The 576,716-nt window shown below is 44.6% G+C and overlaps 2 protein-coding genes and 1 long non-coding RNA gene across 6 annotated transcripts; 1 reads left to right on the top strand and 2 right to left on the bottom strand.

The window, feature by feature from the left end:
* Positions 1-94,087: 94,087 nt before the first annotated feature.
* Positions 94,088-322,681, bottom strand: LOC122554549 (uncharacterized). Its single transcript, XR_015758492.1, has 3 exons — positions 322,264-322,681; positions 316,818-316,928; positions 94,088-97,250 (listed from the first exon to the last, which is right to left on the bottom strand). It is a non-coding gene; the product is annotated as an uncharacterized LOC122554549 (long non-coding RNA).
* A 231-nt stretch (positions 322,682-322,912) lies between these two features.
* adra1d (adrenoceptor alpha 1D) lies at positions 322,913-479,686 on the top strand. 2 transcript variants are annotated; one of them, XR_015758488.1, is made up of 4 exons: positions 322,913-324,132; positions 386,732-387,352; positions 448,046-448,280; positions 479,580-479,686. XR_015758488.1 is itself a non-coding variant. In XM_043699683.2 (3 exons), exons 1-2 carry the CDS (start codon positions 323,187-323,189, stop codon positions 387,349-387,351), a joined length of 1,566 nt encoding a protein of 521 aa, XP_043555618.1. In that variant the 5' UTR covers positions 322,913-323,186; the 3' UTR covers position 387,352; positions 448,046-448,298. The 2 variants fall into 2 exon arrangements, 1 of the variants encoding a protein (XP_043555618.1); XM_043699683.2 differs by lacking the exon at positions 479,580-479,686 and having other exon boundaries at positions 448,046-448,298.
* A 47,722-nt stretch (positions 479,687-527,408) lies between these two features.
* Positions 527,409-570,925, bottom strand: smox (spermine oxidase). Of its 3 annotated transcripts, none has more exons than XM_087991506.1 (7): positions 570,798-570,925; positions 558,884-559,118; positions 544,723-544,949; positions 542,188-542,361; positions 537,929-538,637; positions 532,807-532,967; positions 527,409-530,004 (listed from the first exon to the last, which is right to left on the bottom strand). In XM_087991506.1, the coding sequence occupies exons 2-7, from the start codon at positions 559,089-559,091 to the stop codon at positions 529,852-529,854; spliced, it is 1,632 nt and encodes a 543-aa protein (XP_087847632.1). In that variant the 5' UTR covers positions 559,092-559,118; positions 570,798-570,925; the 3' UTR covers positions 527,409-529,851. The 3 variants fall into 3 exon arrangements, with proteins under 3 accessions (XP_087847632.1, XP_087847637.1, XP_087847641.1); XM_087991511.1 differs by lacking the exon at positions 570,798-570,925 and adding an exon at positions 569,107-569,183; XM_087991515.1 differs by lacking the exon at positions 570,798-570,925 and adding an exon at positions 569,111-569,130.
* Positions 570,926-576,716: the final 5,791 nt, after the last annotated feature.

The raw sequence follows: 576,716 nt of genomic DNA, 5'->3' as shown, positions 1-576,716 counted from the left end.
GAAAGTGAGGTCTGCAGATGCTGGAGATCAAAGTTGAAACTTTATTGCTGGAACAGCACAGCAGGTCAGGCAGCATCCAGGGAACAGGAGATTCGACGTTTCGGGCACAGGCCCTTCTTCAGGAATGAGCAGAGAGTGTTCAGCAGGAGAAGATAAAAGGTAGGGAGGAGGGACTTGGAGGAGGGGCGTTGGAAATGTGATAGGTGGAAAGAGGTCAAGGTGAGGGTGATAGGTCGGAGTAGGATGGAGGCGGAGAGGTCAAGAAGAAGACTGCAGGTCAGGAAGGCGGTGCCGGGCAGGAGGGATCCGGCTGAGACAAGGTGGGGGGAGGGGGGATGAAGAAACTGGTGAAGTCCAAGTTCATCCCCTGCGGTTGGAGGGTTCCCAGTCGGAAGATAAGATGCTCCTCCTCCGACCGTCGGGTTGTTGTGGTTTGGCGGTGGATGAGTCCAATGACCTGCATATCCTCGGTGGAGTGGGAGGGGGAGTTGAAATGCTGTGCTACAGGTTGGTTGGGTTGGTTCGTCCGGGTGGCCCAGAGGTGCTCTCTGAATCGCTCCGCAAGTAGGCGGCCTGTTTCCCCAATATAGAGGAGGCCACACCGGCTGCAGCGGATGCAGTAGATGATGTGGGTGGAGGTGCAGGTGAATCAGTGGCGGATATGGAAGTTTCCTTTGGGGCCTTGGAGAGAAGTGAGGGGGGAGGTGTGGGCGCAAGTGTTGCACCTCCTGCGGTTGCAAGGGAAGGTGCCGGGAGTGGAGGTTGGGTCGGTGGGGGGTGTGGATCTGACAAGGGAGTCGCGGAGGGAGTGGTCTCTACGGAAAGCTGATGGGGGAGGGGAGGGAAATATATCCTTGGTGCTGGGGTCTGTTTGGAGGTGGCGGAAGTGACGGCGGATGATGCGCTGTACATGGAGATTGGTGGGGTGGTAGGTGAGGACCAGTGGGGTTCTGTCCTGGTGGCGGTTGGAGGGGCGGGGCTCAAGGGCGGAGGAGCGGGAAGTGGAGGAGATGCGGTGGAGGGCACCGTCGACCACGTCGGGGGGGAAATTGCGGTCCTTGAAGAAGGAGGCCATCTGTGTTGTACGTATTTTGAACTGGTCCTCCTGGGAGCAGATGCGGCGGAGACGAAGGAATTGGGAGAATGGGATGGCGTTTTTACAGGGGGCAGGATGGGAGGAGGTGTAGTCCAGGTAGCTGTGGGAGTCGGTTGGTTTGTAGTAGATGTCCGTGTTGATTCGGTCGCCTGAGATAGAAACAGAAAGGTCTAGGAAGGGGAGGGAGGAGTCCGAGACTGTCCAGGTGAATTTGAGGTCGGGGTGGAAGGTGTTAGTGTAGTGGATGAACTGTTCAACCTCCTCGTGGGAGCACGAGGTAGCGCCGATACAGTCATCAATGTAGCGAAGGAAAAGATGGGGGGTGGGGCCAGTGTAGTTGCGGAAGATGGATTGTTCCACATACCCTACGAAGAGGCAGGCATAGCTGGGGCCCATGCGGGTGCCCATGGCTACTAGTAGTCTTATAGTAAAGCTTATAGTAAAACATTTCCCATGCTGGGATAACCTTCTGTGTGAAAAAATTATGTTAATATGCATAAATATCCCTGAATGAAATATTACCACAAATCTTTATTTATTTTAAGCTCAAGAAAATATAGTTCTGTGTGACATGAGAAAAGCTTTTACAGTGAAGTTATTCTTTACAAATTTCCACAAATAACTCAGAAAAGTTAAAAATAACAGAGTTCGATTCACTGATTGAAATAGCAGATTCCTTTTCATTTTCACCCTGCTCGTAATTTTTTTAGCTCAATGGGTGCTGTTCAAAACCAGAAAGAAATTAATTTTCTACATGGTGACTCGGAGTTGGAGGGATCTGGTAACAAATAGATTGTGTCGAGTTGTCTTGCAAAGGCCAGACCCTGAGACAGGAGAGCAAATCCCAGTCAGGGAGCTGAGGAATTTGAACTCATTTAAGTAAATAAAGAGTTGATGTTCATATTAGAGACTTGGAAACTATCAGATGTTTTCTAAGGTTTTTGCGAACATTTGTAGCTCGGGTTGTAGATGCAGTTGTTGGTTTGCAGTCATGAAAAGACTAGAACGCAAACAATGAGGAAGAACACCTATACAAGGTCTTCAGAAACAACAGATATGCCAACAGCTCCATCTGCCAATGCCTATCAGACAGACAACACCAAGAGGACACTGTACGTCCTGAATCACTGGTCACTCTACAATATACCAAGAACACATCACAAATGATAACCAGAGTCCTGTGACCACTAGGAATCATGGTAGCATACTGACCCACAGCCATAGTATGCCAACTACACACAAGCACAAAAGACCCCATACCCACAACATGTAGGATCAATGTAAAACACAAAATCCCATGTAATGACTGTCATAACTATTATATTGGACAAGCCGGAAGAAAATTAGCAATTCCAATAACGAACACCAACTAGTAACAAGACGGCACAACCAACTCTCCCTCATCTCAGCACATGCAGACAAGGATGGCCATCAATTTGTCTGAGACAACGTAACCATCCTGGGACAAGCTAACAGGGACATGCACGGGAATTCCGAGAACACCTGTTGTTCAACCTGGAATGTTATCAATAAACATGTAGAAATAGGTGCCATACACAAACCACTGCAGAGCAAAACCAGAAATGACAACAACCACCCTAACAGACCAGATCATATAAATATCAAGTGGAGTAGAACAACAATGCTTCATGCAAGTTACACTAATGATGTTACCCAGCATGGTGACCAAATGTCTGCATGACAGCCGAGCAGCTCAGTGAGCTGACCTACAATCGCACTGTCAGATGTCATAAAAATCTACCTGATTCCATAACGTCCTCCAGTGCCGAAAATGTACTCTGATAGCTGGTGTCTGACTCCAGAGCCATAGTAATGCAGTTGACTTTAGATTTAGAAACATGGAAAATAGGAACAGGAGGAGGCCATTCGGCCCATTCAATATGAGCATGACTGATCATCTAAATCAGTAGCCTATTCCTGCTTCCTCCCCATTCCATTTGACTCTTTTAGTCCTAAGAATGTTATCTGACTCCTTAAGGAAAACATTCAATATTTTGACTTTGAATTGGCTGAACAAGACACCAGTTGTATTCGCAGAGATGAGATTCCCTACAGTATGGAAACAGGCCTTTCAGCCCAACAAGTCCGCACCGACCCTCTGAAGAGTAACCCACCCAAACCCATTCCCCCATCCTATATTTACACATAACGGACAATTTAGCATGGCCAATTCACCTGACCTGCACATCTTTTGGATTGTGGGAGGAAACTGGAGCACCCGGAGGAACATGCAAACTTCACACAGACAGTCACCTGAGGCTGGAATTGAACCCAGATCCCTGATGCTGCAGTGTTAACCACTGAGCTACCATACCGCTCACCGTTACCTTTGTCAGGGCAATAGGTGCCAGTGAGTCCCACAGCCTGTGAGCGATTAACAGAAGAATTTTTTTTAACTAAAGCATGAGTCTGATAGTTAGGGAACTAACCATGGATGCTGCAGTTTGTTGAGAGTGGTGTTAATCGTTTGTTTTGATTTGCACTAATCTCTCCCTGAAATTAAATGTTGAACTCTGGGAGTAAGTGACAATTAACATTGACCTGCCTCCAATTTAAAACATGTTTATCAAAAGAATGTAATTGAATGAGCAGGTCAAAATGGCATTCAGAATTTTAATGAGAGTCATTCATCAAGTGAGATCAGAATTCATTTTGATTTTATATTAGTTTATATCTCTCAGGCTATATCCATATTAGGTTCTTCAGCATGTACTGCTGCAAATTATCCACGTTATTTACAATGTCTTATAATTAATTAGGTAGCATGTGATTACTGTGGACATTTGTTGCTGCAAAAGATCAGAACTCCTCAGATCTCAGATACAGACTTGAAGTGGACAAAATGCATCCGTTTTAACACAATCATGGTTATGTGAATCATTTAAATTTTTTCATGCAAATACTATGGAAAAACATGATATAGGTGAAAAAAATGTAAAATATTTGCAGGGCTATCAGGAAACAGTAGGAGAGTTGATGAATTGGGCAGCACGGTGAAAGAGCAGTCCTTCTGTGCTGTATGATACCACGATAGCAAAAGCAGCACTGTTGTTAAGCTTATGCCAGACAGGACTCAAGGTTACTAATCTCAGCTTCCTCTGGGTTAGGGAGGAAAAATCCACTCTCGTTCATTGATTGAGTTTTTTTTGAAGAAGTAACAAAGAGAATGGATGAGTGCAGAAGGGTGGACATGATCTATATGGATCTTAAGTAAGGCATTCGACAAGGTTCCTTATGGGAGACTGGTTTATAAGGTTAGATAACATGGAATATAGGGGGAACTAGACATTCGGATACAGAACTGGCTGGAAGGTGGTGGTGGAGGGTTGTTTTTCAGACTGGAGGCCTGTGACCTGTGGCATGCCACAACTATTGATGTTGGGTCCACTACTTTTTGTCATTTACATAAATGATTTGGATGTGAACAAGAAACGTTGACTCTTCTGCTCCTCGGATGCTACCTGACCTGCTGCGCTTTTCCAGGGACACACTTTTGACTCTGATCTCCAGCATCTGCAGTCCTCAATTTCTCCTAGATAAGGGAGAACCACTGGATGTGGCATATTTGGATTTTCAGCAGGCTTTTGATAAGGTCCCTTTAAAGAGGCCAGTTACAAAATTAAAGCACATGGAGATGGGATAATATATTGACATAGATTGAGAATTGGTTGACTGACAGGGAACAGAGTGAGGATCACAGAATCCAAGAACTCTTACAGCACAGAAGGAGGCCATTTGACCCATCATGGCTACACCTGCTTATCAAATAAGCATGATTACCCAGTGCCAATGTCCTGTCTTTTCTCCATATCCCTGCACATCATTTCTATCCAAATAATCACTCAATGCCCTCTTGAATGTTTCAATTAAACCTGCCTCATAATGTATTCAATACCTGAATCCCTCACTGAGTGAAAAAGCTTTTTTTCAAACACCAATATTTGATTTGCATATCAATTTAAATCCATATTTGCTCCCTCATGTCCCTCGTACAAATGGGAACAGCTTCTCTCTACTAAATTTATCCAACCTATTCATAATTTTGTAAATTTCGATCAAACCTTCTCTCACCTTTTCTCTCTTCAAGGAGAACAGTCCCAGCTTCTTCAGTCTAACCTGATATCTGATACTTCTTATTCCTAAAACCATTCTTGTAAATTGTTTCTGCACCTCACATCTCTCTTATTATTTGGCACAAAAGTTTACACAACACTTCAGCCAAGATCTAACATGTGTTTTGTACAAGTTCAGCATCACCTCCTTGCTCTTGTACTCCATGTCAAAAGGTGTGGCGCTGGAAAAGTATAGCAGGTCAGGTAGCATCCGAGGAGCAGGAGATTCGTCGTTTTGGGCATAAGCCCTCAATCAGGAATGAAGGGCTCATTACTGATGAAGGGCTTATGCCCAGAACATTGATTAGATTAGAGTACTTACAGTGTGGAAACAGGCCCTTCGGCCCAACAAGTCCACACCGACCCGTTGAAGCGCAACCCACCCAGACCCATTCCCCTACACCTAACACTACAGGCAATTTAGCATGGCCAATTCACCTACCCTGCACATCTTTGGACTGTGGGAGGAAACCAGAGCACCCGGGGGAAACCCACGCAGACACGGGAGAATGTGCAAACTCCACACAATCAGTCGCCTGAGGCAGGAATTGAATCCAGGTCTCTGATGTTGTGAGGCAGCAGTGCTAACCACTGTGCCACCGTGCCACTCACTGTCCTCACACTTAGAATTCCTCAAAGTTTCAAATCATCTGGAAACTTTGATTCTCCTGCTCCTCGGATGCTGCCTGACCTGCTGTGCTTTTCCAGCACCACACTTTTCGACTCTGATCTCCAGTATCTTCAGTCCTCACTTTCTCCTTGTACACTGTGTCCCTATTAGTAAAGTGAAGAACACTGAGTCTTTATTCAGTGCTCTCTCTACATGTCCTGCCACTTTCAATGAGTTGTGCACATTATCCCCAGATCCTTCTGTTCCTGCACTCTCTTTAGATTTGTAATCCTTATTACTTGTTGACCTTCAATATTCTTCTGACCAAAATGCATCATCTCACATTTCTCTGCATTGAACCTCAACTGCTCCCTTCTGCCCACTCCACCAAATTGTCTATGCCCTTTTAGAGTTCCTCACTGTCCTCACAGTTAGAATTCCTCAAAGTTTCAAATCATCTGGAAACTTCGAAATTGTCCTCTGCAGATCAGGATCCAAATCATTATTACAGATATGAGAAAGCAAAGATCCCTATACCAGCCCTGGGGAGCTCTACTACAAATGTTCCTTCAGCCTAAAAATTACATTACTCTCTGATTCCTTTCAGTCAGTTAATTTTGTATCCACTGACCCTTTTACACTACAACCTATAATGTTTCTCACAAGTCTGTTTTCCTCACAAATCTGTTGTGTGGCACTGTATCCATACCTTCTGGGAGTCTATGCACACTTCATCAGTATTACCTGCATTAACCCTTTCTATTACCTCATCAAAAAAACTCCAGCAAGTCGGTTAAATATGATTTTCCCTTTAGAAATTCATGCTACGTTTTGCTAAACAACACACCTTTTTTCATGTGACTACTAATTCTATGCCAAATAATTGTTTATAGAAGCTTCCCCACAACAAAATCACACTTATCGACCTAGAATTACAAACTTTCTTGACCAAGGTGATGTTTGCAATCCTCCAGTCTCCTGGCACCTCACCCAAGACTAGGGAAGATTGAAGGATTGTGGCTAATTCTGCATTAACTTGCTTTAAAATCCTTGGACTATATTTTATCTGGTCCAGTGACTTGTCAGCTTTAAGTACAAACAGTGTGTGCAAGACTTCTTCCTTATTAATATTGATCCCTTCGAGTGATAGCGTTTCCTCCTCTGTTACCATGGCCTGTACAGCATGCTCACCTTTTGCAAACATGGATACAAAGTATTTACTTAACACCTCTGCCACAGTCCCTGCCTCCATTTTTAAATCCCCTTTTTGGTCTTCAATCAGCCCGACTCTTACTTCAACCACTTTTATTATTTATATGCCTGTAGAAGACATAGCAATTCCATTAAATGAGCCAAAATCTGTGGGTGCTGGAGATCTGAAACTAAAATGGCTGCCGAAACTCAGCAAGTCTGACAGCATCTGTAGAGAGAGAGCAGAGTTAATGTTTCAAGTCCGGTGATCCTTCATCGGAACCAATTTGAAATGTTACCTCTGCTTTCTCCCATAGCTGCTAACAGTGCTACTGAGTTTCAACAGCAATTCCTGTTTTTGATTCAGTATTTTCACAAACTTCCCTTTTTGTTTCTCTGTGTTGTTTATTCACCTCGCCCCTAAACCTTGGGTATTCCTGTTGGATCACAACTATCTTTTCTGACTTACACCTGTCATAAGCATATTCTCTTTCTAATGTTAATTTCTACCTCCGTTGTCATCTGCAGAGCTGTGGATTTGCTTGGCCTATCTTTTCAATTTGAGGAAATAACCTTTGACTGCATCCAAACTATCTCGCCATTTGACAGTATTCCTGCCAATCTCATGTCCCAGTCAATCCTGTGCGGAAGCGAGGACTGCAGATGCTTGAGGTTAAAGTTGAGACTGTGGTGCTGGAAAAGCACAGCAGGTCAGGCAGCATCCGAGGAGCAGGCGGATCGATGTTTTGGATAAAGTTCTTAATCAGAAATGAGGCTCAGAGCCGTGGGGTTGGAGAGAAAAATGGGAGGGGAGTGGGGATGGGGGGGAGGTAGTTGAGAGTGTGATAGGTGGATAGAGAAGGGGGTAATGGTGATAGATCAGAGGGGAGGGTGGACTGGATAGGTGGGAAGGGAGATTGGCAGGTAGGACAGGTCATGAGGACAGTGCTGAGCTGGAAGGTTGGAACTGGGGTAAGGTGGGGGGAGGGGAAATGAGGAAACTGGTGAAATCCACATTGATGCTGTGGGGTTTGAAGGACCCGAGGCATAAGATGAGATATTCCTCAAGGCGTCAGGTGGTTAGGGAATGGCGATGGAGGAGGCCTAGGACCTGCGTGTCCTTGGCGGAGTGGGAGACCCTGTCTCCACAATCTAGAGGAGACTGCATCAGGAGCAATGGACAGAGTAAGTGACATGTGTGGAAGTGCAGGTTAAACTTTGGTGGATGTAGGAATCTCCTTTGGAGCCTTGGACGGAGGTGAGGGGGGAGGTGTGGGCGCAGGTTTTGCAATTCCTGTGGTGGCAGGGGAAGGTGCTGGGAGGGGAGGGTGGGGTGGTGGGGGGTGTGGACTGGATAAGGGAGTCGCGGTGGGAATGGTCTTTGCGGAAAGCAGATAAGAGTGGGGAGGAGGTATATCTCTGGTGATGGGGCCTGTTTGTAGGTGGCGGAAATAGCTGAGGACGATACGGTGTATGCGGAGGTTGGCGGGGTAGAAGATGAGGACCAGGGGTTTCTGTCCTTGTTGTCCTTGTCCCGTTCTCTCTGTGACTCCTTCGTCAGGTCCACACACCCCCACCAACCCACCCTCTCCTCTCCCCCCACCCACCCCAGTACCTTACCCTGCCACCGCAATAATTGCAAAACCTGCGCCCACACCTTCCCCTTTACCTCTGTCCGAGGCCCCAGAGGAGCCATCCACATTTTTCAGAGTTTCACCTGCACTTCCACACATGTCATTTACTATCTGTTGTTCCCTATGTAGTCTCCTCTACACTAGGAAGACAGGACGCCTACTTGCAGAGTGATTCAGAGAACATCTCCGGGACACCCGCAGATCGATGGCTGAATGGCAAAGTTTTATTTTGTTTCTTTTACTCATGGGATGTGGGCAACACTGGCTAATGCAGAATTTATTGGTGATCCATTATTGGCTTTCTTGCCCATTTCAGGGTCAACCACATTGGTGTGGGTCTCGAGTCATATGTCAATCAGACCATTGGTGGGTGGCACGGTGGCACAGTGGTTAGCACTGCTGCCTCACAGCGCCAGAAACCCGGGTTCAATTCCCGCCTCAGGCGACTGACTGTGTGGAGTTTGCACTTTCTCCCCGTGTCTGCGTGGGTTTCCTCCATGTGCTCCGGTTTCCTCCCACAGTCCAAAGATGTGCAGGTCAGGCAAATTGGCCATACTAAATTGCCTGTAGTGTTAGGTAAGGGGTAAATGTAAATGTAGGGGTAGGGGTATGGGTAGGTTGCGCTTCGGCGGGTCGGTGTGGACTTGTTGGGCCGAAGGGCCTGTTTCCACACTGTAATGTAATCTAATCTAATCAGACCAGGAAAGAATGGCAGATTTCCTTCCCTAAAGGACATTTGTGAACCAGAGGGTATTTTATGATACCCACCTCCCACCACCAAACCATCATCTCCCAGACCATCCATAACCTCATCACCTCAGGGGATCTCCCATCCACTGCCTCCAACCTCATAGTCCCACAACCCCGCACCGCCCGTTTCTACCTCCTGCCCAAAATCCACAAACCTGACTGCCCCGGCCGACCCATTGTCTCAGCCAATGTGGCCTCCTCTATATTGGGGAGACAGACCGCCTACTTGCGGAACGTTTCAGAGAACACCTCTGGGACACCGGACCAACCAACCCAACCACCCCGTGGCTCAACACTTCAACTCCCCCTCCCACTTCACCAAGGACATGCAGGTCCTTGGACTCCTCCATTGCCAGACCATAGCAACATGACTGCTGGAGGAAGAGCGCCTCATCTTCCGACTAGGAACCCTCCAACCACAAGGGATGAACTCAGATTTCTCCAGTTTCCTCATTTCGCCTCCCCCCACCTTGTCTCAGTCCCAACCCTCGAACTCAGCATCACCTTCCTAACCTGCAATCTTCTTTCTGACCTCTTCGCCCCCACCCCCACTCCGGCCTATCACCTTCACCTTAACCTCCTTCCACCTATAGCATTTCCAACGCCCCTTCCCCAAGTCCCTCCTCCCTCCCTTTTATCTTAGCCTGCTTGGCACACTTTCCTCATTCCTGAAGAAGGGCTCGTGCCCGAAACGTCGATTCTCCTGCTCCTTGGATGCTGCCTGACCTGCTGCGCTTTTCCAGCAACACATTTTCAGCTCTGATCTCCAGCATCTGCAGTCCTCACTTTCTCCTAGGTATTTTATGATAATCAACAATGCCATCAGATCAGATTTTTATTCCAAATTTTTTATTGTATTTGAATATCACCACCTGCCATGATGAGATTTGAACCCATGACCCCAGAGACTTGGGGACTCTGCATTATTAGTCTCATGACATCATCACTACACTACAGCCAACCCTTCCTTCTGAAGATCTTCAGCCAATCAAAAGGACATTGGGTGATTATTTGGAGAACAATGATGGGCAAGAGTCTGGGAAGAAAATAGGAGGTGGGCACCAGTTAATTATCCTTATTCAATGACCTGGTTCAGGCATGACAGGCCGAATGACCTACTGCAATAGAATACATCGGTGATTCTTTTGTCTCATGGTCTTACAGCAATAAAGGCATCTTTCATATCAAATTAGAATGATTATCGGGCCTTGATTTAATGTCCTACCTGAAAGGTGGATATGGATAGTTGCTGACAAAGAGACCTTGGAGTGCAAGTTCATAGCTCCTGCAAGGTGGAGTCACAGGTAGACACAGTGGTGAAGAAGGCATTTGGTATACTTGCCTTTACTGATTATAGGAGTTGGGCGGTCATGTTGCAGATGTACTAGACATTGGTTAGGCCAATATTGAGATTCTGTGTGTAATTTTGGTCTCCCTGCCATAGGAATGAATGTTGTTTAACTTGAAAGGGTTCAGAAAAGATTTACAAGGATGTTGCTGGAGTTGGATGGTGTGAGCTAGAGGAAGAGGCTGAATAGACTGGGACTGTTTTCCCTGGAGCATCAGAGGATGAAGGGTGACCTTATAAAGGTTTATAAAATCATGAGGGGCATGGATAGGATAAATAGACAAGGTCTTTTCCCCATGGTAGGGAAGTCCAAAACTAGAGGCCATAGGTTTATAGTGAAAGGGGAAAGATTTAAAAGGGAACTAAGGGGCAACTTTTTCACACAGAGTGGTGTGTGTATGAAATGAGCTGCCAAAGGAAGTGGTAGAATTACACTTGAGAGGCATTTGGATGTGTACATGAATAAGAAAGTTTTAGAGGGATATTTGAGAGAAGTATACTCAAATCTGGAATAGACAGATTTTTAATTAGCAAAGGAATCAAGGGCCAAGTGACTGATTTAGGATATCTAGTCAGCATGGATAAGTTGGACCTAAGGATCTTCTGTGCTGTCCATCTCTATGACTCCCTGACTCTCTGAAAGATCCTCCAACTTTGATATTACTTAACATTCTCATGTCCAAGAACATAAATGGGACAGCCTTTCGCATCTGTGGTGAGCTCATGATTGTTGCTCATTTCAGCACCAAGCTGTATGTAGGCTGCCTCCTCATTTGGAAGTATATTCTGGAATATTTTGAAAGGGGAGATTGTGGACCATGAGCAGAAGAAACAAGAAACTGAAAAGGGCAGGGAATCAAAGTCACAGGAAAATATCTACCTCTTTAACTGGAGATCACAGGGTTAAAATAATTGAAACAATGAAAGTAATACGACTTTGTTGACACTGAAATCTGGAAGTCCTGAATGAGTGGTGGAAGAAGATTCAAAAAGCAATTGGACATGCATTTGAAGAGGATTAATTCCAAAAGGTTGAGGAAAAAAGCTGAGACGTAACACTATATTGATCAAACATTGCTGGTAAGGGCAAAATATGCTTACTAAATCTCTGTAAATCTACGAATCTAAGAGATAAAAAGAAAGAATTGCATAGTGCATTTCATGACCCCTGGATGTCCTAAAGCTCTTTCCAGTGAAAATACTTTTCAAAGTAACATTGAAAGCGCAGCAACCAATCTGCGCACAATTCAAGAAACATCAATGTGATAATGGTCAGGTCATCAGTTTCTTTGATGAATAGATAATGTGGAGGATAGCAGGGATGACCCATCTCTTCTTCTTGGGAACTTGAGAACTTTTACATCCACGTGACAGGACATGTAGGAGCTTTCTGGAACATTTCCTTTAGAAATAAGTGTAAGCCTGGATTGTTAGACTCAGGCCCTGGTGTGGAACCTTGAATCCACCACCTGATATGTGAAATTATTTGAAGGCATCATGAAAATGGGAGATGCCAGGAACGCTGTTGGCAGGTGAAAATATGTAAGGGTTTTCTTGGGAAGTGGGGTGGCAGCAACTGAAGAGAAACTGCTGCAACTTGCCAAGTTAAAGCAGATCCAAGTTATTTTATTCTACCTACTCTCATCATTACCTGTCAAGCTTCAAAGGAATTAAGGATTAATAACCTAGACACAGCTGTGAGCATTCTGGGAGCAGAAATAAAGCAGCATATAGGGGCAGTTGGGGTTGAGAAATTACCTGATGAAGTTGCTGGAATTCACAATCCTGCTTCTGACTCTGTGAAAAGCCTTATTTCATTTCAATAGTGTTAGCACAGCCAAACAGGAAAACCACAGTAGATTTAAAACATAGCCAGGATACTGCCCAGATGAGTAACTTAATTTACTTTAGTGTATTTGCATTTTTTTAAAATCATTGCATAAGATTCTGGGTTTGACAGCCATGAATTTTTAATATAGGCAGCCGAATATGCATGAAGAACGTAAAGAGTTTTTTCTAGTCTTATTAAGAAGCAACTGTTTAGATATGTTGGATAGAGAGGACTTAGGATATAACTTGTGACAGTTGAGAGCAGTTCACTGATAACAGGGGATGAACATATCAATGGTATGGAGAGCATTGATCTCAGGAGCATGTGTTGGTAGTATCCTGCTCTCTCGCCGAGGTTTTAGGGAAGTCTTCACTGGAAAACAGGAATGGATGGAGCACAATCCTTGTGACCTTTATCTCTTTCTTGTCTTAACCCAGGCTGTTAATAACCGTTTATGCTTTTCTAGAGAACAAAGGAAGATGGTGTTATGCCAACTAATTAGTGAGTTCTCTATGATACTGAAATACGTTACTTACTGAAGGTCCTGATTCCTAATTAAATGGAGGCAGCAAAGCAATTGCTTAGCAATTATTGAACACCCATGCCTGCCCGCAGTTCGACAGTGCAATATTTTGTTTGACTAGGTTACTTCAAAATGCAGTTAAGGGTCACCTTGCTGTGAATCTGGAGTAACATGTCAGCCAGACTGCAGGCAACGATAGCAGATTTTAATCTTGAATTATAAACTCTGGCTCAGTTAGTGGCACAAAGTTCCAAATTCAAATCCCAAACAAAATCTTCAGTATAAAACATTTATGTTGTACATAGAGAGTGCTACAATGTTAGATAGAGTGATAGAGATGTACAGCACATAAACAGACCCTTTGGCCCAACTTGTCCATTGCCAACCAGACATGCAAAATAAATCTAGTCCCATTTGCCAGCATTTGGCCCATAACTCTCTAAACCCTTCCTATTCATATACCCATCCAGATGCCTCTTAAATGCTGTAATTGTACCAGCCTCCACCACTTCCTCTGGCAGCTCATTTCACACATGCACCACTCTCTGTGTGAGAAAGTTGTCCCTTAGGTCACTTTTAAAACTTTCCCCTCTCACCCTAAAGCTCTGCCTCTGGTTTTGGACACTCCATCCTAGGGAAAGGTTCTTGTCTATTTACCCTACCTATGTCCTTAATGATTTTATAAACCTCTCTAAGGTCACCCCTCAGCCTTTGGTGCTCCAGAGAATATAGCCCCCGCCTGTTCAGCCTCTCCCTATAGCTCAAACCCTCCAACCCTGGCAACATCCTTGTAAATCATTTCTGAATCCTTTCAAGTTTCACCACATCCTTCCTTTTCCAGGAAGACCAGAGTTGCACGCACTATTCCAAAAGCAGCCAGACCAATGTCCCGCATAGCTATGACATTATCTCCCAACACCAATACTCAATACTCTGACCAATAAAGGAAAGCATACCAAACGCCTTCTTCACTATCCTATCTACCTATTACTCCACTTTCAAGGAGCTATGAACCTGCACTTCAAGGTCTCTTTGTTCAGGAACACTCCCCAGGACCTTACCATCAAGTGTGTAAGTCCTGCCCTGATTTGCCTTTCCAAAATGCAGCACCTCACATTTATCTGAATTAAACGTCACCTGCCACTCCTTAGCCCATTAGCTCATCTGATCATGATCCTGTTGTGCTCTGAGTTAAATTTTTTCACTGTTCACTACACCTCCAATTTTGGCGTCATCTACAAACTTACTAACCATACCTCCTATGTTCACATCCAAATCATTTATATAAATAATGAAAAGTAGAGGACCCAGCACTGATCCTTGTAACACTCCACTGGTCACTGGTCACTGGTCTTCAATCTGAAAAGCACCTCCACCGCCATCCTCTGTCTTCTACCTTCGAGCCAGTCCTATATCCAAATCGCTAGTTGTCTCTGTATTCCATGAGATCTAACCTTGCTAACCAGTCTACCATGAGGACCCTTGTCAAATGCCTTACTGAAGTTCATAAAGATCACATCCATCACTCTACCCTCATCAATCTTCTTTGTTACTTCTGCAAAGAACTCAATCAAGTTAGTGAAACATGATTTCCTATACAAAAGGCCATGTTGGCTACCTCTAAACAGTCCTTGCCTTTCAAAATACATGTAAATCCTGTCCCTCAGGATTAACTCCAGCAGCTTGTCCACCACTGCTGTCAGGTGGTCTATCATTCCCTGGCTCTTCCTTGCCACCTTTGTTTTTTTCAGAATCCCTACAATGTAGAAGCAGGCCCTTTGGCCCAACAAGTCCACACTGACCCTCTGAAGAGTAACCCACCCAGATGCGTTTCCCTACCCTACTACTCTACATTTACTCCTGACTAATGCACCTAACCTACACATTCCTGAACACTGTGGATAATTTAGCATGGCCAAGTCACCGAACCTGCACATCTTTGGATGGTGGGAGGAAATGGGAACACCTGGAGGAAACCTGCTCAGACACAGGGAGAATTTACAAACTCCACACAGACAGTCAGCCCATACCGCCCCATCTCTTCCCCATCTCTATGGTTCCACACATAGATGGTCTTGCTAATCTTTAAAGAGCCCGGTTCTCTCCCGTTTGTCCTTAAAGAATTTATAGAATCCTTTCGGATTCTCCCTAACCCTATTTGCCAAAACTATCTGTGGGGCTGTGGGGTGGCACAGTGGCTCAGTGGTTAGCACTGCTGCCTCACAGTGCCAGGGACCTGGGTTCGATCCCAGCCTTGAGTGACTGCCTGTGTGGAGTTTACACATTCTCCCCGTGTCTGCGTGGGTTTCCTCTGGGTGCTCCAATTTCCTCCCACAGTCCAAAGATGTGCAGGTTAGGTGAATTAGCCACGCTAAATTGCTTATACTGTTTAGGGATGTGTAAGTTAAGTGTATTAGTCAGGGGTAAATATAGAGTAGGAGAAATGGGTCTGGGTGGGTTACATTTTGGAGAGCCCTGTGGACTTGTTGGACTAAAGGGCCTGTTTCAACACTGTAGGGATTCTATCAATCTATCTCATGTCCCCTTTCTGTCCTCCTGATTTCCCTCTGAGGTATAATCCTGATGCCTTTATACTCTTCTTAAATAGTGGCACCACATTAGCCAACCTCCAGTCTTCTGGCCCCTCACCTGTGACTATTGATGATACAAATATCTCAGCAAGGGACCCAGCAATCACTTCCTTGGCTTCCTATAGAATTCTAGGGTACACCTGATCAGGTCCTGGGGATTTATCCACCTTTATGCATTTTAAGACGTCCAGCACCTCCTCCTCTGTAATATAGACATTTTTCAAGATTTTGCTATTTATGTCTCCATGTTCTCTATCTTCCATATCCTTCTCTTTAGTAAAAAGTAATGCAAAATACTAGTTTAATATTTCCCCATCTCCTGAAGTTCCCCACAAAGATGGCTTTGCTGATCTTTGAGGGTTCCTATTCTCTCCCTCCTTACCCTTTTGTCCTTAATGTATCTGTAGAATCCCTCTGGATTCTCCATAACCCTATTTGCCAAAGCTATCTCATGTCCCCTTTTTGCCCTCCTCACTCCTCTCTTAAGTATATTCCTACTGCCTTTATACTCCTCGAGGGATTCACTCAACCTCTGCTGTCTATACCTGACATTTGCTCCTTCTTATTCTTAACCAAAACCTCAATTTCTGTCGTCATCCAGCATTCCCTACGCATACCAGCCTTGCCCCTCCCCCTAACAGGAATATATTATCTCTGGACTCTCGTTCTCATTTTTGAAGGCTTCCCATTCCTGATTGAAGGGCTTTTGCCCAAAATGTTGATTTTCTTGCTCCTTGGATGCTGCCTGACCTGCTGTGCTTTTCCACAACCACTCTAATCTTGACTCTGATCTCCAGCATCTGCAGTACTCACTTCTGCCTGGTTATCTGTGGTGTCCTTACCAATATTTATCCTTTAATCAAAGAAGCACAGATCAACTGATCGCCATCAGGTTGCTGTTTGTTGGACATTCCTGCACATGTATTGGCTACACAATTCCTACAGCAGCAATCATACTTTGCAAAATACTCAATTAACTGCAGAAATTGCTTGAAAATCTCAGCAGATGTGGCAGCATCTGTGGGGAGAAATTAAAGTTAACATTTCGGGTCTAGTGACCCTTGCTTAGAACTCTGAGATTTCTGGTGGTCATGAAAAGTGTTATAAAAATGGATCTTTCTTTTATAGAATCAAGTGGATTCTTTTTTCTGACAATCCAGTGGCTTCATGGTCATGGGGTCATTCTTTCTTTTTTATTTCAGATTGATTTCATTCATTAAATTATAAATTAGTAGATCCTCACTGACTCAGGCCAGGTGTCTGGATTCATGGCCCAGAAAAGTTACTGAGACATTATCTTACGCTTCTGCTCTTCAGACAGGAAGTAGATTGACCAAACCCAGTTTTGCATTCACTTAGAAAGAAATCGAACCCACTCAGCTGAAAAAAATCAAGTAGGAAGGTGAAAAATAACAACAATCCAACACCTTTTAGCCAATAAGTGAATCTGTCTCATTCTTTAATAGTCTGAGTTATTTAAAAGGAATTGAAAAGTTTCAAAACATTTGCCATGTTACACAAAACTTAATTTGATTAGAATTCAGTTAAATAAAGACGAGAGCAGATACCTTCAGTTGACAGTCAATAGTGACACAAATATGATGAACTGAATAGTACGTGTATGTTCTGTACTAAAACTATCCTGTGATACAAAAAAAAGTGAGTGGCTTCTAGTATTTGTGATATCAATAAAAAAGGGAGGGTTGTGACAGATAGCAAGGGCTCAAAACCATAGAAAACCTTGAGGAGTATAGAATGAGCAAGGGAATCTTAAAAAGGAGATTAGAAAAGCTAAAAGGGGACATGGAAGGAGACGGGCAGGTAAATAAAGGAACATCCTCAGTTAAAGGTAAATTATGGGTAAAAGGATAACAAGAGAAAAACCAGGGCCCATTATGGACTAGAGCAGCATGTGGAGTCAGAGGATGTGGATAAGGTTCCAAATGAATAATTTGATTCAGTGTTCACTAGCGGGAGGGCCGATGCTGGTAAAGAGGTCTGGAAGAGTTTCTGTGACACAATAAAAAGATGCAGTTCTATGGTCTGGCAGGCTTGAACATTGATACATATCCAGGGCCAGATGAAATGCATCCCAGGTTATTGAGTGAGGCTGGGAAGGAAATCGCAGGACAGTTGAAAAAATATCCAATTCTTCCCTGGCCACAGGACAGATGCCAGAGGACTGGAGGAGAGCCAAAAATGGACCATTATTCAAGAAGGGAGGAAAGCATAAACCAGGAAATTTCAGGACAGTCGGTGTAGCCTCAGTGGTGGGGAACCTATTGGAAACTATTCTGAGGGACAGAATTAATCTGCATTTGGAGAGTCAGAGATTAGGAGCAGAAGAACTAAGAGCAGGAGTAGACAATTCAGCTCCTTGGCTCCATCCTATTCATTCATCCATTCAGGTCAATGGAGGAATCCTCACCCTTACCTTTGTGGCGGCACGGTGGCACGGTGGCACAGTGGTTAGCACTGCTGCCTCACAGCGCCAGAGACCCGGGTTCAATTCCCGCCTCAGGCGACTGACTGTGTGGAGTTTGCACGTTCTCCCCGTGTCTGCGTGGGTTTCTTCCGGGTGCTCTGGTTTCCTCCCACAGTCCAAAGATGTGCAGGTTAGGTGAATTGGCCATGCTAAATTGTCTGTAGTGTTAGGTAAGGGGTAAATGTAGGGGTATGGGTGGGTTGCGCTTCGGCGGGTCGGTGTGGACTTGTTGGGCCGAAGGGCCTGTTTCCACACTGTAAAGTAATCTCTAATCTCTAAAATCTCTACCTGGGTTGTTACTTCTCATCTAAGGCTGGCATCAATGCAGAAATTCAACATCATATCCAATCAATGAATGCCACTTCAAGCACTTGAGGATGAGAGTCCTCAATGACTATGATGCCAGTGTTGATTTTAAGAACCTTGTTTATAAAGCAGTCACCCTTCCAACTCTTCTCGCAGACTCTGAGACATGGACTTTGTAAAGACACCATCTCAAAAGCCTTGAGACGCATCATGAATGCTGTCTGAGATGGCTTGTCGGCGCGAGCTCGAGGACTGGGATACTGATATCAGCATCCTTGAAGCAGCCAACAGCACCAGCATCAAGACCATGATCATCCAAAACCAACTCCACTGGGCCAACCATTTCCTCAGGATACCTGAGTTCTGACCATTTTCCAACCAGTTTCATTCAGCTCAAGAAAGGCACTCTAATGAGAGGAGGAGAATGGACGTTGTTCAAAGATTCCCTGAAGGCTTCCCTCACGAAATGCAACATAGATGTCAACTCATGGAAGACCATCATTCAGAAGAAACCAACTTTGAAGGAGCCTCTGTTAAGAAGGGACAATTCTTTGAGAACATCCATTGGCAAGAGGAAGTGTGGAAAAAGTCATGGAGAATGGAATGCCAATGATCAATCTTACCTACTGGAAACACCTGCCAATTGTATGTGGCGGGGTGAAATGTCGGGCCTGGTGGTAGGGGAGGGAGATGAGGTCAAGTATCCCGTGCAGGGACGATGTCAAGTTCCATGAAGGGGGAGAGGAGGGGGAGCATCAGGTCCTATGGCAGGGTTTGGGTGGGGGCTGAGGACATGGTCTGTGGAGTCACAGGGTGTCAGGTCTTTGTTGTGCTACAAGAAAGGGTGTATAATGGTTTTGCAAGGCTCGGGATGGGATTCCCAAACATTTTCCTACTGTGATCATATTTTGATGCTTACAAAGTCCAGACCTGCGAGAGTGAGGGGTTGGCGGTTGGGGAACAGGTCAGAGGCCTGTGGTAATGGGGTCGATTACAATGGTGATGGGATTGGTATAGAGGAGGGGCTGAGAGACCTGACAAAGCAAGGATGAGGGGAGCTGTTTCATCCAAACAGTGTTAAAGAAAATAACACCTACCTTTCCATGGGGTTCTTCAGGACAAGATTCAGGCTGCAAAGATCAGTCAGTTAAAGTGCATCCAATATTTTTTTTAAAACCTGTGAAATCTAAGGGGGTGACTCCATTTCTGCATTGGAGATTGGGGCCCATAGTTTGTGAAGCACTGGGCTCTGGGTTTCAATCTTGGGTGAGAGTGCAGCACTGAGGGGAGACCTACACTGTCAGAGACATTGAGCTGTACCCAGTTTCAGAGTCAATTCTTATCCTTTAGTCTGCTGTCTAGAAATTAGCTGCCATGAATGACAACAATGACAGCACTTTAAATTGTCTGCAATACTTTGGTGAATCCAGTGGCCATGAGAGTAGCTAAATAAATTCAAATATTTTATTCTTTAAGGTTAAGGAAACCAAAGGCAGTGAAGGAATCCCATAGATGAGCCAAACTAGTTGGCCAATTCCAGCCAGTTCCCCAGAGGGCTGTGGACATGGAAGTTGACACATCAGGAAAGTCAGAAATCAGGTTATAGTCCACCAGGTTTATTTAAAGTCAGAATCTTTCGGGGTGCTGCTCCTTCATCCACTTCACTCGCACTCTGAAAGCTTGTGATTTCAAATAAACCTGCTGGACTATAACCTGTTGTTGTGTGACTTCTGATTCTATGTACCCCAGTCCAACACCGGCACCTCCACATTAGATCAAATTCCAGACTTGGCCATTGACAGCTGATGCAGTTGCATCCTCTATCATTGAAACAGTTAGATTCAATAGACTCTGGCTGAAAGGAAAGAGGAAAAATTGCTCACTGGAAAACTAAAAAGAATAGATTTGAGTTCACACTTTGATCCTTGTACTGATTTCAGAATGTTTCAGACTGACAATCCAGTGCAACTGCATTGGAGAACTGGACAAATTGGAAGCAATTACCTTCAGTTTGTTACAACTGTTCTGGTTCTCCAGTTATTCAGGACAATGTTAAACATCCCACAGCACTCCTGAAAAGAAACATTCAATGTCCTCAACAATATTCCTTTCTCAACCATTACCCACTATCAAACAATTGACCACATGATGACAGAAGGTGGAGTTACATGGGATCCACAATGAGCTGGTAAGATAGATCCAGAACTGGCTTGGTCATAGAAGACAGAGTTGAGGTGGAAGGGTCCTTTTCAGACTGGAGATCTGTGACCAGTGGTGTTCCACAGGGATCACTGCTCACACCCCTGTTGTTTCTAATGTATATAAATGATTTGGAGGAGAATATAGCTGGCCTGACCACTAAGCTTGCAGATGACACAGAGAATAAATTAGAATTAGAATCCCTACAGTGTGGAAACAGGCCCTTCGGCCCAGCAGGTCCACACCAACCCTCCAAAGAGTAGCCCACCCAGACAGATTCCCCTATTCCTCTCCATTTCCCCCGACTAATGCACTTAACCTACATATCCCTGAACACTACGAGCAATGTAGCGTGGCTAATTCACCTAACGTGCACATCTTTGGATTGTGGGAAGAAACCAGAGCACCCAGAGAAAACCCAAGTAGACACGAGAAGAATGTGCAAACTTCACACAGACAGTCGCACGAGGCTGGAATCGAACCTGGGTGCATTGCACTGTGAGGCAACAGTGCGGACCAGTGAACTAACCATGTGGAGGAACTATGGATAGTGAGGAGGATTGCCAAAAGTTATATATAGGCAGGAGACTTCGGCAGAGAAATGGGTGAACTTTAATCCAGTCATATGCGAGCTGATGCACTTTGGATGGTCGAATGCAGAAAGGAAGTATACAGTAAATGGCAGAACTCTTAGATGCATTAACTTACAGAGGGACCTAGGTCCACAGTTCTCTGAAAGTGGCAACACAAGTAGCTAAGATGGTTAAGAAGGCATATGGTATGCTCACCTTCATCAGTCGGGACATAGAGTATAAACATTGGCAAGTCATGTTGCTGCTGTATAGGACTATAGTTAGGCTACATTTGGAATATTGCATACAGTTCTGGTCACTACACCACGGAAGGCTGTGGAGGCTTTGGAAAGGGTACAGAAACAGTTTACCTGGAAGTTGCCTGATTTAGAGGGTATTAGCTCTGAAAAGAGATTGGACAAACTTTGTTTGTTTTCACTTGAATGTCAGGGGCTGAGGGATGACCTGACAGAAATGTACTTGATAATGAGAGGCATAGCCGTGTGGAGGCAAATGATTTTTAGTTTAGAAAGGTATCACCTGTCGGTGCTGTCTAGGTGGGTCAAAGGAATTCTTCCTGCGCTGTATCGTTCTTTGTTCTTTACTCTCTGATTGTTCTGCAGCATTCCCAACAGTAGTGATGGTTGGATTATGTGTTTAACTGTCCTTCAAAGAAGAATTCCACAGGGAAAATGTTGAAGGTATTTATATACACATGTTGTCTCTTGTTGCAAACATCTATTGCCATTACTAGGAAGGATCTCGTGGAATGAAATTCATTCATTCAAATATTGATGGAGGCCATCGTGCTGGTGGAGTGGTATACAGCCAGAAGAGGCCCTTTGGCCCATCGAGAGTGCTGACGTATCTACACTAATTCCACTTTCCAAGACCTTGAATGTTCTGCCACTTCAAGTGCTGATCCAAGTACTTTTTCTTAAAAGGTTGTGAGGTTTCTTGCCTCACCCACCCACCCAGCCAGTGCATTCCAGATTCCCATCATCCTCCAGGTAAAAATATTTCTCTTTAAATCCCCCCCAAACCTCCAGCCTGAAGTTCTGAAGAACACTTGAAGGACTCAAAACATGAACTCTGCATTCTCTCTACAGATGCTGCCACTGGGAAATTGCTCCAGCAATTTCTAGACCTACTAAGGCAACGTTATTAACATGCTCATGAGTTTGATGTAGTTTTATCCAAAACCTACCTTATCCATTAATATTATTATGCCATAATTAAAAGTGTTGTTTAACAACTAAAATATTTTGTAAAACAAATGAAAACTTTAAGCCATCATAAACTTACAGAAGATATGGTTTTAACAATTATAAATAAAAAATAAATTGCATTTCAACAATCAAACATCTCCTACAAAGCATTTTAAGAGGACATTGTAAACACTTGTTCCCAGATCAATGAAAATATTTGATGGGCACAATAACTAGTTAATAGCCCATCTGCGTTATGCTTGTTGGCATTTTAAATCTCTTCAGTGAAATCTGTTCCAATATTCAACACAAAGTCGGCAGGAATCAGAGACGATCAGAGAGTGGGGTGCTGGAAAAGCACAGCAGGTCAGGCAGCATCCAAGGAGCAGGAGAATCAACGTTTCCTGCATAAGCCCTTCATCGGGATCAGAGAGTTACTCACTTTGTCAATTTCTGTGCTGCACTCAGTGCCGCTCCTCTCATATTACAACTGTATTCCAATTCAAGCTTGCAAAAAGCCAGGCTGTAGCCACTGCTTATCCTGGACTGCTTCCTGTGGTCACTCTATATGGATTAAAACAGACAAAGCCTTCTCCTCTTCAAGTTTCCTATTCTTGAGTGTGCAGCCTGAGAGCTGGATAAGAAATTCTCATGGGCTGGTTGTCTGTGAAGGATGTAATTCTTAGTGATAAATTACACATATTTGGAAGGTGCTGTTAATGAGAAAAATTACTATACTGCATCTTGTAGGTGCTAAATATGGCAGAGACACTTTTCTTGTGGTAAATGAAATCAACGATTGAGGCGGTAGATAGGGGTTCCAGGGAAGTGGGCTCCTTTATCCTGATGGTGTCAAACATCTTGAGTGCTGTTGGAGTTGTACCCATCCAGGCAAGTGGGGAGTATTCCATCACACTCCTGACTTGTACCTTGTCGATGGTGGACAGGATTTGGGAACAGGGAGAAGAAAACTCTTGTTGATGTTCTTAAGAAGCTTTTGTAGCCAGAGTATATATATGTGTCAAAGTAGATCATAGGTGTCATTGGGATATTCAGCATTAGAAATCATATTGACTTTCAAGTGGGGGGAGAGAGAGATGATATTTTGTTGAAGATGAACATTGCCATCCATTACCCCAAGCCTTAATGTTGTCCAGACGTTGATACTTCAATACTCAAAGAATTGCAAATGGAACTGAACACTGCCTTCAGTAGCAAAGATTGTCGCATCTGAAATTATAATGATTATAACTTCATTTAAAGAGTAGCTGAAGATGAATGGTGCTGAGGAACTCCTGCTAATGTCCTGCATGGCGATGCATTACCATCAAGCTGGGGGACCAGCCCTGGATTTATGAAGAGTGCAGGGGACATGCCAGCAACAGACATATCAAACACTGAGGCATCACTCTGGTGAGGTTACGTCTGCATGCAAAAACAACCAAAGCAGCAACTGATGGACAGGGTGAATCAATCCCACAACCAATGGGTCAGATCTAAGCTCTGCAGTCTTGTCACATCAAATTATGAATGATGGCGGACAACTTAAAAACTCACTGGAAGGGGGAGAATCTCTAAACATACCCATTCATCACTGACAATGTGGGAGACCACCACATCAATACAAACAATTCAAATAATGCATTTGCAACCAAAGATGCCATGTGAATGATTAATCTCAGCCTGCTCCTGAAGTCCTCAATGGGATAAATGCCAATGTTCAGCCAATTCCTTTGACCTCACTTCATATGAAGAAATGGCTCATGCTGCAAAGACTATAGACACTGACAACAGTATTGAAGAGCTGTGCTGCAAAACTACATGTCCCTAATCAAGATGTTCCCATATAGCAAGAACACTGGCATTTGTCTAACAATATGGAAAATTAGGAGAAAGTGTGGACTGCAGATTCTGGAGATCAGAGTCGGGAGTATGGTGCTGGAAAAGCACAGCAGGTCAGGCAGCATCCGAGGAGCAAGAGAATTGACGTTTCAGGCATAAGTCTTTCATGAGGAATGCTGATGAAGGACTTATGCCCGAAACGTTGATTCTTCTGCTCCTCAGATGCTGCCTGACCTGCTGTGCTTTTCCAGCGCCGCACTCTCAGATGTGGAAAATTACCCTGGCATACCATGGCCCAAAAACCAGGCCAAATCCAACCCAGAAAATTAACATTCTTGTCATGTCAATGAGTCATAACCCTGTGATGCTTAACAAATGAACTTTAATTTTTAAAAGAGCACATACTGTTATACTGTGATGTGAATTCCAAGTGGAGCCATGGTGTTTTATATGAGGAAAGGTATCAAGGGAACTTCAATCAACAACCTCTCAAAGGGAGAGATACAATCTAAAGCAAATTGGATGTGATCTCTTGTCACTATAGAGATAATGAGGGACTGCCTATTCCTCTCAGCAGAAAGACTTCTCCTGTGGATTATATCCCAATCTGCAGAAATATTTGGGAGAATGTATTTTAAAAAAGGTTTAAAACCAACTCTTTCCTGTTAGTGGTCTGTGCATGTTAGTGGACTGATGTGCTCATGTGGATTTACGTGTTTTGAAGGCTACAGTTTAAGGACTGACATTAGGCACCCTGCACTGCAGGTAAAGAAAGATGCTTTCACACAACTTGAATGCTGGAAGCCAGGCAAACTGGTGATGTCACTACCAAAAAGGAATCAAACAAAAGCCTATCAGAAAACTTTCAGAGCCAAGAATCTAGCAATCAACTGCTTCATGACAAACATCAGCATTATATCCATCTTAATAGTTGCCACATTCCACCTTCTATTCTTCACATAACCCAGAAGCTGATCTGTATATTTTAAACTTTTATCTTTTCACTTTATTTAATATTTGTAATTTGTGTGTATGTGTGTCGTGTTTGATTATCTTTCTCAAATTTATAGCTAATAAACTTTCCCTTTCTTTAACTCAAGAAAGCTTAGATACTTTAGCTCGCTTTTAAACAAAACTACTTTGGATTGGGAAATGGATCCGTACAAATGTGAAGTGATGCATTTTGGAAGGTCAAGTACAGATGGAAATTATACAGTGAATGGCAGAACCCTTAGGATATGCAAAGGGATCTGGGTGTGCAGGTTGACAGATCACTGAAGGTGGCAGCGCAGGTAGATAAGGTAGTATAAAGGCTTATGGCATGCTTGCCTTCATTGGCAGGGGCTTTGAGTGTAAAGGTAAACAAGCTATACTGCAGCTTTATAGAACTTTAGTTAGTCCACACTTGGAATATTGTGTACAGTTCTGGTCACCACACTACCAAAATAATGTGGATGTTTTGGAGAGAGTACAGAAAAGGTTGACCAGGATGTTGCCTGGACTGGGGGATTTTAGTGCGGAAGAAAGTTTGGATAGACTGGGTTTGTTTTCACTGGAATACAGAAGGTTGAGTAATTGACCCCTCCACCCTGGGAAAAAATCTCATAGTTTCCACTCTACCCATGCCATTCACAATCTTAGAAACTTCTATTCAACCTGATAGAAGATTCTAAGATTGTGAATGGCATGGATAGAGTGGAAAGAATGAAGCTTTTTTCCCAGGGTAGAGAAGTCAATTACTAGGGGACACGGGTTCAAGGTGCGGGGTGAGGGAGGGGGGTGCAGTTTGAAAGAGATATATGAGGCAATTTTTTGCACAAAGGGTGGCGAGTGCCTGGAACACACTGCCAGAGGTGCTGATGGAAGCAGACACAATAGCAGTATTCAAGAAGCACCTGGATGAAGACATGAAAAGGAAGGGAGTAGAGTGATATGGATCCTGTAATTAAAGACAGTTTTAGTACTGAAGGGCAAAACGTGTCAGCGCAAGCTTGGAGGGCCAAAGGGCCTATTGCTTGCTGTCTTGTTCTTTGTTCTTAAACCATCAGCCAATTGCCCTATGAGCAATTTGAGCTATTACTTGAGTTAATCTCATTGCAGAGCTGAAAATGTGTTGCTGGAAAAGCACAGCAGGTCAGGCAGCATCCAAGGAGTAGGAGAATCGATGTTTCGGGCATGAGCCCTTCTTCAGGAATGAGGAAAGTGTGTCCAGCAGGCTAAGATAAAAGGTAGGGAGGAGGGACTTGGGGGAGGGGCATTGGAAATGCAATAGGTGGAAGGAGGTTAAGGTGAGGGTGATAGGCCAGAGTGGGGTGGGGCCGGAGAGGTCAGGAAGAAGATTGCAGGTTAGGAAGGTGGTGCTGAGTTCGAGAGTTGGGACTGAGACAAGGTGGGGGGAGGGGAAATGAGGAAACTGAAGAAATCTGAGTTCATCCCTTGTGGTTGGAGGGTTCCTAGGTGGAAAATGAGGCGCTCTTCCTCCAGCCGTCGTGTTGCTATGGTCTAGCGATGGAGGAGTCCAAGGACCTGCATGTCCTTGGTGGAGTGGGAGGGGGAGTTGAAGTGTTGAGCCATGGGGTGGTTGGGTTGGTTGGTCCGGGTGTCCCAGAGGTGTTCTCTGCCCGAAACGTCAATTCTCCTGCTCCTTGAATGCTGCCTGACCTGCTGTGCTTTTCCAGCAACACATTTTCAGCTCTGATCTCCAGCATCTGCAGTTCTCACTTTCTCCTAGAAGAGTTTAATCTCATTGCATCCAATGAAGAGAAGGTTGAATTCAGAAAGTGAACCAACTCATCCCTCCTCACTTAGATCAAATCAGTCAAGGGTATTCCCTCCAGAACTGAAACAAATTGGGGACCTTTGCCTGGGAGTTGATTGGTCTGGCCTATTAGTTCACTCTCAGTCATCAGCCAAATGGTGGAAGTGGTTATCATGGTGCTATCAAGCTTACACAGTAATAAGTGACCGCTTAGTTCTTGACTGTTATTACAGTTTTGATCCAAACATGGACAAAAGAGATAAATTCCAGAGGTGAGGTGACAGTAACCATCTTGACATCAAGGTCACATTGTCTCGTCAAGGAGCCCAAGCAAAACTGGAGTCAATGGGAATCGGGGAAAAATTATCCAATGGTTGGAATCATACCTGGCACAAAGGAAGATGGTTATAGTGTAGGAAGCAAATTCACTCAGTCCCAGCACATCATGATGAGAATTCCTTAGGGTAATGTCCAAGGCTCAACAATCTTCAGCTGCTCCATCAATGACTTTCCCTCTATCTTAATTCTTATTATATAATCCCTATAGGGTAGAAACAGGCCCTTAGGCCCAAATCCACACCAACGCTCCGAAGAACGTCCCACCCAAACCCATTCCCCTACATTTACCCCGGATTAATGCACCTAACTTACACATCCCTGAACACGATGGGTAATTTAGCATGGCCAATTCACCTAACCTGCATGTTTTTGGATTGTAGAAAGAAACTGGAGCACCCGAAAGAAACCCACACAGACAGGGGGAATATGCAAGCGCCACACAGGCAGTTGCCTGAGGGCGGAATCAAACCCAGGTCCCTGGCGCTGTGAGGTAGCAGTGCTAACTGCTGAGCTACTGTGCCACACCAAAGGTCAGAAGTCACTGGATCACAGAAATATTATGGTGCAGAAGGAGGCCATTCAGCTTCACCATGTCAGCCCAGTGGCTCTCAGAGCTTTTTAAGATGGTGTTTTTGTCCACTTCACCTTAAACATTGTTTCTATTTAAATAATTTTCCAATATCCTCCACCATACTTCCAGGAAGTATCTTCCAAACCTTAAATATGTCCTTTTGAGAATATTGCTCCCATCTCGCATAGTTTCCTTTGCAAGGCACTTTAAAACCATGCCCTTTCACTCTCAATTCATTTATCTGTGGGAACTGTCTCTTCCCATCCACGCTATCCAGACCTCTCATGACACTGAAAACGATCAACTCTCCCTGTAGCCTTCTCTCCAGAGAAATGATGACTGATGACTGCACAATATTCAACACTGTTCATGAGTCTTCAGATACTGAAGCAATCCATGTCTGTATGCAGCAAGACCTAGACAATGTCCATGGACAAAGTGAGGACTACAGATGTTGGAGATCAGAGTCCAGAATGTGGTGCTGGAAAAGCACGATAGGTCAGGCAGCATCTGAGGAACAGGAGAATCAACGTTTTGGGCATAAGCTCTTCATCAGCCCTTTCCTGATGAAAGGCTTATGCCCAAAACGTCGATTCTCCTGCTCCTCGGATGCTGCCTGACCTGTCGTGCTTTTCAAGCACCACATTATCGACCCTAGACAACATCCAATATTGGGCTGATAAGTGACAAGTAATATTCGCCCTGCATAAGCAGTCAATGACTGTCTCCGATTCGAGAAAATCCCTTTGACATTCAGTGATATCCTCATCACTGAATCTTTCACTATCAATATCCTGAATGTTCCCAGAAACTGAACTGGACCACTTGGAATCGCTTTGGCTATAAAAGATCAGAGGCTGGGATCTTTACAACAAATGACTCACCTCCCAACTTAGCAAAACTTAGCACCTACAAGTGATGCCGAAGTGTGATGGGATTCTCTCCATTTCCCTGGATGGGTATGATTCCACCAAGACTGAAAATGATTCACGTCATCCAAAACAACTATTTTATTTGATTGACATCACATCTACCAGCTTCAGTGCTCACCTCCTCACTCCACAGTCACAGCAGTGGATCTCATCTACAAGATGCACTGCAGCAACTTACCAAGGAACCTTCCTCAACTTCTTCCAAACCCAGCGCTTCAACCACTTGAAAAAACAAGGGTTTCAGGTAAAGGGGAGCACCACTCCCTACAGGTTCCACTCCAATTTAGATTCTGTCCTGAGATGGAAATACACCACCATCCCTGTCACGGGCCTCAATTCTGGAACTCCCTTCCGAAGAGCACCATGAGTGTAGCTCTACTAGATAGACTGCAGTGTCTCATGAGGGCAATTCATCACCACCTCCCCAGCTGTGATTAGAGCTGCGCAATAACTGTAGGTACAGCCAGTGACACCCTCACCCCATGCAGCAATAAAAAAAAAGACCTTCAACAGCCACAATTCCATCTTCCTCACTTCTTAAATAAGGGAATAAAATTTCTAATCTTCTAATCCATGAGAGCAATTTCTGAATTTGGGAAGCTTTGTAAAATTATGACAAAAACATCTAAAATGTCTTAACATAAATTGGTTTGGAAATAATCAGGCCCTGCAATTTTGTTTATAAATATTATACGTAATACTTAACTAATGAATTCCCATTCCCTTTTGCTAGAATAGTTATTGATTCACCTGGAGAGAGACCTTCTACCTTTACAGTCATGTCCATTGTTATTGATTAGGGAACACCATAGAGCATTACCTACATGGTTGACACAGCAATCCACATGATGGTGGACTGGTTCCAATTTCTAATCATCTGTAAAGATTAGGCCTTTAATACTTTGTGTGTGTGTGCGTGTGTTTTAATCATCATCTGGGGATCTATTTAGTGTCTTTTACACTGTGCTCATTATATATTTTGCATTGGTTAATAAAGGCTAACTGAAAATATTTCACTCAGTGAGGCTGATATCCAAGGCACCAATGCCAAATGAATCAGCTCCTCTGATTTTAGACGTAAAATGTTGAAGGTGGGATTTTCTGTGACATTTCAGCCTTGCCAAATGTGGAAGTGCTTGAAGTTGGAAAGGTTTTATTTTTATATAATCCTTATCCAGTGTCTCTGGATGATCTGAAACACCTGGAACTTCATGCCTGTTATGAATATGAAGAACCTTATGGTGCTTTCAATCAACACGAGTGTGCTAAAAATGTGAGACTCTGAGACTGTAGACTCTCAGTGTTTTGCCAAATACCTGCTTTTCTGAAATGCCTCTGTGCCTGTGGTCTTTAGCGCTCAAGCCTAAAACTCCAGAGTTCCCTTTATAACCCTTTCCCTCTCTCTACCTTTTCGTCATCCTTTTAAGAACTTATAAAGCTTTCCCCCATGACCAAGTTTTTGACCATCTTGAAGCTGGATGTGGAAGCTCTTACTCCTCTCTCTGTTACAGGTAAAAGCTGTGGTTCTCTTCCTGCTGATCGAATTGCATGTGAGACCATCTATTTTACTGAGTTTGCCTTTTCCAAGGGTGTATATATAGCTGTTACTATATTGGAACAGTTACTTAATAGTAGTCAATATATATGTTATTTTGTTAAGCATGAGTAGCACAGTGGTTCAGTGTTTAGCACTGCTGCCTCACAGCGCCAGGCCCCGGAGTTCAATTCCACATCTGTCTGAGTGGAGTTTGCATGTTCTCCCGTGTCTGTGTGGGCTTCCTCTGGATGCTCTAGTTTCCTCCCACAGTCCAAAGATGTGCAGGTTAGGTGGACTTGCCATGCTAAATTGTCCATAGTGCCCAGGGATGTGTCGGTTAGGTGGATTAGTCATGGGAAATGCAGGGTTACAGGAGTGGAATGGGTCTTGGTGGGATGCTCTTCAGAGAGGCACTGGATTCTCAATTGGCCTAATAGCCAGCTTCCATACTGTAGGGATGATAGGATTTTGATAAAGTTACAGTTAAGCCAATTCTTTTAATTTTTAATTTATCTGTATTTTAACTATCGTGTAACATTAAAGTTTTGCTCAATGTTGAGCAGTTTGACCATACAAATTGCATCTGGTAGGCAACATACCTATAAAGGAAGAAAAGGTTAAGGGTTTAGGCTACCTTCTGAATATATTTTGAGGGGGGTTTAGTCTGGTCCATAACAATAAGTACCCCGGAGTCCCTTTGACCCAGAGGGATCTATGCTGGGGGTTCAACATTTTTAAAACACATCAATGATTAGATGAGAGGAGCAGCGACATTGTAGCTAAATTTGCAGGTGACACTGAATTAGGTACAGAATTATGTCATGAAGAAGGAGAAGGAAGTTGCAGGTGGACATAGATTGGTTGAGTGAGTGGACAAAAATCTAGCAGATGGAGCATAATGTGTGGGAAAATGTACACAATTTCACTTTGGCAAGAATAGAAAGACAGAGCAATACTTTCTTGAAAAATGGCTGCAGGATCCTGAGGTACAGAGAGATTTAGATGTTCTGATGCATGAGTCACGAAAGGTGAGTAAGCAGGTGCAGCTTATAATCACAAAGGCTAATAGGATACAGCAATTTATTTCAAGAGGAGTTGAGCATTATGCTTTAACTATACAGAGCATTGGTGAAACCAAAACCCAAATACTGTTAACGAAGCTGTATTGTAAGTTGTGTGGTCTATATATTATTACTATTAGTTTTTGTCGACTTGAATTTTAAAATAATGGCATATGAGCTTTGATCTGTGTGTATAAGAGGGTTTAATGATTAAGTTAAGAGGATATAATGATCATTGAAGGTGGTAGTGCAGGTGAAAAGAGCATAGAGTATCATCAGTTCTAATAATAGAGGCATCGAAAGAATGGTAAACTTGGATAAGACACTTAGTAGACCTCAGTTGGAGAATTGTGTTCCAGGTCTCATGTTATGAAAACAGTGTGAACCTGTTGGAGCAGTCACAGATGCAGTTTACACGAATGATTCCATGAATGACAAACTTCAGTTGTGAGGATAAACTGAAGAAGTTTGGATGGTTTTTGTTGGAGAGAAGAAGGCTAGGAGAAGATCAAAAAGAGGTTTTCAAAAGCATGAATAAGCTGAATAGAATGAAAAGAGAGAGAAACTGCCTCTCTCACAAACGAACAAAAACATGTTTTAAAGTGATTGCAAACCAAGCAAATATGATGTGAGGAAAAACACAGCAAGTAATTAGGGAATGGAATGCACTGCCTGGAAGTGTGGAAACTGTAGACAAGTTCAACTGAGACATTCAAGAGGGTATTGGATGACTATCTAGATAGAAATAATATGCAAGGATATAGGAAAAAAAGCAGGAGGTTGGCACTGGAAATGATGTTCATTTGAAAGGTTGGTGTAGACATAATGGGCCAAAAGATTTCTTTCTGCACCAGCGCAATCCCGCATTTCTGAGATTTTTGGAGCCATTATTATTTTTAAAACTAATGAGAAAGGGAATTGCAGGCATGAGAATGGGAACTTGTTTGCATTGAACCAGTTTTACAAGCAAATAGAGATTCTCAGAATCTTGGCACCTCAGAATTCTGCAGTCTTTCTCCATTTAACTAATACTCTGCTTTCACATTCTTCCTGTGAAAGTGAACAAATTTGCATTTTTTCCACACTATACTCCATCATTGAGACTTCTTCCTACTCATTGATGAGTATTAGCTTGCTTTTAGTTAGAAGAATGACGTTTGGTTATTTTTCACTGAGGAAAGCTTTTGCTTTACAGAAGTCCTGGTTCAACTTAAATGTTTGAAACAGTTTCTCCGAGAGAAAGTTAGTTTAGAAACATTAGGAAATAGGTTACCTCAGTTTAAGTATTTTCATTGTAAGATAAGAGATTATTTGAAGCTAAAGTTCAGTTGTGTGACTAATCAAGAAAAAGGCAATAAAATTCTCAAGACTGGGAATTGAAAAAAACAGTTAAGTCAACATTGTAAATGAGACATGTAAAAGGCAATTAATTCTTGCTGATGTTTGATTATTATAAAACGATTGAGTTGGGGTGCATGCAATAATATTTTTACTACATGTTTCAAAATCTTTAAAGTGGTGGCAGGGTAGCTCAGTGGTTAGTACTGCTGCCTCACAGCACCAGGGACCCAGGTTTAATTCCAGCTTCGGGCGATGTCTGCGTGGAGTTTGCACATTCTTCCTGTGTCTGCGTGGGTTTCCTCCCACAATCTAAAGATGTGCAGATTAGGTGAACTGGCCATGCTAAATTATCCATAGCGTTCAGGGGTGTGTAGGTTAGGTGCATTAGTAGATGTAAATGTAGAGCTAGGGAAATGGTTCTGGGTGGGTTACTCTTCGGTGTGGACTTGGGTTGAAGGGCCTATTTCCACACTGTAGGAAATCTAATTCTAGTGTGTAGAGAGCTAGGTTTGTTCTAGTTCATCATCTTTACTTTTGTGTTATAAACTTCTGCTTATTGTTAAAACCAAATCTGCAGCATTGTGTGTTTGAATTTCAGAGCAAGACCACCTCATTAAAGGAAAACAAAACAAACTATAATCTATCAAACCAGATTTCAGCCTTGGAACTGACATTTGCAGTGATGATAATAGCTGGGATTACAACAAAGCCACATTTCTGACAGATATTGATTGATTCTGATAGAAATCAACTTGAATTTAATCTTCAGAATATAATTGAAGACCAGCTATTCAGGTTATACCGGTTAGGCACAGATACTGGTGTTTGGAAGCAAGAATTTTCTATTGAGAACAGGATTTCAGGTGGGAGACTTCAGTTTATGGAGTTGCGTTTTTACTCTAATATCTAGCTCTATAGAACACAGCACAAAGTCCAGAAGGGTTGCTTGGCAATCATGAGCTAATGGGCTTCTAATCTTCACTAATTAAATCAGCACGCCACATCTCTTATCTCTGTAAAAGATTTACTTAGCTGTTTCTCCAGAGACACTTTTCAGTAAAAATGTTGGGTGGCGCACATTTAATTATTCTCTTCAATTCCAGAAAAAACACAACTTAAAAGTCTTTTCAATCCAGAGACTATAAAAAAGTTCAGTTTTTTTCCAGATATAACTATGCATTTCCTACAATTAGTACCACCTCCAGTTCAGGGGCTTCATGAAGTTACTGCATTTACGCATTAATAGACAATTAAACCTTCCATAGTGAAATGTCACATTAAATAGTGTTTATCCAATATATCACATGGACCTCTTCATGCCCCTTCTTGTGAGGAATTTCTGCTGGACACTGGCAAGAGAGCAAAGCATGTTACCAATAATTGATGCCTAGGAACTTCTTCTGCACGTATTGCTGCCCATGGGGAGAATTAGTAGATTGTCACCATGCTTGGCCATGTGAATGGTCCTTCCAAGACCAACAGCCCATGGAGACATACATTCCCCTTGCACCTTTGATATAAGAAGCTACGGTTACCATGTAATCATAGACAGGAGAATGTAGCAGAGCTTGCTGTTGTATAATGAAGGAATTGTGGCAGCTCTGTGAGTACTTTGGCACAAATGTCTTTGTGGCTTGGAAGCACTGGAGTGAGTAATTGAAGAATGTCTTTTTTTTTATGTCTTCTGTAGTCTGGTTTCACATATCAACCCATGTTTTTCCCCAAAGGATGCTATTACTGGATTGCTTCAGTGGCTACTATAATACCATATTTTGTTCTAGCTCAATAGAATATTACACACTGTTCATACATTTGGGAATAACACAGGATAGAAGGTGAAAGCAAAACAGAAAATTCTGAAGAAAATCAGCAGGTCTGACTGCATCTGTGGAAGGAGAGTGTATGGACTGAAGTTCTGTGACCAATGGTGTTTCTCAAAGATCAGTGCTGGGATCCCTGTTGTTTGTAACATATATAAATGATTTGGAGAAGAATATAGGTGATTTGGTTAGTAAGTTTGCAGCCAACACTAAATATGGCAAGCTGTGAGTAGTCAGGAGTATTGCCAGAGGATACGGTAGGATATAGATAGGCTGGAGACTTGAACAGAGCAATGTCAGGTGGAATTTAATCTAGACAAATGCAAAGTCTAAAGCAGGAGTAAGTATACAGTAAATAGCAGAAGGCTTAGAAGCATAAGTATACAAAGGAATCGAGGCAAACAGGTCTGCAGTTGCTGTCTGCAGCAACTTAAATGGACAAGAAATTTGAAAGGGTTCAGTAAAGATTTACAAGCATGTTGCCACGGTTGGAGGGTTTGAGCAATAGGGAGAGGCTGAATAGGCTGGGGCTGCTTTCTCTGCAGGGTCGGAGGCTGAGGGGTGACCTTATAGAGATTTATAAAATCATGAGGGGCATGGATAGGGTAAATAGACAAAGTCTTTTCCCTGGAGTTAGGGAGTCCAGAACTAGAGGGCATAGATTTAGGGTGAAAGAGGAAAGATATAAAAGGGACCTAAGGGGCAACTTTTCCACACAGAGGGTGCTGCGTGTATGGAATGAGCTGCCAGAGAAAGTGATGGAGGCTGGTACAATTACAGCATCTAAAAGGCATCTGGATGGGTATATGAATATGAGGGGTTTAGAGGGATATGGGCTGGGTGCTGGCAAATGGGACTAAATTAGGTTAGGATAACTGGTTGGCATGGACAAGTTGGACCGAAGGGTCTGTTTCCGTGCTGTATATCTCTATGACTCTATGACTCTACAAGGTGGTCAAGAAGAGACATAGCATTCTTGCCTTCATCAGTCAGAGCATAGAGTATGAAAATTGGCAAGTCATGTTGCAGTTGTACAACCACATTTGGAATATTGCTCTACATCTGGTCACCACACTACCAGATGGATATTGAAGCTTTTGAGACGATACAGAAAGGGTTTATGAAGATGTTGCCTGCTTTGGAGGGCATTAGCTGTGACAAGAGATTGGATAAAGGTGGTTTCTTTTCACTTGAATGTCAGAGGCTGGGGGACGACCAGATAGAGGTTCACAAAATTATGAGAGGCATGGATAGAATGGATACTTGGAGTATTTTCCCCAGGATGGAAATGCCAATTACGAGGGGAATATAGGTGTAAGGTAAAAGGAGAAAGTTTAAAGGAGATGTGAGGGGCAGGTTTTTTACTACAGAGGTGGTTCAGTGCCTAGAATGTGCTGCCAGAGGTGGTCATAGAACTCCTGAAGTCCTGACAGACCTCAACCCCAACGTGGCTGACCCACCTCTCATCCCTTGATAAGTAAAGATAGAAGTAAGGAGAAGATACAGCAAAGAAATTGTCCCAACTCTTACCATTTGCCAAGATTGGTGGTACAGGAAGAGAATGCTGCCAACAATTGGGGAGGCAATGGCCTAGATGGATTATTGCTGAATTATTAATCCAGAAAATTTACTAATGTTAAGTTAAATATTTAAGTACTTTCTATCCATTCTTTTGTACTTCAAAATCAAGTCAGATTGTGCCGACAGAAAATTTCTAATTGGATATATGAAAATAAATCATTTACTCTTTCATTCATTCACATCTCGCATCCTCTTTTGAGATGCCAGGGTGAAATCTATCTGGTCCCCTAGGTGCTAGTTAATAAAAGGTTGCTCTATTGAAATGTCTAGCAGAGCTGCAAATGTGTTGCTGGAAAAGCGCAGCAGGTCAGGCAGCATCCAAGGAACAGGAGAATTGACATTTCGGGTATAAGCCCTTCTTCAGGAATGGAAGAGAGCTTCTTCAAGGAAGGCATCCTTGCAAGAGGATTCACAGTAGGTTAAAATCTTCGAGAAGAAAGTGAGGACTGCAGATGCTGGAGATCAGAGCTGAAAATGTGTTGCTGGAAAAGCGCAGCAGGTCAGGTAGCATCCAAGGAACAAGAGAATCGACGTTTTGGGATTCCTGAAGAAGGGCTTATGCCCAAAACGTCGATTTCCTGCTCCATGGATGCTGCCTGACCTGCTGCACTTTTCCAGCAACACATTTTCAGCTCTGATCTCCAGCATCTGCAATCTTCACTTTCTCCTCTTAAATGTCTAGCAGTTCACTAAGTTGACTACTGGGATTCAGGGGTTGTCTTATCAGGAGTGTTTGGCCTAATGGTTCCTTCAAATTCATTTTCTTGCCTGTGACCCCACCACCCTCCCCATAAGCCTTGTCTCTCTTGGTAATCAGATTTCTGTCCCTAACTCAGTCTTAAATATTTTCAATGATCCAGCTTACACCCACTTTCTGTGGAAGAGAATTATAAAGGTGGATGACCCTCTAAGAAAAAAAGCGTCCTCCTCATCTCCATATTAAGTGGGGCATATTCATTTTTAAGTGGTGCCCCCAAGTTTTAGATCCCTCCATGAGCTAAAAATGCCCTCTCAGCATCGAACTTGGCAATACCCTCATAATCTGAGATGTTTCAGTGACATCACCTCCTATTCTTCTAAACCCCAATAAGTACATTCCCAACCGGCTAAACTTTCCTTATGAGACAACTCCTTCATGCCAGGAATCAACCAAGTGACCTTCTCTGAACTGTTTCCAATTTAAGTGATATATCTTCCAGGTCCATCCCTAAGAACAAAATTGTGCACAATATTCTCACAAAGTCTTCATCAATTGTAGCAAGATTTCCTTCCTTACTTTTTTACTCCATCCCCCATGCAATGGAGTGTCAGCTGAGAGTTTGTCATCAGGTCTCTAGCATGGGACTTGAAATCATAATCATATGACTGAGCAAGTGAGAATGCTGCTCACAATATTTGAGTCTGGCTGTTGTGGAATCTATAAGATCCAAACATAATCAAAATCCAACATTCACCTTTACATTGACATTGATGTTTGCAGGCATTGCCTCGAGTTTAAATTCTTAAATTTCTCATGGATGGAACACGCACAGGTTCAAGAACTCCTTTTAATTTCTCAGTTGTTTACTTATACACCAGAGATTTATTTAAAATATTTATAGTGCAAAACACAGCACTCTTCATCTCATTCCTTTTATCCTTATTGTTTACCCATATTTGATGTTCTCTCTCGCCATGCACTTTACAGTGCATTTTGATTTATCTTTTTGAAGAGCAAATCCTCAATGTTAATCCAAGTTTTACTTTCCCAGGTTTATAATTTCTCTCTTTTTGTCCTGCTCGGATGGTTTAATTTAGTTTTGCATCAACTTGATTCAAGGACAAAGGATGTTAAACTGATAATTTTCTCCATTGTGTATAACCTCATGAAAAATGCTGTGCAGCTTTAGAATTCCAATTCGATAATTGGGACTCAGAGTCATGTGACATTGCAAAGAAAACAGAAACTCTCTCTCTCTCTTCTCCTTCTTCTGCCTTTACCTCTAGACTTCCCTTGCTATGTCCATTCATTTAAACTCTCCCACCTGTCAACTCTTGTTGCCAGGAATCAGCCTGATGAACCTCTCTTGAACAGACATCAATGTCAGTTTATCCTTTTCTAAATATGGGAACCAAAACTGCAAAGTATTCCATGTACAGCCTCGCTCACACCCTTTATAGTTTTAATAAGTCTTCACCATTTTTAAACTTCAACTCCCTAACAATAAAGGCCATCATTCCATTTACTTTCTTAATTACTGGCTGCACCTGCATACTATCGTTTTGACTTTCATGCATAAGAACACCCAAATTCATCTACATTTCTCTTTTCTCGAGTCTCAGTGCAATAAAGTAACATCTTCCTTTTGGTTCTTCCTGATAAAGTGCATGGCTTCTCACATTTCTACTTAAACTCCATCTGCCGAATTTCTGTCCATGTAATCTATTGATAATCCTTGATAATCCTTGATAATCCTTGTGTCTCGTTGCAATATTGCCTCCCGAATGTATCATCAACCAATTTGAATACATTACACTTGGCACTTCCCTCCCCCTCAGTTAAGATACAAGGCAAATAATTGAGGCACCAGGATTGATCTTTGCAGCACTCCATTAATAACATATTTCCAACCTTAAAAAGACTCATTCGTCCCAACTCTGTCTTCTGTGTATTAACCAATTCTGAATCAATGATAATGCATTACCCTCAATACCATGAGAAATAATATTTTATGTGGCACATTGCTGAATGCCTTCTACAAATCCAAATTCACTACATATACCATTTTCTCTTTATCAACTCCACTGGTCATATTCTCAGAGAACTTCAGTACAGTTGTCAAACATGTTTGGTTTTCACAAAACTATATTGACTCTGATTGTGTCAACCTATTCTGTATGTCCTCCCATTTCTTCCTTAATAGTGGACACTACCATTTTCCCAACAACACAAAATCAACTAACTGGACGATAGTTTCCTGGCTTCTGTCTCCTTCCATCTTAAACAGAGTCATCGCACTAGTAAAGCCATAGAGCCATAGAAATGTATAGCATCTTCAGTCCAACCCATCCATGCTGGCCAGATATCCCAACTCAATCTAGTCCCATCTGCCAGCACCTGGCCCATATCCCTCCAAACCTTCCTATTCATATACCCACCCAAATGTCTCTTAAATGTTGCAATTGTACCAGCCTCCACCACTTCCTCTGGCAGCTTATTCCACACACGTACCACCTTCTGCATGAAAATGTTACCCCTTAGGTCCCTTTTACATCTTCGTCCTCTCACCCTAAACCTATGCCCTCTAGTTCTGGACTCCCCCACCCCTGGGAAAAGACTTTGTCTATTTACCCTATCCATACCCCTCATGATTTTATAAACCTCTATAAGGTCACCCCTCAGCCTCTGAAGCTCCAGGGAAAACAGCCCTAGCCTATTCAACCTCTCCCGACAGCTCAAATCCTCCAACCCTGGCAGCACCCTTGTAAATCTTTTCTGAACCCTTTCAAGTTTCACAACATCTTTCCGATAGGAAGGAGACCAGAACTGCACACAACATTCCAACAGTGGCCTAACCAGTGTACTGTACAGCCGCAACATGACCTCCCATTTCCTGTACTCAATATGCTGACCAATAAAGGAAAGCATGCCAAGCGCCTTCTTCACTATCCTATCTACCTGCGACTCCACTTTCAAGGAGCTATGAACCTGCACTCCAAGGTCTCTTTGTTCAGCAACACTCCATAGGACCTTACCATTAAGTGTATAAGTCCTGCTAAGATTTGCTTTCTCAAAATGGAGCACTTCGCATTTATCTAAATTAAACACCATCTGCCACTTCTCAGCCCATTGATCCATCTGATCAAGAAGCTTTTGTAATCTGAGGTAACCCTCTTCGCTGTCCGAGAGGTAGGGGACCCAGCACCGAACCTTGTGGCACTCCACTGGTCACAGGCCTCCAGTCTGAAAAACAACCCTCTATCACCACCGTCTGTCTTCTACCTTTGAGCCAGTTCTGTAACCAAATAGCTAGATGAGTTAGGGAACTGGAACTGGAGTTGGATGAACTGAGGATTATTCGAGAGGCTGAGAGGGTGATTGATAGAAGCTACAGGGACATAGTTACGCCGGAGAACAGAGGTAGCTGGGTAACAGTTAGAGGTGGGAAGGGGAAGAAGCAGGCAGTGCAGGGTTCCCCTGTGGTCGTTCCCCTAAAAAATAAGTATACAGCTTTGGAAACTGTTGGGGGGGGACAGCGTTGCAGGTGTAAGCTGCATGGAAGGGGTCTGTGGCTCTGAGACTCAGAAGGGAAAGGGGGAGAGGAGGAGAGCGCTAGTTATAGGGGACTCTCTAGTTAGAGGGACGGACAGGCGGTTCTGTGGACATGGGCGAGACTCACGGATGGTTTGTTGCCTCCCGGGTGCTAGGGTCCGAGACGTCTCAGACCGTGTCTTCAGAATCCTTAAGGGGGAGGGTGTGCAGCCAGAAGTCGTGGTACACATTGGCACCAACGACATAGGTAGGAAGAGGGAAGGGGAGGTCATTCAAGAGCTCAAGGAGTTAGGCTGGAAGCTAAAAGCTAGGACAGACAGAGTCGTCATCTCTGGGTTGTTGCCGGTGCCACGTGACAGTGAGGCAAAGAATAGGGAGAGAGTGCAGTTGAACACGTGGCTGCAAGGCTGGTGTAGGAGGGAGGGCTTCAGATATTTGGACAATTGGACTGCATTCTGGGGAAGGTGGGACCTGTACAAACAGGACAGGTTGCACCTGAACCAGAAGGGCACCAATATCCTGGGGGGTAGGTTTGCTAGCACTCTTCGGGGGGGTTTATACTAATTTGGCAGGGGGATGGGATCCGGACTTGTAGTCCAGCTAGTAAGCTAGCTGTGTGTCAGGATGCCCAAGACTGTAGGGACGCTGTGGAGAAGGTAGCACTGACAGGGACTACTTGCGGACACAGAGATGGGCTCAAGTGCGTATACTTCAACGCAAGGAGTATCAGAAATAAGGTGGGTGAACTTAAGGCGTGGATCGGTACCTGGGACTACGATGTTGTGGCCATCACGGAAATGTGGATAGATGAGGGACAGGAATGGCTGTTGGAGGTTCCTGGTTACAGGTGTTTCAGTAAGATTAGGGAGGGTGGGAAAAAAGGAGGGGGGGTGGCATTGCTAATTAGAAATGGTATAACGGCTGCAGAAAGGAAGTTTGAGGGGGATCTGCCTCTGGAGGTAGTATGGGCTGAAGTCAGAAATAGGAAAGGTGCAGTCACCTTGTTGGGTGTTTACTATAGGCCCCCCAATAGCAGCAGAGATGTGGAGAAACAGATTGGGAAACAGATTTTGGAAAGGTGCAGAAGCCACAGGGTCGTAGTCATGGGCGACTTCAACTTCCCAAATATTGATTGGAAACTCTTTAGATCAAGTAGATTGGATGGGGCGGTGTTTGTGCAGTGTGTCCAGGAAGCTTTTCTAACGCAGTATGTGGATTGTCCAACCAGAGGGGAGGCCATATTGGATTTGGTACTCGGTAATGAACCGGGACAAGTGGTGGGCTTGTTAGTGGGTGAACATTTTGGTGATGGTGACCACAATTCTGTGACTTTCACCTTGGTTATGGAGAGAGATAGGTGCGCACAACAAGGTAGATTTTATAATTGGGGGAAGGGAAATTACGATGCTGTAAGGCAGGATTTGAGGAGCATACGTTGGGAGCATAGGCTGTCAGGGAAGGATGTGGTGGAAAGGTGGAACTTTTTCAAAGAGCAGATACGACGTGTCCATGATATGTATGTACCTATCAGGCAGGAAAGAAATGGTCGTGTGAGGGAGCCTTGGTTGACGAGAGAGGTTGAATGTCTGGTAAAGAGGAAGAAGGAGGCTTACATAAGGTTGAGGAAACAGGATTCAGACAGAGCAGTGGAGGGATACAGGATAGCCAGAAGGGACCTGAAGAAAGGGATTAGGAGAGCTAAGAGAGGGCATGAAAAATCGTTGGCGGATAGGATCAAGGATAACCCCAAGGCATTTTATGCGTATGTGAGAAACCTGAGAATGACGAGAACGAGGGTAGGTCCGATCAAGGACAGTAGTGGGAGACTGTGTATTGAGTCGGAAGAGATAGGAGAGGTCTTGAACAAGTACTTCTCTTCAGTATTTACGAACGAGAGGGACCGTATTGTAGAAGAGGAGAGTGTGAAATGGACTGGTAAGCTAGAAGAGATACCTGTTAGGAAGGAAGATGTGTTGGACATTTTGAACAACTTGAGGATAGACAAGTCCCCCGGGCCTGACGGGATATATCCTAGGATTATGTGGGAAGCAAGAGAGGAAATTGCAGTACCGTTGGCAATGATCTTCTCGTCTTCACTGGCAACGGGGGTCGTACCAGGGGACTGGAGAGTAGCGAATGTTGTGCCCCTGTTCAAAAAAGGGAATAGGGATAACCCCGGGAATTACAGGCCTGTTAGTCTTACTTCTGTGGTAGGCAAAGTAATGGAAAGGGTACTGAGGGATAGGATTTATGAGTATCTGGAAAGACACTGCTTGATTAGGGACAGCCAGCACGGATTTGTGAAGGGTAGGTCTTGCCTTACAAGTCTTATTGAATTCTTCGAGGAGGTGACCAAGCATGTGGATGAGGGTAGAGCAGTGGATGTAGTGTACATGGATTTTAGTAAGGCATTTGATAAGGTTCCCCATGGTAGGCTTATGCGGAAAGTCAGGAGGCATGGGATAGAGGGAAATTTGGCCAATTGGATAGAAAACTGGCTAACCGGTCGAAGGCAGAGAGTGGTGGTAGATGGTAAATATTCAGCCTGGAGCCCAGTTACAAGTGGAGTTCCGCAGGGATCAGTTCTGGGTTCTCTGCTGTTTGTAATGTTTATTAATGACTTAGATGAGGGAGTCGAAGGGTGGGTCAGTAAATTTGCAGATGATACGAAGATAGGTGGAGTTGTGGACAGTGAGGAGGGCTGTTGTCGGCTGCAGAGGGACTTAGATATGATGCAGAGCTGGGCTGAGGAGTGGCAGATGGAGTTCAACCCTGCCAAGTGTGAGGTTGTCCATTTTGGAAGAACAAATAAGAATGCGGAATACAGGGTTAATGGTAGGGTTCTTAGTCAGGTGGAGGAACAGAGGGATCTTGGGGTCTATGTACATAGATCTTTGAAGGTTGCCACTCAGGTGGATAGAGTTTGTAAGAAGGCCTATGGAGTATTATCGTTCATTAGCAGAGGGATTGAATTCAAGAGTCGTGAAGTGATGTTGCAGCTGTACAGGACTTTGGTTAGGCCACAGTTGGAGTACTGTGTGCAGTTCTGGTCGCCTCACTTTAGGAAAGATGTGGAAGCTTTGGAGAGGGTGCAGAGAAGATTTACCAGGATGTTGCCGGGAATGGAGAGGAAGTCATATGAGGATAGGTTGAGAGTTCTCGGCCTTTTCTCGTTGGAACGGCGAAGGATGAGGGGTGACTTGATAGAGGTTTATAAGATGATCAGAGGAATAGATAGAGTAGACAGTCAGAAACTTTTTCCCCGGGTACAACAGAGTGTTACAAGGGGACATAAATTTAAGGTGAAGGGTGGAAGGTATAGGGGAGATGTCAGGGGTGGGTTCTTTACCCAGAGAGTGGTGGGGGCATGGAATGCGCTGCCCGTGGGAGTGGTAGAGTCGGAATCATTGGCGACCTTTAAGCGGCATTTGGATAGGTACATGGATGGGTACTTAATCTAGGTTAGAAGTTCGGCACAACATCGTGGGCCAAAGGGCCTGTTCTGTGCTGTATTGTTCTATGTTCTATGTTCTATCTCCCTGTATTCCATGAGATCAAACCTTGCTAACCAGTCTCCCATTGGGAACCTTGTCGAACACCTTACTGAAATCCATATAGATCACATCTACTGCTCTGCCATCATCTTCTCCAAAAAACACAATCAAGTTTGTGAGACATGATTTCCCACACACAAAACCATGTTGACTATGCGTAATCAGACCTTGCCTTTCCAAATACATGTACATCGTATCCCTCAGGATTCCCTCCAACAACTTGCCCACCACCGACATCAGGCTCACTGGTCTATAGTTCCCTGGCTTGTCCTTACCACAGTGGCACCACGTTAGCCAACCTTGAGCCTTCCCACACCTCTCCTCTTATTATCAATGATACAAATATCTCAGCAAATGGCTCAGCAATCACTTCTCTAGCTTCCCCCAGAGTTCTCAGGTACACCTGATCAGGTCCTGGAGATTTTTCCACTTTTATGTATTCCAAGATATCCAGCACCTCCTCCTCTGTAATCTGGACATCTTGCAAGATGTCACCATCTCGTTCCCTATATTCTATATCTTCCATGTCCTTTTCTACAGTAAACACTGATGCAAAATACTCACTTAGTATCTCCTCAATCTCCTGTGGCTCCACACAAAGGCCGCCTTACTGATCTTTGAGGGGCTCTATTCTCTCCCTAGTTACCCTTTTGTCCTTAATGTATTTGTAAACACTGTTTGGGTTCTCCTTACTCTATTTGCCAATACGATCTCATGTCCCCTTTTTGCCCTCCTAATTGCACCCTTAAGTATGCTCCTACTGCCTTTATGCTCTGTTTGTTTTCCAATTTTCTGGAACCCTCACAGAATCTAGTGAGCTTTGGAAAGTTTAGATCAATGCTTCCACAGTCTCTTCAGCCACTACTCTTAAACCCACCAGGCCCTGGCAACTGGTAGCCTTCAATGCCATTAGTTGCCTCATACTTTGTCACTGGTAATAGAGACTGCTTAAGTAACCTTTCCTTCCATATGCACCCTGATTATCAGTTCTCTTTTAGATGTTTATACTGTTTTCCACAATGACGACTTGTGCAAAATGTCAATTTTGTTATCTGCCATTCCCCAGTTCCCCATTATCAATTCCGCAGTCACTTCCTCAAAGGGTTCCACACTCACTCTAACTCCCTTTTTTTAATAGACCTGTAAAAATTCTTGTTATTTGAGGTTACACTTCTTGTCAATCACTTTACAAACTTATAAAGTCAAACCTAAATACTTTGTGCCTTAATGCATGGAGCATTCACAATCAGGTGATAATTTGCAACTTGCCATTTATCAGCCTTAGCTTTGATATTGTTCAAATTTTACTGCATGTGAACATGGACTGCTTCAGTATCCGAGGAGTCACGAATAGTGCTGAGCATTGTCCAATCATCAGTAAACATCCCCACTCTGACCTTTTGATGGAGGGAAGGTCATTGATGAAGCAGCTGAAGATGGTTGGGCCTAGGACACTACCCTGAGGAACTCCTGCAGAGATGGCCTGGAGCTGAGATGATCGATCTCCCACCACCACAACCATCTTCTTATGTATTAGACATGGCTCCAACCAGCAGGGAATTTGTCACCTGGTTCCCGTTGTTTCCAGCTTTGTTAGGGCTCCTTGGTGCTGCAGTCGATCGAATGCTGCCTTGATGTCCTTGAATTTAAGGGCTGATACGATTTGACAAATCCCTAGGGCTGGTTAATCCACATCCCAGAATACCAAAAGAAGTGACCCTGGAAATAATAGAAGTATTGATGGTCATCTTGATTTGATTGGGTTTGACTTGATTTATTCTTGGCACATGTCGATAAAAATGTGGAGCTGGAAAAAGCACGACAGGTCAAGCAGCATCTGAAGAGCAGGAGAGTCGATGATGGGTAGGTTCTAATGAAGCTGAAAATGTGTTGCTGGAAAAGCGCAGCAGGTCAGGTAGCATCCAAGGAGCAGGAGAATCGACGTTTCGGGCATGAGCCCTTCTTCAGAAGAAGGGCTCATGCCCGAAACGTCGATTCTCCTGCTCCTTGGATGCTGCCTGACCTGCTGTGCTTTTCCAGCAACACATTTTCAGCTCTGATCTCCAGCATCTGCAGTCCTCACTTTCTCCTAGGTTCTAATGAAGGCTACTGCATGAAATATTGACTCTCCTGCTCCTCTGATGCTTCTTGACCAGCTACGCTTTATCCAGTTCCAGATTTTATCAGCTCTGGCTTTCCAGCATCTGCAGTCCTCACCATCTCCATTATTGCCACATGTATCAAGATACAATGAAAAATATTGTTTTACGTGTTAACCAGATAATTCGTACGTTACATAAGTACATCAGGGTAATAGAACAGAACATAGAATATAATGTTACAGCTGCAGAGAAGCAGAAAAAATCAATTCTAATTTGTGGGAGGTTTGTTCAAAAGTCTGATAACAGCTAGGAAGAAGTTGTTCTTAAATCCATTGGTACGTGTTTGTATCTTCTGCCCGATGGAAGAGAATGGAAGAGTGTATAACCAGAGGTCTTTGATTATGTTGCCTGCTTTCACGAGGCGGTGGGAAGTGTAGATGGAGCCAGTTGAAGGAAGAGTCTGATACTGGAAAAGCACAGCTGGTCAGGCAGCATCCGAGGAGCAGGAGGTTTGACTTTTTGAGCATAAGCATAAGCTCTTCATCCAGTACCACACTCTTCAACTCTGACCTCCAGCATCTGCAGTGTTCACTTTCTACTAATGTAAGGAAGGCTGGTTTTCGTGATGGACTGGGCAGCGTTCACAACTCTCTGTGATTTCTTGCGGTCTTGGGCACAGCTGTTGCCGGACCAAAGCTGTGATGCTTCTGGATAGGATGCCTTCTATGGTGCATCTATAAAAATTGTTAAGAGTCACCATGGAAATGTCCAATTTCCTTAGCCTTCTGAGGAAGTAGAGGTGTTGGTGTGCTTTCTTGGCTGCAGCATCAATGTGGATGGACTGGAACAGATCATTGGTAATATTTACTCCAAGGAACTCGAAGCTCTTGATTACCTCCAACTCAGCTCAAATCATACAAACAGTGGCATGTCCTCCACTCTGCCTCCTGAAACCAATGACCAGCTCCTTCATTTTACTGACATTGAGAGAGATTGTTTACATCATGACACTAAGCTCTCTATCTATTTCCTATACTCTATCTCATCGTTGTTTGAGATCCAACCCACTACACTGGTATCATCAGCAAATTTGTAAATGGAGTTAGAGCTGAATTTGGTCACGCAGTGGTGCGTGTATAAGGAGTATAGTAAGGGGCTGAGTACGCAGCCTTGAGGGGCATTGGTGTTGAGGATTATTGTGGAGGAGATATCCTTACTGATTGGGGTCTGCCAGTAAGGAAGTCGAAAATCCAGTTGCAGAGAGGGGAGCAGAGTCTGAGGTCTCGGAGTTTGGAGATGAGTTGATTTGAATCATGGTGTTGAAGGTGGAGCTAAAATCAATAAATAGGAGGTGATGTAGGTGTCCTTGTTATCTAGAATGTTCCAGGGATGAGTGTAGGGCCAGGGAGGTGGTGTCTGCCATGGACCTATTATGACAGTGGGTGAATTGTAATGGGAGGCTAGAGTTGACGTGTTACATTACTGACCTCTCAAAGCACTTCATGATGATGGGTGAAAAAGCTACAGGGCAATAGTCATTAAGCCACATTGACTGATATTTCTTTGGCACTGAGATGATGATGGTCTCCTTGAAGCAGATTGGAGTTAGGAGGGTTAAAGATAGCTGCAAATACTCCTAGCAGCTGGTCTGTGCAAGATCTGAGTTCACATCTGGAGATTTCATCTCAGCCAGTCGCTTTCGGTGCATTCACTCTCGAGAAGGCCAATCCGACATCTGCAGTAGTGACTGGGGGTACAGGTGCTCCTGAAGCTTTCAGGGCAGATGGCACCGCTTCACTGGCCTTCTGTTCAAAACAAGCTTTGAGTTCAGCATCAAGGGATGCATTGTCAATGATTCCACTCGACTTTACTCCATAGCCTATTTTCTTGCGTTAACCTTATCACAATTGATGTGTGTTTGGGTGGTTATTCTGAGACTCCAGTTTAATCTAGTATCATCACTTGGTTTCCCCGATGGCTTTGCAAAGATCATAACTGGATTTTGTATGTAGGTCAGGGTCACCCAACTTGAGCCCAACTCTTCCAAAATTCTCTCGACTCCGGTGTGCTTCCTACAGGTTGGAGCGTGGCAAATCTAAATCACTGTTTTAAAAGGAAGGGAGCAATAAAACAGTGAATTACAGACCAGTTAACCATAACAGCAGTAGTGGGAAACATGCCAGAGCCCATTATCAAAGATGTGATGACAGGACATTTGGAAATCATTAAGGGGATTTGATAAAGCTAGCATGTGTTTATTAAAGGAAAAAAAAGTTTAACAAATCAACTGGAGTTTTCTTTGAGGATGTGACGAGTAGAATAGAAAAGGGAGAATCTGTGTATATGGTGTATTTTCAGAAGGTTTTTCATGAGATCTCTTATAGGAGGTTTGTGAGTAAAGTTAAAGCACATGGGATGGTTGACAGACAGGAAATAGAAAGTGACAATAAATGGGTCTCATTTCCTCACCAGGACATAGCACTTAATTTGATCTGTTTCTCCTGTCTTAGAATGTACTAGTGTATACAGGAAGTCCCCAGGTTACAAACAAGTCCCGTTTTTTCCACTGCTCATTGGCCGAATTTGTGTGTAAGTTGGTACAGATACGGGCTAATTAGTCAGCCCGTTTGTTAGAATGAAACATTGTATATAACTCGGATTTTTAAAAAATAATTTTTAGAAATGAGAAGCTGGAGGTTGGTTCGTAAGTAGGTGACGTTCCTAAGTCGGGTGTTTGTAACCTGGGGACCTCCTGTATTTTATACTGAAGGCTTTAGGTCAATACAACCTCTTATTGAAATGCTGTGGAACCCTGTCTCATTATGTCATGAATAAAAGGTCAACTAAAGGCCATGCCATTGCAAACTTCAGTTTCAATATTCAACACTGTCATCATGCACTTGGCACAGATTTCTGAGAGGGAAAGTATAAATCACCCATTTATTCAGCAGGATTACTGTTAATTCAAAGAAAAGCCTAGAGTGCAATGGAGTCAACGTAAAATTGAGTGAGAATCAGAGTCCAGCCATGCATGTGGTCAAAATAAGGAGTGGTTTTTAGAGTGTGCTCTGGCCTACTTTGCAATGTGTTTCTTTTTTAACAGAGAAAATAGAAACATTGATTTTAATTCTGCAGTGGGATAAATAACTGAAATAGGAATAGATGAATAATGGGGAAATGGCAACAACAACTGAAAAGTGTTATGAATCACAAAAGTAATGAAGTGTCAAGATAAGAGTCTTGCTGGACTAGAACAAAAGCTAAATTAAATAAGATCAAAGGGTGGAAACGTTAGCAAGTCAGTTGTCAGAACAGTAGTTAAGCATCTTCAAGTATGAAATTCATTGAATAAAGAAATAAATATATGTATTCCAATAGAATGAAAAGCGGGTGTATCCAAGAGGAGAATCAGATGGATAAATGGATGGTTTAAATTAAAATTGGAATTCAAATGAATCATCGCTCCTAAAGAAACATGCTTTTATATTGCATTTTGTCATATCTCAAAAGCACTTCATATTCTTTTGTTATGTGTCATCCAGCAAAACGAGCAGTTAACTGTTTGAGATGGCTTTGGTTACGATCTAAGTACTCTGCAGTGCCTCAACTGTAATGTCCACTGGAACCACTGACACAAACTGAGCTAGAAATATGTTATGACAGCTTACGTGTTATAACTCCCCAAACCAGAAGGTTTGAAAACCTTGGGCCAACTCCTTTGCAGTTGTCACTCCTCCAGAGATAGCTCACACCTCACCTCACTGGCAGGAGCTCCTGGATAAAGCCCAGGGCTGGAGTGGACAGAATGATGGAGTTAGTAATGAATTGGAACAAGGGAAGTAACCCTGGTCAGAAGTAGCTCCCAGGAGTGCTGCAGAACTAGGATGTAAGCTGCTCCTCCTGGATCAACACATTTTTCACTTTATAGTTGACGAGCATTTGTTAAATTGTACCCAAGGCAGGAAGGTTTGGTGTAGGCTCAGCAAAGGGCAGTTCATATTCTGACTGGGGCATTGGGATCATTCGTAATATCTACACGAGGCTAATGTGTCTTTTACACGTTCCACGGAGCTGCCTGATAAATCACCTGACTGAATATAATATGGGATGTATTCAGAAACGCAGGAACTGTTCAGAAATATTGCTTGCAATAACTCCTGCTGGGGGCCTGCTGTCATGGTGTACCACACTTTTCTGTTCTGCATCATCAACAAACATTCATCATAGCTTGCCTGCACTCCACCCTGGGGTTTCAGAGGTTTTCCGCAGCCCTCTTTGCACTCCAGATGAGAGTTCACAGATGCTCAGTTAGGGTTCCACCAGGGCCACTTAGCTCCTGACCTCACCACAGCTTTGGTTCAAAAATGGGCAAAAGAGCTGAATGCCAGAGGTGAGATGAGAGTGACAGCCCTTGAAATCAAGGCTGCTTTTGACTGAGTGTGGCAACAAGGATCCCTAGCAAAACCGGAATCAACAGGTATCGGGGCAAACTGTCTAATGTTTGCAGTCATTCCTGGCACATAGGAAGACGATTGTGGGTATAGAATCAGAGTCATAGAGCACAGAAACACACCCTACATCCAACTAGTCCATGCCAACCAGATTTCCTAAATTAATCTAGTCCCATTTGCCAGTATTTAGTCCATTTCCCTCTAAACCCTTCATGTTCATGCACCCATCGGGTGCCTTTAAAATGCTGTAATCGTACCAGCCTCCACCACTTCCTCAGGCAGCTCCATCCATACACTCATCACCCTCTGTGTGAAAATGTTACCCCTCAGGTACTTTTTGAATCTTTCCCTTCTTACCTTAAATCTATGCCCTCTAGTTATGGACTCCCCTACCCTGGGGAAAAAGATCTTGGGTCTTTATCCCTCATGATTTTATAAACCTCCATATAGTCACCCCTCAGCCTCCAACATTTCAGGGAAAAATGTCCCAGCCTAGTCAGCCTCTCACTATAATTTAAGCCCGCTAATCCTGGCAATATCCTTGTAAATCTTTCCTGATCCTTTCAAGTTTAACAACATTTTTCCTACAACAGGAAGACAAGAAGTGAACACAGTATTCTAAAAGTGGTCTCACTAATGTCCTATGCAGCCACAATTTGACATCCCAACTCCTATACTCAATGCTCTGCATTCAACCCCTGTTCCCCTGTGATTGCACCCCCAAATCACTTTGTTTGGCTTCATCAGAAGTCATATGACACGGGTTATAGTCCAACACACTTATTTGAAATCACAAGCTTTTGGAGCACTGCCCCTTCATCAGGTGAAGTGGAGGGAAGAGCATAGGCACAGAATGTATAGGCGGAGAGATAATTGCATGATAATTCCAGGTAATTAAGAGTGTCACAAGATTGGGGCAACACGGTGGCTCAGTGGTTAGCACTGCTGCCTCACAGCGCTGGGCACCCGGACTCGATTCCACCCTCAGTCTGTGTGGGGTTTGCACATTCTCCCCGTGTCTGCATGGGTTTCCCCCGGGTGCTCCAGTTTCCTCCCACAATCTAAAGACGTGTAGGTTAGGTGAATTGGCCATGCTCAATTTCCCATAGTGTTCAGGGATGTGTAGGTTAGGTGCATTAGTCAGGGGTAAATGTAGAGTAGTAGGGGAATGGGCTTGGGTGCGATACTTTCAGAGGGTCAGTGTGGACTTGTTGGGCCAAAGGACCTGTTTCCACATTGTAGGGCTTCTAAAAAAAACATACAAATGGTGTGAGTGGAGTGTCAACAACTGAATAACGAGTCTCTGCAGGTTGTCAAAAGTGTTAAACAGTGAGAGGAAAGTGTCAACAGTTGATTAACAAGTGACGTATGATCTGTTTAATTAAGGTAGAGAGATAATCACTAAAAATCCCATAGGTTAATCGGATCACAGATCATCCCATCACTTGTTATTCAGCTGTTACACTTTGCTCACACTGTTTGACACTTTTGATCACCTGCAGAGACTTGTTATTCAGCCTATCAATACTCCACTCACACCATTTGTACGATCGTTTGACACTCTTGATTACCTGGAATTATCTTGCAATTATCTCTTCGCCTATAAATTCTGTGCCTGTGCTCTTCCCTTTACTTCACCTGATGAAGAGGCAGCTCTCCAAAAGCTTGTGATGTCAAATAAGCGTGTTGGACTATAACCGGAGGTCGTGTGATTTCTGACTTTGTCCACTCTAGTCCAACATTGGCATCTCCACATCTTTGTTCATAACAGGCCACTACTATTAACTGTATAAGTCCTGCCCTAGTTTGCCTTACCAAAATGCAACACCTCACATTCATCTAAATTTAGCTCCATCTGTCGCTCCATCTGCCACTCCTCTGCCCAATGACCCATCTGATCAAGATTCCATTGTCCTCTGAGATAACCTTCTTCACTGTCCAATAATCTTCACTGTTTTTTGGAGGTAAGTCATCTGAGTTCCAGGACATTTCTGCAGGAGTTTCTCAGGGCAGTGTCGTAGGCCCAACCAGCTTCAGCTGCTTCATCAATGACCTCTTCCCCCCCCCCCCCCCCCCCCATCATAAGGTCAGAAGTGAGGATGTTTGTTGATGGTTGCACAATGTTCGGCACCATTTGTGACTCCTCAGCTATTGTTCAAATGCAATAAGATCTGGACAATATCCAAACTTGGGCTGACAAGTGGCAAGTAACATTTATGCCACACAAGTAACAGACTACAAACTTCTTCAACAAGAAAGAATCGAACCATCATCCCTTGACATTCAATGCCATGACTATCATTGAATCCCCCAATATCATCATCCCAGGGCTTACCATTAACCAGAAACTCACTGGACCTGCTACATAATTGCAGTGGCTACAGGAGCAGGTCAGAGTCTCAGAACACTGCAGTGAGTAACAGACCACCTGACTCCCCAAAATCTGTCCATCATCTACAAGTCAGAGTTAGGAGTGTGATGGAAGACTCCCCATTTGTCCAGATAAACACAGTTATAACAACACTCAAGAAACTTTACACCATCCAGTGCAAAGCAACCCATTTGATTGACACCACATCCAAAAGCATTCGGTCTCATAACCACCGATGCTCAGTAACAGCAGAGCGTATTATCTGCAAGATGCACTGTAGAAATCTATCAGGAATCCTTCGACAGTACCTTCCAAATACTACAGTCCAGAAGTACAAGGACATCAGTTATATGGGAGCACCACAACCTGCAATAGCAACCCTGTTCTCACCCACCCCAACCCACACAACATCCTGACATGGAAATATATCTCCTTTCCATACCCTGGAGCTCTTTCCTTGATGACTTTCTGGATCCAGCTATAGGACATAGACTGCAGCGGTTCAAAAATGCAGCTCACCACCATTTTCTTGAGAGCAACATAAATGCTGGTCCAGACAACAATGCCCACCTGATGTGAACAAATAAAAAAATGATAAATTTCTGTAGCTTTTCATCTCTGCTCAAATGGCCATATTATTGTCATTTTCTTTTCAGGATGTCACTTTTTAACCTAAAATTACACCCATTTTCCTTCCCAAAAAATAAATGAATTGAGGCCATATTTGAACTGCACCTAATCAAGATGATGTTTTCCAACAAAGGGGAGAAAGTGAGGACTGAAGATGCTGGAGATCAGAGTCAAGAGTGTGGTGCTGGAACAGCACAGCAGGTCAGGCAGCATCCGAGGAGCAGGAGAATTGACATTTTGGGCTAAGCCCTGAATTATCAGGAATCCTGATGAAGGGCTTATGCCTGAAATGTTGATTCTCCTGCTCCTTGGATACTGCCTGACCTGCTGGGCTTTTCCAGTTTTCCTACAAATCAAGAGGTTCTCCACCTTCTATTGAACAACAGTCGGATAGTGTCATCAACATTACAATAGGGTCTGAATCCATTGATTCAACTGTGATAGTTCGTATCAACTGATTTAGTAATTACCTCGAAACAGAGTGCTTGTGAGAACTGTCTCACCTTAAAATAACTGTTCAAGGAAATATAATCCATGAAGCATTGTGGGAGGTTTCCAGAAGGCAGATAGCAAAAACAAAAACACAACGGATACCTACTGACAATTTCAAATTTCCTGAGCTTTGACTTTGAGGCAGATGGAACAAAAGGCAAACAGTTCCATTTCTAACAACAGCTTGTTGTATTGATCACCAACTGAGCCCCCCAAGATATCCATTATAGGTCAATGAGCAGATCCAAGGGACCATTTAATGGCCCTAGATATTTGCATTCTTTGCCATTACATTGCACTGCTGGGAACGTTGTGTTCTGAAAAAGACTCATTAAAATCTCAGCAACTCAGTCATAGTTAATAGAAATGTATAATATTTGTCTCCAGATAATGTTTCTGCTCGTGCCCAAAGGCTTTGTGATGATTTCTGCTTCACCACAAAGGAATTTGAAACAGCTGCTTGCCGTGGTACAGATTATATTCCCTGCAATGATAGCCTCAGCAACATTGTTATTTTAATTATGATTAGTTTGATTCATCACTTCGCATGTTTTTGAGATTTCTGATTTTCAATCTACATCTCACATTTTCAAAATTGTTGAAAAAAGGCAGATTTCATCGAAGCCTCTTGCGCTCATTCAGGACAGTTCACAATAAGATCTCCAATTAAGGGGAAAACCAAGTTTATAATTTACACCGGGCCATATGTCCCAAAAAACTGGAGGATCACATTAAACAGCAAGGTATTGAGCATTCTCAACTGTACTTGCAAAATTTAAAACATTAAATGTGGCATAAGTGGACACTTGCCAGATAATCATAAATGGATGAAGAATTGCACTGACAGCCAATTTAGGATAGTCAATCAGACTCATTGCTTATCCAGGAAGTCGGATATTTTAATGCATGGGGCCTTGTTCTTTGCAGACAGAAAAAACATAAACACAGACAGATCGCAATGGGTGACAGATATTCAGCAATTAATTTCTCAAAACCTTAGGCAATCAGAGCCAACCTGCCTGATTTACAATTTAAGTAAAAATTTGTAGTCAATTGTCAATCATCATTAACTCTATGGAAATTTCTTTACCAATCAAAGTCTACTTCTCAATGATTCTCCTCTCATGCAATATAATTATTTTTCTCCTTAAATTTACAAATTGTCTGCAAGACTAGTGCAAGACAAAAAGCTTCAACAAATTGTGTCTTTTTCGAACAGTTCTCAAGTTCTGTTTGAGAAACTGACTATTTACACAACATTTTGTGACAAACAATATGTCTGCTGGCTATGGACGAGTCCATTTTTCAAAGGCAGATTCATTCTAATGTTCGTGGAGTATGGGCATCACTGACAAGAGTAGCATTTCCTGCAAATCCCAAATTGCTTTTGATAAGCAGCTGGAGGTGAGCTGCCTTCTTGAACTGTTGATGTCCACGTTATGTAGGTACATCACAGCTGTAATACAGAATGATGGAATCACAGAGCCACAAAAGTATTATGGTGCAGGAGGAAGCCATGTTGCCCACTTGTCTGCACCAGTTCTTCAAGAGTGCTTCATCATTCAACGACTTTCAGTACCTTTTTCCCACAACGCATTTTATTTAAATAATTATCCAACACCCCCTTGATTATCTCAAATGAACCTCCCACCACCACCCTTTCAGGCAATGCATTCCATACTCTAATTACTCACCGAGTCAAAAAGATAGGGTTATATTTGTTTCTTGTGCAAATCGGTTTAAATCTGCACCCTCTCATTCTTGATCCTTATGTGAGTAGAAGTAGTTTCTTCCTGTCTGCCTATCCAGCCCTTTCATGATTTTGGAAACTTTTATCAGATACCCCCTCCACTGTCTTCTCTCCAGGGAAAACAGTCCCAACCTCTCCAATCTGATTTCAGAGAGTGGTGAGCCTGTGGAATTCACTGCCGCAGATCATGGCTGAGGCCAAATATTTTCAAGAAGCAGTTAGATATAGATCTTAGGACTAAAGGGATCAAAGGGCATGGGGAGAAAGCGGGAACAAGGTACTGAGTTGGCTGATTAGCCATTTTCTATGACCTCATGTTGAGACAAGAAAGATGTAAAGTGCCGATTGGGAAAGTAACGTTCTATCTCTTGAGCTTCTTAAGACTTCACAGAAACACTGCGGCAGAAATGTGAGTGTGAGAGCGAAGTGGTGAATTAAAATAATAAGGAAACAAAAGCACAGGGTGGGGGCTTGCAGACCAAGGGAAGGTGTTCTGCACAGAGCATCATGGGAAGGCAGTGTTGTAGTGGTAATGTCACTGGATTAGTAATTAGGAATGCCAAGCTAATGTTCTGTCAACACTGCAACAGGTGGTTGATTTTGATTAGAAGGATAATTTGAAATTTAACATAAACTAATTTAGTGATGACTATGGTTACACATCTGGTTCCCTTAGACCTGTTAATGAGTGAAATCTGCCATCCTTACTTGATTTATCCCTGATATAAACCGCAGCCCCTGTCCAAACCACAGCCAGTGTGACTGTCTCTTAACTCCAAATTGGCAATGCTGGCCCATTCAGCCATGCCCACATCCTATTAACAGTAAAACAAAATTGCCTAATCAGCCTTTAGTATCCTACAATGTAAACAATGAATACTAGCGACTGGATTAGAAGCAATATGAGTTAATTCATGGCCTTGCCTGGAAGGCCTTGGCTGGTGAGGAGAGAGAAGATTAAGGGGGAGGAGTTACACACCCTGAGTGCATGGGAAGGGGATAAGGTGTTGGTGGTGAGGGTCTCACAGAGGGAGTGATCCTTTCAGACTACTGGCAAGAGAAGGGATGGGAAGACTATTTGGAAAAGCCATCATGCTGAAGGTTCTGGAAATGGCAGAAGATGATCCGTTGAATTTTGAAATTTGCAGAATGAAAAGGGAGGACAAAAAAATCCCTGTGGCATTCTAGGTTGGAGGAGATGGTCTGAGAACTGAAATATGGGACATTGATCAGACATGGTCGAGGAGTGAGAAGATTGCTCAGTTGAGAAAAAACGCAAACCTATCAAAAATCACTGTTCTTCTCAACAGAACAGGGTGGCATGGTGGTTAGTACTGCTGCCTCACAATGCCAAAGATCCAGGATGTGAGGCTACTGAGAGTTCATAAAGGCAGAGGTGCCAAAATGTCTGAACTGGCTAAGGACATGAAAGGTCCTTAGTTGGTAGGATTAGGGAAAACCCTAAGGTTTTCTATAAGTATGTCAGGAATAAAAGAATGACTAGGGTAGGAATAGGTCCAGTCAAGGATAGTAGTGGGAAGTTGCGTGTGGAGGCTGAAGAGATTGGGGAGACACTGAATGAATACTTTTCGTCAGTATTCAATCAGGAACAGGACATTGTTGTCAATGTGAGTACTGAGTCACAATTAAGTAGAATGGATGGCTTTGAGGTATGTAGAGAAGAGGTGTTGGAAATTCTGGAAAGGGTGAAAATAGATAAGTCCCCTGGGCCTGATGGCATTTATCCTAGGATTCTCTGGGAAGCAAGGGAGGAGATTGCAGAGCCATTGGCCTTGATTTTTATGGCCTCGTTGTCTACAGGATTAGTGCCAGAAGATTGGAGGCTAGCAAATGTGGTTCCCTTGTTCAAGAAGGGGAGTAGGGATAACCCTAGTAACTATAGGCTGGTGAGTCTCACTTCTGTTGTGGGCAAAATCTTAGAGAGAATTGTAAGGGATAGGATTTATGAACATCTGGATAAGAATAATGTGATCAAGGATAGTCAGCATGGTTTTGTGAAGGGCAGGTCGTGCCTCACAAACCTTATTGAATTCTTTGAGAAGATGACTAAGGAGGTGGACGAGGGGAAAGCGGTAGATGTGGTGTATATGGATTTTAGTAAGGCGTTTGATAAGGTTCCCCATGGTAGACTACTGCAAAAAATACGGAGGTATGGCATTGAGGGGGAGTTGGAGGTTTGGATTAGGAGTTGGCTGGCTGGAAGAAGACAGAGGGTAGTAGTTGATGGCAAAGGTTCATCTTGGAGTGCCGTCACTAGCGGTGTTCCGCAAGGATCTGTTTTGGGACCATTGCTGTTTGTCATTTTTATAAATGACCTGGAGGAGGGGTTAGAAGGTTGGGTGAGCAAGTTTGCGGATGATACGAAAGTCGGAGGAGTTGTAGACAGTGAGGAAGGATGTGGCAGGTTACAGCGGGATATAGATAAGCTGCAGAACTGGGCAGAAAGGTGGCAAATGGAGTTCAATGTAGCTAAGTGTGAGGTGATTCACTTTGGTAAGAGTGATAAAAAGATGGGGTACTGGGCTAATGGACGGATACTTGGTAGTGTGGATGAGCAGAGGGATTTTGGTGTCCATGTACACAGATCTTTGAAAGTTGCCACCCAGGTAAATAGTGCGGTGAAGAAGGCATAAGGTGTACTGGCTTTTATTGGTAGAGGAATTGAGTTCCGGAGTACTGAGGTCATGTTGCAGTTGTATAAGACTCTGGTGCGGCCGCATCTGGAGTATTGTGTGCAGTTTTGGTCGCCATACTATAGGAAGGATGTGGAGGCACTGGAACGGGTGCAGAGGAGGTTTACCAGGATGTTGCCTGGTATGGTAGAAAGATCGTATGAGGAAAGGCTGAGGCACTTGGGGTTGTTTTCATTGGAGAAAAGAAGGTTTAGGGGTGACTTGATAGAGGTGTACAAGATGATTAGGGGTTTAGATAGGGTCGACAGTGAGAATCTTTTTCCACGTATGGAGTCAGCTATTACGAGGGGGCATAGCTTTAAATTAAGGGGGGGGGGTAGGTTTAGGACAGATGTTAGGGGTAGGTTCTTTACTCAGCGAGTCGTGAGTTCATGGAATGCCCTGCCAGTAGCAGTGGTGGACTCTCCCTCATTATGGGCATTTAAGCGGGCATTGGATAGGCATATGGAGGATAGTGGGCTAATGTAGGTTAGGTGGGCTTGGATCGGCGCAACATCGAGGGCCGAAGGGCCTGTACTGCGCTGTATTCTTCTATGTTCTATGTTCTATGTACTTTGATAATGGCTAACAGATGCTGTCCAAGTCAACAATCAGAAAAGGCTTTTAAGTTTGTTTCTTTTAAATGCTTATACAATGAAAGGGAAGTGACTAGTTCCCCCAGTTTAGGTTTTTTTTCTTTCTAGTATTGGGTTAGTTTTAGCTGGGGACCCAAAGAAACAGCTCCATGCTGATTCTCTCTCTCTTTCTCTCTCTCTCTCTGACATCTCTCTCCTGTAAGAACCTGTGTTTGAGTTTACCTTTTTGCCAAGGGGTATGTTTGTGGGATGTTGCAGGAAATCAGACAATGTTAAGTTGTGTTTTTGTGTTGGTTGGATTTTCAAATAGTTATATTATTCTAAATTTGGTTTTCTTTTGTTCATGTGTAAATAAGTTCTGTTTTGTTTAAAACCAAATGGTTTGACTAGCCGCATAGCTCCTAGAATATTCACCTTATGTCTGTTTAAAACAGCTGGAAAAGTTAGGGTCTGGGCTACCTTCTTAAAATGTTTTGAGAAGATCTCACCTGGTCCATAACAAGGTTCAATTCCCACCTTGGATCATTGTATTGCTTCCAATCCAGTATTTGCACATTCTCCTCGTGTCTGCATGGGTTTCCTCTCGGTGCTCTGGTTTTCTCCCACAGTCCAAAGATATGCAGGTTACTTGGATTGGCCATATTTAACTGCCCTGTGGATGTGCACGCCAGGTGAGTTAGCCATGGTAAATGTGGGGTTACATGGGTAGGGTGGGATGCTCTTCAGAGAATCAGTGAAGACTCACTGGGCAAAATGGCCTCTATCTGCACCTTTAATTAAAACAGATGTGATGGAAATGGAGAACTTTGAAAAATAAAAAGGAGGCCTTACGGAAAGCAGGGTGTGAGGGAGTGTAGTTAAGGTGGCTGTGGGAGTCTATGGACATATAATAAATATTAGTAGGCAGTCTGTCACCAGGAATGGAGGCAGAGCTGGATGATATGAAGGTGAAGTAAGGATGACAATTGGAAACAAAGTTGAAGAAGATTTCCAACTCCAGGCAAGAACAGGAACAGCACCAATAGAGTCTTCAGAGTGAAAGAAATAGATTTGTGGAGGGCATCTGGAACAAAGAATATTCTACAAAATGACAGGCATAGCTCAACTCATATGGGGTACTGGCAGCAATACCTTTTAATTGGACAAAGTGAGAGACGTTCAATGAGAAAACAAGTTTAGCCAGACAGAGGGAGGATGGTGGTGTGGGGGGATTGGTAGATCCTCTGTTCAAGGAGGAAGCAGAGAGCTCTCTAACCATCCCTGGTGGAGTTCGCATCCATGAGGAAGAGGAGACGGTTAGGCCAGGAAACTGGAAATTGTTGGACAGCATCAATACAGCCATGGATGTCGGTGGAAAGAAACTGGATGAGGAGAGAAGTCAGGATAGGCAGAAATAGGCTTGGTGAGTCAGGGACAGGCTGAAATAAAGGGTCAACCAGGACAGTTCTGCTTTTGGAGTTTGGAAAAGAGGTGGATATGGTTGTTTGAGATCAGTGATTTAAAAGTGGGAAGATTTGGAGTACATGAATGCAGTGATGGAGCTGGAAACAATGGTTTGATGTGCTGTGCTGGAGCTGTGCCCAAAGAGGTGGATATGGTTGTTTGAGATCAGTGATTTAAAAGTGGGAAGATTTGGAGTACATGAATGCAGTGATGGAGCTGGAAACAATGGTTTGATGTGCAGTGCTGGAGCTGTGCCATGTACATCTTGGATGTTGCATTCTCCACAATATAACAATAACAGAACTCAAAAATATTTAATTGGTTGTAAAGCATTTTGGGATTCTGTGAAAGGCATTATATAAACACAGGTTCTGTTGTGTAATGAGTTTATTCCAAGTGTAAGTCAAATATATTCAATCACGCTATTTAATTGCACTGATTTATGAGAGGTTATACATGTAGGTTTGAGCCAACAGAATCTTGATTTAACTTTGCCACAGCATAACTGGTGCACTACTCAGGCCTTTCTGGGCATGCTTTGTCAATAGTGGCACTCCAGTGTTACACCTCACTGGGATAACACATTAGAAATCAAGGCGCAGCATTTCCAACATCATCATTGAAGTTAAATATGTTGTAAAAGTAAATAATCCCCCCAATTAACCTGTCATTTAAACCCAGATTGACAGAACTCACAGATCCCAAGTAAACGTTATGTACCATCAAATATAACGTTAAAAATCACAACACCAGGTTACAATCCAACAGGTTTATTTGGAACCATTAGCTTTCAGAGCGCAGCTCCTTCCTCAGGTCACAACCACCTGATGAAGGAGGAGCGCTCCGAAAGTTAGTAGTTGCAAATAAACCTGTTGGACTATAATCCGATGTTGTGTGATTTTTAACTTTGTACACCACAGTCCAACATCGGCATCTCCAAACTATCAACGTATAACCGTAGTTGTTAAAACTCTAACCCCTTATGAAATTCCTTCAACATGCACATATAGACAAACATTACCACAGATCAGCAGATGCTGGAGATCAGAAATAAAATCAGAAATTGCTGGAGAATGTCAGCAGCATCTGTGGAGAGAGAACATTTCAGCTCCTGTAACGCTTTTTCACAACTAGTTGGATCAGAGTACTTTGGGGAAACAAAACGCAGCTTGGGTAACCACATTGAAGAACATTTACATTTTGTCCACAAAAATGATGCTGACCCTCCTGTTGCCTATAATTCCAACACAGCACTGTGTTTTTGAGCCAACATGTCTGTCTCAGGCTTGCTGAAGTGCTCCAGCAAAGCTCAGCATAAGTTGGAGCAACGACACCATATTTTCTGCTTGGGGACCTTGCTACCTTCAGAACTCAATACTGAGTTCAATAAGTTTAGAGCCTGAGCATCTTCTCCCAAGTCCTTATCCCAACCCCCCCCCCCACACCAAGTTTTGTCAACAGATGGGCTGTACCACAAATAATTCATTATCAGCCACTAATAGTCCTCTTTTGCAGATATTAATTCTCCCAGGCTAACTTTTACCCACTCTTTCTGGGTTCCACCTCCACCTATCATTTACTCCTTAGCCCCTCCCCCCACTCCACGTTCAGCATATACACCTACCATTTCAGATCTACAATCAGTTCCGAAGAAGGGTCACTGGATCCAAAATGTTACCTCTGCTTTCTCTCTACAGATGCTGCCAGACCTGTTGAGATTTTCTGATTTGTTTCACATAAAGACAAACAAATAAACAATGATGTTATGAGTTGTCCCCGTCCATGGGGCTCATTGAATTGATCCTCTTGGCTGGTCAAGACCTTTCACTCCTTGATCATCAGGTACACTCATTTGCTTGCAAGAGGCTCAGGGCAACTGGTTCACAATTTGTAAAGTCACTGATTTACCAGTTAAAAGACACAGCCTACAACAACTGATGGGGGAAAATAAATTGGCTTTCTTCAGGCTGTCGGTGTTTTTACTAGAGAGGTGAAGACGGCACCTTCCTTTCTGGAGGTCTGAGGGTCTGCTATCTCATTCATACCCAGTAGCTGTGCAGCTACCTGAGGACCATTCACATAGTTGTTAGCAGGCAAAAGTCCTTTGTCATTGACAACTGATCACCAATCCACAGACCAATCAGCCACATGTTGCAAGCTGAATCTCATTTTGTACAGACTGTCTGGTCGCAGCTCATCTAAAACTGAACTGACCCCACTGCTTGAAAAAACAAATGTCAACAGCACTTATAGGAAGTGCTAGTAACTATTTGTTTAAAAAATGCTGCAATTCTTCCACAATCCTTGATTTTTAAACCAATCATTTTCCTATTCCAGTCCACAATCAAACACAAAGCAAAATAAAATGATATGATCTTTATACCAGGCTGTTCTCATTCTAAATATTTATGAGACAGTGAATGATGTCTGCAAATCAATAGAAAGGAAATGCGTTCTCCCATAAAGTTTTCCAAATATCATGCAGAGATTTTGATTAAACATCTGAGCTTGAAAAGGGATTGAAGGATCAATGGAACCATGACATTAATCAGTTTTAATTGTACCGTAAATCTTTTATTCATTTTCTCATCAGCCATGGTGCAACGTGAAGACCGTTGGCTTCATGAAGATCACTCGCACAATGTCAGAAATAAAACATGCTTTGGAAAATTAATACCGTATAATTCAGAAAATTAATCTGACCTCTCTGAGCTGGAGAACACAAGCACTTGTTATATCCATGAGGCAGAATCTATAGATAACTATCAATTTTCCAGTGGTCAAAGTGATTAAACTTTATTTAAAAAGCAGTAAATGCCAAATTGTACATGTTTATGATGTCTTATAAAGCATGAATGCAACAACAAATATGCAGCCAGTAACCTATAAAAATTGCTCATTTTAACAATTCATTTGCATTGCTTGGAACTTAGAAGTCTGAATTGGACATTACCAAATAAAGGTGCAGATTCCAGCAGAGTTACCACTGGCATGAAAGGCAGACTACTATTCCCATCATTATTATTCCCATTAATATTATAACTCTATTAGATCTGAGGGATCAGTGGAGACATACGGTCAACAAGAGCTACGATGCAGAAAAAGAATCTTCAGTCGATGGCATATGTGCCAGTCAAAAACAACGACCTAACTATTGTAATCTACTTTCCAGCACTTTCCATAGTCTTGTCATCTGTGCATCACAAGTGTACATCAAAATATTTTTTAAATGTCAGAAGGTTTCTGTCCTCTACCACTCTTACAGGCAGACCATTCCAAATTCTCTGGTTAGAAACAGATTTTCCTCACATTGCCTCTGTTTGAAGTGATATATGAACCTGAATATAAGCTAGTAGCAGGAACAAGCCTACTCCATTATTTTCTAAGATCCTGGCTGATCTATTTCTGTTGTTGGGGAACAGTGGACTTCTGGGATTGATGGTACTACTATGCTCAGTGCAGATAGTGAACCGCCTGCAGGCACAGCGCAGACTCTCGAATTGTAGGTATATGTCTGCAATTGGCAGCAATGTATCTTGCCATTCAAGTTCACTACATGTGATCAAGGTGACAACTGCTTGAAACAGATCCCCAAGTTACCACATAGGCTGACTTGAGTTGGCAGTGTTGAACATTTTCTCTTTGATACAATGGAACGTTCAGTTCTGGCAATGACTGTCAGTTTTATCAAAGTGAAATGTGACTCTCTAGCAATTGCATCGTGATCTGCGATGGCTTCTTCAATAGTGTTTCCACATCTATAGACTATCAGATCATGCACAATGTTTTTCCACTTCAGGAGGATGGGTCAGTATCTCGTGCTGTCTGCTTTAACACTCTTCTGGAGCAGTGGTAATGCCAAACAGCACACACAGCCATCTGTAACAGCCAAATGCAATCCAGAATGGAAGCTGAAAACTCTCCTCCAGCTTCTTCTGTCAGCAACCATTCTTTGCAGCAAGGAGAGCAAATCACATTGTCTTCAAAGGTTGGGGCAAAATTACTTCACTGGTTTGGCATGGGTAGTCCTTTCAAAGCTTTATTGATATCATTTGGGACTATGTAGACTTAGTGTTCCAGTTTGTTTTTGCACTGTAACTATGTGCTCGTTCAGTGTGTAGGACCCTATCTCTTTCGTAATTATTCCTTTCCAACTCAATTTTATCTTTCAGATCTGGATGTGAGAAACGATGGAACGCTCCTCTGCAAATGCGTTGTTGGCCTCAAACATTCATCTGCTTAAAAACAATGCGCACCAGGAAGATATCCACAATCTGTAAAAATGTCTTTATAATCTACAAGATCTATTTGGCAGTCATTGTCTTAGCTGCCTGCAAAATGCTGCAAATCTCTTCTGGCATATTGAAGGTGACTATTCTAAGCTTTAGACTTGCTTTAGCTAAGATGAGTAGATTTTGATTAACATCTACCATTGGAACTGTAGATCACCATTCTTCCTATTGCATTGGGTTCTCAGCTTAATTTGTATTCTTGGCATGAGTATCATTCCATCATTTCGCTTCAACATTATTTTTGAGGGCTTAATTTTTAAGTCACCCTTAATCCACGAAGCACTATTGTCTCTCTGACATATTGTGTTTATTTGATGTTCTCCCTCATCACTTTAACAATCACATTTATCACTTTTGAAGCTGACAATGCCACCCTGTTTTATAGCAAAGAGTCATGCGTCAGAATAATTGGCTGACATCCAAGCAGCTGCCCTCTCAATGATCCACAATCCTAGTTTAGCCAGCAGAAGAATTGAACACTGCAAAATTTAGAGATAAAATGATACTACTATTAGCTTTACCTGTGGTATCATAGGTCATAAGGTCATAGACACATAGACTCAGAGATGTATAGCACAGAAACAGACCCTTCGGTCCAACTCATCCATACCGACCAGATATCCTAACCTAATCTAGTCCCATTTGCCAGTACTTAGTCCAAATCCCTCCAAACCCTTCCTATTCATATACCCATCCAAATGCCTTTTAAATGCTGCAATTGTACCAGCCTCCACCACTTCCTCTGGCAGCTCAATCTATACATGCACCACCATCTGCGTGAAAAAGTTGTCACTTAGGTCCCTTTTAAATCTTTCTCCCCTCACCCTAAACGTACGTCCTCTAGTTCTGGACTCCCCCACCCCAGGAAAAAGACCTTGTCTATTTACCCTTTCCATGCCCCTCATGATTTTATAAACCTCCATAAGGTCACCCCTCAGCCTCCGACACTCTGAAAACAGCCCCAAACCTTTCAGCCTCTCCCTGCAGCTCAAATCCTCCAACCCTGGCAACATCCTTGTAAATCTTTTCTGAGCCTTTCAAGTTTCACGACATCCTTCCAATATAAGGGAGACCAGATTGCACACAATATTCCAAAAGTGGCCTAACCAATGTCCTGTACAACCACACCATAATCTCCCAACTCCTATACTCAATGCTTTGTACAATAAAGGAAAGCATACCAAATGCCTTCATTATTCTATCTACCTGCGAATCCACTTTCAAGAAACTATGAACCTGCATTCCAAGATCTTTTTGTTCAACAACACTCCCCAGGAACTTACCATTAAGTGTATAAGTCCTGCTCTGATCTACCTCTCCAAAATGCAGCACCTCACATTTATCTAAATTAAACTCCATCTGCCACACCTCAGTCCATTGGCCCATCTTATCAAGATCCTGTTATAATCTGAGGTAAACTTCTTCGCAGTCCAGTACACTTCCAATTTTAGTGTCATCTGCAAACTTACTAACTACACCTCCTATATTCATACCCAAAACATTTACAAAAATGACGAAAAGTAGCGGACCCAGCACCGATCCTTCCGGTACACCATTGGTCACAGTCTGAAAAGCAACCCTCCACCACCACCCTCTGTCATCTAACTTTGAGCCAGTTCTATATCCAAGTAGCAAGTTCTCCCTGTATTCCGTGAGATTGAGCCCTTCTAACCAGTCTCTAATTGGCAACCTTGTCTGACGCCTTACTGAAGTCCACATAGATCACGTCCACCGCTCTGCCCTTATCAATCCTCTTTGTTACTTCTTAAAAAAAATTCAATCAAGTTTGAGAGATATGGTTTCCAACATCATCAGCATTGTTTCTTTGATCTAAATTGAAACATCAGTCATGACAATATAGAAACAAACATTGACTATTTCGCCCTTCAAGCTAATTCTACTGATGGCTGATCTATGAACTAACTTCATAATCACTTTTCATGGAGGCAGTGGCAGTGTGATAATAACACTGGACTTGCTAATCCAGAACCCCAGGCTAAAGTTCAGGGGGACATAGGTTCATATCCCACCTGGGGGACACAGGTTCATATGGCAAAATTTGAGTTCTATAATATCAGAAGTAACAAACAAAGAAGCTAGCCTAATGGCAACCACATAGAGTCACAGAGGTTGATAGTGCAGAAGAAGGTTCTTTGGCCCAACATATCTGCATCCGTCAAAAACAACTACCTAACTATTCTAATCCCATTCTCTAGCAGTTGGCCCATAGCCTTGTATGCCTTATCATTGCAAGTGCACATCTAAATACTTCTTCAATGTTATTAGGGTTTCTACATCTACGTCTCCTGAAGAAGGGCTTATGCCCGAAACGTCGATTCTCCTGTTCCCTGGATGCTGCCTGACCTGCTGCGCTTTTCCAGCAACACATTTTCAGCTTTCTACGTCTACCACCCTTCCAGGCAGTGAGTTCCATTACCTGCCACCCTCTGGTTGAAAAACGTTTTCTTCACATCACCTCAAAACCTTCCGCCCCTCCCTTAAATCTAGTCATTGTTCTCTCCATCAAATGAAGAAGTTTATTTTCGTCGAACCTATCCATGCCTCACATTCTTTCATACACATAAGTCTGACAATTGTAAAAACTGATCCATTTCTCTAACATCTTTTACGGAGGAAAATCTGTCTTGCCTACCTCATCTGCCTGACATGTGACTCCAAACCACCAGTAATGTAGTTGACACTTGGCTACTCTCTGAAATTGTCTGGCAAGCCATTAACATGGATTAATTAGGGATGGGAAATGAATTCTGGTCTAGCTAGCAATGCACACATCCCGTGAAGGTTTTTTTAAAAGCAATACTTTAAAGTTAATAGCTTAATTACTTTATACTGTTGCATCAGGAAAATAACCTCAAATTTAAAATGTCCAATTGATTTGGATGGAAGTTCCATACGTCTAGAATGCTTTCTGTGTAGAATTATTTCCTACCTTCACTCCTGAAAAGTCTAGCTCTATTCGTTTTGAAAATGTCTCCTCGTCCTGAGATTGGATTTTCCCTTCAGCATTCAGATACGTGAGACAAGGCACTTCCCAATATTACAATCCCAACTTCTGCAAGTTATGCCATTCTCACAGACTGATCATCTGGAAGAGACTGGATAAATGACCAATCTATCCATCAGAGAAGTCAAGCATCTGTTTTGCCAGATGATAATCTGTTTACCCTACTTGAAAAAGTTTCAATATGTTCGTCTCTGTGTACTTAGTTGACATAAGTTGTGAAATAGAATTCATTATGAATGCTTATCCAACCTTCAAAATGCTTCAGTGGATTCAGCCCTTTAGGGATTGTTAATCGGTTGTCAAGGGGTCTAGTGTTCTGGTTTCATTGACAATTTTATGAGCTTATAATGAGTTTGTCATTTTTAAAGTAATTTTAAAATACTTTTTGTTGAGTTGGACAGGTTAATGGGGTGCCGAGATGATTTTTTTTACAATGGAGTAGGAGAAGTTATAAATAACAATGAATATTTGACTATTTTATGAGTCTTTATGAGGAGAAATTTTTTTCAGGGGAACTTTGAATAGTTACTTGTTTATTTTGATAGCTTCAGGAGCATTTCAAAGGTATAATTATATCCTTCACGGATTCTGTACCTAGTGGGTACTGGAAATGTGTTTCAAAAGCTCAACAAATGTCATGACTTGGAAAAATTATCGATGCAAATGTCACACCACTGCACAAATGAACATTAGATGATTGATACAGTTGAATGTGGAGAAAAGATTCTAATGTATCTGAACACGTTCATTTGCTTTTCAATTTACTAATTAATTGTCTTTTAAGAACAGATTCCTGTGACCAGCCACTGCACTAAAAACATATTTAACATATTAAAATAAAGTGGCTTCTTAGCTTTCAAATGGACATGCAAGACTCTCAGAAGACTTGACAGGGTAAATGGATATTTCCCCTTGTGAGAGAGCCCAGAACCGGAGGGAATAATCTCAGAGTAAGGGGTCACCCATTTAAGACAAAGATGAGGAGGTATTTCTTCTCTCCGACGGGAGGAAATCTGTGGAATTCTTTAACGTGGAGGGCAGTCGAGGTTGGGTCATTAATTATAATCAAGAGATCAAAAGAAAGGGAATCAAGGCATTGAAATGAAATGAATTGAATTGAATTGAATTGAATTGATTGTCACGTGTACCGAGGCACAGTGAAAAGCTTTGTCTTCAAGCGATACAGGCAGATCACGTAGTTAAGTAGCATTGATAGTAAATAATAGGTCTATTAAATTTAAAGAATGTAGAACAATTGTAGGAAATAGGAAACTTAGATTTGCGTGCAGGAGTTCGCAAGGAGTCGACCATATCTAGCGCCATCTTGAAGAACATATGGGGAAAAGGCGGGAGAGTGGGGTTGAGGAATATCAGATCAGCCATGATTTCATTGAATGATGGAACAGACTCGACGGGCTGAATGACTTGCTTCTGATTTTCTGTCTTATGGTCTTATGGCCCTGGTTCTGATGAGGGCAAGACAAACAGCTTCAACTTTTCGTCTCCTGTTAACAATGCTATTGAATATTTATTTCACTAACTCTTAAAACACCATCCAATTATGATCATTAAAGTCAACAACATCTTTTAAACAAACTTGTCAAAATGTTTCTAACTCCACAGCAAGTTCCCACCAAGGTTCATGGACTGAGCTCTGGTCACAGAGCATTCAGGACGCCCCCTTAACTTCAGGAAAATACCAACTTTAGGGAAAATTATATCCAGAGAAGTCATTTCAACAACAATCCTGAAGTGGGTCCTTTTAAAAGTATCTACCTAGATAATGAGATTAGTAGTAATTTATCCAACATTAAAGAGGATGCAGGATCAGGGGATCCTTAATACTATGTGCTTAGATCAATGAAGGTACCAGGTAAGGTTAAAAAAAAAGGTTCTTAAAAGGACATACTAGTTATAATTTATAAAAGGATACGTAGAGTGCAAAAGCTGAACCTGAATAAAATGCTGTTTCAACATCAGCTGGAGTACTGTGGGTTAAATACTTATCGAAGAATTTGAAGGTATTAGACAGGTACAGGAAAAATTCAAAACTATAATTTTGGGGATGAGGAACTTTAGAGACCAGTGAACCAAGGGCTGTTCTTCTTCGAGAAAGTTGAGAGATGTTTTAAGTGTTCGGCCTAAGAGGGGGAGAGCTTGCAACAGAAATGAAGGGTTGGATTAGTCCTTTGAATCCACCCATTGGCCTACCTAACCTTAACGCCTCCCCCTCCAAAACACACACACACACACACACACAAATCAGGAGACTCTGAACCTGGACAGCCCATGAGTAGTCTCTTCCATTCCCCTGCCTGACGCTGCTGGATCTAAAAGTTTCCATCCATCCAATTGGCTGGTAGCTTTCTAAAGGGAGGACTTGGCTTCCAGAACTGGGTTGGAAGTCCTACCTTAAAACAATGTTTCATTGTACAATGCATCAAGGTTCAGGTTAGTCTCCTCCCGACATTTCAACTTGGGAATGTGAGGATCATAGACACTCCCCCCCAGTGTTAGTTTCTGGAGGAAAATCTGCCTGTTATCCAAAGTCGCGACATGTACAAACGTCTCAATATCAGCAACCATCAGACTGAATCAGTGACAGATTTTGGATCCTGCTGGTTTTTGAGTTGGGCGTGTTGGGGCAAGCAGTTCATCCCAGAATAGGTTGGCTGGGCAGATCTTGCTGAGCTGGGGCAGGGAGGGTCTAGTATCATTCAGACCATGGGAAAAGACCAGGCAGCATGCCATGCATCACTGAACTGAGCAAGCCCCTTAGATATTTTACATAGGCCAGTAAAACTGGGTTGTTTTCTCTGGAGTGGCAGAAGCTGAGGGGAGAATTAATAGAAGTCTATAAAATTATGAATTGTTTGATAAAGTTAACAGTCAGAATCTTTTTCGCAGAGTTGAAATGTCTAATACTAGGGGGTATGTATTTAAGTTGACAAGGGAGTCATAGAGATGTACAGCATGGAAACAGACCCTTCAATCCAACCCGTCCATGTCAACCAGATATCCCAACCCAATCTAGTCCCGCCTGCCAGCACCCAGCCCATATCCCTCCAAACCCTTCCTATTCATATACCCATCCAAATGCCTCTTAAATGTTGCAATTGTGCCAGCCTCCACCACATCCTCTGGCAGCTCATTCCATACACGCACCACCCTCTGTGTGAAAAAGTTGCCCCTTAGGTCTCTTTTATATCTTTCCCCTCTCAACCTAAACCTATGCCCTCTAGTTCTGGACTCCCCGACCACAGGAAATAAACTTTGTCTATTTACCCTATTCATGCCCTCATAATTTTGTAAACCTCTATAAGGTCATCCCTCAGCCTCTGACACTCCAGGGAAAACAGCCCCAGCCTGTTCAGCCTCTCCCTATAGCTCAAATCCTCCTGGCAATATCCTTGAAAGAGTTCAGAAAAGATTTATAAGTTTCACAACATCTTTTTAATAGGAAGGAGACCAGAATTGCATGCAATATTTCAACAGTGGCCTAACCAATGTCCTGCACAGCCGCAACATGACCTCCCAACTCCTGTACTCAATACTCTGACCAATAAAAGAAAGCATACCAAATGCCTTCTTCACTATCCTATCTACCTGCGACTCCACTTTCAAGGAGCTATGAACCTGCACTCCATGGTCTCTTTGTTCAGCTACACTCCCGAGGACCTTACCATTAAGGTATAAGTCCTGCTGAGATTTGCTTTCCCAAAATGCAGCACCTCACATTTATCTGAATTAAACTCCATATGCCACTTCTCAGCCCAATGGCCCATCTGGTCAAGATCCTGTTGTAAACTGAGATAACCCTCTTCGCTGTCCACTACACCTCCAATTTTGGTGTCATCTGCAAACTTACTAACTGTACCTCTTATGCTCGTATCCAGATCATTTATGTAAATGACAAAAAGTAGAGGACCCAGCACCGATCCTTGTGGCACTCCACTGGTTACAGGCCTCCAGTCTGAAAAACAACCCTCCACCACCACCCTCTTTTTTTTTACCCAGAGAGTGGCAGGTATCTGGAACACACTGCAAGGGATGGTGGTGAAGGCAGATAAAATAGAGGTATTTAAGGGAATTTTAGATAAGCATATGAATATGCAAAGAATGGAAGGATATGGACCAAGGGCAGGCAAAGGAGTTCCATTTAAATTGGTGTCATGTTCAGCACAACATCGTGGGCCGAAGGGCCTGTTCCTGCGCTGTACTGTTCTTTGTTCTATTTAATAATAAGTCAAAAAAAAGCATCATCTTCAAGCATCGCCAACTTTCAGCTCTCTGGATTTAAAACATTGTGCCTGGATTTGTTATTAACATTGCTCAATGCTTTGTTATTATATTGTGCAATTCCTACCGAATTAATTTGAAAGTATCATTTAGAAAATGTAAGCAGCTGTCAAAGGAGTAAGATCAATGTGCCGAATCTATCGCAATGATTGATACGTTTCAATAATGAATGTTATTCTGCCACATAGCCTGTATCCTGCTGAGTGGGTACAGCTGATTTATGTGTATGAACAAAAAGGCCACACAGTCTGCATCCTTAAACATTGTCCTCGGTACATAAGATAATAACAGCATCATGCAGGCTGACATCAACCCACCTGATTAGAAACTCAATGGTTCCCAATGGTGCTTCAATTTATATTGATTACCTTTCTATTCAGTTGGAGGTCAGACCTTGACCTCAATGGTGGCTGTCAGGAGGTTCACAGCAATTTGTTTGCCAACAGTTCTCTCTAGCTCACTGGCCGCACAATGAACTTTCTGTAATTAGTTGTCTCATTATTAGAACTGCGCCAGAGGAACCACATTGGTTCATCAAATTTCACTGATGGGAGCAGGAAGCTGGAACTGGTGGTGTCATTAAAATTCGAAAGCAAATCTTCTTGCTTGATAGACAGTACAGAATCATAAGGAACAGTGCATCAGGTGAGATAAACAGGATGATTGATTCTTTTCCTTGTCTAACTCTTCCAATAGCCACAACAAAGTATGGATCTGAAAGGAAGCTGATATTGCCAATTATATAAAGAGCTAGAGAATATGATACAACTCAGTATCAGAAAAAATCAATCCAAGATGGCTCCAGTATGGTTAAGTTGTGTTTGGGATCATCGGATCCCGTACACTCCAGGGCAGTGGCATAATTTCTCTGTGTACTTTACGTCTTTTTCTCTTTTCCTCTTTTCTTTTTCATCATTGAGGCCGGAGTAGCATTGATGGGGTGGTTGGTACAGCCTCGGTGGCATGGATCAGGACTCCTGGCACTGGTGGTGATGCCCAGCACCTGAACTTTTGATGGCAATAGACTCAGAGCCTGGCCTCCATTCAGTGACAGGACTGGAGCATGGACTCCTTACAACGGTAGGCCTGGAGCCTGGACTCACTGCAGTGGTAGGCCTGGAATCTGGACTTCCTACAGCAGAAGGCCTGGAGCCTGGACCCCCTACAGTGGGAGGTCTGGAGCCTGGATGAGCTACAGCAATAGGCCTGCAGTGGTTTGCCTGGAATTTGGTCCCCCTACAGTGTTGGACCTGGAGTCTGGACCCCCTAGAGAGGTAGGTCTGGAATCTGGACCTCCTTACAACGGTAGGCCTGGAGCCTGGACTCACTGCAGCGGTAGGCCTGGAATCTGGACCTCCTACAGCAGAATGCCTGGAGCCGGGACTCCCTGCAACGGGATGTCTGGAGCCTGGACTCCTGACCATGGTAGGCCTGAATCCTGGACCCCCTGCAGCAATAGACTTGGAGCCTGGGCTCCCTACAGCAGTAGGCCTGGAGTCCAGGCTCTCTTCAGCAGTAAGCCTGGAGCCCGGACTCCCTACTGTGGTAGGCCTGGAGCCTGAACTCCCTGCAGTGGTAGGCTTGGAGCCTGGACTTCCTGCAACAGTGGGCCTGGACCCTGGACCCCCTGCAGCAGAAGCCCTGGAGTCTGGACTCCTAATAGTGGTAGGCCTGGAGTCTGGACCCCTAGAGTGGAAAGCCTGGAGCCTGGTCTCCCTACAGCAGTAGGCCTGGAGCCTGGACTCCCTACACCAGTAGGCCTGGAGCCTGGATGTCCAGCAGCAGTAAGCCTGGAGCCTGGACCCCCTGCAGCAGCAAACGTGGAGCCTGAACACCCTGCAGCTGTAGGCTTGAAGCCTGGACTCCTTGCAGCAGTAGGACCAGAGCTTGGACTCTTGACAGTGTCAGTGAGACAGCAGAGCCATGGTCTCCTGGGACATTGGCTTGTTGTTGCTTTTCCCAAGAACTTGGGATCATATCACCTCCCTGTAAAAATATTGAAGACTTGGTGACTCCTTTTAGACAGCTGCAGTTCTTTGCAACTGCTGCATTTTTACAGTTAGAACAACATCCTAGCATTGAAAAGTGTTCCCAACAAAAAGCTCAAGAAATACACATGCCCAGTTGATGATATTATAAATTGATGAACTAATACACGCAGCCAATGACATTAGAAATTAATAATTTTGGTAACACAACATTATAACAGAAAGATGGCATTTGGCCCATTGCACAGATTGTGTCTGATTTTGGTTGAGTTGTACAATTGTTCCCACTGTCTGATTTTTCCACATAGCTCTGTATATTTTTCATCTTCAAAGTATTTATCCAATTCTCCTTTGCTGGTTACCAGTGAAACTGCTGCCACCAGCCCTTCAGGCAGCGCATTCCACGTGAAATAAATTTTAATAATCCTGATGTGGACTTTTATAAGACAGGAATTCAGGCATGAAGGTTGATGTGTCAGGTTGGCAGTGCGTACAACTTTCCATTCAGAAACATACAGAATGTTGTGGACTTCTAAATCAGGGATACAAGCTTGCAGATCAGAATTCCTGACATACACTCCCTTTGCCTCATGGTTTGGCTTATTTAATAATAAGACAGCAAGCCTGGACATCTCTGATTGATAGTGAATGAAATTACACACACTACATTTCAAAAAAGAGCATGGGCATGAATATTCATCATGCTGGGCCAAGGTTTGCCAGGAAGGGGAGATGTCTAGTCATTGAATGAATGAATAAGACACGTAAGCAGCTATGAGTCCTTAAAAGATAGTCAGGCCTGATTTGACAGGCCTTTCATTAAAAAAAGGTGGCACAGGACACTCATCAGCTGTCCAGTCAGCAAATGAGATACCCATGGCCTAGTTTACATACCTCTCTATGAGAAGGAACTGCAACTAACATGGAAAGGAATGTGAACATTTATACACTGACCTCGGTTTTTGGTAAGATTTTAGAGTCCACTTTTAAAGATGAGATTGCAGAATACTTGGAAGTGCCTGGTAAAATAGGGCATTTGTAATATTATGTGTAGTTTTGGGCCCCATATCTAAGGAAAGATGTGAAAGTGTTGGAGAAGATCCAGAGGAGGTTTATAAGAATAATCCCAGGGATGAAGGGCTTGTCCTATGAAGAATGGTTGAGGACTCCAGGTGTGTACTCAATGGAATTCAGAAGGATAAGGGGAGATGTCATTGAAACTTACTGAGACATTGAATACAATGGACATGAAGGAGATGTTTCCATTATAGGAGAGACCAGAACTTGAGGGCACAGCCTCAGAGTGAACGGACAAACCTTTAGAACTGAGATAACTGGGTATTTCTTTAGGTAGGGAATGTGTGGAACTCATTGCCTCAGAGGGTTGTGGAAGTTGAGTGACAAAGTGTATTTAAGGCACCAATAGAGAGGTTCTTGATTTTTAAAGAGATCAAGGATTATGGGGAGAAGGCAGGAACCTATCAACCTCTCAATGGCAGAGCAGACTCGGTGGGCTGAACGGCCTAATTTTGCTCCTATATCTTAAGGTCTTCTGATTTGATACAAGTCTGAATAGTAAAAGACAGTAAAATGATTGAAGCAACCAATTAGGAACTAAAGAGGGGATCTATGCATGAAGGAAGGTAAATAAGTGCTTTGAATTTTACTAAAGATGTTGCCAAAATCATCACACAATCATGAAAGCACCACAGGACAAATGGAGGCCATTCAGCCTGTCATGTTTGCACTGCTTCTTCAAATGGGTATCATTACTTAGCGCTGATTTCCAGCTTTATCCCCTTACTCCTGCAGGTTATTTCTATCCAAACAACCATCCAATATCCTCCGCAGGGAAAGAAATGGTAATTGAGTTACTAAATTGTCCCAAAATTGATAAAGGGGAGGGTTTAGAATGTTTAGCTGTACTCAGCGTTGATAAATCACATGAGTCAGGTGAAATACATCCAAAGTGGTTCAGGGGTATGAGGGTGGAAATTGCAGAGGTAAACCATAATCTTTCAAACCTCAGACACAGGGTTGCTGGTAGAGAACTGGAGAACTGCCAATGTTAAACCATTTTGTAATATGAAAAGGTATAGAGGTAAGCCCAGTGTCTACAGGCCAATCGGTTTAACATCTCAATAATACGAAAACTTTTAGAAATAATAATCTTTGACAAAATTATCTGTCCCCTGAGCAAGTGTGGATCAATTAAGTCGCGTCAACGTGGATTTATTAAAGGCAAATCTTCTTTCAGTACTTTCACTGAATTTTTTGATGAGGTAACAGAGGGTGCATGATGGTGATGCAGTTGATGTGGTGTATGTGAACCTAGCAAGGCATTTTATAGAATGCTGATATTATAGGGTTGCCAGTAAAAACCTGTAACAATGAAATAAACTGTACAGTGGAAATCTGGTTATGAAATGGTGGGAGACAGAGAACTCGTTAACAGTTGTTTTACAGATGGGAGGAAGATATATTGTTGACTTATCAATATCATTGCCTTTTTTTTGTCTATTTTCTCCAGTGTGCTTTCCATCTTTCAAATCTTTTCTCATTGACTTAATCTCTCAAAACATCTGTAATGTGTTTTACATCCTTCAAACAACTCAACATCTCCCTAACTTTGTGGCAAATGAAAACTTAAAACTATTACATATAATCCTAAATAATTGATAAAGACTATGATCGTTATGGCACCCAACCAGTCACAGCCTTCCATGCTGAAAACTACCCTTTTTTTTCTTGCTGTTCCAGCAGTTAAGTAGTATTCAATCTGTGCCAGTATATTCCATGAGTTCCTTTGTTAGCTCATCTCTTGTGTGAGACACTATCAAAGCTTTCTAAAAATCTAAACAGACCATGAGCTCCCCTTACATATTGTGATACTTACATCCTTAAAAGGCCCGAAATGGTTTGTTGTAAATCTGTTCTAACTCTGCTCAAGCCTACCATATCTTCTAAGTACCCTGTTCGAATATCCTTTACTATGGGATTTGAGCATTTCCCTGTGATTGATATTCAGCTGACAGATCTGTGATTGTCATTTTCTTTCTCCATCATTTCCTAAATAGTGGTGTACATTTGCCACCTTCCAATCTGCAAAGACCATCCAGAGTCCACAGAAGTATGAAAGAAAGAGTCGTAGAGATGTACAGCACGGAAACAGACCCTTTGGTCCAACACGTCCATGCTGACCAGATATCCCAACCCAATCTAGTCCCACCTGCCAGCACCTGGCCCATATCCCTCCAAACCCTTCCTATTCATATACCCATCCAGATGCCTCTTAAATGTTGCAATTGTACCAGCCTCCACCACTTCCTCTGGCAACTCATTCCATACACGTACCACTGTCTGCGTAAAAAAGTTGCCCCTTAGATCCCTTTTATATCTTTCCCTCTCACCCTAAACCTATGCCCTCTAGTTCTGGACTCTCCGGGAAAAAGACTTTGTCTATTTATCCTATCCATGCCCCTCATAATTTTGTAAGTTTCTGTAAGGTCACCCCTCAACCTCCGACACTCCAGAGAAAAGAGCCTGTCCCCATCGCTTAAATCCTCCAACCCTGGTAACATCCTTGTAAATCTTTTCTGAACCCTTTCAAGTTTCACAACATCTTTCCAGTAGGAAGGAGACCAGAGTTGCACACAATATTCCAACAGTGGCCTAACCAATGTCGTTTACAGCCGCAACATGACCTCCCAACTCCTGTACTCAATACTCTGACCAATAAAAGAGAGCATACCAAACGCCTTCTTCACTATCCTATCTACCTGCCACTCCACTTTCAAGGAGCTATGAGCCTGCACTCCAAGGTCTCTTTGTTCAGCAACACTCCCTAGGACCTTACCATTAAGTATATAAGTCCTGCTCTGATTTGCTTTACCAAAATGCAGCACCTCACATTTATCTGAATTACACTCCATCTGCCACTTCTCAGTCCATTGGCACATCTGGTCCAGATCCTGTTGTAATCTGAGGTAACCCTCTTCGCTGTTCACTACATCTCCAATTTTGGTGTCATCTGCAAACTTACTAACTCTTAAGCTCGCATCCAAATCATTTATATAAATGACAAAAAGTAGAGGACCCAGCACCGATCCTTATGGCACTCCACTGGTCACAGGCCTCCAGTCTTAAGCTCGCATCCAAATCATTTATATAAATGACAAAAAGTAGAGGGCAGCACCGATCCTTATGGCACTCCACTGGTCACAGGCCTCCACCACCACCCTCTGTCTTCTACCTTTGAGCCAGTTCTGTATCCAAATGGCTAGTTCTCCCTGTATTCCATGAGATCTAACCTTGCTAACCAGTCTCCCATGGGAAACCTTGTTGACCACCTTACTGAAGTCCATATAGATCACATCTACTGCTCTGCCCTCATCAATCCTCTTTGTTACTTCTTCAAAAAACTCAATCAAGTTTGTGAGACATGATTTCCCACGCACAAAGCCATGTTGACTATCCCTAATCAGTCCTTGCCTTTCCAAATACATGTACATCCTGTCCCTCAGGATTCCCCCCAACAACTTGCCCACCACCGATGTCAGGCTCACTGGTCTATAGTCCCCTGGCTTGTCCTAACTACCCTTCTTAAAGAGTGGCACCGCTATAGCCAACCTCCAGTCTTCTGCATCTACAATCTCAACAGCCAACTATTTCACCACTTTGGGATGTTACGTTCAGCTGATTTATCTATTTTAAGTACCATTGTTTTCTCTAATTTTTTTATATACACAGAATCTTTTATGCTAGTATTTTACTTTATGCTCGTATTCTAGTTTTCCTTCCATTGTTTGTGCTGATGTTAGACTGAGGTGGACAAAGTTAAAAATCATACAACACCAGGTTATCATCCAACAGGCTTATTTTAAATCACAAGCTTTCAGAGGTTCCTGGTGGGCTTCACCTGATGAAGGAGCTGCACCCTGAAAGCTTGTAACTTCCAATAAACCCGTTGGAATATAACCTGGTGTTGTGTGACATCTTCTAAAGTTAGTAAAACATCCCAGGTTTATTTACATGATCATTAGGTCAAAAAATTGATAGCTCAATAAATAAAGTAATATTAGGGCAGACCGAATAAAACTTAGTCTAAAAGGTAGGTTTTAAGAAGAATTTTACAAAAGAATGAGATAAAAGATACCAGAAGTTTTTTTTTGTGCTGGTATCACTTTACTGTAAAGAGACAAAGGGGGGGAATTCCAGGTTAAAGGAAAGCAGAAACAGCTTCAACATCGATGGCACAAAATAAAATCACTCCGATCCTGACAGACGTATTGTACACTAGCAAGTTTGTATATTTGTATTATTAAACTTTTGTATTTTTGTTACTATTCATTGTTAAACTACGCTTTGTCAAAGCTTTATTGAATCAGAAACATTACCTGCAACTTCTTTAAATATGCTTATTTGTGCCTGAATAAAACAGGCCTGTTACAATCCTGATCCAATACCTATTGGGAGGTAGTTATATCCTTTGTAAACTTAGATAACCTTCTTCGCTGTCAACTATACCACCAATTTTGGTGTCATCTGCAAACTTACTAATCATGCCTCCTGAATTCTCATCCAAATCGTTTCTATAAATGACAAACAATAGTAGACCCAGCACTGATCAACGTGGCACACTGCTGGTCACAGGCCTCCAGTGTCCCTGAATCCCATGTGATCTAACTTTACTAATCAGTTGACCATGTGAAACATTGTCACAGGCTTTATGGAATTCCATGTAGGTAACATCTACTGCTCTGATCTCATCAATCCTGATGTCGTCATTGGCTGGGCCAGCATTTACCCCTGGCCCTAGTTGCCCTTTAGAAGGTGCTGGTGAGCTGTCTTCTTGAACTACAGCAGTCAACTTGCTGTGAGTTGACCCACTGTGTCATTTGGAAGGAAATCCAGTGACAGTGAAGGAACAGCGACACACAGAACATAGAACATTATTGCACAGTACAGACCCTTTGGCCCTGAATGTTGCACTGATCTGTGAAACCAACCTGAAGCCCATCTAACCTACATTGTTCCATTCTCGTCCATATGCCTATCCAATGACCATTCAAATGCCCATAAAGTTGGTGAATCTACTACTGTTGCAGGCAGTACATTCCATGCCCCTACTACTCTGAGTAAAAAAACTACCTCTGACATCTGTCCGATATTTATCACCCTTCAATTTAAAGCTATGTCCCCTCGTGCTAGCCATCACCATCCGAGGAAAAAGGCTCTCACTGTATTATAGTGAAAGGTTTACTGTCAATTCGGTTGCTCCGTATGTGAACATTTGTGAGCTGTATACAATCACGATGTTTGCTTTTCTCTAACTATGAACATTGAATGCCAAGCTATATCCAAAGATTCGGTTGAGCAGCCATGACATCTCTCTGCACATGGTGGACTTTGCTGAGAATGTAGCTCTGAGCTGTGGAGACAATGCTTTGCAGTGTCTTCGGAGAAAGCTGTAATTCCAACAAATCTGGTTGGGTTTTAGTGCAGAGGTTATGCTTTCCTCAGAACTGGACAAATTCAAAACATTAATCATCTGTGCCACACAGAAATATTGTCCTTTTCCATTCTGCGCTCAGGAAAGCACTGTTCCCAAGGCAACAGCAAAAACCTTTAATTGACCAAATTTTAAAGGATTCTTTCCTTCTTCACAGTTACTCCACAATCCCTTACCAACAGGAGGAAGGAAAGCAAGGAAGGATGATAGTCAGACTTTAATAGACAAAGAAACAACAACGACAAGAAGTTAATAAATTGCATAGTTTATCACATCCCCTGTCACAAGATGCTGCGCATTGTATTATGAATTGGAATAGTATGTAGACGTGTGCACCTTCAATTGCTGTAGATTTGCAAGTGCCACTAATATTTTGTCATGTTTTAACTACTTAATTGATTTTTTTTTAGATAACGCACATAATAAATCTTTTTCCATTATGTGTTCTTCACATTATAGAATGGTAATCACTTTTAACCTTGACAACTGGTTCGGCTCATGTTCTATATTCTGTCTGGTTTTAACATTTTTTCTTAAAGTAATTAAAAAGGCAATTAAAGCTCCTATGAAGAACCTTGGGGCATTTTACTACATTGGAGGTGCTATATACTCAGAGAGTAGTAAGGGTGTGGAATGCTTTGCCTGCAATGGTAGTAGATTCGCCAACTTTAAGTACATTTAAGTCGTCATTGGACAAGCAGATGGACGTACATGGAATTGTGTAGGTGGGATGGGCTTCAGATTGGTATAAATCTTTGAGAGAAAGTGAGGGCTGCAGATGCTGGAGATCAGAGCTGAAAATGTGTTGCTGGAAAAGCGCAGCAGGTCAGGCAGCATCCAAGGAACAGGAGAATCGACGTTTCGGGCATAAGCCCTTCTTCAGGAAGAAGGGCTTATGCCCGAAACGTCGATTCTCCTGTTCCTTGGATGCTGCCTGACCTGCTGCGCTTTTCCAGCAACACATTTTCAGCTTCAGATTGGTATGACAGGGTGGCGCAACATCGAGGGCCGAAGGACCTGCACTGCGCTGTAATGTTCTATGTTCTATAATGCAAGTTGTTATCTTGCCTTCATCTGATTTAGTGTGTGGTCCAGTTTTAACAAACCCTCCTTAATTTTACACTTTTGAATTAAAGGCGAGCGTTCCATTTATTGTCCCTATTATCTGCTGAACTTGGATGCCAGTTTTTTGTGATTTATCCATAAGGATCCCTTACATCCCTCTGGGCTATAGCTTTCTGCAGTCTTTCTCCATTTAAATAATACCCATCTCTTCTATTCTTCCTGGCAATTAGCAATACATTTACTAATGTTCATTGATATAATGTTGCATCCTGTAATGAAGATGAAATTAACATTGAACACATCAGTTTACAATTATATTTAAGTACAGAAATAAACTCTTTTACAATGAAGCCCAGAAAGATCTGGCTAATTTTACAAGTTCCCTTATAATTGTCCATTGAAATTTACAAAACTCTTGAAATGTTGGTATTAAGCATTGACTTTAACATGTTTAAATATATATTAATGAGCAGTGATTGCTTTGAAATGGTTACGTAATTGCTCACTCTGAGACTCCAGTCATTGCCATTTTGAAAACAGTAGCCAAGGTACTCCTGGTTCAGGCTATAGGACCTTCCCTTTGTTAAATTATAGGTTGATTGAAGTGCATTGGGTCTTTATTGGCATTTTAGAACATAACTAAGCATATTGTACATTCTAACAACAATACAACACTGACTGAGCTGCTCAAATCCTAAAGGATTTTACAACTGGTGTGACGGAGCCAAACAGAAGAAAATAAGTGGACCTCTTCCTCATGAGTCTGCCTACAGCAAATGCATCTGTCAATGACACCACCACACTTTCCTTATGGAGATGAAGTCCCATCTTCACGCTGAGGATATCCTCCATCATGTGGAGGGATATGGGCCGGGTGCTGGCCAGTGGGACTAGATTGGGTTGGAATAGCTGGTCAGCGCAGACAAGTTGGACCGAAGGGTCTGTTTCCATGCTGTACACCTCTGTGACTCCATGACTCTATGTCATGTGGCATTATCACTGGGCGAAATGAGACAGATTTCAAACAAATCTAGCTGAGTGATCTGAGAATCTGCAGGAGCGTCTGCCAGGAACAGCCTCAGGCATTACTTAAAAAGTGATGAAGCTATGACACTGAACAATGTAGGTAAAACACAGCATTGCAGTGCTGTACAGTGTTATAAATTTGTCTGAGATGTGTCATGAGGCTGCTGAGTGTCTCTGTGAATGGAAAATACATGAGGTCACTACCCAAGGTGCATTCCCTCGGATTGTTGGGGAATGCTGGCTAAAATGGAGATCTGGAGAAGATACTGGCTAGCTGCAACCACCAGATAATTGCTTTGACTTTCAAGTTAGGAATTGCTGTCATCTAATTTCTCACTGGTACGTTGGAAAATAGCAACCTGCATCTCAATGCAGTTGAGATAAGGTAATAATGGGATGTTAATGCATGCAAATAGGTCCCACACCACTGACTCGTGAGATTGTCATTGAGGTATTAAAAATTTAAGCATAAAAACAATCTTTTTTTTTCAATGTAGAGAATCTAATTTTTCATTCTCACTGAATTTTCCTAGCTTTAGAGTCAAAGAGTCACAGAGTCCTACAGCACAGAGACAGACCCTTTGGCCCAAGTTGGTCCATACTGACCAAAATGTTCATCCACGCTAACCCCATTTCTCTACATTTGGCCCATATCCTGCTAATCCTGTCCCATCCATGTATTTGTCCAAATGCTTTTTCAATGTTGTTAATGTATCCGTCTCAACCACTTCCGCTGGCAGCCCATTCCATATGCGTACCACCCTCTGTGTAAAAAAGTTGGCCCTCAGGTTCAGTTTTATATTTTCCCCTCTAACCTTAAACTGATGCCCTCTCGTCCTTGATTCCTCAAACATGGGGAAAAGACTGAGTGCATTCACCCTATCCATGCTTCTTGTGATCTTACATATTTCTATAAGATCCCCCCTCAGTCTCCTACACTCAAAAGAAATAAGTCCTAGCCTGCCCAACGTCTCCCGAAAACTCAGACCGTTGAGACCTGGCAACATGCTTGTAAATTTCTTCTGCACTCTTTGCAGTTTAATAACATCCTTCCTATAGGAAGGGGACCAAAACTGAACACAATACTCCAAGTGCAGCCTCACCAACATCCTGCACAATTACAACATAACTTCCCAACTTCTATCCTCAGTGCCCTGACTGATGAAGGCCAGTGTGCCAAAAGCTGCCTTCATTGCCCTTCTATGTGTGACTCCACTTTCAGAGAACCATGCACCTGAACTCCAAGATTCCTCTGTTTCACTATACTCCTTAAGGCCCTACCATTCATCATGAAACTTCTACCTTGATTTGACTTTCCAAATGCGAGACTTCACACTTATCTATATTAAACTCCATTTGCCATTTTTCAGCCCACTTCCCAGCTGATCAAGATCCTGCTGCAATTTCTGATAACCTTCCTCACGGTCTGCAATACCTCCTATTTTGGTGACATCTGCAAACTTACTAATCATGCCTTGTACATTTTCTTCCAAATCATTGATATAAATAACAAACAGCAATGGGCCTAGCACCGACCTCTGAGGCACTCCACTAGTTACAGGCCTCTAGTCCGACAAGCATCCTTGCACTATTACCCTCTGCTTCCTTCCTACAATCAAGCCAATTGTGTATCCAAAGCTTTCTGTCCATTGCCCACATTGTTCAGAAGCTGGGAAATTCTACTCCATTGTTCAATTCTGGCAAGTCCCACTCCCACTTTTATTAGACTTTGCACATGCATTGCATACGTGACCATTAAATTGCGCAGGTTTGCTAATAGAACTCATGCACCTTGTCATTGGCATCCCACTTGATAGGCACAACATCCACCACCTTAACTTGCACCCCTCCCAACACTGACACCCAGTGGCAGCAGTGTGTACCATCTCCATATGCAGCAACTCACCAAGTCTCCATCAACTTCACTCTCCAGACATTTAATATCTAAAAGGACAAGGACAGTCAATTCATGGAATACCAAGCTCCCCGCCAAACCAAAATCACTCAGATTTGAAGCATTGTCATACTTTCACTGTCACTGGGTAAAATCCCTTGAAATCCCTTCCACATAGTTCTGCAAGTGACCCAACATGGATTACAGTGGTACAAGAAGATAATAGTGGAGAGTCTGGTGCTACATAAGCACAGCAGGTCAGGCAGCATCCGAAGAGCAAGAGAATTGACATTTCAGGCAAAAGCCCTTCATCAGGAATGAGACTGGGAGTGTCGGGGGTGGACAAATAAATGGGAGGGGGGAGGGGATGGGGGGAAGATAGCTGAGAGTGCGATAGGTGGATGGAGGTGGGGGTGAAAGTGATAGGTCAGAGAGGAGGGTGGAGTCGATACGTGGGAAGGAAGATAGACAGGTAGGAAAGGTCATGAGGACAGTGCCAAGTTGAAAGGTTGGAACTGGGGTAAGGTGGGGGGAGTGGAAATGGTGCAACTGCTGAAACCCACATTGATGCCAGGGGATTGGACGGTTCTGAGGTGGAAGATGAGGCTTTCTTCCTCCAGGCATCGGGGTGGTGAGGGAGTTGCGATGGAGGAGGCCCAGACCTGCATGTCCTTGGCAGAATGGGAGGGGGAGTTGAATTGTTCAGCCACGGGGAGGTGGGGTTGATTGGTGTGGGTGTCCTGGAGATGTTCTCTGAACAGCTCTGTGAGAAGGCATCCGGTATCCCCAATGTAAAAGAGACCACATCGTGAGCAATGGATGCAGTAAATAACGTGTGAAAGTGCAGGTAAAACTTTGATGGATGCGGAAGGCTTCTTTAGAGCCTTGGATGGTGGTGAGGGGGGAGGTGTGGGCGCAGGTTTTGCAATTCCTACGATGGTAGGGGAAGGTGCCTGGAGGGAAGGGTGGGTTGGTGGGGGGCGTGGACCTGATGAGGGAGTCGCAGAGGGAATGGTCTTTACTGAAAGCGGATAGGGGTGGGGAAGGAAAAAAATAGGTTACCACCATCATCCCAAAAGTAATTAGGAATGATTACCATAAACAAGTCAAAAACAATTACATATGAAATATTTGAAAAGTTATGTCTGTGAAGTGCCTTTCATACTTTAATACAATATTATTTCAGAGTCTATTTGCCTCTGTGCTAACATTGAAATGTCAAAGTTTTATGATTTCAGAGCTTTAGCAACAAATCTTGGATGAGACTTTCAGTGCAGGAGGGAATGCTGGGTTATCTGAGGTCTTTTTTTATTGACTGGAACGGATTGGGATATCCTGCAAAAATGAAAGATATAAACTAAAGACTAGTTTAGTAAAATGATAGGAAATAAAGTAAACTGATTTTAAAACTAATCAGATAAGCGGAAATGGAAATATAAATGAACAAGGCAAAGAATAAGTCAATGATAAATACAACAGCTATTGAACAAAGATCTATCTAGATCAGAATTCATTCAGCAATGTTTTATATTGTTGGCAATCCCGTATGCAGCGTAGGATCAGTGCACTCTGTGGAGATAATCCTATAAATGCCTTCGTGCTGCATGTCAGGAGAATTAAATGTCAGTTCTGGTTTGTGGATGGTCTTGAGTTCATGTTGTAAATTCCAGTAGCAGATTGGAGCTTTAGAGAAAAAGCATGCAGTGAGGAAGAAGTTGAACTCACAATTCTAAAACAAACATAACCTTTCAAGCACTTTTCCATCTCAAATTACAGAAAACTACACTCCCTGCAGTGCTAATCATGATTACAATTCAGCTAGTGGAGGATTTACATGTCTTTCTTCTTTTAAAAGATGCAAGATTTAGCTCTGAAAACCATATTGATTAGCTTCATCTATTTATATTCCCTTTGAATCACTCAAGGTTATGCTGCAGGCTATGAATTGTTAAAAATGACAGTTGCAATCGCAGAGTGAGTCAGAAGACCCTCAGAATGCTGTGTAATTAGAATGTATCAGCACTGTGACACTAGTAATGGGCACCTTACCTCAAAACTGCTCTGACATATGTAACACATGGGGGAGATAATATTGCTGTGATCTGGAATAACTTTATTTGATACAATGAATCTAACTGTGAGCAGCACAGATAGAAGCATTAAATTATTAACAGATAATGAATGGACAAAACAGTGATAAATGGATTTTAATACATGCAAGTGTGAGGTTATCCACTTTGGACCTAAATAGAATAGGCCTAGATAAGTCTAAATGATGAGAAACTAGAGACAGTGAAGATCCAGGTACATAGATCACTGAAATCATCACAGAAAATAATCAAAAATGCTAATAGAAAGCTGGCTTTGTATCTGGAAAGCTGGAATACAAAAGGATAGAAGCCATACTAAAGAAGTCCCTGTCAGAGCAACCGGAACAGTTCCTGACACCATACCAGAGAAAAGATAATGTTGCTGATGGTGTAAACCTGCAGCAGATTTACTGAAACGATGCCTGGATACAAAAGGTTAAACTCTAAGCTAGGGTAACACAAATCAGTGTGGCATTTCCTGGAACTCCAAAGATTAAAGGTTTATTTGGTTGAAGTTTTCAGATCTCAAAAGAAACTGGTAGGATTTTTTAAATGTAATCTTGGATGTCATCGTTGAGAAAGTGATGATGAGCTGCCTTCTTGTGGGCAATGAAGACTTGTGGGCAATGGACACTCAGTGTGCTATTAGGCAGGGTGATCCAAGAGTTTGACTCAGAGGCATTAAAAGAATAGCAATGTAGTTCCACTTCAGGATGATGTGAGTCTTTGAGGGGAAGCAGTCCCAAGTGTTTACTACCTTTTTACTTCCAGGTGGTAGAGGTCATAGGCTTGGGAGATGTTGATTGAACAGCCTTGCTGAATTTCTTCAGTGCATCTTATACACAAAATGGCTGCTACCTAGCATTGGCTGTGGAGGGAGTAAATTTTGAAGGTGTTAACTCAAGTGCAAATTAAGCAACTGCTTGGACCTGTAAAGCTTCTTGAGTGTTGTTGGAGCTTCACTCAGGCTGGCAAGTGAAGAGTATCCCATCAGACTCCTGACTTGTGTCTTGTAGATGCTGGACAGGCATTGGAGAGACAGGAGGTGAGTTATTCAATGCAGCATTCCAAGCCTCTGACCCACTCGTATAGTCATAGTATGTGATCCTGTTGAGATTATTTGTTTCAGCGATGGTAATGCCATTATCAAGGAGTGATAGTTGCATTCGCTCTTTTTGGAGATAATCATTGTCTGGTAGTTGAAGTGAAAAAAATGTTAGTTGCCATTTGTCAGTCTAAGCCTGGTTCTTGTCCAGGTCTTGCTGCATTTGAACAACAGCTGCAGTACCTGAGGAGTTACGAATGGTGCTGAACATTGTGCAGTCATTAATGGACATCCTTACTTCTGACCTTATGATGGAGGCAAGGTCTTCAATGAAACAGCTGAAGATTGTTGCATCTACCACAATCCCTTTAGGAACTTGTGCTGAGATGCAAATGTCTAGGACAATTGATAGAGTGATATTATTTCTAAGGCTGAAGATGCTAGGAATAGTGGACATGATCTATATATTAGATGAGGCATTTCAGGAACAAAGTGAGGAAACACTTCACCAAGCTTCATAGAAGTTTGGAATTCTCTTCAGCAATTAAGAGTGGATCAAATGTTAAATTTATATTTAAGATTAAGAAATCTTTGTTCACCAGAGGCATTCGAGATATGAGATAAAACTGGGTCTCCAGCGATAGGTCACAGGCATAATGCATTAGGCCATGAACTCACTGAATGGCTCATAGAACTAAATGTTTAGATCAGAGTGGTGCTGGAAAAGCACAGCAGGTCAGGCAGCATCCGAGGAGCAGGAAAATCAATATTTCGGGCAAAAGCCCTTCATCAGGAATAGAGGCAGGGTGCCTCCAGGATAGAGAGATAAATGGGGGGGGGGGGGGGGGGGGTCAGGTTGGGGAGAAGGTAGCAAAGAGTACAATAGGTGAATGGGGGTAGGGATGGAGGTGATAGGTATCTTCCTCCCCTGACGTCCCCAAGAGTACCCTTTTACTGACACTCTCATTCGTTTAGGTGAACTGGTCCTCACCCTGAACAATCTTTTACCCCATAGAACTAAATGGCCAGGCCCTGTTCCTACACATTCCATCAATGTTTTATGCTCTTCACCTCAATGACAGCTTGTCGTATTAAGTTCCACATTCTCAGTGTTGTCTGGGAAAGAAGATTTTCCAAATTCCTTATTAGATATGTTAGTGGCTGTCTTATGTTAAGGCTAGTTGCATCAAGTGTATCTTTCTCATGCTACAAAATCAGTGTCTGTTGCTCTACTAAAATCTGTAGTTTTAACTATCAAAGTAGTGACAGAGTTCTCATGCACCTTGTAAATGCACATTTTATGAGCTCTTGGAAGATTGGAAAGTCTAAGTAAACTTCAAACCTGTATTATCAACATTAATATTTTCTTCTCCATAGCTGGGAGCAAGTTTAAGGCAATAACATAGTCTCTGGTTATGATGGACAGAAAAGGAATTAATTTGGGAGCAACTTGCAAACACTGAAATCCATGTTGGCATTTTCCCACAAAAAAAACTACAGAGCAGGTTTATCAGGTGCCAGTGATGGAAGACTTCAAGTTAGGCAGGAAGACCAAAGAAGTTACAGAGTCATAGAGACGGAAACAGACACTTCGGTCCAATTTGTCCGTGCTGACCAGATGTGCTCAATTGATCTAGTCCCATTTGCCAGCACTTGGCCCATATCCCTCTGAACTCTTCCTATTCATATACCCATTCAGATGCTTTTTAAATATTATAGTTGTACCAGCCTCCACCACTTCCTCTTGCAGCTATTCCATATATGCACCACCCTCTGCGTGAAAAAGTTGGCCCTTAGGTCCCATTTAAATCTTTTCCCTCTCACCTTAAACCCCTAGTCTTGGACTCCCTTGTGCTGGGGAAAACACCTTGGCTATTCACCCTATCCATGCCCCTCATGATTTTATAAACTTCTATAAGGTCACCTCTCAGCCTCCAAAACTGCAGGGAAAATAACTCCAGCCTATTCAGCTTCCCCCTATAGCTCAAACCTTCCAACCCTGGCAACATGCTCGTAAATCTTTTCTGAACCTTTTCATGTTTCACAACATCTTTCCTACAGCAGGGAGACCAGAAATGAACGCAGTATTCCAAAAATGGCCTAACCAATGTCTTGTACAGTTACAACATGACCTCCCAACTCCTATACTCAATGACCTCAGATCAGGGCTAATATATTTTCAATGATGAATTGAACAAAAACATGAAGTGGAAGCATTGGCCTGACTGCAGAGAAGAAAATGATGAAGTAAATCTGATTGATCATTTTAACAAAGAACCATTACAGATCTCTGGTGTTCCCATGGGTCAGATTTAGGACTCCTGTTTTTTTCTGATTTATACAAATGATTTAGAGATACTTGTTGAGGCAAAAGATCACTAAATTTGCAAATAATACTACGCTAAGGAGAATCATGAATTGCGAGGATGATGCCAATTGACTTCAGAGGGACATGGACATGTTAGCCAAATGGACAGAGACCTGGCAGATGCATTTCAATGTAGAGAAATGTGAGGTAAAGTGTTTTGGTAGAAGAAACACAGAGAGACATTGCAGGCTCAGTTGTACAACTCTGAAGTGAATACTGAAGGAGAGGGGCCTTGGGGTTCAAGTGCATAATTCTCTGAAGGTTGCCAGGAAAGTTGAAACAGTTGTTAAGAGGCTTATAGGATCCAGATGAAGGGCTTATGCCCAAAACGTCGACTCTCCTGCTCCTCGGATGCTGCCTGACCTGCTGTGCTTTTCCAGCAACACACTTTTCAACTCGGATCTCCAGCATCGCTTTCTCTTTATAGGATGTTTGGGTTTACAAATAGAGACATAGAGCATAAAAGTAAGGAAGTGATGCTGCACATCATTGGTCAGACCAATTTGGATTACAGAGGAACCTCGATTATCTGGCATTCGATTCGCTGAATTTTGGATTATCCAGCAAGGTCGTAAGATCCCGATGCTTGGCTAAACCGTGTTATCCGGCATTTGATTATCCAAACAGTCGATTATCCGAACAAGATACTCCCTGCCTGCATCGTTTGGATAATCGTGGTTCCTCTGCACTGTGTTTAAGTTCTGGTTACTTTATTTAAGAAAGGATGTTGATGCCCTGGAGAGAGTGCTCAGGAGCTTACTGGAATTATATCAGGAAAGAGGGTTTTAGATATAAAGAAAATGGGCTTATTCTTTTTGGAACAGAGAAGATTAAGAGATTACCTTAATGAGGTGCTCAAAATTATGAACAATTTTGACAGGGTAAATAAGGATACTGTGTTTCCACTAATTGTATGTTGGAGGTAGGGGCCACAATTTCAAGATTGTTAGCAGACGGATAGGATTAAGATGAGGAGAAAATTCCTTCCTCAGAGATCTGTTTGGATTAGGAATGTACTGTCTGGGAAAGTGATAAAGGTGGATTCTATATGAGGCTTCAAGAGACAGCTGGATACATATTTGAAAATGATGGATTTAGAGGACTATAGAGAGAAGGTTGGAGAATGTACCAGCTGGGTAGCTTTTTTAGGAGTCAGTACAGACACGAGGAATTGTTTCCTTCAGACCGGTAACATTCTATGATTCTGTGATTCTATACAATGGGCCACAAATGTTACATCATATATGTAATTTCAGTTAAAAGTCTCCAGACTGGGAGCTTATGCTCGAAACGTCAACTCTCCTGCTCCCCGGATGCTGCCTAACTGGCTGTGCTGTTCCAGCACCACACTCTTCGACTCCAGATTGGTAAATTAAACCCAAATAACCATCCAGAAGATCTTGAAAATAGTAACATATAATTGGTCAATGGGCTGCCTATGGTCTCAAAGATGTTAAGGTTTTAGACATCAGATATCACTCCTTTCTCAGTTCATACTGATTAGCATTTACTAGTTTTTAACTTCCTATTCTACATTCCTCACGTTTACTCCAGGTCAATTCTGTTTCTTTGCATACTGTTACCATTGGTAAAACTACCTAATGCCACAACAGAAACGGTTATCATTATCTTTCATTGCTATTTCTCATGCTTGAGAAATCAATTAAACAGAGAAGGTCCAAGTAAAGGTTTAAAGATAATTTCTTGTAATCTTTGTAATGGTGTTCTCTCCAGCACAGAAGTTGCTTATTTGGTTGCTTCCAAATTATTACTATTTCCATGTCCATAATTTATTTGTAAAAGCAACTATCAGACAGGATGAATGAAAGTGTTGAATCCGACCAAGGAATATGTTAGTGCCGCATGGAGTGCATTACCTTCTGTCATAAAAGCTGCTCAATTCTCTACTGATGTGATTACAGCTGTTGTCAAATCCCTTCTCTCTCCAAAAACATCCTGAACCATCTGGAGTCACACATGTGCTAAGCATCACACTGCAAGTAATGCCAGGACTATCTCACAAGATCCTAGCCTAGTAATCTGGGCTCCTAACTTGCACAATTTTGTTACTGAGGTAATGGAGGCTTTCAGGAGATTGTTAGAACTGAGCTTTCAAGATGGAAAGATGCACAAAAAACCCACAAATTTCTCGCCACTTTGTGAGGAAAGTCTGAGGTGGTATCTGAGGCCAGATTCCTGGTCAGCTCCTCTCTGAGTACCCAGCAAGGGGCATGGATTGGACCCTCCCTGCTAACCCATCTGTTTGGGAACATATTTTGAAACAATCTTAAGCAAGCCAGGAATTTCACCCAAAACCTTTACCCTTGCTAAAGGCCAGTGAGTCCCATTGCTGGTCAAAAGCGGAATGTGAAACAAATAAAGGTTTTGTGACCTTTCCCTTATCATTTGTGGAAGAATTAGTTACTGTTGCTACAAATGTCAGAAGGTTATACAAGACAGAAAAATTAAATTCTTGCTTATTTTCCTTTGGCCCAATCTTTGCATGCTTGATATGCTTTTCTTTCTCTGTTGGACTACTGCCCCACTGCACTGTAATATACACAGCCCTTTGTAAACAGTCTTAACCCTGAGATTGATTTGAGGTCAGAGAAAGGTGAAGCAGTTGGGCCAAAGTTCCAACCATTTTGGAGTCATAGAGTCATAGAGATGTACAGCATGGAAACACACCCTTGGGTCCAACTTGTCCATGCCGACCAGATATCCCAACCCAATCTAGTCCCACCTGCCAGCAGCCGGCCCATATCTCTCCAAACCCTTCCTAACCATATATCCATCCAAATGCCTTTTAAATGTTGCAATTGTCCCAGCCTCTACCACTTCCTCTGGCAGCTCATTCCATACACGTACCACCCTCTGCGTGAAAATGATGCCCCTTAGGTCCCATTCATATCTTTCCCCTCTCACCCTAAACCCTATGCCAGCGGGTTCTGGACTCCCCAACCCCAGGGAAAAGACTTTGTCTATTTATCCTATCCATGCCCCTCATGATTTTGTAAACCTCTATAAGGTCACTCCTCAGCCTCTGAATCTCCAGGGAAAACAGCCCCAGCCTGTTCAGCCTCTCCCTATAGCTCAAATCCTTCAACCCTGGCAACATCCTTGTGAATCTTTTCTGAACCCTTTCAAGTTTCACAACATTTTTCCAATAGGAAGGAGACCAGAATTGCACACAATATTCCAACAGTGGTCTAACCAATGTCCTGTACAGCCGCAACATGACCTCCCAACTCCTGTACTCAATACTCTGACCAATAAAAGAAAGCATACCAAACACCTTCTTCACGATCCTATCTACCTGCGACTCCACTTTCAAGGAGCTGTGAACCTGCACTCCAAGGTCTCTTTGTTCAGCAACACTCCCTAGGACCTTACCATTAAGTGTATAAGTCCTGCTGAGATTTGCTTTCCCAAAATGCAGCACCTTGCATTTATCTGAATTAAACTCCATCTGCCACTTCTCAGCCCACTGGCCCATCTGATCAAGACCCTGTTGTAATCTGAGGTAACCTTCTTTGCTGTCCACTACACCTCCAATTTTGGTGTCATCTGCAAACTTACTAACTATACCTCTTATGCTCTCATCCAAATCATTTATGTAAATGACGAAAAGTAGAGGACCCAGCACCGATCCTTGTGGCACTCCACTGGTCACAGGCCTTCAGTCTGAAAAACAACATTCCATCAAAAACAGCAGAAACTGTCCCCAAATTTCTGGTTCTTATAAAACAAAGTTAAAATGTAGGTCTCATCCTGATACATGTAACATATTTACAAGTACGAACACATTCTTGTAGTAAATAATTCAAAACATAACTCTTAATTTTTAATCAGCTACAACGGCATGCCTTTTATTATAATCCTTCGATTTCTTCCCTCTCTAGTCAGAAATACAAACTGACTTTGCTGCACAAGTCATTATCAAAGGAACTGACACCGAAAAGCAGTGTCTACAATGTACAATTATTACATTTGAGTAATCACCTCTGTTGAAAATGGCTTTGAAATCACCCGAAGACAGATATATTCCTGCTGCCTATGATACAACGGCCTGCTTCTAAAGATGTAGTGATGTTTCCACAGTTCTTATGAAATGAGTCACAGTTTTTAACACTTAGTTGGAGCTAATCTATATATCAAAGTATTTCCTAAATGACTTAAAATATTGAGTTGAAACTTTCCTCCTAACTTTAATAAACCTTAGTTGTACTATGAACTTTCCAGATATTTCAACGATCTGGGATTTTCCTCTTCCTCACATAAGTACAATGTGAGAGTAAGGTTTGTTTCAGTTGTAACAGAAAAACTTCAATAAGATGATTTACTAATTTTACAATTTTATGAATAAAAATGATCAAGGAATTCGCTTCAAGTGGATAAGTGAATTCATGTGTCAAAAATCAATTATAAGATATAATATCAAAGCTAATAGAATCCAGTTTGATGTTTTATATAATTATTTAAGAATTTCTGGGAATAGAGTGTCCGTCAGTGTTTGAAGTTCAGTTTTACCTTAAAGCCTAGTGAGTCAGATAATTTATTTCCAATGGGGAAAGAATATCTTTGGCGAAGTATTATCGAGAGGTTTCTAATACTTTAGAAATTTCAATGAGAAGGTTTTATTTTTATATTGTTTGGATACCTCTTGCTTTGCCCATGTGGGTGTTAACTCTCTGTATATGTTCCTACCGGTTTTTAGTGATACGCTATCCTTTATTATTCCTTTATAAAGCTTTGAGTTTGTATTTTGTCAATTTGTTTATGGTGTTTTATAATGCCTATTAGAAGATTTCTTTCATCTCTGCTGATGCTTTCAATCTTAAACAAATCCTTTGTAAATGTTTTATCGGTATAAGAAAATTGCATTTAGTTTGACTCACATATCTATCTGTTTTCAATATGAATTTTTTTTTATCCTCATGTCTCATGGAATAATGAATGCTGTCTTTTGCCAAATGAAAGCTTCAGATTATCCCTCCTGTAGTTAACATCTTCTGTTACCCTTCCTGTAGTTAACATCTTAGTTTTGTGCTCAGATCCTTGTCCAGGCCATCTTTTACATGTTTAAACTATTGTTTGTCCCTTTTTGCTGCATACTAGTGTATTAATTTTAAGAGCAGACTATTTGCATTGTCTCCCTATTCCCTTGATTTATCTGAATGGACCTCTCTGACTGTTCCTAGTTTGAATGACCTCCTTAATGATTAACTCCTGTCCAACATTGATCTTTTGTATATCAATACATTTTCTACCTAATTAGTTATACTTACCATCCTCAAACTTTTATTTCTAACTAGGTATCTTGACTGTCCTCTGTAGCAGATGATACTGATTGATTGTCAAGTGTACACGACAATCAGTGAAAAGCTTTGTTTGTGAGCAGGCAGGTCATAGTAAGCAAGGACATACCGATCATAGGGTGAAAAGAACTTGGACAGAGTGAGGCATACAGGTTACACTGCACAGGACTTGAGCAAGGCAAGAGTAACATTAACAAGATCAACATTATTTGAAGTTAGAGAGTCCATTCATCAGTTTAATAATGGTCAGGAAGAAGCTGTTCTTGAACTTGTTGGTCCATGTGATCAGGCTCCTCTATCTTCTGCCTGATGGAAGAGGTTATAGGAAAGCATTATCAGGCTGGGAGGGTTCTTTAATGATATTAGGACAAAATGAGGACTGCAGATGCTGGAGATCAGAGGCAAGAGTGTGATGCTGGAAAAGCACAGTAGGTCAGGCAACATCTGGGGAGCAGGAGAATCGATGTTTTGGACCATCGGTTCCTGATGAAGGGCTCTGGCCCGAAATGTCAATTCTTCTGCTCCTCGGAAGCTGTCTGACCGGCTGCGTTTTTCCAGCACCACACTCTCGTCTGTAGTGATGTTGACAGCCTTTCCACGAGAAATGTAAATGGAGTCCAAGGACGGGATGTTGGCTTCTGTGACGATCTGCACTGTGCACACAACCGTCTGCAGTTTCTTACAGTCCTGGGCAGAACAGTTGCTGCACCAGGCCGTTATGCATCCTGACAGTATGCTTTCAATGGTGCATCTGTAAAAGTTGGTTCTTATGGGCATGCTGTATCTCCTGAGCCACCTGAGGAACACAAGGTGTTGTGCCTTCTTGACCATCGCACCTACATGAGAAGTCCAGGAGAGATGCTGGTTATAGTCACTCCTTGGAGCTTGACACTCTCCACCCTCTCAATCTCAGCTCCGTTGATGTAGATGGGGTGTCTTCTCCTCATTTTTTCTGAATTCAATGATCAGTTTTTTAGCTTTGCCGATATTGAGAGAGAGAGGCTGTTATCATTGCATCACAACACCAAGCCCTCTATCTCCTTTCTGTATTCCTACACATTGTTGTTTGATGTCCATCCCACTATGTTGGTGTCATCAGAAAACTTGTAGATGGTGTCCATTTGGAATTTGGCTGAACAGTTGTAGGTGTACAGGGAATACAGGCTGAGAGCGTATCCTGGATGGGCTCCAGTGTGGAGTGTTGTTGTGGAGGAGGTGCAGTTACCTATATTTACTGATTGCGGTCTGTGGGTCAGAAAGCTGAGGATCCAGTTGCAGAGTCAAGACCAAGGTCACAAAATTTTGAGATGACTCTGGCGGGCATAATGGTGTTGAAGATGGAACTATAGTCAATGAGCAAGAGTCTGATGTAGGTGTCCTTGTTGTCCAGATGTTTCAGGGATGAGGGCATGGCTAGGAATAAGGCATCCTCTTTGAATCTGTTACATCGGGAGGCAAATTGTAGGGGATCGCGGCAAGTTGAGAGACTGGCGTTGATGTGGGCCATGACCAGTCTCTCGAAGCACTTCATGATTATGGAGGTCAGAACCACTGGTGGGGGGCCAACTAAGGCACGTTGTGTGTGCTTTCATAGGTACGGGGATGATGGTGGTCTTCTTGAAGCAGGCATGGACTTTGGCTTGTAGCAGAGAGAGGTTGAAGATGTCTACCGCCAAGGACTCCACCCAAGTCTACTGCTTTCCCAGGGTTGACTCTCAGGGAGATCAATCTGACATCTGCAGTGAAGACAGAGGGAACAGGTGACACCATACCACTGGCATTCTGCTCGAACCGACCAGAGAAAGCATTGAGTGCATCAGGGAGGTAAGTGTTCCTGTTTGCTATCTTACTCTGCTTCATTATGTTGTTCAGGCCTTGCCACATGCGATGGTGTTTGTGTGGTCAGTTTGGGCCCTCTAACTTGGCCCAGTACTGCCTCTTAGCATCTCTGATAGATTTGAGGAGGTCATATCTGGACTTTCTGTATACATCTGGGTGTTCTGACTTAAATGGTGATGGTGTAAATTTAATCCAGGCCATTCTTCACATCTACCTCGGGTGGTTATGTAGACTACTGTCAGAATGGCAGAGGTGAACTTATGCAGAAGATAGTAGGGATGGCATTTTACTTTAAATTATTCTAGGTCTGGGGAGCAGTGGCTCACCAGGGTTGCCATGTTTAAGCACCCAGAGGTGTTGATTCGGAAGCAATCCCCTCAGCCTTTTGCCTTACCCAAGGACACCATGTGTAGTGTATTCCTCAGCTTACAAGGCACAGTCAAGAGTGAACCATGTGTCTGTGAATCAGAGCACGTAGCACTCTCTCAGTTCCTGTGGAAGGTAAGTCTAGATCTCAGTTCATCTATTTTGTTTTCGATAGCTTGAACATTTGCTAAAAGTATGCTGGGGAGGGGGAGTCTTGAAACTGCATTGTTTCAGCCTCACCTGCAGGCTATAAAGTTGATCTTGGACAATAAAGAAGTGAATAAAGACTGCCCAAGGACCTGCCACGTGGCGAGACCCAAGGGTGTTCAATATATTTACAAGTGACTTGCAAGTAAGGAGATTGATGAGGCTAAAACGGTGGATGCTGCCTACGTGGATGTTAGCAAGGCTTTCGACAAGGTCCCTCATGGTAGGCTCATCCACAAGATTAAGATGTATGGGATCCACAGTGACTTGGCCGCGTGGATTCAGAAGTGACTTGCACTACCTACAGAGGGTAGTGGTGGAGGTCTGTGACTAGTGGTGTTCCACAGGGATCCATACTGGGACCTGTGCTGTTTGTGATATATATAAATTACTTTGATGGAAATGTAGATGAGTGGGTTAGTAAGTTTGCAGACGATACAAAGATTGGCGGAGTTGTGGATAGTGTCAAAGATTGTCAAAGGATACAGCAGGATATAGATCAGTTACAGATATGGGCAGACAAATGGGCAAACGGAGTTTAATCTGGTTAAGTGTGAGGTGCTGCACTTTGGGAGATCAAATATTAATAAAAGTGTACAGTTAATAGCAGGACTGTAAACAGCATTGATGTACAGAGGGACCTTGGCGTTCAAGTCCACAGCTCTGTGAAAGTGGCCACACAGTTAGATAGGGTAGTAAATATGGCATGCATGCCTTTATTGGTTAGAAATTGGTTGCAAGGATTAGGATATCATGTTGCAACTTTTTAAGATTTTGGTTATGGACACTTAGAGTATTGCGTTCAATTCTGATCACTACGTTACAAGAAAACGGTGAAGGCTTTGAAGAGAGTGCAGAAGAGGTTTAGCAGGATGCTGCTGGATTAAAGGAATATGAACTATAAGGAGAGGCTAGAAAAACTTGGGTTGTTTTCTCTGGAGCAGTGGAGGCTGAGGGGAGATTTGTTAGAATTTTATAAAATGATGAGATGAATAGATAGGGTTGACGGTCAGAATCCTTTTCCCAGAGTTGAAATGTCTAAAACTAGGGATAATGCATTTAAGATGAGGGGGGTAAGTTCAAAGGAGACATGAGGGGCAGTTTTTTTTCACACAGAGAGTGGTAGGAGTGTGGAACACACTGCCAGGGTGGCTGATATAATATGAGTATTTAAGCAACTTCTAGATAAGCACATGAAAATGCCAGGACAGGAGGGATAAGGATCTAGGGCAGGCAAGAGGGATTAGCTTAATTTGATGTCATGTTCAAACTCCATCTTTCTGCAATCTGGACCAAACCCTAAATGAAGAGTTTACAAAGTAGATCGACCACTGTAACATGTGAAAGGTCAGGGAGTAAAGTATGATCCCAAGCTAACATACTTCAGAGTGACTCTCAGTCAGAGTTCATCCTGGGAGTGCTTGATGGAAACACTTTACTAACCAAACTTGTTGGATCTATATGCGGCACTATAGCACTTGCCTCATCATACTCGACAGCAGAGTACCGTGCATCCGTCTAGCGAAGGTCACCACACACACGCACACATCTTGTTAATATTCACTTGAATGCAACAACAAGCGTCACAATTGGAACCCTCTGCTTGACACCTCGAACCTGACTTCCTGTCTTCACAAACATCACTTCCCCACACATCCACCAATGAGCTCATTGAAACTGCCCCTCATTTACCCACTTCATGATGACCTGTTCAATCCACCGACTGCCTGGCTTGCACCTGAGCCCCCCCATTTGGAGCAACTTCTTGAGCAAGAACTATCTAAGACTGGGGAACACAGGAAGTCATTAACAAGCTACATGTGACAAATATCACTGGACTAATAATCCGGACCCCCAAATGAATGCTCTCGTGGCTTGAATTCCAATCACGCCATCTTCAATGGTAAACTTTGAATTCCACAAAAAGTCTAGACTTAAAAGCTGTATTCTGGATCAGTGGTGCTGGAAGAGCACAGCAATTCAGGCAGCATCCGAGGACAGGCAAAATCGACGTTTCGGGCAAAAGCCCTTCATCAGGAATAAAGGCAGAGAGCCTGAAGCGTGGAGAGATAAGCTAGAGGAGGGTGGGGGTGGGGAGAGAGTAGCATAGAGTACAATAGGTGAGTGGGGGAGGAGATGAAGGTGATAGGTCAGGGAGGAGAGGGTGGAGTGGATAGGTGGAAAAGGAGCTGGGCAGGTCGGACAAGTCCGGACAGGTCAGGGGATCGAGTTGCTGGAGGTTAGAAGCTAGGATGAGGTGGGGGAAGGGGAAATGAGGAAACTGTTGAAATCCACATTGATGCCCTGGGGTTGAAGTGTTCCGAGGCGGAAGATGAGGCGTTCTTCCTCCAGGCGTCTGGTGGTGAGGGAGCGGCGGTGGAGGAGGCCCAACACCTCCATATCCTCGGCAGAGTGGGAGGGGGAGTTGAAATGTTGAGCCACTGGGCGATTTGGTTGATTGGTGCGGGTGTCTCGGAGATGTTCCCTAAAGCGCTCTGCTAGGAGGCGCCCAGTCTCCCCAATGTAGAGGAGACCGCATCGGGAGCAACGGATACAATAGATGATATTAGTGGATGTGCAGGTAAAACTTTGATGGATGTGGAAAGCTCCTTTGGGGCCTTGGATAGAGGTGAGGGAGGAGGTGTGGGCGCAGGTTTTACAGTTCCTGCGGTGGCAGGGGAAAGTGCCAGGATGGGAGGGTGGGTCATAGGGGGGCGTGGACCTGACCAGGTAGTCACGGAGGGAACGGTCTTTGCGGAAGGCGGAGAGGGGTGGGGAGGGAAATATATCCCTGGTGCTAGGGTCTGTTTAGAGGTGGCAGAAATGTCGGCGGATGATTTGGTTTATGCGAAGGTTGGTAGGGTGGAAGGTGAGCACCAGGGGCGTTCTGTCCTTGTTGCGGTTGGAGGGGTTGGGTCTGAGGGTGGAGGTGCGGGATGTGGATGAGATGCGTTGGAGGGCATCTTTAACCACGTGGGAAGGGAAATTGCGGTCTCTAAAGAAGGAGGCCATCTGGTGTGTTCTATGGTGGAACCGCTCCTCCTGGGAGCAGATACGGCGGAGGCGGAGGAATTGGGAATACGGGATGGCATTTTTGCAAGAGGTAGGGTGGGAAGAGGTGTAATCCAGGTAGCTGTGGGAGTCGGTGGGTTTGTAGAAGATGTCGGTCATCACTGATGGAGATGGAGAGGTCCAGGAAGGGGAGGGAGGTGTCAGAGATGGTCCAGGTAAATTTAAGGTCAGGGTGGAATGTGTTGGTGAAGTTGATGAATTGCTCAACCTCCTCGCGGGAGCACGAGGTGGCGCCAATGCAGTCATCAATGTAGCGGAGGAAGAGGTGGGGAGTGGTGCCGGTGTAATTACGGAAGATCAACTGCTCTACGTAGCCAACAAAGAGACAGGCATAGCTGGGGCCCATACGTGTGCCCATGGCTACCCCTTTGGTCTGGAGGAAGTGGGAGGATTCAAAGGAGAAATTGTTAAGGGTGAGGACCAGTTCGGCCAAACGAATGAGAGTGTCGGTGGAGGGGTACTGTTGGGAACGTCTGGAGAGGAAAAAACGGAGGGCTTGGAGGCCCTGGTCATGGCGGATGGAGGTGTAGAGGGATTGGATATCCATGGTGAAGATGAGGCGTTGGGGGCCGGGGAAACGGAAGTCTTGGAGGAGGTGGAGGGCGTGGGTGGTGTCTCGAACGTATGTGGGGAGTTCCTGGACTAGGGGGGATACGACAGTGTCGAGGTAGGTAGAGATGAGTTCAGTGGGGCAGGAGCATGCTGAGACAATGGGTCGGCCAGGGTGGTCAGGCTTGTGGATCTTGGGAAGGAGGTAGAACTGGGCAGTGCGGGGTTCCCGGACTATGAGGTTGGAAGCTGTGGGTGGGAGATCTCCTGAGGTGATGAGGTTCTGTATGGTCTGGGAGATGATGGTTTGGTGATGGGGGGTAGGGTCATGGTCAAGGGGGCGTAGGAAGAGGTGTCCTCGAGTTGGCGTTTGGCTTCAGCGATGTAGAGGTCAGTGCGCCAGACTACCACTGCGTCCCCTTTGTCCGCTGGCTTGATGGTGAGGTCAGGATTGGAGCAGAGGGATTGGAGGGCTGCGCGTTGTGAGGGTGAGAGGTTGGAGTGGGGGAGGGGGGTCGACAGGTTGAGGCGGTTAATGTCCCGGCGGCAGTTGGAAATGAAGAGGTCGAGGGCAGGTAATAGGCCAGCGCGGGGTGTCCAGGTGGATGCAGTGTGTTGGAGGTGGGCGAAGGGGTCCTCAGAAGGTGGGCGGGAGTCCTGATTATGAAAGTAAGCTCGGAGGCGGAGGCGACGGAAGAATTGTTCGATGTCACGGCGTGTATTAAATTCATTGATGCGTGGACGGAGGGGGACGAAGGTGAGTCCTTTGCTGAGGACTGATCGTTCGTCCTCAGTGAGGGGGAGGTCTGGGGGGATGGTGAAAACTCGGCAGGGCTGGGAGCTGGTGTGGGTATAGAGCTGGGAGTGGGGTCGGAGCCAGTACCTGGAGTGGGTGTGATGGTGGGGGGAATGGGGGTAGAGTCATGAGCAGGGGTAGTGTTCCCCTCGGGGTTCTGGGGGGTGGGGATAGTGACAGTGGGGTCTGTGGGGGGCGTGTCAGCAGAATGCAGGTGAGTGGTGTTGGTGGGGACGGAAGTGGGGGCAGACACGGCAGTAGGGGTGGCGGAAGTCACTGAGCGTGTGGCATCGGCGATGATGTGAGGGGCGGAAGTGGCTGTGGGAGTGGCCATGATGGGGGCAGAAGTGACATCATCAATCAGCGTGGGGGTGGTAGCTGCATCAGCCACATGGCTAATGGTGTTTCCGAGGCTGTACCGAGCGGCAACCATGTAACTGTATTGATTGTCACAAAACTGATCTAATTCATTAATATTCTTGACAAAAGGACATCCATTATCCTCATTTAGTTTTGCCTATGTGTGAATCCAGATCCCCAGTAATGTAGTTGACTTTTAACTACCCTCTAAAATGGCCTGGGAAGCCACTGAGATCAAGGGGTAATTAGGGATGGGCAGCGAGTGCTGTCATAGCTAGTGACATCCATGACCAATGTACAAATAATGAGAAAATCCCATCACTCTACTGTCAGACTTTGAACAATCACAGCGAGAGTGCTCTTAGTTAAATAGATTCAGGAGAAGCCAAGATCTCTACATAGCCAACCTCTGCCACTAGAGTCTTAACACAAAAAAAACCCTTTTGCACTGGTGGAGAGTCTAAACAATGCTGTGCATTACAGAGGGTTGTGCCTTCTATGGACTAGTTGACAGACTAATCACCTTAAACCCCCAAAAAATGAGGAGGCAAGCACTTGGCTCTGGGCATTAGCATTCGCTATTTAAGTAAATAATAACTGCAGCAATGGATTGTAGAGCCAGCACAAATATTGACTTTGCGTCTTGCAATGTTTCAAATTTTGGGCTAAATTCACAATCCTTATGAACTGGTGTCAAAGTAGGAAATTTGTGGCCTCTGGAATTTTGCAAAGTTGGAAAGGAGCTCTGTTTATGAAACTAAGATGAATTCATCAGTTATACCACAGGACTGATCCAAATGATAAAGGAAAATCATGCTTAGTGATAGGTCAACTTAAAAACCAGTGGAAGTTATGTGTAGAGTAATTTACACTTGTGACAGTTAAAATAAAACTCGATGCCAGTAAAATCCTTGATTTTAAAATATTTCCAAAACATACACAAGTTCATTCTTATGAGTTGATGAGGACGAATTGCCTGCTATGTCTCCGTCTGGGAAAATAAGATGGGTGAAGTGGCCAAGTACAGTCTGTGGAGGTTCTTTTTGAGTGAATTAATCTTCCAAGCTGTACTGAGTGCTACTGAGGGACATTTCTATGTGGCATATATTAATAGCAACAGCATGCATTTATGTGGTACCTTTAACGTAATAAAATGTCCCAAAGGGTCTCACAGGAGCAACATCAAGCAAAATTTGTCACCGAGCTGTAAATTAAGATTTTAAGACAGATGGGTGAAATCTCAATCAAAGTGTTGGATTTTAAGGACCGTCCTGAAGGAGAAAAGGGAATCAAAAGGATTTAGGGATCAGTTCTAGAGCTTTGGGCCCAGCCACGTGAAGGTCCTGTCAGCCATGGTGTAACAATTAAAATCAAGGATACCCTAAAGGTGTGAATTGGAGGAGTGCAGAGATCTCTAAATGATGTAGGATTGGAAGAGGCTTCAGAGATAGTGAAAGGCAAGGCCACTGAGCACGGTGGATTGATGGATCCAGACCACATCAGGCTATGCAACGTTAACTTAATAATCCTCCCCTCTCACTGCCAAGGATGTATGGAATCATGGAATTATAGGATCATGGAATCATACAGTACAGCAGAGGCTTTACAGTCCATTAGAACTGCACTGATCTACCTACTCTGGAACCACTTTCCAGCACTTAGCCCATAGCTCTGTATGTTACGTAACTTCAAGTGCAGATCTAAATACTTTTTAAAGATGGTGAAGTTCCCACCTCAACAGCCCTCCCAGGCAGTGCATTCCACACCTCTACCACCTTGGGTGAAAATATCTTTCCTCAAATCCCCTCCAGACCTTCAGTCTTCTGCCTTAGAATTATACTCTCTTATTATTGGCCCTTCAATTAAGGGGAACAGCTGCTTCCTTTCCAACCTGTCCAAGCCCCTCAGAAATCGTATTCCCCTCAGTCAGGTTCCCCCCTCAGCATTCCCTACTCCAAACAAAAGAATCTGAACTTATCCAGATCTCTCTTCATGCACTTAGATGCCGGTAGGCATTAGAAAGTGATAGAAATGAGCCGTAAAAAGTGAACAACTTCCAGAGGTATCTCCAGAAGGAAAATGTGCCAGTTTCAAATGCTTTATTAAATTACATTTGTGATGCTGAATTGCACGCATCCAACATTTTATTGTACTTTTTGAATGGATGGATTCAAGTTCGCTGAATTAAATCAACATTGCTGGATCTGTGAGCATGAAATGCTGACTGCTGAAGAAGCTTCCAAACAGTAGGTGACAACACTTCATTTAATCTTTCATTGATTTCTGCAGCCCCTGTTACATAACAACAGCTGACTCCACAGATGTCTACTCAGTCTCACCATTGTTCACATGAGGCTTTTTAATCTCAAATCATTCTCTCCAAACACAGCGGACACAGAATCTTCAAATACCACTAACGCCGAGCTAGATGGATTCTTGATTACTGAGAGGACGAAAGATTATCAGGGATGTGCAGAACTCTGACCAGCCGCCATCTTATCGAGTGGCAGAACAAGCTCGAAGGGATGAGTGGCCAACTCTTCGGGTGTACAATGAAGGATATTGATATCCAATGCTGATCAATATATCGGATGGATAACCAAAATGGTTTCTAATGAAGTTAAAGCTTAACCAGACACCGCTGAAGATTCTGGAATTTCAAGCGTAAGTGCCCCGAATGTCAAAAGTCAGTACCATACTGGTGTAAAGGGGTGCTGCATCAGGGAGAGGGTTTTTCCTATGGTGAGGTTAATCACCCCAGGGGAAGGTGACAAAAGACCCACCTCCCCCTCGATCAGGAGAGTTATCTAGCTCCATGTGAGGCTTCTCTACCTCTCATGGATAAGATTCCTACCTCATATTGGCAGCACCTGGATAGCATCACCAGGAGTGATTGCCACTGCTTCAAATATTGTTAGATCCCAGAGTCAAAGCACAGAGGCAGAGTGCAAGAAATTCCAGCTGGGGAGGGGGGTATAAGGTCCGGCTCAGAAGGGGTTAAGGGGGGAATTGGGAATCCTCCTCCGAAGGGAAGGGAATAGGGATGTACAACCATGAAGGAGGTGGCCCCAGAAGGGTGTGTAGGGGCGATGCTGAGGGACATCTGATTTCAATAAGATTCCAGTAATGAAGGTGCCTCTTTCCTCCCCCCCTATCTCTGAGCAAGTGAACTCTCCCCCATACCTGGCCTACTTTCTGTAAGCCTCAATATTGAACTGTATGCAGAAAGCAGCCCGACTTGTTCACTTAACAGCCTCAACTGAGTGATCCCACCAGCTCAGAACTTGTCCAACCTCTTTCAAAATAGTAGACTGGAGATAGACAGATGGATGGGAGGGTAGGCACTGCCACCTGGGAAATATTAAGGGATCCTGCCCCAAGGTCTCTAAAATACTGACAAGATCATTAAGATCATTGCCTATTGTTCCTGCACAATCCATTATTTTCTCCACACACAAGCCAAAGGTAATTTTAAACCTCCGGTCCTTTGAATAACAATTTGCTAGTGTCTCGACTCTTTTAGAACATGGCATCACACTGGCAAAGTCTGAGAGCCATCCCTTCAATCAGCTGAAGGTCAAAACAAGACCATGAATATTTGAGAGGGATCTTGGAGCAGCCAGGTATGAATGGTAGAGAGAGGGGACGGCACTGTGTTAAAGACCCCACCTTTCCACCATCTCAGCCTTTGCTGAGGCCACCAAGGCCAGATGAAGGGGGAAAACCGTCCTCCAGATCTGTCAACACCAAAAAAAGTGGTAGGTTAAGTTAGTGCTGCTGGTGAGACCCTCCCTAGGATAAGACCTGCAATGTGTGAATTCTCCTGAGTTGAGCGGAGTTGTAAGTTTCGAAGATATCTGGGTATCTCAGGAGAACAAAGCATAATCCATTCTGGTGTTCGCCAGATGCATTGAGATCATCCACCTTCCATTTCTGGGAGATTGCTGACTAACTAATCTGCATCAGGCCCAAAATTTAACAAATTTCAGCTGTCTCACAAATTAGATTGAGAGGTAACCTTACTGAGGTTTATAAAGTCATGACGGGTACAGTTAAAGACAAAAAGAAACTGCAGATGATGGAATCCAAAGTAGACAAGCAGGAGGCTGGAAGAACTCAGCAAGCCAGACAGCATCAGGAGGTGGAGAAGTCAACGTTTCAGGTGTAACCTTTCTTCAGGACTGGGAGTAGGTGTAGAGGAAGCTTCAGATAAAAGGGGAGGTGGGGCAGAATGATGAAGTGGGGATGGGTGAAGACAGGTAGAGGTTACAACATGGTTGGTCAATGGGAGGATTAAATCTGGTTGGTGCAGGAAGGAGTGAAAGGGAAGGGGGAGAGCTGGGAAGGGAGCTGGGGGATGGGAAGGGAGGTTATTTGAAATTGGAGAACTCAATGTTGAGCCCTCTGGATTGTAGGCTGCCCAGGCAGAAGATGAGGTGTTGTTCCTCCAACTCGCGGTGTTGTTCGTTGTGGCAATGGAGGAGGCCAAGGATGATCATGTCAGAAAACAAGTGGGAAGGGGAATTAAAATGAGTGGTGAATGAGAAATCAGGTCAGCCCCTGCAGTCCCGGCTGAGATGCTCAGTGAACCATTCCCTAAGTTCACTTTCGGTCTCCCCGATGTAGAGAAGACAACATCGGGAGCACCGGATACAGTAAACTAGGCTGGAGGAGAGGCAGGTAAACCTCTGTCTCACCTGGAAGGACTGCTTGGGGCTCTGGGTGGAGCAGAGGTGACTGGCGTGCCAGCAGGTTTTGCATCTTTTCCTGTTGCAGCGGAAAGTACCTGAGGGTTTGGTGGGAGGGGTCGGTGTAAAACGTTTGCCCCTCAAATTCTTTTTAAATCTTACTCCTCACCCTAAAAATGTGCCTTCTAGTTTTGAACATCCCCACCCGAGGGAAAAGGCTGCCAACTACACCTGCCTCTTTGTCGGGCATGTCAGACAGTCCCTCTTCAGTACCTCCACACGCACTGTGCCCCAACTCTTGTGCCATTGCATCGATGGCTACATTGGTGCAGTTCATCAACTTCCACCCTGCCCTCAAATTCACTTGGTCCACCTCGGACACCTCCCTCCCTTTCGTGACCTCTCCACTTCTATCTCCGGCGACAGTCTTCAGACGGATGTTTACTATAAACCTGCAGATTCCCATCGCTACCTGGACTACACCTCCTCCCACCCAGTATCCTGCAAGGACTTCATCCCGTTCTCCCAATTCTTCCACCTCCACCGCATCTGCTTGGCCGAGGAGACATTCCGCTCCCAAGCATCCCAGATGTCCACCTATTTTGAACTATGTGCTTCTCTCCCCTCTGTCATCCAGACATCCCTCCACTGCACCACCTCCATTCACCATTCCATTGCTCTAAACCACCCCTCCAAACACAATAAAACAGAGTCCCCCTTGTCCTCACCTACCACCCCACCAGTCTCCACATCCAATCCATCATCCTTAAATACTTCTGCCAAATCCAACTAGACCCCTCCACCAAGAACATCTTCCCGTTCCCACCCTTCTCTGCTTTCCGCAAGGATCTTTCTCTTCACCAATTCTTGGTTCGCGCCATTCTCCCCTCCGACCCCCTGCCACCAAACCCCCAGGTTCCATCCCCTGAAACCAGAAAAGATGCAAATCCTGCCAGTACACCACCCCCTCACTTCCATCCAACGCCCCCAACACAGTCCTTCCAAGTGAGACAGAGGTTTACCTGCCTCTCCTCCAAACTAGCTTACTGTATCCGGTTCGGATATTGAATGAACTGCCAGAGGAAATGGTGGATGCAGGCACAGTTACAACATTTAAAGACATTTGGGTAAGTACATGAATAGGAAAGGTTTGGAGGAATATGGGCCAAGCGCTGAAATTATGGTCAGCATGGACTGGTTGGACCAAAGGGCCTGTATGCTGTAAGACTCTATGACTCTGTGACAAACCAGTCAGGGTTTCTATGAGGAAGTGTACAGAAAGGAGAAGGTTGCTTAGAGACAGGATCTGTCTTCATTCTGACGTAGCACAACAACATGCATTTGAAAAGCACCTTAAATACAGGAAAAACACTGTTTACAGGAGAGTAGCAGACAAAATTTAACATCAAGCCAAAGAAGGACCCAGTTGAGTGAAACCCTGATCACATGGGGTAGGTTTCAATGATGAGTTTTAAGGAGGTGGTTTAGGGGACAGAATTCCATAGCTAAAGCTCCTGACTGCTGACAGCCTCCAACAGATAAACAAAATGCTGCTGATGCTTTAAATAGAATGAGAGAATTTTACAGGATAAAAGGCAGCCATTTGACCCATCATGTCTGAAGCGGCTCCTGACAGAATTACCCAGCTGGTACCATTCTCCAGCCCAATCTCCATCGCTCCCTAATTTCCTTCTCCAGCCCAATCTCCATCGCTCTCGAACTTCATTCTCCAGACCTATCTCCATCACTCTCTAACTTCATTCTCCAGCATGATCTCCATCACCCTCTAACTTCATTCCCCAGCCCTATCTCCAACGCCCTCTAACTTCTTTCTCCAGCCTTATCGCCATCTCCCTCTAACTTTATTCTCCAGCCTAATCTCCATCACCCCCTAACTTCATTCCCCAGCCCGATATCCATTGCCCTCCAACTTCATTCCCCAGCCTGATATCCATCGCTCTCTAAATTCACTCCCCTGTCCTATCTCCATCGCCCTATAACTTCACTCTCCAGCCCAATCTCCATCGCTCTATAAATCCATTCCCCAGCCTGATCTCCATCACCCTCTAACTTCATTCTCCAACCCTATCACCATCGGCCTCTAACTTCATTACCCAGCCTGATCTCCATCGCTCTCGAACTTCATTCACCAGCTCTATCTCCATCGCCTTTTAACATCATTTGCGAACCTATCTCCATCACCATCTAACTTCACTCTCCAGCCCAATCTCCATCGCTCTCTAACTTCATTCTCCAGCACTATCTTCATCGTCCTGGAACTTCACTCTCCAAGCCCAATTTCCATCGCCCTCTAACTTTACTCTCCAGCCCAATATCCATCGCTCGCTAACGTCACTCGCCAGCCCAATCTCCATTACTCTCTAACTTCATTCTCCAGCCCTATCTCCATCGCTCTCTAACTTCATGCCTCAGCCTAATCTCCATCGCCCTCTAACTTCACTCTCCAGCCCAATCTCCATCGCTCTCTAACTTCATTCTCCAGCACTATCTTCATCGCCCTGGAACTTCACTCTCCAAGCCCAATTTCCATCGCCCTCTAACTTCATTCGCCAGCCCAATCTCCATCGCCCTCATACTTCATTCTGCAGCACGATCTCCATCACCCTCTAACTTCATTCTGCAGCCGTATCTCCAAAGCTCTATAATTTCATTCCCCAGCACTATCTCCATCGCTCTCCAACTTCATTCTCCAGCACGATCTCCATCGGTCTCTAACTTCACTCACCAGACCAATCTACATCGCTCTCCAACTTCATTCTCCAGTCCTATCTCCATCACCCTATAACTTCATTCCTCAGCCCAATCTCCATCGCCTTCAAACTTCATTCCCCAGCCCAATCTCCATCACCCTCTAACTTCATTCTCCGGCCCGATCTACGTCGCCCTCTGACTTCACTCTCCAGCCCAATCTCCATGGGTCTATAAATTCATTCTCCATCCCTATCTCCATCGCTCTCCAACTTCATTCTCCAGCCCTATCTCCATCACTCTCCAACTTCATTCTCCAGCCCAATCTCCATCTCCCTCTAATTTCCTTCCACAGCCCAATCTCCATCACCCTCTAACTTCATTCTCTAGCCCAATGACCATCAGCCTCTAACTTCATTCTCCAGCCCAAAACCCATCGCCCTCTAACTTCATTCCATAGCTCGATCTCCATCACCCTCTAAATTGATTCTCCAGCCCTATCTCCATCACCCTTTTGCTTCATTCAGCAGCACGATCTCCATCACCCTCTAACTGCACTCTCCAGCCCGATCTCCATCGTTCTCTAACTTCATTACCCAACCCTATCTCCATCGCCCTCTAACTTCATTCTCCAGCCCTATCTCCATCGCTTTCCAACTTCATTCTCCAGCCCTATCTCCATCGGTCTCTAACTTCATTCTCTAGCCCTATCTCCATCACCCTCTAACTTCATTCTCCAGCACTATCTCCATTACCCTGTAACTTCATTCCCCAGCCCTATCTCCATCGCCCTCTAACTTCATTCTCCAGCCCTATCTCCATCACCCTTTTGCTTCATTCAGCAGCACGATCTCCATCACCCTCTAACTGCACTCTCCAGCCCGATCTCCATCGTTCTCTAACTTCATTACCCAACCCTATCTCCATCGCCCTCTAACTTCATTCTCCAGCCCTATCTCCATCGCTCTCTAACTTCATTCTCCAGCCCTATCTCCATCGGTCTCTAACTTCATTCTCTAGCCCTATCTCCATCGCCCTCTAACTTCATTTTCCAGCCCAATCTCCATCGGTATCTAACTTCATTCCCCAGCCCAATCTCCATCGCCCTCTAACTTCATTCTCCAACCCTATCACCATCGGCCTCTAACTTCATTCTCCAGCCCTATCACCATCGGCCTCTAACTTCATTCTCCATCCCTATCTCCATCGCCCTCCAACTTCATTCTCCAACCCTATCTCCATCGCTCTCCAACTTCATTCTCCAGCCCAATCTCCATCTCCCTCTAATTTCATTCCACAGCCCAATCTCCATCACCCTCTAACTTCATTCTCCAGCCCAATGACCATCAGCCTCTAACTTCATTCTCCAGCCCAAAACCCATCGCCCTCTAACTTCATTCCATAGCCCGATCTCCATCACCCTCTAAATTGATTCTCCAGCCCTATCTCCATCGCCCTCTAACTTCATTCTGCAGCACGATCTCCATCACCCTCTAACTTCATTCTCCAGCACTATCTCCATTACCTTGTAACTTCATTCCCCAGCCCTATCTCCATCGCCCTCTAACTTCATTTTCCAGCCCAATCTCCATCAGTACCTAACTTCATTCTCCAGCCCTATCTCCATCGCCCTCTAAAAACATTCCCCAGCCCGATCTCCGTCACCCTCGAACTTGATTCTCCAGCACTATCTCCATTACCCTGTAACTTCATTCCCCAGCCCTATCTCCATCGCCCTCTAACTTCATTCTGCAGCACGATCTCCATCACCCTCTAACTTCATTCTCCAGCACTATCTCCATTACCCTGTAACTTCATTCCCCAGCCCTATCTCCATCGCCCTCTAACTTCATTTTCCAGCCCAATCTCCATCGGTATCTAACTACATTCTCCAGCCCTATCTCCATCGCCCTCTAAAAACATACCCCAGCCCGATCTCCGTCACCCTCGAACTTGATTCTCCAGCCCAATCTCCATCGGTCTCTAACTTCACTCACCAGCCCAATCTCTATCTCTCTCCAACTTCATTCTCCAGCTCTATCACCATCACTCTCTAACTTCATTCCTCAGCCCAATCTCCATCGCCCTCAAACTTCATTCTCCAGCCCAATATTCATCACCCTCTAACTTCATTCTCCAGCCCAATCTCCATCGCTCTCTAACTTCATTCCCCAGCCCAATCTCCATCGCCCTCTAACTTCATTCTCCAACCCTATCACCATCAGCCTCTAACTTCATTCGCCAACCCAATCTCCATCACTCTCTAACTTCATTCTCCAGCCCTATCTCCATCGCTCTCTAACTTCATTCTGCAGCCGTATCTCCAAAGCTCTATAATTTCATTCCCCAGCACTATCTCCATCGCTCTCCAACTTCATTCTCCAGCACGATCTCCATCGGTCTCTAACTTCACTCACCAGACCAATCTACATCGCTCTCCAACTTCATTCTCCAGCCCTATCTCCATCACCCTATAACTTCATTCCTCAGCCCAATCTCCATCGCTCTCCAACTTCATTCTCCAGCCCAATATCCATCACTCTCCAACTTCATTCTCCAGCCCAATCTCCATCTCCCTCTAATTTCATTCCACAGCCCAATCTCCATCACCCTCTAACTTCATTCTCCAGCCCAATGACCATCAGCCTCTAACTTCATTCTCCAGCCCAAAACCCATCGCCCTCTAACTTCATTCCATAGCTCGATCTCCATCACCCTCTAAATTGATTCTCCAGCCCTATCTCCATCACCCTTTTGCTTCATTCAGCAGCACGATCTCCATTACCCTCTAACTGCACTCTCCAGCCCGATCTCCATCGTTCTCTAACTTCATTACCCAACCCTATCTCCATCGCTTTCCAACTTCATTCTCCAGCCCTATCTCCATTGGCCTCTAACTTCATTCGCCAGCCCAATCTCCATCACTCTCTAACTTCATTCTCCAGCCCTATCTCCATCGCTCTCTAACTGCATTCTGCAGCCGTATCTCCAAAGCTCTATAATTTCATTCCCCAGCGCTATCTCCATCGCTCTCCAACTTCATTCCCCAGCACTATCTCCATCGCTCTCCAACTTCATTCTGCAGCACGATCTCCATCAACCTCTAACTTCATTCTCCAGCACTATCTCCATTACCTTGTAACTTCATTCCCCAGCCCTATCTCCATCGCCCTCTAACTTCATTTTCCAGCCCAATCTCCATCGGTATCTAACTTCATTCTCCAGCCCTATCTCCATCGCCCTCTAAAAACACTATCTCCATTATCTTGTAACTTCATTCCCCAGCCCTATCTCCATCGCCCTCTAACTTCATTTTCCAGCCCAATCTCCATCGGTATCTAACTTCATTCTCCAGCCCGATCTCCATCGCCCTCTAAAAACATTCCCCAGCCCGATCTCCGTCACCCTCGAACTTGATTCTCCAGCCCAATCTCCATCGGTCTCTAACTTCACTCACCAGCCCAATCTCTATCTCTCTCCAACTTCATTCTCCAGCTCTATCACCATCACTCTCTAACTTCATTCCTCAGCCCAATCTCCATCGCCCTCAAACTTCATTCCCCAGCCCAATATTCATCACCCTCTAACTTCATTCTCCAGCCCAAACTCCATCGCCCTCTAACTTCTTTCCACAGCCCGATCTTCATCACCCTCTAAATTGATTCTCCAGCCCTATCTCCATCGCCCTCATACTTCATTCTGCAGCACGATCTCCATCACCCTCTAACTTCATTCCCCAGCCCAATCTCCATCGCCCTGTAACTTCACTCTCCAGCCCAATCTCCATCGCTCTCTAACTTCATTCTCCAGCACTATCTTCATCGCCCTGGAACTTCACTCTCCAAGCCCAATTTCCATCCCCCTCTAACTTTACTCTCCAGCCCAATATCCATCGCTCTCTAACGTCACTCGCCAGCCCAATCTCCATTGCTCTCTAACTTCATTCTCCAGCCCTATCTCCATCGCTCTCTAACTTCATTCCCCAGCCCAATCTCCATCGCTCTCTAACTTCATTCCCCAGCCCAATCTCCATCGCCCTCTAACTTCATTCCCCAGCCCAATCTCCATCCCTCTCTAACTTCATTCACCAGCCCAATCTCCATCGCTCTCTAACTTCATTCCCCAGCCCAATCTCCATCGCCCTCTAACTTCATTCTCCAACACTATCACCATCGGCCTCTAACTTCACTCGCCAGCCCAATCTCCATCACTCTCTAACTTCATTCTCCAGCCCTATCTCCATCGCTCTCTAACTTCATTCTGCAGCCGTATCTCCAAAGCTCTATAATTTCATTCCCCAGCACTATCTCCATCGCTCTCCAACTTCATTCTCCAGCACGATCTCCATCGGTCTCTAACTTCACTCACCAGACCAATCTACACCGCTCTCCAACTTCATTCTCCAGCCCTATCTCCATCACCCTATAACTTCATTCCTCAGCCCAATCTCCATCGCCTTCAAACTTCATTCCCCAGCCCAATCTCCATCACCCTCTAACTTCATTCTCCGGCCCGATCTACGTCGCCCTCTGACTTCATTCGCCAGTCCAATCTCCATCGCCCTCTAACTTCACTCTCCAGCCCAATCTCCATGGGTCTATAAATTCATTCTCCATCCCTATCTCCATCGCTCTCCAACTTCATTCTCCAGCCCTATCTCCATCACTCTCCAACTTCATTCTCCAGCCCAATCTCCATCTCCCTCTAATTTCATTCCACAGCCCAATCTCCATCACCCTCTAACTTCATTCTCTAGCCCAATGACCATCAGCCTCTAACTTCATTCTCCAGCCCAAAACCCATCGCCCTCTAACTTCATTCCATAGCTCGATCTCCATCACCCTCTAAATTGATTCTCCAGCCCTATCTCCATCACCCTTTTGCTTCATTCAGCAGCACGATCTCCATCACCCTCTAACTGCACTCTCCAGCCCGATCTCCATCGTTCTCTAACTTCATTACCCAACCCTATCTCCATCGCTTTCCAACTTCATTCTCCAGCCCTATCTCCATCGCCCTCTAACTTCATTCTCCAGCCCTATCTCCATCGCCCTCTAACTTCATTCTCCAGCCCTATCTCCATCGGTCTCTAACTTCATTCTCTAGCCCTATCTCCATCGCCCTCTAACTTCATTTTCCAGCCCAATCTCCATCGGTATCTAACTTCATTCCCCAGCCCAATCTCCATCGCCCTCTAACTTCATTCTCCAACCCTATCACCATCGGCCTCTAACTTCATTCTCCAGCCCTATCTCCATGGGTCTATAAATTCATTCTCCATCCCTATCTCCATCGCCCTCCAACTTCATTCTCCAACCCTATCTCCATCGCTCTCCAACTTCATTCTCCAGCCCAATCTCCATCTCCCTCTAATTTCATTCCACAGCCCAATCTCCATCACCCTCTAACTTCATTCTCCAGCCCAATGACCATCAGCCTCTAACTTCATTCTCCAGCCCAAAACCCATCGCCCTCTAACTTCATTCCATAGCCCGATCTCCATCACCCTCTAAATTGATTCTCCAGCCCTATCTCCATCGCCCTCTAACTTCATTCTCCAGCACTATCTCCATTACCTTGTAACTTCATTCCCCAGCCCTATCTCCATCGCCCTCTAACTTCATTTTCCAGCCCAATCTCCATCGGTACCTAACTTCATTCTCCAGCCCTATCTCCATCGCCCTCTAAAAACATTCCCCAGCCTGATCTCCGTCACCCTCGAACTTGATTCTCCAGCACTATCTCCATTACCCTGTAACTTCATTCCCCAGCCCTATCTCCATCGCCCTCTAACTTCATTCTGCAGCACGATCTCCATCACCCTCTAACTTCATTCTCCAGCACTATCTCCATTACCCTGTAACTTCATTCCCCAGCCCTATCTCCATCGCCCTCTAACTTCATTTTCCAGCCCAATCTCCATCGGTATCTAACTACATTCTCCAGCCCTATCTCCATCGCCCTCTAAAAACATTCCCCAGCCCGATCTCCGTCACCCTCGAACTTGATTCTCCAGCCCAATCTCCATCGGTCTCTAACTTCACTCACCAGCCCAATCTCTATCTCTCTCCAACTTCATTCTCCAGCTCTATCACCATCACTCTCTAACTTCATTCCTCAGCCCAATCTCCATCGCCCTCAAACTTCATTCTCCAGCCCAATATTCATCACCCTCTAACTTCATTCTCCAGCCCAATCTCCATCGCTCTCTAACTTCATTCCCCAGCCCAATCTCCATCGCCCTCTAACTTCATTCTCCAACCCTATCACCATCAGCCTCTAACTTCATTCGCCAACCCAATCTCCATCACTCTCTAACTTCATTCTCCAGCCCTATCTCCATCGCTCTCTAACTTCATTCTGCAGCCGTATCTCCAAAGCTCTATAATTTCATTCCCCAGCACTATCTCCATCGCTCTCCAACTTCATTCTCCAGCACGATCTCCATCGGTCTCTAACTTCACTCACCAGACCAATCTACACCGCTCTCCAACTTCATTCTCCAGTCCTATCTCCATCACCCTATAACTTCATTCCTCAGCCCAATCTCCATCGCCCTCAAACTTCATTCCCCAGCCCATTCTCCATCACCCTCTAACTTCATTCTCCGGCCCAATCTACGTCGCCCTCTGACTCCATTCGCCAGCCCAATCTCCATCGCCCTCTAACTTCACTCTCCAGCCCAATCTCCATGGGTCTATAAATTCATTCTCCATCCCTATCTCCATCGCCCTCCAACTTCATTCTCCAGCCCAATCTCCATCTCCCTCTAATTTCCTTCCACAGCCCAATCTCCATCACACTCTAACTTCATTCTCTAGCCCAATGACCATCAGCCTCTAACTTCATTCTCCAGCCCAAAACCCATCGCCCTCTAACTTCATTCCATAGCCCGATCTCCATCACCCTCTAAATTGATTCTCCAGCCCTATCTCCATCACCCTTTTGCTTCATTCAGAGCACGATCTCCATCGCCCTCTAACTGCACTCTCCAGCCCGATCTCCATCGTTCTCTAACTTCATTACCCAACCCTATCTCCATCGCTTTCCAACTTCATTCTCCAGCCCTATCTCCATCGCCCTCTAACTTCATTCTCCAGCCCTATCTCCATCGGTCTCTAACTTCATTCTCTAGCCCTATCTCCATCACCCTCTAACTTCATTCTCCAGCACTATCTCCATTACCCTGTAACTTCATTCCCCAGCCCTATCTCCATCGCCCTCTAACTTCATTTTCCAGCCCAATCTCCATCGGTATCTAACTTCATTCTCCAGCCCAATCTCCATCGCCCTCTAAAAACATTCCCCAGCCCGATCTCCGTCACCCTCGAACTTGATTCTCCAGCCCAATCTCCATCGGTCTCTAACTTCATTCTGCAGCCATACCTCCAAAGCTCTATAATTTCATTCCCCAGCACTATCTCCATCGCTCTCCAACTTCATTCTCCAGCACGATCTCCATCGGTCTCTAACTTCACTCACCAGCCCAATCTACATCGCTCTCCAACTTCATTCTCCAGCCCTATCTCCATCACCCTATAACTTCATTCCTCAGCCCAATCTCCATCGCCCTCAAACTTCATTCCCCAGCCCAATCTCCATCACCCTCTAACTTCATTCTCCAGCCCGATCTACGTCGCCCTCTGACTTCATTCGCCAGCCCAATCTCCATCGCCCTCTAACTTCATTCTCCAGCCCAATCTCCATCTCCCTCTAATTTCATTCCACAGCCCAATCTCCATCACCCTCTAACTTCATTCTCTAGCCCAATGACCATCAGCCTCTAACTTCATTCTCCAGCCCAAAACCCATCGCCCTCTAACTTCATTCCATAGCCCGATCTCTATCACCCTCTAAATTGATTCTCCAGCCCTATCTCCATCACGCTTTTGCTTCATTCAGCAGCACGATCTCCGTCGCCCTCTAACTGTACTCTCCAGCCCGATCTCCATCGTTCTCTAACTTCATTACCCAACCCTATCTCCATCGCTCTCCAACTTCATTCTCCAGCCCTATCTCCATCAGTCTCTAACTTCATTCTCCAGCCCTATCTCCATCGCCCTCTAACTTCATTCTGCAGCACGATCTCCATCACCCTCTAACTTCATTCTCCAGCACTATCTCCATTACCCTGTAACTTCATTCCCCAGCCCTATCTCCATCGCCCTCTAACTTCATTTTCCAGCCCAATCTCCATCGGTATCTAACTTCATTCTCCAGCCCAAACTCCATCGCCCTCTAACTTCATTCCACAGCCCGAACTTCATCACCCTCTAAATTGAATCTCCAGCCCTATCTCCATCGCCCTCATACTTCATTCTGCAGCACGATCTCCATCACCCTCTGACTGCACTCTCTAGCCCTATCTCCATCGGTCTCTAACGTCATTCGCCATCCCTATCTCCATCGCTCTCCAACTTCATTCTCCAGCCCTATCTCCATCACCCTCTAACTTCATTCCCCAGCCCGATATCCATCGCCCTCCAACTTCATTCCCCAGCCCGATATCCATCGCCCTCTAAATTCACTCCCCTGCCGTATCTCCATCGCCTCTAACTTCACTCTCCAGCCCCATCTCCATCGCTCTATAAATCCATTCTCCAGCCCTATCTCCATCACCCTCTAACTTCATTCCCCAGCCCGATCTCCATCACCCTCTAACTTCATTCTCCAACCCTATCACCATCGGCCTCTAACTTCATTACCCAGCCTGATCTCCATCGCTCTCGAACTTCATTCACCAGCTCTATCTCCATCGCCCTCTAACATCATTCGCGAACCTATCTCCATTGCCCTCTAACTTCATTCCCCAGCCTGATCTCCATCACCATCTAACTTCACTCTCCAGCCCAATCTCCATCGCTCTCTAACTTCATTCTCCAGCCCTATCTCCATCGCCCTCTAACTTCATTCCCCAGCCCAATCTCCATCGCTCTCTAACTTCATTCCCCAGCCCAATCTCCATCGCCCTCTAACTTCATTCTGCAACCCTATCACCATCGCTCTCTAACTTCATTCTCCATCCCTATCTCCATCGCTCTCTCCACCTTCATTCCCCAGCCCTATCTCCATCGCCTTCCAACTTCATTCTCCAGTCCTATTTCCATCACTCTCTAACTTCATTCTCCAGCCCTATCTCCATCACCCTCTAACTTAATTCTGCAGCACGATCTCCATCACCCTCTAACTTCATTCTCCAGCCCAAACTCCATCGGTCTCTAACTTCATTCTCCAGCCCTATCTCCATCACCCTGTAACTTCATTCCCCAGCCCTATTTCCATCGCCCTCTAACTTCATTTTCCAGCCCTATCTCCATCAGTATCTAACTTCATTCTCCAGCACTACCTCCATCGCCCTCTTAAAACATTCCCCAGCCCGATCTCCATCACCCTCGAACTTGATTCTCCAGCCCAATCTCCATCGGTCTCTAACTTCAATCACCAGCCCTACCTACATCTCTCTCCAACTTCATTCTCCAGCCCTAACTCCATCACTCTCTAACTTCATTCCTCAGCCCAATCTCCATCGCCCTCAAACTTCATTCCCCAGCCCAATCTCCATCACCCTCTAAATTAATTCTCCAGCCCAAACTCCATCGCCCTCTAAGTTCATTCCCCATCCCGATCTCCATAACCCTCTAACTTGATTCTCCAGCCAAATCTCCATCGCCCTCGAACTTCATTCGCCAGCCCAAACTCCATCGCCCTCTAACTTCATTCCCCATCCCGATCTCCATCACCCTCTAACTTGATTTACAAGCCCTATCTCCATCGCTCTCTAACTTCATTCTCCAGCCAAATCTCCATCACATTCTAACTTCATTCTCCAGCCCAATCTCCATCTCTCTCCAACTTCATTCTCCAGCCCTATCTCCATCAGTCTCTTACTTCATTCTCTAGAACTACCTCCATCGCTCTCTAACTTCATTCCTCAGCCCAATCTCCATCGCTCTCCAACTTCATTTTCCAGCCCTATCTCCATCACCCTCTAACTTCACTCTACAACCCGATCCCCATCGTTCTCTAACTTCATTCACCAGCCCTATCTCCATCCCTCTATAACTTCATTCTCCAGCACTATCTCCATCACATTCTAACTTCATTCTACAGGCCAATCTCCATCGCTCTCCAACTTCATTCTCCAGCCCTATCTCCATCGCTATCTAACATCATTCCCCAGCCCTATCTCCTTCACTCTCCAAATTCATTCTCCAGCACTATCTCCATCGTTCTCCAACTTCATTCTCCAGACCTATCTCCATCGCTCTGTAACTTCACTCGTCAGCCCAATCTCCATCGCTCTCCAAATTCATTCTCCAGCCCAATCTCCATCGCTCTCTAACTTCATTCTCCAGCCCAATCTCCATGGCCTTCCAACTTCGCTCTCCAGCCCAATCTCCATCGCTCTCTAACTTCATTCTCTAGCCCAATCTCGATCACCTTATAACTTCATTCTCCAGCACTATCTCCATCGCTCTCCAACTTCATTCTCCAGACCTATTTCCATCGCTCTCTAACTTCACTCGTCAGCCCAATCTCCATCGCTCTCCAACTTCAATCTCCAGCCCAATCTCCATCACCTGAAAACTTCATTCTCCAGCCCTATCTCCATCGCCCTCTAAAATCAGTCTCCAGCCCTATCTCCATCGCTCTCTAACTTCATTCCCAAGCCCAATTTCCATCACTCTCTAAATTCATTCTTCAGCCAAATCTCCATCGCCCTCGAACTTCATTCTCCAGCCCTATCTCCATTGCTCTCGACACCTTCATTCTCCAGCCCTATCTCCAATACCCTCGAACTTCATTCTCCAGCCTTATCTCCATCGCCCTCTAACATCATTCTGCAGCACGATTTCCATCACCCTCTAACTTCACTCTCTAGCCCGATCTCCTTCGGTCTCTAACTTCATTCCCCAGCCCTATCTCCATCGCTCTCTAACTTCATTCTCCAGCCCTATCTCCATCGCCCTCTAACTTCATTCTCCAGCCCTCTCTCCATCACCCTGTAACTTCATTCCCCAGCCCTATCTCCATCGCCCTCTAACTTCATTTTCTAGCCCAATCTCCATCGGTATCTAACTTCACTCTCCTGCCCAACCTCCATCGCTCTCCAAATTCATTCTCCAGCCCTATCTCCATTGCCCTCTAAATTCATTCCCCAGCCCGATCTCCATCACCAGCGAACTTGATTCTCCAGCCCAATCTCCATTGCCCTCTAACTTCATTCGCCAGCCCAATCTCCATCACCCTCTAACTTCACTCTCTAGCCCGATCTCCATCGGTCTCTAAATGCATTCTCCAGCCCTATCTCGATCGCTCTTCAACTTCATTCTCCAGCCCAATCTCCATCACCCTCTAACTTCATTCTCCAGCCCTATCTCCATCGCCTTCTATCTTCATTCGCCAGCCCAATCTCCATCGCCCTCGAACTAGATTTTCCAGTCCTATCTCCATTGCCCACGAACTTCATTCTCCAGCCCAATCTCTATCAGCCTCAAACTTCATTCTCCAACCCAAACTCCATCGCCCTCTAACTTCATTCCACAGACCGATCTCCATCGGCCTCTAACTTCATTCTCCAGCCCTATCTCCGTCGCCCTCGAACTTCATTCTCCAGTCCTATCTCCAATTGCACTCTAACTTCATTCTCCAGCCCTATCTCCATCGCTCTCTAATTTCATTCTCCAGGCATATCTCCATCGCCCTCTAACTTCATTCTCTAGCCCTATCTCCATCGCCCTCTAACTTCATTCTCCAGCCATATCTCCATCGCCCTCTAACTTCATTCTCCAGCCCTATCTCCATCGCTCTCTAACTTCATTCTCCAGCCAAATCTCCATCGCTCTCTCCACCTTCATTCTTCAGCTCTATCTCCATCGCCCTCTAACTTCATTCTCCAACCCAAACTCCATCGCTCTCTAACTTCATTCCCCAGCCCAATTTCCATCGCTCTCTAACTTCATTCTTCAGCCCTATCTCCATCGCCCTCTAACTTCATTCTCCAGCCCAATCTCCATCACCCTCAAACTTGATTCTCCAGCCCAATCCCCATCGGTCTCTAACTTCACTCGTCAGCCCAATCTCCATCGGTCTCCAAATTCATTCTCCAGCACAATCTCCATCGCTCTCTAACTTCATTCTCCAGCCCTATCTCCATCACCCTCTAAATTAATTCTCCAGCCCAAACTCCATCGCCCTCTAAGTTCATTCCCCATCCCGATCTCCATAACCCTCTAACTTGATTCTCCAGCCAAATCTCCATCGCCCTCGAACTTCATTCGCCAGCCCAAACTCCATCGCCCTCTAACTTCATTCCCCATCCCGATCTCCACCACCCTCTAACTTGATTTACAAGCCCTATCTCCATCCCTCTCTAACTTCATTCTCCAGCCAAATCTCCATCACATTCTAACTTCATTCTCCAGCCCAATCTCCATCTCTCTCCAACTTCATTCTCCAGCCCTATCTCCATCAGTCTCTTACTTCATTCTCTAGAACTATCTCCATCGCTCTCTAACTTCATTCCTCAGCCCAATCTCCATCGCTCTCCAACTTCATTTTCCAGCCCTATCTCCATCACCCTCTAACTTCACTCTACAACCCGATCCCCATCGTTCTCTAACTTCATTCACCAGCCCTATCTCCATCCCTCTATAACTTCATTCTCCAGCACTATCTCCATCACATTCTAACTTCATTCTACAGGCCAATCTCCATCGCTCTCCAACTTCATTCTCCAGCCCTATCTCCATCGCTATCTAACATCATTCCCCAGCCCTATCTCCTTCACTCTCCAAATTCATTCTCCAGCACTATCTCCATCGTTCTCCAACTTCATTCTCCAGACCTATCTCCATCGCTCTGTAACTTCACTCGTCAGCCCAATCTCCATCGCTCTCCAAATTCATTCTCCAGCCCAATCTCCATCGCTCTCTAACTTCATTCTCCAGCCCAATCTCCATGGCCTTCCAACTTCGCTCTCCAGCCCAATCTCCATCGCTCTCTAACTTCATTCTCTAGCCCAATCTCGATCACCTTATAACTTCATTCTCCAGCACTATCTCCATCGCTCTCCAACTTCATTCTCCAGACCTATTTCCATCGCTCTCTAACTTCACTCGTCAGCCCAATCTCCATCGCTCTCCAACTTCAATCTCCAGCCCAATCTCCATCACCTGAAAACTTCATTCTCCAGCCCTATCTCCATCGCCCTCTAAAATCAGTCTCCAGCCCTATCTCCATCGCTCTCTAACTTCATTCCCAAGCCCAATTTCCATCACTCTCTAAATTCATTCTTCAGCCAAATCTCCATCGCCCTCGAACTTCATTCTCCAGCCCTATCTCCATTGCTCTCGACACCTTCATTCTCCAGCCCTATCTCCAATACCCTCGAACTTCATTCTCCAGCCTTATCTCCATCGCCCTCTAACATCATTCTGCAGCACGATTTCCATCACCCTCTAACTTCACTCTCTAGCCCGATCTCCTTCGGTCTCTAACTTCATTCCCCAGCCCTATCTCCATCGCTCTCTAACTTCATTCTCCAGCCCTATCTCCATCGCCCTCTAACTTCATTCTCCAGCCCTCTCTCCATCACCCTGTAACTTCATTCCCCAGCCCTATCTCCATCGCCCTCTAACTTCATTTTCTAGCCCAATCTCCATCGGTATCTAACTTCACTCTCCTGCCCAACCTCCATCGCTCTCCAAATTCATTCTCCAGCCCTATCTCCATTGCCCTCTAAATTCATTCCCCAGCCCGATCTCCATCACCAGCGAACTTGATTCTCCAGCCCAATCTCCATTGCCCTCTAACTTCATTCGCCAGCCCAATCTCCATCACCCTCTAACTTCACTCTCTAGCCCGATCTCCATCGGTCTCTAAATGCATTCTCCAGCCCTATCTCGATCGCTCTTCAACTTCATTCTCCAGCCCAATCTCCATCACCCTCTAACTTCATTCTCCAGCCCTATCTCCATCGCCTTCTATCTTCATTCGCCAGCCCAATCTCCATCGCCCTCGAACTAGATTTTCCAGTCCTATCTCCATTGCCCACGAACTTCATTCTCCAGCCCAATCTCTATCAGCCTCAAACTTCATTCTCCAACCCAAACTCCATCGCCCTCTAACTTCATTCCACAGACCGATCTCCATCGGCCTCTAACTTCATTCTCCAGCCCTATCTCCGTCGCCCTCGAACTTCATTCTCCAGTCCTATCTCCAATTGCACTCTAACTTCATTCTCCAGCCCTATCTCCATCGCTCTCTAATTTCATTCTCCAGGCATATCTCCATCGCCCTCTAACTTCATTCTCTAGCCCTATCTCCATCGCCCTCTAACTTCATTCTCCAGCCATATCTCCATCGCCCTCTAACTTCATTCTCCAGCCCTATCTCCATCGCTCTCTAACTTCATTCTCCAGCCAAATCTCCATCGCTCTCTCCACCTTCATTCTTCAGCTCTATCTCCATCGCCCTCTAACTTCATTCTCCAACCCAAACTCCATCGCTCTCTAACTTCATTCCCCAGCCCAATTTCCATCGCTCTCTAACTTCATTCTTCAGCCCTATCTCCATCGCCCTCTAACTTCATTCTCCAGCCCAATCTCCATCACCCTCAAACTTGATTCTCCAGCCCAATCCCCATCGGTCTCTAACTTCACTCGTCAGCCCAATCTCCATCGGTCTCCAAATTCATTCTCCAGCACAATCTCCATCGCTCTCTAACTTCATTCTCCAGCCCTATCTCCATCACCCTCTAAATTAATTCTCCAGCCCAAACTCCATCGCCCTCTAAGTTCATTCCCCATCCCGATCTCCATAACCCTCTAACTTGATTCTCCAGCCAAATCTCCATCGCCCTCGAACTTCATTCGCCAGCCCAAACTCCATCGCCCTCTAACTTCATTCCCCATCCCGATCTCCACCACCCTCTAACTTGATTTACAAGCCCTATCTCCATCGCTCTCTAACTTCATTCTCCAGCCAAATCTCCATCACATTCTAACTTCATTCTCCAGCCCAATCTCCATCTCTCTCCAACTTCATTCTCCAGCCCTATCTCCATCAGTCTCTTACTTCATTCTCTAGAACTATCTCCATCGCTCTCTAACTTCATTCCTCAGCCCAATCTCCATCGCTCTCCAACTTCATTTTCCAGCCCTATCTCCATCACCCTCTAACTTCACTCTACAACCCGATCCCCATCGTTCTCTAACTTCATTCACCAGCCCTATCTCCATCCCTCTATAACTTCATTCTCCAGCACTATCTCCATCACATTCTAACTTCATTCTACAGGCCAATCTCCATCGCTCTCCAACTTCATTCTCCAGCCCTATCTCCATCGCTATCTAACATCATTCCCCAGCCCTATCTCCTTCACTCTCCAACTTCATTCTCCAGCCCAATCTCCATCGCTCTCCAAATTCATTCTCCAGCCCAATCTCCATCGCTCTCTAACTTCATTCCCCAGCCCAATCTCCATGGCCTTCCAACTTCGCTCTCCAGCCCAATCTCCATCACTCTCTAACTTCATTCCCCAGCCCTATCTCCATCGCTCTCTAACTTCATTCTCCAGCCCTATCTCCATCGCCCTCTAACTTCATTCTCCAGCCCTCTCTCCATCACCCTGTAACTTCATTCCCCAGCCCTAACTCCATCGCCCTCTAACTTCATTTTCCAGCCCAATCTCCATCGATATCTAACTTCACTCTCCTGCCCAACCTCCATCGCTCTCCAAATTCATTCTCCAGCCCTATCTCCATTGCCCGCTAAATTTATTCCCCAGCCCGATCTCCATCACCAGCGAACTTGATTCTCCAGCCCAATCTCCATCGGTCTCTAACTTCACTCACCAGCCCAATCTATATCTCTCTCCAACTTCATTCTCCAGCCCAATTTCCATCGCCCTCTAACTTCATTCGCCAGCCCAATCTCCATCGCTCTCTAACTTCACTCTCCAGCCCGATCTCCATCGGTCTCTAAATGCATTCTCCAGCCCTATCTCGATCGCTCTTCAACTTCATTCTCCAGCCCAATCTCCATCACCCTCTAACTTCATTCTCCAGCCCTATCTCCATCGCCTTCTATCTTCATTCGCCAGCCCAATCTCCATCGCCCTCGAACTAGATTTTCCAGCCCTATCTCCATTGCCCACGAACTTCATTCTCCAGCCCAATCTCTATCAGCCTCAAACTTCATTCTCCAACCCCAACTCCATCGCCCTCTAACTTCATTCCACAGACCGATCTCCATCGGCCTCTAACTTCATTCTCCAGCCCGATCTCCGTCGCCCTCGAACTTCATTCTCCAGTCCTATCTCCAATTGCACTCTAATTTCATTCTCCAGCCCTATCTCCATCGCTCTCTAATTTCATTCTCCAGGCATATCTCCATCGCCCTCTAACTTCATTCTCTAGCCCTATCTCCATCGCCCTCTAACTTCATTCTCCAGCCATATCTCCATCGCCCTCTAACTTCATTCTCCAGCCCTATCTCCATCGCTCTCTAACTTCATTCTCCAGCCAAATCTCCATCGCTCTCTCCACCTTCATTCTTCAGCCCTATCTCCATCGCCCTCTAACTTCATTCTCCAGCCCAATTTCCATCGCTCTCTAACTTCATTCTTCAGCCCTATCTCCATCGCCCTCTAACTTCATTCTCCAGCCCAATCTCCATCACCCTCGAAATTGATTCTCCAGCCCAATCCCCATCGGTCTCTAACTTCACTCGTCAGCCCAATCTCCATCGGTCTCCAAATTCATTCTCCAGCACAATCTCCATCGCTCTCTAACTTCATTCTCCAGCCCTATCTCCATCACCCTCTAAATTAATTCTCCAGCCCAAACTCCATCGCCCTCTAAGTTCATTCCCCATCCCGATCTCCATAACCCTCTAACTTGATTCTCCAGCCAAATCTCCATCGCCCTCGAACTTCATTCGCCAGCCCAAACTCCATCGCCCTCTAACTTCATTCCCCATCCCGATCTCCACCACCCTCTAACTTGATTTACAAGCCCTATCTCCATCCCTCTCTAACTTCATTCTCCAGCCAAATCTCCATCACATTCTAACTTCATTCTCCAGCCCAATCTCCATCTCTCTCCAACTTCATTCTCCAGCCCTATCTCCATCAGTCTCTTACTTCATTCTCTAGAACTATCTCCATCGCTCTCTAACTTCATTCCTCAGCCCAATCTCCATCGCTCTCCAACTTCATTTTCCAGCCCTATCTCCATCACCCTCTAACTTCACTCTACAACCCGATCCCCATCGTTCTCTAACTTCATTCACCAGCCCTATCTCCATCCCTCTATAACTTCATTCTCCAGCACTACCTCCATCACATTCTAACTTCATTCTACAGGCCAATCTCCATCGCTCTCCAACTTCATTCTCCAGCCCTATCTCCATCGCTATCTAACATCATTCCCCAGCCCTATCTCCTTCAGTCTCCAACTTCATTCTCCAGCACTATCTCCATCGTTCTCCAACTTCATTCTCCAGACCTATCTCCATCGCTCTCTAACTTCACTCGTCAGCCCAATCTCCATCGCTCTCCAAATTCATTCCCCAGCCCAATCTCCATGGCCTTCCAACTTCGCTCTCCAGCCCAATCTCCATCGCTCTCTAACTTCATTCTCTAGCCCAATCTCGATCACCTTATAACTTCATTCTCCAGCTCTATCTCCATCGCCCTCTAACTTCATTCTCCAGCCCTATCTCCATCGCTCTCTAACTTGATTCCCCAGCCCAATTTCCATCGCTCTCCAACTTCATTCTCCAGCCCTATCTCCAACACCATCTAAATTCATTCCCCAGCCTGATCTCCATCACCCTCTAAATTGATTCTCCAGCCCTATCTCCTTCGCCCTCTAACTTCATTCCACGGCCCTATCTCCATCGCTCTTGAACTTCATTCCACGGCCCTAACTCCATCGCTCACTAACTTCATTCCCCAGCCCTATCTCCATCGTTCTCCAACTTCATTCCCCAGCCCTATCTCCATCGCTCTCTAACTTCATTCCCCAGCCCTATCTCCTTCACTCACCAACTTCATTCTCCAGCACTATCTCCATCGCTCTCCAACTTCATTCTCCAGACCTATTTCCATCGCTCTCTAACTTCACTCGTCAGCCCAATCTCCATCGCTCTCCAACTTCAATCTCCAGCCCAATCTCCATCACCTGAAAACTTCATTCTCCAGCCCTATCTCCATCGCCCTCTAACTTCATTCTCCAGCCATATCTCCATCGCCCTCTAACTTCATTCTCCAGCCATATCTCCATCGCTCTCTAACTTCATTCTCCAGCCAAATCTCCATCGCTCTCTCCACCTTCATTCTTCAGCCCTATCTCCATCGCCCTCTAACTTCATTCTCCAACCCTATCTCCATCGCTCTCTAACTTCATTCCCCAGCCCAATTTCCATCGCTCTCTAACTTCATTCTTCAGCCCTATCTCCATCGCCCTCTAACTTCATTCTCCAGCCCAATCTCCATCACCCTCGAACTTGATTCTCCAGCCCAATCCCCATCGGTCTCTAACTTCACTCGTCAGCCCAATCTCCATCGGTCTCCAAATTCATTCTCCAGCACAATCTCCATCGCTCTCTAACTTCATTCTCCAGCCCTATCTCCATAACCCTCTAAATTAATTCTCCAGCCCAAACTCCATCGCCCTCTAAGTTCATTCCCCATCCCGATCTCCATAACCCTCTAACTTGATTCTCCAGCCAAATCTCCATCGCCCTCGAACTTCATTCGCCAGCCCAAACTCCATCGCCCTCTAACTTCATTCCCCATCCCGATCTCCACCACCCTCTAACTTGATTTACAAGCCCTATCTCCATCCCTCTCTAACTTCATTCTCCAGCCAAATCTCCATCACATTCTAACTTCATTCTCCAGCCCAATCTCCATCTCTCTCCAACTTCATTCTCCAGCCCTATCTCCATCAGTCTCTTACTTCATTCTCTAGAACTATCTCCATCGCTCTCTAACTTCATTCCTCAGCCCAATCTCCATCACTCTCCAACTTCATTTTCCAGCCCTATCTCCATCACCCTCTAACTTCACTCTACAACCCGATCCCCATCGTTCTCTAACTTCATTCACCAGCCCTATCTCCATCCCTCTATAACTTCATTCTCCAGCACTATCTCCATCACATTCTAACTTCATTCTACAGGCCAATCTCCATCGCTCTCCAACTTCATTCTCCAGCCCTATCTCCATCGCTATTTAACATCATTCCCCAGCCCTATCTCCTTCACTCTCCAACTTCATTCTCCAGCACTATCTCCATCGTTCTCCAACTTCATTCTCCAGAACTATCTCCATCGCTCTCTAACTTCACTCGTCAGCCCAATCTCCATCGCTCTCCAAATTCATTCTCCAGCCCAATCTGCATCGCTCTCTAACTTCATTCCCCAGCCCAATCTCCATGGCCTTCCAACTTCGCTCTCCAGCCCAATCTCCATCGCTCTCTAACTTCATTCTCTAGCCCAATCTCGATCACCTTATAACTTCATTCTCCAGCTCTATCTCCATCGCCCTCTAACTTCATTCTCCAGCCCAATCTCCATCGCTCTCTAACTTCATTCCCCAGCCCTAACTCCATCACTCTCTAACTTGATTCCCCAGCCCAATTTCCATCGCTCTCCAACTTCATTCTCCAGCCCTATCTCCAACACCCTCTAAATTCATTCCCCAGCCTGATCTCCATCATCCTCTAAATTGATTCTCCAGCCCTATCTCCTTCGCCCTCTAACTTCATTCCACGGCCCTATCTCCATCGCTCTTGAACTTCATTCCACGGCCCTAACTCCATCGCTCACTAACTTCATTCCCCAGCCCTATCTCCATCGCTCTCTAACTTCATTCCCCAGCCCTATCTCCTTCACTCACCAACTTCATTCTCCAGCACTATCTCCATCGCTCTCCAACTTCATTCCCCAGCCCTATCTCCATCGCTCTCTAACTTCATTCCCCAGCCCTATCTCCTTCACTCACCAACTTCATTCTCCAGCACTATCTCCATCGCTCTCCAACTTCATTCTGCAGACCTATTTCCATCGCCCTCTAAAATCAGTCTCCAGCCCTATCTCCATCGCTCTCTAACTTCATTCCCAAGCCCAATTTCCATCGCTCTCTAAATTCATTCTTCAGCCCTAACTCCATCGCTCTCTAACTTCATTCCCCAGCCCGATCTCCATCGCTCTCTAACTTCATTCCCCATCCCGATCTCCACCACCCTCTAACTTGATTTACAAGCCCTATCTCCATCCCTCTCTAACTTCATTCTCCAGCCAAATCTCCATCACATTCTAACTTCATTCTCCAGCCCAATCTCCATCTCTCTCCAACTTCATTCTCCAGCCCTATCTCCATCAGTCTCTTACTTCATTCTCTAGAACTATCTCCATCGCTCTCTAACTTCATTCCTCAGCCCAATCTCCATCGCTCTCCAACTTCATTTTCCAGCCCTATCTCCATCACCCTCTAACTTCACTCTACAACCCGATCCCCATCGTTCTCTAACTTCATTCACCAGCCCTATCTCCATCCCTCTATAACTTCATTCTCCAGCACTACCTCCATCACATTCTAACTTCATTCTACAGGCCAATCTCCATCGCTCTCCAACTTCATTCTCCAGCCCTATCTCCATCGCTATCTAACATCATTCCCCAGCCCTATCTCCTTCAGTCTCCAACTTCATTCTCCAGCACTATCTCCATCGTTCTCCAACTTCATTCTCCAGACCTATCTCCATCGCTCTCTAACTTCATTCTCTAGCCCAATCTCGATCACCTTATAACTTCATTCTCCAGCTCTATCTCCATCACCCTCTAACTTCATTCTCCAGCCCTATCTCCATCGCTCTCTAACTTCATTCCCCAGCCCAATTTCCATCGCTCTCTAACTTCATTCTCCAGCCCTAACTCCATCACTCTCTAACTTGATTCCCCAGCCCAATTTCCATCGCTCTCCAACTTCATTCTCCAGCCCTATCTCCAACACCCTCTAAATTCATTCCCCAGCCTGATCTCCATCACCCTCTAAATTGATTCTCCAGCCCTATCTCCTTCGCCCTCTAACTTCATTCCACGGCCCTATCTCCATCGCTCTTGAACTTCATTCCACGGCCCTAACTCCATCGCTCACTAACTTCATTCCCCAGCCCTATCTCCATCGCTCTCTAACTTCATTCCCCAGCCCTATCTCCTTCACTCACCAACTTCATTCTCCAGCACTATCTCCATCGTTCTCCAACTTCATTCCCCAGCCCTATCTCCATCGCTCTCTAACTTCATTCCCCAGCCCTATCTCCTTCACTCACCAACTTCATTCTCCAGCACTATCTCCATCGCTCTCCAACTTCATTCTCCAGACCTATTTCCATCGCTCTCTAACTTCACTCGCCAGCCATATCTCCATCGCCCTCTAACTTCATTCTCCAGCCATATCTCCATCGCTCTCTAACTTCATTCTCCAGCCAAATCTCCATCGCTCTCTCCACCTTCATTCTTCAGCCCTATCTCCATCGCCCTCTAACTTCATTCTCCAACCCTATCTCCATCGCTCTCTAACTTCATTCCCCAGCCCAATTTCCATCGCTCTCTAACTTCATTCTTCAGCCCTATCTCCATCGCCCTCTAACTTCATTCTCCAGCCCAATCTCCATCACCCTCGAACTTGATTCTCCAGCCCAATCCCCATCGGTCTCTAACTTCACTCGTCAGCCCAATCTCCATCGGTCTCCAAATTCATTCTCCAGCACAATCTCCATCGCTCTCTAACTTCATTCTCCAGCCCTATCTCCATCACCCTCTAAATTAATTCCCCATCCCGATGTCCATAACCCTCTAAGTTCATTCCCCATCCCGATCTCCATAACCCTCTAACTTGATTCTCCAGCCAAATCTCCATCGCCCTCGAACTTCATTCGCCAGCCCAAACTCCATCGCCCTCTAACTTCATTCCCCATCCCGATCTCCACCACCCTCTAACTTGATTTACAAGCCCTATCTCCATCCCTCTCTAACTTCATTCTCCAGCCAAATCTCCATCACATTCTAACTTCATTCTCCAGCCCAATCTCCATCTCTCTCCAACTTCATTCTCCAGCCCTATCTCCATCAGTCTCTTACTTCATTCTCTAGAACTATCTCCATCGCTCTCTAACTTCATTCCTCAGCCCAATCTCCATCACTCTCCAACTTCATTTTCCAGCCCTATCTCCATCACCCTCTAACTTCACTCTACAACCCGATCCCCATCGTTCTCTAACTTCATTCACCAGCCCTATCTCCATCCCTCTATAACTTCATTCTCCAGCACTATCTCCATCACATTCTAACTTCATTCTACAGGCCAATCTCCATCGCTCTCCAACTTCATTCTCCAGCCCTATCTCCATCGCTATCTAACATCATTCCCCAGCCCTATCTCCTTCACTCTCCAACTTCATTCTCCAGCACTATCTCCATCGTTCTCCAACTTCATTCTCCAGACCTATCTCCATCGCTCTCTAACTTCACTCGTCAGCCCAATCTCCATCGCTCTCCAAATTCATTCTCCAGCCCAATCTGCATCGCTCTCTAACTTCATTCCCCAGCCCAATCTCCATGGCCTTCCAACTTCGCTCTCCAGCCCAATCTCCATCGCTCTCTAACTTCATTCTCTAGCCCAATCTCGATCACCTTATAACTTCATTCTCCAGCTCTATCTCCATCGCCCTCTAACTTCATTCTCCAGCCCAATCTCCATCGCTCTCTAACTTCATTCCCCAGCCCTAACTCCATCACTCTCTAACTTGATTCCCCAGCCCAATTTCCATCGCTCTCCAACTTCATTCTCCAGCCCTATCTCCAACACCCTCTAAATTCATTCCCCAGCCTGATCTCCATCATCCTCTAAATTGATTCTCCAGCCCTATCTCCTTCGCCCTCTAACTTCATTCCACGGCCCTATCTCCATCGCTCTTGAACTTCATTCCACGGCCCTAACTCCATCGCTCACTAACTTCATTCCCCAGCCCTATCTCCATCGCTCTCTAACTTCATTCCCCAGCCCTATCTCCTTCACTCACCAACTTCATTCTCCAGCACTATCTCCATCGCTCTCCAACTTCATTCCCCAGCCCTATCTCCATCGCTCTCTAACTTCATTCCCCAGCCCGATCTCCTTCACTCACCAACTTCATTCTCTAGCACTATCTCCATCGCTCTCCAACTTCATTCTGCAGACCTATTTCCATCGCCCTCTAAAATCAGTCTCCAGCCCTATCTCCATCGCTCTCTAACTTCATTCCCAAGCCCAATTTCCATCGCTCTCTAAATTCATTCTTCAGCCCTAACTCCATCGCTCTCTAACTTCATTCCCCAGCCCGATCTCCATCGCTCTCTAACTTCATTCCCCAGCCCAATTTCCATCGCTCTCTAACTTCATTCTCCAACCCTATCTCCATCGCTCTCTAACTTCATTCCCCAGCCCAATTTCCATCGCTCTCTAACTTCATTCTTCAGCCCTATCTCCATCGCCCTCTAACTTCATTCTCCAGCCCAATCTCCATCACCCTCGAACTTGATTCTCCAGCCCAATCCCCATCGGGCTCTAACTTCACTCGTCAGCCCAATCTCCATCGGTCTCCAAATTCATTCTCCAGCCCTATCTCCATCACCCTCTAACTTCATTGTCCAGCATTATCTCCATTGCTCTCCAACCTCTTTCCACAGTCCTATCTCCATCGCCCGCTAACTTCATTCTCCAGCCCGATCTCCATCGCTCTCTAACATCATTCCCCAGCCCTATCTCCATCGCTCTCTAACTTCATTCTCCAGCCCTATCTCCATCGCCCTCGAACTTCATTCTCCAGACCTATCTCCATCGCCCTCTAACTTCATTCTCCAGCCGTAACTCCATCGCTCATAAACTTCATTCTCCAGCCCTATCTCCATCGCCCTCCAACTTCATTCTCCAGCCCTATCTCCATTGCCCTCTAACTTCATTCTCCAGCCAAATCTCCATCGCCCTCGAACTTCATTCTCCAGCCCTATCTCCATTGCTCTCGACACCTTCATTCTCCAGCCCTATCTCCATCACCCTCGAACTTCATTCTCCAGCCCAATCTCTATCAGCCTCAAACTTCATTCTCCAACCCAAACTCCATCGCCCTCTAACTTCATTCCACAGACCGATCTCCATCGGCCTCTAACTTCATTCTCCAGCCCTATCTCCATCGCCCTCGAACTTCATTCTCCAGTCCTATCTCCAATTGCACTCTAACTTCATTCTCCAGCCCTATCTCCATCGTTCTCTAATTTCATTCTCCAGGCATATCTCCATCGCCCTCTAACTTCATTCTCTAGCCCTATCTCCATCGCCCTCTAACTTCATTCTCCAGCCATATCTCCATCGCCCTCTAACTTCATTCTCCAGCCCTATCTCCATCGCTCTCGAACTTCATTCTCCAGCCAAATCTCCATCGCTCTCTCCACCTTCATTCTTCAGCCCTATCTCCATCGCCCTCTAACTTCATTCTCCAGCCCTATCTCCATCGCTCTCTAACTTCATTCTCCAGCCAAATCTCCATCGCTCTCTCCAACTTCATTCTTCAGCCCTATCTCCATCGCCCTCTAACTTCATTCTCCAGCCCTATCTCCATCGCTCTCTAACTTCATTCTCCAGCCAAATCTCCATCGCTCTCTCCACCTTCATCCTCCAGCCATATCTCCATCGCCCTCTAACTTCATTCTCCAGCCCTATCTCCATCGCTCTCTAACTTCATTCTCCAGCCCAATCTCCATCCCACTCTAACTTCATTCTCCAGCCCTATCTCCATCGCACTCCAACTTCATTCTCTAGCCCGATCGCCATCGCTCTCTAACTTCATTCTCCAGACCTATCTCCATCGCTCTCTAACTTCATTGTCCAGCCCTATCTCCTTCGCCCTCTAACTTCATTTTCCAGCACAATCTCCATCGGTATCTAACTTCATTCGCCAGCCCAACCTCCATCGCTCTCCAACTTCATTCTCCAGCCCGATCTCCATCACCCTCAAAAACATTTTCCAGCCCGATCTCCATCACCCTCGAATTTGATTCTCCAGCACAATCTCCATCGCCCTCTAACTTCATTTTCCAGCACAATCTCCATCGGTCTCTAACTTCATTCACCAGCCCAATCTATATCTCTCTCCAACTTCATTCTCCACCCCTATCTCCATTGTGCTCCAATTTCAATCTCCAGCCAAAGCTCCATTGACCTATAACTTCACTCTCCAGCCCTATCTCCATCACTCTCTAACTTCATTCTCCAGCCAAATCTCCATCATATTCTAACTTCATTCTCCAGCCATACCTCCATCGCCCTCTAACTTCATTCCCCAGTCCTATCTCCATCGTCCTGTAACGTCATTCCCCAGCCCGATCTCCATCACCCTCTAACTTGATTCTCCAGACCTCTCTCCATCGCCCTCTGACTTCATTCTCCAGGACAATCTCCATCGCCCTGTAACTTCACTCTCCAGCCCAAAATCCATCGCTCTCTAACTTGATTCCCCAGCCCAATTTCCATCGCTCTCCAACTTCATTCTCCAGCCCTATCTCCATCACCCTATAACTTCATTCCTCAGCCCAATCTCCATCGCCCTCAAACTTCATTCCCCAGCCCAATCTCCATCACCCTCTAACTTCATTCTCCAGCCCGATCTACGTCGCCCTCTGACTTCATTCGCCAGCCCAATCTCCATCACCCTCTAAATTGATTCTCCAGCCCTATCTCCTTCGCCCTCTAACTTCATTCCACGGCCCTATCTCCATCGCTCTTGAACTTCATTCCACGGCCCTAACTCCATCGCTCACTAACTTCATTCCCCAGCCCTATCTCCATCGCTCTCTAACTTCATTCCCCAGCCCTATCTCCTTCACTCACCAACTTCATTCTCCAGCACTATCTCCATCGCTCTCCAACTTCATTCCCCAGCCCTATCTCCATCGCTCTCTAACTTCATTCCCCAGCCCTATCTCCTTCACTCACCAACTTCATTCTCCAGCACTATCTCCATCGCTCTCCAACTTCATTCTCCAGACCTATTTCCATCGCTCTCTAACTTCACTCGTCAGCCCAATCTCCATCGCTCTCCAACTTCAATCTCCAGCCCAATCTCCATCACCTGAAAACTTCATTCTCCAGCCCTATCTCCATCGCCCTCTAAAATCAGTCTCCAGCCCTATCTCCATCGCTCTCTAACTTCATTCCCAAGCCCAATTTCCATCGCTCACTAAATTCATTCTTCAGCCCTAACTCCATCGCTCTCTAACTTCATTCCCCAGCCCGATCTCCATCGCTCTCTAACTTCATTCCCCAGCCCAATTTCCATCGCTCTCTAACTTCATTCTCCAACCCTATCTCCATCGCTCTCTAACTTCATTCCCCAGCCCAATTTCCATCGCTCTCTAACTTCATTCTTCAGCCCTATCTCCATCGCCCTCTAACTTCATTCTCCAGCCCAATCTCCATCGCTCTCTAACATCATTCCCCAGCCCTATCTCCATCGCTCTCTAACTTCATTCTCCAGCCCTATCTCCATCGCCCTGGAACTTCATTCTCCAGACCTATCTCCATCGCCCTCTAACTTCATTCTCCAGCCGTAACTCCATCGCTCATAAACTTCATTCTCCAGCCCCATCTCCATCGCCCTCCAACTTCATTCTCCAGCCCTATCTCCATCGCCCTCTAACTTCATTCTCCAGCCAAATCTCCATCGCCCTCGAACTTCATTCTCCAGCCCTATCTCCATTGCTCTCGACACCTTCATTCTCCAGCCCTATCTCCATCACCCTCGAACTTCATTCTCCAGCCCAATCTCTATCAGCCTCAAACTTCATTCTCCAACCCAAACTCCATCGCCCTCTAACTTCATTCCACAGACCGATCTCCATCGGCCTCTAACTTCATTCTCCAGCCCTATCTCCATCGCCCTCGAACTTCATTCTCCAGTCCTATCTCCAATTGCACTCTAACTTCATTCTCCAGCCCTATCTCCATCGCTCTCTAATTTCATTCTCCAGGCATATCTTCATCGCCCTCTAACTTCATTCTCTAGCCCTATCTCCATCGCCCTCTAACTTCATTCTCCAGCCATATCTCCATCGCTCTCTAACTTCATTCTCCAGCCAAATCTCCATCGCTCTCTCCACCTTCATTCTTCAGCCCTATCTCCATCGCCCTCTAACTTCATTCTCCAGCCCTATCTCCATCGCTCTCTAACTTCATTCTCCAGCCAAATCTCCATCGCTCTCTCCAACTTCATTCTTCAGCCCTATCTCCATCGCCCTCTAACTTCATTCTCCAGCCAAATCTCCATCGCTCTCTCCACCTTCATCCTCCAGCCATATCTCCATCGCCCTCTAACTTCATTCTCCAGCCCTATCTCCATCGCTCTCTAACTTCATTCTCCAGCCCAATTTCCATCCCACTCTAACTTCATTCTCCAGCCCTATCTCCATCGCACTCCAACTTCATTCTCTAGCCCGATCGCCATCGCTCTCTAACTTCATTCTCCAGACCTATCTCCATCGCTCTCTAACTTCATTGTCCAGCCCTATCTCCTTCGCCCTCTAACTTCATTTTCCAGCCCAACCTCCATCGCTCTCCAACTTCATTCTCCAGCCCGATCTCCATCGCCCTCAAAAACATTTTCCAGCCCGATCTCCATCACCCTCGAATTTGATTCTCCAGCACAATCTCCATCGCCCTCTAACTTCATTTTCCAGCACAATCTCCATCGGTCTCTAACTTCACTCACCAGCCCAATCTATATCTCTCTCCAACTTCATTCTCCACCCCTATCTCCATTGTGCTCCAATTTCAATCTCCAGCCAAAGCTCCATTGACTTATAACTTCACTCTCCAGCCCTATCTCCATCGCTCTCTAACTTCATTCTCCAGCCAAATCTCCATCATATTCTAACTTCATTCTCCAGCCGTACCTCCATCGCCCTCTAACTTCATTCCCCAGTCCTATCTCCATCGTCCTGTAACGTCATTCCCCAGCCCGATCTCCATCACCCTCTAACTTGATTCTCCAGCCCTCTCTCCATCGCCCTCTGACTTCATTCTCCAGGACAATCTTCATCGCCCTGTAACTTCACTCTCCAGCCCAAAATCCATCGCTGTCTGACTTCATTCCCCAGCCCGATCTCCATCGCACTCTAACTTCATTATCCAGCCCAATCTCCATCAGCTTAAAATTTCATTCTCCAGCCCTATCTCTATCGCTCTCTAACTTCATTCCCCAGCCCAATTTCCATCGCTCTCTAACTTCATTCTTCAGCCCTATCTCCAACGCCCTCTAACTTCACTCTCCAGCCCGATCTCCATCGGTCTCCAACTTCACGCTCCAGCCCAATCTCCATCTCCCTCGAACCTCATTCTCCAGACCTATCTCCATCGCTCTCTAACTTCATTCTTCAGCCCTATCTCCATCGCCCTGCAACTTCATTTCCCAGCCCGATCTCCATCACACTCTAACTTCATTCTCCAGACCTAACACCTTCGCTCTCTAACTTCATTCTACAGCCCTATCTCCATCGCTCTCTAACTTCATTCTACAGCCCTATCTCCATCGCTCTCGAACTTCATTCTCCAGCCAAATCTCCATCGCTCTCTCCACCTTCATTCTCCAGCCCTATCTCCATTGCCCTCTAACTTCATTTCTCCAGCCATATCTCCATCGCCCTCTAACTTCATTCTCCAGCCAAATCTCCATCGCCCTCGAACTTCATTCTCCAGCCCTATCTCCATCGCCCACTAACATCATTCTCCAGCCCTATCTCCATTGCTCTCGACACTTTCATTCTCCGGCCCAATCTCCATCGCCCTCTAACTTCATTCTCCAGCCCTATCTCCATCGCTCTCTAACTTCATTCTCCAGCCTTATCTCCATCGCCCTCTAACTTCATTCTGCAGCACGATTTCCATCACCCTCTAACTTCACTCTCTAGCCCGATCTCCTTCCGTCTCTAACTTCATTCCCCAGCCCTATCTCCATCGCTCTCTGACTTCATTCCCCAGCCCTATCTCCATCGCTCTCCAAATTCATTCTCCAGCCCTATCTCCATTGCACTCTAAATTCATTCCCCAGCCCGATCTCCATCACCCGCGAACTTGATTCTCCAGCCCAATCTCCATCGGTCTCTAACTTCACTCACCAGCCCAATCTATATCTCTCTCCAACTTCATTCTCCAGCCCTATCACCATCGCTCTCTAACTTCATTCTCCAGTCCTATCTCCATCGCCCTCTAACTTCATTCTCCAGCCCTATCTCCATCGCTCTCTAACTTCATTCTCCAGCCCTATCTCCATCGCCCTCTAACTTCATTCTCCAGCCCTATCTCCATCGCTCTCTAACTTCATTCTCCAGCCAAATCTCCATCGCTCTCTCCACCTTCATTCTTCAGCCCTATCTCCATCGCCCTCTAACTTCATTCTCCAGCCCTATCTCCATCGCTCTCTCTACCATCATTCTCCAGCCCTATCTCCATTGCCCTCTAACTTCGTTCTCCAGTCATATCTCCATCGACCTCTAACTTCATTCTCCAGCCCTATCTCCATCGCTCTCTAACTTCATTCTCCAGCCCTATCTCCATCTCCCTCTAACTTCATTCTCCAGCCCTATCTCCATCGCCCTCTAACTTCATTCTCCAGCCCTATCTCCATCGCTCTCTCTACCATCATTCTCCAGCCCTATCTCCATTGCCCTCTAACTTCGTTCTCCAGCCATATCTCCAACGCCCTCTAACTTCATTCTCCAGCCCTGTCTCCATCGCTCTCCAGCTTCATTCTCTAGCCCAATCGCCATCGCTCTCTAACTTCATTCTCCAGACCTATCTCCATCGCTCTCTAACTTCATTCTCCAGCCCTATCTCCATCGCCCTCTAACTTCATTCCCCAGCCCTATCTCCGTCGCCCTCTAACGTCATTTTCCAACACAATCTCCATCGGTATCTAACTTCATTCTCCAGCCCAACCTCCATCGCCCTCTAAAAACATTCCCCAGCCCGATCTCCATCACCCTCGAACTTGATTCTCCAGCCCATTCTCCATCGCCCTTAAACTTCATTTTCCAGCACAATCTCCATCGGTCTCTAACTTCACTCACCAGCCCAATCTATATCTCTCTCCAACTTCATTCTACAGCCCTATCTCCATCACACTCTAACTTCTTTCTCCAGCCGTATCTCCATCGTGCTCCAATTTCAATCTCTAGCCAAAGCTCCATTGCCCTATAACTTCACTCTCCAGCCCTATCTCCATCGCTCTCTAACTTCATTCTCCAGCCCTATCTCCATCGCTCTCTAACTTCATTCTCCAGCCAAATCTCCATCATATTCTAACTTCATTCTCCAGCCGTACCTCCATCGCCCTCTAACTTCATTCCCCAGCACGATCTCCATCGCCCTGTAACGTCATTCCCCAGACCGATCTCCATCACCCTCTAACTTGATTCTCCAGCCCTATCTCCATCGCCCTCTAACTTCATTCTCCAGCCAAATCTCCATCATACTCTAAGTTCATTCTCCAGCCGTACCTCCATCGCCCTCTAACTTCATTCCCCAGCCCAATCTCCATCACCCTCTAACTTGATTCTCCAGCCCTATCTCCATCGCTCTCTAACTTCATTCCCCAGCCCAATTTCCATCGCTCTCTAAATTCATTCTTCAGCCCTATCTCCAACGCCCTCTAACTTCACTCTCCAGCACGATCTCCATCGGTCTCCAACTTCACTCTCCAGCCCAATCTCCATCGCCCTCGAACCTCATTCTCCAGCCCTATCTCCATCGCCCTCTAAGTTCATTCTCCAGCCCTATCTCCGTCGCTCTCTAACTTCATTCCCCAGCCCAATTTCCATCGCTCTCTAACTTCATTCCCCAGCCCAATTTCCATCGCTCTCTAACTTCATTCTTCAGCCCTATCTCCATCGCCCTCTAACTTCATTCCCCAGCCCGATCTCCATCGCTCTCTAACTTCATTCTACAGCCCTATCTCCATTGCTCGCTAACTTCATTCTCCAGCCCTATCTCCATCGCCCTCTAACTTCATTCTCCAGCCCTATCTCCATCACCCTCTAACGTCATTCTCCAGCCCTATCTCCATCGCTCTCTAACTTCATTCTACAGCCCTATCTCCATTGCTCTCTAACTTCATTCTCCAGCCCTATCTCCAATCGCACTCTAACTTCATTCTCCAGCCCTATCTCCATCGCTCTCGACACCTTCATTCTCCAGCCCTATCTCCATTGCCCTCTAACTTCATTCTCCAGACCTATCTCCATCGCCCTCTAACTTCATTCTCCAGCCCTATCTCCATCGCTCTCGAACTTCATTCTCCAGCCAAATCTCCATCGCTCTCTCCACCTTCATTCTCCAGCCCTATCTCCATTGCCCTCTAACTTCATTCTCCAGCCATATCTCCATCGCCCTCTAACTTCATTCTCCAGCCCTATCTCCATCGCTCTCTAACTTCATTCTCCAGTCCTATCTCCATCGCCCTCTAACTTCATTCTCCAGCCCTATCTCCATCGCTCTCTAACTTCATTCTACAGCCCTATCTCCATCGCCCTCTAACTTCATTCTCCAGCCCTATCTCCATCGCTCTCGACACCTTCATTCTCCAGCCCTGTCTCCATTGCCCTCTAACTTCATTCTCCAGACCTATCTCCATCGCCCTCTAACTTCATTCTCCAGCCCTATCTCCATCGCTCTCGAACTTCATTCTCCAGCCAAATCTCCATCGCTCGCTCCACCTTCATTCTCCAGCCCTATCTCCATTGCCCTCTAACTTCATTCTCCAGCCATATCTCCAACGCCCTCTAACTTCATTCTCCAGCCCTATCACCATCGCTCTCTAACTTCATTCTCCAGCCCTATCTCCATCGCCCTCTAACTTCATTCTCCAGCCCTATCTCCATCGCTCTCTAACTTCATTCTCCAGCCAAATCTCCATCGCTCTCTCCACCTTCATTCTTCAGCCCTATCTCCATCGCCCTCTAACTTCATTCTCCAGCCCTATCTCCATCGCTCTCTCTACCATCATTCTCCAGCCCTATCTCCATTGCCCTCTAACTTCATTCTCCAGCCCTACCTCCATCGCTCTCTAACTTCATTCTCCAGCCCTATCTCCATCTCCCTCTAACTTCATTCTCCAGCCCTATCTCCATCGCCCTCTAACTTCATTCTCCAGCCCAATCTCCATCCCACTCTAACTTCATTCTCCAGCCCTGTCTCCATCGCTCTCCAGCTTCATTCTCTAGCCCAATCGCCATCGCTCTCTAACTTCATTCTCCAGACCTATCTCCATCGCTCTCTAACTTCATTCCCCAGCCCTATCTCCATCGCCCTCTAACTTCATTCCCCAGCCCTATCTCCGTCGCCCTCTAATGTCATTTTCCAACACAATCTCCATCGGTATCTAACTTCATTCTCCAGCCCAACCTCCATCGCTATCCAACTTCATTCTCCAGCCCGATCTCCATCGCCCTCTAAAAACATTCCCCAGCCCGATCTCCATCACCCTCGAACTTGATTCTCCAGCCCATTCTCCATCGCCCTTAAACTTCATTTTCCAGCACAATCTCCATCGGTCTCCAACTTCACTCACCAGCCCAATCTATATCTCTCTCCAACTTCATTCTACAGCCCTATCTCCATCACCCTCTAACTTCTTTCTCCAGCCGTATCTCCATCGTGCTCCAATTTCAATCTCTAGCCAAAGCTCCATTGCCCTATAACTTCACTCTCCAGCCCTATCTCCATCGCTCTCTAACTTCATTCTCCAGCCAAATCTCCATCATATTCTAACTTCATTCTCCAGCCGTAACTCCATCGCCCTCTAACTTCATTCCCCAGCACGATCTCCATCGCCCTGTAACGTCATTCCCCAGCCCGATCTCCATCACCCTCTAACTTGATTCTCCAGCCCTATCTCCATCGCCCTCTGACTTCATTCTCCAGGACAATCTCCATCGCCCTGTAACTTCACTCTCCAGCCCAAACTCCATCGCTCTCTGACTTCATTCCCCAGCCCGATCTCCATCGCTCTCTAACTTCATTATCCAGCCCTATCTCCATCGCTCTCTAACTTCATTCTCCAGCCAAATCTCCATCATATTCTAACTTCATTCTCCAGCCGTACCTCCATCGCCCACTAACTTCATTCCCCAGCCCATCTCCATCGCCCTGTAACGTCATTCCCCAGCCCGATCTCCATCACCCGCTAACTTGATTCTCCAGCCCTATCTCCATCGCTCTCTAACTTCATTCCCCAGCCCAATTTCCATCGGTCTCTAAATTCATTCTCCAGCCCGATCTCCATCGCCCTGTAACGTCATTCCCCAGCCCTATCTCCATCACCCTCCTACTTGATTCTCCAGCCCTATCTCCATCGCCCTCTAACTTCATTCTCCAGCCAAATCTCCATCATATTATAACTTCATTCTCCAGCCGTACCTCCATCGCCCTCTAACTTCATTCCCCAGCCCGATCTCCATCGCCCTGTAACGTCATTCCCCAGCCCGATCTCCATCACCCTCCTACTTGATTCTCCAGCCCTATCTCCATCGCCCTCTAACTTCATTCTCCAGCCAAATCTCCATCATATTCTAACTTCATTCTCCAGCCCGATCTCCATCGCTCTCTCCACCTTCATTCTCCAGCCCTATCTCCATTGCCCTGTAACGTCATTCTCCAGCCATATCTCCATCGCCCTCTAACTTGATTCTCCAGCCCTATCTCCATCGCTCTCTAACTTCATTCCCCAGCCCAATTTCCATCGCTCTCTAAATTCATTCTTCAGCCCTATCTCCAACGCCCTCTAACTTCACTCTCCAGCACGATCTCCATCGGTCTCCAACTTCACTCTCCAGCCCAATCTCCATCGCCCTCGAACCTCATTCTCCAGCCCTATCTCCATCGCCCTCTAAGTTCATTCTCCAGCCCTATCTCCGTCGCTCTCTAACTTCATTCCCCAGCACAATTTCCATCGCTCTCTAACTTCATTCTTCAGCCCTATCTCCATCGCCCTTAAACTTCATTCCCCAGCCCGATCTCCATCGCCCTCTAACTTCATTCCCCAGCACGATCTCCATCGCCCTGTAACGTCATTCCCCAGCCCGATCTCCATCACCCTCCTACTTGATTCTCCAGCCCTATCTCCATCGCCCTCTAACTTCATTCTCCAGCCAAATCTCCATCATATTCTAACTTCATTCCCCAGCCCGATCTCCATCGCCCTGTAACGTCATTCCCCAGCCCGATCTCCATCACCCTCTAACTTGATTCTCCAGCCCTATCTCCATCGCTCTCTAACTTCATTCCCCAGCCCAATTTCCATCGCTCTCTAAATTCATTCTTCAGCCCTATCTCCAACGCCCTCTAACTTCACTCTCCAGCACGATCTCCATCGGTCTCCAACTTCACTCTCCAGCCCAATCTCCATCGCCCTCGAACCTCATTCTCCAGCCCTATCTCCATCGCCCTCTAAGTTCATTCTCCAGCCCTATCTCCGTCGCTCTCTAACTTCATTCCCCAGCACAATTTCCATCGCTCTCTAACTTCATTCTTCAGCCCTATCTCCATCGCCCTTAAACTTCATTCCCCAGCCCGATCTCCATCGCCCTCTAACTTCATTCCCCAGCACGATCTCCATCGCCCTGTAACGTCATTCCCCAGCCCGATCTCCATCACCCTCCTACTTGATTCTCCAGCCCTATCTCCATCGCCCTCTAACTTCATTCTCCAGCCAAATCTCCATCATATTCTAACTTCATTCTCCAGCCGTACCTCCATCGCCCTCTAACTTCATTCCCCAGCCCGATCTCCATCGCCCTGCAACGTCATTCCCCAGCCCGATCTCCATCACCCTCTAACTTGATTCTCCAGCCCTATCTCCATCGCTCTCTAACTTCATTCCCCAGCCCAATTTCCATCGCTCTCTAAATTCATTCTTCAGCCCTATCTCCATCGCCCTCGAACCTCATTCTCCAGCCCTATCTCCATCGCCCTCTAGGTTCATTCTCCAGCCCTATCTCCGTCGCTCTCTAACTTCATTCCCCAGCCCAATTTCCATCGCTCTCTAACTTCATTCTTCAGCCAAATCTCCATCATATTCTAACTTCATTCTCCAGCCGTACCTCCATCGCCCGCTAACTTCATTCTCCAGCCCATCTCCATTGCCCTGTAACGTCATTCCCCAGCCCGATCTCCATCACCCTCTAACTTGACTCTCCAGCCCTATCTCCAATTTCCATCGCTCTCTAAATTCATTCTTTAGCCCTATCTCCAACGCCCTCTAAATTCATTCTTCAGCCCTATTTCCATCGCCCTCTAACTTCATTCCCCAGCACGATCTCCATCGCCCTGTAACGTCATTCCCCAGCCCGATCTCCATCACCCTCCTACTTGATTCTCCAGCCCTATCTCCATCGCCCTCTAACTTCATTCTCCAGCCAAATCTCCATCATATTCTAACTTCATTCTCCAGCCGTACCTCCATCGCCCTCTAACTTCATTCCCCAGCCCGATCTCCATCGCCCTGTAACGTCATTCCCCAGCCCGATCTCCATCACCCTCTAACTTGATTCTCCAGCCCTATCTCCATCGCTCTCTAACTTCATTCCCCAGCCCAATTTCCATCGCTCTCTAAATTCATTCTTCAGCCCTATCTCCAACGCCCTCTAACTTCACTCTCCAGCACGATCTCCATCGGTCTCCAACTTCACTCTCCAGCCCAATCTCCATCGCCCTCGAACCTCATTCTCCAGCCCTATCTCCATCGCCCTCTAAGTTCATTCTCCAGCCCTATCTCCGTCGCTCTCTAACTTCATTCCCCAGCACAATTTCCATCGCTCTCTAACTTCATTCTTCAGCCCTATCTCCATCGCCCTTAAACTTCATTCCCCAGCCCGATCTCCATCGCACTCTAACTTCATTCCCCAGCACGATCTCCATCGCCCTGTAACGTCATTCCCCAGCCCGATCTCCATCACCCTCCTACTTGATTCTCCAGCCCTATCTCCATCGCCCTCTAACTTCATTCTCCAGCCAAATCTCCATCATATTCTAACTTCATTCTCCAGCCGTACCTCCATCGCCCTCTAACTTCATTCCCCAGCCCGATCTCCATCGCCCTGCAACGTCATTCCCCAGCCCGATCTCCATCACCCTCTAACTTGATTCTCCAGCCCTATCTCCATCGCTCTCTAACTTCATTCCCCAGCCCAATTTCCATCGCTCTCTAAATTCATTCTTCAGCCCTATCTCCATCGCCCTCGAACCTCATTCTCCAGCCCTATCTCCATCGCCCTCTAGTTTCATTCTCCAGCCCTATCTCCGTCGCTCTCTAACTTCATTCCCCAGCCCAATTTCCATCGCTCTCTAACTTCATTCTTCAGCCAAATCTCCATCATATTCTAACTTCATTCTCCAGCCGTACCTCCATCGCCCGCTAACTTCATTCTCCAGCCCATCTCCATCGCCCTGTAACGTCATTCCCCAGCCCGATCTCCATCACCCTCTAACTTGATTCTCCAGCCCTATCTCCAATTTCCATCGCTCTCTAAATTCATTCTTTAGCCCTATCTCCAACGCCCTCTAACTTCACTCTCCAGCACGATCTCCATCGGTCTCCAACTTCACTCTCCAGCCCAATCTCCATCGCCCTCGAACCTCATTCTCCAGCCCTATCTCCATCACCCTCTAAGTTCATTCTCCAGCCCTATCTCCGTCGCTCTCTAACTTCATTCCCCAGCCCAATTTCCATCGCTCTCTAACTTCATTCTACAGCCCTATCTCCATTGCTCGCTAACTTCATTCTCCAGCCCTATCTCCATCGCCCTCTAACTTCATTCCCCAGCCCAATTTCCATCGCTCTCTAACTTCATTCTCCAGCCCTATCTCCATCGCTCTCTAACTTCATTCTCCAGCCCTATCTCCATCGCCCTCTAACTTCCTTCTCCAGCCCTATCTCCATCGCTCTCTAACTTCATTCTCCAGCCAAATCTCCATCGCTCTCTCCACCTTCATTCTTCAGCCCTATCTCCATCGCCCTCTAACTTCATTCTCCAGCCCTATCTCCATCGCTCTCTCTACCATCATTCTCCAGCCCTATCTCCATTGCCCTCTAACTTCGTTCTCCAGCCATATCTCCATCGACCTCTAACTTCATTCTCCAGCCCTATCTCCATCGCTCTCTAACTTCATTCTCCAGCCCTATCTCCATCTCCCTCTAACTTCATTCTCCAGCCCTATCTCCATCGCCCTCTAACTTCATTCTCCAGCCCTATCTCCATCGCTCTCTCTACCATCATTCTCCAGCCCTATCTCCATTGCCCTCTAACTTCGTTCTCCAGCCATATCTCCAACGCCCTCTAACTTCATTCTCCAGCCCTGTCTCCATCGCTCTCCAGCTTCATTCTCTAGCCCAATCGCCATCGCTCTCTAACTTCATTCTCCAGACCTATCTCCATCGCTCTCTAACTTCATTCTCCAGCCCTATCTCCATCGCCCTCTAACTTCATTCCCCAGCCCTATCTCCGTCGCCCTCTAACGTCATTTTCCAACACAATCTCCATCGGTATCTAACTTCATTCTCCAGCCCAACCTCCATCGCCCTCTAAAAACATTCCCCAGCCCGATCTCCATCACCCTCGAACTTGATTCTCCAGCCCATTCTCCATCGCCCTTAAACTTCATTTTCCAGCACAATCTCCATCGGTCTCTAACTTCACTCACCAGCCCAATCTATATCTCTCTCCAACTTCATTCTACAGCCCTATCTCCATCACACTCTAACTTCTTTCTCCAGCCGTATCTCCATCGTGCTCCAATTTCAATCTCTAGCCAAAGCTCCATTGCCCTATAACTTCACTCTCCAGCCCTATCTCCATCGCTCTCTAACTTCATTCTCCAGCCCTATCTCCATCGCTCTCTAACTTCATTCTCCAGCCAAATCTCCATCATATTCTAACTTCATTCTCCAGCCGTACCTCCATCGCCCTCTAACTTCATTCCCCAGCACGATCTCCATCGCCCTGTAATGTCATTCCCCAGACCGATCTCCATCACCCTCTAACTTGATTCTCCAGCCCTATCTCCATCGCCCTCTAACTTCATTCTCCAGCCAAATCTCCATCATACTCTAAGTTCATTCTCCAGCCGTACCTCCATCGCCCTCTAACTTCATTCCCCAGCCCGATCTCCATCACCCTCTAACTTGATTCTCCAGCCCTATCTCCATCGCTCTCTAACTTCATTCCCCAGCCCAATTTCCATCGCTCTCTAAATTCATTCTTCAGCCCTATCTCCAACGCCCTCTAACTTCACTCTCCAGCACGATCTCCATCGGTCTCCAACTTCACTCTCCAGCCCAATCTCCATCGCCCTCGAACCTCATTCTCCAGCCCTATCTCCATCGCCCTCTAAGTTCATTCTCCAGCCCTATCTCCGTCGCTCTCTAACTTCATTCCCCAGCCCAATTTCCATCGCTCTCTAACTTCATTCCCCAGCCCAATTTCCATCGCTCTCTAACTTCATTCTTCAGCCCTATCTCCATCGCCCTCTAACTTCATTCCCCAGCCCGATCTCCATCGCTCTCTAACTTCATTCTACAGCCCTATCTCCATTGCTCGCTAACTTCATTCTCCAGCCCTATCTCCATCGCCCTCTAACTTCATTCTCCAGCCCTATCTCCATCACCCTCTAACTTCATTCTCCAGCCCTATCTCCATCGCTCTCTAACTTCATTCTACAGCCCTATCTCCATTGCTCTCTAACTTCATTCTCCAGCCCTATCTCCAATCGCACTCTAACTTCATTCTCCAGCCCTATCTCCATCGCTCTCGACACCTTCATTCTCCAGCCCTATCTCCATTGCCCTCTAACTTCATTCTCCAGACCTATCTCCATCGCCCTCTAACTTCATTCTCCAGCCCTATCTCCATCGCTCTCGAACTTCATTCTCCAGCCAAATCTCCATCGCTCTCTCCACCTTCATTCTCCAGCCCTATCTCCATTGCCCTCTAACTTCATTCTCCAGCCATATCTCCATCGCCCTCTAACTTCATTCTCCAGCCCTATCTCCATCGCTCTCTAACTTCATTCTCCAGTCCTATCTCCATCGCCCTCTAACTTCATTCTCCAGCCCTATCTCCATCGCTCTCTAACTTCATTCTACAGCCCTATCTCCATCGCCCTCTAACTTCATTCTCCAGCCCTATCTCCATCGCTCTCGACACCTTCATTCTCCAGCCCTATCTCCATTGCCCTCTAACTTCATTCTCCAGACCTATCTCCATCGCCCTCTAACTTCATTCTCCAGCCCTATCTCCATCGCTCTCGAACTTCATTCTCCAGCCAAATCTCCATCGCTCGCTCCACCTTCATTCTCCAGCCCTATCTCCATTGCCCTCTAACTTCATTCTCCAGCCATATCTCCAACGCCCTCTAACTTCATTCTCCAGCCCTATCACCATCGCTCTCTAACTTCATTCTCCAGCCCTATCTCCATCGCCCTCTAACTTCATTCTCCAGCCCTATCTCCATCGCTCTCTAACTTCATTCTCCAGCCAAATCTCCATCGCTCTCTCCACCTTCATTCTTCAGCCCTATCTCCATCGCCCTCTAACTTCATTCTCCAGCCCTATCTCCATCGCTCTCTCTACCATCATTCTCCAGCCCTATCTCCATTGCCCTCTAACTTCATTCTCCAGCCCTATCTCCATCGCTCTCTAACTTCATTCTCCAGCCCTATCTCCATCTCCCTCTAACTTCATTCTCCAGCCCTATCTCCATCGCCCTCTAACTTCATTCTCCAGCCCAATCTCCATCCCACTCTAACTTCATTCTCCAGCCCTGTCTCCATCGCTCTCCAGCTTCATTCTCTAGCCCAATCGCCATCGCTCTCTAACTTCATTCTCCAGACCTATCTCCATCGCTCTCTAACTTCATTCCCCAGCCCTATCTCCATCGCCCTCTAACTTCATTCCCCAGCCCTATCTCCGTCGCCCTCTAATGTCATTTTCCAACACAATCTCCATCGGTATCTAACTTCATTCTCCAGCCCAACCTCCATCGCTATCCAACTTCATTCTCCAGCCCGATCTCCATCGCCCTCTAAAAACATTCCCCAGCCCGATCTCCATCACCCTCGAACTTGATTCTCCAGCCCATTCTCCATCGCCCTTAAACTTCATTTTCCAGCACAATCTCCATCGGTCTCCAACTTCACTCACCAGCCCAATCTATATCTCTCTCCAACTTCATTCTACAGCCCTATCTCCATCACCCTCTAACTTCTTTCTCCAGCCGTATCTCCATCGTGCTCCAATTTCAATCTCTAGCCAAAGCTCCATTGCCCTATAACTTCACTCTCCAGCCCTATCTCCATCGCTCTCTAACTTCATTCTCCAGCCAAATCTCCATCATATTCTAACTTCATTCTCCAGCCGTAACTCCATCACCCTCTAACTTCATTCCCCAGCACGATCTCCATCGCCCTGTAACGTCATTCCCCAGCCCGATCTCCATCACCCTCTAACTTGATTCTCCAGCCCTATCTCCATCGCCCTCTGACTTCATTCTCCAGGACAATCTCCATCGCCCTGTAACTTCACTCTCCAGCCCAAACTCCATCGCTCTCTGACTTCATTCCCCAGCCCGATCTCCATCGCTCTCTAACTTCATTATCCAGCCCTATCTCCATCGCTCTCTAACTTCATTCTCCAGCCAAATCTCCATCATATTCTAACTTCATTCTCCAGCCGTACCTCCATCGCCCACTAACTTCATTCCCCAGCCCATCTCCATCGCCCTGTAACGTCATTCCCCAGCCCGATCTCCATCACCCGCTAACTTGATTCTCCAGCCCTATCTCCATCGCTCTCTAACTTCATTCCCCAGCCCAATTTCCATCGGTCTCTAAATTCATTCTACAGCCCGATCTCCATCGCCCTGTAACGTCATTCCCCAGCCCTATCTCCATCACCCTCCTACTTGATTCTCCAGCCCTATCTCCATCGCCCTCTAACTTCATTCTCCAGCCAAATCTCCATCATATTATAACTTCATTCTCCAGCCGTACCTCCATCGCCCTCTAACTTCATTCCCCAGCCCGATCTCCATCGCCCTGTAACGTCATTCCCCAGCCCGATCTCCATCACCCTCCTACTTGATTCTCCAGCCCTATCTCCATCGCCCTCTAACTTCATTCTCCAGCCAAATCTCCATCATATTCTAACTTCATTCTCCAGCCCGATCTCCATCGCTCTCTCCACCTTCATTCTCCAGCCCTATCTCCATTGCCCTGTAACGTCATTCTCCAGCCATATCTCCATCGCCCTCTAACTTGATTCTCCAGCCCTATCTCCATCGCTCTCTAACTTCATTCCCCAGCCCAATTTCCATCGCTCTCTAAATTCATTCTTCAGCCCTATCTCCAACGCCCTCTAACTTCACTCTCCAGCACGATCTCCATCGGTCTCCAACTTCACTCTCCAGCCCAATCTCCATCGCCCTCGAACCTCATTCTCCAGCCCTATCTCCATCGCCCTCTAAGTTCATTCTCCAGCCCTATCTCCGTCGCTCTCTAACTTCATTCCCCAGCACAATTTCCATCGCTCTCTAACTTCATTCTTCAGCCCTATCTCCATCGCCCTTAAACTTCATTCCCCAGCCCGATCTCCATCGCCCTCTAACTTCATTCCCCAGCACGATCTCCATCGCCCTGTAACGTCATTCCCCAGCCCGATCTCCATCACCCTCCTACTTGATTCTCCAGCCCTATCTCCATCGCCCTCTAACTTCATTCTCCAGCCAAATCTCCATCATATTCTAACTTCATTCCCCAGCCCGATCTCCATCGCCCTGTAACGTCATTCCCCAGCCCGATCTCCATCACCCTCTAACTTGATTCTCCAGCCCTATCTCCATCGCTCTCTAACTTCATTCCCCAGCCCAATTTCCATCGCTCTCTAAATTCATTCTTCAGCCCTATCTCCAACGCCCTCTAACTTCACTCTCCAGCACGATCTCCATCGGTCTCCAACTTCACTCTCCAGCCCAATCTCCATCGCCCTCGAACCTCATTCTCCAGCCCTATCTCCATCGCCCTCTAAGTTCATTCTCCAGCCCTATCTCCGTCGCTCTCTAACTTCATTCCCCAGCACAATTTCCATCGCTCTCTAACTTCATTCTTCAGCCCTATCTCCATCGCCCTTAAACTTCATTCCCCAGCCCGATCTCCATCGCACTCTAACTTCATTCCCCAGCACGATCTCCATCGCCCTGTAACGTCATTCCCCAGCCCGATCTCCATCACCCTCCTACTTGATTCTCCAGCCCTATCTCCATCGCCCTCTAACTTCATTCTCCAGCCAAATCTCCATCATATTCTAACTTCATTCTCCAGCCGTACCTCCATCGCCCTCTAACTTCATTCCCCAGCCCGATCTCCATCGCCCTGCAACGTCATTCCCCAGCCCGATCTCCATCACCCTCTAACTTGATTCTCCAGCCCTATCTCCATCGCTCTCTAACTTCATTCCCCAGCCCAATTTCCATCGCTCTCTAAATTCATTCTTCAGCCCTATCTCCATCGCCCTCGAACCTCATTCTCCAGCCCTATCTCCATCGCTCTCTAGGTTCATTCTCCAGCCCTATCTCCGTCGCTCTCTAACTTCATTCCCCAGCCCAATTTCCATCGCTCTCTAACTTCATTCTTCAGCCAAATCTCCATCATATTCTAACTTCATTCTCCAGCCGTACCTCCATCGCCCGCTAACTTCATTCTCCAGCCCATCTCCATTGCCCTGTAACGTCATTCCCCAGCCCGATCTCCATCACCCTCTAACTTGACTCTCAAGCCCTATCTCCAATTTCCATCGCTCTCTAAATTCATTCTTTAGCCCTATCTCCAACGCCCTCTAAATTCATTCTTCAGCCCTATTTCCATCGCCCTCTAACTTCATTCCCCAGCACGATCTCCATCGCCCTGTAACGTCATTCCCCAGCCCGATCTCCATCACCCTCCTACTTGATTCTCCAGCCCTATCTCCATCGCCCTCTAACTTCATTCTCCAGCCAAATCTCCATCATATTCTAACTTCATTCTCCAGCCGTACCTCCATCGCCCTCTAACTTCATTCCCCAGCCCGATCTCCATCGCCCTGTAACGTCATTCCCCAGCCCGATCTCCATCACCCTCTAACTTGATTCTCCAGCCCTATCTCCATCGCTCTCTAACTTCATTCCCCAGCCCAATTTCCATCGCTCTCTAAATTCATTCTTCAGCCCTATCTCCAACGCCCTCTAACTTCACTCTCCAGCACGATCTCCATCGGTCTCCAACTTCACTCTCCAGCCCAATCTCCATCGCCCTCGAACCTCATTCTCCAGCCCTATCTCCATCGCCCTCTAAGTTCATTCTCCAGCCCTATCTCCGTCGCTCTCTAACTTCATTCCCCAGCACAATTTCCATCGCTCTCTAACTTCATTCTTCAGCCCTATCTCCATCGCCCTTAAACTTCATTCCCCAGCCCGATCTCCATCGACTCTAACTTCATTCCCCAGCACGATCTCCATCGCCCTGTAACGTCATTCCCCAGCCCGATCTCCATCACCCTCCTACTTGATTCTCCAGCCCTATCTCCATCGCCCTCTAACTTCATTCTCCAGCCAAATCTCCATCATATTCTAACTTCATTCTCCAGCCGTACCTCCATCGCCCTCTAACTTCATTCCCCAGCCCGATCTCCATCGCCCTGCAACGTCATTCCCCAGCCCGATCTCCATCACCCTCTAACTTGATTCTCCAGCCCTATCTCCATCGCTCTCTAACTTCATTCCCCAGCCCAATTTCCATCGCTCTCTAAATTCATTCTTCAGCCCTATCTCCATCGCCCTCGAACCTCATTCTCCAGCCCTATCTCCATCGCCCTCTAGGTTCATTCTCCAGCCCTATCTCCGTCGCTCTCTAACTTCATTCCCCAGCCCAATTTCCATCGCTCTCTAACTTCATTCTTCAGCCAAATCTCCATCATATTCTAACTTCATTCTCCAGCCGTACCTCCATCGCCCGCTAACTTCATTCTCCAGCCCATCTCCATCGCCCTGTAACGTCATTCCCCAGCCCGATCTCCATCACCCTCTAACTTGATTCTCCAGCCCGATCTCCAATTTCCATCGCTCTCTAAATTCATTCTTTAGCCCTATCTCCAACGCCCTCTAACTTCACTCTCCAGCACGATCTCCATCGGTCTCCAACTTCACTCTCCAGCCCAATCTCCATCGCCCTCGAACCTCATTCTCCAGCCCTATCTCCATCGCCCTCTAAGTTCATTCTCCAGCCCTATCTCCGTCGTTCTCTAACTTCATTCCCCAGCCCAATTTCCATCGCTCTCTAACTTCATTCTACAGCCCTATCTCCATTGCTCGCTAACTTCATTCTCCAGCCCTATCTCCATCGCCCTCTAACTTCATTCCCCAGCCCAATTTCCATCGCTCTCTAACTTCATTCTACAGTCCTATCTCCATTGCTCTCTAACTTCATTCTCCAGCCCTATCTCCATCGCCCTCTAACTTCATTCTCCAGGCCTATCTCCAATCGCACTCTAACTTCATTCTCCAGCCCGATCTCCATCGCTCTCTCCACCTTCATTCTCCAGCCCTATCTCCATTGCCCTCTAACTTCATTCTCCAGCCATATCTCCATCGCCCTCTAACTTCATTCTCCAGCCCTATCTCCATCGCTCTCTAACTTCATTCTCCAGCCCTATCTCCATCGCCCTCTAACTTCATTCTCCAGCCCTATCTCCATCGCTCTCTAACTTCATTCTCCAGCCCTATCTCCATCGCCCTCTAACTTCATTCTCCAGCCCTATCTCCATCGCTCTCGACACCTTCATTCTCCAGCCCTATCTCCATTGCCCTCTAACTTCATTCTCCAGACCTATCTCCATCGCCCTCTAACTTCATTCTCCAGCCCTATCTCCATCGCTCTCGAACTTCATTCTCCAGCCAAATCTCCATCGCTCGCTCCACCTTCATTCTCCAGCCCTATCTCCATTGCCCTCTAACTTCATTCTCCAGCCATATCTCCAACGCCCTCTAACTTCATTCTCCAGCCCTATCTCCATCGCACTCTAACTTCATTCTCCAGTCCTATCTCCATCGCCCTCTAACTTCATTCTCCAGCCCTATCTCCATCGCTCTCTAACTTCATTCTCCAGCCCTATCTCCAACGCCCTCTAACTTCATTCTCGAGCCCTATCTCCATCGCTCTCTAACTTCATTCTCAGCCAAATCTCCATCGCTCTCTCCACCTTCATTCTTCAGCCCTATCTCCATCGCCCTCTAACTTCATTCTCCAGCCCTATCTCCATCGCTCTCTCTACCATCATTCTCCAGCCCTATCTCCGTCGCTCTCTAACTTCATTCCCCAGCCCAATTTCCATTGCACTCTAACTTCATTCTCCAGCCCTATCTCCATCGCCCTCTAACTTCATTCCCCAGCCCGATCTCCATCGCTCTCTAACTTCATTCTACAGCCCTATCTCCATTGCTCGCTAACTTCATTCTCCAGCCCTATCTCCATCGCCCTCTAACTTCATTCTCCAGCCCTATCTCCATCACCCTCTAACTTCATTCTCCAGCCCTATCTCCATCGCTCTCTAACTTCATTCTACAGCCATATCTCCATCGCCCTCTAACTTCATTCTCCAGCCCTATCTCCATCGCCCTCTAACTTCATTCTCCAGCCCTATCTCCATCGCTCTCTAACTTCATTCTCCAGCCCTATCTCCATCGCCCTCTAACTTCATTCTCCAGCCCTATCTCCATCGCTCTCGACACCTTCATTCTCCAGCCCTATCTCCATTGCCCTCTAACTTCATTCTCCAGACCTATCTCCATCGCCCTCTAACTTCATTCTCCAGCCCTATCTCCATCGCTCTCGAACTTCATTCTCCAGCCAAATCTCCATCGCTCGCTCCACCTTCATTCTCCAGCCCTATCTCCATTGCCCTCTAACTTCATTCTCCAGCCATATCTCCAACGCCCTCTAACTTCATTCTCCAGCCCTATCTCCATCGCTCTCTAACTTCATTCTCCAGTCCTATCTCCATCGCCCTCTAACTTCATTCTCCAGCCCTATCTCCATCGCCCTCTAACTTCATTCTCCAGCCCTATCTCCATCGCCCTCTAACTTCATTCTCCAGCCCTATCTCCATCGCTCTCTAACTTCATTCTCAGCCAAATCTCCATCGCTCTCTCCACCTTCATTCTTCAGCCCTATCTCCATCGCCCTCTAACTTCATTCTCCAGCCCTATCTCCATCGCTCTCTCTACCATCATTCTCCAGCCCTATCTCCATTGCCTTCTAACTTCATTCTCCAGCCATATCTCCATCGCCCTCTAACTTCATTCTCCAGCCCTATCTCCATCGCTCTCTAACTTCATTCTCCAGCCCTATCTCCATCTCCCTCTAACTTCATTCTCCAGCCCTATCTCCATCGCCCTCTAACTGCATTCTCCACCCAATCTCCATCCCACTCTAACTTCATTCTCCAGCCCTGTCTCCATCGCTCTCCAGCTTCATTCTCTAGCCCAATCGCCATCGCTCTCTAACTTCATTCTCCAGACCTATCTCCATCGCTCTCTAACTTCATTCTCCAGCCCTATCTCCATCGCCCTCTAACTTCATTCCCCAGCCCTATCTCCGTTGCCCTCTAACGTCATTTTCCAACACAATCTCCATCGGTATCTAACTTCATTCTCCAGCCCAACCTCCATCGCTATCCAACTTCATTCTCCAGCCCGATCTCCATCGCCCTCTAAAAACATTCCCCAGCCCGATCTCCATCACCCTCGAACTTGATTCTCCAGCCCATTCTCCACCGCCCTTAAACTTCATTTTCCAGCACAATCTCCATCGGTCTCTAACTTCACTCACCAGCCCAATCTATATCTCTCTCCAACTTCATTCTACAGCCCTATCTCCTTCACCCTCTAACTTCTTTCTCCAGCCGTATCTCCATCGTGCTCCAATTTCAATCTCTCGCCAAAGCTCCATTGCCCTATAACTTCACTCTCCAGCCCTATCTCCATCGCTCTCTAACTTCATTCTCCAGCCAAATCTCCATCATATTCTAACTTCATTCTCCAGCCGTACCTCCATCGCCCTCTAACTTCATTCCCCAGCCCGATCTCCATCGCCCTGTAACGTCATTCCCCAGCCCGATCTCCATCACCCTCTAACTTGATTCTCCAGCCCTATCTCCATCGCTCTCTAACTTCATGCCCCAGCCCAATTTCCATCGCTCTCTAAATTCATTCTTCAGCCCTATCTCCAACGCCCTCTAACTTCACTCTCCAGCACGATCTCCATCGGTCTCCAACTTCACTCTCCAGCCCAATCTCCATCGCCCTCGAACCTCATTCTCCAGCCCTATCTCCATCGCCCTCTAAGTTCATTCTCCAGCCCTATCTCCGTCGCACTCTAACTTCATTCCCCAGCCCGATCTCCATCGCTCTCTAACTTCATTCTACAGCCCTATCTCCATTGCTCGCTAACTTCATTCTCCAGCCCTATCTCCATCGCTCTCTAACTTCATTCTACAGCCCTATCTCCATCGCTCTCTAACTTCATTCTCCAGCCCTATCTCCATCGCCCTCTAACTTCATTCCCCAGCCCGATCTCCATCGCTCTCTAACTTCATTCTACAGCCCTATCTCCATTGCTCGCTAACTTCATTCTCCAGCCCTATCTCCATCGCCCTCTAACTTCATTCTCCAGCCCTATCTCCATCACCCTCTAACTTCATTCTCCAGCCCTATCTCCATCGCTCTCTAACTTCATTCTACAGCCATATCTCCATTGCTCGCTAACTTCATTCTCCAGCCCTATCTCCATCGCCCTCTAACTTCATTCTCCAGCCCTATCTCCATCACCCTCTAACTTCATTCTCCAGCCCTATCTCCATCGCTCTCGAACTTCATTCTACAGCCCTATCTCCATTGCTCTCTAACTTCATTCTCCAGCCCTATCTCCATCGCCCTCTAACTTCATTCTCCAGCCCTATCTCCAATCGCACTCTAACTTCATTCTCCAGCCCTATCTCCATCGCTCTCGACACCTTCATTCTCCAGCCCTATCTCCATCGCCCTCTAACTTCATTCTCCAGCCCTATCTCCATCGCTCTCTCTACCATCATTCTCCAGCCCTATCTCCATTGCCCTCTAACTTCATTCTCCAGCCATATCTCCATCGCCCTCTAACTTCATTCTCCAGCCCTATCTCCATCGCTCTCTAACTTCATTCTCCAGCCCTATCTCCATCTCCCTCTAACTTCATTCTCCAGCCCTATCTCCATCGCCCTCTAACTGCATTCTCCACCCAATCTCCATCCCACTCTAACTTCATTCTCCAGCCCTGTCTCCATCGCTCTCCAGCTTCATTCTCTAGCCCAATCACCATCGCTCTCTAACTTCATTCTCCAGACCTATCTCCATCGCTCTCTAACTTCATTCTCCAGCCCTATCTCCATCGCCCTCTAACTTCATTCCCCAGCCCTATCTCCGTTGCCCTCTAACGTCATTTTCCAACACAATCTCCATCGGTATCTAACTTCATTCTCCAGCCCAACCTCCATCGCTATCCAACTTCATTCTCCAGCCCGATCTCCATCGCCCTCTAAAAACATTCCCCAGCCCGATCTCCATCACCCTCGAACTTGATTCTCCAGCCCATTCTCCATCGCCCTTAAACTTCATTTTCCAGCACAATCTCCATCGGTCTCTAACTTCACTCACCAGCCCAATCTATATCTCTCTCCAACTTCATTCTACAGCCCTATCTCCTTCACCCTCTAACTTCATTCTCCAGCCGTATCTCCATCGTGCTCCAATTTCAATCTCTCGCCAAAGCTCCATTGCCCTATAACTTCACTCTCCAGCCCTATCTCCATCGCTCTCTAACTTCATTCTCCAGCCAAATCTCCATCGCCCTCTAACTTCATTCCCCAGCACGATCTCCATCGCCCTGTAACGTCATGCCCCAGCCCGATCTCCATCACCCTCCTACTTGATTCTCCAGCCCTATCTCCATCGCCCTCTAACTTCATTCTCCAGCCAAATCTCCATCATATTCTAACTTCATTCTCCAGCCGTACCTCCATCGCCCTCTAACTTCATTCCCCAGCCCGATCTCCATCGCCCTGTAACGTCATTCCCCAGCCCGATCTCCATCACCCTCTAACTTGATTCTCCAGCCCTATCTCCATCGCTCTCTAACTTCATTCCCCAGCCCAATTTCCATCGCTCTCTAAATTCATTCTTCAGCCCTATCTCCAACGCCCTCTAACTTCACTCTCCAGCACGATCTCCATCGGTCTCCAACTTCACTCTCCAGCCCAATCTCCATCGCCCTCGAACCTCATTCTCCAGCCCTATCTCCATCGCCCTCTAAGTTCATTCTCCAGCCCTATCTCCGTCGCTCTCTAACTTCATTCCCCAGCCCAATTTCCATCGCTCTCTAACTTCATTCCCCAGCCCGATCTCCATCGCTCTCTAACTTCATTCTACAGCCCTATCTCCATTGCTCGCTAACTTCATTCTCCAGCCCTATCTCCATCGCCCTCTAACTTCATTCTCCAGCCCTATCTCCATCACCCTCTAACTTCATTCTCCAGCCCTATCTCCATCGCTCTCTAACTTCATTCTCCAGCCCTATCTCCATCGCTCTCTAACTTCATTCTCCAGCCCTATCTCCATCGCCCTCTAACTTCATTCTCCAGCCCTATCTCCATCGCTCTCGACACCTTCATTCTCCAGCCCTATCTCCATTGCCCTCTAACTTCATTCTCCAGACCTATCTCCATCGCCCTCTAACTTCATTCTCCAGCCCTATCTCCATCGCTCTCGAACTTCATTCTCCAGCCAAATCTCCATCGCTCGCTCCACCTTCATTCTCCAGCCCTATCTCCATTGCCCTCTAACTTCATTCTCCAGCCATATCTCCAACGCCCTCTAACTTCATTCTCCAGCCCTATCTCCATCGCTCTCTAACTTCATTCTCCAGTCCTATCTCCATCGCCCTCTAACTTCATTCTCCAGCCCTATCTCCATCGCTCTCTAACTTCATTCTCCAGCCCTATCTCCATCGCCCTCTAACTTCATTCTCCAGCCCTATCTCCATCGCTCTCTAACTTCATTCTCAGCCAAATCTCCATCGCTCTCTCCACCTTCATTCTTCAGCCCTATCTCCATCGCCCTCTAACTTCATTCTCCAGCCCTATCTCCATCGCTCTCTCTACCATCATTCTCCAGCCCTATCTCCATTGCCCTCTAACTTCATTCTCCAGCCATATCTCCATCGCCCTCTAACTTCATTCTCCAGCCCTATCTCTATCGCTCTCTAACTTCATTCTCCAGCCCTATCTCCATCTCCCTCTAACTTCATTCTCCAGCCCTATCTCCATCGCCCTCTAACTGCATTCTCCACCCAATCTCCATCCCACTCTAACTTCATTCTCCAGCCCTGTCTCCATCGCTCTCCAGCTTCATTCTCTAGCCCAATCGCCATCGCTCTCTAACTTCATTCTCCAGACCTATCTCCATCGCTCTCTAACTTCATTCTCCAGCCCTATCTCCATCGCCCTCTAACTTCATTCCCCAGCCCTATCTCCGTTGCCCTCTAACGTCATTTTCCAACACAATCTCCATCGGTATCTAACTTCATTCTCCAGCCCAACCTCCATCGCTATCCAACTTCATTCTCCAGCCCGATCTCCATCGCCCTCTAAAAACATTCCCCAGCCCGATCTCCATCACCCTCGAACTTGATTCTCCAGCCCATTCTCCATCGCCCTTAAACTTCATTTTCCAGCACAATCTCCATCGGTCTCTAACTTCACTCACCAGCCCAATCTATATCTCTCTCCAACTTCATTCTACAGCCCTATCTCCTTCACCCTCTAACTTCTTTCTCCAGCCGTATCTCCATCGTGCTCCAATTTCAATCTCTCGCCAAAGCTCCATTGCCCTATAACTACACTCTCCAGCCCTATCTCCATCGCTCTCTAACTTCATTCTCCAGCCAAATCTCCATCGCCCTCTAACTTCATTCCCCAGCACGATCTCCATCGCCCTGTAACGTCATGCCCCAGCCCGATCTCCATCACCCTCCTACTTGATTCTCCAGCCCTATCTCCATCGCCCTCTAACTTCATTCTCCAGCCAAATCTCCATCATATTCTAACTTCATTCTCCAGCCGTACCTCCATCGCCCTCTAACTTCATTCCCCAGCCCGATCTCCATCGCCCTGTAACGTCATTCCCCAGCCCGATCTCCATCACCCTCTAACTTGATTCTCCAGCCCTATCTCCATCGCTCTCTAACTTCATTCCCCAGCCCAATTTCCATCGCTCTCTAAATTCATTCTTCAGCCCTATCTCCAACGCCCTCTAACTTCACTCTCCAGCACGATCTCCATCGGTCTCCAACTTCACTCTCCAGCCCAATCTCCATCGCCCTCGAACCTCATTCTCCAGCCCTATCTCCATCGCCCTCTAAGTTCATTCTCCAGCCCTATCTCCGTCGCTCTCTAACTTCATTCCCCAGCCCAATTTCCATCGCTCTCTAACTTCATTCTCCAGCCCTATCTCCATCGCCCTCTAACTTCATTCCCCAGCCCGATCTCCATCGCTCTCTAACTTCATTCTACAGCCCTATCTCCATTGCTCGCTAACTTCATTCTCCAGCCCTATCTCCATCGCCCTCTAACTTCATTCTCCAGCCCTATCTCCATCACCCTCTAACTTCATTCTCCAGCCCTATCTCCATCGCTCTCTAACTTCATTCTCCAGCCCTATCTCCATTGCTCTCTAACTTCATTCTCCAGCCCTATCTCCATCGCCCTCTAACTTCATTCTCCAGCCCTATCTCCATCGCTCTCGACACCTTCATTCTCCAGCCCTATCTCCATTGCCCTCTAACTTCATTCTCCAGACCTATCTCCATCGCCCTCTAACTTCATTCTCCAGCCCTATCTCCATCGCTCTCGAACTTCATTCTCCAGCCAAATCTCCATCGCTCGCTCCACCTTCATTCTCCAGCCCTATCTCCATTGCCCTCTAACTTCATTCTCCAGCCATATCTCCAACGCCCTCTAACTTCATTCTCCAGCCCTATCTCCATCGCTCTCTAACTTCATTCTCCAGTCCTATCTCCATCGCCCTCTAACTTCATTCTCCAGCCCTATCTCCATCGCTCTCTAACTTCATTCTCAGCCAAATCTCCATCGCTCTCTCCACCTTCATTCTTCAGCCCTATCTCCATCGCCCTCTAACTTCATTCTCCAGCCCTATCTCCATCGCTCTCTCTACCATCATTCTCCAGCCCTATCTCCATTGCCCTCTAACTTCATTCTCCAGCCATATCTCCATCGCCCTCTAACTTCATTCTCCAGCCCTATCTCTATCGCTCTCTAACTTCATTCTCCAGCCCTATCTCCATCTCCCTCTAACTTCATTCTCCAGCCCTATCTCCATCGCCCTCTAACTGCATTCTCCACCCAATCTCCATCCCACTCTAACTTCATTCTCCAGCCCTGTCTCCATCGCTCTCCAGCTTCATTCTCTAGCCCAATCGCCATCGCTCTCTAACTTCATTCTCCAGACCTATCTCCATCGCTCTCTAACTTCATTCTCCAGCCCTATCTCCATCGCCCTCTAACTTCATTCCCCAGCCCGATCTCCATCGCTCTCTAACTTTATTCTACAGCCCTATCTCCATTGCTCGCTAACTTCATTCTCCAGCCCTATCTCCATCACCCTCTAACTTCATTCTCCAGCCCTATCTCCATCGCTCTCTAACTTCATTCTACAGCCATATCTCCATCGCCCTCTAACTTCATTCTCCAGCCCTATCTCCAATCGCACTCTAACTTCATTCTCCAGCCCTATCTCCATCGCTCTCGACACCTTCATTCTCCAGCCCTATCTCCATTGCCCTCTAACTTCATTCTCCAGACCTATCTCCATCGCCCTCTAACTTCATTCTCCAGCCCTATCTCCATCGCTCTCAAACTTCATTCTCCAGCCAAATCTCCATCGCTCTCTCCACCTTCATTCTTCAACCCTATCTCCATTCCCCTCTAACTTCATTCTCCAGCCATATCTCCATCGCCCTCTAACTTCATTCTCCAGCCCTATCTCCATCGCTCTCTAACTTCATTCTCCAGCCCTATCTCCATCGCCCTCTAACTTCAATCTCCATCCCACTCTAACTTCATTCTCCAGCCCTGTCTCCATCGCTCTCCAGCTTCATTCTCTAGCCCAATCGCCATCGCTCTCTAACTTCATTCTCCAGACCTATCTCCATCGCTCTCTAACTTCATTCCCCAGCCCTATCTCCGTCGCCCTCTAACTTCATTCTCCAGCCCTATCTCCAATCGCACTCTAACTTCATTCTCCAGCCCTATCTCCATCGCTCTCGACACCTTCATTCTCCAGCCCTATCTCCATTGCCCTCTAACTTCATTCTCCAGACCTATCTCCATCGCCCTCTAACTTCATTCTCCAGCCCTATCTCCATCGCTCTCAAACTTCATTCTCCAGCCAAATCTCCATCGCTCTCTCCACCTTCATTCTTCAACCCTATCTCCATTCCCCTCTAACTTCATTCTCCAGCCATATCTCCATCGCCCTCTAACTTCATTCTCCAGCCCTATCTCCATCGCTCTCTAACTTCATTCTCCAGCCCTATCTCCATCGCCCTCTAACTTCAATCTCCATCCCACTCTAACTTCATTCTCCAGCCCTGTCTCCATCGCTCTCCAGCTTCATTCTCTAGCCCAATCGCCATCGCTCTCTAACTTCATTCTCCAGCCCTATCTCCATCGCCCTCTAACTTCATTCCCCAGCCCTATCTCCGTCGCCCTCTAACGTCATTTTCCAACACAATCTCCATCGGTATCTAACTTCATTCTCCAGCCCAACCTCCATCGCTATCCAACTTCATTCTCCAGTCCTATCTCCATCGCCCTCTAACTTCATTCTCCAGCCCTATCTCCATCGCTCTCTAACTTCATTCTCCAGCCCTATCTCCATCGCCCTCTAACTTCATTCTCCAGCCCTATCTCCATCGCTCTCTAACTTCATTCTCCAGCCCTATCTCCAATCGCACTCTAACTTCATTCTCCAGCCCTATCTCCATCGCTCTCGACACCTTCATTCTCCAGCCCTATCTCCATTGCCCTCTAACTTCATTCTCCAGACCTATCTCCATCGCCCTCTAACTTCATTCTCCAGCCCTATCTCCATCGCTCTCAAACTTCATTCTCCAGCCATATCTCCATCGCCCTCTAACTTCATTCTCCAGCCCTATCTCCATCGCTCTCTAACTTCATTCTACAGCCCTATCTCCATTGCTCTCTAACTTCATTCTCCAGCCCTATCTCCATCGCCCTCTAACTTCATTCTCCAGCCCTATCTCCAATCGCACTCTAACTTCATTCTCCAGCCCTATCTCCATCGCTCTCGACACCTTCATTCTCCAGCCCTATCTCCATTGCCCTCTACTTCATTCTCCAGACCTATCTCCATCGCCCTCGAACTTCATTCTCCAGCCCTATCTCCATCGCTCTCGAACTTCATTCTCCAGCCAAATCTCCATCGCTCTCTCCACCTTCATTCTCCAGCCCTATCTCCATTGCCCTCTAACTTCATTCTCCAGCCATATCTCCTTCGCCCTCTAACTTCATTCTCCAGCCCTATCACCATCGCTCTCTAACTTCATTCTCCAGTCCTATCTCCATCGCCCTCTAACTTCATTCTCCAGCCCTATCTCCATCGCTCTCTAACTTCATTCTCCAGCCCTATCTCCATCGCCCTCTAACTTCATTCTCCAGCCCTATCTCCATCGCTCTCTAACTTCATTCTCCAGCCCTATCTCCATCGCTCTCTCCACCTTCATTCTTCAGCCCTATCTCCATCGCCCTCTAACTTCATTCTCCAGCCCTATCTCCATCGCTCTCTCTACCATCATTCTCCAGCCCTATCTCCATTGCCCACTAACTTCATTCTCCAGCCATATCTCCATCGCCCTCTAACTTCATTCTCCAGCCCTATCTCCATCTCCCTCTAACTTCATTCTCCAGCCCTATCTCCATCGCCCTCTAACTTCATTCTCCAGCCCAATCTCCATCCCACTCTAACTTCATTCTCCAGCCCTGTCTCCATCGCTCTCCAGCTTCATTCTCTCGCCCAATCGCCATCGCTCTCTAACTTCATTCTCCAGACCTATCTCCATCGCTCTCTAACTTCATTCTCCAGCCCTATCTCCATCGCCCTCTAACTTCATTCCCCAGCCCTATCTCCGTCGCCCTCTAACGTCATTTTCCAACACAATCTCCATCGGTATCTAACTTCATTCTCCAGCCCAACCTCCATCGCTATCCAACTTCATTCTCCAGCCCGATCTCCATCGCCCTCTAAAAACATTCCCCAGCCGGATCTCCATCACCCTCGAACTTGATTCTCCAGCCCATTCTCCATCGCCCTTAAACTTCATTTTCCAGCACAATCTCCATCGGTCTCTAACTTCACTCACCAGCCCAATCTATATCTCTCTCCAACTTCATTCTACAGCCCTATCTCCATCACCCTCTAACTTCTTTCTCCAGCCGTATCTCCATCGTGCTCCAATTTCAATCTCTAGCCAAAGCTCCATTGCCCTATAACTTCACTCTCCAGCCCTATCTCCATCGCTCTCTAACTTCATTCTCCAGCCAAATCTCCATCATATTCTAACTTCATTCTCCAGCCGTAACTCCATCGCCCTCTAACTTCATGCCCCAGCCCGATCTCCATCACCGTCCTACTTGATTCTCCAGCCCTATCTCCATCGCCCTCTAACTTCATTCTCCAGCCAAATCTCCATCATATTCTAACTTCATTCTCCAGCCGTACCTCCATCGCCCTCTAACTTCATTCCCCAGCCCGATCTCCATCGCCCTGTAACGTCATTCCCCAGCCCGATCTCCATCACCCTCTAACTTGATTCTCCAGCCCTATCTCCATCGCTCTCTAACTTCATTCCCCAGCCCAATTTCCATCGCTCTCTAAATTCATTCTTCAGCCCTATCTCCAACGCCCTCTAACTTCACTCTCCAGCACGATCTCCATCGGTCTCCAACTTCACTCTCCAGCCTAATCTCCATCGCCCTCGAACCTCATTCTCCAGCCCTATCTCCATCGCCCTCTAAGTTCATTCTCCAGCCCTATCTCCGTCGCTCTCTAACTTCATTCCCCAGCCCAATTTCCATCGCTCTCTAACTTCATTCTACAGCCCTATCTCCATTGCTCGCTAACTTCATTCTCCAGCCCTATCTCCATCACCCTCTAACTTCATTCTCCAGCCCTATCTCCATCGCTCTCGAACTTCATTCTACAGCCCTATCTCCATTGCTCTCTAACTTCATTCTCCAGCCCTATCTCCATCGCCCTCTAACTTTATTCTCCAGCCCTATCTCCAATCGCACTCTAACTTCATTCTCCAGCCCTATCTCCATCGCTCTCGACACCTTCATTCTCCAGCCCTATCTCCATTGCCCTCTAACTTCATTCTCCAGACCTATCTCCATCGCCCTCTAACTTCATTCTCCAGCCCTATCTCCATCGCTCTCAAACTTCATTCTCCAGCCAAATCTCCATCGCTCTCTCCACATTCATTCTCCAGCCCTATCTCCATTGCCCTCTAACTTCATTCTCCAGCCCTATCTCCATCGCTCTCTAACTTCATTCTCCAGCCCTATCTCCATCGCCCTCTAACTTCATTCTCCAGCCCTATCTCCATCGCCCTCTAACTTCATTTTCCAGCCCTATCTCCATCCCACTATAACTTCACTCTCCAGCCCAATCTCCATCGCCCTCGAACCTCATTCTCCAGCCCTATCTCCATCGCCCTCTAAGTTCATTCTCCAGCCCTATCTCCGTCGCTCTCTAACTTCATTCCCCAGCCCAATTTCCATCGCTCTCTAACTTCATTCTCCAGCCCTATCTCCATCGCTCTCGACACCTTCATTCTCCAGCCCTATCTCCATTGCCCTCTAACTTCATTCTCCAGACCTATCTCCATCGCCCTCTAACTTCATTCTCCAGCCCTATCTCCATCGCTCTCAAACTTCATTCTCCAGCCAAATCTCCATCGCTCTCTCCACCTTCATTCTCCAGCCCTATCTCCATTGCCCTCTAACTTCGTTCTCCAGCCATACCTCCATCGCCCTCTAACTTCATTCTCCAGCCCTATCTCCATCGCTCTCTAACTTCATTCTCCAGCCCTATCTCCATCGCCCTCTAACTTCATTTTCCAGCCCAATCTCCATCCCACTATAACTTCATTCTCCAGCCCTATCTCCATCGCTCTCCAACTTCATTCTCCAGCCCTATCTCCATCGCTCTCTAACTTCATTCTCCAGCCAAATCTTCATCGCTCTCTCCACCTTCATTCTCCAGCCCTATCTCCATTGCCCTCTAACTTCATTCCCCAGCCCGATCTCCATCACCCTCCTACTTGATTCTCCAGCCCTATCTCCATCGCCCTCTAACTTCATTCTCCAGCCAAATCTCCATCATATTCTAACTTCATTCTCCAGCCGTACCTCCATCGCCCTCTAACTTCATTCCCCAGCCCGATCTCCATCGCCCTGTAACGTCATTCCCCAGCCCGATCTCCATCACCCTCTAACTTGATTCTCCAGCCCTATATCCATCGCTCTCTAACTTCATTCCCCAGCCCAATTTCCATCGCTCTCTAAATTCATTCTTCAGCCCTATCTCCAACGCCCTCTAACTTCACTCTCCAGCACGATCTCCATCGGTCTCCAACTTCACTCTCCAGCCCAATCTCCATCGCCCTCGAACCTCATTCTCCAGTCCTATCTCCATCGCCCTCTAACTTCATTCTCCAGCCCTATCTCCATCGCTCTCTAACTTCATTCTCCAGCCCTATCTCCATCGCCCTCTAACTTCATTCTCCAGCCCTATCTCCATCGCTCTCTAACTTCATTCTCCAGCCCTATCTCCAATCGCACTCTAACTTCATTCTCCAGCCCTATCTCCATCGCTCTCGACACCTTCATTCTCCAGCCCTATCTCCATTGCCCTCTAACTTCATTCTCCAGACCTATCTCCATCGCCCTCTAACTTCATTCTCCAGCCCTATCTCCATCGCTCTCAAACTTCATTCTCCAGCCATATCTCCATCGCCCTCTAACTTCATTCTCCAGCCCTATCTCCATCGCTCTCTAACTTCATTCTACAGCCCTATCTCCATTGCTCTCTAACTTCATTCTCCAGCCCTATCTCCATCGCCCTCTAACTTCATTCTCCAGCCCTATCTCCAATCGCACTCTAACTTCATTCTCCAGCCCTATCTCCATCGCTCTCGACACCTTCATTCTCCAGCCCTATCTCCATTGCCCTCTACTTCATTCTCCAGACCTATCTCCATCGCCCTCGAACTTCATTCTCCAGCCCTATCTCCATCGCTCTCGAACTTCATTCTCCAGCCAAATCTCCATCGCTCTCTCCACCTTCATTCTCCAGCCCTATCTCCATTGCCCTCTAACTTCATTCTCCAGCCATATCTCCTTCGCCCTCTAACTTCATTCTCCAGCCCTATCACCATCGCTCTCTAACTTCATTCTCCAGTCCTATCTCCATCGCCCTCTAACTTCATTCTCCAGCCCTATCTCCATCGCTCTCTAACTTCATTCTCCAGCCCTATCTCCATCGCCCTCTAACTTCATTCTCCAGCCCTATCTCCATCGCTCTCTAACTTCATTCTCCAGCCCTATCTCCATCGCTCTCTCCACCTTCATTCTTCAGCCCTATCTCCATCGCCCTCTAACTTCATTCTCCAGCCCTATCTCCATCGCTCTCTCTACCATCATTCTCCAGCCCTATCTCCATTGCCCACTAACTTCATTCTCCAGCCATATCTCCATCGCCCTCTAACTTCATTCTCCAGCCCTATCTCCATCTCCCTCTAACTTCATTCTCCAGCCCTATCTCCATCGCCCTCTAACTTCATTCTCCAGCCCAATCTCCATCCCACTCTAACTTCATTCTCCAGCCCTGTCTCCATCGCTCTCCAGCTTCATTCTCTCGCCCAATCGCCATCGCTCTCTAACTTCATTCTCCAGACCTATCTCCATCGCTCTCTAACTTCATTCTCCAGCCCTATCTCCATCGCCCTCTAACTTCATTCCCCAGCCCTATCTCCGTCGCCCTCTAACGTCATTTTCCAACACAATCTCCATCGGTATCTAACTTCATTCTCCAGCCCAACCTCCATCGCTATCCAACTTCATTCTCCAGCCCGATCTCCATCGCCCTCTAAAAACATTCCCCAGCCGGATCTCCATCACCCTCGAACTTGATTCTCCAGCCCATTCTCCATCGCCCTTAAACTTCATTTTCCAGCACAATCTCCATCGGTCTCTAACTTCACTCACCAGCCCAATCTATATCTCTCTCCAACTTCATTCTACAGCCCTATCTCCATCACCCTCTAACTTCTTTCTCCAGCCGTATCTCCATCGTGCTCCAATTTCAATCTCTAGCCAAAGCTCCATTGCCCTATAACTTCACTCTCCAGCCCTATCTCCATCGCTCTCTAACTTCATTCTCCAGCCAAATCTCCATCATATTCTAACTTCATTCTCCAGCCGTAACTCCATCGCCCTCTAACTTCATGCCCCAGCCCGATCTCCATCACCGTCCTACTTGATTCTCCAGCCCTATCTCCATCGCCCTCTAACTTCATTCTCCAGCCAAATCTCCATCATATTCTAACTTCATTCTCCAGCCGTACCTCCATCGCCCTCTAACTTCATTCCCCAGCCCGATCTCCATCGCCCTGTAACGTCATTCCCCAGCCCGATCTCCATCACCCTCTAACTTGATTCTCTAGCCCTATCTCCATCGCTCTCTAACTTCATTCCCCAGCCCAATTTCCATCGCTCTCTAAATTCATTCTTCAGCCCTATCTCCAACGCCCTCTAACTTCACTCTCCAGCACGATCTCCATCGGTCTCCAACTTCACTCTCCAGCCTAATCTCCATCGCCCTCGAACCTCATTCTCCAGCCCTATCTCCATCGCCCTCTAAGTTCATTCTCCAGCCCTATCTCCGTCGCTCTCTAACTTCATTCCCCAGCCCAATTTCCATCGCTCTCTAACTTCATTCTACAGCCCTATCTCCATTGCTCGCTAACTTCATTCTCCAGCCCTATCTCCATCGCCCTCTAACTTCATTCTCCAGCCCTATCTCCATCACCCTCTAACTTCATTCTCCAGCCCTATCTCCATCGCTCTCGAACTTCATTCTACAGCCCTATCTCCATTGCTCTCTAACTTCATTCTCCAGCCCTATCTCCATCGCCCTCTAACTTTATTCTCCAGCCCTATCTCCAATCGCACTCTAACTTCATTCTCCAGCCCTATCTCCATCGCTCTCGACACCTTCATTCTCCAGCCCTATCTCCATTGCCCTCTAACTTCATTCTCCAGACCTATCTCCATCGCCCTCTAACTTCATTCTCCAGCCCTATCTCCATCGCTCTCAAACTTCATTCTCCAGCCAAATCTCCATCGCTCTCTCCACATTCATTCTCCAGCCCTATCTCCATTGCCCTCTAACTTCATTCTCCAGCCCTATCTCCATCGCTCTCTAACTTCATTCTCCAGCCCTATCTCCATCGCCCTCTAACTTCATTCTCCAGCCCTATCTCCATCGCCCTCTAACTTCATTTTCCAGCCCTATCTCCATCCCACTATAACTTCACTCTCCAGCCCAATCTCCATCGCCCTCGAACCTCATTCTCCAGCCCTATCTCCATCGCCCTCTAAGTTCATTCTCCAGCCCTATCTCCGTCGCTCTCTAACTTCATTCCCCAGCCCAATTTCCATCGCTCTCTAACTTCATTCTCCAGCCCTATCTCCATCGCTCTCGACACCTTCATTCTCCAGCCCTATCTCCATTGCCCTCTAACTTCATTCTCCAGACCTATCTCCATCGCCCTCTAACTTCATTCTCCAGCCCTATCTCCATCGCTCTCAAACTTCATTCTCCAGCCAAATCTCCATCGCTCTCTCCACCTTCATTCTCCAGCCCTATCTCCATTGCCCTCTAACTTCGTTCTCCAGCCATATCTCCATCGCCCTCTAACTTCATTCTCCAGCCCTATCTCCATCGCTCTCTAACTTCATTCTCCAGCCCTATCTCCATCGCCCTCTAACTTCATTTTCCAGCCCAATCTCCATCCCACTATAACTTCATTCTCCAGCCCTATCTCCATCGCTCTCCAACTTCATTCTCCAGCCCTATCTCCATCGCTCTCTAACTTCATTCTCCAGCCAAATCTTCATCGCTCTCTCCACCTTCATTCTCCAGCCCTATCTCCATTGCCCTCTAACTTCATTCCCCAGCCCGATCTCCATCACCCTCCTACTTGATTCTCCAGCCCTATCTCCATCGCCCTCTAACTTCATTCTCCAGCCAAATCTCCATCATATTCTAACTTCATTCTCCAGCCGTACCTCCATCGCCCTCTAACTTCATTCCCCAGCCCGATCTCCATCGCCCTGTAACGTCATTCCCCAGCCCGATCTCCATCACCCTCTAACTTGATTCTCCAGCCCTATATCCATCGCTCTCTAACTTCATTCCCCAGCCCAATTTCCATCGCTCTCTAAATTCATTCTTCAGCCCTATCTCCAACGCCCTCTAACTTCACTCTCCAGCACGATCTCCATCGGTCTCCAACTTCACTCTCCAGCCCAATCTCCATCGCCCTCGAACCTCATTCTCCAGCCCTATCTCCATCGCCCTCTAAGTTCATTCTCCAGCCCTATCTCCGTCGCTCTCTAACTTCATTCCCCAGCCCAATTTCCATCGCTCTCTAACTTCATTCTACAGCCCTATCTCCATTGCTCGCTAACTTCATTCTCCAGCCCTATCTCCATCGCCCTCTAACTTCATTCTCCAGCCCTATCTCCATCACCCTCTAACTTCATTCTCCAGCCCTATCTCCATCGCTCTCGAACTTCATTCTACAGCCCTATCTCCATTGCTCTCTAACTTCATTCTCCAGCCCTATCTCCATCGCCCTCTAAGTTCATTCTCCAGCCCTATCTCCGTCGCTCTCTAACTTCATTCTCCAGCCCTATCTCCATCGCCCTCTAACTTCATTCTCCAGCCCTATCTCCATCGCTCTCTAACTTCATTCTCCAGCCCTATCTCCATCGCCCTCTAACTTCATTCTCCAACCCTATCTCCATCGCTCGCTCCACCTTCATTCTCCAGCCCTATCTCCATTGCCCTCTAACTTCATTCTCCAGCCATATCTCCAACGCCCTCTAACTTCATTCTCCAGCCCTATCTCCATCGCTCTCTAACTTCATTCTCCAGTCCTATCTCCATCGCCCTCTAACTTCATTCTCCAGCCCTATCTCCATCGCTCTCTAACTTCATTCTCCAGCCCTATCTCCATCGCCCTCTAACTTCATTCTCCAGCCCTATCTCCATCGCTCTCTAACTTCATTCTCAGCCAAATCTCCATCGCTCTCTCCACCTTCATTCTTCAGCCCTATCTCCATCGCCCTCTAACTTCATTCTCCAGCCCTATCTCCATCGCTCTCTCTACCATCATTCTCCAGCCCTATCTCCATTGCCCTCTAACTTCATTCGCCAGCCATATCTCCATCGCCCTCTAACTTCATTCTCCAGCCCTATCTCCATCGCTCTCTAACTTCATTCTCCAGCCCTATCTCCATCTCCCTCTAACTTCATTCTCCAGCCCTATCTCCATCGCCCTCTAACTGCATTCTCCACCCAATCTCCATCCCACTCTAACTTCATTCTCCAGCCCTGTCTCCATCGCTCTCCAGCTTCATTCTCTAGCCCAATCGCCATCGCTCTCTAACTTCATTCTCCAGACCTATCTCCATCGCTCTCTAACTTCATTCTCCAGCCCTATCTCCATCGCCCTCTAACTTCATTCCCCAGCCCTATCTCCGTTGCCCTCTAACGTCATTTTCCAACACAATCTCCATCGGTATCTAACTTCATTCTCCAGCCCAACCTCCATCGCTATCCAACTTCATTCTCCAGTCCTATCTCCATCGCCCTCTAACTTCATTCTCCAGCCCTATCTCCATCGCTCTCTAACTTCATTCTCCAGCCCTATCTCCATCGCCCTCTAACTTCATTCTCCAGCCCTATCTCCATCGCTCTCTAACTTCATTCTACAGCCCTATCTCCATTGCTCTCTAACTTCATTCTCCAGCCCTATCTCCATCGCCCTCTAACTTCATTCACCAGCCCTATCTCCAATCGCACTCTAACTTCATTCTCCAGCCCTATCTCCATCGCTCTCGACACCTTCATTCTCCAGCCCTATCTCCATTGCCCTCTACTTCATTCTCCAGACCTATCTCCATCGCCCTCGAACTTCATTCTCCAGCCCTATCTCCATCGCTCTCGAACTTCATTCTCCAGCCAAATCTCCATCGCTCTCTCCACCTTCATTCTCCAGCCCTATCTCCATTGCCCTCTAACTTCATTCTCCAGCCAAATCTCCATCGCCCTCTAACTTCATTCTCCAGCCCTATCACCATCGCTCTCTAACTTCATTCTCCAGTCCTATCTCCATCGCCCTCTAACTTCATTCTCCAGCCCTATCTCCATCGCTCTCTAACTTCATTCTCCAGCCCTATCTCCATCGCCCTCTAACTTCATTCTCCAGCCCTATCTCCATCGCTCTCTAACTTCTTTCTCCAGCCCTATCTCCATCGCTCTCTCCACCTTCATTCTTCAGCCCTATCTCCATCGCCCTCTAACTTCATTCTCCAGCCCTATCTCCATCGCTCTCTCTACCATCATTCTCCAGCCCTATCTCCATTGCCCTCTAACTTCATTCTCCAGCCATATCTCCATCGCCCTCTAACTTCATTCTCCAGCCCTATCTCCATCGCTCTCTAACTTCATTCTCCAGCCCTATCTCCATCGCCCTCTAACTTCATTCTCCAGCCCTATCTCCATCGCTCTCTAACTTCATTCTACAGCCCTATCTCCATTGCTCTCTAACTTCATTCTCCAGCCCTATCTCCATCGCCCTCTAACTTCATTCACCAGCCCTATCTCCAATCGCACTCTAACTTCATTCTCCAGCCCTATCTCCATCGCTCTCGACACCTTCATTCTCCAGCCCTATCTCCATTGCCCTCTACTTCATTCTCCAGACCTATCTCCATCGCCCTCGAACTTCATTCTCCAGCCCTATCTCCATCGCTCTCGAACTTCATTCTCCAGCCAAATCTCCATCGCTCTCTCCACCTTCATTCTCCAGCCCTATCTCCATTGCCCTCTAACTTCATTCTCCAGCCAAATCTCCATCGCCCTCTAACTTCATTCTCCAGCCCTATCACCATCGCTCTCTAACTTCATTCTCCAGTCCTATCTCCATCGCCCTCTAACTTCATTCTCCAGCCCTATCTCCATCGCTCTCTAACTTCATTCTCCAGCCCTATCTCCATCGCCCTCTAACTTCATTCTCCAGCCCTATCTCCATCGCTCTCTAACTTCTTTCTCCAGCCCTATCTCCATCGCTCTCTCCACCTTCATTCTTCAGCCCTATCTCCATCGCCCTCTAACTTCATTCTCCAGCCCTATCTCCATCGCTCTCTCTACCATCATTCTCCAGCCCTATCTCCATTGCCCTCTAACTTCATTCTCCAGCCATATCTCCATCGCCCTCTAACTTCATTCTCCAGCCCTATCTCCATCGCTCTCTAACTTCATTCTCCAGCCCTATCTCCATCTCCCTCTAACTTCATTCTCCAGCCCTATCTCCATCGCCCTCTAACTTCATTCTCCAGCCCAATCTCCATCCCACTCTAACTTCATTCTCCAGCCCTGTCTCCATCGCTCTCCAGCTTCATTCTCTCGCCCAATCGCCATCGCTCTCTAACTTCATTCTCCAGCCCTATCTCCATCGCCCTCTAACTTCATTCCCCAGCCCTATCTCCGTCGCCCTCTAACGTCATTTTCCAACACAATCTCCATCGGTATCTAACTTCATTCTCCAGACCAACCTCCATCGCTATCCAACTTCATTCCCCAGCCCGATCTCCATCACCCTCGAACTTGATTCTCCAGCCCATTCTCCATCGCCCTTAAACTTCATTTTCCAGCACAATCTCCATCGGTCTCTAACTTCACTCACCAGCCCAATCTATATCTCTCTCCAACTTCATTCTACAGCCCTATCTCCATCCCCCTCTAACTTCTTTCTCCAGCCGTATCTCCATCGTGCTCCAATTTCAATCTCTAGCCAAAGCTCCATTGCCCTATAACTTCACTCTCCAGCCCTATCTCCATCGCCCTCTAACTTCATTCTCCAGCCCTATCTCCATCGCTCTCTAACTTCATTCTCCAGCCCTATCTCCATCGCCCTCTAACTTCATTCTCCAGCCCTATCTCCATCGCTCTCTAACTTCTTTCTCCAGCCCTATCTCCATCGCTCTCTCCACCTTCATTCTTCAGCCCTATCTCCATCGCCCTCTAACTTCATTCTCCAGCCCTATCTCCATCGCTCTCTCTACCATCATTCTCCAGCCCTATCTCCATTGCCCTCTAACTTCATTCTCCAGCCATATCTCCATCGCCCTCTAACTTCATTCTCCAGCCCTATCTCCATCGCTCTCTAACTTCATTCTCCAGCCCTATCTCCATCTCCCTCTAACTTCATTCTCCAGCCCTATCTCCATCGCCCTCTAACTTCATTCTCCAGCCCAATCTCCATCCCACTCTAACTTCATTCTCCAGCCCTGTCTCCATCGCTCTCCAGCTTCATTCTCTCGCCCAATCGCCATCGCTCTCTAACTTCATTCTCCAGCCCTATCTCCATCGCCCTCTAACTTCATTCCCCAGCCCTATCTCCGTCGCCCTCTAACGTCATTTTCCAACACAATCTCCATCGGTATCTAACTTCATTCTCCAGCCCAACCTCCATCGCTATCCAACTTCATTCCCCAGCCCGATCTCCATCACCCTCGAACTTGATTCTCCAGCCCATTCTCCATCGCCCTTAAACTTCATTTTCCAGCACAATCTCCATCGGTCTCTAACTTCACTCACCAGCCCAATCTATATCTCTCTCCAACTTCATTCTACAGCCCTATCTCCATCCCCCTCTAACTTCTTTCTCCAGCCGTATCTCCATCGTGCTCCAATTTCAATCTCTAGCCAAAGCTCCATTGCCCTATAACTTCACTCTCCAGCCCTATCTCCATCGCTCTCTAACTTCATTCTCCAGCCAAATCTCCATCATATTCTAACTTCATTCTCCAGCCGTAACTCCATCGCCCTCTAACTTCATTCCCTAGCACGATCTCCATCGCCCTGTAACGTCATGCCCCAGCCCGATCTCCATCACCCTCCTACTTGATTCTCCAGCCCTATCTCCATCGCCCTCTAACTTCATTCTCCAGCCAAATCTCCATCATATTCTAACTTCATTCTCCAGCCGTACCTCCATCGCCCTCTAACTTCATTCCCCAGCCCGATCTCCATCGCCCTGTAACGTCATTCCCCAGCCCGATCTCCATCACCCTCTAACTTGATTCTCCAGCCCTATCTCCATCGCTCTCTAACTTCATTCCCCAGCCCAATTTCCATCGCTCTCTAAATTCATTCTTCAGCCCTATCTCCAACGCCCTCTAACTTCACTCTCCAGCACGATCTCCATCGGTCTCCAACTTCACTCTCCAGCCCAATCTCCATCGCCCTTGAACCTCATTCTCCAGCCCTATCTCCATCGCCCTCTAAGTTCATTCTCCAGCCCTATCTCCGTCGCTCTCTAACTTCATTCCCCAGCCCAATTTCCATCGCTCTCTAACTTCATTCTACAGCCCTATCTCCATTGCTCGCTAACTTCATTCTCCAGCCCTATCTCCATCGCCCTCTAACTTCATTCTCCAGCCCTATCTCCATCACCCTCTAACTTCATTCTCCAGCCCTATCTCCATCGCTCTCGAACTTCATTCTACAGCCCTATCTCCATTGCTCTCTAACTTCATTCTCCAGCCCTATCTCCATCGCCCTCTAACTTCATTCTCCAGCCCTATCTCCAATCGCACTCTAACTTCATTCTCCAGCCCTATCTCCATCGCTCTCGACACCTTCATTCTCCAGCCCTATCTCCATTGCCCTCTAACTTCATTCTCCAGACCTATCTCCATCGCCCTCTAACTTCATTCTCCAGCCCTATCTCCATTGCTCTCAAACTTCATTCTCCAGCCAAATCTCCATCGCTCTCTCCACCTTCATTCTCCAGCCCTATCTCCATTGCCCTCTAACTTCATTCTCCAGCCATATCTCCATCGCCCTCTAACTTCATTCTCCAGCCCTATCTCCATCGCTCTCTAACTTCATTCTCCAGCCCTATCTCCATCGCCCTCTAACTTCATTCTCCAGCCCTATCTCCATCGCCCTCTAACTTCATTTTCCAGCCCAATCTCCATCCCACTATAACTTCACTCTCCAGCCCAATCTCCATCGCCCTCGAACCTCATTCTCCAGCCCTATCTCCATCGCCCTCTAAGTTCATTCTCCAGCCCTATCTCCGTCGCTCTCTAACTTCATTCCCCAGCCCAATTTCCATCGCTCTCTAACTTCATTCTACAGCCCTATCTCCATTGCTCGCTAACTTCATTCTCCAGCCCTATCTCCATCGCCCTCTAACTTCATTCTCCAGCCCTATCTCCATCACCCTCTAACTTCATTCTCCAGCCCTATCTCCATCGCTCTCTAACTTCATTCTACAGCCCTATCTCCATTGCTCTCTAACTTCATTCTCCAGCTCTATCTCCATCGCCCTCTAACTTCATTCTCCAGCCCTATCTCCAATCGCACTCTAACTTCATTCTCCAGCCCTATCTCCATCGCTCTCGACACCTTCATTCTCCAGCCCTATCTCCATTGCCCTCTAACTTCATTCTCCAGCCAAATCTCCATCGCCCTCTAACTTCATTCTCCAGCCCTATCTCCATCGCTCTCAAACTTCATTCTCCAGCCAAATCTCCATCGCTCTCTCCACCTTCATTCTCCAGCCCTATCTCCATTGCCCTCTAACTTCATTCTCCAGCCATATCTCCATCGCCCTCTAACTTCATTCTCCAGCCCTATCTCCATCGCCCTCTAACTTCATTCTCCAGCCCTATCTCCATCGCCCTCTAACTTCATTTTCCAGCCCAATCTCCATCCCACTATAACTTCATTCTCCAGCCCTATCTCCATCGCTCTCCAACTTCATTCTCTAGCCCGATCGCCATCGCTCTCTAACTTTATTCTTCAGCCCTATCTCCATCGCTCTCTAACTTCATTCTCCAGCCAAATCTTCATCGCTCTCTCCACCTTCATTCTCCAGCCCTATCTCCATTGCCCTCTAACTTCATTCTCCAGCCCAGTCTCCATCGCTCTCTAACTTCATTCTCCAGCCCTATCTCCATCGCCCTCTAACTTCATTCTCCAGCCCTACCTCCATCGCCCTCTAACTTCATTCTCCAGCCCTATCTCCATCGCCCTCTAACTTCATTCTCCAGCCCAATCTCCATCCCACTCTAACTTCATTCTCCAGCCCTATCTCCATCGCTCTCCAACTTCATTCTCTAGCCCGATCGCCATCGCTCTCTAACTTCATTCTCCAGCCCTATCTCCATCGCTCTCTAACTTCATTCTCCAGCCCTATCTCCATCGCCCTCTAACTTCATTCTCCAGCCCAATCTCCATCCCTCTCTAACTTCATTCTCCAGCCCTATCTCCATCGCTCTCCAACTTCATTCTCTAGCCCGATCGCCATCGCTCTCTAACTTCATTCTCCAGCCCTATCTCCGTCACCCTCAAACTTCATTTTCCAGCCCGATCTCCATCGCCCTCTAAAAACATTCCACAGCCCGATCTCCATCACCCTCGAACTTGATTCTCCAGCCCAATCTCCATCACCCTCTAACTTCATTATCCATCCCTATCTCCATCGCGCTCCAACTTCAATCTCCAGCGAAATCTCCATCATATTCTAACTTCATTCCCCAGCCCGATCTCCATCGCCCTGTAACGTCATTCCCCAGCCCGATCTCCATCACCCTCTAACTTGATTCTCCAGCCCTATCTCCATCGCCCTCTGACTACATTCTCCAGGACAATCTCCATCGCCCTGTAACTTCACTCTCCAGCCCAAACTCCATCGCTCTCTGACTTCATTCCCCAGCCCGATCTCCATCGCTCTCTAACTTCATTATCCAGCCCAATCTCCATCAGCTTAAAATTTCATTCTCCAGCCCTATCTCCATCGCTCTCTAACTTCATTCCCCAGCCCAATTTCCATCGCTCTCTAACTTCATTCTTCAGCCCTATCTCCATCGCCCTCTAACTTCATTCCCCAGCCCGATCTCCATCATCCTCTAACTTCATTCTCCAGCCCTATCTCCATCGCTCTTGAACTTCATTCCCCAACCTGATCTCCATCGCCCTGTAACTTCAGTCCCCAGCCCGATCTCCATCGCCCTCTAACTTGATTCTCCAGCCCAATCTCCATCGCCCTCTAACTTCATTCTCCAGCCCAATCTCCATCGCCCTCTTCCTTCATTCTGCAGCACGATCTCAATCACCCTCTAACTTCATTCTCCAGCCCGATCTCCATCAGTCTCCATCTTCACTCTCCAGCCTTATCTCCATCGCCCTCTAACTTCAATCTCCAGCCCTATCTCTATCGGTCACTAACTTCACTCGCCAGCCCAACCTCCGTCGCTCTCCAACTTCATTCTCAAGACCTATCTCCATCGCCCTCTAAAAACATTCCCCAGCCCGATCTCCATCACCCTCGAACTTGATTCTCCAGCCCAATCTCCATCGGTCTCTAACTTCACTCACCAGCCCTATCTACATCTCTCTCCAACTTCATTCTCCAGCCCTATCACCATCGCTCTTTAATTCATTCCTCAGCCCAATCTCCATCCCCCTCAAACTTCATTCCCCAGCCCAATCTCCATCGCCCTCTAACTTCATTTCCCCATCCAGATCTCCATCACCCTCTAACTTGATTCTCCAGCCTTTTCTCCATAACCCACTAACTTCATTCGCCAGCCCAATCTCCATCGCCCTCTAACTTCACTCGCCAGCCCTATCTCCATCGCTCTCCAACTTCATTCTCCAGCCCTATCTCCATCGATCTCTCACTTCATTCCCTGGCCCAATTTCCATCGCCCCCTAACGTCATTCTTCAGTCCTATCTCCATCATCCTCTAACTTCATTCCCCAGCCCGATCTCCATCTCCTTCTAACTTCATTCCCCAGCCCGATCTCCATCACCCTCGAACTTCATTCTCCAGCCCTATCTCCATCTCCCTCTAATTTCATTCTCCAGCCCTGTCTCCATCGCCCTCTAACTTCATTCTCCAGCTCTATCTCCATCACCCTCTAACTTCATTCCCCAGACCGATCTCCATCAACCTCGAACCAGATTCTCCAGCCCTATCTTCATCGCCCTGCAACTTCATTCTCCAGCACAATCTCTGTCAGCCTCTAACTTCATTCTCCAGCCCAATCTCCATCGCCCTCTAACTTCATTCCACAGCCCGATCTCCATCGCCCTCTAACTTGATTCACCAGCCCTATCTCCATCACGCTCCAACTTCAATCTCCGGCCAAATCTCCATCGCCCTTTAAGTTCACTCACCAGCCCTATCTCCATCACCCTCTAACTTCATTGTCCAGCATTATCTCCATCGCTCTCTAACCTCTTTCCACAGCCCTATCTCCATCGCCCGCTAACTTCATTCTCCAGCCCGATCTCCATCGCTCTCTAACATCATTCCCCAGCCCTATCTCCATCGCTCTCTAACTTCATTCTCCAGCCCAATCTCCATCGCCCTCGAACTTCATTCTCCAGACATATCTCAATCGCCCTCTAACTTCATTCTCCAGCCCTAACTCCATCGCTCATAAACTTCATTCTCCAGCCCTATCTCCATCGCCCTTCAACTTCATTCTCCAGCCCAATCTCCATCGCCCTCTAACTTCATTCTCCAGCCAAATCTCCATCGCCCTCGAACTTCATTCTCCAGCCCTATCTCCATCGCCCACTAACATCATTCTCCAGCCCTATCTCCATTGCTCTCGACACCTTCATTCTCCAGCCCTATCTCCATCGCCCTCTAACTTCATTCTCCAGCCCTATCTCCATCACCCTCTAACTTCACTCTCTAGCCCGATCTCCTTCGGTCTCTAACTTCATTCCCCAGCCCTATCTCCATCGCTCTCTAACTTCATTCTCCAGCCCTATCTCAATCGCCCTCTAACTTCATTCTCCAGCCCTCTCTCCATCACCCTGTAACTTCATTCCCCAGCTCTATCTCCATCGCCCTCTAACTTCATTTTCCAGCCCAATCTCCATCGGTATCTAACTTCACTCTCCTGCCCAACCTCCATCGCTCTCCAAATTCATTCTCCAGCCCTATCTCCATTGCCCTCTAAATTCATTCCCCAGCCCGATCTCCATCACCAGCGAACTTGATTCTCCAGCCCAATCTCCATCGGTCTCTAACTTCACTCACCAGCCCAATCTATATCTCTCTCCAACTTCATTCTCCAGCCCAATCTCCATCGCCCTCTAACTTCATTCGCCAGCCCAATCTCCATCGCCCTCTAACTTCACTCTCCAACCCGATCTCCATCGGTCTCTAAATGCATTCTCCAGCCCTATCTCCATCGCTCTTCAACTTCATTCTCCAGCCCAATCTCCATCACCCTCTAACTTCATTCTCCAGCCCAAACACCAGCGCCCTCTAACCTCATTCCCCATGCCGATCTCCATCACCCTCTAACTTGATTCTCCAGCCCTATCTCCATCGCCCTCTATCTTCATTCGCCAACCCAATCTCCATCGCCCTCGAACTAGATTTTCCAGCCCTATCTCCATTGCCCACTAACTTCATTCTCCAGCCCAATCTCTATCAGCCTCTAACTTCATTCTCCAACCCAAACATGCATCGCCCTCTAACTTCATTCCACAGACCGATCTCCATCGGCCTCTAACTTCATTCTCCAGCCCTATCTCCGTCGCCCTCGAACTTCATTCTCCAGTCCTATCTCCAATTGCACTCTAACTTCATTCTCCAGCCCTATCTCCATCGCTCTCTAATTTCATTCTCCAGCCCTATCTCCATCGCCCTCTAACTTCATTCTCCAGCCCTATCTTCATCGCCCTCTAACTTCATTCTCCAGCCCTATCTCCATCGCTCTCCAACTTCATTCTCCAGCCCTATCTCCATCGATCTCTCACTTCATTCCCTGGCCCAATTTCCATCGCCCCCTAACGTCATTCTTCAGTCCTATCTCCATCATCCTCTAACTTCATTCCCCAGCCCGATCTCCATCTCCTTCTAACTTCATTCCCCAGCCCGATCTCCATCACCCTCGAACTTCATTCTCCAGCCCTATCTCCATCTCCCTCTAATTTCATTCTCCAGCCCTGTCTCCATCGCCCTCTAACTTCATTCTCCAGCTCTATCTCCATCACCCTCTAACTTCATTCCCCAGACCGATCTCCATCAACCTCGAACTAGATTCTCCAGCCCTATCTTCATCGCCCTGCAACTTCATTCTCCAGCACAATCTCTGTCAGCCTCTAACTTCATTCTCCAGCCCAATCTCCATCGCCCTCTAACTTCATTCCACAGCCCGATCTCCATCGCCCTCTAACTTGATTCACCAGCCCTATCTCCATCACGCTCCAACTTCAATCTCCGGCCAAATCTCCATCGCCCTTTAAGTTCACTCACCAGCCCTATCTCCATCACCCTCTAACTTCATCGTCCAGCATTATCTCCATCGCTCTCTAACCTCTTTCCACAGCCCTATCTCCATCGCCCGCTAACTTCATTCTCCAGCCCGATCTCCATCGCTCTCTAACATCATTCCCCAGCCCTATCTCCATCGCTCTCTAACTTCATTCTCCAGCCCAATCTCCATCGCCCTCGAACTTCATTCTCCAGACATATCTCAATCGCCCTCTAACTTCATTCTCCAGCCCTAACTCCATCGCTCATAAACTTCATTCTCCAGCCCTATCTCCATCGCCCTTCAACTTCATTCTCCAGCCCAATCTCCATCGCCCTCTAACTTCATTCTCCAGCCAAATCTCCATCGCCCTCGAACTTCATTCTCCAGCCCTATCTCCATCGCCCACTAACATCATTCTCCAGCCCTATCTCCATTGCTCTCGACACCTTCATTCTCCAGCCCTATCTCCATCGCCCTCTAACTTCATTCTCCAGCCCTATCTCCATCACCCTCTAACTTCACTCTCTAGCCCGATCTCCTTCGGTCTCTAACTTCATTCCCCAGCCCTATCTCCATCGCTCTCTAACTTCATTCTCCAGCCCTATCTCAATCGCCCTCTAACTTCATTCTCCAGCCCTCTCTCCATCACCCTGTAACTTCATTCCCCAGCTCTATCTCCATCGCCCTCTAACTTCATTTTCCAGCCCAATCTCCATCGGTATCTAACTTCACTCTCCTGCCCAACCTCCATCGCTCTCCAAATTCATTCTCCAGCCCTATCTCCATTGCCCTCTAAATTCATTCCCCAGCCCGATCTCCATCACCAGCGAACTTGATTCTCCAGCCCAATCTCCATCGGTCTCTAACTTCACTCACCAGCCCAATCTATATCTCTCTCCAACTTCATTCTCCAGCCCAATCTCCATCGCCCTCTAACTTCATTCGCCAGCCCAATCTCCATCGCCCTCTAACTTCACTCTCCAACCCGATCTCCATCGGTCTCTAAATGCATTCTCCAGCCCTATCTCCATCGCTCTTCAACTTCATTCTCCAGCCCAATCTCCATCACCCTCTAACTTCATTCTCCAGCCCAAACACCAGCGCCCTCTAACCTCATTCCCCATGCCGATCTCCATCACCCTCTAACTTGATTCTCCAGCCCTATCTCCATCGCCCTCTATCTTCATTCGCCAGCCCAATCTCCATCGCCCTCGAACTAGATTTTCCAGCCCTATCTCCATTGCCCACTAACTTCATTCTCCAGCCCAATCTCTATCAGCCTCTAACTTCATTCTCCAACCTAAACATGCATCGCCCTCTAACTTCATTCCACAGACCGATCTCCATCGGCCTCTAACTTCATTCTCCAGCCCTATCTCCGTCGCCCTCGAACTTCATTCTCCAGTCCTATCTCCAATTGCACTCTAACTTCATTCTCCAGCCCTATCTCCATCGCTCTCTAATTTCATTCTCCAGCCCTATCTCCATCGCCCTCTAACTTCATTCTCCAGCCCTATCTTCATCGCCCTCTAACTTCATTCTCCAGCCATATCTCCATCGCCCTCTAACTTCATTCTCCAGCCCTATCTCCATCGCTCTCTAACTTCATTCTCCAGCCAAATCTCCATCGCACTCTCCACCTTCATTCTTCAGCCCTATCTCCATCGCCCTCTACATTCATTCTCCAGCCCTATCTCCATCGCTCTCTAACTTCATTCTCCCGCCAAATCTCTATCGCTCTCTCCACCTTCATTCCCCAGCCCAATCTCCATCGCCCTCTAACTTCATTCTCCAGCCCTATCTCCATCGCTCTCTAACTTCATTCTCCAGCCGTATCTCCATCGCCCTCTAACTTCATTCTCCAGCCCTATCTCCATCGCTCTCTAACTTCATTCTCCAGCCAAATCTCCATCGCTCTCTCCACCTTCATTCCCCAGCCCTATCTCCATCGCCCTCTAACTTCATTCTCCAGCCCTATCTCCATCGCTCTCTAACTTCATTCTCCAGCCGTATCTCCATCGCCCTCTAACTTCATTCTCCAGCCCTATCTCCATCGCCCTCTAACTTCATTCTCCAGCCCAATCTCCATCCCACTCTAACTTCATTCTCCAGCCCTATCTCCATCGCACTCCAACTTCATTCTCTAGCCCGATCGCCATCGCTCTCTAACTTCATTCTCCAGACCTATCTCCATCGCTCTCTAACTTCATTGTCCAGCCCTATCTCCGTCGCCCTCTAACTTCATTTTCCAGCACAATCTCCATCGGTATCTAACTTCATTCGCCAGCCCAACCTCCATCGCTCTCCAACTTCATTCTCCAGCCCGATCTCCATCGCCCTCCAAAAACATTCCCCAGCCCGATCTCCATCACCCTCGAATTTGATTCTCCAGCCCAATCTCCATCGCCCTCTAACTTCATTTTCCAGCACAATCTCCATCGGTCTCTAACTTCACTCACCAGCCCAATCTATATCTCTCTCCAACTTCATTCTCCACCCCTATCTCCATTGTGCTCCAATTTCAATCTCCAGCCAAAGCTCCATTGACCTATAACTTCACTCTCCAGCCCTATCTCCATCGCTCTCTAACTTCATTCTCCAGCCAAATCTCCATCATATTCTAACTTCATTCTCCAGCCGTACCTCCATCGCCCTCTAACTTCATTCCCCAGCCCGATCTCCATCGCCCTCTAACTTCATTCCCCAGTCCGATCTCCATCGCCCTGTAACGTCATTCTCCAGCCCGATCTCCATCACCCTCTAACTTGATTCTCCAGCCCTATCTCCATCGCCCTCTGACTTCATTCTCCAGGACAATCTCCATCGCCCTGTAACTTCACTCTCCAGCCCAAACTCCATCGCTCTCTCACTTCATTCCCCAGCCCTATCTCCATCGCACTCTAACTTCATTATCCAGCCCAATCTCCATCAGCTTAAAATTTCATTCTCCAGCCCTATCTCCATCGCTCTCTAACTTCATTCCCCAGCCCAATTTCCATCGCTCTCTAAATTCATTCTTCAGCCCTATCTCCATCGCCCTCTAACTTCACTCTCCAGCGCGATCTCCATCGGTCTAACTTCACTCTCCAGCCCAATCTCCATCTCCCTCTAACTTCATTCTCCAGCCCTATCTCCATCGCTCTCTAACTTCATTCCCCAGCCCAATCTCCATCGCTCTCTCACTTCATTCTCCAGCCCTATCTCCATCGCCCTCTAACTTCATTCCCCAGCCCAATGTCCATTACCCTCTAACTTCATTCTCCAACCCTATCTCAATCGGCCTCTAACTTCATTCGCTAGCCCTATCTCCATCGCCCTCTAAAATCATTCTCAAACCCTATCTCCATCGCCCTCTAACTTCATTCCCCAGCCTGATCTCTATCACCCTCTAACTTCATTCTCCTGCCCTATCACCATCACTCACAAACTTCATTCACCAGCCCAATCTCCATGCCCTCTAACTTCACTCTCCAGCTGAATCTCCATCGCTCTTTAACTTCATTCTCCAGCCCTATCTCAATCGTCCTCTAACTTCATTTCCCAGCCCATTCTCCATCGCCCTCTAACTTCACTCTCCAGCCCAATTTCCATCGGTCTCTAACTTAATTCTCCAGCCGTAGCTCCATCGCTCTCTAACTTCATTCTCCCGCACTATCTCCATCACCCTCGAACTTCACTCTCCAAGCCCAATTTCCATCGCTCTCTAACTTTACTCTCCAGCCCAATATCTATCGCTCTCTAACTTCACTTGCCAGCCAAATCTCCATCACTCTCTAACTTCATTCTCCAGCCCTATCTCCATCGCGCTCTAACTTCATTCCCCAGCCCAATCTCCATCGCCCTCTAACTTCATTCTCCAGTCCTATCTCCATCGCCCTCTAACTTCATTCCCCAGCCTGATCTTCATCGCCCTCTAACTTCAGTCTCCAACCCTATCACCATCGGCCTCTAACTCCATTACCCAGCCTGATCTCCATCGCCCTCTAACTTCATTCTCCAGCCTGATCTTCATCGCCCTCTAACTTGATTCACCAGCCCTATCTCCATCTCGCTCCAACATCAATCTCCAGCCCAATCTCCATCGCCCTCTGACTTCATTCCCCAGCCCTATCCCCATCGCCCTCTAACTTCATTCTCCAGCCCAATCTCTACTAGCCTCTAACTTCATTCTTCAGCCCAATCTCCATCGCCCTCTAACTTCATTCCCCAGCCCGATCTTCATCGCCCTCTAACTTGATTCACCAGCCCTATTTCCATCGCGCTCCAACTTCAATCTCCAGCCCAATCTCCATCACCCTCTACCTTCACTCTCCAGCCCTATCTGCATCGCTCTCTAAATTAATTCCACAGTTCGATCTCCATCGCCCTCTAATTTCATTCTCCAGCCCTGTCTCCATCGCCCTCTAACTTCATTCCCCAGCCCGATCTCCATCACCCTCTAACTTCATTCCCCAGCCCTATCTCCATCTCACTCCAACTTCAATCTCCAGCCAAATCTCCATCGCCCTTTAACTTCACTCTCCAGCCCTATTTCCATCGCTCTCTAACTTCATTATCCAGCCAAATCTCCATCACATTCTATCTTCATTCCCCAGCCCGATCTCCATCACCCTCTAACTCGATTCTCCAGCCCTATCTCCATCGCTCTCTGACTTCATTCCCCAGCCCGATCTGCATCGCTCTCTAACTTCATTCTCAAGCCCAATCTACATCACCTTATAACTTCATTCTCCAGCCCTATCTACATCGCCCTCTAACTTCATTCTCCAACCCGATCTCCATCGCCCTCTAACTTCATTCCCCAGCCCGATCTCCATCACCCTCGAACTTCATTCTCCAGCCCCATCTCCATCGCCCTCTAACTTCGCTCTCCAGCCCTATCTCCATCGCTCTCTAACTTCTTTCCCCAGCACACTTTCCATCGCTCTCTAACTTCATTCTTCAGCCCTTTCTCCATCGCCCTCTAACTTCATTCTCCAGCCCTATCTCCATCTCAATCTAATTTCATTCTCCAGCCCTGTCTCCATCGCCCTCTAACGTCATTCTCCAGCCCTATCTCCATCGCCCTCTAACTTCATTCTCCAGCCCAATCTCTATCAGCCTCTAACTTCATTCTCCAGCCCAATCTCCATCGCCCTCTAACTTCATTCCACAGCCAGATCTCCATCACCGTCTAACTTGATTCACCAGCCCTATCTCCATCTCCCTCCAACTTTAATCTCCAGCCAAATCTCCATCGCCCTTTAACTTAATTTTCCAGCCCTATCTTCATCGCTCTCTAACTTCATTCTCCAGCCAAATCTCCATCACATTCTAACTTCATTCTCCAGCCCTATCTATATCGCTCTCTAACTTCATTCCACAGCCTGATCTCCATCAGCCTCTAACTTCATTCTCCAGCCAAATCTCCATCGCTCTCTAACTTCATTCTGCAGCACGATCTCCTTCACCCTCTAACTTCACTCTCCAGCCCTATCTCCATCGCCCTCTACCTTCATTCTCCAGCCCTAACTCCATCGCTCTCTGAATTCATTCTCCAGCCCTATCTCCATCACTCTCTAACTTCATTTTCCAGACCAATCTCCATCGGTATCTAACTTCACTCGCAAGCCCAACCTCCAACGCCCTCTAACTTCATTCTCCAGCCCTATCTCCATCGCTCTCTAACTTCATTCCCCAGCCCTATCTCCATCGCCCTCTAAATTCATTCCCCAGCCCGATCTCTATCACCCTCGAACTTGATTCTCCAACCCAATCTCCATCGGTCTCTAACTTCACTCACCAGCCCTATCTCCATCTCGCTCCAACTTTAATCTCCAGCCAAATCTCCATCGCCCTTTAACTTCATTTTCCAGCCCTATCTTCATCGCTCTCTAACTTCATTCTCCAGCCAAATCTCCATCACATTCTAACTTCATTCTCCAGCCCTATCTATATCGCTCTCTAACTTCATTCCACAGCCTGATCTCAATCAGCCTCAAACTTCATTCTCCAGCACAATCTCCATCGCCTTCGAACTGCATTCTCCAGCCAAATCTCCATCGCTCTCTAACTTCATTCTGCAGCACGATCTCCATCGCCCTCTACCTTCATTCTCCAACCCGATCTCCATCGCTCTCTGAATTCATTCTCCAGCCCTATCTCCATCACTCTCTAACTTCATTTTCCGGACCAATCTCCATCGGTATCTAACTTCACTCGCAAGCCCAAACTCCAACGCCCTCTAACTTCATTCTCCAGCCCTATCTCCATCGCTCTCTAACTTCATTCTCCAGCCAAATCTCCATCGCTCTCTCCACCTTCATTCTTCAGCCCTATCTCCATTGCTCTCTAACTTCATTCTCCAGCCCTATCTCCATCGCTCTCTAACTTCATTCTCCAGCCAAATCTCCATCGCTCTCTCCACCTTCATTCTCCAGCCATATCTCCATCGCCCTCTAACTTCATTCTCCAGCCCTATCTCCATCGCTCTTTAACTTCATTCTCCAGCCCTATCTCCATCGCCCTCTAACTTCATTCTCCAGCCCTATCTCCATCGCCCTCTCACTTCATTCTCCAGCCCAATCTCCATCCCACTCTAACTTCATTCTCCAGCCCTATCTCCATCGCCCTTTACCTTCATTCTCCAACCCGATCTCCATCGCTCTCTGAATTCATTCTCCAGCCCTATCTCCATCACTCTCTAACTTCATTTTCCAGACCAATCTCCATCGGTATCTAACTTCACTCGCAAGCCCAAACTCCAACGCCCTCTAACTTCAATCTCCAGCCCTATCTCCATCGCTCTCTAACTTCATTCCCCAGCCCAATCTCCATCGCTCTCTACCTTCATTCTCCAGCCCGATCTCCATCGCCCTCTAACTTCATTCTCCAGCCTGATCTCCATCACCCTCTAACTTCACTCTCTAGCCTGATATCCATCGGTCTCTAACTTCATTCTCCAACCCAATCTCCATTGGTCTCTAACTTCACTCACCAGCCCTATCACCATCTCTCTCCAACTTCATTCACCAGCCCTATCTCCATCTCTCTCCAACTTCATTCCTCAGCCCAATCTCCATCGCCCTCAGACTTCATTCCCCAGCCCAATCACCATCACCCTCTAACTTCATTCTCCAGCCCTATCTCCATCGCCCTCTAACTTCATTCTCCAGCCTGATCTCCATCACCCTCTAACTTCACTCTCTAGCCCGATCTCCATCGCTCTCTAACTTCATTCTCCAGCCCAATCTCCATCACCCTCTAACTTCATTCTCCAGCCCGAACTCCATCACCCTCTAACTTGATTCTCCAGCAAAATCTCCATTGCCCTCTAACTTCATTCTCCAGCCCTATCTTCATCGCTCTCTAACTTCATTCTCCAGCAATATCTCCCACGCCCACTAACTTCACTTTCAAAGCCCTATCTCCATCACCCTCTAACTTCACTCTCCAGCCCAATAACCATCGCTGTCTAACTTCACTTGCCTGCCCAATCTCCATCGCTCTCTAACTTCATTCCCCAGCCCAATCTCCATCGCTCTCTCACTTCATTCTCCAGCCCTATCTCCATCGCCCTCTAACTTCATTCCCCAGCCCAATCTCCATCGCTCTCTCACTTCATTCTCCAGCCCTATCTCCATCGCCCTCTAACTTCATTCCCCAGCCCGATCTCCATTACCCTCTAACTTCATTCTCCAACCCTATCACAATCGGCCTCTAACTTCATTCGCTAGCCCTATCTCCATCGCCCTCTAAAATCATTCTCAAACCCTATCTCCATCGCCCTCTAACTTCATTCCCCAGCCTGATCTCCATCACCCTCTAACTTCATTCTCCTGCCCTATCACCATCACTCACCAACTTCATTCACCAGCCCAATCTCCATGCCCTCTAACTTCACTCTCCAGCCCAATTTCCATCGGTCTCTAACTTAATTCTCCAGCTGAATCTCCATCGCTCTTTAACTTCATTCTCCAGCCCTATCTCAATCGTCCTCTAACTTCATTTCCCAGCCCATTCTCCATCGCCCTCTAACTTCACTCTCCAGCCCAATTTCCATCGGTCTCTAACTTAATTCTCCAGCCGTAACTCCATCGCTCTCTAACTTCATTCTCCCGCACTATCTCCATCACCCTCGAACTTCACTCTCCAAGCCCAATTTCCATCGCTCTCTAACTTTACTCTCCAGCCCAATATCTATCGCTCTCTAACTTCACTTGCCAGCCAAATCTCCATCACTCTCTAACTTCATTCTGCAGCCCTATCTCCATCGCGCTCTAACTTCATTCCCCAGCCCAATCTCCATCGCTCTCTAACTTCATTCTCCAGCCCTATCTCCATCGCCCTCTAACTTCATTCCCCAGCCTGATCTCCATCGCCCTCTAACTTCAGTCTCCAAACCTATCACCATCGGCCTCTAACTTCATTACCCAGCCTGATCTCCATCGCCCTCTAACTTCATTCTCCAGCCTGATCTTCATCGCCCTCTAACTTGATTCACCAGCCCTATCTCCATCTCGCTCCAACTTCAATCTCCAGCCCAATCCCCATCGCCCTCTAACTTCATTCTCCAGCCCAATCTCTACTAGCCTCTAACTTCATTCTTCAGCCCAATCTCCATCGCCCTCTAACTTCATTCCCCAGCCCGATCTTCATCGCCCTCTAACTTGATTCACCAGCCCTATCTCCATCTCGCTCCAACTTCAATCTCCAGCCAAATCTCCATCGCCCTCTAACTTCACTCTCCAGCCCTGTCTCCATCGCTCTCTACCTTCATTCCCCAGCCCAATCTCCATCGCCCTCTAACTTCATTCCCTTGCCCGATTTCCATTGTCCACTAACTTGATTCACCAGCCCTATTTCCATCACGCTCCAACTTCAATCTCCAGCCCAATCTCCATCACCCTCTACCTTCACCCTCTACCTGGGCGGCACGGTGGCACAGTGGTTAGCACTGCTGCCTCACAGCGCCTGAGACCCGGGTTCAATTCCCGCCTCAGGCGACTGACTGTGTGGAGTTTGCACGTTCTCCCCGTGTCTGCGTGGGTTTCCTCCGGGTGATCCGGTTTCCTCCCACAGTCCAAAAGATGTGCAGGGTCAGGTGAATTGGCCATGCTAACTTGCCCGTAGTGTTAGGCAAGGGGTAAATGTAGGGGTATGGGTGGGTTTCGCTTCGGCGGGTCGGTGTGGACTTGTTGGGCCGAAAGGCCTGTTTCCACACTGTAATGTAATCTTCACTCTCCAGCCCTATCTGCATCGCTCTCTAAATTAATTCCACAGTTCGATCTCCATCGCCCTCTAATTTCATTCTCCAGCCCTGTCTCCATCGCCCTCTAACTTGATTCCCCAGCCTGATCTCCATCACATTGGAACTTGATTCTCCAGCCCTACCTTCATTGCCCTCTATCTTCATTCTCCAGCCCAATCTCCATCAGCCTCCAACTTCATTCTCCAGCCCAAACTCCAACGCCCTCGAACTTCATTCTCCAGACAAATCTCCAGCACATTCTAACTTTTTTCTCCAGCGCTGTCTCCATCGCGCTCCAACTTCACTCTCCAGCCCTGTCTCCATCGCCCTCTAACTTCATTCTCCAGCCCAATCTCTATTAGCCTCTAACTTCATTCTTCAGCCCAATCTCCATCGCCCTCTAACTTCATTCCCCAGCCCTATCTCCATCTCACTCCAACTTCAATCTCCAGCCAAATCTCCATCGCCCTTTAACTTCACTCTCCAGCCCTATTTCCATCGCTCTCTAACTTCATTCCCCAGCCCGATCTCCATCACCCTCTAACACGATTCTCCAGCCCTATCTCCATCGCTCTCTGACTTCATTCTCCAGCCCAATCTACATCACCTTATAACTTCATTCTCCAGCCCTATCTCCATCGCCCTCTAACGTCATTCCCCAGCCCGATCTCCATCACACTCCAACTTGATTCTCCAGCCCCCTCTCCATCGCTCTCTAACTTCTTTCCCCAGCACACTTTCCATCGCTCTCTAACTTCATTCTTCAGCCCTTTCTCCATCGCCCTCTAACTTCATTCTCCAGCCCTATCTCCATCTCCCTCTAATTTCATTCTCCAGCCCTGTCTCCATCGCCCTCTAACGTCATTCTCCAGCCCTATCTCCATCGCCCTCTAACTTCATTCTCCAGCCCAATCTCTATCAGCCTCTAACTTCATTCTCCAGCCCAATCTCCATCGCCCTCCAACTTCATTCCACAGCCAGATCTCCATCACCCTCTAACTTGATTCACCAGCCCTATCTCCATCTCCCTCCAACTTTAATCTCCAGCCAAATCTCCATCGCCCTTTAACTTAATTTTCCAGCCCTATCTTCATCGCTCTCTAACTTCATTCTCCAGCCCTATCTCCATCGCCCTCTACCTTCATTCTCCAGCCCTAACTCCATCGCTCTCTGAATTCATTCTCCAGCCCTATCTCCATCACTCTCTAACTTCATTTTCCAGACCAATCTCCATCGGTATCTAACTTCACTCGCAAGCCCAACCTCCAACGCCCTCTAACTTCATTCTCCAGCCCTATCTCCATCGCTCTCTAACTTCATTCCCCAGCCCTATCTCCATCGCCCTCTAAATTCATTCCCCAGCCCGATCTCTATCACCCTCGAACTTGATTCTCCAACCCAATCTCCATCGGTCTCTAACTTCACTCACCAGCCCTATCTCCATCTCGCTCCAACTTTAATCTCCAGCCAAATCTCCATCGCCCTTTAACTTCATTTTCCAGCCCTATCTTCATCGCTCTCTAACTTCATTCTCCAGCCAAATCTCCATTACATTCTAACTTCATTCTCCAGCCCTATCTATATCGCTCTCTAACTTCATTCCACAGCCTGATCTCCATCAGCCTCTTACTTCATTCTCCAGCACAATCTCCATCGCCTTCGAACTGCATTCTCCAGCCAAATCTCCATCGCTCTCTAACTTCATTCTGCAGCACGATCTCCTTCACCCACTAACTTCACCCTCCAGCCCTATTTCCATCGCTCTCTAACTTCATTCTCCAGCCCTATCTCCATCGCCCTCTACCTTCATTCTCCAACCCGATCTCCATCGCTCTCTGAATTCATTCTCCAGCCCTATCTCCATCACTCTCTAACTTCATTTTCCAGACCAATCTCCATCGGTATCTAACTTCACTCGCAAGCCCAAACTCCAACGCCCTCTAACTTCAATCTCCAGCCCTATCTCCATCGCTCTCTAACTTCATTCCCCAGCCCAATCTCCATCGCTCTCTACCTTCATTCTCCAGCCCTATCTCCATCGCCCTCTAAATTCATTCCCCAGCCCGATCTCCATCGCCCTCTAACTTCATTCTCCAGCCTGATCTCCATCACCCTCTAACTTCACTCTCTAGCCCGATCTCCATCGATCTCTAACTGCATTCCCCAGCCCAATCTCCATCACCCTCTAACTTCATTCTCCAGCCCAATCTCCATTGCCCTCTAACTGCATTCCCCAGCCCAATCTCCATTGCCGTCTAAATTCATTCCCCAGCCCAAACGCCATCGCCCTCTAACTTCTTTCTCCAGCACAATCTCCATCGACGTCGAACTTCATTCTCCAGCCCAATCTCCATCACCCTCTAACTTCACCCTCCAGCCCGATCTCCATCGGTCTCTAACTTCATTCTCCAGGCCAATCTCCATCACCTTATAACTTCATTCTCCAGCCCGAACGCCATCACCCTCTAACTTGATTCTCCAGCACAATCTCCATCGCTCTCTAACTTCATTCCCCAGCCCAATCTCCATCGCTCTCTCACTTCATTCTCCAGCCCTATCTCCATCGCCCTCTAACTTCATTCCCCAGCCCAATGTCCATTACCCTCTAACTTCATTCTCCAACCCTATCACAATCGGCCTCTAACTTCATTCGCTAGCCCTATCTCCATCGCCCTCTAAAATCATTCTTGAACCCTATCTCCATCGCCCTCTAACTTCATTCCCCAGCCTGATCTCCATCACCCTCTAACTTCATTCTCCTGCCCTATCACCATCACTCACAAACTTCATTCACCAGCCCAATCTCCATGCCCTCTAACTTCACTCTCCAGCTGAATCTCCATCCCTCTTTAACTTCATTCTCCAGCCCTATCTCAATCGTCCTCTAACTTCATTTCCCAGCCCATTCTCCATCGCCCTCTAACTTCACTCTCCAGCCCAATCTCCATCGGTCTCTAACTTAATTCTCCAGCCGTAGCACCATCGCTCTCTAACTTTACTCTCCAGCCCAATATCTATCGCTCTCTAACTTCACTTGCCAGCCAAATCTCCATCACTCTCTAACTTCATTCTGCAGCCCTACCTCCATCGCGCTCTAACATCATTCCCCAGCCCAATCTCCATCGCTCTCTAACTTCATTCCCCAGCCTGATCTCCATCGCCCTCCAACTTCATTCTCCAGTCCTATCTCCATCGCCCTCTAACTTCATTCCCCAGCCTGATCTTCATCGCCCTCTAACTTCAGTCTCCAGCCTGATCTTCATCGCCCTCTAACTTGATTCACCAGCCCTATCTCCATCTCGCTCCAACATCAATCTCCATCCAAATCTCCATCACTCTCTAACTTCATTCCGCAGCCCAATCTCCATCGCCCTCTAACTTCATTCCCTTGCCCGATCTCCATCGCTCTCTAATTTCATTCTCCATCCCTATCTCCATCGCCCTTAAACATCATTCCCCAGCCCGATTTCCATCGTCCACGAACTCGATTCACCAGCCCTATTTCCATCGCACTCCAACTTCAATCTCCAGCCCAATCTGCATCACCCTCTACCTTCACTCTCCAGCCCTATCTGCATCGCTCTCTAAATTAATTCCACAGTTCGATCTCCATCGCCTTCTAATTTCATTCTCCAGCCCTGTCTCCATCGCCCTCTAACTTCATTCCCCAGCCCGATCTCCATCACCCTCTAACTTGATTCCCCAGCCTGATCTCCATCACCTTGGAACTTGATTCTCCAGCCCTACCTTCATTGCCCTCTATCTTCATTCTCCAGCCCAATCTCCATCAGCCTCCAACTTCATTCTCCAGCCCAAACTCCAACGCCCTCGAACTTCATTCTCCAGACAAATCTCCAGCACATTCTAACTTTTTTCTCCAGCGCTATCTCCATCGCGCTCCAACTTCACTCTCCAGCCCTGTCTCCATCACCCTCTAACTTCATTCTCCAGACCTATCTCCATCGCCCTCGAACGTCATTACCCAGCCCGATCTCCATCACCCTCGAACTTGATTCTCCAGCCCAATCTCCATCACCCTCTGACTTCATTCTCCAGCCCAATCTCCATCAGCCTCTAACTTCATTCTTCAGCCCAATCTCCATCGCCCTCTAACTTCATTCCCCAGCCCGATCTCCATTACCCTCTAACTTAATTCTCCAACCCTATCACCATCGGCCTCTAACTTCATTCGCTAGCCCTATCTACATCGCCCTCTAAAATCATTCTCGAACCCTATCTCCATCGCCCTCTAACTTCATTCCCCAGCCTGATCTCCATCACCCTCTAACTTCATTCTCCCGCCCTATCACCATCACTCACCAACTTCATTCACCAGCCCAATCTCCATGCCCTCTAACTTCACTCTCCAGCTGAATCTCCATCCCTCTTTAACTTCATTCTCCAGCCCTATCTCAATCGTCCTCTAACTTCATTTCCCAGCCCAATCTCCATCGCCCTCTAACTTCACTCTCCAGCCCAATCTCCATTGGTCTCTAACTTAATTCTCTAGCCATAGCTCCATCGCTCTCTAACTTCATTCTCCCGCACTATCTCCATCGCCCTCGAACTTCACTCTCCAAGCCCAATTTCCATCGCTCTCTAACTTTACTCTCCAGCCCAATATCCATCGCTCTCTAACTTCATTCTGCAGCCCTATCTCCATCGCGCTCTAACTTCATTCCCCAGCCCAATCTCCATCGCTCTCTAACTTCATTCCCCAGCCTGATCTCCATCGCCCTCTAACTTCATTCTCCAGTCCTATCTCCATCGCCCTTTAACTTCATTCCCCAGCCTGATCCCCATCGCCCTCTAACTTCAGTCTCCAACCCTATCACCATCGGCCTCTAACTTCATTACCCAGCCTGATCTCCATCGCCCTCTAACTTCATTCTCCAGCCTGATCTTCATCGCCCTCTAACTTGATTCACCAGCCCTATCTCCATCTCGCTCCAACATCAATCTCCAGCCAAATCTCCATCGCCCTCTAACTTCATTCTCCAGCCCTGTCTCCATCGCCCTCTAACTTCATTCCCCAGCCCGATCTCCATCACCTTGGAACTTGATTCTCCAGCCCTACCTTCATTGCCCTCTATCTTCATTCTCCAGCCCAATCTCCATCAGCCTCCAACTTCATTCTCCAGCCCAAACTCCAACGCCCTCGAAATTCATTCTCCAGACAAATCTCCAGCACATTCTAACTTTTTTCTCCAGCGCTATCTCCATCGCGCTCCAACTTCACTCTCCAGACCTATCTCCATCGCCCTCGAACTTCATTCTCCAGACCTATCTCCATCGCCCTCGAACTTCATTACCCAGCCCGATCTCCATCACCCTCGAACTTGATTCTCCAGCCCAATCTCCATCAGCCTCTAACTTCATTCTTCAGCCCAATCTCCATCGCCCTCTAACTTCATTCCCCAGCCCTATCCCCATCGCCCTCTAACTTCATTCTCCAGCCCAATCTCTATTAGCCTTTAACTTCATTCTTCAGCCCAATCTCCATCGCCTCTAACTTCATTCCCCAGCCCGATCTTCATCGCCCTCTGACTTGATTCACCAGCCCTATCTCCATCTCGCTCCAACTTCAATCTCCAGCCAAATCTCCATCGCCCTCTAACTTCACCCTCCAGCCCTGTCTCCATCGCCCTCTAACTTCATTCCCTTGCCCGATCTCCATCGCTCTCTAATTTCATTCTCCATCCCTATCTCCATCGCCCTCAAACATCATTCCCCAGCCCGATTTCCATCGTCCACTAACTTGATTCTCCAGTCCTATCTCCATCGCCCTTTAACTTCCCTCTCCAGCCAAATCTCCATCAACTTCTAACTTCATTCTCCAGCCCTATCTCCATTGCTCTCTAACTAAATTCTCCAGCCCTATCTCCATCACCCTCTAACTTCACTCTCCAGCCCAATATCCATCGCTGTCTAACTTCACTCACCTGCCCAATCTCCATTGCTCTATAACTTCATTCTCCAGCCCAATCTCCATCGCTCTCTCACTTCATTCTCCAGCCCTATCTCCATCGCTCTCTCACTTCATTCTCCAGCCCTATCTCCATCGCCCTCTGACTTCATTCTCCAGCCCAATCTCCATCAGCCTCTAACTTCATTCCCCAGCCCTATCCCCATCGCCCTCTAACTTCATTCTCCAGCCCAATCTCTATTAGCCTCTAACTTCATTCTTCAGCCCAATCTCCATCGCCCTCTAACTTCATTCCCCAGCCCGATCTTCATCGCCCTGTAACTTGAATCACCAGCCCTATCTCCATCTCGCACCAACTTCAATCTCCAGCCAAATCTCCATCGCCCTCTAACTTCACCCTCCAGCCCTGTCTCCATCGCTCTCTAACTTCATTCCCCAGCCCAATCTCCATCGCCCTCTAACTTCATTCCCTTGCCCGATCTCCATCGCTCTCTAATTTCATTCTCCATCCCTATCTCCATCGCCCTCTAACTTCATTCCCCAGCCCGATCTTCATCACCCTGTAACTTGAATCACCAGCCCTATTTCCATCGCGCTCCAACTTCAATCTCCAGCCCAATCTGCATCACCCTCTACCTTCACTCTCCAGCCCTATCTGCATCGCTCTCTAAATTAATTCCACAGTTTGATCTCCATCGCCTTCTAATTTCATTCTCCATCCCTATCCCCATCGCCCTCTAACTTCATTCCCCAGCCCGATCTCCATCACCTTGGAACTTGATTCTCCAGCCCTACCTTCATTGCCCTCTATCTTCATTCTCCAGCCCAATCTCCATCAGCCTCCAACTTCATTCTCCAGCCCAAACTCCAACGCCCTCGAACTTCATTCTCCAGACAAATCTCCAGCACATTCTAACTTTTTTCTCCAGCGCTATCTCCATCGCGCTCCAACTTCACTCTCCAGCCCTGTCTCCATCGCTCTCTAACTTCATTCCCCAGCCCGATCTCCATCGCTCTCTAATTTCATTCTCCATCCCTATCCCCATCGCCCTCAAACATCATTCCCCAGCCCGATTTCCATCGTCCACTAACTTGATTCTCCAGTCCTATCTCCATCGCCCTCCAAGTTCATTCTCCAGCCCAATTTCCATCGCCCTTTAACTTCCCTCTCCAGCCAAATCTCCATCAACTTCTAACTTCATTCTCCAGCCCTATCTCCATTGCTCTCTAACTAAATTCTCCAGCCCTGTCTCCATCGCCCTCTAACTTCATTCCCCAGCCCGATCTCCATCGCCCTCTAACTTGATTCTCCAGCCCTATCTCCATTGCTCTCTAACTAAATTCTTCAACCCTATCTCCATCGCTCTCTGATCTTCATTACCCAGCACAATCTCCATCACCCTGGGACTTCATTCTCTAGCCCTATCTCCATCGCCCTCTAACTTCATTCTCCAGCCTGAACTTCATCGCTCTCTAACTTCATTCTCCAGCCCAATCTCCATCACCCTGTAACTTCATTCCCCAGCCCGATCTCCATCACCCGCTAACTTCATTCACCAGCCCAATCTCCAAAACCCTCTAACCTGATTCTCCTGCCCTATCTCCAACGCCGTCTAACTTCAGTCCCCAGCCCAATGTCCTTCGCCCTCTAACTTCATTCCCCAGCCCTATCTCCATCACCCTGTAACTTCATTCTCTAGCCCTATCTCCATCGCCCTCTAACTTAATTCTTCAGCCCGATCTCCATCGCCCTGTAACTTGATTCAACAGCCCTATCTCCATCACGCTCCAACTTCAAACTCCAGCCCAAACTCCATCGCCCTCTACCTTCACTCTCCAGCCCTATCTCTATCGCCCTCTAACTTCAGTCCCCAGCCCAATGTCCATCGCTCTCTAACTTCATTCTCCAGACAAATCTCCATCACATTCTAACTTTTTTCTCCAGCCCTATCTCCATCACCCTCTAACTTCATTCTCCAGCCCAATCTCCATCACCCTCTGACTTGATTCTCCAGCCCAATCTCCATCACCCTCTAACTTCATTCTCCAGCCTATCTCCATCGCCCTCTAACTTCACTCTTCAGCCCTACCTCCATCACCCTCTAACTTCATTCTCCAGCCCTATCTCCGTCGCTCTCTTATATCGTTCCCCAGCACAATCTCCATCGCCGTCTAACTTCATTCCCCAGCCCAATCTCCATTGCCCTCTAACATCATTCCCCAGGCCTATCTCCATCACCATCTAACTTCAATCCCCAGCCCAATCTCCATCGCCCTTTAACTTCATTCCGCAGCCCAATCTCCATCGCCCTCTAACTTCATTCTCCAGCCCTATCTCCATGGGTCTATAAATTCATTCTCCATCCCTATCTCCATCGCCCTCCAACTTCATTCTCCAACCCTATCTCCATCGCTCTCCAACTTCATTCTCCAGCCCAATCTCCATCTCCCTCTAATTTCATTCCACAGCCCAATCGCCATCACCCTCTAACTTCATTCTCCAGCCCAATGACCATCAGCCTCTAACTTCATTCTCCAGCCCAAAACCCATCGCCCTCTAACTTCATTCCCCAGCCCGATCTCCATCACCCTCTAACTTGATTCTCCAGCCCTATCTCCATCGCCCTCTAACTTCATTCTCCAAACCCAATTTCCATCGCCCTCTAACTTTACTCTCGAGCCCAATATCCATCGCTCTCTAACTTCACTCTCCAGCCCAATCTCCATCACTTTCTAACTTCATTCTCCAGCCCAATCTCCATCGCCCTCTAACTTCATACCCCAGCCCAATCTCCAACGCCCTCTAACTTCATTCTCGAGACCTATCGCAATCACTCTCCAACTTCATTCTCCAGCCCTATCTCTATAACCCTCTAACTTCATTCTCCAGCCCTATCTCCATCGCCCTCTAACTTCATTCCTTTGCCCGATCTCCATTACCCTCTAACTTCATTCACCAGCCTGATCCCCATCGCCCTCCAACTTCATTCCCCAGCCCTATCTCCATCGCCCTCTAACTTGATTCACCAGACCTATCTCCATCGCCCTCTAACTTCATTCCCCAGTCCTATCTCCATCACCCTCTAACTTCATTCTCTAGCCCTATCTCCATCACTCCCGAACTTCATTCCCCAGCCCTTTCTCCACAACCCTCTAAATTCATTCCCCAGTCTGATCTCCATCACCCTCTAACTTTATTCTCTTGCCCTATCACCATCGCCCTCTAACTACAATCCCCAGCCCTATCACCATCGCCCTCTAACATCATTCTCCAGCTCTATCTGAATCGCTCTCTAACTAAATTCTCCAGCCCTATCTCCATCGCCCTCTAACTTCATTCTCCAGCCCTATCTCCATTGCCCTCTAACTTCATGCTGGATGACTAAAGAAATTGAGGGTTTGGTTAAGAAAAAGAAGGAAGCATATGTCAGGTATGGACAGGATAGAACGAGTGAATCCTTAGATGAGTATAAAGAATGTAAGAGTATACTTAATAGGGAAATCTGTCGGGGAAAATGGGGACATGAGATAGCTTTGTCAAATAGAATAAAGGAGAATCCAAAGAGTTTTATAAATATATTAAGGACAAAAGGGTAACTCGAGAGAGAATAGCACCCCTCAGAGATCAGTCAGGCGGCCTTTGTGTGGAGCCACAGAAAATTGGGGAGATACTAAATGAATATTTTGCATCAGTATTTACTGTGGAAAAGGATATGGAAGATATAGACTGTAGGGAAACAGATGGTAACATCTTGCAAAATGTCCATATTACAGAGGAGGAAGTGCCGAATGTCTTGAAACAGTTACAAGTGGATAAATCCCCAGGACCTGATCAGGTGTACCTGAGCTAGGGAAGTGATTGCTGGGCCTCTTGCTGAGATATTTATATCATCGATCGTCACAGGTGAGGTGCCGGAAGACTGGAGGTTGGAAAACGTGGTGTCAGTCTTTAAGAAGGGCCGTAAAGACAAGCCAGGGTACTATAGCCCGGTGAGCCTGACCTCGGTGGTGGGCAAGTTGTTGGAGGGAATCCTGAGGGACAGGATGTACATGTATTTGGAAAGGCAAGGACTGATTCGGGATAGACAACATGGCTTTGTGCATGGGAAATCATGTCTCACAAACTTGATTGAGTTTTTTGAAGAAGTAGCAAAGATGATTGATGAGGGCAGAGCAGTAGATGTGATCTATATGGACTTCAGTCAGGCATTTGACAAGGTTCCCCATGGGAGACTAATTAGCAAGGTTAGATCTCATGGAATACAGGGAGAACTAGCCATTTGGATACAGAACTGGCTCAAAGGTGGAAGACAGAGGGTGGGTGGTGGAGGGTTATTTTTCAGACTGGAGGCCTGTGACCAGTGGAGTGCCTCAAGGATCGGTGCTGGGCCCTCTACGTTTTGTCATTTACATAAATGATTTGGATGCGAGCATAAGAGGTGCAGATAACACCAAAATTGGAGGAGTAGTGGATAGCGAAGAGAGTAACCTCAGATTACAACAGGATCTGGACCAGATGGGCCAATGGGCTGAGAAGTGGCAGATGGAGTTTAATTCAGATAAATGCGAGGTGCTGCATTTTAAGAAAGCAAATCTCAGCAGGACTTATACACTTAATGGTAAGGTCCTAGGGAGTGTTGCTGAACAAAGAGACCTTGGAGTGCAGGTTCATAGCTCCTTGAAAGTAGAATCACAGGTAGATAGGATAGTGAAGAAGGCGTTTGGTATGCTTTCCTTTATTGGTCAGAGTATTGAGTACAGGAGTTAGGAGCTCATGTTGCGGCTGTACAGGACATTGGTTAGGCCACTATTGGAATATTGCATGCAATTCTGGTCTCCTTCCTATTGGAAAGATATTGTGAAACTTGAAAGGGTTCAGGAAAGATTTACAAGGGTGTTGCCAGGGTAGGAGGATCTGAGCTACAGGGAGAGGCTGAACAGGCTGGGACTGTTTTCCCTGGAGCGTCGGAGGCTGACGGGTGACCTTATAGAGGCTTACAAAATTATGAGGGGCATGGATAGGATAAATAGACAAAGTCTTTTCCCTGGGGTCAGGGAGTCCAGAACTAGAGGGCATAGGTTTAGGGTGAGAGGGAAAAGATATATGGAGACCTAAGGGGCAACATTTTCACACAGAGGATGGCACGTGTATGGAATAAGCTGCCAGAGGATGTGGTGGAGGCTGGTACAATTGCAACATTTAAGAGGCATTTGGATGAGTATATGAATAGGAAGGATTTGGAGGGATATGGGCCGGGTGCTGGCAGGTGGGACTAGATTGGGTTGGGATACCTAGTCAGCATGGACGGGTTGGACCGAAGGGTCTGTTTCCATGCTGTACATCTCTATGACTATGACTCTATGACAAACAAAAGAAAGCAGAATTTAGAATAACTTAACTATTGGAAAACTTAACCAACCCAATCCAGTAAGTATTACTAATTAACTGTTCCAATACAGTAATATGTAATAAACACCCCTCGGCAAAAAGGTAAATTCGAACACAGATTCTTATAGGCAGAATGGTGCAGCATCAAGAGAGAGATTTCAGAAGAATGTCAGTGAAATTCTTTCCTGAAGCTTGCAACTCCCCTGGACTGGCATATCTTGTGACTGCTACAGCTAAAAACAAACTAGGAAAAACCTGAACTGGGAGAATGGGCCATTCCCATTTCATTATTAAACAGGACTCTTCAGTACCTCTGCCTTTCCGACCACTCTTCAAAACAACCAAGGATAAGATAACCATTTTAAAGTGACAGCATTGTCATCTGTCCTGTATGTATAAGAATGGTGTGTGGTGAATGTAATGAAACATTGACTAGTTACGTGGCTCTAGGATGGGAAGGGGTCTCTGAGCACAGCACCTATTCCATCTTTGCTGAAATGTACTGCTCCCTCAGCCCATGCTGCACCTTCCCCAAGTTACTGCAGATGTAGAGGCTGGAGCTGATGGAATAATGGAGATGTGGCCCTGGTTATTGGAGAGGTCCATGTCTCACCACGTGGAAGAGCATGTGTAGGATATATCACCTCAAGCTGTAGGAGAGGGGGGCTGGGAAGGTGACAGCCACTTGGAATACTGATGTGACTGGCTCCATTCATGGGGGAGTTGGAGACCTGTGTGGGATCTCTCAGTCAGACACCCAAAGTGTATCAGGATAGTACCCAATCTGTACAAGATCTCACTGGTGTTCACTGTCCGATGGCTGGGTCACTGGGATTGGGGAATGTGGCTCGCATCCACATGTGCAGGGTGTCATCAACAGCACACACTGATGCTGCAGAAAATGATCACTACCACTGCCTGGAGGTGGGTGTCCATTACCATGGCAGCTGCTGCATCTCTGTCTTCCTGGAGCACTCGTATGTACCTGGTTCACTTAAGTGTCTTGGTGGGTTATGAGACTAGTTACTGGGGTCAAGGGATACCCACTGTAATCATAGCTGATGACACCATTATTGCAAGCCCCTGACTGATACAGAGTGCAGATACAATGCTGCTCATGCTTTGCCCAGGGCCGTCAATGGGGCTGGGGAAGATCCAGTTCTGGTGCTGGGACCAGGCTTGGCAGGGCACATTCAGCATAAACTGGACAGAATGTGCTGCTTCATCCTGGCATGCTGTGCTCTGCACAAAGGGAGCAGGGAACAGGACGGTGTGAAAAATCCTGAGGAGCAGGGGCATTGGGAGAGTTGCCCAAGAAAGCGGACGTTCTCCTTGTCCATGACTGAGCTCAGCTCCATCAGGCACTACAAGGCAGCCAGGCCTGAGTGACACCCACCTCCAGTCGATGGGAGCTGGGTACAGCTGGCCACAATGGAAGGTAAAACAGTCATTGGTCCCAATGCCAGCACTTGGTTTGCATTGTGCAGCCTCTATTGGTTTTATTTATGTTCACCTTTGCCGTCTGTAAATTAAACTTTGGGTTTTGAAATGTCTGATCTGTTGCCTGTATATGATATTCCCCAAGTGGAGAATGACAAGATGTGGGCCTTCAGTGGGCACTGGGGCATAGTAGCGATGAATTAGAGGGGGTGGTTAGACAGAATGGAGCTACAAACAGGTGAACTGTTTACTACAAACTGTAAACTATGGTCCTCATGGTTAAACAGCAACAAGGGTGAGAGAGTCAGGTTGGATATGTGAGAAAGTGTCAACCGTGCCAACAATGATGGCTTTGTGGCTGCTGTGCCATTATTCTACAGGAAAGGATAATGCCAGAGTGCCAACACTTGTCTGCGGGCCCAACAGCCTTTCAAAGATGGCGTGAGCACAAGTGTGCCAATCTTTCAGTGGATATTCACTAAGTGGTGAGTTGTTCTGGGAATGGCAGATGGCAAGCTCTGTCTAAAATTGGATGTGAGTAATGCCATTAGGGCAGGGTAGGGAGTTAATGAGGTGAGTTTGGGAAGATATAGTAAGGATGCCTATTAGGATTCAAGATGGGAATCCTTCCAAAAAAACCCAAAGCAACTCTAGCTTGCATTTAGACAAAAGAAAAATAGGATTGAACCCCCAGAATTGATTGATCAGGAATTACCAGTGAGAGAATATAATGAAGGAATAATGTATGCAAATAGTTGGCACAAGTTGCACTACTCTGGAATCACAGGGTGGAGATGTATGTTTGATTTAGTGCCTTGAGACAATGGAATGTATTTATAGAGTACAAGTCACAGTATTCGGAAATGATATTAAACTAGAATCAAACAGTATACAGTAGACTGATAATAGGAATGATTGAAGCAACGTGCACTCTGCGTAGTATGCTGAGTACACTTTACAATGATTTTTCTTCCATGTACTCTTTGACAGGATATTGCTAGATTAGGAGCAGATTTGAAAAGCATCATTTCTGTGTATGAGAATTCAATATTAATTGGAGACAGATGCTCTAGTTGAGGTAGCAGAAACCTGACACACATCACGAAGGTACACAGCAGCTGGTTTTAATGCGGCAACAAAGGAACACAAATTCTCAAAAGCAGTCATTTTAGTCTAATAGGAGGTGAGAAAAATGTCTGTTTTTGTTGAGAAAATGCTTACTCTTCTCAACATGGATTTGTAAATATTATGGAAACAAGATAAGGCAGCACAGTGGCTCAGTGATTAGCACTGCTGCCTCACAGTGCCAGGTTCGATTCCAGCCTCAGGCAACTGTCTGTGTGGAGTTTGTACATTCTCCTCGTGTCTGCGTGGGTTTTCTCTGGGTTCTCCAGTTTCATCCCATAACCCAAAGATGTGCCAGTCTAAATTGCCCATAGTGCTAGGTGCATTAGTCAGAGGGAAATGGGTCTGGATGGGTTACTCTTCAGAGGGTTGGCGTGCATTGGTTGGGCTGAAGGGCCTGTTTCCACACTGTAAAGAATTTAAACAGCTTTGTTAAGGTCATTACTAATCCACTGGTTCACAGTATTGTCTCTGTAGGGTCTTTGTTATTCTGTAAGTATTTAACTCTTCAATTGACTTGGTGTTTCAGTTTACTGAAGGCTGGGATGGGGGAGGGGGGAGGTGAAAATTTATCCCTGTAAAAGTGGCACAAGGAAAAAAAACTCTGGAGAAATGTTCTGATTGAAAGGATAAAGGGATAAAAGGGCATGTTATGAATCATGAAATGTTGCAGATGCTAGAAATCTGAAATAAAAACAGAAAGCACTGGACAAACTCAGCAGATCTGTCAGCATGTGTGGCGACAGAAACAGAGTTAACATTTTCAATTAATTATGACATTTCATAGAATCGCTACAGTGTAGAAGCAGGCCATTCAGCCTATCAATTCCACACTGACCCATTGACGAGCGTCCCACTCAGGTCCATGGGCCCTGCCCTGTCACCCTGCATTTCCCACGGCCAGTCCACCTAGCCTGCCCACTTTGAGAATTTTAGCATAACCAATCCACCTAGCCGCTCGTGACCTGGACTCTGGAGGAAACCGGAGCACCCGGAGGAAACCCACACAGACACGGAGAGAATGTGCAAACTCCACACAGACAGTCACCTGAGGGTGGAATGAGCCCGGGTCCCCTGGTACTGGTGCTAACCACTGAGCCACCATGCTGCCACTTCTTCAGAAGGAGACAAAAAAAACTGCAGAAGCTGAAATCCAAACAGGGGGCTGGAAGAGCACAGCAAGCCAGATAGCATCAGGAGGTGGAGAGGTCCAAAGTTTCAGGTGTAACCTTTCTTCAGGACTGGGGGTGGGTGTAAGGGGAGCTGCAGATAAAGGGGGTTGGGGGTTGGGGTTTGGGGGTGGAGGGAAGGGTTATGGGTGGGAAGAGGAGGGTGGTGATGAGGTAGGGATAGGTGAACACAAGAAGTGGGTACGACCTGGTTGGTCGATAGGAGGAACGGTTCCAGATGGTCTCTGGAAGGAAGGGTCGGAAGGTGGAATGGAAGGGAGGGGGAGGGGCTGGGTAGGGAGTCGGGAGATGGGTGGGAAGGTTATTTGAAATTGGAGAACTCAATGTTGAGTCCTCCGGGCTGTAGGCTCCCCAGGAGGAAGATGAGGTGTTCTTCCTCCAATTTGCAGTATGATTTGTTGTTCCCTTCTTCAGAAGGCGATGTTGATCTCAGAAGCTGAAGCTATAAAAATTTGGGAAATGGTCTCGGGGGAAAGTGATAAAACTAATTAACCGTGAGAGGGAGGAGGTATTAACAGTTTGGCGGACATAAAAGTAGTTAAATCTCTCAGCTCAAATGATATGTATACAAAGCTGCTGAGTGAGACAAGGAGGGAAATTGCAAAGAGTCTGACATTCATTTTCAAATCCTCTCCTGCTTCTCAAGAGAGATACCAGAGGACTGGAGCACATCTGATAAAGTACCTTTATTCAAGAAGGATTGCACGGATGTGTTGAAAAGCGTGGCACTGGGAAAAGCACAGCAGTTCAGGCAGCATCTGAGGAGCAGGAGAGTTGACGTTTCGAACATAAGCCCTTCAGGCCAGGAAACTACAGACCATCTGAGAAGCTGCTGAAAAAAAATCTGAGGGACAAAGTTAATCTCCACTTGGAGAAGCAACCATTAATCAAGGAAAGTCACCATGAGCGTGTTACATCGATGTAAGATTAGCTTTGTAGCAGGAATCATTGGGTGATAATTGAAAGTTATTTGTGTGACAGGAAGTCCATGTCCAGTCACATACCACATGGTTCAGTGCTGGGTCCTTTGCTGTTTGTAATGAGCATTAATGAATGGTGGAGGTATAATTTGCAAGTTTGCAAATGACATAAGAATTGAGGGTGTGGTAAATGGTGAGGAGAAAGCCTTAGACTGCAGGACAAATTAGAAGGGCTTGCCAGACTGGCAAATGTGTGAGCTGATGCATTTTGGGATGGTTAAAAAGGCAAGGGTGAACGGTAAGGCCCTAGGAAGTGAATGACCTGGTGCATGGCTGGGTTTGAAATATGGAGGGGTGGCACAAATCCTGGAAGGTTCTGGCAGCAACAAAAAAGTTCTGCAGTAGTGCAAGCACCACATCATGGGCTGTAATGCATAAAAGATGAAGTGAACAGGAAAGAATTCCTTGAGGGTAACTTAGGAGAGCTGACAGACAGAAACCTGACCAGAAACACCTTGAAACTGACACTTAGCCAATTTCTGGTAAACTTCACTTCTCTTGTCACAAATACCTGTTGAGTACTTACAGTGTTTTTTGTTTTTACTATATATCTCCAACAACCATAGTGTTTTACTTCTGCGTTCATTATGTATTCTCAACCTTTTCACAAACAGTGGCAGGTTCCTCTGCACATGCAAGAGAGTTCCATCACTTTGCAAAACTGAATTAGCTCATTTTCCTGAACCTTCATTATTTTCCTAATGTTAATTTTCAGTTTTTGTCCTCCAGGCACTGACTCACAATGCAGTGGAATTTTTTTTTCCCATTTGCAATAGACCTTGCAATAATAAATGAGCTCGTCAACTATTGCAGAAGGCACATGTTTTTTGATCATTGGCTGACCAATTGCCAGAGAATGGTTCTCACCGTCAGGGTGTGTTTCAACGGTAGATGCAAGAAGTCAGGTTGAAAATCCTTCCTTCAATCCCAATTTAATCATTGACTTACTAACTAACTGATTTGGAAACAGGAATGTTATTAAAAGAAAACATATTTAATCTCAAAGTGATTTGAAATTCTTAAATAAAGTTTTGCCTCATGGTGACTACGCTCATGTGCCGAATATAACAAACGTCAGTTTAGAAATATTTAACACTTGGGTGGCCACAACCTCTTCAAGGCATGAGCCGAGAGGTTATAGTGGACAGCATTAGTGGATGGGTACTCCAGTCATACCAATGGTGAACGAAAAGCAATCTAAAAGGACAATGGAGTTATCGTCATTCCAAAAGTTCTGGAGAACATTGTCAATTTTTAAAAATTCATTCAGCAAATGAGCACTGCTGGCTGGAAAAGTCTTTATTACTGATCCCTGATCATCCATGATAGGATGGTTGTGAGCTGCCATCTTGAAGGGCTGCACTCCATGAGCAGTAAGTGGACACACAATGCTATTAGGGAGAGAATTCCAGGATTTTGTCCCAGTGAAGTGAAGGAACTGCGATATATTTCCATGCCAGGATGGTGAGTGGCTTGGAAGAGAATTTGCAGGTGGTGGTGTTCACATGTATCTGCTGCCTTTGTCCTTCCTGATGTCAGAGGTCACAGGTTTGTAAAGAAGGAAGCAAATGCCAAATTTGCAGATAGCTCAAAACGTAGGTGGAAAGGCAGGTTGTGAGAGGGATAAAAGCAGTTTACAGAGAGGCAAAAACAGAAATTGTTGGAGAAATTCAGCAGATCTGGCTGCATTTGTGCAGACAAAGTGCAACATTTGTGCAACATTTCAGGTTCAGTTATCCTTCACCAGAACAGTTCTGAAGATGCTGCCAGACCTACGGGGCTTTTCCAGCAATTTCTGTTTTCTTTTCTGATTTCCAGCATCCATTCTTCTGCTTTTTTTTTCATTTACAAAGACATTTTGATAGGTTATGTAAGAGAGCAAGAAATTGGCACAAGAAGTATCGTGTGGGAAAAGGTGAAGGTGCTCATTTTGGAAGGGAGACCTAAAATAACAGAATGTGACTTCAATGGAGAAAAAACTGCAGGAATCTACAACACACAGGGATTTGGGGGATACTAGGACATGAAAAACAGAAGACTAGCACAAAGGTGCAACAGGGAATCAGAAAAGCTAATGGAATGATGGCCCTGAGGTCTGACTGAAACTGTAAAAGATGATGGTGAGATCACATCTGGAGTACTGTAAGCAGTGTTGGTCCTCCAATTTAAGAAAAGCTATTATTTCATTGGTGGCAATCAGGAGAAAATTCAGCAGAATGGTCCTATTGAGTGGCCTAGGCAGAACAGCCTACTCCTGTTCCTATTTCTTATCGTCTTGTGTTCTTATGAATGTCTTAGTGAGTTGTTGCATGCATCTTTTTGATGGTACATTTGGGGTGTAAGGAGTGAACATTGTAGGTGGTAACTGCAGTGCCAGTCAATTGGGTTACTATGGCCTGCATGGTGTTGAGCTTCCTCAGTGTTGTCTTTAGATTAGATTAGATTCTATACAGTGTGGAAACAGGTTCTTTGGCCCAACAAGTACACACTGCCCCTCCTAAGAGAAACCCACCCAAATCCATTCCCCTATCCTATATTTACCCCTGACTAACGCAACTAACGCACTGTGGGCAATTTAGCATGGCCAATTCACCTGACCTGCACATCTTTGGATTGTGGGAGGAAACCGGAGCACCCGGAGGAAACCCACGCTGACACGGGGAGAATGTGCAAACTCCACACAGACAGGCAGGAATCAAACCCATGTCCCTGGTGCTGTGAGGCAACAGTGCTAACCACTGAGCCACCGTGCCACCCCTTGGCTGTGCTCATCCAGACAAGTGAAGAGAGTATTCCATCACACTCCTGGATTGTGCCTTGTAAATGTGGACAGGCTTTGAGGTGCTGGGGAGTGAGTTAATAAACATAGGAACATAGAAAATAGGAGCAGAAGTGAACTAGTCAGCCCTTCAAGCCCATTCGACATCAGTTATGCTCATGACTGATCATGCAAACATAGAAATCATTACATCTGTACAGAGAAATCAGAGTTAACATTTCAGGTCTGTCCGGAGGAAGGGTCAGATGCTGCCAGACCTGCTGAGCTTTGCCATCAATTTCTGTTTTTGTTTATGATTTCCAGCACCCGCAGCTCTTTTGGTTTTCAAAGTTAAAAATCACACACCAGTAAAAACTTTCAGAGTAGCTACCTGATGAAGGAGCAGCGCTCCAAAAGCTAGTACTTCCAAATAAACCTGTTGGACTATAATCTGGTGTTGCGTGATTTTTAACTTTGCCCACCCCAGTTCAACATGGCTTTTGGTTTTCATCCAATTCAGTAGTTTGTTCCTGCTTTTCCCTCATATCTTTTGCTATAAGCAACACTGTCTGGAAATCATACAATGTTTCAGCCTCAACTGTTTTCTATGGTAATGAATTCCACAGGCTCACCACTCTCTGGGTGAAGAAATTTCTCATCTCTGTCCTGAATAGATTACCCTGTCTCCTTCCGTGGTTCTGGATTTGGAACAATCTTCCTGCATCAAGATTAGAGTGGTGCTGGAAAAGCACAGCAGGTCAGGCAGCATCCAAGGAGCAGGAAAATTGATGTTTTGGGCAAAAGCACTTCATCAGGAACCGTTGATATTCCTGCTCCTCGGATGCTGCCTGACCTGCTGTGCTTTTCCAGCACCACTCTAATCTTGACCCTGATCTGCAGTCCTCACTTTTGCCTAACAACCTTTGTGCATCTACTCTGCCTAGTCCTGTTAGAATTTTGTAAATTTCTTTCCATAGAATGGCTATGTTCTGATCTGCTCTTGCAGCCATTTTATTTAAATGGTTGCTCCAGTATAATTTCTGGTCAATTATAATCTCAAAGGAATGGATATTGGAGAATTCCGTGATGAGAATGCCATCAAATGTCAAACAGAAATTATTAAATTACCTCTTGTTTGAGATGATCATAATCTGGCAGTAGTGTGACACAAATGATATTTGCTACTGGTTCAGGTCAAGCCTGGATATTGTCCAGATTGTGTTCCATTTGAACACGGACTGCTTCAGTATCTGAGGAGTCATGAATGGTACTGAACATTGTGCAATCATTAGCGAACATCCCCACTTCTGACCTTACCTTGGACAGAAGATCTTTGGTGAGGCAACTGAAAATGGTTGGGCCAAGGCCGTAATCTTGAGGAACTCCTGCAGTGATGTCCTGGAGCTGAGATGACAGACCTCCAATCACAAACATCTTCTTATGTCAAAAAATGAGGTCCTGGAAAAGCACAGCCGGTCAGGCAGCATCCGAGGAGCAGGAGGGTCGATATTTTGAGCATAAGCCCTTCATCTGAAATGATGAACAGCTTATGCTCGAAACATCAAGTCTCCTGCTCCTTGACTCTGATCTCCAGTCTGTGCGGTCCTCACTTCCTCTATCTCCTAATGTGTCAGGTATGACTAAAACAGCAGGGAACCATGCCCCTGATTCCCAATGACTGTACTCCTGGTCAGGCTCCTTGATGTCCCATATGGTTGAATGCAGCCTTGATGTCAAGGGCAGTCACTCTCACCTCTGGGGTTTAACTCTTTTGTCCATGTTTGCAAATTCTTCAGTCTTTCTTTTGCACTAATTCGCTGGGCTCCCCCACCATGAAAAATGGGGTTATTTATTGGAGATCCCTCTTCCAGTTGGTTGTTTAATTGTCCACAATCATTCATGACTAAATGTGGCAGGACTGATCTGTTGGTTATGGGATTGTCCAGCTCTGTCTATTGCCTGCTGCCTCTATTGTTTGACCTGCATGTAGTCCTATGTTATAGCTTCACCAGGTTGGCACTGCATTGGTAGCTATGCCTGGTGCACTTAGCATCCTCTCACACAATTCTTATTGAAATAGGGCTGAACCCCTAGATGGTAATGGGAATCCATTATGGACTTTCACAGTTGGGAAATCTGCCAGACCACGAGGTGACTCTGAATACTAATGTGCCACCTGTGATAGCCCATAGCACCTCATGGACTCTTGGACAATTCTGGAGGTTTGGCAACTGTTGGTGATCTTACTGCAGATGACACTAAACCTGGCAGCCTCTTTTGTGAAGCAGAAAAATTCATAAACATGGCTCCCTTATACAGATGGTCAGAATGTTCAAAATGGCACACAGAATCTGCACTTGTTCGCTTCTCACAAGTTCCTCTTCCTCATTAAAAGTATGCAACATATTTGGAAACCTTAAAGGAATGTTCAAACCACACATAGAACAGAATACAGAACTGTACAGCACAGGAACATGCCCTTCAGCCCACGATGTTGTGCTGGGCATGACACCAAATTTACCCCTTCTGCCTTCCCTTGGTCCATACCTTCCATTCCTTCCAAATTCATGCACTTACCTTCAAGTCCCTTAAACTCCCCTAAGGTATTTACCTCCACCACCACACCATTGTGTTCCAGATTCCTACCTTTTTCTGTGTAAAATAACTTGCCTCTCATATCTCCTTTGAACTTTCCTCTTCTCACCTTACATGCATGTCCCTAGTTTTAAACATTTCAACTCTGGGAAAAAGATTCTGACCGTCAACCCTATCTATGCATCTCATGATTTTACAGACTTCTATCAAGTCTCCCTCAGCCTCCACCACTCTAGAGAAAACAACCTGACCTTTTCTAGTCTCTCATACCCTCTAATCCAGGCTGTATCCTGATAAAGTTTTTCTGCACCCTCCCTCAAGCCTCCACATCTTTCCTGTGATGTGGTGAATGGAATTTAACGCAGTGTTCTAAGTGTGGCCTAACCAAAGTCTTATAAAGCTGCAACATGGCATCCTGACTCGTACTCAATTCCCTGGCCAGTAAAGGTAAACATGCCATGTTATTCTATCTACTTGAATAGTTCCAATTTCAGGGAGCTATGGACTTGAACCCCAAGATCCCTCTGTACATTAATGCTGTTCAGGGTCTTGCTTTTCCTTAACATTTGATCTCTCAAAGTGTAGCACTTCACATTTGCCCAGATTAAACTCCATCTTCCATTTCTCTGCTCGTATCAACAAATGATCTATATCCCACTGTAACCTTTCACAATCTTCTACACAATCCAGAACTCCACCAATCTTTGTATTATTTGCAAGCTTACGAACCCACCCATCTACATTTTCATCCAAGTTATTTATATATATCACAAATAGCAGAGATGCCAGTACGGATTCCTGTGGAACATTACCAGTCATGGGCTGCCAGCCTGAAAAATAACTTTCCATCACTACCCTCTGCCTTGTTTGGGCATGGCAATTCTGAATCCATGTAGCCAAGTCACCATGAATCGCATCTTCTGGATGAGTCTACCATGAGGTATCTTGTCAAAAGCCTTATTAAAATCCATGTAAACAACGTCCACTGCTCTAACCTCACTGATTTCCTTTGCCATCCCCTCAAAATATTCAATCAAATTAATAAGACATGACCTTGCCCTGCACAAAGCCACGCTGACTATCCCTAATGAGGCCATGCTTTTCCAAATGCGGGTAAATCCTAAGAATCTTCTCCAATAGCTTCCCAGCCATCAATGTGAGACTCACCAGTCTATAGTTTCCTGACTATTTCTACTTCCCTTCTTGAACAGAAGAACAACATTAGCTATTTGCTAATCATTTGGAACCTCTCCAGTGGCTGACGAGAATACAAAGATAAGCAAAACAGAAATTACTGGAAAAGCTCAGCAGGTCTGGCAGCATCTCGGAAGAGAAATCAGAGTTAATGTTTCGGATCCGGTGACCCTCCTCCAGTCACCGGGACCTGAAACTTTAACTCTGATTTCCCTCTACAGATACTGCTGAGCTTTTCCAGCAATTTTTGTTTTTGTTTTTAATTTACAGCATCCACAGTTCTGTTAGGTTTTATTTGAGGATTCAAAAATCTTCATCAAGGCCCCATCAATCTCCTCTCTTGCCTCTCTCAATAAACTGGGTAGATATCATAGGGCCCTGGGGACGTATCCTCGTCTCTTCAAGAGATCCAACATCACTTCTTTTTTGACCTTGTAATGCCCTTGCATATTAGCATGCGCCACACAAGTCTCACTATCCTCCATATCCTTCTCTTGGAGGGATGCAAAGTATTCATTCAGGATCTCACCCACATCCTCTGCCTCCAAGCACAACTTCCCTCATTTATCCGTGAGTGATCCTGCCTTCTCCCTAGTTATCCTCTTGTTTTTAATGTGTTTATAGAATTCCTTGGGATTCTCTTTAACCCTACTTACCAAGATCATGTCATGGCCCCTTCTTGCGCTCACAATTCACTGCTTGCATTCTTTCCTGCTTTCTTTATATTCCTCACAGGCTCTGTCCAATTTTAGCTTCCAAAATCATAAAGTTTCATTTTTCCTTTTGACTAAATTCACAACCTTCCTTGTTATCCATGCATCCCTTGCCTTGCCATCCTTGTCTTTCCTCCTTCCTGAAACTTGCCAGTCCTGATCAGTAGGTCTTTAAACAATTCCCACATGCCAAATGTGGACTTACTGATAACAGCTCCTCCCAATTAACACTCTCTAGCTCCTGCCTAATACTAACGTAACTTTCCCTCCCCCCGTTTAGTACCTTCCTGCAAAGTCCTGATTTATCCTCACTCATAGCTATCTTAAAACATAAGGAGTTGTGATTACTGCTTCCGAAATGCTCTCCCACTGTAAGGTCAGTCACCTGGCCAGGCTCATTTGCCAATACAAGGTCCAGTCTGGCCCCTCCTTTGGTTGGGCTATCCCTATACTGTTTCAAAAAACCCTCTTGGATGCATGTAACTAGTTCTTCCCCGTCTAACCCTCCTGCTCTATGGGAGCCCCCAAGAGTCATACTCACTAAACTGAATTGAGGTTTCAATATAGTTTTGAACAGTGGAAACATATATCAGAAAATTATTTCAAATAGAGTAATACAAATGCCAAGGTTTCTTATTTCAATTTCCTTGCCGCATGCCTCTTCTAACAGTCATTAAGCTTATCTTTTAATTATAGGTTAATATCTCCATTAAAATGACAGAAGGCAAAATCTATGAGCATTAAAGCATTTGTATAATCATATTGCGCTCAGCTGTGAAATTTTATTCAATAGACACACGTGGCATCAAAATGTTCAATGCTTCTTTTGGTGGAGTTGCCTCCTTTGTTTAGGGAGCAGGTCAGGCAGCATCCAAGGATCAGGAGAATCGACGTTTTGGGCATGAGCCCTTCTACAGGAATGAAGAAACGTCGATTCTCCTCCTCCTTGGATACTGCCTGACCTGCTGCGCTTTTCCAGCAACACATTTTCAGCTCTGATCTCCAGCATCTGCAGTCCTCACTTTCTCCTTTGTTTAGGGACCCAAGTTTACATAAAAATGTCCCTTTTGCAACCAGCTTCATCCCAATGTAATATAAAATGACTTTCTGTTCATAATCCAGTTCCTTCTATACTCCTATACATACAGCCAGCTCAGTACTTGCACTTTCTGATACCAGAAAGGAAGACTTTGCTGACTAAATAGGACTGATCTACATATTGATAATAGCACTGCAGCAAGGATCAAAGGTGTATGAAATATTAGTGAGCAGCAGCACAGAGAACACTGCTCAATGCTACTTCAGTCCTGCCTTTTCAGGGAAAGACAGGCTTTAGTATGTACTTATTAAGTGTGAAAGTTATATTTTCCAGAGCCATAATGACCTTCATTGTTTTAAACAAAAGCCAGCATTTGAATGAAGGAAATTAGTTTCTTAAGAGAAGGGCTCTCTCATCTCACTACCAGTCACTTGTTTGCTAACAAGACAAGCTTTTACAATGCTCAAGAGATCTCTTGATCTTGATGATAATGACAAAATGAGCATCCAGCCATTTCGCTGTATGATAAAACCACAGTCTCATGCATCACAATCAGCATATCGTGCCTATGAATAAACCCTTTGATAAACTCATCAATCAATTTCACTCCATTGTTCTTTTTTTCTTGACCCTGCAATTCCACCCCCCCCCCCCCCCTCCCCAAGTATTTATTCAATGATTCACTGTTGACAGTTAGTATTTGAGTATGTGTGACAGGACCTCCCAGCATCAGGTGGGCAATGGTGATGGAGGGACACTGAACAAAGAAGCTGACCAGTTCACTGGGACATCCACCAGCAGGTGGCTGTATCAAGGGAGGGGTGAATAGCTGGAACTATTGAAGAAAATCTTGCTGGATAAAAGCAGGAAATTTCAGTGACAGGAGGCTGATTAAAAGGGGCAGTAGCTCAGATGGTAGTTTCCATTATAACTTACATGTTTCATTCCATGTACATGTTGTAAATAGTTTCTAATTTATTCCTCATTTCCCATCTCGTTTGTAATGACCTTATGCCAGCGGAATGAAGATTCCCTGCTTCAGGATCCTTGGACCTTGCGTGTGTTCAAATCTCATGTTGCATTTCTAGCACAGTCAGCAGGATGCCCTAGGCATTAAGACATGGTCGACCAGGTTGAAAGGAACAGAAACTGAAATTACTGGAAAAATTCAGCAAGTCTGGCAAAACTGTTCTAAGGAGGGTCACTGACCCAAGGTATGAACTCTGATTTCTCTCCACAGGTGCTGCCAGGCCTGTTGCACTTTTCCAGCAATTTCTGCTTTTGTTTCTGATTTACAGCATCCGCAGTTCTTTGGATTTTTTTTCCTTTGTTTAAGGTTGAAGGACAGCTGGCCAAGACTGGGCAGGTGGTGGACGAGTTCAAACCAGCAATGAGGGTGGTCTATGTTTTCCAGGATCATGAGAGACTCAGATCTCGACAGAGGGAATCCAAGGTGGAAATGGATAGGTTGTTTTTCCTAATGAGTTGCAATGTTGTGGAGAACAGGTAGGTAATGGGATTGAAGCTGAGATGAGATCAGCCATGATCATATTGACTGGTGGAACAGGGTCAAGGAGCTGGGTTTCCTACTGCTGTTGTGGTTATTATGTTCTTATGAAACAGATCTTAAGGCGGAACCCGGGCAAATGCTCCCATTTTACGTTCCTAGATGCTCCAGAAGACGGAAGCAGTAATCCCGGATAGATCTATTTACCAATAAACAGGAAGCTAGACAAACACCGAGAGTGCTAGAGAAACACAGCAGATCTAGTAGCATCAGTGAAGAGAGAAAGAGTTAACGTTTCAACTCCAGTATGACCCTTGTTCAGAATCTTTAGAAATCCCCGCCACCAAACACCAACTTTCTACTGGACGCCCCACACCAATTATAGTAACTCCCAGCAATCCCCACCTCTACACTGGGCTTCCCACACCACTCACAGTGACCCCCAGCAATCCCCACCTCTACACTGGACTTCCCACACCACTCACAGTGACCCCCAGCAATACCCACCTCTACACTGGGCTTCCCACACCACTCACAGTGACCCCCAGCAATCCCCACCTCTACACTGGGCTTCCCACACCACTCACAGTGACCCCCAGCAATCCCCACCTCTACACTGGACTTCCCACACCACTCACAGTGACCCCCAGCAATCCCCAAGCATTCACACTTGACTTCCCAAACTCCCACCCTGGCCACTTTGAGATCCAACTCCCAAATATCATCCCTGACATCTTATTCCCTGGAAAACTGAGGTAAACTCCACCAAGTAGCTACATGGGAATAACACCACTCTCAGGATCTCCTCTAAGTGACTCGCTAACCACAACTGAATCAATATTCCTTCAGTGTTGTTGGCTCAGATACCTGCGCTCCCTTTCTGACAATACTGTGGGTGTACCTACACTAAACAGACTGAAGGCAGCTTATCATCTCCTTCTCAAGGGCTACTAGGATGAGGTAATGAATGCTGGCATAGACTAGGAAGGAATGAATAAACCCTTCACCCTTACCCCAACACCCAAGCCACCCTCCCCTCTCACTCACTTACCTGTCCTGATACAACTCTCCCCGGTTGCCATGTTGCCTACCACCTCCTTACCCAGCTGCCCACTTGGCAGCCATCCTCTTGTCTATCTTGCATCCTGCCTTCACCCATTGACTGTATGCACTTCTTCTCTCTTCAGCTTTTGAAAGTGGCTTTAGGGTGTGGGAACATGGGAAACAGGAGCTGGAGAATGTCATTCAGCCCTTCAAGCCTGCTCCATCCTGAAGTGCATTTATGACCGATGGTCCAACTCGGTACCCTGTTCCTGCATTCTCCCCACTCCCTTTGACCCCTTTAGCCTAAAGAACTATATCCAATTCCTCCTTGAAAGCACTCAATGTATGACCTCAGGCCCGTTGTGTGGCAGAGAATTCCCGAGGCTCACCAGTCTCTGGGTGAAGATGTTGCTCCTCATTTCAAAGCTAAGTGGCCGACCCTGTATCCTTAGTCTGTGACCCCTGCTCTGGACTTCCTGATCACCAAGAGCATCCATCCTGCATTTACTCTGTCTAGTCCGGTTAGAGCTTTACAGGTTTCTACAACACCCTTTCATCAGTGAATATAATCCTAACTAATGCAGTACCTCTTCATACTACAGTCCTCCCATCCCAGAAAGTAGTTTGGAACTCTAGACTGTGCTTACTTACTGGAATAGAGCAGCAATTCTTCTCTTAAAAACAGGGGACTGATGGCTTCTGTGAAGGTTCCACTTGTTTGTACGTTTTTTTAACACTGTGTCTGTTGGAATGAATCATCAGTCATCATAGAACAAAGAACACAGAACATAGAATATAGATCATAGAACATAGTGCATAGAACAGAGATCATAGATCATAGAACATAGATCATAGAACACAGATCATAGAACACAGAACCAAGATCATAGAACATAGAACATGGACCATAGAACAGAGAACACAGAACACAGATCATAGAACATAGTACATAGAACATAGAACACAGATCAATGATCATAGAACATGAACAGAGAACACAGATCATAGAACATAGTGTACAGAATGTAGGACATAGATCATAGAACATAGAGCATAGAACATAGGACACAGAACACAGAACATAGGACACAGAACACAGAACATAGAACACAGATCACAGAACAGTACGGCCCTTCGGCCCTCGATGTTGTGCCAGCTTTTTATCCCACTCTAAGATCAGACTCACCTACATACCCTTCACTGTAATATCTTGCATGTGCCCATCCAAGAGTCGCTGAAATGTCCCTCATGTCTCTGACCCTATTATCTCCACTGGCAGTGCATTTCACCCACCCACCACTCTCTGTGTAAAGAACCTACCGAAACCTTCCTGCAATCACCTTAAAATTTTGTCCCCTGGTGACAGACATTGCCACCATGGGAAAAAGTCTCTCTGTCTCCACTCTATCTATGTCTCTCAACATCTCGTAGATCTCTATCAAGTCACCTCTCATCCTTCTTCACTCCAATGAGAAAAGCCCGAGCTCCGTCAACCTTTTTTCATAAGACATGCCCGCCAGTCCCGGCAGCATCCGGCCTGAAAAATCCAAGGAGAGCGAGACTGTGCCTCTTTGTCCGACCTGGGCAAGAAATGGATATTCCAATCGAGATCAGAAGGTTTTAGTCTAAATCTAGGACCTAATTAAAATACTTTTCTTTGTCGGAACTGATTAACAAAATTGTAAAAGGAGCCAACACCTTTGAGTGGTCATCCTGAGATGTTTGTGACATTGAGTGTTCTTCCTAATTCTTTTCCCTGATGAGTTCCAAGCTACTATCAAAACTCAATAAAGCTGTCTGCACCTCCCATTCACTTATTTGATGATGCAGCATTGCCCTTTGATGTAAAGGGCACTGGTTGCCATTCGGGTGTTTCCTTTCTTGCTGCTGGTGGGAAGTGAATAAAGATTTGTACACCTGTTTTCTTTCACTGTGTCTCACACCTGAACACATACATCATGAGTGCCAGGGAAAATATAAGCACTACCGTTGTTTTCGGCTGTAGTGTGGGGAAGAGACAAGAAAGAAAAAATATATAAACAGGGGATTTAGAATAAAAAGAAGAAAAAAAAATAAAGCCGTCTGCCTGCAAAAGAATAATTAAAGTTACTAACAATAAAACTGAGCAGCTTTCAGCGTTTGCTTGTAAATAAGTACAATTTATGGAGAAAACTTGTAAGGCTGACTCGCTCTGCTACTGCAGCTGTCACAAATCTTGTTTAACTACAAATGCCTAGAATTGCTTGAAAAATGGTTATCAACTCCATAAAGCTCTATTACGTGAAAAGTGCAATGGCAATTCACCCTTCTTTGATCTGCAAGTGGAGTCAACTCAGAATGATTTATCCTTCAATGTGTCTTTTGTCCAAAATGACTTGGCCTTTGTTGACCAGCAACCCAAGCCAGCTCTCATTCAAGGACTTACTGATGCCACAGTTCAAGGACTTAATGTCAGGATCCACTCAGAAGAAGAGCTTTTTTTTTAAAGCTTGTTTCAGACTTTCTCTGCTATCAGAACCAAAGTTTGATCTAGGTGGGCATGGAATTCCAACTCAACCATACTCACAGTTATGGTCAACTTCCAGCCCAAGTTTCTATAGATTATAGAACATAGAAAAGTACAGCACAGAACAGGCCCTTCGGCCCACGATGTTGTGCCGAGGATTATTCCTAATCTAAAATAAAATAACCTAACCTACACACCTCTCAACTCACTGCTGTCCATGTCCAGCAGTTGCTTAAATGTCCCCAATGGTTTTGCTTCCACCACCACAGCTGGCAACGCATTCCATGCATTCACAACTGTCTGCGTAAAGAACATACCTCTGACGTCTCCTTTATACCTTCCTCCTAATATCTTCAAACTGTGACCGCTCGTGCCAGTCAATCCTGCCCTGGGGAAAAGTCTCTGGCTATTGACACTATCCATGCCTCTCATTATCTTGTATACCTTGATCAGGTCATCCCTCTTCCTCCTTCTCTCCAGAGAAAAAAGTCCGAGCTTAGTCAACCTCTCTTCATAAGGCAAATCCTCCAGTCAGCATCCTGGTAAACCTTCTTTGCACCCTCTCCAAAGCTTCCGTATCTTTCTTATACTAGGGCGACAAGAACTGGACACAATATTCCAAGTGTGGTCTCACCAGGGACTTGTAGAGTTACAGCAAAACCTCATGGCTCTTAAACGTATACTTGATGACATTGTCTGGACTTTGCAAGTAAACGGGCTGAAAACTACAAACCTGTCTCATCTTGTTTCTTACCCCAGGATAACAGACATTGCAGCTGTCAGGTTTTGTGTGTCCTGTGGGACATCTGGGTGGATGCCAAGCTTGTTATGGTGGTGATGACTGTCATGACCACACAGGTCATGTCGGATGTGACCAACAAACAAAATAAGAACTCATTGTATTCAAGGTGAAGAATCACTCTGTGTAACTGCCTCATAAACTCCACCCTTGGACAACTGTCTGGGTGGAGTTTGCGCATTCTCCCTGTGTCTGCATGGGTTTTCTCCCACAGTTCAAAACTGTGGAGATTAAGTGGATTAACCGTGCTAACTTGCCCAATAGTGTCCAGCGATGTGCAGGCTAGGCGGATTAGCCATAGGAAAGGCAGGGCTACAAGGATAGGGTAGGTCTGGGAGGGATGCTCTTCAAAGGGTTGGTGTAAACTTGATGGCTAAATAACCTGTTTCCACACTGTAGGGATTCTATGATTCAATAGTGAAGACTTCCTCCACTTTTGTTTGTATCAAAGATCAGCAAGGTGGGACTTTGGAGCCGCAGAAAATGGTGGAGATACTAAATGAGTATTTACTGTGGAAAAGTATATGGAAGATATAGACTGGAGGGAAATAGTTGGTGGCATCTTGCAAAATGTCCAGATTACAAAGGAGGAAGTGCTGGATGTCTTGAAACGGGTAAAGATGGATAAATCCCCAGGGCCTGATCAGGTGTACCCGAGAACTCTGTGGGAAGCTAGAGAAGTGATTGCTGGGCCTCATGCTGAGATATTTGTATCATCGATAGTCACAGGTGAGGTGCCGGAAGACTGGAGGTTGGAAAACATGGTGCCACTGTTTTAGAATGGCGGTAAAGACAAGCCAGGGAACTATAGACCGGTGAGCCTGACCTCGGTGGTGGGCAAGTTGTTGGAGGGAATCCTGAGGGACAGGATGTACATGTATTTGGAAAGGTGAGGACTGATTCGGGATAATCAACATGGCTTTGTGCATGGGAAATCATGTCTCACAAACTTGACAGAGTTTTTGAAGAAGTAACAAAGAGAATTGATGAGGGCAGAGCGGTAGATGTGATCTATATGGACTTCAGTAAGGCGTTCGACAAGGTTCCCCACAGGAGACTGGTGAACAGGGTTAGATCTCATGGAATACAGGGAGAACTAGCCATTTGGATACAGAACTGGCTCAAAGGTAGAAGACAGAGGGTGGGTGGTGGAGGGGTGTTTTTCAGACTGGAGGCCTGTGACCAGTGGAGTGCCACAAGGATCGATGCTGGGTCCTCTTCTTTTTGTCATTTACGTAAATGATTTGGATGCGAGCATAAGAGGTACAGTTAGTAAGTTTGCAAATGACACCAAAATTGGAGGTGTAGCGGACAGCAAAGAAGGTTACCTCAGATTACAACAGGATCTGGACCAAATGGGCCAATGGGCTGAGAAGTGGCAGATGGAGTTTAATTCAGATAATTGCGAGGTGTTGCATTTTGTGAAAGCAAACCTTATCAGAACTTATACACTTAATGGTAAGGTCCTAGGGAGTGTTGCTGAACAAAGAGACCTTGGAGTGCAGGTTCATAGCTCCTTGAAAGTGGAGTCTCAAGTAGATAGGATAGTGAAGAAGGCGTTTGATATGCTTTCCTTTATTGGTCACAGTATTGAATACAGGAGTTGGGAGGTCATGTTGCGGCTGTACAAGATATTGGTAAGGCCACTGTTGGAACTTTGCGTGCAATTCTGGTCTCCTTCCTATCAGAAAGATGTTGTGAAACTTGAAATGGTTCAGAAAAAGTTTACAAGGATTTTGCCAGGGTTGGAGGATTTGAGCTATAGGGAGAGGCTGAACAGGCTGGGGCTGTTTTCCCTGGTGTGTCGGAGGCTGAGGGTTGATCTTATAGAGGCTTACAAAATTATGAAGGGCATGGATAGGGTAAATAGGCAAAGTCTTTTCCCTGGGGTGTGGGAGTCCAGAACTAGAGGGCATAGGTTTAGGATAAGAGGGGAAAGATATAAAAGAGACCTAAGGGGCAACCTTTTCACACAGATTGTGGTACGGGTATGGAATGAGCTGCCAGAGGAAGTGGTGGAGGCTGGTACAATTGCACCATTTAAGAGGCATTTGGATGGGTATATGAATAGGACGGGTTTGGAGGGATATGGGCCGGATGCTGGCAGGTGGGACTAGATTGGGTTGGGATATCTGGTTGGTATTGGACGGGTTGGACCGAAGGGTCTGTTTCCATGCTGTACATCTCTATGACTCTATGACATCTTCAAAAATTAAATTAAATTCAAATTTTTCTGTGATCCTGTGATGGAGTGAGTCACCCACTGTTAGAGACTCCAAAGCAACATCGTCCCCTCTACCACATTATTCCCTAAGCAGTGCCATCAACAAATCATTCAATGTGTTTATTATTTCACCACACTTACTGTCTTTATGCAAAATTTTGATGGCCTCATCACAAAAGGAGATGAAAGGCACTGGAGAAGGTGCAAAAGGACCCTTACCAGATTGATAACAGATCCTTCAGAAAGACTGATCAAGCTAAAACTCTTTATTGCAAGGAAGCTAACATCAAGTGGGTGACCTGATCGATGGGTTTTAAATTATTCAGGGTTTTGAGGGCAAAGATATGGAGAGAAAGATTCCATTTGCAGTGGTTCCTGTGCCTATAAGGTAGTCACTAATCAATCCTTTAAACATTTTGGAGAAAATTCTTTATCTGTGAGTAGTTATGATGTGGGAATTCTTGCAGCAAGGTGTAGTTGAGGCAACTATTACAGATGCCGTGAAGGGGAAGCATAGCAAGTACATGAGGAAGGATTAGAAAACTATGCTGAGTGGAACAGATAGAGTTCATGGTAATTGTCTTTTCCCTAGGATGGGGGATTTCAAAACTGGGGCCATATTTTGAAGGTGAGAGGAGAGAGGTTTAAAAAAGAAATGAGGGGCAAATATTTTACACAAAGGCTGGTTCATGTGTGGAATGAACTTCCAGAGAAAGTGATGGATGCAGGTACAATTACAATGTTTAATAGATATTTGGATCGGTACAAGAATAGGAAGGGTTTGGAGGGATATGGCCCAACAGCAGGTGATTGGGCGAGTTCAGTTTAGGATTATGTTCAGCATGGACTGGTTGGACCAAAGGGTCTGTTTCCATGATGTACAACTCTATGATTTTTCTGGGGCAGAGTCTGCAATAGAAATTAATTTGGCCATATTTCTGTGCTATGAATTGTATGTAAATTCACCAGAGATCATTGCCAGAGTGAATTATCATTGATGTATTTAAGATACAGTCACCCTTGATAACTTAAGAAATTCCTCCCCTAAAGAAGGGGTTTTGTGAGAGTTATCATATTCCCACAACATGTGAACGTTTGTTTATAATACCAAGAGTTAAATTAAAATATGTGAGGAATTCTAGAAACTACTTCAGTTCTAAAACCTTTGAGTAAGCAGAAAAGAATGTTATTAAATGTTTGCACTGATGGGTAATGTTATTGAGTGAGTGACTAAACACATCCTGACTGACCCTTTTGCATTGGATTGCAATAGAGTTGTTCTGGCAATTATTCCATTAGTTGGTAAAAAGGCATAACTTCATTCAGTGAAGTACTGAACAAGCTGTGCTAACTTAATTTTCTAAGTTTATGGTCTAAGTCATATTGAGGCAAAATGATTACTATACTGGTATTAGTATATTGACTACTATATTAGTATTACTATATTAATTATAAATTATCAATAATTTCTGTCAATTAAAATGTAATTCATTCTCAGATTGCAAATGATGCAGTGAAGGTCATATTCATTGTCCATCTCTAGTTTCTGTGATAATCTAGTGGTGAATCTTCCCCTTGAATTACTGCAGCCTTTTGCAGTGATGGTAGTCCCACTATAGTGTAAAGTTCCAACAAAGGGTTTTGAATCTCCTGAGATCAGTGAACTGACTCCAGGCTGGCTGGTCACAGCCAGTGTGCTGCAGGGGAAGAGAGTTCCCTTGGTGGTCTCTCAGTGTGGCTCTCTCTCTCACTCCTCGCCGCACTGTTCAAAACATTTTGTATTTTACTCACCTTCCCACCAGTCCTCCGCTCCTCCTTCGCATCTATCGACAAGTGGACGCCCCAAAGCCTGAGGTAAGTTTTTTAAACGGTTACACTCACCTTCCCAGCAGTCCTAGGCTTACTAGAAAGGGAGCTCAGAAATGGACTGAGGAGAGCCAGGAGGGGGCACGAAAAAGGCTTAGAAGGGAGGATTAGGGAGAACCCAAAGGCATTTCACTCATATGTGAGGAATAAGATAATGATCAGGGAGAAGATAGGGCCGATCAGGGACAGCATAGGGTACTTGTGCATGGAGTCTGAGCAGATAGGGGAAGCCCTAAATGAGTTTTTTGCTTCAGTTTTCACCAAGGAAAGGGAACTTGTGGTGAATGAGAACTTTGAGGAGCTGGGATACAGGCTTGACCAGATCAAGATTGAGGAAGTTGATGTGCTGGAAATTTTGGCAAACATTAAGATTGATAAGCCTCCAAGGCCAGACCAGATTTATTCTAGGTTGCTCCAGGAAGCAAGAAAGGAGTTTGCTAAGTCACTGGCGCAGATCTTTGCCTCCTCACTCTCCATAGAACTCGTACCGGAGGATTGGAAGGAGGGGAATTTTATTCCTCTTTTCAAGAAGGGTATTATTTGAAATCCCTGGCAATTACAAACCAATCAAGTCTTACGTTTGTGGTCAGCAAGGTTTTGGAAATAATTCTGAGGGTTGGGATTTATGACAGTTTGGAAAAGCATAGTTTGATTAAAGGCAGTCGGCATGGCTTTGTGAGGGGCAGGTCATGCCTCACAAATCTTATTGTGTTCTTTGAGAAGGTGTCAAGACAGGTTGACGAAGGTCGAGCAGTGGATGTGGTGTATATGGACTTCAGCAAGGTATTTGATAATGTTCCCCATGGTAGGTTCATTCATAAAGTCAGGAGGTATGGGATACAGGGAGATTTGGCTATCTGGATTCAGAATTGGATGGCTGACAGAAGGCAGAGAGTAGTTGTAGATGGAAAGCATGCTGCCTGGAGGTCAGTGTTGAGTGGGGTCCCGCAGGGCTCTGTTCTTGGGCCTTTGCTCTTTGTAGTTTTTATAAATGACTTAGCTGAGGAGGTGGTTGGGTGGGTTAGTAAATTTGCCGATGACACAAAGGTTGGAGGTGTCATTGTTAGTATCGAGGGCTATTGAAGGCTGCAGAACAACATAGACAGGATGCAGATCTGGGCTGAGAAATGGCAGATGGAGTTCAACCTGGATAAATGCGAAGTGATGCATTTTGGAAGGTCGAACTTGAATGCTGAATATAGGATAAAAGACAGTGTGGAGGAACAGAGGGATCTTGGTGTTCAAGTACATAGATCCCTCAAAGTTGCCACCTAAGTGGATGGGGTCGTTAAGAAAGCATATGGTGTTTTGGCTTTCATTAACAGGGGGATCGAGTTTAAGAGCCGCAATGTTTTGCTGCAGCTCTGCAAGTCCCTGGTGAGACCACACTTGGAATATTGTGTCCAGTTCTGGTCGCCCTACTATAGGAAAGATACGGAGGCTTTGGAGAGGGTGCAAAGAAGGTTTACCAGTATGTTGCCTGGACTGGAGGGCTTTGCCTTATGAAGAAAGGCTGACTAAGCTTAGACTTTTCTCTCTGGAGAGAAGGAGGAAGAGAGGAGACCTGATCGAGGTGGACAAAGTAATGAGAGGAATAGAGCTGAAAATGTGTTGCTGGAAAAGCGCAGCAGGTCAGGCAGCATCCAAGTAGCAGGAGAATCGACGTTTCAGGCATGAGCCCTTCTTCAGGCTCGTGCCCGAAACGTCGATTCTCCTGCTTCTTGGATGCTGCCTGACCTGCGGCGCTTTTCCAGCAACACATTTTCAGCTCTGATCTCCAGCATCTGCAGTCCTCACTTACTCCTAATGAGTGGAATAGACAGAGCCAATAGCCAGAGACTTTTTCCCAGGGCAGGATTGACTGGTACGAGAAGTCATAGTTTGAAGACATTAGGGGAAAGGCATAAAGGAGACATCAGAGGTAGGTTCTTTACGCAGAGAGTACATGGAATACATGGAATGCGTTGCCAGCTGTGGTGGTGGAAGCGAAGTCATTGGGGACATTTAAGTGACTGCTGGACATGCACATGGATAGCAGTGAATTGAGGGGTGCGTAGGTTAAGTTGTTTTATTTTGTTTTAACATTAATCCTCGGCACAACATCGTGGGCTGAAGGGCCTGTTCTATGCTGTAATTTCTATGTTCTATGTTCTAAGCCTGTAATCCTCTAAAGCTGTGCTAGACCCTTTTTTCCTCCACCCTACGTAAGCTGCCTCCTTCCTTTTGATGAGAAGCTCCTCTGTTCTCGTTATCCAAGGTTCCTTAATCTTACCCCTTCTTCCCTGTCCCAGAGGAACAAATTTGTGCATCACTCACAACAACTGCTCCTTAAATAGTCTCCACATGTCAGCTGTGCCCTTTCTGTGGAACAATTGCTCCCAGTCTGTACTTCCCAACTCCTGTCTGATGGTGTCATAATTTCCTTTTCCAAAATTAAATATCTTCCCTCGGTAACTGCTCCTTTCCCTCTCTAAGGCTATGGTAAATGTGAGGCAGTTGTGATCACTGTCACCAAAGTGTTCTTCCACCATGAGATCTGACACCTATACTGTCTCATTGCCGAGCAACAAATCCAAAATGGCCTCTCCCCTCATCGGATTGTCTGCATACCAAGTAAGGAAACCCTCCTGAATACAACTGTCAAAAAAACGGCTTTCAGTGTGGCAGTCTCCCGGTGTGGGAGTCCTTTGGTGTAGCGATCTCCCAGTATGGCCAACTCACAGTGTGAGAGTTTCCCAGTGTGACTGTCTCTCAGTGTGGTAGTCTCAGTGTGGAGTTCGCTCAGTGTGGCAGTCTCTCAGTGCGGCTGTCTCTCAGTGAGGCTGTCTCTCAGTGAGGCTGTCTCTCAGTGAGGCTGTCTCTCTGTGCGGCGGTCTCTCAGTGTGACTGTCTCTCATTGTGGGGGTCTCACAGTGTGACTGTCTCTCAGTGTGGCTGTCTCTCAGTGTGGCTGTCTCGCAGTGTGGCGGTCTCTCAGTGTGGCAATCTCTCAGTGTGCCGGTCTCTCAGTCTGACGGTCTCTCAGTGTGGCTGTCTCTCAGTGTGGCTGTCTCTCAGTGTGACTGTCTCTCATTGTGACTGTCTCTCATTGTGGCGGTATCTCAGTGTGGCGGTCTCTCAGTGTGACTGTCCCTCAGTGTGGGGGTCTCTCAGTGTAACTCTCTCACAGTGTGTCTGTCCCTCTGTGTGACTGTCTCTCAGTGTGGCGGTCTCTCAGTGTAACTCTCTCTCAGTGTGGCTGTGTCTCAGTGTGGCGGTCTCCCAGTGTGGTGGTCTCTCAGTGTGGCGGTCTCTCAGTGTGGCTGTCTCTCGGTGTTGCTGTCTCTCATTGTGGCAATCTCTCAGTGTGGCCGTCTCTCAGTGTTCCTGTCTCTCAGTTTGGCTGTCTCTCAGTGTGGCTGTCTCTCAGTGTGGCAGTCTTTCATTGAGACTGTCTCTCATTGTGGCGGTATCTCAGTGTGGCGGTCTCTCAGTGTGACTGTCCCTCAGTGTGGGGGTCTCTCAGTGTAACTCTCTCACAGTGTGTCTGTCCCTCTGTGTGACTGTCTCTCAGTGTGGCGGTCTCTCAGTGTAACTCTCTCTCAGTGTGGCTGTGTCTCAGTGTGGCGGTCTCCCAGTGTGGTGGTCTCTCAGTGTGGCGGTCTCTCAGTGTGGCTGTCTCTCGGTGTTGCTGTCTCTCATTGTGGCAATCTCTCAGTGTGGCCGTCTCTCAGTGTTCCTGTCTCTCAGTTTGGCTGTCTCTCAGTGTGGCTGTCTCTCAGTGTGGCAGTCTTTCATTGTGACTGTCTCTCAGTGTGACTGTCTATCAGTGTGGCTGTCTCTCAGGTTTGCTGTCACTCAGTGTTGCTGTCTCTCAGTGTGGCAATCTCTCAGTGTGGCTGTCTCTCAGTGTGGCTGTCTCTCAGTGTGCCGGTCTCTCAGTGTGGTGGTCGCTCAGTGTGGCTGTCTCTCAGTGCGGTGGTCGCTCAGTGTGACTGTCTCTCAGTGTGGTGGTCCCTCAGTGTGACTGTCTCTCATTGTGACTGTCTCTCATTGTGGCGGTATCTCAGTGTGGCGGTCTCTCAGTGTGACTGTCTCTCAGTGTGGCGGTCTCTCAGTGTAACTCTCTCTCAGTGTGGCTGTGTCTCAGTGTGGCGGTCTCCCAGTGTGGTGGTCTCTCAGTGTGGCAGTCTCTCGGTGTGGCTGTCTCTCGGTGTTGCTGTCTCTCATTGTGGCAATCTCTCAATGTGGCTGTCTCTCAGTGTTCCTGTCTCTCAGTTTGGCTGTCTCTCAGTGTGGCTGTCTCTCAGTGTGGCAGTCTTTCATTGTGACTGTCTCTCAGTGTGACTGTCTATCAGTGTGGCTGTCTCTCAGGGTTGCTGTCACTCAGTGTTGCTGTCTCTGAGTGTGGCAATCTCTCAGTGTGGCTGTCTCTCAGTGTTGCTGTCTCTCTGTGTGACTGTCTCTCATTGTGGCGGTCTCTCAGTGTGGCTGTCCCTCAGTGTGGCTGTCTCTCAGTGTGACTCTCTCTCAGTGTGGTGGTCTCTCAGTGTGGCTGTCACTCATTGTGACTGTCTCTCATTGTGGCGGTCTCTCAGTGTGGCTGTCTCTCAGTGTGACTCTCTCTCAGTGTGTGGGTCTCTCATTTTGGGGGTCTCTCAGTGTGGCTGTCTCTCAATGTGACTGTCTCTCACTGTGGCTGTCTCTCAGTGTGGCGGTCTCTCAGTGTGGCGGTCTCTCAGTGTGGCGGTCTCTCAGTGTGACTGTCTCTCATTGTGGCTGTCTCTCAGTGTGGTGGTCTCTCAGTGTGGCGATTTCTCAGTGTGTCTGTCTCTCTGTGTGACTGTCTCTCATTGTGGCGGTCTCTCCGTGTGACTCTCTCTCATTGTGGCTGTCTCTCAGTGTGACTCTCTCTCAGTGTGTCGGTCTCTCAGTGTGGCGATCTCTCAGTGTGGCTGTCTCTCAGTGTGACTGTCTCTCATTGTGGCTGTCTCTCAGTGTGGCGGTCTCTCAGTGTGGCTGTCTCTCAGTGTGGCTGTCTCTCAGTGTTCGGACTCTCAGTGTGGTAGTCTCTCATTGTGACTGTCTCTCATTGTGACGGTCTCTCAGTGTGGCTGTCTCTCAGTGTGGTTGTCTCTCATTGTGACTATCTCTCATTGTGACGGTCTCTCAGTGTGGCTGTCTCTCAGTGTGACTGTCTCTCATTGTGGCTGTCTCTCAGTTTGGCGGTCTCTCAGTGTGGCGGTCTCTCAGTGTGGCTGTCTCTCAGTGTGGCAATCTCTCAGTTTGGCTGTCTCTCAATGTGGCATGTTCTCTGTGTGGCTGTTTCTGAACGTGACTCTCTCTAAGTGTGACTCTCTCTCATTGTGACGGTCTCTCATTGTGACGGTCTCTCAGTGTGGCAGTCTCTCAGTATGGCGGTCTCTCAGTGTGGCTGACTCTCAGTGTGACTGTCTCTCATTGTGGCCGTCTCTCAGTGTGGCTGTCTCTCAGTGTGGCTGTCTCTCAGTGTGGCTGTCTCTCAGTGTGCCGTCTCTCAGTGTGACTGTCTCTCATTGTGGCCGTCTCTCAGTGTGGCTGTCTCTCAGTGTGGCGGTCTCTCAGTGTGGCGGTCTCTCAGTGTGGCTGTCTCTCAGTGTGAGCTGTCTCTCCGTGTGGCTGTCTTTCAGTGTTCGGACTCTCAGTGTGGCTGTCTCTCAGTGTGGCTGTCTCTCAGTGTGGTGGTCTGTTAGTGTGGCTGTCTCTCATTGTGACTGTCTCTCATTGTGACTGTCTCTCATTGTGACTGTCTCTCATTGTGACGGTCTCTCATTGTGACGGTCTCTCAGTGTGGCTGTCTCTCATTATGGCTGTCTCTCAGTGTGGCTGTCTCTCAGTGTGGCTGTCTCTCAGTGTGGCTGTCTCTCATTGTGACGGTCTCTCAGTGTGGCTGTCTCTCAGTGTGGCAGTCTCTCAGTGTGGCAGTCTCTCAGTGTGGCGGTCTCTCAGTGTGGCTGTCTCTCATTGTGGCTGTCTCTCAGTGTTCGGTCTCTCAGTGTGGCTGTCTCTCAGTGTTCGGTCTCTCCGTGTGGCTGTCTCTCAGTGTGGCGGTCTTTCATTGTGACTGTCTCTCAGTGTGACTGTCTCTCAGTGTGGCTGTCTCTCGGTGTTGCTGTCTCTCATTGTGGCAATCTCTCAGTGTGGCTGTCTCTCAGTGTTCCTGTCTCTCAGTTTGGCTGTCTCTCAGTGTGGCTGTCTCTCAGTGTGGCAGTCTTTCATTGTGACTGTCTCTCAGTGTGACTGTCTATCAGTGTGGCTGTCTCTCAGGGTTGCTGTCACTCAGTGTTGCTGTCTCTCAGTGTGGCAATCTCTCAGTGTGGCTGTCTCTCAGTGTTGCTGTCTCTCAGTTTGGCTGTCTCTCAGTGTGGCTGTCTCTCAGTGTGGTGGTCGCTCAGTGTGGCTGCCTCTCAGTGTGGCGGTCTTTCATTGTGACTGTCTCTCAGTGTGACTGTCTCTCAGTGTGGCTGTCTCTCAGTGTGGCTGTCTCTCAGTGTTCCTGTCTCTCAGTTTGGCTGTCTCTCAGTGTGGCTGTCTCTCAGTGTGGCAGTCTTTCATTGTGACTGTCTCTCAGTGTGACTGTCTATCAGTGTGGCTGTCTCTCAGGTTTGCTGTCACTCAGTGTTGCTGTCTCTCAGTGTGGCAATCTCTCAGTGTGGCTGTCTCTCAGTGTGGCTGTCTCTCAGTGTGCCGGTCTCTCAGTGTGGTGGTCGCTCAGTGTGGCTGTCTCTCAGTGTGGTGGTCGCTCAGTGTGACTGTCTCTCAGTGTGGTGGTCCCTCAGTGTGACTGTCTCTCATTGTGACTGTCTCTCATTGTGGCGGTATCTCAGTGTGGCGGTCTCTCAGTGTGACTTTCTCTCAGTGTGGCGGTCTCTCAGTGTAACTCTCTCTCAGTGTGGCTGTGTCTCAGTGTGGCGGTCTCCCAGTGTGGTGGTCTCTCAGTGTGGCGGTCTCTCGGTGTGGCTGTCTCTCGGTGTTGCTGTCTCTCATTGTGGCAATCTCTCAATGTGGCTGTCTCTCAGTGTTCCTGTCTCTCAGTTTGGCTGTCTCTCAGTGTGGCTGTCTCTCAGTGTGGCAGTCTTTCATTGTGACTGTCTCTCAGTGTGACTGTCTATCAGTGTGGCTGTCTCTCAGGGTTGCTGTCACTCAGTGTTGCTGTCTCTGAGTGTGGCAATCTCTCAGTGTGGCTGTCTCTCAGTGTTGCTGTCTCTCTGTGTGACTGTCTCTCATTGTGGCGGTCTCTCAGTGTGGCTGTCCCTCAGTGTGGCTGTCTCTCAGTGTGACTCTCTCTCAGTGTGGTGGTCTCTCAGTGTGGCTGTCACTCATTGTGACTGTCTCTCATTGTGGCGGTCTCTCAGTGTGGCTGTCTCTCAGTGTGGCTGTCTCTCAGTGTGACTCTCTCTCAGTGTGGTGGTCTCTCAGTGTGGCTGTCACTCATTGTGACTGTCTCTCAGTGTGACTGTCTATCAGTGTGGCTGTCTCTCAGGGTTGCTGTCACTCAGTGTTGCTGTCTCTGAGTGTGGCAATCTCTCAGTGTGGCTGTCTCTCAGTGTTCGGACTCTCAGTGTGGTAGTCTCTCATTGTGACTGTCTCTCATTGTGACGGTCTCTCAGTGTGGCTGTCTCTCAGTGTGGTTGTCTCTCATTGTGACTATCTCTCATTGTGACGGTCTCTCAGTGTGGCTGTCTCTCAGTGTGACTGTCTCTCATTGTGGCTGTCTCTCAGTGTGGCGGTCTCTCAGTGTGGCGGTCTCTCAGTGTGGCTGTCTCTCAGTGTGGCTGTCTCTCAGTGTGGCAATCTCTCAGTTTGGCTGTCTCTCAATGTGGCATGTTCTCTGTGTGGCTGTTTCTGAACGTGACTCTCTCTCAGTGTGACTCTCTCTCATTGTGACGGTCTCTCATTGTGACGGTCTCTCAGTGTGGCAGTCTCTCAGTATGGCGGTCTCTCAGTATGGCGGTCTCTCAGTGTGACTGTCTCTCATTGTGGCCGTCTCTCGGTGTGGCTGTCTCTCAGTGTGGCTGTCTCTCAGTGTGCCGTCTCTCAGTGTGACTGTCTCTCATTGTGGCCGTCTCTCAGTGTGGCTGTCTCTCAGTGTGGCGGTCTCTCAGTGTGGCGGTCTCTCAGTGTGGCTGTCTCTCAGTGTGAGCTGTCTCTCCGTGTGGCTGTCTTTCAGTGTTCGGACTCTCAGTGTGGCTGTCTCTCAGTGTGGCTGTCTCTCAGTGTGGTGGTCTGTTAGTGTGGCTGTCTCTCATTGTGACTGTCTCTCATTGTGACTGTCTCTCATTGTGACTGTCTCTCATTGTGACTGTCTCTCATTGTGACGGTCTCTCATTGTGACGGTCTCTCAGTGTGGCTGTCTCTCATTATGGCTGTCTCTCAGTGTGGCTGTCTCTCAGTGTGGCTGTCTCTCAGTGTGGCTGTCTCTCATTGTGACGGTCTCTCAGTGTGGCAGTCTCTCAGTGTGGCAGTCTCTCAGTGTGGCAGTCTCTCAGTGTGGCGGTCTCTCAGTGTGGCTGTCTCTCATTGTGGCTGTCTCTCAGTGTTCGGTCTCTCAGTGTGGCTGTCTCTCAGTGTTCGGTCTCTCCGTGTGGCTGTCTCTCAGTGTTCGGTCTCTCAGTGTTCGCTCTCTCAGTGTGGCTGTCTCTCAGTGTTCGGTCTCTCAGTGTGGCTGTCTCTCAGTGTGGCTGTCTCTCAGTGTGCCGTCTCTCAGTGTGACTGTCTCTCATTGTGGCCGTCTCTCAGTGTGGCTGTCTCTCAGTGTGGCGGTCTCTCAGTGTGGCTGTCTCTCAGTGTGGCTGTCTCTCAGTGTGGCTGTCTCTCATTGTGACGGTCTCTCAGTGTGGCAGTCTCTCAGTGTGGCGGTCTCTCAGTGTGGCTGTCTCTCATTGTGGCTGTCTCTCAGTGTTCGGTCTCTCAGTGTGGCTGTCTCTCAGTGTTCGGTCTCTCCGTGTGGCTGTCTCTCAGTGTTCGGTCTCTCAGTGTTCGCTCTCTCAGTGTGGCTGTCTCTCAGTGTTCGGTCTCTCAGTGTGGCTGTCTCTCAGTGTGGCTGTCTCTCAGTGTGCCAATCGCCTCTTATGGTTCTCTCCTTCTATGACAGTCTCTTGGTGTGGCGGTCTCTCAGTGTGGCTGTCTCTCAGTGTGGCGGTCTCTCAGTTTGGCTGTCTCTCAGTGTGGCGGTCTCTCCGTGTGGCTGTCTCTCCGTGTGGCTGTCTCTCAGTGTGCGGGCCTCCCAGTGTGGCAGTCACCTGATATGGTTCTCTCCTTGTATGACAATCTCTTGGTGTGGCGGTCTCGCTGTGTGGTGATCTGCCATTGTGGTGATCTCTCATTGTGGCATTCTCCCCATGTGGCAGTCTTTGAGTGTGACGATCTCTCCCTGTGGTAGTCTCCCAGCTTGTCAATCTCCTGGCGTGGTGGTCTCCCAATATGGTGATCTCCCGGTGTTGCAGCCTTTCAGTGTGGTAATCTCCTGGTGAGGCAATCTCCCACTGTGGTGATCTCCCATTGTGCCTTTCTCCTGGTGTGGCGATCTCCTGGTGTGGCAGTCTCATCCCCATGTCTTCAGCATCGACTTCCAGGTATTCCAGCAGCTTGATGTGGCAGTTTCATCCTAGAATGGCATTTTCACCCTGGAATGAAGGTCTCGTGCTTTGGATGTAGGTTTGCTCACTGCGCTGAAAGGTTCATTTCCAGAAATTTCATTACCTTACTTGGTAACATCTTCAGTGGACCTCATGCGAAGCAATTCTGAAACTTCCAGCTTTCTATTTGTATGTTTTGGTTTCTTTGGGTTGGTGATGTCATTTCCTTTGGTGATGTTATTTTCTGTGGTGAAGTCAATTCCTGTTCCTTTTCTCAGGGGGTGGTAGATGGGGTCTAACTCGATGTGTTTGTTGATAGAGTTCTGGTTGGAATACCATGCTTCTAGGAATTCTCGTGCATTTCTTTGTTTGGCTTGTCCTAGGATGGATGTATTGTCCCAGTCTCATGCTTGAATGACGCCTCACACCAGCTGTGTCTTCTAGGTAGTTCATCATTCCTTAATGGGCTTCCCCTGAGCCCAGGAGCTGTTAACTGAACTTTGTGATGAACTTTGTCTTAAATTTTCTTTTTTTAGATTAGATTACATTACAGTGTGGAAACAGGCCCTTCGGCCCAACAAGTCCACACCAACCCGCCGAAGCGCAATCCACCCATACCCCTACATTTACCCCTTACCTAACACTACGGGCAATTTAGCATGGCCAATTCACCTGACCTGCACATCTTTGGACTGTGGGAGGAAACCGGAGCACCCGGAGGAAACCCACGCAGACACGGGGAGAACGTGCAAACTCCACACAGTCAGTCGCCTGAGGCGGGATTTTATTAGCATGGATGACTTCTGTCATTACTATAGGCGTTGTGGTGTGGTTACTTATAAAGCCTCTCACTTTGCCATTTGATGAGAAGGGCATAGCTTGTCACTGGCCACCCTGGTGTTTCCTTTCTTCCTGGTGGTGGGAAATGAATAAAGATTTGTATACCTGTTGTCTTTCACTGTCTCACACCTACACACACACACACAACATGGGTGCTGGGGAAAATATAAGCACTATCGCAGTCAGGCGGTAGTGTGGGGGTAAAGAAATATATTTTTAAAACTCTCACTGAATTTTTTATGTAAAAGTGCACGTGACAATAAATTTCTATTTCCCTGATGCAGTTTCTTGTCCTTTTGCGATAAAATGATGAGGAGTTGGTTTCTCTGTGACTCGTTGACTCTCAGAAACATTTACTAAATGATTAGTGTTGTGAAGGAGGAAATAGAAGACATTCAGCCGTAACTGATTTTACAAAAGGATCCCAAGTAATAAGACCAAAAAGAAAAATGACCTTGAACACGAATTTATCCACCCAATGTACCTTGAAGTTTTATTTTAAGTGGGCAAAATTAATGCTGGGCAGTTCTGCGTATCAGGGCATTGGATATATATCACATACTACTGTAGTCATCTTCAGCACAACTTTAAAAAATGGTTGATCCATGGAGAATAAATGAGGGTTTTATGCTTGTTCGCTTCTAGCCTCTCCACAGATCACCAAGTCATGAAACTGAAGATGTGCTTTGTTGTGGAAAATAGAAGCCACAGTCATCTTTAACAAAAACGTTGTGAAGAATGTTGGTCTATTTGTCTTACTCCTCCTCCCCTCCCCTGCTACTACTCCCCAACCCCTGTCACCAGCATAAATACCTTCCAGTTCTGAAGAAGGGTCACCGGGCTCAAAACATTAACTCTTTTTGTCTCTCCACAAATGCTGCCAGACTTGCTGAAATTCTCCAGCGCATACTACCTTTATTAAAATGTGATCAATTAGTGAAACAGGTAGGAAGAGCTTTGCAGGTTAGTAATATTACAAAGTAACATTTTTTTGAAAATATTAGTTAAATTCACTTTAGTGGAAGATCATCATCCACAAGAAAATTTTAATTATCTGTTGTCACAGCAGATCAACAACCAGTTCATTATCCATCAGATTTATGAAGGCAAGGTTTTGTTTTATCGCTTACAAATTTAAGCTTATCTCAAATTGAATCTCTAGAATGTTCTCTTTCGCTCGATGTTTTCACATTATGACACATTGGCAAAAGGGATTTAATAATGTAACTCTCCAATATTGGAATGATTGATGCGATTTATAGTTGCTGACATGAATATGAAATGATCAACAGCTTTAAGGCCTTTTTCTCTCTTAGCTTCTTCTTGCTGCCAAAAGGATTATTGCTTTCAACATCGCCATTGCACAGATTTATGGTTCCTCCAATTGAATCAGTTTGGGACAGAAGTGTTGAGGTAAATCAGGAACTGATGACTGTTGGCTGTTAGAAGAGTCCTTCCTTTACATTTCTCGGGTTTCCCCACAACTCCCTCGCTGGGATGTGCTAATTCATTTACTCCCTCTGGGATGTGTCGGTTTCTTTACTCCCTCCAGAACATGTCAGTTCTCTTCCCACTCCAGAACATTCTGGTTTCTCTACTCCTTCCAGAACATTCTGGTTTCTCTACTCCCTCCAGAACATTCAGGTTTCTTGACTCCCTCCAGAACATTCTGGTTTCTCTACTCCCTCCAGAACATTCTGGTTTCTCTACTCCCTCCAGAACATTCTGATTTCTCTACACCCTCCAGAACATTCTGGTTTCTCTACTCCTTCCAGAACATTCCTGTTTCTCTACTCCCTCCATACCATTCTGGTTTCTCTACTCCCTCCAGAACATTCCCATTTCTCTACTCCGTCCAGAACATTCCGGTTTCTCTACTCCCTCCAGAACATTCCGATTTCTCTACTCCCTCCAGAACATTCTCATTTCTCTACTCCCTCCAGAACATTCTCATTTCTCTACTCCCTCCAGAATATTCCGATTTCTCTACTCCGTCCAGAACATTCTGGTTTCTCTACTCCCTCCAGAACATTCTCATTTCTCTACTCCCTCCAGAACATTCCGGTTTCTCTACTCCCTCCAGAACATTCCCATTTCTCTACTCCGTCCAGAACATTCCGGTTTCTCTACTCCCTCCAGAACATTCCGATTTCTCTACTCCCTCCAGAACATTCTCATTTCTCTACTCCCTCCAGAATATTCCGATTTCTCTACTCCGTCCAGAACATTCTGGTTTCTCTACTCCCTCCAGAACATACCCATTTCTCTACTCCCTCCAGAACATTCTGGTTTCTCTACTCCCTCCAGAACATTCTCATTTCTCTACTCCCTCCAGAACATTCCGGTTTCTCTACTCCCTCCAGAACATTCTGGTTTCTCTACTCCCTCCAGAACATTCTCATTTCTCTACTCCCTCCAGAACATTCCCATTTCTCTGCTCCCTCCAGAACATTCTGGTTTCTCTACTCCTTCCAGAACATTCCCATTTCTCTACTCCCTTCAGAACATTCTGGTTTCTCTACTCCCTCCAGAACATTCCCATTTCTCTACTCCCTCCAGAACATTCTCATTTCTCTACTCCCTCCAGAACATTCCCATTTCTCTACTCCCTCCAGAACATTCTGGTTTCTCTACTCCCTCCAGAACATACCCATTTGTCTACTCCCTCCAGAACATTCTGGTTTCTCTACTCCCTCCAGAACATACACATTTCTCTACTCCCTCCAGAATATTCCGGTTTCTCTACTCCCTCCAGAATATACACATTTCTCAACTCCCTCCAGAACATTCTGGTTTCTCTACTCCCTCCAGAACATACCCATTTCTCTACTCCCTCCAGAACATACACATTTCTCTACTCCCTCCAGAATATTCTGGTTTCTCTACTCCCTCCAGAACATACACACTTCTCTACTCCCTCCAGAATATTCCGGTTTCTCTACTCCCTCCAGAACGTTCCCATTTCTCTACTCCCTCCAGTATGTGCCCCTTCTGACTGGAGCTTGCGATGTCCTGGACCTCAGAACCCACTCACACCTCTGATCCTCACTCCTCACTCCCCCAGCTCCACTCCACTCCCCAACTGCAGCCTCCTGCTAAACCAGTTACCCTAACCCATAGCCAGTCCCATTAACTCGCTCTCAGTCTGTCCAGCTGTTATCTGGAAACAGAAATGTTTAAAAGGTTGATCCGATCCTACAGTTAGATTTGGCAGGATCGAGAATGAACACATACCTTCCAGCTTCACTCGGGTCAAAGTAACCTCCAGTTCCCACTCTATCTCTAGTGAATAAATGGGGCTCTGGAGCGATGGTAGCATTGAACACAAAATAATTAAGGAATGGAACAAGAAAAAGTAAAGCTTATTTTTGTATAAGCAACTATCTGTTTCAGGAGGACCCAAAGTTCTCAGCAGCCAATGATGTGCTCTTGGAGTAACCACCATTGTTCTGTGTAGGAAATGCAGCAACCAATTTGCACTGAGCAAGCTCCCACAAGCAGTAATGTCATAATGACCAAATCGTGAATATTTTGTAATAACTGAGGGACAAATATTGGTCAGGATATCCGAATAGCTCTCCTTCCCTTTTAAATGGTGCCATCCGATCTATTTGGTTGTCTATGATTGCAGACACAACTTAAGTTTAATTCCTCATCCAAAGGCTATACCAATCACAGTTTCTGCCATGCACAACCATGTCAAAGCTTTTGCACTGAATTCCTGGTGTAAGACATGGACTTACAAACTTCTGTCTAGGAGACAATCAGCTGAGCTCTAACATCAGCATTGTAGTTTACCGGTAAGAAATATTTGAAAACCTTTAAAGTGTAACAATATGAAGAGCTGGAAAATTCAGTAGCCTTTGGCCCATGCTAATGTGAAGGCCTACAAGAATTAACACCCTGAACTGTAAAACAACAAGGCATAAATATCAGACTGAAAAAGCCAGGAAGGTTCAATCATGACTTAAGTTCAGTTGTATGACCAATTCCTTTTATTTGAATTTGTTAACTGTCTATATCATTTTATAAACATAGAATCAGCGAATGTTTAAAGTGTAGAAGGAGTCTATGTGGCCCAGTCAAATCTGTGCTGGCTCTCTGCAAGAGAAACGCAGATAGTCCCACAATTCTGCAGTTTGTTGTTGTCCTATACACGGTTTCTCTTCAGGTGCTTATCGAATTTCATTGAGAAATCCTGATAGCATTTGCCTCCCCAACTCTCATGCAGTGCTTTCCAGATCTGAACCACTGACTGCATAAAAAGGATTTCCTCATGACACCGTCACTTCATTTCTCAGCTAGCTTACGTTGATGTTCTCAGCTTCAAGATTATTCCACCACAGAATCATACAATTGTTATAGTGCAGAATGAGGCCATTCAGCCCATCGTCCCACCTTTTTCCTATTCCATTTGTACCATTTCGTACACCATTTGTATCCAGGTAATAACTTTGGAATGCCTCAACTGAACAAGCTTCCATCATATTTCCAGACAGTGCATTGGATAATCTATAAAATCACAAGAGCATAAGACATAGGAGCAGAAATTAGGCCATTCAACCTATCGAGTCTGCGCCACCATTCAATCATGGCTGATAAATTTCTCAACTCCATTGTCCCACTTGCTCCCCATAACCTTTGATCCCCTTGACAATCAAGAACCTATTTATTTCCATCTTAAATGCACTCAATGACCTGGCCTGGCATAGAGTTGTGGATTACTTTCTAAATGTGGAAAGGCCTCAGAAATCTGAAGCACAAAGAGGGACTTGGGAACCTGAGTTCAAGATTCTCTTAAGGTGAACATGCAGATACAGTTGGCAGTTAGGAAGGCAAATAGAGTCATAGAGATGTACAGCATGGAAACAGACCCTTCGGTCCAACCCGTCCATGCCAACCAGATATCCCAACCCAATCTAGTCCCACCTGCCAACACCCGGCCCATATCCCTCCAAACCCTTCCTATTCATATACCCATCCAAATGCCTCTTAAATGTTGCAATCGTGCAGGCCTCCACCACATCCTCTGGCAGCTCATTCCATACACGTACCACACTCTGCATGAAAAAGTTGCCCCTTAGGTCTGTTTTATATCTTTCCCCTCTCACCCTAAACCTATGCCCTCTAGTTCTGGACTCCTTGACCCCAATGAAAAGACGTTGTCTATTTATCATATCCATGCCTGTCATAATTTTGTAAACCTCTATAAGGTCACCCCTCAGCCTTCGAAGCTCCAGGGAAAACAGCCCCAGCCTGTTCAGCCTCTCCCTGTAGCTCAAATCCTCCAACCCTGACAACATCCTTGTAAATTTTTTCTGAACCCTTTCAAGTTTCACAACATCTTTCCGATAGGAAGGAGACCAGAATTGCACGCAATATTCCAACAGTGGCCTAACCAATATCCTGTACAGCTGCAACACGACCTCCCAACTCCTGTACTCAATACTCTGACCAATAAAGGAAAGCATATCAAACACCTTCTTCACTATCCTATCTACCTGCGACTCCACTTTCAAGGAGCTATGAACCTGCACTCCAAGGTCTCTTTGTTCCCTAGGACCTTACCATTAAGTGTATAACTTTGCTTTCCCAAAATGCAGCACCTCACACTTATCTGAATTAAACTCCATCTGCCACTTCTCAGCCCATTGGCCCATCTGGTCCAGATCCTGTTGTAATCTGAGGTAACCCTCTTCACTTCCTCCTCTGTAATCTGGACATTTTGCAAGGTGTCACCATCTATTTGTCTACAGTCTATATCTTCCATATCCTTTTCCACAGTAAATATTGATGCAAAATATTCATTTAGTATCTCCCCCAATTTCTGTATTCCACACAAAGGCCGCCTTGCTGATCTTTCAGGGGCCCTATTTTCTCCCTAGTTACCCTTTTGTCCTTAATATATTTGTAAAAGCCCTTTGGATTCTCCTTAATTCTATTTGCCAAGGCTATCTCATGTCCCCTTTTTGCCCTCCTGATTTTCCCTCTTACGTATACTCCCACTGCCTTTACGCTCTTCTAAGGATTCACTCAATCTATCCTGTCTATACCTGACATATGCTTCCTTCTTTTTCTTAACTAAACCCTCAATTTCTTTGGTCATCCAGCATTCCCTATACCTACCAGCCTTTCCTTTCACCCTGACAGGAATATATTTTCTCTGGATTCTTGTTATCTCATTTCTTCCCATTTTCCAGCAGTCCCTTTACCTGCGAACATCTGCCCCCAATCAGCCTTCGAAAGTTCTTGCCTAATACCATCAAAATTGGCCTTTCGTCAATTTAGAACATCAACTTTTAGATCTGGTCTACCCATTTCCATCACGATTTTAAAACAAATAGAATTATAGTCGCTGGCCCCAAAGTGCTCCCCCACTGACACCTCAGTCACCTGCCCTGCCTTATTTCCCAAGAGTTTTGCACCTTCTTTAGTAGGTACATCCACATACTGAATCAGAAAATTATCTTGTACGCATTTAAGAAATTCCTCTCCATCTAAACCTTTAACACTATAGCAGTCCAGGTCTATGTTTGGAAAGTTAAAATCTCCTACCATAACCACCCTATTATTCTTACAGATAGCTGAGATCTCCTCACAAGTTTGTTTCTCAATTTCCCTCTGACTATAAGGGGGTCAAAAATACAATCCCAATAATGTGATCATCCTTTTCTTATTTCTCAGTTCCACCCAAATAACTTCCCTGGATGTATTTCCGGGAATATTCTCCATCAGCACAGCTGTAATGCTATCCCTTATCAAAAATGCCACTCCCCCTCCTCTCTTACCTCCCTTTTATCCTTCCTGTAGCATTTGTATCCTGGAACATTTAGCTGCCAGTCCTGTACATCCCTGAGCCATGTTTCTATAATTGCTCTGATATCCCAGTCCCATGTTCCTAACCATGCCCTGCGTTCATCTGCCTTCCCTGTTAGGCCCCTTGCATTGAAATAGATGCAGCTTAAACTATTCATCCTACTTTGTTCCTGCCTGCCCTGACTGTTTGACTCATTTCTGTTCTCAACTGTACCAGTGTCAAATTGATCTCTTTCCTCACTATCTCCCTGGGTCCCATCTCCCCCACCTTATTAGTTTAAATCCTCCCAAGCAGTTCTAGCAAATTTCCCTGCCAGTGTATTAGTCCCCTTCCAATTTAGGTGCAATCCGTCCTTCTTATACAGGTCATGTCTACCCCAAAAGAGATTCCAATGATCCAAAAATGTGAATCCTTCTCCCATACACCAGCTCCTCAGCCATGCTTTCATCTGCTCTATCCTCCTATTCCTGCCCTCACGAGCTCGTAATCCAGATATTACTACCCTTGAGGAGCTCCATTTTAAATTTCTGCCTAACTCTCTGTAATCTCCCTTCAGAATCTCAACCTTTTCCCTTTCAATGTCGTTGGTTCCAATGTGGACAAAGACCTCTTGCTGGCTCCTCTCCCCCTGTGAGACAGTTCTGCACCCTTTCTGAGACATCCTTGATCCTGGCACCAGGGAAACAACACACCATTCTGCTTTTTCTCTGCTGGCCGCAGAAACGTCTGTCTGTACTTCGGACTACAGAATCCCCTAATATAATTGATCTGTTGGAAGCTGACAAACCCCTCGTTGCAATAGAGCCAGTCTCAATACCAGAAACTTGGCTGTTCGTGCTACGTTCCCCTAAGAATCCATCACCTGCTAAGTTTTCCAAAACAGCATACCTGTTTGAAATGGGTATATCCACAAAAGACTCCTGCCCTAGGTGCCTACCTCTCTTACCCTTCCTGGTGTTAACCCATCTATGTGACTGTATCTGAGACTTTCCCCCTTCCCTATAACTGCCATCCATCACATACTGTTGTTGTTGCAAATTCCTCATCGCTTCTAACTGTCTCTCCAACCGATCCATTCGATCTGATAAGATTCGCATCCAACAGCATTTATGGCAGATATAATCCGCAGTAACCCTGAAACTCTCTTTAAACTCCCACATCTGACAAGAAGTACATATCACTGCAAAGGCCATTTTTGCTCCTTCACAATCTACAGACCCAGAAAATAACACCATCTTATTCCTCTACAAACAGTGTCCCAGGTTAAATTAATAGTCGTGGCTTATATTTTAAGTTTAATCAAGAAACTTATCTCAAAAAAACATATAATCAAGAAAGACCCCACTGTACTCACTACTGCAGCCTTTCTCTTGGACAGACTGAAAACAACAATTAACTTATCTGATTCTGAGCTGTGAACTTCGCCAAACAGGTTCCTCCAAGGTTAGTTGTGAAATTCACTGTTTGTTAATTTTCCCAGATGCACTCTGATGTCCAGCGATACATGAATTCAAAAACAGCAAAGGCAGTAACTGTGCAAGTTATCTCTCTCTCTCTCTCTCTCTCTCTCTCTCTCTCTCTCTCGCTCTCGCTCTCTCTCTCCTACACTGTCCTCACCATGTGCTTCCTTTGTCTGTTCTTCTCCCTTTTAAAGCTGCTGTTGTTTTGACTTTTTTTTCCAAAGTTCCAAAACAATGCAACAGCATTTAAACACTAATTGCTGCTCCTGGAATTCGAGGAAATCACCTCCAACACCTAAAATATCTCAAGTAAAGGAACAGCTGTTACAGCCAGAAATTTTACCCGTCCTCCATCTTGGATTACCCAGAATCCTCTACGTTAGCATTTATTTCAAGAGGGCGAGAATACAAAAGCAGAGATGCACTGCTGAGACATTTGGAACAATATGACCACATTTGGAATATTGTGAGTAGTTTTGGATCCATATATAAGGAAAGAGTTGGAAGGGGCCAAGAGGAGATTTACAGGAATGCTCCCAGGGATGAAGGGCTTGTCCAATGAGAAGTGTTTGAGGACTCTACTTGATGGAGTCAAGAAGGATGAGGGGGAATCTGATTGAAGTTTACAGGACCTTGCAAGGCTTGGATAGAGTGGTCATGAAAAAGATCTTCCCACTAGTAGGAGAGACCAGGACCTGAAGGCACACTCTCAGAGTGAAGGGATGGCACTTCCAAACTGAGATGAGGAGGAATTTTTTCAGCTAGTGGGTGGTGAATCTGTGGAACTCATTGATGCAAAAGGATGTGGAGTCCAAGTGATTGAGTGTGTTTAAGACAGAGAGATAACTTCCTGATTTGTAAGGAGACCGAAGGACATAGGAAGGAGGCAAGAGATAGAATTGGAGAGACATATCAACCATGATCAAATGGGCCGGATTCTGCTGCTATATCTTTTTTTTTATTAGAAACAAATCCACACTGACCCTCTGAAGAGTAACCCACCCATGATCCATTCCCCTACCAATGCACCTATCACGAAGGACAATTTAGCATGGCCAATTCATCTGACCTGCACATCTTTGAATTGTGGGAGGAAACCGGAGCACCCAGAGGAAACCCACACAGACACGGGGAGAATGTGCAAACTCCACGCAGACAGTTGTTCGAGGCTGGATTCGAACTCGGGTCCCTGGCGCTGCGAGACAGTAGTGCTAACCACTGAGCCACCATACTGCCCCAATGTTACATAACCATTATTATGAATCGTTTCTGCACTGTCTCCAATGTATTCTATCTTTCCTATAATGTGACACCCACAGCTACTACAGCTACGCTGTATGACTCTATGACTATGAGGTCTAAGGAACATTTTGTACAAGCTCAACATTGCCTCCTTCCTCCTATAATTGGAACAGTTTCTCCCTCTCTACTCTGTCTAGATCTCTCATCATCTCAAACTCTTCAGTCAAGTTGCCCCTCAGTCTTGAAACAAAAGATCCACACTGTGAATGTGAAAGCTGAAGCCAAACATAAAATGCTGGAAATGCTCAGCAAGTCTATGGAGAGAGAAAAAGAGGTCATGTTTTGAGTTTAATATGACCTTCTCGGAGGGGAAGGGAGGCAGATTATATGATGGATTTTGTTTCATTCAGCGGGAGAAAGAGGATGGACAAAATAAATTATTGGACAGGGCAGAGTGCAGGAAAGATTAAATGTGCTGGGATATGTCCTTAATTATGCATCCCCTCACCAAAGCGTATACTGAGGTTTATAAGTTAGAGATAGAGAAACCTGTGACTGACAACGTATGCTCTAAACTATATTGAAACACAGGTCATCAACCACCATCTTAACAGTTCCTGAGAAAGAAATGCAGTATTGTTTGGAGTAGAGAATGCAATTTTTAAATTTGATTATTGTTTCAGTATAATATTGAAATAGCATATCCATCAAATCTTAAAGAAGCATTTATCTTAAATTCTGGATTCAGTAGCAGAAATGCCTCTGGCACATTTAAGGGAGGATCATCATTGTCTTGTTCGAACAGCTGTATCTTCATTGAAAAAAAATGAAGCAGTCAAATGAATCTGTAAACCTCAAGTAAGATTCAAATATTGATACAGTTTTTCTAGCTAGCTTCCAAGAATATCTTTTGGAACTCATTGTAAAGCAATTTAATTTCCAAGTCACTAACTTGATTTCCAACGATGCCATGCATTTATAATCTGGAGCACTTACATCGGTCAAATTGTTCGTAATTCTGATGGCTGTGATATCAAGAGTTGTAACTTAGTCACGATTCAGCTGTGGTTTAAGCACAATCTGTCACAATTCACTAGGCTTTGGGTTATCAGCAGAAAAGCATCTTACGCAGTGTTACCCTGTTGTAAGCTCTCATGACTGTCGGGGTTATGGTTTTCATGCAGTATGTTTTGGAAGATAAGATTAGTGGGATTCAGTATTGCATTCATGACCAGATTCCATCAGAATTCAACATTGTATCCATGATGGTACTATTTCTTTTGTTCAGTGGCCTTCTATGTTGCTGGCAAATCTATTATGTCACATTCTATCATTGCCTTTCGGAGGCCTACACACACAAAATCCAGCACATTCCCCTCATCAACCATCTCTGTTCAACAAACTATTCCATCAAGCTAGTTTATTGTGATTTGCTTTTAACAAATCCCTGTTGTTTTCCACTTTGGACCATGTGATTCAATTGTTGGCTGTGATGGATTTTGCACCACTGCTATTAAACTGATCCATTTTTAGTTGTTAGGCTGATCCTTACACACCTTTTTTTTTGAACAAGGGTGTACCATCTATGTTCTCCAATCCTCTGACACTACCCCATATTTAAAACATGTTGGAAGATTCTAACCCCGCAATTTCCACCCTTAATATCTTATATCAAAGGATTAAACTTCTTAAAAAACAAAAGCGAATGTCTTTAGCTCTTTATTTTCATTAAAAGTCAGTGGCTGCCAATTAAAACTTGCAAACCATTCATCAAAGATGTTGTCCTTGAGGTTCTGATTTGAATCATTCCCATCTCAGCAGAATGAGGCAAAGGATAACAAGTTCAGTTAGGCCTCTGCTGAGTCATGACCAGAGGCAGTCCAGTATATTGTCAAAGAGTGGGTTTCCAGAAGATTTAGAAGTCAAAGAACCTTTCCTTGTAGGGTCTGAAAGAGACTTCCTGCTTCTTGTTGCCCTGTGAACTTGCCTTTTTGGGTCATTTGCTCTTTAAGGACAGCATGAGAAGCCACAATACTTTAGCAATTAAGCCTAATGATGTCTACAGAGCCTAACCTGAAAATACAAAAGACTATCCCTCAGCGTTGGCAAATCTCCTCCACGAATACTCCAAAGACCAGGTTAGAATCATGGATATTGACCTCTGAATGGCACATTAAAGGATAGGTTCCCTGAGCAATTCTCACTGCCTGCCCATTTAGTTTCTGCCACCTGGACAAAGTTAAAATATTGAACCTTTTTAAAACTCCCAGCCAGAGAAATGTAGGCACCAGATATAGTGGTATCATGCTGAGATTTTGTTTCCTGTGGTCGGAAATATTGGCTCAATTGCCACAAAGCTTGTCCATTTTTTTCTAAAAGCTGTTCCTTGGCTCAAGGAGACTCTGTCCTTGTTTTTTTTTCAGGGATAATAAACCGGGCCGGGCTCCGATCAGTCTGGTTTGAATGAAAAGGATTTGTCTTTTTCATTAAAGGCTTTTTTGTTGATATGTAAACAGATGAGACTTCAGGCCAAAGTGGTTATATTTTAGAAGTGACCTGTATAATGAAAGGGGAGTGGTCAGCCCTTTAGATTAGATTACTTACAGTGTGGAAACAGGCCCTTTGGCCCAACAAGTCCACATCGACCCGCAACCCACCCAGACCCATTCCCCTACACCTAACACTATGAGCAATTTAGCATGGCCAATCCACCTAACCTACACATTTTTGGATTGTGGGAGGAAACCGGAGCACCCAGAGGAAACCCATGCTGTCACAGGGAGAATGTGCAAACTCCACAGGGGAGAATGTGCAAACAGAGAGTCACCTGAGGCGGGAATTGAACCCGGGTTTCTGGTGCTGTGAGGCAGCAGTGCTTGCCACCGTGCCACCCAGTTTTAGTTCAGTCTTGAACTGATGAGAAGTTCAATATGGAACTGTGTGGAAACTCTCTCTCTCTCTCTTTCTGCCCTTCAACTTCAACCTGTCAGCATGTTTTTAAAGGGAATTTGCTTATTGGCACTGTTGTGTATATTCAGAACAGCATAACTAAGTCTAGTTGGATATGATTTAGAGATGCCGGTGTTGGACTGGGGTGTACAAAGTTAAAAATCACACAACACCAGGTTATATCCAACAGGTTTAATTGGAAGCACACTTAATTGGTGTGCTCCCAATTAAACCTGTTGGACTATAACCTGGTGTTGTGTGATTTTTAACTCTAGTTGGATAGGCTGAGTTCTGTAGGGGTTCTTTATTTTGTTCTTTGTGTTTCATTGTGTAATTTTGTGAATAAAGTTTTGTCTATTTTAAAATCTAGTCGTCAATTGAGCTATCTTACTCCGGGTAATTCTCATTGTACACTTACCAAAACAAATTGCAAAGTTATAGCCTGGGGCAGCCTGCTTTAGAATGTTTTGAGTGATCTGGCCTAACACAATATTGTGGATATAAACTATATTTGAGTATGAGCATCAATCCGCTGGTAGCATTTCTGCCTCTGAGTCTCCCAGTTCAACTCCCATTTCAGGACATTGCTGTATAAATTAACTAACACCTGAAAGGGTGAACTGACATCACAGGATCAGATCTAGGTGAAAGTGAGGACTGCAGATGCTGGAGATTAGAGTTGAGAGTGTGGTGCTACAAAAGCACAGCAAGTCAGGCAGCATCCAAGGAGCAGGAAAAATCAACATTTCGGGCAAAAACCCTTCACCTTCCCAGCAGGATATGGGTTCCTGAAAGGAGCTAACTAGTTCACCATGTGTCTCTGAGTTCTGCAAGTGTTCAGCATAGTATGTATAGTGATTCAGTGATTGTTCTTAGTGTTAATAGAATGTAGCCAAAGATTGGGAAATCTCTTATAATGGTGGCTGGGGCAAGATATTATCTCGCCAACCCACGCAGCAACTTTCACCCTTATCTGATGCTGAAATAAAACAGACATGATGTTGAAGATTTTCATCTTTCACTCATCAGGACAGATGCAAGAAACCATATTTCAAAGGGAACAATAATTTATAAAGCATTTATAAAAGGATGCTGATTGGTTGGCTAGTTGACTCTTATTGGTTGAGTTGTTGCCATAGAAAATGAAGCAGGGATCCATAGTCCCCGAGACTTCTGTTTAATTCAAAAAGATATAATGTCTGGCTGCAGCCATGACTCCAGGATGGTATGTAACCTCCCCCTTGTGCTGAAAAGCAGGTCCTCCAAGGTAGTTATCTCAGGATTACTCAGTATTAGATTAGGTTCCCTACAATATGGAAACAGTCCCTTCGGCCCAACAAGTCCACATCAACCCTCCGAAGAGTAACCCACCCAGACCCATTTCCCACTGACTGATGCACCTAACACTACGGGCAATTTAGCAGGGCCAATCCACCTGACCTGCACATCTTTGGAGTGTGGGAGGAAACCGGAGCAAGCCCACACAGACACGGGGAGAACGTGCAAACCCCACACAGAGATTCACTCGAGGCTGAGAATCAAACCCGGGTCCTGGCGCTGTGAGACAGCAGTGCTAACCACTAAGCCACCATGCCACCCCACACAGTATCATGTGCTACTGAGAATAGAAATAAAAAGATTGAGTGATTGAACACGTGACTGGAAAAATGGTGTCGAAGAAAACGTTTTAGATTTCTGGGATATTCGAGAGAGGTTTGGGGCAGATGGGACCTGTACAAGGAGGACAGATTATTACTTAACAGAACAAGGAATGATATCTTCGTGGGGAGATTTGTTGTGCTGTTGGGAGTGTTTAAACAAGTCTGTCAAGGGGATGAGAACCTGAAAGAGAATTCAAGTAGAATAAAAACAATTGATTTCCAATATCTACCATTGTTTTTTTTATTGTTTAGAATAAAAATCAAGTTGATTATGAGAAGCAAAAAGTCTTAAAATGAAATTGTAAAGCAACAGAAATAAATCCCACAGTCATGCAGGGTCAATTGACAGAGTAGTGATAAAGAGGGTAGGTTAATACCATTCTATTTGAATGCACACAGTACGCACAACAAGGTAGGTGAATGAATGGTGCTTGCAAAAGTAAAAGGGCATGTTCATTGCTGTTATGAAGATATGGCTGCAGTGTAACCAAGACTGGGTTCTGAATGTTAAAAGATATTTGTTATTTAAGAGGGATTGACATAAAGGAAACACAAGTGGGGTAATGTTAATAATAAAGGATGGGATCAGTGTATTAGCAAAAGAGGATCTCCAGTTGGAAGAACAGACTTCAAAACTGTTTGGCTGGAAATAAGAAACAGGCTGGAAGAAATCTTGGTGGCACTTGTTTATAGAGCACCCAACAGTAATGATGGTAGAACAATCAAGACATCTGAGATGCATCTAACAAGAGGAACGCAGTCATCAGGGACGACTTCAATCTACATGTAGACTGTGTAAACCCAATCAACACCATACGGACAACACTATTTTGGTATACAAATAAGGAGAACTGGAAGTTAGAACATTGCTGCATTGCAGAGAATATATCAGGTGTTTATTCTTTTTTTTAATGACCAGAATGTGGAACTATTTCGTGATCATTAGACAAAATCGTGCAACTTTTGAAGAAACTTGATTTGATACTTTTGTGAGACTTGCTGGCTCCAGGTGTGGAAAACTCAAAACATTAATAAATAGGCATTTTACATGACCAAGGCTTCACGAGGATGTAACATAGTCCTATAAAATTTGGCATACATGCCAGGTATGCATGTCAAACCTCAACATGTGATAAAACAGTTACCTTTCATATCTAAGTCAGTTTGTTTTAAAAACAAATGAATAAAATGTTAGTATGCTAAAATGAAACCAGGACACTAATATATACTTACAGTTACTACATGACAACCTTATTTCCAGAAACTATTCCTTTGAGGACAATTGCAGCTAGTATACTGATGGAGAAAAATAATATAGTTTGTTTTTACAAGTTATGAACCTCAATAGAAATATAGTCTGTTATGACACAGAGTAAACACCCCCTGCTAATTTAAACCAGTAACACAGAAAAGATTTACCCTGTGTGGTAATCTGCAAAAATTCGAGGCCAAGAATTATCCCAAAAGTCACTATTTAAAGTAAAAATTAACAACGTTATTTTTCAAAGTCTAACAGAGAATAATTAATTAACAATTACTTTCAACTCCTTTCTCTAACCTATCTTTTACCTCCCCCTCTACGATACCAGTCTGCTAAAACCCCCAATTAAGATTTACTAAAAAATTCAAATTTCAAAACCAGCCAGCTGTCGACTCTTATGGTTGTATCTTCCTCTGTCTTCCTTTTCACTTTGTAGGGATTTCTGTTTCACAGGTCATTGATAGATATAGGTATCTTTAAGAGAGCTACAGTCCGGGCAGTCTGCAATTGTTGGTGACTTGGCAGTTCTCCTTCACCTCCGATACATAATCTAAGTGTGAGATCTCCAACTTTGGTCCTGTCAATTTTTCTTTAATTAATTTCAAAGGGCCTCTCACTTCATAACCAAATATTAACTTGAAGGGAGTGAACTAAGTACATTCATTTGGGGGATCTCCAATGGCAAACAATACGAATGGGATAACTTTATTGCAATCATTCGGGTAATCCGCACAGTACGCTCTCAACATGGTCTTCAAGATCTGATGCCACCTTTCTAAAGCTCCCTGAGATTCAGGATGATGCACACTAGATTTAAAGTGCTGTATACCTAAGCTATCCATAACCTTTTTAAACAACCTAGCAGTAGAATTTGACCCTTAGTTCAACTGAATCTTTCTGGGTAGCCCATACTGTGTGAAGAAAGCTACTAACTCCACTAGCAACCTTTTTTTGCCTTGATACTCCGTAATGGAATTGCCTTCGCAAATCTGGTAGACACATCAATTATGGTTAACAAGTACTTGTTCCCACTTTTAGTTCTCAGGAGGGGACCTACACAATCAATTATAACCCACATGAAAGGTTCTTCAGATGTGGGAATTGGCAGTAAAGGTGCTGGTTTTATTACCGCCTGTATCTTACCTGCCATTTTGCATATATGACACGTATGGAAAAGGTTAACCACATCCTTGTGCATTCCAGGCCAATAAAAATGTTTTTGTACCTTAGCCTGAGTCTTTCGTACCCCTAGGTGACCTCCTATAGTTCATGTGCTACCGTAACACCTCCTGTCTGTATGCTACCGGCAACACAGTGTGGTTCACTTTGGCCCATTTCTCCTCTGCTCTAACCTGCAGAGAGCAGAGACTTAAAATGGCCTCCATTTCCATCTGAGGATTCAATCTTCCAGAAAATAACCCTCAGGAATATTCCCTGCCTCCTTTCAGAGTACGCATCCACATATATATCTTTTATCGTCTTGTCTTGCTGTTGCAAGTCCCTTAGCCTTTCAGGACTAAAGACCTCTGACTCTCCCTCTGCCTGTCCACGTTTTTCCTACACCATTGTGTCAAACAGGGTGTCCACGAACTGAACCTCAACTCCTTCATCTTTCTCTTTACTTTTTTCTTTGTGCTGTGACTTATGATAGTAGGGCCTGGTTACTACATAGTCTGGGGAAATATCAGGATAGTCCTGTCTTAACTCCTCAGTTTCTTGATCTTCATTGGGCTTCTCCACGACAAGGGGTGTCATTCCCACCTTGGATCCTGCCAAATCATCCCCAAGAATAAACTGAATTCCTGGAACTGACACTCAGTCAATCACACACACTGTAACTTCCCCAGTCTTAGGTTTTGCACTCCAACCTGATCTTGCATAGGGGAACATTAAATTTCTGTCCATCTATCCCACAAATTACCACACTCTCAGGTAACAGATCAGAAAGAGTGCATATTCATTCATCCCTTACTATCAGTGACCTCTCAAAAATTATAACTTTTTATCCTTCTCCCCCTGTTCTTTCTGAGTAAACTTTACCCACAGAGGCAAATTCTTTGTAGAGATCAGGTACTGACTCCATACCCAGCCTCTGCCTAGGCTGTGCACTCTCCTGCAGCTCCTCAGCTTTACACCTTTATTAACACCCTTATCGGCAAAATCCTTTCAAAGCCAGACAGATCCAGAAGGAGGTGGAGGCCATGCTCGACGAGAAGCCAGAGTGAGAGGAGTTCGCTGATCGTTTTAGTACCCAAACCAGTCAGGATTCATCGATTCAGCATGGATTATCGGAAAGTCAATGCCGTTACAAAATCGGACTCATATCCAATTCCTAGATCGGAGGATTGAATCGAGAAAGTCGGACAAGCCAGCTACATCACCAAGTTGGACTTACTGCATAGTTACTGACAGGTACTTCTATCAGAGACGGCAAAAGAAATTTCTGCATTTATAAATTCTAAAATTAGGCTGGATAGGTGGGAATTTTTCTCACTGGAGTGTAGGAGGTTGAGGGGTGACTTTACAGACATTTTTAAAATCATGAGAGGTATAGATAAGGTGAATGGCAGATATCGTTTCCCTTGGGTGGGGGATTTCAAGACAAGGGGGCACATCTTTAAGGTAAGAGGAGAAAGATTCAAAAGACACAAAAAGGTGGTTTTTTTTAAATAGAGGGTGGCTCGTGCGTGGAATGAACTTCCAAAGGAGGTTGTCGATGTGGATGCATTTACAACATTTAAAAGACAGTTAGATAAGTATATGAATATGAAATGTTTGGAGGAATATGGGTCAAGTGCAAGCAGGTGGGATTATAGCTGACATGGAGGTTGGACCAAAGGGTCTTTTTCCATGCAGTTTGACTCTATGACTCTATAAACATGAATTGATAATATATAACTTGATAACTTGATAAATTAAACTTGACCCTATTTTTTAACAAGTTCCCATGCAAAGACAAATAGGCACTGAATGAGATAAATCACAAATATTACAGTTGGGGAAAGAAATAATAGAGAAACATAGGTCTGGCACCAGTCTGGGTTATAGATGCCAAAGAATTGTTTTCTTTTGGTTCCTTTCAATAATTTCTGACTGTTTTGCAGATGTTATGTTGTGGTGGTACACAGATCCTCAACACATGCACTCAAACACTCACACTCTCACACACACACACGCACACACGTGCACACTCGCAAACACATCCACAAAAGAAAGGGAAGCACATGGCTTCGTGAGTGGGAGATTTTGCCTCATAAATTTGTTAGAGTACTTTGATGAAGTGACCCGGAAGGTTGATGTGGGTAGGGCGGTAGACATAGTCTATGTGGATTTCAGTAAGGCCATTGATAAGGTTCCACATGATAGGCTGCTCTGGAAGATTAGATCACATGGAATCTAGGGGGAGCTGGCAATTGGATACACAGTTGACTTGATGCAGAGGGTAATAGTGGCAGGATGCTTATTGGACTGGAGGCCTGTGACAAGTGGAGTGCCTCAGGGGTTGGTGCTGGGCCCATTAATGTTTGTTATCTGGATTTGGATGAGAACATATAAGGCATGATTACTAACTTTGCAGATGACACTAAAATAAACGGTATTGTGGACAGTGAGGAAGGTTTCAGAAATTGCAATAGGACATTGATCAACTGGGGAAGTGGGCCGAGAAATAGCAAATGGAGTTTATTATAGATAAATGTGAGATCTTGCGTCTTGGAAAGTCAAATCAAGGTAGGACTTTCATGGTGAATGGTAGGGCCTTAAGGAGTGTAGTGGAAAAAAGGAACCTTGGAGTTCAGGTGCACAGTCTCTGAAAGTGGAGTCCCAGGTAGACAGGGCAGTGAAGAAGGTTTTTGGCACACTGGCCTTCATCAGTCAGGACATTGAGGATAGAAGTTGGGAAGTTATGTTGCAGTTGTACAGGATGTTTGTGAGGCCGCACTTACAGTATTGTGTCCAGTTTTGGTCATCTTGCTACAGGAAGGGTAAGTGCAGAAGAAATTTACAAGGATGTTGCCAGGACTCAACGGTCTGAGTTATAGGGAGAGGTTGGACAAACAAGGACATTTTTTTTAGAGCGCAGGAGACTGAGGGGTTTCTTATAGAAGAGTGTAACATTATGAAAAGCATGAATAGGGTGAATTCAGGGTGCATTCAGCCTTTTTCCCAGAGTTGGGGAATCGAGGACCAGAGGGCATCAGTTTAAGGTCCGAGGGGAAAGAATAAAAGGGGACCTGAGGGGCAACTGTTTTACACAGAGGGTGGTACACATGTGGAATGAGCTGCCAGTGGAAGTGGTTGACGGAGGAGCATTAACAACATTTTAAAAGCCATTTGGACAAATACATGTATAGGAAAGGATCAGAAGGATATGGACCAAATGCAGAGAATTGGGGCCAGCATTGATGGATATTTTGGTTGGCATGGACCAGTTTGGACCAAAGGCCCTGTCTCTGTGCTGTAGGACTCCATGACATACGTAAAGTCGAGGAAGATGGGAACTGATGATGCCCTTGATGTATGTCAGGAAAGTAGGAAAGAACTTAGGTAAGGAATTAGAGGGGCTAAAAGGGCTTATGAAGAGTCATTAGGAAACAAGATTAAGGAGAATCTCAAGGCTTTTTTCACATATATAAAAAGCAAGAGGGTAGCAAGGGAAAGGATTTGGCCCAATCAAGGGCAAGTTGGGAATCTTTGTAGTTTTTCTCCTTTATCCATTCAGCAGATGAGGGCATCATTGACTAGGCCAGCAATTATTGCCCATCTCTAATTGCCCAGAGAGCAGTTAAAGTCAATCACATTACTGTGGGTCTGGAGTCATGTGTAGACCAGACCAGGTAAGGACATAAGTGAGCCAGATGGGATTTTCCAACAATCGATTCATGGTCATCATTAGATTCTTAATTCCAGATATTTATTAAATTCAAATTCCACCATCTGCCATGATGGGATTTGAATCCAGGTCCTTAGAATGTTATCTGGATCTTGAATGATACCACTAAGCCATCACTGCCCCTGTGTGGTGCCAGAAGAAGTAGGTGAGTTCCTAAACAAATACTTTGTGTCAGTATTCTCCAAAGAGAAGGAATTGGTGGAGGATGATCTCAGGGAAGGGAGTGTCAAGTTTCCAAGCCAAGTTGCTATTAAAAAGAAAGAGATGTCATGCATCTTAAAAAGTCTTAAGGTAGATAAGTCCTGATGGAATCTATCCCAGAATATTGAGGGAGGAAAGAGAAGAAATTGCATTTTTGCATCCTCTATGGCCACAAGTGAGATCCCAGAGAACTGGAGAATAGCCAATGTTGTCCCATTGCTTAAGAAGGGTAGCAGGGATAATCCTGGAAATTACAGGCATGTGGGAGGGAAATTATTGGAAAAGATTCTCAGGGACAAGCTCTGTACATATTTAGAAGCAAATGGACTTATTAGTGATAGATAGCCTGGTTTTGACGGAGGAGGTCGTACCTCACTAACTTGATCAAGTTGTTTGAGGAGGTGATGAAGATTATTGATGAGGGAAAAACAGCTGATGTTTTCGACATGGAATTCAGTAATGCCTTTGACAAGGTCCCTCATGGCAGACTGGTACAAAAGGTGAAGTCACATGGTGAGCTGGCTAGATGGATACAGAACTGGCTTAGTCATAGGAGACAGAGGGTAGTGGTGGAAGGATGCCTTTCGGAATGGAGGGCTCTGACTAGTGGTCAGGGATCAGTGCTGGGATCTTTGCTGTTCATGATCTACATCAATGAACTGGAGGAAAACGTAGCTAGTCGAATTATTTTTTGTACAGATAATACAAAGATTGGTGGCAGAATACTGATTTGGGTGTGCAGGTTCAAAAATTACTGAACGTGGCAGTGCAGGTAATTAAGGTAGTAAAAAAGGCCTATGGCATGCCAGCCTTCATTGGAAAGGACACTATGTATAAGGATAGACAAGTTATGCTGCAGCTTTATACAAGTTTAGTTTGACCATACTTGGAAGATTGTGTATAATTCTGGTCACTACATGAGAAGGATGTGAAAGCTTTGGAGAGGGTACACAAAAAGTTTACCAGGATGTTGCCTGATATGGGGGAGTTTAGCTATGAAGAAAGGTTGGATAGATTGGATTTGTTTTCACAGGAACACAGGAGGTTGAGAGGCAACCATAGAAGTTTATAAGATTGTGAATGGCATGGATAGAGTGGAAAGTATAAAGCTTTTTCCCAGGGTTGGGGGGAGGGGGGGCAATTACTTGAGGACACAGGTTCAAGGTGTAAAGGGAGAAGTTTAAAAGAGATGTGCGAGGCATGTTTTCACAAAAACGGATGGTGAGTGTCTGAAATGTGCTGTCAGAGGAGGTGGTGGAAATACACACAGTAGAAGCATTCAAGAAGCACCTGGTGGAATACATGAACAGGAAGGGAACAGAGGGATACGGATCCTGTAATTGAAGACAGTTTTAGTCTGGAAGGGCAAAATGTGCTGGTGCAGGCTTGGAGGGCCAAAGGGCTGTTCTTGTGCTGTATTGCTCTTTGTTCATTCTCCCAGCCACCCAGACATGCTCACTCTCACTGTACAAACAAACACATGCACACTCACATACACACATGCACAAACTCCCACAGCAACCCACACACACACTCATACACAAACATACATACTCACACACACCCTCCAAACACTCCTCACACTCACACATACACTCTCCCAGCCACCCACATACACACACTCACACATTCACTATCCCACCCCCCACCCACACACACATCATCTCACCCACACACACACTCACACATTCAGTATCTCACCCACCCACCCACACACACACTCACACACATTCAGTGTCTCACCCACACACTCATACACACAAACAAACATGCACACCCATGCATATATATACTCTCCCTGCCAGGGACAGACACACAATCTCATTCCCGCCCAGTCCTTCTACCCAACACAATCCTTCCCAAACATCAACATACTCTGTCTTCTACCCTCCCACAACACACAAAGACTCACTCTCTTCCAGGCAACCATGCACACATGTTCGCTCACATATAATCTCACACTCTCTCAGCCCATCACACTGTCCCTCACTCGCGCTCTCATTCTGTCACACTGTTTCTCACTCTCACACTCACACTCTATCATACTGTCTCTTACTCACTCACTCACTCCCTTACATTGTCTCTAACTCCGTCACACGGTCTCTCTCTCTCTCTCTCACTCCCTCTTTCATTCCCTCACATTGTCTCTCACTCACCCTCCCACTCTCTCACACAATCTCTCATTCCCTCTCTCATTCCCTCACACTGTCTCTCACTCACTCACTCCCTCAGACTCTCTCTCACTGTCACACTCTCACTCCCTGACACCGTCTCTCACTTATTCACTCCATTACTCGTTCACACACTGCCTCAAGAGGTACTTTGCTCCCTTCAGTAATGGTATTGCAGGTGGTGCACAGAGAATCTCATCTTCTTCCAACCCCCTGACAGCTCAGATAGGTAAAAACAATGACTGCAGATGCTGGAAACCAGAGTTGTATTCCTGATGAAGGGCTTTTGCCTGAAACGTCGATGTTCCTGCTCCTCGGATGCTGTCTGAACTGCTGTGCTTTTCCAGCACCACTCTAATCTAGACCCTGACAGCTCAGAGGCCTGTCCCGTCCCTCAACCAGCAGATATCTATCCTCCTGTTTGTGCTCTTACCACCTGGTCGGGACTATGACATACCCAGTCCTACCTCAGCAATAACAGGAATAGATTATTTGGCGATATTACAAAGTAGGCACCAGCATTAAGGCCAACCAAGCTCTCTCCCACCACCAACAACCACCCACCACACCCAAAATTGTTCCTTACATAGAGGGTTAAAATTACAATTTTAACTCACAATTTGATAAATGTTCTAAATAGAGATACACATCTTCTGGGCTAAGTGGGCGAAAGTGCGTACTGCAGATGCTGGAGATTAGAGTCAAGATTAGAGTAGTGCTGGAAAAGCACAGCAGGTCAGGCAGCAGGAGAAGTGATCTGGGCAAAGTGTTTTGCTCTTACATTTGTAACTGCCTTCAACAACAGGGAGGGATGAGGGAGAGAGACCCCAATAGGAGTGACTGAGGGAGTCAAGAGAAGGAACTTTTCAATATCTGATATTTTTATTGAAAGGGGAAGGCAATCTACCTTCGACTAAATGATTAAAATGGCTGCGCCCAATTGTACAGCAACACGCTCTAAAAATAAAAAAAAATGCAAATCTCTGAAGTGGCTTTAGGGTTTACAAGGTAATCGCTGCAAAAATTCATCATACAAAATTGAAAATTGTACTTTTGGCCAGTGCTGCGGTTCCAGTCCAGGAAGGTTGTCATTACTCTGGAGAGAGTGCACAGAAGATTTACGCAGTGTTGCCAGGGCTGGAGAATTGTAGCTACGAGGGGAGATTGGAGAGGTTGGGATTGCTTTCCTTGAAGCAGTTTAGATGAGAAACTGGCTTTCTGAAAGAAGGCAGTGTGTGGTGGTTGATGGAAAATATTCAGCCTGGAGTCTGGTTACTCGTGGTGTGTCACAAGGATCTGTTTTGGCACCACTGCTGTTTGTCATTTTTATAAATGACTTAGTCACAGGCATAGGTGGATGGATTAGTAAATTTGCAGATGGCACTAAAGTCGGTGGAGTAGTGGACAGTTTGAAAGAATGTTACAGGTTGCAGGGGGACTTGAATAAACTGCAGAATTAGGCTGAGAGGTGACAAATGGAGTTCAATGCAGCTAAATGAGAGGTGATGCACTTTGGGAAGAATAACAGGAAGGCAAAGTACTGGATCAATGGAAAGATTCTTGGTAGTGTGGATGTGCAGAGGGATCTTGGAGTCCATGTGCATAGATCCCTGAAAGTTGCCACCCAGGTGGATAGTGCTGTTAAGAAGGCATACGGTGTGTTAGGTTTCATTGGTAAAGGGATTGAGTTCTGGAACCGCAATATCATGTTGCAACTATACGAAACGCTGGTGCGGCCACACTTGGAATATTGTGTACAGTTCCGGTCCCCATATTTCAGGAAGGATGTGAAAGCATTGGAAAAGGTGCAGGGGAGATTTACCAGATGTTGCCTGGTCTGGAGGAACGGTCTTATGAGGAAAGGCTGAGAGACTTGGGTCTGTTCTCAATGGAAAGAAGAAGGCTAAGGGGGGATTTGATAGAGATATACAAGATGATCAGAGGATTAGATAGGGTAGATAGTGAAAGTCTTTTTCCTAGGATGATGACATCAACTTGTATGAGGGAGCATAACTAAAAATTGAGGGCTGATAGATTTCAGACTGATGTCAGAAGCAGGTTCTTTACGCAGAGAGTGGTAAGGGCGTGGAATGCCCTACCTGCTAATTTAGTCAACTCAGCCACATTAGAGAGATTTAACCAATCCTTAGATAAGCACATGGATGACTTGGGGGTAGTGTAGAGGGACGAGCTGAGAATAGTTTGCAGGTCGGCACAACATCGAGGGCCGAAGGGCCTGTTCTGCGCTGTATTGTTCTATGTTCTAATGCAGAGGGTGCTGGCTGTTGGGATTTGCTGCTTGAGTTGGTAGTGGAAGCAGAAACCTGAATCGCTTTTAAACAGTACCTGAACCTACACCTGAAGTGCTGTAAGTTGCAGGGCTGTGAACCATCTGCAGGAAAATGAGATTAGAAAGGCCATCTGGGAGTGTTTGAGTCAGCATAGAAGAGATGGGCTGAAGGCCACCCCCCTTCCCCCCCCCTCCGTGCTGTATAATTTCTACAGGTCTCATGGTTAGGTCTGGGAAACAGTTAGTGAGAATTTGAAATGCAAAGTTTGCTGTCTCCAGCTGGCTTCACTCAGACAATAAAGCAAAACAGGCTGCAGTGCTCTCTTTCATGAAGCAGTGCTGTCATTAGGTATTTAAAATGCTCATCTTCATCCAGCTCAAGAACAGTCTGACCTAAGTAATTACTTATTTCAGTCCCCTGTGTGTACAAATGGTGACTGTTTTGGGCTGGAGCCATGGAGTTATTATACTTCAGCAGCTGTATGGCCACCGACTTCACTCAATTCTCCAGGGGGCAGGATTTCAGTGAAGCAACATGCACATGAAACATGAAACCATCAAAGCCACTTGTTACCTGATTTTGCCAGTCTTGAGAAGTCCCTGTTTCTAATGATTTAGAGATGCCGGTGTTGGACTGGGGTGTACAAAGTTAAAAATCACACAACACCAGGTTATATCCAACAGGTTTAATTGGAAGCACACTTAATTGGTGTGCTTCCAATTAAACCTGTTGGACTATAACCTGGTGTTGTGTGATTTTTAACCCTGTTTCTAATGGGTTTCCAGCTGTATTGTTGGGCACAGTTACGAATTGCTCAGCTTACATGCTAAGGTGCCTCTTCCATTATGCCAAGGTGATGGTGTATTTCATCAGGCGTGTGGTATCCTGGAAACAATAACAAGCTGGGAGAAAGTGGGGTGAGAGGATGATAATGGCCGTGATTAGCGCTTGCACTTATTTAGAAGAGATTGATTATTTTGACATGAAGCGACAAAGGGAAATCACAATGAAAAAAGATTGTATTTTGCTGGATTCCAAGACAGTTATAATAGCGAAGAGTGATTGGGGAGGGAGGGGAGCTATGGCAACGATTCAGGTAGCCTGATTCACTTACTGATATATGTAGGCACAAGTTTCAGCCCACATTTATGTCCAGTTATCGCGCTCAAGGGAAATTAAAGGAGGGAAGTGCATTCCCCATGTGCTGAAATAAAAACCAAGTGTGATTGAAAGGACATATGTCCAGGAACGTGATCAGCAATGGTGGATCAGTGGATACATTCACTGAGAAAGTGGCTTTGCAACACTACTTCCAACCACTTCCATGGCAACTTAAAACAATTCCAGTGAAAAAAGCACAGTTCATTTTTAAAAAAAGGAACAATGGTCTCATTTTCTTGCCAAGATATTAATCAAAATAATGAGAATATTGTTGTTTTATTTCGAGATTGTAAATTAATGAAAGGACAATAAGTAAAGGCACAGTGCATCAACTTCAATCTGGATGTTCAGATGACAAAATAGATCAGAGGGCTGTGTGGCACAGAAACAAACCATTCAGTCCAACTCGTCCATACCGACCAGATATCCTAAATTAAGTGCCAACATTTGGTCCATTTCCATCTAAACTCCTCCTATTCATGTACCCATCCAGATACCTGTTAGAGGTTGTAACTGTACCTGCCTTTTGTAGGAAAATGTTGCCCCTTCTGTCCCTTTAAATCTTTCCCCTCTCACCCTAAACCTATGCCCTCTAGTTCTGGACTCCCCCACCCCAGGGAAAAGACCTTGTCTATTTACCCTATCCATCCCCTCATGATTTTATATACCTCGATGAGGTCACACCTCAGCCTCTGGCACTCCAGGGAAAATATGTAGCCCCAGCCAATTCAACCTCTCCCTACAGCTCATATATGTTAGACCCTGTCAGAGAAATGGTTAACTCTGGATTCCATTCGGAATAGAAAAGCCGAATTTGTCAGTTTTGTCCTGGAAAGCCCAAGCAGGTCTGGCAGCACCTTTGGAGAGAAATCGAGGTTAATATTTTGGGTCCAGTGACCCTTCTTCAGAACTAATGGTAGTTAGGAAGAGATTGATGTTTATACAAAGAAGGGTCGGGGGAGGAGGAAACGACATGTGGAGATAGAACGCAAGGAGAGAGACAGGAGTGCTTAAAGGATTGGGTAACCCAATCTTCAGCATAAATACCAACCTTTTCTGGGCTACATTAGTGCTGAAGAACGGTCACAGGACCTGAAACATTAATTCTGTTTTCTCTCCATTAATGGTGCCAGACCTGCTGAGTTTTTCCATCAATTTTTGTTTCTCTTTCTGTTTCCCAGCATCTGCAGTTAGTCATAGTCATAGAGATGTACAGCATGGAAACAGACCCTTTGGTCCAACTCATCCATGCTGACCAGATATCCCAACCTAATCTCGCTCAATTTGCCAGCACTTGGCCCATATCGCTCCAAACCCTTCCTATTCATATACCCATTCAGTTGACTTTTTTTTATATTAGATTACTTACAGTGTGGAAACAGGCCCTTTGGCCCAACAAGTCCACACCAACCCTCGGAAAAGCAACCCACCCAGACCCGTTCCCCTACATTTACCCCTTCACGTAACACTACGGGCAAATCACCTAACCTGCACATTTTTGGACTGTGGGAGGAAAAGGGGAGCACCTGGAGGAAACCCACACAGACATGGGGAGAATGTGCAAACTCCACACAGACAGTTGCCTGAGGCGGGAATTGAACCTGGGTCTCTGACACTGGGAGGCAGCAGTGCTAACCACTGTGCCACCATGCCACCCACTTTTAAATGTTGCAATTATACCAGCCTTCACAATTTCCATTCCATACACGTCCCACCCTCTGCGTGAAAAAGTTGCCCCTTAGGTATCTTTTATATCTTTCCCCTCTCACCCTAAACCTATGCCCTCTAGTTCTGGACTCCTCCACCCCAGAGAAAAGACCTTGTTCATATACCCTATCCAGGCCCCTCATGATTTTATAAACCTCTATAAGGTCACCCCCTCAGCCTTCGGCGCTCCAGGGAAAACAGCCCCAGCTTATTCACCATCTCCCTATCGCTCAAATCTTCCAACCCTGGCAGCATCCTTTTAAAACTTTTCTGAATCATTTCAAGTTTCACAACATCCTTCCAATAGGAAGAAGACCAGAATTGCACACAATATTCCAACAGTGGCCTAACCAATATCCTGTACAGCCGCAACATGACCCCCCAACTCCTGTACTCAATACTCTGACCAATAAAAGAAAGCATACCAAACGCCTTCTTCACTATCCCATCTACCAGCGACTCCACTTTCAAGGAGCTATGAACCTGCACTCCAAGGTCTCTTTGTTCAGCAACACTCCCTAGGACTTTACCATTAAGTGTATAAGTCCTGCTCTGATTTGTTTTTCCAAAATGCAGCACCTCGTATTTATCTGAATTAAACTCCATCTGCCACTTCTCAGCCCATTGGCCCATCTGACCAAGATCCTGTTGTAATCTGAGGTATCTCTCTTCCCTTCCACTACATCTCCAATTTTAGTGTTAGCTGCAAACTTACTAACTGTACCTCTTATGTTCATATCAAATCATTTTAAAAAATGACAAAAAGTAGTTGACTCAGCACCGATCCTTGTGGCGCTCCACTGGTCACAGGCCTTCAGTCTAAAAAACAACTCTTCACCACCACCCTCTGTCTTCTACCTTTGATCCAGTTCTCTATCCAAATGGCTAGTTCCTCTTGTATTCCATGAGGTCTTACCCTACTACAGTGCCACTCAGGACTTCAGCCCATGCCATGCCACTGCCAGACCCTCGCTCTGGGCTATACCAGCCCACAACATGCCACTCACAGACCCCCCCTCTGGGCTACACCAGCCTACGACATGCCACTGACAGATCCTCACTCTGGGTTACACCAGCCCACGACATGCCACTGACAGACCCTCGCTCTGGGTTACACGAGCCCACGACATGCCATGACAGACCCTCACTCTGGGTTACACCAGCCCACAACAAGCCACTGCCAGACCGTCGCTCTGGGCTACACCAGCCCACAACAAGCCACTGCCAGACCGTCGCTCTGGGCTAGACCAGCCCACAACATGCCACTGCCAGACCGTCGCTCTGGGCTACACCAGCCCACAACAAGCCACTGCCAGACCCTCACTCTGGGCTACACCAGCCCACAACAAGCCACTGCCAGACCCTCACTCTGGGCTACACCAGCCCACAACAAGCCACTGCCAGACCCTTGCTCTGGGCTACACCAGCCCACAACATGCCACTGCCAGACCCTCGCTCTGGGTTACACCAGCCCACAACAAGCCACTGCCAGACCCTCACTCTGGGCTACACCAGCCCACAACATGCCACTGCCAGACCCTCACTCTGGGCTACACCAGCCCACGACATGCCACTGACAGACCCTCGCTCTGGGCTTTACCAGCCCACGACATGCCACTGACAGACCCTCGCTCTGGGCTACACCAGCCCACAACATGCCACTTACAGACCCTCGCTCTGGGCTACACCAGCCCACAACATGCCACTGCCAGACCCTCGCTCTGGGCTACACCAGCCCACAACATGCCACTGACAGACCCCTGCTCTGGGCTACACCAGCCCACAACATACCACTGACAGACCCTCACTCTGGGCTACACCAGCCCACAACATACCACTGTCAGAACCCTGCTCTGGGCTTTACCAGCCCACAACATACCACTGACAGACCCTCGCTCTGGGCTACACCAGCCCACAACATTCCACTGACAGACCCCCGCTCTGGGCTACACTAGCCCACAGCATACCACTGTCAGAACCCTGCTCTGGGCTTTACCAGCCCACAGCATACCACTGACAGACCCCCGCTCTGGGCTACACCAGCCCACAACATGCCACTGACACAGCCCCCACTGCACTTAGAACTAAGTCCCACAGGTCGGCCTGTGGGACGGCCAACGCTGCAGCCACACTGCCCCTGAAGATGCCACTCCCCATTGAAACCTCCTTTCCACTGAAGAGCTCTCTTTATTCGGTAAGGTTGGGAAAAAAGAAGGGGAAGAAGGAAAGAGGAAAAAGCGGATGAACATGACAAATCTGGGTTCAGGAACCTGAACACTGCCTACTCCACCATCGCCATCTTCACTTGGCGTCACTTGAATGGCCTACTCCTGCTTCTGATTTGAATGCCGTTCTGTTAATGATAATGTATAGAACAGTTTATGAACTTTGATGTACATATAGCTCTTATTAATAACCACAGCCATATAATTTGGCAAACTAATAAATATACCTCAAAGATTGCAAATAATCAGCATTGATTAACTTTGCTTGATGTGAGTACAAATAACATTGATAGTGAGGGATGAAACATCACATGCACAAATCAGGCATGCCTAACTCTGCATTCTGATCGACCTGAGACCTGAGACCTGAGACCTGAGACCTGAGACCTGAGACCTGAGACCTGAGACCTGAGACCTGAGACCTGAGACCTGAGACCTGAGACCTGAGACCTGAGCCAAGGTCATCTATCCAAAACATCCCAGTCACTCTCTACAGATACTGCCAGATCTGTTGAGTGTTTCCAAGATTTTTTGTTTTCATCTCAGTATTCCACCATCTACAGAACCTTACTGTTGTCTCTGACTGGCCCTCCTGTTCAGTGAGAGATATCGAGAACCACTAGGAGAAAGTGAGGACTGCAGATGCTGGAGTTCAGAGTCAAGAATGAGGTGCTGGAAAAGCACAGCAGGTCAGGCAGCATTCAAAGTGCAGGAAAATCGACGTTTCGGGCATAAGCACTTCATCAGGAATCATTTCTGATGAAGGGCTTATGCCCAAAATGTTGATTCTCCTGAAAATCTAGAAGCACATTTTGCATTTGAGACTTTGACATTCACAAGCATAGGACAGGAGATCCCATCCTGACAGAGAACCTGTCTGTTCAGACATAGGGATTAGGAGGATTAATGGGCCAAAACTTAAACCCCAAATTAAAAATTAACATCTTTGCTAGGTTTGGCGGGGAAATAAGTTAACAATACAATCCAACATACATTTTAACAACACACGTCACAAATACATGTGATGGTAAGCCAGGAGACTTGGGTTCGAGTCTCATCTTTTCCAGAGCTGGATAATAACATTTCCAAACAGATTGATTAGAAGATGTCTGTGAGTGTTAGCTGGTCTTGTGTGATTCAGTGGCAGTGTCCCTATCTCTGAACGAGGAGGTCCAGGTTCAATTCCCACCTACTCCATTTGAACAGGTTGATTCCAAAGTATCATAAAGTAGATAGGACATATATTCCAATGAAAACATTATGAGAGTTAGTAAAAGCTTCTGTGGGGTAGTGGTCCATTTATAAACCAGGAGACTTGAGTTCAAGTCATAGTTGTAGAGGATTCACAGCACAGAAAAGGGCCCTTCAACCCATCAAGTCTGTGCCAGTTGGAAACAACCATCTAGTGTACATCGAAATACTTTGACAATGTTGTGAGGGTATCTATCTCTGCCACCCGTACAGGCAGGCAGTTCCTGATTCCTACCACCTACTGAGTGAAAAAGGTTTCACTTATAGCGCGTCTAAACCTCCTGCTCTTTAACCAAAATCTATGCCCCAAGTCATTGTTTCTTCCATCAAAGGGAAAACTTTCTTCCTATCTACCCTGACTATGCCCTTTAGAAATATGCAGGTTCATAGCTCCTTGAAAGTGGAGTCGCAGGTAGATAGGATAGTGAAGAAGGTGTTTGGTATGCTTTCCTTTATTGGTCAGAGTATTGAGTACAGGAGTTGGGCGGTCATGTTGCAGCTGTACAGCACATTGGTTAGGCCACTGTTGGAATATTATGTGTAATTCTGGTCTCCTTCCTATCGGAAAGATGTTGCAAAACTTGAAAAGGTTCAGAAAAGATTTACAAGGATGTTGTCAGGGTTGGAGGATTTGAGCTACAGGAAGAGGCTGAACAGGCTGGGGCTGTTTTCCCTAGAGCGTCGGAGGCTGAGGAGTAATCTTATAGAGGTTTATTAAATCATGAGGGGCATGGATAGGATAAATAGACAAAGTCTTTTCCCTGAGGTGGGAACTAGAGGGCATAGGTTTAGGGTGAGAGGGGAAAGATATAAAAATGACCTAAGGGGCAACTTTTTCACATGGAGGGTGGTACGTGTATGGAATGGGTTGCCAGAGGAAGTGGTGGAGGCTGATACAATTGGAACATTTAAAAGGCATCTGGATGAGTATATGAATAGGAAGGGTTTGGAGGGATATGGGCCGGGTGCTGGCAGGTGGGGCTAGATTGGGTTGGGATATCTGGTCGGCATGGACGGGTTGGACCAAAGGGTCTGTTTCTGTGTTGTACATCCCTATGACTCCGTGACTGTATGGCATGTTACTGCCAAATAGTACACCACTGACAGATTAGTTCAGGGAAAACAAATAGTGAAAGGAACTACAACTTCAACAATCAGATCCTTAAAAGAGTTAAGAGTGTAGTGCTGTAAAAGCACAGCAGGTCAGACAGCATCCGAGGAGCAGGAGAATCAACATTTGGGGTGTAAGCCTGAAGGCTTATGCCTTCACTGTTGACTCTGAGCTCCAGCATTCGCAGTCCTCACTTTCTCCTAGGTCATTAAAAGAGGATTGGAGAGAGATTTAGAGCATGGATAGCAGTGCAGGTAGGTAAGACCATTACAAATTCAACTGAAATAATGAAAAATGTTGTGTTCAGCACAGGAAGCCATTTCACATAACATCGGAGCTGGGAACGTATTATGGAAACTGTTGTTGGCTATTCTGATCCCATTTCTTTGCCTTCTGCTCATATTATTTATTTTTCAATTTCCATATTTAGTTTCTGGTAGCAATTGCTATTTCGTTTGATGTATTCTAAGTCCTGCCCCACAGATTCACCAAACAGCAGACAAAACAGCAATCCCATAAGCCCAGTTGTCTCTGTCTGCTCCTGCTCCACGAAGCTCATCTCCTCCTACCTCGACTGCATTCTCTCCCCTTTGGTTCATGAACTCCCCACCTATCCCCACGTTCATGACACAACTCATGCCATCCACCTCTTCCAATATTTTCTATTCCCCGCCCCCCCCAACACCTCATCTTCACCATGGACGTACAGGCCCTATACACCTGTATCCCCCACACAGAGAGCCTAAAAACTCTCTGCCTCTTCTTCTCCAATAGGTTCAACCAGTCCCCCTCCACTGACACTCTCACCTGCCTGGCAGAACTGGTCCTCTCTCCCGCAACAACCTTTCCTTCCAATCCCCCAACTTCCTCCAAATCAAAGGGGTAGCCATTGACACCTCCACAGGACCGAATTATGCCTGCCTCTTTGTAGGATTTGTGGAACAGTCCCTGTTTCACAATTACACCGGCACCATTCCTCAGGTCTTCCTCCGCTATACAGATGACTGCATCGGTGCTGCCTCGTGCTCTCATCAACTTCACCAACTCCTTCCACCTTGCTCTCAAACCCACCTAAACCATTTCTGACACCTTCCTTCCCTTCCTAGACCTCTCTGTCTCCATGTCCGGAAACCTACACACCACTGACATCCATTTCCAAACCACTGACTCCCACAACTACCTCAACCACACCTCATCTCACCCACCCTCCTACAAAAATGCCATTCCATACTCTCAATTCCTCCACCTCCATCACATCTTCTCCCAGGAGGCATTCTACTCCTGGACATCCCAGGTAGGCTCCTACTTTAGGGACTGTACTATCCACTCTTCGGTAATTAAAAATGCTCTCAACCACATCTCGTCCATCTTCTGCACTTCTGCCTCAAACCTCCTTCCGCCAACAACAATAGGAATAGAGTCACTTTACTCCTCACGTACCATCCCACCAACCTCTGAATCCTCCGACATTTTTGCCACTTACAATGAGACCCCACCACCAAAAAGATATTTCCTTCCCCACCTTGTCCACTTTCTGCAGGACTCTTCACTCTGTGTCTCCCTCGTTAACCGTACAATCCCCAACAATTTCTCCACCACGCCCAGTATCTTTCCCTGGAACTGCATGAGGTGCAACACCTGCCCCTACACCTCCCCTTTCATCTCCATCCAAGACCACAAACAATTCACCCAGACCTGATAGAGATTCACCTGCACTTCATTCAACCTGATCTATTGCATGCGTTGCTACCGATGTCATCTCCTGTATACCGGGAGAACAAACGCAGACTTGAGGACCAGTTCATGGAGCAATTGCACTCTACACACTTTTTTTTAATTTCAAAAATATACTTTATTCATAAAATAATTTGATGGTCTGTACAGTTGGTCATGCCATACATATGTAAACATGTACACACAGAGATCAGAATTTATCATTTTTATACAGATCTGTACATTTTTCAATCATATGCCCATATAATTAGCTGAGGCGTCAGCAGAGCCCAAATGACTGCATGGGCCCCCTGTTCTTCATTAGGCAGGCAGACTTTACACAGTGGTCTTTCCCCACCGCGCCTTGGCGGCAGCTGCCCCAAGCTTCAGCACGTCCCTCAACACGTAGTCCTGGACCTTGGAATGTGCCAGTCTGCAGCACTCAGTCGGGGTCAACTCCTTCAGCTGGAAGATCAGCAGGTTTCGAACCACCCAGAGAGCGTCCTTCACCGAGTTGATGATCCTCCAGGCACAGTTGATGTTCGTCCCGGTGTGCGTCCCGGGGAACAGACCGTAGAGCATGGAGTCCCGCGTCACGGCGCTGCTCGGGGCGAACCTCGACAAACACCACTGCATTCCTCTCCAGACTTCCTCTGCATAGGCACATTCCAGAAGGAGGTGTGTGACAGTCTCGTCCCCCCCGCAGCCGCTTCGAGGGCAGCGTGCGGTGCGGCTGAGAGTCCGGGCCTGCATAAAGGATCTCACAGGCAGAGCCCTTCTCACCACCAGCCAAGTCATGTCTTGGTGCTTGTTGGAAAATTCTGGCGATGAGGCATTCTGCCAAATGGCTTTGACAGTCTGCTCAGGGAACCGCTCGATAGGATCCGCCCTCTCCTTTTCCCGAAGGGTCTCAAGGACACTACGTGCTGACCACTTCCTAATGGACTTGTGGTCAAAGGTGTTTTTCTTCATAAATTTCTCCACGAAGGACAGGTGATACGGAATGGTCCAACTACTCAGAGCATTCCGCGGCAGCGAGGTCAGGCCCATCCTTCGCAACACTGGGGACAGGTAGAACCTCAGTACATAGTGACACTTGGTGTTTGCGTACCGGGGATCCACGCACAGCTTGATGCAGCCACACACAAAGGTGGCCATCAGGGTGAGGGTGGCATTGGGTGTATTTTTTCCCCCGTTGCCCAGATCTTTATATAGTGAGTCCCTTCGGACCCGGTCCATCTTTGACCTCCATATAAACTGGAAGATGGCCCGGGTGACTGCAGCGGCACAGGTTCTGGGAATAGGCCAGACCTGTGCCACGTATAATAGCAATGACAGTGCCTCACACCTGATGACCAGGTTTTTTCCCGCGATGGAGAGCGACCGTAGCTTCCATCTGCCCAGTTTCTGCCTCACTTTGCTGATACGCTCCTCCCAAGACTTGGCGCACGCCCCAGCCCCTCCGAACCAAATACCCAGCACCTTCAGGTGGTCGGTCCTGACGGTGAAGGGGATCGAGGATTGATCGGTCCAGTTCCCGAAGAGCATGGCCTCGCTCTTGCCTCGGTTTACCTTGGCCCCCGAGGCCCGTTCGAACTGGTCACAAATGCATATGAGTCTGCGCACGGACAACGGATCCGAGCAGAAAACGGCGACGTCATCCATGTACAGGGAGGCCTTAACCTGCAGGCCCCCGCTGCCAGGAATAGTCACCCCTCTCAGGCTCGCATCCTTCCTGATGGACTCGGCAAATGGCTCTATGCAGCACACAAACGAAAATCACAGCAGGTGAGACAGCATCCCAGGAGCAGGAAAGTCAATGTTTCAGGGCGAAACATTTTGTCAGGACTTGGGAGGTGGGGGCTTGGTGGTCAGAGGTAGGTAGAGAGAGGGGGTGGGGCTGGGGGAAGGGTAGGTGGGATGGTGATAGGTGGATGCAGGTACAGGATTATTGTGATTGGTCAGTGGAAGGGTTCAGTGGATACGTGTGTGGGAAGGTCAGGGAGGTGAGAAGGAGGGGAGGGAGGGCTGGACATGTGATAAGGCCGTGGGGGTGGAGGGATTTTGAAGCTGGTGGAGTCATTGGACTGTAAGCTCCCCAGGGAAAATATCAGATGTTGTTCCTCAGTTTATATTTCGCCTCACTCTGACAGTGAAGGGTAGCAAGGATGGACATGTCTCCGGGGGAGTAGGAGGGAGAATTAAAATGAATGGCAATTGGAAGGTGAAATATAAACTGAGGAACAACATCTGATATTTTCCCTGGGGAGCTTACAGTCCAATGACTCCACCAGCTTCAAAATCCCTCCACCCCCACGGCCTTATCACATGTCCAGCCCTCCCTCCCCTCCTTCTCACCTCCCTGACCTTCCCACTCACGTATCCACTGAACCCTTCCACTGACCAATCACAATAATCCTGTACCTGCATCCACCTATCACCATCCCACCTACCCTTCCCCCAGCCCCACCCCCTCTCTCTACCTACCTCTGACCACCAAGCCCCCACCTCCCAAGTCCTGACAAAATGTTTCGCCCTGAAACATTGACTTTCCTGCTCCTGGGATGCTGTCTCACCTGCTGTGATTTTCCAGCTTCACATGTATTGGACAGACTGGGGTTATTTTCCTTGGAGCAGTGGAGACTGAGGGAGATGAATGAAACTGTGATGGGCTGCAGTCGGGTTAGACAGGGTAGACTGAAAGGAACTTCTCCCTTTGTGAAGGGGCAGGAGGTTTAGAAGAGACGTGAGAAAACCTTTTCTTCACTCAGAGAGTGATGGGAATCTCGAGCTCACTGTCTGTAAGAGTGATATGAGTAGAAATCCTCATAACGTTCAAGAAGTATTTTGATTTAAAACTTATGATGCCAATGCAAACAAGCTGTTGACCAAGTGTTGGAAAGTGGTATTAGAATAATTAGGTGATTGTTTCATTGAGCTTAAAAGCTTTTTCAGTAAAGTTGATCTCCATGACAATGATTCTAATGATAAAAATCAGCAAGTATCAATGAGCCTTTGTAAGTATTGCTGGTCTAATAATTTCAATATTGATATTTCACTCAAGGCACTTTATGAATATATGGCCAATTTCTAAAAACTACCATTATCTTTGTAGGTGGTAACCTAATTCACTGTTTGATTCACAGATTAAAGATGCTTTTGGAGGATTACCTAATTTTGATGTAGGGGGTGATACACATTTATTTGCTTTTATAAGGCATTAACCATTTGAGATTTTAATGAAACATTTGGAGTCTTATCACACCTGTACGGTGTGAGCAATGTTCAGTTTGTAGAAATTTGTTTTATTTCATCTTCATCTGACTCCTACCAAGGTTAGATGCTGGGAATTGGCATGGATGTGTAGGGGAGCATTGAGAGTTGGTAAGTTTGAGGAGGTATTATAGATGAGGCCCACTAGAGATCGTAAAGTCTTGTAACACACTTGGCACAAAGTCCCATAGAAACAAACAAGCCTCAGCTCTCAGCTATCCTTGTGCGGTGCTCTATTCTGTTTCTACAAGTGGTTGGCCTGATTCTATCCCCAGCCCTAAATCCTTCCCACCCCAAAAATGATGAGTGCCATCACTTGGGGTCCTTTCTTCTGATACAAGTGTGGGAAGCTGGCAAATTTCCTGATTTAGCTGTCTCAGTGGCAGAAATCTGGGGTTTTGATTCTAAGCTACACAGTTTTTCACCAAAGTTCTGACTTGGCACAAAAGCGAGGCATAGTTTTAGAAGTACGTCTACTTATTGGTTTCAACCCAACTTCATGGCTGTTGGATCTCCTGCTAAACGTTCAACAGCTTTAAACTGTTCTTTTCTAAAAGGGATCTTTGAATCTCTTTATCTGCAATAAACAAGAACCCACAGCTGTTCACAGGTTGCCTTCATTCAAAACATCTTTTGGCATTTACAATACATCTTGGGAAGCTTCAGTCAATTTCTGTATACCTCCAACAGCAAACAGCTTTCTGTATTTCATTTAAACCACTGATGCTCTTCAAGGCTTGAGTGGCTTTTGCAACTTTCGATGATGAATTTTGCTTCTTACAGAAGGCAATTGTCCTAATGACCCAACCTGACAATGGGGGCTTTCATTTGAGTCAATGAATGGCAAAACAACATTAGACGTCCCATCACCCAGCCACCAGAAAAGAAAAAAATTTGCCACAAAAATAAACTTTGGCCAAAAAGGAACAAAACGCATTGCTACAAACTCACACAATGCTGCTGTGGATGCTTCCATTGAGCATGACCGGCTAGTTACACATTATTAACCTTGTGGATCTCAATATGCTCCAATGACTCACATCCATGTGTCCCCACAGCTACATCGCAGTTAATAATCTGCCTCGGCACCAACAAATTTTGTCTCAAGCGCACTCTTTACATTGTTAAAAATCTCATTTTACTGAACTCTATGCAGGACTCATTACATCATCAGTACAGTCCATTATTAAATGTGCAGGTCAGCCATTACATGAACAAAAGTTCTATTTTCCTTTGGTTGTGAAATTGTTATAAGTTATTCAATTTCCCTTCTTTTAGTTAAGCTGTCACAGTTATTTTTCTTTGTCTCACCTAATGGATATAATTCAACGCAAGACGCTGACGAAAGGTGAATGTTGCTTTGGCATTGAGATAAAAAGATTGCTTTGTCATTGACTGTTTTTCTGAAGATGACGCTAATATCCTTTATGTTTTCACTCCTTAAGGACATTACCAACAACCAGCTTGCATTAGTGTAGGCAAAAGTGAGGACTGCAGATGCTGAAATTCAGAGTCTAGATTAGAGTGGTGCTGGAAAAGCACAGCAGGTCAGGCAGCATCCAAGGAGCAGGGAAATTGACATTTTGAGCAAAAGCCCTTAGCCCCCTTAATGTAGTGAAATGTTACAAATCTCTACACAAAGCATGAACAAACAAGGGATCTCACTGAGCCACCTCAGGAAATATTAGGGCAGATGAACAGAACGTACAGATTGTAAGAAGTGTTTTCAAAGGAGGAAAGTAAAAAAGAAAGAGGACAACTTTAGGAAAGAATTCTAAAGCTTCGGACCTCAACCACTGAATGTATGGTCACAGTTGATTGAGCAATTAGCGTTTGGGTTTTTCCATATCCGAACAGGAGGAGCAGGGATACCCAGGAGGGCTGTGCTGCTGGTAGTGGTTACAGAGTTGGGATTTGATGAAACTGTGGGGATTTCAGAAGAAGTGTGAGAATGTTGAATTTGAGGCATTGTGTTTGTTTCTTTATTCATGGGATGTGGGCATCACTGCCTGGGCAAGTATTTGTTACCCAACTCCCATTGTCATTTAACCGGGCTGGTTAAAGTCTATCACATGGGTCTGCAGTTGAATGTAGGCCAGACGAAGCCAGATGTGTCTCCCGAAAGGGTATTAGTGAACCAGATCGGTTTTTAAAACAGTTGCGTGGTCATCATTAGGGCTCCATCTACCATGGTCAGGTACGAATACAAGTAAGTGTAGCCTGATGTTCTGGAGTCCCAGTCCACTGCCTCCTCCCCATGGAGGGGATTAACCATAATGTTGGTCAGCGGGAACAAACATGGGTGACCAGAGCTTGATACAAGCTGGGACACAGGCTGCAGAGCTTTTTGGATGACCTCAGATTTGTGGGGTGTAGAATGGAAGGATTGCCTGGGAACTTATTGGAATAATCCATTGAAAGGTTAGACTGTCATGGATGACAGATAAGCACAGGCAATCCAAGATGTTGTCAATTGATTTTACTAAAGACACAGAGTTGAATCTTACATCTTATTGGCTAAATATGAGTAATGTTGAGTTTTTTAGAGGCTAGGCCAAACTCTAAACATTAACTACCTACCCGCCCCACGGCAGCTCTCACATCTCGATTTCCATGCATCTTAGCACCCACCATTCCCAGACAATATGTCACTCAGCAGATATCAGAGATATCACTGGCATCCCTGGAGACTGCATGCTTTTTGAAAAGCACATTGTGCATGTACCAACAGCACCGTCAGGCCTGAGCTGCCCTGCATGTGTCAGATAGGGAGAAATTGGCACCCAATTTTGCAGGCAGGTTCCTGGAGGACCCCTGAAAGGGATGGTGCTGACACAGGGCTTTGTGCTTCCCCAGTCCCTGACCAGCCATGTCAGGGATGTTGAAGAACCTCAATGTCCTTCTCCAGTCTGCCAGCCTTTTTTCTTGGATCCTTCACACCCAATCTATCTCTGTTCAATGAACCCATCAGCCAACAACACTATAGCTTAGCCATTTTCACTAACGCTCGCATCATCTTTCTCACTGGGTGTCACCCATCCCAACTCCAGGAAATATTAACCCCAAGTGCCCTCTCCAGACACCTCTCCGCCTGCACCAACAAGAATAGCTGTGCCACGTACTTTCATTTTCCAAAAGAGAAGAAATGAGGAGAAATTTCTTTCCCCAGAGAATGGTGAGCCTGTGGAATTCATTATCACAGAAAGCAGTCGACGCCAAAACTTTGCATCGGAGGAGCAGGAGAACTGATGTTTCAGGCAAAAGCCCTTCATCAGGAAGGGCTTTTGCCCAAAACATCGATTTTCCTGCTCCTCGGATGCTGCCTGACCTGCTGTGCTTTTCCAGCACCACTCTGATCTAAACTCTGGTTTCCAGCATCTGCAGTCCTCACTTTCACCTACTCTGGTCTCATTGTCAAGGTTCCCCAAACTCCAGCTTGTTTCAAGAATTTGGTAAGATTGGAGGCTAATCACTAATGAGGTGAGTTGTACCATTAACAAGATGTTTAACAAGCATTCGTCCATCCATTGGCTTCAGGTCACTGTCTGGAGAGAATCTCGTCACACCACTCATGAAAAGAATGGTGCTAGTTGATGCCAATGTTGCTTGCCTATGTCATCCATGTCATGGGAGGTGATGTCTTAATCTAGAGACCTAAGTAATGTTATGGGAACCCAGCAGATGGTGGAATTTGAAGTCAATTAAAATTTCATTGGCATGAAACTGTTGTGGATAAATCCATCCAGTTCATGAATATTCTTTAAGGAAGGAAATCTGCCATCCCATAACTAGTCTGGCCTACATGTGATTCCAGACTCACAGCAATGTAATTGACTCTTCCTCTGGGCAATAAATGCTGGTCTAGTCAGTGACACCGAGATCTCAGACACCAATAAGATTCATACTTAGAATTTTTTATTAATTCCACTCATGATACATGGACATTGCTGACATTTCCTGTCTTGAGAAGGTGATATCAGTTGCCATCTTCAAACGTTGTTGCCTATGTGCTATAGGAAGACCCACAATGTCACTAGAGAAGGAATGCCAAAATTTGGTCCCGTTGACAATATATTTCCAAGTCAGGATGGTGATTTGCTTGGAGTAGAACTTGCAAGCGATGGAGTTCCCATTTATCTGCTGCCCTTATCCATCTCAGTTAGGTAGAAGCCATGTTTTTGGATGGTGCTGTCTCGTTAGTATGCTTCAGAATGCTGACAGTGGGCAAATCTGAGAGAATTATGTCATTGAAGTGGAGATTATTAGAGTCTCTCATTTGATTTGGTCATTGTCAGCTATATGCCTGGCCCAGATTTTACGTTTTACCTAACAGCCAAAGCCCGGCCATTGTATGGGTCTTGCAACATCTGGCCATGGACTGCTTGAGTATCTGAGGAGTCATGAGTGGTGCTGAACATTGTGCAATCATTGGCGAATATCCCCACTCTGGCCTTATGATGGAGGGAAGGTCACTGCTGAAGCAGCTGAAGATAGTTGGACCAAGGACACTCCCCTGAGGAACCCTGCAGAGGTGACCTGGAACTGAGATAATTATTTTCAACAACCACAACCCTCTTCCTATTTTGATTTCATTGAATTTATTATTGTCACGTGTACCTAAGTGCAATGAAAACTGTTCTCTTGCATACATTATAGGCAGATCATAACATACAAGGACATATAGATCAGAGGCACGGAGATAGAGTGAGGCATGCAAGATTACAGCTGCACAGGAGGTGCATTTTAGAGAGGTCTATTCAGCAGTCTAATAACAGCAGGGAATAAGGTGTTTTTCAACCTGTTGGTGCATGTGTTCAAGCTTCTGTATCTTCTGCCTGACAGAAGAAGTTGGAAGAGATTATAACCAGGGTGGGAGGTGTCGTCGATGATTTTGGCTGCCTTTCTGTGGCAACGAGAAGTGCAAATGGAGTCCGTGGATGGGTGTTCGGCCTGATTGATGGTCCAGTCTGTATTCACAACTTTCTGTAGTTTCTTACCATCTTGGTCAGAGCAGTTGCCATACCGGGCCATAACATGCTGAGATAGAATGTTTTCTGTGGTGTATCTGTAAAAGTGGGTGAGGGTCCTTATGGACATGCTGAATTTCCTGACCCTCTTGAAGAAGAAGAGGCATTGTTGTGCCTCTTGACTGTCACATCCATGTGGGAGGACCAGGACAGATTGTTGGTGATCGTCACTCCTACAAATTTGACACTCTCAACTCTCTCCACCTCACCTCCATTGATGCAGATAAAGGCACGTTCTCCTCCTTTCCTCCTGAAGTCAATGATCAGTTCTTTAGTTTAGCTGATATTCAGGGAGAAGTTGTTATCATGGCAACATGACCAACCATTCAATCTCCTTCCTGTATTCTGTCTCTTCATTGTTCGATATCCTACAATGGTGGCGTTGTCAGCAAACTTGTGGATGGCATTCGATATGACTCCAACCAGTGGAGAGTTTGTACCTGATTCCCAATGATTGTAGTCCTGCTCAGGCTCCTTGATGTCCCATATGGTTGAATGCAGCCTTGATGTCAAGGGCAGTCACTCTCACCTCTGGGGTTTAATACTTTTGTCCATGTTTGCAAATACTTCAGTCTTTCTTTTGCACTAATTCGCTGGGCTCCCCCATCATGAAGAATGGGGTTATTGATTGGAGATCCCTCTTCCAGTTGGTTGCTTAATTGTCCACAAGTATTCATGACTAAACATGACAGAACTAATCTGGTTATGGGATTGTCCAGCTCTGTCTATCGCCTGCTGCCTCTGTCATTTGACCTGCATGTAGCTACTCCTGGTGCTGTTCTTAACATCCTCTCACACACTTCTTATTGAAATATTGAACCGCCGGATGGTAATGGGAAAGTGCGTGAATCTGCCAGGCCATGAGGTGACTCTGAATACTAATGTGTTGCTGCTGATAGCCCATAGCTCCCCGTGGACTTTTGGACAATTCTGGAGATTTTGAAGAGTGTGGCGCTGGAAAAGCACAGCTGGTCAGGCAGCATTCGAGAAGCAGGAGAGTCAACGCTTCGAGCATTATCCCTTCATCAGGAATGAAGATGTGACCCAAGGGGGCTGAGAGAAAAATGAGAGAGGATGGGGCTGGGGGGAAGGTAGCTGGGAATGCGATAAGTAGATGAAGTAGGGGGTGAAGGTGATAGATCAGAGAGGAGGATAGAACGGATAGGTGAGAATGAAGATGGACAGGTAGGGCAGTTCAAAAGGGCGGTGCCGAGTTGGAAGGTTGGACCTGCAATAAGGTGGGGGCAGGGGAAATGAGGAAACTGGTGAAATCTACATTGATGCCGTGGGGTTGGAGGGTCCTAAGGCGGAAGATGAGGTGTTCTTCCTCCAGGCATCGGGTGACGCTGCTCCTCGGGTGCTGTCTGACCAGCTGTGCTTTTCCAGCACCACACTCTTCGACTGTGTTCTTCAGCATCTGCAGTCCTCACTTCTGTCTCCCACAGTCACCCAATTCTGGAGGTTTACCAACCTAACCTACAGCAGATGGCACTGAAAAATTGCAGCTTCATTGGTGAAGCAGAAAGTTCCATAAACATGGCTCCCTTATGCAGATGATCAGAATGTTCAAAATGGCACACAGAATCTGCACTTGTTAGCTTCTCACAAGTTCCACTTGCTCATTAAAAGTATGCAACATATTTGGCAACCTTAAAGGAATGTTCAAACCACACTCACTGAAGTGAATTAATGCTTCAGTGTAATTTAAACTGTGGGAAGTACATCAGGAAATTACTTCAAATAGAGTAATACAAATGCCAAAGTTTCTTATTTCAATTACCTTGCTGAATGCCTCTTCTAAGAGTCATTAAGCTTATCTTTTAATTATTGGTTAATATCTCCATTAAAATGACAGAAGGCAAAATCTATGGGCATTAAGCATTAAGCATTTGTACAATCATGTCACAGTCAACTGTAAAATTTTATTCAGTGGAGAAACATGTGGCATTAAAATGTTCAATTTTTCTTTTGGTGGAATAGCCTCCTTTGTTTAGGCTCCAAAATTTCATTAAAATATCACTTTTGCAACCGGCTTCATCCTAATGAAATTTAAAATGACATTCTGTTCATAATCTAATTCCGTCTCTACTCCTGTACATACAACCAGCTGAGTAGTTGCACATTCTGATAACAGAAAGGAGCATAAGCTTTGCTAACTAAATAGCGCTGATCTACATATTGATAACACACTGCAGCAAAGGTCAAAGAATCACCAAATGTTAATGTCCAGTGGAAAAAAAAACCCAAAGAACTGCAGATGCTGGATATCAGAAACAAAATCATAAATTGCTGGAAAAACTCAGCAGGTCTGGCAGCACCTGCTGAGAGAAAGCAGAGTTTGCACTTTGGGTTCTTCAGGACTGATGGCAAGGAAAAGGTTGGTAGATATGCTGAAGATGGGTTGGGGTGAGAGGTAAAGAGGAAACAACAGATGGAGATGAAGCACAGAGAGAGAGAAAATCTATTGAGTGATAAATGATTGGGCAAAAAGTCAACCTTGGGGAATCAACAGCTGCTAATGGGGTCCACTGATGACTGATAATGAGTTGTTTGCGATAGCAGCCCATGTGATAACAAGACCTGGTGCGTGGGGGTTATGGTAAGGACGTATTGAGTCCCGAAGGCTGCAGGAACCCATCTCATTTTCCACTCGGAGACCCGAATTGATTCTCCCAAGCTGACCTCTCCCAATTCCATTCTCTACTCAACTGTTTTTATCTCTGTCTGGGCTCCATCCTCACCTATTGTTCATTCCTCCCCTCTCTCCACCATTCCATCTTCAGCATATATGCAAACTTTTTCTTAAATACAATCAGTCCTAAAGAAGGGTCACTGGATCTGAAACGTTAAACTCTGTTTTCTCTCTACAGATGTTGCCAGACCTGCTGAGCTTTTCCAGAAATTTCTGCTTTTATTACTGATCAGCAGCACAGATGAACAGTGCTGCTCAGTGCTTTTTCAGTCCAGCCTCTTCAAGGAAGACATGTATCTATTAAGTATGAAAATTGTACTTTAAGGGCCATAAAAAGCCTCATTGTTCTAAACTAAAGCCAGGATTCAAATGATAGAAGTTAGTTTTTTGAGAGAACGGTTCTCTAACCTCACTACCAGTCACTTGTTTGCTAACAAGATGAGCATTTTAAACATTCAGGAGATCTCTTGATTTTGATAATAAGGACAAACTGAGGCCACAGTCAATCAATTGTAGTGTGGATGTCAAGGCTAGTTCCCCTCATCCCATGAGTTCAGCTCTTTTGTCCATGTTTGAGCCAAGGCTGCAATGAGTTGGAGCTGAGTGGCCCTGGCAGAACTTAATCTGAGTATCGGTGCACAAATTACTGCTGAACAAGTTGGACTTGATACACCTGGACAATTTTCCACTTTGCCAGGTAGATGCCAGTAATGTGACTGTACTGGAACAGCTTGGCTCAAGGTGCAGCTAACTCTGGAGAACAAGGCTTCAGTACTATTGCTGAATTGTTATCAGGGCCCATAGTCTTTGTAGTATCCAGTGCCTCCAACCATTTCTTGATGGTACATGAAGCAAATTGTCTGGAGACTGGCATCTTTGATGGTAAGGACCTGAGGAGGACGCCAAAATAGAACACTCTGTGGAACTTCTGGCTGAATATTATTACAAATCATTCAGCCTTATCTTTTCTACTGGTGTTCAGGGCTTCCCCCATCAGGATATGGATATTTGTGGAGCCTCCTCCTCGAGTGAGTTGGTTAATTGCCAACTGGTCTGGTTGATAATGGTAATGGTAGAGTGGGGGAATGTGTGGGCCATGAGGTTGCAGATTGTATTGCACTGTCATTCTGCTATTGCTGATGGATCACATGGAGCCTGTTCCATTTAGCACAGTGATAGTGCCACACCACACTATGTAGATACATTCAATGTGAATGCGAGGCTTTGTCTCCACAAAGACTGCGCAGTGGCTACTCTTATTGCTACTGCCACAGACAGATGTATCTGAGCAGTTAGGTTGGTGAAGAAGAAGTCAAGTATGTGTTTCCCTCTTGTTGGTTCCCTCACCAACTGCTGCAGACCCAGTCTAACAGCTATGTCCTTTAGGAACTGGCCAGCTTGATCAATAGTGCTGCTGCTGAGCCGTTCTTGGTATTGAACATCCAAGTGTCTTTCCAGAGTATGCTCTGTGTTCTTGCACCCTCAGTCCTCCTTCAAATTAATGTTCAACATGAAAAAGAATGATCATCGGCCGAGGTGGAATGACTAATAACTTGTAGAATAACTCTTTGCCAATGTTTGATCAAACACAATTAGCGTACTTCAAGTCCAGATTCAAAGTCGAAGAGCCCCAGGACAACTCTATCTCGACCATAGAGAGTAGAGTAGAGCAGCTTTCTATTTGTCATTTCTCCCATGTACAACTGATACAGTAAAAACAAGACAGCGGTCCTCCAGGACCGAGGGTGCTACGGGACAGCACAAACTACACAATCATACACGGCATAAAATGCATAAGAAGTGCAAGATACACACGTTACAATGTAATAGAAGAATGATAAATAATAGACATTTTTCTAGCAGCAATTCAAAGTCATGCAAAGAATTTCAGATGGGAAAGAGTCTGATCATACTGTGTGAGCCTGGTGGCTTGGAGGAAGAAACTGTGCCACTGTGATGCCACCTCTAGTGGGTCTGTCCTGATAGTGGGATACGACATGACCAGGTAAGATGACGTAAATGCCTGGGACATTGTCAGGTTTTATTCCATGAACATGTCTGTCTCATTCTGTTGTGTGGCTGAAATGTAGGTCTGCTCCCCCAGTTTTGGCACAGATCTCCAGGTCATAGTATTAGAAGCAGGACTTTGCAGGGTTGACCAGGATGCTGCAGTTTGCTATTGCCTGGTGATCTGTCTGGTTTCATTCCCGTATTGCTGCAGTAAGATAAGATTGGCTTCGCATTTCATTTAAGAGTCAACCACGTTCTTGTGGATCTGGAGTCACATGTAGGCTAGACCATGTAAGGATGGCAGATTACTTCCCTAAATGACAGTAGTGAACCAGATCAGCTTTCACAGCAATCAACAATGATTTCAGTGATAGGAAAGATGTGTTGAGAAGTCCATTTCATGATCAAGCATAACACCAATGTTGCAAATAGTCTGGTTCAGTTCAAGATATTTGAGAGAAAAAGGGATAGCATTGGTGGCTAATGAATGGAGTTTCAGATGGGGACCAAAACTTTGGTTTTCCCAAATCTTTATTGGAGGAAATTATTACTCATTCAATATTTCATATGGGAATCTTATCCATGAAAATAAATATGTTTGTTTTTCTGATCATATTCATCATATGAGTCAAATATCCTGAGGGATGTAACTAATGATATTCTTGAGTCCTATTTAGAACTTTTCGAAATCATGTATTCATCATCATGTTGTCAATGTTAAGTACAGAGACAAGAACTTAACTATCAAAGTTGTCATTCAACTCCCACTATTTCATACAGACTGCGACATGGAAAGGATTTTTCACCTTTATTTTATAAATAAGTCTTAAAAAGTTATGTTGAAAATGGAGTCAACTCTGCTTTACATGAACACTACTCGAGACGTTCTTAGATAGTATTTCTGAGGGGTGACAGTTCACGAAGATAAGGTTACCTTAGACATTCACTCTTTCCATCACTGGTGTATATTAGTAACAAGGTTCTTTGCAGTAACTGAACAAAGCTCCCTCAACAGTACCTTTCAAATCCATAACCACATCCATCTAGAAGGTCAAAGAGAACAGATAAATGTGAAGACCACCACTTGTATTTCCCTTACAAGCCAAACACCATCCTGACCTGGAAAATGTCACCATTCCTTCAGTATCAATGGAAGCAGAATTACATGCACAGCATCAGGAAGTGGGAAAGTTAGTTTGGTTCTTTGTACCAGAAGACAGTCATAATTCTTAGGAAGTGATCTGTAATTTGGTTAGTGTTCAGGAATAGGAGAATGAAACTGTGAGTGAGACAGCTAAGGAGATCCAGCCTTTGCAATTGCAGGAGCTAGTACAGAGGAGCAGAGACACCTTTGCGTTATATGTCCTTGAAGGCAATAGTACAGGTAGATTAGGTGATGAAAAGAGCATATGGGATACTTGTCTTTATTAGTCAAGGCATTGAATACAAGAGGCAGGGAGGTTATGATGGCACTGTACAAGACATTAGTTAGGCCACAACTGGCATACTATTTGCAGTTCTGGTTACCACACTATGGGAATGAGAAAAAAAAAGTGCAGAGGAGATTCGCCTCTGGATGTTGACTGGACTAGAGTAATTCAGCTATGAAGAGAGACTAGATAGGCTGGAGCTGTTTTCTGTTAAGCAGAGATGGCTGAGTTGGGACCTGATTGAAATGTACAATGTAATGAGGGGCAGAGATTGTGTGGATAAGAAGAAACATTTCTGCTTAATACAGGGGAGAAAATGAGGTCTGCAGATGCTGGAGATCAGAGATGGAAATGTGTTGCTGGAGAAGCGCAGCAGGTCAGGCAGCATCTAGGGAACAGGAGAATCGACGTTTCGGGCATTAGCCCTTCTTCAGGAACCCCCATTCCTGAAGAAGGGCTAATGCCCGAAATGTCGATTCTCCTGTTCCCTAGATGCTGCCTGACCTGCTGAGCTTCTCCATGCTTAATACAGGGGTCAAGGTAAACGTTCTATGGTAAAAGGCAAGAATTTAGAGGGTATTACTGGAAGTTTTTTTTCCATTTAGAGAATGTATCTAGAACTCACTGCCTGAAGGACAGTACAGGTATGAACTATTCAAAATTTAAGAGGTGTTTAGATAAACACTGAAATGCCATGGAATACAAGGCTTTGGGGTGAGTGCTGGAAGATGAGACTAAAGTGCATAGGTGCTTTATGACTGGCATGGACACAATGAGCCAAGGAGCCTCTTCCCATGCTGTAAAAACTGATGACTCAGTGACTCTAATTATCCAACAAGTTTGAGGTTTCTTCAGCCTATGTGGATGAGGAGAGCTGCAGGGAAGACAGAACCCTTGTATAGAAAACCATTCAAGGGGGACAAGTAAGAAGGAAAATAATGGTTATAGAGGACAGTATAGTGTGGGGGATCGACACTATTCTCTGCATCAGAGTGTGAGTCCAAATGTCAGTTTTGCTTATATGGTGCCAGAATTTGAGAATCTGTTCAGGGCTGAAGAGCAACTTGGGGTGGGAGGAAGAAGGTCCAGTCATCATAGTCCATGGAGAGACCAATGACATAGGGAGAACAAAAAAGGAAATTTTGAGTAGTCAGAATGAAGAGCTAGGTATAGAACATAGAATATTGCAGCGAAGTACAGGCCCTTCAGCCCTCGATGTTGTGCCGACCTGTGGAACCCATCTGAAGCCCATCTATTCCATTTTCATCCATATGTTTACCCAATGGTCTTTTAAATGTCCTTAAAGTTGGCAAGTCTACAACTGTTGCAGGCAGTGCATTCCACGCCCCTACTACTTTCTGAGTAAACAAACTACCTCTAACATCTGTCCTATATCTATCACTTCTCAATTTAAAGCTATGTCCCCTCATGCTAGCCATCACTATCTGAAGAAAAAGGCTCTCACTGTCAACCCTATCTGATCTTCTGATCATCTTCTATGTCTCAATTGAGTCACTTCTCAAACTTTTTCTCTGAAACAAAAACAGCCTCAAGTCTTTCAATCTTTCCTCATAAGACTTTCCCTCCATACCAGGCAACATCCTGGTAAATCTCCTGTGAACCCTTTCCAAAGCTTACACATCCTTCCTACCGTCCCACGATGCGATAACCAGAACTGTACGCAACACTCCAAGTGTGGCCACACCAGAGTTTTGTACAACTGCAGCATGACCTTGTAGCTCTGAAACTCAATTCCTCTACCAATAAAAGCTAACACAAAGTATGCCTTCGTAACAACTCTATCAATCTGGGAGGCAACTTTTAGGGATCTATGTACGTGGACACCGAGATCGCTCTGCTCATCTACACTACCAAGAATATTACCATTAGCCCAGTACTCTTTACTCCTGTTGCTCCTTCCAAAATGAATCACCTCACACTCAGCCCAGCTCTGCAGCGTATCTATGTCCCTCTGTAACCTGCAACATCTTCAGCATTATCCACAATTCCACCAACATTAGTGTCATCTGCAAATTTACTAACCCATCCTTCTACGCCCTCATCTAGGTCATTTATAAAAATGACAAACAGCAGTGGCCCAAAACAAATCCTTGCAGTACACCACTAGTAACTGAACCCCAGGATGAATGTTTACCATCAACTACCATCCTCTGTCTTCTTATAGCTAGCCAATTTCTGATTGAAACTGTTAAATCACTCTTAATTCTGTGCCTCCATATTTTGCACAATAGCCCAACATGGGAAACCTTATCAAACGTCTTACTGAAATCCATATACACCAAATCAACCGCCTTAACCTCATCCACCTGTTTAGTCACCATCTCAAAAAAACTCAATAGGTTTGTGAGGCATGACCTACCCTTCACAAACCATGTTGACCATCCCTAATCAATTTATTCCTCTTTAGGTGATTATAAATTCTATGAACCTTTTCCAACATTTTACCCACAACCGAAGTAAGGCTCACTGGTCTATAATTACCAGAGCTGTCTGTACTCCCCTTCATGAAAGGGGACAACATCCTGGAATTCCCTCCCTATCTGAATAAGAAGCAAAAACACAAAAGTCATAATCTCTGCATTATTACAGAGCCGACATGTAAATTTGCAGAGCACAAATCAGATCCGAGAGATGAATGCCTGACTCAGGATTGGTGGAGTAGTAGTGGATTCCAATCCATGTGGCACATACTAGTACGGGGAAAAGTGAGCTTTATCCCAATAATATAAACTCCACCTGAACCGTTAGGGGACCCGTCTTCTTGTCAACTATGAGAAGTAGAGAGGATTTTAAAGTGAACTGGGGCAAAGAATCAAATTTGGTCAGATGTGGTAAATCAAAGAGTACAGACAAGGACAAAGACAAAAATATGAATGACAACCAGACTGCGACAGAAAGGGATAGTGAGGATGAATCAGAGTCAACTGACTGATAAGGCTACAATTTACAAAGAAAGGAAAATGTTAAATTAAATGTTTTGTACCTGAATGTTATGTAGCATGGGAAGGTAATGGATGTGTGGTAGTATTGCAAGACTGTTAGTTTAGAGAAAAATTTGAATTCTGTTTTGTCAGGTGGTGGAATTTGTATTTGATTTTTTAAAAATCGTTTTTTTTTAATTCCCTCATGGAACGTGGACATCCCTGGTGCCAGCATTCCTTGTCCAACCCCAGTTGCCCTTGAGAAGGTGGTGTGAGCTGCCTTCTTGAACTTCTGCAGTCCATGTGCTGTAGGTAGACCCATAATGCCATTAAGGAATTCCAGGATTTGACCCAGTGAGAGTGGCAATATATTTCCAAGTCAGGATAGTGAGTGGCTTGGAGGGGAACCTGAAGATGGTGGAGCTCCCATGTATCTGCTGCCCTGTTTTTCAAGATGTTAGTGGTTGTGAGCTTGGAAGGTGCAGTATAAGGATCTTTGGTGAATTTATGAAGTGCATCTTGTAGTTAGTATAATGAAGAAGGCGTTTGGTATGTTTTCCTTTATTGGTCAGAATATTGGGAGGTCATGTTGTAGCTGTACAGGATATTGGTTAGGCCACTTTTGGAATTCTGTATTCAATTCTGGTCCCTGCTATAAGAAGGATGTTGTGAAACTTGAAAGGGTTCAGAAAAGATTTACAAGCATGTGGCCAGGGTTGGAGGATTTCAGCTATAGGGAGACGCTGAATAGGATGGGGCTGTTTTCCCTGGAATGTAGGAGGTTGAATTTGCCCCCTAATTCCTATTGACTCCAGTTTTGCTGGGTTCTTTGATGCCACTCTCAGTCAATGCAGCTTTGATGTCAAGGGCAGTCACTCTCATCTCACTTTTGGAATTCATCTCTTTTCGTCCATGTTTGAATAAGGCTGCAGTGACCCTGGCGAAACCCAAACTGGGTGTCACTGAGCTGGTTATTGCTGAGCAGGTGCTGCTTGATGGTACTGTGGACGACACCTTTCATCACTTTACTGGTGAACAGGGCTAGGCTGATGGGGTGGTCTAGGTTGGATTTGTCCTAATTTTTGTGTGCAACACAGGCTTCGGCAATTTTCTACATTGTCAGGTAGATGCGAGTGTCGTGAATAGACTGGAATAGCTTGGCGAGGGGGTGCTGCAAGGTCAGTCATTGTAATGTTATCAGGGTCCATAGCCAGTTAACTGTGGGCACCTTACGAGATGTGGTGCATCATCATCCCAGGAAAGTTATTTTGAATTGCCCTTAGTAAGCTTCCATTCTTATTTTGTAAGTTTCCATTGAACATTAAGATATGTTTACGTCACAGTGCACCACCAGAGACTGTTAAATTTGATTAATATTTTCTTTTAAAAGAATAGAATGACGCTAACCATCTGGTACTACTCCCCTGCTTTTTCAATTGCATTGCGAATTTTTCCCCTTCAAGTATATATCAAATTCATTTTTAAAATTTATTGAATTTGCTTCCAGCTCTCTTTCAGGCAGTGCATGTTAGATCACAACAACTCGCTGCTTTTTCACATGTGACCGCTGGCTCTTCAATCTTCGAGGGTACAATGGTCCCCATAATAGGGGAATAAGAGACAATCTAACCACCGCCCCTTGACCAAAGGCATAATAGGAGCTCCTTCTTACCTTTCAGATGATTCACTATCTTACATCCTGCTTTAAGGCAGGACACATCAGGGGCTTTTGGAATTAACGTTGTCTGAGTGCAATGTCCCAACCCTCAATATCGAAGAGAAAATAAAATGTAATCGTTTCATACAAATTAACAGATCGAAATAAGCAACTTTCTGAATGTGTTCCATGAGTTGCATTCACTAATTTGGATATTATCTTAGTTAAACCAAGATAGGGGTAACTTTTAAGGTATCAAGTGTTGTGAATGCTTATATATGGGTTATAAGAATTGGAAAATGAACATTAGGATACTATCATGTTCCATTTATCATGTGATTGTTTGGAATTGCAAACGCAAAAAATGTAAAGGAGATTAAATTAGATTTGCTGTTAAAAAATAAAAAAACTGACTTCGCAAGGTAATGGTCAGCAAAGTCCTGGAGGGAGATTTTGGGAAAGTTTTATCATTTTTCTATTCACTCTTGGGATGTGGTGTTGTTAGCTGGCCAGTATTGATAGCCCATCACTATCTGCCCTAGAGAAGGTAGTGAGGAGCTGCCTTCTTGAACCATGTGCTGTAGGTTGGCCCACAATGTGGAATTCCAGGAACTTGACCGAGGCAATAGTGAATGAACGGCAACATATTTCCAAGTTAGGATGGTGAGTGGCTTGGAGGGGAACTTGTAGATAGCAGTGATCCCATGTATCTGCTGCCCTTGTCCTCTAGATGGAAGTGGTCATGGGTTTGCTAGATGCTGTCAGGATCTTTGATGAATTTCTGCAGTTCACCTTGTAGATTGTACACACTGCTCCTACTGAGCATTGGTGGTGGAGGAAGTTGATATTAATGGATGTAGTGCCAATCAAGTGGGCTGCTTTGCCTTGGATGGGTATCAAGCTTCTTGAGTGATGCAGGAAATATATCTATCCAGACAAGTGGAGACTATTCCATCACATTCCTAACTTGTGCTTTATAGATGGTGGGTAGGCTTTGGGGATTCAGGAACTGAGTTACTCACTGCAGTATTCCTAGCCTCTGATCTGTTCTTGTAGCCAACGTATTGATATGATACGTCCAACTGAGTTTCTGGTCAATGGTAATCCCTAGAATCTTAATAATACAGGACTAATTAGTGATGGCAATGCCTTTGAGTGTCAAGGCGTGGTGGTTAGATTGTCTCTTATTGAAGGTAGTCATTGCCTGGCATTTGTGTAATGTGAGTAGTTGAGCAAACTGACTTGAAAACTCCAAACATATTCATGCTAATATTGCCTAGCCTGGAATGAGATAGCTTTTTTTTATTTCAGTAGATACCTAGAGGCTGTTGCAGTTGCTGGAGAAGTTTGCAAGGATGCAGTACTATCACTCTCAGCCTGTAAGCGTCAGAGCTTGGAACTGAAAGCAACTGGACAGATTCCTGCTGACAAATAGCCTGCTGCTGTGTCTGTGCAAAAGGACACCTCAAAATGGCAGCACCATGATCCTTGGTTCAGACTGAAATGGCAACCACTAATGGCAGGTTAAGGTGTGGATGCTGCAGACACTCAGTGAGTAAGTGCTAAAACAGCAAGTGAGCAGTTTTGAGATGCAGCCTTGTCTGAGCAGTGGACTGGTGTCTTTAAAGTGCCCATTCTGCAACTTTTCAACATTGTTATCAGTGCTTCCCTGCAATGCAAATCTGTGCCTCATGAGTAAATGACAAGTATATCACAAATATGGTCACAATTATGTAGATGCCAATGTCAGTGCACAATGCATGCTGAAAGTGGATCATGTCTGAGATACTGTTTGATCAAACACAACAGAGGTCATTCGAATGAAGCAGTGAGCTGAATCTGCCAGGTTCCCACTTGGGTTGCCATGGTGAGTTTCTTGGCATCTAGCTTGTTTACTGGGCTTGGCAAGATAGAAAGCTGAATATTACTATCTGATGAGACTCTTATGAAGGCACCTAAGAGAAAGCATCTAATATTATCGCTGGTCTGTTAATCCAGAGAGCCAGGTAATGTTCTGCAGTCCCAGGTTTGAATCCTGCCATGTCAGATAATGGAATTTGAATTCCATAAAAGTCTTGAATTAAGAGTCTAATGATGACCATGAAGCCATTGCTAATGGTCAGTAAGAGCCCATCTGGTTCACTTATGTCGTTTAGGGAAGAAAACTGCCATCCTTACCTGGTCTGGCCTTTATGTGACTCAACTCACAGAAAGGTGATTGACTCTTAACTGCACTCTGGACAACTGGGGATGGGAAATAAATGCTGCTCTATCCAGTGAATAAAATAATTAGCAATAATTTCCCTTAATTGGCGACTCACTACTATCAGGTGAGAAACTTACCACTTGTGAAAACCATAAACAATGAAGTGAAATGCTCCCGAAGTCAGGTAGGCCTTGTCTGGCTTCTCACTATAGCCCCCTCACTACTCCGATTCTGACAAATGTCTACTCACAAAATAGTTGGAAAGATTTAATTAAAGACATCAGAAAAGGTTTCAGATTCATACCTTTATCCCTTTATCCCACATCCTAAAATTTCAAATGAGGAGTTCCCACTGTCTCCTCACCCCAGTTTCTGGCTCCAACTGACAACATGCACTTAGTTTCCATTCTCACGAGTGTCTGCACATTCACGAGATGCTTTTCCCTCGGCTGCTAACTCACCCTGAATCACCTAAAATTGCAAACTGAATTCACTGTCGCTTTAACTTCAGTAGAAACACACAAGTTCCCTCACCTCAGGCTGCAGGAGCGCTTTGCTGCACACATCTGCTGACTGCATCACCAACAGTTTTTTTTTAGGTGTATATATTTATTTTAATCCTCTAGTCGACAAGCCCCCATTTCTCCACAGATATAACAGCTCATTTAAAATGCATGCAAACAAACAAGCCTCCTCAGAACCAAGCCCCATAAATTACCCTTTAAAAACACGTAACTAAAACTATGTGCCATTCCCTCCCTCTCAGTGATCAAAATAGAAAACATCCGTTCCACTAAAAATAATAGGATATTCCTAACAACTGGGAATGTGGAATTTTAGCCTGCTGTGATTCTGATCCCAGTTGTGATTAACCCAACACAGAGCAGAGATGTACTACTCAGCTCACAAAAACAGAAGCTGCTGGAAAAGCTCAGCAGGTCTGGCAGCACCTGAGAAGGGAAATCAGAGTTAACATTTCAGGTCTGCTGAGCCTTTCTCAGAACTGAGGAAGGTCACTGCACCTGAAACATTAACTCTGATTTCTCTTCACACATGCTGCCAGACATGCTGCGCTTTTCCAGCAACTTCTGTTTTTGTTTCTGATTTATAGCATCCACAGTTCTTTTTTTTTATTACTCAGCTCAGTTGGTTGGATGTCTGTTTTGCAATGCAGAGTTATGCCAACAGCATGGGTTCAATTCCCACACAAACTGAGATTACCATGAAGGACTCTCCTTCTCAACCTTTCCCCTGTCTGAGACGCAGTGACCTTCAGGTTAAACCAGTACTGGTTGTCTTTCTCCAATGAGGGTAAGGCCATGGCAACTTTACCTTTTATTACTCAGCGATCACAAGCAAGGTCTTAGTTGAATAACAATTTCAAAGAGCCAACACAGGCACATTGAGTCAAAGAGACTTTCGCCTGTCCCCTCCTTGCTCAGGTACATTAATCTGAACTATTCACACAGTGCGCTATTATTCTAAGCCAATGCTAATTGTTTGATCTGCTTTCATTAGACTATTTAATGGTTTGGTACCATTTTGTGGTGGATAGGCACATTTTAGAGGGCAGTTTAGAGCCAACCATATTACTGACGCTCTGGAATCATGTGTAGGCTGGACTGGGTAAGGATGGTGGTTTTATTCCCGAAAGAACATTAGTCACCGAGAATTTTACAATGTAAGTTTTTAATTTCAGTTTAAATTTAATCACCCACCAGAGTGAGAATTGGACTGATGTGTCAAGAACATTAGCCTGGGGTTGTCTATTAATGGTCAAGTGATCTTGTCATGACAGCATCGGCTCCCCTTATTTACGACATTGCCAAAGGTACTCCTTTGACTGTAAATTGCTTTGAGACATCAATGTATTTAATTTGTTTTAACACTTAAAGTTGAAAAACAGAGTTGGAAGTCTTTATAGACTGCATGATTCAGCAACCAGTGGTGCATTTTAATGCGTTACTGAGTTCAGAGAACAAGTTGCAATGGAATCACATGCTGAGGATCTTCCCTTTTTATTGTTCCTTACTAACCTCAAATGTGTTGTCAATTCCTACCGGAGATGAGTCCAAAATGATTGGGAATGAAACTTGACCAAACTTATTATTTCTGAAAGCTGAGTGAAGGATTTGTTACACCTTCTGTCACTCCTTCTTCCAATATTTATACTAGACGTAAAACAAGAATTTGCAGGCAAAGGTTACTCAGGTTTAAAAGAGCCCAGGTGTTTAAGAAATACTGAGGCACCAATCCAATTTCCATGTTGGAACAGGGCACCCAGAGAAATTCTTCCACTTGGAATTTCAAAAGTAAGGAATGGTAAATGGAGAAGGAAAGAAACACAGAGTTGTCATCTCCATAATTCGTTCGAAAAAGAGCAGGTTGATACTTTAGGCTGACACTTGTCAGGAAGAGGCTAGAAATTGTTACATCTTGCCTGAAATCCTTGATTGCTGAATGGTTAATTAGGAAGCTCCCTCATGTCAATATAGAAGCTTGCTTGACAAGTGCATTTTCACTTTAGGAAATCAACTGGACCCAGTCCTTTTTCCAGTGGTCCAGAGACAATTAGTAAGAAGACCAAGAACTGGAATAAAATGATCCAAGGCACTTTACAGCTGTAGAATCAAACATAAATTGGTAATAATGCAGATGAACAGATATTAGGGCAGATTGATTCAAACTTGGCTGAAGAGGCTGGTTTAAGGTAAGTCTTAACATAGATGGACAGAAGTAAGTTTAGGGAGAAAGTATTCTTTTGCCCAGTTTATTAGTCTCCATTGAACTCTTGCAGTCAAATCAGCAAATTGTTCAATGATGTCCCAGCACTAATTCCAAAGGTTCTGTTAACCACGTGAAAAGGAGCATACAGAGTCTATACCACCTGCCCCTGTGTATCTCTTTCTAGGAATTATTGAAATTCTGGGCACCAGCCTGTCATGAGGGCAAGCTGCATTAACATTAAATCCATGGGCCAGCCTAGAAGTAAATTAATTGCTGTTTACACAGTGGTGTATTTAGCACTCACTGATTGTTAAAGGGACAAAATTAATCTTCAAGACAAGCCCATTATCTACTGTAAAAAGAACTGTGAATGCTGGAAATCAGGAACAAACTCAGAAACTGCTGAAAAAATTCAGCAGGTCTGGCAGCAGTTGTGGACAGAAAGCAAAGTTAACGTTTGGTGTCCAGTGACCTTTCTTCAGAATTCCTTTTTCTACTGAACCTGGTTTGCTTTCTGGGATTTTGGATCTTCAAATCTCCCATTCAAGCCAAGAGTTATATTTCAAATATAAAAACGAATTGCTATTGCATTGTCTCAACTACAAGTTTATGACTTTAAGATAAATGGGCCCATGTCCCTATTAAAATAGCAGACCAAGAAACAAATCAGTGCAACTAAAGTACTGATCTACTATTATCGTCAAAAGCAAAAGGCTGTTAAGATCCATGAACATGTCAAAAAGTTTATTCACTTCCACTGTGAATAAAATTGATTCAAAACTCAATTATTAAAACAGGCTTTAAAAAAAATGAAAAAGTGATCTGTACAGCCACATAGAGGGATTCACAGATCAGCCTGGAGTGGACCTGACTAACTGCCTCCATCTAGAGTTTGCAATCTATTGTACATTATTCTTAATGAGTGGTTGTGACATTCTTTGTATTCTCCCAGGGCTGTAATATGGATAATGTGTGCTTTCTTGACTGGGTTAGTGCACAATACTGAAGCAACTTGATTATAAGTTCATACTTACAAACAGTTTCCAAAGTTACAGAACATGCACCTCACTGTCAGAAAGAGTTCCTCATCAAACTGCAGAGCGTCTTTAAAATTAACAATTCTGATTGCAATTCCAGACTCGTTTGTTATTTCATTTCCATTCCTCGGCAAAAGTGCAGTCCAAATATTTAAATAAAAGCAATTAGTGCATTCACAACAAGTGGCCTTCTCCTTATCTCTAAAAACAGCTGGAACGTCTTGAAATAAAAAGTTTTGTGCAAGACAGCAATTAGTTTTGGCTGCAGTAAGTTCCCAGGGGTAAAGTTTTATTTTTTAACTACATTTTAGGAGCAAAGTATTGCGGAGGCTGGAAATCTGAAATATAAACAGAAAATTATGGAAGCACTCAGCAGATGTGACCACATCTGTAGAGGAGAAGTTGAATTAATGTTTCAGGTTGATAACCATTTTTATCTGATTCTGGCAAAGGATCATTGACCTGAAATTTTAACCCTGTTTCTCTCTCCACAGATGCTGGCAGACCTACTGAGTTTATCCAGCAGATTACATTTGCATTTCTGCATTTTAGCAGGGTTTTTTTGGTCATAGGTAATTTAACTGGGGACAAATAAAAAAAGCATAACCACAACTATGATTCAGAAACTGTTATCGCTTTGTAAAACTTGAGTGTTTTAGGTTTAAATTCCAACCAGCAATAGTGAGTAAATAATGTATAATCTCACTTCTTGCAAATTCCACTTACAACTTATCTCAGTGACCAACTGCAATTCAACCTTCCAATTGATCTGATAGGCTATCTTGTCTCATTGCAGAGAAAGGTGATGTCACTTAATATATGATAACAAATTTAAAATGTAATTGAAATGCTGACTGTCAGTTTCACACGCTGACAGTAAGCTTCTATGTTTCATTCAGAGCCTCTTGTCATGCAGTGTAGCTTTCTTGCCTTTGAGCCAGAAAGTCACATTTCAAGTTCCACCTTCTCCAGAGATTTTTTAGATTAGATTCCCTACAGTATGGAAATAGGCCCTTCCGCCCAACAAGTCCACACTGACCCTCTGTGAGAAACAAAAGCTCACTCACTTCAATAATTTCAGTCAAAGACCAAAAATCTGAACTAGTAGTGCCGCTTTATTTGTACACTTGCAAGTGGGTGCAATGTCTAATGCCAGGTAAGACAATGACAAATGCACATCAAATCCAACAAACTCTCGAAATTTATACAGTTTGAATCCCCATATTTTTTCTTATTTCATTGTTTGCCCCCATCCTCCGCTTACGTCACTCATTTCCTTAAGACTGATCCCACAACTTCTGTTTATCCGGCCTTGTCAGTGACAAATGTCTATCTCTGGCTCCCATAAGGTTGTTTGACGTCATCCCATCCTTTGCTTACCATTATCTACTCCCTCCATCTGCGCTGCCCCTCACAGCATCTTATCACTAAGCCCTTTTAATTGGGGTTTGTTCCTGTGTCTCTGTACAAGTGGGAAACTTACTGTTTATAAAGGCCTTTTTTCACAGCATTTTATCTAGTGCCTGTATTTCTACCATTGTTCTGTAATCACGTCTCATGCTAACGTCCTTCCTCTATATAGTTCCCATTTTTGCTAACTCAGCTCCTAGCTGAGAAAACAATCACAGACTAATGTGAATTCATTTACTCTGTATCAGAACTTATAATTTGCAGAAATAACATCAATTCACTTATATCCCACACCTCCAAAGAATAACCCACCCAGACTCATTCTCTTATCCTATATTCACCACTGACATTATAGCATGGCCAATTCACCTGACCTGCATATCTTTGGACTGTGGGAGGAAACCCACACAGACATGGGGAGAATGTGCAAACTCCACACAGACAGTTGCCCAAGGCTGGAATCAAACCTGGGACCCTGGTGCTGTGAGGCAGTAGTGCTAACCACTGATCCACCATGTCATCCATGTTTTTTTTTGTTTTTTTATTTAGTTTCTTTTCCCAAAGGTGCCAGTTAAGTTTTGTCTGATGTGATTTAGAGTCATAGAGATGTACAGTGTTTAACGAGGCCCTTCAGTCCAACCTGTCCATGCCGACCAGGTATCCTTAATTAATCTTGTCCCATTTACCAGCATTTGGTCAATATCCCTCTAAACCCTTCCTATTCATGTGCACATCCAGATGCCTTTTAAATGTTGTTATTGTATCAGCCTCCACCACTTCTTCTGGCAGCTCATTCCATACACGTACCACCCTCTGCATGAAAAAGTTAACTCTTAGGTCCCTGTTAAATCTTTTCCCTCTCACCTTAAATCTATGCCCTCTAATTTTCAACTCCTCTACCCTGGGCAAAAGACTTTAGCTATTCACCCTATCCATACCTCTCATGATTTTATAAAGGTTCATAAGGTCACCCTTCAGCCTCTGGGAACATAGTCCCAGTCTATTCAACCTCTCCCGAGAATTCAAACCCTCCAATGCCAGCAATATTCTTGTCAATCTTATCTAAACCCTTTCAAGTTTGGCAACCCCTTTCTTATTAGTAGGGAGACCAGAACTGGACACAAATTCGAAAAGTGGTCTAACCAATGTCCTGTACAGCTGCAACATGACCTCCCGACTTCTATACTCAATATCTCTCAGATAATTCAGAATGCTGTGACTCGTTGCTTCGTTGTTTCATCACATTTGTGCCAGTAGTTCAGCCCAGATAAAAGTTTGGGAAAATTCAACTTAGTTCAGAAACTACTTAGGAAGAGTTTCTACACAGTGAGATGAACGATTGTTTATAATGCTTCACAAACACAAAAAAAGTTGTTTTGCCTGATCCAACTTTCTCTGAGATTTGATGGTTATGCTGCAGTTCCTGTCAGCTCAATATCCAACCTACCGCCCATCATGTGTAAATCCAGGCAGCGATTGTCAGCAGCCTATTCAGTTTTGTCGTACATTCAAATCTGAGAGAGGGGACTTTCTAAGAGATGCTATTAACATGGGAGGGAGGATGGGTAATTGGTTTTCATTCCCCTCTAAAGCTGCAAGTTAGGATTCTGGTAGAACCATGGGAAAGGGATCATTTTGAGGTGAGCAATTTGTGAAGAATTGTGTGACCTTTAGCATGCTTCACTGGAATGGTTTCAAGTTAACTTTATTCAAGTTATGAAACACTATCAAGCTCAAGAGAAGCTCAATTACATCATTCATAGCTTAAAAAGATGCATTTCCTCAAAGATTTAATCTTGTACTTACCAAGACACTTTCGAAAAGTGTGTTGCTGGAAAAGCACAGCAGGTCAGGCAGCATCTGAGGATCAGGACAGTCGACGTTTCAAGCACAAGCTCTTAATTAGGAAGAAGAGCTCATGCTCAAGAACGTGAACTCTCCTGCTCCTCGGATGCTGCCTGACCTGCTGCGCTTTTCCAGCACCACACTGTTCGACCCTGGTCTCCAGCATCTGCTGTCCACACTTTTTCACATTTCACAAGAATAAAAGTGCAACAATTGAACCTATATTTATACGGCATGGGAGAGGAGTGTTGGTTGCCTGGCACGTGGACACTGACTGGTCGAGATAATGCCATGGAGAATGTGCTCATTCATGATTATTGAAGTCAATACACTACATCTAATTTGGACAAGTTGAATCTGTTTAGTCAGGACTTTGCCCTATTGGCATTTAATGGGTACATACCCCTCCTTTCACCACTCTTTCACTGCTCATGGGCTTATACAACACTTTGGAGTTCTGCTTTTGTTTGAATGCCTTTTCTTATTAAACCTCTTTGTTTCACTTTATGCTTTTCTCCTCTCTCCTCTGAACCTTTAGTATCCTTTATTTTCAATTGCATTTTCTATTTGACACATGTCATTAGCATATTTTTTTCTTTTACATCTTAATTTTTATCTCCATTTCCATCCAGGGAGCTCTGGATTTCTTTGTCCTACCTTTCCCTTTTGAGGGAATATACCCTTACTATACTCAAATCATCTCCTCTTTGAAGGTAGCCTACTTGTTCAGTTATAGGTTTTCCAGCCTACCTGTTGTTCCAGTCAATTCAACCCAGCTGTATTCTTGTTCCATTTAAGGTAGTTCTCTGTCAATTATATTTCTTACTCTAGATCGACTATAGTCAGTCTCTATTACGATCCTAAACGAGATGAAACAATGATCACTGACTCCTAAATGCTCCCCAGTGACCCTTGACCTATTTTGTCCACCCCATTGCCAAGAAACAGTTCCAACAATGCAACCTTCAGTGTTGAACACAGGTACTGCTGTAGTGATTCTCCCAAGTATAATCTCGGAATGTTTGTCCCTCATTATTCCGGATGCTACCAGTATCTAACCTATATCTGGGTAATTAAGTCTCTGGATGGAGGTTTGCTCGCTGAGCTGAAAGGTTCATTTTCAGACATTTCGTCACCATACTAGGCAACCTCATCTTTGAGCCTCTAGATGAAGCACTAGTGGTATTGCCCACTTTCTTGTGTTTAGGTTTCCTTAGTTTGGTGATATCATTTCCTCTTCTTTTTCTCAGAGGGTAGTAAATGGGGTCCAAGCCAATGTGTTTGTTGATTGACTTCTGGTTGGAATGTCATGCTTCTAGGAATTCTCATGCATGTCCCTATTTGGCTTGTCCTAGGATGAATGTGTTGTCCCAGTCGAAGTGGTGTCCTTCCTCATCTGTATGTATGTAAACACAGGAAACAATGTCACCACAGGAAATGACATCACCAACCCAAGGAAACCTAAACACATAAGTAGAAAGTGGACCATACCACCAGTGCTTCATCTGGAGGCTCACTGATGATGTTACCTTGTATAATGACGAAAAGTCTGAACAAACCTTCCAGCTCAGCAATTAACCCTACATTCAGAACCTCAACCTGAGCTACAAATCTTCTCAAAAAGTGCTAATTAAGTCTCCTATTGTAACTACTGCATAATATTGACATCCATATTTAATTTCCCTGCAGATTTGTTCTTCTCCATCCATCTTACTAGTTGGTGATCTACACGGAGCAGTGTAATTCCACAACCTCTAGACAAATTGATTCTGTCTTGAATCCTCTGAGACATTTTCTTTCTCCAGCACTGCAAAGCTCTCCTTAACCACCAGTACTGTCCCCTTTTCCTCTTTCATTCTATGTTTTCTGATTACCACATACCCAGGAATATTTAGTACCCAGTCCTGTCCTTCCTTGAGACAGGTCTTTGTTATCACCACACATCATATTTCCACATGACAACCTGTTACTGTAACTCTCCTATCTTATTAACTATACTCCATGCATTCACAATATTTACACAGTAAGCCTGATTCAGATTTCATTACTTTCTTCCTGACTCCGACACCACCTATTGATTTTTTACTCTCTACACTCATGATATCTGCATCTCCAAATATTTTGTGAACTGTGACACTCTTCTCAAGTATTCTCTCCTGGTTCTCACACCATTGTAAAATTAGTTCAAAGCCTTTATTAAACTTTTGCATCTTTTAGGAATTACTCAAAATCTGTCATTCTCAATCCTTCCACAAGTGAGATCCTTTTCTTATTATTTGCTCGGCTCAGACCACTCATGATTTTAATACTTTGATCTAATCTCGTCTCAGCCTTCTATTTTGTTCTTTTAATGAACAAGATGGCATCGGAGTAGGGCTTCTGCGTCAGATTTTACCCACTCCAATCGCTTTTCTTTCGTTTTTCTTGTCTCTTTTCTTGTTAGGTTTTTTTTCCACACCTTTACTAACTTGTTGCCCCGAGGTTGGATAGCATCAGTGGCAACGAGAGCCCACCGCGATTGGGCCCAGGGTGCGACCCTCAAGTAGGCCCAGTACGCAGACCTCAGTCTGGCCCAGCATGTATCTTGAGTGAGCCCTTACTTACTTGTCTGGAGAGAGCACAGGATCTAGCATCGGAGGCGACATCGGTGAGGTAACCCCAGCAGTGAAAGATGGCGCCTGAGGATCGCCGACTTCCTTTTTGGTTGAGTCTTGCACTGGCAGAGGCAAAGCAGAGGTGGAAGGGTATCACAGCAACATCGACGAGGTGGTTCAGCAGCTAGAGACACAGCTCCATTGATGAGTCTGTCGCAGGTGGCTGTGAGATGGTGGCAGGGAGATGGCAGCACAGATATCATTGACGTGATGAACTGGCCCAGGACTGATGGACTCTCCTTAAACTGTATCTTTCTTTTTTTTTCATATTCTTAAATTACTCAAAATGAATCGTGGCAGCAAACGGAAGCCTGTCACTGTATTTTATTGTATTACTGTAAAATACATGTGACAGTAAAATCATTCATTTATTCTTCTCCATAGAGGATGGCCCCAGCTTTTAAAGCTATCATAATCACTGAAATATCTGAGCTAAGACAAATAGTTTTCATAGGGATTTTGTTTTGTGAAGTCCCAGTGAAAAAAAAACAAGATCCAATTGTACTCATCCTGCTCCTAAGGGTTATTTCGAGACTCACTGTGCTTGTTTTATTTGTAAGGGGAGTGAGGCTCAATGCCATCCCATTTCCATCCAGATTGCAGAGGGACTGCATCACCAGAAAACCACATACACCAGACTGAGCTGCAGCAATTCATTTTTATTGCTGTCTTCAAGGTTTCAATTATGGGGAGCTAATCTGACAACTGAGGCCAGCAGATCACATGAAAAAAAAACAAAAGAAAACTCCTTATGAAACATAAGCAGGAAAAAAAATTCTGATTTCTTTACTTTGACAATGATGATGTGGGTAAAACTATGATAAGTGCTTGAGATATTTAGATTGTTTCATTCCTTCTTACTTGCTTCACAACTACATATTTGGACAATGATCGACATTACTGTCGCATGGAAAATCTCACTTTGATGGGGAGGCAAAACAATCAGAATAAGATTCAGCAGGAAGTCATATGAGCAGTAAGAGCATGTTAACGACTACATCTAAATCTGTACTGGTCTGGGTAACTACTCACCCCCCATACACACCCAGCCCAAATCCACAATATCCATTACACACCCAGCTCAAATCCACAATATCCATTATACACCCAGCCCAAATCCACAATATCCATAATATTCATTACACACTACCCCAAATCCACAATATCCATTACACATCCATTACACACCAACCCCAAATCGACAATATCCATTACACACCACCCCAAATCCACACATTTCATTACACACCCACCCCAAATCTACAATATCCATTATGTACCCATTACACACCACCCCAAATCCACAATATCCATTACACCCCCATTACACACCCACCCCAAATCCACAATATCCATAACACACTTACTACTCACCCACCCCAAATCCACAATATCCACAACACACTTATTACACACCACCCCAAATCCACAAATTCCATTAAACACCTACCCGAAATCCACAATATCCATTACACACCCACCACAAATCCACAATATCCATTACAACCCCATTAAACACCCACCCCAAATCCACAATATCCATTACACATCCACCCCAAGTCCCCAACATCCATTACACTCACCTGAACTAAATGAATATTTTTGTCAGAATGGATTACGTGGGTCTAGAAATCAGGGAGAAAGTCTGTGATGATCCATCTTGGCCTCCAACAGTGCTCCCCCACATTACAGATACGACTCTTCAGCCAATTTGATTCACTCCATGCAATATTACAAAATCATGGAAGCACTGGAAAATTCAAAGGCTATGGACCGTGACAATATTCCGGCAATAGTGTTGATGACTCAGCTCCAGAAGTAGCTGCTCCCCTCGCTAAACTCCTCCAGTGCAGTTACAACAATGTGGAATATTACCCAGGTACATCCTGCACATAAACATCAGGTCAACTTCAATGCAACCAATTACCGCCCTATGGGCCAACTTTCAATCATCAGTAAAGTGTCATCAAAGTGCTGTCAAGCAGCACCTGCTCAGCAAATAACTGGCTCAGTGACATCCAGTTTGGAGCATCTCAGCTCCTGACCTCGTTACAGCCTTGGTTCAAACATGGACAAAAGAGGTGACAACCCACGACATCAAGGCTGCATTTGATGCACTGTAGCATCAAGGAGGCCTCACAAAACTGGAATCAACGGGTATCAAGGGTCAAACTCTCTGCTAGCTAGCATCATACCTGGCATATAAGGAGATGGTCTGGTTGTTGGAGATCATCATCTTAGCCCCAAGATGTCTCTGCAGGAGTTCCTCAGGTGAGTGTCCTAGGCTTAAACATCTTCAGTTGCTTCATCAATGACCTTCTCTCCATCATAAGGTCAGAAGTCAGGACATTTTCCAATGATTGCACAATGTTCAGCACCATTCACAACTCCTCAGTTACTGAGGCAGTCCATATTAAAATGCAACAATACTGGACAATATCCAGGCTTGGGCTGATGGGTGGCAAGTAACATTCATGCCACATAAATCCCAACTAATGATTATTTTCAATAAGAGACAATCTAACCACTATCCCTTGACATTCAATGGTGTTACCATTGGTGAATTCCCCCACTATATGCATCCTTAGAGTTACCATTGCCCATTGTGGGCAGTATGGTGGCTCAGTGGTTAGCACTGCTGTCTCACAGCGCCAGGGGCCCATGTTCAATTCCAGCCTCGGGTGACTGTCTGTGTGGAATTTGCACAATCTCCCCGTGTCTTTCCGGGGTTTCCTTTGGGTTCTCCGGTTTCCTCCCACAGTCAAAGGATGTGCAGGTAAGGTGACTTGGACATGCAAAATTGCATATAGAGTTAGGTGATTAGGTAGAGGGAAATGGGTCTGGGTGGGTTACTCTTCAGAAGATCGGTGTACACTGGTTGGGTCGAAGGGCCTGTTTCCACACTGTAGGGAATCTGATCTGATCTGATCAGAAACTCAATTGGACTCACCACATAAACACAAAGGTTACAAGAGCAGGTCAGAGACCAGGAATACTGTAGTGTGTAACTCACTTCCTGACACCCCAAAGTCTGTCCACATCTACAAGGCGCAAGTCAGGAACACGATGGAATACTCCTCACTTTTCTGGCTGAATGCAGTTCCGGCAACACTCAAGGAGACTAACACCATCCAGGACAGAGCAGCCCACTTGATTGATATTACATCTATAAGCATCCACTCCCTCCACTATCGAAGATCAGTAGCAGCAGTGAGTACTATCTTCAGAAATTCACCAAAGATCATTAGTCAGCATCTTCCAAATGCACAACCACTTCCATCTAAAGGGATCAAGACAGCAGATCCATGGGAACATAGCCACCTTCAAGTTCCCCTCAAAGGCGCTCACAATCCTGACTTGGCAATGTATTGCTGTTTCTCCACTGTCACTGAGTCAAAAGCTTGGAACTCCCCTACAAACCAACACCCCCCCCAACACTGCTCACGAGCACTACCACCATCCTTGTTTATTAAATGGGGTGGCTTGGTGGTTAGCACTGCTATCTCACAGCACGAGGGACCTGGGTTCGATTCCAACCTTGGGTGACTGTTTGTGTGGAGTTTATATGTTCTCCTCGTGTTTGCATGGGTTTCCTCCAGGTGCTCCCAATTCTTCCTATAGTCCAAAGATGTGCAGGTTATGTGGATTGTTCATGGTAAATTGCCCATAGTGTTCAGGGATGTGCAGGTCAGGTAGATTGGGCAAGGGAAATACAGGGTTACAGGGATAGGTTAGGGGGCAGGTTTGGGTGGGATGCTTTTCATAGGGTCTCAGTGGACATGATGGGCTGAGTGGCCTGCTTCCACACTGTAGGGATTCTATTCTGTTAAATGATTGCAGCTGTCCAAGATGCCAACTCATCACCACCTTTGCAATGATACCTAAGGATGAGCAATAAATACTGACCCATCCAGTGGCACACACTTTTCATCAATGAATTACAGAAAATGAGAAAAGCAGAGACAATGGTTTTCTAAAATTTCCTTCTTTAATTCTTTGGAAATCTTAGGGTGGAATTTTGCAGAGATGAATTGGCCAGAGATTTATATTTTCTTCTGTTTATGCATCCCATCCACCTCTTCAGAACACACCATTAGAAATGTTTTATAAAGACTGATGCACGAGGAAACATGACCAAATAGTTGCAATGAATTTTAGCTCTGCCTGATGGTCTACTCTCACTCATTTTTATGCAGCGATTTGCTCAATGTTATGTAAATCATCAACATCATTTTCTTTAAAAGAGAATGCAAGAGTTAGTACAACTTACAATTAGAATCCTCTTGCATTGTGCATGAAGAGATCCTCTTTATTTTGAATTCATTTCTTTCAGGAATTCATTTCTTACTTTCAAGAATCACTTGAATCAGGTAGGGGCCCTGAGGAATAGAAAATTGTGAATGTGACACCCCTGTTTAAAGAGGAAGTAAGGCAAAATATGGAAAATTACAGACCGATTAGCCTAGCCTTGATCATGGGTAAGATTCTGGAATCCATTGTGAAGGATGAGATTTCTGAATACTTGGACATGTTTGGTAAAATAGGGTAAAGTTAGCATGGTTTCATCAAGGTCATGCCTGACAAATCTGCTAGACTTCTTTGAGGAAGTAATGAGCAGGTTAAACCAAGGAGAGCCAATGGATGTTATCTACCTGAACTTCAAGAAGGCCTTTGACAAGGTGCTGCACAGGAGGCTACTGAGATAAGAGCCCATCATGTTACAGGCAAGGTGCTAGCATGGATAGAAGCTTAGCTGTCTGGCAGAAAGCAGAGAGTGGGGATAAAAAGGTCCTTCTCAGGGTGGCAGCCAGTGACAAGTGGTGTTCCACAAGGCTCAGTATTGAAACCACAAATTTTCACTTTATAGATTAGATTAGATTAGATTAGATTACTTACAGTGTGGAAACAGGCCCTTCGGCCTAACAAGTCCACATCGACCCACCACCCACCCAGACCCATTCCCCTACATTTACCCCTTCACCTAACACTACGGGCAATTTAGCATGGCCAATTCACCTAACCTGCACATTTTTGGATTGTGGGAGGAAACCGGAGCACCTGGAGGAAAGCCACGCAGACACGGGGAGAATGTGCAAACTCCACACAGAGAGTTGCCTGAGGCGGGAAGTAATTTAATCTAATCTATCTAATCAATGATGGCATTTGTTTTGAGAGAACTTGAATATAAAAGCAGGGATGTACTTCTGAGGCTGTATAAGGCTCTAGTGAGACCACATTTGGAGTATTATGTGCAGTTTTGGGCCCCATATCTCAGGAAGGATGTACTGGCCCTGAAACGTGTTCAGAAGAGATTCATAAGAATGGTCCCATGAATGAAAACCTTAATATGAAGAACTTTTGACAACTCTGGGTTTACACTCAATGGAGTTTAGAAGGATGAGGGGAGGTCTAATTGAAACATGTAGAATACAGAATGGCCTGGACAGAGTAGATGTTGGGAAGATGTCTCCATTGGTAGGAGAGGCTAGGACTCAAAGGCCTTAGAGTAAAGGGAAGACCTTTTAGAATGAAGATAAGGAGAAATGTCTTCAGCCAGAGAGTGGTGAATCTTTGGAATTCACTGCCACAGAAGGTTATGAAGGCCAGGTCATTGAGTATATTTAAGACCAAGATAGATAGGTTCTTGACTATCAAGGGAATCAAGAGTTATGGGGAGAAAGCTGGAGAATGGGGTTGAGAAACTTATCAGCCATGATTGAATGCAGAGTGTTTTTGATGGGCTGAATGGCCTAATTTCTGCTCCACTGTCCTATGGTCTTCATTCTGTGCACCAAATAATAATTCAAGATCTGTACAATGGATGGAATCAGTCTAACTGATGAGATATGAAGGAAAAATCCTCAATGAAAGCCAACTGAATAACCAAAACGTTTGACTAAGAATCAGTGGGATATTGATTAAATCTCATTGCTAGCAATAATCCTGCAGCTCTATCCCATGTCCGAAACACAAACAGCATTTTCAAAATATCGTGTTTCCAGTGTTCTTCATGCCTTATAGATAATAGAACATAGAACAATACAGCACAGAACAGGCCCTTCGGCCCACGATGTTGTGCCGAACATTTATCCTAGCTTAAGCACCTATCCACGTACCTATCCAATTGCTGCTTAAAGGTCACCAATGATTCTGACTCTGCCACTCCCACAGGCAGCGCATTCCATGCCCCCGCCACTCTGGGTAAATAACCGACCCCTGACATCCCCCCATACCTTCCACCCTTCACCTTAAATTTATGTCCCCTTGTAACACTCTGTTGTACCCGGGAAAAAAGTATCTGACTGTCTACTCTATCTATTCCCCGATCATCTTATAAACCTCTATCAAGTCACCCCTCATCCTTCGCCGTTCCAGTGAGAAAAGGCCTAGCACTCTCAACCTATCCTCGTACGACCTATTCTCCATTCCAGGCAATATCCTGGTAAATCTCCTCTGCACCCTCTCTAAAGCTTCCACATCTTTCCTAAAGTGAGGCGACCAGAACTTGCACACAGTACTCCAAATGTGGCCTTACCAAGGTCCTGTACAGCTGCAACATCACCTCACTACTCTTGAATTCAATCCCTCTGCTAATGAACGCTAATAATATACCATGTTGTCTGCTGCTTAACTGGAAGGCAAAATGTTAATTAAAGCACCTCATAAAGTGTAATCTATATCTTATAGCTTAAGATGCAGAAAAGGCTATGAATGTTAGAGTTTGCCAATTTTCCTAATTGTTCTGTTAAAATTTGCATCAGACCTCAATTGATGTGTTAATTTGATTTTGCACTATCACTGAGCCCAGACAATATCACTCCTACAATAACCTGCTGTGTTCTGATCGACTCCAGACCTTAATTATGTGGGAGTGTGCCCAATCATGGGAGGATGGCATTTCACAGGAAGCAAAGGTGTGAATGGCCATCATTAGCTCTTAACGTCAGGGACTTGAGCAGAGAATTTGGGCTACCAAATCAGCTGTATTTTTGAGAGGTTCTACCAAGGTCTTCTGTGCCTGATCAGGTGGCATAAATATTCCAATGGCACTATTTTGGAAAGATCTCCCTAGTGTCCAGTCCAAATATATCCTACAATTAGCATTGCCAGAAACAAATGATCTGATCAGTATCACATTACTGTTTGTGCGACCTTGCTGTGCAGCCCCTGGCCTAGCTGTGGTTCCACACCCTCAGTAATATGGTTGACTCTTACTTGTCTAGCGAACCACTCAGATCAAGAGCAATTAGGGATTGGGACTGCCCTCATCAGTGATGATCACATCCCATGAAAGTGTTTTGGGAATTGCTAAGGTGCTGAAGACACTAAATAAATCGAAGCATTTCCTTTTTTGATTTATTTGTCCAGGATCCCAACAAAGTTTAGTTGGAGAAAAGCAATGGACGATTCCGCATTCTCCAAAGAACTGCATGTTTTAGAACACAAAAGGCAAAAAACAGGAGCAGGAGTAGGCCATGAGGCCCACCTAGACAGCTTTGCTATTCAATTCGACCATGACTGATCCTGGATAACACCACTCGCACCCATCTTCTATAACTATCAGGAATTCCCACTTTGTCTCCCCCAGCTTTTACATAGTGAAATGACCTAAGTGATCACGATGACTCCCCAGTCAATTGTTACAATGTGTAAGAGAGGAACTCCCCTTCCTGCATGGGACCCTTCAAAATGTGAACCAATTTCTCCTGCAAGGACAAACGTAAGAGAGATAAGGCATCATTGGCCTCTAAAGACATTATCAACTGTTCCTTTTCATTGTTAATTGACAGTGGGCTCTAATACTTGCTGATGTTTCAGTAAGTGCTAACATGGTTCCACATTCAGGAACAGCATAAGCCGTCAATCTTCTCTCCTGGTATGTCTGGCAGAGCTGGTAAAAACAGAGGCTCATCATGAAGAGCTGGCAGTTTGCCAGAACAAAGTTCATTGAACACTGGACCCAGTTCCTTTGGAACACACTCTGTCTGCTCACAGGCTCCATTTCCCTCCCCTGGAATGGAAATACCTACCCTTTCCAAGGTCTTCAGTCCTCCAGGTGAAGCAAAAGACCTATTGATAGTTTAATATTTGGCACATAGGATAGGTGAAGCAAAAGACCTATGGGATAAGTTTTGAGAAAACAGCCCATCTGGGAAACATCAATCAGCACTTTGAGAAATTTCAGTTACTTAAGAGGACTAAGCAATGATTTGTAAAAGGCAGAATAAGATTGACTAAACAAATTAAAATTGTTGATGCTGGTTGATGAAGAGAATGTGGTAGATACTGTGTGACGATGCCATTCCTTTAACATGGTTATGTTGTTCTTGTTTTTTTCAAGAAGGGTTGTAAAAGGCAGAGGTTCCGGTTTGTCTGATGTTTGGGGTCTTTGCTAATGGCTAACAGATACTACCTAAGGCAACAATCAGGGAAAAGGGTTTTCGGCTTTTGTTTTAAACATTTGGATAATGAAAGAGGTGTGGCCAGTTCTCCCAGTTCAGAGTTTTTCCCCTGGTTTGGTTTGGTTTTAGCAAGCAGTCTTTTTGAAGTTGCAGTTAAAAGGAAGTTCCTGGGACAAACTTCCCTGATTCAGCAGATATTTCTGGGTGACTCTCCCTCTCTCTAACATCTCTCCTGTAAAACCCATGTTTGAATTTACATTTTTTGCCAAGGGATGTGTTTATGGCGATGTTGTAGGAAATTGGAAATTTGCTAAATTGCAGGGATAGAGTGTCAGTTGAGTTTTCAAACAGTTGTTATTCTAAATTCTGTTTTCTTCTGCTTGTGCTTCATTCAGTGGTGTGTAAATAAATTCCGAATTACTTGAAGCCAATTGGTTTGATCAGCTGCATCATTCCTGGGATATCCACCTTATATTTGCCTAAAACAATTACAAACATTAGGGTCTGGGCTTTCTTGAATTGTTTTCAGGGGGATATGGATTTTAAGAAAATATTTATGATAAAGGACTGATTAACAAAATTGAGGTTCATGGATTTGGAAGATCTTTGTCCAACTGGATCAAATTTTGAGTTCAAGACAGAAATAGTGGGTGTTGGGAAATTAATATTTTTCAGATGAGAAGATGATAGATTGTGGTGTTCCCCAATGGGTCATTGCTTTTTGCTATTTATAAATTACTTTGACCTTAGAATACAGTGTAGAATTTCAAAATTTGCCAGTGATACCGAATCTGGAGGAATGACAAGCAAGATGATACAAATCACCGACAGCTTGACTTAGATAAGTTAGCACAATGGACAGACAAATGGCAGATGGAATTTAATAATAAACAGAGAACTGTGAAGTGATGCATTTTGGTAAAAGGAATAGGGAAAAGCAATATAGTGTTAATAGCACAGTTTTAAAGAGTGTGCAGGAAAAGAGGGACCGAGGGTTTCATTGCATGACCTTTGAATGTTTCTGGATGTTATGAGAAAGTGATTAGAAAAGTATTTGGGATCTTAGACTTCACAAAATAGTGACATTGAGTACAAAAGCAGGGAAGTTATACTGAACCTTTATAAAGTTCTGTTAGGCTGTAGGTAGAATATTGAATCAAGTTCTCGTCACCACACTTTAGGAATGGATGCAGAGGAAATTTACTGGAATGGTTCCAGGGATGAATGATTGTTGCTGTAAGACTGGGTTGGAGAAGCTGGGCTGTTTTTCTCATAGCAAAGGAGATCGGAGAGAGATTTGTAGCCATATGGCAGGTTAGATAAAATTGGACAAGGAAATACTCTTCTTAATGGCTTTTTGTACAAGGATGAAGGGATGCAATTTAAGGCGTTAGGTGAATGATGCAGGGGCAATGTAAAGAAGGTTTTATTACTCAATGAATGGTAATGACCTAGAACCCTGCTGTTCATGATGGTGAGGGCATCAGAAACAAACTGTGATCGCATAGGGTAATTGGACGGGCTTGAAAAGGATCAAAGAGGTGGAATTGACTGGATTACTTGATTGATAATTGGCAAGAACGATCTCTTTCAGCACTGTAAACAACCCTGTGACTCTTTGATTTTGTTTTATTCAGAAGTAAGTGAGGAGGTCATTAATCTGGAAGTCAATGTCAATGGGCGTTTTGAGAAATGAAGCCACTGCACCAGTAATATACCACAAGAGAGATTCGCTGCATAGCATGAGTTAAATAAGGTCCTCAGCTACAAAAGCATCCTAAAGGGGCATCATCAGATCTGCCCCTGCTCAGTCTATTCAAACTTGCAAAATTCACTTTCTTCTCAATCATAAAACATTCAAGCTATAGTTTGGCATTCTACAATAGCTGAAATCTCATGATATCACACTTACAATGATTGCTTTTCTGTTTGCTTGATAATTATGAAAGAGCCATTGACACATATCATTTTGGTCAAAGCGCCATCTATTTAGCCAACTTTTCGTCACCATTCCAAAAAAAGTAATGCCAATGTAGGACACTGAACTATAGTTTGATTGTTACACAACTGAGATCAATTATCATGTTTCCACAGGTCGAACGGACTTTAATTTCCTGTCTCCCTCAGGTTTGGTCTCTGAGCAATATTAAGTGATATGTTATACCTGCAAAAACATAAACATGCCAGCAATCTCAGCTTTATTTAGCAATTCAAGTCTGTATGTGTGGGGCAGAGGATTTGGTCAGGGGTTGCAGAGGGCAGAAAAATAGAATACATTCAAAAAGGTCCTTTTAAATGCATCTGAAAATAAGGAAAACAGATTTTGGCAGGCTTACCAGACTTAAATCTATCAAAGAAGATTTTTTTTTCTGCAAAGAAAAATGCATTTTTTGGCTTCAGTCTTAAAAAGTTCAAAACATGTGTACTCAGGCTTCAACACTTAACTTCTTGGCATGCTGAGAATGTTCAGAATTAGTCCCGGCTGTGAATATGTACAGAGTTCTAGATCTGGGAAAATAGTAGCATGGGTCGTTTATATACAGAGTGATGAGGAAGATATATTTATATTTTTTATGCAGTCTGAACCATTTAGGAGTATCTTCCTTTCATTGCTGTACAATGTTCCTAATCAGTATTAAAATTCTCCAGGCACACTTTGGCAAATTTAACACATCATTTATTGGCTTTGCTGCAAGCTTGGCTCTTAAATCCTGGATTTAATTTGAAGGAAAGCATTAGTTGACAGCTAGCCGACTCATTAGGATCAGAACAAAAACATTTGCATCTTTCCCACTTCTGGTGAGAGCTAGCCCATCCAATATCTGTAAAGAAGTTATTATTGGAAAAAGAAAGGCAAATTGAGAACAATAAGTGCATGGCATTAACTGTCTACAAAAGAGAAATCAAAAAGGAAGGACAAAACAAAGGAGCGTAGGAGTTGATGTCAAAGGACAGATTTTTAAAATCACCAGATTTAAAACAAATTCACAGAAATGGTTACAGCACAAGAGGCCATTTGACTCATCAAGTGAAAGTTGTCTCACTTAAGAACTACTCAGCAAGTCTCATTCCTTAACCTTTTCTCCATCATTCTGCAAATTATTTACTTTCCTAACAATTATCCAATTTTACTTTGGAAGCCACAGTAGTGGTGGGAGTAAAACTGCTTCGATGTAACAGTGGTCAATCTCAGCTTGCCTCCTGAGAACTATTTACAAACCACCAAATAGTAGATGAAATTGGACAAAAGATTATCCAGCAAAGATATGATGTGAGTAGCAGGCATCACATAATGCTAGCAGGAGATTTGATTTGATTTGATTTGATTATTGTCACATGAACCGAGATACAGGGGAAAGTACTGTATTGTATGCTAATCTGATAAATCATAAGTACATGAGAGTAATAAAACAGAATGTAGAATATAGCGTCACAGCTACAGAGAAGGTGCAGAGAAAGATCAACTCTAATATATGAGAGGTCTATTAATAAATCTGATAATGGTGGGGAAGAAGCTATGTGTGTTTTTAAATTTTTGTATCTTCTGCCCAATGGAAGAGAATGGAAGAGATCTTTGATTATGTTGGCTGCTTGCCTCAGGCAGTGGGAAGTGTCAACAGAAGGAAGGCTGGTTTTCGTGATGGATTGGGCTGCGTTCACAACTCTCTGTAATCTTTTTGCGGTCTTGGGCAGAGTGTTTGTCATACAAAACTGTCTTGCATCCGGATTGGGTGTTTTCTATGGTGCACCTATAACAATTAGTAAGAGTCATTGTGGGCATGCTGAATTTCCTGAGCCTTCTGAGGAAGTAGAGACATTTGTGTGTGTTCTTGCCTACAGCATCAACATGGATGGTCCAGGATAGAATGTTGATGGTATTTACTCCTAGGAACTTGAAGCTCTCAGCCAGCTGTACCTCGCTACCATTGATACATGCAGTGTGCTCCACTCCACTTCCTGAATTAATGACCAGCTCCTTCATTTCTGCTGGCATTGAGGGAGAGATTGTTGTCTTTAGACCTTGCCACTACATGTCTCTCTCTTTTCTGTACTCTGTCTTGTCATGTTTAAGATCTCGACCCACTATGCTGACATCATCAGCAAATTTATAAAGGGAGTCAGAGCTGAATTTAGCCGCACAATCCTGAGTGCATAAGGAGTAAAGGGCTAAGTATGCAGCCTTCCAGGGCACCAGTGTTAAGGATTATTGTGGAGGACGGATTATTGTGACGGTAGGCGAATTGTAGTGGGTCAACACAATCTGAGAGGTTGAAATCGATGTCTGCCATTACTAACCTCTCGCAGTACTTCATATTGATGATGTCAGAACTATCTGGCAGTAGTCATTAAGGCATGTTGCCTGATTTTCTTTGGCACTAGGATGATAGTGGTCTTCCTGACACAGATTTCTCTAAATCAACTTTTATTTTAAATCTATTCATTCACAGGATATAGACGTCACTGGTCAGGGTAGCATTTATTGCCCATCCCTAAGTGTCAACCACATTGTTGTGGGTCTAGAGTCGCATGTAGTCCAGACCAGGTAAGGATGGCAATTTCCTTCCCTAAAGAACATTAGTGAACCAGATGGACTTTTCCTGATAATCATTTCATGGTTATCGTTCGACTTCAAATTCCAGATATTTATCAAGTTTAAATTCCACTATTTGCCATGGCAGGTCACCAGGGTCTGTGGATTAGTAGTCAAGCAATAATACCACTAGACCATCACATCCCTGCAAATAGTGGGGAAAGGGAAATTGAGATTTTCCATGTGTATAAAGCTAATTCCCCCCTTAGTATGCAAGAAATTCAAGATGTGAAGATGGATCTTATAACAGTGTCAAAATATAATTTCTCTCCAGACCGCTTTCTGAGACTTTCTCAAGGGAGATGGTTTGAGTTTTTGAGTCATTTTAGATTTTAGGGTTCCCTTTCTCAATTTCACAGGAAGCATTCAAGGTATTTGTTTTTCCTTCACTGCTTGATGTTTTCTCTGAAATTTGATTCGAAGTAGAGTTGCCAGTTTTGAGAAAAAATACTAATCCCTGTCTTTGACCCAATGGCACAGATATGACAGAACTATATAGAAAAAGCGTGAGTGTAAATCAATAGAAAACGCTTTAACATAAAGAAGCAATTAGATTAGATTACAGTGTGGAAACAGGCCCTTCAGCCCAACAAGCCCACACCGACCCGCCGAAGCGCAACCCACCCATACATTTACCCCTTACCTAACCCTATGGGCAATTTAGCATGTCCAATTCACCTGACCTGCACATCTTTGGACTGTGGGAGGAAACCGGAGCACCCGGAGGAAACCCACGCGGGTAGACACGGGTGGAACGTGCAAACTCCACACAGTCAGTCGCCTGAGGCGGGAATTGAACCCGGGTCTCTGGCGCTGTGAGACAGCAGTGCTAACCACTGTGCCAACGTGCCGCCCACAAGATTTCCAACTGTAAGACAGCTGAGATCCGTTGACAATATAGAAGAGTGTTTTCTCACTGAGCTGGAGAAATAACTTCCTTTCAACTCAATTCTCACTTACTGCATTTTGTTTGACAGAGTTGATCAAAGTACCAAATTGCCGAATAGAATTTAGTGAACCTGAACCACAGGGCAATGCTCCACTATATTTCTCCACCCCTCCATACAACTGTGGATTTTCACTTCTCCCAAGATACAAAACTGCATCAGTTGAAGAAAAGACTTGAACACAGTTATAGATAGATCACCCTGAGCCCATGGCGCACGTCTGGGAGTCATTCTCCACCAGAGGGGGAACAGGTGCCTGTCAGGCAGGATTGGAACTCCCAGCCGCTCCTTCCTGACAGGCAGTGCTCCCAGTAGATGATACCAGTTCATGCCAAAACCAAGACCTGCTCCTCCAGAGCTAATCTCTAGTTCCTCATTGACTGATTCCACAGCCTACTGAACAGTGCACGAGGTTCACTTACACTGAGGATACTAGGGCTGGCCTGGAGCCCATGCTGACCCAACAACTGTTGAGATTATAAGGTATCTACCCACATCTAAGGAAACATTAAACCAGCCAGAAAAAAAAAGACAAATTCAGAAACAAAATAGAACCTAAGAAAGGAGACATGTGATTGGATGAGCTGAAGCAGTAACATAGGAGGGGCAGAATCTGTGATTGGAGGAGCAGTTCCTCTCGGATTTTGTCTCCTGTCCTTGCTACTAACCCAATCGAAATTCAAAGGGGTGACATGCCTTGTGTTTTCTATGACCATTATTCAGTTCACAGAGACAAAATGCCTGCTCTCCAGGGAAGATTTTCCCACTGAAGCCATGCACTTTGAACCCTGCACTGAACCAGAACAGACAAATCAGGAAGTGAAAAAAACTTACCTGGTCTCTCCTATGCGTGACTTCAGATCCATAGCAAATCAGTTGACATTTAACTGTTCTCAGGACAATTAGGGATGGGTAATAAATGTTGGCCTAGCCAGTGACCACACCCTGAGAATGAATAAAAATAATCACAAAGTGTAAAGCACTCTAAAAAATAGTGATGTTAGGGTTTGAGGATGGATTGAGGGAAAACAAAACAAAGTTACGAGTTTAAAAAAGAGAAAAATCATGAGGACTAAAGAAATGAAATTGCAAGAAAGTTTTGAAAAACCAAAACAGAAAACTAGGTGTAAGTTTTTAGAAATGTAATCAATAGAGTTCAATAGAAATATGTTCCATAATAAAAGCCAAACACAAGCAAGTTAATTATAGGGCACTGAGGATTAATAAAGGACTAATGGGAAAACTAAATTGAGTCAAAAGCAAGTACTTAGAAACTAAAAGACAGGAGGATCAAAAGCAATATGAGGAATTTTAGAAGCAAACTTAAAAGATTAAGGAAAGCAAAGACAAATTGTGAAATCAAATTGTTATTAAATATATAAATAAGTAATACTGTTCTATGGATACATCATAAAATCTCATAAATAGATAAATAACAAATTGAAATTAGCAGATGTTAATAAACCAGGAAGAAGAGCACAAAAAGATGAGAAAAATAGCCTCTTAGAGGTTCTTCGAAAAGATGGCAGATGCACTGATTTTCCTCAATTTTTAACCAAGGGAGCAATAAAATTTATGGATAAGCTTGAAAAGAATGAACAGACCCTCCGATTCAACTCGTCCATTTCGACCATGTTCCCAAAACAAACTGGTCCCACTTTGGCCCATAACCCTCCAAACATTTCCTATTCATGTACCTGTCCAAATGTCTTTTAAATGTTGTAACTGTAAATGTATCCATCACTTCCTCTGGCAGTTCATTTCACACACAAACCACTCACTGTGTAAAAAGGTTTGCCCCTCGTGCTCCTTTTAAATATTCCTCCTCTCACCTTAAAAATATGCCCTCTAGTTTTAAACTCCCTCACTTTAGGGAAAAGAGTCTTGTTATTCACTATGCTCTTCGTGATTTTATAAACTTCTATAAGTCATCTCAACCTCCTATACTCCAGTGAAAAACGTCCTAGCCTACCCACTCTGCCTTTATAACTCAAACCCTCCAATCCAAGCAACATCCTGGTAAATATTTTCAGAACCATCCCCAAATTTTTAATATTCTTCCTAAAGCAGGGCCTCCAGAACTGCATACAGTACTACAAAAGAGGCCTCACCACCTTCCCAACTCCAGTACGTAAAGATCTGAATCATGAAGACAAGCACGTCAACCACCTCCTTAACCAACTTGTCTAATTGTGATGCAAATTTCAAAGAATTATGCATCTGAACTGCTAGGTCTCTCTGATCGACAACACTATCTAGAGGAGAAAGTGAAGACTGCAGATGCTGGAGATCAGAGCTTAAAAATGTGTTGCTGGAAAAGCGCAGCAGGTCAGGCAGCATCCAAGGAGAAGGATGCTGCCTTTGATCCTTTGATCCTTTGATGCTGCCTGGCCTGCTGCGCTTTTCCAGCAACACATTTTTAAACACTATCTAGAGCCCTACTATTACAATACAATTGGAATAGAAAGAAGACAAAAATTAACAAGGTCACAAACCAAATAGGGGATAAAATTTCAAATCAGAGTGGTCTGCACTCTAAAGTACTCATGGAAATTAGAGAGGAGGTAGCTGAGTTTTCAAAAACACAGGTAATAGGAATAGTGCCAGTGTACTTGCATCCAGCAAATGCTTCCCAAGAGTAAAAAGAACACTTGGGCTTTCAGGGTGAGTGTGTTTAACATCTTGGTTCTGAAAATGACTAGAATCTATTCTAAAGTAGTGATTGAAGATTGTTTAGAGTAATAAAAGTAAATGACACTCCAGATGAATTTTGAAAAGCGAAGGCACGTGGAACTACATTGCTGCCCCTTCACTGATGCTGCATCCGAATCTGGAACTTCCTGCCTAACACCACAAACAGGTATCCCTACACCTCAAAGGCTGCAGCAGTTCAAGAAGGTGGGCACCACCATCTTGTTCAGGGCAATTAGGGATGGGCAATAAATGCTGGCCCTGTCTTTGAAAACGATCCCATTTGTTTTTAATGCTTTGATACTTTAGACATAGAAGCAAGTTATTCAAGATCGGCATTTGCAGATGATACCAAACTATGAGACAGAAAGAGCTAAACATTGAACAGGAAAACAAAAGAATACAAGAGGATATGAGAAGGTTCCCAGACCAAGCAGTTACATGGCGAATGAACTTTAACATAGATGTAATTTGGATAAGAAACCAGAAACATCTCTTCAGTATGAGAAAATAAGATTCGACATGGGCTGAATCAGTCGATCTCATTGGTGATTGAAGGACATTGTTCAGAAACTTTCAGAGGAAAACTGGACGAGAACATGGGAGAAGACGGAAAAACGAGACATGGAGAAAATTTGATTTGGGAGCAGAAGGAATTCAAGTTGGCTCCTGTGGAATATCATCCCCAGCACCGACTGGTTGGGCCGAATGGTCTACGTCCTCTGTTTGGAGTCATTCTGTGGGGAACTTGCGGCCCTTGAACTGAATAAAGTCACTGCCGGAGTAAAACAAAATTGCCCAAGGTGTGCAAAGCCCTATCCCTTCCCCGCTGCGGGAGTAGCTGTGCACTATCCTGGAACATCTAGGAAGCGTGTTCCTACTTTTCCCATGATTTGGAGATGCCGGTGTTGGACTGGGGTGTACAAAGTTAAAAATCTCACAACACCAGGTTATAGTCCAACAGGTTTAACTGGAAGCACTAGCTGATGAAGGAGCGTCGCTCTGAAAGCTAGTGTGCTTCCAATTAAACCTGTTGGACTCTAACCTGGTGTGGTGTGATTTTTAATTCTCTACTTTTCCCAGAAATTGCAGCAGTATCTGTACAAAGCGCACCGATTTCAGGTGAGGTTCCAGTCCCTTCCCAGGTTGTGTTTTACACTTTCAGAATCGCAGGCAGAGCGAGCGCAGAAGGAGCATCGTGCCGACCGCTGGTAGTGGGCACCTCACCCCGGATCACTCTCCCATTAACCCGCCAATCGGAGTTTCCTGTGATAACAACCTAACTCGCGTTTGAACTAAATCCTCCTCCACCCCCGCCCGCGTTCCAGCTCCTATGTCTAACCTTTCTCAGACCGCACTTGCTGCTTTGAGCAATGACTTTAAATCGGTTCTGCTCAGCTGAGTGTTAGTTGTGGGCCGGTATCCAGCTCAATGTTCAGTAACACAGCCTGACTCTCGGCGTTGTTGGGTCTGCACTCCAGCAGGGAACACAGCAACGGCTGCTGGTATTTCTGTGAGCCCGGCGGGGGAAGTAAAGTTTCAGAAATGTTCTTAACATCGAATTACTATCCTCCCAGCACATACTTTAATGGTTGTGATATTGAGGGAAGGGAAGGGAGCGTGTGATTTTCTTATTAATAATTTCTTATTAATAATTTCTTATTAATTAGACCAAGCAGCATTTTGTTTTCCGAGTGACAGGCTGAGCAGTGTTGACGACCTTTCGGGTGGGTCAGTGATTTCCTCACCGAGTGTGGGTGCACTGATCTCACGCTGACCTTGGGACTGCTTCCCCGGGCTCTCTCAGGCTGAAATGGGGCGGGAAATTGAGATAAATCTGGCTCCTTCTCAACAAATACCTTTAGAATTTTCTGTTCGTTTAAATCGATCTCAATAAAATATAAGCCACGAACTCCTCAGATGTAAAGAGTAGGAAAACGCGGATATTGTGGTCTCCAGCAATTGTATTAATATTCGTTCACGGGAAGAGGGCATTGCTGGCTGGGGCAGTGTTTTGTACCTACCCCCTAATTGGCCAGAGGGCAGTTGGGAAGCAACCACGTTGCTGTGGGTCTAGGGTCACTTGTGGGCCAGACCTGGTAAGGATGGCACTTTCCTCATGGAGATTATTGAGCCAGAGGAGTTTTTACCCCCGACAATCGACAGTGGTTTCATGATCTTCATTCGATTCTTAATTCCAAATTTTTTATTGGATTCAAATTTCACCAAATGCTGGGAATCCGAGGGGATTGATCTGAATTCTGAGTCAATCAATTAATCCCCTCATTTGTTCAGTTGTGAATCTGAATTTTCACAGCCAAACGCTGGTTAGAATAAGATTCCATGTTAGGCTGGGAGACCACCAATTTCTTTTGACATTAATCATTCATAATGTAACCCTGAGCTGCCCGGAGACTGTGGTTTAATTCCGCCGCTCCTTTATTTATTGAGCAGAAATCCCACTACACTTATAATGGTCCCTTATAAATTAGAATGGACGAGTCTCCCCGGGCCCTTTCCGGAGGGAGGAACAGAACCAGCAGCAGAGGGAGAGAGTGAGAGGGGAAGCAGAAAGGTGCAGAGAGACGACAGGAATCGAACCTGCTCGCTCAGTGAGGAAAGTTAGAAAGTGCGCGGTGGCTGTTGAAAGGGACAAGTCAGTCACGGGCAAGTTTGAGAGGGTTGGAAAGTGGCAGCGAGCAGGGAGCGAGACAGACAGAGAGAGAGAGAGAGAGACGGGAACTGGGGATTGGGTCTGTGGGACGGAGAGGAGACCCACGGAAGAGCGGCCGGGGAAGAGACGCAGAGCGAGCAACAGAAACAAGGCAAAAAAAAACACAGACGGGAATATTGAGGAGTTGAAAGACATTTGGGCGCAGAGAGGGGATAATACCGCGAGAGAGAGAGAGAGAGGATAAAGGAACGAATGAAGCCGGAGGTTCTCAATACAGGGAAAAGGTCAAATCAGAGGAGACAGCAGAATATTATCAGACATTTTCCTCATTGATAGTTTTCCACATTGATGGGGCAACTGTTTTCAACATACATGTAAACATCTTTAGAAAAGCAAGTCTGTTTAATGCTACATTTTACTGGACCATGTCATAGTGGGAATATTGATTTCACATTAATGTAGGTTACTGGAAAAAGCCAGTCGTATTAAATGGGAACAGATGAGACATTTCGGTGAGTTTGACCTCACCTCTCCTAATTAAGATTTGGAGATGCCGGTGTTGGACTGGGGTGGACAAAGTTAAAAATCACACCACACCAGGTTATAGCCCAACAGGTTTAATTGGAAGCACTAGCTTTCGGAGCGACGCTCCTTCACCAGGTGATGATTAAACCTCCGTCTTGGTTACATTGAGACGAGCAAAAGCAACTGAGTTCCGACAGTGAACCACTCGCATTGGATTAAAACAAAAACTAATCATGTGGCTGCGTGTCGTGAGCTCGGAGCCCGGTTGAAGCAGTGCCTTTAGAGGCATGACAGTGGCTGATTGTAATCGCTTCACTAAAGTTAACGTTAAAGGATTATTACAGTGGAACTGGTAAATCCACCCCCCCCCCCCCTCCCCGTTACATTTACCTTCGAGGGATTCAACATCTGGAAGACCATTTTCAATTTGCATTCGTTCAGCGTCAGAGAGAGAAGAGAAACGGGCTTACTATTGACAAGTAGAAATGATTGTTTTTATCTAACTTAAAAAGCCAGCGGTGGAAGTGTTAGGTGAATAAAAAGACAGCGGTCGAACCCCCTCTCAAAACCAATCATCACGCGGAGATTCCACACAGCAAAATTGGTGGAGAGATTTGTGTCCCTTACTTTGCACGGGGCAAGTCTTTCGTGAGTTTTCGCCAGTGCAAAGGAGTAGTTTTCAGCTTCAGAGACAGAAATGGCTGGAAAAGCTCAGCAGGCCTGGCAGCCTCTGTGGGAGAGAAATCAAGAGTTTTAAGTTTTCTTCAGTGGGTTACCGATGGGGGAAGCTAGCTGACTGAATGAAGGGAGGGATTGGGGGGGGGGGGGATGGGGGTGGGGGGTGGGAGGGGGGTTGAACAGGAGCCAGCTCTTTGCTGCCCTCTGTCAGTGTCCCCTACAGCCGCACACACACACACACACAGACAGACAGACAGACAGCCCGTGACGTTGGGACCATTTCGAGGAGGCGAGGTTTAATGTGATTGAAAAGTGATCTTCAAGCCTCATCATCCAACTGCTTTGAAGAGATTTCCCTCAGTGGTCAGCGCAGGCGATATTTCGGACCGCTCTTGAAGAGGAAGATTTCTTCATCTGGGCTTGCACTGAGAAAAACCAGCAAAAAAAAGTTGCGACTGGAAGTGAATGGGAGGAAGAGGATGCATGAGAGAGAGAGAGAGAGAAAGGGGGGAATGAAGTTCCAGTGAGGAATGAGTGAGAGCATCCCCTGAGCGGGCGTGCGGGGACAAGGGAAGAAGTTGCCCAAACCTTCCCGCTCCCCTCCCCTCCCCAATGGAGAGCCCCGCTGCTCCACCATGACTTGGGCAGAGTGGGCGAACCGCAGCCTGGACAGCAACGGCTCGGGGGCGGCCGGCAACAGGTCGGGCGCGGCCGGCTCGGCGCCCCAGAGGCAGGCGGTGGCGCTGGGGGTGGCGCTGGGCGCCCTGATCGCCTTCGCCATCGCCGGCAACATCCTGGTGATCCTGTCGGTGGCGTGCAACCGGCACCTGCAGACGGTCACCAACTACTTCGTGGTGAACCTGGCGGTGGCGGACCTGCTGCTGAGCGCCACCATCCTGCCCTTCTCGGCCAGCCTGGAGGTGTTCGGCTACTGGGCTTTCGGGCGGCCCTTCTGCGATGTCTGGGCGGCGGTGGACGTGCTCTGCTGCACCGCGTCCATCATGAGCCTCTGCACCATCTCCATCGACCGGTACATCGGCGTCCGCTACTCCCTGCGCTACCCTGCCATCATGACCGAGCGCAGGGCGCTCTGGGTCCTGCTGCTCCTGTGGCTGTCCTCCCTGGTCATCTCGGTGGGACCCCTCCTGGGCTGGAAGGAGCCCGCTCCCGCCGACGACACCGTCTGCAGCATCACCGAGGAGCCGGGCTACGCCCTCTTCTCCTCCCTGTTCTCCTTCTACCTGCCCCTCACCGTCATCCTGGCCATGTACTGCCGCATCTACGTGGTGGCCCGCAGGACCACCCGCAGCCTGGAGGCCGGGGTCAAGAGGGAGCGAGGGGGCAACCGCACCGAGCTGGTGCTCAGGATCCACTGCCGGAGTGCGGCCGGGTCGGCGGAGGAAGCGGGCTCCTCTCTCAGGACCAGGGGCCAGGCTCTGCCGCCCCCCTTGCCCCTCCGCAGCTCCCTCTCCATGCGCCTCCTCAAGTTCTCCCGGGAGAAGAAGGCGGCCAAGACGGTGGGCATCGTGGTGGGAGTGTTCGTCCTCTGCTGGCTCCCCTTCTTCACCATCTTACCGCTCGGTAGGTACACAGCCCAGCACAGCGTCTGCGGCACTACTGCAGGGAAACTTGTGTGGAGTTTGGGACAGGGTTCACTTGGGTCAAACAGGGCTCTCCCACTCAATCTCGGTCAGTGTGTGTCCCACCTCCGCTCTATGTTAAACTTGACCGTCAGGAGAAAAGAAAGTGCAAATGCAGTGGATCTCAGTAGCTCTGGTTCTGCGTTGCAACTTTCCCTGAATCTAAAACCTTTTGAGTTATAGAGAGTCAGCGAGCTGTATAAAGTTAAAAATCACACAACACCAGGTTATAGTCCAACAGGTTTAATTGGAAGCACACTAGCTTTCGGAGCGACGCTCCTTCATCAGCTAGTGCTTCCAATTAAACCTGTTGGACTCTAACCTAGTGTTGTGTGATTTTTAACTTTGTCCACCCCAGTCCAACACCGGCATCTCCAAACCAAAAAGATCCTATAGCACGGAAACAGACCCTTCGGTCCAACCCGCCCATGCCGACCAGATATCCCAACCCAATCTAGTCCCACCTGCCAGCCCCTATCCCTCCAAACCCTTCCTATTCATATACCCATCCTCCTATTGAGATCAAATGTCCACAATGGGTTTTTTTTATTAACCAGTTGAGAGATTCACTGTGTGACTCGAACTCGGGTCCTCTGGTCCAATGCTGCCGCTGTGCCCCGTCAGTCCTTAGTAATGTAGGACTCACCGGTTAACACCCCCTTTATTCGGGATTTGAAGATATTTGTTTTTAATATCCAGAACTCACACTCAAATGGACGCACGCCATCTGTCCAAACCTCTAAGCCTCCCGTCGGGGCACACTCTTCATTTGAAAGGCTTCCTAGTTACTCGGGTTACTCAGAGTTTCAGGCGCCTCGCCGTCTTTCCATCCGAGAGCCTTGTGGCTCACTCAGTTCAGCCGCGCTTTAGCAGTTTTACTTTCCCACTGCGGGTAAAAAAAGTTTATTTATGTCCTGTTAGGTTTCAACTCATGATCGCCACTCGCAGGAAGGACGGTACAAGTTTCAATGCGGGCAGTAAAGGCGGCTCAGAATTGAAATGCTCCTCAATGTTTTGGTCAAAAAGTGATGTTCCCATCATTGCTCCTGACCCGTTTAGCAGACCCGCCCAAAATCTCACGGCCCAGATTAAATTCAGACGAGCAGAGTGCAGTGAGAATACAGGCTTCCTGATCTGTGGGAATGAAACTCTGGAGCAGAAATTAGGAGCCACTCTTCTGGTCGGAATGGAAGGGTGAGACTTCACACCGAAAGATATTGTTGTGTTTTTTTTTGGTAACTCATGGGATGTGGGCATCGCTGGCTGGGCCAGCATTTAGTGCCCGTCCCTAGTTGCTCCAGAAGGTGGTGGTGAGTTCCCTTCTTGAACCACTGCAGTCATGCGCTCTAGGTTGACCAATAAAGCCATTAGGGACGGAATTCCGGGATTTTGACCCAGCAACAGTGAAGGGACAGCGATATATTTCAAAATCAGGAAGGGAACTTGCTGGTGGTGGTGTTCCCATTTATCTGCTGCCCTTGTTCTTCTAGATGGAAGTGGTCATGGGTTTGGAAAGTGCTGCCTGAGGATCTTTGGTGAATTTCTGCAGTGCATCTTATAGACAGTACACACTGCTGCTACTGAGCATTGGTGGTGGAGGGAATGGATGCTTGTGGATGTGGTGCCAATCAAGTGGGCTGCTTTGGCCTGGATGGTGTTGAGCTTCTTGAGTGTTGTTGGAGCTGGACTCATGCAGGCAAATGGGGAGTATTCCATCACATTCCTGACCTTTCCCTTGTCAATAGTGGACAGGTTTTGGGGAGTTACTCGCTGTAGTGTAACTAGCCTCTGACCTGCTTTTGTAGCCAGTGTGTTGGTGGGGTGAGTCCAGTTGAGTTTCTGGTCAATGGTAACCCCAAGAATGTTGATAATAGGGAATTCATTGATGGTAACAACATTGAATGTCAAGGGGCAGTGATTACATTGTCTCTTAATTTATATGGTCATTGCCTGGTATTTATGTGGTGTGAATGTCACTTGCCACTTGTCAGCCCAAACCTAGATATTGTCCAGATCTTGTTGCATTTGAACATTGACAGCTTCAGTGTCTGAGGAGTTGCACATGGTGCTGAAAATTGTGCAATCGTTGGCAAATGTCCCCTGACCTTATGATGAGGGAAGGTCATTGAAGCAACTCAAGATGGTTGGACCTAGGACACTACCCTGAGGAACTCCAGCAGAGATATCCTGAAGCTGGACAAACTGACCTCCAGCAACCACAAACAACTTCCTTTGTGCTAGGTCCGACTCCAAGGAGCGGACAGTTTGCCCTTTAATGACCATTGATTACAGTTTTGTTGGGTATGAACCCTTAGCGCATTGAAAGGAACATAAAAATAGGACGAGCTCATTCAGAGTGCCCTTCATAGTTGATTTGTCTGTGAATTCCACTTTCCCACATTTGTATAGTAATCCTTAATACCGCTGCTTCCCTTAATAGGTTCCTATCAAACTCCTCTGTTATTTTAACAGAGGCATTTACCCATTTAATTTAAAAAATGTTGAAATCGAGCCACGGTAGCAGAGATTTCTGTTTTCCTAATGAACAGTTTATGCCTTTGTATTATATTTGGAAAGGAACATCGGTAAAATTTAGGTCTGCTGCACCTTCAGAGAAATTTAGATAGATTGTATGTTCTTAACTGTCCTGTAACTGGTTATGTTGTTGATCTCCCTAATTTGCTATTTAGTGTACTTTTGTCTCAGGTGTACAAATAATTGATTGGTATTATAATTACAATATACTGTTTCATTTCCTGAAACTAATTGCATTTATATTATGTCTACAACACAGAAACTAATCAGTCTACACTTGCATTTAATCTTCAGTGCAGCATGGTACTGCCTCATGAGCTTTCTTATCTTCCTTTAAATGTGGCATTATTTACATCAATAATACCATCATCATGTTCCACTTTCTTATCATTCTTTGGTTAAAGAATTTTCTCTTTAATTTATTGTTGGATTAATTACTGAAAACTTGCACTTTCTCACAACTGGAAATATTTTCTCTTCAGTGACACTATCAAACTGTTTTAGCATCTTAAAAATGTCGAGGAGTTTGCTTTATAAAATAAAATATCCTTTTAGTTTTGATGTAATTTCAAGATTCTCTTTTGTATCTTCTCTGATGTCTTTCTAATAACAGTCAGATTAGAACTGCAAACGTCCGAATTTCATTAAACTTTGATTCAAGTTCAATCTGTTTCCCAAGGGCTTTTCAATTCTATCTATCTACAGATGAATGCTTTTTTATGATTATATCAACTAGTATGGTTACTTTTAATAGTTTGAGAAGTTCAGTGGTTTTAGTGATGCATAAGATCTGTGCTGATTTTGTCTGATCTTCCAACGCGGCATGGTGGCTCAGTGGTTAGCACTGCTGCCTCACAGCATCCGGGTCCCAGGTTTGATTCTAGCCTTGGGCGACTGTCTGTGTGGAGTTTGCACATTCTCCCCATGGGTTTCCTCTGGGTGCTCCGGTTTCCTCCCACCATCCAAAGATGTGCAGGTCAGGTGAATTGGCCATGCTAAAGTGCCCATAGCGTTAGGTGCATCAGTCAGAGAGAAACTGGGTGGGTTACTCTTCGGAGGGTCAGTGTGGACTTGTTGAGCCAAAGGGCCTGTTGTTGTGGTTCTGTTCGCCGAGCTGGGAGTTTGTGTTGCAGACATTTCGTCCCCTGTCTAGGTGACATCCTCAGTGCTTGGGAGCCTCCTGTGAAGCGTTTCTGTGATCTTTCCTCCGCCATTTGTAGTGGTTTGAATCTGCCACTTCTGGTTGTCAGTTCCAGCTGTCCGTTGCAGTGGTCTGTATATTGGGTCCAGGTCGATGTGCTTATCGATTGAATCTGTGGATGAGTGCCATGCCCCTAGGAATTCCCTAGCTGTTCTCTGTTTGGCTTGTTCTATAATAGTAGTGTTGTCCCAGTCAAACTCATGTTGCTTGTCATCTGCGTGTGTGGCTACTAAGGATAGCTGGTCGTGTCATTTCGTGGCTACTTGGTGTTAATGGATGCAGATCATTAGCTGTCTTTCTGTTTGTCCTATGTAGGGCCTGTTTCCACACTGTCGGGAATCTAATCATTTCAGACTCCTGATTATCAAAGGAGTAGGTGTCCTCCTTATTTTTACAACCAAATAACCAGCCTGACACCTATGTCTATTTCTATATTCATTTCACAACATTACCTTTGCTCTTAGTTTGTATATCGTTCATGTATTTCTCAAGAGCAATTAGGGATGGGCAATAATGCCGGTGTACCCAGAGACACCCACAGTCTCATGAAGAAAGAAATAGAAAATTGGTCACTTTTATCCTTTTTATGTGTAACATATTGGGTCACTTCAAAGATGGAAGTTGTTCATCCAATTCCCACACTCAAATCATTAATGACAATTGCAAGCAACAGTAGCCCCAGTACTTTTTGGAACACATTTTGCCCACCTGATCCCTTATCTCTGTGATTTGATTTGTTACCAGTTTGCTATCCATTTTCTCCCCAACTTAGTCTACATTTTGCATTATTGAATATTTCTTGAAAATCCAAATTCGTTACGTGGACCACGTTACTTTTGTCTAGACTTTCTGTTATTTTTTTGAAGAATTCAGTAGTTTGGTTAAGAAAACTTCCCCTTTTAAAAGCTATCATGCTTAATCTTTCTTTTATTTCTTGACTGAAGATTTTAATTGCTTTCAGAACAAACACAATCAGAGTAATGGTTGGATGAACACAAAACTTGCTTTTAACTGGGTTACAGGCATATGTTATCCTTTGTCACCAAGTTTTCATTTTCTACATTTCAAAGATACTATAGTTCAAACAGACTCCACCGACTGTTAAACACTCCAGGATGTCCTGCTCTCTGAAAAGATGTTTTAATGCAGATTTTTCTTTTCATCAAATTTTTATTTTAGGATTCTTATTTCTGGGTACAATGTGAATCGCTGGTATCATGCAAGACTAACTGGAATGCAATAAAAACCAGCAGGAGAGGATGACATGTAGACTAGTAATAATATTTTTCTCTGTGATCTAAACTTATAATTTGAATACTAAGCTTCAGTCTTATCATTTTTGACGGCATTAATGACTTAAATTTGAATTAAAAATAGATCAACAAATCTCTCATTTGGAAGCAAACAAAAATTACTTGTCATTTGACTAACCTGAATTTGAATCAAATTAACCATGGACTGAAATAATGCACTTTAGAGTTAGGTAATTTTATTAATTCAATTTCAGGCAAGACCTACCTATATTTAAAATAACATTTAGATATCAAAGGGCTAATACCAAGTGTGTGGTCTCAGAGTGTGGAAGTCCCTGTAACAGTACAAAGTTTGCAATCTTAGGTAAACAGTACACAGTAACAGCTGGTGAGTAAAATGGAAGGATCATAAAGAATTCTTCCAAATGCTTTTATGGAAGACAGACAGAGAAAGAGGCCATTCAGCTCACCATGCCAGTCGCAGCTCTTTGAAAGAGTCAGCCAATTAGTCTAACTCCATGAGTTCTTTATAGCCCTTCATTTGTTTTTTCTTTCTAAGGATTCATCCAATTCTCTTTTAAAAATTAAGATTAAATCTATTAACACCATAAGGCAGTGCATTCTAGAATTAACATAGTCACATGGAACAGTTCGGCACAGCACAGGCCCTTTGGCCCTCAATGTTGTGCTGACCTTTTATCCTACTCTAAGATCAAACTAACCTACATACCCTTCATTTTATTATCATTCATGTGCCTATCCAAGAGTTGCTGAAATGACCCTAATGTATCTGATTCTACTACCACTACTGACAGTGCATTGCATGTATCCACCACTCTCTGTATCAACAATTCACTATGAATCAAAACTCTCTTTCAAAATATAAATTTAAGGAAGTTAAAACTTTTCTATGATCTATAGAAGATACTGGAACTGGCCAATTACAACAAATATAAAGAGATATTGCAAATTTTTTTCAGAACTTTTACATTGGGAACAAACAAAGATTTGATTGAGACACTCCTTAAACTCAACCTCTCTGGTATCATCGTGAATCTAGGAAGCATGATCAATAAGTTCTCAGATGGCATTGGTGGCATGATGAATAGTGATGAGGAAGGTCTTCGACTACAGGGTAATATAGTTGGGTTGGTCAAGTGGGCTGAATAGTGGTAAATGGAAGTTCATCCTGTAAAGTATGAGGTGATATATTTGGAAGACTAACAAGAGGGTACTTGATGAATGGTAGTACAGTAGTAAGTACATAGGTAAGAGGGACTTAGTGTGCCTGAAGCAGCAGGATGAGTAGACATGGTTGTTAAGAAGGAACAGAGAACAATACAGTACAGGAATAGGCCCTTCAGCCCTTCCTGTTCATGTGTTTGTCCACGTGCTTCTTGAATGCTGCTATTGTGTCTGCCTCCACCACTCCTGTGACAGTGCATTCCAGGCACTCACCACCCTTTGTGGAAAGAAATGGCCTTGCAAAAATAAACCTAAACCCCTCTCCCGCACCTTGAACCTGTAACCCCCAGTAATTGATCCCTCCACCCTGGGAAAAAGCCTCATTCTTTCCACTCTATACATGTCATTCACAATCTTATAAACTTCTATCAGGTCATTCCTCAACCTCCTGTGTTCCAGTGAAAACAAACCCAGTCTATCCAACCTTTTTTCTTCTTCATGGGCAGCATGGTGGCACAGTAGTTAGCACTGCTGCCTCACAGCGCCAGAGACCCAGGTTCAATTCCCGCCTCAGGCGACTGACTGTGTGGAGTTTGCACATTCTCCCCGTGTCTGCATGGGTTTCCTCCGGGTGCTCCGGTTTCCTCTCACAGTCCAAAGATGTGCAGGTCAGGTGAATTGGCCATGCTAAATTGCCCGTAGTGTTAGGTAAGGGGTAAATGTAGGGGTATGGGTGGGTTACACTTCGGCGGGTCGGTGTGGACTTGTTGGGCCGAAGGGCCTGTTTCCCCACTGTAATGTAATCTAATCTAATCGACATCGCTAAAACCCTCCATACCAGGCAAAATACTACTAAACCTTTTCTGTATCCTCTCCAAAGCATCCACATCCTTCTGGTAATGTGGTGACCAGAACTGTACGCAATATTCCAAGTATGCCTAGCTAAAGTTCCATAAAGCTGCAGCAGGATGTAAAAAGCAAGTGTCTTTAGTGTATAATGGGCTTGTACAATTAAGATTTTTAGCAGATGTTGCAGTTAACAGTCATAGATAAGGATGAGTTCAAGACTGTCTGTAATCCCAATTTACAACAACTGTTAAACATCAGTAAACACCTTTGAAACTCACAGGGCAGAAACTGCCTTTGATTCATTTGGTTATCAAATCCCACAAATCTGTTTATTACTTTGGTAGAATGATATCTGGAGAGGAACTTCACCTCTCAGATTAACAAGCAAACTGTGCTAGTAGATATAGTGCTCGTTTTTTTCTGAAAACACCCTAAAACTATGTTGAAGTGTAGTTTTACAAAGTTCCAAGTATTCACACAAGTTTACAAAGAAAAAAAAAGTCACATTTATATAGTGCCTTTCACGATGAAGGGCACCTGAAAGTATAGGCAGTTAAACCCTTCTGAAATGTAGTCATGTTGTCATTCAAAAGCTAGTTTGAGCACAGTAAACTCCAAAACAGAAATGTGATAAAGATTCTGTTTTTATAATGTTGAATGTGGAATAATTAGTGTCCTGGAAACTGGATGAATAGTGCCATGGGATTTTTTTTTCATCTATGTAAGAGGAAAAAAAGGGTGTTGGTTTAAAGTCCCATCCAAAAGACAGCAGCTTTGATAATGCAATATGCTCTCACTACTGTCCAGTCAGTCTGAATCCTGAACCCACAACCCTCTGATAGGGAGGGATGAATCCGACAAACAGCATTGTGGCTGATATCTAAGGCAGAGCATGTGCAAAGTGAAAGGCAGCACTGCGTGGATATCATTGCAAATTAAAGATATGGCAGGAGATTTTCTCGCATGGAGTCATACTATCTTGAAGCACCTTGGTTGGCCATTTGGCCATCACATGCTTTATTAGAATAATCCATAACTAATCAGATTACCCTGCTGTCTGTGTAGCTCCGTATCTTCCACTGTTTGAAACCATCATTAACATTTTCAAAAAAAGGTTTAAAAGCACTTCAAGCTACAACAAAGTCTAAAACCACTGTAGTGTAAGAGACACTGTACAAGTAAACAGACAAAATAATAAATGACAAACATAATTTCAGTGCCTCTGCTAAGCTCCCTCTGCAAGCCTTTTAGTGAGGTGAAATGTGTGTATAATCCTAAACTTTACCTGATGTTGGGATTTCCAACACGTTTAGTTTATGTTTGATCATATATTACATGTATATGAACAGTTTAGTCATTGGTGATAAAGTAATGGGTTTCGTAATGGTTTGGATGACAGTATCTTGCTCCAGGCTTGCATAAAATGTAGTTAAACAAAAGTCTGCCACTGACGACAGAAAAAGCTTTTCAGTTGGGAGAGTGGACCTTAACATTATGTGTCAAAGATTTTTAGGATTTTGATCCCTTGATACCTTGTATGTTCAGTTCTCAACATTGGTCATACGATAGAATAAATGACAAAGTAAAGTCTCACAAGATCCGCAGTGTGGGTGAGTTGGTGGGGAATGGAGACCATCATCCTGCTTATTCTCCCCAGACCACCATTGATTAAGTGGCCATGAGGAAAAGGTGGAGTGAAAAACTGAGGGTCACCTAGTTACCTAATTGAGAAGGTGTAGGAAGTGACAGAAAGAGAAATGAAAAATTAGGAAACAAAGGAAAAGAAAGAATTCAAATCGAATGTCTTAGCCTTCAAGTCCACCTCTCAAACCTGTGACCTCAACTATCTAGGAGGATGAGGGCAGCAGATGCATGGGAACACCATAACCTGCAAGTTATACACACCCAAACATTTTAAATGTGTTCCTGTAATATGAACAAACAGACAAGCTGATCAGCCAACTGCAATCAGATGGCTTAGTGGGACCAGTTCAGAGGACAGTTCAGAGCCAAACAGTGCTATGGGTCTGGAGTTACTGTTGATCAGACTAGATAAGGAAGACAGTATGCCTTCCCTGAAAAGCATCAGTAAATCAGTTTTCTTTAACTGTTTTTTAACCAGTGGATTCATGATCATTATTAATGAGACTAACATTTATCCCAGATTTATTAATCACAAATTGCATGTTTGAAATCCAGGAATATTTGCAATATTGTGCTTATCTAGTTCCCATGCTCCTGTGAAAGCCTAGATACTGGACATCTTGGAAAGTTGACAATTAATAATTTGACTTCTTTGCAACTAAGTATAGTGCACAAGACGGAAATGCAAAATCATCAGAAGTGTAGGAGTATACAGACATTTCAACTCAACTAACAAGTATGCCGAGGATCTTAGCACTGACACTTAAATTATGTTTATCGTATATCAAGGACCATAATTTTGTCCATTCAGTTCTATAGTGCCTACTCCACTGAATTAGTTTGAGAGCTTGTTATAGATTGGAGTGCTCAGCTAAAGGGATTAACTGAGGCAGAGGCCTCTATACCTTGTTCTGCAAGTGTTGTTAATAACTTCAACAGTAAAAGATACATTTTACATGTTTGTGCATGGAAATAGAGAATGGAAAACAATTAACATAACTTTGCCAGCAATAAACATTGAACAGGAGAGGAATTCAAGATTAGTATGTCCCAGATCCAGGCTTTCACAGGAGCAGAGGAACGAAATCAGCACACTCTTTCAAGAATGCTTGAATTTCAAACATGAAACCTGTGGTTAATAAATCTGAGCGAAAATGTTCAAATCATGAAACCACTAAGATTATTGGTAAAATAAAATGTTAAAAACTGGTTTACTGATGCTTTTTTGGGAAGGCAAGCTGTCTTCCTTACCTGGTCTGATCTACAGTGACTCCAGCACTACAACAATATGTTTGGCTCTGAACTGCCTCCGAAGTGGTCCCACCTGCCGTATGCTTGCGGTTGGCTGACCAGCTTGTCACCCAACCAAATAAACAAATGAAAAATGTTTGGATGTGTGTAACTTGTCGTTTATGGTGTTTCCATGCATCTGCTGCCCTTGTTGCAGCTTTGGGAGTGGTCTTGTAGACTTATGACATTCAATTTGAATTGATGATGCTGGACTTAGAACATTCAATCCATAATTGAATTTAAACCCCTAATGCTAAACCGGAGTTTTTTTTCATTTATTGCCCGTCTCCTCAATTGCCCTTGGGAAAATGGTGGTGAGCTGCTTTGCTGAACTGCCGCAGTCCATGTGCTGTAGGTAGACCGTCACTGCTATTAGAGAGGGAATTCCAGGATTTTGACCAAATAACACAAAAGGAATAGCAAAATATTTCTGAGTCAGGATGGTGAGTATCTTGGAGGTAATCTTACAGGTGTTCCCATTGCTCATGTTCTTCTGGAAGGAAGTGGTTGTGTGTATTTGGAAGTTGCTGCCTAATTTGATGAAATTCTGCAATGTGTTTATAGGTGGTGCACTTGAGCATCAGTGGTGGAGGGAGTGGATGTTTGTGGATGTGGTACCAATCAAGTGGGCTGCTTTGTCCTGGATAGAGTAATATTTCTTGGGTATTGTTGGAGCTGCACCCATCCAGGGAAATAAAGAATGTGCCATCAGACTTGTGAACATCCTTATTATCAGAATGAATATTGAATGAAAAACTTTAAAAGAACATTTAGAAAATTACAGTTGTATTTATATAACAAATTGTGTGAAACATTTTGAAGTTTCTCATTTGTTACTTTTCAAGTTCAGTAAATGTGACCCCTTTCTACAGTAATAAGTGTGCAGCTCAGAGTATTAATTCTTCAGATGATTACAAGGTCAAAATTTGTGACGTGCCCCACAATGTGAGTGCATCTTGTTCAATTATTATTATTTTGTGCAACCATGTAATATAAACAACATGTGCAGCTCAATGGCTGCTTGCCAAAAATTGGCATAGTTTGCAGTTCAGTATACTAGTGTTTCTGTTGTGCTGGCAGTTATAAATGTGCAAAATTGTTTACAATGGGTTTCAGGCATTGACATTGCTACAAAATGGAAATGCCTGAAAAACAGAGTAAGTTGCTGCAACATAGAAGTGTGTTGATGTATTTGTGCTTCCTTGAGGATAGAAAGATTTGTTTTACTTTATATTTGACTTATCTTTCTCTGTAGGTTCCTTAATATTTCAGAGGGCGTAGATTTGGGAGTCCACCTTTTTCTTCTTGGAATTACAGAATTGTAGGATTTGTTATGGCTCCGAAGGAGGCTATTCAATCCATTGCATCTGCAGTAACTTGCTCAATGAGTTTTTCTTCTGCTTTCTCTCTGTAAGTCTGCACATTGAGTCATACAGCATGGAAACAGATCCGTCGGTTCAACACGTTCCTGCCGACCGGGTTTCCGAAACTGAACTAGTCCCATTTGGCTGCATTTTGCCCAGATCCGTCTAAATCTTTCCTACTCATAAACCTGTCCAAACATCTTCTAGATGTTGTAATTGTACCCCCCTCTGCTACTTCCTGTGGCAGCTCACTCCATACACTGGGTAAAAATCCCGGCATTCTCTCCTCAAGGGCATTCTGGGTCAACCCATAGTAGGTGGACTGCAGTGGTTCAAGAAGGCAGCTCACCACCACCTTCTCAAGGGTAACTAGGAATGAGCAGTAAATGTTGCCCCAACCAGAGACACCCACATCCCACAAATGAATAAGAAAAAATGTGCACCACCTTCTGTGTGAAAAAGTGGCCCCTCAGGTCCTTTTTAAATTTTTCCCCTCTCACCTTAAAGCTCTGCCCTCTAGTTTTGGACTCCCTTAAACCTGTACTTGGAAAAAGACTTTGGCTATTTATCTTTTTTATGCACATTGTTCCTTCCAAATAACAATCTAATTGTTTTCTGAATGTCTTCATTCAACCTCCCATTCAGAACAAGAGGGCTCAGATATAAAGGAATTGGCAAAAGACACAAAGGTAAAATAAGAAAAAAAAAATCAGACAGCGTGTGGTTAAGCTCTTAACCACTCTGATAGTGTGGCTGAGAGTTTAACCACATGCTGTCTGAAATGTTTTTTCTTATTTTACCTTTGCATCTTTTGCCAATTCCTTTATATCTGAACCCTCTTGTTCTGAATCCTTCCATCAATGGGAATATTTTCTCTCTATTGACAGTGCCTAGTATCTAGAGTCTAGTATCGACAGTGTCTAGACCACCCATGGCTTTGTGGGAAATATATTTGTCTGAACCCTTGTACTGAGGTATGTGGCACTAATTCCTTTTAAATATTCCCGTTGTGAGATTTAAAATAAGTTCCTTAATTTTGATTAAAGCACTAATTAAATTCAGTCTCTTGTATAACGAACTGGCAGAACCAAAGACAATTCAACAATGAAATCAAATTGAAACATTATTTAAGTATAGTCTATTACCAAGGGAGTGATTACAAAACCAGAATTCAGACAGGTGGGACTCTAAATTGTAAAAATTGTGTTCTAGAATTTCAGTGCTTAATGGGCCTTACAATACATTAATGTCAATGTGTCACTGCTACTTACATGGTAATAATTACCTAAATTAAGTGTGAAATGCAACAGGGGAAACAAGTGCAAACTAAGACCATTGTGCAAATTTCTAAATGACGGGAGGCAGTCTTTCAAACCTGGGAGTATAGTTACTGTAGTAACCATCAACAGTTAAAAATTCTCATTGGCTCACCACTCCCTATATCTACACTCTCCATCAACTTTCAAACCCCCACCGTTCTTCACTTCTCCATTTCTGGCTTTTTCTATATCCCCGATATTAATCTCTCTGGCATTGGAAAGCGGCCATACTTTTAGCTGCCTTGACTCTGCGCTTTGGAAATCTCGTGCTGAACTTTCCAGCTCACTCGCCTCCTTTATGATGCTAATTTAAAAAAGAAAATTTGACTATTTAGGCTTTCAGTCACCTATCCTCTTTTCCACCTCTGTGACTCACTGTCAGATTTTCTTTGCCAATGCTTCTGTGGAATGATTTGTGATGTTTCACTCTGTTCATGGTGCTATGTAAGTACAGATTGCTGTTGTTCACCAGTGTAATTCATAGAACAAAAATTTTAAGATCTTCTGAATTGAGGCCAACAATACCTGGGGATTGAACATACAAACAAATAAACATAGAGCTAGACTAGGCCTACAGCCTGCTCAACCATTTAATAAGATAATTATTATTGTAACCTCAAATTCATTATCAACAATGTTTGCAACTACACCTTCGATCCCTCCATCTGAAATTTGCCAGCACTTAGCCCATATCCCTCTAAACCTCTAATCCGTATACATGTGATAATTCTGTGAATATAAATTCCTCGTGCCAAAGGAAAATCAGGCAATGTGCTTTAATGACCACCATCCAGTGGCTCTGACATTTTTCATTATGAACTGCTTCAAGAGATTAGTAGTGACACACATCAACTCCAGCCTCCCAGATTGCCTTGGTTCTCCTACTGTTACAATAGTCACCATCTCCCTGGCCCTACATTCATCTCTGGATAACAAGGAAACCTAGATTAGACTCCTACTTAATGACTTTAGCTTCACCTTTGCCGATTTACTCCCACAATCCAAAGATGTGCAGTTTAGGTGAATTGGCCATGCTCAATTGCCCAATGTTAGGTGCATTAGTCAGGGATGAATGTAGGGTGGGGGAGTGGGTCTGGGTGGGTTGCTTTTCTGAGGGTCAGTGTGAACTTGTTGGGCTGAAGGGCCTGTTTCCATACTGTAGATAGTCTAATCTAATCTAATCTGAAACCATAATTCCAACAAAACTCATTTCCAAACTCCAAGTCTTAGGATTCTGCTTCCCCCTCTGTAACCGAATCCTCGATTTCCTGATCCACATACCACAATCAATAAGGATAGACTGCGTACTCAGCCCCTTATCATACTCCTTATACACTCACCACTGTGTGGACAAATTCAGTTCTAACTCCATTTACAAATTTGCTGATGACACCACTGTAGAGGTTGGATCCCAAACAGCGATGAGATCGAGTACAGGAAAGGGCTAGACAGCTTATTGGGATGGTGTAAAGACAATAATCTCTCCCTCAATGTCTGCAAAACAAAGGAACTGGTCAATGACTTCAAGAAGCAGCGTGGAGGACACACCCCTGTCTGTACCAGTGATGCTGAGGTGCAGGTGGTCGAGAGCTTCCAAGTTCCTAGGAGTAAATATCACCAATCTATCCTGGTCCATCCGCATTGATGTTACAGCACACCAACACATCTACTTCCTCAGAAAGCTAAGGCAATTGGACATTTCCACAATGATTCTTAACAATTTTTATAGATGCACCATAGAAAGCATCCTCTCCAGATACATCACAGCTTAATATGGAAACTGGTCTGCCTAAGACTGCAAAACATTAGAGAGTTATGAACACAGCCCAGTCCATCACGACAACCAGCCTTGCTTCCATTGGCTCTGTCTACACTTCCTGCAGCCTCGGGAAAGCAGCCAAAATAATCAAAGACCCCTCCCAGCCCAGTTATACTCTGTTCTACCCTCTTCTGTTGGGCAGATGATACAAAAGTTTGAAAACACACCAACAGATTAAAGTACAGCTTCTTCCTCACTGTTATCACACTTGTGAATGGACATCTCATATATTAGAGTTGATCGTTCTCTGCACCTTCTCTGTAGTCTATAATAAGGAGGTGAGTGAGCATTTCACACTTAATTTGGGTAATTATTACTGTGTAAGTAGCAGTGACACATTGACATTAATGTATTGTAAGGCCCATTAAGCACTGAAATTCTAGAACACAGTATTTACAATTTACAGTCCTACCTGTTTGAATTCTGGTCTTGGATTCACTCCTTTGGTAATAGACTACAGCCTCTGTAACACTATATTCTACATTCTGTTCTATTATCCTGATACACTCATGTAGGGTATGATTTGTTTGGTAAGCACGCAAAACAATACTTTTCAATGTGCCTTGGTATATGTTAGAATAATAAATCAAATCAAATTTGGGCTTCTCTAGTTGGCCAGCTTTTATTGGGTGTCTCGAGTTGCCCTTGAGAAGGTGGTGGCAAGTTGCCATCATGAACTGCTGAAGTCTATGTGCTGTAGTAGACCCACAATTCCATTAGGGAGGGAGTTCTAATGACATGATCTTGAACCGTTAACAAGAAGGAACACTGATATATCTCTAAGTTAGAATGTACAGTAGTTTGGTGGTTGCATTCCCACGTATCTGCTGCCTTTGTCCTTGTAGATGGTGATAGTCATGGGGTTGAAAGGATCCCTGGTGAATTTTTCCAGTGCTACCTGTAGATGATGCACATTGCTGCTACTGAGTGCTAATGGTGGAGGGAGTGGATGCACTGGATATGGTGCTACTCAGATTGCTTTGCCCTGGATGGTGTCAAGTTTCTTGGGTATTGTTGTAGCTGCACTCATCCAAGCAAGTATAAGTGTTCCATCACACTCTTGACTTGTGCCTTCTAGTTGGTGGATAAGCTTTGGGGAGTCAGGAGGGGAGTATCCCACTCTAAGATTCTGAATCTATGATCTGCTCTTGTGGCCAAAGTATTTTTAGACAGTAAATAGGGAGAGGCTGTTCCCACTCATAAACAGAACAAAGTTGAGAGGTCATATATTTTAAATGATGTGCAAAGGAAGGATGGGTGATGGGAGAAAACATATTCACACACTTAATGTACGTATGGACAGTTCTGCCTGGAAATGTAGAGACAGTTCAAGCGATCATTGGATGATTATTTCGATAGAAATATGGTATCTGGAACAGGTATGGTAAATATGAATATATAACTACAAAGTAATACATGTTGGGATGTTGCGTAAATGTAAGGTCTCAGTTGCATGTTCGAGTTAGCCTTGTGAGACAATAGACAATAGGTGCAGGAGTAGGCCATTCAGCCCTTCAAGCCAGCACCACCATTCATTATGATCATGGCTGATCATCCACAATCAGTATCCTGTTCCTGCCTTATCTCCATAACCCTTGATTCCACTATCTTTAAGAGCTCTATCCATCTCTTTCTTGAAAGTATCCAGAGACTTGGCCTCCAATGCCTTCTGGGGCAGAGCATTCCATATATCCACCACTCTCTGGGTGAAGAACTTTCTCCTCAACTCTGTTCTAAGTGGCCTACCCCTTATTTTTAAACTGTGTCCTTTGGTTCTGGACTCACCCATCAGTGGAAACATGCTTCCTGCCTCCAGAGTGTCCAACCCTTTAATAATCTTATACGTCTCAATCAGATCCCCGCTCATCCTTCTAAACTCAAGTGTGTATAAGCCCAGTCACTCCAATCTTTCAACATATGATAGTCCTGCCATTCTGGGAATTGACCTCGTGAACCTATGCTACACTCCCACAATAGCTAGAATGTCCTTCCTCAAATCTGGAGATCAAAATTGCACACAATACTCCAGGTGTAGTCTTACCAGGGCCCTGCATAGCTGCAGAAGGACCTTTTTGCTCCTTTACTCAATTCTTTTTATTATGAAGGCCAGCATGCCATTAGTTTTCTTCACTGCCTGCTGTACCTGCATGCTTGCTTTCATTGACTGAAGTACAAGAACACCTAGATCTGGTTGTACTGCCCCTTTACCTAACTTGACTCCATTTATGTAGTAATCTGCCTGCCTGTTCTTGCCGCCAAAGTGGATAACCACACATTTATCCACATTAAACTGCATCTGCCATGCATCCGTCCACTCATCTAGCCTGTCCAAGTCACCCTGTATTCTCATAACATCCTCCTCACATTTTACTCTGCCACCCAGCTTTGTGTCATCAGCAAATTTGCTAATATTACTTTTAATGCCTTCATCTATATCATTAATGTATATTGTAAACAGCTGCAGTCCCAGCACTGAACCTTGTAGTACCCCACTGATCACTGCCTGCCATTCCAAAATGGACCCGTTTATCACTACTCTTTGCTTCCTGTCAGCCAGCCAATTTGCAATCCAAGTCAGTACCTTTCTCCAATGCCATGTGCCCTAATTTTGCTCACTAATCTCCTATGTGGGACCTTATCAAAGGGTTTCTGAAAGTCCAGGTACACTACATCCACTGGCTCTCCCTTGCCCATCTTCATAGTTACATCCTCAAAAAATTCCACAAGATTAATCAAGCACAATTTCCCCTTCGCAAATCCATACTGACTCTGACCTATCCAGTTACAGCTATCCAAACGAGTCGTAATTTCATCTTTTGTAATTGACTCCAGCATCTTTCCCACCACTGACATCAGACTAATCGGTCTATAATTCCCTGTTTTCTCTCTCCCTTCCTTCTTGAAAGATGGGACAACATTAGCCACCCTCCAATCTGCAGGAACTGATCCTGAATCGATAGAACATTGGAAAATGATTACCAATCTGTCCACGATTTCTAGAGCCACTTCCTTAAGTACTCTGCAATGCAGACCATCAGGTCCCAGGGACTTATCAGCCTTCAGGCCTAACAGTCTATCCAACACCATTTCCTGTCTGATATAAGTTCCCTTCAGGTCATTCATTACCCTCGGTCCTTCAGCCACTATTACACCTGGGAGATTGCTTGTGTCTTCCCCAGTGAAGACAAATCCAAAGTATCTATTCAACTCTTCTGCCATTTCCTTGTTCCCCATAATAACTTCACCCATTTCTGTCTTCAAGGGTCCAATTTTAGTCTTAACCATGTTTTTCCTTTTCACATACCTAAAAAAGCTTTTACTATCCTCCATTATAATTTTGGCCAATATGCCTTCGTACCTCATTTTTTCTCTGCGTATTGCCTCTTTAGTTATCCTCTGTTGCTCTTTAAAAGTTTCCCAGTCCTCCGGCTTCCCGCTCATCTTTGCTATGACAGGGAATTATAGACTGATTAGTCTGATGTCAGTGGTGGGAAAGATGCTGGAGTCAATTATAAAAGATGAAATTACGAATCGTTTGGATAGCTGTAACTGGATAGGTCAGAGTCAGTATGGATTTGCGAAGGGGAAATTGTGCTTGATTAATCTTCTGGAATTTTTTGAGGATGTAACTATGAAGATGGGCAAGGGGGAGCCAGTGGATGTAGTGTACCTGGACTTTCAGAAACCCTTTGATAAGGTCCCACATAGGAGATTAGTGAGCAAAATTAGGGCACATGGCATTGGAGAAAGGTACTGACTTCTTTTCTTTATACAGTCCTTAACCTCCCTCTTCAGCCATGGCCGCCCCTGCCTCCCCTTAGGATCTTTCTTCCTCTTTGGAAAGAACTGATCCTGCACCTTCTGCATTATACCCAGAAATATCTGCCATTGTTGTTCCACGGTCATCCCTGCTAGTGTATTGAACCATTGAACTTTGGCCAGCTCCACCCTCATAGCTCTGTAGATCCCTTTGTTCAACTGCAATACTGACACTTCCGATTTTCCCTTCTCCCTCTCAGATTGCAGATTAAAACTTATCATATTATGGTCAGTACCTCCTAATGGCTCCTTTACTTTGAGGTCCCTGATCAAATCCAGTTTGTTGCACAACACCAGATCCAGACTATCAGGTGACAAAAGGTAAAAGAAATATGACCACGGCACGACGTGATGGTCTGCAGCAATCCAGAAGACAATTGGGACAGAATCTGATTGGTTAAGGGGATATAATATAGGGTTAAGTGCGATTGATTATGCTAATGTAACAGGGATAGGGCATAGCTTTTAGAACAACATAAACATTAGAGTACTCTCACTGTCCGGGGCTTTCAGGGTTGACTTCTGTGATGGCAATGGCTTTTGTTTGCAAGGAAAGGCTTATCATTTTGATGAATTCTCTGCGTCTCCTGGTTATTCCTAAAAGGTGCTACCAACCACAACAAAGGCAGGAGATTGGCACTAGTTAATGACACGCTTTTGAAGAGCTGGTGCAAGCTTGCTGGTCCGAATGGTGTCATGCACGGTGGCACAGTGGTTAGCACTGCTGCCTCACAGCGCCAGAGACCCGGGTTCAATTCCCGACTCAGGTGACTGACTGTGTGGAGTTTGCACATTCTCCCCGTGTCTGCGTGGGTTTCCTCTGGGTGCTCCGGTTTCCTCCCACAGTCCAAAGATGTGCAGGTTAGGTGAATTGGCCATGCTAAATTGCCCATAGTGTTAGGTAAAGGGGTAAATGTAGGGGTATGGGTGGGTTGTGCTTCGACGGGTCGGTGTGGACTTGTTGGGCCGAAGGGCCTGCTTCCACACTGTAAGTAATCTAATCTAAAACATTTCTATGTTTTTATGACATAGCCAGTGTATTGACTGGATAATTAAGTGATGCGAATGTCATGGGACGATGGTTAGACTGTCTCATGTTGGAGACAGTCATTGCCTGGCACTTGTGTACTGCGAATGTTACTTGCCATTTGTCATCCTAAACCTGGAAGTTGTCCAGGTCTTGCTGCATATGGACATGGGGTATTTCAGCACCTGAGGAGTTGCAAGCTGTGCCTTCAGCAGTAACATCCCCACCGCTGCTTTATAATGGATGAAAGATCATTAATGAAGCAACTGAAGATTGTTGGACTTGGAATACTATGCTGAGGAACTCCTGCAGAGATGCCCTGGAGCTGAGATGACTGACCTCTGACAACCACAAACACTTACTTCACATAAGAAAATAAGAACTAGTAGGCAGTTCAGACCTTTGAGTCTACTCCCACACCTAATACAAACATGGCTGAACTCCTCTCTGCCTCAATTCCACTTTCCTACCCGCTTCCCATAACTCTTTAGTCCATTTCTAATTAAAATATGCCTCACTCCTCCTCAAATTTATTTAGTGTCCCAGTATTTACTGCACTCTGGGTGAGTGAACTCCACAGATCCACAACCTTTTGAGAGAAACAATTCCTCCTCATCTGTTTTAAGTCTGCTATCCTATAGCTGAAAACAATGATCTCTCATTGTGGATTGCCCCATGATGGGAAACATCCACTGTTTGTTTACTTGATCAATGGCCTTTAGCTCTTGTACACCTCAATTGGCCTTCCTCTCATCCTTTAAACTCTAGTGAATACATGTCTAAACTGCTTAGTCTCTCACTATAAGGTGAGCCGTTGAGCTAGATACGTCTTTGACCAGCAGACTCTTCGAATCCTACAACTTAAGTTTTGCTAGGGCTCCCTGATGCCACCCGTGATAAATACAGTCCTGATGTCAAGGGCTGTTGCTGTCATCTCATCTCTGGAATTCAGCTCTTCTGTCCCTGTTTGAAGCAAGACTGTAATGAGGTCAGGAGCTGAGTGGCCCTGGCAGAACCCAAACTGGGCGTCACTGAGCGGGTTATTGTTGAGCAGGTGCTGCTTGATAGCACTGTTGCTGACCCCTTCCATCACTTTACTGGCGATTGAGAGTAGACTGACAGGGCAGTAATTGCTGGGTTGAATTAATCCTGTTTTTGAGTACAGGACATAGCTGGGCAATTTTTCAAGTTTTGGGTGGATGCCAGAGTTGGAGTTGATGCAAGGGGTTCACTGTTGTCTTCAAAGGACCCAAATAGATTGATTAAACATGACTTCCCTTTCACCAAATCATGATGTCTCTGCTTGATTATCTTGAAGTTTTCTAAGTGCCCTTCTTAACTTCTTTAATAATAGCTTATAAAATTTTCCCTCTGATAGATACAGCAAAATCATAATGACATCAACAGTTTGTTCGCAGTCAGTGAGGTACTCATGCTGATCTGAGAGGAGATTGTGGTGTCACAGTCATGTCACTAGATTAGTAATCCAGCGAACTAGGCAAAATATCAGATAATATTATTCAATTCCCATCATCACAGCTGCTGATATTTCAAGTTAATTAATAAGTCGAGAATTGGCTATAGTCGGTTCTGATATAACGCAATAGTTCCATTCCCATTCGACCCCACGATATAAGAAAATCGCATAATATCATCACTATTTAAACTAATGAAGCTGGAATTGCGTTAGAACCTGAGGAAAGTTCACGTTCTATAAGTAATGGTCTAAATTCATCTATCATGTTATAGCCAATTCGCATTGAAGTAATGCACGTTATAGCAGAACTGACTGGACTTTTGACAATGCCAATCATAACTAACATCTTTTTTTTCTAAATGCCTGGTTGACTACTTCACTTTAGGAAAGGAAATCTGTCATCCTTATCAAGCTTGCCTTTATGTGACTTCAGACCCAAAGCAATGTTATTGGCTCTTCATTGCCCTCTGAACTGGTTTAGCAAGCCATGCATTTAAAGGCATTAAGGATGGGCAACAAATACCAGCGTTACCAGTGATGCACACATCCCATGAAAGAGTTAAATAAACACTTAATGACAGAGAGCCTGACACTACAGTTATAATCCTGTTCATTGTGTTATATATATTGGCACAGTCCCATGTTATGCAAGAAGAAAAATTCATTTGGCTTATTGAGCCTTGTTTCTTTTGCAGATTAGGTGAAAGCGTTTACTGTAATGGACTCTATCCAACTTTTTAATCCTTTTAATCTTATAAGGAGGATGAATAATGTAAGAGCACTTCCAAGAAGAGAATCCACAGTGAACTTTCTCCCTGACACCAATATTTCTGTGTAACAGTATAACTAACATTCATCACTCCATGATGGCATAGCCTACACAACAGGATGGTCCTATCGTGAGTGTGATGATCTCCTTTTTCTGCGCATATATGTTAGGAGTTCCCTTGAACGAACTTTTCGATTGGCTGTCACGACCTTGGCCAGGATTAGTAGAAAGCCCACTTGGCCTCCATCTGTTTCGCTTCTCCCAAATTTATGGCAACCATTGCAATTGAAGGTGAGGCACCTCCTCAGAAGGTGAGAAATTAAGTATTAAAAATGTCTCTAAATTGTTTCATGGAACGGTGAATCAACTGCAACAGATTTGCATAAAGGTCACCGTTAAGTGAAACTTAATGAGTACGTTGCTGGTCTGAGCATCTCTGGAAGGCCTGGCTACTCAGACACTGAGCTGGCCAGCACCAGGATGCCACCCACCGCCCCCCTCCCAGACACACACACACGGCCTCAAGTAGAACAGCAGTTTCCACTTGAGCTGGGAGCAGGCAGCTCTTCTGGACTGGCATCACCACTGAGAGTGGTAGTCCCAGCTGGTAACATACAAGGGTCTGGAGATGGGATTGACCTATAGAATCCCAGATAAAGGTGAGTGTGAGACAGATGGGAAGTGAGATCAGAGAATGATTTTAGTGCTCTCCCCCCCCCCCCCCACCACCCCTTTCGCTAGGTTTCTCAAAGAGAGAGTTCCCTAGAATGAGGGAGCCCTTTAGGTGAGCCCTTAGTGGGGCTGGGTCTGCCTGGATGGAGAATCCCACCCATGTTGCTGGGTTAAGGCCCTTAGCTGACTATTTCAGAGCCTCAGGTTTTCTCTGAGAAGGAAGGCTGCTGTCTACCCAGCCAGGCCTGAGCTGATTGGGAAGGTGGTGGCGTTCCCAACCCACAGTCAGCTGCCCAATCAAAAGCCCCCTGCATCCTGTAGCTGTGGTGGAGCAGCTGGAGGTGGAGATGGGGATGGGGGAATATGAAATCCCATTCAGAGTGTGAGTCTGGGCTGCATAGAGCCACAACAGTATTGTCGACCAGAATGGTGGTGATTGGGTGAAGCCCTCCAGACCTGGAGAATGCAACACGGTATCTTCTTATTTAAGGATTTTAAAGGGTTAACAGTGAGGAGTGCCTTAAGCACCATCCATTGCAATGATATTGTGTGGATTTGTGGGAAAACAGCTTACAATCTGAGAAATAAGACCTGACATCCAGGTCCTCCATGCAGTCTCTGGAATAATGTGTCTCTAATCTGTCGCCAGTTGTTAACATTCAATAAACTATTTCTTGTTCAATCCAAGAGCATCTTCTAGTTAGACCAGGAAGTGGTTTTCCTCTCTCATAGTAGGCCCTGTGAAATCATTACACTACAAGCAGCTGGACACAGTAAACTTACCCAATGCTCATGTGAAGATTTGGTTCAAATGCATGTACAACACAAGTGACTGAGGTTAAGTCTATGGTTATCATGTAACTATCCTCCATTTACTGTGTCTTTGCTTTTATCAGGAGAAGCAGTTTTAGTCATGAGTTCATAGAGTTTCATTCCAAATAGTCTCTGTTGATAGTTTGTTGTGGTGTACCTATAAACTTTAAATAAATTGGTGCTTTTCTGTACAATAGATTGCTTGCTGTTAAGTTCTGCTATAACAGCCGTGTTCCATCACTACCTACGTTAATTGGCTCTGTGATTGCCACAAACACACTGGGGATTTTACCTCCAGTGGTCTCACTCTGTCCTCTAAAATTCAACTTCAGTGCATTTGCATTCAAATTGCAAAATATGCTATTCCGTGATTGATTGCATAAAGCAAATAGAAGTATTGCAATCTCCAACAAAAAAACCTGTTGGGGCTTCCCTATAACTCTCTCGGAATGTGAGTCATGAAGACATTAGGAAGACAAGAAACAATTATAACTTCAGCTTTCACAGTTGGTGCCTAATTGTTAAGTGATTTTTGCTGTGGTCAAAGTGCAGCCTATCATCAGGTGAATGGTGAAGAGCGTGAATTCCAGTCAGACTGATTAGCCTTTGCAATCAAGAGCTGCAAGACTTTTGTTTTGTTTGCAAATGTTAAACATTCAGTTTACAGCATAATTGTGCAGAAGTTAATGCAGCAAGGTCAATGGAAACTATTTCGGCACCAAGAGTACAATTGGAACCAATTACTGTGTCCTAGAAGATTCTGAACAAACCATGGAAGTAGTTGGTTTGGAATCGTGCATTGACTGTAGTTGAATTGCCAGTATCTCATCTTTCCCTTAATTTTGTCAGTGTCATAGAATCATACAGTAGAGAAGAGTCCCTTCAGCCCATCGATTCTGCTCCAACCTATCTACACTAATTTCACTTTCCAGCACTTGGTCCATAGCTTTGAATGTTATCATAGAATCCCTACAGTGTGAAAGCAGGCAGTTTGGTCCATCAAGTCCATACTGACCTGCGAAAGAGCATCTCACCCAGACCCACCTTCCTACTCTATCCCTGTAATCCAGTATTGCTCATGGTTAATTCACATAACCTGCACATCTCTGGATACTATGGGCAATTTACCCAAGTCCACCTGACCTGCACATCTTTGGACTGTGGGAGGAAACCAGAGCACCTGGAGGAAATCCACGCAGACACAAGGAGAATGTGCAAACTCCACACACATAGCCACCCAAGGCTGGAATTGAATGAACTCTAATCCCTGGCACTGTGAGGCAGCAGTGCTTACCACTGAGCCATCGTGCCACTCACTGTTATGACACTTCAAATGTTTACTCAAGTACTTTTTAAATGTTCTGAAGCTTCCCAGCAGTACTACCCTCCCCGGGCAGTGCATTCCAGTTACCCATCACTTTGTGTAAATTAAATTATCTTCTTCAAATCTCCTCTGAACCTTCTGCCTTCACCTTAAAACTATCCCTCACTCATTTTGACCCTTAAATTACAGAGAGCGGCGGTTTACTTTCTGTCATTGTCCCTCATAAGGAGAAAGTAAGGACTGCAGATCCTGGAGATCAGAGCTTAAAAATGTGTTTCTGGAAAAGCACAGCAGGTCAGGCAGCATCAAAGGAACAGGAGAATCGACGTTTCGGGATTCCTGAAGAAGGGCTTATGCCCGAAACGTCGATTCTCCTGTTCCTTTGATGCTGCCTGACCTGCTGCGCTTTTCCAGCAACACATTTTTAAGCATTGTCCCTCATAAATCTTATATACAGATCATTCTGTTATCACGTGCATTTCATCAATGCAAATTCTCTGTAACATGATTGACTAATTGGGGACACTGATTCTAAAGGTTCATTTCCAGATGTTTCGTCACCTTACTAGGTAACATCTTCAGTGGGCCTCCGGGCAAAGCACCACTGATAATTCCTGCTTTCTATTTATATGTGTGGGTTTCTTCAGGTTATTGATGTCATCTCCTGTGACCAACACAAAGAAATGGACCTTCCAGCTCAGCGAGCAAACCTACATCCAGAACGTCAACCTGAGCTACAAATCTTCTCAAAACTTGCTGATTCTAAAGCACAAACTTTAAAACATGCGTTGGCTGTAACGTGATTACAGTGCCAACAATTCAAGCGCTGTTTCTAAAGTGCAATTTTTCTATAACGCAGGGTTGCACAAGAACGCAACCATCACATTATAAAAGAACTGGCTGTACTTCATTTAGGTGCCCCTCAGCCTTCTCTGTTCTGAAGAAAACAGCTGAGCTTCTCTTCATAGTTAAAACACTCCAAACCAGGCAGCATTGTCAGAATTCTTCTTAATAGGTTGGTTTATCTACCTAATTTTGAATTGCAAGTACCTTGAGAATTACTTTCTGCCTCAGTCCTAACAAGTAGTTATCTAGATGTTTGATTTCTCTAAATGTTATCAGTGTACTAATAGGACTGTTGGACTGAATTCTACAGAATTATTTTTGTTACAGTGTAATAGAGATATACTCGTGCATCGTCAATTTAAGATCTCAACTAATAATGCAGAGAACACGAAAGCCAAACCCACAATGGCTGTTTAATAATGTACATTTAACTTTAAAAATCTGAAGATAAGAAACTGGCATCAAGTATACGTGAAGCTGTTAGATTGGCATCAAAGGAAAATAATTCAGCAACTTCATGTACCTTCAACAATATAAATTGTCATGAGATGCTTCACAAAAGGAAGAAAATCAAAGAAAACTGGGGCATATCAGACAGTGATTAGAGTTTAGTTTGGGAAGTTATGTTGAAGTTGTACAGGACGTTGGTGAGCCCTCTTCTGGAATACTGTGTCCATTTGTGGTCACCCACTTATAGGAAGGATATTGTCAAGCATGAGAAGGTTCAGAAGAGGTTTACCAATACGTTCCCTGATCTGGAAGGCTTGAGATATAAAGAAAGGCTGGATAGACTGGTACTTTCTTCACTGGAGTGTAGGAATCTGAGAGGTGACCTGATAGAAGTTTGTAAAATAATGAGAGGTATAGACACAGTTAATGGTGGTTGTCTTTTCCCAAGGATGGGGGATTTCAAGACTGGGGGGATGTTTTTAAGGTGAGAGAAAAAAGATTTAATAAAGATATGAGGGGTAATTTTTTTACACAGAGGGTTGTTCGTGTGTGGAATGAACTTCCTGACAGAGTGGCGAATGTGGGTACAATTATGACATTTAAAAGGGATTTCAATAAGTACATGAATGGGAAAGGGTGAGAAGGATTTGGGCCAGGAGCAGGCAGTTAGAGATTATGTTTGGTATGGATTGGTTGGACCGAAGGGTCTGTTTTTGTTCTGTATGACTCCACTTTAAGTCGAGTGTGAGAGAGGAAGGGAGATGAAAAAGGTTTAAGGAGCTTATTCCAGGACTAGTGCCTTGAAGTCTGAGGCGTCAAAGGTATAACAAATAAAACCGGGAAAGTGCAGAAGGTCAGGTTTGGAGAAATGCTAAATTCTGAGAGACTTGTTGGCAATGTTCACTCCCTTACTGCTCATTTGGAGAGCCAGTGTAGAGACAATAGGGCCAAATGAGGTAATAGTTCAGTGATTCTGAGAATTACGTCCTGGTAGCAATCTGTATGATATCTAGTGTCTGTGCAAAGAATTTGAAGATAATGCACTTTGACACCACCAAAATAATTTTATGGGGATGTGGATGAGACAAGTGGGCAATGGACTGATTTGTCCACAAGGATGGGATTTTTAAAACCATGACATTTCTGATCAGGGTCCTAATGCACAGGGAGGGGAAAGAAATCTACAATCCTTGTTCCAACCTCATGTCGACCTAAATCCAGCCACTAACTAATGTGGTCAACATTTAACTGTCCTCTCAGTTGGTTAGCAAGCTTCACCACTTCAAGAGCCACCAGGGATAGGCACTGAGTACTGTTGATCGTGAAACCCAGATTTCTTTTTTAATAACCATAATACAATAAAAAACTCAATGAGTTCAATAAAGAGTAAACAGTAGGTGCAAACATTGATGATACTGCTTGAGTTGAAACAGGTGGCATGATAAAACAGAACAGCAAGAGATTTTCTAACAATTTTTCTGACAAGGTTACAATCTGACATTGTTGAGCCCAACGTTGAGTTTCACCCACTGCTTCTGCAAAACCCTGGTCCATTCCTCAAACGCTCCTTCCAGGTGGAACAGCATCTTACTGTACCTCCAAGCTGTGGTGGCAAGGTGCAGACGGAATAGTCACTTTGCTGAGCACTTTTGTTCAAATCGCAAGCTTGAACTTGAGCTTCCGGTTGCCTGGTAACAACTTAAACAATAGAATGAAAAGTCATATATCCAAGAATGCCAATGTCACAAAGGTAAGCAGCATTGCAGATAGGAACACAATATGGCAATGAGATAGTGCATGGGCAAAGCTGGGCAAATAAATTTCACAATACCCAAATGAAAGGTCGATTATTTTGGACCTATTAACAATAGAACAAAATGCTTTCTAAACTGTAAAAGCTAAATATGATTGACGGTCAAGAACATTAAAATTTTGTGAACATATTCAGAAAATAATTGAAAAGGTAATGAAATGTAGTCTTCACATCTAGACAAATAGAATACAAAGGATTAGAAGTATTTTTTCAGCTCAACACCGCCCTAGTTAGACACACTGGATTATTATGAGCAATCTCAAGCACCATAACTGCTTTGGAGGAAGGGCTGTGTAGATTTATCGAAAAGAGACCTGAACTCCCAAGATTAAAGAGCAAGATTTTTCAGAAATTAGTGTTGTACTTTTAGGAATTTAGAAGGTTAAAGATCAAAGATTTCCAGATGGTAATGGGAACAGCTAAACTAGTTAGAAACTATTTCCGATGGTAGGAGATTGTATTACTGGGTGACAGTGTCTAAAATAAAAGTCAAGCCTTTCAGGAGTGAAATTGCTGTGTGGGGGTGAATATCTTGCACCCACTCTCTTCCCCCACCCCACACCCCCCCCAACCAAAATGTGAGTTTGTACCTTACTACTTACTCTTGGAGTGATGCCAACAAGGTGAGGCTTTCCACCTGAGAGACAGGAAGACCCGCCCATGAGAATTGATGGTTAATCTATTTAGCTGGCAACTAAGCAGTGCAGGCAATGATAGAAAACAGCCATAGCCACTGCTGGGATTGAAGGCAATATCAAGAAGTAAAGTTGATACCAGCCTTTGAGGTAAGCCTGCAGACTTTGGTCAAGCAGGGACTGGGGATTGTAGCAAGGGAGTAGGTGTTGAAGAATTGGGTTTTGGAGGCTGGAATGAGGAGTCACATAGGGAAGGGGCGCCACTTTGGGTGTGCCCTCATGAGCATGAAGGACCCTCTTTTCTATTCCTTCGCAGGATGTGGACATCACTGACTACTGTCAGCATTTATTGTCCATCCTTAATTCCTCTGAGTCAACCAGATTGCTAAATGGAAGGAAATGAGTGACCCAGTTTAGCTTTTATGACAATCTCTGGTGACTGCATGGTTACCATTTGACTAGTTTTTTATGCCAGATGTTTATAATTTAATGCGAGAAAGTTAGGGCTGCAGATGCTGGAGATCAGAGCTGATAATGTGTTGCTGGAAAATCACAGCATCCAAGAAGCAGGAGAATCGATGTTTCAGGCATGAGCCCTTCTTCAGGGCTCAATTTAATGCAAATTTCACCATCTGCTGAGATTTGAACTCATATCTCCAGAGCGTCAGCCTGGGCGTTCTGGATTACTAGTCCAGTGACATTGCCATTATGCCACTGACTCCCCAGAAGAGGAGCCTGTCTCTTTCGTTTATGTGTTCTCGCTGTGACAGGCCTGTTTGCTCTCCCCCTTCCCCTGCACACCACATGATAAGCAGCTGAGGTGAACTGAGGTCTTTAAGTGTCCTTTAGTTGGCAATTTATATGCTTTGCTAGATGTCTGCACCCTCCCCGCGACCCCCCCCCCCCATAATATGAGGAAGAGCTTCGAGATGACCTGGAAGGAAGTGGGTTAGCCACTCACTTTAGTGTATCTGCTCTCACCTTTAAATGCACTGTGGCTGGGGTGTGTCACTGTAAAACCTCTTCCTTCCTCTCCCCCAAAAATCACTCCTGCCCTTCGAGCATGGGAGCACTGAAGGATATTGCAATTCTCCTCCAGAAATGAAAATTGATGCTATTGAATTGTTAACTTTAAATCTGAGCTTGACAGATTTTGTTGATGAAAAATTAACTATTTGTTTAATGTTTCAAATGAAATTGCCAGGTCAAATTCAATCACCTGTCAGCCTTGTTCTCATTGAGTGGTGGAATTATCCAGTGGTTAAATGATCTGCACCTGTTCCTGTATTTCTATTTCTGTCATTAAGTTCTCTGTTTAATATTATCTCTGTTTTGATTTACATAGTAGGGGAATCAAGGGTTTAGGACAAAGTGCAGGAAATCGGATGTAAGGAATGTTAGATCAGCCATGATCCTATTGAATGGTGGAGCAGCACAAGGGGCCGAATGGCCGACTCCTGTACTTTTCTCTTATGGTCTTATTTAACATTACAATTGGTGTTATAGTCGGAATTGCAAGAGACTTTCTGTCCTGTGTGTCACATCTGACACGTGCACATTCACCTTCTGACATTTCCCCAGTGGATTAGTACGCTACCACTGAAGAGTTACTCTGTTTCTTCTCTTCCCTCCACTCCCACCCTCATTCTCCTTGCCCCCTTTCCTGCCCACCTTTTTCACCTTTAAAATCTCTGGTTCGGGTTGCCACCAACTGGGGGCTTCTTCAGCTAGCTGCTCCACCTGCTGTAGATCCAGCTCTTTCAGCTGGCTCCACTTTCCCCTCAGTTATATTCCTGCTGTAAGCAGGCAACAAAGTTCTGAGTGATGGTGTCAGGGCTCCCCATTTATTCTTTAAAAAAAAAGCCTGAACTATCCCCATCCACCACCACCTTCCTCCAGCTGACTGAGCTCATGTTAAATAGCTTCTCCTTTCAGTCCTCCCACTGTCTTCAGACCAAGCTGTGGACAGGTGTAGTGTCATGGGTCCCCATTATGCCCATCTGTGTGGGCGACAGGGAATGTTCCTTATTCACATCCTGCTTGGGCCCCTCCCCACTGCTCTTTCTCCAGTACATCAAAAACATTATTGGTGCTGCTTCCCTCACTCATCAAAAGTTGGAAAAATGTATCAATTTCGTTTCCAATTTCCATCACCTTCACCTGGTCCAAATCTGACTCCTCCCTTCCCCTCCTTCACATCTGTTTCCATTTCTGGGAGTAGGCTGACCACCAATATCCACTACAAACCCACTGACTACCGCAGTTACCTTGGCTGTACATCTTCACATCCCTCTTCCTGTAAGGACTCCACCTCGTTTTCCCAGTTTCTCCATCTCCATCGCACCTGTTCTGATGATGCCAGCTCCCACAGCGGGTCCCCAGAGATGTCCACCTTCATCCTCAACCAAGGATTCCATAGTTGACACGGCCCTTAGCCATGTTCAACCCATTTCCGGTACTTCTGCCCTCCCCCCCTTTCCACAATAAGGATGAGGTCCCCAAATACTCACTGTCACCTCACCTCCACATCCAAACAATCAGAAGCTGTTATTTCTGCCCCCTCACAGTGAAATACCACCACCAGACACACATGCCCCTCCCTCGTTGGCATTCCACAAGGACTGTTCCATCTGGAATAACTTGGTGTATTCCTCTTCCTTTTCCAACACCTTCCCACATCTATGCTGCACCATTCCTATGAAATCGCAAAAGCTGTAATACCTACCCATTTACCTCCTCCCTCCTTGCTACCCAAGGTGAAACACTGAATTACTTGCTCTTACTGAGTGTAATGCCTACTGAATTCCTTGCTCACACCCTGGTCTCCTCTTCACTGGAGAGATTAAATGCAGGCTGCATTGCAGAACACTTACATTTGTCTGTAGAAATGACTCTGAGCTTCTTATGAGGTAAAAACAATTACTGCAGATGCTGGAAACCAGATTCTGGATCAGTGGTGCTGGAAGAGCACAGCAGTTCAGGCAGCATCCGAGGACAGCCAAATCCGAGGACAGGCAAAATCGACGTTTCGGGCAAAAGCCCTTCATCAGGAATAAAGGCAGAGAGCCTGAAGGGTGGAGAGATAAGCTAGAGGAGGGTGGGGGTGGGGATAGAGTAGCATAGAGTACAATAGGTCAGTGGGGGAGGAGATGAAGGTGATAGGTCAGGGAGGAGAGGGTGGAGTGGATAGGTGGAAAAGGAGCTGGGCAGGTCGGACAAGTCCGGACAAGACAAGGGGACAGTGTTGAGCTGGAGGTTAGAAACTAGGATGAGGTGGGGGAAGGGGAAATGAGGAAGCTGTTGAAGTCCATATTGATGCCCTGGGCTTGAAGTGTTCCGAGGCGGAAGATGAGGCGTTCTTCTTCCATGCGTCTGGTGGTGAGGGAGCGGCGGTGGAGGAGGCCCAGCACCTCCATATCCTCGGCAGAGTGGGAGGGGGAGTTGAAATGTTGGGCCATGGGGCGGTTTGGTTGATTGGTGCGGGTGTCTCGGAGATGTTCCCTAAAGCGCTCTGCTAGGAGGCGCCCAGTCTCCCCGATGTAGAGGAGACCACATCGGGAGCAACGGATACAATAAATGATATTAGTGGATGTGCAGGTAAAACTTTGATGGATGTGGAAGGCTCCTTTAGGGCCTTGGATGGAGGTGAGGGAGGAGGTGTGGGCACAGGTTTTACAGTTCCTGCTATGGCAGGGAAAAGTGCCAGGATGGGAGGGTGGATCGTAGGGGGGCGTGGACCTGACCAGGTAGTCACGGAGGGAACGGTCTTTGCGGAAGGTGGAGAGGGGTGGGGAGGGAAATATATCCCTGGTGGTGGGGTCTGTTTGGAGGTGGCGGAAATGTCGGCGGATGATTTGGTTTATGCGAAGGTTGGTAGGGTGGAAGGTGAGCACCAGGGGCATCCTGTCCTTGTTACGGTTGGAGGGGTTGGGTCTGAGGGCGGAGGTGCGGGATGTGGACGAGATGCATTGGAGGGCATCTTTAACCACGTGGGAAAGGAAATTGCGGTCCCTAAAGAAGGAGGCCATCTGGTGTGTTCTATGGTGGATCTGGTCCTCCTGGGAGCAGATACGGCAGAGGCGGAGGAATTGGGAATACGGGATGGCATTTCTGCAAGAGATAGGGTGGGAAGAGGTGTAATCCAGGTAGCTGTGGGAGTTGGTGGGTTTGTAGAAAATGTCAGTGTCAAGTCGGTCGTCACTGATGGAGATGGAGAGGTCCAGGAAGGGGAGGGAGGTGTCAGAGATGGTCCAGGTAAATTTAAGGTCAGGGTGGAATGTGTTGGTGAAGTTGATGAATTGCTCAACCTCCTCGCGGGAGAACGAGGTGGTGCCAATGCAGTCATCAATGTAGCGGAGGAAGAGGTGGGGAGTGGTGCCCGTGTAATTACAGAAGATCAACTGTTCATGTGGATGCAGTGCGTTGGAGGTGGGCGAAGGGGTCCTCGGAAGGTGGGCGGGAGTCCTGATTGTGAATGTAAGCTCGGAGGCGGAGGCGACGGAAGAATTGTTCGATGTCAAAGCGTGTATTAAATTCATTGATGCATGGACAGAGGGGGACAAAGGTGAGTCCTTTGCTGAGGACTGATCGTTCGTCCTCAGTGAGGGGGAGGTCTGGAGGGATGGTGAAAACTCGGCAGGACTGGGAGCTGGGAGCTGGTGTGGGTGTGGAGCTGGGAGTGGGGTCGGAGTCAGTACCTGGAGTGGGTGTGATGGTGGGGGGAATGGGGGTAGAGTCATGAGCAGGGGTAGTGTTCCCCTCGGGGTTCTGGGGGGTGGGGATAGTGACAGTGGGGTCTGTGGGGGCGTGTCAGCAAAATGCAGGTGAGTGGCGCTGGTGGGGGCGGAAGTGGTGGCAGACACGGCAGTAGGGGTGGCGGAAGTCACTGAGCGTGTGGCATCAGCGATGATGTGAGGGGCGGAAGTGGCTGTGGGAGTGGCCATGATGGGGGCAGAAGTGACATCATCAATCAGCGTGGGGGTGGTAGCTACATCAGCCACATGGCTAATGGTGTTTCCGAGGCCAGGGGAATCTTCTGGAATGTTTCACCTTCATCTCCTCCCCCACTGACCTATTGTACTCTATGCTACTCTCTCCCCACCCCCACCCTCCTCTAGCTTTTGCCCGAAACGTCGATTTTGCCTGTCCTCGGATTTTGCCTGTCCTCGGATTTTGCCTGTCCTCGGATGCTGCCTGAATTGCGGTGCTCTTCCAGCACCACTAATCCAGAATCTGAGCTTCTTATGCCTGTCACTTCAACAACACCATGTTGCTATACCAATGGTACAGATCCCACAGAATGGAAGAAACAAAAGGGCTACAAAAAGCAGCTTATAAAAGTGGCTAGAAAAGGATTATGAAAGGAAACTTTCAAGAGTCATACAAGACTAAGAAGAAATTTTGTAGTAATATAAAGGGAAAGCTAGTCCATTTGGCCCACTGTAGGCTGAGAGTGAGGATATTGTCAATGTCCATGTGGTAATGGCAGGCATACTGAACGGTTACTTCGTGTCAATATTCACAACAGCAAAGGAAGATAGCTTGCTGGAAGTCCCAAAGAAATGAACAGAGGTTCAGGGACAGGATCTAAGTAAAATTACCTCAAGTAAATCATCAACAATGAGGAAATTGATAGAACTGAAGAGTGGCAAATGCCCAGGATCTAATAGTTTCCAAAACACAGTGCTAAAGGAGGTAGGAGAGCACATTGCTGATGCCCCTAACCATGATCTTTCAGAGTTCCCTGGAGATGTACCATTGGATTGGAATGTTGCTCATGTCACTCTGCTCCTTAACAATGGTGACAGAAGGAAACCAGAAAATTACAGACCATTTAGCCTGACATCTGTGGTAGGAAAATTGTTAGACATTATAATCAAGGGGCATAATTTCAGAAATAGGGCCAGATCATTCAGTAGAGAAGTTAGAAAACTTTGCTGTGTGCAGGGGGTAATTTAGGTTTGAAACTATCTTCCTCAAATGGCATTCAATGCTAATTCAATGTTAAATTTAAATCTGAGATGAACTTTTATTAAGCAATGGTATCAAGGAATGTGGCCCAAGGCAGACTTATGGAGTTATGCCACAGATTAGCCATGATTTTATTGAAAGGCAGAGCAGGCTCGAGGGGCCAAATAGTCTCCTCCTGTTCCTATGTTTCTGCCTTGGGCCTCCCTCGGTGTTCCAGCAAAGTCAATGCAAGCTGGAGGAATAACACCTCATCTTCCGTATAGCCCTCAGGACTCAACATTGAGTCTAACAGTTTCAGAGTGTGAACAGTCCCAGGTCCTGTCCTTCCCTAACAACCAAGCCATTTGCTACTACTATCATCCCTGTTCTCACCTATTCATCTCCTCTTCTTCCCTGGCATAGTATCACAATCCCCTTGTCTGATTCCTCTTGTGTCTTTCTGGGCACTGTCTTCATCTACACCTCTAACTCCTTCTCCCACCCTCACTATCAGCATGAAGACTACCATTTCCTCACTGCTTTCAGTTCTGACTGGCACTGGACTCTGACACAGATACTATCCAAGCTACTGAGTTTTCTACCACCTTCTGTTTCCATTTCTTACAAAGTCCTGAGACCCCTTTCAGCAATTCCTTCTAGAGACCAAATATTTTATACTGATATTGCATTTCTTATATATTTCTAAATTTATTTTGTTTTGTAGGTTACTTTATTCATGAATGTAGACATTTAAGAATGTACAGCATTTCAATTTGTATTGTTTAATGCTTTCTTTTCTGATAAAGTGCAGAACAACTGTTTTATTTTATTTTTAGTGATTTATATTATTCTACAAATTAGAAATTTAGGAATACATAGTATTGCACCAAACTGTGCATCAGTTTTTTCAGGCAGGAATTGAACAGAAAAACATTAACTCCCGTTTCAGCAGCAGTTCCAATTGGGAATCTATGATTCAATTAAAGTTAACAATGAAAAGAATTGCGGATGCTGTAAATTAGAGACAAAAATAGAAATTGCTGGAAAAGCTCAGCAGGTCTGGCCGCATCTGTAGAATCACAGAATCCCTACCGTGTAGAAACAGGCCCTTCGGCCCAACATGTCTATACCAACCCTCCGAAGAGTAACCCACCCAGACCCATTTCCCCCTAACTTATATTTATCCCAGACTAATGCCCCTAAACTATGTATCCCTGAATGCTATGGGTAATTTAGTACAGCCAATTCACCTAACCTGCCCATCTTTGGACTGTGGAGAGTAATCAGAGTTAACATTTTGGTTCAAGTGGTCCTTCCTCAGAACTGATGGTAGCTAGGAAAATGTAGGTTTATATGCAGAAGAGAAGGTGGGGTGGAGGGGATAAGGAATAAACAATAGAGCCCAAAGAGAGAGAAGAACAGTTAGACAGACAAAGGTTTGGACAACAATCTGGCTAGGAGGGTGAATAGCTGTTATTAGGAACTTTAGTGGCTAACAATGGATGGTATGTAATAGCAGACTATGTGGATGTGGGGCTTCGGGTAAGAACATGGGAGAACTCAAGTCCTAAAGTTATTTAACTTGATATTGAGTCTGGAAAGCTGCAGGGTCCCCAGGTGGAAATTGAGGTGTTATTCTTACAGTTTGCACTGAGCTGCACTGGAGCACTTCAACAAGCCTGTGGCAGGGATGTTGGCCAGGGAACAGGCTGGTGTGTTAAAGTGGCAGGCAACTGGAAGCTCGGGGTCCTTTTTGCAGACAGCAGACAAGTATGCTGTGAAACGGTCCCCCAGCCTATGCTTCATTTTCCCCACTGTAGAGGAGACCACATTGTGAGCAGCGAATGCAATAGACTAGGTTGTGAGAAGTGTAGAACATAGACCATTACAGCGCAGTACAGGCCCTTCAGCCCTCGATGTTGCACCAACCTGTGAAACCAATTTACAGCCCATCTAGCCGACACTATTCCATTATCATCCATATGTTTATCCAATGACCATTTAAATGCCCTTAAAGCTGGCGAGTCCATTACTGTTGCAGACAGGGCATTCCACACTCTTACTACTCTCTGAGTAAACAGCCTACCTCTGATATCTGTCCTATATCTATCACACCTCAATTTAAAGCTATGACCCCTCATGCCACCATTATCATCTGAGGAAAAAGTCTCTCACTGTCAACCTATCTAACCCTCTGATCATCTCATATGCCTCCATTAAGTCACCTCTTAACCTTCTTCTCTCCAACGAGAACAGCCTCAAGTCCCTCAGACTTTCCTCATAAGACCTTCCCTCCTACCAGGCAACATCCTAGTAAATCTCTTCTGCACCCTTTCCAAAGCTTCCACATCCTTCCTGTAATGGGGCAACCAGAATAATACTCCAAATGTGGCCTCATGGCTCCTAAACCCAATCCCAATGCCAATAAAAGCTAATACACCATACGCTTTCTTAACAACCCTGTCAACTTGGGTAGCAACTTTTAGGGATCTATGTACATGGGCACTGAGATCTCTCTGCTCATCTACACTACCAAGAATCTTACCATGAGCCCAGTACTCTTTAGTCCTGTTGCTCCATCCAAAGTGAATCACCTCATACTTTTTCACATTAAACTCCACTTGCTACCTCTCAGCCCAGCTCTGCAGCTTATCTATGTCCCTCTGTAACCTGCAACATCCTTCCGCACTGTCCACAACTCCACCGACTTTAGTGTCATCCACAAATTTACTAACCCATCCTTCTATGCCCTCATCCAGGTCTTTTATAAAAATGACAAGCAGCAGTGGCCCCAAAACAGATCCTTGCAGTTCACCACTAGTAGCTAAACTCCAGGATGAACATTTCCCATCAACCACCACCCTCTGTCTTCTTTCAGCTAGCCAATTTCTGATCCAAACCACTAAATCAGCCTTCATCCTTGCCTCCATATTTTTTGCAATAGTGTACAGTGGGAAACCTTATCAAATGCTTCACTGAGCACTGCTCAGTACTGCTCAGCCTGGAAGCTGTGGCTGGGTCCATGGATACTGAGGACCCTACTGAGGAGGGAGGAGGTAAACGGGCAGGTGTTTTATCTTCTGCTGTTGTAGCTGAAAATGCCACGAGACTGTTGGGGAGGTGAGTGTTAGGAGTGAAGGAAGACTGGACCAGGGTGTCCCTGTAGAAGGCTGACAAGGAAGGTGAGGGGAATATGTTTCTAGTGGTGGCATCCTGGAGGTGGCAGAAACGGCAGCTGATGATCTTCTGGATTTGAGTGCTGGTGGGATGATAGGTCAGAACAAGGGAGACCCTATCACTGTTGCAGGAAGGAAGAGAGGAGGTGACGGTGGAAGTGCAGGAGATGGGTCAGATCCAGTTGAGCCCCCTGTTGGCAGCGGTGCTGGGGAATCCTCAGTTGTGGAAGAAAGTAGACATTTCGGAGGCCCCCTTGTCGAAGTTGGCCTCATCGGAACATATGGACAGAAGTGAGGACTGCAGATACTGGAGATTAGAGTCGAGACTGTGGTGCTGGAAAAGTACAGCAGGTCAGGCAGCATTTGAGAAGCAGGAAAGTTGATGTTTCAGGTTTCCTGATGAAGGGTTTTTGCCTGAAACATCGATTTTCCTGCTCCTCGGATGCTGCCTGACCTGCTGTACTTATCCAGCACCACACTCTCAACTCATTGGAACATATGCACAGAGACAGAGGAACTGGGAGAATGAAATGGAGTCTTTTCAGGAAACAGGGTATAACAATATACAGTCCAGGTAACTATGGGAGTCAGTGGGTTTGCAGTAGATATTGGTGGTCAGTCTATCCCCAGAAATGGAAACAAAGATGTCGAGAAAGGGAAGGGAGGAGTCAGAGGTGGACCAAGCAAAGATAAGAGCGGAGTGGAACTTGGAAGCAAAATCGATAAACCTTTCCAATCCCTTTCCACATCCATCTCCCACTAGGATGGTCTCAGGTCTCTCCGCTTCTTCCTGAACTGTGCCCACCACTGCCAGCCTCTTCCGATTGGCTGAGCTAGTCTTCCCCCTCAACAACTTCTCTTTTAACTCCTCTCATTTTCTGCAGGTTAGAGGGGTGGTCATGGGTAAGTGTGTGGGCCCCAGTTACACCTGTCTCTTCATGAGGTACGTGAAACATTCCTTGATCCAGTCCTGTTCTGGCCCCTACCCACAACTCTTTCTCCGATATAATCAATATCATCAGCACTGCCTGTCTCCACTCAGCTCTCACTTTCACCTGGTCCAACCTGACTCCTCCCTTGCTTGACATCTGTTTCCATTTCTGGGGATAGACTGGCCACTAATACCCACTATAAACCCACCGACTCCCACAGTTACTTGGACTAAACACCCTCCTACCCAAATCGTTATCCACTCCTTTGTCCAACTGTTCTTCTCTCTCTTTGGGGTCTATCCTCACCTATCATTTAGTCCCCACTCCATCCTAACTTCTACAAATAAACCAACATTTTCTTAGCTATCATCAGTTCTCAGGAAGGGTCACTCAACCCGAAATGTTAACTCTGATTTCTCTCCACAGGTGATGCCAGACCTGCTGATCTTTTCCAGCAATTTCTATTTTTATCTTTCAGTTGAAGTGGTTTCATTTAAAGTTGTGATTTTAAGGAATGCGTCCAGAACTTTAAGAGAGGATTTTTGCATATTATTCCAGTGATGCTTAATGGAAACTCGAGGACAAGCACCTCACATTTCATTCAGGCATTCTACAGACTTCCAAAACTGTCATTAAATGAAAAGTAGAATTTATTGTGTTTGTATTTATGTAGAAAACATACAAAAATGGGTAAATGTGTATCCTTAATTACTAAAGTTTCATTGAGATTGCAATAATCAAAGCACAGTTGTACTGTGTTCTACAGAACAAATCAAGAATCATGTCTTTCATCACCTCAAGATATTTCAATGTGCTTTGTAACCAGTGAAATACTTTTGAATATGAGTATTCTTGCGCTTGATTAGCACAAGAGCATGATTCTGATTATTGATAGATGCTAATATTGATATAACTCGCTGTCTCTGAGCAAGAACAGAAAGTTCTGTGACTGTTTCCATTGACCAGTGTGTTGTCATTTGTTAAAACAGCTGAGTAGTGAAGGACACTTTTCCAATTGACTTTCATTGTGGATGCTACATGTGAAATGGTAATTTCAGCACAGATATTCATTTGTAACTTCTGATTGGGCTGAGACATTGTTTAAGCCAGATGTTCTAAAATCATCAATTTAGGCAATTATTGAGAGCCAACTGGTCCGGAACGGCCAGTCAGACTGCAAATTCTAAATTATCATGAGTCATCATCTGCTGCTATTTTTGGTCACTTAATTGTGGATATTAATTGTTGCAATAAATATCAAACAAGTCTCAAATTAAAAAGCGTTTCAACTGTGACTCAGGCTAATTACCTGAGTGCAGATGTGATTTATGCATAACTTGCAACTTGCCCACAGGAGATTTACTTTTCTGACAGCACATTAGCTAACATGTTCATGTTAAGACTTCTTTGTTGGCTTGAGCTTTTGTCTCTTTCTTCTTCCTGTCCTTGGAAATGTCACAGGTCAGCACGGTGGCTCTGCAGTTAGCACTGCTGCCTCACCGTGCCTGCGTTTGAGTTCAGTCTTGAATGACTGTCTGTGTGGAGTTTGCACATTTTCCAGTAATCTGCATGGGTTTCCTCCGGGTGCTCCAACTTCCTCCTGGACTCCAAAGATGTGTAGGTTAGATGGAATGGCTCCGTATTGCTCAGGAATGTGCAGGCTAGCTGTAAATTCGGAATAGGAAGTGCAGGGTTACAGAGGTAGGGTAGAGAAGTGGGTCTGAATGGGATGCGTTTTGGAGCGTCAGTGTGGACTTGATGGGCTGATTGGTCTGCTTCCATTCTGTAGGGATTCTATGATTCAATGGCTGGGAAAAGGGGTCAGGGATGGTTGGAGCCAAAGATGGTGAAAGGGAGGGAAGATGGGTTTAGTCATTAACCCCTCAACTTCATGGTCTGAAGCCAACTTGATAGACCATCTGATCTATTCCTGCCCAATAATTGCCTGTGCTTATAAATGATCAATGTCCTAAATGGAATTTTCAATGGATGTATTAACCAATGCACAACTGGAGGATTGTAAACAGAAAATAGGAGCAGGAGTAGGCCTTCAAGCCTGTTCTTCCATTCAATAATGATTATGGCTGATCGTCTAACTCGGTATCCTGTTCCCAATTTCTCCCCATACTCTTTGATCCCTTTAGCTCTAAGAACTATATGTAACTGGCAACTGCAGTTGCGTAATTTCATAGTAGCACGGAAAGAGTTTGTACAATCTACTTTACCAAGCATGTGGCTTAGGCACCGAGCTTCTCTCATGGATGGCAGAAATCAGAACATTCCGCATGATTTTCCGCCCATTTCCCACAAAGTATGCATATGTCAAAACAACCTTCACGACATGAGGCTTATAATAGGTTACACAGCTTGAAGTGAGGCAAGGGGTGTGAAGAACTACAAAAGCGAACTACCTGACAGACTGGTTACAGCACAGAGGAAGGCCATTCAGACAATTGAGGACTTGACTGCACTCTGCAATGGGAATTTGGCTGTTTACCTTTTCCTGTAGCCTTGTAATTTTTTTTCTCTCTCTCTGTTCAGATCCTTCTGCAATAAACTTTCAACTGCCAGGATTGACAGTGCCTCCACCACATATGCAGGAGGTCCATTCACCATTTGCTGCAGAAAGAGGACTTTCCTCACGTGGACCTTTGGATTCTTTTGTCAATCACCTTGCATCAGTATCTTCTGGATCTCAACCCTTGCACTCATGGGAACAATTTCTCTCTATTTGCACAATCTTAACACCTCATAGTTTTGAAAATCTGTCAATTCTCCTCCCAATCTTGTCTAAAGAAAACAACAGTAGCTTCTCTAATCAATCCATCTAGATTAAATGCCTCATTCTCAATCCTTTCTGCACTTTCTGTACAACCCAGGTCCTTTCCAAAGTATGATGCACCAAATTTTGTTTTCTTCTGTTTAAGGGATGTGGGTGTCAGTGGCATTTATTATCCATCCCTAATTGCTCTTGGGAAGGTGGTGGTGAGCTGCTTTCTTTAACCATTGCTGTCAATGGGGACCAGGCACATTTTGAGTGCTGTTAGAAAGAGAGTTTCAGGATTTTGACTCAACATTAAGCAACTGAACAGCAATAGGAGGCGGAAGAGATTGGGGAGACACTGAATGAATACTTTTCTTCAGTATTCACTCAGGAACAGGGCATTGTTGTCGATGAGAATACTGAGGCACAAATAAGTAGAATGGATGGCTTTGAGGTATGTAGAGAAGAGGTGTTGGAAACCCTGGAAAAGGTGAAAATAGATAAGTCCCCTGGGCCTGATGGCATTTATCCTAGGATTCTCTGGGAAGCAAGGGAGGAGATTGCAGAGCCATTGGCCTTGATTTTTATGTCCTCTTTGTCTACAGGAGTAGTCCCAGAAGACTGGAGGATAGCAAATGTGGTTCCCTTGTTCAAAAAGGGGAGTAGGGATAGCCCTAGTAACTATAGGCCGGTGAGTCTCACTTCTGTTGTGGGCAAAGTCTTAGAGAGAATTGTAAGGGATAGGATTTATGCACATCTGGATAGGAATAATGTGATCAAGGATAGTCAGCATGGTTTTGTGAAGGGCAAGTCGTGCCTCACAAACCTTATTGAATTCTTTGAAAAGGTGACGAAGGAGGTTGATGAGGGGAAAGCGGTAGATGTGGTATATATGGATTTTAGTAAGGCGTTTGATAAGGTTCCCCATGGTAGGCTACTGCAGAAAATACGGAGATATGGCATTGAGGGTGAGTTGGAGGTTTGGATTAGAAATTGGCTGGATGGAAGAAGACAGAGGGTAGTAGTTGATGGCAAAGTTTCTTCATGGAGTGCCGTCACTAGCGGTGTTCCGCAAGGATCTGTTTTGGGACCATTGCTGTTTGTCATTTTTATAAATGACCTGGAAGAGGGGTTAGAAGGTTGGGTGAGCAAGTTTGCGGATGATACGAAAGTCGGAGGAGTTGTTGACAGTGAGGAAGCATGTGGCAGGTTACAGCAGGATATAGAGAAGCTGCAGAGCTGGGCAGAAAGGTGGCAGATGGAATTCAATGTAGCTAAGTGCGAGGTGATTCACTTTGGGAAGAATAACAAAAAGATGGGGTACTGGGCTAATGGTCGGATACTTGGTAGTGTGGATGAGCAGAGGGATCTTGGTGTCCATGTACACAGATCTCTGAAAGTTGCCACCCAGGTAAATAGTGCGGTGAGGAAGGCATATGGCGTAATGGCTTTTATTGGTAGAGGAATTGAGTTCCGGAGTCCTGAGGTCATGATGCAGTTGTATAAGACTCTGGTACGGCCGCATCTGGAATATTGTGTGCAGTTTTGGTCGCCATACTATAGGAAGGATGTGGAGGCATTGGAACGGGTGCAGAGGAGGTTTACCAGGATGTTGCCTGGTATGGAAGGAAAATCGTATGAGGAAAGACTGAGGCACTTGGGGCTGTTTTCACTAGAGAAAAGAAGGTTTAGGGGTGACTTGATTGAGGTGTACAAGATGATTAGGGGGTTAGATAGGGTCGACAGTATGAACCTTTTCCCGCGTATTGAGTCGGGTATTACAAGGGGGCATAGCTTTAAATTAAGGGGGGGTAGATATAGGACTGATGTTAGGGGTAGGTTCTTCACTCAGCGAGTCGTTAGTTCATGGAATGCCCTGCCAGTAACAGTGGTGGACTCTCCCTCTTTATGGGCATTTAAGAGGGCATTGGATAGGTATATGGAGGATAGTGGGTTAGTGTAGTTTAGGTGGGCTTGGATCGGCGCAACATCGAGGGCCCAAGGGCCTGTACTGCGCTGTATTCTTCTATGTTCTATGTTCTATGTAATATATTTCCAAAGCAGAATACTGTGGAGTTTGGCAGGGGGAGGGGAGGGGCCTTGCAGGTTGTGGTGTTCCCATTTATCTGCTGCCCTCATTCTTCCAGATGGCAATGGTCACAGAATTGCAAGGTGCTGTCAAAGGAGTCTTAATGAGTTACTCCAGTGCATCTTATAGATAGTACACACTGCTGCATTAATGATGAAGGAAGTGAATGCTGAAGATGGAGGACAGGGTGCAAAGCAAGTGGACTGTTTTATCCTGGATGGTGTCAAACTCCATGAGTGTGGTTGGAGTTGCACTCATTGAGACAAGGAGGGAGTATGCTGTCACCCCCCCCCCCCCCAACTTGTGGTTTGGAGATGGTGGGTAGGCTTTGGAGAAGCAGGAGGTCAATTACTCACCGCTGTATTCCTCGCCTCTGACCTGCTCTTGAAGACATTATTTATGTGGCCAGTCCAGTTCATTTTCTCAGCAATGGTAACCTGCAGAATGTTCATAGTGAGGCATTCAGTGATGGGAACACCACAGTATGTGAAGTGACAATAGTTTTGTTGGACACTGTTACTGCCTGGCACTTGTGTGGCATGAATATTACTTGCCATGCATCAGCCCTAGCCTGAATATTGTCGCCATCTTGCTGTGTATGGATATACACTGCTTCAGTATCTGAGAAGTTGCAAATTGTGCTGAACATTGTGTAGTCATCTTGAACATCCTCACTTCTGACCTTATATGGAAGTGCCGGTGTTGGACTGGTGTGAGCAATGTTAAAAATTACATAACATTGGGTTATAGTCCAACAGGTTTATTTGAATGTACAAGCTTTCAGAGATTTGTCAGGTAGCTAGTAGACCTTATGGTGGATGAAATTGGACAGAATATTCCAGCTCACACCAAATCAGTACTTTATGAAGGATCATCATAACTTCTTTGTGTGTATACTGTATTCCAAGCACCTTCTTCAAAACTTTCACTATCATCCCTGCCTTGTTCAATTATTTGTGCACTTAGACTCCCATGTCTCTGTGTCCCTGCACCCTCATTTTAAAAAGTACCTTTTCTTTAACTTTATACCTCCATCCCTTCAAGATGTTTCACATCATGTTTTTCTGTATCAAATGTCATCTATCATATGCCAGCACATCCCAGCAGCCTGCCTTTGATTTCCTAATGTCTGTCTTCCACATGATTCATGGTATTTCCAAGTTGTGTGTCACATGAAAAGTCCAAAATAATATCCTATCTACACAGATTTAAGTCAGTCAAGATAGACAATGGTCCCAACTACAAACTCTGATGATGACAGTGCTTCTAGTCTGAAAAACAATCACTACTCGCTGTTCTCTGTAACTCAATACATTTGGTTACAGTATAAGAGTCAGGAAGTCTGACTACAACTGTCCAACTTGCTGGTGAGACCACACCTGGAGTACGGTGAGCAGTTTTGGTCCCCTTACTTAAGGAAAGGTGTCATTTCCTTGGAGGCAGTTCCGGGAAGGTTCACTGGATGATCCCTGTAATGGAGGGGTTGTTTTATGAGCAAAGGCTAAACAGTTTGGGACTCTACTCACTGAAGTTTAGAATAATGAGAGATGAGCTGAAAATGTGTTGCTGGAAAAGCGCAGCAGGTCAGGCAGCATCCAAGGAGCAGGAGAATCGACGTTTCGGGCATGAGCCCTTCTTCAGAAATCAGAAGAAGGGCTCATGCCAGAAACGTCGATTCTCCTGCTCCTTGGATGCTGCCTGACCTGCGGCGCTTTTCCAGCAACACATTTTCAGCTCTGATCTCCAGCATCTGCAGTCCTTACTTACTTCCAATAATGGGAGATGATTTCAGTAAAACACATAGGATTCTTAAGGGGCTTGCCAGGGTAAATGCTGAGAGGATGTTGCCCCTCATGGGAGAGTCTAAGACCAGAGGGCATAGCATCAGAATAAAGGGGCATCAATTTAAGGCTGAGATGAGAAATTTCTTCTTTCAGTCTTTGGAATTCCTTGCCAAAGAAAACTGTGGAGGCAGAATCCTTATGTATATTTATGGCTGAGATCAGTTCTTGATCAGTAGAGGAATGAAGGATTACAGGGAAAACACAGGAAAATGGATGTGAGGAATATCGGATCAGCCATAATCCTGTTGAATGGTGAAGCGAGCTTGAGGGGATGAACGGCCTGTTCCTGTTCCTGTTTTTTTATGCTGCCACCATCCCTTTATTTCCACATGATTTGGCTTTGTTGACAAGTGCATTGTGTTTTACATTTTTATATACCTTTGGGAAGTCCATTGTCACTGCATAATATGCAGTATTCTTGTCAATCCTGTCTATTGCCTCAAACAAACTGTTAAATTTATTAAACATGCTTTGCCTTGAGAAAATTCATGCTGGAAATCTTTAATTAATTTACACTTGTCTAAGTGACTATTATTTGATCTTGGATTTTCTTTCTTCTAAACTCTTTCCTGTCATCAAAACTAAACTGATTACATTGCTAGGTTTACCCTTGCCCTTTTTTGAACAAGAACGTAACATTGGCAATTCTCCTGTCTGCTTGCACTACCTCTCAGGACACTTGAAAGATTATTGCCTGTACCTCTGTCATTCCCACACATACATCCCTCCAATGATGGTGATTTATCAACTTAAGCACCACCATCCTTTCTAATATTTATCTGTAATTTTTTTTTTTTTGCTTATCCAACATCTCAATCATCTCCTCTTTCATCTATTCTCTGGCATTTTCTTCGTCCTTTAAGGCAACTGCATTCATTTAGTTTTTCAACCATGCTTCTTTTGGATTCCATTTTATGTTAGCTGCCAATCTCTTCTAAGGTTCCCTCTTTGCTTTATATTTCCTTTTTCACTTCACCCCTGAAGTATGTATACTTAATCTGCTTCTCACTTGTGTTTGTCATATGGACCATTTCTCTCCTTTATCTTACTCCATCCCTTTTGTTATTGTTGGAGCTCTGGATTAGTGTGCCCTACCTTTTCACTCACAGAAACATGCCTCAGCTATAACTGAATGATCTCCATTGTTTTATTATAGTTTTACCTGCCAAACCTTCATTCCAATTTACTTGGACCAAGTGCATTCTTAACTCATGCAAGCTGGTCTTCTGTAGATTAGGTATTTTTATCCTAGTTTATTTCATGCCGGTGTCCACAGCTAATCAAAACCTTATGATGTTTGGAACATTACTTGTTCTTCTGTTGACAGTTGATTCACCAGAACCAGACCAAACAATCTTTAAGTAAAAACAGAAAGTGTTGAAAATAATCAGCATCTATGGATAGAGAAAGACACTTAAAATTTTGAGTTGAATGTGACTTCTTCTGACACCAAAAAAAATGGTAAGATTTGGGGATGGACTTTTGCTGAATTGCAAAAGTTATTTGACAATTAGAGTCATAGAGATGTACAGCACGGAAACAGACCCTTCGGGCCAACCCGTCCATGCTGACCAGATATCCAGAATAAATGTAGTCCCATTTGCCAGCATTTGGGCCATCTCCCTCTAAACCTTTCCTATTCATATATCCATACAGATGCCATTTAAAAGTTGTAATTGTACCAGCCCCCACCACTTCCTCTGGGAGCGCATTCCATACACGTACCACCTTCTGTATGAAAATGCTTCCCCTCAGGTCCTTTTTAAATCATTCCCCTCTCACCATAAACCTGTGCCCTCTAGTTTCGGAGTTCCCCACCCTTTGGAAAAGATCTTGTCTATTTATTTGAACTATGATTTTATAAACCTATATTTGGTCATCCCTTAGCTTCCAACATTCCAGAGAAATTAGTTCCAGTCTATTCAGCCTCTCCATGTCGCTCAAACCCTCCACCCTGGAGACATCCTTGTAAATCTTTTCTGAACCCTTTCAAGTTTCACAATGTCCTTCCTATAGCAGGGAGACCAGAATTGCACACAGTATTCCAAAAGTGCCTAACCAATGTCCTGTACAGCCTCAACATGACCACCCAACTCCTGTACTCAATGCACTGTCCAATAAAGGCCAGCATACTAAATGTCTTCTTCACTACCTTTGTCCCCTTCAGATGTTCAGTAAGCAAAAGATCCACAATAGGTTGAGACCAACAAAAAAAAGGACATAAGGAAGCACAGAATGAGGAAAAACTACGTCCAATTCTCTTCAATATTGGTCCATTTACAATCTATCTCAAGTGTCTGATGTTTGCTGCATAACCAAGGCAAAGGAATTTTCAAGACACATGGATATTCAGATGTAGCTTTTGTAAGGAATCCCTGTCCCTGTCAAAGGAAGATATGAAAATTTGGAGCTGTTTTCATTAAAACAGTTGAGATTGCAGAATAATTTGACAGAGGTGTTGTTCATGTTATGAAGAGATAAGGCAGAGTTGATAAAAGCAAGCTGTTTCTGGGTGGCTGATGAGTCTAGAATGAAGGGACATCAATTCAAACTGAAATGTAAAATATTTAAGGAGCTTGTTTCTCTATACGGAGGTATGAGGCTGTGGGATGCACTGTCAGTGATTGAATCTGGGGCTTAGCTGGAAATTTCCTCAGGATTCTTCCTGCTCTTGTATCAGATGGTCATCAAACGTGGGACAAAAACGTGGTTTATATGCAAGCATCAAGTGAAATGTCCCTGTTAAACCATTAGATGAATTAACTGATTTGTTACTAGCCTCTGCTGTTGAGCATGTAGTTTGCAGGAGGTAAAGAAGTGGTTAGCTAGCTCCAGAAGAAAGAAGAAAGGGAATTATGAATTGCATTTGTGAAGTACTTTTCATGACCACAGTCCATACTAAAGTGGGCGGCACGGTGGTACAGTGGTTAGCACTGCTGCCTCACAGCGCCAGAGACCCGGGTTCAATTCCCGCCTCAGGTGACTGACTGTGTGGAGGTTGCACATTCTCCCCTTGTCTGCGTGGATTTCCTCTGGGTGCTCCGGTTTCCTCCCACAGTCCAAAAAATGTGCAGGTTAGGTGAATTGGCCATGCTAAATTGCCCGTAGTGTTAGGTGCAGGGGTAAATGGAGGGGAATGGGTCTGGGTGGGTTGCGCTTCGGCGGGTCGGTGTGGACTTGTTGGGCCGAAGGCCTGTTTCCACACTGTAAGTAATCTAATCTAATCTAATCTAAAACTCCATACAACCAGTGAAATCGCTTTGAAGTGTGTTCATAGTTGCAGTGCTCACAATTGCTGCAGCTAGCTATGCCCTAAGTTTGTGATTATTTTCATCAAGTCCTTGTTGCATTATGAGATTGCTCATAATTAGGGACATGGGCTTTGAACTACGCCAAATGGGCCTGCAATGGGAATAAAGGAATTTCCTGTACAGGAACAAATCCATCTGAAATTTTAATCTGCCCACTGAGTGAATCCAGAAAGAATGACAGGAAACCAGGAACAACAAGTCGGAGTGTAGTGTTAACAAATGCTTTCTCTGATAGCTTGTTGACAGGGCAATTGAGTTTTTGAACATGTATCTGTCACTGCATTCATGTAGCAGGTTCAGATTAGGTCAATGTTCTGGTAATTTCACAGAATCTGTCATAAATCTCCTGGACTGTATGAAACCAAACATTTTGCTGTCATTATTTTGGTGGAATCTGTTTTCACGACATTAACTCTCAGGTTTCCTATGGTGCCAATTTAATAATAACTCGAGAGTTCAAATTTAGCCACTATGGTAAGCTACATTTATACTTTTTTAATTTCTGTTGCTTCAGAAAGTAACATATTTAGGTCATTTACAATTTATTTCCTTTTAATTATTTCTCACATTGCTACAGTGACGGACACTTGTTAATTGACTGTAAAGCGCTTAGAGACTTCCTGAGGTTGTAAAAGGTGTGTAAGTGGGTATCTTGCCTTTACATGCAGAATATCAGGTCTTTGTAAATGTTCACTACAAGTCAGAAATGCAGAAAGTTTGACAAACTCAAAACACTTGCAAGAAGCATTTCATAAAAATGCAGAAACATAGCGACAGAATAAATCATTCATCTCTCAAGCCTATTCCACTGTTCAGTGAAATCAGGGCTGATCTGTGATCTCACTCCATGCACCTATCTTTTACCCCAATCCCTTAATGCCTTTAATTAAGAATGAACAATCTCGGATTTATAATTAACAATTTATCTTGCATCAATCGTTGTTTGTGGAAGGGAGTTACAAAGTTCTATTATCCTTTTGGTTTAGAACTGTTTACTAATTTCACTCCAGAAACATTGCGCTGGTTTTAACAAATATTTAATTTAGTTTAACCCCGCAGCTGGGTTGGAAAGGAGGTAGGAGTCTTCGGTCAAACAAACAGTCTGTCAGCCACATAGCCAGCTGCCTCTGCTCCCCCTCTAATGATACCAGCGGCAGAAGTGGAACTGCGTGTGTTGTACGTCAGAAACCAGTAGATGATTTTTCATTAAGCTTCATCTTCCAGTGTCAATTTGTGGCATCAGGCTAGCTGAAAGCCATTGACACTGCTTGTACCAAAATAATCTGTTCCAATTAAGGGGTTCAAGGGTTAGGGGGAAAAGGCAGGTAGGTCAGATTGAGGATTATCAGAAAAACTCGATGGGCCAGATAGCCTCATTCTGTCCCCGTGTCTTATAGTTTAACGCTGGAAAAGAGTATTGCTCCCACATCAATGGCTTTTACCCACACTGTAGGCTTTGTGACCATGGAACTCACTGGCAACAACTGCGGCTCTTTGCAGCTTTTCATTCGCAGGTTGTTCCTAGCTGTCAGGTTTCCTTACGTGGCACGATTCAGCTTCAGAGTGTCAATGACTTCCAAACTTTCAGCCAAGTTCTGCTGCTGTAGTCTGAGTGGGATGATATTACCCTGTGTTCTGGTATCAAAATTCACCTTCAGATCGATGGCTGTGGACTTCATTTCTCGCCTTCATCCTGATTTGAATTACATTTCTCTGGAAGCTGTTTCTTTATTCTGTACGTATTTCCCCTAGTCACTGGGCTTTGGACAAGCTCAGCATGATATTTCCTCTGTGAGCTCATGTGGTCATCTGTAGATCCTACACTCCTTTCTGTCTGGTGTGCATTTTTATTCCTGTGTTAATGCATCACTGTTGCCTTTTGTCTGATGTATCTGAAGGTTAGTTATTGGGTCGTCAGCACCTTCATCTATCTTCTTATGGCTTCATGTGTTCTGTCATTGATAAACTGGTAACTGGTCCACAGACCAATCAGCTATGTGTTGCCAGTCAAGGGTCTATTCATCCACACCCTTTGCTTCCAGCTTGACTGCAAACTAAGTTGCCACCACTGCTTGAACAAACAGTTGTGTAAACAATACTTACAGTGATTGTCAGATTACACACTTTTAGAAAATGCTCCCATTCCTCAACAATCTTTTGGATGTTAAAACAATTCTCCTTCATTTCCATCCACAGTCAAGAATACAGAAAAATAAAAGAAAGGTACAGCCTTTACAGTGTTGATTCATTAAATACATTTTAAATTCAATCTAGCCTCCACAGTCATGTTGTATTAGAACTGAAGGGGCAAGCGTTGTTAACTTACAATGAAAATTATTTTAAATGAAGTAGTTTATCTTTTTATTTGTTGACCATGTCACTGATCGGAAGCTTTCCGAGAATTAGTGCTCACTGACACTAGATAGCACTTTGAAAAATAAATATCAAAGCCATTTAGAATCAGATGACGAAAGCTACAGAGTGTTGCAGTGAGCCATTTCATTCAGCAGATGGAAGGTTAAAGCTGTCCATCATTAAATTCAATAAACTTGAGTATTCCTGGAAAAAGACGCATTATGTCAAAGCTTTTCATCTTGCATTCATCAGGATAATTCAGAAGTACCAAAGTTAAAGGGAGAACAGCATTAATACTGTAGAAGGAGAGATTGCTGATTGGTTGTCAAGTGAACTCTGACTGGGTGAGGTGTTGCCATGGAAAATGCACCAGATGACTGAGAGTTACCTTCACACTTAGTTAATTTCAGCTCAAATCAATTGAATAGGTAACAAACATTCTCTGGTTTACTTCTCAGGGAAATTTCTTGACCAATCAGAGTCAAAATTTAAACAAAGCTTGATAGCTTCTCTGGGAGTCGGGAGTGTGATGCTGCAAAAGCACAGCAGGTCAGGCAGCATCCGAGGAGCAGGAGAATCGACGTTTCAGGCATAAGCGATTCTCCTGCTCCTCGGATGCTGCCTGACCTGCTATGCTTTTCCAGCACCACATCTCAACTCCAATCTCCAGCATCACGTTCTCCTAGCTTCTCTTGGAGGCTAGGGCAGTACTAGTGTGAAAACAGCCAATCTCATCTGATCTTGGAAGTTAAGCAGACTCAGGCCTGGTTTGTGCTTGGATGGGAGACCGGCTGGGAATACCAGATGCAGTAGAAAGGAGCAGCACAGTGGCTCAGTGGTTAGCACTGCTGCCTCACAGCGCCAGGGACCTGGGTTCAATTCCTGCCTTGGGCAAATGTCTGTGTGGAGTTTGCATGTTCTCCACGTGGCTGCATGGGTTTCCTCCGGGTGCTCTGATTTCCTTTCACAGTCCAAAGATGTGCAGGTTAGGTGAATTGGCCATGCTAAATTGCCTGTAATGTTAGGTGCATTAGTCAGAGGGAAATGTAGGGGAATGGGTCTGAGTGGGTTGCTCTTCGGAGGGTCGGTGTGGACTTGTTGGGCCAAAGGGCCTGTTTCCACACTGTAGGGAATCTAATCATACCATTCTGCCAGTCTAGACAGTGTCGGTTCTCCCATCCAATTAACTCAGCAGATAGGCAGAAATCCCATCCATTCAGAGCTGCCAGCAGCTATCCAGTATGGACAGCGTCACCAGGAACAGTGGCCACTGTCAGTACTATAGTGGGGCTTACTGATCACTGATTGATTCACAGATGGAATGAGTATGGATGAGTTAGGGGGTTGCACATCAGCCATGGGGTGAAGGGTAGTCAGATGCAAGGAAAAGGGATTAGCTTCCTCGCAGGGAGGTTGAGAGATTGAGTCAGTTAGAACTGTAAACTCACTGGAGTTTAGAAGAATAAGGGGGGAATCTCACAGAAACCTGTAAAATTCTAACTGGACTACACAGATTACATTCAGGAAGGATGTTCCCCATGGTGGGGGAGTCCAGAAACAGAAGTCATAGTTTAAGGATGGAGATGAGAAATGTCTTTACCGAGAGGGTGGTGACCCTATGGAATTTCAATGCCACAGAAAAGGCCAAACCATAGTGTTTTGAAGGAGGAGCGAGATATAGCTCTGTATATAGATATGGCAAAAAGAATCAAGGGATATGGGGGAAGGGCAAGATTAGGCTCAATGATCAGTCATGGCCACATTGAATGGCAGAGCAGTTTGAAGGAGCCAAATGGCCTACACTTGCTCATATGTTCTATGATTCTAAGTCCTACCCTTCCTAATGTTGAATCCCTTGATCGGGCACAAGGACACAGGCTGAGGGACACTGCCAATAGATCACTGGCAAATCCAATGGGTTTGACTGCTGTGTCTCCCTGAATCTATTCCCTCACTTGTCACTAGTTGAATACCAGACTTCAATGCCACACCTCATTGGAGGGAAGTGCAAGAGCAGCAGGATTTTTAACCCCCCCACCTCCAATTATCACCAATCACATTCACTACTACCCCACCCCAGGGAGCATTAACTTCTCCAAATGTTACTACCTACATTTCCACACAATATCTATGTGTTTAGCTATCCTTTATCTGTTGACAGTTGTTTGGCAGTCATTATTTGAAGCCTTTCACTGAGGATGTAACTTCTATTCACTGAAACGGCAAACAGATGTGCTTCAAATGCACCAGCAGCAGGAGTTCGTGCCAAGTCCTGTCTGCCCCCGTCTTCATTGCAAACATGAGCACACTTTAAAAGTATTCAACTGGCTGTGAAGCCTGTTGGTTGTCTCGATGGTCAAAAATGATGCAACATCACTGCAGGTTCATCAACCAAGATAATTAATTGACATTGATAGATGCCCATTTTTGAGGATGATTTTTCTTCTGTTCTTAGTGGCAAAACCCATCTCCTTTAAAAGAATTAATAAATCCATCCAAAACTGGAATACGAAGGTAACATTTTGCCTGCTGGGAGGGCTCAAGCCAATTCTTGCTCCTTGTTTTCACTGACTACAGTTTATTATTATGAACCATGGGAATGATTGATTGTTGGCCTAAACTATGATGAATTGTTCTCAGCAGAATTCAAAATACCAATGAAAATTTATAACATCAAAGAAATAATTTTCCACTTGTATCTCTCTTTTTCACAGCAGGACTTCCTGATGTAAGTTACAACGCATTGATTGTTTTTGAGATGCAGTCATCTCTGATCTTTAGTCAGCTATGGGATCGACATGGCATGCAGCAAGATCCCAACAAACGGCTTATGAGTAGAGTGGCCAAATAGCCACTCTTCAAACGCAAAGTCGACAATAGAGTTGTTGGATCATTGAATAGTACCAATGTTCAACTGAACAAGAAGATTCAAGCTCATTTTGAAAGTAAAATGCAGTCCTCCCTCAGAGCTGCAGCATTTCCTCAGTGTTGTGTGACGCATCAGCTTCGACTGAGTTCACTTCATTCAGAAATGCTCTGCCCATTGTCTGTTTCAGCTTCACCCCGAGCCACCTTCTGGGCAGTTGTTTCCAGGTGGTTTGTCACTGACTTATCCCTTCGAGATAGGGCAAGGAGACAGGTCCCAAGGAGACAGAACCTCAGCTGGAAATGGAATTGCAGCCATCCTGTTGCTTGTTATTCTGAATCACAGGCTAGCCCACTGAGCTAACAGGCTGCTTCAAACAATGCATTCAAGTCCATCATTTGAGTCACCTAAAAAATTCCCTCAATCTGCTTCACATCACTGCATATATTTTACGAATGCAGACAGGCAGCATGTGCGGCACATTCTGAGAGTGTATTCCAACAACGTCAAGCTCAAAAACCACAGTTTGAGGCTGAGAGGAGGGTTGAGGGGGATTTTTATCACAGTGATGAGTGTTTAAAAGGCACTACCTAAAAGAATGGTTGAGTAAGGAATAGTTCAGTGTATATACATAATCATGTGCATTACCATAGCCTCCAGGACTACAGGTGAAGAGCTAGAAAATGGTGTTAAAAAAGTCAAAATGTTTTATCGGCATGGACACGATGGACCATATGGGTTCCTGAGCTCTGTAAATGTCTGTGGGATTGAATTTCTGACAGGATCTGCGTTCCTCGAATCGCCTTCCTGGGGCGGGATGGTAGTTAGTACTTCTATCTCACAACACCAGGGACCCGGGTTCGATTCCTCAGGTGACTGTGTAGAGTTTGCACATTCCCCTTGTGTCTACATGGGTTTCCTCCCTAAGATATGCAGGTTAGGTGAATTGGCCATGCTAAATTGCCTATTGTGTTCAGGGATATATAGGTTAGTTTCATCAGTCAGGGGCAAATGTACAGCAATAGGATAGGGTAATTGGTCTGCGTGGGTTACTCTTCAGAGGGTTGGTGTGGATTTGTTGGGCCAAATGGCCTGTTTCCACACTGTAGAGATTGTATTTTTAAAAACTCTATAACAATATACTGTTACAATAAAACACTTGCCTGTGTCTATACAGATGTTAGCCACTTGGCTCCTCAAACCTGCTCTGCCTTTGAATAAGATCTGGGCTGATTACTCCACATTCCCATCACCCAGTTATGTACTGAGCAGGTGAAGCTCTATCCCATGGAATTACGTTTTTTTCAATTGTCTGTTATAAGACCAGGTCCAAGGGTGGCAACACTCAAACAGAAGCATCTGGGCATAGATGGGAGATCCAGTGGAAGAGATGTGAATCTTAATTTGGGCATATAATTATATTTGTATTGTTTTGCCCTCTTGCTGCTCGTGTTCAGTGAGTGGTTGGAATAGATTGATAGATTTAAGTGGCTCATAAAATCAGGGCCTTTAATACCACTCAGTTTCTGGCATTCCCTTGCATTATATTCAGAGTGTCACAGACATGTGGGAGTTTACCATTGAGTCCTGCTAACTTAATTAAATTTCACACATACTGAGGTTCATATTCTGGAGGATGAGTGTCCTCCCATAGCAGGACTTGCACCATATTGGATCACCGAAACAATGGCACTCATATCAGAAATTTACTGCATGCATAAGGGAGGCCATTCATCTGTGGAAAGAATGTGAATTCTGTCTCCAATTGAGAAATGTTATGGTGAAGGGCCAAAGCCCGTAATGCTGGGAAAACCTGCAAAGAGTAGGAGGGAAGACAAGTTAATGAAGAGGTTGGTTTTAGTTGGTGCCAAGCTTAAGTGTTAGGATGTATTATCATGTCTCAATATCACTGCTCAGTACTGGAACTCAGACTGTAGTTAGCTGGATTGTTATTGCCTACATCACAATTGTCGCAGAGGTCTAAAAATAGTTCATTGTATGAGGCGTTTCACATTACAAGGTGCGGTCTAAATACAAGTATTATAAGCATTGGACAATGTAAGGCAATAATTAACTAATCTTACCATCAAAATAACCATTGGTAGCTTTCATAAGCAGGGAGTACCCATTGAGTTCATTTTTCCTTTAATAAAGGAATACATGCCAAATATAACCTAGCTTCTGCCGGGCTGGATGTTGTTAATCCCCTCATTCAACAGGCAGGACTAAACGTGGGATTTAAAAACATGTTTCTGTTTTGTTTCTGTTCTGATTCTGCCTCACTGCCAGTTTAACGTCGAGCAGTTGGGCCATCCTTCTGACTTGTATGGTAATGATGAGATTCACAGGAGGCTGGAAGAACACAGCAAGCTAGGCAGTGTCAGGGGGTGGAGAAGTCAATGTTTCAGGTGTAACCCTTCAGGACTGGGGGTGGATGTAAAGGGAGATGTAGATAAAGATGGGCGTTGGGGGTGCGTGGCAGGGTAGTGAGATGAGATAGGTAGGGATAGGTAGAAGGTATGACCTAGTTGGTCAATGAGAGGAATGAATCCGACTGGTAGTTGGAAAGAAGGGTCAATCAGAGGAATGGAAGGGAGGGTAGGGGCTGGGAAAGGGGTTTGGGGGATGGGAAGGGAGCTTACTTGAAATTGGAGAACTCAGTGTTCAGTCCTCTGGACTATAGGCTGTCCAGGTGGAAGATGAGGTGTTGTTCCTCCAATTTGGGATCTGATTCATTGTGGCAATGGAGGAAGCCAAGGATGGTCATGTCGGAGAGGGAGTGAGGAGGGGAACTAAAATGGGTGGTGACTGGGAGGTCAGGTCAGCCCCTGCAGACCCAGCTGCGATGCTCGGCAAAACGTGCCCTGAGTTTACATTGGGTATCACCAATGTAGAGAAGACCACATTGGGAGCACCGGATACAGAAACCTAGGTTGGAGGAGAGGCAGGTGAACCTCTGTCTCAGCTGGTAGGACTGTTTGGGGCCCTGCACGGAGGTGAGAGGGGTGGTGTACTGACAGGTTTTGCACCTTGTACATTTGAAGGGGAAGGTGCCAAGGGTCAGTGGGGAGAGTGGCGCAAACCAAGGACTGTTGGAGGGAACAGTCCTTGTGGAAGGCAGAGAGGGGTGGGGAGGGGAAGATGTTGGTGATGGGGTCTAATTGGAGTTGGCAGAAGTGTTTAAGGATGATATGTTGGATGTGGACACTGGTGGGTTGGAAGGTGAGGGCAAGAGGGTGCTGTTTTTATTGCGTTTGTTGGGGGGTTTTAGAGCAGTGGAACGGGGAATGGAGGAGGTGAGGTGCAGGGCTGTCTGGATAACAGAGTGGGAGAAAAAGACCGTTGGGATGCTTGGGAGTGGAATGTCTGCTCGCCCAAGCAGATGTGGTGGAGGCAGATGAATTGGAAGAATGGGATGGAGATTTTGCAGGATACTGGGTGAGAGGAGTCTGTGGGTTTATAGTAAACATCCGTCTGGTGATTGTTACCGGAGATGGAATTGGAGAGGTCACAAAAGGGGAGGGATGTGTCCAAGGTGGACCAAGTGAATTTGAGAGGTGGAAGTTGTGGGCAAAGTTGATGAACTGCAACAGCTCAGACTGGGTGCAGGATGCAGCAACAACTCCCACCCAATATCCTGCATTGCATTCTCCCAATTCCTCCGCCTCTGCCGCATCTGCTCGGACGAGGAGACATTCCACTCCTCAGCATCCCAGATGTCCACCTATTTCGAACAATGTGCTTTTCCCCCCTTCCCATCCCCCAACTCCCTTTCCAGCCCCTCCCGCTCCCTTCAATTCGTCTAACTGACCCTTTCTTCCAGCTACCAATCAGATTCATTCCTCCCATTGACCAACCAGATCACACTCTCTACCTGTGATCACCAATTCCTACCTCACCAACCCCAACCCCTCTATCTACAGCTCCCCTTACACCCGAAATATTGACTTAGAACATAGAACGTTACAGAGCAATACAGCCCTTCATCCCTTGATATTGCACTGACCTGTGAAATTAATGTGATGCCCATCTAACCTACACCATTCCATTATTATCCATATGTATGTCCAATGTCCATTTAAATGCCCTTAATGTCGGCAAATCTACTACTGTTGCAGGCAGGCCGTTCCACGTCCCTACTATTCTCTGAGTAAAGAAACTACTCCTAATATTATCCTAAATCTATCACCCCTCAATTTATAGCTATGTCCCTCATGTTAGCCTTCACCATCCGAGGAAAAAGGCTCTTACTGCCTTATCTAAACCTGTGATATGTCTCGATTAAGTCACCTCTCAACCTTCTTCTCTCCAACGAAATAGCCTGAGTTCCCTCAGTTTTTCCTTGTAAGACCTTCCCTTTATACCAGACAACATCCCAGTAAATCTCCCCTGAACCCTTTCCAAAACTTCCACATCCTTCCTATAATGCAGTGACCAGAACTGCACACAATTCTCCATGTGCGGCCTTACCAGTGTCTTGTACAGCTGAAGTATGACGTTGTGGCTGCGAAACTCAATCACCCTACCAATAAACACAATATGCCTTCTTAACAACCCTATCAATCTGGGTGACAACTTTCAGGGATTATGCACCTGGACATTAAGATCTCTCTGTTCATCCACACTGCCAAGAATTTTACCATCAGCTCAGTAGTCTGCATTCCTGTTACTTCTTCCAAAGTGAACTACCTCACACTTCCATATTAAACTCCATTTGCCACTTCTCAGCCCAGCTCTGCACCTTATCTATGTCCCTCTGTAACCCACAACATCCTTGGCACTATCCACAACTCTGCCTACCTTAGTGTCATCTGAAAATGTCCCAATCCATCCTTCAATGCCCACCTCCAGATCATTTATAAAAATGACAAACAGCAGAGGCCCCAAAACAGATCCTTGTGGCATACCACTGATAACTGAGCTCCAGGATGAACATTTCCCATCAACCACCACCCTCTGTCTTCTTTCAGCTTGCCAATTTCTGATCCAAACCGCTAAATCACCTTCAATCCCGAAAACTCCATATTTTATGCAATAGTCTACCATACAGAACCTTATCAAACACCTTACCATATATACCACATCAACTGCTTTACCTTCATCCACCTGTTTTGTCACCTTCTCGAAGAACTCAATACGGTTAGTGAGGCACGAACTACTCTTCACTAAAGAGTGTTGACTATCTCTATTCAAATTATTCCTTTCCAGATGATTATAAATCCTATCTCTTTTCCAACACCTTACCCACAACCGAAGTAAGGCTCACTGGTGTATAATTACCAGGGTTGTCCTGACTCCCATTCCTAAACAAGGGAACAACATTTGCTATCCTCCAATCTTCTGGCACTACTTCTGTTGACTTCTCTATCTCCTGATGCTGCCTGGCTTGCTGTGCTCTTCCAGCCCCCTGCCTGTCTACCTTGGATTCCAGCATCTGCAGTTCTTTTTGTCTCTATGAAGAGATTCAGACTCCAAAGCTGTTTCAGAAGCCCATTGGTGTGTGAGCTCTGTGCTCTTTCCAGTCAGTGGAACCTGCCACAAGCCAAGTGCAGATTTTAACTGGAAGGATTGGGACTTTGTTTCTCTATACAGAATGAGTCATCTCCCCACCCCACCCTTCCACCATGCACATTGCCAAACCTTTTTCATCCGCAATTTACCTGAGTGGCAGCAGACACCCCTCTGAGCAGCTCGATCTGTACATGTCAGTAACTAGGCAGGTTACTGTGTACAGCAGGATTAGTGGTGCTGGAAGAGCACAGCAGTTCAGGCAGCATCCAAGGAGCTTCGAAATCGACGTTTCGGGCAAAAGCCCTTCATCAGGAATAAACGTCAATTTCAAAGCTCCTTGGATGCTGCCTGAACTGCTGTGCTCTTCCAGCACCACTAATCCAGAATCTGGTTTCCAGCATCTGCAGTCATTGTTTTTACCTGACTGTGTACAGCAGCACAAGTCAATCTTTATTCCAAGCCCTTTACCAGCACAGCATGGGAGAGGTCTTTGGAAACAGGCTACTTTCTCTCAACCAAGCATTTTTATACATTCCATGTTACAATAGTTACATGCAACGCCGATATCATGATTAGCCACTCCCCCAAACTACACATCCAATCCTGTAAACATACCATCAATGATGGGGTTAAAAAATACACCAGGTTATAGTCCAACAGGTTTAGATTAGATTACATTACTGCGTGGAAACAGGCCGTTCGGCCCAACAAGTCCACACCGACCCACAACCCACCCATACCCCTAACCTAACATTATGGGCAATTTAGCATGGCCAATTCACCTGACCTGCACATCTTTGGACTGTGGGCGGAAACCGGAGCACCCGGAGGAAGCCCACGCAGACACGGGGAGAATGTGCAAACTCCACACAGTCAGTCGCCTGAGGGGGGAATTGAACCCAGATCTCAGGCGCTGTGAGGCAGCAGTGCTAACCACTGTGCCACCGTGCCACCCAAATTGGAAGCATCTCCAAATCGGAAGCATCTCCAAATCATCAATGATGGGCATCTCTACAGACAGCCCTTGGTCTTTCCATGATCTCATGATGTTGACCAGACATCTTTATCACCTATTTCTACCAACTGTTATAGAATTTGTAATTTCATTATATTTCATTAAAATTATATTGTCATAAATAATGTTATAATTATTTGGCAAAGCTGACAAATTGGGAAGCAGCTTCTCTCTCAATCTCTCTCTCTCTCTCCCTCCCCTCTGTCTTGCAGCTGCAGTTTAGGACCTCTGATATTTGCATGCTGTAAGTTGGTTTTAAACAGAAGTTTCATTACTGGATAAATCTTACTGTCTCTATTTTGAATACCTTTCATACTATTTTTAGTTGATAAGACAGCATATATTCAAATTCCATTGATAAGGGAATTCAATCACTTTCACAGTCATTAAAAGAAACGTTTTTGGATTCTCAAGATACAACAGGACATGACCTCACCCTCATCCTTATCTTATAACTGGTGAGAGAATGACAGAGATTATTTTAGAATGATCTCTATCCTTCTCCCCTTGATCTTTGGATGCAAGGATCTGCTCAATTATCTGCAGTTCCACTAGCTGTTTGCTGAGCTATAAAGCTGCAATTAATTATTTTCTTGAAGTTACACTGACCATGTTTTACAACCTCCTACACTACCTACCATGTCAATTGTCTCATGGTGCTGTCTTAGATGTCATCTGTTTACACTATTTGTTGCTTCTGTTCTGGTTTGCAGAGCAGGCATTTTCTTTACTGCCTACAGCTATCTGTTAAAGGAATTCAGTAACATCCCTTAATGTTAGTTTGTAGGTTGCATTTTAATTTACAGTTACTTAAAAAGTTTGGAATACTGTGGGATCAGACTATTCCTTCCACATTTCACTAAATAACAAACTTGGGACTGTGGTTAGTGCCCAGGTGTCTCTTTTCTAGGTTTTTCAAGGATGCTGCTTTTCAAAATGTTTGGAGTTGTCTTTCTACAGAAATCTCATTAAATTTCCCTGTCTTTCTCACCAGGACCCTACTATAAATCTCACAGGACCTTTCATTATCTTATCAGGTAACTCTGGCTGGAGACCATAAATCTAACTGTGAAAGTCTGTGATATGTAGCTGCTAAATTTCCTTTCGGCCATCTTATGTAAGCTAAAAAGTGCCCAGCAGCCATTTTATGTCAACATTAGTCATAGGCACCTGAAACAATCTGAATTCTGATGGGCACCTGTTGGTTGGATGCTAATGTGACTCGAGTTAAAAACTTTCGGCTCAGGCTTGGAGGGCCGAAGGGCCTGTTCCTGGGCTGTAAATTTTCATTGTTCTTTGTTCCCTTTGTGGATGTCGTATAGAATCCCTACAGTAGGGCAGCAAGCTAACCAGTCCATACCAACCCCCCCGAAGAGTATCCCAACCAGACCCAACTCCTACACCTGCAATTCCCTCATCTAACTGGTCAACTTACCATGGCTAATCCGCCTAACCTACACATCTTTGGACTGTGGGAGGAAACCAGAGCACCAGAGGAAACCCAGTCAAACCCAGAGAGAATGTGGAATCTCCACACAGACACTTGCCTGAGGGTAGAATGGAGCCAGGTCCCTGGCACTGTGAGGCAGCAGTGCTAACCATCATGCCACTGCCACATGTATGCTGTCACCTACTCCCTCCCTTACCACTAGCTCCCACTGGGCATTTCAGATTTCTGCCTGATTGAGCTGTCATTTAATTCTAGCTTCCTCCTTCAGTGCAACTTTCTGACACTTAGTTTCTCTTTCATAAATAGCCTTAGGCATACACTTTAATTGCAGTCACATACATTGAGGAGGAGGTAATTAACTAAGTGAGAAATGTTTGGAATTGTGGCTGAGAGCACTGCGTAAAGGCAAGCTTTTTCTTCTCTGTTCCTATTTAAATGGAATGTGACTTCAATTAATGTCACATCTGAATAAATTGGATAAATAACACCCTAGAAATTGAATTCAGATTTGATACTCAATCATTCAAATGAGCTTATTACATATCTTTTACAGTCAGCTTGCAGTAGACCCTGTAACTGCACCGGTGTCGATGCAAGGAAGGTGTTTTTGACTTGATAGAAAGCTCAAACTAGATAGAGTCAAAGAGTCGTACAACACAGAAACAGATCCTTCAGTCCAACCAGTCGATGTCGACCATAATCTCAAACTAAACTAGTCATACCTGCCTGCTCCTAGCCCATATCCCTCCAAACGTTTCTTTTTCATGTATTTATCCAAAAGCCTTTTCAAATGTTGTAACTGTACCCACATTCACTACTTCCTCTGGAAGTTCATTCTACATTGGAACCACTCTCTCTGTAAATAAGTTGTTCCTCATCTCTTTTTAAAATCTTTCTCCTCTCCCCTTAAAAATATGCCAGTTCGTCTTGAAATCCCCCATCCTAGGGAAAAGATATCTGCCATTCACCTCATCTACACTCTTCATTATTTTATAGACTTCCATGAGGTTGCCCCTCAACCTCCTACACTTCAGTGAAAAGAAAGCTGGGTGAAGTTCAATAGTAGGGACCCAGTGCTGGGTTTGACCAGATGGGGCCAATAGGCCTGTTCCCACTCTGCAAACAAAATAAAAGGAGAGTAGTTAATCGGTTTTTGTTTTTGACTATGTTTCAGGTGCTTTCTTTCCGTCTATCAAGCCCTCTGATGTGGTCTTCAAGGTGATCTTCTGGCTGGGTTACTTCAACAGCTGCATCAATCCCATTATATACCCATGCTCGAGCAAGGAGTTCAAACGAGCCTTCATCAGGCTGCTGAAGTGCCAGTGTCGGAGGAGACGGCGGCCACCCTGGCGAGTGTATGGTCACCGTGACTGGAGGGCATCTACCTACAGTTCGGAGCGCAGCTCCGAGGCTGATGTGCTGAGCAGGTCCATCGGGAGCTGCAGGACATTGTCGCTGAACAGTTCCTTTGCGCTGAGCCAAAGGCACCGAGGGAGCAGCAGCAGTGAGGGCATCAGTGGAAGCAGCGGCACCAGTCGGACACTCAGCCTTCACGGCTGGAAACTCTTCCCATCCTTCTCCAAATCACCCTTCCAACTCCGAGAGAAAATGAACAACCTCTCCAACAAAATCCGAATGGGACAGCACAGGCCCTGCACATCAGCTGCCAGTAAGGTAGACAATGTCCCAGTGGAGTCCATCTCCATCGGGGTATGCCAGGAATTCAAAGAGCACACAGCTTATCAAATATACGAAGTCACTGACTGTTATGGACTGAAAGAGACGGATATTTAAGGTGGGAATGAGGAAGGAATGAGATATATGTTCTGTAATTGTGCTTTTCATGGATTGGTGTTGTGTTTACATTGCCAACTTTAGCGAGAGTGACGAAGATTGTTTTCAAATATGGGGCCGGGAATTTCCTGGGGTTTGGTCTCTGATGGCTCCCCCATGTTGTTCAAGAGTCTAACCCGATCACCCACCCACCTCCTTCCAGGGACCCTCTGCATTCAGTCACAGTAACATTGCCAGAAGAGCAACAACACCCCAGGTAGACAATGCAAACTTCTGCTGAACTTAGGGAGCTGCCCAAAAGCATTCCTGAGAAATATCCTGGCAACTGTGTCCAACATGTGAGTGTGGGGCAGGAGAAGGATTCCAGTTCATTTATTTATTGATGTCCTCACTCTCATTCCACCTCTGCTCAGCCATTCAAGTCTTATCTCAGTGTTAGGGGTTCAAACCTCCTCAGTCAATTGCTAAGAGTGCGTTTTTTTTTTATTCATTCTTGGGATTTATTGCTCTTCCCTAATTGCCCTCGGAAACGTGGACGAGTCATGTATGATTTGTAATTGGACCCAGGTCACATCATGAACATTTTCATCAGAGACATCACAAAGCTGACTAGAATGGGATGATAGAAATGTGGGAGACTCAGGTTATAGAGGAGAAATGGGAATTAAGGCATATTGGATAGATTTGAAAGCTGTGCTGTTAATGCTTACTGTGAATAAACCTCCCAGTTCCCAGTCTGCTGATATCCTTCCTCTTTTTGAACACAAAATTGACTAAAAATAAGGCATGTGTTCCCACAGCACCTCCATGGGATGGTTAATATAGAAGGTATAGAATTCTAGGAAGGTTGTAGAATTCCAAATCTTCCATGTTTTAAGGGAAAGCCAGATATTGCTTTGGAAATAACTATATAATTATTCAAAATAAAAATTCTTTTGGAATTTTCATTTTTGCATCCTGTGGGACATTACGTGCCCTAAAGTCGTTTATATTGATATCATGCTGAATTCCCACTCATGTTGGCCAATTGCACCTTACTGAAAACAGGAACCTCATACAAATTGTCACCCTTTCAAAAGCAATAGAGATTTGCAGACCATTGAAAGTGCAACAAGTGCCGAAAGTTGCCAGCAGAGTCTCCCCTCCGCCCCCCAATCACATCGCTCCACCAGATGGGAAGGGCACAGCTGTGGCCACATTGATGGCCTTTATCGCTGTGGGCCTTCTCAGTCTTAAAGATTTCAGCTGACTGCCTTCACTTTAAGGCACCATCGTGCTCACCAATCTACGTCAGCAGTGCTCACTTCATCTGGTGAGGCTGAGTCCGTTTCAGGTCGCTGGGTTGTCGGATTTCTCTCATTTGCTTGAGATCCACCAGCCATTGGACAAGAAGAGCGGGGTAGACCTGCTAATTTGGAATGTGGTCTCCAATACCAGCAGGTGGACTGTGGAAGTGAGTGGGTCAAGACATTGAAATTGTCCAGAGATCTGAAAATGTTAAAGTTGGGAAGCTTCCACCCATTGTAAGCAATCTAAATGGAAGTGTGAAATCACAAGGAGGAACACAGTGGTTAGCACTGCTACCTCACAGCGATTGGGACCTGGGTTCGATTCCACCCTCAGGCGACTATCTGTGTGGAGTTTGCACCTTCTCCATGTGTCTGCGTGGGTTTCCTCCCACAATCACAAAGATGTGCAGGTTAGGTGAATTGGCCATGCTAAGTTGCCCATAGTGTTCAGGGATGTATAGGCTAGGTGCATTAGTCAGGGGTAAATATTGGGTAGGGGAATGGGTCTGGGTGGGTTCTCTTTGGTGGGTCAGTATGGACGTTTTGGGCCAAATGGCCTGTTTCCATGCTGTAGGGAATCTAATTTGATGGATTAAGTAAATGATCAAAAATGGTGAATGGATTTTAAGCAGTTGCTTGCCAGTGTAGAACTTGATTGTTGCTGAAAAGAGAGACATGTTGCTGAAACCTTTTGTTTTACATTCATCAGAACAAACACAAAAAAATCAGATTTCAATACTCTATGCTATTGGAGAAAAGAGTGCAGTTGGTTTTGATTAGCTGAGATGTTGCCATCATCCACCGAGATCTACCCTCAGCAAACAAAAGGGATATGACCAAGCTGCACCTTTTTTTGAAATTACCAGGAGGTTGGAGAACTGCTATTTCCCCCTTATTTTCTCGATGACTATGCCTCGGAGTGCAGTGTACCACAATGATAACTGTAGGCTAATTTCTGAGGGGGATTATAAAATCACTGATTGGCACCTCTCGAATTTAGAGTGCAAATTTGATTAAGATAGGATGGATATAAGGAAAATTACTTGGAGTCTAGGACTAGAGAGAATAGTCGAAAAATGAGAACCATTCTTTTTGGGAATGAAATTAAGAAACAGTTCTGCACACAATAGCTGGGAGAAGACTGCAACTTATTTTTTCAATCAATTATGATTTTAGATTTGAGGTTTATGTATTTTTGTTAACCAAAGATATTAAAGTACATGTGGCTAAGATGGGAGATGTAGATGAAGTGGGATAGTTTAGATTGGGAAACTTAAATATCACACAACACCAAGTTATAGTCCAACAGATTGATTAGAAGCACACTAGCTTTCAGAGTGCCGCCCCTTCATCAGGTGGTTGTGGAAGACACAATTGTAAGACACAGAATTTATAGCAAAAGTTTACAGTGGAAACTTGGTTGGCATAGTTGAATTGGACCGAAGGGTCTTTTTCCATGCTGTATGACTCTCATCAGCCATGATCTGCTTGAACGCTGTTGCAGACCAGTGGGATGAGTGCCCTGGTCCCATTCCTTTCATCTTATGTAGCTTCACCATGTGAACGGCAGTATTTAATAATGACACTTCACCACCGCCCTCTCAGGGCAATAATGCTGGCTTTGTCAGCAAGCCCACATCTAAAGAATGAACTAAGGTCAGATAAGTGAATGATGGAAAGAGTAATTTAGGAATATTGCAAAAATTGTGAAGATGTGACTAGGACTATGAGTTTGCAGGAGGATCAGTGGTAGTGTAGAGTGGGTAAGTAGAATGTCCAGTCTCTGCAAGGTAACTTTTATGTATGCACTTTAATAAAAACAGTCTGGGATCAATGGAAGTGAACAGAAGCAAGTAAATTCAAATGAGAAGTAATTTTCAAACTCAGTGCTGATTGGGGTGTATTCTCAGAGAAATAGGATACCTATCCCCTGACTTTCTAAATGTCTTGGAAAATGCATGTATGAAGTCAGAAAATAACCTCTTGCAATATTAGTGATTAATACAGAGAGTTTGCTGCAGTTATTGACAAGTTTTTGATCACTTTTACTCAGCCACTCTTCATTCTCAGTTACCTTGATGCTGCACCATACAAAATGAACCATGAAAATGTTGACAGATCAGATAAAAATATCGCTTTGATGTTTTAATCACCCATTTAATTTTTATTTAACCCGACTCATTAACGGTTTGATAATAGATTAAAATATATTGGCCACTGGCATTGACAGAGGCAGCAAGAGTCCATGCAAACATCATGACACCAAACTTGCAGAATACTGAGAGACCTGGATAATGTGGATGTGGAGAAGATGTTTTCCACTTGTCAAGAGAGTCTATGATCCAAGGGCACAGTCTCAGAGGGAAGGGACGAGCCTTTAGAATTGAGATGAGGCGGAATTTCTTTAACCAGAGGATGGTTAATCTGTGGAACTCATTGCCACAGAGAGGGCTGTGGACGTCAAGTCATTTGAGTGTATTTAAGACAAAGATAGATTTTTGATTAGTAAGGGGATCAAAGGTTACAGGGAAAAGGCTTTATACGATTAGTTCAGTTCAGAATGTGGTTGAGAAACCTAACAGCCATGTACAAAAGGTGGATTGAACTCAATAGGCCAAATGGCCTAATTATTTTCCTGTGTTTTATGAACTCTTATGAATTTATTCATTTGCACAGGAGAGTTTATAGTTTTCAGTAAAGAAAAAATGTTTTGTTTCACGTAGAAAAGAACTTTCTTTTGCATTAATTAGGTATTTTTCACTGTTTTCCACTTTTCTTCGGAAAACAGCAGTAATTTGACCATGTGCAATGAGTGAGCAGTGATGTTATCCAGCAGTACAGGACATTGCATGGCTTTTTGCTTCTGATAGTCATACTTGGGTACTTCACTCACTGGACAGCTATCAGGCATGGGAACACAGGCTGCTTACTTACCTCCTTGCACAGTCCAAGAATCGCATTCTGCTGCTCAGTCTGAAATCAGCCAGGAATGGAAGCATGGTATTTTATGCGCTGTGACTCCTAACATAGCACTGCTTCTTCTCTTACTGTGTATGGGCTGCAGTTGATGAATATGCAGGCCAAGCAGTTTTATTTTGGATAAGTTCCTGTTAAGGGCTATCTGCCAATCTGAAACTGAACATGAATAGAGAATGACAATTACAGGCCTTATAAATCTAAGCACGCACAGGTCCACCGGTCCTGTGCACATGTTGGGTAAGTGTAGGGAATTTATCATTAAAGTGAATTCCAGGGTTATATATAACCTTGAGTTTGTTGAGATTTGTTTATGATATTTCCCAATCTGTTCTTTAATCGCAAACAGTGTAAGTACGCAACAGGGAATAAATCAGTGTTTACAAGTCTACGACTCAAAGATCTGCAGTTAATCTCTGCACCCCACTATATTTAGTAGATAGTCACAACAGAAATACTTCAGTGATGTTCCTGTACGGCAAAAAAATATGAAGAAATGCAAGGAAGCCTGAAACATTAAAGAGGTTTTACATTTTGGTACAACAAACAGAAGTAGGACTTGTACGGCCAATGGAAGGGCCTTGGGTAGTGTTGTAGAACAGAGGGACCCAGGGGAAATGGTGCATAATTCTTTGAAGCCTGCATCACAATAGACAGTGTGGTTCAGAAAGTGTTTAGCACATTTGCCTTCATTGCTCAATCCTTTGAGTATAGGAGTAGGGAAGTCATGTTGACATTGGTGAGGCCTCTTCTGGAATACAGCTCTTGATACCCAGTTATAGAAAGGAGATTATTAATTGAGAGAGGGTTCAAAAGAAATTGACCAGAATGTTGGTGGGTATGGAGGTTCGAGTTATTAAAAAAAGCTGGGTAATCTGGGACCGCTTTCACTGGAGCGTAGGAGGTTGAGAGATGACCTGACAGAAGTTTGTAAAACTATGAGGGGTATAGATAGGGTTAATGGTAGTTGTCTTTTCCCTAAGATGGGGGATTTCAAGACTAGTGGGCTTATTTTTACGGTGAGGGGAGAAAGGTTTAAAAAGGACGAGAGGCAACGTTTTCACATAGAGAGCGGTTCGTGTATGGAATGAACTTCCAGAGGAAGTGATGAATGTGGGCACAGTTACAATGTTTAAAAGATATTTGGATAAGTACATGAACAGGAAATGTTTAGAGGGATATGGGCTCCCAGGGGCAGGCAGGTGGGACTAATTCAGTTTGAGATTCTGTTCGCCATGTACTGGTTGGACTGAAAGGTCTGTTTCCATGCCATATGACTTTATGACTATGACTCTCAGTCTTAGCCCATTATTCACCCAGTGCTATGTCAGCATCTGATCACCTAAGACCGAAATGTTTCTTTCTGCCCCAGGAATTTCATCTCCACAGCTGACCCAGTTGTGCACATTGCCTAGGGAATTAGCCTAAGGAGTGGGAAAAAAAATTGTTTCTGTTCGGGTGTGGCGGTGTTATCCCCTGGAAAAGCATTTATTTTACACCTTTTGTTTAAAGTTATTGATGTGATGTGGGTTTTGCTGGCTATGCCAGTATTTATTGCCCATCCCTGATTCACTTGAGCACATGGTAGTAAGATGCTTTCTTGAACCACCACAGTGAGTGCGCAGGAGTCAGTTACTCGCTGCAGGATTCCTGGCCTCTGACCTGCGATTGTCGCCACAGAATTTATATGACTAGTCCAGCTCAGTTTCTGACCAATGGTTACCCTCAGAATGTTGAAACTGAGACATTCAGGAATATAATGCCATTCAGTGTCATGATACTTATGTGGCGTGTATATTTTTCTCTAGTTATCAACCCAGGCCTGGATGTTATCCAGATCCTGCTGCGTGGGAACACAAGCTGCTTTGGTGGCTGAAGTTGAAACTTTATTGCTGGAACAGCACAGCAGGTCAGGCAGCATCCAGGGAACAGGAGATTCGACGTTTCGGGCACAGGCCCTTCTTCAGGAATGAGCAGAGAGTGTTCAGCAGGAGAAGATAAAAGGTAGGGAGGAGGGACTTGGAGGAGGGGCGTTGGAAATGTGATAGGTGGAAAGAGGTCAAGGTGAGGGTGATAGGTCGGAGTAGGATGGAGGCGGAGAGGTCAAGAAGAAGACTGCAGGTCAGGAAGGCGGTGCCGGGCTGGAGGGATTCGGCTGAGACAAGGTGGGGGGAGGAGGGATGAAGAAACTGGTGAAGTCCAAGTTCATCCCCTGTGGTTGGAGGGTTCCCAGTCGGAAGATAAGACGCTCCTCCTCCGACCGTCGCGTTGTTGTGGTTTGGCGGTGGATGAGTCCAATGACCTGCATATCCTCGGTGGAGTGGGAGGGGGAGTTGAAATGCTGTGCTACAGGGTGGTTGGGTTGGTTCGTCCGGGTGGCCCAGAGGTGCTCTCTGAATCGCTCCGCAAGTAGGCGGCCTGTCTCCCCAATATAGAGGAGGCCACACCGGCTGCAGCGGATGCAGTAGATGATGTGGGTGGAGGTGCAGGTGAATCTGTGGCGGATATGGAAGTTTCCTTTGGGGCCTTGGAGAGAAGTGAGGGGGGAGGTGTGGGCGCAAGTGTTGCACCTCCTGCGGTTGCAAGGGAAGGTGTAGGAAGTGGAGGTTGGGTCGGTGGGGGGTGTGGATCTGACAAGGGAGTCGCGGAGGGAGTGGTCTCTATGGAAAGCTGATAGGGGAGGGGAGGGAAATATATCCTTGGTGCTGGGGTCTGTTTGGAGGTGGCGGAAGTGACGGCAGATGATGCGCTGTACATGGAGATTGGTGGGGTGGTAGGTGAGGACCAGTGGGGTTCTGTCCTGGTGGCGGTTGGAGGGGCGGGGCTCAAGGGCGGAGGAGCGGGAAGTGGAGGAGATGCGGTGGAGGGCACCGTCGACCACGTCGGGGGGGAAATTGCGGTCCTTGAAGAAGGAGGCCATCTGTGTTGTACGTATTTTGAACTGGTCCTCCTGGGAGCAGATGCGGCGGAGACGAAGGAATTGGGAGAATGGGATGGCGTTTTTACAGGGGGCAGGATGGGAGGAGGTGTAGTCCAGGTAGCTGTGGGAGTCGGTTGGTTTGTAGTAGATGTCCGTGTTGATTCGGTTGTCCGAATCAACACGGACATCTACTACAAACCAACCGACTCCCACAGCTACCTGGACTACACCTCCTCCCATCCTGCCCCCTGTAAAAACGCCATCCCATTCTCCCAATTCCTTCGTCTCCGCCGCATCTGCTCCCAGGAGGACCAGTTCAAAATACATACAACACAGATGGCCTCCTTCTTCAAGGACCGCAATTTCCCCCCCGACGTGGTCGACGGTGCCCTCCACCGCATCTCCTCCACTTCCCGCTCCTCCGCCCTTGAGCCCCGCCCCTCCAACCGCCACCAGGACAGAACCCCGCCGGTCCTCACCTACCACCCCACCAATCTCCATGTACAGCGCATCATCCGCCGTCACTTCCGCCACCTCCAAACAGACCCCAGCACCAAGGATATATTTCCCTCCCCTCCCCTCCCCTATCAGCTTTCCGTAGAGACCACTCCCTCCGCGACTCCCTTGTCAGATCCACACCCCCCACCGACCCAACCTCCACTCCCGGCACCTTCCCTTGCAACCGCAGGAGGTGCAACACTTGCGCCCACACCTCCCCCCTCACTTCTCTCCAAGGCCCCAAAGGAAACTTCCATATCCGCCACAGATTCACCTGCACCTCCACCCACATCATCTACTGCATCCGCTGCAGCCGGTGTGGCCTCCTCTATATTGGGGAGACAGGCCGCCTACTTGCGGAGCGATTCAGAGAGCACCTCTGGGCCACCCGGACGAACCAACCCAACCACCCTGTAGCACAGCATTTCAACTCCCCCTCCCACTCCACCAAGGATATGCAGGTCATTGGACTCATCCACCGCCAAACCACAACAACGTGACGGTCGGAGGAGGAGCGTCTTATCTTCCGACTGGGAACCCTCCAACCACAGGGGATGAACTTGGACTTCACCAGTTTCTTCATCCCTCCTCCCCCCACCTTGTCTCAGCCGAATCCCTCCAGCCCGGCACCGCCTTCTTGACCTGCAGTCTTCTTCTTGACCTCTCCGCCTCCATCCTACTCCGACCTATCACCCTCACCTTGACCTCTTTCCACCTATCACATTTCCAACGCCCCTCCTCCAAGTCCCTCCTCCCTACCTTTTATCTTCTCCTGCTGAACACTCTCTGCTCATTCCTGAAGAAGGGCCTGTGCCCGAAACGTCGCATCTCCTGTTCCCTGGATGCTGCCTGACTTGCTGTGCTGTTCCAGCAATAAAGTTTCAACTTTGATCTCCAGCATCTGCAGACCTCACTTTCTCCTTGGTGGCTGAAGTGTCAGGAGTTCTACTGCATGTGTACAGCGATTATCCCACTTTTGGCCTTATGATGGAGAGAAGGAGCATCTGAGCATGGTTGGAGTTGTACCTGTAGGGGTTTCCAGCTGAAACTATTGTATCAGTCAATGGAAACACTAATGCTGCACTTGTTTACTCTTTCACAGGCTGCGCGTTTCTCTGACCAAGCCAACATTTACTTTACTTACCCCTAATTGCCCTGATTTCCAGAACCACTGCAGCCTCGACTCGGTGCATCCAAAACAGAGTTAGGAAGGGAGTTCAAGGATTAATGTCCTCTGATCATCAGTAATGCACACTAGAGAGGCAGAACTATGTGGTAACAAAGAACTGGCCTCTCTTCTCAAAGAATGTTGTGGAAATTTCTCCTGACTACCTACACAAATCACACAGGTAGAGGAGAGTTTCATATGATGCACTTTTAACAGAATAAAGTCCACCCACCACTATCACCTCACACCTCCATTATTTAATGTGATAAAAACCAGACTGCATTGGGACAAGCTCCTAGTTTGCATTAAGCAAGACTGTGGGCATGTTTGAATTAAATCATTTCACTTTTGAACTTCCTTTCATCTTCATTAAAGTAATGCAACACAGAGTAAACATAGAACTGTAAACGCATCAGAAGGTGATGTGTGACAAGTTCAGACCTAGCTTTTTGAGAGCATGGGAAATAGGAGCAGGAGTAGACCCAATGGCCTGTTGAGTCAAGATTACAGTGGTGCTGGAAAAGCACAGCAGGTCAGGCAGCATCAGGAAACCCTTCCTGATGAAGGGTTTTTGCCCGAAACGTCGATTTTCCTGCTGTTCGGATGCTGCCTGACCCACTGTGCTTTTCCAGCGCCACTCTAATCTTGACTCTAATCACCAGCATCTGCAGTACCCACTTCTGTCCAATGGCCTCTTGAGCCTGCACTGCTATTCCATATGATTATGGGTTTAAACTCTATTCTCCAGCCCTCTCCCCATGTCCCTCAATCATCTGAGAGACCAAAATATGCCTATCCCAGCTTCAAATATATTCAACAATGAGGTCTCCACTCAATTCTAGGGTAGAAAATCCCAAAGATTCACAACCTTTTGAATCAAGGCCTACTCTCAGTCCTTATAGGTTGCTTGACCTGAAACAATATGCTAGGTTCACCAACTAGGGGGAGCAATGTGCCAATATCCCTTTCAAACCCCTTCCTTATCTTAAATGTTACAATAAGGTGACCTATTATTCTTTTAAACTTACAAAAGAGATCCAGCTTGCCCAGCCACTCATCCTAGGACACAATCCACTCATCCCAGACACTAATCTGGTGAATCTTCACTGCGCTGCCTTCGAAGCAACTATATCCTTCCTTAAATATAAAAACCAAACTTGCACACAGTATTTCAGATGTGGTCTCACCAAGGCTCCATACAATTGTAGCAAGACATTTTCATTTTTGCACCCTAATTCCCTTCCAATAGAGGCCTACATGTCATTTGCCTTACTTACTTGGTTTACTTGCATGCAAAGTTCATCTGTTCCTTTATTGAGTATACCAAATCTCTCTAAATATCAACATTTACAAGTTTCATACTTTTCAAAAAACATTGGTCTTTTCTATTCTTGCATCCAAAGTGAATCTCTTCATATTTCCATACATTATACTCAGTTTGCCACCTTGTTGCCCACTTGCTTATTCTGTGTATGTCTTATCTATAAGTAAGAAACAACTGTGGGTGGCACAGTGGCACAGTGGTTAGCACTGCTGCCTCATAGTGCCAGAGACCTGGGTTCAGTTCCCACCTCAGGCGACTGACTGTGTGGAGTTTGCACATTCTCCCCGTGTGTGTGTGGGTTTCCTCCGGGTGCTCCGGTTTCCTCCCGCAGTCCATAAATGTGCAGGTTAGGTGAATTGGCCATTCTAAATTGCCCATAGTGTTAGGTGAAGGGATAAATGTCGGGGAATGGGTCTGGGTTGGTTGCGGGTTGGTGTGGACTTGTTGGGCCGAAGGGCCTGTTTCCACACTGTAAGTAATCTAAAAAAAAACTGAAGTCTCCACATTGAGACTTGGGAAATTTTCTTCCTTAAAATAATTGGTGAACCCGATTGGATTTTATAACAATTGAGAGTGGTTTAATGCTCATCATTAAGCCAACCTTTCATTGAATTCAAGTTTCACGATCCGCTGTGGTGGGGTTTGAGCCCACATTCCCAGAATGTTAACCTAAGATTCTGGATTATTAGTCCAAAATATCACCTCGGCACCATCGCCTCCCCACCATCATTCGAAGTTGTATACCAAATTCCCAAAGGTGTTCAATCAAACACCACACACACAGTTAATACATAATATAAGAATGTAAGGATTTAGGGGTGATTCATTAACATGGATAGTGGACTGGTTAATGGACAGGACACAGAGTGTAAGCAGAAATAGCCAATGGGGTCATCAGCAGCTGGTTCACAAAAGTCTTCAAAGAAAGGTAATTTGCTATTCTTACCTGGTCTAGCCTACACATGACTCCCTATTCACTTCAATGTGGTTAACTCTGAATTGTACTCTGGGCATTTAGGGACGAGTAATGAATGCTGGCCTAGCCAGTGACACCTACATCCATGAACGAGTACAAAAAAATTCTACCCTACCAGTTACATACTCAGGATGCTGTGGTGCTGGAAAAGCACAGTAGGTCAGGCATCTGAAGAGCAGGAGAATCGACGTTTTGGGCATAAGCCAGTTATGTCCTCAACAAACTTGAATGAGCAATATCTATGTTTTCCCATGTCCCCCAGTAAAGGTATGCCCCACTCCTTTGTCCCTCATATTTTCCATGTCCAAATATTCCCCTTCACCTAATCCTTTCCCCTTTATAGCCCTTATACCGAATTTATAAAAATATCCCAAGATCAGATCTAAAGGGGGACCTCATCTCTCTATAGGGATACCCTGCTTATCCAAAGAAATTGGAAGTTTTAATCTGCTCTTACCAGGTTTGCTCTGCACACTTTGGCTTATCAAAATGCCTCTTTTAATGGAGGGAGCTGATGACTGACACGGTCACCTGCCTCCATGAACCAAGCCTACAGAATGGTAAGACTCCAGTCCCTGGGAAATGTGCTACTTTCACCACAACAGACAGCTTTTCCATACTGGTGAAAGGAGAGCTCTAAGTGTATTGCTCAGGCTTCCTCCAAAGCAGATATATTCAAATTTGAAATTGTTGTTATCAAAGTTCATGTGGAATTCAAATGCACTTGAACACTATTTCCCAAAGATATATTTTTGCTATCATATTATAAATTAACCCTGTCCCATACTAAAAAAATGTTATTTGCTTTATTTCAGATCTCCAGCATCTACAGTATTCTGCATTTATTTTAGCTTTATCCCTTGTTGGTTCAATGAAATGTTTCTCCAGGAACTGGTGACAAAAGCATTTTACAAACTAATCTGTCACACCCCAATTACCAATTTGACTGTTCCAGTTTAGATGAAGATTAAAGTCCCTCACAGCTTTTACATTGTCCTTTTTAAAAACTCCCAATACTTTCTGATGCAATACTCTTGTCCAGAAGTATAATGACTCTTAGGGGGAAGATAACTCATAGAAGTGCTTTCTGATCCTTTCGATCCACCTCCTCTTGTTCCACTTCCTGATTATCTGAGCTACGGTCCTTACTCTCTGATGCATTGTTACTGTTAGTTCCATGTCCCTTTCCTGTCCCACTTAGTTTGTCTTTATAGAGTCATGCAGCACAGCAACAGATCCTTCGGTCCAACCAGTCCACCAACAATAATTCCAAACTAAACTGGTCCCACCTGCCTGCGCTATTTTAAAAATTCATTCACGGGATGAGGGGGTTTTGGGCTAGGCAGCATTTATTGCCCATCCCTAATCACCCAAAGGGCAGTTAAGAGTCAACCTCTCGCTGTAGGTCTGGAGTCACATGTAGGCTAGACTAGGTAAGGACAGCAGTTTTCTTCCCTAAAGGACATTAGTTGGCCCATATCCATCCAAACATTTCTTATTCATGTACTTATCAAAATGTCTTTAACATTGTGATTGTAACTGCATCCCCAACTTCCTCTGGAAGTTTATTCCATACCCAAACCACTCTGTGTAAAAAAGTTGCCCCTCAATGTCTTTTTTTTAATCTTTCTCCTCTCACCTTAAAAATATGCCCCTTAGTCTTGAAACCCTCTACCCTAGAACAGAGACCTGCCATTCACCTTATCTATACCCCTCATAATTTTAACTAAGGTCACCCCTCAACCTTGCCACCTCTTTTTATTTCTGGATTTCTGAAAACCCCTTTACCCAAAACTTATTTCCCCCTTGCTTATTTTAAACACATTTTTCCGCTATTCTAACCATACGTGCTGGTGCATATCTGAAATAATTAAGTCAGTCATCTTTCCCAATATTATTGCCTTGTCCTTTCTCTTTCTCCTTTTCAAAAGCAACCCCTCCCCCCACTATATCCCAATCTGAGTGCAGTTGAGAAAGGCAATCCCAACATTCAGTTCCATCTTTCCCCTGTACTGCACTAGTGCCCTCTGAATCAAAATATATTTCTCCCACACCAAGCTTGGAGGAATGCATTCAAATCTGATTCATCTTACATTGCTATTTTACTTGCAGTTCAGCTAGCCTTTAAAGTATTTGAATACTCACCCGTTACTGGAAGTTGGAAGAAATATCTAAAAAAGTAGCAGCACATTTCTCCTCTGTATTAAATTGCCACAGCCACCAGACTCCTACATTAGCACAAATTATTTATTGCACTCGGGATTCCCACTGTGTGGTCACAAAATTTGCCTATGTTCATAGAGGAATGAAAAGTTTATCGAGAGCATCTTCCTGCTGCTGTAATAAACACCTATTCAGGTAACACTTTCAGTTGCTTGACAGATAAGTGCGCTGCCTTCAGGCAGTTTTGTTAAAGTCAGCTTTCTAAACTAGTCTGCAGCTTTAAAATAAACAGATAACCATTACTTTCAGGCAGTTTCGTTAAAGTTAGCTTTTTAACTCGTCTGCAGCTTTAAAATTCTAAACCAGAATCTGTTAACCTAAATTATAGAATTTTAAAACAAACATCAGAGAGATTTCCGCCTGCACCAAATTTGCCATTTAGCATTTGTTTGTCATCACATTGAGGCCTCATTCTCTCCACGTATGCTCTCACACAGGTTAAAGGTGGACATTGAGAAACATGTTGAAGCTATGGGATGCATTGACAGCATTAAAAATAGGCTTGTTGCAATATGCTACACAAGTTGGACATTGCTTTGTTATGGTTCAAATGTATTTTGAATATTGAGTGTTTGAATTTTTAAGGCTAATATAGGTGTGAGGTTGAACATTCAGTTGGGGGGGGGTCAATCCTTCTCACTAGTTCTATACTGTCAGTAAAACCCGAAGTGAAGTTTCACAACAGATTATCCTGATGTTTACAAACAGGTATGTTCGGGCTTAGGACATCATTTGAAAAAGAAATAAGTCCACATATATTTAGAAATGATCCAGTTTCTATGTTTGTCTGGTCTCTGCACTGTAAGTGCTAGCCGGGGAAAATGGATTAAAATCTACTCTGGTCACTATGTGTAGCATCAACATAAATGTTTTTGTGAAGATTTCCTCTGTTTTATCTTTCTGCACAAAGAAAACCTTTATGATTCCATTGGAATTTCTGAGGAAATAATTACAAAGTCACTTACGTTGTCATTCGACATAGTCACTCCTGTGTTGGTAAATTATTTAATACGTACAACATCCTTAAGTTATATTGTTATTCCAAGTTTATTATTTTTGTAAGTTTACCAAACTCCATATTTGATGTTAAATTATATTTTTAAACTGTATTAAAGAAACAGAGTTTAATCTGCATGATTTTCTCCTTTTGAATTGAAAAGGTGTTGTATGATGTTCCACAAACACACCAATAAAAGGGAATGAGTTGCTCAACAAGACCCTCGACTGAAGAGAGTGATGTAGCAGATCTGTAACTCACCTCTTATTCGGAGGAAAGAGACTGAGAGACTTAAGAAAAATATTCTGTGATTGCGATGAAAGTTATTCCTGTCTCACACAGTGACTGGCAGTTTCCTCCATTTCAATCGTCCAATATTTTCCATTAAATGGCATGATAGATAAGTCATAGTCCTGCCAGCAAATAGCAGGAGCTGGAAAATGTCTGGGCTGAAAAGTGGCAAGTACCATTCATGCCACACAAGTGCCTAGGAATAACCTACCTAGTGATAAATAACCTAGAAACTAGCTAAAAATGAACAACACCAGGTTATAGTCTGACAGGTTTAATTGGAAGCACACTAGCTTTCGGAGTGCCACTTCTTCATCAGGGAGCGGCGCTCCAAAAGCTAGTGCTTCCAGTTAAACCTGTTGGACTATAACCTGGTGTTGTGTGATTTTTAACTTTGTGCACCCCAGCCCAACACCAGCATCTCCAAATCATGACTAGAAACTAGCAATCACCTCTTCACATTCAATGGCATTATCATTGCTATCTTTCCGAATGTCAATATCAATGGAGTTACCATTTAACAGAAACTGAACTGGACCTGCCGCAGAAATAGTGTGTTTGTAAGAGCAGGTGAGAGGACAGGAATCCTCTGGTGATAGACTCATTCCTGAGTTCCCCAAGCTTATTCACCATCTACAAAACACAAGTCAGAAGTCTGATGGAATATTCCCACTTGCCTGGTCATGTGCAACTCCAACAATATGCTAGAAACCAGGAAAAAGCAACTTGCTAGATCGGTATCACAAACTCCCTCCACCACCCATGTACAGTAGCAGCATTATCTGCAAGATGCACTGCAAAAATTCACCAAAGGTCTTTATACAGCACCTACATACCCATGACCACTTCCATCTAGAAGGATAAGGGCAGCAGATACATGGGAACACCATCACCTGCAAGTTCCCCTTCAAGCCACTCACCATCCTAACGTGGAAATGTACCATTGTTCCTTCAGTGTCACTGGGTCAAAGTCCTGGAGTTCCCTTCCTAATGCTTTGTGACTGCACTTAAGCCAAATGTCTGTAGTAATTTAAGAAGACAGCTCACCACCGCCTTTTCAAGGGTGAACTAGGAACAGACAATAAATTCTGGCCCAGCCAGTGAAGGCCTCATCCCATGAGTGAATGAAAACAACTTTACATTCTGAGAGTACCTGGTTCTTTGTACTCTGCCACTTTAGCCACCGGTGAGGTCCCAGAAGACTGGAGGGTAGTGAATGTTGTGCCCTTATCTAAGAATGGCTGCAAGGAAAAACGTGGAAACTATAGATCAGTAAGCTTAACATCTTTAGTTGGTAAGTTACTTGAGAAGATTCTGAGGATAAAGGTATACATGCATTTGAAAAGATAGGATTTGATTAGGAATATTCAGCATGGCTTTGTGCGTAGTAGATCATGCCTCACAAATTTATTAGGGTTATTTAGTGAAGTGACCAGGAATGCTGACGAGGGCAGGGTGGTGGACCTAGTCTATTTGGATTTCAGTAAGGCCTTTGATAAGATTCCATATGGCAGGTTGCTCTGGAAGGTTATATCGCACGGAATCCAGGGAAGCTGGCAAATTGGATACACAATTGGCTTGATGATTGGAAGCAAAGTGTAATAGTGGAAGGATGTTTGTCAGACTAGAGGCCTGTGACTAGTGATGTGCCTCAGAGATCAGTGCTGGGCCCATTACTGTTTGTTATCTATGTCAATGATTTGGATGAGAATTTACAAGGCATGATTAGTAAATTTGCAGATGACACTATAATAGGTGGTATTGTGGACACTGAGGAAGGTTATCAGAAATTGCAGCAGGACCTTGATCAGCTGGGGAAGTGGGCAGAGAAATGGCAAGTGGCGTTTAATATAGATAAATGTGAGGTCTTGCATTTTGCAAAGTTAAATCAAGGTAGGAGTTTCATAGTGAATGGTAGGGCCTTAAAAACTGTAGTTGAATAGAGGGATTTTGGAGTTCATTTGCATGATCCTTTGAAACTGGAGTCACAGGTAGATAGGGCAATGAAGAAGGCTTTTGGCACATTGGCCTTCATCCATCAGTGCATTCAGTATAGAAGTTGTGAAGTTATGTTCAGTTGTACAGGCTGTTTGTGAAGACCCACTTGCAGTATTGTGTTCAGCTTTGGTCACCTTGCTGTAGGAAGGATGTTATTAAATTGAAAAGAGTGCAGAAGAAATTTACAAGGATGTTGTCAGGATGCAACGGTCTGAGTTATAGGTAGATGCTGGACAAGCTAGGACGTTTTTCTTTAGAGCATAGAATGCTGAGGGGGGATCTTATAGAAGTGTATCAAATTATGAGTTGCATGGATAAGGTGAATACACTCAGCCTTTTTCTTCAGGTTGGGGAATCAAGGACTAGAAGGGCATCAGTTTAAGGTTAGAGGGCAAAGAATAAAATTGGAACCTGAGGGGCAACGTCTTTACACAGAGGGTGGTAAGCATATAGGATGAGCTTACAGTGGAAGCATTTGAGGTAGGTACATTAGCAACATTTAAAGGCATTTGGACAAATACATGGAAAGGAAAGGTTTAGAACAAGGACAAAGTGCAAGGAAATGGGGTTAGCATAGATGGATATTTTGGTCAGCATGGAACAGTTTGGGCCAAAGGGCCTGTCTCTGTGCTGTAGGACTCTTTGACTCCCTGTACTCCTTAGCCTGGCTACATCTCAGTCCAATCCATAACCCTGCTCTTCAGCTTGCAATGCTTAGCCATTACATAAATTCAACCCAACTTTAATAATCCATGCTTACCAGTACAATACTAAATAAATAACAAATACTGGGCTGGATGAAGTATGGTCTGTTTCTGTGAGCACAGAACCATCAGAAGAAGATGGGGAAAAAAAGAAAACCAAGATGGGGTAGGTATTTTCAGGGAAGTATAAAAGGAAACTTTCCTTCCTGAATGAGGAAGAAGAAAAATACAGATGTACCTTCATGCGTTGGGTGGAAAGAAAAGGCACATAAGAACAGCTTTAATTTATACAATACCTTTTAATAAAGTATCATATTGCAAGATAGTCCACCAGAGCATAATCAGACAGAAATTGACTCCAATTTAAGAAACAGTACAATAGGTGACTAAAAGCTTAGTTGAAGAGTTGTGTCTTAAGGAGTGTCTCAATTGAGAAGATTGGCAGAGAGATTTCTGGGTAGATTCTGGAGCTTAATGTATAGGCGGCTAAAGACATGGCCATCAATAATGGACCGAGGACAGTGCAGATTACACAAGAAACCACAGCTGGAGGAACCAAAAGTACAACAAGAGTTATGGATCTGGAAGAGGATGTAGAGGTAAGGGTAAGTGAAGGCCAGAGGAAGTTGAATTTTGAAGTTAAGGCCTGGTTGAAGCAGGAGATCATTCAAGTGCATGGATGTTGATTGACTGTGATTTGAACAAGTGAGAATACAATCAGTTAAAATCCCTTATAGAGAAGTGGCAGGACTTGTGGCTCTGCTCGCACCTTCAATGATGTGCTGGCTGGAGACTTCCAGTAATATTTTATAATGCAGTGTGTCCTCCAGGTGAGCAGCACTGTAGGAAATGCAGATTAAAAACACTGAGAAGTTGATGCCATTGCTAACCTAAAGCATAACTCCAGAACAAACATTGAAGAGGAGATGCATACATGCACCCACATAGTCACACAGACAAACCCAAAGACATAGGAACATACACTCAGATATACATGTCGAGTTAGAGACCTGTGTGTGAACATATGCAAAAACAGGCAGATGTACTTGAACCCATATGTCTGCAAAATCTTGCAGGTATTTAAAGACACTATTACATAAATTATAGGCTATCCTCTGATAATGGTTGGCAATTTAAGGAGGGGACTACTAGGGACAAGTGATCCTTTGCCTAGTTTTGGTCTGTTTGCAAGAGGCAGTCAATCCCAGGTGCTCAGTTGTCATAGATACAAGCATGTATCTGCAAGCTTATTACAGGTATGGATATTGTGTACAAATACATTCTAACTCACATGCAAACACAATCTCTGCCAAATCCATAGTGCACAATAAAACTTAGCTACTCCCAGGTATCTCGATATATAGCGATCGTGTTGGGCGAGCTAATGGAGCTAACGATAGACAAGTCGCCTGGCCCTGATGGAATACATTCCAAGGTACTAAAAGAGATGGCAGGGGAAATAGCAAAAGCGCTTGTGGTAATTTACCAAACTTTGCTGAACTGTGGGGTAGTTCCAGCAGGTTGGAAAACAGAAAATGTGATGCCACTATCTAAAAAGGAGGTCGACAAAAAGAGAGTAACTAAATCCATTAGCTTAATCTCTGGGGAAAATTCTTGAATCTATAATGAAGGAAGGAATAGTAAGACACCTGGAAAGAAATTGTCCCATTGGGCAGATAGAGCATGGGTTTATGAAAGTCAAGTCATGTTTAACTAATTTACTAGAATTCTTTGAGGACATTATGAGCAGGGTGGACAACAGAGAACCTGTGGATGCAATGTGTCTGGATTTCCAGAAGCCATTTGACAAAGTACCACACAAAAGTCTGCTGCATAAGAGAAACGTGCACAGCATTATGGGTAATGTATTAGCATATGGGTCTGTTCTCATTGAAAAGAAGAAGGCTAAAAGGGGATTTGATAGAGACATACAAGATGATCAGAGAGAGTAGACAGTGAAAGGCTTTTACCTAGGATGATGACGTCAGCTTGTATGAGGGGGCCTAACTACAAATTGAGAGCTGATAGACTTAAGACGGATGTCAGAGGCAGGTTCTTTACTCAGAGAGTGGTAAGGGCGTGGAATGCCCTACCTGCCAATGTAGTTACATTAGGGAGATTTAAACAATCCTTGGATAAGTACATGGATGATGATGGGATAATGTAGGGGGACGAGCTGAGAATAGTTCACAGGTTGGTGCAACATTGAGGGTCGAAGGGCCTGTTCTGCACTGCATTATTCTACGTTCTATGTTCTATAGATAGAAGATTGGTTAACTAACCAAAAACAAACAGTGGTGATAAATGGATGTTATTCTGGTTGGCGATCAGTGGCTAGTGGTGAACCTCAGTGATCAGTGTTGAGAATGCAATTATTTGCAAGTTACGCAGATGATTTAGAATTGGGGACCAGGTATAGTTGGTCAATGTTTGCAGATCACACTAAAATGAGTAGCAGAGCAAAGTGTACAGGGGACACTGAAAGTCTACAGAGGAATATGGACAGGTTATGTGAATAGGCAAGGGTCTGGCAGATGGAGTACAATATTGATAAATAACAGGTCATCCATTGTAGTAGGAATAACAACAAAATGGACTGTTATTTTAATGGTGAAAAATTACTGCTTATTACTGTAAGAGGGACCTGGATGCCTTGTGCATGAATCACAAAAAGTTGGTTTACAGGTGCAGCAGGTAATTAAAAATGCAAATAGAATATTGTCCTTCGCTGCTAGAGATGCAGAGTATTATGCTGCAGCGTGTAGGGTGCTGGTGAGGCTATACCTGGAGTATTATGTACACTTTTGATCTCCTTACTTGAGGAAAGATATATTGGCACTGGAGGGGGTGCAGAGGAGGTTCACTGGGCTGATTCCAGAGTTGAGAGGGTTGCCTTATGAGGAGAGATTGAGTAGACTGGGATTATATTCATTGGAATTTAGAAGAATAAGGGGGATCTTATAAAAAACATATAATATTACGAATGGAATAGATAGAAGTAGGGAGGTTGTGTTTACTGGCGGGTGAAACTAGAGCTACAGGGCATAGCCTCAAAATAAGGGGAAGCAGATTTAGGACTGAGTTGAGGAGGAAATACTTCACCCAAAATGTTGTGAAAATACGGAAGTTGAGGCTACTCCTTTGAATGTTTTTAAGGCAAAGATAGATTTTTGAACAGTAAAAGAATGAAAGATTATGGTGATTGGGCTGGTAAGTGGAGCTGAGGCCATGAAAAGACCAGCCATGATCCTACTGAATGGGGGCAGAGGCTTGATAAGCCAGATGGCCTACTCCTGCTCCCAGTCCTTATGTTATGTTCTGAGAGATGAAGAATTAAAACCAGTCTAGCTTTATGCTTTAAATCTTTGCATTTTCTAAAATTATGAGGAAAGCTGGTCTGAAAAAATTGAAAAAAAGTCAGAAGGCAGAATATGAAGATCACAAGCACTTTGACTTCTGGTCAATCATCTTTTTTATTCTGAAATATTTTCGATGTTTGATAAGAAGCCTTCGAATGTCTGATCTTGCAATCACAAATGGAAACACGATGGTGATACATCAGTGACTCTGTAATATAGTTTATGGAGGCAAGGCAGAGATTTATTTTATTTGAAGCAAAGTTATATTGAACTTGAAACATTGTCTCTGTTTCTGTCTCCATAGATACTGCTTAATATTTCCAACACTTTCCATTTTTATTTCTACTTGGTATCATTCCTGGGGCCTCCACTATAAACTCTCTTGCCAATGGTTGGGGTTTGGGTTAATTTTCATCTGCTGTGGTAAATATCTTGTTCACTGCTGTTTTGTCTGTGCATGTCCAATTCCTCTAGCCCCAGAGCCATTGCTGTTCGACATATCTCATGCTAAAAGCTTCAACTGTGTCACACAGCAGGCTCAGTCCTCAATTGTTTTTGGTATCTTCAAATTGATTGTTACTTGAAAGTCATCAAGTCTCCTGGATCAAATCCAGCAGTTTCCTCTTGGCACATAGCCATAGGAGGACAGTCATTTGCAGTGAGATGACCTTTCCCACACAGTCTGGGCAACAATCCTCAGGTCATTGGATTCACCGGAAATTTACATTTTTATGTCCATTTTGGTGGGATTTGGCTTATAAAATCAGTCACCACAAAATACTAATGAATTTAGCCTTGATTTATACCTCCTGCTATGTGGGATATGAAAAGTCAAATCAGATATAATTCATACAATTACAACATGAAATTTGTATTTTTTCCTTGGGACAATCTGGGATTATCAGTTAGACTCAGTGTTAGTATATCCTCTTTTGTTAGAAGGTCCAAGGGTTCAAACCTTACTATAAATCTTGAAGGCTTTATCTAAGCTACCCTCCAATGCAGTGCAGAAGGGAGTGTATCATCTTCAGAGGTGTCATCCTTCAGACATTGAACTGAAACCCCCACCCTTTGCCTCTTCTGTAGTTCAGATAACATTGGTGATCTTACATTGGGAGCATGACAGGCCAAAGATCCTTCCTGCAACTAACACTGTGAAAACAAATAAAGACTAATTGACCATTAATATAATTCACATGAGCACCTTTACTGTTTGTGACAACTAACTCAAACAACTTATTGTTCGTGAAATACACTAGGGTATTCCTCAAAAGAGGTGCTAGATTGACGCTGCCTTTATAAACAAGCATAGATATGCCCAGTAACCAGTTTGGTTCTTCCATCCCCTGACATGAATTCTTTGATCAAATGCACGATTGAACTCAATCTTTATACCCAGTGTGCTGGCCTTACAGGATACCAATGTAACAAATTTGTGGAAACAAACATGAATGCACATACATGCACATGCTCATATTGACCAGGAGCACTGTCATTCCTGACAGAGAGAATGAATTTTTACAAATATAAATAAAAAGTTGAGTGACCCAAGATAAGCAGAGCCAACTAGGACTTTTTCTAAACTGTCCAGGTCTCAGTTAGGCCCTGAGACTGTGAGGTGGCCCTGTTAAGATGAATGCCCTGAGTTCATTGTTTGACTGACAATAGCCAAGTGAAGAGATTCCTTGTGAATTAAGGTGCTTTGTTGGTCATCAATCTGAAATGAAATGTCATCGATCTGTAATGTTGACTCTGCGTCTCTCTATATATAGACTGATGCTCCTACTGAGTATTTTTAGCGTTTTCTACCTTAATGTCAGATTTTTGCATCCGTAGTATTCTACTTATGGATTTGTGTAACATTGGACACTTACCTGTGACCTTCCCCAAGGAGGACCAGGAATGTAGCAATGGTCATCCACATGTTCCCTATTCATTTGTGGTAAAGCGAGATATCATTGCTTTGGGAGACTGTGGTCAAACTGAGGGGACAGAGTGATATGCACTAGTCATGATTAAAGCTGTCACCTACTGCCAATGTTCATCTTAACAACACAATGTGGAGAAAAGCTGATGTACATAGAAGTTAAAAATCATACAACACCAGGTTATAGTCCAACAGGTTTATTTAGAAACTTCCAAATAAGCCTGTTGGACTATAACATGATGTGTGATTTTTAACTTTGTACACACCCAGTCCAACACTGGCACCTCCAAATCTTACATAGAAGTGTAGTTCTTGTAATGGTGGCCACAGAAATTTTAAATCCTGCTGAGGTACATTTTTTTATTACCTGCTTATTTCTGATTATACGCTGCTCTTGTATATACCTGTAGGTTCCTTGCTGTTTTGCCCTGTTGTAGAAGCTTAACCCACTTACCCGTGTTTATTGGGTTTTCACTCTTCAGGCTTCCTGTTTCTTCAATCCCGAAATAATGTTTATGATTTGAACTGATTGAAGTACAATTGAAGAAGAAGTTGAAGTGATGGAAGCAGAGTTACAAAATTAAATAATGAAGCGGCAGGAATCAACAATATTTATAAATTGCATTCTGTAATCATCAATTCAGTCAAATATGGAGTCAAGAAACAAACATGAAAGCATTTTTATGAAGCTGAAGTCTGTGTACTGACCAAGATTTAACTTTTCAAATAGGATGTTATTTTATTTTCGGTGCTGATGTGCACAAGTTCCTGAACCTTCAATTATGTGGTGGCACGGTGGCTCAGTGGTTAGCACTGCTGCCTCACAGCGCTAGGGACCCGGGTTCAATTCCCGCCTCGGGCAACTGTTTGTATGGAGTTTGCACACTCTCCCTGTGTCTGCGTGAGTTTCCTCCCACAATCCAAAGATGTGCAGGTTAGGTGAATTGGCCATGCTAAATTGCCCATAGTGTTAGATGGATTAGTCAGGGGTAAATATAGGGGGGTGGATTTCTCGTCAGTGTGGACTTGTTGGGCCGAAGGGCTTGTTTTCACACTGTAGGTAATCATACACCATCCTGTATCTGTGCACAAACCTGCAGCATGTGTGGAAGAGACTTTAATAGGAAAGTGCTCATGCACAGACCATAGACCGAAAACACTATCAATCCTCAACAAAATGACAATGGTTGACAGCAATGAAGGGATGTTTTCCAGGATTTGGAAGTATATCACATTCCTTTGTAGAGTCATACCGTATGGAAAAACAGACCCTTTTTCCAACTACTCTGTGCTGACCATATTCCAACGTTAAACTAGTCCCACCTGCCTACACTTGGCCCATATCCCCCCCAAACCTTTGCTATACATGAACTTCTCCAAATATCTTTTAAAAGTTGTAAGTATACCCCCATCTTCTGGCAGTTCATCACACCACTCTGTGTAAAAAAGTTGTCCCTCATGTCTTCTTCAAATCTTTCTCCTCTCACCTTAAAAATTTACCCCCAGTCTTGAAATCCCCCACTCTAGGGAAAAGACACCTTATCTATATCCCTCATGATTTTGTAAATCTCTATAAGGTCAACCCTCAACTTTCTTCACTCCAGGGAAAAGAGTCCCAGCCTAACCAGCCTCTCCTTATAACTCAAATTTCCACTCCCGACAACATCTTGATAAATCTTTTCTGAATCCTCTCCAGCTTAATAATATCCTTCCTACAACAGGGCAACCAGAACTGGATACAGTACTCCAGAAGAGACCTTGTTGTCACGAGGTAAAAATCCTGGACCTCACTACCCTTTTACCTACACTACATGGACTGAATGTTTAAGAAAAGTAACTCACCACCATCGTCACAAGAGGGATGGGTAACAAATGCTGACCTAACCAGCAATTCTGATATCCCAGTTCTGAAGAAGGATCACTGGACTCAAAATGTTAAGTCTGCTTCCTCTCCACAGATGCTACCAAACCTACTAAGTTTTTCCAACTATTGCTGCTTTTGTTTCAGATTTCAATCATTTGCAGTTCTTTATTTTATTTTAATATTTGGTGATCAGCATTATCTCCCATGCAAACAACCTAGTCATTAACGGGATACGTTTCACCGATGTACCTTTCCGGGATGTCAAGTTGCCAACTCTAGGTGGGCACATTCCTGGACTTTTAATCAAATGGCCTTCCTCTCCCATACCACCCAGTCAATGAACTTGACTTGTTCCCCTATTTATGATACCTTTATTACTGAATAAAGCTTTTGAAGAAAAGGTAGAAGAATCATATTTTTCATGTTCCACACATCCCCCTCCCACATTGCTCCTGCATTGCTCACACAAAAGCACAGAAATTCCTCCTGCATTGCTCACACAAAAGCACAGAATTGTTCCAATGCAAAGGGAGGCCATTCGTCCAATCATCACAGTGCTGGGTTTCATCTCTCCTAGTGCCATTGTCCCACCTTCTCCCTGCATCCTGTATATAACCATCTAACTCTCTTTGGGAAACTTTGATTAAAGTTGCATCCACCACATTCTCAGAAGTGGATTCCAGATCCCAACCACCTGCTACGTAAAAAGGTTTGCCCTCATATCACTTCCACTGCTTTTATGAATTACTTTATATCTGAACCAACTCGTTCTTGATCCTGTCGCAGGTGGGGATGTCTTCTCCTTATCTACTTTGTCCAGACTGCTCCTATTTTGAATATTTCAAACAGATTTCCCCTCAGCCATCTGGAATTAATTTCAAAATTTGTGTTGATCCCAGATGTATCCTTGGGATGGTGATTGGATACCATTGATATAGACACGATTGCTGGAGCACACACTGGGATTTATTCTAATCTAAAAGCAAAATAGGATCACAGAATGAAAGTAAGCCCTTCGGCCCACACTGACCCTTCAAAGAATAACCTACCCCATTCCCTCTAACCTTGCATTTCCATGGCGAACCCACACATTCCTGAACATTACAGGACAATTTAGCATGGCCAATCCACCTAACCTGTACATCTTTGGATTGTAGGAGGAAACCCATGCAGACCTGGGGAGAACCGTGTGAACTTCACATAGACAGTCAGCCAAGGGTGGAGCCAAACCTGGATCCCTGGCACTGTGTGGCAGCAGTGCTAATCATTGAGTCATCGTGCTGCTCTGGTTCTGAAAATCTGTAGTAATGCCCGACACCTGGCTCTCTTTTTTATGGCATATGTGGAACACTTCCGTTCCAGGCTGCCATAGAATCCCTTCCTTAATTCTTTTCCCTGAACATTAATGGCTGTAAAAACACCTCATCTTCCGCCTCGGAACACTTCAACCCCAGGGCATCAATGTGGACTTCAACAGCTTCCTCATTTCCCCTTCCCCCACCTCATCCTAGTTTCTAACCTCCAGCTCAACACTGTCCCCTTGTCTTGTCTGGACTTGTCCGACCTGCCCAGCTCCTTTTCCACCTATCCACTCCACCCTCTCCTCCCTGACCTATCACCTTCATCTCCTCCCCCACCCATCTATTGTACTCTATGCTACTCTCTCCCCACCCCCACCCTCCTCTAGCTTATCTCTCCACGCTTCAGGCTCTCGGCCTTTATTCCTGATGAAGGGCTTTTGCCTGAAACGTCGATTTTGCTGAAGCTCCTCGGATGCTGCCTGAACTGCTGTGCTCTTCCAGCACCAGGTACTGGTGTAGTGTCCTGCTCTCATTCTGAGTTGGAAAACTTCAGCAACTCTGCTTCCAATTTTCCCTTTTGACCAGTTTCATCTGGTTCACTATTCTCCCTCCCCTTCCTTGGCTTCTTTGCCCACATTTCTGGGGCTAAAGTGTCCACAAATATTTACTACCAACCCCACAAACTCCCCTCAATAACCAAGTGCAGCAAACATTGTTTTAACCAGCACCCTCTATAAACGAGCAACACGTATATACCTCAAATACCACAAACATGCTCTGTCCAATTATTGTAGTTTTAAATTTATTTACCTCAATATAAAGATGATTGTCCTTCAATCAATGGACACATGAAATATCAACAATTGATTCAATATTGAGTCAATTTCTCCTCAAATTCCGTAATGACTGTGTAGTCATTTGAGGGTGTGGATGAGAAGGGTCTCTGTCAGTATGTTTATTTAAGGTAAAGTTGCATTATTATTTCAGTGAATTGTGCTGTAAATAAAGTATACCAGTGATGTGTATACCCCCTGCATTATGTTTCCATTACCGAGCATGGGTGTTTTTACAATGATTATGTTGACTTCTTGATTAGATGGAATTTTTGATCAACCGGTGAACTCCTGGTCCCATAGATACCTGTTAATAGTAAGTTTGCTGTAAGAACGCTGGCTGCTAGAAATCTGAACCGAAAACAGAAATTGCTGGAGAAACTCAGCATTTGGCAATCTGTAAAGAGAAAAGAGAGTCAACGTTTCGGATCCAGGGACCCTTCTTCCAGCAATTTCTCCAGCAATTACTGCAGATTATATCTGCCATAAATGCTGTTGGATGCGAATCTTATCAGATCGAATGGATCGGTTGGAGAGACAGTAAGAAGCTATGAGGAAATTGCAACAGCAACAGTATGTGTTGGATGGCAGATATAGGAAGGGGGGAAAGTCTCAGATACAGTCACATAGATGGGTAAACTACAGGAACGGTAAGAGAGGTAGGCACCTAGGGCAGGAGTCTTTTGTGGATATACCCATTTCAAACAGGTATGCTATTTTGGAAAATGTAGGGGGTGATGGATTCTCAGGGGAACATAGCACGAACAGCCAAGTTTCTGCTATTGAGACTGGCTCTATTGCAACGAGGGGTACGTCGGCTTCCAAGAGATCAATTGTGTTCGGGGATTCTGTAGTCTGAGGAAAAGACAGACATTTCTGTGGCCAGCAGAGAAAAAGTAAAATGGTATGTTGTTTCCCTGGTGCCAGGATCAAGGATGTCTCGGAGAGGGTGCAGAATGTTCTCACGGGGGAGAGGGGCCAGCAGGAGGTCCACATTGGAACCAAAGACATAGGAAGGGAAAAGGTTGAGATTCTGAAGGAAGATTACAGAGAGTTAGGCAGAAATTTAAAAAGGAGGTCCTCAAGGATAGTAATATCTGGATTACTCCCAGTGCTACAAGCTAGTGAGGGCAGAAATAGGAGGGTAGAGCAGAAGAATGCATGGCTGAGGAGCTAGTGTTTGGGAGAAGGATTCACATTTTTGAATCATTGGAATCTCTTTTGGGGTAGAAGTCACCTGTTGTGGTTCTGTTCGCTGAGCTGGGAATTTGTGTTGCAGACGTTTCGTCCCCTGTCTAGGTGACATCCTTAGTGCTTGGGAGCCTCCTGTGAAGCGCTTCTGTGATCTTTCGTCCGGCATTTATAGTGGTTTGAATCTGCCTCTTCCGGTTGTCAGTTTCAGCTGTCCGTTGCAATGGTCGGTATATTGGGTCCAGGTCAATGTGCTGATCGGTTGAATCTGTGGATGAGTGCCATGCCTCTAGGAATTCCCTGGCTGTTCTCTGTTTGGCTTGTCCTATAATAGTAGTGTTGTGCCAGTCAAACTCATGTTGCTTGTCATCTGTGTGTGTGGCTATTAAGGATAGCTGTACTAAGTGACCTGTACAAGAAGGACAGATTGCACCTAAATTGGAAGGGGACTAATATATAGGCAGGGAAATTTGCTAGAGTTGCTCGGGAGGATTTAAACTAGTAAGTTGGGGGGGTGGGACCCAGGGAGATAGTGAGGAAAGAGATCGATCTGAGAGGGGTATAGCTGAGAACAGAAGTGAGTCAAACAGTCAGGGCAGGCAGGGACAAGGTAGGACTAATAAATTAAACTGCATTTATTTCGATGCAAGTGGCCTAACAGAGAAGGCAGATGAACTCAGGGCATGGTTAGGAACATGGGACTGGGATATCATAGCAATTACAGAAACATGGCTCAGGGATGGACAGGACAGGCAGCTTAATGTTCCAGGATACAAATGCTACAGGAAGGATAGAAAGGGAGGCAAGAGAGGAGGGGGAGTGGCATTTTTGATAAAGGATAGCATTACAGCTGTGCTGAGGGAGGATATTCCTGGAAATACATCCAGAGAAGTTATTTAGTCGGAACTGAGAAATAAGAAAGAGATGATCGCCTTATTGGAATTGCATTATAGACCCCCCAATAGTCAGAGGGAAATTGAGAAACAAACTTGTAAGGAGATCTCAGTTATCTGTAAGAATAATAGGGTAGTTATAGTAGGGGGTCTTAACTTCCCAAACATCGACTGGGACTGCCATAGTGTTAAAGGTTTAGATGGAGAGGAATTTGTTAAGTGCGTACAAGAAAATTTTCTGATTCAGGTAATGGATGTTCCCGCCTCAGGTGACTGACTGTGTGGAGTTTGCACATTCTCCCCGTGTCTGCGCGGGTTTCCTCCGGGTGCTCCGGTTTTGTCCCACAGTCCAAAGATGTGCAGGTCAGGTGAATTGGCCATGCTAAATTGCCCGTAGTGTTAGGTAAGGGGTAGATGTAGGGGTATGGGTGGGTTGCGCTTCGGCGGGGCGGTGTGGACTTGTTGGGCCAAAGGGCCTGTTTCCACACTGTAAGTAATCTAATCTAATCTACTAGAGAAGGTGCAAAACTTGACCTACTCTTGGGAAATAAGGCAGGGCAGGTGACTGAGGTGTCAGTGGGGGAGCGCTTTGGGGCCAGTGACCATAATTCTATTCGTTTTTAAATAGTGATGGAAAAGGATAGACCAGATCTAAAAGTTGAAGTTCTAAATTGGAGAAAGGCCAATTTTGACGGTATTAGGCAAGAACTTTCGAAAGCTGATTGGAGGCAAATGTTCGCAGGTAAAGGGACGGCTGGAAAATGGGAAGCCTTCAGAAATGAGATAACAAGAATCCAGAGAAAGTATATTCCTGTCAAGGTGAAAGGAAAGGCTGGTAGGTATAGGAAATGCTGGATGACTAAAGAAAGTGAGGGTTTGGTTAAGAAAAAGAAGGAAGCATATGTCAGGTATAGACAGGATAGATCGAGTGAATCCTTAGAAGAGTGTAAAGGAAGTAGGAGTATACGTAAGAGGGAAATCAGGAGGGCAAAAAGAGGACATGAGATAGCTTTGGCAAATAGAATTAAGGACAAAAGGGTAACTAGGGAGAAAATAGTGCCCCTCAAAGATCAGCAAGGCGGCCTTTGTGTGGAGCCACAGAAAATGGGGGAGATACTAAATGTGTTTACTATTGGAAAGGATGTGGAAGATATAGACTGTAGGGAAATGGATGGTGACATCTTACAAAATGTCCATATTACAGAGGAGGAAGTGCTGATGTCTTGAAATGGGTAAGAGTGGATAAATCAGGTGTACCCGAGAACTCTGTGGGAAGCCAGAGAAGTGATTGCTGGGCCTCTTGCTGAGATATTTGTATCATCAATAGTTACAGGTGAGGTGCTGGAAGATTGGTGGTTGGCAATTGTCGTGTCACTGATTAAGAAGGGTGGTAAAGACAAGCCAAGGAACGATAGACCGGTGAGCCTGACCTCGGTGGTGGGCAAGTTGTTGGAGGGAATCCTGAGGGACAGGATGTATTTGGAAAGGCAAGGACTGATTAGGGATAATCAACATGGCTTTGTGCGTGGGAAATCATGACTCATAAACTTGATTAAATGCTTTAAAGAAGTAACAAAGAGGATTGATGAGGGCAAAGTGGTAAATATAATCTATATGGACTTCAGTAAGATGTGCGAGGTAAAAACAATGACTGCAGATGCTGGAAACCAGATTCTGGATCAGTGGTGCTAGAAGAGCACAGCAATTCAGGCAGCATCCGAGGACAGGCAAAATCGACGTTTCGGGCAAAAGCCCTTTATCAGGAATAAAGCTTTATTCCTGATGAAGGGCTTTTGCCCGAAACGTCGATTTTGCCTGTCCTCGGATGCTGCCTGAATTGCTGTGCTCTTCCAGCACCACTGATCCAGAATTCAGTAAGATGTGCGACAAGGTTCCCCATAGGAAACTGGTTAGTAAGGTTAGATCTCACGGAATACAGGAGAACTAGCCATTTGGATACAGAACTGGCTCAAAGGTAGAAGAACAAGGGTAGTGGTGGAGGATTGTTTTTCAGACTGGAGGCCTGTGACCAGTGGAGTACCATAAGGATCGGTGCTGGGTCCTCTACTTTTTGTCATTTACATAAATGATTTGGATGCGAGTATAAGAGGTACAGTTAGTAAGTTTGCCGATGACACCAAAATTGGAGGAGTAGTGGACAGCGAAGAGGATTACCTCAGATTACAACAGGATCTTGACCAGATTGGCCAATGGGCTGAGAAGTGGCAGATGGAGTTTAATTCAGATAAATGCGAGGCGCTGCATTTTGGGAAAGCAAATATTAGCAGGACTTATACACTTAATGGTAAGGTCCTAGGGAGTGTTGCTGAACAAAGAGACCATGGAGTGCAGATTCATATTTCCCTGAAAGTGGAGTCGCAGGTAGATAGGATAGTGAAGAAGGTGTTTGGTACTCCTTTATGGGTCAGAGTATTGAGTATAGGAGTTGGGAGGTCATATTGTGGCTGTACAGGACATTGGTTAGGCCACTGTTGGAATATTGCATGCAATTCTGGTCTCCTTCCTAACGGAAAGATGTTGTGAAACTTGAAAGGGTTCAGAAAAGATTTACAAGGATGTTGCCACGGTTGGATGATTTGAGCTATAGGGAGAGAATTAACAGGCTGGGACTGTTTTCCCTGGAGCGTCAGAGGCTGAGGGGTGTCCTTATAGAGGTTTACAAAATTATGAGGGGCATGGATAAGATAAATACACAAAGTCTTTTCCCTGGGGTCGGGGAGTCCAGAACTAGAGGGCATAGGTTTAGGGTGAGAGGGGAAAGAGACCTAAGGGGCAACTTTTTCACGCAGAGGTGGTACATGTATGGAATGACCTGCCAGAGGAAGTGATGGAGGCTGGTATAATTGCAACACTTAAGAGGCATTTGGATGGGTATGTGAATAGGAAGGGTTTGGAGGGATATGGGCCGTGTGCTGGCAGGTGGGACTAGATTGGGTTGGGATATCTGATTGGCATGGACGGGTTGGACCGAAGAGTCTGTTTCCATGCTGTACATCTCTATGATTCTATGACTGTAATTTCTGTTTTTGTTTAAAACTAGATATGCTAGACAAACCAATTTTCAGCAATTAAACAGCTTCTCTTGTCTTTGCTTTCTCTCATTTTATTTCCCCTGATGTTTTCCCTCTGCTTCCCGTTTGGCTCCCACTGTTTTTATAGTCTGTTCTCGCACGGGGTCTTTTCTTGGAGTGATTGACATCTTTGTTTGTCATAACCTCCCTGATGACACGTGTGGCTCACGTAGTACAGCTGAAAACGATGGGGAATTTTATAAAGGAAAACAACGGCAAATAATAATCTGCACGTACACTTAACATGAGCGGAAATAACTAAGAAAGATGTCAGGAAGGTTGCAAACGTAGGGCTGGATGATATACACAGTGGGGGTGGCGACACACTGAGGTAAAATGAGAGAAATTCCAATGTTCCTTAGACTAACAAACAACTATACCAGGAGTCCCAACCTCCCCACGCACTTCACTGACCTGCAATGTGAGAGCACATGAGGGCAGTGTACTGTCTGAGTCTGCTCCAATCACTGGAGATTATTTGGTCCCTGGAGATTGTTGTGTCTTCCCTTGGGCACTAGTGTAAAGGAGCAACAAGATTTGCAGTTCAAAAAACCACAATGCAACATTCCCAAAGTAGTCTTGTTTAATTCACTCATGGAATGAGGGCATCGTTGGCCAGCATTTATTACCAATCCCTAATTGCCCAGGGGTCAGTTAAGAGTCAACCACATTGCTATGGGTCTGGGGTTACATGTAGGCCAGGCCAGGTACGGTTGGCAGATTTCTTCCTTAAAGGACATAGAACATAGAACATAGAAAAGTACAGCACAGAACAGGCCCTTTGGCCCACGATGTTGTGCCGAGGTTTAATCCTAATGTAAAATATAATAACTTAACCTAGACACCCCTCAACTCACTGCTATCCATGTGCATGTCCAGCAGTCGCTTAAATGTGCTCAATGAGTCTGCACGTACACTTAACATAAGTGAGCAAAATGGGTTTTTCCGACAATCGACAATCAATGCTAAATTCCAGACTTTTTAAAAATTGAATTCAAAATCCACCATCTATCGCAGTGGGATTCAAACCCCAGTCCCCAGAACATTACTGGGGCCTCTGGATTAACTGGCCAGCAATAATGCCAATAGGCCATCGCCTCACCATCAAGCCAGCGGACAAAGGGGGCGCAGTGGTAGTCTGGCGCACTGACCTCTACATCGCTGAAGCCAAACGCCAACTCGAGGACACCTCTTCCTACCGCCCCCTTGACCATGACCCCACCCCCCATCACCAAACCATCATCTTCCAGACCATACAGAACCTCATCACCTCAGGAGATCTCCCACCCACAGCTTCCAACCTCATAGTCCGGGAACCCCGCACTGCCCGGTTCTACCTCCTTCCCAAGATCCACAAGCCTGACCACCCTGGCCGACCCATTGTCTCAGCATGCTCCTGCCCCACTGAACTCATCTCTACCTACCTCGACACTGTCCTATCCCCCCTAGTCCAGGAACTCCCCACATACGTTCGAGACACCACCCACGCCCTCCACCTCCTCCAAGACTTCCGTTTCCCCGGCCCCAACGCCTCATCTTCACCATGGATATCCAATCCCTCTACACCTCCATCCGCCATGACTAGGGCCTCCAAGCCCTCCGTTTTTTCCTCTCCAGACGTTCCCAACAGTACCCCTCCACCGACACTCTCATTCGTTTGGCCGAACTGGTCCTCACCCTTAACAATTTCTCCTTTGAATCCTCCCACTTCCTCCAGACCAAAGGGGTAGCCATGGGCACACGCATGGGCCCCAGCTATGCCTGTCTCTTTGTTGGCTACGTAGAGCAGTTGATCTTCCGTAATTACACCGGCACCACTCCCCACCTCTTCCTCCGCTACATTGATGACTGCATTGGCGCCACCTCGTGCTCCTGCGAGGAGGTTGAGCAATTCATCAACTTCACCAACACATTCCACCCTGACCTTAAATTTACCTGGACCATCTCTGACACCTCCCTCCCCCCTTTCCTGGACCTCTCCATCTCCATCAGTGACGACCGACTTGACACTGACATTTTCTACAAACCCACCGACTCCCACAGCTACCTGGATTACACCTCTTCCCACCCTACCTCTTGCAAAAATGCCATCCCGTATTCCCAATTCCTCCGCCTCCGCCGTATCTGCTCCCAGGAGGAGCAGTTCCACCATAGAACACACCAGATGGCCTCCTTCTTTAGAGACCGCAATTTCCTTTCCCACGTGGTTAAAGATGCCCTCCAACGCATCTCGTCCACATCCCGCACCTCCGCCCTCAGACCCAACCCCTCCAACCGCAACAAGGACAGAACGCCCCTGGTGCTCACCTTCCACCCTACCAACCTTCGCATAAACCAAATCATCCGCCGACATTTCCTCCACCTCCAAACAGACCCCACCACCAGGGATATATTTCCCTCCCCACCCCTCTCCGCCTTCCGCAAAGACCGTTCCCTCCGTGACTACCTGGTCAGGTCCACGCCCCCCTACGACCCACCCTCCCATCCTGGCACTTTCCCCTGCCACCGCAGGAACTGTAAAACCTGTGCCCACACCTTCTCCCTCACCTCCATCCAAGGCCCTAAAGGAGCCTTCCACATCCATCAAAGTTTTACCTGCACATCCACTAATATCATTTATTGTATCTGTTGCTCCCGATGCGGTCTCCTCTACATTGGGGAGACTGGACGCCTCCTAGCAGAGCGCTTTAGGGAACATCTCCGGGACACCCGCACCAATCAACCAAATCGCCCCGTGGCTCAACATTTCAACTCCCCCTCCCACTCTGCGGAGGACATGGAGGTGCTGGGCCTCCTCCATCGCCGCTCCCTCACCACCAGATGCATGGAAGAAGAACGCCTCATCTTCCGCCTCGGAACACTTCAAGCCCAGGGCATCAATGTGGATTTCAACAGTTTCCTCATTTCCCCTTCCCCCACCTCATCCTAGTTTCTAACCTCCAGCAACTCGATCCCCTGACTTGTCCGGACTTGTCCGACCTGCCTAACTCCTTTTCCACCTATCCACTCCACCCTCTCCTCCCTGACCTATCACCTTCATCTCCTTCCCCACTGACCTATTGTACTCTATGCTACTCTATCCCCACCCCCACCCTCCTCTCGCTTATCTCTCCACGCTTCAGTCTCTCTGCCTTTATTCCTGATAAAGGGCTTTTGCCCGAAACGTCGATTTTGCCTGTCCTTGGATGCTGCCTGAATTGCTGTGCTCTTCCAGCACCACTGATCCAGAATCTGGTTTCCAGCATCTGCAGTCATTGTTTTTACCTCATCGCCTCTCCTTGTCCCAGTCTCACAATGTGTTGGCTCTGTTGGACAGAAAGTCATAGAGATGTACAGCATGGAAACAGATCCTTCGGTCCAACTCACCCATACCGACCAGATATCCTAAATTAATCTAGCCCCATTTGCCAGCACTTGGCCAATATCCTTCTAAACCCTTCCTATTCATACACCCATCCAAATGCCTTTTAAATGCTGTAATTGTACCAGCTTCCATCACTTCAGTTTGCAGCTCATTCCATACACATACCACTCCCTATGTGAAAAAGTTGCCCCTTAGGTCCCTTTTAAATCTTTCCCCTCTCAACCTAAGCCTGTGTCTACTCGGCCTGGACTTCCCCACCCCAGGGAAAAGACCTTGTCTATTTACCCCAGGCATGCCCCTCATGATTTTATGAACCTCGATAAGGTCACCCCACAGACTCTGACCCTCCGGCATAAGGGCATCAGGATTAAGAAATGCCACTTTCTTCCCCTCTTGCAACCTCCAGTACCCCTACACATCCCCCCTGTATCCCGAAACATCCCCCCCAGTATCTGCACACATCGCCCCAATATCCCCACACATCTCTCCAGTATCCCCACATGACCGCCCAGTATCCCCATGCATCCCCCCTAGAATCCCACACATCCCCCAGTATCCCCACACATCTCCCAGTATCCCCACACATACTCCTAGCATCCCCACACATCACCCCAAAATCTCCACACATCTCCCCAATATCCCCACACACCCCCCAGCATCCCCACATATCACCCCAATATCCCCACACATCCCCCAGTATCCCCACACATCTCCCAGTATCCCCACACATACTCCTAGCATCCCCACACATCACCCCAAAATCTCCACACATCTCCCCAGTATCCCCACACATACTCCTAGCATCCCCACACATCACCCCAAAATCTCCACACATCTCCCCAATATCCCCACACACCCCCCAGCATCCCCACATATCCCCCCAAAATCCCCACACATCCCCCCAGTATCCCCACACATTACCCCCCTCCGTATCCCCACACATTCCCTCCCCAGTATTCCCACACATCCTCCGTATCCCCACACATCACCCTGTATTCCCACACATCACCCCTGTAGCCCCACGCATCGCCCCAAATCTCCACACATCACCCCTGTATCCGCACACGTTACCCCAATATCCCAACGCATCGCCCCAAAATCTCTACACATCACCCCAGTATCCCCACACATCACCCCTGTATCCCCACACATTCCCCCAGTATCCCCACACATCACCTCAATATCCCCACACATTCCCCAATAGAACATAGAACATAGAACAATACAGCACAGAACAGGCCCTTCGGCCCACGATGTTGTGCCGAACATTTGTCCTAGCTTAAGCACCTATCCATGTATCTATCCAATTGCCGCTTAAAGGTCACCAATGATTCTGACTCTGCCACTCCCACAGGCAGCGCATTCCATGCCCCACCACTCTCTGGGTAAAGAACCTACCCCTGACATCCCCCCTATACCTTCCACCCTTCACCTTAAATTTATGTCCCCTTGTAACACTCTGTTGTACCCGGGGAAAAAGTCTCTGACTGTCTATCTATTCCCCTGATCATCTTATAAACCTCTATCAAGTCACCCCTTATCCTTCGCCGTTCCAATGAGAAAAGGCCTAGCACTCTCAACCTATCCTCGTACGACCTATTCTCCATTCCAGGCAACATCCTGGTAAATCTCCTCTGCACCCTCTCCAAAGCTTCCACATCTTTCCTAAAATGAGGCGACCAGAACTGCACACAGTACTCCAAAGGTGGCCTTACCAAGGTCCTATACAGCTGCAACATCACCTCACGACTCTTGAATTCAATCCCTCTGCTAATGAATGCTAATACACCATAGGCCTTCTTACAAGCTCTATCCACCTGAGTGGCAACTTTCAAAGAGCTATGAACATAGACCCCAAGATCCCTCTGTTCCTCCACCTTACTAAGAACCCTACTGTTAACCCTGTATTTCGCATTCTTATTTGTCCTTCCAAAATGGACAACCTCACACTTGACAGGGTTGAACTCCATCTGCCGCTCCTCAGCCCAGCTCTGCATCATATCTAAGTCCCTTTGCAGCCGACAACAGCCCTCCTCACTATCCACAACTCCACCAATCTTCGTATCGTCTGCAAATTTACTGACCCACCCTTCGACTCCGTCTTCCAAGTCATTAATAAACATTACAAACAGCAGAGGACCCAGAACTGATCCCGACGGAACTCCACTTGTAACTGGGCTCCAGGCTGAATATTTACCATCTACCACCACTCTCTGACTTCGGTCGGTTAGCCAGTTCTCTATCCAACTGGCCAAACTTCCCACTATCGCATGCCTCCTGACTTTCCGTATAAGCCTACCATGGGGAACCTTATCAAAAGCCTTACTAAAATCTATGTACACTACATCCACTTCTCTACCATCATCCACATGCTTGGTCACCTCCTCAAAGAATTCAATAAGACTTGTAAGGCAAGACCTACCCCTCACAAATCCGTGCTGGCTGTCTCTAATCAAGCAGTGTCTTTCCAGATACTCATAAATCCTATCCCTCAGTACCCTTTCCATTACTTTGCCTACCACTGAAGTAAGACTAACTGGCCTGTAATTCCCGGGGTTATCCCTATTCCCTTTTTTGAACAGGGGCACAACATTCGCCACTCTCCAGTCCCCTGGAACCATCCCCATTGACAGTGAAGACGAAAAGATCATTGCCAACGGTTCTGCAATTTCCTCTCTTGCTTCCCATATAATCCTAGGATATATCCCATCAGGCCCGGGGGACTTGTCTATCCTCAAGTTTTTCAAAATGCCCAACACATCTTCCTTCCTAACAAGTATCTCCTCTAGCTTACCAGTCCGTTTCATACTCTCCTCTTCTACAATACGGTCCCTCTCATTTGTAAATACTGAAGAAAAGTACTCATTCAAGACCTCTCCTATCTCTTCTGACTCAATACACAGTCTCCCACTACTGTCCTTGATCGGACCTACCCTCATTCTCGTCATTCTCATGTTTCTCACATACACATAAAAGGCCTTGGTCCTACCCGCCAAAGATTCTTCATGCCCTCTCTTAGCTCTCCTAATCCCTTTCTTCAGCTCCCTCCTGGCTATCCTATATCCCTCCAACACTCTGTCTGAACCTTGTTTCCTCAACCTTATGTAAGCCTCCTTCTTCCTCCTTACAAGACATTCAACCTCCCTCATCAACCAAGGTTCCCTCACACGACCATCTCTTTCCTGCCTAACAGGTACATACATATCAAGGACACGTCGTATCTGTTCCTTGCAAAAGTTCCACATTTCAACGACATCCTTCCCTGACAGCCTATGCTCCCAATTTATGCTCCTCAGATCCTGTCTTGCAGCATCACATTTATCCTTCCCCCAATTGTAAAACCTGCCCTGTTGCACGCACCTATCTCTCTCCATAACCAAGGTGAAAGTCACAGAATTGTGGTCACCATCACCAAAATGCTCACCCACTAACAAGCCCATCACTTGTCCCGGTTCGTTACCAAGTACCAAATCCAATATGGCCTCCCCTCTGGTCGGACAATCTACATACTGAGTTAGAAAAGCTTCCTGGACACACTGCACAAACACCGCCCCATCCAATCTATTTGATCTAAAGAGCTTCAAATCAATATTTGGGAAGTTGAAATCGCCCATGACTACTACCCTGTGGCTTCTGCACCTTCCCAAAATCTGTTTCCCAATCTGTTTCTCCACATCTCTGCTGCTATTGGGGGGCCTATAGTAAACACCCAACAAGGTGACTGCTCCTTTCCTATTTCTGACTTCAGCCCATACTACCTTCAAAGGCAGACCCCCTCAAACTGCCTTTCTGCAGCTGTTATACCATTTCTAATTAGCAACGCCACCCCCCCTCCTTTTTTACCACCCCCCCCCCCAATCTTACTGAAACATCTGTAACCAGGAACTTCCAACAACCATTCCTGTCCTTCTTCTATCCACATTTCCGTGATGGCCACAATATTGTAGTCCCAAGTACCAATCCATGCCTTAAGTTCACCCACCTTATTTCTGATACTCCTTGCGTTGAAGTATACACACTTGAGCCCATCTCTGTGTCCGCAAGTATTCCCTGTCGGTGCTACCTTCTTCACAGCCTCCCTACATTCTTGGACATCCTGAAAAACAGCTAACCTACTTGCTGGACTACAAGTCCGGATCCCATCCCCCTGCCAAATTAGTTTAAACCCTCCCGAAGAGTGCTAGCAAACCTACCCCCCAGGATATTGGTGCCCTTCTGGTTCAAGCGCAACCCGTCCTGCTTGTACAGGTCCCACCTTCCCCAGAATGCAGTCCAATTGTCCAAATACCTGAAGCCCTCCCTCCTACACCATCCTTGCAGCCACGTGTTCAACTGCACTCTCTCCCTATTCCTTGCCTCACTGTCACATGGCACCAGCAACAACCCAGAGATGACGACTCCGTCCGTACTAGCTTTTAGCTTCCAGCCTAACTCCCTGAGCTCCTGAATGACCTCCCCACCCCTCTTCCTACCTATGTCGTTGGTGCCAATGTGCACCACAACTTCTAGCTGCAGACTCTCCCCCTTAAGGATTCTGAAGACACGGTCCGAGATGCCTCGGACCCTGGCACCCGGGAGGCAACAAACCATCCGTGAGTCTCCCCCATGTCCACAGAACCGCCTGTCTCCACTCAAACTTCTTACCTTCCCAGAAGCCTCTCTTGACGACTTCCGGGTTCCTGCTCCTAGTTGAAAAAAAACCATAGACTGCGAAAAGAAAAACGTTAATTTAAACTGGTCTCCGCTTACCTTCCGGCTCCCCTCTCCGTGCGCCCGCTGTAGCACTGAGGTCAATATACCCACACATCGCCCCCAAATCCCCACACATCACCCCTGTATCCCCACACATCACCCCAGTATCCCCACACATTCCCCCAGTATCCCCACACATCACCCCAATATCCCCACACATTCCCCAGTATACCCACACATCGCCCCAAAATCCCCACACATCACCCCAATATCCCCACACATTCCCCAGTATACCCACACATCGCCCCAAAATCCCCACACATCACCCCAATATCCCCACACATTCCCCAATATACCCACACATCCTCCACATCCCCACACATCACCCCTGTATCCCCACACATTCCCCAGTATACCCACACATCGCCCCAAAATCCCCACACATCACCCCAATATCCCCACACATTCCCCAATATACCCACACATCCTCCACCTCCCCACACATCACCCCTGTATCCCCACACATCACCCCAATATCCCTAAGCATCGCCCCAAAATCCCCACACATCACCCCAATATTCCCACACATTCCCCAATAACCCACACATCACCCCAAAATCGCCACCCATCCCGCCCCCAGCACCCCCACACATCCCCCCAGCATCCCCACACATCACCCCCATATCCCTACCATATCCCCACAGTATCAGCCCACAATTAATGAAAACAATGAAAAATCAGAAAGGAGCGCAACCCACCACCCTGAGCATCGCACGAAAGCCCTGAATCCAATCCTTCGACAATCCACAAACATTGGGTCCCATGTCCTAATTCTGACACAGATACATTGGAGAGACCTATCCTTCTCTGTGCCTCAGTGTTAGATTTTCAGAGCAACCCCCTTACCAGGATGGGGGGAGTCCAAAAATAGAGGGCGTAGGTTTAAGGTGAGAGGGGAAAGATTTAAAGGGGACCCGTGGGGCAGTTTTTTCACACAGATAGTGGTGCATGATTGGAATGAGCTGCCAGAGGAAGTGGAGGCTGGCACAATTACAACATTTAAAAGGCATCTGGATGGGTTTATGAATAGGGAGGGTTTGGAGGGATATGGACCAAATTCTGGCAAATGGGGCTAGATTAATTTAGGATATCTGGTCGGTATGGACGAGTTGGGCGAAGGTTCTGTTTCTGTGCTGTACATCTCTATGTCTGTCTGTGTTTGTGCTCCTCAGCCTCTCAACTATTGCCAATCTCTCCCATTTGTGTCCAGGGTATGATATCCCGAATGATTATTTAGTGCAAACTATGCTGGCATTACCTCTCACCCCCTCTTACGCAGCCCTTCTCTTTTTTTTCTCTCCTTCATTGCTTCCTCACGTTATCACTCTTTTCCCCCGTCTCTTGATCTCAGTTGCTCTTCAAAGACGCCCTCAGTCCTTTCACATAATCATATCCCCTTTCACGGAAATACTTTAGTAACTAAATTAAGACACAGGCAGGATTTTGGCTTTTCTTTGCTGGCCATTGACCCTTGCTAACACAAAGATTTATTTATTGCAAAGAATAACCTCAGGAAGTCTTAAGGCACCTTCTAACTCTTCCTATGAACGATGCCAAGTGACCTTTTATCTCCACGCTAAAGCAGCAGACGAGATTTCAGTTAGAGGGCATTGACAACACAGGTCTTGAGGTTATTGCAGCCTGGGTCAGGGTTGTCTCCACGTCGTGTATACAGTAAAATATTCTAACTAGTAAAGCATAGACGATTTATAAATGACTGCCTCCCCCTACTGGATTATCATGGTGGTGTCATGAACTTGTGAAATTATCTTTTTCCCCTTCACTCACTACAGGAATATGGGTGTCACTGGCTGGGCCAGCATTTATTACCTATCCCTCGTTGCCCTTGAGAAGGTGGTAGTGAACTGCCTTCTTGAACTGCTGCAGTCCATGTGCTGTTGATCCACTATGCCATTAGAGAGAAAATTCCAGGAATTTGACCTAGCAACAGTGAAGGAACAGAGATATACTTCAAAGTCAGGATGGTGAGTGGCTTGAAGGGGAACTTGAAGGTGGTGTTTCCATGTATCTGTTGCCCTTTCTAGATGGAAGTGGTCATGGATCTGGAAGGTGCTGTCTAAGAATCTTTGGTGATTTTCTGCAGTGGATCTTGTAAATAGTACAGGTCATTCTGCTTTTACAAACATTGTGTCAACATGAATTGGCTGTAACACGATTGATGAATTGCGGGCACTGTTTCTAAAGCATGAACATTTAAAATATGTGTTGACTGTAACGCGATTACATCATCAACACTTTAAGTGCTGTTTCTGAAGCGTGATTATTCTATAATGTGGGGTTACACAAGAACACAACCATCACGTTATAGAAGAACTGCCTGTACACACTGCTGCTACTGAAGTCAGTGATGGAGCTAGCAGATGTTTGTGGATATAGTGCCAATCGAGCGGGCTGCTTTATCCTAGATGGTGTCAAGCTTTTCAAGTGTTGTTGGAGCAGCACTCATCCAGGTAAGTGGGGAATATTCCATCACACTCCTGATTTGTGCCTTGCGTTGGGAACAGGCTTTGAGGCATTACTCGCTGCAGTATTCCTAGCCTCTGACCTGCTCTTGTGACCTTATGATGTGAGCAGCTATTGGCCTCAGCTGGCCATAAACCCAAATACAATGAATTGGTCTCAAAAAAAACACTGCAACTGCAGTCAGTACCAGTGACGAAAGTCTCCCCTGCTTTTGTCATTTCACAATCAAACAGATTTGGAGTTTTATTTCAATATTTGTAACTCAGATGAACTTATATTTCTATAGCATTTCTATGACAGCCAACGAGGTTTGGTTATTGTTGTAATGTACAGAACACAGGTGCCAATTTGAACACTGCAAACTGTGTGAAATGATCTGATCATTTGTCTTTGTAAAATTTATCAGTAAATATTGCTCACGATACTGCCAATAACTTCCTTACTTCTCGAAGGAAGCAGCCTTGGGAATTTTATGTCACATGAATACTTACGGAATTGTTAAGGCCCCAGTTTAACACCTTATCCAAATGGCCAGCATTGTAGCACTCCCTCCATGCTGCAAACACCTCCCTATCCATGGAGGTTGGCATCAAACACACAGCAGCCTCACCTGTCACCATGGCACATTTCAAACTCACTTAGAAAATAGTTCTACAATACTGCACTTTGAAGCGCACAAACACCTGGCATTACAATGCTGCTGCCAGACTGCTTTGTGTGCAGGGACAGGCACCTAGCTCTGACATCAGGCAGGCTGCATCTCTGGGCTCTTCACTTACTCCATAAACACTCACCCACTTTGCCCCTCCTTGGGTGGCACGGTGGCACAGTGGTTAGCACTGCTACCTCACAGCGCCAGGGACCCGGGTTCAATTCCCGCCTTGGGCAACTGTCTGTCTGGAGTTTTCACATTCTCCCCGTGTCTGCGTGGGTTTCCTCCGGGTGCTCCGGTTTCCTCCCACAGTCCAAAGATGTGCAGGTTAGGTGAATTGGCCATGCTAAATTGTCCATAATGTTAGTTGTAGGGGAATGGGTCTGGGTGGGTTGCTCTTCGGAGGGTTGGTGTGGACTTGTTGGGCCGAAGGGCCTGTTTCCACATTGTAGGGAATCAAATCAAATCTAATCTAATCAATGCACATCCCATTTTTGCTGAGCCTTGCCTCTTTATGCATTGATACCTCACTCAGAACTTACCGGCTGTTATGATCCCAGCTGATGTTATTAATGAACAAGTTAGATCCCAATCTAAAATTTGGCTTGAAAGATCATGTGTTATTTTGGTTTTAATGAGGTATTCTTTCAGTGAAAAACAAGCATGTAATAAAACAGTTTATTATACAAATGAAATGAAGATAAAATAGTATAAACCAAATTATTTACATGTAACACAAATTTAAATATTTAAAAACATATGGTAAAATACATCACATTGATCTCAAAAACACTCATTTACAGTACTCACCAGACAGAACTTCTTCCTTTCCCCTCTACAGGCCTTAATTCAACTGTGCCTTAAATTTGCTACCATGAGAACCTAATAGTCTCTTCTTTGAGTCATCATAAAACAGAGCCTAGACTTTCTCAGCTTCACATGACCTCTTCAGGGTTTAACCAAAAACCTGTGATCTGAAACTTTTAAACTGATCTCCTTGCACTGAGGTAAACCTATTCTTAATTGTTCTAAAATGACCTGTCTTTCTCAGGAGCAAGTGTTTTGAAACATCAGTTTTAGCCACGACTTCTGCAAATTGCCCAACTGAAACCCAGAAGTCTTTTCAAGCTATGGTTGTTTCCACAAATCTCCTCCACCCCCAAATATCAAAACCTTCTATCTGAAAGTCCAATGTACTACACTGTCAACTTTGTTCATTGTAACCTGTCCCAGTGTTAACAAATCCCTGGCTCTTTCTAGCTTTTCCCTCTCTCATGTCATGTTTTAAAAGAAATCACTCTGGCTCAGAACTACTTACAAGTTCAAAATTAAATCCCTTCAGACACACAGAAAAACCACATTCCATTAATTCAAAAGTCTGAAAACAAATGATATTAAAGTTTGTAGAATCAACACCTGACATCACATGATACCAGGTTAGAATCCAACAGGTTTATTTGAAATCACAAGCTTTCGGAGCGCTGCTCCTTCCTCACCTGATGAACCTGATGTTGGACTATAACCTGGTGTCATGTGACTTCTGACTTCGTCCACTCCAGTCCAATATTGGCACCTCCACATATGGCTTACATCACAAGACTCAATACACTACTGTCTTGTCTTGCCTTTCAATACAGACATACAATCAGATAGCAGTGATCAGTCAAGGAGATGAACACATTGCTGTACGTAATGAACTATGTCAATGTCACATCTCCAGCATGTGCCCACAGCTTATACAGTAAACACACTACATGTGCTTCTGCCAAATGACCATGCTCAAAATTCTTCTCAGGGAAGAACTCCTTGGTCAAGTGAGGGAGAATAGTCTTAGTCAGAGACTGCTGCCACAGTCAGTCAAGATAGACAAGCAGGAGGCTGGGAGAACACAGCAACCAGGCAGCATCAGGAGGTGGAGAAGTCAACATTTCAGGTGTAACCCTTTCTCAGGACTGGGGGTGGGTGTAGACGGAGCTGCAGATAAAGTGGGTGATGGGGCAGGGTGTCAAGTTGAGGATAGGTGAAGACAGGTAGAGGGTATGACCTGGTTGGTCAATGGGAGGAAACAATCAGTCAAGAGCAACATTTCAGACAGGAACAGACATCTGCTTGAGGCAGTCAAGATCATGTGTCCTGGGGAGTGGGCCAGTCAATCGTGTGGCTCCAGTGTAACCAGCCCAGGGATTAGCAGTGAGTCAGTTGGGAGCAGGGGTATCTGTCAGGGGTCAGGTCCTACCGAATCGGTCAGGAGTGTAGGCCACAGTCAGTCTTGGGGAATCATGAAAATGGAGGAGGGATTATCAGGGTTCATTGCTGTGGTTGGGAGGTCGGAGCAGTTAGTTTGTGAGGATTAGAAACAGCATGCTAGGATGCAGAGAGGACAATATTGTGAAGAACAGACACTCAATATATGAAGGTGGGAGACAGTAGTACCTTGGAGGATCTGACATAATGGTCACCATCACTCTGGTTTCAACAGGGTTGGTGCAGCATGATGCTTGACATAGCTAAGCTGTAGGGTCAGAGCTTGGTGGGGGGTAACACTGGGAGATAAAGGTGTAAATGAAAGAGTTGGGTGAGAATGGGTGGAAGTTGGAACTAACAGGGTTGAGAGGAAATACAAGGAAGAAAGAAACATGAAGATTTGTGGGGTCAGCTCAACCGACAGGCTGAGCCTGAGGCTCACTCTGCAAACTGTGACCTCTACCTGCCTTCCCTCCTCATCTGAATGGGAAATGGCTGCCACCAAACCAGAGTGGGTGCAGTGTGTGCACGCAGGCTCTATGAAAGAGAAGTCATCACAGGTCGAGGTCAGGGCTGTGGGCCACAATTCACAAAGATGATCCAAGATTGCAAAGAGCATGCAGTTGGGTTCCTGTCACCGTGAGCTGTAAATATTGGCCAACCTGTACTGCTGCCTGTCTTGGGTGACCTGGGGACTGGAGACAAGATTTTGATAATCCTACCACATTTGTAATTCCCTGTTGTATTTACTGTTCCTTCTCAATTTCTCAATTTCTCTTAGGGCTCATGGTATTGGGGAGAAAGTGAGGTCTGCAGATGCTGGAGATCAGAGCTGGAAATGTGTTGCTGGAAAAGCGCAGCAGGTCAGGCAGCATCCAGGGAACAGGAGAATCGACGTTTCGGGCATAAGCCCTTCTTCAGGAATCTTGGGTGACCTGGGGTCACCCAAGATTCCTGAGGAAGGGCTTATGCCCGAAACGTCGATTCTCCTGTTCCCTGGATGCTGCCTGACCTGCTGCGCTTTTCCAGCAACACATTTCCAGCTCATGGTATTGGGGGCAAAGTACTAACTTGCATTGAAAATTGGTTAGCTGATAGGAAACAAAGAGTAGTGATAAACGGCTCCATTTCGGAATGGCAGGCAGTGACCAGTGGGGTACCGCAGTGATCAGTGCTGGGACCGCAGCTTTTTACAATATATGTTAATGATATAGAAGATGGTATTAGTAATAACATTAGCAAATTTGCTGATGATACTAAGCTGGGTGGCAGGGTGAAATGTGATGAGGATGTTAGGAAATTACAGGGTTAGGTTTAGGGCTATGGCTAAGGTTAGGGCAAGGTCTAGATTAGGGTTATATTTAAGTTTAGGGTTAGGGCTATGGCTAGGTTTAGGGTTAGGGTTAAGGCTCGGGCTAGGGTCAAGTCTATGGTTAGGGGTAGAGTTAGGGTTAGGGCTAGGGTTAGGGTTGGGCTAGGTCTTGGGCTAGGGTTGGGGCTCATATTAAGATTCAGGTTGCATTTAGGGTTACGGTTAGAGTTAGGATTAGGATTAGGTCTCGGGTTAAAGTTAGGATTATGGCTCGGGTAAAGGATAGGGTTAGATTTAGGGTTAGGGTTAGGGTTAGGATGAAAGAGCAGTGCTCCAAAAGTTTGTGATTACAAATAAACCTGTTGGATGGGAATCCCGTGTCGTGTGACTTCTGACTTTATTGCATAAATGCAAGACCAAAACCACCAATTAGAGAAATTCATCCCGTTCTCTTCTACTTTGTTTACCTCCTGCACTGAAACCCACCCAAAATTAAAATTACCTCCAAGAAGCTCTCCTACATCCCATCTTCAGGAAGGTCAATCCATGGAACAGAAATGCAAGTGACGTTGTAGTGGCACATGGCAGAATATCATATGGACTCTCTAAACCATTGACCACTGTCACCGTATATCGCAGCTGGTACAGAGCACAAATCCTCACAACGTCCAGTGCCCGGCCATTAAGCGCACCATCTCCTGTGCAGCAAGATGCTCACTGTTGGACAAGTCAATGTTTTGTAGAGATTGGGGATCACAGACCTTCCAGCTGATGGTGTTGGGGAATGCTCATCAGAAGGATTAGTTTATAACTCGATATTCTGAATGGGCTCATGGAAGAAGTGCTGTAGCCAAGCCAGACCAATGCCTCCCAACTCACTCTGTCTGTCTTATAACCCAGGATGATGGAGATTAGAGTCGAGAGTGTAGTGCTGGAAAAGCACAGCAGGTCAGGTAGTGTCCGAGGAGCAGGAGAATCAACGTTTTGGGCATAAGCTCTTCATCAGGAACCAAGGAATGGTCAATGAAATTTGTCATGAAGAAGGGCAATCAGAAGGAAAGAAATGTGCCAATAATGATGCCCAACATTTTAGCTGCCTTTCTTTCCCGTTTAATGGATTGTTTGTGTGCATAGGTTGTTACTAAGCCTGAAGCATACCCCCGGACTTGGTTATCAACAGCATCAATCTGAATTGCCTACTTCCTAGCTTGCCGGTAAATCTTCCAATATGCTACCGCTATAACCACCAGGGGCAGGTAAAAGGATATGAGAGAGACCCAGGTAGCAAAGGTCTGCTTCACCATGAGCCCACAGCTTCTATTGGTCAGCAAGTCAGGATCAACATCTAATCTGTGCAACATTATCGGGATAGCAGATTTTGCAGCAGACACTGTCCAGCAAGCAAGGAGTGGAACAACCACCTTTACTGGCCAACATCTTAAAACAATATATCAGAGGGTGACACATGGCATAGTAACAGTCAAGAGCAATGCAACTCAGATGAAGAATGGAGGCAGTGCTGAACAGCAGATCCAGGCTTGAATAGATTTGACAGAAGGTGGGTCCAATGTGCTAGCATCCTTCAGTAGTCCTGCTCATGCTGTAGGGCATCACCATGATCCTGAACAAAGAAATCAGCTATGGATAGTGACAGCACCAAAGCAATGGTTGCAGATCGGAGCCGCTTAAAGTAAGTAACAGCCAGAGCCATGAGGAGATCGCCAGCCAAGGTGGCTGCCACGGTGACCATTATAAAGAGATAAAGGCCAGTCCTGACTGGAGGTGTTCCAGTGCTTGATAAGCATCGGTTAGCTATTCTGCAGCCTGATGAGCTGGTGACATTGAATGAACCCGAGGTATTCTGCATGTTCAGAGAAACTTCAACCTGGAGAAAAGTGGAGGCATAATTAGAAAAGACATCTGGGCCACATTTACTGTCAAATACAACCTGTTGTTTCTGTGAATTCCGTCCACTCTGGCTTAGCTGACCCTGTGACACTCATCTGAGATACATCCTACATCTTTTACTTGCTTCCTCCCAAGAGGGTGACACTGGAATTTATTTCCCATCCCTAGTTACCCAATGGAGGTGGACGCAGCATTCATTTCTGAAAAATGAACAGTTTGTTTTACCAGGTCATTTCAGATTCAATCACTTCGCTGCGGGACTGAAGTGACATGTAACACAGACTGGGAATAAAGACAGGTTTCCTTCCCCTAAAGGTGCAGAGGAAGATCATCGCTAATATGAGAGGTTCCATCATAAGCCTGAAAACAGCGGGGAAGAACCTGTTCTTAAATCTGTTGGTGTGTGTTTTCAAACCTTTGTATCTTCTGCCCAATGGAAGAGGGTGGAAGAGAGTATAACCTGGGTAGGGGGGGGGGGGGTCTTTGATTATTTTGGCTGCTTTTCCAAGGGCAGCGGGAAGCGTCGCCAGAGTTAATGGATGGAAGACTGGTTTTCATGGTGGACTGGGCTATGTTCATCACTCTCTGTAATTTCTTGTGGTGTTGGGTACAGCAGTTGCCAGTACAAGCTGTGGTGCATCTGAATGGGATGCTTTCCATGATACATCAATAAAAATTGGTAAGAATCATTGTGGACATGCCGAATTTCGTTAGCCTCCTGAGGAAGTAGAGGCGTTAGTGCTCAGCAATTATGTTCTGGGCAAAAAGATCCATGGGTAGCTTCTCAACCGACTACTAACAAAATTCTTGACTGGCCAATTAATAGCTGTTGAAGGGCCAAAACTCTCCAATAACCCTTTAACAGCCTTCCCAGCAGACAAAGAAAGTAGTGTCAAAAACAGAAGTTGCTGGAAAAGCTCAGCAGGTCTGGCAGCATCTGTGCAGAGAAATCAGAGGTAATGTTTCTGGTCTGGTGACCCTTCCTCTTCACAGATGCTGCCAGATTTGCTGAGCTTTCCCAGCAACTTCCGTTTTCATTTCTGATTTATAGTATCCGCAGTTCATTCGGTTTTTATTTGGTAAAGAAAGCAGCTCCTGTCCCAACAAGGAAACCAGTGCAGCCTGCCTCCTTGTAATTGAATGGCATCCATTCGTCTCAATCTGGTGGCAATTGGGAAGGCAAGGTTGGGGACCAGGAAGTTGTCGCCGAAAACCAACTATCTGCCCTTGATCTTCATCACCCCCTTTTCGTCGTGACTCCTGAAAGTCTTCCACTCCCCTCCTTGTCGGTTCAGCCCTTTATGGCTTCATTACCGTGGGCTCCAGTGATATCCCAAAAGCTCCCAGAATCCAATGCGTGAGCAGCTTGGAGGGAGGGCGGGGCTACGTCACTGAGAAGGCTTCTAATTGGACGTGATCTTCACAGGTCAGCACTTTAAACATCCAATAATTCTTCGAATTGTTTAAACTTCTCACTGGTGAGGGCTGCTGGTTAATCCCCTCTGACGTGGCCCACTCCCCTACTTCATGCACAAATCCCAGCTTCAGATTCAACACACCATTTCATCAACTCAAACTTACCTTTAACATAACAAAACCTAACTGCTATACTTCCTTCTTTTCCCTGATTTTGGAACAATGGATTTTGGAACAATGGTGGGTGGCACGGTGGCACAGTGGTTAGCACTGCTGCCTCACAGCGCCTGAGACCCGGGTTCAATTCCCGCCTCAGGCGACTGACTGTGTGGAGTTTGCACGTTCTCCCCGTGTCTGCGTGGGTTTCCTCCGGGTGCTCCGGTTTCCTCCCACAGTCCAAAAGATGTGCAGGGTCAGGTGAATTGGCCATGCTAAATTGCCCGTAGTGTTAGGTAAGGGGTAAATGTAGGGGTATGGGTGGGTTTCGCTTCGGCGGGTCGGTGTGGACTTGTTGGGCCGAAGGGCCTGTTTCCACACTGTAATCTAATCTAATCTAATTTATTTGCCATGCTTTTTCCATCATATGTTCACTGCTTTAGGAATTTAAAATAAATGTGAGTTTGTGAAAAGCTTCAAACGTCGCCTCAGGAATTTTTCTTTTGGTTCAAAAATATACTTTATTCATAGAAATATCTTGATGTACATGCAGTCAATAAAGCAGTTTGGTTCAGTACAGGAACATATAAAGAAACAAACTCTATCCAACAAAGAAACCAAAGGCGTTTCTTATCTGTACAAGATTATGTTTACATCCATTTGAGACACCAGGAGGGTCTGGTAACTGAACAGACTCCATTTAACTTCAGCAGAAAGACCTCAGATAGTGGTCTTTCCCCACTGCTGCCCCAAGCTTAAGTACATCCCTCAGCACGTAGTCCTGAACCTTGGAATGTACCAGTCTGCAACACTCAATCGAGGTCAACTCAAAACTCTGAAGTTTTGGGCAGACTGAAGACCACCTTTCACCAGGTCAATGGTCCTCCAGGCATAGTTGATGTTTCTCTCAGTGTGCATCCGGAGAATAGTCCGTAGAGCACAGACCCCTTCGTCACGGAGCTGCTCCGGACGAACCTCAACAAAATCTATTGCATTTCTCTTCAGGCTTCTTTTGCGAAGGCACATTCTAGCAAGAGATGTGTTACAGTCTCTATACCACCACAACCACTTCAAAGGCAGCACAGAGTGTCCAGCCTCACATGAAGGATCTCACAGACTGTGGTCTTCTCACCACCAACCAAGCAATGAATTGGTGCTTGTTGAAAGTTCTGGTGAATATCACCTCCTAAATGCCAGTCATTTTAATCATGACAGAGAGTGTTCATTTCGAGGGAGATTGCAATGAGTTTAAGACAACTAGCGATGAGAACCCTTTGAATCTTGATGACTCATTGACTTTAGGCCAAGAACATAGTTTGCGGTTTCAATATTTGCTCTCTCTCCCTGATCAATGACGATGTTATTTCTAGAGTTCAGCCAGAATGCAAATGCTTAAGCCAACAGCCTAATTTGCATTTTGATTATTTTACAATGGACACTGTGTTTTGAGAATGCTAAAAACTCACCTTTAGCAAGGTCAATCCCTTCACCCATTTCCTCAGAGGACAAGGGCAGCAAGTGAAGAGAAAGATCTATAACTGAACTGCTTTAGGGACTATGTATGTGCATAAAGATGTATGAATAATGTAAATTATTGAAATTTTTAAAAATGCATCATTTCCAGACAAAGAACATGTCCCGCATGTTCTCAGTCAGGTCCACCGATGTCATGTTGGTGTTCTTCTCTGACCACTGCCTCCTGCTGGCTGACTGCCATTTACAGGATGACCAGCCAGCAGGGCAGGGAATGTGGAAGCTAAATGGGAAACTGTTGACCCCAGAACATAATGAGGAGCTCAATAGGGATTACCCAGATTGGAGAACTGGGAAGCCCCTCTTTGAGTCTTCAGCAGACTGGTGGGAGACAGTCAAGGGGAACACTAAGAGGTTCTTTATCCTCAAAGATGTTCAGAAGGTGTGTGTGTGAGAGAGAGAGAGAGAGAGACATGGAAAACTGTCCAACCTCCAGAAAACCACGCAGAACCGTCTCCTGCTGCAGACAATGGGGTTCAATGTCACGGAGGATCTCCAAGAGCCGGCAAGCCTCGCTCTTTGCCTAAGAATCCTCCAAGATAATCTTCTGGCCCAGGATCCACATGCTGGAGCAGGATGGGAGGTCCTTGAGTCTCTTCTTCCAGAAGGTGCACAGGGAGAGCTCTGTGCCCAGCAGCCTGAAGGAAGAAGATGGCTCAGCAATGTCATCTCAACCTCACATCCTAAGAATCTGCAAATTCTTTCATTCCAGATTCTATGACAGGAATCCCACTGATAGCACGGCCTCACAGTCGCACCTGTCCTCTATCGTGGTGGTCTTATAATGGCTGGGAGAGGCTGAAAGTCGACGTTTCAGGCATAACCCTTCTTCAGGACTGGAAGGGGAGCTACAGATAGTGGCGGGGAGAGAAGCAAGTTGGTGAGGTAGTGATAGATGAATACAGATAGTGGGTACAACCTGGTTGGTCAATGGGAGGAATGAATCCACTTGGTAGCTGGAAGGAAGGGTCGGTAGGTAGAATGGAAGGGAGGAGGTGGGCCTGGAAAGGGAACCAGAGGATTGCTGGGAAGGTTATTTGAAATTCTAGAACTCAATGTTAATTCCTCTGAGCTGTAGGCTGCCCCGGAATATGAGCTGTTGTTCCTCCAATTTGTGGTCTAATTCACTGCAGCAATGGAGGAAGCTGGGGATGGACATGTCTGAGGGGGAGTGGGAGGGGGAATTGAAAAGGGCAGTGACCGGGAGGTCAGGCTGGCTGTGTCAGGCCCGTCAAAGATGCTCAGTGAAATGGTCACCTAGTCTATATTGGATCTCATCAATGTAGTGAAGACCACATTGGCGCCACCAGATGCAGTAGACTAGTTTGGATGAGATGCAGGTGAACCTCTGTCTCACCTGAAAGGACTTTTTGGGACTTTGAGTGGAGGTGAGGGATAGGGTGGATGGCAGGTGTTGCATCTTTCTTGCTTACAGGGCAAGGTACTGTGGGGTTTGGAAGGATGGGGAGAATGGCACGAACCAGAGAGTGGCAAAGGGAACAGTCCTTGCTGAAGGCAGAGAGGGGTAGGGAGGGGAAGATGCTTTGGGTGGTGGGGTCTAATTGGAGTTGGTGGAAGTGTTTAAGGATGATGCATTGGACGTGGAGGCTGTCTTTATTGCATTTGGAAGGGGTGTGAGTTTAGACAAGTGAAGCTGGGAATGGAGGAGGTGTGGTCGAGGACTGTCTAGATGACAGAAGGGGGGAAAAGACCGTTCCTTGAAATAGGAGGACATATGGGATGCTTGGGAGTGGAACATCTCCTCATCAGAGCAGATGCAATGGAGATGGAGGAATTGGGAAAATGGGATCTTGCAGGATACTGGGTGGGAGGAGGTGTAGTCCAGGTAGTTATGGGAGTCATTGGGCTTATAATAAACATCATCCTTAAACTGTCACCGAAGATGGAAATGGAGAGGTCAAGAAAGGGAATGGAGGTGTCCGAGATGGACCAAGTGAATTTAAAGGCAGGGTAGAAGTTGTGTGTGAAGTCAATGAACTGCACCAGTTCAGCCTGGGTGCAGGACGCTGCACTGATGCAGTCATTGATGTAACGGCGGAAGAGTTGGGGAATAGTACCAGTGTACATACTGAATAAAGACTGTTCGACGTAGCTGGCAAAGAGGCACATGTAGCTAAGGCCCACACAAATGGCGAGCTCATGGATTTGGAGGAAATGGGAAGAATTGAAGGAAAAGTTATTGAGGGTGAGGACTAATTCAGCAAGACAGTTATCACTGAACGAGCTGAGCAATGCCTTCGGGTCCCTAGAAAGGAATAATCTTCCTGGAAGCGACAGCTTACTGGCCGAGTTGCATTCAGCTCTGTGGGACCTGATTGGCCAGGACTTGCTGGAGGTGTGTGCTTCTGTCAGTTAGCATGTATGAATCCATGAGGAAAGGTATGAGCACCCTCATCTACAAGCAGAAGGGGGAGAGGGAGGAAATTAGAAACTGGTCACTGCTGAATGAATTTACAAAATCCTGTCTAAGGTCATTGCCAACTGGGTCAGATCTGTCCTGGGGTCAGTGACCCACCTAGACCAAACCTGTGCTCTACCAGACAGGATGATCTCTGAGAGTTTTGTGTTCCTCAGGGATTTGATTGCCTACATGCAAGACAGGAGGGTGTGGACGCCTGTCTCATCTGTTTGGACCAGGAGGTCTTCAACAGGATATTGCACACATACATATGGAACATGCTCTCCAAAATGGGCTGGCGGGGGGCAGGAATTTGCAATTGGATCCGACTGCTCTACACCAACATAGTTAGCGTAGTCTCAATCAATGGGTGGGAATCAGAAAGCTTCCCGGTCAGATCCAGAGTCAGGCAGGGCTGCCCCCTCTCTCCTGCCTTGTTTGTGTGTTGTGTAAAGTCTTTTGCTGAGTCGATCAGAAAGGATACGAGCCTGACAGCTGCCTCTCCACAGCAAGTAAAGACCTGGTCATCGGGTGTGAGACACCCTCTCTGTTGTACGGAATGCAGGTTTGACCCACTCCCTGAACCAGTGCCATTGCAGTTAACTGAGCCATGTTTCAGTTTATCTGGAGGCCTGAGGTAGACCATGTCTGCGGGACACCATGTATGGATATCTGGATAAGGGGGGAGGGGTGGGTGAACAACGTACTCAACGCTGCCCTCATCCTGATAGCCAACTTTGTGTGGCTGCATAAAGCTGTGCATAGTGTCACTGTGTAGTGAGGTGCTACCTGTCCCCAGGGTTGTGAAGGATGGGACTGGCCTCATTACTGTGGTACGCTCCCAGTAGTTAGACCATTCCTTATCACTTGTCTTTCGTGGAAAATTTGCAAAGAAAAGCAACTTTGACAACAAGTTCATCAGGAAGTGGTCAGCACACAGCATCCATAGCTTCCTGCAGGAAACGGAATCTGTCGGGTGGATCCTGTCAGATCCTTGAACAGACTGTCAAAGCCATTTGGCAGAATGCCTCATCACCAGAACTTTCCAACAAGCACTAAGACATTGCTTGGCTGGTGGTGAGAAGGATCTCATTATCTTGGAGATCCTTCATGCCTCTTGGCGGCACCACCACACGCAGCCCTCGAAGCAGCTGCAGGGGGTGTAGAGACTGTCACACATCTCCTGCTGGAATGTCCTTTTGCAAAGGAAACCTGGAGAGAGGTGCAGTGGTTTTTGACAAGGGTCATCCTGAGCAGCTCTGTAACGCGGGCCTCTTTGCTCAAAACTCTGTTCACCAAGACAAACATCGGCTGCACCTGGATGACCATCAACTCAGTGAAAGATGCCGTTTGGTCTGCCCAAAGCTTCCAGAGCAAGGAGTTGACTCTGACCAAGTGTTGTAGACTGGCACATTCCAAGGTCCAGGACGATGTGCTGAGGGATGCACTAAAGCTTGAGGAGCTGCCACCAAGGCGCTATGGAGAAAGACCACGGTCTAAGGTCTTTCTTCTGAGGTACAATGGGGGTCCATTCAGTTATCAGACCCTCCTGGTACCTTGAATTTATGAATTGTACAGTATGTAAATATAATCTTGTATAAGTAAGAAATACCATGGGTCTGTTTGTTCTCCATGTGTAAAGACTGCACAGAGTCAAACTGCTGTAGTGACTATGCATATGTATAAAGCTTTCTATAAATAAAATTTACTTTTAAAAGGAAAGTCATTTCTAGAGAAAAGGCCGAAACACCTCAAACACAATCGGTGATTGTCAATAAATCGTGATGCGATATCCACAGCTTCAAAGTGAATTTTGAAACATATAAAATTTTAAACATTTAAAACTTTTCAACATTTTGAGGAAATACTCTGAACTTGCCAGCCCTTTAATTCAAGAATTAACATAGAAAATGTTGGAGAAACTCAGGAGGCCTGCTGACATCTGTGGAGAGGGAAAGTTGTGAAAAGGAGTCATACCAGATTCGAAGCATTAACTCTGTTTCTCTCTCCACACGTGCTGCTAGACCCAGCTAGGTTTCTCCAGCTATATCAGAATTCCAGCATCTGCAGTATTTTGTTTCTATTTAGACCCTTTCATTCCCTTCTCTTCTCCTTCCTCCCAACTTTCCAACTCTTCCAGTGTGCCCATGGGTAACAGGCGATGTTGGAGAGGGAATGAACTGTAGTTGGCCCCCTTTTTATTTCCCACTCTTGCCCTACCTCCCCTATCCATTTCTCTCCTTGATTTTTCAATTTAAAATAACTGGCACAGTTATAGTAGCACGTGGGAAAATATTACATAATAGGAGTTAGCTGGCACATCTCAAAGAAACCAAATTTTCAGCCGACATACTCCTGGTTCTGTAGTACAAGAGTTTGGGCCCACAATAACTGCTGTAATGTCAAAGTTAAAAATCACACAACACCAGGTTATAGTCCAACAGGTTTAATTAGAAGCACACTTGCTTTCGGAGCAACGCTCTTTCATCACCTGATGAAGGAGCGTCGCTCTGAAAGCTAGTGTGCTTCCAATTAAACCTGTTGGACTATAACCTGGTGTTGTGAGATTTTTAACTTTGTACACCCCAGTCCAACACCGGCATCTCCAAATCATGCTGTAATGTCGTACATTCTCCAGCAGAGAGCAGCTCTCACCCTAATGATGCATAAAAATCAAAGAAATTCAAATTGATTATCAAAACTGAAAAAATACAACATGCATTTGTCATAACGTAGGACTTTGAAATTTATAGAAATTTATAATTCAGAGACTGATTGTTACGCTTAAAAAATGTTGAAATGCCCTTTCATTGATGGTCTTTATACAGTTACGACATTGTTTCATCGCAGCAACAATGCATCACAGTATCAACGTAGTCTATACATGAGTGCATTAGCAAATAGGGATGATTAGTATGATAGATACGTTATTTTTATTCTTTAACAGTTTGAGGGTGTTTCTGTTGAGGCTACTTACCCTAGATTGCCCATGAGAAGATGGGAATGAGCTGCCTTCTTGAACCGCTAGAGCTCATCTGCTGTGGGTTGACCCACAATGCCCCCTGGGGAGGGAATTCTAGGTTTTTGACCCAGTGACAGTAAAGGAATGGTGATATATTTCCATGTCAGGATGGTGAGTGGCTTGGAGGGGAACCCGCAGTTGACAGTTTTCTCGTGTGTCTGCTGCCAAATCAATGTAAATCACATCAAATGCGTTACCCTCGCCATTTTTCCTGGACACCACTTTAAAAAAAAATTCAATCAAATATGAAAAAAAATCTATTCAAACTCAGGTTCTTATAAGAGAGAGATTGCAGGGAAACAGAGTCAGCCAGAAAACCTCTGCTGAATCAGGGAACCTCCACCCCCAGCAGCTTTCTTTGACCAGAAGCTTCAATCAGACAGCTTGCTAAAACCAAACCAGAAAAAACTGGGAAAACTTGCCACTCCCCTTTCATTGTACAAGTGCTTTTCAAAATAAACTTAAAAGCCTTTCCAAGTAAATATTTCCAGACATATAGGAACCTCTGTCTTTTACAATCCCTCTTGAAAGAAAAACCAAGGACAACATAAGCTTATTAAAGGGGCAGCATCATCACAGACCTTTCTTTGGATCTGAAAGGGGCTGAAAAATTATTGCTTTCCTACCTTCGGCAGAGACAGAGAAGGAATGAGTGGAACAGGTTGTGAGAGTGCAAGGATAAAGGACAATGGAGGGCTTATGGTGGTAAAGGAATGAGAGAGATGTCAGATAGGTGTAAATGATATGTGTGGGAGGAGAAAGTGGAGCCACTTTGTTGAGAGCAACATTAATAAGATACAAACAAGACACTGTCCTGTGTTGGGGGAGGGTGAGTAAGAAAAAAGGAGGGCAGAGGTTATTCAACTCAATAGTGAGTCCTAGAGGCTGTAAAGTGCCTCAGTGAAAAAATGAGAAAAGAAGAAAAAGTCATTCTTCTAGTTTGCATTGAGCTTCATTGGAACACTGTAGCAGGCCCAGGATGGAAATATTATCATGGGAGTGAGATATATTGTTGAAATGGCAAGCAATAGGAAGTTTGGGCTCATTATTTCAGACAGATCAAAAATATTCCACTAGGCAGCTACCTAGTCTGCGTTTTTTTTTCACCAAAAGAAATCTGAAGGAGAGCAGAAAACAGCACTTTGTTGGTGTGTCAGTGAAAGAGCTGCGGGTATTGGCCTGAGTCTGACGAGAACAAGAACTGTACCACATATCCCACAAAGAGACAGACAGAACTGAGACCCTGTGGTACCCATGGCCAAACCTTTGACTTGAGATGAGTTAAAAGAGAGAATCTTCAAAAGTGAGAATGAGCTCAGCCAGGTGAAGGGAGTAGATAGTGGAGGGGACTGTTCCGGTCTCTTTTCAAGGTTGAAATGGAGAGCTTTCAAAGAATCGTGATGGTGTGTGGATGTGTAGATGGATTGCACATCAGTGGAGAAAAGGAGGCAGCTAAGGCAAGAAAACAGGACATTGTGGAACCAATGTAAAGCATCAGAAGAATGACGAATTTAAATGGGAAGTGGCTGAACAAGGGATGAAAATAAAATCAAGATAGGAAGAAAGCACAAGGGCCATGGATGGGGTAAATAGACAAGATCATTTCCCTGGGGTGGAGGAGTGCAGAACTAGAGGGCATAGGTTTAGGGTGAGAGGGGAAAGATATAAAAGAGACCTAAGGGGCAACTTTTTCACATAGAAGGTGGTGTGTATATGGAATGAGTTGCCAGAGGAAATTGTGGAGGCTGGTACAATTGCAGCATTTAAATGGTAGTTGGATGGGTATATCAATAGAAAGGGTTTAGAGAGATATGGGCCAAGTACTGGCAAATGGGACTAGATAAACTTACGATATTTGGTTGGCATGGACAAGTTGAACCGAAGGGTCTGTTTCCATGTTGTACAGCTCTATGACTCTGTGACTCTAAATAAGTTCAATGGGTCAGGACAAGGCTAACAGCCCCACTTGTGGATTTCGGGAATGCAGTAGAAGTGGGCGGTGCAGGTAAAGATCTCAACCCCTGGGAGGGGTCTCTCAGTTCTGTGATCAGTCAAATAAACACTTCAGCAAGATTTCACACTTTAATTAGTAACAGCCGGGCACAGGTTTGTCCAGCAACACAGAGGTTAAAAGCTTCTGTGTTCCTTGGAGAAACTGCACAATTCACTTGGAACAAAGGCAATTTTTATATGTTTCTTAAGAAATAGTACAGCCTTAATTGCAGAGTAAATCCAATAACATGTAATAAAATGACACAATGGACAGCAGATTAACCCAATGATATTTCCTGGGAAACAAAATTGTTTTCCATACATTATCGCTTCACACCTGCATTTCAAGGTTAGCTAGGATGATTAGTAATGTCCTATCTAACTTAGTTAATTCCATACTGTGAAGGGTCCATTGTTTTGCTTTGTCTTTGATTCAGTTAGCTCAGCAAAGCAGGAATGCAGCCTTTAGCAGGGCAAGAAGCCATTTTAAATGTAGTGTTAATTTGCAGCCTGAAGCCATTTTATTATTTTACTTTATGTTACTTGCATTGAGAAGCCATTTTAAGGTTAGTAAAAGCATGCATTAAATGGTTGCTCCTGACAACAGCCTATATCCAGATTTTAGACCCTCACAGGTTGGAGTTCTATGAGGTAGGAAGCTTTGGAAGCGAAATGACTAGAGGGGTGTTCAATGATAGTTCACAGTCAGTTCAGAGCATAGATCAGGGGGAGATGGGAAGGTGTGTTTGAGAGGCTGTTGTCAGCTTCTGGCAGGTAGAGGTTGATATGCTGCAGGGCACCAACATCCCCCTAAATCAGCAGGTTTAATAAAGTCAGGGTTGGATCTCAGGGAATGGGAGCGCAAAACGTTCGTAGGACACATTTTCAAATGGGGTGATGAAATAGACATTAGGGCTGCTGTTGTCACTTTGGCATTTCTTGATGAAGAAAACAAGTGCAGTTGAAGGCCAAGTGTAAGATCCAGGTGGAGGGACAATATTGGAGACGGGTGAAAGGGTCTGTGTCATCAGGTAAGGACTCCAGTTCAAAGAACGGGGCAGAGGGAAAGGTGATGGGAGAAGAGGTAAACGTCGTGTGCCTAAAATTCATGGAGGTGGTGGCAGAAAGGGATAATTCCTTTGCTGAGCATAGATTATACCACATCATGGAGGGGAGAGCCTGGGGGTATTAAAAATACACGGCAAGGTGGAATTAGGAGCAAGGATTGAATTGGAAGGGAAAGGAAAGGAAGAAAGGAAGAAGAGAATGCATTGGAAACTGAGGTTTTAGAGCTTTCCAACACTCACAGGATTTTGCTTTTATTTGAAGAAAGTATGTCATCCTGATCTGTCTGGCCTACATGTGATTAAATTTTATTTATTCATGGGATGTGGACATTGCTGACTAGGTCAGAGTTTACTGTCCATCCCATAATGTTAGGAATCAAACCACATCGACCTGGGTCTGGAGTCACATGTAGGCCAGACTAGGTAAGGATGATAGATTTCCTTCCCTAAAGACATTAATGAATCAGATGGGTACTTCCAGCCAGCGATAGTGGTTACATTGCTATTAGGCTCGCTATTAATTCCAGATTTCTTCTTTATTGAATTCAGATTTCACCATCTGCCAGAGTAGGATTCGAACACAGATCCCCAGAGCATTTGTAAAAGCTCCTGGATTATTTACTTAATGACATCACCACTACACCACGGACCTTCGGGTGACCATCCTCCAAGGTAGACTTCGGGACAGGCAGCAGAGGAAAGTGGCCGAGCAGAGGCTGATAGCTAAGTTCGGTACCCATAGGGAGGGCCTCAACCGGGACCTTGGGTTCATGTCACATTGCAGGTGATCACCATTGCACTACACACACACACACAAATATTCCTACACACACACTCTCATATATACACGGACACAGGTACACACAGACGCGCACACAGACACCCACACACACCCTTTTAGAGACACACACTCCCACACATGCATCCCCTCACAGACTTAAGACACTCTGCACTCACTACACACACACACACTTTCTCACACTCACAACCCCCACCCCAGACAGACACACACACACAGACAAAGACCCACATGCACACATATATTTTGTGTGGTGGATGTTTTTGTACTTGCAGAGTTACATTGCACTTTGCTCAAAAACTGCATACATTCATGTAGAACTCTGAACTTAAAAACTGCATGAATTTATGTAAAACTCTGTTATCTCACTTTTTAGATTAGAATCAATCTAAACATCAGGTCATAGACAGAGAACACAGGGGGCTAACACCTTGAACATATTGTCTAGCTATCACCATTGTTAACAGCTAACCCGAGAATGCAACTTTAAAAAAAAAGGGTTTTGTGATTTACACATGAAAGAAGTGAAACTATCACTGTATTCTAACAGATGAAAGGCTTAACAGACAATCAATTCTTCAATGTATAATTTCAGTTACATCACACTGCAAATTTTTGCTATAAATTCTGTGTTACAATCCAGCTCTCCACAATCACCTGATGAAGGAGCATCGCTCTGAAAGCTAGTGTGCTTCCAATTAAACCTGTTGGACTATAACCTGGTGTTGTGTGATTTCTAACTTTGTACACCCCAGTCCAACACCGGCATCTCCAAATCATGGCATCTATAAGACCATCGGTCCTAGGATACAGGAGCAGAATTAACCCATACAGCCCATTAAGTCTGCTTCACCATTCAATCATTGCTGATATATTTCTCAATCCTATTCTGCTTCCTTCTCACCTTAGGCTCTTGATTAGTGAAGAGATCAAGGGCTATCTATCTCAGCTTTAAATATGCTCAATGACTTGCCCTCTATGGCAAGGTGTTCCACAGCTTCACCACCGTCTGACTGAAGCAATTCCTCATCTCAGTTCTGAAGGGTCATCCCTTCACTCTGAGGCTGAGCCTTAGTCTCTCTTACTATGGAAACATCTTCTCCATGTCCATTCTATCCAGGCCCCCCAAATCCTTTCAAACTCTGCTGAGTACAGACCCAGAGTCCTCAATCATGCCTCATATGGCAAACTCTTCAACTCTGGGATCATTCTTGTAAACCTCCTCTGGACTGATTCCAACAACAGCACATCCTTCCTTAAATATGGGGCCCAAAACTGCTCACAATATTCCAGATGCAGCCTGACCAGAATTGTATACTATACAGCCTGAGCAGTAAATCTTTGCTCTTATATTCTAGCTCTCTCAAAGTGAATGCTAACAATTGGTGAAGCCTCCTCTGGAATACTATGTGCAGTTCTAGTCACTGTAAAGGAAATATATTATTAAACTGCAGTGGTTTCAGAGAAGATTTGCTGGGAATAGAGGGTTTGAGTTATAAAAATAGTTTGCATAGGCTGGGACTTTTTCACTGGAGCATAGGAGGTTGAGGGCTGACCTTATTACAAATTGTTAAAATTATGAGGGGCATAGATAAGGTGAATAGTAAAGGTCTCTTCCCTAAGGTAGAGGAGTATAAAACAAGGCGACTTATTTTTAAGGTGAGAGGAGAAAGGTTTAAAAAGGACATGAAGGGAAACATTTTTACATAGAGAGTGGTTCATGTGTAGAATGAACTGCTAAAGGAAGTGGTGGATGCAGGTACATTTACAGTGTTTAAAAGACATTTGGACAGGTACACGACTAGGAATGGTTTGAAGGGCTGTGGGCCAAATGCAGGCAGGTGGAACTAGTTTAGTTTGGGAGCATGGTCGGCATGGACTAGTTGGACCGAAGGGCTTGTTTTTGTGTTGTATGACTATGACTTGATTGGGTCCCAGGGATTCATCTATGTTTATGCGTTTTAAGACCTCCAGCGACTTCTTAAATGTTCATGTTGATCTTGACCAAGCACAGTGGCTCAGTGGTTAGCACTGCTGCCTCACAGCACCAGGGTCCCAGGTTTGATTCCAGCCTCGGGCAACTTTCAATGTGGAGTTTGCACGTTCTCCCTGTGTCTGCGTGGGTTTCCTCTAGGTGCTCTGGTTTCCTCCCACAGTCCAAGGATATGCAGGTCAGGTGAATTGGCCATGCTAAATTGCCCATAGTGTTAAGTGCATTAAGCAGAGGGAAATGGGTCTGGGTGGGTTACTCTTTGAAAGGTCTGTGTGGATTTGTTGGGCCAAATGGCCTGTTATACCTACACAAAAGGTACCTGAACAAGTGCACAATCTATCACTCAGGCTCCCCTAGGCCTGCGTGCACATATATCCCTTTCCTATTATCATGTGTGTGTAAGCACAAACTGGGTGCAGCGGAATCCATGTCTTGGCAGTCACAATGAAAAGATGCTTGGCTATAACTCAGTCTCATAGCTGTCTAAGAGCTCTCCTTCCTGCTAATGCTGCATCCACATTTCAGTGATGAGTACCATGAACCGAGATCCCACAGTGAAACAAGCGCATTCTCATCAGCAACGGGAAAGGTTTCTTTTCCTCCTGGAGGCCTTTGCGAGTCTTTAGGATTTCAGACAGAGCGATGCTGTGGTTTGCTGGGAACGCCCATCTGATATGCAAATCTATGAAAGCGCTATTCTCTCAGCCTTGAGCCTCACCAATGGAAAGATGAGAAATAGGAATAACATCCCAGTCCTCCAGCTCTGGTCTCAGCTTCAAATCCGGTTCCAATCCAAGGTGTGGATATAAAGGGTAGTTCTTTGTATTCATGAAGGTTAACACAGAAAGAAAGGAAAACGTGTATTTTGAAGCCACAGTTTGGAACATTCAAGGCATCCTAAATTCCCCCATAAACCCTTTCTATTCATATACCAATCCAGGTGCCTTTTAAATGCTGTAATTGTACCAGCCTCCACCACTTCCTCAGGCAGCTCATTCCATACATGCATTACTCTCTGCATGAAAATGTTCTGCCTTAGATCCCTTTTTAATTTTTCCCCTCTCATCTTAAAACTATGCCCTCTAGTTCTGGTTTCTATGACTCTATTTACAACCAATGATATAAACTTTGGAAGCTTTCTGTGTCCACATTTGCAGCCATGTGATAATGACCAGAGAATCTTAATTAATTGATGCTGTTTGAGGGATAAGTATTGACCAAGATACCAGAGAGAAGTTCCCTGCTTTCCTGTGCAATGGGATTTTTTTTCATTTCCAGCCAAGAGTGCATACAGAAACCCTCAGTTTGTTATGTCATCTGACAGATGACACTTTTGACAGTGCAGCAATCCCTCAGTACTCAGTATTTTATGGTGCTCCAGTATCTGCAGTGTGACTGGCCTCTCATTCAGACATCTTCCTTTCACCTTCAGGCCAGGATTAATTGTCTATAATTAGCCACTAATTAGGAGGCGAAAGTGAGGACTGCAGATGCTGGAGATCAGAGTCAAGATTAGAGTGGGGCTGGAAAAGTACAGCAGGTCAGGCAGCATCCGAAGAGCAAGAAAATTGATGTTTCGGGCAAAAGCCCTTCATCAGGAACTAATTAGGATCTAACCACAAGGATGGCCGATGTGGGAACTTCATTCACACTATACATTAACGACTGGACAAAGGAACTGAGGGCATTGTTGCTAAGTTTGCAGATGACACAAAGTTAGGTGGAGGGACAGGTAATGTTGAGGAAGTGGGGAGGTTGCAGTAGGACTTGGGCAGGCTAGGAGAATGGTTAAAGTTGTGAAAGATGGAATACAATATGGGAAAGTGTAAGTTTTGCACTTTGGTAGGACGAATGGAGGTGCAGATTATTTTCTAAATGGGGAATGGCTTCAGAAATCTGGAGCATAAGGGATTTAGGAATCCTAACTCAGGATTCTCTTAAGGTTTATATACAGGTTCATTTGGCAGTTAGGAAGACAAATACAAAGTTAGCATTAATTTCAAGAAGATTAGAATTCAAGAACAAAGATATACTGCTGAGGCCGTATAAGGCTCTGATCAGAGTGTATTTGGAATATTGTGAGCAGTTTTGGGCCCTATACCCAAGATTAGATTAGATTCCCTACAGTATGGAAACAGGGCCTTTGGCCCAACAAGTCCACACCAGCCCTCCGAAGAGTAACCCATCCAGACCCATTCCCCTACCCTATATTTAAGCCTGACTAATGCACCTAACACTATGGGCAATTTAGCATGACTAATTCACCCGACCTGCATATCTTTGGATTGTGGGAGGAAACGCACGCAAACAGGGGGAGAACGTGCAAACTCCATGCAGACAGTCTAACCAAGGGGGGAATCGAACTCAGGTCCCTGGTGCTGTGAGGCAGAAGTGCTAACCACTGAGCCACCGTGCTGCCTTAGAAACAAGGGTTCATCTAAGGAAGGATGGGCTAGCCTTTGAGAAGGTCCAGAGGAGGTTTACAAGAATAATCCAAGGGATGAAAGAGTTGTCATCTGAGGAGCGCTTGAGGAATCTAGTTCTGAACGTGATGGAGTTTAGAAGGATGAGGAGGAGATCTGATTGAAATTTACAGAATACTGAGAGACCTGGATTGAGTGCATGTGGAGAGTCTAGAATCAGAGTAAAGGGATCACTCTTTAGAACTGAGATGAGGAGAATTCTTTCAGCCAGAGGGTGGTGAATCTGTGGAACCCATTGCCACAGAAGGCCTTGGAGTCCAAGTCAGTCTGTGTGGTAAAAGTCAAAAGTCACATGACACTGGGTTATAGTCCAACACCTTTATTTGAAAATGCAAGCTTTTGGAGCCTCACTCCTTCTTCAGGAGCTCGTGAGAGAGGATATGTCGGACACAGAAATTATAAGTAAAAGATCAAAGGGTCATACAATGGATGCAAATGTATTGAACAAACCTAGATGGTTAACTATGGTTAAAACACAGGCAAACACTAACAAGGCCTCATGCCTAGAATGCATGTCTGAACTAGGATGTCAGCTCTTTTATACTAGTAAAACTTAAGTTACCTTGGGGCAGTGACTAGAAAGAAGTTCTGGGATTTACATATTAATGAATTGAAACCTGTATCTCCATTCTAGAACATAGAACATAGAAAAATACAGCGCAGTACAGGCCCTTTGGCCCTCGATGTTGCGCCGATCCAAGCCCACCTAACCTACACTAGCCCACTATCCTCCAAATGCCTATCTAATGCCCGTTTAAATGCCCATAAAGAGGGGGAGTCTACCACTGCTACTGGCAGGGCATTCCATGAAGTCACGACTCGCTGAGTAAAGAATCTACCCCTAACATCTGTCCTATACCTACCACCCCTTAATTTAAAGCTATGCCCCCTCGTAATAGTTGACTCCATACGTGGAAAAAGGTTCTCATGGTCAACCCTATCTAAACCCCTAATCATCTTGTACACCTCTATCAAGTCACCCCTAAACCTTCTTTTCTCCAATGAAAACAGCCCCAAGTGCTTCAGCCTTCCCTCATACGATCTTCCTACCATACCAGGCAACATTCTGGTAAACCTCCTCTGCACCCGTTCCAGTGCCTCCACATCCTTCCTATAGTATGGCGACCAAAACTGCACACAATACTCCAGATGCGGCCACACCAGAGTCTTATACAACTGCAACATGACCTCAGTACTCCGGAACTCAATTCCTCTACCAATAAAAGCCAGTACGCCATATGCCTTCTTCACCGCACTATTTACCTGGGTGGCAACTTTCAGAGATCTGTGTACATGGATACTAAGATCCCTCTGCTCATCCACACTACCAAGTATCCGACCATTAGCCCAGTACCCCATCTTTTTGTTACTCTTACCAAAGTGAATCACCTCACACTTGCCACCATTGAACTCCATTTGCCACTTTTCTGCCCAGCTCTGCAACTTATCTATATCCTGCTATAACCTGACACATCCTTCCTCACTGTCAACAACTCCACCGACTTTCGTATCATCCGCAAACTTGCTCACCCAACCTTCTAGTCCCTCCTCCAGGTCATTTATAAAAATGACAAACAGCAATGGTCCCAAAACAGATCCTTGCAGAACACCGCTAGTGATGGCACTCCAAGATGAACCTTTGCCATCAACTACCAGCCTCTGTCTTCTTCCAGCCAGCCAATTCCTAATCCAAACCTCCAACTCACCCTCAATGCCATACCTCCGTATTTTTTGCAATAGCCTACCATGGGGAACCTTATCAAACGCCTTACTAAAATCCATATACACCACATCTACCGCTTTACCCTCGTCTACCTCCTTAGTCACCTTCTCAAAGAATTCAATAAGGTTTGTGAGGCACGACCTGCCCTTCACAAAACCATGCTGACTATCCTTGATCACATTATTCCTATCCAGATGTTACATAGAAGAATACAGCGCAGTACAGGCCCTTCGACCCTCGATGTTGCGCCGGATGTTCATAAATCCTATCCCTTACAATTCTAACTGATTAAAAACTTAACAGCAATCTAGGTTTGTTCAATACATTCCCATCAGTTGTATGATACTTTGAATTTTACTTCTAAATTCGGTGTCTGATATATCCTCTCTCACTATCACCTGAAGAAGGAGTGAGGCTCCAAAAGCTTATATTTTCAAATAAACCTGTTGGACTATAACCCAGTGTCGTGTGATTTTTGACTTTGCCCATCCCAGTCCAATACCAGTGCCTTCACATCCTGTGCAGTTAAGAAAGAGATAAACAGGTTCTTGATTAATAAGGGAGTAAGGAGCCCAGGGAGAATGGAGTTGAGAAACATATCAGCCAATGACAGAACAGTCAGGTTGGGCTGAATGGCCTAATTCAGCTCCTTTATCTTATGTCCTTATGATCTAATTAATTAATGTTCTCCTGGTTTAATGCACACTGAAACAGGCTAGATTAAACTTTACTTGATCCAGAATTAACTGAGCACTGAAAACTGAAAATTATATCCATTCTCCAAAATGGTCTCACCTTATCTTTATTAGCCCAGATGTTGTAATTCTTTCTGAATTAAATCAAAATTGAAAGGTAGTTACTTCTTAAAGAAAACACATTTGTATCTCTCATAATGTATTTACTCCTCTTGTCACATTGTTTTTGGGTACGTTTTAAAAAGAGCTCACAGCAAATAGTTGTGGAAGCGTAAGTTAGTGTAAAGAAAATCAATGTGTGGAATTGTTTTATAAGAATACTGAAAATATTGGCAGGTTCAATTGAAACATTCAAGAGGACATTAGAGGATTATCTAAATTGAAACAATGTTTGGGGTTATGGGAAACAGTCAGGAAATTGCCATCAAGTTGAAATGCCAAAAAAGCCAGTGCAGAAACTATCGGCTGACTGGACTCCTATCCCATAACAGTTCTGTGAGCATGTGGCATCAAGGTTTGAGTCAGTGGTGATTGCACAGAAGTAGGTCACACACAGGGTGTAACCCTGTACTTCTGGAATATTCCACTAGGGGTGACCTGCACCAGGTGAAGCAGAGAGACCAAAGATGAAGCCCTATTCCAGCATAAGCAACTGAGTGAACGAAGAAAGGAAATCATTGATTGGCGTAAATACCAAAATGGAGGAGAGCAGTTTTCCGGGATGAACAGACACAGAGAGAGACTCTGGATCAGCGAAATCGATGTTTCGGGCAAAAGCCCCTCCTGATGAAGCGCTTTTGCCCGAAACGTCGATTTCGCTGCTCGTTGGATGCTGCCTGAATTGCTGTGCTCTTCCAGCACCACTGATCCAGAATCTGGTTTCCAGCATCTGCAGTTATTGTTTTTACCACAGAGAGAGACTCGAAGAGGCTGAAGTTGACAAGACTTTAGAGGGAAAATTTGAGAAAGGGCCAAGTCAATCATCTCAGCTCCAGGATATCTCTACAGGAGCTCCTCAGGGTAGTGTCCTTGGCCCAATATCCTTGCTTCCCTTCCCTTCATTATAAAGTTAGAAGTGTGGATGTTCACTGATAATTGTACAACATTCCATGGCTCTCATGACTTGGATTGATAAGTGTCAAGTAATATTCAAGTAAATAGATAAGTCCCCTGGGCCAGATGGGATTTATCCTAGGATGCTCTGGGAAGCCAGGGAGGAGATTGCCAAGCCTTTGGTTTTGATCTTTGTGTCGTCATTGTCTACAGGAATAGTGCCAAAAGACTGGAGGATAGCAAATGTTGTTCCTTTGTTCAAGAAGGGGAGTAGAGACAGCCCTGGAAATTATAGACCTGTGAGCCCTACTTCGGTTGTGGGTAAAGTATTGGAAAGGTATATAAGAGATAGGATTTATAATCATCTAGAGAGGAATAAGTTGATTAGGGGTAGTCAACACAGTTAGTGAAGGGTAGGTCATGCCTTACAAACCTCATTGAGTTCTTTGAGAAGGTGACCAGAGAGGTGGGTGAGGATAAAGCGGTTTATGTGGTGTATATGGATTTCAGTGAGGTGTTTGATAAGGTTCCCCATGGGGGGGCTATTGCACAAAATATATAGGCATGGGATTGAGGATGATTTAACAGTTGGATCAAAAATTGGCTAACTGAAAGAAGACAGAGGGGGTGGATGATGGGAAATATTCATCCTGCAATTCAGTTATTAGTGGGGTACCGCAAGAATCTGTTTTGGGTCCACTGTTGTTTGTCATTTTTATAAATGATCTGGATGAGAGCATAGAAGGATGGGTTAGTAAATTTACAGATAACACTAAGGTCAGTGGAGTTGCGGATAGTACTGAAGGATGTTGCAGGTTACAGAGGGACATAGATAAGCTGCAGAGCTGGGTTGAGAGATGGCAAATGGAGTTTAATGAGGAAAAGTGTGAGGTGATTCACTTTGGAAGGAGCAACAGGAATAAAGAGTACTGGGCTAATGGTAAGATTATTGGTAGTGTAGATGAACAGAAAGATCTCAATGACCCGGTACATAGATCTTTGAAAGTTGCCACCCAGGTTGATAGGGTAGTTAAGAAGGTATATGGTGTGTTTGCTTTTGTTGGTAGAGGGATTGAGTTTGGAACCATGAAGTCATGCTGCGGCTGTACAAAACTATGGTGCGGCCGCACTTGGAGTATTGTGTACAGTTCTGGTCATTGCATTATAAGAAGGATGTGGAAGCTTTGGAAAGGGTTCAGAGGAGATTTACTAGGATGTTGCCTGGTATGGAGGGAAAGTCTTATGAGGAAAGGCTCATGGACTTGAGGCTGTTTTGGTTAGAGGGACGGTGGTTGAGAGGTGACTTAATTGAGATATATAAGATAATCAGAGGGTTAGATAGAGTGGACAGGGAGAGCTTTTTTCCTCGGGTGGTGATGGCTAGCATGAGGGGACAGAGCTTTAAATTGAGGGCTGATAGATATAGGACAGATGTCAGAGGTAGTTTCTTTACTCAAAGAGTAGTCGGGACATGGAACACCCTGCCTGCAACAGTAGTAGACTCGCCAACTTTAAGGGCATTTAAATGATCATTGGATAGCATTTGGATGAGAATGGGATAGTTTTGGTTAGATGAGCTTCAGATTGGTTCCACAGGGCGGGGTAACATTGAGGGCTGAAGGGCCTGTACTGCGCTGTAATGTTATATGTTCTATGTTCTCTGCTATGAATTGGTCATCTCTAACAAAAGACAACATTGCTTCTCGAAATTTAATGTTTTTTCCATCAATAAAATTTCCATTAAATACCATGGCTTCAAGAGCAAGTCAGAAGCAAGCAATTCTGCAGTGAATAATTTATCTCCTTACTCGCCAAAGTCTACCCTCCATAAAAGATACAAGCCAGGAATGTGATGGAATACTCCTCATTTGCCTGGATGTTTGCTGCTTTAACACTCAAAAGGTTTGAAACCATCCAGAAAAACATATCCAACTTGATTTGCATCCTATTCACCACTGTAAACATTCACTCCCGCTCCCACCAACATTCAATGACAGCATTGTGTACTTTCTACATGATGCATTGCAATAACTCACCAAAAATGAAACTAACTAGGTCGTGTTCTGAAACAGAAATCCAAGCTAAATCTCCCTGACTCAGGAGCACAGATTGTCTGTCCAGTATAATAATATCCTGACCAAAAGGTCTGATCTTTAATGAGATTCAACTTTTTTAAAAGTAATCCTCTCTAATGTTCAATCGCATAAACCCCATTTGACCACAATATGATTTATTTACTGGTTAAGACAAAACTATTGTTGCAGGAAAATCATAAGTAACTGTAATCTCTTTGTTGTCAACAAGATTTGCATAATGATATTTTTAAATAAGCTTCAGACAGAAAAGCAAGTTGCTTTCAACAAAGCCCTTTTTCATGTTTACATGCTCGTGATCATAAGGTAAACACAAATAACTAACTCTAACAATTAATGAGATCACTCCATGTTCAGTCAAAGTAGTTTAATGACCAGGACCATGTTTATAAAACTGAAAGGTAGCATACCTGCTACCTGCTGTCACCCAGTTGATGCATACCCCAGATTTACATCTACAATCAGAGTGCTCTCACCCACTAAAGCTGGCAGGTTTCTGAGTTGAAACTGCATTCATCCTACAGCCAGTGCCAAATTAATATAAGATTAACAATGAAAATGTTCAGGCACTGTATTAATATGGATCTGCTCTGGAGAATAATTGAGCTTATTGTTCAGGATAGTAACATCAATACGGACCACCTTTCATTTACCCTTGATTTCATCTGCAATTTCTCCTCACTCGTAAAATTTTGTGTCAATTTATGGTTCATGATTTGAGTTTTTTTTAATTCTTTCACAGGATGTGGATATTTCTGGCAAGGCCAACGTTTAATACCCATTCAAACTTACCACTGGGAAGGTAGTTGTGAACTGTACTCTTGAACCACTGCAGTCCTTTTTAATATTTATTCACTTGTAGGACATGGTCGTCGCCAGCTGGGCCTGTAATTATTTCCCGTCTTTAGTTGCTCTTGAGAATGTGGTGATGAGCTGTCTCCTTGGACCACTACATTCCGTGTGCTGTAGGTAGACCCAGAATGCCCTTAGGGAGAGTCTTCCAAGATTTTGACCCAGCGACAGTAAAGAAAAGACAGTATATTTCCAAGTCAAGATGGTGAGTGGCTTTTAGAGAAATTTGTATAAGGTGGTGTTCCCATGCACCTACTGCCCATGTCCTGCTGTATGGTAGTGGTTGTGGGTTTGGAAGGAGACAAAAAAAATTGCAGATGCTGGAATCCAAGGTAGGCAAACAGGAGGCTGGAAAAACGCAGCAACATCAGAAGGTGGAGAAGTCAATGTTTTGGGTGTAACCTTGTTCAAGACTAGAAAGTGTTATACCCAAAACATTGACTTCTCCACCTCTTGATGCTGCCTGGCTTGCTGTGTTCTTCCAGCTTCCTCTGAGTTTGGAAGGTGTTGTCTAAGGATCTTTGGTGAATTTCTGCAGGATATGTTGTTGATAGTACGCACTGCTATAACTGAGTGTTGCTGTGGAGGGTATGGATGCTTGTGATGTGGTGCCAACCAATTGGGCTGTTTTGCCTTAGATGGTGTCCTTGAGTTTTGTTGGAGTTGCATCCATCCAGGCAAGTGCCATCACACTCCTGACTTGTGTCTTGTAGATGGTGGACAGGCTTTGGGGAGTCAGGAGGTGAATTACTCACCGCAGTATTCTTAGCCTCTGACTTGCTATTGAAGCCAATGTCTTTATATTGAGTCTAGTTGTTAGTGGGGGATTCAGTGATGGTCACACCATTGAATGTCAAGGGACTGTAGTAAGATTGTCTCTTATTGGAGATGGTTATTGTCTGGCATTTGTGTAGCGGGAATGTGACTTCCCACTTGTCAGCCCAAGCCTGGCTATTGTCCAGATCTTGTTGCATTTGAACATTGACTGTTTCAGTATCTGAGGAGTCGTGAATGGGGCTGAACATTGTGCAATCATTGGTGAGCATCTCCATTTCTGACCTTATGATGGAGGGAATTTCATTGATGTTGGAGCTGAAGGTGGTTGGGCTGAGGACACTATCCTGAGGAACTCCCGCAGAGATGTCCTGGAGCTGAGATGACCAACTTCAAGCAGCAGACAGCTTGCCTCCAGTTGATTCATTTCACCAGGCCCCCTTGATACCATCTAATGTTAAACACAGCCGTGAAAGGCTATCACTCTTAACTGTGGTGTATGGGTACCCAAAATCTTATTAAGGAGGGAATTCCGTGAATTAGATCCAGTGAAGGAATTGCAATATAATTCAAGTAGCATGGGGGAAATCTTGTAACGGTGGAGTACCATACATCTTCTGCCTTCCTGGTCGTAGAGTTTGTGGTTTGGAAGGTGCTGTCAAAGGAGCTTGGCTGAGTTGTGTTGTATATGATTCTGAAGGAGTTAATGTTCACATTACCTTCAGCTCCCCCATTCTGCCAACATGAAGTCAATAAAAAAAAGGGTCAGTTAGACTCGAAACGTCAACTCTTTTCTCTCCTTACAGATGCTGCCAGACCTGCTGAGAGTTTCCAGCATTTTCTCTTTTGGTAACATGAAGTCAGTGTTTGGAGACAGTGAGATCTTTGTAACCTTCATAGGCAACTCCCTATTTATTTGGCCTGATTAGTAATATGGTTGTATTCATTGCTATCAAACACTGTTAACTAGGAGCAGTACCCCTCCAGCAAAGACTCCATGATGGTCTATCCTCTACCACTGACCATTAGATAGCCCAAGTCAAAGTATTGATAAAGGAGAATTGATGGTCCCAAACTATCTTATTTAATCCTTCTTCTGAGCCATATAATGGCAGGTATCACAATGTACCATTAGTGACAATGCAAGTAATACCACATGATTGCTGAGGTACAGACCTGACCCCCACAACAAGGAGATGAATCCCTAATGACCCAGACGAAGAAAAGTCAAGTAAGTGAGTCTATTACATTAAGAGTATTACAACTTTAAAAAGAGTATTACAATTTTATTCAGTAAAACATGATTGTGAAGAGAGAGAGAAACAGCAGTAGCTGTGAAAAAGGCAAGTTCAACACATCAAAGAAAACACTTCATTCAGAGGCTCTTCAGGAAAGCTGGAACAAGGAAGTGTGCTGGGAAAAATGGGAAAAGCGAGTCACACTTGGAAAACACAGAGGTCTTAGTGCAAGAGGCACTGGAAGGAGCAAGTGAAAGCTCCAGGTGGTGAAGTTGGAGATTCCCCAAGGGAAAAATAACTACTAAAAAAAAAGGAAGACAAGGGAATGTGAAAGAATGTTCTTGCCTCTCACAACAAACATTGCCACCATCGGACAATCCTTTCATCCTGGGAACAAGACGGGGAACCATTGTTACACTCCAATGATAGCTTTCCTGAAATAAGGAGACCAAAGCTGCATTCAGAACTCCAGGGGTGGTCCAACCAAGCTCCTATACAAATGAGGAGAAAGTGAGGTCTGCAGATGCTGGAGATCAGAGCTGAAAATGTGTTGCTGGAAAAGCGCTTCCTGAAGAAGGGCTTATGCCTGAAACGTCGATTCTCCTGTTCCCTGGATGCTGCCTGACCTGCTGCGCTTTTCCAGCAACACATTTTCAGCTCCTATACAAATGAAGCAAGACTTCACTATTCCTCTTCTCAAATACAATAAATACTAACATGATGCAAGCCTTCCTAATAGCTTGCAGCACTGGCATGTTAACCTTTAGTGACTTGTTGATATTGATACCTAGGTCCATTTTGACACTTCTCAGCACTTTAGAAATACTCTGCACAACTGATCCTCCTACAACTTGGGTAATCTCACATGTTTCTACATTATATTCCATCTGCCATGTCCTAGCCCACTCACTACTCCTGCCCAGATTCTCCTGAAACAGCTCACATCTCCCTTACAGCCTTTATTGCTGCTTAGCTTCGTGTCAATGCAAAGCTTATGTAGGTCCCCACTGCCCCAGAACTGGTGCCAATGTCTCAGGAATATGATAATCTGCGTCCTATACCAGTTCTTCAGCCCTGACTTCAATCGATCAATTCTCATAAGACCAAAAGACCATAAGAAATAGAAATGGAAGCAAGGCCATTCAGCCCATCAAGTCCACTCTACCATTTAATCATGGGCGTTTCAATTCCACTTAACCGTACTCTCCCTGTAGCCCTTAATTCCTTGCGAGATCTTATGCTTATTAGCAGAGAGGGCTGGGAGAAATCCTGAGTTTACTGTTCTTTAGTTTCTTTCCTAATTCCCTGAAATCTGCCTTCAGGACCTCATCCCTCTTCCTACCTCTTCAAGGTGGCAGCACCAGCAAAGTAGGCAGTGTTCAGGCTTTTCGGAGCCCGTCAGTTGCAGGCCAACGTTTTTCTCTGTTATATTTTTCATTGTCTTTTTCTTATCTTCCTTCATCTTGAGGCTGAAAGGGCGTGGATGGGCCAGTGGCTGCAACATTGGTGGCAAGAATCAGGACTCCTGATGGCAGTGGTGGTGCCCTGACTTCTGGTGGTGGTAGCCCAGAGTCTGGTCTCTTGGCAATGATAGGCCTGGAGCCTGTACTCCTGGTGGTGGTAGGCCCGGAGCCAGGACATTTGGCGGTGTTGGCAGGGCGGTGACAGCTGCAAAACCAGGCCCTCCTGGAGCTTCAGTATCCTTGTTGCTGTACCCAGGAGCAGGACTCCTTGAGGACCAGAAGATCTTACAGAAGCTCTGGAACCGGTCTTGAACAGAAGATGAACTCTTATTTAAGTAATGTCTTCTTATTCTTTTTGCAATTCAACGTGGTGCTGGATTGTGGCGAAAAAACACTTTTTGCTGTATCTTAAAGATAATGCGACAATAAGATCATTCATTCCTACCAATGTTGTTGGTGTCACTGTGGACCATGATCCCCCTCACCCAGTGCTCTCACTGACAGTGACTGCCTGTATCAGAGACCTCACCTCACCCCCTGTTCTCAGTGATGGTGACCTCCTGTATCAGAGACCTCACCTCACCTGCTCCCTCTCAGTGATCGTTACTGCCTGTATCAGAGACCTCCCCTCATCCCCTGCTCTCAGTGATGGTGACTGCCTGTGTCAGAGACCTCACCTCACCCGCTCCCTGCTCTCAGTGATCGTGACTGCCTATATCAGGGACCTCACCTCACCTCCTGCTCTCAGCGATGGTAACTGCCTGTATCAGAGACCTCACTGCTCCCCCTGCTCTCAGTGACAGTGACCGCCTGTATCAGAGACCTCACCTCACCCCTGCTCTCAGCGATGGTAACTGCCTGTATCAGAGACCTCACCTCACCCCCTGCTCTCAGCGATGGTAACTGCCTGTATCACAGACCTCACCTCACTCCCTGCTCTCAGTGACAGTAACTGCCTGTATCAGAGACCTCACCTCACCACCTGCTCTCAGTGACAGTGACCGCCTGTATCAGAGACCTCACCTCACCCCCTGCTCTCAGCGATGGTAACTGCCTATATCAGAGACCTCACCTCACCCCCTGCTCTCAGCGATGGTAACTGCCTGTATCACAGACCTCACCTCACCCCCTGCTCTCAGTGACAGTGACTGCCTGTATCAGAGACCTCACCTCACCACCTGCTCTCAGTGACAGTGACTGCCTGTATCAGAGACCTCACCTCACCACCTGCTCTCAGTGACAGTGACCGCCTGTATCAGAGACCTCACCCTACCCACTCTTCTGGCAAGGTGTTCACTGAAGCAGGGATAGACCCTTATAATTGACCACTTCAGTGGTCAGTTTGTGCTGCCTGGTAACCTCCCACTGTTAGCAATGTGTCATTGGGGCAGGGAGACACTCGGCACACTACCCAGCACCTTGCCACAGCTTTCTGCTGCCTTTTCCTATCCCCGCCCACTGCTAATGGGGCTGCAAAGTTCTGCCCACTATTTCCTTTATGAGAGGGATGGGCAGTCTCTATCAATTTGAGCCAGGCCTTTTGGGTTTAAAACAAGGAAACTCTTCCACTCAAAGGCTGGTGAGTGTTCGACATGCTCCTCTGCAAACATCAAGTTACTCTCATTAATTTTAAAGCTGTCTTTGGTAGTCTGTGATGATCAGTTAGTTTAGCTGGTTTGTAATGCAGACTGATAGCATCAGTGTGTGTTCAGTTCCTGCACTGCCTTAGGTTACTCTCCTTTTCAACCTCCCCCCTTCACCTGAGGCATGGTGACCCTCAGGTTAAACCATCACCCGCCAGCACTCTCTCTCGAATGAAAGAGCAGCCCTATGATTTATGATCACCCAGAAGGATTAAGGCAATGAGGAAAAGGTGGATGTGTCCAGTTAGATTGCAACGGATCAGCCAGGATCTCATTGAGTGATGGAATAGTCTCAAGAGGCTAAATGACTTCTTCCCTCCCCCACTGTTTGATATTCTGCACTTCAGTCCCATGACTTTCAGCCACTTTATTGAATCGTTCAAACCTTGAATGTTCCAGCTTCACTAACTTTCTGATCTCATCTCAGGTAGCAATTGGTGAACATAAACATAGGAACATAAACATAAGAGCTAGGAGCAGGAGTAGGCCATCTGGCCCCTTCGAGCCTGCTCCGCCTTTCAATAAGATCATGGCTGATCTTTTCACGGCCTCAGCCCCACTTACCCGCCCTCTCACCGTATCCCTTAATTACTTTACTGTGAGGGGAATGAACCAATAAAACTCAGTCCCTCGGAGCTCGAGTTGGGTATTCATGTGGGGAAGGCAGGAAGACTAAATTGGTCAGAGTATAAGCCCATAATTAGAATTCAGGGATGAAATCAAATTTCAGTTTGAGGTGGGGGGTACAAACCAGAATTTTCTACTCATTACAGGCTCTGTATGGTTTTCCTTCTCATATGCTTCAGGGCCTCTGAATAATAGATCAGATTGAGGCAACCCAACACACGTTCAATAGCATCTGTGCCACTGGACTAGGCTGTGTGCAATAATTAACATCAATGCTTTGCTGCAAGACAATTTTCAGAGAGTGATTAATAGGACCATAGATTAATAGCAAGAACCACAAGCAAAAGCATTTCATTATCTTCAATCACCATTAAATCACTGTTAAATGCACTCTGTCCTTCCGTATGAGCACGGAAGTGGCCCAGTCAGATCAGATTAACTATCTGATGTGGATTTGATATCTAAATCGTAGAAATATGTTTGGAACCAGAAATAAAAACAGAAAACATTGGAAATTCATTGCAGGTCATAAACAAGTTAAAAGCAAAATGTGCATCAAATTAATGTGAAACAAACTTTGTCTCTAGCCTTTTCAGGTAGAAATTTAGAAAAAGATTGTTTTACTTCACAGCAGAGCAGTGCATTTATTGTAGCTGTTCTGGCTCATTTTATAAATATATAAATATATCCTTCAACCAACATCATTAAAATTAACAGATTATCTGACCATTATCAGGGAGCTGTTTTTTGGAGATATCTGTCCACAAATTGATAGTCACATTACTCTTAAAGCTCCAATTCCTGACACACCTGAACCACATCATTCCTTTATATTCTAGTCACTAAGTATAGAGCAACATTCCATTATATATTTATCAACCATTTGTTCATGACATGTATCTTTTTACACCATTTAATAAAATGCTTGATCTGTTTATTTCAGTGCAAAAGTGAATTTACTCACATATGCTTACATTGAAATCCATTTCCTACAGTTATGTCCATGAAATTAAGCTGATCATATCATTTTTTATCCTTATTTGCCTACAGCTACATAAGGTACAATGTCATTTATTTTTGAGACTTTGGCAAATTTGTGGCTCTGGATTTCACCGCTGAGATGATGAATGAGCATGGAGTCCTCAGTACATGATGTCACCACAAGGTGGTGCTGATGGAGTGCAAACCTTTGTTAAAACAGCCAACCCTAAACAGGAAACCCACTCACACAGATGTGAATTTGGAAGTCTCCTCAGATCAAAATCATTCTCAAATAGAATCTCCTCCATTTACTGAATATTCTTGCTTTATTGGATCTCAATGTTCAAAGATGGTGTTCCAGAAAACTAGCTTTGAAGGTACTGACCCCTCCTCTGAGGTGAGGGAGGAGTGACCTTTCTCTTCAAATACTAGAATTGATCGAGCTGTGTATTTATTTGTTCCTGCTAAATGTTTGTAATTTTCAAGGAAAAGGATGTTCACAATGTAGGAGCAGGAGTAGGCTATCCGTCCCTCACTGTCATCTACAAACCTCATGTCACTTCATAGCCTGATCTCACACAAATCAATTGACCTCAGAATTAAATCTTTCCATTCACTCTGTATCTGCAGCTTTTTATGGAACAGGTCTTCAGATGACTACCACTCATTGTATGAAAATAACAAGTAACATTCCGCCCCACAAAAATACCAGGCAATGAACATCTCTGATAAGAGTTCATCTAACCGCCATCTCGTGATGTTCGATGGCGTTACCATAACTGAATCCGCCCGCTATCAACATCCTGGACATTACCATTGACCAGAAACTGACTCTTCATATAAACACAGTGGTTACGAAAGCAGATGGGCGGCACGGTGGCACAGTGGTTAGCACTGTTGCCTCACAGCGCCAGAGACCCGGGTTCACTTCCCGCCTCAGGCGACTGACTGTGTGGAGTTTGCACGTTCTCCCCGTGTCTGCGTGGGTTTCCTCCGGGTGCTCCGGTTTCCTCCCACAGTCCAAAGATGTGCAGGGTCAGGTGAATTGGCCGTACTAAATTGCCCATAGTGTTAGGTAAGGGGTAAATGTAGGGGTATGGGTGGGTTCGCTTCGGCGGGGCGGTGTGGACTTGTTGGGCCGAAGGGCCTGTTTCCACACTGTAATGTAATCTAATCTAATGTAATCTAAATCTAAATCTAATCAGATCAGAGGCTAGGAATACTGCAGCCCATCTCTTGACTCTCCAAAACATATCCACTGCCTACAAGGAGAAAGTGAGGACTGCAGATCAGAGTCGAGAATGTGGTGCTGGAAAAACACAGCTGGTCAGGCAGCATCTGAGAAGCAGGAGAGCCGATGTTTCAGGCATAAGCCCTTCATCAGGAAAATGAAGGGCTTATGCCCTAAAGGTTGATTCTCATGCTCCTTGGATATTGGCTGAGCTGATGTGCTTTTTCAGCAACACACTCTCGACGCTACCTACAAGGCACAAGTCAGGAGTGTGATGGAATACTCCCCACTTGCCTGGGAGATTGCGGCTCCAACAACACTTAACACCATTCAGCTGCTTGATTGGCATCACATTCACAAGCATCGACTCACTCTATCACAAATGCTCAGTAGGAGCCGTGTACAAGATGCACTGCAGAAATTCACCAAAGATCCTCAGACAGCACCTTCCAAACCCACACCATTTCCAACTAGAAGGACAAGGACAACAGATACTAGGGAACACCACCACCTGCAAGTTCCCCTCCAAGCCACTCACCACCCTGACTTGAAAATATATCACCATTCCTTCAGTGTCACTCAGTCAAAATCCTGAGATTCCATCCCTAATGGCATTGTGGGTCAACCCACATCACATGGACAGCAACAGTTCAAGAAGGCAGCTCACCACCACCTTCTCAAGGGCAGCTAGGGACAGGCATTAAATGACAGCTCAGCCAATGGCACTCATATCTCACAAGTGGTTAAGAAAAAAGTGCTTCCTGAATTCACTTCCACATGTCACAGTCTCAACTTTTGAGAGTATCCTCTTATATTTCATTGACCCAGCAGAGGAAATAGTTTAAATGCAAATGGCCTATCAAAACCTTTTAACAATTTGAACAGTATGGTCAGGTCACTCTTGCATCTTATACTCAAGGAGTTAGGTTATTCCAGTGATTCTGCAGTATACCACCATGCATTCCTCAGCTTCCTGAGGTGCAATGGCCAAGACTGAACTCAGCAGCCTGGAGGAGGACTCACCAAAACTCTTGCAACTATATCAGCTTCTTTCCTTTTGTACTCCGGAGAAATGAAACCTTTTTCTGAGTCAGCGGCATGTCTGGAACAGCACATCACAGAGTACACCTGTCCCCATCCTGTCCCTACAAAGCAAACTTAGCTGTAACTGCATAACCACATCCTATTCTGCACATTTGGTATCTTCCATACCCTAACCCAGGCTGACCCTACAGTCTCTCTGGATGAAGTTAACCCAATTACATATCCGAGATTAGAGAATTACTGTAAATTGCAAATTGAATTGATACTAAACTCAGGAATTTCACAGCCAGCAGGAGTGAGACTCAGCATTGATCTGAAATACAGCTCAATGACTATGAGTGAGACTCAGCATTGATCTGAAATACAGCTCGAAGACTCTATGAAATTCTAGGAATGCAGGAGCAGGGGTCGATTATTCAGCCTCTCCTTATTGATTAGTTTTGAATCCAGATCTAAAGGGAGACGCTGCATCACTCAATTATTAATCTGACACGAGCATTCTTGGGGCAAATCAATTCATGCTGATAAAAACCTGGATTCGTCACCACTCTGCTGCTTCTCCAAGTACTGAATGTAAATTGCAGAGATGGCATATCTATGGAATTCAAATTTGTTTCCAGAAAGATTATTTGTTCCTCCAACAAAGTTGAGGAGGAAGTAGATGGCACAGAATTATGGCATTTTCAGAAGTTCAAAATTGGGAAATTGTGTTCTAATCTGCCCACCAACACCACAGTGACATGATTCCCTCAAGAACTCAGCTCTTCCTTCCAAGAACGACACCAATACACAGTTTAACCTCACCGGAGCAATGCTTCAGGTGCAATCTGAAAAGATTCTGGGTAATCCAAGATGGAGATGGGGAAAAATTGTGACTGTAAGAACTGCTCCCTTTTGAGGTATTTTAGGTGTTGGAGGTGATTTCCTTGAATTCCAGGAGCAGCAATTACTGTTTTCTAAGCTGTTGAATTGTTTTGGAACTTTAGGGAAAAAAGATCAAAACAACAGGAGGAAGACAGACAAAAGGTAGCGACCACATGGTCAGTGAAAGAGAAAGAAACCTACATTACTAACTGACACAGCGGTGAATCTGCACAGTTACTGCCTTTGCTGTTTGAGTTCAAGTATCTCTGGACATCAGAGTTCGTCTGGGAAAATTATCAAACAGCGAAATTCACAGCTGACCTTGGAGGAAGCTGTGCGGGAGAGCTCACAGCACAAGAACAGATAAGTGCATAGTTCTTACGTGTAACCTTGCTGTAAGTCTACAGTAGTGAGTAGAGTGGGTACTTTCTTGATTATATGTTTATAAACCATAAGTAGTAAATTAGCCTGGAGCACTGTTTTTTAGAGAAAAAAAATGATGCTATTTTCTAGGTCTGCCGATTGTGAAGGAGCAAAGATGACCTTTAGTAGTATGATATGCTCTTCCTGTAGGATGTGGGAGTTTAGGGAGAGTTTCCATGTTACTGATGATTATATCTGCAGGAAGTGTGTTTGGTTGTGAATCCTATCAGATCAGTTGGAGCGACGGTCAGAGGCAATGAGCAATTTACAAGAGCAAGGGGGTGTAATGGAAGGCAGTTATAGGAAGGGAAAAAATCCACAGATACAGTCACATAGATGGGTTAACTACAGGAAAGGTAAGAGAGGTAGGCAGGTAGTGCAGGAATCTTATGAGGCTATCCCCATTTCAAACAAGTATGCTGTTTTGAAAAATATAGGGGGTGATGGATTCTCAGGGGAATGTAGCACAAACAGCCAAGTTTCTGGTATCCAGACTGGCTCAAATGTAATGAGGGGTACATTAGGGTCCAAGTGATCAATTGTGTTAGGAGACTCTTCAGTCAGAGGCACAGACAGTTGTTTCTGCAACCAGCAGCTAAAGACCAGAATGGTGTGTTGCCTCCCTGGTGCCAGGATCAAGGATGTCTCAGAGAGGGCGCAGAATGTTCTCAAAGGGGAGAGGGACCAGTAGGAGGTCATTGTACACATTGGAACTAACAACATAGGAAGGGAAATGGATGAGATTCTGAAGGGAGAATATAGAAATTTAGACAGGAATTTAAAAAGGAGGTCCTCGAGAGTAGTAATATCTAGATGACTCCCGGTTCTATGAGCTAGTGAGGGCAGGATTAGGAGGATAGAGCAAATGAATGTGTGGCTGAGGAGCTGGTGCAGGGGAGAAGGGTTCATATTTTTGGATCATTGGAATCTCTTCTGGGGTAGAAGTGACCTGTAAAAGAAGGACGGATTGCACCTAAATTGGAAGGGGTCTAATATACTGGCAGGGAAATTTGCTAGAACTGTTCGGGAGGATTTACACTAGTAAAGTCGGGGCTGTGGGACCCAGGGAGATAATGAGGAAAGAGATCAATCTAAGACTCGTACAGTTGAGAAAAGGAATGAGTCAAACAGTCAGAGCAGGCAAGAACAAAGCAGAGAACAAGGTAGGACTGATAAATTAAACTGCAAATACTTCAATGCAAGGGGCCTAACAGGGAAGGCAGATGAACTCAGGGCATGGTTAGGAACGTGGGACTGAGATATCCTAGCAATTACAGAGACATGCCTCAGGGATGAGCAGGACTAGCAGCTTAATGTTCCAGGATACAAATGCTACAGGAAGGACAGAAAGGGAGGCAAGAGAGGAGGAGGAGTGGAGTTTTTGATATGGGATATGCTGTACTTAGGGAGGATATTCCCGGAATATATCCAGGGAAGTTACTTGGGTGGAACTGAGAAATAAGAAAGGGATGATCACCTTATTGGAATTCCCTAATAGTCAGCGGGAAATTGAGAAACAAATTTGTAAGGAGATTTCAGTTAGCTGTAAGAATAATTAGGTGGTCATGGTAGGGGAGTTTAACTTTCCAAACATAGGTTGGGACTGCCATAGTGTTAAGGGTTTAAATGGAGAGGAATTTGTTAAGTGTGTACAAGAAAATTTTCTGATTCAGTATGTAGTTGTACCTACAAGAGAAGGTGCAAAGCTTGACCTACTCTTGGGAAATAAGGCAGGGCAGGTGACTGAGGTGTCATTGGGGGAGCACTTTGGGGCCAGCGACCATAATTCTATTAGTTTTTAAATAGTGATGGAAAAGGATAGACCAGATCTAAAAGTTGAAGTTCTAAATTGGAGAAAGGCCAATTTTGAGAGTATCCAGCAAGATCTTTCAAAAGCTGATTGGGGGCAGATGTTCGCAGGTAAAGGGATGGCTGAAAAATGGGAAGCCTTCAGAAATGAGCTAATGAGAGTCTAGAGACAGTATATTCCTGTTAGGATGAAAGTTAAGATGGTAATTGTAGAGAAAGCTGGATGACTAAAGAAATTGAGGGTTTGGTTCAGAAAAAGAAGGAAGCATATGTCAGGTATAGACAGGATAGATCGAGTGAATCCCCAGAAGAGCATAAAGGAAGGAGGAGTACACACAGAGGGAAATCAGAAGGGCAAAAATGGGACATGAGTTAGCTTTGGCAAATAGGGTTAAGGAGAATCCAAAGGGATTTTATAAATACTTTAAGGACAACAGGGTAACTAGGGAGAGAATAGGACCCCTCAAAGATCAGAAAGGCAGCCTTTGTATGGAGCTGCAGAAGATGAGGGAGAAATTAAACAAGAATTTTGCATCAGTGTTTACTATGGAGAAGGACATGGAAGATATAGAATGTGGGACATAAATGGTGACATTTTGAAAAATATCCATAATACAGAGAAGGAAGTGCTGGATGTCATGAAACATGTAAAAGTGGATAAATCCCCAGGACCTGATCAGGTGTACCCGAGAACTATGTGGGAAGCTAGAGAAGTGATTGCTAGGCCTCTTGCTGAGATATTTGTATCATTGATAGTCACAGGAGAGGTGCCAGAAGACTAGAGTTTGGCTAACGTGGTGCCACAGTTTAAGAAAGAGGGGAAGGAAACGCCAGGGAATTATAGACCACTGAGCCTGATAGCACTGGTGGCAAATTGTTGGAGGGAATCCTGAGGGACATGATGTACATGTATTTGGAAAGGCAAGGACTGATTAGGGATAGTCAACATAGTTTTGTGTGTGGGAAATCATGTCTCATGAACTTGAGTAACAAAATGGATTGATAAGGTCAGAGTGGCAGACATGCTTTATGTGGGCTTCTGTAAGGAGTTCGACAAGGTTCCCTATGGGAGACTGGTGTACAAGATTAGATCTCACAGAATACAGGGAGAACTAGCCATTTGGATACAGAACTGGCTCAAAGGTGGTGGTGGAGAGTTGTTTTTCAGACTGGAGGCCTGTGACCAGTGGAGTGCCACAAGGATTGGTGCTTTGTGTCATTTATGTAAATGATTTGGATGTGAGCATAGGAGGTATAGTTAGTAAGTTTGCAGATGACATCAAAATTGGAGTTGTAGTGGACAGCGAAGATGGTTACCTCAGAGTACAACGAGATCTTGATCAATTGGGCCACTGGGCTGAGGAGTGGCAGATGGACTTTGATTTAGATAAATGTGAGGTACTGCATTTTGGGAAAGCAAAAGAGACCTTGGAATGCTGGTTCATAGCTCCTTGAAAGTGGAGTCGCAGGTAGATAAGATAGTGAAGAAGGCATTTGGAATGCTTTCCTTTATTGGTCAGAGTATTGAATATAGGCGTTGGGAGGTCATGTTGTGGCTGTACAGGACATTGGTTAGGCCACTTTTGGAATATTGTATGCGATTCTGGTTGCCTTCCTATCAGAAGGATGTTGTAAAAGTTGAAAGGGTTCAGAAAGGATTTACAAGGGTTTTGCCACGTTTGGAGGATTTGAGCTATAGGGAGAGGTTGAATAGGCTGACGCTGTTTTCCCTGGAGCATTGGAGGCTGAGGGGTGACCTTATAGAGGTTTATAAAATCATGAGGGGCATAGATAGCATACACAGATGAGGTCTTTTCCCTGGAGTGGGGGAGTCCAAAACTAGAGACTAAGCTTAGGTGAGATGGGAATGATTTAAAAGGGACCGAAAGGCAACGTTATCACGCAGAGGGTGGTGCGTGTATGGAATGAGCTGCCAGAGGAAGTGATGGAGGCTGGTATAATTACAACATTTAAAAGGCATCTGGACGGGAATATGAATAGGAAGGATCTAGAAGGATATGGGCTGGGTGCTGGCAAATGGGACTAGATTGGGTTGGGACACCTTGGCGGCATTTTCAAGTTGGACCAATGGGTCCGTTTCCGTGCTGTACGTCTCTATGACTCTATGATAGGGTCTGAACAGGATTGGCTACGGCAAAGTTTCTGGCCAAATTGGACAAGAAGCCTCATCTTCACATCAGGAAATGTTGCTCCATCTTTTCACGAATGGTATGTTAGATTCTCACTAGGCAGTAGTGAGTTGTCAATTTTGGGAGATTATTGGTTGTTAAGTGCCTTGTTGTCAGCCTAACTCACTAAATTAATATTCAGCTTCCTATCTTTCCAAACTTGCCAAACAAGAGAATTCTCAATGTGGATGTCAGCACAGGCAAATTCAGCTCACTGCCTGTTCCAAATGGCGTCCATGTTGGACATGCTCCATGGGTACCCCATACCCACAGATATCTCTGATCCTCTTGCTTCTGCACCTCAGGCTGCACCGGCATCTATCACTGTATTGGTGCTGCAAGGGCATTGGGCACTCAGGGACACACACCCAGCTCCAGGACTAGACCAGGCTATATCTCTAGGCTCTTCACTCACTCTGAACCTGCCATGCCTTTTTGCGTTTTGCCCTCTTGGCCAGAGATTCCAGGCTATTGTCCTGTTGCTGTGCCATTTAGCTCAGACAGGAAGCTTGTCATAGTTGTTAGCAATCCTCAGTCACGTCACGAGAGGTAGCCTTCACTCAGGGGGCATCCCAACACCCAATGCCAGTGCATGGCTTGGACACGGTCAGTCAGTTAATAGAGGTAGGCAGAGTTCGGACCCTCTCCTCATAACAGATGAAAAGCCAAATATCGCATGGCCCACTACCCATCTCATGTTGTGCAGCCCTCCTGGGGCTCTCCTCCTCCTAGAATGAGAGAGAGGCTGGTATGGTAGGAGATGAAAGTTGGTGCTGGGTGGGGAGGTGTCCCCACCAAGAGGGAGGCAGGATGGCATCAGGGCATGAAAGAAATGAGAGCAAGCGAGGGAAGATCTTGCAGGCAATAGTGAGAGTGGTAGAGCACGAGCTTTGGTAGGAGACAGTAACAGAGATAGAGAGAGTGTGAAGTCTTAGAAAGAAGATGGTGGCACCTGTCCCAAAGAAGTGGAGGAGGTCATTGACCTTCTTCCCAGAGTGCTGTGCATTCCTCCAGCTGGCTGAGGCTGTTATGGAGCAAACGTAGAGCATGGGCTGGCATTGTGGCCTCCACTGATGATCCTGAAGGAAGATCTGCACCACTCCATCCAGCAGGACCTCTAAGTCACTCCACCCAGCAAGGCACTGGTTTACCCTTGTCTGCCATGTCCAAGGGAAACTGTGCAGGGCAGTTCTGGATTGTCAGTGCTTGTCCATGTGCACAATGGGCTTAAAGATGGCATGGACACTAGAGATGCCCATCAATTCCAGGATGTCTGTTGAGTGGTGAGTTGTTCTTTGAACAGCATGACCTAAGATGGAGCCAGAATCAGGCATGTGGAACACCATAGGAGTGTAGTAGATCATTAATGAGATATGTCTGAATAGGCACAGTGAGAAAACCCACAAGGACTCACGGTGAAAAACCCACCTAAAAATTTGACACAACTTGGACTTAGCCAAAAAAGGTATGATTCAGTCTCTTCATGTTTTCTTGTTACAATGCTTTCTGAAACTGATAAATGCCTGCACTTGCCTCACCTTCCACCACTGCATCACCTTTCCCATCGACTTAAAAACTCACTTTTGCTCACCAGCAAGTTTAGGCTGTGCATTTGGAAATTGGAGCAGAACCTGCCTCAGGTTTGCAACAGGAGCTGTCTCAAAACTGAGCTACGTTACCCAAAACTGGAGAAATAAGAAGTCTTGCAATTATGAAATGCTCTTGGATCTCAGCTTAATTTTCATGTGCTATCAAAAGATCAACAGACACCCTCACATCTCATGGTCCATGCAGAAGTTCAGCATTACAGAAGCCAGCTTTAGTCACATTGTTCTGTAACAAACCAGATTTGTATAACACAGAATCATGATGCTGTTTTGGTGGTTTGAGTAAAACCACCATTTGAACAAAAGCACAAGTTGCTGAAAAGCTCAGCAGGTCTAGCAGCATCTAGTTAATATTTCAGATCTGGTGACCCTTCCTCAGAACTGATGGTAGCCAGAAAAATACTGGTTTATATGCAGAAGATAAGGTTGGAGGAGACCATAAGACCATAAGAAATAGGAGTGGATGTAAGGCCGTTCGGCCCATCGAGTCCATTCTCCCTTTCAATCATGGCTGATGGGCATTTCAATGCCACTTACCTGCACTCTCCCCGTAAGGAGAGAGGGTGAGGAGTAATTGATAGAGCCCAAAGAGAGAGAAGAACAGTTAGACAGACAAAGGAGTCGATAATGATCTGGCTGGGATGGTGAATAGCTGTTCATGGAGACTGTTAGTGGCTAACAATAGGTGATGTGTAATGACAGACTATGTAATAACAAGGCCTGGTGTGTGGGGTAGAGGCTAGGACATGGGGCAGTTCAGGCCCTAAAACTATTGAACTCGACATTGAGTCCAGAAGGCTGCAGGCTTCCCAAATGGAAAATTAGGTGTTGTTCTTTCAGCTGGTGCTGAGCTTCCATGGAGCACTACAGCAAGCCTGCGACAGAGATTTTGGCCAGGGAATAGGGTGGTGTGTTGACATGACATGCAACTGGAAGCTCAGGGTCTTTTTTGTGGTCAGAACGTAGATGTTCTGCGAAGCAGTCACTTAGAATATGCTTTGTTTCTCCAGTGTAGAGGAGACCACATTCTGAGCAGCGAATGCAGTTTGAACAACACTTTTGAGCCTGAATAATGAGGGATCATTTCATTGGGTTTAACAGATTTCCTAACAGGTTGCCATTAGCCTGGAGCTGAATTGACCCCTTTTGTGTTAAAACATTTGCCTGTAAGAGCTGGACAGAGTCAGGGAGCTTCTTCACTACAGGCATCTTAACGATTCAAGGTCACTGTCAATGTTTCATGGAAGGGCTAACCATTGCTGCTTCATAAAAGGACACCCACCATGAGAACAATGAACTCATGAAGGGAGTTTGAGGTGGAAAATAAGGGGCAGCAGTATTACACTCTATTCTCTGTTCTCGGCTCACTCCTGGTGCTACAGAAGGACTAATTTTATTCTTTGCGCCATTAAAAAAAAAGAGTTCAGTTTCTGAAATATGCTGTAGAAATTCAAGACTTATGAAGCCAAGAAGTTCCAATGGCTGTGGGTCTCATCAGGTCTCTAGATCTCTTCCCTTTCTATGCTGCTGAAACATAAGATGTGGTGATGTGTGGCTCTGTTGCAGCTTTGTCTGCTTTTCTAACTCGACACTGTCTGAATTTTTGCTGATGACTCTCGGCCTCTCCTCCCACAATGGGCAACCCGCCATTTCCTGCTCACTGTTCTGAAACCTCATCAGCTCACACCATCAAAGTCAATAGTTTCATATCTACACCCCAGAAATCTAGGACCTAGACATTTTAACGCACATATAGCTGCCAGCAAGATTTAAACCAAAACAATTCACCAGTACACATTGACTCCTAACCATGATGGCAGGAAACTTAGTCCTTACCTGCTGACAGACATTTCAGACTAACCTTTACTCCCTAACAAAATTCCATGTTTGAAAATCACACTCTCTGCTATCTCTCCAGATTCTTTGTTATCTACTGAAGCCTTCATCCCTCAGCAGGGATTTCCATAATGTCTCAGGGCAATATTTTCTTTTACTTCTCTTGATATTTTAATTTCATGGTCCCTTTTGATCTTCTGAGCAGAAGAGATGAATTTAATGAAACGTATAATATCTTTAATGGGGTTTGATAGAGTATTTGTGGAAAGGGTGTTGCCCTTGATGGGGGAATCCAGGACCAGAGAGTATAATCTCAGAGTAAGACTTTGCCTAGTGAGGCGATAAAGAGGAATTGCTTTTCCCAGAGGGTAGTAAATCTGTGGAATTCTTTACTCCAGAGGTCTGTCAAAGCTGGGTCAGTAAGTACATTTAAGGCTGAGGCAGACAGATGTTTAATCAGGGAGGTTATGGGGAAACGGTAGGAAAGTGAAGTTGAAGATTATCAGATCAGCTTTAATCACATTGAATGGCAAAGCAGACAGCACTAGAATCCCTACAGAATGGAAGCAGACCATTCAGTCCACACCTAACCTCCAAAGAGTACCCCACCCAGATCCACCCCATCCTTGTAATCCTGCATTTCCCATGGTAATTCCATCCAACCTGCACATCCCTGGATACGACAGGTAACTTAGCATGGCCAATCAATTTAACCTGCACATCTTTGGTCTACAGGAGGAAACCCATACAGACACAGAAGGATATGCAAACTGCAGAGAAAAAGCCACTGGAGAGCAGGATCGAACCCAGGTCCCTGGTGCTGTGAGGCAGCAATGCTAACCACTAAGCCACCATGCTTCCCTGACAGCTACTTCTGTCCCTATGTCTTGTGGTCTTATAGTCTGCTTGCTGGTTTAACATCATGGTTCCTTTTCTCCACTTTTTTTTGGTCATCCTTTGTTGGCCTTTAAAACTTTCCAAAAATAAAAAACAAAATTCCTCTGGTTTACCACTAATGTTTGCCACATTGTATGCTTTCTCTTTCAATTTGATTTAATGTCCTTGGCTAACTATGGTTAGGTTATCCCTTTCCTAGAGTCCTTCTTAGATCATAGAGTCATAGAGATATACAGCATGGAAACAGACCCTTCAGTCCAACTCATCTATGCCAATCAGATATCCTAACCAAATCTAGTCCCATTTGCCAGCATACGGCCCATTTCCCTCTAAACCCTTCCTATTCATATACCCATCCAGATGCCTTTGAAATGCTATAATTGTATCAGCCTCCACTACTTCCTCTGGGAGCTCATTCTATACACGCACCGCACTCTGTGTGAAAAAGTTGCCCCTTAAGTCCCGTTTATATCTTTCCCTTGGGACCCTAAACCTATGCCCTCTAGTCCTGGATTCCCCCACCCCAGGGAAAAGATCTTGCCTCTTTACCCTGTCCATGCCGCTCATGATTTTATAAACTTCTATAAGGTCACCCGTCCACCTCCAACGCTCCAGAGAAAACAGCCCCAGCCTATTCACCTCTCCCGATAGTTCAAATCCTCCAAAGCTGACAACATCCTAGGTGGCGCGGTGGCTCAGTGGTTAGCACTGCTGCCTTACAGAGCCAGGGACCTGGGTTCAATTCCCACCTTGGGCAACTGTCTGTGTGGAATTTGCACATTCTTCCCTGTGTCTGTGTGGATTTCTTCCGGGTGCTCCGGTTTCCTCCCACAATCCAAAGATGTGCAGGTCAGGTGAATTGGCTATGCTAAATTGCCCATAGTGTTAGGTGTATTAGTCAGGGGAATGGTTCTGGGTGGGTTGCTCTTCAGAGGGTCGACGAGCCTGTTTCCACTCTGAATGGAATCTAATCCTTGTAAATCTTTTCTGAACCCTTTCAAGTTTCACAACATCCATTTGATAGGAAGGAGACTGGAACTGCACACAATATTCCAAAAGTGGCCTAACCAATATCCTGTACAGCTGCAACATGACCTCCCAACTCCTTTTCTAATGTTCTGACCAATAAAGGAAAGCATACCAAACACCTTTTTCACTATCCTATCTACTTGCGACTCTACTTTCAAGGAGCTATGAACCTGCACTCCAAGGTCTCTGCCACTTGGATTTGCTGTGAACCATAGACTGTTTTCTTAAACATCTGCCATTGTTTTCTGCTATCTTTTCTGTTAAACTCCTTTCCTAGTTCAGTCCAGCCACCTCAGTCCTCATCTCTAAGTAATTACCCGTATTCTTCTCAATGAATTCTACTTTTCTGTGAATAGAAATGACAGAACTACTAAATTATACAAACAACAAGTGAAAACAGGCATCAATAATCCATGCTTACTATCAACATACCTGTAATCACTGAGTGTACTGAGTTAATTATTGTCTTACCTTCTGTGTACAGAGAATAATTACACTGTCTCCCCTGTTAATTACAGTGATAAGCTGACATGAATGTTCACTTAATGACTTGTCCAATATCTACAACTTCAGGAACAATGAAATATTTCCCATTATATAAACGAATGCTTGCATTTTGCATCAATGATACTTTTGAGAGACATTACAGTAGGCGTTTACCTAATCGTTAGGAAATATTATATCCCACTTATTGTAATTTTCAACACTTGGCTCAATATCTTCTCTTTGCCTTTCAGCTCAAAAAGTGAATCTCAGAAGGTTATTTCAAGGTGAAGAACAAAGCCTTATTTTACAATAATTTGTGTATATGGCCTGCTTGTCCAACACCCGTTACTGGTTGAGGAGACATTTACTCTCAGTTAACTATTGAGAAGGACCTTGCTCAGTCACTGCTGCATATTCTGCTCCCAAGCTGTCTGCTCGCCCTGGCTGACCCAGATTGTTCACAATGCTGGTCCTAAATAGGACTCAGAGCTGAAGATCGCATTACATAGATCTCATTAGATTTCATCACCAAGATTACCTGCTTCCCCCAATGTTCCATCAGCCATCACTGTACCACCTCAGGACATCTGCTGCTCAAAGATTCAAAGGGACAGTAGCAGGACAGGTACGAAGTTGACTAAGCAACAGGAAATAGGATATAATGGTGAATGGCAGTCTCTGTGGAGAGACCAGCAGAGTTAATGTTTCAAGTCCAGTTTGAGTCTTCTTCAGAACTTGAAGAGTAGACTGATTCTGAGCCTGAATTTCCATGAGTAACATACTGGATCACTTGTTCTAGCATGATTGCCTCCTTAAAGCCAAGAAAATCAGACAAGTTTCCATCCCTGATTCCCATAGTGATACAATTTCTTAAAGATTAAGTCATCCTTTACGGCTTCACATCCACAGCATTTTGTCAAATGCCTTGGCTAACTCCTCAATGTTTAGCAACAAATTCTTCCATACCTTGCCTTACAAAGTTATCATTTCCAGAGATCCAATAGCTGACAGATATGTTTGTTAGCATGCAACCCTGATGCCATCCTCAGCCTGGAACTGCTACTTCCAACGTTGTCACTTCTGGCTTCATTGAACGCCCTCAACATTTTCAAATTGCTCTGGTAATTGATGATATCTCAACTCGAGCTGCTGTTCCGCTCGATGACTGAATCACCCTGTGATATTTTAACTTCATTGACTTGAAGACTTCTGATTCATTGTGTTTGCTCTTTGAAATAATCCCGATGAGCTGGCCTTGGCTCTGAAATTTTCAAGATTCGGTTCTGTCCTACGGAGTCACCTGTCTGTTCCTTCCTGTTTCTTGTGGACTGTGATCTGACTTCAATTCAATAATTTCCTGAGCTGCCAATATATTTTATCTTCTGTTGTTTTGCAGACACTGCTCTGAGCATTCCTCAGTTTAAAATAAAAGTATCAGATGTCTACACGAACACTCTTAAAGGCCGATCCTTTGCCATCAGGTTTAACACCCTTCCTGGTCTCTTCCTCATCACTCTCACTCTCTTCAGGAGATCAGCATTGTTTATTTCCACTGATTATTCACAGTTTTCTAGTGTCTACTTATGTCTTTTTCTTAAGCTCCTTTCCCTGCTGTGTTCTGTTCTATCCTGTTCTCCTGATGCCAGCATCTTGGGCAGGTGATGTATAGTGATATAGTTGCTGGGTTAGTAATTGATAGATCCAGAGAATGTTCTGGGGCATTGGCTTGAATCCCACCATTTCGGGTAGTGGAATTTAAATTCAATTAATATCTGGAACTAAAAGTTTGACTGGAAGGCGATGACCTCATGGTTTTATCACTAGACTGTTAATCATAGAGTCAAGGAGTCATATCATGTGAAGCCCTGGGTAATGTTCTGGGGACCTCGTTTTGGATCCTGCCATGTGGTGGAATTTGTATTCAATAATTATCTTGAATTAAGAGTCTAACGAAAAACCCATCTGGTTCACTAAGGCCCTTTGAGGAAGGAAATTGTTGTCTTTACCTGGTCTGGCCTACATGTGACTCCAGACCCACAGCAATGTGCTTAGACTCTGAACTATCCTCTGGACAAATAGGGATGGGCCAAGCCAGAGATGTCTACATCCTGTAAATGAATTAATGGAAACTACAATCAATTATGTCATTGTCATAGCAGAGCAGGGCTGAGTGGTCTACTTTTTCTCCTTGCTCATGCAGACTATAAGTCTTCATAATGTTCTCCACTGTGAGGAGAGATTCCACATAGTGGCAGAATTGCATTTTTTACCTGTTATCTATCTCTTGAGGAATGGGCTTTAGAAGAAAGACATGTCTGGGACTATGCTTGAGATGCCATGTTACTGTTGCACCAGGACTGAACCCAGACTCAAATGAAGACCAATGGGAGAGTTGAACATTGTTTCTCTCGCATTGCTTTTTTGTGGAGTGACATTGCTTTCACTTTAGATTTGGAATTTTTAAGCCACACGTGTCCTCATTGATCATCTTCAATACACCACAGTATTATTCCTTCCCTCACCTCCAGACAAATGGAGCACTCAACTGTGCCAAAATGCTAATGCCATCAGCTCAAAATACATTACTCAGTTGATCAATGGATTTGGGCAGTCTGTAAGCATCAAGGCCAACTGGAGAATTGGGTAATCTCACCCAACTTGCTTTTCCACTTGCACATTCTTTTGCTTCTGTGTATTTTGGTGAGTAATCTGAAGAGGGTGAATGTTCGCCAAGAGTTAAAGGTGCTATGAAACCTTTAATGTCCACCTTAAATTGGCAGGTGGGACTTTATCACTTTATCTGCACACATTGAACAATGCTTCACTTCCTCAGAACAGCCAAATGAAACTGTCTGCTCAGGGCCCAAATTGAAGTTTGAAAATATGGGCCTTTTTGACTCAGAGGGAGCTGAGCCATGTTGGCACAAAACATGGGGCTGCCACTCCTAGTAACAAAAACATTTTCCACCCAGATGGCTGAAAGGGTGTATTTCTGGCTAACTTTAGAACGTTAATTAACTGTAATCAATTTGGACGCCCTGTGGTTCAGCAGTTCTGTATCAAATTCTCTTTAATCTAAAGCCAATCACTGTTTTTATAAAGAACAAAAAGGTTAACCATTAAATTGCAGGAGCTGTTGTTCCAACTATTTGCTCCAAATTGAAGCATAAAGAAATCGAATCAACAGCAGAGGAATTGAATCCAAAGTGTGTGGATTAGCAGGGGCAGTAAGCAAAATGGTTTAAGAATCCCTCGCGTGTGGAAACAGGCCCTTCGCCCCAACAGGTTCACACCAACCCTCTGAAGAGTAACCCACCCATACCCTATATTTACCCCTGACTAATGCACCTAACCTCCACATCCCTGAACACTATGGGCAATTGAGCATGGCCAACTCACTTCACCTGCACATCTTTGGATTATGGGAGGAAACCCACACAGACACAGGGAGAATGTGCAAACTGCACACAGGCAGCTCCCCAAGGCTGGAATTGAACCCAGGTCCCGGGCACTATAAGACAGCAATGCTGACCACTGAGCCACCATGCCAACAACCAAGTTCTGAAGAAGGGTTGCTGGACCTGAAACATTAATATTGATTTCTCTACACAGATGCTGCCAGAGCTGCTGAGATTTTCCAGCAATTTCTGTTTATGTTTCAGATTTCCAGCATCTGTAGTTCTTTTGAAATTTTTGTCTGGGGTCTAAGTCAAGTATAACGAAACACCTTGAAACAGTGAAAATACTGTATGTCAGTTCCAATATGCTGCTCATTCCACGGACTCTCGCGACAGTGCAAATCCTCCAACCCTGCCAACATCCTCGTAAATGTTTTCTGAACCCTTTCAAATTTCACAACATCCTTCTGAAATAAAGGAGACCAAAATTGAACTCAATATTACAAAAGTGGCCTAACCAATGTCCTGTAGAGCCACAGCGTGACCTCCCAACTCCTATACTCAGTGCTCTGATCAATATTGGAAAGCATACCAACCACCTTCTTCACTATCCTATCTACCTGTGACTCTACTCTCAAGGAACTATAATCCTGCACTCCAAGGTCTCTTTGTTCAGCAACACTCCCTAGGACCTTACCGTTAACTGCATAAGTCCTGCTAAGATTTGCTTTTCTAAAACGCAGCACTTTGTATTATTCTAAATTAAACTCCATATGCCACTTCTTAGCCCATTGGCCCATCTGATCAAGATCCTGTTGTTCTGAGGTAACCTTCTTCGCTGTTCACTACACCTCCAATTTTGGTGTCATCTGCAAACTTACTAACTATGTTCACATCCAAATCATTTATATAAATGACGAGAAGTAGTGAACCCAGCACCGATCCTTATGACACTCCACTGGTCACAGGCCTCCAGTCTGAAAAACAACCCTCCACCACCACCCTCTGTCTTCTACCTGAGCCAGTTCTGTGTCCAAATGGCTAGTTCTCCCTGTATTACATGAGATCGAACCCTGCTAACCAGTGTCTCATGGGGAATCTTGTTGAACGCTTTACTGAAGTCCAAATAGATCACGTCCACCACTCTGCTCTCATGAATCCTCTTTGTTACTTCTTCAAAAAACTCAGTAAAATTCGAGGGACATGATTTCCCACGCACAAAGCCATGTTGACTCTCCTTGCATTTCCGCCTCAGAACACTTCAACCCCAGGGCATCAATATGGACTTCAACAGCTTCCTCATTTCCCCTTCCCCCCACCTCATCCTAGTTTCTAACCTCCAGCAACACTGTCCCCTTGACTTGTCCGGACTTGTCCGACCTGCCCAGCTCCTTTTCCACCTATCCACTCCACCCTCTCCTCCCTGACCTATCACCTTCATCTCCTCCCCCACTGACCTATTGTACTCTATGCTACTCTATCCCCACCCCCACCCTCCTCTAGCTTATCTCTCCACGCTTCAGGCTCTCTGCCTTTATTCCTGATGAAGGGCTTGTGCCTGAAACGTCGATTTTGCCTGTCCTCGAATGCTGCCTGAATTGTTGTGCTCTTCCAGCACCACTGATCCAGAATTAGTTAAGAATAGTCAGCTTGGTTTTGTTAAGGGAAAGTCATGTCTGACTGAATATTTCAAAGATGTGACAAGGTGTGTAGATGAGACACTTGATATTATCTACCTGGACATTAACAAGACTTTAGATGAGATTCCACATGAGAGACTCATAACAAAGAATAGGGCCCGTGGGACCCAAGGCAATTTGGTCAATTGTATCCTACAATTGGAGTGGCAGGAAGTCAGAATTCCTCCTATTAGTTTCCCCATCACCACCAGTTATGTTTTTACTTGTTACCTGGTTATCTAGTTAGACCCTACTTGGAGTACTGTGGGCATAGCTGGGCACCAAACCTCCGGAAGGATATATTGACCTTGAAAAGAGTACAATGTGTGTTTACAGGAAGGAGACCTGGATATCAGGGGTTAAATTACAAGGAGAGGTGATACAAACAAGGCCTGGTTTCTCGAGAATTTAGAGTTATGGGGTGATCTGATTTAAGTTTAGACATTAGCAGGAAAAGACAGGGTAGAGAAAGATAAATTATTTCCACCAGTTGGTAATTCTAGAACGAGGGGGTATAGTCTCTAAATTAGGGCTAGATCGTTTAGAAGAGATGTTAGGAAGCACTCTTACACACAAAGGATAGTACAGGTTTGAAAGGCACATGCAGTTAATGTTAGGTGAGTTGTTCGTTTTAAATCTGAGACAGATGATTTTCTGTTAAGCAAAGGTATGAAGAGATATGGGCCAAAGGCAGTTATATGAAGTTAGGCCACCGAACAGCCATTATCTCATTAGATAGTGGAACAGGTTCAAGGGGCTGAATGGTCTACTCCTGTTCCTATGCAACATTGATCAAATGTTAAATCAGACAGTGTGCTTTCACAATCACTCCTTTCAGTGAAAGAATTGAATCCTAATTCCACATCCTGATGATCCTCTGTGTGAAAAGATTATTCCTAATTTCTCACATCATCGCTTAAATAATCTCCAAACTATTTCACCTTTTTAGCAATTTGTCAACCAACGGAAATGATCTTTTGTCGTTAGAAATGATACCGAAGGTTGAAAGTCGGAGTAAATTCCATCAGAGTTCATCAGTGGGAAAATATCCCCAGGAAAACAGAAACAGTTACAAATCCTTTGTGAATGATATGGCAATGTAGATCACAGTGCTAATAAAGATGGCAAATGAGCTATGAAGAGATTGCAATGCTGGTCAGCATAGGCAGAAACTAATTCAATAAAAAGACCATTCTTCAAAAGCATTAAGCTGAGTAAAAATTAAAAAGAATACCCGAAAGTTCAAAGACCACATATTTGGACTATGTGTCAAATTTTAGGGAACAATTAAATACAGCAGGGGAGCTGGCATTTAAAAATAGCGCTGTACATGATGAAACAGGAAGCAGACAAGAAATCAAAAATTCACAATTTTTCTAATGAAGATAAAGTATTAGTGTTACTTCTAGTAAGTAATAAGTGAACCTTTAAAAGCAAGGTTTAGTGGACCTTATTAAATCGAAAGGAGATTGAATGAGATGAATTATTTGATAAGGACTCCAGATAGAAAGAAATCTCATTGAGTGTATCATGTGAATATGCTCAAAAGGTATTTTGATAGGGAACAAAAGCAAAAGAAAAATGTATTACTGGTTACAACACAGAGTGAAGAGTCAAGGTCAGAGGATTCTGAATTGGGCATTCCTCAAATTAAATTGGACAATGAGGAAGTTCACAAAAATTAGGATAAATTTTTGAGTTGCCTTCCAGAGGAAAATCAAAATAACTTGAAAGAATATATGTTATTGCATTGGGAAATATGTGGGAATAAGCTGGGAAGTACTAATTTAATTATGTATGATGAAGATATAGGAAATGCTGTTCCAATTAAGCAACATCCTTATAGACTTAACCATCGAAAGTTGGCACAGGTTCAAAAGAAATTGAACGCATGCTCCAAGACAACATAACTGAAGTGAGTTGCAGCTCACCCATCATAGTGGTGCCAAAGCCAGATGCTATCCAATGATTATGTATGGACTACTGCAAAGTCAATACAGTTACAAAGTCTGATTCATATCTGATTCCTCATTTGTATTAAGAAGGTGAGACAAACAAATTTATATTTCTAAATTGGATTTGCTCAGAGGATACTGGCAGGTACCTTTGTCCGAAACAGTTAAGACTTTTTCAGCTTTCATGACCCCCATTGGACTGTACCAATTTAAAATCATGTTATTTGATATGAAAAATGCGCCAGCCATATTTCAAAGACTAACCAATAAAGTCATTTCTGGATTACCCAATTGAATGGTGCACATTGATGACCTGGTGACTTTTAGTCACACATAGAAAGAACATTTACACATTTATCAAAATTATTTGATTGACTTTGGAAGGCAGAATTGGTGATAAACCTGGCTGAGAGTGAATTCACAAAAGTGCAAGTCACATTCCTGGGCCATCTTAATGGGTATGGACAGACTGGCCCCATGAAATGTGAAAACAAAGATTATTGGGGAGTTTCCCTAACCATTGACAGGGCAGTACTATGACTCCTGGGATTGAGTGGGTCTTATAGGAAATTCAGACTGAAGTTTAGCAATGTAGGTGCTCCCCTGACTGACTGATTGAAGAATTGCAGGAAACTTCAGTGGATGGCAGACTGTCAGAAGGCATTTGATAGCCTGAAAGCTATGTTAACCATTGCCTCAGTATTAGCCAAACTAATTATGCAAAGCCATTCAAGGTGGCTATCGATGCGAGTGATGTGGGTGTCAGTGCTGTACTCAAACAAAAAGATGATGGTAAGATAATGAGACCTATCAGGAACTTTTCCAGAAAGTTGAATATTCATCAACAGAAATATTCCACAATTGAGAAGATGACCTTGAACTTGGTGTGGGCTACAACATTTCAACATTTAATTGCCAGCAATACATTTGAGACAATCGTATGTACTGATCATAACCCCTTAAAGTTCTTGGAGAAATTTAAGGACAAAAATTCCAGACTGTTCAGACGGAGCATATTATTGCAGCCAGTCAGTTTGAAAATTATACACATGGCAAAACAGGAAAATGAAATTGCCAACATATTCTTGGATGAAGAATGGCAGAGGTATTTGGTGGCAGGAGTAAACGGACTGAAACAGAACATACCAGTGAAGGTTTGCATGCTTAGGGTCAATATAATGTATATGTAAAGGCAGAGGTGCAAAGGTTGCTAAGCGCCAGCCTAAGTCAATACAGTAAGAGGCCTTTACTTTTTTTCAAAGCAGTTGCAACAATGGACAGGGAGTGGCCAGTTTTCCCAGCTCAGGTTTTTTTTAGCTGTAGCAGTGAGAGGCTGGTTACGCCCCAGAAGGTTGGAGCTTCAGTAAATGATTCCTAACTGTGACTTTCTCTTGAAGTTAAACAGCATGCAAGACTCTGTGTCTGACTTTTGCCAAGAGGTGTATTTATGTTACTATATTGGAACAGTTAGCTAGTAATTGGTACTGTGTCTATTATTCAGTTAAATTTTCAAATAGTTAAGTTATTCTAAATTCCTCTACTATGTTTGTATTTTAACTACACAGTTTAAATAAATTGTGTTTTGCTTAACGTTGATTGGTTTGACCAGCTGCATCACATCTGGACTAGCCACTTCACACTTACCTTTAAAATTAAGAAATAGTTATTTTCTTAAAATATTTTGAGGGGGTCTGGTATGGTCCACAACACAATATATAGAAAGTGGCAGCACTACCTCACCATTTTGGCTGAATACTGATCTTTCAATACATCCCTACATTCAATTTGCTTCATTCACTCATATTGATTGATTTTCACTTGGGAACATTTGTGTTCCTTCAATTTTCATTAACCAAAATGTAATTGTTTATCATTTACTTTAACAGAACTTAATTACTGCTGGTAAACAGAGACATACTGTTGAGGCATTTCGTCTTACAACCATCAGGACAAAATCACAAGAGTACCAAATCTTAATTGGAACACGTATTTATACTGCATGAGGGAAGAATGCTGATTGACTGACAAGTGGACTTTGATTGGTCAAAGTGTTGCTATTGGAAATGCACAATGGAAATGTTGCACCTGAATCTTTGGTTTAAATCAGAAAAAGCAAAACAAATGAATGGTCGAGCGGGGGATTGCATTAGGGAATAATTTAAGTGGTAGTCCCTTCTGGGGCTTTCTTTTGTCCAGATTGTTCACCTTGCATTTCACCAACATCTGTTTATTTCCAATTATCTTCAAATTCCCACTGCCTCTCTATGCGAATCCCGGGTATCTTTAAATCCTCTGGTAGGTATGGATGGAATTTGCTCAGCTGAAACATAATAGAAAGGAACTACAGTGATCATAGAGCATAGCCAAATTGTAAAAGTATGAAAGCATGTCACTGCTCCAGAAGAATATCAATCCTTCTGACTTCTTGGCAATGAGATGAGACACATTGTTTATGAGGACCTTGTTGTTACACTTCATTGCCATAGGAAACACTTTACTAGTGATGATAGGCAATCACTTTAATGGCTGGCAGATCAACCACTGTGGTTTTTGATGGGGTTATTTTGTACCTTATAGTTTAGGTTAGAAGAAGCACCAGATTCTGCTGTGTATTTGACAAGACCATATTTCTTTTCAGGCCTGACCCCTGTGTGAACTCCTCTCACTTCTGTCAGCAACCTCCAAGCACTCAGTAATTTTTGTCGCTTTCTTTAAGGTCAAACCAAACCTAAACTTCCACTGAGCTATTTTTGAACTAAAGCCACAAGCCACGCTTGATTGTCTCTTGATTGTTTTTGCTTTTGTCATAATTCACTGCTGTCTCAAAGTCTCCTTGGCAGGATACACTTGCTGGACCCCTTTAAAATAAGCAGGTTAAAAGCTGGGCTGAAATGCCACAGACAGTAACTTGGCATCAGTATTGGCTTAACAGATGCACTAATGGAAGAAATGAAACCTCTGATATAATCCATAATATAATTCAAGGTGTATCACAGAAACTCTTTATCTATCTATATAAACCTCCTGAATTCTATGAAGATCCGAAATAAACTACTATCTGCATATAGTGTACATTTTCCTGGCTGACCCACTGTATGCTATCAATATATTGACTGACAAATTGCCCATCATTAGGTGTTCTGAGAAGGTATCCAACTGAATATTGCAGATCCATATTGGATGCCAGGTAAGAGTCAATTTGCATAGGACTAGAGTCACATAGAGACCCAGGCAGATAAGATAAATAACTCTATAGAGGCCTGTCTCTATCACCAAGTCACCCTATATTTACACATGAACAGTCCTTGACTATAGCACTGCCTTGTACAGGGCCAGGTACCAGAGTAGCAGTATCTCTAACACTTTTATATCTGTCAGCCAAGGCTCCCTGATTGGCCTATATTAACAGACCCAATCAGGGAACACATAGTCTCTAAGGTCCACTCTGGCTGACCTTGTTATAACCATTACAATAACAGCATCAATTTTTTATCCCAGAGAATATTAAAGTGAATCACTCGAGTTTTTTAAAAATTTCAACAACTTCAAGCAATATTTTGTGTTTCCAAATGCTGTTTAAAAAAACTGAATTTACACCACAATGGAATTGAACTCACATTCTAAGCAGATCACAAATCCAGGGCTATTGGATTACTAGTCCAATGGTTTACCTATCGCGCAACTGCCTTTAACCTCACTGACTAGGGATTAAAGGCAATGGAAGAACTATCGCCCCCTACAGTGATCCCTTGTCCATTGTCAAGGGATGGGGCCTATTTTTCATGCTGCAAAGCCAACTGATGGAAAGTGAAGTGCTCTACATGTGTTTGTAGAGTTCAATTGGTCTGTGTTTGATTGTGTGAGTCTGTTTACTACTGATACTCACTATGTTTTGATTAGTCATACCTAGGTGTGGAAAAGGCCAGTAGCCATAGCTGAAAAGTAGAGTAGATGTGCTAAAACACTATAAATAAAGCTTACTGCATGTAGAAATTAGTGCCGACACTGCATGGATCTATAAACCCATATGAAACAAGAACAGCCTTTATTGCTCAGAGCTTTGAGTAAATGAGTTGGGATGTCATGTTGAGGTTGTACAGGACATTGGCGAGGCCTGTTCTGGAGCACTGTGTGCAGTTCTAGATGCCCTGCTCTAGGAAGGATATTATGCAATTGGAGAGGGTTCAGAAAAGAGTTACCAGGATGTTACTGGAAATGAAGGGTTTGAGTTATAAATCTGGGCTGGATAGGCTGGGACTTTTGTCACTGGAGTACAGGAGGTGGAGGTGTGATCTTATAGAGGTTTATAAAATCATGAGCAGCATAGATAAGATGATTGGCAAAGGTCTTTTTCCCTTGGGTAGGGGAATTCAAATTAGAGGGCATATTTTTAAGGTGAGAGGAAAAAGTTTTAAAAAGGAAATGAGGGACAACTGGTTCGTGTGTGGAATGAGCTTTCAGGGAAGTGGTGGATGCAGTTATCACATTCAAAAGTCTTTTGGATGAGAACATGAATTGAAAAGATTTGGAGGGATATGGACCTTCCCTCTTGATCTGTCCATCTTCCTTTCCGTTGTGGTTCTGTTCGCCAAGCTGGAAGTTTTTGTTGCAAACGTTTCGTCCCCTGGCTAGGCGACATCATCAGTGCTTGGGAGCCTCCTGCGAAGCGCTTCTTTGATGTTTCCTCCGGTGTTTATAGTGGTCTGTCCCTGCCGCTTCCGGTTGTCAGTTTCAGCTGTCCACTGTAGTGGTTGGTATATTGGGTCCAGGTCGATGTGTTTGTTGATGGAGTTTGTGGATGAATGCCATGCCTCTAGGAATTCCCTGGCTGTTCTCTGTCTGGCTTGCCCTATGATAGTAGTGTTGTCCCAGTCGAATTCATGTTGCTTGTTGTCTGTGTGTGTGGCCACTAAGGATAACTGGTCGTGTCGTTTTGTGGCTAGTTGATATTCATGTATGCGGATTGTTAGCTGTCTTCCTGTTTGTCCTATATAGTGTTTAGTGCAGTCCTTGCATGGTATTTTGTACACTACATTCGTCTTGCTCATGTTGGGTATCGGGTCCTTCGTTCTGGTGAGTTGTTGTCTGAGCGTGGCTGTTGGTTTGTGTGCCGTTATGAGTCCTAGGGGTCGCAGTAGTCTGGCAGTCAGTTCCGAGATGCTCCTGATGTATGGTAGTGTGGCTAGTCCTTTTGGTTGTGGTATGTCCTCGTTCCGTGGTCTTTCTCTTAGGCATCTGCTGATGAAGTTGCGCGGGTATCCGTTTTTGGCGAATACCTTGTATAGGTGTTCCTCTTCTTCTTTTTGCAGCCCTGATGTACTGCAGTGTGTTGTGGCCCTTTTGAATAGTGTCCTGATGCAGCTTCGTTTGTGTGTGTTGGGGTGGTTACTTTCATAGTTTAGGACTTGGTCTGTGTGTGTGGCTTTCCTGTATACTCTTGTAGTGAATTCTCCGTCTGGTGTTCTCTGTACCATCACGTCTAGGAATGGGAGTTGGCTATCCTTTTCTTCTTCTCTCGTGAATCGGATTCCTGTGAGTGTGGCGTTGATGATCCGGTGTGTTTTTTCTATTTCCACAAACTCCATCAACAAACACATCGACCTGGACCCAATATACCAACCACTACAGCGGACAGCTGAAACTGACAACCGGAAGCGGCAGGGACAGACCACTATAAACACCGGAGGAAACATCAAAGAAGCACTTCACAGGAGGCTCCCAAGCACTGACGAAACGTTTGCAACAAAAAAAATCTTCCAGCTCGGCGAACAGAACCACAACAACGAGCACCCGAGCTACAAATCTTCGCACAAACTTTGAAATCTTCCTTTCCATTTATCTGCTCCACCCTCCACTCTGACATATCACCATCACCTCCCGCCTTTATCCACCTATCACATTTCTAGCTACCTTTCCCCCAGCCCCGTCCACCTTCCCATTTATCTCTCAGCCCCCTTGGGGCCCCCCACATTCCTGATGAAGAGCTTATGCTCGAAACATCAACTCTTCTGCTCCTGAGGTGCTGCCTGACCGGCTGTGCTTTTCCAGCACCACACATTTTGACTTGGAGAGAATTGGGCCAAATGCAGACAGGTGGAACTAGTTTAGTTTTTGATTATGATTGGGCTGAAGGGTCTGTTTCCATGTCTCTGTGAGTAGGGTGTTCAGCCCCTTGAGCCTGCGCCACCATTTGATAGCACCATGGCTGGTTGGAGTTTATGGATCTACAAATAGTTTATTGGTAAGTGTAGATATGGTGGATCGAGTGACCTCTTCCTGTGCCGTAAACACCTCTACATTTTCTAAGCAGTCTGAATATCTGGAGAGAAGGAATGTATAAGGTTGTAAGATGAAGACATGAGGGTGGGATTCAATATGTGAATTGCTCCTTAGGAAGGCCAGCATTAAGACAGGGGGTTGAACGGCTTTCTTCTATGCTATGATTCTATGAAATATACACTGTACATATTTTTTCTACTTTCCAGAAGGTGGATGTTTGAGACAGGCAGTAGGTTGGCCACCCCCTTCAGGTGGCTTGTGCTGCTGTCAGGAACAAATGGGGTCCGAATTAAAGTGTGACAACAATATCTTGCATTTAGGTGGCACCTTTAAATTAGTAAAACATTAAGACTTTTCGCAGGAGTGCTCTCAGATATCAGTACGCACCAAGCTATATAAAGACAGGTTACCAAAGGGGATAAAAGCAAATTACTGTGGATGCTGGAATCTGAAACCAAAAGAGAAAATGCTGGAAAATCTCAGCAGGTCTGGCAGCATCTGTAAGGAGAGAAAAGAGCTGATGTTTTGAGTCTAACTGACCCTTTATCAAAGATTTTCCAGCATTTTCTCTTTTGGTTACCAAAGGGGAGTTCAAAATGATAGCCTTCAAGCAAAATGTTGAAGAAGGAGAGAGAGGTAGAGATATGGATAGAATTAAGGAGGGACTTGTAGACCTGTAGGTTCAGGCAGCAGAAGGTATGGCCATCAATAAACAGGGAAACATTACGCAATCAGGACACCAGCGAACAGAGCTTTTTGCTGTGTTTTTACCACCACATCCTGAAACAAAGGGCCATACAATTTGAGAAGCAGCAATTTCCTGGCATCAGGAGGGAGTCTTCTGCTATTGAAATGGAAAATTCCAGTCATTCTGCAGTAATAACACCATTGCAGCAGCACAATAACTCAAACAACAGCTCCATTGCAGCAACAGCACCACGGCATCTCAATATCGAGTTCAATAATTTTAGGGCTTGAACTCCCCCATGTTCTAGCCCCCTACCACACACACCAGGTCTTGTTATCACATAGTCTGCTATTACACGCTGCCTATTGTTATCCATGAACAGTCTCCATTAACAACCATTCACCCTCACAGATAGATCATTATCCACACCTTTGTCCAAATATTCTTGTCTCTCTTGGGGCACTTCCCCTACCTGTTGTTCATTGTTTACCTCCTCCCCCACCCTATCTTCTGCACATAAACCAACATTTTACTAGCTACCATCAGTTCTGAGGAAGGGTCACCGGACCAACAATGTGAACTTTCTCTTCACAACTGCTGCCAGACCAGCTGAGATTTTCCAGCGACTTCAGTTTTTGTTTGTGTGCATGCGTGTGGAACTGTTGTTGAGTTAGTTATGGCTTGAATTAATATTTATTTTGAGTGCATTCCCTAAAATGGGAACAAAGTAGTAGAAAAAGGCAAGGGAGAATCAGAGATGTACCAGATTAAGATGAGAGAAAGGAAGTTAGATGTAACATTGGTGTGGTTTTCCAGTTCACATTGAGGGTAGGACATGGCACTGACATAAGCATTAATGTACGACAAATCTTTGGGAGCATTCCACTCCATGTACCTTGAGTCACACCTCGTAATTATTGCTTCCAGCCAATTACTTAACTTCCTCACACAACCATTATTATAATATTATAATTCTATTAAAACACTTTCTAGAGGTTTGGACATGTAATATTGTGGTAATTTCTAATGCACACTTAACTATGGTTATGACAACAGATGAATGGACCCCACACAGCAATCACCAGACAGGAGTGTTTCCTCCAAGTCAGAGAACAGTTCAGCGGTCTGGGACATTCGACCTCGGACTTTTACTCTCTCTCATATGCTCACACATACACTCCCACCCTCACCCATACACTCTCACATTCACACATGCACCCTCTCACAGACATATACGCCTTTACACTCACACATACACACACTCTTTCATTGACATTCATATACCACCCCACGCATGCGCGCATACACACACACGCATAGACACTGCACACACAAACATGCGCATACAAGTTTGTGGGGTGAATTTGTACTTGTAGAATTACATTTTATTTTGCTCAAAAACTGCATGAATCCATGTAAGATTCTGCAAATCCCTTTTTTAGATTAGAATCAGTCTGAAAATTAGGGCACAGACAGCCTCACAAAGGGCACCTCATGTCTTCAGTGCCTTAACTGGGCCAATATGACACCTATTGTTAAAGTTCACTTGAGAATGTAACTTTGAGAAAGTTCTGGAATTTACGTATGAAAGAACTGAAACCAATATCCCCATTCTAAAAGATGAGAGACTTAGCAAACAATCCAGGTCTTTTCTCATATATAATTTCAGTTACATCACAGTGTAAACTTTTGCTATAAATTCTGTGTCCTATGATCTTATACTCCACAACCACCTGATGAAGGAGCAATGCTCCAAAATCTAGTGTTTCCAAATAAACCTGTTGGACTATAACCTGGTGTTGTGGGGTCTTTAACTTTGCCCACTCCAGTCCAACACCGGCACCTCCAAATCACACTTAAAATAGTCTAAGAGTTTGGTGTGGCCTGGTCAACCCTTTCTGATATTGTCTCATCTGTCATCTGGGCTATATAAGCACCATGTTGGCTTGCTTCCATCTCTCTCTATTCATGAACTTTCTCACAATGATGAAATGTTGCTTTTGAGTAATGTTAGCTTGCTATCTTTCCTGTACAAATCATAATGAAATCACTAAACATCAAACCAGAGCCTCCGAGATTAATCCAATTTTACGAGTGACTTCTCAAGTGAATGATTTAGCAATTAACTACAGAGCATGTTAAGTATTTTTCATATATTCTGATCCTCAATCTAAACTGTATGAATGAGTTGACTCATTATAACCTACACAGCGGCTAAAAAATTAGGAAACTATTTTCCTGTCCGTAATGTTATTACTGTTGCGCTTAGTACTCTGTTGAATAGACTTCTTATTTTTAAGCTCCAGCACAATGTCTTTAATCTCTCCCAGTTTTGGCAGGAAAACCATTTGCAATCTAACACCCACTTGGCCTTATGACTGTAACTATAAAACTCCATCCGTTGTTCAGTGCTTCCTTCCTCTTCCAGTTTCCAGGTTCTTAAAAACCCATATTTAGTATTTATTTGATGACATCCTCTTCTTTGTGTGCCCATTCACACTTCACAATCAGGATGATGCCCAGTATTATAAACTTTGACCCCTTACTCTGATATCGCATTTAAAAACAACACCCACTCCCACACCCCAGAAATAATTGGCAGCCCCACTCAAAGCAATCATAAGGCAGCAGAAATGCAGAATGGAAAGGTCACTGCATTGGTTCAGTGGGTGGGAAGGCAGGCGATTGAAGGTAGAATGGAAAAGTTTTGCCTATATTTGTACTTGACCTGGAATTACCTCGTGCTAACACTGAAAATTTCAATTTAGACCCTGGCTGTCTGGTGGGAATGGTGTGGGCAGAGGATTAAAAGAAAGTTTGTCCAATCTCCATCATGTCCCAGATGCCTCATTTTTGTCCTCATGTTAACCCCATAGTTTAGTGACATGATAAAGGCTGTTCACCGTGAGAACTGGAGTCCTTGATGATACTTTGGTAAAGTCACAGCTGGGGTACTGTGCAGTTCTGATCACCGCACTATGAAAGGTCAGATAAAGTCACCAATCGGACTGTTTTCTCATCAGAGAGACACAACCTGTTGTGGTTTAGCCTGAATGTCAGGCAAGAGGCAAAGTTGAGAAGCTGGGGCCTTCGTGGTAAGGTCAGCCCATGCAGGCATCAAATCCATCCTGTCAAACCAACCATCCAGCAAACTGAGCTAACAGAGCCCCAGGTAGGATGGGAATCCACTGGAAGAAGTGCCGAGGAGAGTCACCAGAATGTTGCCTGGGATGGAGCATTTCGGAGAAGCTGGATAAGCTCAGGTTGTTTTCTTTAGAGCAGGGAAAGTTGAGGGTGGTGGAACTGGATTGAAATGAATGAGAGTATGAGGGGAATTGACACGGTGGATAGAACAGCTGTTCCTGTTGAAGGGTCAGCAACAAGTATCATCATTTTATGGTGAAAGGCAGGAGGTTTAGAGGAGATTTGTGGAAAAATGTTGACAATCTGGAATACACTGTCTGGGAGGGTAGAGTTGAGACAAGAAACCTCACAACCCTGAAAATGTACTTAAATGAGCACTTGAAGTGTCATAATTTTCAAGTCTATGTGCTCACTGCAGGAAAATGGAACAAGTGGAGATTTTGTTTTTGTAAATGCAGGGTCAACGGGCCAAAAGGCCTTTCTGTACTGTATGATTCTATGATCTATTAATGGAAATACCTGATAAAATATTAATAACCTCAATGGGATTTTAACTGGAAACTGACGTTGCAGTGCCCTGTACCAAGGCAATCAGTGAAAGTGATACAGGAGGCTGAATCCAGGACAAGGAAATGCCCAAAATCATAGAATCATAGGTACATGATATTGAGCCCACACGGTAACCTGACACCAGAGCAGGATGAATCTGCAAACTATGCCTATTGAATTTGTATGTATTTAGTTTATCCTCTGATCCACCTAGAGTGCTGGTTAGATTACTGAAAGCAATGTCTTTGCAGGTGTAGAATGGCTGATTGAGAATGTTACATTGCGTGTCCTTAGACAATAGTTCAGCAGGAAAGGAAAAGAAAGAAAAAAATTGACAGCCACTAAAAATTTTAAACCTTTGTGCATCACTGATTTCACTTCATCTAAAGTCCCTTCGTAGCCACTATACTTGAGGGAGGATGTCAATAGCTTAGACAGACATATAGAGGAATACCTGCAATATTACAAGGTATTCCAATTACATTCTGAGAATAGGAGGATAGAGCAAATGAATGCATGGCTGAGGAGCTGGTGTATGGGAGAAGGATTCACATTTTTGGATCATTGGAATCTCTTTTGGGGTAGAAGTGACCTGTACAAGAAGGACGGATTGCACCTAAATTGGAAGGGGACTAATACACTGGCAGGGAAATTTGCTAGAACTGCTTGGGAGGATTTAAATTAGTAAGGTGGGGGGTGGGGGGGGGGGAGGGTGGTACCCAGGGAGATAGTGAGGAAAGAGATCGATCTGAGACGGGTATAGCAGAGAACAGAAGTGAATCAAACAGTCAGGGCAGGCAGGGACAAGGTAGGACTAATAAATTAAATTGCATTTATTTCAATGCAAGTGGCCTAACAGGGAAGGCAGATGAACTCAGGGCATGGTTAGGAAGATGGGACTGGGATATCATAGCAATTACAGAAACATGGCTCAGGGATGGACAGGACTGGCAGCTTAATGCTCCAGGATACAAATGCTACAGGAAGGATAGAAAGGGAGGCAAGAGAGGAGGGGGAGTGGCATTTTTGATAAGGGATAGCATTACAGCTGTGCTGAGGGAGGATATTCCCGGAAATACATCCAGAGAAGTTATTTAGTCGGAACTGAGAAATAAGAAAGGGATGATCGCCTTATTGGAATTGCATTATAGACCCCCCAATAGTCAGAGGGAAATTGAGAAACAAACTTGTAAGGAGATCTCAGCTATCTGTAAGAATAATAGGGTAGTTATGGTAGGGGATCTTAACTTTCCAAACATCGACTGGGACTGCCATGGTGTTAAAGGTTTAGATGGAGAGGAATTTGTTAAGTGTGTACAAGAAAATTTTCTGATTCAGTACGTGGATGTACCTACTAGAGAAGGTGCAAAACCTGACCTACTCTTGGGAAATAAGGCAGGGCAGGTGACTGAGGTATCAGTGGGGGAGCACTTTGGGGCCAGCGACCATAATTCTATTCATTTTTAAATAGTGATGGAAAAGGATAGACCAGATCTAAAAGTTGAAGTTCTAAATTGGAGAAAGGCCAATTTTGACGGTATTAGGCAAGAACTTTCGAAAGCTGACTGGGGGCAGATGTTCACAGGTAAAGGGACGGCTGGAAAATGAGAAGCCTTCAGAAATGAGATAACAAGAGTCCAGAGAAAGTATATTCCTGTCAGGGTGAAAGGAAGGCTGGTAGGTATAGGGAATGCTGGATGACTAAAGAAATTGTGGGTTTGGTTAAGAAAAAGAAGGAAGCATATGTCAGGTATAGACAGGATAGATCGAGTGAATCCTTAGAAGAGTATAAAGGAAGTAGGAGTATACTTAAGAAGGAAATGAGGAGGGCAAAAAGGGGACATGAGATAGCTTTGGCAAATAGAATTAAGGAGAATCCAAAGGGATTTTAATAAAATATTATAGACAAAAGGGTAACTAGGGAGAGAAGAGGGCCCCTCAAAAATCAATAGCCTTTGTGTGGAGCCACAGAAAATGGGGAGATACTAAATGAATATTTTGCATCAGTATTTACTGTGGAAAAGGATATGGAAGATAGAGATTGTACGGAAATAGATGGTGACATCTTGCAAAATGTCCAGATTACAGAGGAGGAAGTGCTGGATGTCTTGAAATGGTTAAAAGTGGATAAATCCCCAGGATCTGATCAGGTGTACCCAAGAACTCTGTGGGAAGCTAGAGAAGTGATTGCTGGGCCTCTTGCTGAGATATGTGTATCATCGATAGTCACAGGTGAGGTGCCGGAAGACTGGAGGTTGGCAAATGTGATGCCACTGTTTAAGAAGGGCGGTAAAGACAAGCCAGGGAACTATAGACTGGTGAGCCTGACATCGGTGGTGGGCAAGTTGTTGGAGGGAATCCTGAGGGACAGGATGTACATGTATTTGGAAAGGCAAGGACTGATTCGGGATAGTCAACATGGCTTAGTGTGTGGAAGATCATGTCTCACAAACTTGATTGAATGCTTTGAAGAAGTAACAAAGAAGATTGATGAGGGCAGAGCAGTAGGTGTGATCTATATGGACTTCAATAAGGCGTTCGACAAGGTTCCCCATGGGAGACTGATTAGCAAGGTTAGATCTCATGGAATACAGGGAGAACTAGCCATTTGGATACAGACCTGGCTGAAAGGTAGAAGGCAGAGAGTGGTGGTGGTGGAGGGTTGTTTTTCAGACTGGAGGCCTGTGACCAGTGGAGTTCCACAAGGATCGGTGCTGGGCCCTCTACGTTTTGTCATTTACATAAATGATTTGGATGCGAGCATAACAGGTACAGTTAGTAAGTTTGCAGATGACACCAAAATTGGAGGTGTAGTGGACAGCGAAGATTACAACAGGATCTGGACCAGATGGGCCAATGGGCTGAGAAGTGGCAGATGGAGTTTAATTCAGATAAATGTGAGGTGCTGCATTTTGGGAAAGCCTGTACAGGACATTGGTTAGGCCACTCTTAGAATATTGCGTGCAATTCTGGTCTCCTTCCTATCGGAAAGATGTTGTGAAACTTGAAAGGGTTCAGAAAAGATTTACAAGGATGTTGCCAGGGTTGGAGGATCTGACCTACAGGGAGAAGCTGAACAGGCTTGGACTGTTTTCCCTGGAGTGTCGGAGGCTGAGGGGTGACCTTATAGAGAATTACAAAATTATGAGGGGTATGGATAGGATAAATAGACCCTGGGGTCGGGGAGTCCAGAACTAGAGGGCATAGGTTTAGGGTGAGAGAGGAAAGATATAAAAGAGACCTAAGGGGCAACTTTTTCACACAAAGGGTGGTACGTGTATGGAATGAGCTGCCAGAGGATGTGGTGGAGGCTGGTACAATTGCAACATTTAAGAGGTATTTGGATGGGTATATGAATAGGGAGGGTTGGAAGGGATATGGGCCGGGTGCTGGCAGGTGGGACTAGATTGGGTTGGGATATCTGGTCGGCATTGACAGGTTGGACCGAAGGGTTTGTTTCCATGTTGTACATCTCTATGACTCTATGACTCTAAGTTAAGATTATTCTCTCTACAGCAATGAATCTTCAGGGAAAATTGAAGAGAAGTGCTCAAAATATAAAGATCATTATTTTAAGGTGAAAGGCAGGAGGTTTAGAGGGGATTTGTGGAAAAAAGTAAAGGTAAACCATTTATAGAAAGGTGAGTTTCTAGAGAACATGGATTCATGGTAATATGTGGATGGAGGTGTAAGAGAAGACATGAGCAGAAAGGAGTTTGTGTGGTCAGTTGTGATGTGGAATGCATTGCCTGAAAGGGCTCTGGAAACTGCTTCAATTGCAAGGGATTTAGGTAAGTAGAATAGTATAGTCATGTATTGTCACATGTACTTTTACATGAAAAGTTTTATAAATTGCCGCACCATAGCATATATATCCATGACGGAAGTCATACATGGTAATAAAAAAGCCGTAAAATTAGGACAAAGTTTATCACAGTTTAGTGAGTGGCTCCTGGGATTGGGAAAGGCTGATTAAGGAACAATGGAATACGCTCGAGAAACAATCAGGAGGAGATAGCCAATTCCAGACTGAAACTGCCATTCCGGGCCTAGACCACCAGGCCAGCCTAGACCACCAAGCCAGGCCACTGGACAAATGCATGAATAGGAAGGAAAGAGGGGGACATGGATCCTGTAAATGAAGACAGTTATAGTACAGAAGGGCAAAATATGCCCACGCAGATTTGGAGGGCTGAAGGGCCTGTTCCTGTGCTGTGTTTTTCTTTCTTCTTCATTTTAAAACCTGCACAAATTCAGTGAGGCAGCCGCTGCGGGTCCACATATTGAGCTGCACAGCCACCTTGCAGTCCCTGTTGCATGCTATCAGACTCCTCCTGAGATTCAGAGAAGGTCATTCGTTCTGTGGCAGAACCGGACCCATTTGAGCTGTCCCTCCCTTGGCAGCTGATGTACTGCCTGTGGCTGGAACGGAGTGTGTCTCTGCCTCCTTGGTCATTTGAGTTGGCCTCTTCCAGGCACTCAATATTAACACCATCACTCTTCACCATTAACCCTGCCTGGAGGGAACTCTATCATTGATGTACCAGGCGACACCTTCCTCAGCCCCATTCTAAACTGTATGCGTAACAAGCATCTTGTCCAAGACCAATGAGACATAACAATTTATTTAAAATTACATTAAGCTTCACCAACTAGCTCCTCTCACATCTCCAACACTTACAGCGTCCTCTGCCTCTGGTGTGCCCGCATCTGTGTCAGGCGTCACATGCCATGTCAACGGGTGCCACCTCCTGCTATTTTCATTAATTATCTGCACCAACACGTGATTGCATTTGGATAGCTGCAGGAGACCCTGCCACATCATTGAGACCCTTCTGAACTGGCCTTAGGTGCAAATAAATTCTGCTTGTGACTACAGGCAGATAAAGTAGGTGTCAGCTACCCTGCTGCCTGCAGTGTTCAGCCCAAAGTCTATGATTAAAGAATTAGTTCACTCTATGTTTACCAGATTTAATCATATACAATAACCTGGATAGACTGGATTGCAACTGGAGACATATTTTACCCACAGATAAACAAATAGCTGGCTTGTTTACTAAAAACTGTAAGAAACAAAGTCCCACTGTCGGAGAATCAGTGGGAAAACTATATGTAAAACGCAGTTGGCAAAACTTATTGTTTATCGGAAGAAAGGAGGTGAAGGGTCACAGCTCACGGTATGAGACATGGCCAAGGTTGAAGAGAACAGGAGAGAAGACAAAATAAATCAAGAGGCAGAGTTCAGGTTGCAAGAGTTGAAAAGCTCAGTGGATTGTAGGGCTGTGTGAATAAGTATTACAATTTGAATCCTGGAAAGAATGTGTTAGACATAATGTGGTGCAGTGAGCATGGAGTGTGCTGCCTGAAAGGTGGGTGGAAGCAGACTCATAAAACTCACGAAAGGGAGATTGATAAGTACTTGAAAAGGAGAAATCTGCAGAGCAATGCGCAAAGAGCGGAGGTAGTGGGGCTGGTGGGTATTGACCTGTCACAAGAACCAACACAGGGATGATGGCTTGATTGGCATCGTACTGTGTTGAATGAGTCTATGGATATGTAATTGCACATGAGTGGAAATTCACAACCATGTAAAATGACATTTACTTTTGTTATATAATCCACCAGCTATTCGGTTCTGCTGACGTCAACTGTACGGTGTTTCACAATCCTGTCCTTAGGAACCTGGTTTTAATCACAAGGAGAATGGCAGTAGGAATTGGTGAAGAGTCATTTTTTTGAAACATAAAAGGGCAAAGCAAAAAAGGTTTAAATGAGCAATAAGAGTTGCAGATGCAGTAAATTAGAAATAGTAAGTACCGTAGGAGAAGCAATGGGGCACTGAAGTTGTGACAACAAATCACATCAGGAAACATTTTTTATTTCAGGATTAGAAAATTCTACAGAATGGTGCAAGTTGCATTTATAAGACGCTACCCGGAACACATGAAATGGAATAGATAGACAAACATTCATTATTTTTATTGTGTGACATTGGTGAATGTGACAGTCCTACTGTTCCTCCATGAAACAAATGGTCAATTATGACTGAGGTGAAGCCAGGCTTTATGAAAATTCCTTGTGAATTTACTAGTTTGAAACCACCAAATGCACTTTTAAGAAGACTGAAGCCACATTATCATGACATGATATGGAAGTGAAAGATGGCTAAATGTTTACATTCCCAATATATTTCAAAGCTACTGAAATTGAGACAACCCGACAACAAAGCCTCACAGGAACAGCAGAAACCCGTTTAGCTCCTTGAGCCTGTTCTGTTGCTGTTCAATGAGATGACGTGCTCTAACTCCATATGCCTGCCTTTGACCCAGATCCTTTTATACCCTTGCTTAACAAAAATGTATCTATCTCAGGTTGGAAATTAACAATTGATCCAATGTCAACTGCCATTTGTGGAGGAGACTTCTGAACAGAGAGTCATAGAGTCACAGAGATGTACAGCACGGAAACAGACCCTTCAGTCCAACCCGTCCATGCCGATCAGCTATCCCAACCCAATCTAGTCCCACCTGCCAGCACCTGGCCCATATCCCTCCAAACCCTTCCTATTCATATACCCATCCAAATGCCTCTTAAATGTTGCAATTGTACCAGCCTCCACCACTTCCTCTGGCAGCTCATTCCATACATGTACCACCCTCTACATGAAAAAAGTTGCCCCTTAGGTCTCTCTTATACCTGTCCTTTCTCACCCTAAACCTATGCCCTCTAGTTCTGGACTCCCTGACCCCAAGGAAAAGACTTTGCCTATTTACCTTATCCATACTCCTCATAATTTTGTAAACCTCTATAAGGTCACGCCTCAGCCTCTGACGCTCCAGGAAAAACAGTCCCAGCATGTTTAGCCTCTCCCTATAGCTCAAATCCTCCAACCCTGGCAACATCCTTGTAAATCTTTTCTGAACCCTTTCAAGTTTCACAACATCTTTCTGATAGGAAGGAGACCAGAATTGCATGCAATATTCCAACAATGGCCTAACTAATGTCCTGTACAGCTGCAACATGACCTTCCAACTCCTGTACTCAATACTCTGACCAATAAAGGAAAGCATACCAAACGCCTTCTTCACTATCCTATCTACCTGCGACTCCACTTTTAGGGAGCAATGAACCTGCACTCCAAGGTCTCTTTGTTCAGCAACACTCCTGAGGACCTTACCATTAAGTGTATTAGTCCTGCTAATGTTTGCTTTCCCAAAATGCAGCACCTCACATTTATCTGAATTAAACTCCATCTGCCACTTCTCAGCCCATTGGCCCATCTGGTCCAGATCCTGTTGTAATCCGAGGTAACCCTCTTCGCTGTCTACTACACCTCCAATTTTGGTGTCATCTGCAAACTTACTAACTGTACCTCTTATGCTCGCATCCAAATCATGTACGTAAATGACAAAAAGTAGAGGACCCAGCACTGATCCTTGTGGAACTCCACTGGTCACAGGCCTCCAGTCTGAAAAACAACCCTCCTCCCTCTGTCTTCTACCTTTGAGCCAGTTCTGTATCCAAATGGCTAGTTGTCCCTGTATTCCATGAGGTCTAACCTTGCTAATCAATCTCCCATGGGGAACCTTGTCGATTGCCTGACTGAAGTCCATATAGATCACATCTACTGCTCTGCCCTCTTCAATCCTCTTTGTTACTTCTTCAAAAACTCAATCAAGTTTGTGAGACATTATTTCCCATGCACAAAGCCATGTTGACCATCCCTAATCAGTCCTTGCTTTTCCAAATACATGTACATCCTGTCCCTCAGGATTCCCTCCATCAACTTGCCCACCACCGAGGTCAGGCTCACCGGTCTATAGTTCCCTGGCTTGTCTTTACCGCCCTTCTTAAACAGTGGCATCCCGTTAGACAACCTCCAGTCTTCCAGCACCTCACCTGTGACTATCGATGATACAAATATCTCAGCAAGAGGCCCAGCAATTACTTCTCTAGCTTCCCACAGAGTTCTTGGGTACACCTGATCAGGTCCTGGGGATTTATCCACTTTTAACCGTTTCAAGACATCCAGCACTTCCTCCTCTGTAATATGGACATTTTGTAAGATGTCACCATCCATTTCCCTACAGTCTATATCTTCCATATCCTTTTCCACAGTAAATACTGATGCAAAGTAATCATTTAGTATCTCCCCCACTTTCTGTGGTTCCACACAAAGGCAGGCTTGCTGATATTTGAGGGGAGAAAGTGAGGACTGCAGATGCTGAAGATCCTCAAGAAGGGCTCATGCCCGAAATATCGATTCTCCTGCTTCTTGGATGCTGCCTGACCTGCTGCGCTTTTCCAGCAACACATTTTCAGCTCTGATCTATGAAGGGCCCTATTCTCTCCCTAGTTACTCTTTTGTCCTTAATGTATTTATAAAAACCCTTTGGATTCTCCTTAATTCTATTTGCCAAAGCTATCTCATGTCCCCTTTTTGCCCTCCTGATTTCCCTCTTAAGTATACCCCTAGTTCCTTTATACTCTTCTCAGGATTCACTCCATCTATCCTGTCTATATCTTTCAAATGCTTCCTTCTTTTTCTTAACCAAACCCACAATTTCTTTAGTCATCCAGCATTCCCTATACCTACCAGCCTTCCTTTCACCCTGACAGGAATATACTTTCTCTGGATTCTTGTTATCTCATTTCTGAAGGCTTCCCATTTTCCAGCCATCTCTTTACCTGCGAACATCTGCCCCCAATCAGCTTTCGAAAGTTCTTGCCTAATACCGTCAAAATTGGCCTTTCTCCAATTTAGAACTTCAACTTTTAGATCTGGTCTATCCTTTTCCATCACTATTTAAAAACGAATAGAATTATGGTCACTGGCCCCAAAGTGCTCCCCCATTGACACCTCAGTCACCTGCCCTGCCTTATTTCCCAAGAGTAGGTCAAGTTTTGCACCTTCTCTAGTAGGTACATCCATATACTGAATCAGAAAATTGTCTTGTATGCATTTAACAAATTCCTCTCCATCTAAACCTTTAACACTATGCAGTCCCAGTTGACGTTTGGAAAGTTAAAATCCCTGACCATAACTACCCTATTATTCTTACAGATAGCTGAGATCTCCTTACAAGTTTGTTTCTCAATTTCCCTCTGACTATTGGGGGGTCTATAATGCAGTCCCAATAAGGCAATCATCCCTTTCTTATTTCTCAGTTCCGACTAAATAACTTCTCTGGATGTATTTCCAGGAATATCCTCCCTCAGCACAGCTATAATGCTATCCCTTATCAAAAATGCGACTTCCCCTCCTCTCTTGCCTCCTTTTCTATCCTTCCTGTAGCATTTGTATCCTGGAACATTAAGTTGCCAGTCCTGCCCATCCCTGAGCCATGTTTCTGTAATTGCTATGATATCCCAGTCCCATGTTCCTAACCATGCCCTGAGTTCATCTGCCTTCCCTGTTAGGCCACTTGCTTTGAAATAAATGCAGTTTAATTTATTAGTCCTACCTTGTCCCTGCCTGCCCTGACTGTTTGACTTGCTTCTGTTCTCAACTGTACCAGTCTCAGATCGATCTCTTTCCTCACAATCTCCCTGGGTCCCATGCCCTCACCTTACTAGTTTAAATCCTCCCAAGCAGTTCTAGCAAATCTCCCTGCCAGTGTATTAGTCCCCTTCCAATTTATGTGCAATCCATACTTCTTGTACAGGTCACGTCTACCCCAAAAGAAATTCCAATGATCCAAAAATGTGAATCCTTCTCCCATACACCAGCTCCTCAGCCATGCATTCATCTGCTCTATCCTCCTATTCCTGCCCTCACTAGCTCATGGCACTGGGAGTAATCCAGATATTATTACCCTTGAGGACCTCCTTTTAAAATTTCTGCCTAACTCTCTGTAATCTCCCTTCAGACTCTCAACCTTTTCCCTTCCTATATCCTTGATCCAATGTGGACAATACCCTCTTGCTGGCCCCTCTCCCCCGTGAGAATATTCTGCACCCTCTCTGAGACATCCTTGATCTTTGCCCCAGGGAAACAACACACCATTCTGCTTTTTCTCTGCTGGCCACAGAAACGTCTGTCTGTACCTCAGACTACAGAATCCCCGAACACAATTGATCTCTTGGAACCCAACTTACCCCTTGTTGCATTAGAGCCAGTCTCAATACCAGAAACTTGGCTGTTCATGCTACATTCCCCTGAGAATCCATCACCCCCTACATTTTCCAAAACAGCATACCTGTTTGAAATGGGTATATCCACAAAAGACTCCTGCCCTAGGTGCCTACCTCTCTTACCTTTCCTGGAGTTAACCCATCTATGTGACTGTATCTGAGAATTTCCCCTCTTCTTATAACTGCCATCCATCACATACTGTTGCTGTTGCAAATTCCTCATAGCTTCTAACTGTCTCTCCAAACGATCCATTTGATCTGATAAGAATCGCATCTAACAGCATTTGTGGCAGATATAATCCGCAGTAACCCTCAAACTCTCTTTAAATGCCCACATCTGACAAGAAGTACATATCACTGTACTAAAGGTCATTTTTGCTCCTTCGCAATCTACAGACCCAGAAAATAACACCATCTTATTCCTCTACAACCACTGCCCCAGGTTAAATTAAGTTATGGCATATATTTTAAGTTTAATTAAGAAACATTTCTCCAAAAACATACAATCAAGAAAGAACCCACTCTACTCACTACTGCAGCCTTTCTATTGGACACACTTAAAACAACAATTAACTTATCTGATTCTGTGCTGTGAACTTCGCCCAACAGTTCCTCCAAGATTAGTTGTGAATTTCACTGTTTGTTAATTTTCCCAGACGCACTCCGACGTCCAGCGACACATGAATTCAAACAGCAAAGGCAGTAACTGTGAAGGTTCTCTCTCTCTCCTGCACTGTCCTCACCATGTGCTTCCTTTGTCTGCTCTTCTCCCTTTTAAACTGTGGTTGTTTTGATTTTTGTTTCCAAAGTTCCAAAACAATGCAACAGCAATTGCTGCTCCTGGATTTCGAGGAAATCACCTCCAGCACCTAAAATACTTCAAAAAAAGGAGCAGCTCTTACAGCCAAAAATTTTTCCCGTCCTCCATCTTGGACTATCCAGAATAATCATATAGTTGTGCAGCACATAAACAGACCCTTCAGTCCAATTTGTCCATGCTGACCAGATATCCTCTAGCATGTGGTCAATAACTAGCATGTGGTCAATAACTCTCTAAATCCTTCCGATTTGCATATCCATTCAGATGCCTTTTTAAATGCTGAAATTGTACAAGTGTCCACCACTGGCAGCTCATCGCATAAATACACCATCCTCTGCTTGAAAACTTTGCCCCTTAGGTCCCTTTTATATCTTTCCCTTCTCACCCTAAACCCATACCCTCTACTTTTAGACTCTACCGCCCCCAGGGAAAAGACATGCCCCTCATGATTTTATAAACTTCTACAAAGGCATACCTCAGCCTCTGATGCTCCAGGGAAAACAGCCCCAGCCTATTCAACTCTCTCTATAGCTCAAAATCTCCAACCCTCGCAACATCCTTGTGAATCTTTTCTGAACTTTGTCAAGTTTCACAATTGGACACAATATTCCAAAAGTGACCTAACCAATGTCCTGTACAGCCACAACATGACCTCCCAATTCACATATTCATTGCTCTGACTAATAAAGGAAAGCATGCTAAATGCCTTCTTCACTATCCAACTACTTGAGATTCCATTATTAAGGAACTATGAATCTGCACTCCAAGGTCTCTTTGTTCAGAAACACTCCCCAGTGTATAAGTCCTGCCACGCTTTGCCTTTCCAAAATGCAGCACCTCACATTTCTCTAAATTAAATTCCATCTACCACTCCTCAACCCATTGGCCCATCTGATCAAGATCGTGCTGTACTCTGAGGTAACCTTCTTCGCTGTTCAGTCCCCTTCCAATTTTGGTGTCATCTGCAATCATACCTCCTACATTCACATCCAAAGCATTTCTATAAATGACAAAGAGCAGTGGATCCAGTATTGATCCAGTACCTGATGGCACACCACTGGTCACAGGCCTCCAGTCTGAAAAGCAACCCTCCACCACCGCCTTCAACACCCTTTGTGCGTAGAAGTGCCTTCTAACATCTCTCCTGAATGGTCTGGTCCTAATATTTAGACTATGATCCTTGTTTTAGAATCCGCAACTAGTGGAAATAAATTATCTTTATCTAACCTGCCTTTTCCTGTGATTGTCTTGAAGACTTTGCTCAGGTCACTCCTTAACTTTCTAAATTCTCGAGAAAACAGGCCTAATTTGTCTCATCTCTCTACTAAGCTTAACCCCTGATGTTCATGTATCATCTTTACAAACTTGTATTACACCCCCTCTTTGGCTGATATATCCCTCCTAAGATGTTGTGCCTGGATAACCATAGAACACAGAACAGTACAACATAGGAATTGGCCCTTCGGCCCACCATGATTCCATTCTCAACTAATCCCATCTGCCGGCACATGGTCTGTATCCCTCAATTCTCTGTCTATTCATGTGTCTGTCCAAATGTGTCTTAAACATTGCTATTACATTGCCCCCTGGAGTTAGAATTAGATTTTGTCATAAATACAACATGCTCCAAGCTCCAATCATCCTCTACACCTCCTTTAAACATCCCCCTCTCACCTTTAATCTATGCCCCTGCACTGTGGGAAAAGTTTCTAACTATCCACCCTATCCATACCTCTCATAATTTGCTATACTTCTATCAGGCCATCCTTCCATCGCCAATGCTCCAAATCAGCCTCCAAAGTGAAAGCAATTCAAGTTAGTCCACTCTTACCTTCTAGTTAATGCACTCTAATCCAGGCATTATCCTGGTGGTACATTGTTTCTTTGTTTTACACCCTCTCCAAAGCTTTCACATCCTTTCTATACAGTGGCCAGCACAATGCTCCAAATGGGGGCTAACAAAGCTTTATGCAGCTACAACATGACTTGCCAACTTTTAAACTCAATACTCTGAGCAATGAAGGCAAGATCTGTTCACAGCCCCCTGAATGGGGCATAACCAGGGATTTGACTAACTGCAACAGAATATCTGAGTTCTTATACTTCAGTCCTCCAGATACAAAGGCCAGCCTTCCATTTCTTAAAATTTTCTAAGTGACCTTTGTATCCAAAAGTGCTCTTACACAGAGCTGAATTGTTTTTCTCCCATCACCAAACCACCCATGTTTTTTTCATCTATTAACCTCTCCGGTGTTTTCCAATTGAACAATTTACATGCAGAGCCCCTTAGGGGGAATGCAAACCATTAAAGGTTAGGAAGAGCTAGGGAGAGATGGAGGGGACTAAACCAAGAAGGAATTAAAAGGGGAGAAAAAGCATTGATTTGATTTATTGTTATCACATGCACCTAAGTGTAGTGAAAAGTTTTGTTTTGCAAGCAGTAGTCAGATCATAACAAACAAGGACAGACGGATAATGTTTAGACAGAGCGAGGCATACAAAGTTATGGCTGCACAGGAAGTGCACAAAGGTAAGGTCAGCACTTGACTGAAATTATAGATGTCCAATCACCAGTCTAATATCAGCAGGTAAGAAGCTGTTCTTGTACCCCCATGTGGTGCCCAATTCTCTCTCTATGGACTTCTGGAGAGCTAGAATTCATTAGACTTCTTGAATCTTTTTTGCAGGTGCTCGCTGCATTTTAAAGATCTGTGTACCTGAACCAACAACTGTCCTGAAGGAGTAGGAAAGGAGCCTGCCTCCTGTTTCATTAGCAAAGCATTCAGGCAATCACTTGGGTTCTCAACTGGGTGGACTCACATCATTAGGCATAACCACTTGGATCATGGGTTATGAAAGAGAGTTGTGTAAACCTAATTTAATCCTATCAACCATGCACACAGAGTGCACTGTGCCACAACCACATTTGGAGTTCCTGGTCAGCTAGATCGGAATGGGCTAAGACACTTTTGCTACTCACTTGTATCTAAAGCACCATTTTTCTCTACAGACCAGCAGAAGCAAGTAAAACACTGAGGGAGCACAATTTCTCTTTATGTACGTTCCTCTCTCTCCATCCAATCTGCAAATTTTGAACTCTATCCTTTTGATTTTTGTCTATCAAAGTGCCACACAGGCAAGAGCAAGTAAGTTACACTCAACTTGTAGAACTCATGAGTTAGGCCTCTGCTGGAGTATTGTGTAGCATTCTGGAGCCTCACTTTAAGAAGTATTGGGGAAAATGCAGCAGACGTTTACAAAAATTGTTCCAGGGACGTGAAACCTCAGTTATGAGGATAAATTGAAGAAACTGGAAACATATTTTCCTGCAGAAGAGAATGCTAAGAAGGGATTCCGTGCAAGTTTTCATAATTATGAGTGGTCTGGATAGAACAGACAGAAACTGTATCTGTTCCTGAGAACGTCAGGGACAGATATAAGGGACTTGTCAAAAAATGGTGTGAACGATACCCTTATGGTCTAGTGAGTAGTTAAGAGTTTCGAACACACTGCCAGGGAGTGTGATGGAGGCAGTTTGAACTGAGGCATTCAAGAGGAGAATAGATGATTATTTAAACAGAAAAAAAAAGGATTAGGAGAGGGGGACAATCTTAAAAGTTGAAATGGGTATTTTCAGTACCAAATCTAAAAGCATTCCCTTATATGAAACATAGAGGGCTCCTAAACTGTGACTCCAGGAAATGGCTACAGATGATAAGTTTGTAAGAATCTCCAGGACAAAAGCTGTCAGATATGGATGTCAAGAGATATGAAACAAATAGAAGTAAGTAACTTTGAGGCACACATCAGCCACAATCTAACACAAGTGAGGCGTTGATTATTTACTTTATTCTTTTGTTGTCCCGGTAACATCAATTGAAATTTTTCAAAGTTTTATAAGATGGGAAGGGCAGTTGAATCTGAGAACCAAAGCCAGGAGTGACAACAGAAGCTAAATAAAAATAATGGATGAATCCATGACAGATAAAGTTGAATGTGACAAAATGTGATAAACTACGGGTAGGCTGAAACACGTGGCAAAAGTATTGCAGGAATAAACATAGAACATAGAACGTTGCAGAACAGGCCCTTGGGCCCTCGATGTTGCGCCAATCTGTGAAAATAATCTGATCACCTAACCTACACCGTTCCATTATTATCCATGTGTATGTCCAATGCCCATTTATATGCCCAAATTGTCGGCAAGTCGACTACTGTTGCGGGCAGGCTGTTCCAAGCCCCTACTACTCTCTGAGTAAAGAAACTAGCCGTAATATCTGTCCTAAATCTATCACCCCTCAATTTAAAGCTATGTCCCGTCGTGTTAGCCTTCTCCATCTGAGAAAAAAGGCTCTCACTGTCCACCCTATCTAACCCACTGATTATCTTATGCATCAGATAAAGTTGAATGTCATAAAATGTGATAAACTGTGACAAATGTGTATGGTGAAAGAAAAGTACAGGATAAAGTTAAAAGTTGAGCAATAGTCAAAAGAATGGATTATGAGTCAGAGGTAGTTATGATCATCAGTGTGAAATCTGGTCACACAGCAGGTCATGCAATATTACCATTTCTACTCACTGAACCAGGCAAACCATTGCCTGGCATTGAGGCAGAGAGGAGTCATGTGACTAGTCCATGATGTCAGACATTGAGTCATTCAGAATGATAGGAGATTGCTGGACTTTGCAGCCTTTACAGGAAATGACTCTGCATTGACCTTGTCAAGGAATGCAAAGCAGCACGACAACTCGGGCACAGAATTAAGTCAATCAACCCCATTCCCTTTCTACTGTTCTGTTAAGTCTGTGTCTCTCCTCCAATGCCTTTCCACGTGACATCCTTACCAAACAAAAATCTATCAATTACAGTCTCAATACTTTCAACTGCCCCAGTATCTTCAGCCTTCTAAGAGAAAGAGTTGCATACATTGCCCTAGTTTGTAGCTAAATGTTTTCTGATTTCACTCCAAAAAAGCACAGACCTAAAATATTCTATGCTACTGAATAACTACTTAGAAAATGTGTTTCTCTTTTATTTCAGGTATTTCCACATAGTACTTCACTTCTGATCTTTTCCCACTCATTTAAACTATCTCTCTCCCTTTGTAGCCTCTTTATATAGGCTTCACAACTTACTTTTCTATTTACCTTTGTGCTACCATACACTCTGTTGTATCATTCAAGTCATTTGGTTAAATTGTGAAAGATTGAGGCTGCAGCACTGATCCCTGTGGCAATACCACTTGGTACATCTTGCCAACTCAAAACGGTCCATTTTTGACTGTTCTTCATTTTCTGTTAGCTAGCCAGAATTGTATCCATGCTGATAGATACCTTGTACTCCATGAGCTTTATTTTCTGCCATAACTTTTGATGTGGCACCTTATCAAGTGTCTTCTGGAAACCTACGGATAAATATCCATTCCCTTTATCCACAGTTTATGTCACTTCTTCAAAGAATTTCAATAAGGTAGTTAAAGATCATTTTCCTTTCACAAAGCTATGGTGATTCTGTCTGATTACCTTGAACTTTTCTAAGTATCTATCTATAATGCCTTTAATAGTAGTTCCTAACATTTTCTTTATGACAGATCCTAAACCAAAATGTCCTGTTTTTTTTGCTTTTCTGGCTTTCTGTCTCCCTCAGCTTTTGAACAAATGAGTTACCTTCACTATCTTCCAAGCTATTGGAACCTTCTGCAAATCTAGGGAATTTTAGAAAATTTAAATCAATGATCAATATATCCCTTGCCATTTCTTTTAAGATCATAGAATGAAGTCAATCAGATTCTGAGAACTTGTCAACCACAGAATCAACAATCAGCTCAGTATCACTTCCCTGGTGATAAAAAAATTTCTTTAGTTCCTCCCTCAATTTCCTGATTTACAGCTATTTCTGGGCTGCTACTTGTATTCTCCGCAGTGAAAACTGATGCAGAATATCTGTTCAATTCATCTGTAATCACTTTGTTTTTTATTATTAGATCCCATTCTCATTAATAATTTATTGTTATTTCCCCACACTCACTTTATAAAGGACCAATGTTCATTTTGTTAATATCTATCCATTTCCAATATCTATTAAATCGCGTACTATCTGGTTTTATATTTCAAGCTTACCTTCCTCCTGTACTCAAACATTCCTGCCTTCAAAAACTTTTACTCATTTGTTTTGCTGCTTTTATACTCCATCCAATCTTCTGCTGACCACCCATCTTTATGTATCATGTGGTTTTTCTTAAAGTTTATACTGTGTTTAACTTGCCTTTATTATTTCTCATCTCAACCCAAACTGCTTCTACTTCCTGGTATCCTAAACTTAGGATATCCCTTTCCATTGTAGTTACACCTATTAATTAACAGAGCTGCCCCTCCACCTCTTCCTAGCCCCTTGCCTTTGTTATACATCTTGTATACCCCAGTATAGTATATGCCATCCTGCAATTGTGTCTCTGTAACGGCTGTCAGATGTTTTTTATTTATTTCTGTTTGTGCTGTCAGCTCATCTGCTTTGTTCTCAATGCTGTGAACGTTCAGATTCAGAACCAACTTCACTCAAAGAAAATACACAAGTTACCTTTGTTTTATCACATTATAGTTTATGACGCCTTTCACTGCACAAACTTGGTTGCCTATATTATACCAGAAGTTACAATTCAAAACTAATTTATTGGTTTTAAAATAATTTGGGACATTCTGAGGTGATGCATAAGTGCAAGCATTTCAGATTAGATTGTGTACAATGTGGAAACAGGCCCTTCAGCCCAACAAGTCCACACTGACCCTCCGAAGAGTAACGCACCCAAACCCATTTTCCTCTGATTAATGCACCTAACACTATGGATAATTTAGCATGGCCAATCCACCTAACCTGCACATCTTTGGAATGTAGGAGGAAACCCACACAAACACAGGAAGAATGTGCAAACTCCACACAGACAGTTGCCCAAGGCTGGAATTGAACCTGGGACCTTAGCACTGTGAGGCAGAAGTGCTAACCACTGATCTAATGTGCCACTCATGATGTGAGCGCTTAATTACCCTTAATCCTTTTTCAGCCCCTGGTCTCTCTCGAGAAGAACTTCTCTTTCACAAATCTAAAATGAATGGTCTCACCCAATCTTGCAGGGAAGTCTGCTAGTTACAGTTTAATTCATCATCGATTGACTCTGAAGTGTGTCCATATTGAATCGTAATACTGCATTAAGGCTGGAGGACCCCTGCCTAGACATGTAGGTATCAATGGTTAAGGAGAAAAGACAGGAGAATGGGTTTGAGGATTATCAGAGAAACCGTGCTCACACTGAATGCTGGAGTAGACTCAATGGGCTGAATGACCTACTTCTGCTGCTTTGTTTAATGGTTTTATGGTTTTAAGGCATCGTAACCAGTAGTATAATGAGTAACACTTATTCGGTTGATGGGGCATGGAATCTGCTTGGCATTCCCACAGGACCTGGCTTGGACTTCTTCTGTGAGGATCAGGATTCTCTCCTCAAATGGCATTTAGGACACGGATGTTGGAACCTTTCCACTCATATGGGCTTTCCCTGCTCTATCATTGGCTGTATGCATCTTGAATGAGTGAACAGAGGGATTGGGTGAGGTGAAAGTGGGCAGCACGGCTGTTAGCACAGGTGCAGGTGGGAGAGAGTTGTTGAACTGTTCCAAGTGAATAGGCAGCTCAGAGGCCAGGCAGGATTAGTGATATAGGAGGTTGGAGGGAAATGAAAGTGAGTGAGAGAAGATGCTACAGGCAATAGTGAGAGTGTGACACCATGTGTAAATTCCTGTATATAATTCACAAAAATCTTGTCACATATCATTTAGCAAGTCTACATAGGAGGGAGAAAATACTGATCCCAACATTATCTAAAATGCATCAACAGGAATTGGGAATCTAGAATATGACATGACAGCAGAAAAAGGTCAACGAGTTCCAGGGTTATGGAAGTAGTGAGTCATAGAGTTTTTACATGGCAAGAGGACCTTCAATCCATCATGTCCATGTTGTTAATTAAATGTCCATCTATTCTCATCCCATTTCCCAGCACTTTGCCTATAGTCTTGCCTGCTACGGTATATCAAGCCTCAGCTATGTAGTTCTGAAATATCTTAAGGATTCCCTCATCCACCATTCTTTTATGCAGCGAATTCCAGACACCCATCACACTCTGGGTGAAAACATTTTACCTCAAATCCCTTCTAACCCTCCTGCTCCTTACCTTAAAACTGTGCTCCCAGTTATTGATCTCTCGCTAAGGAGAAAGGTCTACTCAAATAACCTCTACCTGAACTCCAACAATTCTTTGCTTCAATCTTATCCTGATTCCAACAAGGAAAGACAAATGATGTCAGAGTTGTCTTTGCACACTAGTCTGAAGGTTATCGACCAGGCAGAGAGATGGGACTTCCCTACACTATTGTCTCGATGGCAACCATCTAAGTAGCAGCTCTCAGAGTGCCATCCTGTTAAGGAAGGCAGCTTCCCTCCAACAATGCCAGCCCAATCAGAGGGACGGCAGCTTAACAGTATCAGCAGGGATGGTGGTCACTGCTGAAGTAGGCATATAAGATAATTAGAGGGTTGGATAGGGTGGACTGTGAGAGCTTTTTAAATAGTCTTTAGATAAACATATGGATGAAATGGAATAGTGTAGGATAAATAGGCTTCAGATTGGTTTCACAGGTCGGTAAAACATCAAAGGCCAAAGGGCCTATACTGCCCTGTAATATTCTATGTTCTAAGCAGGCACTTAAGATATGGGATTACAGCAGATAAGAAATTTATTTTTTAATACTTAAAGGGCCGAATGTTAGAATGAAAACCCGTCTGAAGATATGTCTGGGCTTGTGGTACCTGCTTCTCCACTCGTGAGCTCCTGATTGCTTTATAAAGTCTCATAGTGCCAAAGTGCAAATGTCTCAGGATTGGTCACCTAGACCAATTCTCTTGAGCTATGCTTTCAACACAGCTGATAGAATTTAAACTCCATTAATAAACTGAACCATAAATCTACTGCAGTGACTATAACAAGTATATTTATCTATAACCTGCTCCCTTGATGGGACAGTTTGATCTGATATTGGCAAAATGCCAATGGCGCTGTTAAATGTCACATAACTGGCAGCTCTCCACAAGGAGCTGGGTAATCTGTCTGGTTCCAGGCCTACTGTCAGTAAGGTGTGAGAAGAGAGCGTCTACCATTGATGTGGGTCTGCAGTCACATGTAGGCCAGAGCAGGCAAGGATAGCAGTTTCCTTCCCTAAAGGGCATTAGTGAACCAGATGGGTTTTCCCCTGGTAATCGGCAATGGATTCCTGGTCATTGTTAGACTTTTAATACCAGATTTTTATTGAATTCAAATTCCACTAGCCACCAAGTCAGGATTTGGAGCCAAGCCCCCAGGATTGTACCTGGGTTGCTGGATTAACAATCCTACGATAATACCATTCAGCCATCAGTTCTCCCTCTTCCTGTAATTTGACTACAGGTTATTCTGCTATAAGGTGTGTTTCGTTAATACGAATTAGCTATAACGCAGTTGATGAATTAGGCTTCTCTAGCACAAACCTTTAAAGCGTGTATTGGTTACTACGCAGTTCCGGCCCCATTAGTTTAAAGGGTGCTGCTACTATGTGATTTTCTTATAACACGGGATTGCATGAGAATGGGCTATCGCGCTATAGCAGAACTGACTGTGCTGCCTCCCTCCCGTCCAGCTGAGGGATGGTTAAACTCTCCTCAATGAGTTTGTCATGTAAAAAAATAGGTTTATGAGTAAGCACCAGAGGTCAAATCCCTGGCATCAGTTAAGATGCAGCTCTGTTAGGAAGAATGGTAGACCAAGCTGAGTGGCCTTCCCCATCGATCTTTGATTTTCATCTAAAAGTTCACATGCACAAAAAGATGATTGGTGCAGAGCCCTTGTGGCACTGTATTAGAGTCGCTGCTCTGGGCTGGAATGTCCATGTTCAGGTGCAACCTGTTCTGGAAGGTTAGCGTAGACGTATTTGAGGAAGTTGAGTCAGAATACTAGAGAGGCTCTTGTGGCGCACCTGGAACCAGGCAGCCCTAAGTTTAAATCCCACTTGCTCCAGGCATGTAAGGTAACAATGCTGCACATTGTCGATTCAGGGAACAGCATCTGAAAAGAAAGCTGGAGCCAATACATCTGAGGCCATTCACCTAGGCTGCTACCTGCTTAGCCCCAAAAAGAACTGATGCTTCTAAAATTCAAATCCCCAAGATTTGCGTGCCATTTTACAAAAACATGCATCAAACATAAAAGGTGCAGGACGTTAACAATTAGAGCACTGTAACCCTCACTTACATGAAATGACAGTAATCACTTCATGCATCATTCAAATCTGTACGTGCCAGGCAGTAATTAGGAAATCAGCATGTATTTATACAGTACTGCTACCTTTTTTTAGCACTGAACATGAAGTACTCATGAACTCTGGTCGAAATGGTTCTTGGCACAAGTTAAAACCTTGCTGCAGAAATTATAGTTATTAACAAAATGCTCAATGCATTCATATCTCCTCTCTGCATTATTTTAATGACAATCTTCCGGCTCCTCTGTCTGGGACCCGTCATCACCTGATGTGATAATTGGAATTAAAGTGCTGTGCACAGCAGGGGGCAATTGTTGGGTTCAATATTACTCATAGTTAGCGATTGCAATTGGCATAAATGATCACTGTCAGACAAACCTTTTACACCAAATAAATTTTGGGGAAGTGCAACTGTTTGGTGTGAGGATGGAAAACAGCAGTAAACAGTGCCAATTGTGGTGGGGGAGGGATTACAAATTATTGCATAATTCTGTAGGCAGGTCATAAATAACACCACACTTCTGAATTTCATGACAGCGAGCAAGCCACAAACAAAACAAGCAGGCCGACACATTTTCCCCTAACTTTCTAGCAACAGGACATTGCCATCATTATGTCTCTTATATGTGAATCCCTGTCAAAGAGGGTTCTGGGTGGAGACAGAGGTCAGGAGGGTCAGAGATGACCTTGCTACTGTTTAGACTGAAAAGAATAAAATGCTGGTGATCACAGCGGGTCAGGCAGCATCCATGGAGGGAAAGCAGGCTACTTTTCTTTGGTTCTGTCTGGCAGTCTATGTCTCCCATTACCACAAGAATTCTTGACAGATGGTTCAAACCAAATGAGAGTGCCTACAGTACATCCATGCCAGTGTGTCAGGATCCATCAATTCCTAATGGCAAAGACTGGTTTGGCAAAGTGGTTAGAAAACTTCAAGATGAATTGCAAGATTCTAAAGACAAAGTGTTGTGGAACATTATGTATGATCAGGTGCTTTTGACATTAAGGTCATCCAGAGTCATCCCAGCCATCTCAACTGGCAGGGCAAGGCAGAACTTATACACTTAATAGTAAGGGCCTAGGAAGTCACTGAACAAAAAGACCTTGAGATGCAGGTTCATAGTTCCTTTAAAGTGGAGTCACAAGTAGACAGGATAGTGAAGAAGGCTTTTGGTATACTTGCCTTTATTGGTCAGTGCATTGAATATAGGAAGCAACAACTGCTGGAGATGACAGTGAGTCAGACAGCATACAAGGAGAGAGAGCAAGCTAACGTTTCATGTCGAGATGATTTCATCAGAGCTGAAGTAAAGTGTGGATGGGACAGCGTTTACACTATTGTTTGGGGGGGGAGGTGGAGGGCACAGTGAGTGTAGGGGGCTCGTGAAGAAGAGATGTTGCTAGTTCAGTTTAAGTGATCAGAATGTGAGAATGGCAGAACAATGGTGGCTTTTGCCAGCATGGATAGGACAGACAGTCCACTGAATGGGGGGAGGGCACAGAGGACATAATAACAGAATGTACCAAGCTAAAAGAAAGGGAAGGAAGAGGAGTTGGTTCACAATGTGAAGGTGTTGAACTCAACATTACGTCCAGAAAGCTGTAAAGTGTCTAGTCTGAAGATGAGACTTTGGTCCTCCAGTTTTACACTGCGGCATGACAATGATGGACATGTCAACAGGTGAGCAGGACAGTGTATTAAAATGACTGGCTACGGGAAAGTTGGGATGCTGCTTGTGCTTGGATCGGAGGTGTTCCACAAAGTGATCACTCAGCCTGCATTTGGTCTCTCCAATGTAGAGTAGGCCACATTGGGTGTAGTGAATACAATACACAAGATTGGAGGAGGTACAAGTGAAATGCTGCTTCACCTGGAAAGACTGTTTAGGCCCTTGGATGGTGAGCAGGGAGGGAGTGAAGGGGAAGGTGTTGCACCTTCTGCGGTTACATGGGACAGTGCCATGAAGAGGGGTTGGTGGTTGTGGAATGGACGACGGTATTCTGGAGGGAACGATCCCTGTGAAATGCAGATAGGAGTGAGGGGAAGATATGTTTAGTGGTGGTGTTCTGTTACAATTGTTTGAAATGGCGGAGAATGGTCCTTTGAATGTGAAGGCAGGTGGGATGAAAAGTGAGGACAAGGGGAACTGTATCGCACTGTTGTGAGTGATGGGAAGGGGCAAGGGCTGAGGTTGAGGGCCCTGTCAACCACAGTGGATGGGAAACCACGGTCACGGAAGAAGCAAGCCATGTCAACAACGCTGTTTTGGAAGGTGGCATCACCTGAACAGATGCGACATAGGCATTGCAGGAGGTGGAATGTGATGAGCTGTAGTGAAGGTAGCTGCGGGAGTCAGTGACTTTGTAGTGGATGGCAGTGGACAGTTTATTCTCTGAAACAGAGACAGAGAAGTCTGGGAAAGTAAAGGAAGTGTCAGAAATGGACAAAGTGAAAGATATAGAGGGGTGGACATTGGGGGTAAAATGAACAAAGGTTTCTGATCACTTTATCTGAACTATCAACATCTATTCTCCACCAGCACCCTACACCCATTGCCACCGCATTAACACCACCGCCTCCCCCCCACCCCACCAACTACAGCATAAATTCTGTCCCCTCCACACTTCACTTCAGCTCCGATGAAGAGTCATCTAGACTCAAAATGTTCGCTTACTCTCTCTCCGCGATGTTGTGCGACTGCTGTGATCTTCAGCATTTGTTATTTTCAGTACAGCTTCCAGCATCTGCAGTGATTTGCTCCTACATTGAGTATAGGAGTTGGGAGGTTATGTTGCAGCTGTATAGGACATTAGTTAGGATACTTTTCGAATACTGCTTTCAATTCTGGTCTCCCTCCTATAGGAAGGACATTATGATGTTGAAAGGTTCAGAACAGATTTTTAATGATCTTGCCAAGGTTGGAGGGCTTGAGCTATAGTGAGAGGCTGAATAGGCTGGGGCTGTTTTCCCTGGAGTGTTGGAGGGTGAGGGGTGACCTTATAGGAGTTTATAAAATCATGAGGGGCATGAATAGTGTGAATAGCCAAGGTCCTTTTCTCAGGGGTGGTGGAGTCCAGAACTAGAGATCATAGGTTTAAGATGAGAGGGGAAAAATTTAAAAGGGGCCTAAGGGGCAACTTTTTCACACAGAGGGAGGTGCATGTATGGAATGAGTTGCCAAAGGAAATGGTGGAGGTTGGTACAATTACAACATCTGGATGAGTATATGAATAGGAAGAGTTTAGGATGATGTGGGCCAAATGCTGGCAAATGGGATGAGATTAATTTAGGATGTCTGGTCAGGATGGACAAGTTGGACCAAAGGGTCTGTTTCTGTGCTGTACAGCTCTCTGATTCTATGACCCTATGTCTCACTATTGGACTTAGATAGACCTGGCTGAGACAGTGAGGGTAATGGATCGCAGGTCTCCCTCGGTATAATCTATGTCACACTCATGTCATGGCATCACCCACCAATTCAGCTTTCAAATCCTTTGGCAATGTGGAAGCAAAAAAAGCAACACATATGGATACACTGGGAGTTGCAGGAACATTCCAGAAACAGTTAGCTCAGTCCATAGGTCACTTTACACTTGACTGAGGCAGCAGCTTCACCTTGAAGACATGGGGAAAGGTGTAGAAGAGGTAACCTAACTATTGCCTCCCATTTTTTTTAGATTAGATTACTTATAGTGTGGAAACAGGCCCTTCGGCCCAACAAGTCCACACCGACCCTCCGAAGATCAAACCAACCAGACCCATTCCCCTACATTTACCCCTTCACCTAAAAGACTACGGGCAATTTGGCATGGCCAATTCACCTAATCTGCACATCTTTGGACTGTGTGAGGAAACTGAACCACCCGGAGGAAACCCACGCAGACACGGGGAGAATGTGCAAACCTCCACACAGACAGTTGCCCGAGGAGGGAATTGAACGCGGGTCTCTGGTGCTGTGAGGCAGCAGTGCTAATCACTGTGCCACCGTGCCGCCCATACATTTAGCTTGGTCAGTTTATTTTTTATTCATTACTGCCATGTGGGTGGCACTGACTCGGTCACAGTCTGTTGCTCAGAGGGCAGTGAAAACTCCACCATATTGCTGTAGGTCAGGAGTCACACGTAGGCCAAACCAGGTGAGGATGGCAGGTTTCCTTCCCTGAAGGATGTTAATTAACCCCAAGGTTTTTTATGGCAATCGACACAATTTTTATTGAATTCAAATTTTACCATTTGCAATGGTAGGATTACAAACTCATGTCCTGGGGTTCTGGACTATTAGTCTAGTGACAATAGCACTATGTCAACACCTCCCCAGTTTACTGTCAGGATTCGCATGACTATAGTTGAACAAGTGAAAAAGAGACAAATGTATGGGCACTATGGATGCATGAAATGTAGGAACACTCATGGGTTATGCCAGCTCCAACTGAACCAAGAGATTAACAGAGATTTTCCAGATACAACATCCCAATTACAGCAATAATGTATCACTGATAAAGGGCAAATTTCAGATCTGTGTACACCGTCTGGACTGAACACAGCTGTGAAGAGCTTCATGAACTAGGAGGAAAGCCCCCAAAAACTTCCTCCTAGAGAATGTCATGCTATTATTGTCAGTTCCTGTACACCCACAATTTCCCAAGAGCTGAAAATTACTTTTATAAAGAATTGAAACTTTGATACCTATGGTGATGAGATCAGGCAATCTCATCGTGGTAGAGGAATTCAATTTCAGAATGACAATAGACCTGTGCAGTTTATAAAGAGGAAGTGTTGGCAGCAGCAATAGCAATAATCGTCTGCTGAAGACATGTGCAAAATATGATCTTCTCATTACAACCACTACATTCTGTCAAGAAACAAGGAATCCTGCTTGCTCCCTCACTCTGAGGCCAATCTTTTTGCAGTGGGGGAGGAAGGTACATTTCACATGTTCCTGTGCAGGCTGGGGAGAAACAACACAACAGTTACAACAAACTCATCAAAAAAAAAGCACTTTTTATAAATTATTGGAACCCTGTGATTGAGCTGGAACTTTGTTCACTAATAAAATGGACATCCATTGTATGAAATGTTCTAGGGATTCATTTGTGATGCACAGATCACAGGTTGGGCAGTCCTACTTTAAAGCATCTAATTGAATAGATTATTGTCAGAAAGAATAACATGTAGGATCTCAGTATGATGAAGCTGTGCATTTTATATATGGATTGTCATTGTGAAGGACAGTTCTGAGAGTTACCAGGCTGATACAGAATAAGTACAGAAGTAAACATTTGGGAGCTAATGATCATTTTGGCTGGGGAAAGTTAATGTCTTCTTGGAGAACCTGATGAAGAGGCAGCACCTTGAAAGCTAGTGCTTCCAAATAAACCTGTTGGACTATAACTTGGTGTTATGTGATTTTTAATATCTTGGAGAACAATGACGTTGATATCCAAATTGTGAGATATTTTAGTTATCCTAATAATAAAAAGGGGGTGTTTCAATCCATAGCTTAAAGCAAAAAGTTGCCAACAAAAATAATGTTTTTAGCTTTCTGATACAAACAGGAGAGGTAGTAGTGGTAATGTCACTGGACTAGGTCTGTAGAGTCCCAGACTAAATGCTTCAGGGTGTGTGTTCAAATCCCACAACAGCAGCAGAGGGAATTGAAATTGAACAACAAGTGACATAGCTATCGCAGACTGTTTAAAAAACCCATCTGGTTTATTAATGCCCTTTAGTGCATTAAACCTACTGGTCTACAAGTGACTCCAGATGCACAGCAATATGACTGACTCTGAAGGAGTGGCACTGTGGCCCAGTAGTTCGCACTGCTACCTCCCAGTGCCAGGGACTTGGGTTTGATTCTACCCTCAGGTGACAGTCAGTGTGGAATTTGCATGTTCTTTCTGGGTCTGCATGTCCAAAGATGTGCAGGTTAGTTGGATTGAGCTCGATGGACCAAATGGACTGCTTCCATACTGCAGGGGTTCTATGAAGGGGCCTTGCATTCAGCTTGAGGGCACTTAGGGATGGGAAACAAATACTGGCCTAGCCAGTGACACCACACCTGTGAACAAATAAACAAAATATCATAAACATGAATTTGGTTGCATTATGTTTCCTGCTGCTAACTGAAAGTTCGGCACGGTGGCACAGTGGTTAGCACTGCTGCCTCACAGCGCCAGAGACCCGGGTTCAATTCCCACCTCAGGCGACTGTCTGTGTGGAATTTGCACATTCTCCCTGTATCTGCGTGGGTTTCCTCCGGGTGCTCCGGTTTCCTCCCACAGTCCAAAAATGTGCAGGTTAGGTAAATTGGCCATGCTAAATTGTCTGTAGTGTTAGGTGTAGGGAAATGGGTGTGGGTGGGTTCCGCTTCGGCAGGTCGGTGTGGAATTGTTGGGCCAAAGGGCCCGTTTCCACGCTGTAAGTAATCTAATCATTTCTTTGGAAAAGTTAGTTGTCTCCGTAACGTTCATTGCATGCCGAGAATGATCCCGGTATGGAAAGTTACTGTGTAATCTACCAAGTGTATCTGTGTACACATACATATGAAAGGCTATCAGTACTGTATACACTTTTATGCTTCCTTGGGTATCATCAGTTAAGTTTAAGGTGGGTATCTTATGTTTCCCATTCTTGGAGGCTGCTCCAGTTCCATCCAGTAGTTTGGAATGTGGAAGGATGACAGCATCATGGAGCTCCTTGGGAATCTGCTGCATGGCAGCGAGAACTGATCTGTAGTTTCCTTGTTGCACACCAGCTACGTGCTAAAGACATTGAATCAATTGCATGTTATCAAAACGTTTGCTGGTAAGGAATCCTCCTAGGTCTAGGGGTGTTGGTTTGAAAGAGAGAACACTCTATGCCTGTGGGAGCCAGCCAGATTTGCAAACCTGAATGATTGTTCATTTGGAATGCTGTCACCACAGGCATAGGATCATCTCCATGGGCAAGTTTCAGTCCAAGTCCCACTATTCCCTTCACATTATTGGGTCAAAATCCTGGACTTGCCCATTTTCGAGTATCACGGGATACACCGCCACATGGGCTACAATGGTCTAACAAGGTGATTCAACACCACCTTTGCAAGGACAATTAATAATCGACAGTAAATGACAGAGTTGATAAATGGGAACTATATCCCATGGAATAATCTTCTAAAAACTCATGGTTGCCGAGTAATCTATCAATCATCTGGGTTGTGTGCAGATCCTTTTCTAATTTGTAACTCCATCCATGTTGTCTTAGCTGTTTGCTTGCCTTTTGTTCTGTGTTATTGGAGTAATTTCATCATTTCGCATTAAGGTTATCATCTTTATCCAACACTACATTGATTCTTCAAAGGAGTCAGCATATCACTTAGTTGTAACAACACAGAATCCCTACCATGTGAAAGCAGGCCATTCAGCCCATCAAGTCCACACAAATGCTCGAAAGAATATTCCACCCAGACATACCCTATCCTTGCATTTCCCTAATCCACATTTTTGTAACGTGGGAGGAAACCATAGCAACCAGCAGAAACCCATGCAGGCACTGGGAAAATGTGCAAACTCCACATAGAGAGACTGGAATCAAACTCAGGTCCCTGGCAGCAGTGTGCTGCACTGTGAGGCAGCAGTGCTAACCACTGAGTCACCATGTCACACCATTAGATGAACAATACTAAATGTTCACCTTGTCAGCAACAGCCACAACCTGAAAATGAATGAAGAAAGAAATGTGTAGGATTAGAGTTGTTCATTAATAATGGCACTAGGGAGTTGTCTTCCCAGAATGCGGAATGCTAATTTAGAAGACTGTTGTATGGGAACAGTACTACTAACAAGAATGCAACAACAGAAAAAATTGTATATAGTCTTATTTGATAGACTTCATTTTGGTCTGTCATTTATAAAGTACCCTCTCTCTTTCAGCCTTGGTATAATTTTGAGAAAGTAAAACCAAAGAAGTGTAGATATTGGAAATCAGAAACAAAACAAAAATTGCTAGAGAAACTCAGCATGTCTGGCAGCATCAGTGCAGAGAAAGCAGAGATTTAATGTTTCAGGTCCAGTGACCTTTTCTCTTCAGTGATGTCCCTGCTCTTGCTTCTAGATTTGAGCCTTGGATCTTCACTACCCCAGTCTTTTCCCCATTACCAGAATGTCCCAAATATGTCAGACAGACTCTCAGGTGGATCAGTGAATAGAGAAGTGAATTGATAGTACCCCAGGAAATCTGAACACTTTTGAACAGTAACAGACATGAATCACACAAATTGGCATGAACTAGCTGATATACTGTCTATTTAGATTACTTTGTTGTGATCCAGTCGTCATGTCTCTATCTTTGGACGAGAAGACCCAAGTTGAAGTCCCATCTGCTCCAGAAATGTGTCATGTCTGAACAGGTTCATTAAAATGATCTATTTTGCCTTGTTTTCTAACCTAGAAGGAGAAGGACAACAGATATATAGGAAGACCACCTTATGTAAGCGCCTTTCCAAGTCACGCATCATCCTGAGTTGGAAATATGTCACTGGTTCCTTCACTGTAGCTGTATTAAAATGCTAGAACCCCCCTTCCTTACCCCAATCACAGCAATAGTTCCAGAAGGCATCTCCCCAGGCACCCACCTTCTCCAGGGGTGACACTGACATTATGGTATTGTCACTGTCATTCAGAGATCCAGGCTAGTGCTTTGGGAACATGGGTTGACATGGTAAAATTTGAATTCAATTGATAAACCCGGAACCCCCTAATCTAATTATGACCTATTGCCAATCGTTGTGACAACCCATCAGTGTCCTTTACAGAAGGAAAATCCACTAACCTCATCTGGTCTGGCCTAATAGTCATTGCAGACCCACAGTAGTGTGGTTAACTCTGGGCTGTCCTCTGAAATTGCTGAGCTAATCACACAGTTCTCGGGTACTAAATGCTGACCCATTCAGCAATGCCTACACCGCCGTCCCCCCCAAAAAAAACAACCCTGCCACCTGAGAACAAGAATCTAGTTTTAGCAATGTCAATGCATCAAACCAGGCATTGTTGTTCTTTGTAATCTTCACAATCAAAAGAACTTTAATAAAAAGACAAATTATAAAACGGAACTGTGGTAATTCAGTTTTATTTATTGAATTGTTGGACCCCATTCTATTTGGACTTGTGTGCAATATTTGACATTTCTTAAAAGTTACAATTCCATTTGCCATTGGCCTGACCAATTCCATGACTGATCGACATCTTTAAGCACATTTGTTTACCATATTCTCTCCATATAAAAGAAAAATATAATTGCAACATAAACACATGGCAACAAAACCATAGTAATTAGGCAAAGTATGACATTGTCAAATTAAAAGTAGACCAGCAGGTCATGGTAACACTGGATTGTGGACAGTTATTGAATTACTTAAGATACAAGTTTTAAGGTATTGATCGTGCTACCATCTATTTCTTTCCACATTACATGAATGTTTATTTCAACAGTTATAATGGGTGATAGAGGGACTGCCAGCCATATGCTAGATGCATGTACATAACCATATTTACCATGTGCTTATGTCTGTGAAAAATAGTCAATGATTTCATGAGTTGGGGCAATCTGGAGGAAGAAGAATGCAAAATGCAAGAGAACACATGTAATTGTGCCTCTGCCCTGATATTCATTGATAGACTACACAGCTTCCCACAGCCTCGTCCAACACAATGCAAGGGGTGGAACTGAGCTCTCCAAGGCACAAAACATGGTGACAGTGATTTGACAGCTGGCTCCAGGCCAAATACAATGGAGAGAGAAATTAACACGTTGAAATACACTGCCAGCCCAGTTTGTGTTGTTGATATGCATCAATTAATCTCCCTCTTCCCTTGTATTTATATTCAAAGGTTACAGAATAGTAGTGGTTCGTGGAGACAAAGAACTGGCATTTGCAGATTCTCTTTCATGACTTCAGGGCATCCCAGCACACCTTATAGATATTGCATTATTTTTTCGTGGCATCATTGATTAATCTGTAACGTTATCTTGATTTCCTATTCCGTTATAGTTCTACCTAATAAAAATCTTAATCAATTTCAAATCAATTTTCAATTGGCTTAAACTTAACAGCTCTTTCGAGGACACAGTTCTAGATCTTCATGACTTTAATGTGAAGAAGGCCTTCCTGACAGGCCTTGTGAAGTCTAGCTCTGCTTTAAGATTTTGCCCTTGGTTCTGGACTCCACTATCAGAGGACATCATTTTTTTTTATCCGGTCCATTAATCATATGAAAGAACTCCATGAGATCAGCCCTTAAACTTTTATACTGGAAGGAATACAAGCCTACGCTGCAACACTCTCTCTCCAAACTTGTACTTTTACAGTGAAGTGTAACACCTCAATCCCACTAAGACTTGCTAAGTGAGGTACTCAGAGTTAATGCTGTACCTTTAACAGTGTCTAGTTTTATATAACTGTCATGTAACATTCACTTCCTTGGGATAAAGCCAAATATTCTTTTATTTTTTTCCAAGTTCAGTTTTGTCGTTGTCCATTAGCTTTTAGTGGTTTTGAACACATAACTTTAAATCTGTGCTCCACCACAGATGGTAGCTTCTCACAAAACAGCACAACGAGTTATCTTCCTTAAGTACCAGCTGAAAGATCTTCACTTCCTAGATTAAAATGTACCACCCCAGCTTTAGCCATTCACTTAATCTATTACTGTCATTTTGCAACTTTCTGCTCCCATGTATATTATTTACTGGGCCTCCTAACTTGGTATCACCGACAAACTTGCATATACTGCTGTCTACTCTTCCATCCAAGTCATTTATAAATATATTAAATGGCCCCAGTATATATCCATGAGAGATACATGCAACAATCTGCCAATTTGAGTATGTCTATAATTCTCTAGTTTCCTGTTTCTCAATGATGCGCCTTAGGACTTTTCATAGCTGTTTACAACTCATCTTATCCAAAAGGTGAAACCTTCAAAATTGCTTAGCACTGCACAGGAGTAACAGCCTAAACTATGTTTGTTAGCTTCTAAAACTGTGTTTGATAGCTTGAACTCAACCTTCTGAACCAAAAGCAAGCACACTATCCTTGAACCATTGATAAAAGTTGGGGCTTTATTTAATGGCTGTTGTATCTAGTAGCAAGAGCCAGCGAAACTCACATCAGCAGTTTGCAGAACACCTTCAGGTAGCTTCAACCTGGAGCCTTTTTCACAGATTCAGCTCCACAGGTATGTTTGCTGACAGTCCCTGCTGCTCTGTTACACCCATCATTTTATTATACAGTGAACAACACAAGGCACTTATGATACAAAAAAATCAAAATGAGGTTAAAAGTACATTAATTTAAAAAATTGAAACAGTACTGGGGTGTAAACATTTGCATGGTCAAAGCTTTAACAGAATGTGTACATACATAAACCCATTTTAAAATGATTCAAACCTTATTAACCCCTTATTAAACAAGATTATAATATTGCATTTTAAGAAATAGTACATTGAACACATTTTTCGTCCAGTCCATACAAGGTCTTGATGGTAAGTGGTTTGTTACTTATCAAACCTTGTGCCCTTGCCTTGGTAGAGGTCTTGATACATTTCTATGAGACGTGCAGCCTCTCGCTCCCCAGAAAGCAAAGCACCATGTGTAGTTGAGTAGTACTTTCTGTGAGTGGCCTCCCCAGCAAATAAAACCTGCATTGGCTAATAGAAGCAAAAACCCATTACAAATCATAGGTTAAAACTCCAATCACTTCTCATTTGTTAAACTCAAAAATGTTTCATTATTTCAAAGTCCGGAGAAGTCAATATGTAAATCATATGAAGTACATTCCATTTTCACTTGCAATTTGGAATAGAAACAGCACAAACATTATGCTAAAACCGTACAGAACACTAGGCAGGGCTCAGCTGTACTACTGCACACAATTCTGGTCTAATGCACTACAGGAAGAATCTGCTGGCACTGTCCAGGTAACAGAGGTGCTGCCAGGACTGAAGAGCTTTAGCCATGAGGAAGCATTGCTTTGACTATCACGGTATCCTTCAGCAGAAAGGAAAGCAAGGGGGAGATTGAATTGAAGAATAAGAGGGGCCAAGATGGGGTTGATGGATAGGATCTATTTTAATTCATGGAGTGGTTAATAATAAAGGAGCAGAGATTTTAAATTATCAGTGGAAGGATCACAGGGCAGGGGAAGGGGAGTCAGAAACTCAGGGCTGGATTGTCACAGAGCTGGACCAAATCCAGAGACCTTTAAAAATGGGAGGCAGGTCCTGACTGCAGAAGTGCACCTCCATTTCCAACAGATCCAATGTTCTGCAGGGAATGGAAGGGGTGTGGCATGAATGTCTTGAATGAGAAACCCAAACTTAGTGAGGGCATTTTAAAATAGAGTTGAGTCAAAGAGATCTCATTTTCACCTATTTTAAGTCTCTCAGACTGTAGTGTCATCAACACTTACTCAACAATAACCTTCTCACTGACACTCAGTTTGGAATCCGCCAAAGTTGCCAAACTCCTGACCTCAACACAGCCTTACTCCTATGAAATTATGGAAAGGGCGAAGGATTATCCAGTCAGCAAACTTTGCACTGTTGAGCTGGAAGAATGGACTGCCAAGGGAGCTGAAGTGACACATACGGTTCATGATGCAAAAGTTATGAAAAATGTTGTGAGCACTCAAAAGCTGCAGGAGCCTGAACAAAAGTCTGAAAATGATGATTTTGGTGAAAAGAAGACAACAACTCGAGCAGATGCTGCTTTAGCTTTATGTGTGTTGATTAAACTTACTAAAGGCAGATTCATCACTCAGCACAACACATTTCACAAGTGCACATTCTGCTGACATGCAAAAGACAGTAAGCAAATCAGCAAGCTGACATGTTCAATACAGCATCCAGGGCTTGTACTAGGATCCGATCGCCAACAAATTTTACATCATCAGGGAAAGTGGTAAAAGATGACTCCCATTATTTCCTCTTGAGTACCCCATAGCCTGCATTATTCTATACTTTAATTCATGCTTTAATGTACTGTTGCAAATTAGAGTTATAAAAGTCACCTCCTGGCTACCTGCATTTCTTTAAAATTTATTCTTTGAAAGTTCATGCTCCAAGTATGATGTTGGATTCCACAGGTAAATATAACTCTCTGTAAATACATACTTGTTCTCTATTGATCAGCATCACCCATTCCCATGCTGAATAAGAAAGATTTTAACTATACAATGCTATTACTCTGGATAAGTCTGTTCTTAGGTTGTGAGGTATGTTCTTAAGTATGAGGATAAATGTATAGAAAAGGACCAGAGACAACAGATTAGATGAGAACAAATTAATAGCTTTTGTTGTATTGAGAAATTTGAATGCAGTATTAGTGACTATTAATGCCAAAAAGACCAATAATAGTTGTGGTAAGACAAGCAAGAGAATTTCAAGCAATGGCAGTCATAGGATTTCAAAACTGTCCACTACAGGAGGAAGGCTGAGGAAAGTAGGGATGATGTGCCAGGAAAAGATACATTGGGAAAGGAGACAGTCTTTATTTCAGCTCAGTGAGGTGGATGGTTTTGAAGGTTCACAGAAGCAAATTCCACATTAACTTTCAAAAGACCACTCGATATAAACTTGGAATTTAAATGAAAATGCAGAGCTGTGGGGTAGTGAGACTAATTGGATAGATTTCAAAGAACTGGCAAAGACATGATGTCCAAATGGCCTTCTTCAGTGTTCTGTGAAAAATACTTTCAGAGAAAGATTGGTAGTCAAACACAGCAATAAATTTAGCTCTCAGGCACCCATGTCAAATGACTTTGCAGATTGTATCGGAAGAATTTATTTATTCACCAATATTAATGAATGTAGAGTGTAAAGATACCATGTCTGAGTCATTATTTTCCAAGATGGCCAAATCTTGTATTTCCCAGCTTTCTGTTCAGCAGACTAACAGCAGAAATGTAAATTTCAAGGTTGCCCCACCATCTATTCAGCATCTCATTACCTATTCCATTCTTTTCCCTGACAACCTTTGACCCAGTTGCTATCTGGTCTGAGCCTTGTCCTTTTTTTAAGTCTTCCTTGGGGTTTGGCTGTCACTGACTGAGTAACATATGATACACTTGAACTGAGTGGCTTGGCAACCATTTCAGAGCACATTTAATGGTCAGCCCGATTGCTGTGAGCCCAGGGTCACATGTCAGTGAGACCAGAAAACAAGTAGATTTCCTTTCTTAAAAGACTTCAGTGAGCCAGAAGTGGTTTTTACAATAATCAAAGACACCATTACTGAGAGCCACTTACACTTGCATTTGTTAATATCAATAAAATGAATAGCCACTTCCTAGAATTTCTACGAGTCAATCTGTTCCAATCTGCAGCAGTGTGTAAACTCTATTGGGATGGAATATCTTGTTTCTCTAGTTTGGAGCTCCTATTGACTATAACTCTGGCACATCAACATTAGACCGCCCCACTGTACCCTGTGAATTCTCATGTGCTACTTACAGCCACTTTTGTGCTTTTTGGATAAGGCAGGGGCTTTGCGAGTTTCTCCACATCTGCTCCAGTCGACCCGACACGGGTGTAGGAGTAAGACCCGTGGATGTAAGGGTTACTGCCCCAACCAGACCGCAGGATCCTCCGGGGTTTCGGAATGTGTGGGTTCCCTGTGGACACAATTGCGAAAGAGTTCAGCACATTTCCCAGAATTCTCTAGGGTGAGGGTCAAGTAACATTCCACTTTGAAATTATGTTGGTAACATGTCGCCAACTGCCTCAGCTCATGGAAGAGTTATGTAGGTATCAGGAATAAAGTTTATAACCCATTGGAGCCAAAAAGATGTCAATTGACTCGAGTCATCAACCTTCTGCCAGTTTGGTGTACGTCATAAATAAGTGATTGAACAGCACTTTTGAGTTTTTCTTTGCCAGAATCTGTATTAGCTGTGGTATTCTTGAGCTGTTAAAGCACCAACAACAGATATATGTCTAGCAGTGCATGGCGAATTTAGTTACAAAAAGGAACTTGATGTCAAATAAGCAGTTAAATGTAAACATTCAACAAAAGTTCATTCGAAAAGGCACTCAATGTATCTTTACAAGTCATTCACGAAATTTCATTAATATGAAGCCCTTGTCAGTGCAGTTTCAACTGGGAATGACCCACTGTTCAGAGAATGTCCAATGTTACCACGCGTGAATCCAACTCCTCGGAATGTTATAGATTTAACATAATGGATCCAGGGTCTCCGTATGGATTCCACCCAGAATCTAGGCAGAAACAGACTGCAGAATTCTAAGCTGAAGCGAGTTACGCTTTAGTCTGCCTTACATATTGAGGCTTATACACCAATAGATTTGAGTGAGCTTTACCACCTTGGCAAAAATTAGTGTCCAATTCATTCTTGCCATATTTTACCAATTGACTCCAAGCGAAAGACCACTCCAGGAGGAATCTTGGCTCTTAGTCAATATAATTATGAAAAGAACCAGGTGGCTACCCAGTCCAAAGCAGAGCTGTACATTACAATTGCTGATATTGACATTCAGGGTATAACTTGGGAAAGAGGGAAATTCCCACTGGCCACGATTAAAAGTGAAACTGCAAGTGTGTTCATGTATGAGCTACACTACTAACAGTAAACCATTGAAACCTTACCCAGTGATGGTTCCGGAGGTACTAGGGGGGTGGTCACGCAAGTGTCAAGTTAAGGTAACCAACCTGTCAAGAATGTAGGGAATAAGATCATGTCATTATGTTCTTGTTCTGCTGTTGAACAAGCCCTTCACCAGCAGCGATACTGCTTAAAACCATGCTCCGATATCATCAGTCATTTCAGCCAGCTCATTTAGGTGATTAGACTACAGTCCAACAGTGTCAATGCTCTTCATTGTCATAGCTACCTCACTGGTGAGAGGCTGCACTGGCCTCTAATGGCCATGCTAGTGAGGTGCTGCAAGTGCCCCTGCTGCTGTTAAGCCTTTGTACTATACCTCACCCCCCTGAGCTGACTACATCTCCCCCGAATCTGGTGGGTGACTTGGTTGATAAATAAACAGGCAAAATCCAGTGCTGAGGTCCTGAGTGTTGACCTGTGCGGGGCTGGGCCAGTTCCAGATAGCCAAGAGGCACTGCAAAGATGGAAACAAAATATCATTATGAGGAATCAAAGTAATGGCAATTCTGGACTGGCCTTGCAAAACACACACCATGTTCGGTCAGCTCCAGTGGCCAAAGAAGATCTGGGGATTGGCCTCCTGTAACAACAGCCATCAGCTCCATTCTATTCTGGCTGTCTTCCCCTGTAAGCTGTGAAGCAGTGAGCAAAGGGCATCTGTTACAAGGTAGCTATGAATACCTGCATACTAGCAGGCAGCAATGGACAAGTGGGTGGGCTTCCTTACTTGTGCTGGTGTGCAAGACAGGTAGTGAAAGATGAGCCCCTGAAGAAATGAAGCCTTGCCCTGGTAAGGACGCAGAATTGTGAGACATAGATGATACTTCAGAGGTCTAGCCTCTAGACATTGTCAAAGAGCAGAGGAGCATTTCAAGTCAGATGCCTACCTTGCTCCAACACTGCAACCAGGCGAGCATCACAGTGTTGGTCCATCACCAGCTGATTCATTAGCACATCCATCTCACGTTGGCAGGCAAACACCACCTCTTTTACTACCCACGTCGTCAGCTCAATGCCAGGATCCTCAAAGCATGGTACCCTGCTTCCTCTAGGCGGTCGAGCAACCACAATATGCAAGGCTGAGCAATGGCTTCAGACAGCAGAGGTGATGATTCAAGGGGAGCACAGGATGGCAAAGTCAATGTGCAGCAAACAGTGAAACGCAAAGCAGCTCTACCTTGGGAGAAAGGTCAAGCAAACAGGCAGTAGTCGCTCAGAGAGACCAACAGTTGATGCAAGAGGCATCCAGAAGTGCAACTCCAAACCGCTGCCCTCCAAAGGCAAACAGCCATGTGCCCCACGAAAGCCATTTATTGCCTTCCCACCGCCCTTTTAAGGTGTCAGCTTTGGATTAGGACATTGGCCTCAGAAGGTCAAGGAATTGAGTTCAACTTGGCCACTTGGCACATAATCCAAGATGGCACACTCAGTTTCAGATGGGAGATTAACCCAGGTCGTGTTTGCCAAATGCAGAAAAGATCAAAAAGATTTTGTACCACAACTTCAGAAAGCAGCAGCAACATTTTCCCCTGGTGTCCCTCAGTTACCGGATTATCTAGCCATTAACTGATTGCTGGTGGTGGAGAGATTGGTATGCACAAAGTGGCGAGGGCATTTTGCATATACCTGCAGTCAACACATTTCTAAAGTACTTAATTGGCTGTGAAGTCTTTTGGGATATACTGAGATTTGGAAAGATTATACAGATGCAAATTGGTCCTTCTCTGATATGCCTTTTTGTGAGTGCATTTGACCACATGTGTCTGAAGCTACGTGTTGAGGGGGTTGGTTGGCTGGTTTGCGATGCAAGGTAACCTCAGTGTGGTTTCAATTCCTGCACCGGCTGAGGTTACCATGAAGGTGCCACCTTCTCAACCTTTCCCCTCGCCTGAGGAGTGATGACCCTCAGGTAAACTACCACTCGACATCTCTCTCTCTATCTCTATTTCTCTCTAATGACACAGCAGCCTTATGGTCCTGTTGGACTATGGCAGATGGGGAGGAGGGGCACATGTTGTGTTTGTGTTGCGTCCCACACAAATCCAATACATGGAAATGAGCTTCGAGAGGAGAGTGGGGTCTCAAAGCTTGATGTCCGAGAATACTGTAAGTGGAGGATACTCTATTTAAATTACACTTATAGAATGTCCTGACAGTTATCCAGTTCACTGCCCCATGGTGACAAGTCATGGCCTGGTCCTATCCTAGTTGATCATGGTTGATCTTGGCCCTGTGATGGTTGGACATAAGTTGGAAACTTGCTTTTCCCCCCCGAGTTGTTTGAGGTGTCAAAGGGACGCCAGACATGGTCCAGCAGCGAGAGTAGAATTACTGCCAGACGCATGTGTGCAAACTTCTCAACAGTTACCTTCAACAAGACCCCAGAGCAGCAACGCGCTTAGCAACAGTCGCAGCGTGACTTTGAATGGCTTGAGCAGGGGAAGTGGGGAATCACTGTCCATATTTCTAAAGAGTAATTACAACAGAACACAACAGCCGACACCGAGAAACAAAAAGCAAATTCAAAAACATATCAGTGGAAATAGTCTTGCAGCACAGCCAAAAAAAAGTAGGACGAAAGTGGATCGAGAACAGAGTACTCAAAGTGTACAACACCTCCACAGAATCCACAATACTATACCGAAATTTATCAAGCCACAGTTCTCACATCACAACTCTAAACTTTTAATCCAATAAAGAACTAACTACACAGTATCACGTGATAAGGATAATCCCTGCCAGATTTTATTTAGTCCCAAGGAATTTTACTGAAGGGCACTCAAACACAAAACAAAGTTTCCTGCTTAATTATACCATATTCTAACCATTACAATAACTTCCTTCAGAATAGGTTTTACCAATGCTTTGTTTCAGGAGGGATAGTATGGAATATTACAATGCTCAAACAGCCAAATGCTGGAGACATGAAGGATGTCGAGTGACGTACAAAAAATGTTAACCTGCCCTTTCCCATTGAAAGCCCAATGTGCATTACTAGAGTTTTCCATTCCAAGGGGGCCCCTGTCTTCTCTGTTTTAGTAACAGATCCGTTTTATTACAGCCCCAACTTGTGGAGGTGCCTTGGGATCAACCTCGAGCGACATTCAAGGCACAGTTACAGGATGTTTGTCGCAGGTCGGCAGGTCAGACAAATGTGAGCACAACTCTTTTTTTGAAAAGCAAAAGGAGGCCGGATCAGCTCAAAGTCCCACCAACCTCTCTGAAGAAACTGAAGATGAAAAGCTACATTTACACTGCAAAGAGACCAAGATGCTTACTTTGCCCACGAATGCAGTAAAAAGGGTTACCCCAATAACAAACACGTGGAAGAGGCTCAAAACCTATTACGCCAACTGCGCTTTGGATCTTCTCCGTTAACTTGCTGCCTGTTCTTCCGCATCCTATTGGCTCCGCAAAGCACCTTTAAATGATATGAATGGTGTTTTTTTTAATGAAAGGCAAGCACGTCATTATTGAAGAACCCATTCAGAACTCCCTTTCGGCCAAGAAAGTATGTGGTGAGAGATCAAACAAATTTCCGATGCTGAAGTTTCCGTCCACAGGGACAACGCTCGGCTCCGTGCTCTCCTAGAGGGCCTGGTCCGATGAGGAAGCCATTTGTCAAGCTCAATGTTCATCAATGCAAACTAAATCTTCCAAAGGTGGCCCACATACTCAGGAAACTAGGAACAGGAGTAGGTCACCCGGTCCCGTGAGCCTGTTCTGTCTGAACTCAGAGTTAATTTACAACAGAGTGGCGACTTTGCCTAATTTCACCTCAGAATCGGCCATGCTGCACACGGATTTGGGGGGAAAAAAAAAATTCCTCCATCAATAATAGAATGAAGTAAAGCAGCTCGGACAGAGTGGAGGTTCTACACGAAGGATCCTAAGCAACGTCCCGGGATTGTGGACGCTCTGTGAATGGGTTGAGAAAGAACAGTAATAACCTGTAAATTTCCGTAGTAATTCCGTGCAGGTTTCCGCCACCATTTCATCGTCGTATCTCTCCATGATGAGGGCTTCTTCTCCACAGATCCAGCCGCTCAGCACGTGCCCGTACCGCTCGGGCGGGTACAGCACATCAAAACTGCAGATCTTCTTGTACCACAGCTCCTCTGGATAAGCGAGGCTCTCGTTTTCCGCATCATCCTCCCAAACAAACTGGATACTATTGCACTCGGGACTCCAGAACGGCTCCTCGAACTCCAGGAAGATCTTGTCCGTGGTGCTAATGCCCAGCATCTGGATGGCCGAGACCTTCTCTTCAGGGAGGCGGGGGTGGAACATGGTTTCGTGGTACTTCTTCAACACTCCCAGGGACATGGTCACGATGACATGATCAGCTGGGATCAGCTCACAATCTTCACACTCCACGTAGACCTGATAGCCCTCCTCCTCCTGGCTGTCCAGGTTGTGGCTCGGGAACGAGGTGCTGATCAACTGGATTTCCTTGCTGACCGAGTGGTTCCAGTGAATGTACTTGACTGGCTTGTTCAGCTGGATCACTGATTTGGGGATCTCCCGCGCCAGGATCTCCACTATGTTAATGAAGCCACTCGGAATGACGTGGTGGGCTCCAGGGATTTCTGTCCACTCACCAAACTCACTAAGGGATACTTCATCCATGCTGTGGCAACTGCTCTCACAGCTTTCAACCTGCCAATGGAAACGAGACACAAGTGAAATCAAGGGAAAGGGAAAAGTCCAGCCCATACTCCCTCAAACCCAAGCACAGTCATTTTACTGCGATTTCAAGCCCACATTAGAGTGGGAGATCATCATCCTGCTCACTCCTGACTTGTAAACCATGTAAAATCTACGCCATGGGCAAGGGAGACAGGGTGCCGAAGAAGGCACAGTTTTCTCCATTGGTCAGTGCATGGAGCATCAAGTTGCAGCTGTACAGGACATTGGTTAGGCCAAATGATTAACAAGGATGTTGCCAGGACTGAAGGGTTTGAACTACAGGGAGAGGCTGAATAAGCTGGGCTATTTCCTCTGGAGTGTCAGAGGCTGAGGGGTGACCTTATAGAGGTTTATAAAATCATGAGGGGCATGGATAGGATAAATAGACATGGCTTTTTCTCCAAGGTAGGGGACTTCAAAACTAGAGGACATAGATTTAAGGTGAGAGGGGAAAGATTTAAAAGGGACCAAAGGGGCAACATTTTTACACAGAGGGTAGTGAGTGTATGGAATGCGCTCCCAGAGAAAGTGGTGGAGGCTGGTACAATTACAGCATTTAAAAGGCATCTGGATGGGTATATGAATAGGAAGGGTTTGGAGGGTTATGGGCCAAACGTCAACAAATGGGAGTAGATTAATTTAGGATATCTGGTGGATGCAGACAAATTGAACTGAAGGGTCTTCTCTGTGCTGTATGTCTCCATGACTCTAGATTTCTCCCCATTCAATGTCCAGATCTGTTCTGCATCAAAATACTTTAATCCCCAAATACAACCCCCAAGTATTCAGCTTGACTGCCTTCCTCCATCTTTCATCACCTACCTCGACTCACCTCCCCCCCTCCCTTCTGCATCCCCACGTTTCTCACCTTCCCCAACATGATAATGGAACCCAACTGACTTTTTCATCATCTCTGTCCAAACCTCTCCCCATAACACATCAATCCCACTTCCCAGGTCAGCTTTCGAACAGTGAATTATTTTAGCCTTTGGCAGACAGTTTTCTCCACATGGTCATTATTTCAAGCTGTTTTTAATTTTCATTCATTCTTGGAATGTGGCCATCACTGTCAAAGCCAGCATTTATTTCCCATCCCTAATTGCTCAGGGGGCAGTTAAGAGTCAACCATATCGCTGTGGGTCTGGATTCAGCCAGACCAGGTAACGATGTCAGATTTCTTTCCCTAATTGGCATTAGTGAACCAGATGGGCTTTTCCAACGATGGCAATGGTTTTATGGTCATCTTTAGAGTTGTAATCCAGATTTTTAAAGAATTTGAACGCTAATCCACAGAATATTGCCTGGGTCTCTGGATTAACAGTCCAACGATAATACCACAACACCGTCACCTGCCCTTCATGCTCACCATTACACTCTCAATTCAAAACTGAGGACAGATATCACCATCTACCATGACAGGATTCAATCCTGGGTCCTCCAGAAGATTACCTGTGTCCACAGAATAATAATCCAGTGATAATACCAGTACGCCATTCCGTCCTCTTATTAGATACATTTTCTAATTATTACCCTAGTGCTTGCTGACTTACCCTGGCTCCCAATCAAGCAAATCCTTGTTTATAAAACCATCTGGCCATTATCTGGATCTTTATTCTCCTCCAACCCCACATTCCTCCAAGTTATCGGTGTTCCCCTCATTCCTTACTCATTAGTATCCCTGATTTTAATTGCTCAAGATTTGGGGGTTGTGTCTTCAGCTTGCAAGATACTAAATGCTGGAATTCCATCATGAAAACTCCTTCACCTCTCTTTTTTCCTTTAAAGTACTCCTGAGAATATTGAACATTCTGACCACCTGGCTCAGAGTCTCATTTTGGTTTTTGATCTTCTTGAGATGCCCCACATTGGCAGGTTGATGGCAAAGGGATGTCAGAGTAAATGCAAGCAGATAGTGATCCCTGGTTGAAGTGGCAGAGGAAGGATATAGAGATATTATATGCAAGAGGTTTAGAACTGAGTGCAGGAGATTTATTTCTGTAACACTGAGCACTGTGTGACCATGATATGCATTATCATAGTTAGCAATTGAAGCAGAGACCATGTTAACTTGAAAATTAGATTACAGTAATGTTTAAAGGGGAGTCAAATAAAGAGCTTTGGTAAGAGACAAGTACACAAGATAAGGCCTATAGGCAATCAAGGGTGACAGGGAAAAGTCACCAAGGTGGGTATGAGGAATTTCACATTAGCCACGATGCTATTGAATGGTGGAGAAGGCTTGAGGGGCCTGTTTCTGTAGGTGTAGGTCTTCCTGTTTCTAACGGCATATCCTGGTGAGGCCAAATGGCCTGTTTATGAAGGGAACAGGAAGAGATCTGCCATTCACCTCCTCCCTCTTGATGTAAAAGCTTCAGTGAACAGCTGCTAGCATGGACAGGAGACAGCTGGAGAATTTCACAAAGTCCTGGGATTAATTTATCTTAAGGCACTCCATCGAAATATAACGTGATACTGTATGCTGTGTAACATGTTCCCTGGAGGACAGGTAAGGGAGATTGTATATGTGCAATTGGTTACACAAATCTTCAGCTTGTAAAGATAATAAGAATATCTTGAAATGTATTTTGGTTCTCAATGTTTACTAAAATGGTCTAATTGCTTTCAAAGTATATTTTGTCTTCAACTTGCCTTGATCTTTAAAAAAATTCAATGCCACATGCAGGCAAAAGTTAATTTATTTTCGCAGTTAGACTTCAAATGCAGCCAAGGGAATTTTCCCACAAGAGCATTTACGCCATCCTATTTGTTCATTTCAAAGATCAGCCACCCTCGATATGAAGTGGATGAGCTCATTTCCATGCCACGATCATCCCTCATCCCTGAAGTTTATTAGATTCAGTTTGGGAAGTCAATATTGCTACTCGAGAGCAGAGAAAGTTAAAGGGAGACTTGATAGAAGTGCCCACACACCATGGGGAGCTTGATAAAGTTAACTGGGGGAACAAGAAGACTGTTTTCACTAACAGAAGGGTCAACAACTTGAGAACAGAACTTTAAAGTAACTGGAATAAAAAAGCCAGGGGACAGAGCAAGAGAATTGTGTGGGTAAGTCTGCATTGCCACAAAAGGTGATGGAAGCAGTTGCAAGTGTGACCTTTGAAAGGTGATTGGACCTCTCTGTGTCTCTACTCAGAAGGGAAATTTGCCAGGGCTATGGGGGAAAGAAAATGGAATATGACTCCTTCGAATGTCAGAAGTCACACAACACCAGGTTATCGTCCAACAGGTTTATTTGAAATTACAAGCTTTGAGTGCTGCTCCTTTGTCAGGTGAAGTGCTCCACCTGATGAGTGAGTGGTGCTCCAAAAATGTGTGATTTAAAATAAACCTGTTGGACTACAACCTGATGTTGTGTGACTTCTGATTTTGTCCACCCCAGTCCAACACCAGCACCTCCACATCATGGTTTCCTTCAAATGTTCCAGCTCAGGCGTGATGGACCAAATAGCCTCATTGCATGCTTTGTGCTCTACTATTTACTTCCAAAAACAACCCCTACCTTCAAGAATTGCTGAAGCATCGCCAGCTTCAGCTCCTTGGTGATACCTGTGTCCTCGGTATCAGCTTTGAGGCGCTTACGCACCCCACTCCTCGTGAAAACACCAACGCTGTTTTGGCTTTCTTCACCAACTGGCCTTCCCCGTTGGAAGAACTCCTGAGTCAGGTTGTAGACCTACCAAACGATATTAGTCAAGGTCAAAAACCTATATCAACCTGGTGAAGGAAAATAGCATCTTGCGTAAGTGTAATAAAAATCAAAAAGGGCCAACATTGGGTTGGGCAGCATCTTTGGAGAGAAACAGGGTTAAACATCTCAGGCCAATGATTTTTCACCAGACCACAAGGAAGAGTGCAATGGAAGAGTTTTGGAGCTAGTCAAAGAGGGGAAGGGGTAGGAAGAAGGGGTGGGAAAATCTGTGATTGGGCGATTCCCTAACAAAATATTTTATAATGGCCCAGCCAAAGAGATTGGTAATGGGTATAGTAAAGAAACAAAGGTGATGTACAGATGAAGTGTGGTCAATAATAAAGCAGTCTTTTAAATACAACAGAAAGAGATAAAGTTTAAAAAAAAGCCAACTCATATAGAACAAAAAACACAAATGGCATATGATGGAGGATGCGATGGTATCTCTTGAGTTTGCATTGAAGATTCATTGGAACAATGTAGCAGGCCATGGACAGAAAGGTCAAAGAAGGAGCAAGCTATATAATTAAAATAATAGGCTCTAGGAAGCTTGGGAAGCTGCCTCAAATCTGAACAGAAATGCTCCATAAAGCAATCGTCCAAAAAGGAGTTGACTATATCATGAACAGATATCAAATACAAGACACCAACTTGAAAGATGGACATGTACAATACAAGTTCATGGTATTATTTAATTGGCATTTCTACATTGTGTGTGTTAAGGAATGAAGGAAATAGTTTTCATTTCATTTTTGAGTTCTGCAAGTAGTGCAGAGTGTTTTGAACCTTTGTTATTTGCATTTAGATTAGGTCTTTAAAGCCCTTGAGGACTGCGTTAGTAATAGGAGTAGAAGAGACAGAAAAGCAGAAGACTTCTATAACAACTGGGCATCCAGTAATGTAGGAAACTAAGAATAGGAACAAGTTCAGTTAGAAAGGTAGCACTCAGGTGTCTTTTAGAGAGAAGTAGGTCATTCAGAAAGAGACAGGGTCTTTAGCAGCAATGCAACTTCAGTAGTCTTCAAAACTTCAGAGCTGGGGAAAAAGTCCCGAGCCGCTGAAGAGAAAACAAGAGACAGAAAACTGCTACAAGCTGACTACATGAAAAGTTAATTTGCTTACTCTGAAAGGGTTTAGAAGTTACAAGTTGTCATTTAATTATGCAGAACTTCAGCATTGCTGGAAAAGACACATTTTATTGAAGCTTTTTATCCTATTGTGCTGATGAGTGTAAGCTTAAAAACTTTGACAAAATGTGTTTTTTTTCCTCAAAGTCAGTGTGAAGAAAGCTCCAGCAACCAATTACTGTCTTTCCAACTCAACGAGGAATTGCAGGCAGGATGACCCATCATTGAGATGTGAGTATCTGTAAGATTGTTGTTGAGGATAAAAGGGTTGAATCTTTATTTTGATATTTCTGATATTTATAATAAGATCAATTCAATTCATTCTTGCAAAGTGGAACATAGTTCATGTACTTCTTTTAAGTGATAAACTCTGATGTTCTTTTGTTAAAAAATATACTGCCAGGCTCTTGCAAAGGTGTTCAGTAACTGGCCAACATAAAATATACTCTATTAAGCCAGTTCACACTGGGATCTGACTTGTCCAGAATGATCATCAACTGAGAACATACACATTTCTATCGTTATTACACTTGGAAGTAGTGTAGATGGGGAGATTGGAGAAAGTTAAGAGACAGGTGTTACTTTTCCTGAGTTTGCCAGAAAGTGCCATTGAGAAGGCAGGGCGGGGCTGAACTGGTCGATCCCACAGAATCAGCTGACTACAGCCTAAGCAATATGTATGGATCTTCTTACTCACCATTGTCTTGTTCTCAACAGATTGGTCAACATTGTAAAGTAATAACTGTATTCATTCCGAGATGCCATAGGCCAATTGCACAGTGACAGACTGTTGTTACATGTCCTTAAGGACATTAGTGGGCCAAGACAATCTCAAGTATGATGTGATCCACATTTCAACATTTTTCTATTGTTTGACGGCTCCAATCAAGTTGCAAGGCGATTCTGCTTTTCAAAATGCAAATCGGAAGAGGCAATTGGAAGGACGGGCCTCTCAGGAAGTCCCCGGCATGTGGTAAAAGACACCGAGCATTCCCATCCTACCAGAGTGCACTCCTCCTGATGCTCCAGTAGGGCTTTGGCAACTTTAACCCCTCTACTGAGAGAGTTCTGGAATGCAGAATCACCCCTTCTAAAGCATAGCAACAAAATTGATTGGAAATGTTCAGCCTTCAAATGATAAACCCCATAGCTTGAAATCCAGAAGAAATGCATAGAGTTGTGCACAGGATATTTATGAAAGACTGAGATATAGTCCCACCTCGTTGTATACATCGCTGAATTCCTCAACGACATCCTTAGGTATTCTCTGTCCACTGCTGGTGCAGTAGTGTGCCACTCCATTCCGAGAGTAGAGACTGATGCGGCCAATGCTTCGCTCCCGATCTGTAGTTTCTTCAAGGAGACCATGGTCTTCTGCTAGCTGATAAATCGGGTTCCCATGAGCACCGTGAATCCAAGTTGCCCCAAGGTCAAATGTAGCACAGCCTGAGCAAAGAATATTGTATATATACAGATATCATTTTATTTTTTAAAAAAATGAAACATGTGGCAACAGAAGCAGAGGAAAATCTTTTATAAGCAGTGAGCATTTGGTATCAGGAATGCATTGCCTGAGAGTAAGATGGAGGCAGGGTCAATCGAGGCTTTCAATAGGGCATCAGACCACTACCTAGAAGAGAACATTGTGCAGAATTCTGGGGAAAAGGCAGAACGTTAGCACCAGGTAAAGGGCTCTTTTAGAGAGCTTTTGCAGACATGATGGGCCAGATGGCCTACTTGGGTACTGCAATGCTTGTAAAGTTTGTACTGTGGCCACATACAAAATACAAATTAAAATAAAAATAAAAGAACTGCAGATGCTGGAAAGCTAAAACAAAAATCAGCATCGCTGGAGAAACTCATGAGGTCCGGCAGGATCAGTGGAGAGAAAGCAGAATTAACATTTTGGGTCCAGGGACCCTTCTTCAGAACAGAACTGCTTTCTCTCCACAGCTGCTGCCAGACCTGCTAAGCTGATGCCGTAATTTCTGTTTTTGTATAAAATAAACAAGCATTCTTGTTGGAGAACAGAAGAAAAATCAGTCTCCCTTAGTGAGTAATTTGAAAAGGATGTTAAGTTGGAACGTAACATTTTTCTATTCATTTGTAAGATGTGAGCACCATTGATGATGTCAATATTTGTTGTCTATCCCTACCTGCCCGGGGAAAGTGGTGGTGAGTCCTGAACTATTGCTATTCAGCCATGATCTCACTGAACAGAAGAGCAGACCTGATTGGCTGAGTGCCTACTACCAATCCTTGTGGTCTTCTAGTCTGTGTATATGGAAGAGGACACAGCACTAACGCAAAACACTGTGACTGCCAAATGATCATTCTGTGAGAGACCCAACAGGAACATCCCACATATTTATCATTCTGTGAGGATTCATCATACAAAGAGAATTGCTCTCCTGATTCAAGTAAAACTGTGGGGTTTTTTTTCAACAATATATGCTGTTGCATTGTCTTGGATTGTCTTAGAACTTTGGAGAAAAAAAAGACAAAACATCAGCACTTTTAAAAGACAGAGGAACAGACAAAGGCAGCACATGGTCAGGTCAGCGCAAGAGAGAGAGAAAAAGAGAGAGAGAGAGAGAAAGAAAGAGAAAGAAACCCACACTGCGAACTGACACCACAGTGAACCTGCGCAGTTACTGCCTTTGCTGTTTGAATTCATGTATCGCTGGATATCGGAGTACATCTGGGAAAATTAACAAACAGTGAAATTCACAACTAATCTTGGAGGAACCTGTTTGGGAGAGGTCACAGCACAGAAACAGATAAGTGAATATTTTTAAGTGTGGCCCTACAGTAAGTCTGCAGTAGTGAGTAGAGTGGATTCTTTGTTGATTATATGTTTTATTGAGATATGTCTCTTGATTAAACTTAAAAATATCAACCATAAGTATTAAGTTAGCCTGGAGCAGTGTTTTATAGGGGAATAAGACAGTGCTATTTTCTGGGTCTGTAGATTGAAAGAAGCGAAAATGGCTTTTAGTAGAGTGATATGCTCTTCTTGTTGGGTATGGGAGTTTAGGGAGAGTTTATGTGTTACTGAGGATTATATCTGCAATAAATACCATTGGTTGTAAATCCTATCAGATCGAATGGATCGGTTGGAGAGACAGTTAGAGGCAATGAGGAATTTACAAGAGCAAGAGGATATGATGGAAGGCAATTATAGGAAGGGGGAAAGGTTGCAATACAAGAAAGCTAACAGAGGTAGGCGGTTAGTGCAGGAGCCTTCTGTGGCTATCCTCATTTCAAAGAAAATGTGGAGGGGCAGAGGGTGATGGATTCTCAGGGGAATGTCGCAAGAACAGCCATGTTTCTGGTATTGAGACGGGCTCTAGTGCAATGAGGAGTACGTCAGGTTCCAAGAGATCAATTGTGTTAGGAGACTCTCTCGTCCGAGGCACAAACAGACATTTCTGTGGCCAGCAGCGAAAAATCACAAATAGTGTGTTGCCTCCCTGGTGAGAGGATCAAGGATGTCTCAGAGAGGGTGCAGAATGTTCTCAATGGTGAGAGGGACCAGCAGGAAGTCATTGGAACAAATTGGAACAATTACACATTGGAACAAATGGCACAGCAAGGGAAAAGATGAGAAAGTTAGGCAGGAATTTAAAATGGAAGTCCTCAAAAGTAGTAATATCTGGAGTTCTCCCAGTGCTGCAAGGTAGTGAGGGTAGGCATAGGAGGATAGAGCAGATGAATGAGTGGCTGAGGAGCTGGTGCAGGGGAGAAGGGTTCATATTTTTGGATCATTGGAATCTCTTCTGGGATAGAAGTGACCTGTACAAGAAGGACGGATTGCACCTAAATTGGAAGGGGACTAATATACTAGCAGGGAGATTTGCTAGAGATGCTCGGGAGGAGTTAGCTATTAAGGTTGGGCGGGGGGACTCAGGGAGATAGTGAGGAAAGAGATCAATCTGAGACTGGTACAATTGAGAAAAGAAGTGAGTCAGACAGTCAGGGCAGGCAGGGACAAAACAGAGAACAAGGTAATGCAAGGGGCCTAACAGGGAAGGCAGGGGTACTCAGGGCATGGTTAGGAACATGGGATTGGGATATCATAGCAATTACAGAAACATGGCTCAGGGATGGACAGGACTGGCAGCTTAATGTTCCAAGATACAAATCCTACAGGAAGGACAGAAAGGGAGGCAAGAGAGGAGGGGGAGTGGCATTTTTGATAAGGGATAGCATTACAGCTGTACTGAGGGAGGATATTCCCGGAAATACATCCAGGGAAGTTATTTGGGTGGAACTGAGAAATAAGAAAGGGATGATCACATTATTGGGATTGTATTATAGACCCCCTAATAGTCAGAGGGAAATTGAGAAACAGATTTATAAGGAGATCTCAGCTATCTGTAAGAATAATAGGGTGGTTATGGTAGGGGATTTTAACTTTCCAATCATAGACTGGGACTGCCAGAGTGTTAAGGGTTTAGATGGAGAGGAATTTGTTAAGTGTATAAAATAAAATTTTCTGATTCAGTATGTGGATGTACCTACTAGAGAAGGTGCAAAACTTGATCTACTCTTGGGAAATAAGACAGGGCAGGTGACTGAGATGTCAGTGGGGAAGCTCTTGGGGCCAGCGACGATAATTCTATTAGATTTAAAATAGTGATGGAAAAGGATAGACCAGATTTAAAAGTTGAAGTTCTAAATGGGAGAAAGGCCAATTTTGACGGTTTTACGCAAGAACTTTCGAAAGCTGATTGGGAGCAGATGTTCGCAGGTAAAGGGACGGCTAGAAAATGGGAAGCCTTCAGAAATGAGATAACGAGAATCCAGACAAAGTATATTCCTGTTGGGGTGAAAGGAAAGGCTGGTAGTTATAGGGAATGCTGGATGACTAAAGAAATTGGAGGGTTTGTTTAAAAAAAGAAGGAAGCATATATAAGGTATAGACAGGATAGATCGAGTGAATCCTTAGAAGAGTATAAAGGAAGTAGGAGTATGCTTAAGTGAAACATCAGGAGGGCAAAAAGGGGACTTGAGATAGCTTTGGCAAATAGAATTAAGGAGAATCCAAAGGGTATTTACAAATACATTAAGGACAAAAGGGTAACTAGGGAGAGAATAGGGCCCCTCAGCAAGGCAATCTTTGTGTGGAGCCACAGAAAATGGGGCAGATACTAAACGAGTATTTTGCATCAGTATTTACTGTGGAAAAGGATATGGGAGATATAGACTGTATGGAAATAGATGGTGACATCTTGCAAAATGTCCAGATTGTAGAGGAGGGAGTGCTGGATGCCTTGAAACGGGTAAAGGTGGATAAATCCCCAGGACCTGATCAGATGTACCCGAGAACTCTGTGGGAAGCTAGAGAAGTGATTGCTGGGCCTCTTGCTGAGATATTTGTATCATCGATAGTCACAGGTGAGGTGCCAGAAGACTGGATAGGATGTACATGTATTTGGAAAGGCAAGGACTGATTGAAGATGGTCAACATGGCTTTGCGCGTGGAAAATCATGTCTCACAAACTTGACTGAGTTTTTTGAAGAAGTAACAAAGAAGATTGATGAGGGCAGAGCAGTAGATGTGATCCATAGGGACTTAAGTAAGGTGTTCGACAAGGTTCCCCATGGAAGACTGATTAGCAAGGTTAGATCTCATGGAATATAGGGAGAACTAGCCATTTGGAGACAGAACTGGCTCAAAGGTAGAAGACAGAGGGTGGTGGTGGAGGGTTGTTTGTCAGACGGGAGACCTGTGACCAGTGGAGTGCCACAAGGATCGGTGCTGGGCCCTCTACTTTTTGTCACTTATATAAATGATTTGGATATGAACATAAGAGGTACAGTTAGTAAGCTTGCAGATGACACCAAAATTGGAGGCATTGCGGACAGTGATGAAGATTATCTCAGATTACAACTGGATCTTGATCAGATGGGTCAATGGGCTGAGAAGTGGCAGATGGTGTTTAGTTTATATAATTGCGAGGTGCTGCATTTTGGGAAAGCAAATCTTAGCAGGACTTATACATTTAATAGTAAGTTTCTAGGGAGCATTGCTGAACAAAGAGACCTTGGAGTGCGGGTTCATAGCTCCTTGAAAGCAGAGTCAAAAGTGGTAGATAGGATAGTGAAGAAGGCGTTTGGTATGCTTTCCTTTATTGGTCAGAGTACTGAGTACAGGAGTTGGAAGGTCATGTTGTGGCTGTACAGGACATTGGTTAGGCCACTGTTGGAATATTGTGTGCAATTCTGGTCTCCTTCCTATCGGAAAGATGTTGTAAAACTTGAAAGGGTTCAGAAAACGAGTAACAAGGATGTTGCCAGGGTTGGAGAATTTGAGCTAGAGGGAGAGGTTGAACAGGCTGGGGCTGTTTTCCCTGGTGTATCAGAGGCTGAGGGGTGACCTTATAGAGGTTTACAAAATCATGAGGGTCATGGATAGCATAAATAGACAAAGTCTTTTCCCTGGGGTGGGGGAGTCCAGAACTAGAGGACACAGGTTTATGGTGAGAGGAGAAAGATATAAAAGAGACCTAAGGGGCAACGTTTTCATGTAGAGGTGGTATGTGTATGGAATGAGCTGCCAGAGGATGTGGTGGAGGCTGGTACAATTGCAACATTTAAAAAGCATTTGGATGGGTATCTGAATAGGAAGGGTTTGGAGGAATATGGGCTGGGTACTGGCAGGTGGGACAAGATTGGGTTGGGATATCTGGTAGGCACGTACGGGTTGGACCGAAGGGTCTGTTTCCGTGCTGTACATCTCAATGATTCTATGACTCTATTAGTCTTGCGCAATTGTTGCAATGATGGTAAGATTGATATTTTGGGAGAATGAGATTGATTGGCAGTAAGGAATTCTTCAACCAAATGTAACTTGTTAATTTGTTTGGAATGGTTGTTAACTCTGACTTTTAAAGCGAGCTTTCAACCAGCTTCAGCTTCATTAAGTCTAGCTGTGGGTAACTCTCGCACCTGTGAATCAGCAGGTTTGGGTTCAAGCTTCACACTAAAGACAACAGTATATTTCAGTGCAGTACTGAGGGGATCCTGGTCTGTTGGAGTCATAGAGATGTACAGTATGGAAACAGACATGAAGCTGAAAATGTGTTGCTGGAAAAGCACAGCAGGTCAGGCAGCATCCAGGGAACAGGAGAATCGACGTTTCGGGCATAAGCCCTTCCTCATTCCTGAAGAAGGGCTTATGCCCGAAACGTCGATTCTCCTGTTCCCTGGATGCTGCCTGACCTGCTGCGCTTTTCCAGCAACACATTTTCAGCTCTGATCTCCAGCATCTGCAGACCTCACTTTCTCCTCAAAGATGGAAACAGACATCTCAGTCCAACTTTTCTTTGCCAAGCAGATATCCTAAATTAATCTAGTCCCATTTGCCAGCACTTGGCCCATATCCCAATTAACCCTTCCTGGTCATATACCCACCCAGATGCCTTTTAAATGTTGCAATTGTACCAGCCTCCACCACCTCCTCTGGCATCTCATTCCATACATGTAACACCCTCTGTGTGAAAACATTGCCCCTTAGGTCTCTTTAAAAATCTTTCCCCTCTCACCTTAAAACTACGCTTCCTAGTTTTGGGCTCACCTACCCTGAGAAAAAGACTTTGTCTATTCACCCTATCCATGCCTCTCATGGTTTTATAAACCTTTATAACATCTACCCTCAGCCTCTGACACTCCAGGGAAAATCGCCCCAGCCTATTCAGCCTCTCCCTATAACTCAAACCCTCCAACCCCGGCAATATCCTTGCCAATTTCTTCTGAACCCTTTCACGTTTCACAACATCTTTTTTTTTAACAGGGAGACCAGAATTGCTTGCAGTATTCCAAAAGTGACTTAACCAATGTCCTGAACAGCCACAACACTACTTCACAACTCCTATAAGCAATGCACTGATCAATGAAGGCAAGCATGCCAAACCTCTTCTTCATTACCCTCTCTACCTGTTTAGGAACTATGAACCTGCACTCCAAAGTCTCCTTGTTCAGCAACACTCCCTTGGACCTTACCACTAAGTGTATAAGTCCTGCCCTGATTTGCCTTTCTGAAATGCAGCACTTATCTAAATTAAACTGGGCAGACTTTCAGATGAGATGTTAAACCAAGATCTTTACTGTTTTCATGGCCTTTTTATCATTTTGCCAGAGACAAAGCAAGGGTCCATCCTCAGTGTCCTGGCTAAAGACAATTTTAAAAACATCAGATATTATTTCATTGCTGTTTGTGGCAGCATACGGTACATAAATTGGTTGCTGTGTTTTCTACATGACAACACGTCCAGACAGTTTTACGGTGTTCTGGTACCATGAAAGGTGCGAAAGAAATGAAAGATATTCATTCAAAGATCCTTTCCATTCTGGTTTAATACTGGAGTAAACGCAACGCATGATCTCAGGACAGGCACTGTACCATTGCACACACACCATACTTTGGCTGAGAAAATACAGCTACATGTGATATTATTAGGCAGGGCAGTAGAGTTTACAATATTCATTGTGGACAGTTTTCTAGTTTTCCTTTGTTTTCTAGTTTCTCCTTCTCTTCCACCGGCTTTTAAAATTAACAGAAAAATTCAAGAATATAAGAATGAGGAGCAGGAGGAGGCCATTCAGCCCCTCGATCCTGCCCCACCATTCAACACTATCTTGGCTAATCTTCTGTTTCAACTCCTCTTTCCCAATTGCTCCCCAAATCCTTCAATTTTCTGAGATCCAAATACCTCTTAGCTCTAGTTTTAAATACATGCAATGATAAAGCATCCATGAGCCTCAGGGACAGAAAATTCCAAAGATGCACAACTCTTTGAACGATTCGATTTCTCCTCATCTCAACCCTAAAGGTTCACCTGATGATCTTCCATAGCTGTGTTCCTCCCCCCCACCCCCCTCACCCCCCTGCCAATGTTCAGGCTCGACAGTCAGATGAAATAACCTGTCATTGTCTACCCTGTCAAGCCCCTTCAGAATCTTGTATGTTTATGGCTTGTTCTCCCAAACTCCAGAAAGTATGGAGCCAACCTCCCACTTTAAAACAACCTTCTCCTCCCAGCTACCAAATCCAATAAACCTTTACTGCACCACCTCATTTCTTACATACAGAGACCAAAGAAGGGGCCAATACGGCTTTCATTTTTAGCCACTTTTCTTTATTGCAAGAGGATTGGGGTACAGGAATAAAGGGAACAACATTTTTTTTTCCTTCCTATAACTTCAAGCTAACATTTTGTGTTCCTTCTATAAGTGCACCGAAATCCCTCTGAATGTCAAGAACTAAGAACATTACAGTACAGGAACAGGCCCTTCGCCCCTCAAAGTCTCTGCCGTTCCATATCTTCTATCTAAACCTGCCATCTAGTTTCTAAGAATCTGTATCCCTTTAGTCCCTGCCATTCATGCCTAGTGATGGGTGAGTGCCGAACCAGAGGACACAGTTTAGAAGTACGGGGGAGACCATTTAGGACAGAGATGAGGAGAAACTTCTTCACTCAGAGAGTGGTGGTTGTGTGGAATGCTCTGCCCCAGAGGGCAGTGGAGGCCCAGTCTCTAGATTCATTTAAGAAAGAGTTGGATAGAGCTCTCAAGGATAGTGGAATCAAGGGTTATGGAGATAAGGCAGGAACAGAATACTGATTAAGGATGATCAGCCATGATCATATTGAATGGTGGTGCAGGCTCGAAGGGCAGAATGGCCTACTCCTACACCTATTGTCTATTGTATGGAGGAAAGGTCTTACGAGGAAAGGCTGAGGGACTTGAGGCTGTTATCGTTGGAGAGAAGAAGGTTGAGAGGTGACTTAATAGAGACATATAAGATAATCAGAGGGTTAGATAGGGTGGACAGGGAGAGCCATTTTCCAAGAATGGTGACAGCGAGCACGAGGGGGCATAGCTTTAAATTGAGGGGTGATAGATATAGGACAGATGCCAGAGGTAGTTTCTTTACTCAGAGAGTAGTAAGGGTATGGAATGCTTTGCCTGCAACGGTAGTAGATTTGCCAACTTTAAGTACATTTAAGTCGTCATTGGACAAGCATATGGACGTACATGAAATAGTTTAGGTTAGATGGGCTTCAGATTGGAATGACAGGTCGGCGCAACATCGAGGTCCATGTTCTATGTTCTATGTTCTATGCATCTGTCTAGATACATCTCAAACGGTGCTATCATTCCCGCCCTGACCCCCTCTGCTGGCAACGCATTCCAGGCATCCACCACCTTCTGTGTGAAGAACTTTCCAAGTATATTTCCCCTAAACTTTCCCCCTCTCACTTTGAACTCATGATCCCTCGTAATTGAGTCCTCCACTCTGGGAAAAAGTTTCCTGCTATCCACCCTATCTGTACCATTCATGATTTTGCAGGCCTCAATCAGGTCCCCCCCTTAACCCCTCCTTTTCAATTAAAATAATCCTAATCTACTCAACCTCTCCTCATAGCTAGCATCCTCCATACCAGGCAACATCCTGATGAACCTGCTCTGCACCCTGTCCAAAACATCCACATACTTTTGGTAATGTGGTGACCAGAACTGTACGCGTTATTCCAAATGTGGCCAAACCAAACTCTTATACAATTGTAATATGACCTGCCAACTCTTGTGCTCAATATCACATCCAATGAAGGAAAGCATGCCGTATGCCTTCTTGACCACTCTACTGACCCGCGTTGCCACCTTCACCAAAGATACAGAAGCCTAAACACACACACACCAGTTGGTTTCATAACAGTTTCTCTATCCATCTAACTATTTATTTCACCTTCTTCATCAGCCTACCATGGGGAACCTTATCAAATGCCTTACTAAAGTCCATGTATATGACATTTACATCCCTTCCCTCATCAATCAACTTTGTCACCACTTCAAAGAATTCTATTAGGTTTGGAAGACATGACCTTCCCTGCACAAAACCATGCTGCCTATCACTGATAAGCCCATTTTCCTCCAAATGGGTATATATCCTATCCCTCAGCATCTTCTCCAGTAGCTTCCCTACCACTGACGTCAGGCTCACAGGTCTGTAATTACCCAGATTATCCCTGCTATCCTTTTAATCAAGGGGACAACATTAGCAGTTCTCCAGTCCTCTGGGACCGCTCCCGTTTTCAAGGATGCTGTAAAGATATCTGTTAAAGCCCCAGCTATTTCCTCTCTTGCTTCCCTCAGTAACCTGGGATAGATCCCATCCAGAACTGGGGATTTCTCCACCTTAATGTCTTTAAGAATACACAACACTTCCTCCCTTCTTATGCCAACTTGACCTAGAGTAATCAAAGATCTGTCCCTAACCTTAACATCTGCCATGTTTCTCTGCTCGGTGAATACCGATACAAAGTACTCATTAAGAATCTCACCCATTTTCTCTGACTCCACACATATCTTTCCTCCTTTGGCCTTGAGTGGGCCAACCCTTTCTCTAGTTACCCTCTTGCTCCTTATATATGAATAAAAGGCCTTGGGGTTTTCCTTAACCCTGCTTGCTAAGGATATCTCATGACCTCTTTTAGCCCTCTTAATTCAAGATTTGCAACTTCCTGGTCATTTTTTAAAAAAAGACTTTGCTGTCTGTTATTACCAGCAAAGTGAATATCCTCACACTTCCCTGCTTTATACTTTATTGGTCACTTTTCCACCCACTCGCTTAAATGTGGAGTTTGCACAGTTGCACAAGGGTGGAATTGAACCTGGTGTCCCTAGCATTGTGAGATAGCAGTGCTAACCACTGAGCCACCTGCTTTAAGGTGATTGAGGTAGTTATTGAAGTTAAAGATATCAGAGAGGAAGTGATTTATAAGGGGAGTCTACATTGAGATTATAAATTTGGAATCCCAGTTAAACTGGTGAGATGCTTCGAAGTAATGTTTGTCAGCATCAGGAATGCACTAAGTGGGTGTAGAGTCAACTGAGATCTGACTCTAATTTCACAACAGAAAAGTCAGCCATTTGGCCCAACTCAACTATGCTGGTGTTTATGCTTCACACAAGTAGAGGGGCAGGGATAGGCAGAGTGGGAACGTTGTGCCAGGAACCCTTTGAAACCTCTGCATCCTGCTAACAGTTTACACTCAATGTAACTTCTTCATCTCTTCACCTAAGTCATCAATAAAGATTGTAAATAGATGAGGCCACAGCACTGATTCTTACAGTGCTCCACGAGGCATGGCCTTATGTCCTTCACTTCCAGTCTGCTGACCAATCACAGATAATAATTCATCGTCACTCTTAGATTGGCCTTCAATACACCTATTTACATAATACTGTAGAAAATACATGGTCAAGTCTAACATCTGTTGAGCAAAGAGCCAAGTATCCATTATTTCCAGGAGCTTCCTCTTTACATTGTAAGGCTGGAATCTCAATCTTTCCTTTAAAATTGTGGCCATTCAGCCCATACTGACCCTCTGAAGAGCATCCCACCCAGACCCACCCTGAATCCCTGCATTTTCCATGGCTAATCCACCTAGCCTACATATCCCTGGACACTATAGGCAATTTAGCATGGCCAATCAGCCTAACCTACACATCTTTGGAGTGTGAGAGGAAACCAGAGGAGACATATGCAGATATGGGAAGAATGTCTGTGTGGAGTTTGCACAGTTGCACAAGGGTGGAATTGAACCTGGTGTCCCTTGCATTGTGAGACAGCAGTGCTAACCACTGAGCCACCTGCTTTAAGGTGATTGAGGTAGTTATTGTAGTTAAAGATGTCAGAGAGGAAGTGATTTATAAGGGGAGTCTGCATTGAGATTATAAATTTGGAATCCCAGTTAAACTGGTGAGATGCTTCGAAGTAATGTTTGTCAGCATCAGGAGTGCACTAAGTGGGTGTAGAGTCAACTGAGATCTGACTCTAATTTCACAACAGAAAAGTCAGCCATTTGGCCCAACTCAACTATGCTGGTGTTTATGCTTCACACAAGTAGAGGGGCAGGGATAGGCTGAGTGGGAACGTTGTGCCAGGAGCCTCATTCTCAGCATCTCCACCCACTCGACCTTACCTGGAGCCTTGGACTCCATTTTCTCCTTCCTGTACTCAGCTTCCTGTATTCTCCTTCCTGTATTTAACTAAATTTCATTTACTGCTACCACATGGAGAAGTGCAGTTGTAATATTTCATTTTTAAACCACTCTCTGGGTAAAACGATTTCTCCTGAATTCCATTTTATTTTATCACTATGTTATATTTGTGATTCCTGTATTTAGGAGAAAATAAAATGGGCATCTGGATGGGTATATGAATAGGAAGGGTTTAAGAGGGATATGGGCCAAGTCATAGAATCATAGAGATGTACAGTTTCAAGGGAACAAAAAATGATAATTTCACAAGTTGCTTACTTTTCATGGAAAGCTCACAGGAACTGTGGGAAATAGAATCCCTACAGTCTGAAAACAGGCCATTTGGCCCAACAAGTCCACACCAACCATCCAAAGAGTAACCCATCCCGACCTGTTCCCCAAACCCATCTAACCCATATATCCCTGAACAGAATGGGTAATTTAGCGTGATGAATTCACTTAACCTGCACATCTTTAGACTGTGGGAGGACACCAGCACACCTGAAGGAAACCCATGCAGACGTGGGGAGAAGGCACAAACTCCACGCAAACAGTCGCCTGATGCTGGAATCAAACTCGGGTCCCTGGCGCTGTGAGGCAGCAGAGCTAACCACTGAGCCACCCCTCAGAGAATTCAATTTTCCATGTTGCTGTTCGATCTCAGCACCGTTCGTTCCAGTAACACCACCGGTCTTGTGGGGCTCTACAGTTAAGGCAATGGAAAAATGGCAATGAATGGGCCTAGCATGACTGCCTCAAAGCACCAGAGACCCAGATTCAATTCCAGCCTCGGGTGACTATCTGTGTGGAGTTTGCACATTCTCACCGTGTCTGCGTGGGTTTCCTCTGGGTGCTCCCATAGTCCAAAGATGTGTAAGTTAGGTAGATTGCCCATAGTTTGTAGGTTAGATGGATTAGCCACGGTAAATGCAGGATTGCAGGGATAGCATGAATCTGGGTGAGATGCTCTAGGGAGAGTCGGTGTGGACTTTTTGGGCTGAATGTCGTGATTCTAAATTCACCAAACATCCTTAGACAGCATCTTCCAAACCCATAACCACTTCCATCTAGAAGGGGCAAGGGCAGCCGATACATGGGAACACTACCTCCTTCAATTTCTCCTCCAAGTCATTCCTCATCTTGACTTGGAAATATATCGCTGTTCTTTCACTGTCACTGGGTCAAAATCCTGGAACTCCCTCTCTAAGGGCATTGTGGGTCAACCTACAGCAGGTGGACTGCAGCTGTTTAAGAAGCAGCTCACCACCAACTTCTCAAGGGCAACTAGGGACAGGCAATAATTAGGCAGTGACACCCATGTCTCATGAGTGAATATGCGAACAAATAAAAAAATAATTAATTTCATGCTACAAGCAAATAAAACAATGAAACAGACTGGATTGTCTGAACAGCCTCCTCCAATTACAGTTTTCATAAAATGGCCACCATATTCCTCCCCATATCAATAGTGACCATAGTGTTATAAAGCATTTTATTTTACACATTCTTTATAGATGATCACCATTGGCATTTCTTGCTCATCCCTGCTAGTTTGGGATTCAGAAGTTGAGTTTTGCACATCAGCATGGGCAGGAATGCACTTATAAATCTTGTGGGTGTACAGGAGAGTATCACTATGAGTACCATCATGCAAGCACTTGACCAACTTCAACAGCATAGCCTCCCATCCTCAACCATATCCCACCACCAGTTCTCAGAAAGTGGTACCCCAACAATCTGAGAGTGACTAGTTGTTGATGAATCTTCAGAACCTCCCAAGATTCTACCTTAAATTTAGAAACTTGTAAGTCGTAGGTCAGTCAGCAGTGAAAGCTTTCAAAACCTCAGAAGAGGAGGATGTGGGCATCAAAAGGGTTGAAGAATCAGAATCCCCTCATTCAACCTCCCACCTCAGTCTCGTGATGACTAGATTCCCTACAGCGCGGAAACAGGCCCTCTGAAGAATAACCCACCCAGACCCATTCCTTAGTCCCTACTAATGCATCTATCACTATGGACAATTTAGCATGGCCAATGGGACTGTGGGAGGAAACCAGAGCACCCGGAGGAAACCCACGCAGACACGGGGAGAATGTGAAAACTCCAGACAGACAGTTGCCCAAGGCGGGAATTGAACCCGGGTCCCTGGCGCTGTGAGGTAGCAGTGCTAACCACTGAGCCACCGTGCCACCCCAATGAGCCTTGGGAAGTTTCACTGTGTTAACTCAATGATGGTGTTGTGAAACACTGCACAGTAGAATTCTTCCATTCACCCCATAACACGAGGTGGTCCTTTTGAAAATTTTCAAACAGTAGGAGAGAAGGCTTACCGAGTTTAACACTTTGCACTCTGCCTCCAATTCGCTCAGATGCTTCTAGAATGACAATATCTGTGAATCCATTCGCTAGGAGTTTTTTTGTAGCAGAGAGGCCAGCAAGCCCAGCGCCGATAACTACTATTCGAGGTTGTCGCTTTCTCTGGGAGCCACTACTGAGAGGATCATCTGCACTATCTGAAGATATTTCACAACTTTGCATACCGCCCAAGCTCTTCTTCTATGGAAACTGGGAAAGAAAATAGTAAAAATATTGGTCAACATCATTCACAGTCAAGCAATAACCTTAAAAATAAAAGTAAGTTTTGAGCAGGAGCAGCAGGATAGCCCTTTGAGCTGACCCTGCATTCAATAAGAACATGGTGGCTCACCTTCTCCCTGAATTCTCCCCTCATCTCCACATCTCTCAATTCACCCAATGCTCAAAGATCTGTCAACTTTAGTTTTAAATATACGCAATGGCTAAGCATCCAAAGCCTTCTCAGGTAGAGAATTCCAAAGATACACAACTTTCAGCGTGAAGGAACCTCCAGCCGGTAAAACATGTTACAGAGACAATGGATACACTCAATGACTGACATTCCCAGACCATGCTCAGTTATGTCAGGTAAAACAGAAACACATACAGGCAAACTGGTGACAATGCTGGCTAGGCAATGCAATGGTAGAATAGGTTACATCATCCTTCAGGGGCCTGTCATAACTTGGTCGTGAATTCCAGAAAAGGCAAAAATGTCTGTTTCTACAACTCCCCAATGTTTCTGAGTGAGGATCCAACTGGAGATGTATGAGAATTCTCATCAAATTCCAGCCCAGCCTTTGTATGACTTTGGTCTGCCTGAAAGCTGGGTGTGCTGCTCCACCTCTGCCCCCAGTATGGGGTGACTCCAATAGACACCCAGAGTTCTCGCAATGGATCAGCATCTTCAGAATGCACTGCAGCAAGTGACCAAGGCTTCTTCCACACACTGAGCACAGCAAACATACAGGAACACCATCATCTTCAAGTTCCCCTGAAAGTCTCACGCATCATTCCTTCTCCAACTGGTATCATTACTCCTTCATAATGGCCAGTGCTGAAGAACGGTTGTGCGCGAAATGTCAACTCTCCTGCTCCTCAGATGCTGCCTGACGCGCTGTGCCTTTTCCAGTGCCACGCTTTATCTACCCCTTCATCATGGCCGCCTACCTAATAGTATCGTGAAATTAACAAATATCTTAGCACAGAATATGGTTTAAATTTCTCTTACTTCCAGTTTCTCTTCAGTTCCTGGATGCAGTAAGAGAGATCACAAGGTCACATATTTGGGCAATTGCTTTACCCGAAACACTACATGGGTAGTGTCTCACACCCATCCTCCTCAAACCTAAAAAAATGTTCTGTGCGTCAGTTGGTAAGGTGATAAGTGTTTGTTTTCATGTTTCTTTTTTTTCCCGGCTGTTTATTTGGGAATTTAGGATAGCGGGAATGGAGGTTAGGGCAGGTGAATGTTCCTCCTGCTGTATGTGGGAGGTAAGGGTCACCTCTAGTGTCCCTGCTGACTTCATTTGTGGGAAGTGCACCCAACTCCAGCTCCTCAAGAACCGTGTTTGGGAACTGGAGCTGGGGCTGGATGAACTTCGGACCATTCAGGAAGCGGAGGGGGTTATTGAGAGGAGTTACAGGAAGGTAGTTATTCCACAGCCACATGAGGACGGTAGATGGGTTACCATCAGGGCTAGGAAAGGGAACTAGCAGGCAGTGCAGGGATCTCCTATGGTGGTTTCCCTCAACAACAATTATATCGTTTTGGATACTGTTGATGGGGAGCGACTGACCAGGGGTAAGCAATGGGGCACAGGTCTCTGGCACAGAGTCTGTCCCTGTTGCTCAGAGAGGAAGGGGGAAGAGAAGCAGAGCTTTAGTCAGTGGGGACTCCATAGTTAGGGGAACATATAGGAGGTTCTGTGGGAACAAGAGAGACTCACGATTGGTGTGTTGCCTCCCAGATGCCTGGGTTCGTGATGTCTCTGATCGTGTTTTCCAAATCCTTGAGGGGGAGGGGGAAGGGGAGCAGCCGCACGTTGTGGTCCACATAGGCATCAACAACAAAAATAGGAAGAAAGGCGGGGATCTAAGGCAGTAATTCAGGAAGCTGGGGTAGAAGCTTAGAGCTAGAACAAACAGAGTTGTTATCACTGGTTGTTGCCCGTGCCATGTGCCAGTGAAACAAGGAACAGCGAGAGAGCAGAGCTGAAATCGTGGCTGCAGGGATGGCACAGGAGGGAGGGTTTTGGATTCTTGAATAATTGGAGCTCTTTCTGGGGAAGATGGGACCTTTACAACAGGATCATCTTCACCTGAACCAGAGGGGTACCAATATCCTGGGAGCAAAATTTGCTAATGCTCTTTTGAGGGGTTTAGACTAATGCAGCAGAAGGATGGGAACCTGAATTGTAGCTTCAGTGTACAGGAGATTGAAGGTAGTGGTTTATAAGGTCGCGAGAGAAGGTTGGTTTGAAATGTGTGCACTTCAATGCTAGGAGCATCAGGAATAAGGTGCAGCATGGGTTGGTACCTTGGATTTCAATGTTGTGGCCATTTCAGAGACATGGCTAGAGGAGGGGCAGGAATGGTTGTTGCAGATTCCGGGATTTAGATGTTTCAGCAAAACAGAGAAGATGGTAAAAGAGACGGGGGTGTTGTATTGTTACTCAAGGGTAGTACTACAGCAGCTGAGATAACATTGAGGTTAGTTTGGGCTGAGGTGAGAAACAGGAAAGGAGAGGTCACCCTGTTGGGAGTTTTCTATAGGCCTTTGAATTGTTCCAGGATGTAGAGGAAAGGATAGCAAAGACAATTCTCGATAGGAGCAAGAGTAACAGGGTAGTTGTTATGGGAGATTTTAACTTCCCCAACATTGACTGGGAATACTATATTTCAAGTAGTTTAGATGGGTCAGTTTTTGTTCAATGTGTGCAGGAGGGTTTTCTGACATAGTATGTAGACAGGTCAACAAGGGGCGATGCCATATTGGATTTGGCAATGGGGAATTAACCTGGCCACATGTTTGATTTGGAGGTAGGTGAGCACTTTGGTAATAGTGACTATAATTCGATTCTTTTTAGATTACTTACAGTGTGGAAACAGGCCCTTCGGCCCAACAAGTCCACATCGACCTGCCAAAGCGCAACCCACCCAGACCCATTCCCCTACATTTACCTCTAACACTACAGGCAATTTAGCAAGGCCAATTCACCTACCCTGCACATTTTTGAACTGTGGGAGGAAACCAGAGCACCCGGAGGAATCCCACGCAGACACAGGGAGAATGTGCAAACTCCACACAGTCAGTTGCCTGAGGCAGGAATTGAAACCGGGTCTCTGGCGCTGTGAGGCAGCAGTGCTAACCACTGTGCCACCGTGCCGCCCACTGTGTTTACAATAGCAACGGGCAGGGATAGGTACGTACCACATGAAAAGAGGTATAACTGGGGGAAAGGCAATTATGATGTGATTAGGCAAGATTCAGGATACATAGCATGGGGAAGGAAACTGTTGGGGATGGACACACTTGAAATGTGGAGCTTATTCAAGGACCAGCTAGGGAGGTAGTTGTTGAGAGAGGGAGCCATGGTTTACTAAAGAAGTTGAAGCTCTTGTCAAGAGGAAGAGGAAGGCCTATGTAAGCATGAGGCATGAAGCCTCAGTTAGGGGCCCTGAGAGTTATAAGTTAGCCAGAAAAGATCTGAAGAGAGGGCTAAGAAGAGTCAGGAGGGGACATGAGAAGTTTTTGGTGGATAGGATCAAGGAAAATCCTAAGGCCTTCTATATGGGATATCAGGAATAAAAGAATGACTAGAGTAAGATCAGAGCTAAAAATGTGTTGCTGGAAAAGCGCAGCAGGTCAGGCAGCATCCAAGGAACAGGAGAATCGACGTTTCGGGCATAAGCCCTTCTTCAGGAAGCTTCAGGAAGCCCTTCCTGAAGAAGGGCTTATGCCCGAAACGTCGATTCTCCTGTTCCTTGGATGCTGCCTGACCTGCTGCGCTTTTCCAGCAACACATTTTCAGCTCTGATTTCCAGCATCTGCAGACCTCACTTTCTCCTCCGAGTAAGATTAGGGCAAATCAAAGATCATAGTGTAAAGTTGTATGTGGAATCTGAGGACATGGGGAAGCGCTTAATGAATACTTTTTGTCAGTATTCACATTGGAAAAGGACAATGTTAGTGAGAATACAGAGATACAGGCTACTAGATTAGATGGGATTGAGGTTGACAAAGAGAAGGTTTTAGCAATTTTGGAAGATCTGAAAATAGATAAGACCTCTGGGCCAGATGGGATTTATCGTCATCTTCTCTGGGAAGCCAGTGAGGAGATTGCAAAGCCTTTGGCTTCACTCTTTATGTCATCATTGTCAACAGGAGCAGTGCCAGAAGACTGGAGGATAGCAAATGTTGTTCCCTTGTTTAAGAAGGGGAGTCGGGACAATCCTGATAATTATAGGGCAGTGAGATTTATTTTGATTATGTGTAAAGTGTTGGAAAAGATTAGAAGAGATAGGATTTATAATTACCTGGAGAGGAATAATTTGATTAAGGATAGTCAATATGGTTTTGTGAAGGGTAGGTCGTGCTTCCCGAACCTTATTGAGTTAGAACATAGAACATAGAACAATACAGCACAGAATAGGCCCTTCGGCCCACGATGTTGTGGCGAACATTTGTCCTAGCTTAAGCACCTATCCATGTACCTATCCAATTGCCGCTTAAAGGTCACCAAAGATTCTGACTCTGCCACTCCCACAGGCAGCGCATTCCATGCCCCCACCACTCTCTGGGTAAAGAACCTACCCCTGACATCTCCCTTATACCTTCCACCCTTCACCTTAAATTTATGTCCCCTTGTAACACTCTGTTGTACCTGGGGAAAAAGTCTCTGACTGTCTACTCTATCTATTCCCCTGATCATCTTATAAGCCTCTATCAAGTCACCCCTCATCCTTCGCCGTTCCAATGAGAAAAGGCCTAGCATTCTCAACCTATCCTCGTACGATCTATTCTCCATTCCAGGCAACATCCTGGTAAATCTCCTCTGCACCCTGTCCAAAGCTTCCACAGCTTTCCTAAATGAACTGCACACAGTACTCCAAATGTGGCCTACCCAAGGTCCTGTACAGCTGCAACATCACATCACGACTCTTGAATTCAATCCCTCTGCTAATGAATGCTAATACACCATAGGCCTTCTTACAAGCTCTATCCACCTGAGTGGCAACTTTCAAAGAGCTATGAACATAGATCCCAAGATCCCTCTGTTCCTCCACCTTACTAAGAACCCTACCGTTAACCCTGTATTCCGCATTCTTATTTGCCCTTCCAAAATGGACAACCTCACACTTGACGGGGTTGAACTCCATCTGCCACTCCTCAGCCCAGCTCTGCATCATATCTAAGTCCCTTTGCAGCCGACAACAGCCCTCCTCACTATCCACAACTCCACCAATCTTCATATCGTCTGCAAATTTACTGACCCACCCTTCGACTCCCTCATCCAAGTCATTAATAAAAATTACAAACAGCAGAGGACCCAGAACTGATCCCTGCGGAACTCCACTTGTAACTGGCTCCAGGCTGAATATTTACCATCTACCACCACTCTCTGACTTCGACCGGTCAGCCAGTTCTCTATCCAACTGGCCAAATTTCCCACTATCCCATGCTTCCTGACTTTCCGCATAAGCCTACCATGGGGAACCTTATCAAATGCCTTACTAAAATCCATGTACACTACATCCACTGCTCTACCCTCATCCACATGCTTGGTCACCTCCTCAAAGAATTCAATAAGATTTGTAAGGCAAGACCTACCCCTCACAAATCCGTGTTGGCTGTCCCTAATCAAGCAGTGTCTTTCCAGATACTCATAAATCCTATCCCTCAGTACCCTTTCCATTACTTTGCCTACCACTGAAGTAAGACTAACTGGCCTGTAATTCCCAGGGTTATCCCTATTCCCTTTCTTCAAGAAGGTGACAAAACAGGTGGATGAAGGTAAAGCAGTTGATGTGGTGTATATGGATTTCAGTAAGGCGTTTAATGAGGTTCCACGTGGTAGGCTATTGCACAAAATACGGAGTTTCGAGATTGAAGGTGATTTAGCGGTTTGGATCAGAAATTGGCTAGCTGAAAAAAGACAGAGGGTGGTAATTGATGGGAAATGTTCATCCTGGAGCTCAGTTAGCAGTGGTGTGCTGCAAGGATCTGTTTTGGGGCCTCTGCTGTTTGTCATTTTTATAAATGATCTAGAGGTGGGCGTTGAAGGATGGGTTAGTAAGTTTGCAGATGACACTAAGGTAGGCAGAGTTGTGGACGGTGCCGAAGGATGTTGTGGGTTACAGAGGGACATAGATAAGATGCAGAGCTGAGTTGAGAAGAGGCAAATGGAGTTTAATGTGGAAAAGTGTGAGGTTGTTCACTTCAGAAGGAGTAACAGGAATGCAGAGTACTGGGTTAAAGGTAAAATTCTTGGCAGTGTAGATAAAGAGAGAGATCTTAGTGTCCAGGTGCATAAACCCCAGAAAGTTGCTACCCAGGTTGATATGGTTGTTAAGAAGGCATATGGTGCGTTGGTGTTTATTGGTAGACGGATTGAGTTTCGGAGCCATGAGGTCATGTTTCAGCTGTACAAGACATTGGTAAGGCCACACTTGGAGTATTTCATGCAGTTCTGGTCACCGCATTATAGGAAGGATGTGGACACTTTAGAAAGAGTTCACAGGAGATTTACTATGATGTTGCCTGGTATGGAAGGGAGATCTTGTGAGGAAAGGCTGAGGGAACTGAGGCTGTTTTCATTGGAGAGAAGAAGGTTGAGAGGTGACTTAATCGAGACATATAAGATAATCAGAGGGTTAGACAGGGTGGACAGGGAGAGCCTTTTTCCTTGGATGGTGAAAGCTAATGTGAGGGGGCATAGCTTTAAATTGAGGGGTTATAGATTTAGGACAGATATCAGGGTAGTTTCTTCACTCAGAGAGTAGTTGGGGCATGGAACGGCCTGCCTGCAACAGTAGTAGTCTCACCGACGTTAAGGGCATTTAAATGGGCATTCGACAAACATCTGGATAATAATGGAACGGTGTTGGTTAGATGGGCATCAGAATAATTTCACAGGTCAGCACAACATCGAGGGCCGAAGAGCCTGTACTGCGCTGTAACATTCTGTGTTCTAGAAGATAGGTGCATGTACCAAAGGAGCTGCCAAAGGAAGTGGTGGAGGCTGGTATAATTACAACATTCAAAAGGCATCTGGATGGGTATATGAAAAGGAAGGGTTTAGAGGGATATGGGTCAAATGCTGGCAAATGGGACTAGATTTATTTAAGATACCTGGTCAGCATGGACTAGTTGAACTGGAGGGTCTATTTCCATGTTGTATGTCTCTATGGCTCTGTGACTCTATGGCTCATTGTATCTTTGCTGGCACTTTGGAATACTCACTCATCCTTTTTCCCCACTCCTATGTCATAGCGATGCAAGGATTGGTCCAGTTCCTTTTCTGAAGGTTGCTATACGATCCGCTTTCAGCCAGTGCATTCCACATCATAACAACTTGCAAAACAATATTTCCTTGGGCTCTTTTGCAAATAATCTTAAATTTCTGCTTTTTGTTTCAGATCTCTAAAGTTCTTTGTTTTATTGGTGCTGTACAGACTGGAATTGAAGACTGAAACCCAGTGAATCATAGGTGCAGCAGACTCCATGGGGAATTGTCCAGAAATTGAAGATCGTAAACAGGCAATTCCCCTGCATCGAGGAGAAAGTGAGGAGTGCAGATGCTGGAGATCAGAGCTGAAAATGTGTTGCTGGAAAAGCACAGCAGATCAGGCAGCATCCAAGGAGCAGGAGAATCGACGTTTCGGGCATAAGCCTGATTCCTGAAGAAGGGCTTATGCCCGAAATGCCGATTCTCCTGCTCCTTGGATGCTGCCTGACCTGCTGCGCTTTTCCAGCAACACAATTTTCAATTCCCCTGTATCTGAAAGTCTCCACAAGAAAAGCCCTTAACATCAGAGAAATCAAGAGTGTACCACTTTCGTTAAGTTGATAGTTACCTAGGAAAAGGTTTGACTATTGTTTGGTGAGTTGTTATGGTGTAGCTAGCTGTAAAGGCAGTGAAAACAGGTTCAAAAGCAATCTTCAGAAAGGGGATTGGAAATTGCCTCAGAACTGCCTGGAAATGACTGGCTTTGCTGTAAACGAATGCAAACATTTTCAATTTTCTATGACATTAGGTTTCATTACAAACTATTTTAGAACAGCAAACAAAAGGTCAAAAGAGATGTGCTGCAAAAGAACAGGCCCTTTGGTGCTCCAAGCCTGTGCCGATCATCACACCCTAACTCAACTGAAAAGCAAACCTTCTGCCCTAATCCGGTCCATATCTCCCTAATCCCTCCCTGTTCATGTCACCATCCAAAAACCTCTTAAATGTCACCAATGTGCCAGCTTCCACCACCTCTTCTGGCAGTGCATTCCAATCCCCTAATCATTTAATGCCCACATTAAAATAATAATTCTCATTTATATATCAAAAACATTTGTGCACTAACATCTAATCCAGTGACTCGTAAAAACCAACTGTTCTCCCTTTTTTATTTCCTTGAAAACCTTCTTCTTTGTTTTTGTTTACACTTCAGTCCCACACTCCTGATCTTTGGGCACTCAGCGCAGAGCAGGGAGGGTAGGTCAGAGGACCTCCTCGCGGGTTTGCTCCTGGGCCTGGTCAAACTGGCCATAAATAGATCCAGGCAGTGGGCCGTGGAGGGGGTCGTTATGGCTGATTGCCTGCCCCTCTTCCGCAGGTATGTCAGAGCCCGGGTGTCCTTGGAGAAGGAGCACACGGTGTCCACCAACACCTTTGAGATTTTCAGGGAAAGGTGGGTACCCGCAGGGAGTGGAGTGTATTATTTCCCCCCCCCCCCCCAACTCTACTTTGATTTGATGCCTGCCCTCCCCTTCACTGTTTGATCTCACAGCATTTCCCTCTGAGAAGGGCACTGCTTGTCACTGGCCACCCTGGTGTTACCTTCCTTCCTAGTGGTGGAAGGTGAATAAAGATTTGTACACCTGCTGTCTTTCACTGTGTCTCACACCTGCACACACACACACATCATGGGTGTTGGGGAAAATATATGCACTACCGCTGTTAGGCGGTATGGTGGCGGTAAAGACATTTTCAAAAGAGAAAAAAAAACCTGTTTTACTGCAAGTTGTTCCCGAGTATTCATTAAAATTGTAGAACTATGAAATGGCGGAAACCACAGGAGAAGATTTCAGGTGCTCATCTGACAGAGGTTCCATGATTTACCAACACACAGGTGAAAGGAAGACAGGTCAATGAGACGTACTGCTCCAGGGAAAAGACATTTCTCTTACAAGGGATTGGAGAACGAGGAACTGCGTTCCTTGGAGAAGGGAAGGACAAGAGATTTGGCAGAAGTTTTCAAAATCATGAAGGGTCTGGAACAGAGTGGATAGGGAGTAACTGTTCCCACTTGTAAACAGATGGGAACGTAGCGAGCACCCTATTAAAACAGTTTGCAAAAGAAGCAAGTGTGAGATGAGAAAATGCTGTGGTGGAAGAGTGGTGGGAGCATCCAAGGATGATTATTTAAATAGAAAGAAAGGACAGGGGTACAGGGAAAGGGAAACGGCTGGAAATTGGCACTGAGCCAAAATGCTCATGGAGCGAGTGCGGACACGTTGGGCCGAATGGTCTCCTTCTGCATTTGAACAATTCTGCGGTTCTGTTCTCCAGAAAACACAAATAACAATGCACAGAGATGATGGTTAGAGTTCCACCTATAAGTCGTTTCTTCTGTAATTGGACGGTTGCCCTTTTGCAACCCCACATTATCGCCAAAATGTGTGGTGCTGGGGAAGCACAGTAGCTCAGACAGCGTCCGAGGAGCAGGAGAATGCACATCAGGGTTTATGCCCGAAATGTCGATCCTCCTGCTCCTCGGATGCTGCCTGACCTGCTGTGCTTTTCCAGCCCCACACTTACTGACTCTGACTCTCCAGCATCTGCGGTCCTCACTTTCCCCGACCCCACATTATAGAAAAACCGCGCTTTAGAAACAGCCCTGAAAGCGCTGGCCATGTAATCGCGTTACAGCCAACACGCGGTTTAAAAGTCCGCGCTGTGGAAACTGAGTCCTGATTCGTTACCTGCCTTGCAGCGCGTTATAAAAGGACGGCGGTACCTAGAAAGCTGGCGGGCGAGGAGACTGTGAGCAGTTCTGTTGTGGTTAGCGAATGGCCAGCCAGTGGGTTCGGCAATCTGAAGGGATGGGGTTTTAAACGGGAGGCCCGCCTCCCTGCAGGGTTTGGAGATGCTGCAAACGTGGGAGCACATGATCCATGGGCAGCTCTGAAGACAGCACCTTGCCGTCGCTGCACATTAGTTTGCTTTAGTCCCCAATGTCCCTCCTTTCAGGGGCGGGGAAACCCCAAGCACTGTCTGGGACGCATAAGCTCCACACACTCCTCTGAAAATCTTTGCATGATGAAAAGTAAATATTTCACAAAAGGATTCCCCCTCTCACCAGTGAGGTGTTGGCGCGACATTCCGCACCAGTCTGTGACTATCTCACGTTCATCACACAAATACTTAAGTACTTTCATTGCAGTTCTAAAGTTCTCCTCAGAGTGACAGGGAGGGATGGGGACTGCTAAGTTTGACCACTTTCATCCGAGAGCAGTGAAACCTCCCGTGCACTGGCAGAATGACGACTTAATGATAAAGTAACATCCCCAGGTTTTGAAAATATTCTTCCAGCCGTCACAGTTCCACATGTAAACAGCCTGATGAAACCTGACCCCAGGAATAGCCTGAGTGCTATTTGCCTCTGACACTGACTCCACAGCGTTCGCTACATGTTAAATGCGCTAATGAGACGGGGTAACTGATGAAAATGAGGGGGGAGGGGGGGAGGCTGCTGTGGAACGTGATAGCGCCAGCATGGATCAAACGGGCCGAATGGGCGAGCTCCCGGGAATAGTCCTGGGCCAACGCGGCGAACTTTAGCCCAGATGCTGAAACGAATTCAAAACAAAACGGCACCCCTCACAAAGCAGGTGTGCAAACCCAAGTCTGGAACATGGAAAGTCTTTGCTCACAATAGTTCAACTGCTTTGAAAAGGAACCAAACCCCTTACGGCTGAAACGCTCCCAGATAGAATTTTTTTGTATAAATAAATTAAGTGTAGCGGGTCTGAGAAACTCGGTGTTCGGACCAAAAAGAGAAATCTTGTTTGCAAGTAAGTTGTTACCAAACAGGATATCAAATAGACCCAGTGGGGGGATAATGGTTTTTCAAAAGTGCTGATATAAAAACCGAGCGAAATGATACATGGAGAGCCAGGGCATCATCGTCGATTTTTAGCGATAACATTTAAAAAAACAACAATCCTTCACTTTCCCCTTCAAATCTGTCGAACAGCAGCGGAGACAGTCTCTGCCAACCGAGCGGTGTGTTGCCACGTACTGACGGTGGACAAAGCAATACTCTATCCGTGTGTGCTGCAACAACAACAACTTGGTTTCTCTGGAGACAAACACAGTCCGTCGCCGAAGAGCACTTCATTAATGATATTAAAAACGGGGAAAGGATCGCGGTGACAGACAGGTCAGCATCCCAGCCGGGGCATCAAAAGCCCCCAGGTCCCAGACATCCACAACCACCCCCCCCCCCCCCACTCCTCCCCCCTTAAGGGACATTCCGTTCGTGAATCATCAGTTGTGAATGGACACTATTCCCCTCCGATTTTAAAAAAAAGGAATATTTATACCGACGGCCCTCCATTGCAATGAGACGGAGTTTTAACAAAGGGTTTTCTCACGAAAAAAAAGGATCTACCTTGCCCCGATCTTCCGCCCGCAACACAGAATCACCAGCTGAGCCCCGGCCGTGCGCCTCCGCTTGCCCAGCGTTCCGCTGCTCTCCCTCTCTCTCCTCCTCCTCCTCTCTCTCTCTCTCTCTCTCCCTGTTTCCGCCTGTTTTGCAGCTGATCCGGAGAAACCCAGAAGAAGCCAGCGAGTCCCTGCCGACAGCTCGGCGCAGGCGCAGCACGCCGCCACTGTGTCAATTTCATGTGTCAATTTCAGCCAGAGTGCGCGCGCACCACGTGCTCACCCCAAGCACACAGGCGGTCACCTCCACCCGAACCGCCACTTCCGACAATTAGCCACCGTTGCCCCTCGCCACACTCAACATTCACCCAAGCCAGCCCACAAACGTCCACCCAAGCCACCCAACAATACCCACCCAAACCACTCGACGCAATACCCAACCAAACCATCGCCCTCCTCACACCCACAATACTGACCAAAATACCCTCTCCACAGTACCCAACCAAACCAACCCCGCCTCACACACACAATACCCACCCAAACCACTCTCCACGATACCCAAACAAACCAACCCCTCCTCTCACCCACAATACTGAACCAAACCACTCTCCACAGTACCCAACCAAACCATCGCACTCCTCACACCCACAATACTGACCAAAACCCCTCTCCACAGTACCCAACCAAACCAACCCCGCCTCACACCCACAATACCCACCCAAACCACTCTCCACGATACCCAAACAAACCAACCCCTCCTCTCACCCACAATACTGAACCAAACCTCTCTCCACAGTACCCAACCAAACCATCGCCCTCCTGACACCCACAATACTGACCAAAACTCCTCTCCACAGTACCCAACCAAACCAACCCCGCCTCACACCCACAATACCCACCCAAACCACTCTCCACATTAACAACCAAACCATCCCCCTCCACGCACCCACATTACCCACCCAAAACCCACCACACAATACCCAATCAAACCATCCCCCTCCTCACACCCACAATACCCAACCAAACCACCCCCCTCCTCACACCCACAATACCCAACCAAACCATCCCCCTCCTCACACCCGCAATAAAGACCATCCCCCTCCTCAAACCCACAATACCCACCCAAACCACTCTCCACATTAACAACCAAACCATCCCCCTCCTCACACCCACATTACCCACCCAAAACCCACCCCACAATACCCAACCAAACCATCTTCCTCCACACACCCACAATACCCAACCAAACCATCCCCATCCTCACACCCACAATACCCAACCAAACCATCCCCCTCCTCACACCCACAGTACCGACCCAAACCACTCTCCACAATACCCAGCCAAACCATCCCCATCCTCACACCCACAATACCCAACCAAACCATCCCCCTCCTCACACCCGCAATAAAGACCATCCCCCTCCTCAAACCCACAATACCCACCCAAACCACTCTCCACATTAACAACCAAACCATCCCCCTCCTCACACCCACATTACCCACCCAAAACCCACCCCACAATACCCAACCAAACCATCTCCCTCCACACACCCACAATACCCAACCAAACCATCCCCCTCCTCACACCCACAATACTGACCCAAACCGCTCTCCACAATACCCAACCAAAGCATCCCCCTCCTCAAACCCACAGTACCGACCCAAACCACTCTCCACAATACCCAGCCAAACCATCCCCCTCCTCACACCCATAACACAACCAAACCAACCCTTCCTCACACCAGCAATAAAGACTAAAACCACTTTCCACAATACCCAACCAAACAATCCCTCCAAACACCCACAATACCCACACAAACCCCTCCCAATACCCAACCAAACTATCCCCCTCCTCACACCCACAATACCCAACCAAACCATCCCGTTCCTCACACCCACAACATCGACACAAACCCTTCCCCACAATACCCAACCAAACCATCACCCTCCTCACACCCACAGTACCCACCCAAACCACTCTCCTCAATACCCAACCTAACCATCCACTTCCTCACACCCACAATACCAACCCAAACCCCTCCCCACAATACCCAACCAAACCATCACCATCCTCACACACACAATACCCAACCAAACCACTCACCACAATACCGAACCAAACCATCACCCTCCTCACACCCACAATACCCAACCAAACCACTCTCCACAATACCCAACCAAACCATCCCCCTCCTCACACCCATAATACTGACCCAAACCACTCTCCACAATACCCAACCAAACCATCCCCCTCCTCACACCCACAATACCAACCCAAACCCCTCCCCACAATACCCAACCAAACCATCACCATCCTCACACACACAATACCCAACCAAACCACTCACCACAATACCGAACCAAACCATCACCCTCCTCACACCCACAATACCCAACCAAACCACTCTCCACAATACCCAACCAAAACATCCCCCCTCCTCACACACACAATACTGACCCAAAATACGCTCGAGAATACCCAACCAAACCATCCCCCTCCTCACATACACAATACTGACCCAAACCCCTCCACACAATACCCAACCAAACCATCCCCCTCCTCACACACACATACCCAAACAAACCCCACTACACAACATCCAACCAAACCATCCCCCTCCTCACACCCACAATACTGACCCAAACCACTCTTCACAATAACTAACCAAACCATCCCACTCCTCACACCCACAAAACCAACCCAAACCACTCTCCATAATGCCCACAATACTCCAGCAAACCATCCCCCTCCTCGAATTCACATACCCACCCAAAACACTCCCCACAATACCCAACCAAACCATCCTCCTCCTCACACCCACAATACTGACGCAAACCTCTCCCCACAATACCCAACCAAACCATTCCCCTCCTCACACCCACAATACCGACCCAAACCACTCTCCACAATTCCCAACCAAAGCATCTCCCTCCTCACACCCACAACAGTGATAAAAACCATACCCCTCCTCACACCCACAAAACCCAACCAAATCGCTCCCCAGAATACACAATCAAATCATCCCCCTCCTCGTACCCACATACCCACCCAAACAAATCTCCACAATACCCAACCAAACCATTCCCCTCCTCACACCCACAATACCCACCCAAACCAGACTAAAAATACCCAACCAAACCATCCCGCTCCTTACACCCATAATACTGACCCAAACCATCCCTCTCCTCACTCTGACAATACCCAACCAACCGCTCCACACAATACCCAACCAAACCATCCCCCTCCTTGTACCCACATACCCACCCAAACCACTCTCCACAATACCCAACCAAACCATCACCCTCCTCTGGCCCACAATACTCACCCAAACCACTCTCCACAGTACCCAACCAAACCATCTCCTTCCTCACACCCACAATACCCAACCAAAACCTTCCCCACAATACCCAAACAAACCATCCTCCTCCTCACACCCACAATACCCAACCAAACCATCTCCGTCCTCACACCCACAATACTGACCCAAATCCCTCCCCAAAATACCCAACCAAACCATCCCCCTCCTCACACCCACAATACCCAACCAAACCACTCTCCACAATACCAAACCAAACCATCCATCTCCTCACACCCACAATACCCAACCAAACCATGACCCACAATAACCAACCAAACCATCCCCCTCCTCACACCCACAATGCTGACCTAAACCATTCTCCACAATACCCATCCAAACTATCCCCCGTCTCACACCCACAATACCCAACCAAACCACTCACCGCAATACCCACACAAACCATCCCCCTCCTCACACCCACAATACCCAAATAAACCGCTCCCCACAATGCCCAATCAAACCATCCCCCTCCTCACACCCACAATACCGACCTAAAACACTCCCCACAATACTCCAGCAAACCATCCCCATCCTCGAACTCACATACCCACCCAAAACACTCCCCACAATACCCAACCAAACCATCCTTCTCCTCACACCCACAATACTGACGCAAACCCCTCCCCACAATACCCAACCAAACCATTCCCCTCCTCACACCAACAATACCGACCCAAACCACGCTCCACAATACCCAACCAAAGCATCTCCCTCCTCACACCCACAACAGTGACCCAAACCATCCCCCTCCTCACACCCACAATACCCAACCAAAACCTTCCCCACAATACCCAACCAAACCATCCCCGTCCTCACACCCACAATACTGACCCAAATCCCTCCCCAAAATACCCAACCAAACCATCCCCCTCCTCACACCCACAATAGAGACCCAAACCCCTCCCCATAATACACAACCAAACCATTCCGCTCCACACACCCACAATATCCAAACAAACCATTCCCCTCCTCACACCCGCAATTCCCAACCAAGTCCCTCCCCACAATACCCAGCCAAACCATCACCCTCCTCACACCTACAATACTGACCCAAACCACTCTCCAAATTACCCAACCAAACCATCCTCCTCCTCACACCCACAATACCCAACTAAACCACTCTCCACAATACCCATCCAAACCATCCACCTCCTTACGCCCACAATACTGACACAAACCATTCTCCACAATATCCAACCAAACCATACCCCTCCTCACACTCACAACACCCACACAAAACATTCCCCACAATACCCAACCAAACCATCCTCCTCCTCACACCCACAATACCCAACCAAACCACTCTCCACAATACCCATCCAAACCATCCACCTCCTTACGTCCACAATACTGACACAAACCATTCTCCACAATACCCAACCAAACCATCCCCTCCTCACACCCACGATACCCACCCAAGCCGCTCTCCACAATACCAAACCAAACTATCCCCCTCCTCACACCCACAACACCGTCCGAAACCACTCTCTACATGGCCAACCAAACCATCCCCCTCCTCATACCCACAATATCAAACAAACTCTTCCCCACAAAACCCAACCAAACCATCCCCCTCCTCACACCCACAATACTGACCCAAACCACTCTCCATAATACCCAACCAAACCATCCCCCTCCTCACACCCACAATACCCACCCAAACATCTCTCTCAAATACCCAACCAAACCATCCCTCCCCTCACACCCATAGTACCCAACCAAACCCTTCCCCACAATACCCAACCAAAATAATCCCCCTCCTCACACCCACAATACTGACCCAAACACCCCCCAACAATACCCAACCAAACCATCCCCTTCCTCACTCCCACAATACCCAACCAAACCATCCCCCTCCTCACACCCAAAATATTGACCCAAACCCCTCCCCACCATACCCAACCAAACCATCCCCCTTCCTCACACACACAATACCAACACAAACCCTTCCCCACTATACCCAACCAAACCATCCCTCTCCTCACACCCACAATACCCACCCAAACCACTCTCCACAATCCCCAATCAAACCATCCCCCTCCTGACATCCACAATATCCCACCAACCACTCTCCACAATACCCATCCAAACCACACACGTCCTCACACACACAATACTGATCCAAACCACTCTTCACAATACCCAACCAAACCATCTTCCTCCTCACACCCAAACCACTCTCCAAACACCCAACCAAAAAATCCCCCTCCTCAAACCCACAATACTGACCCAAACCATCCCCCTCCTCACACCCACAGTACACAATCAAACCATCCCCCTCCCCACACCCACAATACCCAACCATACCATCCCCCTCCTCACACCCACAATACTGACCCAAACTACTCTCCACAATACCCAACCAAACCATCCCCCTCCTCACACCCACAATACCCACCCAAACGTCTCTCTCAAATACCCAACCAAACCATCCCTCTCCTTACACGCACAGTACCCAACCAAACCCTTCCCCACAATACCCAACCAAAACAATCCCCCTCCTCACACCCACAATACTGACCCAAACACCTCCCAACAATACCCAACCAAACCATACCCTTCCTCACT

Source organism: Chiloscyllium plagiosum, unplaced genomic scaffold (genome assembly GCF_037043375.1).
Source record: "Chiloscyllium plagiosum isolate Xiang-an unplaced genomic scaffold, Cpla_swu_hap1 HiC_scaffold_1, whole genome shotgun sequence".
NCBI lineage: Eukaryota > Metazoa > Chordata > Chondrichthyes > Orectolobiformes > Hemiscylliidae > Chiloscyllium > Chiloscyllium plagiosum.
This window is presented reverse-complemented; position numbering and strand designations above follow the sequence as displayed.

What these genes read in the sequence shown, in the direction of transcription:
- smox (XM_087991506.1), bottom strand. Translation starts at nt 559,091, where the DNA reads ATGCAAAGTTGTGAAATATCTTCAGATAGTGCAGATGATCCTCTCAGT. An exon ending in AGTGCAAAGTGTTAAACTCG is followed by an intron (nt 544,950 to 558,883) that starts GTAAGCCTTCTC and finishes TTCTTTGCTCAG; the next exon opens with GCTGTGCTACATTTGACCTT. An exon ending in TGCTTCAGCAATTCTTGAAG is followed by an intron (nt 538,638 to 542,187) that starts GTAGGGGTTGTT and finishes TTCCATTGGCAG; the next exon opens with GTTGAAAGCTGTGAGAGCAG.
- adra1d (XM_043699683.2), top strand. Translation starts at nt 323,187, where the DNA reads ATGACTTGGGCAGAGTGGGCGAACCGCAGCCTGGACAGCAACGGCTCG. An exon ending in CTTCACCATCTTACCGCTCG is followed by an intron (nt 324,133 to 386,731) that starts GTAGGTACACAG and finishes ACTATGTTTCAG; the next exon opens with GTGCTTTCTTTCCGTCTATC.